Source organism: Fistularia commersonii, chromosome 34, assembly GCF_037954325.1.
Source record: "Fistularia commersonii isolate RoL2024-O1a breed Wild chromosome 34, RoL_Fcom_v1.0, whole genome shotgun sequence".
Lineage (NCBI taxonomy): Eukaryota > Metazoa > Chordata > Actinopteri > Syngnathiformes > Fistulariidae > Fistularia > Fistularia commersonii.
The window spans coordinates 1779081-2355796 of NC_141317.1; the positions used below are offsets into that span (position 1 = coordinate 1779081).

At 39.1% G+C, this 576716-nt stretch overlaps 21 protein-coding genes, 1 long non-coding RNA gene and 3 other non-coding genes across 62 annotated transcripts; 14 read left to right on the forward strand and 11 right to left on the reverse strand.

Annotated features, from left to right (window-relative positions):
• The first annotated feature begins 2165 nt into the window (after window positions 1-2165).
• Window positions 2166-17307, forward strand: rimkla (ribosomal modification protein rimK like family member A). 2 transcript variants are annotated; one of them, XM_086141366.1, is made up of 6 exons: window positions 2166-3089; window positions 8479-8709; window positions 10296-10382; window positions 11680-11883; window positions 12757-13264; window positions 16044-17307. In XM_086141366.1, the coding sequence occupies exons 1-6, from the start codon at window positions 2927-2929 to the stop codon at window positions 16069-16071; spliced, it is 1221 nt and encodes a 406-aa protein (XP_085997492.1). In that variant the 5' UTR covers window positions 2166-2926; the 3' UTR covers window positions 16072-17307. The 2 variants fall into 2 exon arrangements, with proteins under 2 accessions (XP_085997492.1, XP_085997493.1); XM_086141367.1 differs by lacking the exon at window positions 16044-17307 and having other exon boundaries at window positions 12757-15615.
• A 5615-nt stretch (window positions 17308-22922) lies between these two features.
• LOC147214167 (epithelial membrane protein 3-like) lies at window positions 22923-27269 on the reverse strand. The gene is made up of 6 exons (XM_086141288.1): window positions 26611-27269; window positions 26195-26407; window positions 25059-25146; window positions 24852-24954; window positions 24610-24750; window positions 22923-24314 (listed from the first exon to the last, which is right to left on the reverse strand). The coding sequence occupies exons 3-6, from the start codon at window positions 25134-25136 to the stop codon at window positions 24139-24141; spliced, it is 498 nt and encodes a 165-aa protein (XP_085997414.1). The 5' UTR covers window positions 25137-25146; window positions 26195-26407; window positions 26611-27269; the 3' UTR covers window positions 22923-24138.
• A 66-nt stretch (window positions 27270-27335) lies between these two features.
• Window positions 27336-45520, forward strand: ccdc30 (coiled-coil domain containing 30). 5 transcript variants are annotated; one of them, XM_086141275.1, is made up of 26 exons: window positions 27336-27393; window positions 28109-28280; window positions 29163-29354; window positions 29614-29713; window positions 29977-30167; window positions 30495-30572; window positions 30988-31144; window positions 32041-32156; window positions 32244-32368; window positions 32472-32664; window positions 33021-33119; window positions 36436-36564; window positions 36676-36813; window positions 37264-37442; window positions 37578-37833; window positions 37976-38098; window positions 38796-38966; window positions 39696-39905; window positions 40419-40576; window positions 41175-41340; window positions 41645-41766; window positions 41900-42041; window positions 42446-42582; window positions 42913-43030; window positions 43180-43244; window positions 43615-45520. In XM_086141275.1, the coding sequence occupies exons 2-26, from the start codon at window positions 28266-28268 to the stop codon at window positions 43802-43804; spliced, it is 3570 nt and encodes a 1189-aa protein (XP_085997401.1). In that variant the 5' UTR covers window positions 27336-27393; window positions 28109-28265; the 3' UTR covers window positions 43805-45520. The 5 variants fall into 5 exon arrangements, with proteins under 5 accessions (XP_085997401.1, XP_085997402.1, XP_085997403.1 ...); XM_086141276.1 differs by having other exon boundaries at window positions 43618-45520; XM_086141277.1 differs by having other exon boundaries at window positions 30498-30572.
• Window positions 44910-56454, reverse strand: znf362b (zinc finger protein 362b). 5 transcript variants are annotated; one of them, XM_086141285.1, is made up of 9 exons: window positions 56322-56454; window positions 54099-54162; window positions 53581-53815; window positions 52423-52527; window positions 50642-50960; window positions 49934-50158; window positions 49061-49139; window positions 48037-48195; window positions 44910-47083 (listed from the first exon to the last, which is right to left on the reverse strand). In XM_086141285.1, exons 2-9 carry the CDS (start codon window positions 54159-54161, stop codon window positions 46967-46969), a joined length of 1302 nt encoding a protein of 433 aa, XP_085997411.1. In that variant the 5' UTR covers window position 54162; window positions 56322-56454; the 3' UTR covers window positions 44910-46966. The 5 variants fall into 5 exon arrangements, with proteins under 5 accessions (XP_085997411.1, XP_085997409.1, XP_085997410.1 ...); XM_086141283.1 differs by having other exon boundaries at window positions 53581-53842; XM_086141284.1 differs by lacking the exon at window positions 56322-56454 and adding an exon at window positions 55327-55914 and having other exon boundaries at window positions 53581-53842.
• Window positions 56444-70674, forward strand: LOC147214170 (tumor necrosis factor receptor superfamily member 1A). 2 transcript variants are annotated; one of them, XM_086141286.1, is made up of 11 exons: window positions 56444-56579; window positions 58935-59004; window positions 60172-60259; window positions 60358-60483; window positions 61087-61200; window positions 61312-61354; window positions 62446-62531; window positions 62717-62884; window positions 66467-66501; window positions 66966-67056; window positions 68933-70674. In XM_086141286.1, the coding sequence occupies exons 2-11, from the start codon at window positions 58996-58998 to the stop codon at window positions 69280-69282; spliced, it is 1110 nt and encodes a 369-aa protein (XP_085997412.1). In that variant the 5' UTR covers window positions 56444-56579; window positions 58935-58995; the 3' UTR covers window positions 69283-70674. The 2 variants fall into 2 exon arrangements, with proteins under 2 accessions (XP_085997412.1, XP_085997413.1); XM_086141287.1 differs by lacking the exon at window positions 56444-56579 and adding an exon at window positions 59467-59526 and having other exon boundaries at window positions 58840-59004.
• Window positions 70675-71195: 521 nt separating this feature from the next.
• On the forward strand, window positions 71196-80477 carry ttc34 (tetratricopeptide repeat domain 34). Of its 2 annotated transcripts, none has more exons than XM_086141908.1 (8): window positions 71196-71281; window positions 72651-74430; window positions 74582-74804; window positions 75320-75512; window positions 75847-76013; window positions 78650-78923; window positions 79072-79286; window positions 79938-80477. In XM_086141908.1, exons 2-8 carry the CDS (start codon window positions 72710-72712, stop codon window positions 80475-80477), a joined length of 3333 nt encoding a protein of 1110 aa, XP_085998034.1. In that variant the 5' UTR covers window positions 71196-71281; window positions 72651-72709. The 2 variants fall into 2 exon arrangements, with proteins under 2 accessions (XP_085998034.1, XP_085998035.1); XM_086141909.1 differs by lacking the exon at window positions 71196-71281 and having other exon boundaries at window positions 72450-73526; window positions 73566-74430.
• Window positions 80478-80607: 130 nt separating this feature from the next.
• alas2 (aminolevulinate, delta-, synthase 2) lies at window positions 80608-88679 on the reverse strand. Of its 2 annotated transcripts, none has more exons than XM_086141910.1 (10): window positions 88579-88679; window positions 87030-87376; window positions 86829-86921; window positions 86517-86736; window positions 85762-85946; window positions 85368-85547; window positions 84501-84665; window positions 83124-83392; window positions 81726-81885; window positions 80608-81461 (listed from the first exon to the last, which is right to left on the reverse strand). In XM_086141910.1, the coding sequence occupies exons 2-10, from the start codon at window positions 87355-87357 to the stop codon at window positions 81298-81300; spliced, it is 1764 nt and encodes a 587-aa protein (XP_085998036.1). In that variant the 5' UTR covers window positions 87358-87376; window positions 88579-88679; the 3' UTR covers window positions 80608-81297. The 2 variants fall into 2 exon arrangements, with proteins under 2 accessions (XP_085998036.1, XP_085998037.1); XM_086141911.1 differs by having other exon boundaries at window positions 87030-87373; window positions 88579-88678.
• A 2180-nt stretch (window positions 88680-90859) lies between these two features.
• LOC147214173 (N-terminal EF-hand calcium-binding protein 1-like) lies at window positions 90860-107074 on the forward strand. Its single transcript, XM_086142106.1, has 12 exons — window positions 90860-91192; window positions 93823-93847; window positions 97609-97717; window positions 98257-98282; window positions 98482-98579; window positions 103318-103576; window positions 103761-103840; window positions 105124-105177; window positions 105266-105378; window positions 105536-105613; window positions 105740-105831; window positions 105945-107074. Exons 1-12 carry the CDS (start codon window positions 91076-91078, stop codon window positions 105971-105973), a joined length of 1080 nt encoding a protein of 359 aa, XP_085998232.1. The 5' UTR covers window positions 90860-91075; the 3' UTR covers window positions 105974-107074.
• A 7392-nt stretch (window positions 107075-114466) lies between these two features.
• On the reverse strand, window positions 114467-114770 carry LOC147214174 (Nuclear RNase P). Its single transcript, XR_015104404.1, has one exon.
• A 771-nt stretch (window positions 114771-115541) lies between these two features.
• LOC147214175 (RNase MRP) lies at window positions 115542-115791 on the forward strand. The gene has a single exon (XR_015104403.1).
• Window positions 115792-118332: 2541 nt separating this feature from the next.
• On the forward strand, window positions 118333-118659 carry LOC147214176 (Nuclear RNase P). Its single transcript, XR_015104405.1, has one exon.
• Window positions 118660-120649: 1990 nt separating this feature from the next.
• LOC147214177 (large neutral amino acids transporter small subunit 1-like) lies at window positions 120650-130502 on the forward strand. Its single transcript, XM_086142107.1, has 11 exons — window positions 120650-121066; window positions 121476-122006; window positions 122130-122255; window positions 124406-124511; window positions 124609-124653; window positions 124985-125108; window positions 125226-125329; window positions 126144-126240; window positions 127007-127156; window positions 127949-128123; window positions 128372-130502. Exons 1-11 carry the CDS (start codon window positions 120991-120993, stop codon window positions 128446-128448), a joined length of 1611 nt encoding a protein of 536 aa, XP_085998233.1. The 5' UTR covers window positions 120650-120990; the 3' UTR covers window positions 128449-130502.
• Window positions 130503-132527: 2025 nt separating this feature from the next.
• On the reverse strand, window positions 132528-206344 carry LOC147214178 (thymocyte selection-associated high mobility group box protein TOX-like). 5 transcript variants are annotated; one of them, XM_086141961.1, is made up of 10 exons: window positions 205671-206344; window positions 178337-178429; window positions 176944-176988; window positions 169932-169991; window positions 156428-156733; window positions 140083-140313; window positions 137985-138065; window positions 135471-135620; window positions 134971-135110; window positions 132528-134229 (listed from the first exon to the last, which is right to left on the reverse strand). In XM_086141961.1, the coding sequence occupies exons 1-10, from the start codon at window positions 205773-205775 to the stop codon at window positions 134190-134192; spliced, it is 1251 nt and encodes a 416-aa protein (XP_085998087.1). In that variant the 5' UTR covers window positions 205776-206344; the 3' UTR covers window positions 132528-134189. The 5 variants fall into 5 exon arrangements, with proteins under 5 accessions (XP_085998087.1, XP_085998083.1, XP_085998085.1 ...); XM_086141957.1 differs by having other exon boundaries at window positions 135471-135869; XM_086141959.1 differs by lacking the exon at window positions 178337-178429 and having other exon boundaries at window positions 135471-135869.
• On the forward strand, window positions 146154-154518 carry LOC147214179 (uncharacterized). Its single transcript, XR_015104392.1, has 3 exons — window positions 146154-146315; window positions 149233-149325; window positions 154443-154518. It is a non-coding gene; the product is annotated as an uncharacterized LOC147214179 (long non-coding RNA).
• A 33931-nt stretch (window positions 206345-240275) lies between the features above and the next one.
• Window positions 240276-242061, forward strand: wfdc2 (WAP four-disulfide core domain 2). Of its 2 annotated transcripts, XM_086141783.1 has the most exons (4): window positions 240276-240409; window positions 240584-240727; window positions 241126-241263; window positions 241375-242061. In XM_086141783.1, the coding sequence occupies exons 1-4, from the start codon at window positions 240292-240294 to the stop codon at window positions 241506-241508; spliced, it is 534 nt and encodes a 177-aa protein (XP_085997909.1). In that variant the 5' UTR covers window positions 240276-240291; the 3' UTR covers window positions 241509-242061. The 2 variants fall into 2 exon arrangements, with proteins under 2 accessions (XP_085997909.1, XP_085997910.1); XM_086141784.1 differs by lacking the exon at window positions 240584-240727.
• Window positions 242062-243188: 1127 nt separating this feature from the next.
• Window positions 243189-250391, reverse strand: pigt (phosphatidylinositol glycan anchor biosynthesis, class T). The gene is made up of 11 exons (XM_086141782.1): window positions 249994-250391; window positions 249182-249359; window positions 247995-248122; window positions 247742-247842; window positions 246908-247082; window positions 246708-246805; window positions 246457-246613; window positions 246031-246231; window positions 244568-244733; window positions 244350-244433; window positions 243189-244206 (listed from the first exon to the last, which is right to left on the reverse strand). Exons 1-11 carry the CDS (start codon window positions 250370-250372, stop codon window positions 243957-243959), a joined length of 1917 nt encoding a protein of 638 aa, XP_085997908.1. The 5' UTR covers window positions 250373-250391; the 3' UTR covers window positions 243189-243956.
• Window positions 250392-251179: 788 nt separating this feature from the next.
• phactr3a (phosphatase and actin regulator 3a) lies at window positions 251180-286342 on the forward strand. Of its 2 annotated transcripts, none has more exons than XM_086141890.1 (12): window positions 251180-251458; window positions 272714-272878; window positions 273595-273762; window positions 275224-275439; window positions 276858-277089; window positions 277315-277565; window positions 277973-278126; window positions 283858-283913; window positions 284198-284259; window positions 284813-284953; window positions 285221-285297; window positions 285674-286342. In XM_086141890.1, exons 1-12 carry the CDS (start codon window positions 251356-251358, stop codon window positions 285687-285689), a joined length of 1641 nt encoding a protein of 546 aa, XP_085998016.1. In that variant the 5' UTR covers window positions 251180-251355; the 3' UTR covers window positions 285690-286342. The 2 variants fall into 2 exon arrangements, with proteins under 2 accessions (XP_085998016.1, XP_085998017.1); XM_086141891.1 differs by having other exon boundaries at window positions 275227-275439.
• A 134-nt stretch (window positions 286343-286476) lies between these two features.
• On the reverse strand, window positions 286477-305519 carry sycp2 (synaptonemal complex protein 2). Its single transcript, XM_086141114.1, has 39 exons — window positions 305502-305519; window positions 305279-305419; window positions 305059-305190; window positions 304875-304979; window positions 304759-304783; window positions 304398-304483; window positions 304206-304300; window positions 304074-304108; window positions 303842-303984; window positions 303702-303754; window positions 303326-303371; window positions 302859-302963; window positions 302226-302286; window positions 301583-301761; window positions 301282-301356; window positions 300947-301033; window positions 300239-300314; window positions 298978-299117; window positions 298478-298541; window positions 297684-298042; window positions 296743-296813; window positions 296607-296652; window positions 296464-296507; window positions 296311-296359; window positions 295913-296078; window positions 295793-295818; window positions 295486-295668; window positions 294732-294869; window positions 293487-293628; window positions 292687-293000; window positions 291561-291842; window positions 290848-291037; window positions 290385-290578; window positions 290133-290227; window positions 289872-289971; window positions 289235-289293; window positions 287319-287397; window positions 286948-287004; window positions 286477-286780 (listed from the first exon to the last, which is right to left on the reverse strand). Exons 1-39 carry the CDS (start codon window positions 305517-305519, stop codon window positions 286709-286711), a joined length of 4332 nt encoding a protein of 1443 aa, XP_085997240.1. The 3' UTR covers window positions 286477-286708.
• An 816-nt stretch (window positions 305520-306335) lies between these two features.
• ppp1r3da (protein phosphatase 1, regulatory subunit 3Da) lies at window positions 306336-308882 on the reverse strand. 4 transcript variants are annotated; one of them, XM_086141469.1, is made up of 2 exons: window positions 308794-308882; window positions 306336-308208 (listed from the first exon to the last, which is right to left on the reverse strand). In XM_086141469.1, exon 2 carries the CDS (start codon window positions 308178-308180, stop codon window positions 307257-307259), a length of 924 nt encoding a protein of 307 aa, XP_085997595.1. In that variant the 5' UTR covers window positions 308181-308208; window positions 308794-308882; the 3' UTR covers window positions 306336-307256. The 4 variants fall into 4 exon arrangements, with proteins under 4 accessions (XP_085997595.1, XP_085997592.1, XP_085997593.1 ...); XM_086141466.1 differs by having other exon boundaries at window positions 308701-308837; XM_086141467.1 differs by lacking the exon at window positions 308794-308882 and adding an exon at window positions 308634-308652.
• Window positions 308883-308933: 51 nt separating this feature from the next.
• On the forward strand, window positions 308934-312796 carry fam217ba (family with sequence similarity 217 member Ba). Its single transcript, XM_086141464.1, has 4 exons — window positions 308934-309443; window positions 309563-309668; window positions 309799-309863; window positions 309970-312796. Exons 1-4 carry the CDS (start codon window positions 309337-309339, stop codon window positions 311396-311398), a joined length of 1707 nt encoding a protein of 568 aa, XP_085997590.1. The 5' UTR covers window positions 308934-309336; the 3' UTR covers window positions 311399-312796.
• A 118-nt stretch (window positions 312797-312914) lies between these two features.
• Window positions 312915-319365, reverse strand: ttll9 (tubulin tyrosine ligase-like family, member 9). Of its 3 annotated transcripts, none has more exons than XM_086141620.1 (15): window positions 319255-319365; window positions 319063-319109; window positions 318874-318954; window positions 317428-317520; window positions 317233-317299; window positions 316930-317115; window positions 316706-316774; window positions 316503-316593; window positions 315251-315291; window positions 315059-315146; window positions 314834-314892; window positions 314494-314690; window positions 314019-314132; window positions 313291-313415; window positions 312915-313118 (listed from the first exon to the last, which is right to left on the reverse strand). In XM_086141620.1, exons 1-15 carry the CDS (start codon window positions 319267-319269, stop codon window positions 313045-313047), a joined length of 1347 nt encoding a protein of 448 aa, XP_085997746.1. In that variant the 5' UTR covers window positions 319270-319365; the 3' UTR covers window positions 312915-313044. The 3 variants fall into 3 exon arrangements, with proteins under 3 accessions (XP_085997746.1, XP_085997745.1, XP_085997747.1); XM_086141619.1 differs by having other exon boundaries at window positions 317233-317344; XM_086141621.1 differs by lacking the exon at window positions 318874-318954 and having other exon boundaries at window positions 317233-317344.
• Window positions 319366-328687: 9322 nt separating this feature from the next.
• On the forward strand, window positions 328688-342682 carry edn3b (endothelin 3b). The gene is made up of 4 exons (XM_086141992.1): window positions 328688-329059; window positions 329172-329373; window positions 334727-334888; window positions 336339-342682. Exons 1-4 carry the CDS (start codon window positions 328885-328887, stop codon window positions 336391-336393), a joined length of 594 nt encoding a protein of 197 aa, XP_085998118.1. The 5' UTR covers window positions 328688-328884; the 3' UTR covers window positions 336394-342682.
• Window positions 342683-365981: 23299 nt separating this feature from the next.
• LOC147214188 (band 4.1-like protein 1) lies at window positions 365982-409110 on the forward strand. 4 transcript variants are annotated; one of them, XM_086141473.1, is made up of 23 exons: window positions 365982-366315; window positions 379985-380073; window positions 380337-380486; window positions 385050-385154; window positions 385702-385744; window positions 386554-386629; window positions 389373-389591; window positions 389696-389783; window positions 389875-390027; window positions 391120-391217; window positions 392882-393057; window positions 393399-393643; window positions 394181-394219; window positions 395226-395255; window positions 396183-396338; window positions 398889-398939; window positions 399246-399662; window positions 403607-403828; window positions 403991-404044; window positions 404210-404299; window positions 404426-404506; window positions 406358-406474; window positions 406587-409110. In XM_086141473.1, exons 2-23 carry the CDS (start codon window positions 380002-380004, stop codon window positions 406590-406592), a joined length of 2688 nt encoding a protein of 895 aa, XP_085997599.1. In that variant the 5' UTR covers window positions 365982-366315; window positions 379985-380001; the 3' UTR covers window positions 406593-409110. The 4 variants fall into 4 exon arrangements, with proteins under 4 accessions (XP_085997599.1, XP_085997596.1, XP_085997597.1 ...); XM_086141470.1 differs by having other exon boundaries at window positions 366147-366274; XM_086141471.1 differs by lacking the exons at window positions 365982-366315; window positions 395226-395255 and having other exon boundaries at window positions 379240-380073.
• A 3221-nt stretch (window positions 409111-412331) lies between these two features.
• On the reverse strand, window positions 412332-487467 carry cntn3a.1 (contactin 3a, tandem duplicate 1). Of its 2 annotated transcripts, none has more exons than XM_086141458.1 (23): window positions 487124-487467; window positions 478171-478312; window positions 471303-471435; window positions 467190-467362; window positions 460808-460903; window positions 451281-451484; window positions 450454-450556; window positions 449180-449364; window positions 445382-445521; window positions 438818-438947; window positions 436781-436931; window positions 431787-431914; window positions 427108-427283; window positions 424933-425050; window positions 423390-423548; window positions 423065-423214; window positions 421766-421836; window positions 420721-420955; window positions 418257-418372; window positions 417897-418083; window positions 416890-417002; window positions 415121-415289; window positions 412332-413767 (listed from the first exon to the last, which is right to left on the reverse strand). In XM_086141458.1, the coding sequence occupies exons 2-23, from the start codon at window positions 478223-478225 to the stop codon at window positions 413676-413678; spliced, it is 3084 nt and encodes a 1027-aa protein (XP_085997584.1). In that variant the 5' UTR covers window positions 478226-478312; window positions 487124-487467; the 3' UTR covers window positions 412332-413675. The 2 variants fall into 2 exon arrangements, with proteins under 2 accessions (XP_085997584.1, XP_085997583.1); XM_086141457.1 differs by having other exon boundaries at window positions 438818-438950.
• Window positions 487468-536439: 48972 nt separating this feature from the next.
• chl1a (cell adhesion molecule L1-like a) lies at window positions 536440-571253 on the reverse strand. 11 transcript variants are annotated; one of them, XM_086141804.1, is made up of 32 exons: window positions 571116-571253; window positions 568962-569135; window positions 566994-567102; window positions 566689-566876; window positions 566462-566584; window positions 565073-565243; window positions 564717-564755; window positions 564445-564541; window positions 564149-564330; window positions 563918-564052; window positions 563410-563550; window positions 561929-562040; window positions 561134-561300; window positions 560791-560956; window positions 558787-558911; window positions 558444-558548; window positions 557063-557260; window positions 556758-556828; window positions 556455-556677; window positions 556251-556286; window positions 555457-555572; window positions 552249-552453; window positions 551973-552095; window positions 549979-550161; window positions 545252-545296; window positions 544799-544861; window positions 544243-544356; window positions 543743-543904; window positions 543250-543381; window positions 542145-542217; window positions 541897-541966; window positions 537075-537203 (listed from the first exon to the last, which is right to left on the reverse strand). In XM_086141804.1, exons 2-31 carry the CDS (start codon window positions 569041-569043, stop codon window positions 541897-541899), a joined length of 3756 nt encoding a protein of 1251 aa, XP_085997930.1. In that variant the 5' UTR covers window positions 569044-569135; window positions 571116-571253; the 3' UTR covers window positions 537075-537203. The 11 variants fall into 11 exon arrangements, with proteins under 11 accessions (XP_085997926.1, XP_085997923.1, XP_085997934.1 ...); XM_086141802.1 differs by having other exon boundaries at window positions 543205-543381; XM_086141800.1 differs by lacking the exon at window positions 541897-541966 and having other exon boundaries at window positions 536440-537203.
• Between the last annotated feature and the right edge of the window lie 5463 nt (window positions 571254-576716).

Here is a 576716-nt window from a genome sequence, read left to right on the forward strand (position 1 = left end):
GCTTACGAGCAATAGCAATTACAGTCTCCTCAATTAAATCGAATACATCTCCCTGACCATTTTGAGAACACAATCCCATCTTAAATGAAGATGCATCGCAGTGTGGCAGAATTATTGCCTTCTTATACATATTAGGCATGATCTCTGAGGTTTTTTTTTCTTTGTTTTGAGGTTCTTATTTAAGGTGACATTGCTGACATTAACTTTTTTCTTGAGGGGAGATTTTTTTTGCTGTTATTTGGGGAATTCCATTCAACTTTGAAGGATTGAGATTACATTTGACTTGTAGGGTGCTGTGGATGATATTTAGGGAAAATTTTGTTGTGTTTTGTTGTTATGTTGTGTTCTGTAGCTTTACTATGTTTGTCAGCAAACGGTTTATTGTGATGGACGTGTACAGGATTGTCTCAGAAAATTAAAACATTGTGATAAAGTTCTTTAAAGCAATTAAAAAACAAAAATTACTTCTTCATGATATTCTAATATTTTGAGATTGGATTTTTGAGTTTTCTTAAGATGTAAGCCATAATCAGGTTGATTTGCAATGAATCCAGTATGTATGACATTTTTGTTTTGGTAATTGCATTACAGAAGATAAAGAACTTTATCACAATATTCTAATTTTCTGAGACAGTCCTGTATATGCATTTTATCCTGTTGTGTGGTATTAACAAGCGGATTGTTTAAATTGTGTTGTGTTGCTTTGTTAACATTGTCCATGAAAATGCCCAACTAAGAACAAGAATATAAAATTATTAGTAGCTATAAACTGAACAACAGTTGCATTATTTGTAATAAAACAATGTTAAACGGCATTGTCTCTATTTAAAGGAAAATGTATTCTATTCTACTTGTTTACATTGAAAAAAATTAATTTGTCTGATGATAATAAATGGGAAAAAAATGAAAAGAGGGGAAGCGGAGTGGTCATCTTTTTGAACCGGACATCTGGCCCTGGCGGTGGCTCAACAACTGACAACATTATTGGAAATTCTCTCATTTATGTCCAATATAATACAAATTGAAGACAGGCTGCCTGCTACGTGGAATTGCCAACGTCAGTCATAGACGGATGTAACATTTTAGAGGGGAAAATGGAATAAACCATTGAGGATGATGCTAACTGCAGGGTTTGAATGGGGAAAATAAATTAAGTCTGTCCTCTTAACTTATTCAGCCAATGTCAAACAGAAATGAATGAATTGAATTCGTTTGTTAAAATAATTTCAATCAGTTAAACATCCGAGCTCCTAAAAAAAAAAAAGCCGTCTCACAATGGCGACAAAATTGGGCAATCAAATCTGGTAGGCTGATGGACGACCTGAACGTTCGGGTGGGGGAGCCGGCCTGTGGGCGTAGTCTATTTACGATGTGGCGAATGTCTGCGCTGCCTTTGTGGGGGATCACTTCGTACTAAGCTAATACCCACTTGGTGAAATGAGGCTAAAAGGACTCATTTGTGCGCCGGGGAGACACGTTGAAAGCAGCGAGGCTGCGCTGTTAAGATATCCTACCGAACGGCTGCAGTTCTACCCCGTGGATTCATTCGCGTCGACGTAGTAGGGCGGCTACAGGCGACGGCGAGGCACATAAAGCACAATCCACCGTGGGAGTGAATCCCCAGGAGCCACGCGTTTGTGGTATCCGGCCTCCTTCGATTTTGAAACTCCCATTGCCCAGTCGAGAAAATAAGACCATTTGCATAATTACGCTCTTCTGCCACAAGGGAGTATTTTCCCTCCTTTTCTCTAATGGCCTAAGGATGTGCCGCGTGGTCAGCCGCCAGCCCGTTCATCGCACATTATGTGAAATAACGCGCCCCGCATGGATTGAAACGGCTTATAACAAATGACGTGGAAGAAGAGGCTCGTCGTCTGGGCTTGAAACGTTTAATTTCCGGCCACTTCGGCGCGGTCAGTGTTCACCAAACCCTCCCCTCGCCGTCTGGTCTGAACCGGTTCGGGGAAGTGCGCGATCTCATGCGCACTGCAGACTCCACGCACTGATTGACTGAGCATGCCGCGCGCCCTCACCAGCATCCGTCCTCGTTTTCCGTTTGGCCGCCTCTCATTGGCTGGCGTGACTGCAACCCGCCCATATATCCCGCTCGCCGATTGGCTGGTCATCAAGTTGATGTAAGCGATTGGTAAACGCCCCTCCAAACGGTTTTTTTTTTTTAATTTTGGGTCCGGCCCCGACCGTGCACGGGCACGCAGAGAAGATGAGTTGTAAACGAAGCGCGTGCGAGTGAGCGTTGAAAAAAAAAAATACAGCGTGCACTTTTCAGCACCAATTCTTCGTGGATAGCAGCCAAACGGATCACACGGAATCGTCGTCGCCTGTTCGTTTCTCCTACTCCGATAAATAGACGAGATACCGGCAGCGTCGGTGAACTGTTGCGTTCACTGCAAAAAACTTTTGTTAGTTTCGCAGCCGCAAACGGAAGATACGACGCGACCCGGCCGTGCTTTGTCTGATCGGTGGGCATATATTGCAAAGAGTTGCCCCCCTCCCCCGGCTACAAGATCAAGTGTCAACGCGGAGTTGTAGTATTTTCAGGCTCGTTTGTGTCAAATTCGCGTGGTCCGGGCATCATTAACTCCGCCCCGGGGGACTAACTTAAATGGCTGCAAATGAAGGGAAACAAAGGTGATAAAGAAGATAACTCGTCCTAGCCGGTTCGGTCGAGACAGCGGATGAGCCGTGGTCCTGTTTTTCGCCACAGCACAGCCTGCTCCCACCGTTATCCAACGAGGTCTCCATTGTGTGAGCATCTCTGTGCTATTTTCCACTGCTGCCTGACCCCGGATCCCGCGCTGCTACAATACGCGCGGCACCACGCAGCCACCTTGTTTCTGTTTTCAACTGGATTGATTTTTTTTTAATCCACACACACACATACACACACACGCTTCGAGTCAACAAGATGTGCTCTCGGGTTTGGTTCGTTACCGACCGGCGTATCAGCCAAGAATACCCCCAAGTTCAGATTCTTCGGGCACTGAAGGAGCGCTGCGCCGAGGAGGATGTTGAATTCCGCTCCTTTCTCATGGACCAAATCGTGCTTACGATCAGCGAGGGACAACTAGGCAAGTATCAACATTGAACGCTTGTGTTGGCCGGTCGCAGCGTGTGTGATTGTGATTGTTTCAGGATCATCGGTGCCCTAGCGGGATGCTAAAAGCTAACAGTTATTGTTTGGGGGGTGGGTAGGTGGGTGGGGGTTGCACCGTGTTTTACAGCGAGGAGAGGGCTAGCCCGGCCAGTCTGCTCGCAAGGAAGCGAAGTGTAAGCAATTCCGTGACCGCCTAACCCACTTTCTATAGACTGCCTCTCCACGGAGGGGCAGAAGGATGCTCGATTTCCGTTTCCCTCCAAAGCATCGCGAATACGCTTTCGAATTATCAAACAAATCCCTTACAATGGAGATATCAGCCGCGCACAATTGGGTTGATCAAGTATCCGAGGTCATGCTGCAACACGTTTGCGTGTCAAACAGGACGTCAAACAGGATAATCCACAAGACGTCAAGGAGAAGTATTATTGTTTGCCAAAACAAGTAAGCAAAAAAAGACGCTTTCGTGCTACGCCTTAGGTCTCGGAATGGGTCGGAATGGCAAATGCCTTACAAAGTGCCAGTACAGCATTTTATGTTACAAATCGAGAAATGATCATCTGATCAGTCGTTCTTTATTTTATGAGGTCATTAAATCCAAAACAGCCCAGCTATTTGGCTTCTTCTTCCAAGCATAATCTATCACTTCATGTCTCCCTAAATGGTTTCATAAATGGAAAAACGCATCCGTTCTCATTTCAGTATTGGTTCTGTTTGTTCGGTGCTGTGAAATGACATTTCACATCACTGAGCGGTGGTAACAGTAGGAACTCTCAACAAACAGACACACATGGAATTCGGCAGGGTGGTGTGAAGTGAGGAATGTCACCAGATGAGAGGTGTGTGGGTCTCAATTAACACATAAATGATGTAGGCTTGGAATTGACAGTGGCGTGATCTAAAAAGCAGTGATTTGAACATGTTTTTGTTTGTTTTGTTTAGCTAGAGATAGGGTCTGAAAACCTGAACACAGAACAGGAGGGTGTGGCATGAAGTGATTGTACTTCACATGTGCCATTATATTGAAATATATTCACCCTTGGAGGTTTTCTTTCTCTCATGGCCCATCTACTCAAACTAGTCTAGTGTGTTCACAGTATTAGATTCTAATAATACTTGGTGGACAACCCAAAGCAAAGAGCATATTGGCCTAATGCACAGACAGGTAGACAGATGTCTAGACTTGTTGCTAAGGAAGATGTACAAAACTGGAACGGGGCAGTAAACATGACCTGTAATCCCCGCTGGCCCCAAATCTACGTACACTAAATATCTTCTGCGCTTTGGCTCGACATCACAGATTAACAGCAAGTGGACAGATTGGCCTTGCTTGAAGGAAGTATTAGAGAGGAAATTTTGTGGTTTGTGCGTTGTGGTTTTTCCAGGATCTCTAGACTTGGAATTGTGTGCTGACTGAGCTGCATCTACACGAATAGTTGCCTACACCGCTTGTATACACACACAAAATACAGAGGCATGTCATATTTTTACTGGCCTGTGTGTGAAAATAAAATTGTTTTGGCTGTTTATATGTATATATGACAATTGATGCGGATCAGTACAATCTTGCAAGCACTATCTCAAATTGAAGAAATGATGTAGTATTTTTTCAGGTATAGGTACTGTGATCTGAGGATTTTCTCATTCCTGGTGACCTGATGGTGCTCAGAGATGCTTAGGCTTGACCTGTCTGTAATTTTTGTCTCACTCAATTTCCAGTTATCACACCACGAGTATCCAGTAGCACGCAATATATTCTATATATAGTGCATTTCTCCGACAGGTTCGCACAAGTTGCCCCTAGTACCTTACCAAGCTAAACTTTAAAAAGGTTCATGCACAGATTATTTGTGTAAGGGTGGGTTGTCTTTTGTAAGAGTAGGTTAGAATGCAGTCAGAGGCCTAGACATGATAACAACTTTACAGCTTTCCATTTCAAGGTTTCTCATTCACATTTGTGTACTCTGAAGACAGGTTAAAGTTTTACACGGATGTGAATGGGTTCAACATGTCTGTGAGGACACAGAGATACACACCTGCACACAGACACATTCGGTCAACTAATCGTGGGTCCGTACTTAAGACACAAACCCAATGTTAATCAAAGCTCAAGGTGTTTCACATCCTGTGGCTTCTACAGAGGAACATTTAAAGAGAGGGACAGATATGGATCGTTTATAAATGTAACACCTGTATGTCGAACTGGGAGGATGGAACATACCCATCAACTCACATTACACACATTGCTGTGGCTCCTTGTTTGGGTATTGTTAAAGCACTAGATTCCCGTTCAATTAGCAACGAGGGCACGTTCTGACATGAGCTTTTTTAATCACCTGCTAAGAATATCCCAGTACTTTTTGTGTAACTTACACATTAGATTAAGTATTTCGTAAGGATATGAAGGTGTTATGTTGAAATATAAAGTGGCTTTGTAAACTGCAATTCATCAACATGGTCCTCACCAAAGTGCTGGTGTGCTCAGAGGTTGTGGTTAATTCAGTCACAGAGGGAGTTGTAAGGCCCAGTGGGTTGGATCTGAGGTTTGAACAGCTGGCATTGATGGTGGACCTGCACTTTCAAAATCTTGCAAAAACTATGAAGTCTGAGCTGTTGCTTACTCTCCGGAACCAATGATACTTCCCCCTTGTGTCACGGGCAAAGGTGAAACTACCTGTTAATAATGCTGTAATTCAGGCATTAAACAGTTTTGATTGTTGAGGCATCCGCTAAGTGTGGGTTAAAGCAGTGTAATTCACTTCTTGGAATTTGTCACAAACCAGTCACATTGTCTGGCCTTAGTTTTGACATTGTAGCACTTGTCTGTTTGTCAAAGAGAAATTCAATTTAAACCCAATACGTCAACCATCGTGATAATCTGTGCAATTACATGGCAGTTGAACTCCTTTATGTATTACTTATTATAGCATAGTCTTGAATAATGACAAGGTTGGCCCAGAAGTAGTTAGTGTGAAATCCTAATAGGGACAGCTGGTCAGGAGATTGCATACTTATAACAAAGGAATAGTCTGTTTTACATAAAGCAAAAGGTCCAGCAGTTAGACAGCACTCCAGCCTCAGTGTCAATGAATATACTCTATGTACTGCCTGACCTTAGTGTAGACTCATAGTATCTACAGCTGGTGTTCAATGTGCCTTGGAGATTATATATATTGATTTATAAAACTTAAGTTATTGCTCACCAAAACTAGACCAACAGAAACTGTAAGGGAACTGCCCAGCTTCACTCGCGTAATGGAATTAGGATATTCACACTGAGACTGCATTTTGGACTGGCAGGACCCACCAGCCAAACATTGGCACAACATTTGTCTGCATCTCTTGCTTTGTGACGTTACAGCGGTATGCATAGAATGCTTGTTATGCGTGTTAGCTTTGTCAAGCAGATTGAAAATGTGACACCCATGTACAGTCCTTTGAACCATGAAAACATTATGGTCTTTCATTTCAGTATGAAAAAGTCCTAATGAGCTCTAACTATAAAGAGATTGTAGGCTGACCAAATGTAGACTTTTTAAACCAAAATGTATGTTGCTTGCTTTTATTACAGACCATGTTACAATGCATTTTGCTCATTTGTTGAATGTTGTTGCATTAGTCACATGAACAACTTATCTGTACACGCAGGCTTTTGCTAAAAATGAATGAATAGGATTGATTCATATGGCTGCCTCATTAGTCTCTGTTTGGTTCCCCTGGAGATGAAGACAAGCGCAATGAAAAGTGAATACTGTCTGTCAGAAACCAGGATAGCACATTCTCTGATACTTCCCACTGTAACAGCACTCGTCCAGCTCCCAGTGGTGGTACAATCAGACCAGTGTGTGAAAGCATTGAATAGGGCCAGAGACATGGTGGATCCTCTTGCCTCTGTACTGAGATTTTGAGGGGGAGGAGAAAAAGGGGTGGCACTCTTTTCCAAGCCTCTATTTCCACGTCCACTTTTTTTGCATTAAGGTTCCAAGACATTCCTGACCTTTCTTGCCTGCCACTTTTTCCTTTCATACTCAATTTTATTTGTCTATTCACAAGGGGGCCCTACAAAGTGGACCTTAGAGGAGCCATGATGTACAATACATCCATCATCATATCAGCAGCTATTATTTTCTACTTAGATTATGCAAAAGCCATGTTTTCCATGGCCTTAGATGTTCACAGATGCAGTGTAATCCAGTCTCAGAGAGCTGAAATGTACTCACAATAAACAAGTACTAATGTCAAATATGTCCCCTTCTTTCCTGTATGTAATACATGTCCATATTTACATGTACTTACATTCTGTTTGGCAATGATAGGATATGTTCTCATGAATGGCTCTCAAGTCAGTCTGTCTTGGCCCAGATCTGCATAAAAAAAACACAACAACTTGTCAACAGTAAAATCCTGCTGTATTATCTTCACTGTGAATTGCTCAATGTGATATCCAGTCAGTATTGTGGTATTACAATTTTCATTCTGTATGGTTTTCCAAAAAGGAAACCACCTATTTGTGATATTACCATTTCTGTTAGTAGATTTCAGCCATTGGATGTGGAACTTGTTTCTAACTGATGTATTTAAAATAACCATCTCAACCAAACAACTGTTTTCCATAGATTCGTTTACTGATTTCTCCCAGTTTGACAGTACCAGCCATCTGTTCTTTCAGACGAGAGTGATTTTTGGATATCCTTTAATGGCTTTTGAGCGAGTTGCCCATGAACCCTAACTGTTACTCTGCACTGAAACAAAGAATCAAATAGTGTCAGTTTATTCACAAGGATGCGTTTCCACATCTTCGTTCCAAAAGAGACTTGTAGCTCAGCCTCCAGAGGATTTGGCAGCAGAAAGGGATAACGGATGGATTTCGGCACTGTGTGAAAAAAATCATATCAACAGCCATGGCTAAGGTTTGATTCATAGTTTGACGCTACCAGTGTTAATCCTCTGTCTATCTTTTACTTTTATCCTAGCGTTTCTCCACTCAGAACCTAGCGAAGACTACCGGACAAATGTCCACAGACTGTCTCCATCCCAAAAATTCATTTTCCCTCCGCATTTTAAGGGTTTACGTCATTGTGATAATTACGATCGTTTGTAATGAATATAACAAATAATATAATTACATTTCCCTCATGTGTGCATGCATGACATGTAAGATGTAATAGAAGTTATTAACACTGGAACGTGGAAAAAGTACAACAAACAAGACAGATGTTGCCTGATAGGTATCCGCTTGTTGTCTGTTAAATGGCTTAGAATTTGACTGAAAATATTGGACTGGCAACATACTTAAAACAATTCTTTTTCCATTCCTTTCTCCCTCCCACTTTTTATTTCTCTATCACCCAATTTCCCTGCAGGCCTGCGAGTAGAGCAAGAAATCGTTACATCTTACCCCCAGGTGGTAGTGGTGCGGGTGCCCACACCCTGGGTGCAATCAGATAGTGACATCACTGTGCTGCGACACCTTGAAAAGATGGGCTGTCGGCTGATCAACCGACCTCAGGCCATTCTCAACTGCGTTAACAAGTTCTGGACCTTTCAGGAGCTGGCTGGTCATGGGGTGCCTCTACCTGACACCTTTTCCTATGGTAAAAAATATCTCAGTTTTACATTGTATGCTCTAACCCAGTAGACTCAACTATCTAGCAAATGTGATGTCCAAACATGTTATTGATTCAACCATTACATTATGCAGGACCTTTTGGATTCTACAACATAGGCCAGATAAATTGTTACACACAGACATGCAAATCTCCACACCACCTGTAACTTAAAAACAAGTACCCACTGAGAGGCCTTTTGCAAGACCCACAGAACTCAATAGTTACATCATTGATTTTGATTAAATTCATTAAAATGTAGTTTTTTTAGTTAAAATACAATAGAAACATGTTTCCTCATTAGGTCTTTGCCTGAAGATATAATAAAAATGTATTCTGTGGATTTTGCAGTGTAAATGCACAGTGCAATGAAACTTGATTTGCACTGTTGCTGCATGCCACTAATAGTTTTGTTTTTGTTTGGTTTCTCATTGGTATGAAATGAGGTAAACCTCTGTATTAATTCACACCTATCTGTAAAACTAATCTGTAAGTCATCAATATGACTAACACAACGATCACAACTGAGAGAAAAAGCACAGTATTGAGACTTATGTGCTCTCAAAGGCAGGATGTGTGGGAACTTAACCATCATAACACAATCAAGTGTTTTTATCTGTGGTAACTCCTTCATTATATTAAGGACAAACAAAGGGTGTCAGCCAACATCACATATTTCTCCCCTAAAAACACACAGTGCTGTTGTGTTGGTGAAGGCTGAAAAATAAGGTTACAGAAAGGGAGAAAGAGAAAGAAAGAGGAGGGGGATGTTTGGCCTACATTCCATTTGTCGCTGTGCACAGTAGGCCAGGCGATGCATGCAGAGTGGCTACACAGCTTATGTAACAACCCCCTCAACGCCCCATCCCATGCCCCCTCATGATTTTTCAAAATAAAATATGCCATTGCCTCCTGCTCTCCCTCTTCAGCCTATTACGTGGCTAGAGCCACATTTCATGTCTATTCTCTCTCCCCCACTGCTTCCTGTCTTCTTCCCTTCTCACTGAAAACACGTGAATCTGTGTGTCTGGAAATACCATGTGACCGAGTAGTTCACATCTGTTCTCTTGACTAAATGCCAGCCAAAACCAGACTTTTATAAATAGACAGAGGAAAACGCTTGGGAGAAATATCATAAGTATTGTTTTGATCATCATCGTAATTCACATTAAGTCACAATAGTATTTTTCTTTTCTTTTACTCATTTTCATTTGGTCTTGAGCCAGTGCGGAGAATGCTGAGGCACATCTGTTGCTTCAAGCTGCTGTCATGAATCAATGTCAGATATGGTCAGCTGCTTCACATTAATGCACCCTTCAGTGACTGCTGCTCTGTTCCAATCTCAAGAATCTAACTGCAAAATAAGTAAGCCCAGGATAACGCTCTCTCAGCCTTGCTGTTTTGAGTCATTTCTGTTACCATAGCAACAGGTTACTTTCACACACACCCCCTCCCCCCATCATTTGGCTGCGATGTGTGAACTATGCAATCAAGGCAAGGGAGATCCTTCAAACCTCTAACATCTTCCTGTGCTGTTACATGCCTGTGTGTCTGTGTGCACGGGATTTTACCAGGAGGGCACGATAACTTCCGCAAGATGATTGATGAGGCTGAACCCCTGGGCTACCCAGTGGTGGTGAAGAACGCACGTGGCCACAGAGGTAAGATGATCAGTGCATATCTTATGTATTCTGTAATCATTGCTAAACCACCTGACAAAACTGAGTCCACTGCAGGCCCCTAATGGCAGCTCAGTCCACCCTCATATGAAATTCATTGACAGAGCGTTAAAAGGTCTATGGCCTTGCAACAAAGGCAGCATATGAGCGTATCATTCTTTTTGCATTGCTCCGAGGCTAATAATTTTTGTCTGGACTTTACACTTAGATGCTACCATTTTTTTATTTCTCTTCAGCCAAGCTTGGGAAGGGAGTTGCTGCGTGAATATTTTGGTCCTCAGAGATCTGTTCCTGTGTTCTTGTGTTATCGACACTTGACTGGTTTTGCTGCTGTGTGAAGAAATAACAATGGGCCTTGGCTCCCGAGACTGGCATCACATTGCTTTGTTAGAGAAAGCAACCGCTGGTCAACCACTAACTTGACCCTTACTTATTGAGGTCAGCATTTCACTGGTTGCTTTCCTCCTCATTGTGGTTGACCATTGACATTGGCCGAGCCTTTGTTGCCTCACGATTGAATACAGAGGCCTATGCGCGAATATAAAGGCCTGTTTCACAAACTTAAGCAGGCATCACTGTTACTTGATACACACTATATTTCCAAAATTAAACTGTGCAGGATGATGTGGATAAAAATCAACAATATGCTGAATTGATACTTTGCAGCATAGTATTGCCGATCCCCAATATTGTGCATTCCGTGGGCAATGGCTGAAATGTGAACAAATACTCTCAACCTGTGTAGGTGCACATTCTTTTCAGTGTTCTTATGTCCCACTGAGTCATGGCATTGATTTTTTTTTAGTCTTTGTGTGGTTTTAACTTGCCAAGTATTACATCATTTCTGTCACAGTATTCTCATATCAATGAAGCCGCCAAGGGTCTGCCTTGTCATCCTGTTTGAATTTTTTCACTTGTACACAATGTGCACACATAACCCTCACATGATGTTGGAACAGGGGTCAGAGGGCTCAACAACAAGGAGACGGAGCCGAACCGTGCTAATTAAAATGGACTTCTTCTTGCCTCTATGAGAAACAATTTCTTTGGCCCCTAAGAGAAATTTCCTACCCATTATATGAGGAACAGAACTGTCATGTGACATGCTGAGCAAAAGCATTCACTACTTCAGCAAAAATTTAAGGGAAGTTATGTAACTTTTTTTTTTTTTTTTTTTTCCGCAAAAGCCTAAACATCCTGTTTTCAGGATAATATTCATACCTCAAAAAGGGAAATCAATTTTTTGTTTTCTTTTTCTATCTTTTATCTCCTCTCCTAGGCAAGGCCGTGTTCTTGGCACGGGACAAACACCACCTGACAGACCTTTGCCACTTGATCCGCCATGATACCCCCTACTTGTTTCAGGAGTATGTTAAGGAGTCGCATGGCCGTGATGTGCGGGTGGTCCTGGTGGGCGGTCGCGTCATTGGCTCCATGCTGCGCTGCTCCACTGATGGCCGTATGCAGAGCAACTGTTCTCTTGGTAGGGACACAACAGAGGGTTGACGATAACACTGGATTACTATACTTTTTAATTCACTCCCTTAAACCAACTTACAGTCAACAACAATACACACTAAAGCAGCTCTTTAGGCTTACAACACTAGTCTATTTGTAACATGCTGGATTTCAGTTCACTATCCAGGTCATACGATGTCTGGAGTAGAGACGCTGTTTTGCAATGTGGTTTATTAGATTCATTGCTCCACTGTTCTCGGAGAACATAAAGATGAATATATTATAAACGTAAATTTTTATGTGTGATATCAAATAATGTAAATAATCATCCGTTGCTGCCAGAGAACTTAAAAAGAAATCAGGGTTGTATTTGGTTCAATAACAGTTTAGATGCCACATGTAGGTGTTTGCTGGATTGCTCTCATCATTTCTATGTGGACAGTAATTAACAGTTCAAGCATCCATCCAATCTTTTAATCAAATGTAATGCTCCATCTGCACTATAATCTGGTATTTTGTAAATTGTGCCAAATTAACAGGCTTCGCTCGGACTTTACCCCAGAGACAGTAGCGCAGCCTCAGCTGATGAGACTGATTTCAATGTCAGAGTGTGAGCAGTTTTGGTCTTGCTGATGCTGTAATTCACTGTGACACATTTAGGACATCCGTCCCCAGATTATTTGTATTTATGTAACAGACAATGTTGATACTCCCTGGCTGATCTGACGAGGCTATTGACTTTTTAAGTGAACTCTTTAATAATATTTTAAGTCATTCAAATCCTCATTTTGCTATATTTCATGATTAAATGATTAATATTGAGTAACCTATACCAAAATCATCTGTTTTTTGGCTTTGTGTTGTGACTTGATATCCCTCTTGTTTGCTGGATTGGTAGGTGGAGTCGGCATGATGTGCCCACTAAGCGAGCAGGGAAGGCAGCTGGCCACAGAGGTGTCAAACATCCTCGGCATGGATGTGTGCGGGATTGACCTGCTACAGCTCAATGATGGCTCATTTGTGGTCTGCGAGGCCAACGCCAATGTGGGCTTTATCGCCTTTGACCAGGCCTGTGGCATGGATGTGGCAGGCATTGTTGCCGACTACGCCCTATCCATGCTTCCCAACCGCCTCACCCGCAAGATGTCCTTGCTGTCTGTTGTGTCCAGCACCAGTGAGACCAGCAGCGAGCCCGAGGTGTGCCCTATTCCCACTGGCGGGGGCTCTCTTCCTGAGGCCGTCTGCAACATGAGCATGGGCTCTACTTCCAGTGAGAGCGACCCGGAGCTGGCTGAACCCTCCCAATCCTCACCCCACCAAGCCTCGGCTCCTGACCTCACTGACCTTCCCGATCCAGCCTACAACTTCAACACTCTTCTCGCCAATGAGATCAAGCTATTGACTGAGTGAGCTTCAGGCAGCCTCATGTACACACAAACACCACAAATACATGCGTACACATCTGTATGCACAGCATCATACATTCCTTACGAAAACACATATCAATCCAAAAAATGCGAGATGATGAATCCAAAACAGAGCAAAGAAAACAGATCATGCACACAGACACAACCACAGAAATGTACACCAAAACACGAGTCTTCTCTTACTAACTCCCTCCAAAAACACTTAGATCTGAGGCTGCTCCCCTGACTCTCCTCTCTTTGCACCTCTACACCCACACTGGAAACCCCATGATCCAAGCTTAGTTTACACTGCAGCACGATGGCAAGAGTGGGATACAGTACATAAGATAATTGACCTCTTTTAGGTTTTTGCTAAATACTGAGGATTAAAGTTGACAGTGGTGTTTGAGTTCCCATAAAGGAATTCTGCAGCGTTTTAATCTCCATAATATCAAAGAATTTTTAAGGAGAATCTTTGTTGTCATGAAAATATTTCTTTTGAGTAGCTAAAATTTGATGGATTAGAGGCAAAATGTAGTGATGATTTTTTTTTTTTCTTCTTTTTCTTTTCAAGAAGTTAGCTCCTTGGGAAAGGAATATATTTCTGGCTTGGCACATTATTCTGTCAGTTCTAATGTAGCGTTGCCTTGCCCCTGTCAAGGCACAGAACAAGATGGAGACCATTCCGCGACAAAAGAACATAGACTTAACATATGTTTAAAATACTGTTACTCATTATTACTAGCTACCTGAAAGACCATGAAAGACAATAATTTACTTTCAAATACCAAATTGGCTAAAATTATGTGTGTGTGTGTGTGTGTGTGTGTGTGTGTGTCTGTATGTCTGTGTATATATATATATATATGTGTATATATAAATATATACATATTTATATATACGTATATATATGTGAGTGTGTGTGTGTGTGTATATATATACACACAAGACAAAAATAGAATGCATACACATCTTTTAATAGGGTAACACAAACTGAAAGATCATTTTCAAAGATTTCAGAAGTTGCAGGCAAAACAGGCTGTATTAAACAGATTTATCTCTCATGGTAAAACTAGATTATTATTAACTGACATCACATACCCACAGCATAAATCCTGCCTGGTGTTATTATTCACTCCCCAAATATTTTTTTTCCATTGCCAGCAGTGAGTGAAGCATGCTGATTAAGGACAAACCTAAGCCTAACCCATGCATGGTTGAAATAACCCGTTCTGTTTCAAATTACTTTTTGAATAATTAAAAACTAAAGCTGTCGCCTAGTTTTTGATTTTACATCTTTGATTAGCCTTATCAGCGGCAGTTTGCTGCTTTGTAAATTTCATTCAATCCAGCACTTTATGATAGAACAGATGCATTTTTCCTTGCTCAGAAAATGTATTTAAGACACATGAGACAGAAAATGAAAGCTTTGTCTATACCTGCAAGCAAAACATACCTCAAAACAGTGATTTGTCACTGCAATAGAATGACACATATATCCAAACAAACCGTACATATCAGTCAGGATCTTTGTGGTTTTAGTACAATAGCCCCTGATATACTAGGTGTTCCTTCCCTCTGTGTCTGGGAGCTAAAATGGTATTTGTGTATTATATTTTTAAATTTCTTTTTAGCTTCTTTGTAAATATTTAGACAGTGAATTAGCTTCAGCGCTTACTAGCATCCAGCTGATGAAACTGAATGGCTGAATTAACTATTATTGCAAGCTATTGTGCATGAACTTGTTGTACAGAACTGCGATATAGGAAGATTGAAATTGAAATCTGGTGCTAATATTTTTCTGGTTAGATAATTTCTGAATCATATGATTTGAAGATTGTACTTTTTTTGTTTTCACCGTGTTTTTTTATGAAATAATAAACTTCCTAACTCAAAATGTACAAATACAAAATGGAACTATATTTTTGCAGTCTTTTTGAACAGAATGTTACTTTCCTTATGAAAGAAAGGGAAAAACAATCCAGGGATTTCAGTTGCCAAGAGCTTATTGCTCATGGTTTTTGTTTCTCTTGATTTACCTCCAGTAGGCCTTCTGAAATAACCATCACCTTAGAGATGGGGTGCACTGGGGTAACTACCTTTCATTAAGAATCATTTACAGCTATGATCAAAAGCACAAATGTAAATCCTAAATTGTTCCACTTAGTAACATCTTTGTTTTGGGGTTTGTGGACCATTCTGTTGACACGTTTTGTTTGTCGAGTTGAACGCAACTCAGGGAAGCAGCCTGGATCTCACCCCCACCCCAAAGGCAACACATATCCTTCCAAGATGCAGACATGTCAATAACATGACACATACCTACAGCCAAATAAAAAAAAAAAACATAAACAACATTGAAAAAAAGGTTGTAAACAACAATATAAGATTTGGTGTATACCATGCTTAACATGCACTTTTTTTTCCTTGCTTGTTCTATATTGTTCCTTGTTTTACTTCCTAATTTATGGTATTTTTAAAAGAAAAAAAGTGGTTTGTGTGCACTAATATCGTCTCAATAAAGTGAAACCGCTGTGAAGCTTGATTTTATTTTCCTTATTTGTGGGCAGAATTTACTAACTGTCTGGACTCTAACAGCTTGTTTGAGGGTGCCAAAATAAACGCACCAGACAACAGGAAAAGCAGCTTTTATTTTGAAAAAGTCTGCCGTCAAGTGATCACAGTGGCTCCACTGACAGTACCACCATGTACACTACTGTGACGTTGTCTGTAATCTATATAATTAAAGTATCTGACAAACTGTGAAATCCCCTGTTAGACAACAATACCTGCAAGACCTCCCCTGACACGCAAAGGCCGAAGAGCATCAACATCATCATCACCACATCACATCCCAGTGTAAACACTTGAATGGGTGAGCTATCTCCAGTTGTTGCCCCTTATCTTTTGAAGTCTGTGTCCTTGTACCGATGTCTGTCATTCCACATTGTTTACATACGTGTAATGAAACTCACATATCCTTTTATGACATTAAAAAAAAACCAGCCATTTGTAAAACTGAGATGCTGAGTTCTCTCTTCTATAGCTACCTGTTTAAATCTGCAGTTGATACAGCATCCATATGCAACACATTTAGCCATTGAAGGGTCACCAAAGTGTGACCTTATAAATTTTCCAAATGCCTTTTCATTGTCTGGTTTTATTTTCAGAAGCACTGATTTGGAAAAGAGTAGAGTAATATACAAGCAATGAGTTAGGTGGGATTTTATCTGCTTGGTATATAGTATTTGGACAAGTGGTCATGTCAGTGTGGATGCAAATGAAGCCACTGATAGAAACAAGGGAACACCTTGCTCGTGCAAACATGTACAGTATATCATGAAATGTTCTCATTTGTGTTGGTCCGTGTTCTTGGCCAATGTGGGACATAAATGTAAGGACCTCTGGACAGGTCACTGTGCACAATAAAACACAAAGTTACTATTAACTCCAAACTGCTGCTAATTTCTATTTGGCGCAAAAATGAAAAAGGGAATATGAGGAAATGCAAGTGTTTCCATGTTTAACTGCTTCTCAACACATTAAAATGAATCTGAATGCCAAAAAAAACTATCATTTTGTAATATAATTCAGTCGGAGAGATGATTTTAAAAGTGATTCTTTGTTTTGATATTAGGAACAAATGTGTCTGAATTGTATATAATTTGTAGGATATCACAGCAATCATTGGCTTTACTTTTAAGGAATGTGAACCTTGAAGGTTTAAAATGTTCTTTGCTTTGGAGGAGGAAAGGCAACAGTTCTACTTCAGTGAAATGCTGAACCGTCTGTTGACATGAAAGAATTAAAAGTTGTGACATATACTTGCTTATGATTAGTGAAAGCGATTAGAGGTATGGACTGCCACACAGGTACGAGTGCGTATCATGTAAGAATGCTTTTAGCAAATTCCCTCATCATTATTCTGTTAATTGTTCTGACAGTGTTTCAAAATGGCTCCTTAAATCTTGTAATTCCCAAATGTGCAAAATGATGTAAATATATCCCTCTTTTTTTCAGAATAAATGAGTCATTATTCAACACCATTGAAAATCTGTGCACTTTTTAAAACACTGTCTTCGCTTCACATAAGTCTTATTAAAACGGATACATTTCCACAAATGTTTTAAATTATATAAAATGCGACGGGGCTAAATCACACCAGACGGCTTGGATCAGACATAGTATAAGGTCTGGAATCTTCAAAACTTTGTTGCTAGTTCAGACAGGCCTGGAATGAAATGATTGAAACCATTTAAATTTAGTCAGACCTGAGTTACGCATCTGCACCAGCAGCAGCAGCAGGTCCTGGATGGACTCTGTCAGGTCATGGACTGGTATCAGTTGACTAGCCTGCAGGGTTGCAGTACCAAATCCTTGTGCCTGGCATGCAAACGGAAACAAACACAGCAGCTGCAGCTGTTGCACTCTGGGGAAAGTAAAGCGGATTAATATATCACAGCAACTGGAATGTGACTGGCTAGGGTTATCTCACCCCATCTACCCTTCAGACAACCTAGACCTCACTGCTTTTACGCATTCTCTTTATAATTTATGAATGAGAAAGTATTTTAGAGTCTGGCTGAAGATTGTTCGATGAGTCTAACAAAACATCTTTTGCTGAAGAAGAAAAATGCTATGTGGAATGTGCTGAGGTTTACCAAGGCATCAATGGCATGCCACTTGGAGGGCAATGCCAAAATATAAATATATATGTATATACATTGTTAAAGACACCCACACAATCATATGTATAATTGGACATCCATGGGCTTCTCTGACACCACAAATGCATCTATCTTGTGATAGAACTTTCACAAGATCACACTCAACCTAACATGAAAAACAGTGATGCACTTCTCTCGCAATAACAACCACAAATTGATACATATTGTAGACAAAATAAAAAGGGCAGACGTGCAGCTAAATGACAAAAAGGAGGGAAAGTAGTCATTATAATTCCATGCCTGGACATGTTTTACTCAGTAGTTCAATACATAGAACGAGACTGTTGGACTGGACAGGGTGCTCTTGACAAATATAGTATTGGCTAGACACATCCACCCAGCTGAAGTGTCCGTAAAAAGCTTGAAGAACAATAGCTGACTAAACTTTTGGGGGTAACATTGTCAACTTTTATATATATATATATATATATATATATAGAATGTAGCACCAATAACCCAGGACTTGTTAAAAAAAACTTAAAGTGTGTGACAATCAACATACAATGTATTACTGAATTTGTGTTATGTTGTTTCTATCCTGTTTAACCTTTGCAGCTGGCAAGGCAACATAAGCTTAGCTCTAAGTTCTCATGCAGACTGATTGACCCTGAAAACACGGTGACTCCTTTATTTGTGGCAGTCACCGGTAAGTGAGGTCAAGAATTTCCAAAATCAGTCAAGGACCTACCAAAAAAAGAAAATAAAGAGAAAATGCTTCAATACCCAATGTTAAAAGGAGCATCAAAGTTGTTGCACATCTCCCACTAGAGCCCGCTTTGGCTTTAAGATAAGATAAGATAAACTTTATTGATCCCCATCGGGTAAATTCCTTTGTCACAACAGCGTAACAATTACAATGTCAAAAATTAGACAAAATAAAATAGATATGAATATGAATAGAAATAGAAGACAGAAGATAGCAAGACATTCACGAATACATAGACAGCAGGGAGAACAACTACAGAAACAACATCAGGGATAATAATGGAAAACATAAAGGAACAGTGAGGGTGAAAAATACACAACCACAACTAAACGACAATATAATTAGAGTGACAATAGCAATTGCAAGAACAAAATAAACAAAAAGGGGCAGGATGCGTGCGGGCTGGGACCAACACGAATAAGAAAGACAGCAGAGTTAGGGCATGACATGTGTATGGGTGTGGTAGTGAGGTAGTAAAAGGCTGTCTGTTGTATTGATGTTCACCATATTATGTTCCACTAGGTTGTGGAAGCAGCACAGATGCACCTCAGGCCGGTCAGAGTTGTCTGCCGTCCAGACTGCTGTTATACAATCTGATGGCCGTGGGCACAAAGGAGCGTCTGAGGCGTTGGGTTCTGCAGTGGGGTGGGATGAACCGTTGGCTGAAGGAGCAGCCCGTCAGCAACAGCTCGTCGTGCAGGGGGTGGGAAGGATTGTCCAGGATAGCTCCCAGTTTGTCCTTCACCCCCGGCTGCCACCAAACAGCTTTAGCAATTAGGGATAATCCCATTCTATGACAGCACACCAAAGGTGGTGCACAAAGGGTAAATGGGGAACTATGTCACTATGTCAGACAGTGTTTCCAGGAAAACCTGTCAGGTGTTTCAGCTTTATGGGCGTTTCCACACAGGGAAAACATCTTGTCCATGCAGTGGCCCACAAATTTAATCTGATCTGAGTGTTTTTAACTCATTATGCAACTCTGTCTATGGTTTGTTACACGAAAAAGAAGTAACAGACAAAGCAGGACTTGTATTGTAGCTTAACTTATAGCTTAGCCTAGCTTGTTAGCTTATTGGCCATGGGCTTGAGGAGGTTGTCAACTGAACATTGCTATTCATAAGCAACACTACATTCAAACAGATTAGATAGCTGTATATTTGTGGGAATATATAGAATATTAGATCTTCTTTTTGTCATTGTAATTTAACATCCTTCAATGTTGTGCCTATTTTTCCATAAAGAAACAGCCTGGAAATGTGAAAAAAAAAAATCCCATTGTAGCCAACAGGCTTAGCATCATATGTAGGACAGCAGCTGTTGTGATGGTGGTGGCGCTGTCTCTGCCCTGTCAAAGATGTGTCAGCAGTGGTGTCCGGTCAGGCCTGAGCCTGTTTGTGTAAATCTGGTTCGTGGTTGCACAGCAAGACAGCTCAGCTAAATTTAGCAACAATGACCTTATTTTTTTCAGTGATACGTCATCTGAGCTCTCTTTTGTTTGTCAAGCCAATGGTGAGTCAATCATGTCGTTCTCTATTTCCTTAACGCCGGAATGGTGTTAGTAGCCAAAACGATTAAAATATATATATTTTTTTTTAACCATTGAACTATTTTCATTGAACAACACAGGGAACAAATAATGAATTAAGTTATATGCACAATGAGTTTTTTTTTTAGGTTTTGGACATTGTATGATGAGAGATGAGATGAGAACAACTTTATTTATCCCGAAGGAAATTGTCGTGCCAGAGTTTCAAGTAAAAAACATAACAGTAATAGATAATGGTAGGAAGGAGGAAGAATAAGACATACAATGATATAAAAATTGTCTTAACTGTTAACTGTATACCTGCATCCCTATGCTCCTGAAGTTGACACAGTTTTAAGCAGCAAAAGCACATGTCCCAAAGTAAAGATATATATATTTATATTCATATTTTGAAATCCCATTTTCCCTGGAATCTTTTATACTGTACTTATCTGATGCAACAATAGACATAATAAGAGAGACAAAAAATGCATGCTTGCCTATTTGGAAATGTCAGGTATGTGCTTACTCAACTTTATGACAAGATAGTACAACATAGTTTAATGTGTTATAATGTGAAAATGCCATTTCTTTGATGACCTTCTTTTAAACTCCAAAATGTGAGAGCAGCCCCCGAATCACAGTAAAAGGAAGTCAAATGTAACCTGTGGCTCACATACTTTATCGCACATTGCCCTGTGTGTGTGTGTGTGTGTGTGTGTGTGCGCACCATAACAGACCCTGCCCAATAGAAATTAAAACAAATGACTCAGCTGTAACTCAGACAGTAAAGTAAGTAAACATTTCCTGCATGTGCTGCTGCAAGACACCAAGCTCCTCCTCCCTAACAGTTAAAGTCTTGTTCATGAAAGCGATTATTTACAGTCTTCATAAAACAAAGTACATCAGGAAAACATACATTTAACCACAGTATGATGCAGATCCCAACAAATGAGTTATGACAAGTAAAAATCCAATTTCACAGTGTTCCTAAATTACTAGATGGTTCCACCTCTACTGGAGTCTTGTCAAGTCTCCCATCAAATGAATTATGGTGAGTCACCAATCTCAAATCTTTTAAGGACAAGTTAGTGAACTAAAATGCCCTCCTACTTTTGATCATTTTTCAAGTGTAAAAAAGCCACGGAGTAAATATTTCAAATGTGAGCTTGTCATTGCTTGTAAACACTTCATGCAGATGATCAAACTTTGGATTATAAATCGGAAGTGAAGAGTTCTTGCTTTGATTTTTCAGATCCCTGGTCACTGAGGCTGCTGATTTTAGAGAGGAAATATAACTTGTTTTTATTTTGGCACAAGCAACTGATCAAACCCTCACTCTCTCCCTCGGACTTTCCATGGGTCCCAGAGTTACAGAGGCTCTGTGTGAAATTCTTTTTTTTTTTTTTTTTTTAACTTTTTAACCATTCGTCCCACATGGACTCAGTCTAGCAATCCCGTTTCTAAAAAACAATCTGCTTTTCCTTGAGATCTCAACAGCTGAATTCCAGTATATCAGGGCTTTGGCAAGTGTATGGAGAAGCGTGACAACACTCACCACAATGTCAAACAGGTTCCGTAATGAGCCCATCTGTCAAAACAGATAAGTTTTTTTTTTTTTGCATCAGTTCATTTTAATTCTGCTAATGTTTTCAAAGCATTCAGAATATATAAACTGAGGTCACGGAGGGTATACTAAATTGTATGCCATTACATAACAGGTCTGTAATTTTGTTCATCTGGCTCTCCTCTTCTACTCACTGCTGAAACTGTCTTGGTTTTCCTTGGATTTTTTTTCCACTGAGTGTGTGTGTTTCTGTTTCTAGACTTGAGACAGAAGAAATGAGCAGGCACTGATCCTGCCACGTCATATAACAGTGTCATAATCTGTGTACAGAGATGAATACGATTTTGACTGTTTAAAACTCGGAGGTTTCGATGAGTCAATTAAATCAGAGTTCAAAATAAAAGCGCTGTCTCGTCAATTATTTAGAAAACGCCTCCGAAGACCATGACTGTCATCAAGGAACGAGAAACACATGAGAAAATGTGAATGTAGCAATATATTAGGCTTTTTGTTTCTAATCATCTAATAGTCTCAGGGCCATATGGCTAAGTGTGTTGTAAACCCATAGAACCACAGTGTGTTAAATCTAGGCTTTGGATTATTACAAGACGTCCACCCTTTGTTCCTTTATACTTTACACTCACTTTTTCTGTTAACACGACGTGACAACATGGTTAAAGGTTGCTTCACCACAAACGATACCCTACAATACACTAGTGCCAGAAAACGGGCTAAGAATAAGTTAAAGTAATAATAATCAAAAATTGTATTGTAATATTGTAAAATTGTAATGTTCAAAAAGTGATACTTTTCACAGTATTGTCATGGGGATCTTTTCGGAATGAGCAAGAACTGCATTTTGTTATTAATATCGGGAAGTCTCTAAAATCCATTTTCCAGTACACAGCCTGAAACGCAACAGACAAACACTCTTCTCTCAGAGTCTAGTTTGGTAATATGTTTTGGCTCATTAGACCGGCAATAAACCATCTCATCCATAACAGTGACAGCTTTTTACTCATTTCCAGCTACAAAAAAAGAGTGCGCATGTATATTTTGACTCATTTCCAGTTCCAAAAAAAAGTGTGCATATAAACACATATATATAAAATCTCTTGCTGCTGCAGAAAAAAATCCACCGTGCATGTTTGAATGTGTTTTAAAGTGGTGCAAAAATATACCACAGACTCAAGCTCAGCAGTAAGTTGCTGGAAGCTCTCTTTCAGGGCTGGCTTTAGTTTGGTTATCCCATTAGAACACATAAATCCTTACAGGTTGAGGGAAACGTTCCACCAAATGTTCTCCTTCCCTCCCCAGACCATGGCTGAGCACCACCTTATGGTCTTGGGGATTCATTTCATACCCGCCTATCCTCTCCCTCACAGTCGACGCAGTCACATGAATGTTGACGTGTTCAGGGAATCGGTGTTTGCAAACAAACTGGCGAACACTACCCTCTAGCGTTTGACTATGGATCATCATTTATCCCCGCCAAAGACTTAAAGCCATAAAAGCTGGTGCGATTACAGTGCTTTCTTTTTTTTATTTTTTTATTTTATTTTTGGTCATGGACGAGGAAAAAACAAAATGGAAACGGTCTAGGATCAAGACTGACAAACTATTAGTTTTTCCCCATCCTCCCATCAAAATCTTGGCTGAATACACTTAATAGTCACTATAGGAGCAATACTGACAATAACTTTAATACCAGCATCATAAAGCAGTATAATAAACTGCATTGGTTTATGTCATTTATTACTTGAGTTATTATTGACTTAAAATGTGTAAATTGTGTTTAGTAATTGCAAATTATGTTCACACATGCCAAAATAAGGGGGCCTGCACACATTGTCTTTCCTGAAGGGAAATTTATTATAAGACGGTTAAAACATAGATATTTTACAAATGAGCTTAAGGTACAAAAATATATATTCCCATGTCGCTCTATGGAAATTTTCAAGATTATCTGTTTAATGCACTACAATATATTTGATTACAACACTAAAAGAAAACCATAGAATACTAACCCTAAAATAATACTGCTTTGGTGTCTGATACCCTGTTTGGATATATTGTACATTCATCCGGAACATTTGTAAAGTTGAAATGCTGAATTTCAAAATCATGAGAGTGCTTTTGATTGATGTGAAGAAGCCATTTTTTTCTTGGATTTATTTTTTCCAGAAGCCTGCACATGTATTATCAGCCAACACTCTAAATTAAAGTCTCATCCTGAGTCAAAGTCCTCTGTAAATCGTAACAAATATCATGAAAAAAGCATTTATGATCAGCAAGAAATCATGCCAGTTTCCATTTTATATATATATAAATAGTTTTTGATACGGTTCACTCTTTTTTACGTAGCAGGATGTATATGAACCCGCTACAGAGCAGCAGAGGGACACACACCCAGGCCAGGATGAAGCAGTAGCCAAAGTGTCCTGAGCTCAGTTCTCTGGAGTCCTGGAGGATTTCCTTGTTGTGTAATGTGTAGATGAGAGCTGCAGAGCCCGCTGTCAAGCCTTAAGAGGAGGATACAATATTGTCTAAGTATATTTTCCACCTATCTAGATAAGGACATCAGTTGCACTAATGCGCTTGAAGATCCAACATCATTTACAGTGTGCATTTTTGTGCTTAACAATAACATGAGCAGGAAGTATATGAACACATTTATATGACAGCATATAGTTTTCTTTTTTAGGCTGTTAAGAGTACAACAGCTAAATCTGATGTTTATTAAAAACATTGAAACTTTGAAAAAGCCATTGGTGCCCTGTCAAAATAGTCTGATCACCATGCTTTGTCCATTATTACCTGCAAAGACTTGACACAGTCCAGTGAAGTAGAAAATTCCACCTTTAGACATGGTGAACAGCTGACCCAGGAAGACCAAGAAGGAGACTGATGAGAAAACCACTGACAGGACCATCAGGACCTGAATTGCTTGAAGCCATTCTATAAACAGAAAAAAAGGAGTTAGAAAAAAAAGCAATTAACTTTAGATGTATCTATTGCAATTCACGTTTTCAAGATGTTTATGTTTTTTTATGTTTTACCAGATTCTTTAGAAGAAGCACACAACCATGTTCCGGTAAGGTTGTCAAATCTACAGTTGTACCATAGGTCTGAGTTCTCCATCCCGTCCCACACCCACCAGGACTTTGAAGAAACAGTGGGCATGATTCAAGCATCAGGTGATGAAATGCAATTATGTTTTAATAAAAATAAACTAATGTACATGGGTGCTGAATTTTCATTTGTACCTTCTCCATAGTTGCAATAAACAGCATGGCCAGTGTGATTAGATGCAGCAGGGTCACAAACATAAGAAGGAATGCCATTTTCAGTTACCTGGAATACATATTAACAATTTGTAATTGTGACAAATAAAGTTTGTATGTAGACTTCCGCAGACTACCCGCAAACAGTCCTGAGCAATTTCATATATCATTAGTGCATACATTGCTTTATGGACTTTCCTGCTTTTCCTAGAATACAAGATGGAAAATCTGAATAGTGAAGCCAAAAACACTCCATGTTTGTTTGTTTCTTTCACCTATGCTGAAAACTTAGCAACGACTACTTTGTTTATAAACACTCTTTGAACGCCTCATGTTTTGCCACTATAAAAACAAACCTGCAGAGAGCACGAGTCAGACGATATGGCTTGAAATCAAGAATATTTACTGAATTAACCTGTGCACTATTCAGACTTTAGTTTTTCTAGAGTTAACAGTCTGCCATGTAAAATATATTTAGATTTCATTAAACTCTTAAATTGAAGTAGGACAAAAAGCCTGCAATTTGACAAAACAGATTGAGGTATTACACACAGTGGCTATGCGCAAGCTCAATATTCAAGCAGATGTTGTAGCTTCATTGACAAAAAATTTCAGTTTACAATAAGCAAACATGCAGTAGACCAAAAGAAGGGAAGAAAGAAGGGACGGTAATAAGAATGCAATGGTTTGTGTAGATGTTTATCTGAAGGAGAGGTCGAGCAGGGTGGGTGATGACTGAAATTATGTAATTATACAAGATTTCATCCATTAAAAGAAAAAGATTGAAGGGCAATTCTATGGTAAAATGCTCAACTACAAATGAGATGGAAAATGAAAGAAAATTATGTGGTCCAATAAAATGCACAAATTGTGAATAAATGCAAAAAAATGCATTATAGTTTGTTGTGTAGTTCTTAAAATGGTTATTCAAAATTAGTTACAAAATACTCCTTAAATTAGGTGATTTTCACATACATTACTTTCAAAACATATTCTAATGATGAGCCATGATGGGAGTAACCACCTTGAAATCTTTCTTATATAATCAACACACTCAGACAATGACTTACCAGGTTATTTGCTGACATTCTACAAAAATACAAGAGGTTTTCACTTACCACGGGTATTGTTACAGTGTCCGGACCAGGAGAAACTTCAGCACTCTGCAACATTGTGCCCCTCTAGGTGGTCCCCCCTTTCTTGTCATGCCACACCCATTCATATTTTTTTTCTGTCACTCCATCAAAATTTTCCATGGAGAACGCCCATTTCCTCTGTGCAGAACAAGGCTCCTTTTTGCCCTGTCTCTTGTCCCTCTGTGCATCACCGATCTAAAAGAGACTCATAGGATCCACCCATGGGCATTGAAAGTACATAAAACCACTTAAGAGCACAACCTTTCCAAAAAAAAAAAAAACAAAAAAAAAAACACTTGAACTGATCTCTGTACTATGAATAAGCCACTGTATTACATCAACTCAAACATTGCACTGAAAGATGTGAAAATTTAACATTCAGATGCAAAATCACTCACATTTCGGATCCACATCATAATGGCTATTTAGAGAAGACTGGTCACTCCAGGGTGGGACACTCCCTGTAAACTTGTTTTTCTTCACGTAGTGGGGTCAGGGGAAGGGAGCAGCAAAACTACAACTTAACAGACTTTGAAAAAGTGCTTTTAAAACTTGGCACAACGCAGCAAAAAAAGACATAATAAAGACAGCAATGTATATAGCGATATTTACATTCTAAACATAAATCTCAGCCATGGAAATTACATTAATTGGAGGAGTGAGCAAATAAGCATAATGTTTGGAGGGAAAATAGAAGTAGATCCCCCCCATTTTGAGAAAATAACAATCTATTGGCAGAACTGAGAAGACGCCCAGCTGGTTAGTTTGTCTCCCCCTGGTGTTTCCAGTCACAGACTGAGTAAGTAATAGTTTATTGAGCAAAAATATCACATGAATCAAATATGTTGCTTGAATGCTGGCAAAGACTCGTCATTTCCCATTTCATTTATTTCAGGCGAATCATTATATTCACATCGTTTCTATGATGTTGACAGCGAGATCTATGGTTGATGGTATTATAACAAACTATTCAAGTATAGCGTGTATTTGAATTAAAATGATCACCAAAATACTTAAAAAAATCCACAGTTGAGTAGAAGAATGATTGTCCCCTACAAACGCTAAATGGTACGCTCCGTTGCCTAGGTGCTCGGAGAAGCTAATTTTCCTCACCACGCCTGGCCTGTGTCTAAATCTTTAGCCGTACTGTGGCGGGCACCTCTCCACTGGTGAGTTAAAAGGTACCTGTACACGTCGGGGTTACTACCACAATGAATTTTGAATTTAACAGCAAATATTCTGTTCGGAGTTTGAAAGCGTTGTGGCGTCAATCGCTTCCATTCGAGATGCCGTAGCAGAGAGCGGCGCTAACTTCGAGCTAGCGAACTATTTACAGCATTAGCAAAATGAGCCGTGTATTAACTTTGGAGGTAACTTGTTGATAACCCGCAAGTCGGCGTCATGAGCAATCTGTCAGTTTTGAATATTTACAAAGTCACTCAGTCACACCCATACACGGTCGCAATCAATGTATATGCAAACCGCTCCTTTTTTGTCTGGATGGTTTTCGTGGCCAAAAGGAATGCAAGTGGCTTCAACAAAATATCCCCCTTGCTCCTCCTCGTCAGACATTTTGTGGGGAACGGATTGATGGAAAAAGGAGAAAAACATGAAGCGCAAACTCTAACTAATTGTGAAGAATAGCACACACATTCACAAACAAGAGTTGAGGGTTAGATGCTGTTCATAAAAGATACTGGGAACCCCCACATGATATAGTCTCAGCATTCCTGATATGGCGTACCTTTTAAGGCGTCTATGATAAAATGCTTATCATAGCATTCCTTATATACTTTGACATTTTAGTGGTCAGATAAAACATTGCTAACCAGCTGCTGTCTAGTTGTTTGTCTGACAAAGTATGACTTGGCAACATGGTTCTGCATTGTTTCGCAGGAGGCGACATGGATACAAGATGCTCTCACAGATGATATGCGTCGAGAATGGGATTATGTTTAAGGAAGTCCGTTTACAATTTCATATAAAGTTGCATTCCCTTTCGAGGAAAAATATTTAAATCACAAATGCGGCTTCTCCAGCTGAAAGTGTGACCATGGATCACGAGAAGGTAACTGTTCATTTGGGTAAAGATGCTGTTATATCTGCAGGTTTGCTTGGTTCCAGTGTTAACCCGAAATATATGCCACATCATTTAAAAAAATCCTTTTAGTCTTGTACAGTTATTCTACCTAAATTCTGAATAGTTCTTCCTTTAAGCTTAGGTATGGTGTCAACTGGTTGTCAGCAAAACAAGCAAAAGTTTACAGTTAAATGAATTTCAATGTCCGATTTATACATTTTGTACATTTGGAATAATGACATTTTGCACTAACATTCACCAGTGGCTGTTGCTATGAATTTTTCCCCCCGTATATTTAATGCAGACACAAATATAGACCATTTGGTTTGATGTTTAAGTACAACAAGCATTAGACCTGATACCAAGCCGGTGACAGTGTCGCATGTTGTAGCAGTGTCCACTGATGCTTCATGTTTGCGTGCTCAAATTACATGGTCTGCAAAGTGCAGTATTGAATTCAACAACAGGTGTCTACTGCTGGCATGCCTCTGTCTAATGTTGTGTGTCCATTTACTACCGTCTTTCTAAGGGGATCAGTTTTCAATGAGACAGCAGGCCTTGATGTTTAACATTTTAATTGAAACATTAGCCTATATTTTTTATTATGATAAAATAATCCAAAATTATGCATGTTCTAATTACATTGTAGGTTGAAGGCATGGATACAAAGAACAGGCCACTACAGTTGATAATAGTATCAAGCAAATTGAAAATAAAAGAAATCTGAGCAATCTAGCATTGTTTATCTAGCATCTAGTCCTTGATTGTACAAAGTGAACATAGCACCACTGAGCAATCTTGTACACCGGAGCTTAACATTTCAGTGCCTAATCATGTATATCTGCTTCATGGCATTTATTTCTTCATCAGGGTCCTCATGGGCAGATGGAGCTGGAGCAGCTTTCTGTTTGGCTTCAGGAGGATGGCTTGCCTCCAGATGCAAGTCCAGAGGAGCGGCAGCGCCACCTCTGGCAGCAGTTGCTCAACAGTGAAGCAAAGCTTCAGGCATCAACCAAAGAACTGCAAAATTTACGTACCCAGCAGGCCCATGAGATGAAGGAGGTGAGGGGTTTTATTTAGTCATTTTTGGTGGTTCAATCCACAAGCTATTGATATCATTCTCCTTTAGTATGAGGTGTGAATAATCATGCATTGTCAAACTTCTGTCAATGTGTGTTCCTCCTTTTCAGGCAAAAGGAGAGGACAGAAAAAATCACTGTCACTTTTAACTGAGAGGATTACATGTTAATATTGGGTATCCACATGGAAAGTCAGTCAAAATCTTATTTCTTCTGTTACTTGTGTTTTTGGCTTTTGTCAGGTGGAGAGTTATGTTGCACATATTCGTGGGCTCACTGCAGGGTATGAGAGAGACAATGAACAGCTGCGACAAGAGCTGCATCAGATCAGACAACAGCAAGGTGGTTCCAATATTACTATTCACTAATATCCTTCTTTTCTTTATAGTTTTAACATGTCTGGCTATTCAAAACTTGAGAGCCGGGTATCTGATCCATGTTAAAATCTGCGTGTGTTTCCACATTTTTGTCATTCATAAGTTAGCATGACATTAACTTCTGTTATTTAAAACCAATTGAAATAAATTCATTATGTACATTTTTCTCCTGCTGTACATTTTAATTTTAATAGTCCTGTTTGACATACGCAAACTGCTTTCTTTTAGAGAGTCAGAGTAAGGAACTGGCAGAAATGTTGGCCCAGGAGGATCTTGGGGAGATGGGACTGAGTAGTCCCAGTGAGCAAGTGGCATACCTGCTAGTAGAGAGGGCTACTCTCCTGGAGAGGCTAGATGCTGCTGAGAGGAGATTGGACAGTCAGAGTCTCACTGGCAGCTTGAAGGATGGCCAACTACAGGTAAAAGCTTAACCCACATTTGAAGATATTAAATGTCTTTACGGGAAAGGAACAGCATGCGAGTCAGTATTATTTTGACATCTATTATGGTGTATTTTTGTAATTTCAAGTTATTCAGGGCTACTAATGAAAATCATACTGCCCCTGCACTCCACAACCATATATATTCAAACCAAAAGGAGTTACCGGTGACTTTGGTCAGGAGACTCTGTCCTTCCTCTGTGCTGCTTGTGAAAGATACTAAAGTAACACCGCCCTCATCCTGTAGGCATAGCTGGGTATTTATTTTTCTGGTGTGCTTTTGTGCAAATTGGTCTTAACTCTCAGCAGGGTTTGTCCCAGACTCCATGGAAGAAGCTGTTTGGGCTGCGCAGGTCGGGTCAGAGCAAACACAATATTACCCCTGTAGGTTCCGACTTCAGAGCTGTCACTAACCAAACTCAAATGTGGGGTTAAAAGCCGCCTGCTGCAAAGTGTATAATATTTTTTGATATTGAGCTTTGAAACTTGCATGGCCACAGTAATGTGCACAAAATTGCATTTTCTCTAACATATCTCTAATTGTCAAGTCACCGATGGGACATTAAAGATTGTCTCAGCATGTCACAAGTAACAGCATGAGTTGTGTTTGCACCACTTGTTTCTCTTTTGCAAGTGAATTGTACCGCAGGTAATAACTCATTGCCATTGGTCCTTTGCAGGGTTACTGATAATAAATCTCATCCTCAAAATCAAGTCTGGCAATAGCATGTTGGGTCACTTGAATATTAAATCATTATACAATTACTTCCACTGATCATACATCATCCTGTGCCACCAGGCTCATAGTGAGGAGATTTCCCGTGAGCGAAATGAGCGCCAGCGGCTGGAGCGGGACTTGGAAGAAGCTGCTAGTAGGCTGGCCATGGCTCATCAGGATATCCGGAGACTGAACAATGAGTTAGATGTTGCCAAAAGTAGCAACCTAGATCTAGACGGTAAGTTGAAAATTCTATTAGTATAGCTACCTTGAAGAATTATCAGTCTATTTCTACAGTTAATGTGCACCTTGAAATCTTTTCTGTTGCTTTATCAAATTGTCGGTGCTTGGGTAGCTCCTCTGAAGCACAGAAGGATTCCATGCATACCTTGACTGTTGAAACTGTGTTGTATTTTTTCATGTAAGCATACATGTTGCACAATTGTTACTTTCAAACAATGAGGAATTCATATATAAGTTCATTTATAAGTACTTATAAACAACTTCACTGTAACATGTGAAAAAACATGGATTTAAAGCATTAAAAAATAGTAGCACATTGTGTGCATAATGCTTTAAAATTTGAGAGTATTGTCCAGGAATTGAAAAATATAGGAAGATTGCAGATAAACTGAAACATTGTGTTAAGGCTTAAGAAGATATGAACTAAATACCTGACGTACTCCGCAGGACCACAACAGTGGCCACCAACATTGGTAACCTTGTTGTACTTTGCTGTCCTTGAAAGTTTAAAAAGTTAAGACTATGGTTTTGACAGTAATCATTCAGATTTCACTGATTCTTATTTTCATTTGCACCTCATCCCTTTGTGCTTTTTGTTATTTAGTAAAATGAGTAAATGCAAGTGACCAACTCATTAACCAGATAACTACTGTTAATTTGAATGCCTGTGTCCATAAGTTCTCACACCATCAAAATGGTCATGTCATACCTTAGTGGATTACTGGAAAGTTATTGTTATGTCACACTTGCTTTCTAGTACAGTTAAACCACCCAAATCATTGTGTAATTATTGAAGAAAAATTGACTATAAAGTTACTTGAAGGTTTAAAAAGGCAAAAAAGATTAAAAAAATAAAGTCTTAACTATTTTCAAGATTTTTTTTAATTCCAGATAAGATGAAACTGCAAAGAGCCAAGGAGCAAAATGACAGAATCAATGCTGAAAACCGAGGTCTGAGGGAAAGAGTGTGTACTTTAGAGCGTGAGAAGAAAAATCTACATGAACAGGTTGGGATTTTACTGTATGTGCAAATATGACTACAGTTTTCAAATAATGCAGCAGCTTTGCTCTGTGTGCTGTTTTTATTTGACCAGTTGGCAAAGACTGATACTGACAGAGATGCAGTCCAAGAGGATCAAAGGGACAAGAGCATTAGCAATGAACAACAGAAAAATCTCTCTGTCACTCTAGTTCAAGAAAAGGAGTTCAATCATAAACGGTATGTTGATTTAAGCAACTGCTGCTTTTTGCTAATACCAAGAGGAATAACTGTCAATGCATTCCACCTTCCCATTTTAATTTCAATCACCATTCTGTCTCAGATGTCAGTCAGCAATGGAGGACAGGCTTGTTCAGATAAGAGAGCTTGAACGGCAACTACACAGGCTTCGTACAGAACAAGGGGAGCTGGAGGAAAGGAACGAGGAGTTGGAGGCCCTGTTAGGGGAAGCCCAGAATGCCGCCAAGGAGGAGAGGCATCGCCATGAGGGGGAGCTGGAGGGTCTGCACAGACAGGTAATATCCTACATTGTATTATCTCTGAAATTTTATTCGATGAGGGATTGTAATTTATTTAATGTTATGGTTGTTGACACATCACACAATCTTCAAATCTTTGTACTTAAGACCTTCTTAAGACATTGTTATTCTCCCTCCTTCCTACTATTATCTATTACTGTTATGTTTTTGCTTGAAACTCTGGCACAACAATTTCCTTCGGGATAAATAAAGTTGTTCTCATCTCATCTCATCAATGTACTCATTTTGTTGTTTTTTTTTTGTTTTTATCATGTTTTTAGAAACATTTCTACCAGAGAGGTAAAAGAAAACTACTTTCATTGGCACTAATTATTGTCAGTCATTTTATCTAGATTAAAAGCCTTGAGGCAGAGTTGAAGAAACAGGACACGCAGGAAAAGTTGTTCAAGAATGGTGAGGAGATCAAAACTACAGAGTCCTACTTGCAACTGGTAAGAGACCATTGATGGCTACACCGTGGTCATATCAACGGAATTTCATTTTACTTATTTTGAAAAGTATTTTAGAATATTACATTTTAAAAGGTTGATAAGATTAATGTCTTAATAAAACTCTGTCTTTTGAGCAATGCCAACTGATGCTTATTATTTGTGCCAGGGTGTATTCGTGGAGTGTCACACACGTGGCAAGTGGATGGAACACATTATCAGCCTACAGATTGTCCAGGGTCGCATACATGTCCTACACCACTCCTAGGTTTATATTATTCTCTGCAACACCAGACTTCCTCATCCAGTGCCACAGTTCCTCTCTCGGCACCCTAGCATATGCTTTTTCTAGATCTACGAAGGCACAATGGAGCACTGTCTGACCTTCCCTGTACTTCTCTATCAGCATTCTAAAAGCAAATACTGCATCTGTAGTACTCTTTCTTGGCATAAAACCACACCACTGCTCACAAATACTTACCTCTTTCTTCAAGTCTAGCGTCCACTACTCTTTCCCACAACTTCGTCAAAGGGCTCATCAGCTTTTCTCCTTAACTGTTACCACAATATTGCACATCCCCATTGTTTTTAAAAACCAGGAACAACACACATCTCCTCCATTCTCAAGGCATTCTCTCAGTCTCTAAGATCCTTTTGAACGATCAATACCTCTACTGCCACCTGTTGTAGACACCTTCATACACCCACAGGTATATCATCAGGACCAACTGCCTCACCACACTTCATCCTTTTCAATGCCCTCCTCACTTCCCCTTTACTAATCTCTGCTACTTGGTAGTCCACAACAGTCACCTCTTCGTTCTTTCATTTTCGTCATTCATCAACTCTTCAAAGTACTCTTTTTCTCTTCCCTTCACACTTCTGGCACTTGCCAATACATTTCCCACTCAGTCCGTAATCACCCTCCTGCATGTCCTTCCCATCTATCTCGCTGTTTGGCAGCCTGTATAAATCAGTTTCTCTCTCTTTCCTGTCCAATCTGTCATACTGCTGTGTCTCGGTCCTTTTCATCTTCCTTGCCAACAGATTTCTCCTACACACCACCAACCTATGTTGTCTGGCTACACTCTCACCTACCACTGATTAACAGTCACTGATTCCCCTTCAGATTGCATCACCTATACAAGATATAGTCCATCTGTGTGCTCCTACCTCCACTCTTGTAAGTTTCCATCCCTATTAGAAGAAAGTTTTCACTCCAGCCGTTTCCATCCTTTTTGCAAAGTCTACCATCATCTGCTCCCTCTGAATTCCTACCAAAACTACTCATACCTCTGTTGCAACGTCATCTCCACTGAAGTCTGCATCAATTACCACTCACTCACCTCTGGCTAAACTGCATAACTTCATCTAACTCACTGCACAATTTCTCCTTCTCTTGTAACTCACATCCGACCTGTTGGGCATAGCCACTAACTACATGAAACATCTCACCTTCAATTTCTAGCTTTAGACTCATCAGTCATTCTGACACCCTTTTTTTACCTCCAGACCATCCCAAATAAACTCCTTCAAAATAACTCCTACTCCATTTCTCCTCCTATCAATAACCTGATACAACAACTTAAATCCTGCCCCAGTATATCCACCTTTCTCCTCTGCATCACTTCAACAAACTCTTTAGCTTTTCCTGCCACAGTCCAAACATTCAGAGTCCCTACTCTAAAGTTCTAGACTCTGGCCTTTCTTCTTCTCTCTCTTGCCTTCCTCTCCTCCTTCTTCAATTCACAATAGCCCCATTTTCACCAGTCTGTAGGAATCAGCAATGCTGGAAGTTGTTGTTAACCCAGGCCTTGACTGATCCAATATGAACACTGATCCAATATCAATTTGCATATTTAATCAGCATAGGTTTAATGTCGATTCCCTTTCTGGGCTTGGGACCAACTCAAGGAGGAGACTGGCTTTTGCCTCCTTGAGGCTGCATTATTTGCTCATAGAGTGTCTTCGTTATCAATTTTCATGCTCGTCATGCTCCAGAAAGAATGTGTTTTTTTCCATGTCATCAACTAGATTTGTTCCATAACCTCCTGGAATAATGTGTCTTCATTTATGATTCATCATGTGTAAGAGCATCACAATCTGGGCCAGATTATGCAACCAGGGTTGGATAAATCTGAACAAAAACAAAAAATAATTTCCGTGAATCCTTCACCTTACCTTGTGAAGCAGGATATTAAATGGTATCTGTCCACACAGATGAATTGTTAATGTCTCATTGGCAAAAAATGTGTCAGATAAGCTACAGTAGCCAAACTGGTTTATGTAGGAATAAATGGACATACAATTGAAAAATGCATTCAACTCAAGGACTGATTGATTCAAACAGTAGCGTCACTTAATCAATCTAGTGAATGATCTAGGTTGGATGATAAACCTTATCTGCACGTTCACCCAACTGATCATATGTACAGGTCTCATGTGGATCCTTGTTCCCCACCCATCATCATTTTAGCAGTAGATCAAACAGATTTTTAGGCACAAAACAAGTAAATGGGTAGCCAATGAATGTGTGCTGCCTCCAAGCCCAGCGCTATGCTGGTATAAAAATAGTACCTTTCATGTTATCTTTAGTCTTGTAGAAAGTAATCCCAAATCTCACAACCCTCTTAATTTCTAGATAAAATCTAAATAACAAAATGACATCCAGTCATAATGTTTTAATGCCCGTAAACCTCCACTTGTTATTGCATTTGATAGAAACTTAATCTGAACCAAATAAACATAAATTAAACCATGCATCTGTTTATTTTAGAGGAGGAAAAAAGTACATCAGCTTTTATCTAACTATTAACAAAACAGCAATGGAAGGAAATACACATACATTTATAAATGGATAGTTTAATTTCATCCAAGATTTTCTGGATGTCATTTTGATTAAAATCTCTATACACTTTAAATTTAGAATGAACCCCAATTTTGGGCCTCACTGCTTTTCCAAAAATAGTAATAATGATAACATCGCATCACAATAGTTTTGTATTATAAACAGAATAATACAACAACAACATAGCGAACACTGCTGTTTGCACCATTAAATCAAGGTCGGATTGATGATATAAAACACAAAAGAATCTAAAATACAAACACTTTTCATTAAATTCATTGAATTTCCAAGCATCATCTGTACACCAGGTTGCCTGCATCAAACACATAGAAAGTGGAGTGTTAAAATTCTAGTATTGTTGAACATGTCCAACATGTCCATGTGTTGAAATGTGGCGCAGCAAAAAATGATGTTCTCTAACACTATGTGTGATTTTTTTTTTTTCTTCTAATGCATTCACTGCATGTTCAGCATCTAAGAGACAGCAACCAGGAAAGACTGGCTCTGTTAGAGGCACGTCTCACTGAAGAGAAGGACTGGAGGAAGCAGTTAGAATTGGACCTCAGTGCTGCCCAGGCCGCTCTGAAAAAAGACAAGGAGGTAAACATTTGCAAACAAATTTACAAAAAACACTCGGTGAATGCTAATTTTTTTTTGAGCACTGCTAATACATTCACACTACAAATGATTGTAATTCTTTACATCACTCAGGCTTTGCAGATCGGTGAGAGAGAGCTGAAGAAGCTGCGACTTGAGGTTAACAGTCTTCAGACTGAGTGCCAACAAGGAAAAACACTTATAAAGAGTCTCAACCAAGTCAAGGGGGAAAAAGCTCTTCTTGAAGAAAAGGTTTGTTCTGCTGCCTTTTCTGTGCACAAAAGTGCTGGATATTTCTAGGTCAGTCACAGTTATCAAGCACAAGTGCATAAAATTGAGACATGCAAAAAATAATTTCCAATTATTTACCTTGAAATGAAAGACTGTGATTGGTCAGTGGTGTTGTCTTTGCCATTTGACAACTTAAGGGGATGCAAACTCATTTTAATTCAAGTCAGGATTTGAAATATTCCTTAGCTATTACTTTTATTTCAGAACAATTTAAATGGTTCTAATGATAGTATTGTTTTCTGTTGAAACTTTGATGTTGTCATACTTTGTTTTGTTCAAAATTTTATGAGCAGGGAGGTTGTTCATCCAATAAGATCATGATCAAGGTTATGAATCAAAGCAGACTTCTATATTCATATATGATTTGCGAAAATAGCAGAAATTTAATGGATACCTCTAAATGATTGAAAGGTGGCCCAGATGGAACGAGCCTATCGTCGTCTCCAGAGTGAGTTGGAGCACTACAAGACTATTGACCAGACCCCTGGCGACCGGCAGGAAAACAAGCTGCAGGTCGACCAGCTGCAGGGGCAGGCCGATCGGCTAACTAAGGAACTCAGCAGCCTCCAGGCAATGCACAAAACACTAAGGTCATTGTTATTCATGAGGTCCAAATTAAAAAAGGCACCATGCAGCTTAATGAAAGATATAAGAGAAGTGTTCAACGTTGTTACCTCTATATTTTCACAAGTTTGGATCTTGCATAAATATGTTTGTTTTTTCAGGGATGAGTTGGCCTCTGAGCGGCAGCAGACTGCTGAACTCCAGGCCAAGTTGAATTCCAGTGTTCAGCAGAAGTTGGTAGCTGAGGGGGAGAAAGGGAAAATGGACTTTGAAAAGCAACAACTCAAACAACAGCTCCAGTGGCATCAAGAACAGCTCTCCATTACCAAAGAAGCACTTAGTAACTATCAGAAGGCTGCTAACACCGAGTTCAGACACAGCTCAGTGGAGAAAACCTCAGAGAAGGGTCTGGATCAGGTGACTGAATTGCATGTTCTTTTCAAGGGTAATTCAGTTTAAAGCAATGATTTGTTTATCAAAACATCAGGTATAACTATTGTATTACCCTGTATGACCCCTGATTATACACGAGCCATGATCGAATGTGTTTGTTTTGCAGCTTTCTTGTCTGAAGCAGGAATTGAATGATCAGAAGACCAAACTGATAGAGGAGCAGCAACTGGCCTCCAACCACCAACTGGCTTTGCAGGCACAGGTTAATGAAGCCCAGGCACATGTCAAGGTACATGTTACGGCCAACATATTCTTAGCATCCCGAAAATCAAACAAAACAAGCCTTATCAGTAGTGTTCATTTGATAGTGATAGTGGCTATCATACTAAATCCTTAGATAAACAATTTATAATAATGCAGTTCAATATAATCAAGAACTTAAAGGGATTATTAACTGAATTTCCATTTAGACATCTACTCACCACCAGAGCAAGGGAAGGAAGTTACGTACCGGTAACCACAATGTAGCTTCCAATGTAGCTTCCAAGTAAACATGCCTTTGAGTCAAATATTAAACGAACAACGCACAGATACATGATATTGATGGCAAAATATGTCACTTACACCATGTTTCAGCAAAGCAAATGTCTACTCCAGATTCCTAGCTGTAGCCCACTTGAATCAAGTTCAGTTTTCACAGAAGAAATACGAAATAAATCGAGACACATTTGAACCTTGAGTTTTACTGTATATTTGACATTTTCTGTGTCATAAGAAACTTCACCTGACCCTGTCAGATTGGATGTGAGTAGATTATGACTGTATAAAAACACTTTTTGGCCAACAAGTCCTTTTATTTTAATATCGATTTATATATTAATATTCTCAATGATTGCTCATTATCATCACTAAACATCAGGTTTGGAAAAAATGAATCTGTTACCTCCTTCAGCTGCACAACCTTTTTGTCTTAATTTCCCCACAAGTGTCAGGACCTGGTGCTGAGTCAGAAGACAGAGGAGGCTAAACAGATGAAGGAGGACCTGCAGAGGGTCCAGAACCTGTTTACCTCAGCAGAGAGAGAGCTGCGTTACGAAAAGGAAAAGAACATGGATTTGAAGAGACACAACACTCTTTTGGATAATGAAAAGCTGAAGGTTGCTATTTAATTGAGGTCAATTTTAAATGTCTTGAATGTCACTGATTTTTTTATCATCTTTATCATCATACTAGTCATGTAAAGTAATTAACATGACTAGAATTTACAAAAATTACGTACGCAAAACCAATTAGTTTTGCACAGCAAAATATACATAGATCAACATAGATGTGACTTCAAAAGCAGGAATTGCCACAAATAAATCCACAATGGTAAATACGATGATCTGGGTTCCCAAGAGTCCTAGAAAACCCTGGAAAATAGTTCATCAAATTTCCTGTAATGAAAGAACACTTTGAAAATAAGATAAACTGCCAAACTATTTGAAAAATCTTGCACTCTCACAAAAATGTACATCAACAGTTTTCCTTTTTATTATTTTTTTTTAACCAGGAATCACTAACATCCAATAGCTAACATCACCATAGCACATTTCAGTATCAACATTACTAAATTAGCATTTGGAACAGATTGATATGTGCAACAGTTAAGTAAGTGTTTTTTAAGATTAAGTTATTCCCGGATTTGTATATTTACTATTGTAAGCTGAGAAAGTAATTTTAATTGGATTACTTACTTGATTAATAGCATTATCAGAATAATACTAGATCACCAAATTCAGACTGTCCTGCATCAGGGTCTTTCAAAAGTAGGAACACAGTTACCAACATTTTGGTAGGGGAAACCATCTGGTGTCATTGTTCCGGTGTGTTATATGTCTCCTTAGCTTTGTGCTGAGCTGAACCAGGTCCAGACGAAGCTGGTCCAGTTGGAGAAGAGTGTCCACTCTCAGACTGCTAATTCTGAGCGTCAACAGCAAAAAATCAGGGAACTGGAGCTGGAATTGGCACACAACTCTGTAAACCGCAGCACCGCTGCTTGTCTGCAGGAGGAGCTGCAGGCAGAGAGAACGCGTCTCATCGATGTTGATAAGAAGGTCAGAGCAAAAGGTTTAATGAACACATGGTTAAATAAGTCTATCCTACCAACAGAAATTATTTTTACTGATGGATTTCGCCATGTTATTGAAACAGGGAATTTCACTCAATGTCTTCATTCTCCTATTCAAAAATGCAGTTTTCTGTGTCTTGAACCCCTGAAAACCACACTTTGCAAAGTGTAATTTTTTTCGATACCGACAAGTTTCTCCCCACGTGTCACTACATACTTTATTTTAAGACTGTACCTCACAGTTTTCTTCCTGTAATGCTGTTTAAGCATTTAGTAAATTGTGCTGTCAGTCTGAATTTCCTGGAATAAAGGGGGTGAGTGAACTGTGGGGGGTTTAGTCCCGTAAAGGGGGTTTTGGTCCCGCACTCACTTCTTCATTGTGGTTTTGCCACACATACCTTATATCTTAAGATGCAGTCATCAAATGTTTTGCTATGTGGAAGGTCTCGTCTCACTTTTCCCTAATGTTTTTAGTCTTTGGGTTGTGTTGTGATGGCAGGTGTTAGAGCTGCAGCAGCAACTTAAGGCCACTCAGCACCAGCTGCGCATGGAGGAAGCTCGGGCTGGTGACAGCAGCCGCCTGGAGAGGGACAGCAGGGATCTGTCTGACACCTTGTCAGCCCTGAGAGCCCAGCAGCAGGAGGACCGCATCACCAGGTGGCACAGACTGCAGGACTTTGGTCTCAATTTGGTGTTGCTAGCAGAAGCAATCGTGACATTTTTCAGCTCAAAAATGGGAGAAAAAAAAAACTTTTTGGTGCTATAAACAGACATAAGTCAGTAACATTAAAAAACAATAAATCAGACACAGCATTGCTAAGTTGGTCTTCAGTAGAGTAACACCTAATGATTTTAGATGGTATCTTGCTTGTTATTACTGATATCTTGAATATCACCATGCAGGTTTTTGGGATACTGAGAGGCAGTGCTTTCTTCATAACTGCTCAGTTATTCCTTAAATTTGTTGGAATAATGTCAAAAGCAACTTTGAAAGTGTCAGAGAAATTGTTTTTCCTTTCAGCTGTTCCTCTTCTTTTCAGGAACTTTCAGAGTGAATCATCTGCCTCCACCTGAACCTTCCCTCTGCGTTCTCTTCTCTCACACCAACTAACTTCATGACCTCTTTCATTCCATCCATAAAACTCCTCAAACAATCTCAATCAACTTTATCTCCAAAAATGTGCCCAGATGTGTTCTTCCAAACTAATCCAATGTTACCTTTTTTTTCCAACCTATCTTTCCAAATTATTTTCAGGAAGCTCACAGAGCAACGTGAAGAGGAGCTGCAGCAGCAGGTTCGCACACTTAGACTAAAAGAGGCATCCCTCAACAGGACAAATGCAGAGCTCAACCATCGCGCTCAGCAGTTGGAGACACGCCTGTCCATCATGGAGGCTGAGCTCAGTAAATCCAGAGAGGAGGTAAGAGAATATGGACAATGTTTATCAGATGCAAGAATGCTAATCTTCCAATTAGTTAGATTTTTACTCAGAGTTCTCATTGGTCATTTGAAGCAAAAGATGACTTAAGTTTTAACAGAGACCTTATGTTGTGTGCTGCTATCCAAAATGATGTTTATACAGCCATCGAACCATTTCTTGAAATCTGTACTTTCAGTCCAGCTGTGCCAAGATTTTTTGCTGCTCTGTTAATAATTCTTCGATTTATAGTCATATATGAAACTGGTGACTATGGTGAATGATTATACCGTTGTGTGTCCTCCAGGCAAAAGAAAGCCAAACAACAAGCCACAGACTTAAGCAGGATCTGGCTGTCAATCAGCAGGAGTGTAACAAACTAGAAGGGGAGCTGCAGCAGGTTCTTCTTCAACTGGACACACACATCAGGTGGGGGACACTCAAATTATTACTTATTCCACACTGTAAACTGTTCTCATCTAAAAGATGTCTTTGTACAAACAAAGTTGAAAAAAGGGCTATTCTTTACTAAGATCTTGCTTGGTTTTATCCATTCATTCAGGAAGTACAATGAAAAGCACAGCCAAAACAAGATGAAACTTCGTCAGGCCAAGCAGGTCTTCCTCAAAACCACAACACAGAAGGACAGCACCATCCAGAAACTGGAAAATGACTTGGCTCTGGCTGCCAGCCTCTCACACAAGGTTAGACACTGGGTGTGACACCTGGTCTGTACAACTGTATGTTCTCCAGAGTCATGTCAGATTGAAATGCATATGCATATTCAAACTCTTGACACCATTCTCCCATATGCAGCCGTTCTACCTCCCTAAGCAAAACTTAGATAATCTATTTTGGAATTACATAACATTCTGTTCTACTGTTCGGCATCCTTGTGTATACTGTTTTTCCTACAGACATGGAAGCCAAAATCTATATGTAATCTGTATTTATCTAAATCTCTATTTTTGATTTCTGAAGAAGGCTATTGTGTAATGTTTTTTTAACGCTGAAAAGAAGGAACTGCAGAGTTGCCCACTTAGATGTATACCATCTGCAAGTATAAATCATACATACGTTCCCTAAAACATACCATTACACCCTCCAGGAAAAGGAGATGATTCACAAAGTGATGGAGGAAAATGAGAAGCTTTTGGAGGAGAGGAGGGCGCTGCTGCTGAAGATAAGTGAAGCAGAGGAAATGGGAAGCAATGGGATGAGAACCGCATCCACAGTCCAGCACAGGTACCATGAATTACTTGGAACATTCATACCTGCACGGGAAACAGTTTGATTGTCCAAAATGTGGTTGAGTTTTCATTCATTTTAGCCAATTTTTTGTCAAAGTTCTGAGCACATTCTTTTTCAAACCCGCATGTCTATGTTAGGGTTTTCTTGTTTCCACAGAAACAACTAATTTTCCGGTTTGTTACAGTGTTGCTTTTTTCCCTAATGTTTAATATTCTGTACCATTAAAAAAAAAAAAGTCTATTGTCATGGTCAATGGTTTTCATGTACTTGTGAGGACACATTAAAAGAAGCGCTTGATTTATATGAATCTGCATTTTGTCCAAGGGTCAATATTTTAGAGGTGGAAAACAGGCAACTACAAGATCGAACCTTGAAGCTGTCCAATCAAGTCAGTGTGTTAGAGCGTGCCCTCAGGAATGTGCAGTCCTTCTACAGTCTTGAGGTAAAAATACGCAGAGCTCTATGCACAACCTTTAATCGCCCAAGTCATTTAGGAATTTTACACTGGTCACACCACGAGTGAAGCGGACAAAATGGCCTTTTTTGTCTTAAAGGAAAGTCTTTTAATCTTATTATCTTTATGTGCAACAGAATGTCAAGAAAGTTCTACCATCTGATGGTCTCTGTGACAACATCCTGCAAGCATCTACATTCAGGTAGGATGTTTACATCTCAGTAATTAGAATTTTTAATCATCTTAATTCTCTGATATTTTTACAATTCATTCGTTTCATATTTGTCGACAAATTTTCACAATTTATCAAGTATTTTGATGCCTTTTTGCTATTAACTGGACACTTTGTATGTTATGTATCTTAATTAATTATCCAGTAATAATAACTAAACTACATGCTATCAGAATTAGGGCATATTTCAACCATAGACATTATATGAAACAATATCTAATATTTGCTGTTCAAGTTTATCGCTTGGAAAAAAACGTTTACTCTCTGTTTATGTTTTTTTTATATTTTTCCTGGCTCTGTGCATTGTTTGCTATCTGTCGTTACTTACTGTTTGTCTCAGTAGTCTGTCGTCCGGTTCGTATGAGCCACTGGACTTCCTGGACACAATCTGCCACGTAGCTGACAGCTCGCAAGCACCTGTTTCCACACAGCAGCCATCAGAGCAAGGCTACCTGAATCTCAACTCGCCGCTGGTTTCTCCAAACAACAAAGGATCAAAGGAGAGTCCGAATGGCGACGAAGTGGTATGAGCGTTGTGGTGAGCCAGGAGAGTGCATGTTACAAATCATCAGGCGAAGCATGTCGTCAGCATGCAGTGGTACAAAAATCAGGAAAGAGGGGCAAGGGTACATGGAAAGAACGTAAAAATACACCAGCAATTCAATCAAAAGCGGCTTCCACTGTAGTTGTGCTCAGGGTGCGTCATGGAGGTATGCGTAAAAAGCTTGTGTGTTTAAGAGACACAGAAGGTTATTTTTTAAGGTTAATACTATGTGTGATACAACTTTGTACTGTGTACAAAATTAGTATTTTTAGTATTATTGGTCATTAGTATTATTTAGTAATATTTTTCTAAATTTAGTAATTTAGTATTTTTTCAAGGGAATTAGGTTGATCAGTTAGCAGACTGAAGCAGATTACTTGAAAGCCACGTGCGGTTAGGGGGAAAATGCCATTCTTTTGATGTAATAATGAAAGTGATGACAATATACTTTGGGCCATCTAGTTCTGAACCATGCACTTTATACAACTTTTAACCTTGAACTTGTTTACATTTTGAAGTATGTAGCCACAGGACATACATGGTTGACATTTTACATTGTTTATATTGAATCATGGCAGTGTTCCCTGCGAGGAAAAGTATGCCAACTGTATCATAATGTTTGTGTTGTATGCTTTGATGAAATTTAAAATATCCTCCAAACAGACATTTTTAGACATCCACATTGGTACAAAAAAAAACACATTTAGCAAATGATTATAGAGACAGTACAGTACTTACAATGTTATTTTTTTTGTATTTCTTCTTTAAAAGGGAAGTGACAAAGTAATGAAACTGTTTTTCAATCTATGATTTTTCTACTTTCAAACATTATTATACCACTGTCATAACACTACCATATTATGATATAGTGTTCCTTTTTTTTCTTTTTACTCCAATGTGCCTAAAGTATTTCACTGCTGCTGAGTGACTAAGTTGACCAAGGTCAGATTTGAACGGGACTGAAAGAAAAGAAAAAGACTTTTGTGAACAAAACTATTTTCATAAAATAAATGTCAGTGAATCAGTCAATTTACTTTTCTTCTTCAGATGTCGCTGATTAACATCTAAGCAACAAAAACAAGAAAAAGGTGATGAATTTATAACAGTTTCTTTATTAAACAAGGTAAAGATACAAAGCTTTTTTTTTTCCTTTTTAAACATTGACAACCCTTGGGTTAACTTCTCAGTCTTGGCTGTGCATATTTAGTTGTCTAGAAACTGTATATGAAACCACAATGCAAGACAGAAAGTTTAATAAATCTACGCTTTTTTTATAGAGAACATGGGTTCAACAGTTATCATACAGATTACAGCTTGGGAACTCCATGCGGAAGGAAAAATAAAAGATGCATAAAGGTCTGAATACTGCGGAACACAATACAGAGTAATGGAAATGGGATGATAAACAGTTAAGGCTTACATGGAAATAACTGATATAAAACATGAATATTAATAACATACAAACAGACTAAAATAATTACAGTAAGTCCATACATATTTTTTTCCGAAACTCAAGAGAACGCATTTATGAAAACTTAAAAAATAGGTACTATAAATGAGTAACATGTTTTACAGTACAGCAAATGTACATTTCCCCATTATCTCAAAAGAGAGTTAAGTTGAAGAGGCAGGGTCTGTTGTTGGCGTAAATGTCTGTTTCAGGCCAGTGGCTTGAGTAATAAAGTTTTTCTTCTTTTGAAAACATACTATATACTGTATATGTATTTTACATGGTTCTCAGTTCCATCTCAAACATGACTAGCTGTAGCACCTTTCCTTAAGTGCCCTGAAGAATACAGCGTACCATATTAGTACCATTTGGAGGTTAAACAGTACAATTAAAATACAACAAAGAATACTGTGTACAGTAAAAAAATAATACTAACAAGAACCAAAAAGGAGAAGAATAACCTCCACATTAACTCGTAATAGAGGCCTATGGAATATGTTGTTTTTGTTTTACTGTAAGATATTCTAGGTGGATAAAGCTTATTAAAGATGAACACAAAACAAATTTTACTGGGTGAGGGCTGTACAGTAACTTTACATTTTGGTCCAATAATTAGGGTTAATAATTACTAGAGTAAAATTTAAGTTCATCAGACAGAATTTCCAAAGTAGGGCTGTTTAGAGTAGAGCTGGCACTGATACATGTGCAATTTTTCCAAACTCCTTAATTAACATTTGTAGAATAATAGCCAAAGCATAGCTGAGAAGACAATGAAGACAAACAAATAATACAAGATTTGATTTCAACAAGGTTTCTATGGCACTGGTTCATGAGACGTGAGGAAAGAGCAGTGTTTCTTCGATCAAAAATTATGATCATAAAAGGTGCCATCAGTTATGGAGTGAAAGATTTCTAAAAAAGAAAACATCTTTCTTTGCTTTCTGTTGCTCTGTATTTTCTCCTTATGTTTATAAAACCACTCCTCAATACAATCATTGAACCTTTTAATTGTCATCTATAGATTGCCTCTTTTCAAATTTAGATGACCCTGTAAATGTGAACTAGCACATACATGTTAGTAAATAAAGAAATTAACAGAAAAGACCTGTTTATACACAGTCACTACTCTTAGCTGCCACGAGTAATGCCCTTTGGCATTTTCCATCCAACAAGATTTCAAAAATTTGAGCCACAACCGCAAGGCCTAAAAGTGCTATAAGATTATCTTTGGATGTTTCCAGAGTACACCCAATAAACTATTTTTCAACTTTCTCAATTCTTTATAAGGGCAAGTATCATCTGGCACATTTTGGAAACCCATTTAATGGAAGAGGGAAAAAAAAAAGAAAGGGAAAAAAAAAAACAGAATAACCAACTAAACATTTTGATGGCCAGTGCATCCGGCGGTTTACATGATGCTTACGAAAAGTGCTTATTAAATCTGACGCAGGACATTCTTGCTACTTGATCCTCTGGACAACATCTAGCTGTATTGTTACATTCACAAAATAACACTGTGCTCATTTTTGACTGACTGCCTGTGTCAAGACAGAGGGAGGCAGCCTGTTTTAATGAATCTAGCACTGAATGTTGACGTCAGCTGTCATAATGCTAATGTAAGCCTTATGTAGATGGCCGTGGGTGCAGAGCCTCATCAGTCCCCGCCAAGGTAGACTCTGAATATGACTGCTACTGATCTCAGATGAGGGAGATGCGTATGGGGATGCTGGGGGACTCGGTCCTCTGGGGCGACTGGTGGCTCACTAGGTGCTCTACCACCGTGTGTTTGGACATGTGCTTCATAAGGTAGGTCTCCTGTTAGGACACGAAAGAAATGGAATAGTCCAAGCTGGAATTATCAACATTATCTCTGTTAGTGTAACTGGCAATGAGCATGAGATGGTGATGCTGGACATGGAATAATACCCTTAACATAGAGTTCACTTAGTTATGCAGAGTTAGGCTATAGGGGCAAAGCTTAGCTTAATTGTTTGCCATGCACACTCTTGAAAGACAACGCAAACCCTCTTCTATGTCCTTCCGTTTCTACTCACACTGTTAACCGTCAGCAAATTAGCCAAAGTAGGCATTTTCCTTGAATGACCAAAAAACACTCCAGTCTGCATTCCAGACTTTGGTGTGTTCCCTATCTAACATTTCAGCTGCAAAATGCTGGAAGGACGTAGAGTCTGATAGTGATGACTGAATTATGGCAACTGGAGAGCACCTGAGTCTACAAAATCACCGCTTTTTAAGCACCTACTTGCATGACAGTTATGTTCCTCATAAATCATACAACATATTCAAGGTCAATGGCAAGGTCATAATCAGTTTGAGAGAATCCAGGTCTTTCAGTAATGACACCATCAGAATTTACCTGCATCCGTTTGTGCTCCCTGGTTACATTAACGTTAGGTTTTGTTTGCGATTTCGACAATGCAATTCAAAGTATTGGTTGATGGTGTTCTGGACCTAAACATTTGAACTGGAGCATATTGCTCTCATGAATATTAATTAAGGAAATCAAACCTTACACTCTTATCATAAACAATTGCTTAGCCCAGTTAATATTCAGCAAATTAAATGAAGAAATAAGAATTAAAATTCAAGATTAAGATTGACTTTTAATCATTTTTTTATCCTCAGAATTGTCAGTTTCTAGAAAAGTTAAACCTTTGCAGAAACAGAAATAAACACAAACTAGACATGTCAACAATCAAAGGTCTGAGAACATCAGAGACAACAAATAGACAAATTGGTTTACTCACTGAGGTGTATGCCCGACCACACATGCTACAGCAGTAGGCCTTGGCATTTTTGATGGCGTGAGCTGACAAGTGGATCTGCAGTGATGCGGAGTCTGAGTAGGCACGGTAGCAGTTTGGACATTTGTAGGGCTTGTCTTTATTGTGCTGCCTCTGGTGAGACTGTTGGCGATGGAGAAAAACACACAATATTTCTGCATGTGATCAAAACCTCTGAAAGCAATGCACTCATTTCAAGGAGCCTCTACCCCCTAGAGACTTCTGTACTATTGTAGAGAAGCTTGACTGTAACATCTATTACATATGTATTACTTTTTGGCAAAGTATGGTATTGGCATGTTTTTTATTTAATGGTTGAAAATGTTGATATTTAAATTTACTGTTTGCACACAAACAAGGATCTTTGTCTTTTAAAAATATGTTACTGATCTTTCCTTCCAATTTTTTGGTGTTTTTCATAGTTCTTCACATGACTTATTTCAATACAATCAGATAATGTGGGGAGTGAAATACCTGTTACCTATCCCTTGAAAACCACACGAAAGATAATAAGAAAGTACCTATTAATTACTCAAAACGTACTTGAAAATTTATATTAATTTAACTGCCATTTAAAAGACATCATCGAAAAAAGGTGGCAGAACATGAGCAAGAATACACCTAAATAAACATTCATAACAATGCAGGTGAAAAGATCCGTCTTAGAATCAGCAGCAAATATAACTGAACAAATTTGAAAAAAATTATGAACACACTAAAATGGACAGAAAACAGTTAAAAAGTTGAAAAAAGGTGGACCTTTTCTAATCATTCCAATAATATCTTACCTATCTGTATCTAAATTATATCTATACCTATTTAAATGTAAAAAGAACAATGTAAACCAGATGATTTAAATTACTTTTTATCTTGCTAGAGGCAAGCTCAATTAATTTATTTGTGCTGTTTTCACACCACATAAGAATAATATTATTAATGACAGTTCCATTGAGAAGTAAAGGTTCTCATTGTTGCACACTGTACAAACCTGGAGGTTAGACAGCTGGGTGAAAGCCTTTTCACACCCGGGGTGAGCACACTTATAAGGCCTGTCACCAGTGTGGATTCTGTGGCCACAGAACAAGAAGAAAGACCATGAAATTCTGACTTCAAGAATATACAACAACAGAATAATCACTCCTTTCACGACTGAAAAGGAGACAAAGGCAGACTATCAACAGAAGACGGGTTCTGATGGTGGGTAAATGACAAGTCCTCAACACAGATCTCTTTAAATCTTGATTTAAAGACAAAAGATTTCCTTCTAATGGAAAATCCATTGCTCAGTTTTAAATCTAATATTTATGTATCACAAACATTTCATGTTGCTCTCTGTCACCCCGAAATATTTCTGCAAGAAAATACAAGTACCATTCCTTAAAGGGATGTCACTAAGGAAAGTTAATTCTAAGAATAAAAAGAGGACAAATTCATTTGATTTGTGAACTTTTAATTCTATAGGTTTAGTGTTAGTTTTGACTACGTTTATTTGATACCCCAAGCAAACTCAATTTGAATATTAAAAAATAAAATATTGATGGCAACCTAAGTCTGTGAAATATATAATTTTGCACCTATAGTTGAGAATTATAGGATTCATGCAGTGCAAATGTAATCTAAGGTTGATACTGTAAATTCCAATGTCTTATCTAGAAAGCATCCATGGAGTGACTCACATATAACCATGATGTTTTTAATTGTAGAGGAATGCTTGAAAACAACATAATAAATAAAAATCTCTGCTCCAGGTTTATTCCCAAGTGTTGATCAAGCTGAGAGAGACAGTGTTAATTAGCATCACAGCATTTACATTGCACTGATACTAACTTCACCCTCCACTAGCATGCATCGCTGGACCGACCTGGTGTGCTGCTGCAGGTGTGACAGCTGACGGAAGGAGTTCTCGCAGTAGGAGCAGTGGTAGGGTTTGATCCCCAGATGGATGCGCAGATGCTGGGATAGGTATGAGGCGTTGGCGAACGTCTTTGAGCAGTGGGGACACTTGTGTGGTTTGGCCTCCGTGTGGGATTTGGAGTGGATCTGCATCTCTGACTTGGTTAGGAAAGTGAGCGGGCACACTTTGCATCTTTGAGAAAGAACAGTACAGAGCGTTGCCTTAAAATGGATCAATTCTGTCTTCTACATCAAGGCAATTTTGTCAAGTAATTTTGTCTCTAAAAGACTATGGAGTCCTTTAGAGAGAAGAAATCCTATAACAAAGCACTCTTTGGTATACCCACTATGAAATTAGTATTGCTTTCTCTCATGATATAAGTAGCAGAGATCTGACTGTTGACCACTAAGTGAGGCATCCATTCATTTATGTCAAAGATGGGTTCATATTGCTGAGTTATTGAGGAAGAGCACTTAATCATCTACAGCTTTTGTTAAACCTAAATTGTCTCGCCTATTCATTCCCTGCAGACCACAATTAAATTGGTGTACTGGCTTGACAAGGCCATTCCCTAAAAATAAAATAGCCTTGTCTTGTTATGCACTAAAATATAGGAACAGCCTTAAGAAAAAACATGTCTGCCAACCGGAGCAGCGGTAACGTCTGATGTCCAACCTGTAGGTTTTGCCTTCTTTGGGTGCAACAGTGACACAGCCTTGGTCGGCTAGAATCGGGTAGGGTACCACCAGCAGAGGCCCGGCTTGGTTTTCAGCTTTGATCTTCTTCCGTCCACGTGGTGTCTTGGGTGGTGGGCCCAACAGTCCAGCCAGACCCCCAGCCTTCATGTGGTCTATTCCAGGGCCACTAGCCAGCCCAGAAATTATGTTGACGGAGGGAGCGCCACCCAGGCGGTTCTGGCTGCTTGAGGTTGGAGTCGTGGGAGTCAGAGCATCTGAAGTGTTGAGGCTATCAGGTCGAGAGGAAAGAGCCAGACCTGTGGTGAAGAGGGGAAATACTGTTCAAGGTAAGCTTCTAAAACACCAACACATTGTATGTAATAAAATGTGATTTTATTTTACAGTCAACAAAATCTGAGTGATTTTACACTGAATACTTTGAATCCGAGACATATTAATCACATTTTGTATTGTTTAAAGATCAAGACCTCAGCAATAGTCAACAATAAAATTGTCTATTTTTACTGAATAGATCTTTACATGAATATTTAGGACTTGGGTCCCCAATGGGGGAACTTCTAGAAAATGGTTGTTGCAAGCAGAGCGCTATTGAAAAGAAAGGACTGACAATATATAAGCTCTCTAATTTCTGAACACACTGGTAATAATCATTCATTATCTATTCCGCTTATCCTGCAATTGGGGTGGTGGGGGATGAAGGGGTAGAGATCCTATATCCCAGTAGCCAGTCAATCACAGGGCCACATATACAGACATAAAACTGTCCACGCTCTTAGTAACAAATTTGGACAATTTATTCCTCAGTTGACCTACAGCATGTTTTTGGACTCGGAGGAAACTGCAGAACATGGAAGAAACCCAAGCAGACACAAGAGGGGAATGGTAACACCACACAGAAAGGCCTCCTGTCAATAGAATTAAACCAGGTACCTTGATGTTGTGAGGCAGGGGCACTAACCACAGCACCACCCTGGTTAATATCACCTGTCGCAACCAAGTTTATTACATAATTTGTAAAAGTTACCAAAGTATGATACCATTTAACGCAAAAAGCTGGCAAAAGTAAAACATATTGTATTGGAGCATTTTCATTAAGATTATGGTTGTTGAATCATTACAAAATGCTATACATTACATTTTTTTTTTTTTGTGCATTACAGTCATTTGGCAAACGCTTTTATCCAAAGCCACCAAAGCTATAATTATACTGTAATGAAGTGAATATATAGTGAATGCATTTATATATACAGGACTGTCTCATAAAATTAGAATATTGTGATAAAGTTCTTTATCTTCTGTAATGCAATTACAAAAACATAAATGTCATACATTCTGGATTCATTACAAATCAACTGAAATATTGCAAGCCTTTTATTATTTTAATATTGCTGATTATGGCTTACATCTTAAGAAAACTCAAAAATCCTATCTCAAAATATTAGAATGTCATGAAAAAGTAATTTTTGTTTTTGTAATTGCATTACAAAAGATAAAGAACTGCATCACAATATTCTAATTCTCTGAGACAGTCCTGTACACACACACACACACACACACACGCACACACACACGCACACGCACACGCACACGCACACACACATGCACACACACATGCACACACACACTATTTGTCCTTGTACTTCACTCTATATATACCACTGTATATCTTGAGTGTTGACAACCTTCAGCTGAATCTAACTATGGTTACTCGTTTTAGGCTCTAAAACAATTTTTCACAACAGGCAAAGACTGCAGTACCTGAGCGATGATTGACTCGGCCCGGTTGTTCGCTAAGTTGCCTCATGTGCCAGTCTTCCCACAACCCTTTGGCTTTGACAGCTGACTTGTCATCCATGTTTCCATCTGAAGATATAAGGCAAAGAGAGATTAATTAGAATCCAACGTGTCCCATTCCTAGAAAACTTGCCTTGCTAATAATAGAACATTTTTAGAACACTTTGCTCAATTTACAATGACTATTAGCAGCATGGAACAACAAACAACAACTTAATTGGCAATTACCTGACATATCACATCATTGCTTTGCAATGATAAAGGTAGGGAATTGCCATGGAAACAAAAGTCGTCATCATCAGAAAACAGGGATGTACCTGTATGTCATCTCAGTAAAATGTGTTTTTTCTGTGTTGGAGTGCCGCAACATATCAGACCTTGGCTACATAAAACCAAATCTGTACAACACTGAACTACAAAATGTCAATAACAGTATATCTCCAGCTCCGTAACTGTGTCCAGTAGGCTAACTCAGACTCATTTTGGCATCACCACTGCCTGCACCACGACAGGGCTACAGAACTCTGCTCAGTCCCAAAGAAAGAGTGCTGCAGACCAGACAATCTCCCACTGTCTATTCACAATGTTCTTACCGCAGCAGGCTCACAGTGGATGGGCTGCAGTGCCATCAGCAGGCCCAGAGCCGAAATAACACTGGGCTATGTTGGCCATACCTGTTGGCTCAGCGGTTGCGGTGATTGTCCAAATATACAGTACAGCAGGAGATTACTGCTTGCAGTGTTCCCTCTCTGAGGTTGCTGGAACAGAGCGGCAGAAGAGTCCTGTGGTGTATTTGCCCAATGGTTCTAAGAGCTAAGCTAGCACTTACAAGCTGAACACAAACCAGGAAGCATGCAGAAGAGGTGAGCAGGGTTCCATTTATCCCGTGAATTCTCATTGAAGGAGACACATTAGATATGCTACGGACACCCTTTCAAACTACATTTTTTATTTTTATGTGGTGTAATAATGTTAAATTATACACTAGCCCTATTGCTCAGAGTATAACCCGTCTAAAAACCTTCAAGAGTTCCAAATTTTTGAAGGGGTCATGAGTAAATTAGTGATTAAAACTAGTGATGGTCTGAAACTAGTGAAAACTACTGTGAAATGGGAGCTTACCTTGTCCAGAGCTGGAAGCGGGGCGTGCATGCAAAGCGATGTCCGGCTGTCCTGAGCCCTGGGGCTGCGGGTGGTGGCCCGGCACTTGTTGCGGCTGCGGCTTCGGCACAGGCATGCCATGCTGTGCGCCACCATCCGGGGGCGAAGTGGGCACCAGCAGTGGTTGCTGGGAAGGTGTGGAGGTAGGTGGCAGGTGCAGAGGCCGGATCTTCTCAGCCATCAGCTGCTCCTTGATCTTGTTAATGAGGACCAGGTTATCCAGCTGAAAGGGTTAACGGGTCATGCTCAACAGAAAACAGCCACCGTGTGTGAATGTCATTCGTGCCCCAAAAAAAAAACCATCCCATGTCAGCAACCATTGACCAGCACATAGTACGAGTTGGATTTTGGGACTTTTTCTAGGGGTTGGATTCAGTGCTGGACTGGTGCTGAATGGCTGAAAAGACGTTCACACATGGAAACACATGGCAATGAAAGATGGAAATATCATTATTTTTAAAGATTTAAAGCAGGCTTACCTGGCTCGGCATGGATGGAGGTGGTGGCCAGAAATAAGGGTTATTGAATCGAGGCTCTGCCATACTGAAATCAATAAATGAGACATGTATACATTATAAAAAACACAAATGCATTTCTTACTCATGTAATACAAATGATCATATAATATGCAGAATTAACTCAAATGTATGAAGGGGCTAAAAGCTAACCAAAATGATGATAGTAAAATCTTCAGCTACAATTTGCACTGACTGAAATGAATCTCAAACACAACATAATTTTTCAGTGAGGGGAAAAACAATCTAAATTAAACATATATGAAAAACACAGCAGTATCATAGAAGCAGTGGAGTGGAACTGTAAACAGACTGTCCAAACTAAAACTGTCAATACAGTGTTACATTTACTTATCAGGCCAACGGAAAAACAAAAAGTTTCTGATCAGCTGATCTTAAAAGGCCTGGCTGAGCAATAAAGGTGAAATTGGGTGGCCATGGTTATTCTTTTGTAACAGACAAAATGCTAAGATATTGTGCAGAGGTTTCAGTGAGCACAGGCTAAAATGGATTATGACAAGAATCTGTGGCAACTGGAGGTGTTTGTTTTTCAATCTGTAACATCTTAAAATAATAAGCATAAAAGCTGCAGGTGGGGAGACACTGACGTAACTAACATCAGTACTCATTGCGAGGATGACCAAAGATGACAAAGTATCATGTTGAGAAGAGAAGGGGAACAGTTCCCTTCCCTTCTTTGCAAAAATGTCACTTGCTCCAATTGCTCACTCTTACATGCAGGTATGTTCCACTGATTTCAGAAATAGGTACAATTGATAGAATACTTTGAAGAAGTACTCAGTGGTTTTACGTCTGCATTATTATAGATTTCTATTTACGGTTATCTTTAAGTCATCCGAAGTATCCGACGATGCAAATGCTAACTAGCTAAAGGTTGACAAGTTAGCCACGGTTTTTTGAGAGGCATTTAAGACATGACCCTGCTAACCACAACTTCAGATTCAGAAACAAATGATTAACCTGGAGAGCTGTCTCCAGGATGACACCATCTCCATGACAACGGTGCAAACTCCTTGAGCTATGGGAGAAGAGCGAAATGCAGTGGAAAGCTCCAGAAAAAAAAGAAGGGAAGTTGGCCTGGAGGTCACACTTATTAGCCACAAAACTCGTCGTAGGTTTTCAGCGGTACGTTTAGCACTGTGTTAGCTCGGTCACTTTGAAAACGAGTCACCTGTCGTGTCTGTATTCCTTTGAGTGAGATTATAACCTGTATTTGTTGAAAAGAGGCCTACGTTGCTGTTTAAGTGCCGCCGACAACTCCGGGCTCTTTCCACTCGGACATTTGAGTGACATAAATGAGAACAAGTATTTTTGATATCGTTCTGACGGAGCCGTTAGCTCGGACGTGTAGCCCCCTGTTCCTCGTCAGACAACGAATTCCTAAAACAAATGAAGCGACCGTCGCGTTAAACTCCACCTAAACGCAATAAAGAAAACAACAAAAAACTACAAACTTTCCTTTTTTAGACTTTCGGACATGTCGCCTGTCTGTCAGCATCTCCGGACGCGAAGCAGAGGAGCGTTTTCGACGTCCGGTGCCTCCCGAGGCGAGTCAGACATTCTCAGACAGTTTTCTCTCAAAACATTTCCAGACAAAAGGGAAACAAAAATGGCAGCCTTATTTTTATAAGGCGGGACGCCATATTCTGCAGACCCCAAAAATTTAGGAGCGTGGGGTTGTTGTCGTGAGGAGGGAGCAGGGGAGGAAGAGGGGGCCGAGGCGCACACAAAGGTGTGTTTATCATGTCAAAGGCATGAACGATTGTTTACGGCGAATTGCAGGTTTGAATAGCCCGGCCTCCCCACCTCTTAAAAAAAACCTGACACTTCCTACATCAGCCATGCCCTGCAAAAAAAACCACACAGACGGGTGAGACGCAGGCTTCGACTCTAAACACCGAGGCGTCTGAAAACAACGGCGCCAATGCTTTGAGGTCAAAACAGCCAGCGTTCACCGCCTCGGCTGGCGGAGGGCGATGTGCCATTTTGGCCAAATTTCACTTTTAGGGGTCGCTTTTTTTTCCTTCCCCCCCCCTCCACATTCTGCAACTTTTGGGCGAATCAAAGGACAGCGATTGCGTTTTGTGCACGATGCACCCGGGAGGGAATCGACCGCGTTATCGGCGAAACACAGCACGGAAGAGACCAAAAGACGTGCACAAATACCTGGTGTCCCGGCTGCAGATATTGTCTTGCGAGCACAGCTATAATATAAAAGCTCTATGTTCTTTCTGCCTGCCTCCAGTCGGACCACCGCTTCCGGGTCGCTTTGTTCACTTCTGGGTGCCGCTGCGGGCTCAGTGCAGCACACAGAGGAAATATTCTACTAATGTTGCCGTGGATTTTTGCAACATGGCCCGCTTTATTTAGATCTTTTTCCCCATGTTTCTGTTTTTTCTTCTTCACGCGTGTTTGAGATCCCAGGTGCGGAAATGCACTACCGTCCTAAAATGGCAAAATCAAAATGTAGAAATGCTCAGTTACAACCCGACTTGAATCAGACAAAATGTCCTCAAACATCCGCAGAATAGCGGGCGAGAGAAAAAAAAATCCCCTTTTTATGTTTGTCGATTTATTCCTGTCTGATTATCATGTAGTTACTATAGACGAAGGGAATTAATTTTATATTGTATTCACTTTTCAAACTGATTCTTGTTCAACCGCAGTTGAACAGGAATTAAAAAAAATATAACCGTCTAATCGCAATTAGGTGAAACTGTTCAAAAAGTGAAGGGATCAAAAATTAATATGATTAATCAAAAATATCAATCATGAAATAAGACATCCTTCTGCCTGGAAAGTCATTGGAAAGTTCTACCTTTTCTTTACTTGGTAGAAGATGTGTAGATAAGTTGAATGGGAAAGGTCATAAATTCATAAAAAGTCATACCTCTATGTGTGTGGGTGTGAAATGACACAATTGTCACACAGCCACAAATATAACTGAGTAGTTGATATCTAAATGATATATATATAGCATGTAAGGTCCAGATATGTAGCAAGGGTGTGCTCTATTTGGTTTAGATTTACACAATAACACAATTCAGACATGCCTGCAGACACTGATTCCACAACATTTTAGGATCTAAATGTAAGCCCTATTTGGGTAATGCTGACTTAGCTCATTAGTCAGCACTTAAACACGTCATGTCCAGTTTTAACACTTAACGCAAAGGCTCCCCTTTGCCCCAGGATGTGTAATTGCATGCAGATGATGATTTCTTACCAGAGGTATTTTAAATTGACAAATGCAGTTATCATAACTTATGGGAATATTAGAGATTACAAACAAGATGTAGTTCCAGTTTATATTAGAAAAAAAAGCCTTTACTCCAGTCAGTAACCCACACCGGCTCAGTCTCAAGGAAAATTATTTATTACTGTCAAGAAACATAGTATTTTACTTGGGGCAAGGTGTTTTTCTAAAGTAATTAGATACTGGATGGGTACCTTTTTTAGGAAAAGTACCAATGTTGAAGTATCACAACCTCCATTTTGACACTGTTGATTATCAGCAAGATAAAACTAAGTAACTTTTTTTGCCGTTTAAACATTTCTCAGTAGATTTATTCATGGCATTTTCCAGTGATTTTGTAGTAACTATTCGATCTCTATTCATATAATACCCTGACTATTGAATACAGAGAAAGTAATGCATCATTGCATCATTGAAGGCGCAACACTTATCCAGTGATTACATTTGAAGTAGAGTCATGATTGATTTACCAAAACTATGAATTGACCTTGGTTGAAAATAAGTGCCTAGGTTCTATGAAAAATGACGAGTTTGATTCCAATTCACAGACTCCTTATATTAGCAATTTGTGATCTATTTTCATCATCAAGGTTTAAACATCCCACAACGATGGAGTTCCTGTTAATTCCCATAACTTCATTGTATGGCTCATTAACTTTATCCCTCGCAATTTTGCGCATCCTCCTTCTTCTTGAAAATGGGCACCTTCTTCTTCATTCTCCAGGCATCTTCTCACTCTCTAAGATCCTGTTGCTCCTCTTCAATGCATTCCTCACTTCACTTTTACTCATCTCTGCTACTTTGTGGTCTATAATAGTCAACTCTTCTAGCCTCCTCTCTCTTTCATTTTCCTCATTCATCAGCTCTTCAAAGTACTCTGTCCATCTTCTCATCACTCTTCAAGAATCTGTCAATACATTTCCCTCTTTATCCTTAATCATCCGAACCTGCTGTAGATCCTTTCCAGCTTTATTGCTCCGTTTTTCCAACCTGCATAAATCATTCTCTCCCTCGTCACTGTCAAACTGAGCATACAAGTTATCGCACGCCCTTTGATTGTCTTTGCTAGCTCTTATGCCTCTGCAACCTCTGGTTGGATTTCTGTTAATACTGCCACCAGTTATCTTTGACAATTTCACATCACAAAGTTATCTTTGTCTTGCTTGTCCTCAGTAGCTTTATGTTTGAAACCAGAATTCTATACCAGGAGCACAGTTTAGGTTTACTCTAAATCCTGATTGTTGGTTTTGGTCGCGTTTAGGGGAATAACTAAACTGTAGTTTCTCAGTATATGAATCATGATTTTTTACTCTCTCCAATGTGGGGTTGTATTACACTTGCTTCCTGTTTCGAGCACTGCCTCTCTAACGACACAGAGGACCTGCCACCTCTGACTCACAAACACACATTCTAAGATAAAGGCTTACTTCATGACGCCTCCCATCATTTAAAGGAAATGTAGATTGCTGATGGTTGGAATGCCCTGACATCTACTATTGCTGACCTTCTCACTTTGTTTTCAGACATCAGAAACCCACTTCGAGCCTGATTTGGTATTTTGATTATTTCAAGGTTCATTGCAACATGAACTTGGTAAGTACTGCTATCAATAGGTAGCATTTGCAACTCTCTTCCCTTGATGCAATAGTTTATTATATAACTTGTTTAATAATAGAGGAACAGTTTAGTTCTACTTTATTATTTCAAGGTGCCAGAACAAGTCACTGTTAAGGTTGTTGTAGAATAGTGAGGGTGAGAGGCGATTCGAAGTGTGTTTGAATGTGTGAAGTGGTCTTCAACTCTTATAATCTTTAGGAGTTTTTATTGTCTCGTCATTGCTCAGGGAGCAAAGATAGCAGATATATCAGTGACAATGGATAGTTTTCAGTCGACGCATACTCTGGGTTTGACGGGATGGCATCCTGGTTTTGGGCAGACTTTCTGGACGTGACTTTAGTTAACTATAGGGTACTGATATGTTGAACAGAGGGGGTGACTGGGATGACCAGGAGCTCTGTCTTAGATATGTTAAGGTGTTTCTTTTCTTCCACGCAGAGATATCAGCAATGGATTAGGAGATCCGTGCCAAGACTGTGAGGTCATCTGGCAGGAATTGTAGGTAGAGCTTGTTACAGTCAACACAAGAGTCATATAGAAACGCTCATATATTCTGGATAATGTTTTTTAGTCCTTGGAGTCTTGATTGTGGGTACCATTGAACCGAGAGCAAAGCAGTACAACGTAAAGCCCTGAATTTTAGTTCTGCCTTTGGCTAAAGCAGGGATTCTTCTTTGTTGTTTTTGGAAGAAATGTAACACAACAATTGATCTTAACCTCTGGATTGTCTTTTTCAGATATTTTGGGCATTATTGAACATTAAGATTATCCCAAACAAAAGTGTCTCTGGGGTCTTTTTGCTCTGCATCCATACATGTTTGCTAATTAAATTACAGACCAAAAGGCGAATTTTTAGAATTTGGTAGACTTTTAATAGAGATAATTATTCAATATTCTTGACATTACATATTGAACCTGCCTTTAGGATGCAATCGATTTTTTCTTTATTTTACTGAAGATTAATGATGATAAGGAAATATATGGGTTGCATTTTAGAAATGTGATGTACACCACAGATGTTCTGATAAGCAGAAATATACACAGGAAAGGGAAGAAAAAAAGTCTTCATAATTTTTTTCTTTCATCTTTCTTGATAACCCTAATTTTACACCACAAATAATCAAAGCCTGTGTGTTGTTCCAGGTTTTCTTGCTGATACTCATATTAGTTACCATCAGAGAGAGCTACACAGAGCAAACTAGTGATGTCTGTTATGAAATATGCCCGCCTGGTAAGTAACAGAAAAGAAGTTGGAGAATGACCCCGTGCTAATCTATATATTATACTATTATGGTATTTTGGTATTAAGAGTTTCCCATTATTTCTCAGGATATCATAAAGATGGCAACTGTGATGACCCACTTAAAAAGCACAAATGTAAAAAATGTGAAAAAGGAACCTACTTATCGGAACAAAATTCCATGGAAAGGTGCCTTAAATGCGGTTCGTGTACACGTAAGTATTTTAATTGAAATGGTGGTCACCGGATTGAGTGATGCACATGTATACCCCCAGTTAAGGTTCTTACACATTGAAGTTAAATAAACAAAAAGATTGAAGACAATTTTGAAATATGTTAGGTGGTTTGATACAGTTTATGCTGACTTAAGTCTTGTGATTTGTGGTTGGACAGCAGTTCTCCCTTGAAGCAATGACAATTTCAGAAACTAGTGAGAATGGTGCCACAGGAAGTTTGGTTTATTGCAGAACAAACATTCTATGATCAAGAAGTGGAAACATCTTCTCAGTGTTGAAGTTTGAGCTGACCATGTGTAAGTGAATATCATTAGGAACATTCACAGATGAGTCAAGTATCCCAATCAGGTTATCAGAAAAGCATTTAGGCTCACAATAAATTTTTGTAGGTTTTTTTTCTCTTTCGAATGTGAAATGACGGGATGACGAATAGAAAAAAACAATGAAATGTTTTGGAACAGAAACCTGAGAGAAGACGGTAAGTTAAGATATCCGATGCAATGCTAAGGTAAAATAATTGGTGAATCTCTACAATCTCATATAATATGATGTGCTCAACACTGAATTCATTTTTTTCTTCAGACCATGAAAAGGAAATAAAGGCTTGCTCTCACATGAGTGAACTGGTCTGTGTTTGCAATGTGGGATTCTACAGAGATCACCAAAAACCTGGTCATCCCTGCACGCCATGCATCTGTAATATTCCATTTCATTAAGTATTTTAAATTTAAGAACCAATCAGGTTTTTAGATTCAGCAGTATCATAGTTACCTTTGTGAAAAAATATATTTTTATCTGTTCTTTTAGTGAACAACGAAGATCCTGTGAAGAAGTACGAGTTTTGCAGAAGGTAAGAGATTTTACAGCATTAAGAAATAAATCATAGATATACTTAGATTAATTGATGACAGAGTGAAGAGCATCCAGAAAGCTTCTATATATACTGTGTCAAGTACTGAAACAGAAGGTAAATATTTTAAAACACTGTATGCTGCCATACTATTGTGTTATGATTGTTCAATTTACTTTCTTGATTGTAACCAAAACGTGTCAGGAATGATAATCACTGATAAGATTTTACAAGGATTAAGCATCACCTGGATTACTGACAACAATAATCATCTTTATGATATACATGAGGATTTGACATGATCATATCTGATTACCAAAACCAGCCTTCAGAGCAAGCACGTAGATTAGTCTGGTCTTTGTTTGCTTTTTAGAGTACCATTCTGATAATTCTTGCTATTGTTTGTCAGTCCTCCATCATACCATATTTTGTAGTTTTTTTATAATCTTGTAGACATAACCAAATGGCACAGAAAATGTATCCTGCCTTGTGAAGGCAATACGGTTGTCTTGTAATTTTCTTAACTCAGTTCATGGATGTCGAATGATGTTATATGCTTGTATATATCATTCATGATGTTTTATTTCTAAGCACATGTACTAGTGCTGCTAAGAACTTTCAGTCTTCATGGTAACTGTTTTGTGCAACAGTGCTGGTCAAAGAATAATGAGAAAAATTTAGAGCTTATTAACACCTTAACATGACTTGAGATTGCAAATACATTTGTATCATGTTCTGCCGGACCCTTATGAACAAGGTTAGTAATGTTATATGTCACCAATAGACATGTAATATCTTGCTAAATAATGCACTGCATTTGAAAACAGTTTTAATTCACTGAAGACTCCAAAAGCTACAATGATGTATAAAAAAGGGGGTTGCGGTTCAGTAACGGTCCTAATTGGTAGCTGTAAAGGTTCTCCATCATCCAGGCCATGGTCAGTGTCCATCCCTCTCCCTCATTGTATATACCAAAAACCCCTCATCATCATATAGAACTTGAGTCCAGTTGCAGTGACACGATTATACAACAAGTCTATTGGTCTCAGTTTGTTTTTCATTTATCATCGTTAACATTTTTATCGTTTTAGGGCTGATTGTCAGAATTATACACAATGCAAAATGAACACACCAAGTCCACTAACAACTGCATCTCAACCAGTTACCAAATTTAAAGGTACATGTTTTAATTCCTGTTCAGTCTTACTCTTCTTCTTGTCCTGTGCAAAAAGACCGGGGCCTGCTCAGATTTCAGTGTTTTTTTTCATTTAATGTCGCACCTCTTTTTCTCATGTTCTTGTCAACACTGATTTCCACTTATCGGAATTGTTGAGTGATACCTGTGTTTCTTTGCATTCACAGCAGAGAGCCCTTTTTCATGGAGGTTGTTCGTTGTGTTTGTGGTGATAGTTGTTTTGCTCTTATGGATTCTACTACTGTTCACCTGCTTCATCAGACATCGGGCCAGGTTTTCGTGCTTTAGCATGAACAAAAACCTGGAGATACCGGCTGAGGACACAGAATTCAACGGTAATTTGTGATGAGACATTAACCATCTACGCCTACATTTTTTGGCGTTCTCACAGCAAACTCATACTATGAATCCTTCCCCTCTACTTATATGCTACAATGAAACACTTATGTGATGCTTTTTCCCACAATATTTATTTGCGTTGTGGTTTGAGTTTTATTAAAACACTGGTATTTTATTTAATCAGAATCAGCTTTAATGGCTATACTAATAAGCTAAAAACTAGAAAGCAAATATATTTATATATACAAAAAACAAGGGTGACTAGTGCACGATAGTGCAGTGATTTAGACTCTAAGGTCATTTAATAAGAAATAAAATGTCATACCCTGTAAGGATAATGTCATGTGAGGAATGTGTTAATTCTACAACTTCAGCTATAAGCTGATATGGGGAACAAATTTTTTTGTTTGCATTCCATATTGACTGCTTACCAGCAATATCAGTATTGATGGATATAGGCAGATTAAAACAGGCCCAGATTTCTATCAACCTTGCTGATATTCTTCTGCATGGATGAAAGAATGCCACCTTCATCTCTACAGCTCTGAGGCGCATCTGGTTTGACCAAACTAAAACAGCACGTCTCTACCCATACCTTTCCACGGGCTCAGAGTAGCAGAAACCAAAGTCAAAGCCTTTATACTCACAAGAAAACATCCTACATCCTACATCCCAACATATGTAATGTCCTATACTAAGTCCTATATTAAGTCCTATATTAGGTCTTAAGACTTAAGTCCTTCCGTCTACTGTCAAGTTTAAAGGGGCTGGGCTCGCAATTCTTAACTCTGCAGGTTGTAGTTTTATTTGATGAGTATCAAAATTAAAAAGCAGTGGTACAAAGGTCCGAACACGAGATACCGGGTGAAAAACAGACACGGTCTGTTCTAACAAGTGTAAACATTGTTATAAATATGAACATTGAGACCTGCTTGGTGGGCAACTCACAAAGTGCAGGTGCAAAGATGAGTACAGTTTAAATGGCAGTAGTTACATGTGCCATTTAAACTGTACTGTACTGTAGTGTAAACTGTACTGTACTAAGAGTGATGAGAAGATGAAAAGAGTACTTTGAGGAGCCAATGAATAAGGAAAAAGAAAGAGAGGCAAGGGTAGAAGAAGGGAATATTGTACACCACAAAGTAAGAGAGATTAGCAAAATTGAAGTGAGGAAGGCATTGAAGAGGATGAAGAGTGGAAAGGCAGTTGGTTCTGATGATAAAAAAAGGATGGAATGAATTTATGTATGTATATGGTTCTGAGATGGCTATTTGGTTGAGTGGTCACTTCTGACATACTTTAGATCTCCGGTGACTGAATTGCACTTCTTGTAAGTCGCTTTGGATAAAAGTGTCTGCCAAATGCCTGTAATGTAAATCTAATGATTTACCTGTGGAGGTGTGGAAGCGTCTAGGAGAGGCAGGAGTAGAGTTTCTGACTAGATTATTCAGGATCTTAGAAATCCTGAAGAATGGAGACAAAGTGTGATGGTGCCAACAGAGGGAGCTGTATTGTGTTTTTGTAGACCTAGAAAAGGCATATGACAGGGTGCCAAGAGAGGAGCTTTGATATTGTATGAGGAAGTCTGGAGTGGCAGAGAAGTATGTAAGACTGGTGCAGGACATGTATGCTAGCTGTAAGACAGTGGTACGGTGTGCTGTAGGGGTAACAGAGAAGTTCAAGGTGGAGGTGGGACTCCATCAGGGATCAGCTCTGAGCCCCTTCTTGTTCGCAATGGTGATGGATAGGCTGACAGATGAGGTTAGACAGGAATCCCCATGGACCATGATGTTTGCGGATGACATTGTGATCTGTATTGAGAGCAGACAACAGGTAGAGGAAAATCTAGAGAGGTGGAGGTATGCTCTGGAAAGGAGAGGAATGAAAGTTAGTTGCAGCAAGACAGAATATATGTGTGTGGATGAGAGGAACTCGGGTGGAACAGTGAGGCTACAGGGAGTGAAGATCAAGAAGCTGGAGGATTTCAGGTACTTAGGGTCAACAGTCCAGAGCAACGGAGAGTGTGGAAAAGAGGTGAAGAGACGGGTCCAAGCAGGTTGGAATGGGTGGTGAAAAGTGTCAGGGGTACTGTGTGATAGAAGACTTTCAGCCAGAATAAAAGGAAAGGTGTACAAGACAGTGGTGAGACCAGCGATGATGTATGGACTAGAAACTGTTACAATGACCAAAAGACAGCTGGCAGAACTAGAGGTTGCAGAGATGAAGATGTTGAGGTTCTCTTTGGGAGTGACCAGGATGGATAGGATCACGAATGAGTCTATCAGAGGGACGGCCCATGTTAGATGTTTTGGAGAGAAGGTCAGAGAAGCCAGACTGAGATGGTTCGGTCATGTGCAGAGGAGGGATAGTGAATATATTGGTAGACGGATGCTGGAGTTGGAGCTGCCAGGCAAGAGGTCTCGAGGAAGACCAAAGAGAAGATTTATGGACGTAGGGAGAGAGGATATGAAGGTAGTTGGTGTGAGAGAGGAAGATACAGAGAATAGGGTTAGATGGAGAAAGTTGACTCACTGTGGCGACCCCTGACGGGAAAAGCCGAAAGAAGAAGAAGAAGAAGAAGGGCGACAAAATGCAGTTTAGCATTTGTTCATTTGTTCATTTGTTCATTAAATGTGGTAAACAGTAGGTGAGAACTGTGGACATAATTTACAAGACAAAATGTACAGATGATAACTTAAGCTGCACAGAAAATACATTTGAAATGTGTGTGAAATATTACATGAATTAATAAATATAGACAGTAGCTACATAGGGTTACTAAACTAGTGTGGTTTTGTCAAGCAGCGTGTGTGAATGAATAAAACAAAACTAAACAAAACATTGATTGAGCACTTGAATTATAGACTCAGTATTGAAAAACAGTATTTTTTAATTGTACTTGCAATCGCACATACATATGTAGATGATCTGTCAATCTAAATAGACTCAGCCTTTTATATCCCCAAGGGGAAATTCTTTATTAGGATAAGACGTGGTCTGAAAGGCAGCCCACACCACAAAAATCTACAGATTTACAATAGAAGCATTGTGGAGTGAAAATGGAGGGAAAAAGTACAATGTGCAGTCAATAGGCTGCATCTTATATCTTCATATGCCCTATGGATAAAAGGTCTGAGCATACCTTAGCTAACCCTTGATTTTCTGCTGAATATCAGGAGTCACTATTTGTTGCCTTTGGTCTTAGGGACACAGATCATACACTTTCCACCTCAAGAAGTAAAAAGCTTCCTCAAGGGTGTTCAGGTGAGGTGTCTAGAGGGAAAGGAAGTGTGAAAAGGGGGAAAGTATTTTTGCCCACCCATGAATTCACCCTTCTCTCCTCCTGCTTTTCCATATCCCTTGAAATGACAACCCTTAGACACATATTGAAAACAATCAGCCTTTGTCTTTGCTGTAGATAGTTTTAGAAAATGTGACTTAAAATCTTACTTCTGAGTCCACACTATTGCTAAAAATGTATTTTCAATCAAAAATTAGCTGAATTTATTTTCGATGGATTTTAGTAGAATGTTCAGAAGAACTGAAATCGAATGTAATATCTGTTTGCTTCTTAACAGAACCATACGGTCACCAAGGCATTCAAACCACAATGGTATGTGCATAACTTACCACAGTACACTCTGTTGCTACTAAGACATAGAAGGTCTATTAAAAATATGTATAAATACATATTGATAAAAACTAGAATTTCTCAATACATTATTACCATCATTTGGGTTGGGGCAAAAGGGGTTTGTTACATTTATGATGTTTTTGCAGCAACCCAAGCTTAGCTCTTATAACAGTTTCTATTCAGTTATCTATTAAGCTTTTTTGCTTATTTCCATCTAATCAGTACAACGTTTTACTGACCTAATTCTGTCCACAGTCAACTCAGCTTGAAATCAGTGAATGAAATAGCCTGCTAGACACATTTCATCCATGGAACTTGCACCTCAATTGGTCACCACCCTCAAAACACCTCTGTTTCATTGTTTTACTTACGTCTCTAGTCTTTGTAAAATGTTAGCCTCAACAAAGATTCATTAAGGTTGTACTCTTTATTTCTCTTGTAAGACATGTAACAGGACTGAGAAAACATGCATTACGTCTTCCAGCCAGTGCCTATTCACGTCACGACATTTATCACAAGATGTCAAACACAAAGGTAAGATATAACATTGAATGGTTACAGCCCATTTTTGGTCTGTCGATTCAAAGAGTGTTCTTTATAAGTGTGAAGAACATCGACGGAAAAAAAACATGATAACATCTTGATTTACCCAACATGCTACCATGTAGGAGGCAGCTCTCAGAATTATTTTTCAGTTGAAATCAAGCAGTTTTATCTTTCAGCAGTGCTTTTGGGAGTGTATTGTAAAATCGGAAACCTATGTGTACTAGCAAGTTTGTACGGATATGAAGGACATAAATATTTAACTTGATATCAAGTTCAGTTATATGCATTTCCTTTATATACCCTGTCCTGAAAAAGTACTACTGATATATACATGTTTTGATATTGCTATATTTATTTCCAGCAAATGAGGGTATAGTTGCCTGTGTCAGACAATGTCTGAAAATATCAATGTCTGAAAATATCCAGATAAATCCATAAGTCAGAGCAGGGCTCATCAAGCCTTTTGATAGAAAAGAAATGAAGGAAAGAAAAAAGGAAAGGAAGGAAGAAATGAAGGAATGAATGAATGTCAGAGATCAGATATGCAAGAAGCTTAAAATCACCCCTAAGTTCTGTGTTGAAAACATCAAAAGTCATTTCTACTCGCTGTTGAAATACTGTTCCATAGGCTTTGAGTGCTTACACTTTGTGAAAACTGTTCATGCATAGGACATGATGAATAAAAAAAGACATTAGTTGAGATGAGCTACTGAGACATCCATTATTCATGACTAAAAATTTCTGATGGCCAAAACCGTGTCCCCATCGTATGCTGGTGTGTTGCATAGAGTAGGACTCGTATCCATGACAGTCACCAAATAGACTTAAATGTGAGAAAAGTTTTGAAATGTCACGGTGATACTGTCCAAAATCTGATTTCATTCATGGAATTCTATTTTTGCCTAAACTGGATGGCCTTTTATTACAGATATGATACGAACTATGCACTTCTTCAGCATTCTGTCACTGATCTGTTATCTGTTTCAATGTTGAACATGAAAAAAACAGGGTGGCTACACTTTTGAAACCAGTCAGCAATTTGAAATGACAGGAGATGGCAACTCAGATTAGTTTATCGTGTGTGAGCTGCCTCACAAAACACAATATTATAGGGTTTTAAAGCTATTTCATGTATGTTTTACTCTATAACAGTTGAAATAGATATTCTTTGACTGTGTAACCTCTCTAAACCAATTTGAGTCTAATTGAAAATAGCCCTTCACCATAATTTTTAAGGATATACAAGCACCTACTTTCATTGGCAATGTTATATTATAGTTCTTGTATTTCACAAGCTCACTGTTTACCAGAGTTTGACTTATACAACAGTTATGCCCCTGATAATCCCCGTTACTCTGAAACCAGGATTGGTGTTAAGTAACCTAAACAAGAATGAAACTTGCTGACTTTGTCCAATCACAGTGTTGATCATATTTTGCACGATTACAGTTACGCTACCCGCAGTCTGTTAACCAAGGTCCTGCCCTTTACCGCTATCAATTATTGAAAATTCCAAGAATTAAAATACTACTTGTTTATCCAAAACAGATTCCCAAAACTTGCACACTGCAGTCTATAGACTCTCAAGACAATAACTGTCCTTAACACCATCGATAAAGTGAAAAATTCAAAACATATACAGAAAGGAGAATAATGCTAATGTAGAGATGAAAGAGGTGAATTGCATTGACACATTAACATAAACATACCTGAGCGCTAAGTAGCTTCTGATCTGTTTCTGTGTCAGATTTGGTCACACATTACATATCAGTGATAAACAGATAATCAAGAAAAGTATAAAGTATTTTAACACCCAGTGTTCTCTGATTGTGTGTTGTGTTTTTCCTCTCCGCTGTCACTTAAGGGGAGCACCAAGGTCAATGGCCGGCCATCCTCCTCCACACGATTATTAAGGAAGTTCCCTTGCGCAGGTGGAAGGAGTTCCTACGGCTGCTTTCAGTGGAAGACCGGCAGCTGGAGAGGGTGGAGTTAGAGGCAGGTTTCGGCCAGAGTTCTTGGGAGATGCAATATCAGATGCTGAGGCTGTGGAGCCAGCGCTCCTCTGCCAGCTTGAGCGATGTCTTCTTCGCTTTGCACCATATGGATTTATCCGGCTGTGCTCAGCTACTACAGGAAAGCCTGGAGAAGCTGCCATGCACAATTCCACCATCTACTGAGTTTACACAGACAGCAAGTGCAATGCAATGCGCCTGACTGTCTTCTTTGACACAGGAATACCACACAATGGAAATAATTTTTTCCATTGTTGTAGGTTGTCCAATAAAACCTACTCATATCTAAAAGAGTATCAAGCTGATGTATGACTCCAGAAATGAGTGTCACACATCATATTCATCTTCGAATGACATAAGACATAAGAATGTATATAAATCTTCATATAGATGCATATGAATTTAGATACCGAAGAATATAGTTATAATCAAGTCCCAGAACAGAACATGACCCAAATGTGACTGGAGCAGGACCAGAATGTGGCCAGTCCACTAAGTGTCCATTTAAACTCTCTCTTTCTCTACATATCCAGTATATATATATTTACATTTATGTTTTCCATCTTGAATTGATGTGACAAATGGAGTTAAAAAAGTAGGGATGGCATTATAACAATTGTGAAACTCTTGAAAGAAAGCTAGAGAAATACTACTAAACCCAATTGTGCTGTGAAATCACTGTTCAGTGCACATCTAACATCAAGCTTGAAAATTAGCCTCCTTTTTGAGTTCAAAAAGTACATTTATGGTCATACATGTCTTATACCTCACCAAATAGCTGCTTTGCTTGAGTTTTTCCATCATACTGAAATAATTTAAACTGTATTAATATATACTGTTCATCCATGTGGACTGTACAATATATATGTACAGTGTACATCCAAGATGTGTGGTCAACTCATCAACTTATCACCGCTGACATTTTCGTCATGCTTTTTGACATGAAACTGTGGTATAAGAGCTCAGCCACTGATTCTTGACAAACAACCTCACAAAGACTGAAACCTCCGCAAACTTATGTTTTCTGTTTCCATCCTAGAAATTGCGTCAAGACCTCATAGGTTAAGTTTGTTTTCCTACCCTACTCATTCAATGAAAACTGGTGGTTTCCTCTTGTGGTCTATGTAAATTGCTGTAAAAGGTTGTCTGTGCACAAACCGAATGACCAAAAAGACAACTTTTTTCAAATTAATGTTTAATACACAGCTAGTTCTGCCTATTCTAGATGTATGATATGTATGTGAAATGCTCTTTATGTTCTAAAGTTGTACATGATGAATGGTATTTTATTATTTAACAGCTCAGTGAGTGAATTATCACAGGTATCTGACAGGGTCTGGACAATATATCCGTGGATCTCACTCATTGCAGAATATATTGCGAATATATTGTGAGTAGGGGCAGTGGGACATGAACGTGTTTGCTCTCAGCAAGACCAATCAAAGAAACTGAACTTAATAAAATACAACTTAAAGTTTTTTTTTGTTTTTGGCATGGATCACATCCGCCTCGTAAACTGCAAATTCTTGATAAATACAAGGGACTCTTCTGTTTTGTTCATTTGCTTGAGAAAAATAAATAGATGAATAAATAAAGGGGATCATGCACAGAGATGTTTACATGTTACATGTTTACATTAGCTTGAAAACATCCAAAATTCTGAGAGTGGGTGGATAAAAAAGTTTATTGGAAAACATATTCCAATGTAGGTAATAATGCATTTTTTTAACTTAATAATTTCAACTATCTCTTGATGTTGACATTTAATAGGATTAGATAAAAAAAAATCTGGTACATTTGCCGATGTCTCTAATTTGTGTTGATGATTTATATGTGATATAATCAAGAATTTTGAACAACGTGTCCTCACACCACAATTAGTAAGTCTGAAAATGAAAAGTATCATTTGACTAATTTCTTCTTCATTTCGCGGGATAATTGAAGAAACGCCTTCCCGTGCGTGATACACGCATCGCAAGCGTTTTCTTTGATGCGGTGATAAGAAAAGGGAGTGTAAAGTCGGTGCGAAATGATAGTCGTCTTCCCGTAAGCATGTTAGCCGTTTCCCTTGGCAACCAGAAGACAACAGGTCGTGCAAAGGACCCGCTGAGCAGAAACACCGTCAGGAGAAATTTGTGTCGTATTATGAAACTACCGGAAACTTCTGGTAACGATGAGTCGGGGACTATTGACCTACAAAAGTAGGATCCTTTATTTTGAATTGCTGATTATTATTAGTATTACTTTTGTCATTATTATCAGTATTATTACCTTTGTTATATTATTATTACTTTCGTTATATTATTATTATTATCATTATCATTATTGTTGTTGTTGTTGTTGTTGTTGTTGTTGTTGTTGTTGTTGTTCTTCTTCTTCTTCTTCTTCTTCTTCTTCTTCTTCTTCTTCTTCTTCTTCATCTTCTCATTGTTATTATTATTTTAATTGTGTAGGTCACTGCCAGAAAATCGATTTAGGTTTGACAAGTCATTTCACAAATTTAGTTATTTTGTTAAACTTTTCAGAGGTATGCTAAAGAGGTTTGCGACAAATACAGGTATGTCCAAGAAAACCAAATATTTCCCACTCTCAGGGACGTGTATTGAAATGAGACATGATAATTGGTTACTCTTTGTTATACACATATCTGTCTGTTTATGTATTCGGGAAAGTACATTTTATTATGCTGCTTCCAGTCTAGAATTGTTGTATTAACTAACACTTATAAATGCAACGGCAAATTTTCCAAAGCTAAAAGTGTGCCTGTGACTAATAGAATATTACCAAAAATCATCAAGAAGCCATAAAAGATATCCTCCAATGAATTGAGGTATGCAATATCGTCTCCAAAATTCTACAGCACCTGTCTATCTATATTCTTTTTCAGAAGAATGTTGCCATGATAAGATCAAGTGCCAACCCTCCCTCCTCCATAAAAAAAAAAAAAACATATAGTAAATGCATCAATATTTAATCATGGAAGTTAAATTGATAGTTTTTACTGTCAGTAAAGCTTTATTGTGTCAAATGCATTTTTCATTTTACATGGCACACTTGATCCTGCTTATTTTTAGACTGGATCTTCTAAACAGTTGTGATTCTACAAAATTATCTTGTAGACACCCACCCCCTGCCAAAATCATATTTTAAAACACAGTAGGAAAAATATGGGTTCAAATAAAATAATTTGTTTTCCATTTTTTGAATTTCAAGTGAGTGCTGGCTTACAATTTTTTATTTTAATTTTGCAATACTTCATTAATCCCTTGCGGGAAATTCCTCTGCATTTAATCCAACATGAATGAACCATGAGCAGTTGGCAGCCACTTAGCAGTATCAGAGGAGCAGTTAGGGGTTCAGTGTCTTGCTTAATAACACTGCGATAGGTTAGGAGGAGCAGGGAAGTGAACCAGGAATAATCATTCAGATGCATACATAGCATACAGTCATTGTGATTTTACTGACACTTTTTATCGCATAAATGCTGTACCATGATGGCACTTTTTAACAAAGCAAATGGACATTTCAAACTAATGATTTGTTTTCATATTTTTATGTACTCATTTATAGGTGACGCCATTCTCCTCCTCACTTAAAATAACTGAAAAGTAGAGACCAGTGCTTGCCCCATGATCATGACCTCCCTGCTTCAACCTGGAATCAATATTTCTGAGCTATGTGAGAATGGAGACAAGTTCCTGAATGCGGGAGAGGTGGGAAGGGCTACTTCCCTCTATATGTCTGCCTTCAGCGCTCATGCCACATCCACTTTGTCTCACATGCGGAAACTGGAGAACTCCAGCATGGGTAGGGTTATATCCACTCTGGAGGGCTGGCTTGACAATCATTGGGAGACCCAGCCTGTTGAGGGCCTTCATAAAGGTCTGGTGGCTGTATTTCTGTCTACACTGTGCCCCAATAACCTTTCAGCCACAGTCTTCAAAATGGAGTCACTCCTTCAGAGTGGTGGCCATGGCTGTGATGAGATTTTTGCTCGCTGCACTACTCTACTGGAAGGAAGGCGAACACCTCAGCCAGAGGGTGCTGCTCGTGTGATGTTGGAGATAACTCGTGCCCTGGCCTGCTTGTTCTCTGAGCCTCACAGTGTCAGGGGCCTGATGCTTTACCTCAGTGCTTATAAAAGTAACAAATCTGAAACTGTAAAACTGGTAAAAAGGAGACAAGCCCTGCATTTACCTAAAATAGTCGAAGCCTTTACAGGACAATTAATGTACATGCATCATTCTTTGAGGCTTGACAGTGAATCGGAAGTGACAGATAAGGAGATTGAGAAACTAGAGGTAGAGACTGCCTCTGCGGCAACTGAGTTTTTGTTGGAGCTCTCACCAGAGAATGCAGAAGTACAGGAACTTCAAGCGGCACATTTGCTTTCCACAGGCAGATACGGAGAAAGTGCAGAGGCGTACTCAGCTATCTTGCAACATTGTCATCGCCAGCCAAATTTTGAAGGTACAGACAAGGCAGCACGTGGTACACCTGAAAGGAGAGCAAGACTCTTAACTAGCAAAGCCGTTGCTTGCTTCTCATCCGGTGGTCGAGTTGTGGAGGCGTGCAAGCATCTGGGAGAGGCTTTTGAGATTCACCCAGCCTGTGCCCGAATGCATTTCCAAAGCCTCCTCACAGATCACGGCACAGGATCGGCTGCTCGAAACCATGTTCGTGAGGAGGCAGAGAGAGGCCTATCTTGCTACAAAGAGAGGGTCCTCATTCGTTCTGACCTCAGGTCTACAGAGGGAGTTGAGCTCCTGGAACCTGTGATCACTCAGCTCAGGACCCTTTGTCATTTAGAGCCTGATGGGGGAGGAAGAGAGTTACGGGTGCGACTGGCTGAGTGCCTCCTTCTCAGAGGGGAGCACAAGGAAGCTCTATCCATTTGTAGTCAACTGGCTGCTGCCAAAGGACAGCAGAGTTATCAGAACACGGTACAAGTTCTGCGCGGATTTGCACGACTCCTCACAGATGACCACAAGGGGGCATTAGAAGACTTCCAGGGTGTCATTGAACACAATGCCCCACACCCATCCAGCTGTGTACGGGCGCTCTGTGGCAGGGGGCTTCTTCGCATGATGTGCGGCTCCAACTACCTCACAGCGCTCGACTATTTGACAGCTAGCAGGCTGCAACTTCAGGAAACAGCGCTGACAGTTCGCTGTCTGGTGCCTTGGAACTCCCGGGGACTGCTAGTCACTGTTTTATTGGAGCAGGGACAAGTTATGCTGGGAGGAGCTGGAGAAAAAGGAACTACACCTGCTTCCAGAGAAAACTCCAAACTGCCCCAGCAGATGAATCAGCTGACAGTTGAATCAAAAAATGAAGAGCACAGAGCAGGGTATAAAGTTGGTGTTACATATGGTTCCTTTAATGACTTTAGTCATAACAAACATCTTAAATTACACACAGTCAATATGTTGTTATTCATGCCTTTATTTCCATTTCATCTCAGCTTTTCCACTTATGGCTTTTCCTAACCTGTGCATTAGGACTTCAGCCGGGGTTCATTCCCTGGCTGCTCTGCTGATGGAGCTACAACCTAGTACTGATGGGCCTCAGATCCTCGCTGCAGATGCCTTGTACCAGCTTGGACGAGTGGAAGAAGCATACAGGCTTCTGCTTTCTATTGGGCCCGCCAGCTCTCGGGCACCCATCTTGGCTCGTCTTGCCCTGCTGCAGCTCAACAGGGGCTTTCTTTATGACAGTAATCAGGTATTAACAACAGCTATATAAGTGAGGTCAAAGAGAACAAGCTGGTCTTTAAAGGTTATGTTATTGTTCCTGCTAAAAATAAGATTTATTTTTTTGGTTTTACTTTCTTAATTACATATATATATTTTCCAGATCATATATACTTTATATTTATTAAATCATGTAAATACTTAGGTACATTAAAACTGAATTTTGATTACTGTACCCATAACCACATTTGACATGTAAGTATCACGAACTAGCTTATTTTCCTTCTTTCATTTTTTTAAAATAAAAAACAACCAAATTATGACAAGAAAGTAACCGTTGATTTTGTCTTAATACCCAAATATGTAGCAAAATATTTCGGAAATGATTCGTCACATTCCGTTATACTCATTTTCTTTTCCCTTGGAAAAATCTCAAATCAATATGTTTGTGAAGTCACAAGCAAAAAAAAGCAAAGACATGTTCTTAATGTGATAAAGTAACCTTTTGAGATATGACTTTAATTTCATTAAATATTATTTTTTTAGCTGTTAAAAAAGCTCATTCAGTGTGCTGAAACCAGTTGCTTGCGTCCCCTGGTGGCAGTAGCTCAGAAGAAGGACAGGGCTCTGCTGCAAATGCACAGTCACTCTGCTGCGAAACGCATCCTGGAGGCCACAAGAGAGGAGAATGCTGTCCGAGAGGCTGTCGCCTATCTCACCACTGCCATCATCATCTCGGGTGATTAGAATGTTAATAATAAGAAATGTATTGATCCTTGCATTTGATTGTAGATTTTAAATTGGATAATAATGGTGGGTAAGACTTCAACTAGATGGATACTAGACGTGGTGGTCGACACAAAATGATATTGGGTTTTGGTGTGTTTCACCAACCAAAGAATAATCACTAAACATTTGCCAAAAAGACAACTTTTGGTGTCTGTACATACTGTAGTTTACCTAAAAGACACTCAGCATTAGCAGGCAGTGTGTCATGATTCATAATGCTTACTTATATGAATCATTTTTTGAAAATGATGAGCTACTCAAGTAATCACTGTGTGCTTCCCAAGGTGGTGAGGCAACAGAGTCCTTACTGGAGAGGGCAAAGTGTTACACTCTGCTGGGCCAGAGAAAGACTGCAGTCTTTGATTTTAGTGCCATTCTTAGGGAGAACCCAAAACACATTCAGGCCCTCTGTGGAAGAGGATTCACCTATTTGATAATGAACCAGCAAAAGGTATTTTGGAACAAGTTTTTGGTTTGCATTCTGTTATGTGAAATAGAATACACTTTTGGTCTCAAAATCTTGTAAAAGCAGATACATTTTTTTTGCTCTTGACAATCTCCTTCTTCCTCTCTTTTCGGCTTTTCCCGTCAGGGGTCGCCACAGTGAATCAACCTTCTCCATCTAACTCTATACTCTGTATCCTCCTTTCTCACACCAACTACCTTCATATTCTCTCTCACTACATCCGTAAATCCTTTCCTTGGTCTTCCTCCTGCCTGGTAGCTCCAATTCCAGCATCCGTCTTCCAATATATTCACTATCCCTCCTCTGTACATGAATGAACTATCTCAGTCTGGCTTCTTTGACCTCCTCTCCAAAACATCTAACATGTGCTGTTCCTCTGCTAGACTCATTCCTGATCCTATCCATCCTGGTTACTCCCAAAGAGAACCTCGGCATCTTCATCTCTCCGACCTCTAGCTCTGCCTCCTGTCTTTTCGCCATTGTGACTGTTTCCAGACCATACAGCATCGCTGATCTCACCACTGTCTTGTACACCTTTCCTTTCATTTTGGCTGATAGTCTACAATTGCATAGTTTCTACATCTATTCCAACCTGCTTGAACCCGTCTTTTCACCACTTTTCCACACCCTCCGCTGCTTTGGACTGTTGACCCCAAGTACCTGAAATCCTCCAACTTCTTGATCTTCACTTCCTGTAGCTTCACTATTCCACTCTACAAACATCATGGTCCATGGAGATTCCTATCTAACCTCATCTGTCAGTCTGTCTATCACCACTGCAAAGAGGAAGGGGCTCAGAGCTGATCCCTGATGCAGTCCCAACTCCACTTTGAACTTCTCTGTTACCCCTACAGCACACTGCACCACTGTCACACTTCTCTGCCACTCCAGACTTCCTTATACAATACCAGAGCTTCTCTCTTGGCACCCTGTCATTTGCTTTTTCTAGGTCTACAAAAGCGCAATGCAGTTCCCTCTGAACTTCTCTGTACTTCTCTATTTGCATTCTCAAAGCAAATACTACATCTGTAGTACTCTAGGCATGAGGCCATAGTGCTGTTGTACTCGGCTCTCAGTCTGCTTTCCGCTACTCTTTCCCACAACTTAATTGTATGGTTTATCAACTTTATCCCTCTATAGATGCCGCAATTCTGCACATCCCCTTTATTCTTAAAAATGGGCACCATCACACTTTGTCTCCATTCCTCAGGCATCTTCACACTCTCTAAGATCCTGTTGAATAATCTAGTCAGAAACTCTACCGCTGCCTCTCCTGGACACTTCCACACCTCCTCAGGTACAGTATATCATCAGGACCAACTCCCTTTCCACTCTTCATCTTCTTCAATGCCTTCCTCACTTCACTTCTACTAATCTCTGCTACTTTCTGGTCTACAATATTCCCTTCTTCTACCCTTGCCTCTCTTTCTTTTTCTGGCTCTTTAAAGTGCTCTTTCCATCTTCCCATCACTCTTCAAGCATCTGTCAATATATTTCCCTCTCTATCCTTAATCACCCGGACCTGTTGTACATCCTTTCCATCTTTATCTCTCTGTTTCGCCAACTTGTATATATCATTCACATAAGTTACCTTATTTTCCTGTCTTTTCTGGAAAAAAAGTGTTCACTACAGCCATTTCCATCCTTTTGGAATGCCTACCACCATCTGTCTCTGTGTTACTATCCTGTATTCCAAATCTGCCCATCACTTCTTCATCCCTTCTATTGCCTGCAGCAACATGTCTATTGACGTCTGCACCAATTACCACTCTCTCATCTCTGGGAATATTCTGCATCACTTCATCTAACTCATTTCAGAACATCTCCTTCTCCTCAAACTCACATTCCACCTGCGGGGCATAGCCACGAACAACACCAAGCATCACACTTTCAATTTCCAGTTTCAGACTCATAAGTCTATTTGACATTCTTTTCACCACCAGAACATTCCTAAAAAAAAGTCCTCCTTCAAGATAACTCCTACTCCAGTACCATGATAGTACATCTTAAAACCTGCTCCTAAGCTTCTAGCTGTACTACCTTTCCACCTGGTCTCCTGGACACACAGTATATCCACCTTCCGTCTCCGCATCAAGTCGACCAACTCTACCTTTTCCTGTCATAGTCCCGATATTCAAAGTCCCTACTCTCAGTCCCAGACTCAGCTTTCCTGTTCTCTCTCTGCTTCTGAACATGCCTTCCTCCTCTCCTTCTTTGACCTACAGTAGCCCAGTTTCCATTGGTACCCTGTAGGTCATCGATACCAATGGTGGTCATTGTTAACCTGGGCCTTGACAGAACCGGTATGAGATTATTAGGTTTGATTTGCATGTTTGATTTCGGCAAAGGTTTTACGCCGGATGCCCTTCCTGATGCAAACCTCTGCATTTATCCGGGCTTGGGACCGGCTCAGAGAGACACTGGCCCGTGCCTCCCTTACACTGACTCAGGGAGACACTGGCCTGTGCCACCCTGAGGCTGCATTCTTGACACATATGGAAATAAGGTGGCTTTACGTATTGATCCTCGGAGTTGTAAACTGAGTGTGGAAAAACTGTAATATCAGAGTTCTTAAGATCTGATTGTCATATATCTGTCTTTTGCATTTTTATCTCCTATAGGAATGCATATGTGATATTGTGACAGCATTGAGGTTAAATGCTGCTATCGTCACCAAAGACATCATGTCACTGAAAGATAAGGCAAGGAAACTGGTCTGTGATTGGCTGCACCAATTCTGCAGGTCTCACCTGATAGACCTTGTGGTCACCAATTCTGTTCCCTACCCTGAAGAGAAGCTCAGAGAAGTTTCAACAATTGCTGAAGCTCTGATGAAAACTGACTGCAAAGACCCTAGATGGCATCTACTCTACATTGACATACTCATTGCTAAAGGTGAGTGTTAATCCATCTCTGATTTTTATTTTGATCCTTGATGTCACCTAAATGGTCTGGTCCATATGTCATGATCAAGGCTATGAGATGTTTTCAGCACTTTTTCAATGTGATGCCTATTTCTGTTGTTATCGCCCATCTATTCCAGGTGAAGTGGAGACAGCAAGTGCTCATCTCAGCCAGGTGTTTGGGCTGGAGCCAAGAGATGCCTTGGCCCAAGCCAGGCTGGGTGTGGTGGTGGCCTGGCAACAGAACTACTGCAGCGCAGCTCACAGACTCAGCAAAGTAGCTGAAAACAATCTGCCTTGTTTGGATTTCTTACTGGCACTGATACCGTTTGATCAAAAAAAATACATGGCACAGGTAGGGACCCATTTTAGAATTCTGCACTTCTGTACACAAACTGAGCAAAATAAGCCAGTGTTTTATCACCATGAAATAGCTTTAACTATCTGAGACATGTATAATTTCAAATAAAAAGAGTGAATCCAACTTCACTGAGATAGTAAAATACTTTTAATCATTCTCACCATCGCCATTGTTAAATTCTTTCATGACTTTAAGTGATATCCTTGCAATCTAATTTCATTCTGCATATAGGCTATCAGACTTTTTAATTCCTCTTCCTTCAGCCGAAGGGAATATTCAAATGTTTGTACTTTTTAGACCTTAAAACACTTGATAGCCTTAACTTGACACTTTATATTTTATTGTATTTCTTAGTCTCCCTCCTTCCTACTATTATCTGTTATTGTTATGTTTTGCTTGAAACTCTGGCACAACAATTTCCTTTGGGATAAATAAAGTTGTTCTTATCTCATCTTATCTTATCTTGTCTTATCTTATCTTATCTTATCTTATCTTATCTTATCTTATCTTATCTTATCTTATCTTATCTTATCTTATCTTATCTTATCTTATCTTAGTGTATATATGTTAACATATTTATGCGTTGAAGGAACATGTTTAAATTGCCCTTAAATTGGCTCTGTTTTTTTAATTTTTTCGCCACAGATAGCAGCCCAGGAGGCTTCCATTGTTTCTTCAGATAAAAAGTGGGATCAGGCCATTCCCCTACTGACTGTGGCGGTACAAGCGGCAGGGGATAGTAGACGCCACTATCTCCGTCAGCGGGCAGCCTGCCTTTCACATCTGGGCTTACACAAGCGTGCCATAGATGACCTGGACAGAGTCATTCAGAAATATTGTAGTACCAGCAGCCTAGATGACCCCCAGGCATTGGCAGAAGACCTGTGTCTTCGAGGACATAGCCTGATGGTCTGTTCCAGAGAAGGGCCAGCGTTAGACGATTTCAATCGAGCCCTGGAGCTCGACAAGGAGCTGGCCATTCAGTCTGTGGAGGCCGGTCCGGGAAAGCTGCATCTAGCGCAGTGCTTCTTGAGGGGCGCACTCCAGCACTATGGGAAGCAGCAGCTGGATAAAGCCTGGACATTAATTGAATGTGGCCTTGTTTTAGACAATGAAAATGTGGAACTGCGTAGACTCAGGTCAAAGGTCAAAAGAGAATTGACCAGCCCTTGCAATGTCAACTAGGTGTTTATATAGCCCAGAGCACAGGATCACCATCTGAAGCAACATAATGTGAGTGCCGATAGCTACAAATCATATCATGAATTGGCTGAATGTTTTTTGAAATATTTTGAAAAAACTTAGTGTAACAAGATTTTACATTCCATATCGAAATAAAATGTCTCATTTATTAGTTGCAATCAAGTCAGTTTAACAGCATTGCGGAATAATACAAGTAAATATATATATGATCAGCAAAGATACAACTTAATTTGCAAGAGAAATGAAAAACAAACCAACAAAAAAGCAATTCAGGTGTAAATTAATACAAATCATGTATTGCCACACCACTAATAACTCATTATTGTATTCATGTAGATAGATTTATCATAAGACCCAAAGGTTGATGTGGGAGATTTGTGAAATTGATACAGATTTAAACAGGACATATTTATTAAATTTGTTCCTCCTTTAATGAACTAATCAATTCTGCAGCTCAGTCTAAATCAAAAACAACAAAAAGGGATATTTTCTGTAAATGAAACCAAAAGAGAATCCATAACAGAATCTCACACAATGAATTAAAATTCTTCAAACTTCACACTTCGATAAAACATTTGTAAAAGTGCCCATTGTGCAGGCTTTATGTTTTTAAAACAAGGGTGCAACAATTTCCTTTACTTATTAATAACAGCAGATGTAATTTGGTTAATCTAAACAGAGGAAAATTCATAAATATATCATTTCAAACCATCGAGTACAAATAGATAACTGATCATTTTGAAGGCAGATAGAAAGATTTGTAGATATGTCCTATGTCTTATTGTTTCTGAAATGTAACACTTTATTCAGAAACAGTAATGTATTGAGGCTCCATGTTACCAAAATAGCTTTTCTCCCACTCGCTCATGAGGTCAAAATGCAGTGGGTGATTACAGAAGGTGCAGGATGCTGTTGCCGGGTTGTTCAGCTTAAGTCCCACATCCTGCCACACTTGCACCAGATTCTCTATGAATCAAACAGGGACATGTATTAGCACAAACTATCTGAAATGTGTCAATCCGGGGAATAAAATCCCCATAAAGTTTTATTGTGAAGATGAAATAAACTATGTTTAATCTGCTACAGGGAAAGAAACAACAAAACGACAAGAACTCTGTGAAGCTCAGTTATTTCATACTACAGTGTGTATGCCAGCTTATTTTGATTACATATTAACTAGAACAGCTTGAATCTGATTTCGCCTAATTTGAATTTGGACCACACACTCACCTACAAAATACTTCATCATGGTGGGGTTGTGGTGAGGGGATGGAGCCAGGCGGAGCAGCTCCTCACCACGAGGCACTGTGGGATAGTTGATGGCCTGTACGTAGATGTTTCTCTCCAGTAGGATGTCACACACCTTAGTGTTCAGTTCAGCATTGCCAACCTATAGAATGGACAAAAAATACTTGAAAGGGGCTTTTTACATAGAATTAACAAACAGTCATAACACCAATCTTCTTTCTCACAATGATTAATATGGATTCAAACAGCAAATATAAATTCCCAGGTAATTTCACCCAAGAGCAATTTAGATACTACTTCTTACTATATTCTGATTTTATTTTCTCCAAGTGCTCATACATGTGATTCACAAAACCTGAATATGCTTTAATCATCATCTTTAAGTATGTAAATGCCAATTCTTGACCGTCTCATTTGATGAAACAATGCTTTTTGGGTTTTGGCCCTTTTAAAAAAAAGAAATTATATCCCCTTTGCCTTTTCTCAGACTTTAATTTCCCTTTTGCAATCATTGTTTGAATTGATCTTATATGGAACAGATCTCATCAATGAGATGACGCATAGTACATTATATAGTGACATTATAAATGTCTGTTGTCTGCTTAGGCCAGTGTTTCCCAAACTTTTTTAGCCACAGCACATATTTTACACTCGAAAAATCACACGGCACAGCACCAAATAACTATGTCAAAACCTTTTTTATGTAATTGAGTGAAACTGTAGTCTCAATTTACTTGTATTTTTTTTTAGTCTGTATTACTGCCATGCTTGAAAAGCCCAGCTCACACAGGTATGTTGTGGAGAAAGGGAGAAGAGCTTAAATATCTCTATTTTCCAGAATGGGGAACTCCTTAGCAACAGTCAGCCAGGTGTATCTACCTGCAGCTGTTTGAGCAGCAGGTACGGTAGGTACACAGGTTTATTCATTACCTGTTGCCATCTAGTGGAAGAGCATGCAATTGTGCTGCCTGTCACTGCATGCTGCCCACATACATAGACATAGGAAGACACAATATTTGTGTTGAATAAGTAATTTAATGGACCAATTAGGTAAAAGGGAGCGTTTTTCCACGGCACAACTGATGAGCTCTCACGGCACAGTAATGTGCCGCGGCACAGTGGTTGGGAAACACTGGCTTAAGCTATGGGAGTGTGACAGTGTACCAGCTTCCAAAATATAAGGATCTACAAACTGAAGCAACCAGAGAGAATTCAAACAACACAACTGGTAATTACCACTGTGTCTGGGTAATAAGGTAGCTTTAAATCATGGTGGAAAAAACAAATAAAGCCCCCTATTTTCTATTTGGCATTGAACAATGTGCTATTGAAATGTTATTAGTTATGTTAGGTTTTGGCAGCATTTATAATCATAGATACCCGTATAGGGATGATGTGGCTCGGGCAGTTGACCACAGGCAGACGCTTATCCATGAGCAGCTGCCTCATGTACTTGACGTTCCTCTGGTGGGCTCTGCGGAGTGCCTGGCCCTCGGGGCTTTTCAGGACTCGGACAGATTCCAGCGCTCCAGCAAGGACCATCGGGGGCAGGGCAGTGGTGAAGATAAAGCCAGCTGCATAGGAACGCACTGTGTCCACTAGGGCGGCGGTACTGGCAATGTAGCCTCCCACACAGCCAAAGGCTTTGCCTGAAGATACAGATGAGTGAGTTTACATAAGATCAGGAGATGGAAAATCATTTGGCCAAGGAAGTAATGTTATTTAGTTATCATGCAGATTTTACTCAAAGAAACATTTTGTTTTCCTTTATGTTATGAAATTTGTTGAATCTGTAAAATAACATTATACCACTTGGAAAATATTATTTCGCCCAATGATTGTCCACTATACCCAAAAAGGTGATGTTTCCTTTGTAGATATTGGGCAAAGTGATTCCTCAATTTCCCCCGAGATTCCAACCCCATCAGATTAATTTGTAAATGTTGTCAAGGGCACATCAGTCAAATTAAAGCCAGTTAATAGTAAAAATAGGTAGGACATTTAAGCATTTAGGTCAAACATTCAGTGCTATCAGGGATCTAATAATTAGAAAAATATACGGTGCAAAGTAGTGTTGTCTTCTTAACCTTCTCCAGGCAGATGTTGCAGATTTGCGACAGCCAAATATCAGATTTTTCCTGCAACTACAACTTAATTTGAGCCTGAGAGGGTTAAATTGTACAAGGATAGGGAAAGGTGTCGCAAGGGCAAAACGAGTTGATTACACTGGTTGGTCCCCAAAATTTCTCTTTAATTCAATTTCATATTTGACTCAGCGCACATACGAAAAACCAAGCAAACGCAAAGCCAAGTTGTTACATTTTGACACCGTGTAATGAGCCGAACAAAGATTTTAACTAAAATTACCCAAATATCATACAGCTACAGATAAGACCATCTCTGTGATGGTAGATTTATCAATACGGCCAGAGTGGGAGAAAAGCTGGTTCCCAGCTGATAAAACGTCCCTTTCCTCTGAATAGAGCTCACGCATCTCTTGTCACCACATAACCAGCAAAAGAGCAGCATTTCTCAAGCTACTGGTGCTTAGTTGGCAGTATGACACTGAAAAGTTGCTGTGGACTGGAATTTGTCCAAGGAGGGAGTCTATTAATCTATGACAGTTGGAAGCCGTTTGCCTTGCCCTTCATACTATGGTAGAAAGAAGTAGTAAGAAAATAAACATAGGCGACTGAAGTATGAGTTTAATCCCAAAATCGCAATGAGAAGAACTCGACTTTCTCCGAATATGCTCACCTAATGTCCCAGAAACAATGTCGATTTTGTGCATGATATTGTCCCTCTCGCCTACCCCGGCTCCATGGGCTCCATACAGGCCAACTGCATGGACTTCATCAACAAATGTCAGAGCTCCATAACGGTGAGCCACATCACAGAGCTCTTCCAGAGGACAGATAGCACCTAAAAGACCCATGGGATAATGTGGTATCATTAGAACATTTTAATATAGGTAAATGAACACCGAGACGGTGAAATGCAAATGTCCAAGATAATGGGAGAGAGATACAAAAAAGTACAAGGTGAGTCTAAAAAACATAGTATGTATATATCTATATATATACTCACAGCATACAGTACATATATAGGTAAAGAAGACAGTGTTTTTCTTAAACAAATGGGACTCTATCTTGGGTTTATCTATTATGTTTTTTACAGTTTTTTACTTTTAAAGTGTTCCTCTTGAAACACAGTGATCGAATGACATAAATAATTCTCCAAACCATGTTAATTACTGTTGTTTTTTTTGTTTCATTTTTCTGATGACTATGAGTAATTGAATAGATATACACCATAGAACACATAATGTCTCTCTCAATACTGAAGGGGGATTTTTTTTGAATAATACAACTATGTTGAAAAGGCCAATCTAATGGACAAAAGGATTAATGTACGGATTTCATGTTTTTTTACAGTGTTATTTCATTTTTTACATCACAGCTGTGTCATGTGGAGAGCACAGGTGAGGGCTGCAGTGTCGCTGCAACACATGATAAAGTACATGACTGTTAATTTATTCAAATCAAAACAAGAACCGTGTATGGGGATCTTACATTGCAGCCTAAATGACCACACATTTACAACGTGCTACTTCATTGTCCTCACCGTCCATTGAATGTACAGTCTCAAATGCCACTATTTTAGGTTTCTTAGGGTCAGAGCGCTGCAGCAGTTCCTCCAGGTGCCTGCTATCATTGTGACGAAAAATGAAACGCTTGGATCCGCTGTTCCTGATGCCCTGAATCATTGATGCATGGTTTCCAGCATCAGAGTAGATTTCACAATCTGTGTACAAAATTGAACACATCAGTGTTGAAACTGGGATATTTCTAAGTTTATCTATAATTTATCTTTGACTAGAATATATACAGCAGGATAGAAGGATAGAAGGCCGACCGAGAGAGGCCGCTGACAAGAGTCACATATATCAAAATACCTGTCAAAGCATTTCGTGAAGTAGCCCGGTGTTATGGCGTTTGATGAATGTTTGAATGTTTACCTGGCAGCATCTTGGCAAGAGTGAAGAGGGTGGAGTCATTTGCCACAAAGCATGAAGAGAACAACAGAGCGGCATCTTTCTTGTGCAGCTCAGCCAGTTCTTTCTCTAGAGACACGTGGTAGTTACTGGTACCTGAGATGCTCCTGGTTCCACCAGCTCCGGCACCGTGCTTGTCCAGAGCCTCTCTGAGAACACACAGAACCGAAAATAACAACTGTTACACTCCATGAAAAGATATTAATTTTTGTGATAAATAATTCATAAATGACTGTTTACTATTTAAGAAATAAATAAAAAGAGACAAAGATGATGCACGCACGCACACTCAAAGATAAATATAAATATATAGAAAATATTATATATATATGTGTGTAGCAAATGACTTTCAGAAATGTCTATTGACATTGTTTATTGATTATAAATGTAAAAAATGCAGCAGATAGTTGATTTGTATTATGTTTGTTGATCTTGATTAAAGCATTTTCCTTGGTTAATAATTTATTATATCCCGTTTGCCTTTTGGCCATTTCTGTGTTTTTACTTCAGTAAAAGAACTCTTTGAACACAATTTGTGCAAAGATCGACCCGGGTGTTTGCAACCTAAACATGAGGGCATGAAGTAACAACTGGTATAGCAGCTGACTGTTTTGTGACAATACTTACCTTGAGCAGGACTTTACATTATTCAAGATCTAACGTTGAAAAAAAAATACATACTCGGATTAACACAAATGATTTTCGCTTTTTCATTTTACCTGATGGCCCCGAGGACCCGTGGGTGTTGACTCATGCCCAGATAGTCATTACTGCACCAAACAGACACATTAGATGTCTCATATTTAGGGAGTGAGTAACTGTCAGCAAAAGGGAAAACAGGTCCCCGATTTACTGTCTTGAACACTCTGTACGTGTGGTCCATCTTTTTTTCATGAATCTTTTCAATGAAAAAGTTGTCGTAATTGTAGCTACAGCCAACTAGTGGGGATAAGAGACTCCAAATTAGTCTGATGAACAGGTAAGATGATGAAAAAACTTACATTGTGAGAAAATTTGACTGTAAAACATACCCATGTTGTCATGGAGGAGGTGGGTAACAGTGTTTTGAGATGATGCTTGGAGAACTGACTCCTTCAAACCTTTCAATGGAGAGATCATCATATCTGTGGAAACACCACGTGTCAGGTGTGTTTAATCTTTTTTTTTTTGGAAAACGGACGTGTTTTCTTCAATTTTGAGTGTAGTTTATCATGTCAGTAAACATTTCCTACCCTCTTGCACATCCTCCTGCACTTCAGGACTGGCTTGGACCATGCCAATCTGATTGATGACAAAAGGACAACCTTTGGATACAGACACTGCCACCTGAGTGGCCGCCTGAGCAAAGAGCCTCTTTTGGTCCACTGTGGGAAGTCTGAAACTGCTTTGAACGGTGGGTGAGACGCTCTGCTTGGACTCCTGAGTTATTCCACTGACAGTAATCTGGCGAGCGATGATGGGGCAATGATTAGCCAGAGACAGCAGAGAGCTTCCACTTCTCCTCAAAGCTGGCTTAGAGGCGGACTTCAGGAAGGGGCAGTGATGAAGGAAGGCAGCCATTGTGCACCTGCTGTTCCTACTTTTAATTAAGATAGGAAAAAGGAAGATATTTTACTTAATAAATCCCATACAAGCTGTTTCATCAGCAGCAATTGAGCTATAAAAAGTATAAATTTCATCAAGCTGTTTTTTTTTTTGAGATTTCCAAAAACAAAGAAGAATGTATGAAAACTGGCTAAAGTTTGTTGAGGATATTTTATTTTACTATTTTACTATTTTACTATTTTACATGGTAAGACTTGTTCAGAGTTTTATTTTCTTTCCCTTTTTTTAATTTTATCAGATATTCACTTCACCAAAAAGCTGGAGGTGCCTCCTTGTGGGTGTGGCAGGTTGCTGCGGCTTATCTTCACTATGCAGGCGCTCTAACGCTGCCCTGTCTGATGTCATCGCTGCTATCGAAAAAATAAAATAAATAAAACACCTTCTCTAATTCTTTGTCTATTATTTCTTGGATCAATAATGATAGTGGAAATGACAATATTTCTAATAATAATTGAGAACTAATTTATATAAGAAATCTCCGACAAGCTCCATGCGGGGTTTAGTTCCTATGTAAATCAGCTGAGGTCAAGAGACAAGGCAATTCTTAGAATCTTAGACTTTCTCTTGTGGTTAGATGAGTATGATAAGTTCCTCACAATGGCCTGTGAAAGGCCACTGCCTTTTAAACACAAGTGGGTCAAATTTTATTTCTAATGAGCAACATTATTCCTGTTAAATTTGTTAAGCAATGTCGATCACGCTCAAAAAAAAAATTGCAAAAACGCTGCAGTCTACTTTTGCCTGTAATATCTAGACATTAACTTTCATAATTTTCTTTTAATAGTTTTTTTCCCTCTCAATATCATCAAACATTATTTAGAGTTTAACTTCATGTGTATGGTTTTTCCTCACTAAATATGCTGAATGAATACTTACAGTACATACGTACATATATGCAATGAAAACATATGATGAATGCAAATTGTGACAACTATAAATCAGCTTAAGTTGTAATATAAACTCTAAGTGGTACAGAATACACACACACACACACACACCTACATTTAGATGTACATATACGGATACATATATACTGTATATAGACCAAAAGTAATACTACTAATTTTACCACTGCTTCTTCCCATCTTCATGTTATAACAGCAACAACAAACATGATAATAAAAACTAAGATCATAATCCCAATCGTAATTATGAGAAGACTGTAAGGAAACTCACCTGTTGACCTGCACTGAGGACGAACTTCAAAACAGCAAACAGACAGAATGTCAGAAAGTGTCAACCTTTATTGGAGCATCACGTAATCAGCTGCCCTGCCCTCCAACGGGTTGATGGGTTACATCATTTGGGGCCACCCAGTAGTGTTTGTGCGTGTGTGTGTGGGTGTGTGTGTGTATGTGTGCGTGCATGCTGTGCATGAGAAAGATCGTGAAAGTTTGGTTATGCTTTTGAATCTAAAAAAATCCTCTCATTCTTACATTGAGTGTTGGGAATATAAATACTTCGGCACCGTTTCAGTAAGTCATTAATTAAATTCTAAGTTATACACAATGTGATGCTTTAGATGGCAAAAAAATACAAAAAGTTTAATTTCCTTGTAACTACAAAAAGTGATGTGGCAGCCCATCTTAAAAAATTTCATTTGATTATATTTATGAATGTTTGTAAGGCACCAAATTAATTTGGTCCTCTTTGCTTAGTATTATTTCCTATTGTGGCGTTTTAGTCAGGGAAACACCCGGGTGACGGTAAAACATTTGCTTAATGAGTAATAGTCGTTGTTGGCCACAGGCATGCCACATGAGCCCACAATATAACTAACTGTTCCCGCTCAATTCCAGGTAATAAAAAAAACAAAACAGAATTTAATGCACCCTAAACTACACCCACATCATTCCAACCCCAAAATCACAAAGAAAACAAGCATCACCATAAACCCCAACAATCGTGGCTCGCTACACTATACTATCATTTAGTTATCAACTGATTTATTATTTTTCCTATCCAGCAACTATCAATCTGCTGATGAAATGGAATTAAGATGAGGCTGCAAGGCTGACTGTAGTTAAAGAATGTTTAGTTAATATTTATGAAGTTTTATTTTTGCCAGCCTGTTTTTAAAAGATGTCAGGCATACTTGTAATAGGAATGGCTCTGTTGTGATGATTGGATGTTTGTAATACTGCTGATAAAATGAAGTAATTAAATCCTCCCAGCACTTTGGCAACAATGTTACATATCTTTGGGTAATATAAAGGAATATGAGCATTTGCACAAAAAATACCATCATACCCCCTAAAACCTGAGGTGTTTATAAAATATTATTATCTGTCATAGAGAGTTCCCGTGCTAAAATCATTAGGGTGTGTAACAACACATTTCCTTCTCTTGAGCAACAAAAAAGGAAACTTCTGAATGAATATTGATGTTGTGCAGATAAACAGTCAATATTACAGAAGCACAGGCGACAAGAACTCAGGAAGGTGACGTCAGCAGGGTGGGCAATCCCGCTCGCGTCATCAGTGCAGTGCAGCACACACACACACACAGACACACACACACACACACGCACCTGGCGGACTGTAGTGACTCGACGCAAGGTGGGACGAGTTTTGTTTTTTGTTGTTTTTTTTCATTTTAAATTTGGCATTTTAAAGAACATTTTATTACAATTATTATTACACATTATATAATATGTAGGGACGTAGTACAATATTTGGAGAGAAAAATGATATATTTGGTCATTCCTCTAGTCGAGCGGGAAGGGCAGCCCGGAGAAGGGAATCGACGTGGTTGAATTGAGGACATTGCAGAAACGCTGTGTCAGTTTTTGTGGCTCCCGCCACGGGACCGGACCTTGTGTTGGGATTTTCACTCAGGGAAAGACGTCACAATGGTCAGGTACTGATCAGGAAATACACTTACGAGATATGAATGTCACCCCATGTGGACCCCACGAGGATCGTTCACCCTCTCTAGATACCCGCTGAGACGCCTCCAGTCAAATGTGTAGATGAGGAGGTTCTGGCCCCGAGTCGGGGGGCCACGCTCATTTTGTACCTTTTGACCTCAAGGTCGGGTTACTTCCTTATAAGGTCTTGGTTTTAACACTCTTGGAATTTGGGCAGTTGGGGTGCGGGGCTCCACGGGATGGCACCCTAGACAAAGCTGCGGGTCAGTGGAGAAGTGCGGGGGTAGCGTATTCCTTGACCTCACATGATGCGTTCTCACAGACAAATTTCAACAGCTGCTCGTATAAAATGACCTCAAAAAAAGCTTAAACCATGAATAATCTAAATAGCCTTAATAAATTGGGGTTTATTAAGGTTTGCGTAATAAACTGGAGGCTGCTGGATGAGATATTGCAGGAGATAGCTTGCTATTCTGTCCTCTTTATCATACGTACCATGACTGGCGGCTTATAATTAACTGCTCATTTGGTTGTGAACGCCTGTGTGCGCGTCCACGCCAGCAGATGGTGCATTCCTCCGGGTTTGTTGAAAAAGCTGCTGCTGGTTCATGTAGAGGCGGAGTTTGTGGGTTGTCGACGCTCAAGCAAGCAAGCAAGCAGCAGAAGCAGCAGCAGCAGCAGCAGCGGGCTGAGGGCAGCAGGCTCAATACGTCCTCCCGTCCGCCCTGAGAAGGTCAGCCTCTCAAATTCAAGCAGACTCCATCCTTTGTGCAGAGACTGCCAGGGGAAACGAGCAGCAGCAGGATGCTGGCCTGTACGGAGATGATCACTATGTGTCTTCAGTCTGCCAAACATGAACACTTGAGAAAGCAGCAGGGGCTCGACCACAACCAAAATCAAGGCACTTGTCTTTTTCAGGATGTAAGTACCTTTTTTTGTGTTCATCGTGGCATCACAGATTTGCATCCCACCTTTCTTATCGATATGTCTTTGTGAAATCTTTTGTGTGTATCAATGGATCTGTATTTAGATGTGACTGGCCAGTGGCCACCTCATTCACCCAATCCTGTCCTTCATTATGCTCTTGAATACTTCAGTCTTCCATTCAAATGTATAGCAGGCCTGTTACGTAAGAAAGGTGTCTGCCCATTACCAGGGTGACTAACAAATGAGATGCCATAACATAATTCTTGATATACTGTACATGCTTTGATTTAATCGTCTTTTTTAGCCAGTGGAGCATCAAGGTATAGTTGTCTAAAATGTGCTTGTGTTCCAGTGTTTTATGTGATAATTAGGGTCATGACATTGGTAGTATCGACTTGCCTAGGGTGTCTGCAACATAAAAAAGGATATACTATGAATTATTAATTTCCCTCACACATCCCTTGACAGAATCCAAGGGATCACACACTTTCAATTATTCAAATATGCTATGTATAGGTATGTAAGGGTGAGATCTTTATATGCAGAAATATCCCCGATACATAACCGTTTCTTTTGGTTATGGCCTCAAAACGAGGGTGTCCTCGTAGTTTTAATGTTTTTCAATAAAGGGGATGATGGCCAAATTCTACAAGCATCATTGCAGGGTATATGAAGTCCTCACTTCATATTTTGAGGTTATATGGTTGTATTGATCAAGTGTTCAGAAAATACTGGACCGTGTAAATATCATCATTGCCCACTTTGAGAATTGAGGCAGATTATTGGCAAGAGACCACTAAGCTGCAGTAAGAGCACTTTGGTGTATTGCAGTTAGCATCTATCTTCACCAGGCACACTACATTAAGTATACTGGAAGGAAAACTTATCCAGCTGCATGCACTCCAAAATATTATTTTACCTTGATTTTTTCTTATCTAGTTGCACAGCTATAAATGCTGCTTTTCACGGTCTGTTAATCTCCACATTTGATTTTCTTCCTCAGCATAGACTCATTATAGCATACCAGACTTTTGCCTGTGTGTGATCAGGCAAACACTGAGTGTGTGCTCTAAAATGCTCCCAGCTGAATGAAAACTGTTAGTTTTTGATTCCCTGAGAGGTATTTCGCTACTTTTCTTTGCTGAATTATCTTCAGAGGCTAGCGTGGAACATTACTGCTCTTTTCCTCTACATTAGCCGTGGTAACTCATGATTCATAAGGAAGACAAAATGCATTTGGAGGAAAAAATAGGATCTCAATACTATGTGTTTACTGTCACTTACAGTAACTGTTTCAGTACGAATGATGACTTGAAAAGAGGTTTGCATATCATCCAAAAGATGTCAATGCACCACAATGGTTTTCCATTTTCCTCTGCTGCTATGCCAAAGACGCATTTTCATCTTTCGGCACACATGAATTTATAATAAAATGCAGGAATAGAAATGTCAATGCTTCTTAGCAGCATATTGTAACTTGACAGTCTAAAAAAGAAGATGAATGTGTTATTAGTATGAAAAATTGCAGTTACAGAGCACTTTTTTTGACCTTATTGGATGCAGTAAATTAATTTATTGTTTTACTTCTAGAATCACATTCTAAGAAACACAACCAGAACAAGTGCTTGATTTTCAGAGCCATTGCCTTTGTGGTAGTTTTGTTATGAAGTTTTATTGGTGTTAATCATTTCTTACAAAATTCATATTAATTAGTGTCATGTTAATCATGTAAAAAAAAAAAAAAATTGGGGGACATTTTACCTATAAAATACTAAAAATGAGTATACATGAAGCTTGACCTAAATTAACCGGCGATTATTGATTGCGGTCAGTGAATTTTTCTGTACAGTGAATTTTCAATTGTCATCTATTCAAGTTTTGTAACAAGTTGCAAATTTAGTGCTGTAATACTTTACCAGTAACCCAGAAAACAACTGGATGTTTTTCAAAAAGGCCATACAAGCCATCATATTGTGCAGATTTTGTTTGATCTTGTTGTTCTTTGACAGCTCACTGGCAAAGAAGTCTGGATGATGACCATTTGAAATGAATTGAATGAATTTAACAACTAAGTTATGTGCTCTTTTCTGTTTATAAAGCGGTCACAGGGTTCAAGTGTTCCTCAAAAGATGTTTAAAAAGATCGGTGCAATGGCTAAATGTTGTCTCATTCACTCTGCCTCTCCTCGGGTTCAGTGTTATATTACATGAGGTTGAAGAAAACAAGAATAAGTGCTATGACGTTTTGAAATAGAAGGACATAAGGAGCTGTATCTGCTTCTGAAGCATATGCACCAAACCGAGGGGACATTTTAAAGCAGCATGATCATCATAATACCCGCAGAGAAAGGAAAGTAAGAGGGATTATTCTGAAGCTTCTTGTATCAGCATATAAATTTCAGCATTTCATTTCCTCTTATGTGTGTGCATTCTGAATTGTGGAAATTAGAGCTCTTCTTAGATATTTTCCTTTGCAGAAAGAAGAAGGTAAGAATTGTAGAGACCTGCTGACACGGACGGCCTCTCCAAAGAGCATAACATACGACACTGATTTAGAAATGTACATTTAGAGATAAATGAATACTCATAGTCACCATAACATGATTTTTTTTTCTCTGATTGCAGATTTTTCGCAGGGCAGACAAAAATGGTAAGCATTTGTAATTGCAATTAATTTAATCCTTCTTAGAACATGCATGCATTTAGTTTTTACAAATGAATGACATTTACTGTTTGTAAAAGAGGCATGATATTGATGGTTTTGTTTGGACATGTAGGCAACGGTCAGCATGTCTGCTTCACTGCAAGAAGGTTGCTGGCTTACATCTGACAGGGGGCCGTTCTGTGTGGAGTTTGTGTGTTTGTGTGTTTAACCTGTGTCTGTGGGTTTCCTCTGTAGGAAGGTCTGTAGGTCTGTAGGTTCATTGGAGACCCCAAATCGCCCAGTGAATAAGGGAGTGGATGGTTCTGTTTTTATATGTAGCCCTTTGATCGACTGGAAACTGGTCCAGAAAATCTACTACTCACCAATTGACAGATGGAATAGGCTCTGGCCCCCCATGACCCTGGTTGCACGATTGTCTGCAGATAATAAATTAATGAGTTAATGTTTAGACATGTCGCCTGTTGCAAAACTACATGAAACCTGTAATGACATCCGCAAGATCTGTGCACAATGGTGAAATACAGCTGCATCGTTTGGTTAAATGATGATGCTGTAATTTGTCATCTGTGTTTTAAGTCATTACTGAATAAGCAATTTTGTATTTAAGACTATGTCTTAAAATATTGAAATTCAGCATGCAAAAGTGATAAGTGATTTTTTTCAGGTTGAATATCAAGTACATTATCAGTTTTCTCAGGAGGCGATGAATGTGTTGCATAAGAGCAGTGTTAATGATGCATGACATTAGAAACAGAAGATGTTGTTGGTTCTTGGGAAGCTACTCAGATACAGTAAGAGATGTATTCGGTGAAATATGAAGGGTTTGCTTTGAAGGAACTGTTAAGGGTAGAAGGAATTTATAGTAAGACCTTTCTTGATGGGAAAATCATTAATACTAAATATTGAAATAAAGCTTTGATCTTCTCAACTAAAGCAGTTCACAGAAATTGATTGCAAGCTTCACTGCAGCAAAAGCTGTTTAATATGCTCAAATTAAACATTGTACCATATAATAATAGTGCCCATAAAATAATAATGCCGAGTTTTCACTAATAATTCTAGAGATGGATACTGCAGCTCTTGGGTGCATTGATACTGCAGCAAGAGCTGATAATATGGTCAAAACAAAAGTTGTAGCGTAAAATAATGCACAGTTTTCATTAATACTCCTGAAGATAGATATGTTATGTAATTAGATGTAAATAATGTAGGTCTCTGTTTTTATCTTGAATTGGGTGGATTCTCTTGTGTGTTTAGTATTTTAGGCACCTTATGAGAAGGGTACAACATTGAAAACATTTTAGTATGATGCACCATTCACATGTTATTTCATATACAGCACCATCGCTGTCCATAACCAAAAAACAAACAAACAAACATTCATAGTTCGTGATTTGTGTGTGGTATCAATCTAAAGGTTAAATGCTTTTAAAAAGTACAAGTTGGGGCAAATCACTTGCAAAATTCTCCAATATCTTCAAAGAGGAAGATTTAAAGTCTTAAATGTTTTGGTACAGAATTTATCTTCAGTTTGCAGCTCAGCTGTGCGTGTCTTCATAAACTCTTATGTATCCAAGAAGAGAGCGCCTCCTCCCAATCAGCAATGAGTGGGCTGCACTTGATGCGCCTCAGTTGCTGCAGAACTACCACACGAGGAAGGCTTGCAACCAACCCCCTGCACTTTATCTGCAATATTGTGATCTGGAATGCATTTGAGACATTAGACATTATTTTAATTGAGAAAATACTGTCACATACGTACTTTTTCCAGCTTTTACCTACCAGACATTCCTTTGTGATTAATATTTTACTGGTTACCAGTCCACATATGTGGTACCTAATAGAGGCATTTACTTCTGCTGCCAAATCACTAAATATGAATGAAAACAGCATTTTTATCTGAAATTATTGTCATGAAAGAAGGCTGCATTTGTCAGAGTGCAATGTAAGGGGTATCCATTAGGAAACTTTTAAACAAAAGCAATGTAAGTTTAATCAGGTCAGCTGAATTTCCAATACCTTTGGTAGGCCAAAAAACATTTGTCAGTGACATTAACTTAATTTCATTTTCATGTCATTTTCACATTCATTCACTCTGCATTCAAGTTATTTAATTGTCGTTTGCAGCAGTGCTGTTCAAAATTAGATTGTCTGTAAGCGTTAAAAAAAAAAAGTTATTAAATTGTGAATATCTGTTCTTCGGTATTATTAACTGTCAGATTCACTTGAATCACATTTTGAATAAGAAATGGAGTATGTTATCCACAAAATAAATTAATATAATCTAAATTACATATAGAGTCTGTAATATTATCAGTGAGGCTTGTATATAATGCATTACAGTATGTTTAGTTTTGTCCTCTTCACCACAAATTTATCTTTTAATGCATCTTTTCCAGTTCAAGGGCCTTGAAGGTTTGCAGTTGTGATCCTGATGTGGTGATGAATGGAAAACTTGAAGCCTTTTAGCTGTCTTGTCACCCATCGAAACATTGCTTTGAATTACCCAGTTGAGTGTGCTATAAACGCTCCATCTCAGTCCAGATCCCAGTCATGCAAAATGAATCTTATTTTCCAATTGCATCACCACTTTCTCATTAATTATCTGCTAAAATGCATGTTTTTTTATAAGAATTTATTAATAGTTCATCCAACTTTTCTACTCTACACTGATGGTGTTCCCATTAGTATCAAGGTGCCTCTAGACCCCTTTTCTGCAAATTGGCCTTCTAACATGAATTATGATTAAACAGACATTGTCTTGGTAAAACACATGTTTGAAGAAATGAATGTCTTTTCGCTCACTTTGAGAAAAAAAAAACACTTACATAATGTACCAACTAAGCTGCATAGTAACTTGTATTGAGTTATCTAGTTTGGTGTGCATGTGTTCTAATGGAGAGGAATTTTAGAGTTGATCAAGAGATGGAACAGATTTTTTTTAACTTTTTTTATCCTAGTTAAAGCACAAGAGAATTAAGAGACAGAAAATGTGATCCTCCCTACCCGTATTACTTTGTCAGTCACAGATTATTTTCTGCCACAACACGGCAAACATGGTCATCTGCTTTGTCTTTTAATGTTGATAATCAGCAATACTGAACTGAAAACAATTTACAATCCAAAGCACACTTTTTACACTCACAATATTGCCAATATTAGACCACTCATCCATTCATTTCTTATTCATTTTGAAAAATATATACGCAGTAACACAGAAACTTAGAAATATAATTGCCAACTGTGGATCTTGAATGAGGTGAAACCACTTGTAGGCACTTCTTAGACTTTTGTTATTTGAAGATCACATTGTTATTTGTTAGATGAGCCATGTGGTGTAAAAAGTAAGCAATTAAAGCAGCTAAAAAAATGACTTCGTTTTGGGGGATTCAGCTGTCACATGATTTGGTCAATCAACTGAAATCTAGTGAAACAGTAACTTCAGTAACAGATTGAGGTATTGCTGTATAACTGTGCTTTTAATCATTCTTAATTTAGCTGTGGAATTAGATTTACAACTATATTATTTCAATTTCTATAGTCTGGGAGTTGTATCATTTGAAAGTTTCATACTTGTGATATAAATAAAGGTAATCAAATAAAATATTCACTCATTGACCCATTCATTGGGGATCATTTACAAATTAATAATCATAAAAATTGAACTCCTCCCTTGCAATAAGACACATTCTTCATAAAGGTGATTATTGATTGAGGTTTCAATGTGATTTTGCCATGTTCCCCAGATGATGGGAAGCTGTCCTTGGAGGAGTTCCAGTCATATTTCACTGATGGCGTCCTCACTGATGAGCAGATGCAAGAGTTGTATTACTCAGTCGACAGGCAACAAACAGAGTAAGCCTGTAACTCTTCTGCCATGTGCGTCCCATCAGTCACGATGCTTCGTTTTTGGAAGTTAAATCTCTCTTAAGGATTAATTTGATATTACAGGCCTAGTTATAGTACTCTCTTTAAAGAGTGAACACAAATGAGATTGCAATTATGTAACACATGTAGTCCTCACTGTTTTACAATCAAAAACATTTATAGAAGACAGATTATTTGTAGTGTACTGCTCATCTCTATTTATATTTGTCTTAAATGAGCGAGAAGTATTCTAAGACCAGTGAGGAATTGTCCAAATTTGATCAAATTATTATTGCATTAAGCAGCCTCTGGGACCTATGTTTGTTGATGTCTGGGATATTAAGTGTGTATATATATGTATGTGTGTGTGTGTGTGTGTGTGTGTGTGTGTATGAATACTTATATATTAATATCAACATGCAAATGAAGCATTTCTTCCATGCACATTATTATATTAAATGTCAAATTATTATTTTATTTTTCATTAATAACCCTTTGCTTTTTTCATCTCTGTGTTTTTCACACAGTAACCTGGACATAGAAAAACTCTCAGGTAATCTTTATAAGCTAATGCTTTTCACCAGACTCAAGCCTATGTGATTCTGACTTACTGTTATTGTACTGTTGTTTAATGATGGCTATAATATATTTCTCAGCATGTTTCAGTCTGTGACTCAGCATTTAAGATGAAAACTATACCCCTTCCTAATTTAATCTGATTTTGATTATCTTCAAATCTTTTTCTTCTCCAGAGTATTTTAGTCCACATCTGGGAGAGTATGTCAATGTGCTCTCTGCTCTGGAAAAGTTGAATGTGGCCATTTTAAAGGCCATGGATAAAACTAAAGAGGTTGGTGATATTCTTTTTGTTCTTTGGTCTTTTGGTCCATTATGTCATTTAAATGTAGTAGAACATCCTTGTGCACTTGCCTTATTTTCACTAAAATTTTGAACATTTGTACATGCCCTTTCTCACTGCATATAAACATTTTTATCCATTTTTAGAGCTAGCAGTTTGAAACACCCTCTTAGAGGTCCTTTTGCTTGTGCTCTTTTGTGCCCAAGATGATGCATTGCCATTTTAATTGTTTAGAGCTGCCCAATGACAATACATTTTCATACTTGAGATCACAGATTCTTCAGATATTTTCCAGAACAAATAAGGCTCCTAAAGTTCTTTTTTCAGTAGAAAGACCTCAGGAAGCAGAAGGTGCATGTTGATACTATTTACACTCCCATGGTCTGTTGGGCATTGGCAGACTCTAACATTTTGTTGTGGATGGCCTCTGTGCTTTTTCAACATTGCAAAATGCATCGATGATCAACGTCCTGATTGTTTATCTGGCTTAATTTGAAGGGTAATTATACATTCCTATCCTCCCTAAATAACGGTGTTAATACCACATTGTGAAAATACATACGTATTCTATAGCCAGGATATATAATATAACCCATTTATGTGAGTCATTTGATTGTTTAACCACTCTTTTATTCACTTTAGCAATAATTCTTGATTTCATTTTTTTCTTTTATTATTGACCATGTAATACTATGCAGATTTATGAATTAAGATTTTTTTTTCCCTTGCTATAAATGTGAAAAAGAAATGATTACTCACTTGCAAATCTTCATATATCTTGTTTTGATTTAGCATTTTTTTGTTTCTTTTCCCCTGAACCAGTATGGTCACTATAATTCATAACATTTTTGTAATGGAATGTTTATTTTGTCATTTTAATGTGTCATTCATACTTTTACAAATTCCACTTAAGTGGTTTAATTGGGGACACTAGTCAGTTACACCTAGGACCACCTATAAAGAAATATGAATTAGTTTCAAATTACAAATACTCATATTAAAGCATTAAATGCACGACTGAAGTACCCATTTTCAACTACACTTGAGGAATTACATAAATAACAGTATAATTGCTCATGATTCAATATTGGGTTTAAAAATGGTCACTTAATAATCTCTCACCCACTGAATTTTGTATGACATTTTCAGCTTTAGATATCATTGGCTTATCACTCCCAGCGAAATTGAAATTGATAAAAATTGTCATATACGTTTATATTTTATCTATTCTCATATATATATTTCCTAGTAATGAGTCTGCATCTAATCAAATCTAGCATTTAATGATAACCTGTTTGCATTTGACCAAGAAAATTTATGAAGCCTCCTCAGTTATATATTGAATGAGATGTAGAGAGGATTGAGGTGTTCACCCCTGCTCTTGCAGAGACTTAAATCATGCAGTTTTTCAGTGTTCACAGTTAAGTTCAACATCAAGAATTCCTTCTAATGCATAATCAATAGTTCATCTCACTTCCAATCAAACCTGCTCATGTCAAAGCCAACTAGACAATGTTTATTTCAGTTGAGGAGTGAGGCCAATTCAGGTGTTGACTGAGGGAGATGGAGGTAGACTCATGTTATGATTGCTTTCTTGGTATAAATAGGTGAGTGTGTTTTTCATGAAAGGGTGGAGGAAAAAGCATATCTAATGTCAGGCCTCCACATAAACTGCTGCACAAACATACCACTTTTACATGTCACTTTATTACATTCTTTTTAATTTTGTTTCCTTTTAAGAATCTGAGCCTTGCGATCACCTGTCCCACTCACTCTCCCCGCCCCTCTATTTTTTATCTCTTTTACCCAATACATCCATCTTCTAAGACACTATCTGTCCTTCCGGCTCTCTTTATCACCAGCACCTTCCTGCAGCTTGTGAATTTTTCATGTTGTTATTCGCCTGTCAAGTGGATTCTTTACTCTGAAGTGCAAAGTTATTAAAATCTTTTTGGCGAACCCAAGATAAAACTAATCTGAAACAGTGATTAATGATCTCCACTATTCGAAGTTTGATTTAAGAGAAAGGTTTAGTATGACAACACTCTCAGAGGTACTCCACGGTAATTTTTTCAATAATGTATGTCGACTTAAAGGAGAAAATAATGAAATGAACAGAGCAGACATTGTTATAATTTTATTTGTTAAAATAAAAATAAAAATAAAAATAAAAATAAAAATAAAAATAAAAATAACTCTGGTGTCATAGCCCTGCTGTCTTGCAAACAATGGAGAAAAAAAGAGGACTGTTTCAGTAACAATTTACTGTGGCCGACAAAAACAGACACATGTTTTCCAGAAACTCCAGTGTCTTTTTTTGAACATTGCTTTCCTTTAATATTTGTTTGGTCCCTATTCTGTTACTTCACAAAGTACTGATAAGGATGATAATGTGATACTGGCAAAAACTGCGATCAAAGAACACATGGAAGCAGCAATCACATCGCAGAATCTCAAGAAATATAAAAATGATTTCACTTTTAAAGCTCCAGAAATAGTCTTTACCCACCTGTACAGTCTTAATTCAGATTAATCGTCACTACATGGTGCATGTTTGAATAGCTTTAATTTGCACCCCATGCCTACAATGTTATTATTGAACAGTTTAAAATAAATTAAGAGTCCAAGCTTTAATAAGGGGTGCGTATAATCCAAACAAATATAATGATGCACCCCATGATGCACTCCCTTAATGAGATTGTAGAGTTTTTGAGCACCAGCTGTTTTGCTGCTCAACAAAGAGCACAACATAACCAAATATTATCAGCTTTCATTTTGTTTTCTGAACATAAACAGTGGGGAGAACAAATATTTGATACACTGCTTTTTTCAGCTTTTCCCACTTGGAAAGCATGTAAAGGTCTGTATTTTTTTATCAAAGGTACTCTTCAACTGTGAGTGGCAGAATCTAAAACAAAAATCCAGAACAACACATTTAATGATTTTTAAGTAATTAATTTGTTTTTATTGCATGGCATAAGTACATCAGAAAATCAGAACTTAATATTTGGTTCAGAAACCTTTGTTGGCAATTACAGAGAGCAGACATTTCTTGTATTTCTTGACCAGGTTTGCACACACTGCAGCAGGGATTTTGGCCCAATCCTCCATACAGAACTTCTCCAGATCCTTCAGGCTTCAGGGCAGTCGCTGGGCAATATGGGCTTTCAGTTCCCTCAGAAGACTTTCTATTGGGTTCAGGTCTGGAGACTGGCTAGTCCACTCCAGGACTTTGAGATGCTTCTTACAGTGCCTCTCCTTAGTTGCCCTGGCAGTGTGTTTCTAGTTGTCATCATGCTGGGAGACTCAGCCACGACACATCTTCAAGTCTCTCACTGAGGGAAGGAGGTCGTTGGCCAAGATCTTGCGATACATGGCCCCATCCATCCTCCCCTCAATATGGTGCAGTTGTCCTGTCCCTATTGCAGGAAAGCATCCCTAAAGAGTGATGTTTCCACCTCCATGCTCCATGAGATGGTGATCTCGGAGTCGTACTCATCCTTCTTCCTCCAAACACGGCAAGTGGAGTTTAGACCAAAAAGCTCTATCTATGCCTATCAGATCACATGACCTTCTTCCATTCCTCCTCTGGATCATCCAGGTATTCATTGGCAAACTTCAGACGTGCTTAGACATGTGCTGGCCTGAGCAGGGACTGGGGAGCGCTGCAGGATTTTAATCCATGATGGTGTTACAAATAGTTTTCTTTGAGGCTGTGGTCCCAGCTCTCTTCAGGTCATTGACCAGGTCCAGCCGTGTAGTTCTGGGCTGATCCCTCACCTTCCTCATGATCATTGATGCCTCGCGAGGTGAGATCTTGCATGGAGCCCCAGACCGAGGTAGATTGACCATCAACTTGAACTTCTTCCAGTTTCTAATAACAGTTGTTGCCTTCTCACCAAGCTGCTTGCCTATTGTCCAGTAGCCCATCCCAGCCTTGTGCAGGTCTACATTTTTATCCCTAATGTCCTTTCACAGCTCTCTGGTCTTGGCTATTGTGGAGAGGTTGGAGTTTGTTTGATTGAGAATGTGAACAGATGTCTTTTATACAAGTACCGAGTTCAAGGTACTAGGTGCAGTTAATGTAGGTTGTAGGTAATGAGAGGAGAACAGGAGGGCTTCTTAAAGAACTAATAGGTCTGTTAGAGCTGCAATTCTTACTGGTTGGTAGGGGATCAAATACTTATGTCATGCAATTGAAAGCAAATAAATTACTTAAAAATCATACAATTTGTTTCTCTGGATTCTTGTTTTAGATTCAGTCACTCGCAGTTGAAGAGTACCTATGATAAAAATGACAGAGCTCTATATGCTCTCCAATAGGGAAAAGCTAAAAAATCAGTAATGTATCAAATACTTGTTCTCCCCAATGTATTTATTTGTGGATATAATTACCTGTGATACAGAGTAAATGATCAATCTCCAAAATGTAACATGTTCATTCTTGGTCTGTTCTAATCCCTATTGCTAAGCTCTCTAACATTACCGAATATCATCAGCTGTCATACTGTCTTCAGATCATATATTATTTGTGGATATAATTAACTATGTGACAGAGTAAATGGTTTTACCTCCAAAATTGAATACGTTCATCCTTGGCCCACTCCACTCCCACACATCAAGCTCACAATATTTTGGCCTGACAGTCTTTACAAAATCCAGATTTTGTGATCAAAATATAGGAAGCTCATTTCTTTCCTGTTATGTACATCCATATACTTTCATCCAGGAGTATCAGGGTGATTCAGTGCTGGGTCAGTTTGTGACCCGCTTTCTGCTGAGGGAGACCTCTTCTCAGCTGCAGTCCCTTCAGTCGTCCCTGGACTGTGCAATGGAGGCTGTTCATGACCAGGGCCATACAGGCAGGAGGATACTGAAGAAACCAGAGGACCTGCCTATCCAGAGAGTGGTGAAGCGCCCTGGACGGCGCATCCAGAAGAACATGTGTCTCTCACCTACAGATCCCTACTCTGGCATGCTCACCACAGGTGTGTTTCACAAACGGTGCATTCAGAATGTGGGAGTCGCATGCCAGTTGAAGTAAGTGGAAAAATAAATTCACAGAGAGTTGCATAGAATACTCCCTGCAGTTGAAGGCCACCGTTTTGAAAACCCCGTTGTTATATCTAAGACCTGTGTTGTATCGTGCTAACGTTGTCTATCTGAACCCAGGGGTCAGTGTAGAACCAGACAACCATTGGGGTTCCCAGATCAACCAACTGGAGCAGCTCATAGACAAGCTGGACTGTGAGGTATGTTAGATTTTTTTCTTTTTCAACAGTATCTGACTCAACATACCATAAAAAGGAGAATGCTTTGCATTTTATGGTATCCTAAAAAAAGTGAAGTGTGAAAGGATCAAACCAGTAACTGGTGATAGGAATAAATTAGAATTAACTCTGTTCAGCATGTATATGCACATTGAATGGCTATATGCAGTATAAGTATTTTAAATGCAGTTAAAGGTGTCAAACACAAATTGCCATTACTATGAAGCGTACATAAAACTTAAAGTAATTTTATAATACTGCAGTGACATTCAGGGAAGTAAATCTTGACATTATCAACAATTATGGCAATATTGGCAGAGGAATATATATTGGTTTCGAATGTTGATAATGAGTAGTGTTGTAGTACTAATAAAAAGTATTAAGGTTTGCAGAAAGCGTATGAGGAACATAGAGCAGAAGCCCAAGAATACATACTGCTTCATTCTCTGTAAGGTTTCACTGAGCTGATGACCGCTGTGTGAAACTATCCACACATTCAGATATCGATTCCTGTGAGTCAGTGCTGCAAAGAATAGGGGCACTGTCTTAAAGAATTTTGTCTGTATGTCTGAAGAGATACACAAATTGCCCCTTGAAGCTTTTTTTCAAGTGCTTGCTTATATCCATCCATCCATCCATCCATCCATCCATCGTCATCCGCTTATCTTGCACTCAGGGCATGCTGGAGCCTATCCCAGCTGTCATTGGGCGAGAAGCAGGATACGCCCTGGACTGGTCGCCAGTCAATCACAGGGCCAGATATACAGGCAAACAACCATTCACTCACTCGGGCCAATTTTCCCAATCTTTTCCAATTAACCTGTTCCATGTTTTTTCATGTATTTTGTTCATGCATTGTTGCATGTTTTCGGACTGTGGGAGAAAACCGGAAAACCTGGAGGAAACATACGCAGACACGGAGAGAACATGCAAACTCCACACAGAGTTCCCCTTGTCAAATCAAAACCAGGATCTTTTGTGCTGTGAGGCAGAAGCGCTAACCACTGTGTCATCATGCCGCCCTTGCATCTATCATAGTTCAAAAAAAAAAAAAAAAAAAAAAATCAAAATGAAAGAATAAAATGAACAAAGTAATTGCAACTCTTTGAAACTTCTAGTCGGTTCTGATTTTCACATGGCTGCATCTTCCCTGTCACAACAATGTGTTTTGAAAGGCTGGGACAAGAGCATACAACTTTTGTAGCATTCATGTGAGCCACTTCTTCACTTGTACCTGACTAAAATATTAGCACCCTTTTTTTCAGAGTCCCTGTCTTGAGCCTCTTAAGGAAGACACATTGGCAGGCACATATAAATCAGTAAGTGTATTCAGAAATGATAAGCATCTTAATGTTTTTGATTTCATAAAGCAATCCAACATAATTTTACAATATGTTTTCTTTCCAGAACATTCTGCTGGTCCAAAGACAGATGTCTGTGAAGGAGAGAATTGTGGAGCAGTTTCAGCAAACTCTAAAGATCTACACAGATGCCACAAGCAGTCAGATAAACAACCTGCAGTATGTCTCTGTGTCCTAGTTCCTTTGTTTTGCCTCAGGATGTCCTTGTAATTCAACACTGGCACTTCTGATCCTCTAAATTTTGCCAAGGATTCAAGACAACCCAACTGAATTTCCTTCTCTCTATCTTTATCCTTCTCTCTCTTTCTATTATTAGCATTTCAGTCCAAAACCTGCCAGACAGATCATGCTTCATCATGTATGAATTTTGGCAGGATCGTCTCTCCTGGATGAGGTGGGATTGAAGGGAACATTTTGATTTGATTTGGAAGTCTGTCAGCAAAATATGGTGCCCTTTTATTGCTGAGCTTGTTGAGAGACAAGTGGGAAACTCATCATTGTCATGCTTATTTCTTCACAGTTATTTGCAGTCATCCATCAGTAAGACGTTCCAGCGCTGCATTATCGACTCACTGGAGGAGCCAGAAATGGTCTCCACTATGCTTCTCCCAGGTAAACATTTAATTACTGAAATTACAGTTAAATATCTTCTTAGTATCATAATGTTTGCAATGTCTCCAATGAAAGTTAAATTTTTTATGTTTTTTTGCATTTACATTCTACAGCTTCTTGGTGGATTATGAACAACAACTGACAAAGCAAAGTTGCTTCTACTCAGCACAATAAAAGCAAGGAGAAGAGGAGTGTTGTTTTTTCCATTTTTGCTATTTGATATCTGTTCCCTCATGGCATGATCAGGACTGTTTTCAGTTTTTTTCCCACAAGCTATATACTTCATTGTGTAAAAAAAAAAAGGAGACAAAGAACAATATTAAGTGTATAATCAGGATTTGTGCTGATATTCATTTCACGGTATTGGCATATTTCTTGCTTTTGGATTAATAAAAAAAAAAGCAAGAAATTGAAAAAATGCATGATTTCACATCTCTGGTTTCCTCAAAACTGCAGCTTTGTCTTGATATATTGTCAACGTCACAAAAATAGAAAACACATGACTGACAACAAATCTGTTTAGCCATCGTTTGTTTTCAGTACAAACAGGGATAGTGGTGGGGTTAACCTGATATTCCCCCTTGTTCTGTGGTTTCGTGCTCTGTTCTCTTTTTCAAAGCTTTGTGACAAGGCATCTTTCTGATAATGGATCAGACTGGCTTTGGGTCATACATAGTTAACTAGTAATTATGGTCCAGCTCTAAACTTTATCTTCTGTGTGTCACTCTTGCACTTTAAAATTTTTTTCCCATGGACCTAATTATGACAAAAAAACATCTAATGCAGATTGAAAATATATATTCAACAGGTGTTATTAAAATCCAAGAGCTACACTGAAAGCTAGTTACCTTAGCAAATGATAATTACTCTTAATTTTGCTGAACTGTTACTCTGAAGTGAACTGTAAAACTCAAAAGCCATTATTAACATTTACAGTTTGTGATGAGAAGAGCATACTGATACGAATTACACAATAGAAGTTTATATTTTGAGTACAGAAATATAGCAAAAATTGTTTGGTGTATTAACATTAGAATGAAGACTGTACAGTAATTAATGAAAGCTATATGATCTAAGTAGATGTTGTCAAAGTACATGTAAGTATAATATATTGAGCTTTGTTTTCTTTGATAATTTTAGGAATGAGTTTGTTCGCTCTTTTTGGAGCAATATGATTTCATTTAGATTAGAGTGGATGTTACTTGTTTTCTGGCATGAAATAAACTTCATGACATTGATGACACATTAATGCTCTGAGAATTCTTATTGTTCAGAAATGTCAATTATTGGGTTGGGGTGGTTTGTCTGGCTCTACTGTTTTTTGTCTCTTGTTAGGAGTCATTTTGGACTTTGTTCTGGACATCATGTTCCAGACAAAATACTGGAAATTAATTTGATGTTTTAAAATTGATTTTAAGTTGAAATTATTAAAAAAAAACATGGTTATCCCCCTTTTCATTGCTTAAATAAAACTGGCAGACTGATGTCTTCAGTAAATGTCCTTTCAACAGCTGAAAATATGACTTAAAAACAAGTTTTCTTTCATACAGCTTGAAAAATCAGCAATAAAGGCTTAAAAGCAACAGCACACAGTACCAGTTTTAGAGGGGGGGGGGGGGGTCACGAAATTTACATATGATTTCAAGAAATTCGGTACCCTGTCCCTGGATAGTCAATTACCAGTGTTCTGTTGCAAGGAGGCTTCAACTTTAAACATCTTGTTTGACTCCATTTTGTAAAAGGTTCTGCTTTTTTTTTCTTTTTGTCACAAATGATTCTTTGAGACATGCCTCTAACATCTGATTTTCAGTGAGCACATCTACTTTAGCTCATTCAGTTTAAATTACTTCTAATGTGACTTCAATGTATTTTAGTAACTAGTGCCAAAATCAAATGTGCGAATCAAACCTAAGAATCTCATATTGGATTAGTCGAGGACTGGGTTAACAATGACCACCACGGGTGCGAATAACCTGCATGGTACCAGCGGAAACTAGGCTATTGTGGGTTGAAGAAGGAGAAGTGGAGGGTGTGTTCAGAGGCAGAGAGAGAAGAGAAAAGGAAAGGTCTGGGACTGAGAGGAGGGACCTTAAATATTGGGACGATGACAGGAAAAGTTAGTTGACATGATGTAGAGAAGGGAGCTGGATATACTGTCTGTCCAGGAGACCAGGTGCAAAGGTAGTAAGGCTAGAAGCTTAGGGGCAGGTTTTAAGTTATACTTTAATGGTACTGATCGGAAGAGATATGGAGTAGGAGTAATCTTGAAGGAGGACCTTGTGAGGAATCTTCTGGAGGTGAAAAGAATAGACTTATGAGTCTATCGTATGAAATTGGAAATCAAAGGTATAATGCTCAATGTTGTTAGTGGCTATGCCCCACAGGTGGGTTGTGAGTTAGTGGAGAAGGAGAAGTACTGGAATGAAGTAGATGAAGTGATGCAGAATATACCCAGAGATGAGAGAGAGGTAATTGGTGCAGCCTTCAGTGGACATGTTGATGCAGACAATAGAGGGGATGAAGAAGTGATGGGCAAATTTGGTATCCCGGATAGGAATGCAGAGGGACAGATGGTCGTAGACTTCGTTTAAAGGATGGAAATGGCTGTTGTGAATCGTTTTTTCCAGAAAAGACAGGAACATAGGGTAACTTAAAAGAGTGGCGGTAGGAGCACGCAATACAATATAGTAATCTGGTGAGATCAGTGACTGCAAGGTACTGGTAGGTGAAAATGTAGCCAGACAAAATAGGATGTTGGTTTGTAGGATGACTCTGGTGACAAGGAAGATCAAGAGGACAAAGGCAGAGCAGAGGACAAAGTGCCTGAAGCTGTAAAGTGAGGAGTGTTGTACTGTTTTCGGGGAGGAGTTGAGAAAGGCTCTGGATGGTAAGGCAGAGCTTCCAGATGACTGGACAACTACAGCTGATGTGATCAGGGAGACAGGTAGGAGAGTACCTGATGTGTCATCAGGAAGGAAAGTAGAAAATGGGACTTTGAGACTTGGTGGTGGAATGAGGAACTGCAGGAGTATATACAGAGAAAGTGGTTAGCAATAAGGAAGGGGGTCACTGAGAGGACTGAAGAGAACAGACAGGAGTAAAAGGAGATACAGCGTAAGGCAAAGATAGCGTTGGAAAAGGCAAAACAAAGTTCATATGATGACTTGTATACTCAGTTGGACAGTAAGGAGGGAGAGAAGGACTTATATGGGTTGGTAAAGCAGAGAGATAGAGATAGAAAAGATATACAGCAGGTCTGAGATAAGGATAGAGTGGGAAATGTATTGACAGATGCTGGAAGAGTGATGGGAGGAAGGAAAGAGTACTTTGAAGTGCTGATGAATGAGGAAAATGAAAGAGGAAAGGCTAGTGGAGTTGACTATTGTAGACCACAAAGTAGCAGAGATTAGTAAAAGTGAAATGAGGAAAGCATTGAAGAGGATGAAGAGAGGAAAGGCAGTTGGTCCTGATGATATACCTATGGAGATGTGGAAGTGTCTGGGAGGGGCAGCGGTAGAGTTTCTAGCTAGATTATTCAACAGGATCTTAGAGAGTGAGAAGATGCTTGAATAATGGAGAAGTGTGATGGTGCCCATTTTCAAGAATAAGGAGGATGTACAGAATTGCAGCAACTATAGGGGGATAACTTGATGAGCCATACAATGAAGTTATGGGAAAGAGTAATGGAAACTAGACTGAGAGCAGAAGTCAGCATTTGTGAGCAGAAGTATGGCTTCATGGCTAGAAAGAGTACTACAGATGCAGCATTTGCTTTGAAAATCCAAATAGAGACATACAGAAAGGTTCAGAGGGAATTCCATTGCGCTTTTGTAGACCTAGAAAAAGCATATGACAGGGTGCCGAGGGAGGAACTCTGGTATTTTATGAGGAAGTCTGGAGTGGCAGAGAAGTATCTTAGACTGGTGCAGGACATGTATGCTAGCTGTAAGACAGTGGTGAGGTGTGCTTTAGGGGTAACAGAGAAGTTCAAGGTGGAAGTGGGACTCCATTAGGGATCAGTTCCAAGTCTCTTCTTGTTTGCAGTGGTGATGGACAGGCTGACAGATGAGGTCAGACAGGAATCTCCATGGACAATGATATTTGCAGATGTCCTTGTGATCTGTAATGAGAGCACAGAACAGTTGGGGAAAATCTGGAGGGGTGGAGTTATGCTCTGGAAAGGAGATGAATGAGGATTAGTCGCAGCAAGACAGAGTATATTTGTGTGAATGAGAGGAACCCGGTGGAACGGTGAGGCAACAGGGAGTGGAGATCAAAAAGTTGGAGGATTTCATGTACTTAGTGTCAATAGTCTAGAGCAGTGGAGAATGTGGAAAAGAGGGAAAGAAACGAGCAGTTTCGAGCAGGTTGGAATGGGTGGAGAAAAGTGGCGGGGTACTATGCCATAGAAGATTATTAGCCAGAATGAAAGGAAAGGTGTACACGACACTGGAGAGACCAGCGATGCTGTATGACCTAAAAACAGTGACAATGATGGAAAGACAGGAGGCAGAGCTGAAGGTTGCAGAGATGGAGATGTTGAGTTTCTCTTTGGGAGTGACAAGGATGGATAGGATCACGAATGAGTCCATCAGAGGAACAGCACATGTTAGATTTTTTGGAGGGAAGGTCAAAGCAGACAGACTGAGATGGTTTGGTCATGAACAGAGGAGGGATAGTGAATATATTGGTGGACGGATGCTGGAATTGAAGCTGCCAGGCAGGAGGTTTCAAGGAAGACCAAAGACAAGATTTATGGACGTAGAGAGAGGACGTAGATATGAAGGTAGTTGGTGTGAGAGAGGAGGATACAGAGAATAGGGTAAGATGGAGAAGGTTGACTTACTGTGGCGACCTCTGAAGACGAAAGGAAAAGTAGTAGATCTTCAAGGAAAAATGCATTTTTGTGAAGAAAGGAAATTGACTGAAAACCCTGAATGAATAAATTATGATTTCATCTTGAGAGACAAGACGACAGGACACAAGAATGAAGCCATGTATTAAGTGGAATGAATGGCAAGGTTACTGTGGTGTTGGAAGATATTATGTGACCAACATTCAAATATGAAAGTCACATATATGCTGCTTGATATAGGAACCTGGGTGCTTTTTCAGAATGAACTCCTTTATCCAATTCTTCTGCTATACTTAGATGGATATGAAAATGAAAATGAAATCCCTGACAACCACAGAAAAATATTGCCTATCCTCCAAGGACCGGGCACTGTATGCAATGACTTGTGCTATTTCCTGGTTGCATGGAGAATTTTCTATAGGACACTGAGCACACAAATCAAAGGGAAGGTAAGTCAGTCAGTCGGAATCCTTTTTATTGTCTTTTACAGGGGGAAATTTGAGCTATTAGCTACATTTCAGCAGATGCAGAGCTATACTAATGCAGCATGTGAATTACAACAGCAATTTCTCAACTAGAACATATGTATAAATATATATATATGTATGTATAAGAAGGTCCTACTTGATATATATACATATTATATATGTATACACACACACACACACATACACACACAGGAGAGTACAGACATACAGGAAATGAACAGACTGCAGAGCAGATTTTTACAGAGAAAAGAAGTGATGTGTGAGTAGACACTGAGGCACTGCAGAGGAAAATAAGGGTCAACTGTCAATGTGCATTGATGCTGAAAGGAAGCAAACCCGAGCAGAAAGCCCCAGCTCTGATTTTACACACACACACAACTGTATGCATGCGCACACACACACACACACACACACACACACACACACACACACACACACACACACACACACACACACACACACACACACACACACACACACACATAGACACTAGTATGCCAGATTTGTGATAGGCTACGGGAGCAAGGAGAGATGGAAGCTTTGGAGATTCAGAGACTGCAGGAGTAGGTTCTTTTTCCTAGCAGCCACTTTAGTGATGGTTGATCAAGGCAGGATTACTGACAGCTTCAAGCAATAAACATATTTCTGGAAATAAAAGGTGTTTGATCTGTCTTATCAAATGGGTTCCGCTGCCTGATTTTGTCAGCAACATGAATGCTACAGCTTTGATGGTAAATGGCACAAGCCTTAGCAGAGGAGCATAAAACCAGAATTACTATGGAATATTAAGGAATGTTGCATCTAATGACATAGAGCTGAACTAACTTGAAGGCTTGATAACACATATGAAAATGACTTATCAACCACATGGAAGAATTTAAGGCGATATGGAGCCCCATGGAGGCTGTATCGGAGAATTGAAGATATGCAACAAAAATCCATGAAAAAAAAACACTTGCTGAGGGGGAAAGATAGGGAATATGAAAGTGTTGAATAGATCTGCAGGTGCAGTGTGAAGTCAATTAAATCAAGCATCGGCATCTTGAAGGATGAGGCAGATATGCAGGTGTTTGGAGAAAAAGGCCTGGTGAGAAAAATGATAAAGCAAGGATCAATGCCTGCGGAGAGGATGGATAATTTAAACAGGAGGCATGTTCTTTGAAGAATAAACGATTGGTAAATTGGAAGCATGAAAAGCAAGTGGGAATGACGATAAGAGCAGGATTAAAGGGAAGGAAAATTGTGCCAGGGAAGCCTTTACATCTAAAATTACTCCTAGTACTAACACGAAAAGGAAATGTACGCGTTGATGCCAACTAACATATCCAGGATGAAGTATTTAAATGGATCAGAATAAAATAAGCAACAGTGAGAAGATCAACAAAACAGGTGAGTCTTTATCTGTACGGCTTAGTAGAGGCAAAAAAGTGCTGTCATTCCTGTGTTTTCTTGTGTGAGGCAACAATTTCTCTATTTCTCTATAGCAGCTGTTATCAAGCAAAGGCCCTCAGAGCTTTCATTAAGGCACTGTACATATATGTTTCATTAAAACTCTTATCAAAACCTACACATACCTAAAGCCTATATATATATATATATATATATATATATATATATACATACAAATATGTGCATGCATGTCATGCATGTATATGTGTAAACAAACACACAGACAAAGACACACAGTATACTGAGTGTGCATGCTTGTTTGTGTGTAAGTGTGTATGCATGTATGTATTTATGTATGCACAGTATAAATTATGAGCTAGTATTTCAGCCTCATCAAGTATTTCAGACGCACTCTCACGGATTTTCTCAATAAACTTGTGACTTGCTCCATGACTCATCCAGCTGGCAGCTCCACTGGTGTAATGAATCACTTAAATAGAGGCCACATCTTGGTTTTGAGGTCCAAAATCGATAAAAATAGTCCTAACTGCCAACAACAGATGTCCATTTTGATTTTCCATGTGACTTTGGAATCCATCAAATTATATATTAGAAATTACAGCACAAGTGTATGCTTTGATAACTGACTTACACGATCCCTATGATTTTCCTCAATTATTATAACCAAAATAGGCAAGACAGAGGATGTATGACTCCTTGTTTTATTTCAAAGTCTCCATTAGTAGTGCAAATGGAAAGGAAACAGTGATAAGACAAAAAGACAGTCATTCCGCCTGTAGGAGAGGACAGCTGATGTATCCTACACAAGATAAAAGACAGACTGTCTATGTGAGTTCTAACAACACCTTTATTATTTATTCATCGTTAAAAAAATAAATGTGAAGGAGAGAAAAACAGAAATATATGAAGGGTGTTGGGTAAAAGGCAGAGGAAGGGGAGGATGGAATAGCCAAAGCAATACAGAGGCAGTGCTATTTTATAAGAGATAGGAATCTGAATCGATCTGTGAAATAAGATAACATGACATGCAACAGCAGCCAGAGCAAGAAGACACCAGAACACAGAGTATCTTCAGTATAAGTAATGCACCAAAAATTAGATGAAAGACATACAAACGAAAACAAAGTGAAATCAAAGCAGGGGAAATAAGACTGACCAATTGTATATGAGGCAACATTGATTGAAAGAAAAATTCTATATATGTAAAACAGCACACAGCGAATGGGTACATTCTCACTAACTATCTAATCTTCATTTCAACCGTGGAAAAAAGTAATTGTTACTCTGCTCTGGGTTATTTAACAAATGCCTTGTCGTTAAATAGAGAAAGCGTGAAGTCATGGATTCTCCACGCATCTCTCAGCTGTCTGACACCTGTGTTAAGGCTGCAGCATCAGTGCTTTGCATTACTTTTGACACATGGTGGAATTTATAAAGTTCTAGTTTGTAAACTAGTAAAATAAAGAGAAAATGTACAGTGGAGTAAATACTGACATATCAAAATAAAGCTGGAGGCTCCTCTCTTCCCCACACCAAACAAATACATGTTTTTGAAGTAGTAGTAATAGTAATAACCACAATAATAACAATACCACCACCTCCACTACCAACAAAAATAATTAATATGTAATATGTAATTGAAATAATAAGCATCATGATTATTGTTATCATGATACAACACGTTTCGTTCCCTCACAAGAGATCAGTAATCATCATTAGCAATCATCAATAATTGATGATGACAATAAAAATGTTGCGATGGAAATACTGTAATCTCCGTATTACATAATCTTCTTTTTTCCTGTTGAGTAAAAAAAATATAATATGTATAATGTGAAATATATATAATGTATGTAAGATAGACGAGTGCACAACAAAAGTGGTGGGGGGAGAGTAGTCTGAATTGGGTTATGGAGTCGTGCCCCACCTCATACATCGCACTCATCCGCCAGCCGCGAGTAATTCCAAACCAACGTGCGTCACATCCGCCAGACGTCAGTAATGGCGACGTCTGGCTTCTCCTGCGACGACGCAGCGCGGGGCCACTCATTTCTGTTTGCTCGCTCACCCGCATCAGGTGATACCCTGCTAGGGCAGCAATTGGCTCTTGTCTCAGACCTTCCCCGAGGTGATTGGTGGAGTGACGAGCACTCAGCACGTGACCTCTACAATGAGCTTCCTCCCACCGTGAAGCATTAGCATGACAATCCAGCTATATGAACGCTGGATTACGGGATCACTTTTACTGATGGTGACATGTCTATCGGTGTTGATTATCCGATTAAGACACTTACCTCCCGGGCTAGAAAATCATTGTGATTCTCATCTGCTCACCGGATCCTCACTCATAAGACGATAAAAAAACAGGAGTTTGCTGCAATGCATACCGGGAAACTATTCCATTTCGCACCGTATGTTCATTATTATCGTCATTATTATTATATTTCAGTCATCAGTTGAAACAATTAATAATTAATGTAATATAAAACATACAAAGAGTGAATTCCACAGGTACGTTATTTTTTGCCATGAAATTTAGAATAGAAGAATATCCGGATTATTTCCTCTTTGAAAATAGACAAATCTTTTACTTCTGTTCCCACTGGCATCATTGATAGGAGTCGATTTGTACATTTGTTTTTAATCGATCGATCGTTTTTTTTGTTTGTTGACTCGTTTTTGCGGATGCATTAAGCACCCAGATTCCTGACGTCATTGTGACATCACGACTCCACACCTTTAAATCTCCCACTGTTCCTCTGACTATTCAAAACTTTATGTTCAGTAAGAGTCGATATCAAAACCTCTGCGTGAAACTAGAATGTGGGACACAACTCCCCCGATGCGTCTCATCGTGTTATACCTACTGTGAAAACGTACACGATTTCCAGTAACACCACGAGTCAGACATACGTCGTCGCCTCGCCTTTTATATACGAACAAGTCTGACAATCAGCGTGTGCAGTCGGAAAACTTGCTATCTGTGCTACGTTCAGGGAACCTGGTTTCTCACTATGGCACAGGGGAAAGTCCCCGGACGCTTCGCAGAAAGTGCACTGGATAACACCAGGCGTCATCTCGGTATCTGCTACAATTCAGCTAAGACGTTCATATGAGCCGAGCTGGGTAGTACCGAGTTGAATTTGTCAACATATGTAGGAATGCAGGTACATAGATACAGAACGGGGCTCACTCTCCGAACGCACATTTTTCCTCTTTTTTGTTTTAATTTAAAATTAACTTGCTTTTTACTCTGTCATACAAAGGTTTATTAAACAAAGTATTCTTTTGAAAACCAAGTTGATGGCTGAAAACAATAATCTGCAATAAAAAACGGCTGGAAAATATGGAACTTCTTTTCTCTTCTTAAATTAAATTAAAGGAAATAAACAATACAGCAAGACTTCTCATTCTCTTACCTTCCCATATCCAAAGCACTGTAGACAGCAAAGCAGGAATTTCACTTTACAGGGAAACACATTTCTACTGTGTGCATGTGACAGTTAACGCTTTGAATCTTCTCATTCTCATACTGATCCCTTGGCCAGACCATGTTCAATGATTGCCTTTTGGGGATATTCAAATTAAAATTATAAAACTAAATAACACAAGTGCAGTCATCTGCAGTGCAGATTGAGAAATAGCTACATGCTCTGGATACTGTGCTATTCTGATTCTCATAATAAAAACAACAAATGTGTCAAAGTCTATTTTTTCATCAACATTGACAGAATATTCAAGAATACATATTGTTTATTGTCATGCGCACAGTCAGGAAAGGTGTTCCTCTGTACAATGAAATTATAACTGCTGTCCACAGTGCAGCCTGATATTTGACAAGAAGAGAAACAAGCAAATTGTAAGGATAAAACAATAAATCAATAAGCACAATTAAGACAATGAACGAAAGATTTTGTAGGAGTTTCGAAGTAATACTGGTCCAATAGGACGCTGCATGAATATTATCAACAGGTTAATCGTTGTCAAATCTTGTCCTGGCAACTGGATGTTATGCTTCTCATCCAAGAGGCTAATTCAGCTCTGACAGACTGCAGAGAAACTTGTGGTGTCTAACTCCTGAGATTTGGCCTGGGTGCCAATCCAGGTTGGGCTGGGGTTGTGTCAATGTACGCATTGTTATGTGATTGTTGTTTGGTGGACAAATTTATGAATTACAGGGACTCACCTGAATTAGAATAGATAATTTTACTGCTAATAGGAGATTGCGTAAAATAAAGGAAACCCTTCAGTTTACTTCGGATGACTGACTACCTCCATAGTCATATGGACAGATTACTGCAAACAACAACACCAACAATGATAACAGTAGCAATGACGAACACATACATACTTTGAAGGGAATTAAATCAGGATATCCCTCTATTCTGATTTTCATGCCAAAAAGTAATATCCGTGAAATTTCATTTGGTGTTTTCCCCCTTCCGCAGGAGGTTTTACAGTGCACGGATTTTATCAACACAAAACAACACTTGGTTATTCATCAATTTATTTCATTGCCCCCATGTTATTTATGTTTACAAGTTCAGAAGAGTTTGAAAGAGTTAATAACAATGATGATGATAATAATAATGGACATTTCGGCAGTTTCCTAGAAATCATCACAGCAGGTCACCTTATGAGAGAGGATCTGCCTATGAGAAAGAGAAAGATCTTCCAGCCTGGGAAGTATGGAAGCATATAGGTTTCATAATTCAAATTAAAATCCATTAGCAGAATGCTTTTTCATTTTCAAACTGAAGCAGCATATTGTATCGTTTTAGTCAGGGAAACACCCGGGTGATGGTAAATGTCTAATGTGCAATAGCTGTTGTTGGCCACAGCCACGCCACACAACTAACAATACAATTTACTGTTCCTGCTCAATCCCAGGTAAATTAAAAACAGTATTCATCGCACCCCAAACCACACCAACGTCATTCCCAGCAACCCTAAAATCACACAGAAAACAAGCATCAACATAAACCCATTTGTGACTAAAACAAGTAATGAGTCATTGATACTGTACTTTTCATTTTCTTCTCCCAGACTTAGGGTCATTTGGTGACAACCATGACCGATCAGTTTCAAATTTCTATTAGAAAATGTCAAATATGAAAAAAGAAATATGCATTAGCAGAAATGCTTCTTCATTATTAGAATATTTGGACTCACAACTAAAATGAGAAATAAGTAATCCATATTGCATTTTCATTTTCTTCTTGAGGTGGCACATTTTATGATACAATTAAAAAGAAAACTAAAAGAACACTGCTTTCTCATTTACATGTCCTGCCGCGCAAAAAAGGAATAAAAATTCTATTTGGATTCACAATCTCGAGCGGTGCGGTTGAGTGACGACAAGGCTGCGGAGAGGATCCTCTCCGCAGCTTGTTTTGGCACTAGAAAAGAGCACACGCTGTTTTTTGTTAGCTTTTTAATTTGGATTAAGTCTTAGAAGGAGCAGTGTGGAAGAAGAAAATAAAAATGCAGTTAGGATTACTTATTACTCAGTTTGGATATGAGTCAAAATATGCTGCCCCTATCTTTACAAGGAAAAAGCATTCTGCTAATGCATTTTCATTTGAACAAAGATACATAAATGGTCCCATGGGAAAATCAATGTGTTTATGGGATTTTCCAAGTTTGGGTGCGAAGCTTGCAGACGCGTCACCATCAATAAAAGTATTCTTGCCTTCCGGGGTTCATCAAGCGTTGTTTTTCTTTCTTTTTTCGTGTTTGATCAAGCTGTTTGGAAGAGAAGCTCATTGGCTCATTGTGGAGGTCACGTGCTGAGTGCTCGTCTTTCCACCACTTACCTCTGAGACAAGAGCCAATCACCACCCTAGCAGGATATCACCTGATGCGTGTGCGCGAGCAAACACACATATGTGGCGCTGCGTTGGTCGCAATGACTTCACGGATGTCCGCCGGATGTGACGCAGGTTGGCTTTGAATTATCCCCCCGCCACGTTTGTTGATTTGTGTTGACTCAAACGATATACGTTACAATAATTACATTAAGAGTAGTTCATATTAATAATAATTTTTATTGTTGTTGTCCCAAAATCTCACAAATATTTTGTAAGGGGAGGAGACGAGCCCTCAGTTGGATTAATCAAGCAGTGTTGTATCCAAAGTACATTCTCTATCATGATTTTATTGGTGCGAAACGTATTAACATCCGGCATCTGTAAGGATCTTTTTTTTCAAGCTCTGTTTATTTTTTTACAATGCACGATTGCTCTCCAGTAAAAATAACCTAAAATTTGAAAGTGGAGCTCGATCACACTGACACAAAGTAGTTCACATGCTCCACCATGCAAATTTTTACTGCTTGAATTGACAGACTCTTACAGCTTACAAGAAAAAAAAAACATGATGTCATGCATTCTCAATGTAACACAAAGCTGCCTGGCTGTTGTCTGTCATTATTAATATTTAACACCTGCACCACAGATACCCTGCGCAGGTATTGTCTGGCTCCTGTCTCAGATCCGTCCCTGATTAGTTGGGAGAAGGAAGTTTAGTAAAGTCTGTCAGTGACCTGTACAAAACATTTAAATCCACCACTGTAACATTGCGTCCTGGGCAGGTTTAAAAAGGTTTACATTGACTAAGATGTCTTCATGACGGTTTAAATGGTCACAGAAATCAAAGATAAAACTAACATTTTGAATTGAAGTTAAGTTGCTGTTAACCACTCTGAATTTCATTCATGTTTGCCAACAAAACATTACAATAACTGCCGCAATGAATTCTAATAGCAACACACTTCATATGACCCCCAAATTGCAGCACAGTCTGGATTCACTGCAGGTCTTTTCAGGCTTTCATAGACATTTTTTGGGGAAAAAAAAATATGGATTGCACTCTGAACTGGATGAAGCACTTTGACTCCACACATCAAATACGCACTCATTGTTAAACACCTCAGGATCTGTGAACCTTGTCTGAAACTTGGAATTGTTAGCCAAAAATATCAGTCATTTTCATGGAAGTACATGATAATGCATAGGAGGGATGAGATACACTCTCCAAATTTAACATTTCCACACTTGCTAGCACACCGGTTTCATTGCTCTTTGGAAACTCAACAGTACTGTATATTAGCATTTTACAACAGACTACTCAACAATGTCATAAGGCATTTTAATTGAATATAAATTAAGAGGATTTGAAGTATTGAATCATATGGACGATTTTAATTCTGATAGGATTTACCTGCCACAATCTAAATTACCAAATGTGTGAAGATCTCTATCTAGTGGTTGAAATTGTGACTTGCAGCTGATTATTGTTGACTGAAAATGCAACAAATAACCCTGTTTATAGTATGTAGGATGCTGCCTTGTATTATACAACAATAACAGGAGATGCGCATTTGTGCAACATAATGTATAATATTCCATGAAGGGCTCCAGAAGCTACTCACTACTTTGATTCAAGAGACTAAAGTGTTGTCTGATGAGACATCTGAACAAATTAAGGCAATTCCCAACATGTTGATCACATTCTTTAAGCCTTGTCATTAGCATTGAAAGCTTACAAATTTTGTTCAGGCAATCCAAAATTTGATTTAATGTTGAAGGTACAACTGTTTGGTGCCAGAGGAAGGTTATAAAATAATAGGAAGAGAAAGTTTTGGGCTGAAATTTCAACATATATTTATACCTTACCTGCAACACATAATGTTGTTAGGTGTCAGTTTTCTTTGTGATCTTCTCTTTCAAAGATGTGGTGAGAGAACATAGATGCCTCTGAATGGTGAGACCACAAGAGGTCGCACGAGCCAAATGACATCCTTTCTCATACACTCTGACCACAAACACACAATATGGGACTGGATTATGGCAGTGCACAGAGAGATTATGGTGTCACGTGGTGATCCCTCCAAATGGTGTCTTCCAGTAACCTACTTCCCCCACGAGGTATCCCATCATTCTTTTGGAGTGGGTGTAGGCTCAGACAGCATCACAAAGGTTCAGCTCCTCCCTGCTGTATCCTGGGGGGAGAGAGAGAGAGAAAGAGAGAGAGAGAGAGAACCAGAGAGCCAGAGAGCCAGAGAGCTGGGGGAGGGGGGGTGTAGAGAGAAGAACAGGGTTGGATGAATTTCAGAGTGACAAGGGCATTGTTTGCAAATGAAGAGTACACAGGATGTTTGCAAGTGAGAGGCTGAATCGTATGAATCAGAGAGGGATTCTGTGCTAGTTAAGAATTTGTTGTGTGTTCATGAGATAGATAGATAGGGATACAGACAGAAAGACAGATAGTGAGCGAGAGAGAGAGGGGGAGAGAGAGAGAAAGAGAGACGAGGAAAATACAAGCTTGGGAGAATAAAGGGGGAATAAGGGGAGAAGGTGGCAGGAGGAATAAAACAAGACAAGGGGACCCAGATTAAGAGTAAAGATGGCTGAACCAGAGCTGAAATTACGCAGCAGCCGGGAGAGCATTACCAAGGAAGCAAGCCATAAGAAGACAGGGGGTAGGTGCAGTACATTCTCACACTCCTTGTATGTGCCCCAGGCATAAGACTGCATCAGTCCACGTGCTCTGATGCAGCATTGCATGATGCAAATATTCAATCCAGTTGAGCTGCACAACTGTGATTTTCCTGTGTGTGATGATAGTATATAGCATATATATGGCCGTTAACAAAAATTGGATGTCTGGTGACAATTTTTTTTTTTTTTTTTTTGCTGCATCCTGCCTTTGACTGGTTAATTATACCTGACAGATGTTACATCAGACGGTTTGGGTTTACAATTATACAATAAGATTGCTCAACAGCTAGCCAAGACCATCTTTGTTTATCTTAATCAACAGCAAAAATAAATGGAATCTGAAAAAATTAACTGTTTTTTTCTGGTCTTCTGTCCATTCTTTCCCATCAGATGAAGCTGACCTGGACCATGATGGACTGATCACTGAGGCTGCTGCTTCTCCATCGACCCCCATGGTCCCCACTCCCACTGATAATAGTCCTCAAAAAAGCTCACCTGCCAAAAAAGAGAAGATCGAACTAAAACGCAGCATAACTCTCTTTAATGGCGTGGGAATGATCATAGGCACTATTATTGGCTCTGGCATTTTCGTCACCCCGACAGGTGTGGTAAAAGAAACTGGATCGGCTGGGCTCTCTTTGATTGTCTGGGCTGCCTGTGGGGTGATATCCACCATGGGTGCCTTATGCTATGCTGAGCTGGGAACAACCATCACCAAATCAGGAGGAGACTACACTTATATTCTGGAGGTGTATGGTGAATTGGCAGCCTTCTTAAAGTTGTGGGTTGAAATGCTAATCATACGGCCGTCATCACAATATGTAGTATCATTGGTGTTTGCAACCTACCTCCTGAAACCCCTCTACCCACATTGCACTGTGCCAGTTAGTGCTGCCAAGATCATTGCCTGCCTGTGTCTTAGTGAGTATTTCTTCCTCTCAAGTAAACATCAATATGCATCCATTTAATCACATTTAAATCATAGTAGTTCTTCCATGAGTTATGAATGTATTCTATTTCCTCATCTCCCCTCGCTCCCCGCAGCAACCCTAACATTTGTAAACTGTATCAGTGTGAGAGCAGCCACCAAGGTCCAAGATGTGTTCACAGCCTCTAAGTTGCTGGCACTCGTCATCATCATCCTTTTTGGCTTCATACAGATTTTTACGGGTGAGTAGAAAATACATATAGAGAAACTGATAGAAGAACAGAGATCCAAGAAAGATTTTTTCAAGAGAAATGGGAACATTTATTTATCTCTGATATTCATATGTTCCTTCATAGTACAAGCGCTGCTAGCGAGCAGCAAGGTGTAGGATTTCATTGCAATATCTCCTTTCTCTTAATCACTTTCAGGATTTCACTGGAAAAATAAAACATCAAAAATTGAACGAAAACACTATTATGGTTTTGAAGTTTTAAAATGTGCAGACATGTCATTGTATTAGTGAGGACAAAAAACAAGCACATACTAATGTATGTGTTTGAGCACGGACATGAGGTGAAATTCATACAATTGCATATCTAAAGTAACTCCTGTCAATAATCCAAATATATTTTGACAAATTAATTTTTATCATAAAAATAGAACTCCCGCTTGAACCATTTCCACTAAATTTCATTCCTCGCTTGAACTTTAAGTATATTTTCATTTAGCAACTGTTTAATCACTATATTTCTCATGATTTTTCATCATAAGTTGTCTGGTTGTACATGTTCTTCCTTCCCAACATAAAGGGTTTTAGCCCCATTTAAGAATTTTTGTGTAAATAACCCAGTATATAAGAGAAAATATGCAAGGTAGAATAATACAAGGTAAGATCACACTTAATAAAATGCCAGACTGGGGAAATTGAAAGCATATGCATAACTATTGCAGCATAATTTTAGAGCTTCTACAAATGTTTCTTTTCAGAATGGTGGTAAAAGTATATAAATATTTCATTATTATCTTTTTTCCTCTTCAAATGTCACCAATACAATTTTTCTCCAATCTAAGGAATCTTACCAAATCTAGTTTTGCTTCTTTTGTCATTGTTTTTGGTGATTGGGAAATTGTTTACTAACCCTGATGAGTTCAACCAAACAGACTGTTCCCTTCCAGGTGATTTGCTGGGTACAGTCATAGGGCTGTTCTGTCTGCTATGAGTCTAAGAGTGCAGCTGAAACCCTGCATATCACGCTTAAATGTACAATGTAATATTCACTTTTCAGACATTAGTACAAGTGGAGGTGCATTCCTGGTCTAAAAACAGGAAGCGATTAGGTCAGCCAGGCATGAGGAACTGTTCTCCCAACAGTTTTTAAGACAGGAGTCTCATTGTACTCTTTGAACATAAGTCTTGTCATATTTATCCATCTCTCATCATATTTATAATAGCATGCTGTTATTTTATTAGATTATGGTCCCATTTAGATTTACATTTTGAGAGAGGAAGATATGAATCGGAGTAAGCCAATAGTATTCAAACATTATGGAGACATTCTTCTCCATCATTATTCTGTTGCAAAATGATCTTCAAATTCACCAAATGGCAATGGCCGAACATGTGAGAGGCTCAGCACTGTCTGTGTTTCCTGCTGTATAAATGAAAGCTGTATACTATTGAATATTACTGCATTTTTGATCCATATATTTAATTTTAGATATTATATGGTACCACTGAAATAGTATGTTCAGATCATTCATACCATGTGGCCATTTTTCACCACCAACTACAGTTATTGCTCTCACTCCTTTCCAAGGCCACACCCACAGCCATTGTGTTCCACATTGTGTTACCATGGAAACTAGGCAGCAAAGCCTTCCCAGCAGTTGTCATACTGAGGTCTTTCATAGTGCAAAAGAAAAGGACAGAGTGTGTAAATCACGCATGTGGAATTAGAGCTCACAGAAAGAAGTGTCATTATCATCTGAAAGCAACAGGTGAAGGAGAGAGCAAAGCAGAGCCTCACAAAGTCCCAAACACATGCACACGCTTCGGCAGTTACTCTACTTGATGACAGATTGCTTGCCTGTGCGGTTAAATGAGTGCGCAAGGTCTACCTATGAAATAAGTTCTACTTATTTTCAAATGTCAACTGAGCAACACCCGATAAAGCTTTAACAGAGTGAGGAGGTCAAGCGCTCAAACAGAGTCCCAAACAAGCTTGTCGGTGTATGAAAATGTCACATCTGTCAACAGAGGAACATATTGTTCATGAAACAAGAAATACAAATGGGAAGAAAAGTGAAAGGAGAGCCATAAATACATTTAAATGAACATACTGAGATGCAGAACCTAAATTAATTGTGCACGTCTTTGTGTGTGGGTGCGCAGGTGATGTTCCATATCTGACGCTAGAAAAGTCCTTTGAAGGAAGCAAATTCGGGGTCGACAGTATTGTTTTGGCTCTATACAGTGGCCTGTTTGCTTTTGGAGGCTGGTGAGTCATTGCTGACTTATTTTCACATACTACACGCCACAAAAGTTATAATGATGATCTGCTAATAAAGTTTGACACTGTTTGTCTTGTTTTTCAGGAATTACTTGAACTATGTCACAGAGGAAATGATCAATCCAGAGAGGTGACTTTAATGTAATGAAGGTTGTTTTCAGGATTGTTCAGATCTTCCTGAATGCCATTTGCATGTTATGCCTATCCTTTTGAACAGCACTTGTTCATCAGTTAGTTGCATGGATATTTTTTTTTTTTATATTCTCAACAAAAGCGCTAAAGTTATTCAATCAACACTGAATGAAATGGCTTTGACTCTGGCTTGATACTTTTTTCATAATCTAGCATGAGCAATCACTGTACACGTAGAGATTTATGCTCACATGAAGTTCATGAAGATTAACTCGTGAATTTGCTGACGATATTTCTAACTTCAAATGAATTGTGACCATTTCCACCAGGAACCTGCCGTTGTCCATCATTATATCCATGCCGATAGTGACAGTGGTGTACGTTCTAACCAACTTGGCTTACTTCACCACCATCTCTCCCCAAGTCATGGTTGAATCTGAAGCTGTTGCTGTGGTGAGTGGCATGCCTCGAGCCAACTGGTTTCAGCATGTGTCAGGCGTGTGTTTTATTGTCATAAAATGTAAGCTGCAGTGACAAACATTATTGATTTGTTGTGTTGTTCTTTTTCAGAGTTTTGGGGAGTATCACCTTGGTGTAATGTCTTGGCTAATCCCGGTGTTTGTGGGACTGTCATGCTTTGGAGCTGTAAATGGATCATTGTTCACCTCAGCAAGGTGTGTGATCACATGTACAGAAGAAATTTAATATGAATAAAAGTTATATTTTGTTAGCCCAATCTAGGTGTTGATGACCCATGGCTCCGGAGCCGACTGCGGCTCTTTGACCCCTCCCTGTGGCTTTTGAAAATAATTATAGTATTTAATTAAAATGCATTTTATTTTAGTTTGTTCATTTTTAAAATGTAATTTTAAATTTGAGGATGATGGCAATCTTGTAAAGTCTAACTAAAACTTAATTGAAGATCAACTTGATATATATTTAATATATGATATAATATTTTTTGTCATTATTAATAAGTGACTGCACGCACCAGTAAAAGGGAGCAAGGACGGCATTTTTGGTTGGCTGGGTGTATGATTTAAATTAGGCTTTTTTTCCATAAACACAAGAAGGACTCAAACACACATTGAATATTTTGCTCAAAAGTGACCTTCAACCGAGCGCTTTTTTTTGGAATTCAAAATGTTTTGTTACATGCAGAAATGTAATATGTTTTCTCTGCAGCTGTTCATTGATTAAAAAAAAAAACCAAACATATTTTGTTATACATAGCATGAAGGCAAAAAAATAATGTTATATGCAGCCTTAATTCCTTTTACATTTCAAAAGGGTTGGGTGGGTCTTCGCTGCTCTTTACTGCGGGGAAATGGGTCCAAATTACCGACCCTTGGTCCAACCAAATGTTCAAAAGCAATCAAGTTGTTGTTAAATGAGCGAATGGAAAGATTCACTGGATGTTGGTTCGTGACTTGATATGTATCACACTTTCCACTATACAGTAAAAACCAACAACTTGATCTCTTACAGGTTGTTCTATGCTGGAGCTCGAGAGGGTCAACTCCCTGCTGCTCTGGGATTGGTCCACACAGACCTCTTCACACCAGTGCCGTCGCTCATTTTCACAGTAAGCCATCCAAATATCAATTGCAATGACTTTGCATCTACATTTTAAGTCAAGTCAAGACAGATTTTATTCCTAAAAGTGCCAAATCACAACACAGTTGTCTCTTGACACTTTACATGTAGCTGTCTGGACCCAAGCTCTCTAATATCAGTTTTACAGAAACCCAACATCCTCCCAAGAGTAAGCAAAAGTGGCAAAGAAAAAATGCCTTTTAAAGGGTAGAAATCTTGGACGAATTAGAGCTCACCTTCTGTCCTTAATGGTTGGGGTAGAGACAGAGAGGGTAACGGGGTTGCGAGGGACATGTACAAATTATTTCATGCTAATAATAAGATTAGTGCTAACAGTCACATGTTAATAACTGACATGATACAATATTAGTTTTAAAATTCATAATTAATAATGGTGGGTGCCTGGCAAGACTGCTGCAGCAGATCAAGCCATGCCCCCTTAGAACCTGCGAAATGGGAGATCCCAGGGACTTGCGAGAAGATATGTGGTAACTATCATGCTCTTACGATGGGACACAGATGTAGACGGGATAATTTGATTTTACAACCAAAATAACATCTGGAGAAAAGGTTGAATGTATCATTACTTAACGTCGGGGCAATTTCGCATTGTTTTCTACAGCAAGACTTTGTATGCATCAGACTTTTAATGCATCCGATTTTCAGTGTTGATAATCTGATGCATAAAAAGTGTATTACTTTTCTAAACTATGTATCCAAACCTATTCAAATTTTGTGGCTCGCTCTTCAACCAGTGTGTGCTGTCCATGATGTACGCCATCTCTCAGGACATCTTCTCCGTCATCAACCTCTTCAGCTTCTTCACCTGGCTATGTGTTGGCATGGCCATTGCTGGAATGCTCTGGTTGCGCTTTACAAAACCTGACCTCAACCGACCAATTAAGGTGAAGTCGATGTGTCTGAATGGTTGCGTTGTGTTGTGCTATCTTAGTTGTTTGGAGTCTTTATGTTAAAACTAACCGAAAAGTACAAGACTGTTATTGTGCATTCTCTTCCCAGTTGCTTCTTAATCAGCACACATGATCACTGCTTGCTGCTATTTATTTGTGTTTTTTGATGAAAAGCCATTGTATTTCAGCCCTGATCTGTGAAATAAAGTGGGACAGGGCAGGGAGTAATGATGGGGACATGAATGCAGAGCTATTTGTTCCTCTTTCATCTCTGGAATATTACTCTCTTTGTCTTTTCTTTGAGCCTGAGTGCTTTCAGCCCATTTGTGCAATAACATTAAGCCCCATATGGTTTCAATTTGGGTTCAAACCGGTCACACAAAAAAAACATCCAATTTCAGATGGCTTTTTGATTGATCACAAATTTATCATGCGTTTTAAAATGTAATTTAGGCTCTTTTGACATTCCGATAATCAGTGCTTTTAACTTTGAGATGGATGGAAGTAGATATGATATGCTGTACTCATTTAAAATGAAAAAATACTGTGAAAATGTGCTACAAATCCAGTTCTTATTATGCATTTTACAATTATGTAAAAAGATGTCATTATTTATTTCTTGATACAGAAATAGCCATAAATCTTGAATGACTGAATAGAAAGAATGGCGCTATATGTGTATAATTAACTTTCAGTTCTCTCTGCAAAGGACAGGTTTTGGAATTGCATGGACAATTTTATCTGTAACAAACTCTTACATTTCCAATTCTTTTTTTTTTTTTTTAGATATATCTTTTCATCCCAGTGACCTTTGTTTTGGGCTGTGTCTTCATGATCATTGTGTCCTTCTGGGCAGCTCCTTTTGAGTGCCTGATAGGCAGCGGCATTATTCTCACAGGCGTCCCTGCATACCTACTGGGCTACAAGTGGAAAAAACCCCATGTGGTTAAGAAGATGCTGGGTGAGTGAGACAATTTTTGTTTTTTATAGTGTCCATGTCTATTTGTTCAGGCCGTGCTGGACTAGCATTTCTTACAGTTTGTTATCAGTCACAGTGGCAACATCTGCAGTCATACTGTGGGGTTTGTTTGTATAATAAGTGCAAAGGAGCCATACCAAGCTGTTTAATAAAAACCTGGCAACCTGAGCTGTAGGGACCCAGTAAAGGAAAAACAGGCACGGCTAATTTGAAGTGTTTTCTTTCCTCAGAAATCTTCACCATGTTCTGTCAGAAGATTTTCATGTCTGTTCCTGAGGAGAAGGAGCGACATGAGGGGGCTGAATAATACCCGAAGGTCTCTCAGTCTGATCACCATCGAGAACCGAGAGCGATTCATTCACACTTGCCATGTTTACGTTCATCCAGTCTTTCATTGTTGTTGGGCCATCGGTCAATTAAAAAAAAAAAAAAAAAAAAAAAAAAAAAAGCGATTGACCAGAAAGGTCATTGCAGAACATGTCAACTATTTACAAAGGCAGTCTGGGTCTCTTGGTAAAGAAGGGTATATATGAATGTATGCACTTATGTACAAAATATTTAAGTTTCTTTTAATAGCACAAAATGCTTTCCATGTCTAATTTCAATCAGGGAGTCTGCATCCTGGGGTTAGAGCTGGGTTTATCCTTAATCAAACAATGCAGATAACCGCATCTCCTTAATAAAGGAACATGTTTGAATATTACATGCTCCTAAATTGACAAGAGGTCTACTCACTGATTTTAGCATTACTGCTAGGGTAGTGGTAAAAATGAAGTAAATAAATGAATAATAATAGAAGAATAATGATAATAATTAAAAAAACTGCCATAAAAGTACAAGACTGGTTTAAAGGGACTAAATAAACATGAACATTTTTACATTTACCTCTAACTAACAACCACACTAACAAGATTTTTTTACCATATAGAGTGTATTAGTAAGACGGTGTTGGAAGATGATGAGGTGTAGCTACAGTCGAACTGCTAACGTGACTTCCATGTTACTAAAATGTGTGTTAAATAGCAACTATTCTTTTAATGTTTGCTCTGAATTTGCTTCAGATTGTGTGATATGTCCAAATGCTCTGGGGCGCAGAAGTATCTTAAAGCACAAGTTACAGTGAGATAAAATAGTGTGCTGCTATGTTACTGTGAAAGAGGTCTATTGAGAGTTTTGTGTATAGTTTCTGTTTGTTTATTGTAAACATCAGGTAATTTCAATGTTAGCTCTGTATAGGTCACAGCATCATAGCAGCATCTATCGGTGATGCATTGATATTGATGTAATAATAGCTCATCGAGAATTCCATTGTAGTAATAACATAACTTATGAGTAGCATGTACCTAATTCTGCCCGTTGTGTCATTGTTGATATATATATTTTTTTATATCAACTGTTGGACCGGATGGAATGTCACAATTTGAGTTGGTTTTTTTTCATGGGGAGGCCTCTATGATATTGTGTATGAAATAACCGATAAAAATGGAGTGTGAAAGCTGGAAGAGCCTTGGACCGTCTCTGTGATGGGAGGGTAGTCATGGTATAAAATCCAAATCAAATATAATGCAAACTGACAATAGTGTGCACCTCGGTTTTCGACAATATTTTGGCGAATCAGAATCAAAATTCTGAGAAGTGTCTGTTTTATTTCTGTGTTCAGCAAGAAACGCAATCATGTTCTTATCATGTTTTTATCCTTTTTAAGCTTGTTGATACTTTTTTCCTCCAAAGATGTTTCACATCTCATCTGAGTAACTCAGTTCTGAGTTAAAAAAAAACAACAAGAAAGCAGAAAAAATGTAACCAGTTCGCTTTCTCTGATAAGTTTGAAAGATGAATACCATGACCTGGTTGACCAAGACCCTCTACGAATCTAATGCAGATGCTTTGAAAAAATTGATGGGCTGTGAACGATGTGTATTATCACCCCACAAGCTATGGCACCAAAACCAACTTTTTGGGGGACAATTCTGTTTACAAAAAAAATAAAATGCAGTTTCCTCTCCATGAACTATTCATTTTCCACATAATTGCTTTACTCTGGACGCATCAATGAACAGTTGGGAAGAAAGAATTACAAATGCAAACATTCCTGAGTAAATTAGATGAACTCATAACACAGCATAAAGAACAACAATCGTCTAAAAGCTACATTATATCAGCATTTACCACCGTGAAGAATCACGATGTATAATAAACATTGCTGTGAATTGATAACGCCTTAATGACAAAATGCGTAAAAATGTTCTACAAGCATATTTTCAACCCTGAAACTTTAAGATACCTCTGTCAATTATTGTTGCTGTTGTATGTCAGTGACTATGGCAGGTACATGTAAGAATAAAGATATTTTTGTTCAAAGCTTTCCCGCATGTTTATCAAAGCAGACACCTCCCACCCTCCCAAAAAAAGCTGCACAATTTCAGACTATGTAGGACTATAACATGGCTGTGTGGCCTGATATACATTGGTTGTATTAGTGAATAAAACCATGGCCTCCACCTGTGAGAATGACTTAAACGGAAGCATCCACAAAACAAAAGACTGCCTACAACCCCGCAAAGCTGTTTCACAGGCATGATTTTCCCAAATGTAGCCTAATGCTGTAACAAACTTGAGAGTTTGGGTAGCGATCTGTATGAAATTCTCTGTTCTTGTTTGTCTTGTCTTGTTTGCCCACTGACATGCTGCTGCTGACGTCTGAGCTGTCAAGGGAGTTCATATCCGTCTGAAGAGGAAATGAGAGGTTCTGATGGCGAGTGATAGAAGTAGTGTCATAGCTGCTGGACACAATAGGCGATGAGAGATTGGCTTGGAAAAGATCCAATATTGCACAAATAATTTTCACACCCTGAAGAAAAAAAGACAAACTCAGACAGGGACTGATTTTTTCCACATTGTGCACCAATTTAATAAATCCGTATGCACTCTTAAAACTCAGCCGGCTTCGATTTCATTTTTGGGGAATTAAAATCTAATGAATATGTGAATGGATTTTTGCAATTGTCCTGAAACACAGGTCTGGGGGCCTTAAAGCAGAAGTTAATGAGATAATACAAAAACATGCCACAGAGTACAGGATCTTTTTAGTTACGTTATTAAAAATAGCTGTAGATAAGTCAAATGAATATTACTGTGAAAGGAATTTCAAAAAGGAAGATCAAATTAAACTGGAAAAATACAATTTATTTTCCCAGTCTCTAAACTTTGTAATTTTCTTCAAGAAAATCTTCAAAAAGCGACTCAACGACTCAAACATAATACAATTCACATCAAAAGATCCTATAATAATCGGGGCACAATTATATGCCTCGGCTGTGGAATAAATTACAGATTTAAAAAAAAAAAAACAGTGTCAGCAGCACAAGGACTGTACACATCCAAAAATAAAGATTTCTCTTTTTACTATAAGAGGTTTTGTAGTCGATTCTGCGACTTACCATCAGTCCCAGGTCTCAGCAGCAGGTGGCGGTAAAGACGCATCAATAAAATCCAGCAGAATCCAATTTATAAGGCAGAGCTCTTTCTGTTGTCAAGTTGACACGACCTCTAAGAAGCATATTTGAACTACCCAACTGTAATTTGTTCATTGTTCACTGTATTTATTTTGTTCATTTTTGCCATCATTCAACCGGAACACCCCTAAAATGCCAGAGTATATGCGTATTTCGCGATTTTTTTGATGTTCGACTTGATGCATATGCACGCCGGACGATCTCCACCAGGAAACCTTGATGGTGTGCAAAACGTAAACACCTAGAATAACAGTTATTCACTTTTAATTTACTGACAAGCCATCGACTATATTCCCCCCGCCCTCTTTGCTTAATTTGCACATCGTGGTGACATTTTCAATAAACTCCAGGGGGCACTGCATCACCAGGGAGAGAGGCTGAGGGATGGAGGGAGGGAGGGAAGCAGGAGAGGAATGATAGATTCCATTTCTATTCTACCTTTAATCCAACTGTGAAATGCAAAAGTAAAAGGCAGTCTGTTATTTTCAGGTAGCTCTGTGAATGGCTGCTGCATTAACTCTTTCATCATAACACACTGACCAAAAAATGAGGCCAGTGAGCAGATATATAAATAAAAAAAAACTGCATGGTGTAAGATATTAATGATGTGCGATGAAGAAGAAGAAAGTGAAAAATGCAGGGAATAGAAAATTGTCTTCCTGTATCTCGCGACGGCAGCACGGGAACCTTTCCAACCTCAAAAAGAACGACTTCCAGGACAAATGCAAAGTTGTTGTTTTTTTCTTTCTTTATCAGCCCCTGATACTTCTATTTAAAACATGAATGTGGTGAGTTTCAGTGTAGCCAAAATAAAAACCCCAAAAAACCCACAGCACACAAAATCCCATATAAGCAGACAAATTCACAAATATTTCTGCACTTTAAACATTTTATTACAGACAAAAGAAAACAAAAAAAAAAAAAGAATTTGTGACACCAAATGAAATTAATGCCGGTACAGCGGTATTGCACCAACGACTTCTGAAAAATATTAATTATTCTAATAATAATGTTTGAATAATAATGTTTGGATAATAATAATAATAATAATAATAATAATAATAATAATAATAATAATAATAATAATTCACCCTGATGAAAATAACCCAAAATATCACTTGTTGTTATTCATAAATATATTTTAAACCTGCAACCAAATTAAATAGAATGACCATATTGTAAAACTGCTATTTAACAAAAACAAATTGGGTTCTCTCATTTACTAGCTTTACAAATTAAAGAAGTACATTTGGCAGGTTTATACACAAAAATTAAAATATCTACCCCCCAGTTTTCATTCCTCCTGAAACGCAAATCCTGCTACAGTGAAAAACAAAATACCTTAAGATTTATTTTTCTTCACAAAAATGATAAAGATGAGATCAACACAATTCTAAAACACCTAATAAAACTAGTCAAAAACTTTAAAACCCACTGTTTTTTTTCTTTAGTAACATTTCACATTTAGCAACTTTTTTTTAAATTTACCTGTACAAGTGGTGTCAGGACTCAGGGTAGGTGGGCGGGGTTATAGTTGGGGGTCGGTGCCTTATTGACCGGGATGGGGAGGAGCATAGGGAGAGGTTTCAATTTTTGACCCCTACAGTTCTGTCATGTCCTGAGGCCACGTGAAAAGAGTTCCATCATCAACAGAACCCGGCGGAAATGGAGCGATTTTGCTTTTTTTTTAATATATTTTTTTTTGTTTTTTTTTTGCCTTCGTATTCCTCTCGAATTTGGAGAGAAGCAAGACCAGTGAACACAGTTTCGACACAAGTTTTAGTGTGTGTATTCCCTCACTGAATCCGCCTGCACAGAAATCACATGATCAAACAAAAAGAATGTTAAAATAAAAGAAAGCAACAGACTGCAGCTAAATACACACATAAAAGGGATCCATTTTTGGTGATATTTACAATCACTCTGTGAGAAATAAAGGAAACGAAGAAGTCCTTTAGTGGAGGCAAAGATGATTTACGAATGTCCTATGCATTGGTGACTAAATTAATTAAATTGTCGCTTTGCTTCCATTCAGTCAGCGTGGTTCAGTCTGTCCTGATGCACACCCACCCCTGCTGAGGTGATTATATTCTAGTTTCCTGCATTTGCCTTTCAATCCTGAACCCCTACTCTTAGAGCATTTCTTCTTCTCAATTATGGCAGTCCATGGCAAATGCAGAGTGATGGGGTGAGGGGGAGAGAAAGCGTCTTTAAAAAATTCAAAACAAAATGAGAAGACATTTTTCATTTTTTTTGGTCTTCATTTCCAGTATGCTGGCATGAGCTTAAAGCTCACTGCCCCCACAAAAAAAGGGAAAGTTCACTGATAAGGAAAAAAAAAAAGCAAGAAGTGCCCCAGGCTTCTGGCCGATCTAAGTGCTTGGCAAATAGGTGAGAGTTGCTGTAGCAGTCTTTGGGATTTTCAAAATCCGCCAGAAAAGGAAAAAACAAAACAAAAAGTGGTGTAGATGCAGATATATCGATGACGTGTCGGAAATCACCCTAGAGTATGACATTTGGAGGTCTTCTAACTTCAAGTGAGGTAGAGAGGCTTGTCCCGAGCTCCCATGCCACTGCAAGGAAAGAAGATGTATATATATATTTTTTTTTACTCTTTTTATGTTTTTACATTTATCTGAATGTAATGATACTCTGACTGCATGTATTTTGTTATACCCTGCAATTTTACATATCATTTTCTGAGGGAATGAATTTATATTAAAGAATTTGCATTCAAAATGTTGACTTACAAGGAGGTGTTAAACAGTATGTGGCACCTTAAATGTCAAATCACATACTGCTTTTAGGGTATCTTAAGTAATGTATAGGAGAGTTACATGGAAGTCAAATCTGCTTCCAACAGCCGCGATGTGCAACTAATTCACTTAAGTACAGAAGATACCGACTTCCCGCTCCACCATGACTTGAAATAATAACGCAGAGTTTCAGATGTGAAACAAAACAAGTTTCAAAATGGATGGATGTCACGAGTTCTCCAAGTCCGTTAATAGCATTCCCCTCTCGTCGCTTTACTCATTTCAATTTCAATGAGATACTTTGTTTTTACAGGGAAATTACAGTTTAGGATTAATACTCTCTGAGACTCGGGGTGCGAAGGAGAAACGACGTAGAGTAGTTCTTTTGGAAAAATTGGTAACTGTAAAACTACTATTTACAATTCTCGCCAATGAATTGGTTATTACTGCACTTGAAGAGCAGGGATATTCGGGTGGCCTTCGTCATGTCACGTTCCATTTTGTGCATTCACACACACGGAGCAGAATTAAACGCTATCTTGTAAGTGCTGAGCTCACCCGCAATGGTTGGGTCCACAGTCCCTGTTGCAGTACTCGCTGTCCCATTCAGGGTTCTGGCCATGTACTGGGTTAGGGGCCCCTGGAGACTGTGACCCACCGACACTATTCTGGTAATCAGCCTGAATATGGGAAAAACCCTGTGGAATCAAAAAGGACATAGGCTTATCATAGGCATAGGCTGTCACTCTGCAGAGACATAACACTTGTTACTCATGTTGTTGGACTAGTAAAGAATGGGTGAATCAGCATCTAAATATATATTAATTAAGATTGTGACCGTTTTTATCCGTACAAGAAAGTTAATTGACTTTCAGAGGTTGTAAAAATAGTAACATCTACATGAAAAAGTAAACCATTTTCGTGTAAAACAATTGAAAAAACAAACATCAAGAGTTATTCGTTTATATCACTGCGTTTTGTAAAAGGCGACCCCATAAGAAACTTTGACCGACGCATTCCTCATTTATTTGTTATATTTAAACAACTGCCAAGCATACCTGTTGGCTGAGCGGAGGGGAATGCAGAGGTGCCTGGAGCCCCATTTGGTGTGAAATGATTGGCTGCGACTGCTGCATGCGGATTGGCTGGTTGAGCAGGGAACTCTGGTGCAGGGAGAGCTGGGCATGAGGGTGAAGAGGCGGGCTGATCTGAAAGGGAGCAGGGGGAGAGGCACTCATGCTGGGTGGCAGCATCTGCGATTGGCTGAGGGTCTGAGCCAAGGTGTGGCGGGGCGGCCCAGCATAGCTCTGGAGGTCTGACAGGGGAAAGGAGCCTGATGGGCCCAGGTAGGGTGAGGAGGGCTGAGGGGGCACACTGTACAGGGGCTGCTTCGGAGGCAGCAGATGGGAGGGCTGGCTTGTCTGCTGGGCACTTTTTGGTTCAGGGTCATTATATGTCTGTTGATAAAAATGCAGAAATTGAATAACACAAATTAATGACAATCTGTTGCTAAATCCTTACCATATTTAATGATGTTTTCAACAACATCCAACAAGCTTTTATCCAAACAAATCTCTCTTGAAGCTTGAATTCCCTGTCATAATCCTACTTGGACGTCCTCGTTTAAAGCGTCCTGGCCTGCTATTCTCGCATTGTATGATCTCAGTTACTTCACTTTTCTCTGCTAATTTCCCACCGGTGCGATTACCTGCTCCGCCCAAGCGAAGTTCGGCTGTTAGTTTTATCGGTTCATGTTGACCCACCCTGGTCTTACTACCCAACCAACTCATTACTTGCCCTTGAGTTCCTCATCCTTTTTCTTTCTTGCAATGCCTCCAGTCTGTTCTTTTCTCTCTTTCCCCTTCCAGATAGCCTGTTTATTCTGTCAAGCTTTGCCATGCGATATCGCTCCAGCTGTGCCTTCTCCTGCCTCACCAGCTTTAACTCGATTCCTGCATTTAGACCTTCATACCTCCTTTCATTGTAACAGTTGCTTTTTGTAGAGGAGGCAGAAATATGTGTGAGCTTCGAAGTACTTATAAGAGTTATTCTGCTAGTGCGGTAAAATGTTGTAAAATAGTTTTGAACAATGTCGTTTGTGACTTTGTTCATTGTAATATATATCCGATATATATATTGTGTGCTGCTGAAAAGTATTACACCTTCACTTTACGCGCTCGCCTGCAGTGGTGGTTTGTTTGGTTTAAATTCTAACCAGCAGCTTCATTACAGAGCAGCTGTTTTTTGCCTTCCTGCCCACACAGCTATCTAATACAGTTTTAACAGAATGGTTGACACTCTTGATCTTTCAACAGCAAATCTTTTACAGCGCACCGATGCCCCCAGTGTAATGAAACTACATTTAATTTCCAGTCTATCCTTGGCTTGACAGCTTTCACTATTTATTTTACACTGCCTCAGAGACATGTATCACACTAACAGAAGGAGGTTGAAGTTGAGCAGCGCTGCATAGGGGGGCAAGAAAAACTGGCACAATCAACAGACTATACCAAATACCCAAGTTGTCACAACTTAACTTTATTCATTCTCGACAATATCTTTCCGAGCAGGTGCAGAACCAACAGAACAACCCAGCTGAACCTCTGCCCCGCCCCCCTCCCACGCCAGGCCCCTATGATGAACTGTCAGATTGCTCATCTCCAGCTATCAGTGTTGATTAGAAGGTAATGGAGCCCATTTGTATGAATAGAACTGGGGCTGAGGTAATGATCAATAGACACCTTGACAGATAGATGGAAAAAGGACAAACACGCACACACTCACACACACGCACACACAAACACACACACACAATTGTATGCGCATGCGCACACACGCACAGGAGTCTGGGCAGAGAAATGAGGCTGTTTGCTTGCAGAACAAATGGAATGACAAAAGGAATCTTCCTTGTGCTACATTGTGTATTGTTAATATAAGGCGGCACTAAACAATGCAATGCTAGGCCCTCCTTCTTTCTTTATTCCAGTATTACCCTGCTAGACATACAAGGCACCATCATTCATGAAGCGAAAAAAAAAAAAAAGTCTTAGATCTGAATTAGTAGGAAGGTGTCAAGCCAGGAATGATTGGAAAAATCTACAGAGCCAATGATTGCTTGCATTTGTTCGGATTTAGTGTGAGATGATGAGAAAGGAAATCGGGGATCTAAAACATGACGCAGGTGTAGGCTATAATGAGATACATTTCAGACAGGCCTTTTTGAGCTATCAATGAAATAGCCTTAAATCTGATGATGTGCGGCACATGAGAGAGCAATCATTTTCCACCCTTCCCTTGTACATGTAATGGCCATATGCTTGCAATTTGATTGGCTGACCCCTCCCCCCAACCCTATATCACCATACCATCTAAAATACCCAACCCCCCCGATATCTACACCCTATGGAAATCAGGTATTGTCCAAAATATTCCTGTGCATTTTGCATCAGATGCCTCCACCCCAACCACCAGCACCATCTCATCCTAAAGAAGCCCCGCCTAGCCCATTAGCAGGGATTTTCCATCCAATCCATCATCAGTCTTAGCCAGGGACTGTGTGTCATAAGTGTTACCTTGGAAACCAGACTGGCTCTGTACGCGGCCAAGGCTTTCAGGTACTCTTTCTTGGCAGCCTCTGTTTTCCTCTTATAACCCTGTGAAGAAAAGAAAAATCAAAACATGAGGCTTCAGGACAGAAGGGGTCTGACATGCTCATAAATGTGCAGACACACATGTCTGTCTTTCGGAACACACGCATGCTTTTTTATCTCACTCTAACACTTCTTAAACACATTCTACGCAGAGACACACTCACATGCACAGTCACACATGTGTCCTTAATGTTTCCCTTTCCATCAGAAGCAATGGCACAGAACGCCTCTATTTCCTCATCACAGTGCTAATACTCCCTCATCTCAATGTGTCTCCTTCTAGTGTAGCAACACATCATTTCCATTCCAATCCACCTAGAGAAATGAACTGGAACTTCTTTCTCTCGCTCTTTCCACTTTTAGCTCCCCAATACACTCATATCAGTACACTGACATTAGTAATTCACAAGAATGGTTGTTGTCATTTGGTACATTAGGAAGTGATTCCTCCAGTGTACAAGTTTTGTTTGAAACCGCCATCCATATTGTAACAGATGCGTGAAGCTTTATTGTCATTCAAATAACTGCTGTTGCTGTGTGTGTTTGCATAGATTGTGTGTTTATGAGTCTTTTTTTTTCCTTGTATATTTCTGTTTGTATCAATCTAGACATGTATAGAATCGGAGCGTCACTGCAGGACGCAGTAGCAGGAAAGATTACTGCGTCAACATTTATTTAAAGGACTTTTTTCTCTAGGGAAATAATCAAAAAGGATCTTACAAAATCCTGTATTTTATAAATATCAGAATTCTGTCTTTCATTATTACAGTTTTTGATCCTCACTTTTGACAATGGCACATAAAAAAATACAGCCTTATTTTTGTTCACTTAATGCACAGAAAATAGGACATTGCTAAATGCTGCAGTACTTTCTGAGATGTACTGTTCTGGCAGTAAATACATAGGGATCCAGCACTATATCCTTACATAATAAATTCTGTAAAAGAAACTGTTCACATAAATAACTGTTATGACAAACCAAGCTCTTTTGGAATTTTTGTTCTGAACTTATTTGTGCAGAACTGAAGATGGTTTTGAATAGCACCAAAAAAAACACGGTTTGCTTTTGGTAGATAGTCAAGATGGATGCCCTTCAGCTAAACTGAAGGGTGAGATAAGTAATTCTGTATTCTGGGCAGGATCCATATCTATCTCTCTCTATATATATATATGGTTTGTAGAAATGAGAACTTCCCAAACTCCTATTTGTTCGCAGGACAGTCAAGATCCATAAAGTTGCAGTGTCTGGAGTTGAAGTCTTGTGGCTGGAGCAGTGTGTGTGGAGCTCCAGAGCTTTAGAGCTTTGTGGAACTTTGTGAAGGAGCTGACTTGTGCTTCTTTCCACTATATATTTTGGGTAGGTATTTTTAAATTGACACACTCTATTGTCATGGAACACAGCTTCGCATTCTAATGGGTAGCTATATGTTTAATGCCAGTGAGTGTTTCTGTGTTTCTGCAAGTGTTTATAAATATCTGACTGTGTGCTTTTGCAGGCAGGCATAATGTACTTGTATTTGACCACACACATGGCATACAAGCACTAGTCCAACCAATGTTTATATTTTCTTTAGCAAACAATTAAATGTCCAAATGTGTTAAATTGCATTGTTTTCCTGCCGCTGCTGTACTGAACACTCCCTCAACCTTCCCTTGACTAGATTTAAATTTAGAAAGAAAATCATTTTAATGAGAGTCGGGGGAGTGGGGATAAACGGATGGATTATCTTTAGAAAGAGGAAAAACTATCTCATTAAGGTGAGCGGTATCTTATTGCAATGTTCTAGTAATTAAACAATGGATAATGCCAAGGAAGGGTCCATTCGCCTGCTGCAGCACACACACACCATCTACTGGTCGGAATAAAGAATATCTGAGTTGCAGAGTATTGCCCTTTTTTACAATTCGCATCCTCCTCTGTTTAACCTGGCACAAATACAGTATTTCTTTTTTTTTTTTTTTTTTTAATCATTTACAGCTCCATATTACCAGCATAAGTGCACACAGCTGTATTCTGTACCTGCTTCTGTTCCTCTCCTAGGCTGTCCCACATGGACGCCACGATCTTTGAGACGTCCCCAAAGGTGGCGTTGGGATTTTGACCCTTTATGGCGGCCTGGGTATCTCTGAAGAAGAGCGCATAGGCCGACACCGGCTTCTGTGGCTCGTTGGGGTCCTTCTTCTTTTTCTTTTTTTGGGGTTTGGGCTTGGGCTTCATCATTTCTGCTGAGGACCGCTTCTCGCTGTTTATCTGCAGGTGGAGAGTGGGATCGAGAGCAAGAGATAGAAAAAGACACACAAAGGTGGTCATAAATCAGCTGATGAGAGTAACTTTTTTTTCAAACTGCAGATAGAAATGGAAGAGTCATTTAGTATGCACCCTATTTATGGACGTGATGCATTGACTGGACAAGACAGTGAGGATTTTCTGCGAGGATATGGAAACGCAAAACTGAACCACCGGCACCGAACCACCAAAATAATAGGTAACCGTATAATTTAAGGTAGGCTGGAGAATGTGCTTCTAGCGGCCACAGCTTGTTCAGAGCAGCAAGATAAAATTAAGGACAAGAGTGAATGAAGACTAATAGGATGTCACAGAGACAGGTTGGACTCTTGGGTGTTGGAGGAAGGTGGGAGGAGTGATTCAGGAGAATTGGGCCTTAGATGGAGAGAGGGCTAATTAAAATCTCACCGGTTGCACTTCCACTTACTTTCATGATGGCCATACTTAATCTGCAGCAAAACTGATAAGATTCACAAGTGCTTGCCTTTTCTCTTTCATTTGTTATTCTTTACCTCTGCTCCTTGATTTAGAATCCTAAAAATTAATTTCTGCTTTCAGAGAGAAAATAAACAAACAAAAAAAACAGAGTAAAAGATTCAATCTGTTTTTGAAGGAAGTATCCAGTTTGGTTTGTCAATAATAACACACTGCAATCTTACTACATTTCCAGGCAGCAGACACTGCTCACATCTGTGTGATGTACAAGATCCAATACACATGAATACATTTTCATTTTCCGTGAGGCTGTTTAAGGGGGAGTCAAATCCAGGTCACCTGATTCTAGTTGTGATTCTATATGGAAATTGCCTTCTTTGCTGAGGAGAGAACACATCAAGCACAGGAGAAAGAGGCAGAGGAGGGGAGTGGGGAGTGAGAGAGAGATAAGAAGCAGTAGGAGAGGGAAGAGACATGGTCGAGAGAGGATGGCGAGGAAGATGTGATGGCTTGATGCTGCCATTAGTATCAGTGGAACATCAGTTAACCTGATTGCTTGATAGTCATGAAGACAAAAAAAAACCAAAAACAAATCCCATCTATACAATAGGGGGATATGATGACATACTCAGTGTATATTGATTAGTATTACAAAAACAACATTTTTCACTTGCACTATTTATGATTGAGAGGGTACGCAGAGTTTTGGGGGAGTTTTGAGACATCTAAAAGGGCCATATTTCGAGGTCTGGTTAATAATAAAAAGGGATAAAATGCAGCCGCGCTAAAGTGATTCGGGTTGCATTTGAAGAAAAAAATAATTGTCGGAGTCTCTTGTTCTCTGCCGATCCTGGATTCGCAGGGGTAAAACTTAGAATAGGAGAGAGGAAACACATTTGATCTTGGGCAAGTATCAAACAGCAACTCGAGGACATTTAAAGACGCTCGCATCTATCTAATGCATACTTATCACAGGATTAAGCAACAGCCATGTTGTCTCCTTTAACTGTCAATTTGAAGACGGGAAATGACTGCCTTTGAAAATCCCATTGTTTCGGCAAAGCATTTGCCGCAAAACAACATGCTGTATTCCACACAGCATGAAATTAACTAATCAAAATTCAAGGTCCAGGAGCACATTTGGCAGCTAAAGAAAAACTTCAAAATGGCTTTTGTGGAGTGCGGAAATGAATGGATGTTCCCATTCAGGGGGACATGAATGCATTGCTTGTCTATTTTACAGTTTACAGGTAATATTCATTTTTTTGTGCGAGTGCGCTCACTTTCATTAAAAAATAATCATCCCTCACTTTTAGGCAATGAGGCAGAAGACAGGCATTTCAAATGACATCTGTTCTATCCAAGCCTTTGAAGTGAAAATGGGATAAAATGAAGGTAGAGAAAATGGAATGACAAAACAGGAAAAAAGGAGGCCGAATAATCAGGAAACCTGGAAAATTCACTTGTATTCATACCGAGGAGAGAATGATGACAACAACAACTCGCAACAGCGTGCAATCAACCGGGAGAACAAGGTACACATGCTTTCATTTTCTTTCTTAATTTTTCTTCTCTTACTCTGTGATGTCTCTGAGCCTATAGGAGCCTGATAGGGGGCAGCACAATATTGGATACACAGAAAAGTGGAATAAAACATGAATCGATGGGCAACCTCAACATACCTCGAAAATCAAACCCTTACCCACCGCTGAATCATAGGTGTGCGAGGGTCGTGGATTGGCGTTTCAATTTTTGTATCGAGTCTCTCGCTTAAATCTTCAAGACGCTCACGTTGGCGTGACATCGGCTCATTTCTCTAGATTCATATTCCTCTTTCGATGGAAGAGATCTTCCTTTCAGATGCCGCGTAGAGCTAATATAACCGGAATCAGCCATGTATTGGATATAAAACATTGGCTATTATGTGAATAAAATTACCCTTTCTTTTCTTTCCAAAGGCTTTATTTGCTGGCTTTTCAAATTACTGATGGTAGATACACAAATACCCAGCAAGCATCCACTATATATTATCAAGCTTATTTTCCCCTCTCACATTCACATGGATAGAACAGTAATGATTCTGATAGCTTCTGCTGTCAGATGAGTAAAAGTGAGAATATTACCCCTTATTCCTGATGCAAAATTTAGTGGCTGGTCTATTTTCTTAAACTGTCAGTGGAGAAATTGGTTTATGGTTCTATTTTTCTCACAGTGAATTTTACCCAGCAGGACTGTTAATGTGAAATCTGATGTTTAGGAGTCACATTTGAGGGTGCTGAGAGTTATTTCCTGGTCTGTAGTTTTGCTGGATATAAAGTGACGTCATGCATTTTCTACAATTGGCTTTTCATCCAGAGGAAATATCCAAATGAATATGAATTTTCCACGAAACAATAAACATCCCTGATACAACTTCAATAGCAATTGTCCTTAAATTGGACATCTCAAGTTCTCTGCCCTGTCTTATAGATGCTTCTTGTACTGTAGTGCCTTAAAAAACAAAACCCTTCCTTAAAGATGTCACTAGGAGTCAGTATTGCAGTGAAGGACCATTAGGTTGATTTTCTTTTGAACATTAGTTTGAATAATAATACATACATCTGGAAATGTCCCTTTACCTTCTAGACCACATAAGGACGGGTCCTGATTTTCTAGCTAATATTTTAGCTCGGTGCATACTTGTTACTTTTACTGAAACATGCAAGTCAGATTACAGATATAAATTGCTAGAGGAAACCTCACCGTGCAGTCAGTTGGATAAACTGTAAAATGTAATCATTAAAATAGCTGCAATACTTGAAAAAAATGGCTCTTAAAAATTCTCAAGACTTTTTAGACAGCCACACCAAAACCTTTTCTGCATACGGTCTTACCAAGTTTCTTATCAAGTAGTGGAGACCAGATACTGTATTATAAACTGACTCTATATATCTTTTTATTTTACAAGCCTATTGTACCGGATGATACGAAGCAAAACTTTTCATGAACCTTGGTATAGCGCAAATACGTTGTTCAAACCGGAGGACACACTTCACAGATCACGACGCCACTTCTGATTAATATAAAGCTTTTACTTCTTAACTATAGTTTCAAAAAAACACATCGAGGAGGCGCTGAAAAGCAAATGGCTGTTTCAAGGTGTTTGGCAAAGGCCACCGAGTCTAAATATATTTTGTACACAGCTTTCTAGTTTACTATCAAAAGATTAAACTATGGTGTCAGCGTTAGACTGCTCATCCCATCTGTGTTTCTGCTGTCAGAGAAGGACAGAGACAGGGAGGAATGAAAGATGGAAGTGGTGGTGGATGATGTTGGGGGGCTATGGAGAGAAGGGGTTGCTGTAATTCTGAATGGACAGCACCGCATTGGCAAGAAAAGATTAGAATTGACAGCCTGATAACTGCGTCACTATCAAAACAGCAGAGAGGGAGAGAAATGGAAAAAAAGGAATGGAGAATGAGGAAACATGGCAGAGTTGAAACATAACAGAGTAAAAATGAAAAGAGGACACATAAAAAGGAGGAGTGCAGGAGGAGAAATGAAGAGAGGGTTGATAACAAAAAGAGGGACGAGCTCAGACATGGAGACTGACAGTTTGAAAGACATGAAAATTAGACAATAAAACCAGGTAATAGTATGGGAGAGAATAAAAGTGTTCGCCCAATCATAACCTCCCGAATATATGCATCATCATCATCATCATCATCATCATCATGTGCGCTGAGCACTAGAGTGGAGAAAGCTGCATGGTATATTGGTTTCAAAAGGCCATAAAAACAAACAGGAACTACTCAGATGTAATGCACAAATACACTTTCTCTTTAAAGTGAGGCCATTACACCAAGGCATGATGCAGACAGTGAACACAACGCTAAGTCAAATCTAAATGCCGCAAGAAGCATCTACATAATATCCAAAACAAGCATAAAATGGGAAAAATACACATAGCATTTGCCTTCAGTCCGTTATGCAGTTTGTGTTACAGTTGGAGTATGAGCTTTAACAGAGAACAGATGAAAACCCTATTTTCATTGTGTTTTTGAAAGGAGATGAGTGGGTGTGACTTCTGAGCACAATATAATTCCTTAAAAAAAAAAACCTACGCCGAAAGAACACATGGCACGTTTACTGTACTCGAGATGTGAAAATGATATCGAATAAACACAGCGGTCGATCGTGACATAAAATGATGATTTAGGGGGGGGTTCAAAACTTCAGCTTACTGATCACCAACCAATAAGTGGTCTAACTGCTCTTGGGGAGCATTTAATGTCATGTGCTAATGATGCAGAAAAAAAATGTGATTCTTTTCCAAGGGCACCCAAAATAATGATCGTAAAAAAAGAACGAGTATTTATTTGCCGTACAAGTTTGCTATCGGCACACCTGAATTGGACAACAAATGTCTCTGTGGATTCTGGAGGAGTTCACAAAAACAGAATGAAGACATTTGTTCCTTCAAGTTCACCGGCTTGAATGATATTGCTTTCCATCACTTAGGTCGACACATCTCACCTATACGTGCCGCACACGTATCCAGGTGCAGCGTCCTAAAGAGGAGCAATTCAGAAAAGCCACAGACACTGTGGACATTTAGTGAGTGCCTTCTCAAAAGTGCAGAATCTTTTGAGAAAACTTTGTTTCTGCCAGTCTGTCAGTTTCCTCATTCGAGAAGTTTCCTCTGACACTTAAATTACAGAATACCAAGGCAGCATCAGTCAGGTCAGGAATGAAGAGTAGATAGTTATAGGATGATATAGTGCAGAGCATGGTGGAACACAAGGCCGTCTTCATTTGTGTATCCTAAAAATATCTAAAAATGAATGTGGATTTATTTTTGAAAGCTTGTGTCCGTAGAAGAATCACTGCAGAAATGTACATTACTGTGCACAACCCCAAAGCAAAAATAGATCCGTGTGGGTACAGTAAAATATACGCTTAACTTTTCTGTTTGCCTTGTTTTATTTGAGCAATTAGCAGGGTTCTTCACGACAAAAATCAAACATCCAACTATGTTCAGCTTTATTTACCAAAAAATGATGCCAGCGGTCATAAGTTGCCATTTGAATGTAATAAAGTGAACACTTATTTGTAGCCAGTTTGTGGCTCAGACAAATTATATTTTGGTCATAATTCAGGCTTAGGCTGATATGTAGATGTTTAAAAAATGATTACTAATGTGTTTAAAAAAAAAATGTGGACGAGGCAATTCACTAATTATATTCATGAAAAATTCATTTGTACAATGCATCTCTTCAGCCGTACATGCACACCCATCTACACACAAGCATATTGGAGAGCAGTGCAGCTTAGTGCAGCTGTTACAGACTCTAAGCCTTTGTGTGTTTATAAATAGATAAATGGCCATGGTTAGAGCAGCAGCAGCAGCGAGAATAATGTAATTTCAAGATGCCATATATAATTTTTCTGCAATTTTCACCCCTAGCTGTAACATGCGGCTCGAAGGAAAAAGTGTGTATTCCTGGAGTTTGTAAAGCGCTACAAAGATATCAGAAGGCAAACTTATCAAGGTACGTGTTGCTCGTGTGTGGCCACAAAGCCAGCTTGTGAGAAAATATCCAGGAGTTAGTGTGTTTAAATGCAATCGGTGCCGATGGGATTTTGATCACGCGTTTGGCAGACAAAAGGAGAGGAAACAAAGCTTTGTCACCTTATGCCGGCTGAAACTCCGGAGTAACATTGTACCACACGTCATAGATAGCCAGTTTTAATAACAGATCTCTATATTGTATACGACCTGTCAGTTACATTACAGTCACCCCTTGTTAATCTTATGTAGTCCCTCAATATACTGTAGGTCAGGACTGATGGTTTAAAATATGTATTAAAAATATACCATGCACTATTCATCTGGAAACTATTACAGCTCCATGTCAGACAGCCCATCTGTAAGCAATGAGCAAGACTGCATGTCAAAGCCACCACACAGATCTCTGAGCAGAGCCTGAGAGCAGCACTCATCAAATAAAAATACAGCCCAGCTCAAACAATAATGAACCGGAAGTGCACATTCATGGCTGTGGTTCTTTTTTCTCTCTCTCTCTCTCTTTTTCTTTTTTCAAGTCATCAGTGAGAATTGCTTGGGCTTGATCCATAATACATTTTGTATCCAGTTCTGGTGCCATGCCATTATAAACACACAAGGTCTTTATGATGTGGAATTCTCCATCAGTATTTTCAGACATGCTGCTTGCACTTCTGAGCGTGGGATTCGGATTTCATTTCGACCCATGTTATGAATGCATATATTTTAATCCAAACTCAATCCCGAAATCAAAGAGGTAGTAGTCTGTTTGATTTATCTCACTCTAGAAAAGGACTGACAGCTCTGGGGACCGGCTTCCAACAAGCTATGCCTGACAACAGTGGACCTACTTAATCAGCCCAAATTGCAAAGTCGGGGCCCTCGTATTTGGTAATGTGCTGAAAACAGTGGCAAGTTAGAGCTAATTAGATTAACGGTAGTTTAACGAGCTGTTGGAGGGGCCTCTGCAGATTGGATTTTAATAAATAGTGGCAAAAGCATCTGCTATGCACTTCCTGGCTCTGCTGGCATCCTAATTGGCCCCAGTGGGTTGCTATAGCTCACCACTACACCCTGCAATTTAGATGGGGAAAAAGGCAAAATGCTCCTCCTCGGCCCAGGTAGCTGTTTAAAATGAAATGAAACTGCCATTATGACTTTTTGGCTTCTGATAAAAGGCTTATTAATACTAATATTAGAGGTTTAATCAGAATAACAGAATGCCAATGTGTGCTTGTTTGTTTTTTTTACATCCAACAAAATGTCTTAAAACTTCAATTAAACTGATTTGATCAGATTTAATCATCCTGTTATTTGTTTTCAAGATAAATTGTTCCCATGATGAGGTCTTTGTAGAAGGGAACAGCACAGAAAGGAAAAAACAATTAATCAAACATGAATGAGTGACCATAGCAGGGATATTTCCATAGCAACTGCCTGAGGGGACAACTTGAACCCTTTAATGTGAGCTGGTGATGTCTCTTTGTAAACATCTGCACAGCGGGGGGGAAGCCAATGAGAGAGCCTGGCAACAGAGGCATCACAGGGCAGCAACCTCTTAGTATCAATCGAAGTTTCCATTATCTTGCGCTGAAAGGACTGAAAAGTGCACTGAATTATTGTATTAGGTAACACTCCGGGCTGATAAGCGTCTTTGTACCGCCGGTGTTAAATGAGGTCGTTTTTTAGTGAGGCTGATAAAAACAACATGTAAATGATGTGGAAAGAGGGAAGTTAATTTTGAGGGGAAAAAAAACAACCTTTTTGGTGCTTGAAGACTCGCTGCAGAACTGACTTCAAAGCTAGCCGAAACACAATTTCTCAAAGTTTCTCTATCGTGCTACGAGAATAATCTCCCTCACATTCACACTTTATGCAACCTGCCGCTATTAAACTCTTTAAGCCACCAGCTGTGACCAACAGCAGGCAGCATTCAGAGAGTATAAAGATCTTTCAAGCAGTTCAGAGAACAGGGTCTCATCCTGGATGCTGAAATTAACCTTGAAAACCGCATATCAAATATCACGAGATCGGTCTATCCCATAAGAAATATATCAAAAGTAAGAAACTTTATGTAAAACCTCTATAAAATGTGTCAGAGTATCTTGACATTGCAGAACTGTTGAGACACGCAGATGGAGAAGTCATTGAAACGGCAGTCACCACAGAACTTGCTGATAAAAGAGAGCATTATTGCTTCCGGTTAAATATGACTTTAACTATATTGTCGGTCTCACATTCGCCAGAAACTTCGACATTTTCTACTGGTTTATGAAGGCTAATTGTCACTGTATTCCCACTACCGGAACTGCACTAACCTATTTTATGACCAGCTTGAGCTGAGTGATATGTCTGGCGTGATGACGAGAAACAACGGTTATTTTTTTGGTCGCTATTTACTCTTTCGTATGCTGACCACAGTGTTGACTTAACGTCAGATTCAGGCGGATCCTCTGGTACCTTGTGACTGGTCAGGAAAGATAGCATCTCGCCACTTTGTAGAAACCCAGAGAATGGAGGGAGAAATTCAGTTTCCCATTTACCAGATATCTAATTATGTTTTGTACCCCCTCATAATGCAATAAGCCTTGAACTTTTACTCTGCAACTGCTTTTATTGGTATGCTGTGCCCCATTCTTTCTTTTCATTCCATTTTCCATCTTTGTACCTATCTATGTATCTATCTAACTTGCAAAAATAATACATTTTGAAAATTGTTACAGTTGTTATTACACTATGACCTAGACTATCTGTAAAGTTACTTTTTTTTTCGCTTTTTGTTTGTTTTGTTTTCTTTTGTTTTTCACAAGGTAGATAATAAAAAAGGGAAAATATTACCAAAGCACTTTACTGACATTTTCACCAATGTGAATATATAGGTGTCAAATTTCTCCTCGTTTCAGATGATTTCGAAGAGTCATGCCTAAAATGGGGAGAACCTCAAATACAAAACCACAAGTGTAACCTGGTTGCAGTCTAAAAATGACAAGAGCAGTGTAAGTATACAGTTGCAGAATAGTAATTCTTTCAACCACAATGTGCTCTGCATGTTAAAGGGAATAGGACAGGCCTACAATTTCTTAAGGCTCCAAACTTGTGCCGATCTTTCAGTTCTCTGTAAAAAAATAATTTCAGAAACGATCCCGCCTGAAAATATATTTTAATACCTTATTGTGAGCAAGAACAAAGCATGAGTAAGCATTATTCGAGCTTGGCTGTGCAGTTACTGGCTAGTACTGAATGTAGAGCCTGGCAGTACAACTGTAGGCTGGACCTGGTGGCTGTAGCCGTTTTACAAACATTCTTGTCCCAAACCTCAGTGGTTCCTTGGGCAAGAGTAATGGCTTCTTTGCGCTGGGCTGCGCTATGCTATTGTAGAATCACAGAGCGGTTAATTGAAACAAATGACTCTAATAATGGGACATTATCCCCACAGGCTGACTTTGTGGTGGGCCTAATTAGCGTCGCGTTGGTGGCGAGGAGGACGAGTCACCGCTCTGATCCCTCAAAGGAGGCAGCGGAGGCCCCGTTTTTAAGTGGGCAGTAAGAGATTGTCCCACTTATAGCATTTAAGGGTGCTGAGCTTCCTCAAAACCAGTGTGATAAATATAAACATGTCAGATCCCCTCCGAGGGGAGAGAGACTCTTGTTCTGCTATGGCTGCTTTAACTTTCCTACCGCGCTACGCTTACTGAATCGGCCCAGCAGAGAGGGTTGAGTGCACGAGCGAGTAAATTATTACCTCAAACTCTACTGTCTTACAGTGACGAATTTCCGGCGAATGAATGAAACAGATCAGTTTGAGAGCGTTTTGGGGTCTGGGCAACTTGTCTGTTGGAATCTGCATCTTTGAGAAATCGGAAGAAATCGACTAGATAAAACTTCCTCACGATTACGTGGACAAAAATCTTTCAGTCTTTCACTGAAGCTGGCAATACACTATATTGCGATACCTAATCTTCTAATTCACTGTAGAAATGACAAAGCCTCATGTTGATTTTTTTCAATTAATAGTATAAATCAACTTTTTTCTATTTAAAAAAAACAGTTTGGAGTATTTGGAGTATCTTTCACTTGTTACTTAAGACACTTTATAGTTTGTTTGTATTTCTTATTCTCCCCTTTTCTCTTATTTTTTGCTGTTTATACAATTTTTCTACTATTATTTATTACTGTTATATTTTTCTTGTGACTCTGGCACAACAATTTCCTTCGGGATAAATAAAGTTGTTCTTATTCTTATTCTTCTTATTCTTATTGAAGTATAGGATAAGATCACTGTCTTTGCTGTACAAAGTTTAATCTCAGCTGCCAGAAGTTTACAAACTGACATTGCTGTGAGTAAGTACTTAACTCCTGCACTTTGCTTCGACTTTGCTCACTTTTTTTTCAAAGGTATTTTAAGTTATAGCTATAGTTATAGGCACAGCGTGAATCAGTAAGGGAGAAAGCCCAGCTTTTTTAGTAAAGCCTAACAACATTTGTTATGGACTTCCGTGACTTGCATTTATGTCATTAACATGAAACCAGTGAGACTAATTTGAATAATTTTGTTGGCGTAGATTAAGTGCCTATTGCTGACACATTGTTCGATCAAGTTTTTTTGCCCAGAACAACATATTTTAATTTTAGTATTTGGCTGATGAAGTGTGTTTAATACAAAAAGGTTTACATTTGATGATCATAGAAAATAAAGAAAGGCAGCTGATGTGATTATTTCAGAAGCTTAGAATTAGCATTTTGTTTGCATTAATACTCAACTCAAAGACTGATTAATCCACAAATCTTTATGACTGCAATTATGATTATTGCCAATTCTTCACCTTGATGTCCTCCTAAATGTCACATTCCTCTTTGGCAGATCAGCAACCCAAAACTAATGTGGCATGAAAAATGAGATTCTGTTCTCCAGATGTATTTTGATAACCAGTGAAATCTGCTTTTGCCAAATTGTTTACCCTTGTACGTTACACTTGCAGAAAGTCAGCTGTAATGCAGTGCTGAAATCTCTGTGACCAAACTGGTTTAAATATTCATTAGTCGTAACAGTCGCCTGAGGTTGTTTGAATTAGTACCATGAATATTCATGAGCTGCAATGAATGTGCATTTGTTTTTAATGCTTAGACCGTTAATACTCCTCTTCATTACTTCACTCTGAACCCTGGATAATAAGCTGAGCAAAACAAAGCTTTACTTTTTAAAGCACAATTCTCTTTGGAAGCCTATTTGTTTCAGTTTAAGTGAAACAGGAGTGCCCTACCAATTATCTCGCTGTCATTTCTCTTGACAACTACAAGACACATTGTTCGCCCCTGTTGTGGAGCGCAGCACTGAAGGGCATCTGTCTTTTTGTGAAATGAAAACCCACAACAGAAAACATTTCTACTGTTACAAAAAGTGATTTATCTGGGAATGTCACTGAGATGTCATATCTATCCCAGTGAAAGGCAGCAGAGCAAGCAGGTCATATGAGATATGTCTAAAACCCAGGAAAAAAAAGAGACTGCTGTTTCAATAAACAAAGTAATCCAAGTGCACTCAGCATGTGAAGTCAAGTCAAACTGCAATTTCGCAAACATTTTAATGATCTATTTCGATAATATTTTGTTTTAGGGTGAATCTTCATTGTCATTAGGTAGAAAGTAAATATTATGCAATATTTTTCAAAATAGAATTAAAGTATATCCTCTTCTACCTTCACTTGTGTCTAACAATCTGAATTGTCTGACGATCACATCTAAAAGCCGTTTCACATCTAAAATCTTGGCGAAATGTTTGTGGTCTAACTCTGACCTTTTTAAATACATTATCTGGTGTCTAGCTCTGTCTGTGCCGCTGTTAACCAAACTGTCAGTGTAGTTTTTATGTCACTGTTTTGAAATAGTTATGTTTTCTCCCTTTGTTGTCTTTGTCCTAAATGCCAAGTGATGCACAATAAATTTCCTGTCACAGATTAAATGAAGTCAAATGAAGTCAAGCTCACATAACCTTGTAGCAATCAGTGACTCTGACAGAGACTGATCCCAAAAACACGAACCCACTCTCACACACACACACACACACACACACACGCAGCCAACCCATTTGGTCTATCAGCCCATTTATATTGTGCTGTAGTTAATGCACATACTATAGAAAAAAAAAGCAGCGCACTTGTGTCCATCACAGTGCAAGCACGCTGCACTTAGGCACTGTACGGAGTAATCTGTGTTGCACTTATTAATACTGGCCAGCTTGAGGCTAGTATTATTGTGTTAAGTGTGTGTATATTTAGTAAGTCAAATCTCCACTAATCACAATTTCATATATAACCTACAAATCAGCTGCAACGCAAGGCGGGTCAGTTGCTGTGAAGTATCACTGAAGCTGTGTTCAGCTCTGTGCAGATTTTTTACCCTCTTTTAACCCTAGATTGAGGTTTTCTGTCCAGAAAAAATAATGTTGGATTTATTCTACCGGCTTTCCGTCCTGAACCCAACTCCAACTCTTTAGGTTTTGTGGACATAATTCTGAAAGATGTATTTGATAGTCACAATATTCATTTTTCATCATAATTATCATTGATAAAAATCATTTAGTGTTGCGCGTGGATGACCCGGACAATTCTTTCAAGTGGAATATCGGACTAATAGTGAAGCCAAGACACCAAGAAAACTACAAACCCACCAGCAGCCAAGTAATTGCGTAATCATTGCCGCCTCAAATATGAAAACATCGTAGCTGGCAAACTGTCAAAATAAATGATATCAAAAATAAAAATTGACTAAAAAAAATTTGGATTTTGTGAATAAGAAATATGAAAAATTCCCAAATCTGAGTCAGCGGGGTAGCCTGACATAAACTCGTAAAATTGGCAGCTGATTTTTGGCAGTCAGGGTTCTCCCTCCCTAACTAACCTCATTACACCAGTAATGAGACAAGGACTGGTGCTCTGTTTCAATATTTAAACGCTCTGCTGCCGAAGGCACTATTTTTGGGCCGTTCTGCAAACTCTTCGACGACCCCTCATTACTGTCTCCTGGCAAGTGTCCCTCCTCCTTTATTTTTTCAAAGGGATACATCTTGTTGGCGTCTCTCCCTGCTGTAGCCTTAGCCAGACCTGAGTGATCAGGGGGCTTGTTCAACATGAGACAAGTGCCACCCCCTCCCAGGCTGGCAGATATACTGACAGCTCAGGGTGAGGCGAGGATTCTCCCAAAGCAACAAGCAGTCCAACAATCGCAGTGAAAATTTCACTGTGATTCAGGACTTGGCTCTTTCTGCCTTGATTCAAAGATTACAGTAGAGTAGGTTGCAGAAGAAGGGCGGTAAAGGGTATAAAACAATTTTTGATTGACACTTCCTGTCATGTATAATGCTGATGTTGATTACGCCGCTTTGATGGGGTCTTTGTAAATGGGGCAATTTTAAGCCTGGGAAATGTTTTAAAAAAAAAAAAAAAAGGAAGTTAAGAATATTAGAAGCAGTCTGTAACAGTACTGGACGAACCAGCCAAGAGCAAAATATCAGATCAGGATGTTTGAAACGGAAAAAAAAAATCAGACCTAATGGCGACCTAATGTCCAAGTAAGATGGAAATTAACTTTATGCTCATTTAACCACATAATTTGTGATTTGCCAGTTAATATTTCCACCAAATAAATGCTGTCATAATTAAAACGGAGCATGTCGGCAGATAAATTCAAGGGGAAAGATCGAGACTCGATCTGCGTTTGCATCTCACAAACACCAAGATAAATATCAGCTCTTAAAAGCAGAAATTGCAGACGTTATAGCTAACATTTTGTGCCTATGCAGCAGGATGATGATGATGATGATGATGGTCAATCCTCCGCTCTCAATCCTGTAATGATTTAACTCTGTTTGTTGTAGGATCGATGTGCGCTGAAAAAGAGAATCCCAAAGCAGGGAGAAGTTTACAGAGCTTTAGCCCGAGGCTAAATGTTGTACAAAAACCAGCAACAACATCCCTTGAGATGAAGTGAATCTGTTGCTCCAGCTGAGCTTGTACTTGTAGGAGGTTTATATGTGCACTGAAGGATAGCTTTTATTGTGAAGATGTGTATCCTAAAGGTAACTGTCTTCACTTTTTATTTGTTTTGTCTTTTTCAGCAATGGCGAAAGAAGACGCGTGAACGATTAGTGCTTTGGTTGTCAATATGATACTGTTTTTGACCCCTATTACGCGCAGACAGAGGGCCTGGTTGCAACGTCCCTCCCCCCCGCCCATTATTCTTCAACGATTCAGCAGACATAAATTCAATCCTGCTCATTATACCTTTATCAGTATGAAATTAAGGTTAATTGACTTTGTGGGGGAAACATCAAATGAAACATCCCTAATGGAAACAAAATGAAAATAACGTCATCCTCAATTGCTTTAAAATATTTCTCAATATAGAGCCCACTTGCCTATTCCTCAGCCTCAGAAATAAGCTCCTCTTGTCCCAGGAGATAATAAATGAATTGAATCCCCCCACCATCACCACCACCACTTCTCCCCCTCACCCCCCTACTTCTTTCTTATCGGTCATCTATTTTTCCAGAGTAAGCTATTACTTGTGGTGGTTGCTAGGCAACAAGAAATATTAATAGTGGCTATTATTAGCCGGGCTCTGCAAGAGTAGTACTAAAATGTGAAAGTGGGAAACATGAATGTGTTACATAAATCTCTGGACCTTTCACAGTGTGTGCAAGTCTCTGTTTGTGTTGTGATTTATTGCAATGATGGTTCATTTATGAGAAAAGGGGGTGTGAAATAAGAAAATGGAACATTACCCTGAAGGGCTATTTGAAAATAAATAATTGCAAAGGTGAAACAAAAGCTGTTTTAAAAACCAGGCCCTCCCTCTCTGTCCCTCTCTGTTACCTTCTAGAAATGACTGGCTGAAAAAAGCTTGCTTGTTCCATCCACTCTCACACCTTTACATCACGAACTTCATCTTTTTGCTATGTAATAACGGCACACATATGCAGAGTTAATGCTGTATGCTTCCATATACTCATATCAACGGATGCAAATAGTTTTTTTTTTAAGCCAGTGACACTTAAAAAAAAGCTGAACAGTAAATGTTCTGGCATCTTTCTGTTGCACGGAGCAAATTCAGCAGAGTAGCCAGTGGATTGTGACCTAATCCTGAAGACTGCCTTTAACGGAGGCCTGAGCTACCACCCACGCGAAAAAGAAGAAAAAAAATGGAGCCTGCAACTTGATTCTGAAAATCACATAAGACCTGATTAACTGCGGATAAATGCCACGGATGCTCACATTAAAGCATAAATATTCATGATGGGGGTTGAGAAAAAAGTAATATTTATGTCAGATGAAAGTATATGACGTTGAATAATTAACCACACGGGCTATCTATAATTCATCTCGTTCGATCCTGTGATTAAAGCATTTGAATGTGTTCGGCAGGCATGTTTACATGTTCAGTCAGAAGCATGTTTAACACAAAAAAAAGACCTTTTACTGGAGAGTGGAATGGGGGTCCTCAGCATCCTTTTGAAAAGAAAAAGTAGCTGACAAGGGATACCCCCCCCACACACACGCACACACCCACCCCAAAAACCTACTCCTCCCACCCGTTTTTTGCTTTGCCGATTTTAACGATGAAAATGTGCAACGCAGAGATTCTTGCTCTTTTTCTTGGCTCACTTTGAGGCTATGAAATCTTTTGAGTTGTGGAGCTGAATGGATATTAAAGTAGCTGTACTGCAAAGGTCTGCAAGGCTAGAGCTCTCTGCAGTTCTATATGGTGCATATGTAAGCCTTGCACCTTGAGACTTCAATGCTTCATCTTCACGGCCCTCGCTAATTAACATCCTAATAAAAGGATGTTTTCAGAGCACTTTTAATGTTTAATTACCAGTCTTACAAGTTTTCAGACGAAATTCAGTATGCTGCGATAAATGGCTCTCGAAACACTGAACATTTCATCGCATGAAATCTTTGGGGGGGAAAAAAAAAGTGGACTGAACTGCTTTCTAGGTAATGTTTAGCCATCTGACAGCAACAGCCTGCCAAACTGCTTGAGCTGCTATATCACTAAGGGCCAAAGCTAAAAAGGGAAACCCCAAATTAATGGTGTACTCACTGAGTGCATAGGCCCCGAGAGGAGGTGGGTGTCCTGACCCAGCATGTTGGACATCATGAGGGCGGGCAGCTCCGGGTAGGAGTAGGTGTTAAGCAGGCCATTGTGAGGCAGGGAATGGAAGGGGTACCCTGACTCGTGCTCCATGAGATGCAGCAGGGAGGGGTCGGCATGGTTGGGGGGTGTAATTGGCGGGATCTCATAGTCTTCATCCCCTGCTCCTCCTCCTCCTCCTCCTCCTCCTCCTCCGCCTCCACCACCACCACCACTACCACCACCAGTGCTTCCTCTGCCTTGACTGGAGAAGCTCTGAGAATGAAGAAAACATGAAAAAGAAGAGTGTCACTACTGAAGAATTAGAAACAGGGAAACAATTCTCTATCCAATTTTTCTACATACACACTATGGAAAATAGCAAGTTGAATATATCGATATACACACAAACAAAACACAATCACACACACACACACACACACATATACATATATATATATATATGTATATATATATATATATGTACACACATATATATGTATATGTGTATATATATGTACATGTATATATATGTATATGTGTATCTATATATATATATATATGTGTGTGTGTGTGTGTGTGAAGATGTAGATGTAGCTATCAGTGACAGAGGCTGATCCCAAAAACATGGACCCATGCTCATACACATACACACACACACACACACACACACACACACACACACACACACACACACACACATCAATTTAAATATTGAAATGTGGAAGAAAAGTGGAGCACCGGTTCTGAAATAAATCCAAATAAATGAAATGCCAGAAAATCCCCCCAAAAATGTCACCCTTGTCCTGCAACCATTTATAACCACATTTTGGTAACTAGAGGCTAGTTTTTTCATTATTGCATTTCTGACGGAATCTTGTTCACCAGACAGTCTGATGTCTGAAAAAACACAATTGACATTCGCATGGAATCTACTTCATTAACTCATAATTACAATGTCAATGTCATGTGTTTAGAATTAGAAAACACTGATGTGAACCGACCTAAAAGTCCTCATCGCGAAAAGGTGTCCACCATGTTTAAATGACCCCCAGCAGATTGGAAAACCACAATTTTTTATGGTAATAATAAGGTGACACATGAGCAGAGCCATAGTTGTCTTTTGCAGGGCCTATCTTGACATAATATTGTGCTGAGAAATATGGTTTTGTGCTCTCAAAAGCATACTGAGGATATTCACCAGGGAATGAAAAGCAATTTTGTCAGAAGCAATCTGATGCCAACTCCCCTTTATAATGACTGAAGAAAATTAATCATCACAAATAATATTCCAGTGTCAGCCATTCAAGAGCTTTTTAATAGAATTTTTATTATTCATGTCTCGCGGTACACATCAACTAGTCCGTTCTGCAACATTTCAGAAATCAATTCAATATCTTCTTCTTGTAGCCTGTCAGCTCGCCTGCCAGTGCAGCGATTCATCTTGCAAACAAATACTTTTAGCAAACAAATGGCGAGAAATGTAGAGGAACAGCTACTATGTCCCCATGAGCAGAACTGGTGCTTAAAGATAGGTTGGACGTCTCATAATGTGCACTATTATTAGAGAGAAAGTCATAATAATAAAGGGGGTATGTTTCCTATCAGTGGGGGGATGTGCTATATTCTCTTCATGTAACAGCCACACACTTTACTTGACGCTTGTTTAGAAATATTATCCTTGACAATTCCTTTTTCCATGATAAAGGTTTTGCAAATGTCTGTCTCTCCATTGTAAAACATTTCTTACTCTTGTCATTTATTATGATTGTTACCGCGCATCAGGTTTAATTCAATAAACATAAAAACAAATCTCGGTATTTTGTGCTGCATAATGTATGACATCTGTCAAAGTATTCACGCGGTAATGAAGCTGCAGTCTTGCGATCTTTCACTGAAAGACACCCAGGAGAAGAGAAAAAGATAATTGTCAACAGACAGTTGACAACAATGGAGGGGAAAAAAATGAGTCGCTCAAGCATTAGTAGCTTTATTGTTCGTTTACTGCAAAGGTTTTCATAGAACGGCAGAGACAAGTACTCGATTCAATACGGCCAGCATTTAACATGGATTCCAATCTATATTAAATAAACAGATGCAGCTTTTGGGAAAACTACTCCATGTAGATCACTGGTTGAAGTATTAATATCAAATAATATTAGTTCTGTGACACCGTACCCTAGACTTTATTATCTAATTGCAAAAAAATGATTGAGGACAGAGAAGCAACTACAAATAAATATGACAGAATGGCTGCTCTTAAAGAGAAAATGTAAGGGATGCTGTTTGCATACTTTGAAGTAAATTCAAATCCAAGTTGGCTAGGTGTCTTTTTGGGAGGGGGGGGGGGCTTTATTGAGATTACTGTCATGAAAACTACTTCTTGAGAAAATGGAGAAAAGATTAAAATCTGCACGAAATTTACAAAAAGAATGAATAGTTATGGCAGCCGGTATTTCACGATCCAAGGGAAGACAGACTGTAACTCTCTGTTCTTTCATTCATTTATTTTTGGTATAATTTTCTTTGGCGTTAAAGATCTAATCTTCTCATCTTCAATTACATTTTAGATGAAGCGAAACCAAAAAAAAAAAAAAAAAAAAAAAAAGAATAACATTCTAAGGAAAAAATAAAGTACTTATCAAGCACCTATCGGTGCCATCTCCATGCTATTTTCAATAACTCATAAGGCTCAAACAATGATAATGTTTCTGGTAGATCTGTTCAGCCCTGCTGGAGGTTTCTGCAGAACGTGGACAACTCAGCATTGATCCAGTGATATACAGTAGTACAATACCTCCGTACTTCTTTCTCTGAGATTAAACATAGCCGTTGTCATATGCATGTTCAACGATTTAAATGCTGTCAGAGGCTATTTTACAGCTGTGCCTTTGCTTTTGAAAATCTTTTTTTTTAAACAGCCTCTTATGATGCCCTTGAAGATAAGACATGGGACAAGGACATCACAAGTTTAATATTTTCAAACGGAGATAAATAATTCATAAGTATACTGTCTTTCAGGACATGACGGAGGATGGATAAAAGAAAGAGGGGTCACGATGAAACACCAAATGTTGATTCAGCCTTATCCTGCTAACCTTCAACTCCCCCCTTTGCTGCCCATAAGGTGAAATTTAAGCACATATGTCATTTTTCTGAACAAGGACATCTCTGCAGACCCTTTATGAATCCTAAAGATCAATTCTTCCCCTTTTCATTCTCTATCTGACATAATTCATCGATGAAATATGTTGAGCGCAATCCTAACCAAAACAGGCGCATTTCTTTTTGTTTAAAATAGTTTCTCTTCATTATACCAGCATTGACCTCTTTACTATTTGACCTTAAATGTTCTCAAAGATGTGTCTTACATACACATATATCTTGTCTTTAATATTTGTTGAAATAAAAACCATTATATTTTTGAATTTAAAAAAAGAAAACGAGTTACATAGTAGATAAAAAGGAATGTGACCTTGCTCTGCAAAAAGAAATGGTCACGTTGTACTTCATGAGATAAATGTGAAGTATGAAATGTAGTTTATATGGGAGGCACAAAAGGACAGGGCCATTCTCACATACAAGCATTTCATGGTTAAAAAAGGAAAAAAAACACCAAGAACTGGATTCACAGAATTAAATACAATGCTCACTTTCTCTGTTGAAAAAGCTAGTGTGCCTGCTGAACCTCGTGACCCTTTTAGCACTTATTATTACCCCTGACAATGAGGTTATGCTTTCACCAACCGTTGGTTTGTATGCCTGTTTACAGAAATTCACAGCTGCCAAACAGGGTGCAAAGATGTTGCAAAAGCCACGAAAAATGCTGTTACGTGTCAGGGCCTTTTTACATCGAAAAAAAAAAACCCAAACCCAAACAACTTTTTTCAAATATTTCATAGAAGTGAGTTACAGTACTTGTAATCAGCTTAAAAGAGCAATATCAGTTGATAGTTTGGGCTTGTGACTTTTTGACATTACTTTCGGGTGTTGTTGCAGATTTGAGAGAGCCTGAGCTTCTATATTTAGCCATAAAAGAATAATTTACATAAATTATGGCATTTTTATGTGAAGAGCATTAACTGAGGGGTCTTTTTGCCCATTGTGGGGCAGCAGAAACACTTTGTGAACACAAAACTACTAAACCATCTCCCTTTTATTGAACTCTTTCAACGCTAGTAATTTTCAAAAAGGTGTGCATCACTGCCATCTGATATTGTAACTCCCACAGAATATTGTTTTATTTACAAGGGATCATAAAAAACAACCAGTATAAGTATAAAACGTCTATATTTGTAATAAACAACTATTCAATAGCGCCTCTAGTTCATGTTTCATAAAAAATTGCAACAGAACATTATGTTATTTAAATGAAATACATCCATGGGGACAAGAAGGCATCAGGAATGGCATTGAATCGTTTTTACTTGCCTCATAATTCACATTTAACCTGCGTATGAACGGCAATACATAAAATAGTTTCCTTTTTAATTTTTCTTAATTTGATTTGTACCATTTAGATTGTATTCTCAACATTGCCATCTGTATTTTTCAAGTGCAAACACATGCTTGGCTCTATTAGCCTGGCATCGCCAGACCAAATCACCATAGAGAATTGGTTATAATCTTCTTCAGGCCATATTAAATTTCTGGGTTGTAATAACAATAGGCAGGGTCCAACAGCAGCTGCTGACACAACTGAATAGACCAACAGCCACTCAAAATGATGAAATAAGTGACTTGGAAAAATGTACACGTACTGCACCATTTGAAAACCGGAAAGCACATCTTTCCTTATAGGTGTATGTGTGTTCTTGTTTATGATTTAAAGTAAATATTCTATCCAGGTCATTCAATCCACGCTATCTTTAGAGAAATATTTAGATTTTCCTGTTGACATTTGGAAGTGACGAAAGAAGAAAAGCCAAATTCTAAAGACACTGCAGGAGAGGAACATCTCTCGCTTGGTGCTTGACTATGAAATGAACACCATTTATATATAAATAGTCAATTTCATGTATCTGACACATTGAAAAAGACTCCTGCTGTTTGATCTAATAATCCTCATAGTTACCAGGAAAGAGCCCAGATGTGTTCGTAAGAACACGAGCCGGAATTCTATCGTGACAAAAAAGAAGCAAGCGCAAAGAAACAAAACTGTGTTTGATTGCTCCGAACTCCTCACGTTGCCAAGTTATCTTAGGGTAATTAAGTAATCTTAAGTGGAAACAAATTAATCAGCTCAGCTAAAAGTTTTCTGACGCAAATGGCTGGGAAGATGAGATGAAGTCATTAGCTTGGTGATGGAGTCATTCGTGGCCTATGAGGTGTTTAGTGGAAGACAGCTCATCTGGGAACAATGATGTGTTCATCAAAGGGAGGGGAATAAAAATGTTGCACAGCACACCAGAGAGCTTGTCATGCTTGATGGGGGTGCAAATTGTCCAAAGACAAGAGCTGTCTGTCTTTGATGGACTTGGTTATTATAGCTGGCGCAGTCAAAGTGTTTACTGTAATAAGACAGAATGACAGTGTAAAAAGTAACTAATCAGAGAAAAAAAAACAACTCCTTTGTGCCGTAAAAACAAATAACTAAATGAGTGTACAGTGTCCTATAGAAAGTCATCTAGCCATATGCTACTTTGGGAAAAAAAAATGACAGACCGGCATGGTTCGGTGACAAACAACAGCTGGTCATGCATACATAAAGATCCCCGTGTCCGGTCGGTATTTCAGACAGAAGCGCAGAAACGGTACGTCTTCAAATGATCCCACGGAGGGATTCGAAATTCACCTTCAACGAGCAAATAAAGGGCAGAAATGCGACTCGTCATCGGCCATCCTGCAGAGGTGTGCTGCCGGACATGTGACCATTACAGCGAAGCCTTGCCGGGGTCCGCAAAGGCTATCTGACCCGGCATTGAAACGACAAGTAGCTCCATTTGGATGATGTATCAACAGGGGCAGACGGCAGAGTACAAAAGAAGAATTGGATAGGAGACAAACCTGCTTGAGTGACAGCAAGACAGAACTGGGATAAGTGAAGTGTGCAAGTAGTGGGGGAGGGTGTTTCGATAGTAGCGCGGGGTCATAGGTAGTGTCTGTCGCTAAAGGACAGGTGGGCTTGTTTCGGGCTTCAACCAATGGCAAAAGAGTGAGCTAACCTCTTCCCTACTCCTCCATGCATTGGTAATTTTTTCAAAATGTCACATCAAAATAGATCTCATTTAGGTGGGGGGAAAAGGGACCCGGCTCTCGATTGCAGATGCGGGTGGACTTGCGCCGGTTGAGCCTAAACTGGTGGAAACGCAGCAGTGAAGAAACTGTATTTCGAAAACGAAAAGTACCAAAAGGTCCGTGCGGTGCGCATTTTTCGTACTGTTAAAAATAAATTAAAAAGGAGTCGCGGCTATGGATCGAAGATGAAAGGTGACAACATGTCTGATCTTTGTAGCGGAACAGAAAGAAATAGAAAATACTTCATATTTCAACCAAAAGCAGTTTCCTACACAAGTGGTTTCGGTCACATTTCCCATTCTCATTCATTAGAGAGAAGGTATATAAATGAATAAAATATGTTGTATCATAGTCACTCATCCCACCCCCAAGGGAACATGGAAGCCCCAGTAATCACATATGGCACAATAGCTTGCCCATAATCCCCTTTATTTTTATTTTCATGATGTCACTCTCTTTAAGCCCCTTGCTTTATGAGTCGCAAACGGAGTGGAGATGGGAGGAGAGGAGGAGCAGAGTGGAGAGGAGAGGAAAAAGCAAGGGAGGGGTGAAAACAAATGATGTGGATCCCTCATTGTTCTTTCTCTATGCCCTCATTCCAGTCAGGGTAATAAGAGAACATTGTGATTTACTGTCAGTGAAGCGCAAGAGTGCATCAGAGAGAATCCACTGCGGCAGGGGCCATTAAAATAGATTTAACTTCCCACAGTATTAGGCCAGATGTCTACACTTCTATTATATTTCAATCAGCCATGACCTTGGTCTCCATATGATGAGGAAGATCGCTAGGAAAGAGGAAAAAAGAGAGTGAAAATACATACAGAAAACCAATAGAAATATCAAACTACTTAGTCCTGCTAAATCCCCCTGCTCCATCGTGCACCATATACAGAAAGAGGCCGGGACGGAAATAGAGTCAAGGTTTCAAGTTCTCTTAAAAGAGTGTATGAATCATTGAGTGTACTCCGGCTGCTGATAAGTTGCTGTTTTTTGAAGAGCGCTGCTTTTCTGCAGGGTACGCGTTTAAGGAAGAGACTGGGCCGGCGGTTCGTTCTCCATGTTCACCAACACCTTAGATATCATTTGAAAGACAGCTTTGTTTATACACAAACCCCTCCTAACAACGTACTTTCTGTCTGTCCACGTCTCCCTTGAATTCCCTTTTTTCCAGTCTGACCTCTACATTCCATTCAGAATGAATATTTAATTAAACTTATCTAATGAAATCATAGTATGTGGCATCTTTCCATCCCTCTCAGACCCATGAAAGCAGAACGAAGGTCACTGCTCATTCTATTTCTGAGGCTGATGTTAATTGGACTTATTGGCTGACATGGACTGACCTACATAAAGGAATACTGATCCCTGGTTACGACTCCTACATACAATCCCTCCAAGCATGAGTTTGGATGTTTTTGTGATGTGTGTCTGATGTTTCTCCAGTATTGTTTTCCAGTAGTGACGTCCTACTGCTTTTTTTTTGAGCAAAGAAAAAAAAAAAAAAAAAGAAGATATTTCTCCTAAATTCACAGTACTGAAACTGTGAACGCGCGTGAAATTTTAAATGCACATCTTGCAATATGTGTTTCTACTTCATTCTTCTGACCTTGCGCATGGCTCCAAAGTGGGAAATAGAAGTGTGTTGGCGTTTTCGGAGCTGCAATTCTATTTTCTTATTCATTACATTCAAGTGTCCTTCTAATTTTTCTCGCAGGGATGGGACACAAGCACAGGGGATACGAAAACAAACACAATCACTAAAGGGGGATTAAGTGGGGAAAGCGTTAATATAATAGCGCACAGTGATTCACTATTAAGTAACAGTGCCCTTTTTACGACTGTATCGCCTACGTTGGGTATATGGTGCCAGGGAGTGCTGGGGTCCTTCTGACTCAGAGAGAAGAAGAGTGAGTGGGTGAGTGGGTGGGTTGGGGTGGGGGATTGGAGCTCATCATTTGCTCATAGCGGGCCAACAGCATCTGGACTTTGTAGTTGACTATTATCAAGAAAACCGATTACAAAAAAATTACCTTTTGTGTATATGGTGTAACACAAGTCCAATAATTAAAGAAATCCCGAGGTTACGTTCTGTGCTTCGTTGATATTATATCAAAAGAGTAAACATTGCCGAATCCAAAATAGGCGAGTATCATTGTTCGAAAAAGAGATTTATTTTACAAGGTCACTTGATTCTGCTTTGCTCTCTGGCTGTAAGTTAATTTGCAATTGCTGCAATAGGCGGTTTTGCTATAAAAGTCTCCAGGTTCAACATTTCTTTGAAAGAATCCTTTCAAAGCAGTTGTTACCCGAACATTTCTTCAGTTATGGAGAAGTCAGTTATGGAGACTCTGGAAGACACATTTTAATGGTGAAACAAATGGTGTGTGTGTTTTTTGTTTTTTTTTTGTAAATTTTTTGCATTTGACTCAAATTGATAATCTAATCAAAATTATCCTTTTGTCAAAACACAATGGAAGCAGTCTAAGTGACTGAGCTGAAACAAACTGAGCAAGAAGAGCGAGTTTTTGTCTGTTAAGTTGATGTGAAAGCCATAAAGGACTTGGTTGGCTGAATGTAGGTGGAACAACAGAGGAAGGCAGTGAATGAAACAGTTTGAGGGAGTGTCAGACTTAACAAATACACAAAAATACACAGAGCTGCAGACTGGAAAAGAAAGACTGGGAGAAAAAGAGACAACATGCATCCAACAAGTGAGGTTTCTATTCTAATCTCGACCATCAGCCACTGTTCTCTTTCAGCAGGCCAAATCGATAAAGACGGCACAGCAAGACACCTGGGAGCAAAAAACACGGAGGCACAAACAGGATGAAACTTGCTGCTTCTCTGAAGACCAGTGGCCTCTGTGCTTCCTCTCTTCCTGCACAGGAACACGAGGCAACAAGTGCAACACAACAGAGGACGAGACGTAAAACACTCGAAAAAAAATAAAAACTGCTTCACTGGCTCATTTTCTCTTTAAAGCTCCATCTCAAACCTGCTGTTTGTGTAAATCTTCCATTTCTTGCCTCTCATTTTCCTTCCACAATTGTGTGCACATAGGCACATGAACATACATCCATATCCAGACTGATTACAGGGTGAGGAGAAGCCAGCCAAAACACTCAAAAATACACATGGAGGTACATGTCTACACAAATACTGAAACACATCAGGCCTGATATGAATCCAAGGAACAGTTATTGTCCATTGTACAAAATTAGAATATGTGTGGTCGTGGTTGAAAGCGGCCATTTTGGTTTGGCGGCTATCCTTCTTATGTAGCTATTACAGTGCAGCAAAAATATACACTGCAATCAGCATTATTTGACACATGTGAGTGATAATCACACTGAAGTGAGAGGTTTTCTGGTCGGGAGGGTTTTGCTCTTCTGTCTTTTTCAGACATCAAACCCAGATATTCTTCATTTTGATCAAGGAAACACAGTTTTGCTTCCATCCATGATCCCGGTCACAACAGCCCTGGTCGACTCACTGATCGATAAGCCTCACATCGAGCCCGCTTAAAAGAATGAAAGATCCTGCCATCTGGTCAGCATTTCGGTGTCCTGAACTCAGGCAAAAGTGAAAGTACAGGAGTGAGTAAATCAGGATAATTGAGATGAATCTTTAATTTGAAGCACTATCTCCTTGAATAGCTTTGTGTGGGGTTAGATATAAACAATCCTGAAAATAAGTTGCCTGCACTTAGGCATGGACGCTGAAACCTTCAGTGATGAACCAAATTGGAAACACTGATATCGCTGAAATGTCTGCAAGCTCCATGTGTTCAGCTCATATTCATATCTTGCACAGAAACTGTACAGTGCTCAAAGCCTTGAAAACATCTTGCTTGAATGAACTGATTGTGTCCGAGCATTCAGTAAACGGCCCCTTTTAAACCTGTTTCTGATTAGCGGTTTTCTCTTTTTAAAAGCCCAGAGATGTTATGTGTAATGCAATCTCCTGGCTGTGTCAAACTGCTACCTCAGTGCGTATGCTGTGGAATACCCCAGACATCCAAACAAAGGAGACTCTGTTCTGGCTACATGCACCTTTTTCACACACACATCATATTAAAGCTTCTGTGGTTATAAATGCAGAGTTATAACTTAGTTGGACACATGAGCTACCTCTTTCTAATATACTTGAGTATTTGAGTAAGACTATTGTGAATGTGCTGCATCTGAACATTTTAATCAGGACCGAGGAATTTCTAGTTTTACGTTCACACAGAGCCAACAGAAGTCTTGTGTCTTGCGAGTCATTATTTTTGCAAGCACAGCAACGCAATACTCAGATTACAATATAAACGAGGGGCGCATTTAAAACCCAATGTATCCATCCTGGAGTGAGTAATCTGGCACATAATCGTAATCATTATATGCAATTAAGTTTTCAAACTGAGGCATAAAATACTTTCATGTTTTCTGCATCACGCTTAAAAAAAAAAAAGAAAAGACAGATATTCCAACGATCTGTTCCTGTTAAAAGATAACATCTTCAGGACATAAATGTGGTAAATCACTGCGTATGTTCGGTGCATACAGAATTCATGATTTTGTAGATATCGTTATTTCTGCAAGATCCTAATCAGCCCAAAGCACAATTTGGCAAAAAAAATAAAAACAACAAAAAAAATAAATCTGATTTTGACTTTGTATCTTAATGAAGCTGTGATGCAACAGAAGGAGAAGATAAAGGCTAGTATTTGTCGTGCCAAGGTATTCAAATTGAGCTTATTGCAAACCTCTCATGCATGTTTAATTTTTATGCCTTAAATTTATGTTCTATTTAGATATGAGTCACTAGGTTGGTTATTTAAAATCCTCAACATCTGAGTCAAGCCGCACGTCGTCTTTCTTTTAAATTTCAAATTAAATCGGCTGTATAAAAGGATTGGGAGCCAAACACTGAACTATATAAAAGTATTGGGGGACAAGGTGGGGATTCAGGACTGGTGCGTAAGCTTCTATTTGACACTACTGACAGAACATCTACTGCAACTGAGATGTTTTGAAAAGACCAAATTGCCTTATCCACTAAGAAGGTATTTGTTGACACAACACTGCAAACCTAGAGTGGGGGGGAGGGGGGTTGATGATTGACACATGGCCGCCGCGGCAGAGTAACTATAAAGCTGGACATTTATCCCAATTAGCACACACCCATGTATTCATACAAACTGACACAATTAGGGCAGACCAGGAAATGTAGCTGGATGGACCCTATGTGTGTGATGTGCGCGCTATAAGTAGACAATAAGCTGTTAAAGCTCCAAATCGACCTCTCATAATAGTCACTCAAGCCCAACATCAAAGCAAGGACAACCTTATGACGACAGGACAAATGTGTGTATGTGTGTGTGTGTGTGTGCACATTTGTGTAGGTGTGGGGATGCTTTTCAGTTTTATGAGTATACACGCTCTTGTGCAGACTCTACACAAGAACCAATTAAAGTTTACATCCTGAAACGAAACACAGTTTTTTGAAGTGTGGGAGTTCTGGCTCATCTTCATTTTTGAAACTAATCTTGTGATTCAATACAGCACTAAGGATATTAAACATTGCCAGTTCTGATTATATTCATGTCAAAGGGTAAAAAAAAAACATACTCTAAAGCAAGCAACACCACTGAGTTTTTAACCCCAGATCCTGAGGCTCCACAATTTCTATTTTGCTTTTTAATGTGTTTTTTAAAGTATGCGCTATTACTATTCTTTGAATACTTGAAAAGTAATTTCATATATATTATGTTAATGGGATGGTGCCTGGTTTTACAAAAAAATCCTTTTTTTTACATCAGAAATGAGTGCAATTCGTAATGTAAGCAATTTCAAAATCTGCAAAAAAAATTCTCAGAGAAAGTTGGCTTGGACATCAAACAGTCTGCGACCAACCAGCCCATTTTACTGAAAACTTTTGTGTGTTACAGAGTTTATCATTTTTCCAAAGTAAATCTAAAACATCTGCTACTGACAAAATGTAATCGGTGAGAAAAAAAAAAAACAAACACTGTCGCATAACAATATCTACGAAAGCAATTTCTGTGAATCTGCCTCCCTTTGTAAAAAAACAAATTATCTGTAATATATAAACTTATTATAATTTCAATGTATGTTACTATGCCTTAGTTATGTTTGGAAGGATAATTGTCAAGAGAACTCATTCCCACCTACTGCATATTATTTTTGAATATGTGTGTGTGTGTGTGTGCGCACGTTCTCCCTGTTCTACCTTGCCAATCATTGCCAGTACTTGGTGAGGCACTAATTGACAAGGAAGGTCCACCTCATCATGTTTTGTTGGTACATGAAGGCCTCACTGCTTGTCCTGGATTTCCAAGTTCTGCCATATGTCAAGCCATGTGTTCCCATCCAGCAGCTGGAAGCGCTGAGCACAGTGCTTCTAACTCTGACTCTGTGGCTGGGACTGTGCTATGTCAGACTGGGACCAAAAGTTCAATGGGCCTGGAATAAACATTGAGTTGCCTGTATATCTCAATGGATTGACACTGTACTGATTCTTTCAATGTTGATGGTTTAATCCCTTTGAAAAAAAAAAAAAATCTATCAAATATAGAGATACTTTGGCTTATGAGGAATTAAATGTCCTTTCCTACATAATAAAACTGGGTCAAACTCACTGGTGATGATTTCAAGGATAAGTATGGTGTTTGCTGATTTTACACTATTTTAATTTTACATTAAAAATAAACCAGTTATGCCCCTTTTCTAGAAATCAAATCAAAGTTCAAGTTGACCTCTGAAGATTCACCATTATTGACATGGCATGTATACTGGATGTTGTACCCACTTAAAAGACTTGTGAATGTTATCCATTTAATCTTGTGTCTTGATATCTTTATCAGATCGTTTGTTTTAGCAGCAGAAATTTCAATGACATTTTTTTTCTGATAAGTTTAGCATCGTTTGACGTTTTTATTTTTAATGTGACTTATGTCAAGAGGACTTTGCAGCCTCCCTTTTCAGATTCATACATTTTACTTTTCCAAGTCCATGACGTCAGCTTACTGTAATACTGGCACGGTTTCTGGTCAGTATTTTCCACTCACAAAAGGTAGTAAAAATGCCTTCTTATAACAAACTGTGTGTAACACTTCTTTTTCATTGCTACAATAGCATATAAATGTACATACTTATCTCTATAAGCTTGTGTGTGTGCTTGTGTGTGCAAATGCGTGTGTGTGTGTGTGTACACGCAGTAGGGACCAACTTACCTGGTTTGGTGACCGAAACTCTTGGTTATTGTCATTCATGTACATGTTGTCACCATCAAACTGTGGAAAGAAACAGAAAGGAGAAATAAACAAAAGATGTCAGGGGAGGTCGGGGGCGTGGCTTGGGATAGGGCGGTTAGGTACTAAGGAGGAGGTGCGAAATGTAAAAGCTCTTTACGGGTGGCCTGAAGTGTGAGACTAATTACTTTGTCACTTTGGTTAAATCTTGTGGTGGCATGGCAGCGTGGGTAATTACCGTTCGTCAGTGGGCCAGTAATTAGACTACATGAGCACAGTGACGAGAGATAGGGTTTTCCCTGTGGGCTCTGCCGTGTGTGAAAGAGGAGTGTAAATGAATCTCTGTGTGTGTACAATAGTATGTTTTGATTGTGTATGTGTGTGTGTGTGTGTGTGTGTGTGTGTGTGTGTGTGTGTGTGAGAGAGAGAGAGAGAGAGAGAGAGAGAGAGAGAGAGAGAGAGAGAGAGAGAGAGAGAGAGAGAGAGAGAGAGAGAGTTGCACGGTGAACACATGCTGTGTCTTCAGGGGTGAACTAATCAGGCATTGAAAAATCACTTGCTTCAGGTGCCAAAACACTGTTTGACACAAGGTTAAAACTCACATAACAACTGATGACCCTTGAACCCTGAAGTGTGCACGGAGAAACAGCACGGAGAAACCAGTTGAGTGTTACATGCAACATATTAACTGTGATGGTTCGAATGTTGGAAGAAATAAATCCCTGAGGATTTTCCCACCAGGATCAACTGAGAGTGAGGTTTTTCAAAAGAAAGAGAGATTCTGCCCCATAAACAGCTCACTGAGTGAATAGGTGCAGTCAAGGTTACTAAGAAACTGCTACCATGTTAAGAAGAGCCGTATTGTGAAATGCCCTTGGCTCTAAAGGCATGAAACTTTTTCATACCACACTTGCAGGAAATGGAACAAACCTTGACTGTGTTGGATAATAATGCTCATGAACACACAGACACACCAAGCAAGCCAAATGATGTCAAATGAAACCCCCTTTTTTGTTTGTTTACTGAGGTCACTGTCTGCAGTATCATTGCAGGGAGAAACTGGGAACAGACAGCAAAGACAACATGATCAAACTAGGCAGCATTCCATGTCAAATTCCTCAGATGTGAAGATATAGGTGGTCCTCTTTGTGGCACGAGAGAACGGTACGAAAGGCTCGAACGATAAACACACGCGGAATATGAATGAACGCGAATGGATCATAAGACATACCTGCTCAAACTAATGTCCAACTGGGTGGACTAATGGACGGAAATGGGCAGAATTCCTGGGGGTGAAATCTAATATGGAGACTGGTAGACAGGAAAAAGAGCGTGTAGCTAAATGAGCGAGTGAGTGGTGAGAAGGAGAAATTACTGTACATTATTGCAGGAGAAAAGGGAACGAGTGCCTGCCTCGGGGCAATGGTTGGTTAACGATGCATATCATGGAGGCCCTTGTGAGGATTCACTTGGTTATTCTAATGATTACATTTACATTCGACCACATAAGTAAACATGAAACGGAGACGAGTGCGGCACGCACGCTGCATTTAAAGCCCTTTCACACCTTGCATGATTAGTCCAAAAGCCCTACACCTTAAGCAAAAAGCGCACATTTAATTCAAGTGAAATTGAATCCTGACTAATTAATCGATGCTACATGCCAGAGATAAAGACGCTAATTTGCTTAATGAAGCATGGCGGGGCCTCTCACCTGCCTTGTGAGATAGGAGAGACCGCATCTTACTAAGGGGGCCAAATTGATGTTGGCCGTGGTGACTTTTTCCTGCAATAAACTCTACACCGCACACATGAAAGGCTCTTGTCCTCTTCCAACTGTGCAATTTCATTCTATTGAAATCCCCTTTGATATCACTGGTGAGGCAAAGGCGTTCTGAGAGGTTCTTTAGGATAAGATTCCCCGGAGTAAAAAAAAAAAAAAAAAAAAAAAAAGAGTGGGGTAAATGAATAACACATTTCCCGACGAATGGACCGGCTCTTGAATTTAAGCTTCTTTTTTAAAAAGTGAATTTAAAATGCTTTTTTCTGCTCGAGTGGAAAAAAAGTAAGAGCATGCTGATTTTCACAAATGACATCTGCAGTGTCATATCCACCATAAAGGCCAAAGATTACCTTGAAAGGTCAGCCATTTTGTGTTTCAACATGGCTGCCCATATATTGAAACATAAAGCTATTTCTCCTTGCTCTTCTCTCAATAGCTCTCCTTTTCACTGCCTTGCTCTCCCACTTAAAATGACAATTTATCCTGGATTCAATGTTATCAGCTCAGCCACCACTCTACATTTACAAGAAAAACCATCATCCCCTTCTCTGTTGTTGCATTTCTCCTCATTTTCCCTCGCTCCCTCCTTCACACTTTCCAATCCCTTTCTCATTCTCACTTTTCCCTCCTTGTTTGTCTTTCTATTTCTCTGCCTCTCTCTATTCTCATACCCCTCTCTGTAACTGTAACATGCTCCTCATCTCCACCTTCCTCCCCGTTACAACCTCCCTCTGTCTCTCTATCTCGCTCCTGCCGTCGTCCCCCGGCTTCCCTCTCATTCTTCACTGGGCCTTGGCATCGCTTTCTCATCGGCACTCTAATTGGGCATTCTGCCTGAGACAAGGGCCTCATTAAGCAGTAATTACACACATGTTGTTTTCGGCAAACATCTCTATTTGGATTGCTTTGCATGGTAATTGTTCAGCAGGGACCACTGCTCGCAATGTTTCTCTCTGTGGTGCACGTGGTGCAGAGAGAGAGGAATAAAACATGAAAATAAGGAAAAAGAAGGATATGGGAGTTGGGGGGGGTTGTGTGAGAATAGAGGATAATAATAATAATAATAATAATGATAATAGGTTGGGGAAGAGAGATGAATCGAGGACTAAGGAATGCATACATGAGAGAGGAGAGGATAAGAAAAATAGGGAAGAATAGAGAAGACAGACTGAAAGGATGAAGGTGATGCTGAGGCAGTAAATAAGGAAAGACAATGAATAAATGACAGAAAGGGTAGACAGGTTCAGTGTGAGAAGAAAATGAGGTGGAAAAAAAGAGGGAAGAAAGGGGAGAAAGTAAAGACAGTGACAGAGAGAGAGAGAGAGAGAGAGAGCGAGAGAATGAATCTAAGAACTAGGTCATGCCTCACAATCATCGACAAGCTGAGCGTTTCAAAAATAATGAAGCCACAAGGTGGAAGTAATGCTAACTAACATATCCAGGGAAAACATGTAATATTTACACAGTGCTAATGGTGCAACACAATGCTGGGATCTTTTCATCTTGAAGTGCACTGGTGAGTTGGTGGGGGAAAAAAGTAAAGGCTCCACAGAAGATTGTTTTTGATTGATGGACAATTCATATAAGCTGCTCATAAAGCCTTCCAGGCAACATCTGTTTTTTGAGGGGGAGGGGTAGACATGAACAGCATGTGTGCCTATGTAATGCCATAACTGTCCAGTCACTAGAGAAAAAGAGCTCACATTACAAACACAGTTTCTTTAAAGAAAAAAAAAAAAGCTGGACAGCAATTATAATATCTGAAAAAAACTAGATTATAAAAACACTAAATTGTCATGGGCTGCTACTTTGATCTTCTTTTCGTCTACGTTTTCTTTGACAACGCGTACTCTTGTCATATATTCATAAGTGGTTCAAGATACAAAATCCTACGGAGACACGTGGATGAACAACAATGGAAAATATCTACCTACCTGGGTGAATTCATCTGAAATTTTTAGGTTTTTAATGAACGCCTTTAACGTCACATTCTTCCTGCATTGCAAAACCCCTTGTGTGCCTCCAGATGCTCTCAGGTTGGGGTTTAGATAGGACTGAGGTTATCCTGACTCAATCACTGTTTTTAAGGTTTGGGCAAACTATCTGTACAATTGCACCGAAAGGCTGATCTATCGTAGAAAACAACAGCCTCAACAACCATTACACAAGTGCAGTATCTCTGCTTGTACTTCTTTTCGTTCCAATTCATTTTGTTTGCGCAGCTACATTTTACAGGTTGTGCTGGTTTCATAGCCATTAAATACACTTTTCCATACACTTTACGGTTATGATCATAAAATACAGTTTATGCTGTGCATTTAAAAAACATCGTATGAAGTACTCGACAATCCATGCACATACAAGAAACAGCTAATGGGTTTGTTCATAGGAACTCAACCCAAACATGGACTTGAAATGTCAAATACCAAAAGTACTTACTTATTCTCTAAATGTTACTTCATTGACATTGTTATGCAAAGGCTTCTTTTTATTGTTAAAAAGGGTAATTGTACAAATTAAATAACTTCAGCATGACTCATCGGAATGTCATCTTCACACCCACATCATTAACCGGAGCACATTGTTTGTTGTATGAATAACAAGAATTTTACTTCGAGCCGGAACGGCATCAAAGTAAATCATGAGTAGAGGAGTAGAGAAAATACTGTATCAGACTAAAATAACCACCTGCAACAAACTTTAAGAACTTTTCATTGTATAAGAAGATATTTCAAGCAGAATGTGTAATACTTGTGACTTTAAAAGCCTTTGCCAGTATGCCAAGTCTCTAAAAATAATTCTCTCACCGAGCGGAATTAATAAGCCCAGAACAGTACACAGCCATTCTGTGAAGAAAGGGGTGTGGTGGAGGGGTACTCATGCAATATGCATGCCTGTTTGAGCACCCTCCTTTCTCTACCCCCCCTCTTACTTCTCTTTCTATATCTTTCCTCTTCTTTCTCTGTTCAATTAAATCGAAAGGGAGACCTAGCAAACCTCAATCTGAGACAATGTGCCCCTGAATTTTGATGTTGCCAATTTTGTCACTGTAGATTCAATGCCAGAGGAGAGGACAAGACAGAGATGGCCTACCTCCCGTTGCCACACAACCACAGACAGACAGGGGAAGATAGAGAGAAACAGGGAGAGTGACAGAGAGTGAAATTGGCTGAAAAGCGAGAGACAGGGAGAGAGAGACTTGTCTTCGCGCAGACACATATACAGTACGCACAGAGTAAAAAGGAAGAGTTTTTACTTGGGTGGTAGAAACATACAGAGTTGCATGAGGGAAGGAGAGAGAGGAGAGAGACTACAGTTACAATCCTGGTGTTGCACCACACCCCAAGCAAACAATGAACATGGGCAAACAATGAACACACACACACACACACACACACACACACACACACGAACACACACACACACACACACAGAAAATATAAAGCACAGCCTGTGGCCATGGTGACACATACTCTGTTGTTGTTAGATAAGGGAAACAGGGCCTCTTCCTGGGTGTGAGTTTGATCCTACGCACAAAACACACACACTCATACACATGTACACTCGGTTACAGTAGCACCTGGGTCACGTCTACCAATGCCCTGTCTCACTAATGTTGCTCCACATTTATTTGCTGAATGGTCATTTACATATGCAAAACCCAGACTAAGTTTAACTAGACACAGTGGACAGAGGGCCACAGATGGGGCTACTCGCTGTTTGGATGTTAACAAGACAATCAGGCCACCTTGGATCCTGCAATGTTTTATTTTTCCTCATACTGTCTTTGCATTTCACATTTCTCTGTGCCATTCTTTGAAAGTAATTTCCTGGGAAATTATCCCTGCCCCTCAAAGGAACAATTACATATTTGGTTTTATTTAACTAAATTTTCATACTATCAATTGATGCAGGTGGACATCAGCTCTATTATTCATGGTATGATCTAAAGAAGATGTTTTCTAGGTTGCATTTTGGTACAACTTGCTCAGTAGGGCTCATCAGAGAAGATTTTTTTTGTTTGTATTATTGCTAATTGCCTTTTCTTTTTTAGACTGTGCAGCAATACACAACAATGATTTCTCACCGTCTTATCAACATAATTTTTGCCATTTTTGTCAAGTGATCCTGTCTGTTTTATAAACTAACACCATCACGGTAGAATTGCCAAATTTGTCTTTTAAAAATATTCAGTCGTATGTAGGAACACTTAATAACTTCAAACAATTCTTAAATTCCCATGTTAAAATATCTGTATACACCACAAGGTGTTTTCCAATAGGATACTGCTGGGTCAGTCCCGCTGCTTAAGAGATGTGTTATAAGTAATTGATTGGCTATCATGTGGTTTTCTTTTAAAATCGAAAGAATGAGTGGCTTTCTGCCCTGCTTGATCTGTTCTCAGCAAATTGACACGACTTCCATTAAATGCAGACACGGCATATGTCACGCAAAGCGGAGTGGAGGGACCCTACTGGAAAACCGCCACAGCACTTTCACAATCACTGACTATGGTGTCTATGACTAGCTTTGAGAGCTACATCACTGACAGATGCTATTTTCTGAAGTGATAAGCGCTAAACCTACCAGCTGCGTGTGGGTGAGCAGGTAACTATATAAGTTGAACTACTGCAACTGCAGAACATTGCTTAAATAGCCGTTGAATAAGTAACAGGATTATTTCAATGTTTCTTTGCAATCATCTCCTCCTGCAAATCACTGCTGCCCTGTACTTTAAAAAGGAGAAAGTATTTATAAACATCACTGTGTGAAATAGGCTTGATCAGTCTACTGAGTGCGCCACATGAATGTACATGTATGAAAGTACAAAAAGAAATTTAGACCATAATGCCAACCACACAGCATCCCTTATACAGTTGTGGTGGCCTTCAATAACCTGCCTGCCGACCAGCAGAAACACCTTCTTAGCATCAACTCATGTAGCCTGAAGTGCAATTAACAACTGGCCCCAGGTGGTGCAAGAGTGCTATATTTAACAACATGAGTAGAACTAGCAGGAAAGTAGTTATCCCACTAGCCTACCCGACACACGGTCTGAGGTGAGAACGTGTGTGTGTCTGCATGCACGTTTTTTGTGTCTACATTGGTGAGGTTTCTCTGGCAGCAGGAGAGGATGCAGAGCGCAAGCCACTTTTAACTGGGGTAAACAGCGATGAGAGAAGATAAAGGGCAGAGTGAATGTCACATTACCCCAAGCCCTTTGCTTCTGCTCACCACAGCATCAGATAACTGCATCTGGAAAAAAAAAAAAAGTCTGGTTTCCTCTACCATATAATTGGTTATCTTTTTGCAATCTACTGCTCTCTGCCTTTGCACAGAATAAAGAATGAAAGAGCAAGTGAGAAGAGAGGGAGAGAAAAAAAGGCTCAAGTTGACTGTTTGGCAGGAGCAAAAATAAATTATTACAAGCAAAGGAAACACACATTCAACTTCCAAGCCTGCTTTGTCAGTTTGAAAACAAAAAGTTAGGGCCATGTGCTGGTTTGGGCTTCCTTAATGTACTCACTTGTTGTGGACTTTAAGTATGCGACATACAAGTGTTTTTGAGTTTTGGAATAAGTAGTTTGTTTACTTTCAAGCAGGGAATAGATATGAACACAAAATACTTTATAGCGCACTAAACAGAATGTCTTCTATAACTGTCACCAATAACAGATGGTGCATTACATTCTAAGTGTATTTTTACACTGCAATTGCACGGGCATGGAAAGTGGGCTGTGAGAAGAAAAAAAAAATCATGCCTCTAAATCATTTCTACATAAATTAAATAAAAATGGAAAGATGTCAAACATTCGCAGGGATTTAGCAGTCGAGCTGCCGATCCTTTACATCAAAAGGAGTCGGCTGAGGCGGTCCAGACATTCGGTGAGGATCTTTCTTAAATGTCTTTTGTGAGATGTGCTCTGCGCAAGGCCGCAGGTAAAGAGGCCCGCTCGCCAAACCAGAATACACCACATGTACTTTTTTAGCTGATTACTTATCATTATCATCATGACTATAATTATTGTTACTTATATCCCTATTAAAGGGATATTCCATTCTTCTATTCTATTTGGGTTGCCCAGGAAGAAGCGCGTTGCTGTGGAAAAGAGTGTTCAGCTTGATTTATTCAGTCTGCTCCAGCTGATGAGAAAAAACATAGAGTGTATGGATGGAAACTGTGAAACAACCTTTCAGATTTAGGTCTTTATTTTTGTTAATTTACCTACAGGGTGCGACCTCACTCAAACAACTGGAAAGCATATTTCACACCTTTTGCTACTGCTACTACTAACAAGCATAACCCCTGAGATCTTTAATGATTGCTGCTTACTTTAAAATACATTGGCAAGACAGGAATAATGTGCTGTGCACGCTGCTTGGGTCCCCACATGCGTTTATACAGTATGTGCAATCTGTAAATGTGTGTCTTCATGTAAGAATATTAACGTGTTTGTCCAAAATGTTCAGTTTTGTTCGGAGTTTAGAGCCTGCAATAAAGCCCAATGCCCAAGTCAGTCAGAGTCCGTGAGTTTAACTACACAACTGTTAAGAACAAACAGAGGGGGGTTTCATATACTGTGGCTTCGCTACTATGTCTCACCACAGCAGTGGGCAGTCTTTTCCTAGCTGGACTGATGCCTGGAGGGGGGGCAGTGTGGAGCCTAACCCCTCTTTCACCCACACTGTACCGGGCCTGTGATTAGAGAGAGAGATAGCAGGTAGGAGAGCAGACAAAAAAAAAAAAGGGAGAGACAGAGAGGACAAAAGTGGGGAAGGAAACGAGACGGCGGGGCTTTAGTATGGGAGGTACAAGCAGGGCATTTTGTGATGGAACATGTCATATTGCCCCCTCCCTTTCAGACCTCTGTTTCCCTTGTTCCAATAACTCCCTTCATTGCTGGCAGACACGTGCTGGGGGAGGAGTAATTACATGAGACTTACACAGTGACTCTACGCAGCACTGTTCTGGGAGCAGAATGGAGGTTAATGAGCTGACATCCCCTCCACCCCTTCTACATGCCTCCTGCTTGTGCCCACCCCCTTTTACTGTCTTACACACACTGACAGCATATACACAAAACCCCATATAAGACAGTGAGCCCGAACAGTGGAGCTTAGACAAATGTCTTGCGACAAAAATGTATATTGTGGTAGAATGAATGGATCTCAGTCTACAAGTATAGAACAAACATTCATAGCAATTCAAGACTATCAGGCTAAAATAGTGAGTAACATGAAACTACAAGTCTACATCCAACATTAGCACAAGGCCATAGTGGATTGTTCCACATTACACGTTTATGAATGACCTCTGAATGTATAAAGTAAATAGTATATTTTCCATGGATAAGTCAGAGCAACTACTATAATCTTCCATATTGAGCACAAAAATCATTTTCAAGTTCATCTAATATTCTGAAACTATCTGGTCTGATATATTGTCATTGACCGAAGTGCTGGATAACTTTGGATGGTCCAGAATCACTGACTACCATGACAACGTGCACCAAACGGGGGCGTTGGTGCAGGTTGTAATCAAAGTATGAGTTCAGTATCACTGGACCGCTGGAATAATGACACAGAAGTGTCAGTATCTGTGTCGATTACAAACAAACCACAAAAAAAAACAAAAAAAAACACACAGATTGTGCATCATCAGGCCAAGAATGTCATACTATTTCCATTTTTACCTGGTAACATATGAACTGAAGCCTGTGAAAAGGTACAGATGGATGATATCTTCAGGAAAATGTCAATGTTGACAACAACATTTGCATCAACTAGTACCAGGTCATATGGGTTTATTTGCTTGTCAATGACACTTCCATGGCTCAGCAATGTAAACTCTATCTGCATCTTGTGCTCTTGATATTCTTATTGGCCTGCCGTTTCCCCGATTGACAGCTCCATTCAACAAATACATTTGTTTTTTTCAAACAATGTTCCAAACCAAGCCACTGGCACGATAGTATGACTGTGTATGACCGACCATTTCAAACTAGAAACACTCAATATTATTCAATACAATATGAAGGGATGGTATTGGATCGTTTATATACATTAATTAACTAAAGAGTACAAATACATACGGTTTAAGAAAATATACATGAGATCAAAACAATAACAGAACAGTTTGTGGAAGGAGAAAGGTAAGCTATTAGCACATTATAAATCATTTGAGTGCCAAATTTATGGGTAAGCTTGTGGATTTTTAATATTCTTAAACTGAAGAGCCCAGTGAAACACAAACTCTATGAAATAATAACAGACATTTCACCTTAGCACTATGCGAGTCTCTCAATTATTTACCTCTAATGAATTGCTGGGGGCAATAATCTTTGTAAGTACAATATCAACCTTCCCAGTGAGGCTGAATCAGCCTGCTCAAATACTTAAATACTTTCACTCAATTATGCCTGCTGTTCCCAACACAAATGAGACAAGGGTGCACATACTTTCTTTCCCTCTATTTGTTTGATAGAATTCAGCCATTGAGTTTTTCAGGAAAAATAGTCCCACAGATAAAAATCTCAATCTCACTTGATAAATTGCTTTAAAGAAGGAGGTTCTCGGTTTCTCCTTCTGCTTTGCATCCGTGGTGTGGGAAGGATAAAAGCATGTTCATCAATGTAGAAAAACTATTCAGGAAATTGGTTTCTCAGAGAAACAGATGCGATAACACAGTTGCCTGTATACAAAAAAAGTCAGTGCTAAGTGGTGAGTACACCAGAATAACCTTCAGTGGAAACCTATGACAATGTAAATAGATTCAACCATCTGTTACCTTCATCTATAGGGGACAAGTTGAGTGCTTTAGTATAATTATGTTTTATCCACTTCTGATAATGTCCTTGTCTATTCGTTCTGAAAGCTGAAAAGAACATTTTCCTGGTGTTCTCTTTGAAAGACAAGTGATGATGGGAATCATTGAATATATGCAATATTAAGGATAATCATCTATTGGTGCTTGTGCATATCAGATTTTTAAAAAAAAGCTTTTTTGTTTGTAAGTTGCTCTTGAAATGTGTTTTGTTGTTTTTATGTACTTGACAAGCTGTAGTTAGAGCACAAAAATCTTAGAAATAACACATGCACTACTGATGATATATAGTATGTCCTTGAAGTGTGCATGTTTTACACTTGTAGGTCACTTTAAGCAGCAATGTCATTCCTTCACCAGAATCACTCTTGACTAAAAAAAGTTCACAAACTAGATCCTTCTCGTGCATCTCTCTAGTCCAAAACACAACAGTTCAGTTTTAACTAGCTTTGCGAGTTCCAAGACCTCTGGATGGAACGGTCAGTCGTCACTGAGGAGAAATTAAAGTGCAAAGGATCGTCATTCCTAGACAGCTGGTAGTTGTAAATTACTATCAGGGAATAAAAACCAGAAAAGATGAGAAAAGAGAGAGAGAGAGAGGGGGGGGGGGACAGTTTGAAAGAAAACATATACTATTTTCATTTCAACTGCTTTGGGGATTAAAGCTTGGGGCTCTAGAAAAACTGCATTAAAATAATCCACCATTTGCATGTTTTAACTCACAAAGGAGGCACACACACACACTCACACTCACACAAGGACACGCACACATGTGCACGCGGCCACACACGCACACACACACACACACACACACACACACACACACACACACACACACACACACATACACACACCGCACATCAACCCCCACTCCCTCTCTTCTTCCCCTCCCCCATTCTGGGTCAGCACAACAACACACACACACACACACGCACACACCCGTGCCCGTACACACTTCACAACCCACATATACACACTGTCATCATTAAACCTACACACAAACATACATACACTTACACACACTCACACACACTTGCACACAAACACACACATTGAGATCAACCTGCTGCCATCTGCTCCACGCGCTCTGTACAATCCTTGCAGAATACATTATTCACTACAATACATCACATCACATTCCCTCAATGTCACAGCCCTGTGCTGGAGAGGAGTGAGGGAGAGAGGACGGGTGAGAGCAAAAAGCAAAGCTGCTATTGTACTCTGAAGTACAGGGGTGGGGGGAGTGGGTGTGTTGGGGGAGGGATGGGTGGCAGAGACAGAGGAGATTTGACTTGTTACATGGTAGAGCGGTGCTCAAAATTAAAGACGGTGTGATTTGCCTTTTAGGTGAAACAAGGTTGTCAGAGAAACTTGTTCCACTTACAGCAATCGGGGAAGATTAGAAATCATGACAAGGAGTTTATGTTGGAAAGTTGGAAGGATCGCGACGCTTGAGACATGAGCAGGAGAGTACTAAAGAGACACCTGGCAATTTAATTTAAAATATGAAAAGGCAAAAACAAAGAATGTGTGTCTCCTTCAACCCTCTGCCAGAAGTCCCATTACCACCTGACAAATATTGAAAACACCATATTGGATGAAATGATAATATAAAAAATAGAAAATGTTGCTCAAAACCTGAGACTATGGCCACTCTCTTTTTGTTTTTTTTAAGTCAGTTACATTCGGTATTGGTACACTCTAACCACTCACATCGCTCCAGATCCAACTAGGGGAGAGAAAAACACACTACAAAAGACAAGGTTAGTGACATGCTGGTGAGCTCAGCGGACTATTTACAATCTTAAGAGATGTTCGCCTCAGGAGGTGAACTAAAAGGACAGTGACATAAGACAGATATACAGCATGAAATGAATGCTAATGTTAGTCCATGTCGACAGGATCTTTTGCGAACATATCGCTGGACTGTTTTTACAGCTGCTGAATGTTGCGGGGGTATAGTGCATTTTACAGCGGTGGCGGAGCTGATTGACAGTCATTTTAAAGTTAAAGCAGCTAAAATCTATGGCTTATAAAACAAACGACCGCAGTTTGGATACAGCAGGATTACGATCTTTGATCACTTTTCTGTATGTGAAAAATCATGTGCTATCAATAGTTTTTGTCAATCTCCAATAGAAAAAAAGTGCTTTTAAAGGATTTTGAGACACACATTTCATTTCATCAATATTTTGTCAGTGAAACTACACCATACTTATATAAATGCACTTATAAAAGCAAGGTTTCTGCATAATAATAGATAAAAAGGGAGTGACAGGGAGAGAAAGGCGGGGGGAGGGGTGAGCGTGTCACCACTGCACTTTGCCAGAGTAGAGGTAGAGAACATCTGGCAGGCCCACACTCGACTACGTACTGAACTGCTTTGCATTCACCTGTTATTCAGCCAAACCTAATGTTTCCACTTGGCTTTTCTGCAGCTGAGCTGCAATTAACCTTGCTGTGAGTGCAAGGCAAACAAGTCTTCATTTGTCCGTTTAATTTTTTCATTTAACATGATCAAATCTCATGCTACCACCAAAATAAGTAGTTTTTACTTAATATTACACGCAATTTCTCATTCACTAATTAACACTTTTACAATCTCATGGGATTTATATGGTTCAGGTGATCTCTGGAGGACTTCTAATTATCTTTTAATAAGTGATTTGCCTGTGTAAAACACACCATTTTACTAAGGAACGAGCACAATGTTTCAGCTTTTTCTCTGGGCCACCTTCTCGTTTTTCCCAGCCTCCACCCTCCTCCACCCCCACTTTTTTTTCCCCAGATGCTCTCAGCTCTAGTCTGTGTTTGGGCTGCAACTGCAAGGGGTCACCGCCTGTCTTGTTCTCACACATAGGGCAGTAAGGATTTGTGTGTTTGTGTGGAAAATTGAGAGATGAATGAATGATTGCATGAATGAGTGTGTGTGTTGTGTGTGTGTGTGTGTGTGTGTGTGTGTGTGTGTGTGTGTGTGTGTGTGTGGATGTGTGTGTGTGTTTATGCATGTGTGCAAGAATGTCAAAGGAACAGAGGAAGTGCGTGGATTTATCCTAATGTCTGTGCAGTTCAGCCTTAGTGCCTTTCCTGCGGTGTCTGTTTCAAGTGTGTGTGTGCATGTGTGTGTATGTGTATGTGTGTGTGTGTGTGTTTGTTTGAGTGTGTGCATGCGCGTGTATGCGTTCACATTGCTAGCTCAGTGCCAGGTCTCTTTAATGAGTCTGTCAGGCGCTGTTAGCGACGGCGTGCTCCCCTGGCTCAGCACACTCCTACAGACACACTGTGATTAGCCGGGCCAACGGCACACCACCGGGCCAGATTAAACACTCACCATGCCACAAGGGAACACACACACACACACACACACACACACACACACACACACACACACACACACACACACACACAGAGTCAGTACACCACACATTAGAGCAAGCACAAAACTTACACACACATATTTGGATTCACACTGCTTCATCATCATTGGGCCCTTTAGCCTACTGTGATACAGGATCATGTACTTGCCCCCCCAGTGCATGGTGTTAAGTATATTGGAATTGAAGAGTAATGCGAAACATAAACAGATTATATCTATATTTAATATTGGAATAGATATATTATTATGACATCTTTATATGTTGTCCAACATATCTGGCCAATATTTTGTGCAAAACATGCACAATATGCAAATGTTTTATTAATTTGTCTTCTTTTATTGAATTCCTGCCTGGTGCGAATCTTGAACATCACTCAGATTTCAGGCTTTCAACAGCTTAATTAAAGTAACATGATTTACTAATTACAGGTAATTACCCTTTAATGAGTCCCCTGGATGAATGAGCAGATACATATGTGTTGGTCCAGAAGACATGTCGTTTTTCATTCCACAAGGGTCAATAGCGGAGTCTCAAATGTTTTCCAGCTTAAACATTTAGACATGGTATTCTGGTTGAACATGGCATCTTTCACATGAAAGACCGAATTTGGGTTATTTTACTATTTGAACCAGATGGACTGTGTCTCTTGTGATAGATACAAGATGCTGCAACCAACCACAGAATTATAAATGACCTAGCATATCAGTTGTTCCTATTTTGGTCTGTAATGCCTTGAAGCAATGCACTTGATTATAATTCACTGGAAAAAGCCAACAACTAAAAAACCAATATATGGAGCTGAATAATGTTATCGTTTGACCTATCAGTTAAAGTTATGATTCACTGTGATCCTGTACTAAAAACACAGATGTAAATTATATGTGTGTGGGTTTCAGTTTCCATGCCACTAACTTCACAAACTTGTTTTCAAATTTTAAACATATCTTACACATCTCTATAGGGAGACGAGGAAAAAGTTCCAAAACTGTCAATAAGCACCACACAAAACATCCACTATTCACGGCTAAGGAAAGCCTTCATGGTTTGTCAAAGATGGCTCAAAAGCCAATAGTGATTAAGACAAAACAAACCAGCTAACCAGCAAGAGCGGCGGACCGGGCCAGACAGATTGTTTTGACACTAACAAGAAACATGAGTTTATCTGGGGTTGATCTTACTAACACTGTTAGAAGCGAGATTTGTAACACATTTAATGTTATAATCAGTTAAATTGGACAGCTTTTCTTTCTGTGAATATGTGGGAGGTGCTGACAGTAAACTAAAAGGATAGGAGAATTCATTTCTCTTTGCCATTTAACTGAGCGAAAACTTTTTTTTCATCCTTCCTCTGAAAAAATGAGATTGATCTACCAAGTTGGTAGCATTAAAGAGAGCAGTTTCTTATCTCAGGCTTGCAGCAAAAAGTCCCTAAAAGAATACACTGCACCAATTTTCCCCTCATTCTGTTTCTTATCCTCCCCTTCACTTAGTGTCTCTCATGCCGAGTGGCCTATTTTTACCCCTCTGTGGTGTGGCAGAACAGGGTTTTCCCTGTTACCACCTCATTTCCTGGCATAATTGTGCAGGTACAGTTGAACAGTGAAGTTACTGCAAAGGATGTCACATTGTCTGCAACAAAGAGCTTCACCCTCACATCTGACATTGTGGAGCACTGACATGTTTTGTTTGTTTTTCTTTTCTTTATATGCATATCTATATATATTTTTTTTTTGTTTGTTTATTTATTACATTTTCATTTTTTTCCCCCTTAAACAGAACTATTTGGTCAGAGCACTGGAAAATGTCTTTGTTCATTTTCCTCTCTTGGTTTACCTTTAATCCAAAGTCCTGGGGATTACAATATTTACAGGCATAACCCATTGTTTACAATACACTAATCCAATCTCCATACTAAAGTTCATTAAACATGTGCCCCGATGGGGACCCAACCCCTTTCCACCTCCTCTAAAGTATATTTATCATTATGCCATATGCCCAAGCATAACACCGCTTGTTTGCTGCAGCTGAAATGTGCAGAATGTGATATACCATACTGTGTGGCACAATGGAGTAATTGTGTTTTCTCCCTTGAGGGAAAATATGAGCTAGAGAGAAATATCAGCACAGGATGTATGTTTTCCAGTCTCATAAGATGATCCAGTTGTGAGTGAGGGCAGCTCATGAAAACATAAATGAACAACTTGATTTCTAGCATGTAACTATGTTGACTGACCTATATTAGAGAAGGTTTATATCTCTAGCTTTTAATGTCAAGAGGCATCATATTCTTGCTGCACTTTACATATACTGTAATATCCTCTCTCTCTCTAGAGGGCAAACAGTACTTTGGGTCCAAAATCATTTCCAGATGTATATGAGTGGATAAAATTCTTCTCCAAAAGATAAATATACAATCTGACTTGAAACGATAAACAATGAAATGCCAATATACTGCATGAACTGTCCTCTTTGTACTACACTTCTCCTCTAGAGTGACACACAGTGCCTCTTTTGTTCTACCACTCGTTGCTTATGTTACTGTAGAGCACTAATGCACACAGATCGATAGCATACTTTCCATTTCAACACATTGAGCTGATGTACAGACACACAGTTGGAACTGATCCTGTGCTGTCAACACAAAGTTTTAAGTATGTGCGTGTATGTTTTTTTTCTGCGGCACAATAAATGGTATTAACATAAAACGCATTTTTAGCCCATGTTCTGAATCTCAGGCTTTGATCAAACTTTATGAGCTTGACAGAGACGTCTATCGCATTTCATAAAGCGGCACTGCCGCTGATACTGATGATGTAAGCCAAGTTGGGTGGGAAATGTTGCAACGGAGGTATAGACACAACATATCAGCAGAACAGGACATCTGGTCAACTCACATGGATCACATTTTAAAAAGTTCTAAAATGCCTTTTTATTGAAAAAAAAAAAAAAATCTGCAGCTCAAATGAAATACTGCTCAGAAATCTGTGTCATAAATGTAAAAAAATACACCTGTGTATAATCAGTCAGGAATGCAAATAATCAAGTAAAATGAAATGAAATAAAATAAAAACTTCAAACATGAGCAAAGAACAGTCAAGAACAAACAAACCCAGCAAAATCAATTTAATCCTCTACAGGATGCCCAATATGTGGATTCAGGTTTTTACAACCGTGGTTAAAGGCTGCGAAAATGCGGGCCAATAAGCACAACTATCAATCTGCACTTCTAAAAGGCTGGGAGTGCAAGCAACAACCAGTCTGAATTCTTTAGAGAAAAAAAACAAAAACAAAAAACAGGATCTTGCGATTCCCACTCAAAATATGTGTGAATGTAGTTGTGTGTGTAAAAAAAAAAAAAAAAATGTATATATTTTGAGGATTCAGCAAGATCAACCGCAATGGTTTTTTAATCCAAACAACCATATCCGTCATTAAACCGGGGCTTTGTTTTCCCCTTTACGTCTTGCACTCCTGCAGCAGGGGCACCTTTTCTGGAGTTAAACCTAAAGTGTCACAGCCTGCCATGAACACTGACAGCCTGCTGGAGGCGATGCAGATTGTCATTACATCTCAGACAATTACAAATGTCCTTTGTCAAATCTGCAGTTTGTGATGTGGATAATACCATCAGTAAGAATGACAGAGTATGTTTTAGGGACAGAATCATGTAGTCATCTTTAAATATTATGTGCCATGGGCGAATGCTTACATTTTTTGATGTGCACAGAATACGGCTAGTGCTACTGAGACCTAACAAAAATACTTTTAGTGATAACAATAAAACCACTCTCCCTGGTTCGATGAAGCAAGCCATCAGCATCTGAAGGCAGAGATGGAGAGTAACAGAGAGGGAGAACACTAATCTCATTACTTCTCTTCCAGGCATGAGAGAATATTCGTCTCTCTGTGGTAACGTCAGGGTAGTTAGAGTGAAAACAACAACAAGAAAAACTAGACTGCAGTCGCACATCTCGCCAATTCATTTAACATGTAATTAAATCAGTTAAATGTTATAAAAATATGTAAACTCTGCCAGTGACTTTGAGCAATTTGCATTTTTAATCAAACCAGATTAATTTTAATAAGCGAGCTGGGCTAAGTCGATGACAGAGCCGGCCTATTGTGTCTCTGTCACACTCATTTAATTCTGTCATTATGTCCCATATCCTATTATGATAATTGGCTTTTTATTCTTAATCAACAACCAACACGGGCTATTAAGTAATAATCTCTGACAACTGCACTTTTCACCTTAAACATGTAAGAAGTTTACTTCCTTGAAACCGACAAATGCCTCATGAAAGCAGATAATATGACAAAACTCGCCCAAAACACAAGCAATTTTACAAAGAATCTACACGTATGCGCTTGGCAAAAGGGTAAGCCAGACACATTATATGGGGGAGATGGATATCACAATCTTCCCTCTGCAAGGTAACTAAGCAGAGAAGACGCAAAGATAAATATGTCTGATGTGTCCAGCCATTTCCTCTGCTGCCTCTCTGGGGAGTCACAAGAAAAACTAAGTCTGAGGAAACTGGACCTGCTGCTTAATTGAAAGACGCTCCTGCAAATAAATAGGAGCGCTAACAGATTTCTGCCCAGACGATGTATAGTAGAACAAATGCCATTGGGAAAAACATGACGTCAAATAAGTAAGAAATATCATGATCAGAAGAAGTAATGTTTTTGTCACTTTGTCATTAAAGGGTGAGATAACTAAATCACAAAAAATGTTCTCCTCATATGTAATTGTTGTTGCTTTGGGGGAAGTCTTTATGGATTAAATTATCATCAGATTTTTTTTTGTCAGCCACATTTATCAGCATCATGATATTTTTCCTGGTATTCATTCTTTTGTTCGCTCTACTGACTATGTTAAAAATTCAACAAAACATAATTTATTGGCTTCTTTCTCTGACAACATCAGTTCCTGGGTTTCAACTTATTCATATACAATAACATGGGCAAAGAAATGAGCTTCACCTTTTTACTCGAGCAGCTATTGTACTATTGAGTTGGACAGGTTACTTACGTACAAAGTTTGGTGGTGATGCAAACGGTGTACGACAGAATGCTAATTAATCACGTCACACACACGGCAGCCTGGCCGACCTATACGCACACTTATATTTTCACATTATGTCACTGTTCATAACAACTAATAAACAACAAAAAAGAAACAAAGACGATAAGCATGATCATTATAATCCAACTATTCGTCATCCAAATGTTGCAATATAGCCACCAGAGGGCACACTCAATCTAAGTCGTATCGGGCAGGGTAGCTTAATCACAAGCGAGATCAGGCGTTCGATATCTGTCACGCAAAACACATCACTCAAATAACAATAAACTCAATGCAATTTCATTCAATAATAATAATAATTCAAATATGGTTTGGCTCTCGCTTTTTACCGAAGTGACCGGAGACTTGCCAACCTCGATCGAACGTGAAAAATAAGTAGCAGTTGCAATCTTTGCTTGGTCCTTTCTTTCATGTTATTCCAAATACCAGTAAATGGTTTCAACTTATATACGGCTTTATGCTGGAAAGAATTCACCAATTCAAACACAAACTCTCTCAACCATGGCAAACCAGGCAACTGCGAGCAGCTCGAGGTTCAGTGTCTTGCCCGAGGCCGCTTCAACATGCTCACAGGAGCAGCCCAGAATCAAACTGGCAACGTTCCGATTGGCGGGAAGCCCGCTCTACCAACACTCGCACCTCAGTTTGGAAGACTACTAGTAACTTGGTGAAGTAATCTGCAAAACTAGCCGAAATCGAACAATTTGGGCCATTTTTTATTTCACTTTAAATTCGTCTTTTTGTGATCTTGTTCAAAGTGCGAGTTTCAGCAATCAAACACATTTATTTCTATGCCGCATTATGACATGTGTGAAGACTGTTGTTGATTGATGCCGTGTAGAACATCTGTTAGGGAGTAAATTTGACGACATGTGCAGAAGGTGATAAATCATTTTAACGTTTTAGAGGCTTGTGTCTGTAATCTTGTATTGTTTTACTAATCCTACTTGTGTCCTTAACTTGTAACAAAGGTGGCGTCAACATGTTCACCTTTCTGTTTTTTATTAATCAGTCACTGCAGCTGTTGAACCATTAGGCATTTCTTTGAAAAGTCCAACAGGAAACTCATGAGCCTTGAAAAGCTACAATATTTCCAATCTCACAACCCCAGTTTCCATTCTTCCCATAATCTGATTTCAACATGATTTGTTGAATAATATATAAAGCCGCGGAGCCTGTTTTTTAGTTTATATGTCGACCCATACTAGAGGCAACATTAATTTTGTTTTAGGTTGGGAAACCTTTTTGTGGCTCGTATCAAGGGTAATTTCTCATGCATCTGTATATAGATATATATATGTGTAATATAAATTTACATGCATAGATACCTATCTCTTATAATTCCACTGATAATTCATACATATTTATGTCCCTTTTGCATTGAGATTTCTTATATGCGTATTTTTGTAGAGCATTTTAAATTTACTTTACATTAAATTAAATCAAAGGTCTCTCAAATTCAAATAAAACATGTACATGAACAGTAAAACTCATCAGAAGCTTAAATCAGTATGTGACATTGTCACTTCTATTGTAAGCTTCTGTCATAATAGGAAAATGCCATCCATTCAATAGCTCCAAATGTACTGTAAACAATGCCTGGAAAGTGGCGGGGGCTTTCCTTTCAACAGAGGCCATTTTGACTCAATTGAACCTTAAATGCTTGCAATTTCTTACAGAGTCCACTCTCAACAGGATTCTGGTGCAGTCATCTCTCTCAAATTTTAAACTAAAATTAGCGGTGGAGTGCAGCAGGCTGTCAGTGCTGATTCACTTGGACAGATACAGCTAGAATGTATTAATTTTCTCACATGGGAGAAAAGTGCTTTTTGAGGTTTCAGTGCTCACCACTCTGCCTATATCCCCGCGCATTAGTGTCCTTATGAGGAGCCACTTTTTCACTAGAGGAGATTTTATAGAGATTTCTCTTCCACTGCTAAAGGATAAATGCTAAAAAGCAGAGCAAGTTAGACCTCTCAAAACACTACAATAACATAGGTACCGCTTTATCAGAGCCTAACTTTCACTCACTAATGGTCTGAGTATGTTGGACGTTCTTCCACATAAACAGACATGTTTGGCACTCTTGAGATGACACAGTCAAGACCTTATGAAAGGCCCTCACACAACATGCTTTAGATATTAATCTTTATTTATCTGCAAAGAGGACTAAATAAGTCTCGCTATCTGCACATACGCCGCGATTGTTTCTATGGGGACACTTGGTGTTACTCACTGAGGCCATATTCCATTGTGGCAAGAGACAACAGCTGTCTTTACCTTTGGCAGGCAAACAGGCTCATTAAGGGTGGCCATGTTTGTTTTTGTGCCCGATACCTAGCCCTAAGCAAACACCGCCATATCTCTACTCCGCAGCCCTCACAGTCTCAACATTTCCTTCCCTATTGTGGAAGGGGGTCCTGGCACATTGACTCTGCCATACTTTTTTTTTTTTTTCTTTTTTCCCCCTTTTCCTGTGAGCTTTGGCCGAGCTGCCAATGGCTCTCAAAGAATGTGTGCTTAATTGAGAAATTTAGTTGAGCCTAGAGCTGATGAAATGCTGAAATGCTGTTAGCACACTGCAGAGATGCTATGAATGTTATATACATAATGTATGCCATTATTCTGCCTGATATCACATCTTGTGGTATGTGACAAGAAAGCCCTCTTTGTTTGTTGTGCCATAGTCGTGATAAAGGCATCATTATTTGGTCTACTCACAGCTAAAATCTGCAGTGAAAGGTTTCATTGGCATATTTTCTCCTCTCTCAGCACTGTCTGTGGCTTGAGTGACAAGGCAGGTTGAATTCATAACGCTTTGACAAAAATTCCATTTAAGAGAGAAAATGGCACTGAATGTCATTCTATTACTGCAGATGGCAAACATGGGAATACTTTAACCCCAAAGGCATTCACATTAAATTATACAAACAGCAAGCGATTTTTGGCTTTCCTATAATGTCTGTACAGTATTTGGTTAGTTTCATTTTGTGCATTTCATGTCTTCCAAAATGTACTCACTTATTTGATTTCGTCCCTTTTCACCATTTGTCAAACCCAAAGTCACAATGCATTGTGAAATGAGTTCTTAATGTGGAGTAATGAGGCTGTCATGGCAAAGCAGCCTCTGCTTGTTTGAGTTTGACTCATGTCGTATATTCAATTAAATCAGCTGAAGTCAAGCTGGCCGCAGGCCAGATCGGTAATGGGTGACCTCATTCAAACAATGCTCTGACATATTGAAACAATAAGAGGAAGGGCCTTGAGTCAGTTGCAAAAGCAAACTCCACTCTGAAGCGATAAGGTAGAAATATTACAGTAAAGTTAAGTGCTTGAAAAATTCATATAGTCGTTTATCTTCTGGGGCGCTCGTTTTTTTTTTTTCATCTTCTCGGTGCCAAAATCAATGCTTGTAAAACATTTCTTATTAGTGTGTTGTGAGTATAGTTGCGTGCTCTGTTATAAAAATACCTAACCTGATCCAGTCCGCTGCCTTGTACTTTTACTAACATGTAATGAATGCAAATTTGGGAACAGAAAATATCACAAGGAAACAAAGGACGCCGCTACTTTCAAATATTCTAAATCGTGAACAGCATGAACCTTGCCTCTCTTAATCGTTGCCCATAAAATTACAACAAAATTTGTCATGCTTAAAAACTCCTAAAGGTTTCTAAACACAGCTGGTCCATCTCTTCTTTGGAGGTTTACTTGTCCTCAGAAGTCTAAACTGATTTATTTGGATGTTGAAATGCCTGGAATCTAAATCATGACACAAACACTCCCAAGGCTATGTAAACAACATTTTCAGTTCCAGTCTACAACCATGCTTACCGAGCAATAACTTCAGTGCCAAGGGCAAAAGCACTTCTCACTTTTGGAGGGATCTCCACCGTCACACTGTTATTAAGAGAGGGCATCGCTTCACGTCATTCTTAGCCTTACTGTGTAGTAGATGTACTGTCAATGGAGTGAGTTACTCGTGAGTCGCATTTCCTGGCTATCGTCTGGCAAATCTACAGTTTACTTGAGCAAACTAGAACATCTTGCTGTGGTTACTCTTCATTTTTATTCATGGGGCGAAACCAGTTACTGTAAACAGATAAAAGAGCACACGCAGACACAGTAACTGCATCTCATTAAGTAGCATTCCCTCTTGCCCTAATTCCATTAGAAATTAAAACTCTGGACAATTAGCAGCAGATTGGTCTCAGCTCAGTGCGTTATAGTGCTGCTCTTGAGGCTTCAAGATGACTTAATTACAGGCTCATCGCAAAACGGTGCCATTGTACCAGAGTGGCGCGTACGGCAAGGAGCTGCATCCACGATAAGGGTCAAAGGATCAAAAATAACAGCTGGCTGGCTAACAAAAGTGGTTTGATAATGTGTTGAAGATGAGCTTCATGTCATGAAAGAAACCTTATTTGTTCGAGGTGGGTACCATAATTGATTTAATCCTGAAATATTATAAACACTGCCTTAGTGTTTGCTTGCAAGCTTGCAGGTATGTAGATCAATCCTGCCAAAGGGGCGCAAAAGATGAGAGAGGCTAGAGTTCAAATACTGGAGGGGGGGGTTTAGATTTCTCTCTCTTTACTCAAATGTCATGCAATATTTACAAACCTATGGTATCCTAACAAGACATATACTTATTTCAGCAGCTATGTTTATATAACTTTGAAAACGTCACACCCTGAAACAAATGTCTTCTCAGAGCTTCAGAGCAGTATGTTACCACAGACGGCAGAGAGCGAGGTATTTATCAAAATCTTGACTTACTTTTTATCTGCTTCACATCACTCTGCTTATGACAAGGACACAGAGCACATTTTTCCTGTAACCGAACCAAACCAAGTTTATGTAACTACTGACTGTTCTGCCCTTCAAGCCAGGGAGACAGAAAAAAAAAAAAAACGATTTCATTGCTTCATGTTGCTCTTGTCACGTGACACCATGTCCCATTATATTGTGATGTTGTCATAGTGGGAGAGGAAATGAAATGGCTTGGAGCTATACGTTCGTCTGCGCGCGTGTGCATTCGTGTTTGCGTGTGTGTACGTTTGAATGCTGAGGACTCGGCATATCGCCACAAAGACGGTTATGTTTTCACCTGTCCTCCTGAATATAAATGTGATCGCTCATGAAATAATGGACAGATTTTCAGGAAAATTGGGTGGAGGTGGAGCATGTTTCACAAAAGAATGGGACAGATACAAATCATGATAAAAATACGCAAGTCATTTTTTTTAAATATTAAATTAACAGATTAGGTTGACCTGGGTAAAAAAAACAAACAAAAAAAAAACATGAGTACGGAGGCTCTGACTAAGGTTCCGTCTTATTTTGGTTTAATGATTTGGTGACTGGATTTTAAATGGATAGTATCATAAGAACTGACATTAACTCAAACTCAATTTTAGCAAAAACCCAGTTGACTCAATATACAGATTCAAAAAGATCAACATATTGATTTTGTGACAAGGATACTGTGTTGTTGTATTGAACAACACAAACATTGGTGAAGAAACAGAAATACATTTATCTTACATATTCTTTGGACAGTTTGGAAATTCTGTATTCGAAATTCCTCTTTTAAATTATGTATGAAATGTTTTTATTCCCCCCTTTTAAGGTCATGAAGAGAGGGAGTCGGTAAAGGTTCACATTTCATTGACTTTATATTGCCTTCCATATTTCAGCATCTCAGCTGATATTGTCTTAGTTTTGTATCAGAGCATGGTGCTGCCACTCTGCATAAATACATTTTGACTGTCTTGGGCTCTCGGTGTCCAAATGCTTTCCTTGTAATCTATATTCAGCTAATATGAGCTTTGTCATGCCAGTTGAGTCTTAAGCACAGAGTGTAAACCCATTGAACTTGCTGACAAATTCAAATGGAACTTAGAGTGTATTTGTGGTATTTTCCACCTGTGATTGGATGGCATATACAGCATATTAACTGACATGCACAGCAGCCAAAGAGAGCAGCACAAACAGGAATCGATAGAGATATCCGAATTTTGCAGTTGCCTAACAGGGCAGAGCCAACGTATATCCTGATAATAACTTGACTGGTTTTATTTGTTTTTCTCTCTTTTCCTCTCCGGCGCTTAATACGCCTATATACTTGCCTACACCTGATATTAGACTATTCAAGGCTGGCCAAATACCTTTCTCTAAGATGTAATGACAAACAAGTCATTTCAACCAGGATTTTCATATAATCAATCAACTTGTTCATGGTCCTTAGAGCCAAACTTTTGCACATTCAAGAAATATTCCTCTTTTTCAAGTTTCATGTAGAAATAAATAAAATGAGACCAACTAGTATGGCGCTCTAGCACTTCTTGCAACTCAAGTATATCCATTCAGGTATATGACAACCAAACTCTTAAGGCCCTCTCATCCTGGTCATAATCTTCTTCTCGACTTAAACTCTTGTAGCAATTTTTGCATTTGCTTATTTTTTAATGCTAATGCTGCCTGTTCCTGATACTCCATTGGCTGTTTGAAAGCTGGTTTCCTGTGCAACAGCAGTAAGAACACACATCCTTATGAATCACTGCTCCTTTGTCCTTGCTGAGCTTGAGAGTATAATAATCATAATATTTCCTCTGGTGGCTCTAAAGAGGTTGAGAAGGTTAATAAGATCAGTGCCACACATTACAGAAGTACAGCTTATTATTTGTGGTTTGATAATACTTTTATTGTGTGTACTTACAGTCATAAGCCTCAACTCAATTAACTCATACATTTTCTTTGTGAGTCATAACGGCATATACTGTAGAATGAGGTTTTACTGGTTATTTAGAAAAGTAAAGTGTTCATACAGGGTACAATTTATGATTGCTTTCATGTTTTCTTTCAAGTAAAGGGGATTTGAGTCAAACCGCCAGATGCAACCAAAATACTGAGGAAACACAGAAGTCATTGAAGTTTGCGAGGTACCATTAAAGTGCATTTCCTCCTGCTTTTGCACCCTTACAATTTACTGACTTTACACTGAACACTCCTTTTTTCAAAAATTGCACCGAATAAATTAGGTCATTATTTTCCCCACTGAAATGTTGAATAATTCACCGTGGTTGCAGCACTAATCCCAGTCAGTCAAGTAACCCTTAAACAAAGCACGTGTCAATAGAGTTACTGTTTAGCATGAGGTGATATTTGAGCGATGAGACATTTGGTATTGCAACATTGGAAAAATCGAGAACAAATAAGTGACGAAAGAAGCTGTTGTTTTCCGACAACTAGCTGTATCAGTTGAGAATTTCCTTTGTGTGTCTCTGTGTTCGGGTCTGGAATGGGCAGCCAGTATTTAGGGTTCAAAAGAAAACAGCAAACTGAACTCCTGTGTGAAAACCAAGGCTACACTGCTCTGTATCAAGTGCCATTGTTTTGGTAATAGTAAACCTGGGGCACTTGCCAGAAGGCTTTAGTCATTCATCTAACAAGTTCCACAAAGCAAACCACAAAGTGCCTCACTGTTGACTTCCTCTCATTGAATTTTGAGCACAGGAGCACATTTCCAAGTATTAGTGTAATGTATTTAAATTCCCTGATGAGTAGCTACCTGAAATATGGCAGTCATAATTATTTATTTGTGCGTACCCCCTGTCAGGGACCCAGTTCATTTAAAAGTATGCGGATGGGGTTTGTGTGCAACAGAGCAAATGAAGGAAAAGAAGGAGGGGGATTAGGGCGGAGTTCAATTTTTCAGCAGGCCAGGCAAATGACATGATCTCTAATTACCCACAAAGCACTGTGTAACCTGAGCCCCAGATTAGGCTGCATTATCAGGCTTAATAAAACATGACCATCTCTCAGTTTCACTCCCTTTCCCTGCCCTGCTGCCACAAACATTTGTTACTGGTTATGACATTCTCGACACTGCTGTTAAGTAACTGGACAAATAATAACCTGATGGTATTTAACCCCAGCAACAGGTAGGAGAAACAATACAAACTAACAGATCACAAATCTGGGGACAAAATAGCTGTACTAAATGAACAACTGGAAAAAACAAAAACCACGGGCATGATTTCAGGCCATGAAATGATCTGTCACCCTATTAAGAGTAAATGTATTTTTATCAAAGCAACCTTCATATACATAGTAGACGAGGCTTCAAATAACACTCCTTTGGAATCTTATTCTAATTCTTTTTTTATGTTCATTTTTTTTCTATTGTGAATCGCAATGAAATGGTCTATCAGACAAATAATGACCTTCACTGCTAATGCAGGAGTGAACCTGTGTAGCTCAGCAAGCTAGACGAGGAGACAAATGGACAGACTGCAGCTTTGTCAGATACAGTCTCTGAACACATCACAGCTGTTTAGCTCAAAATGTCAGTGGACACACACACACACACACACACGGATAGATAGATAGATAGATAGATAGATAGATAGATAGATAGATAGATAGATAGATAGATAGATAGATAGATAGATAGATAGATAGATAGATAGATAGATAGATAGATAGATAGATAGATAGATAGATAGATAGATAGATAGATAGAGGGATAGAAATGTGTGTGCGTGTAAATGTCTGCATTTGTACGTATGTGTGTGACCAGGTAATTATAGTTGCATGGCTTTTATTATCATTGCTATTATTTGGTGTGATGATGTATTCTAATAACCCATTTAAAATAGCCTAGTCTATACCATGTTAATTTTCTGTTGAACAGAAAGCTGTACACTGTGCCTGATGTGGTGAACCACATGCCTTGGAAAAAAAAAGTCAATTTCAGTGTGAATTATACCCCTGGGATCCATAGCAAACATGGTGGGACAAATTAAATATATGAGCAGTGTCATGGTGCAATTGTCACCGACTGCCATAGACCATAATTAAATACAATGCAGTGCATGCAGGACTTAGCAGTCAAGTGTTGTTTGAGATATTGAGATGATTACCAATATCCATTTCTAATGGCATAGTTAATACACTCATTAATGTAGTATGTGAAGTGGATAGGATTTATATTGAAATAGCTCAGTATGTCAGAAAGAAAAAAAAATCATTTGGTAGTATAAATGACAAACAATGCAGTGCGGTAGTGGAAACAACACAACAAACAATAGCAGATGGCTGACAAAAACAAATTCAGTTGGCATCAAAACAGTTCATTTTAACTAAAAGTAAGTTTTCCCTTTGCTTGGTGAAATTTTTAGATTATAAAGATATTTTTTTGAAGTTCTGTTTTTCGAGAAGGTCTTTTTCTTTTCCCATTATAATACATAGTATAATACATTATATACATTGCATATCACACAATATGCATGATAACACAGAAGAGGTTAGTGTTATCATTATTATTATTATTATTATTATTATTATTATTATCATTATTATTATTACTGTAGTTATTATCATTATGACTGCACAATTATTGTTTTTTTTTTCATTGTTTAAGTATTTTGATGAAGCTCCAGTGAATGTGGACTAACTAACTGTAGTACGGTACTGCATCTTAATGTCATCTCCAGATTGTTACACATGTCATACATGATTCTGCGTGACGAGCAATTAACTGACATTGACAGACTAGGATTAACTGAACCATGGGAATATTTATCATTGGTAAAATTGTTATAAAGAGTAAGTGTGAGTCTGCCATTGATGTAGGCCATTTTACAGAGCTACATTGGGGCCAGAAAAATGACTGTCTTTTCAACTCACTATGACCAAGAAATATAAATTAACAGGAATGTAAAAGCAATGGTTGATCCCTTACACAGACCGATTGATAAACAGACAGGCAGAAAGACAAATACAGACACACACACATACACACACACACACACACACACACACACACACACACACACACACACACACACACACACACACACACACACACACACACACACACACACACACACACACACACATGTGCTTCCATGCAAGCCCAGGTCAATGCAGAGCAGTTGACACACCCACAAGCATGAATGCACACATATGCACACACATAAGCATGTATTTTCTTGGTTCTCGTGGGCAGTGCCAGTAAGTGCTGCTTTAGGCTAGGGTTTTCACTACTGTCTACTGTGTTATTAACAATTCTATAAAAAGATCTGCTCAAGTTACCCTTTCCTGTCCGTTAACAACCCTTGCAAGCTGCTCTGGGGCTCTTGAAGGCTTGGTTAAAAAAGACACAGCCCTCAACAACAAAATGCTTGTTAACTGCATGTCATAATTTCTAAACTCAAATGTCGGTTTTCTGTGTTTATTTTACTTTGGGACATCATTCATCAGCGTGACCCATGGCCAATTTGAGACTAAGTAGTTAAACAACACAAAAAGAAGGCCTCTTTCTTTTGCTTGACCTCATTTTCCCTGACCAAGAGTCTCTTATAAACAACCTCTATCTAAGTAATTTTAAATTAGCATCTACATTTCTGTCTTTCACAATTCAAGAACTTCAGCCACAGTATTACAACTTCCATGTGTTGCACTTTCTGTCACACCTCTCTGCCCATTGAAAAGAGAGCCCACGGATCTCATCATTAGTTCTCAAATTGAAAGAAGCCACAGTTTGATTTCCTCAGTAGCTCTGTGGGCTCCCGCAGTCTCTGCTGACTCAATTGGTGGCAGACAATTACAGCTTTACAGGCAATTATATGTGTCTGCTAAATATGTCACACATAATAAACACACACTCCTAACACACTAAGGCCAAGGCAAGTCGGCCAGCGCCAAGGAAAGACAAAACAGAATAAATTCAGGATCTTATGCATTTATCAACCATGTCTTACCCAGATGGAAACCTCTTGCAGTCCTAATCAGTGTGTTTCCCATAAATTAATAAAAGACACTCATATTAGAGACCAAAGATCTGCCGGTAAATTCAATTAAAATAGGTTTCTTTTGTTTTTTTCATTTCATAATGTTACTTGCTAATGGAAACAGTAATAATCATGTCTTATTCTCTGTAAATGTATTTACTTATGTGTCGACTCTGGGCTGAGATGAACAACCCGAACTTTCATATGGGCACTGCCCCTTCAGGCTGTATTGTAAACATGGAGCTAACACCAGGCCGATACTGTTTGTAAAGGATATTCTATTAGAACAACGGAGAGAAAGAGCCTTAAATCCCTAGCAAGGAGCTTGCCATGGCCCATGGTGTTTGCACAGGACATACCTCAGGAAGCTGAGACAACTGGGAATGTTTGTCCAGCTTCAAGCTTGATACATGCAGTACGTACGTGCAGTACATACACTACTGTGAATACATCCAGTGCATATTGTACATTCTACAAACTGCAACAGGCAACTCTAATTTATGGGCTGCATCTATTGTGGTATAAAATGTATGAATACAGATGACTGTTTGTATAAACACATCAATGGTGATAAGTGTCGAAACATTCCTGTCATTAGTAAATAGCAAATAAAGTGTCACATAACTTATTGAGGAATCGCAGTCTGTTTTTTGTTTCTGTTTTTGCAATGAAGGCCATGAATTAATGGCTAAAATCCATAACGGGTTCTCATAGATAATGCCCAAAAAGGCCTTAATGAGTTCAACCAACATAAAATGGGCTCTATAAACAGCATCGACCTTTTCTTGTCTGATTCGCCCTCAACTGAGAGGCGACAAACACATTATTTCTTTTTCCAAAAAATAATTATAATTGTTACAGTAATTGCTTTCCTGACTTTTGACCTAAGGTACAGTATAAGAAGAAAATATCACGTCTTGTCTTTCTATCACCGATAGGTGTACCTGAGGTATAAGGTGTTTTGAAAACGACAGTATTACAGTGAAAGGCCAAGGTACATTCAATATATTACCTATAAGAGCTTACTTGGGGTTTAATTGAGGAACTATTAAATATTTCATGAGCTCTGGAGTCTTACGTGGAAACCTCATGATTAGACACATGATACCTCCAATATGTAGTGAGTCTAGTTCAAACCGCGCAAAAACACGAAGCGCCCCGAACGTCTATATCGTGGGATGACACACATTTTTGCCCCCTTTATGTAGTAAAATATATTACCAAACAAACTATTTTTGACGGATGAGCGGTATTATTTTCACATCAGTTGCAGCATGCTGTCATGCATCATTCCCTTTGAGTGTAGAAAGAGGGCAGCCATTAACAAACATAATCAACATTTAACTAAACACCCTGGGACATACTCTGCAGCAGGTGCCGGCACCATTTCTTCTTCTTTCTTTTTCTGTTGTAGAAGCAAGAATGCCATCACAGTGCCCCATGGGAAGACCCTGGCAGACTAATGTAAGCACACTACAGTGGGGCGGCTGGTCTTAATTATGGTAACAGAAGCTGAGGGGGATGCATTGGTACCCGCCAACCACACACATTCATTCTGTCACTCTCAAAGCCGAACGCAAACACTGCACTTAAAGGCCAGACAAAGAGACACTGCAAATTCCAATTATGAAACCGCTATTTAGCATCAAGTACAAGCCTTACAGAATCAATATACTTGTTTGACTTTATCAATGCTCATCACCCTCGATCAAAGTAACCATCTGATAAAAAGAAAAAGGCAAAGAACCTTACTTTGCAAAACATCAGACTTTGTGACTCAGCCAATGTCACAGCCAATTCAAGTTTGATTGAAATTATTTCAAATCATCAGAATCCATAATAAAAATCTCTTCTGTGTGCCAGTGCAGAGAGAATATGATTTAGTAGCTGTTTTTGTGCTGGCCCTGTTCGCTGTGTGTCACCAGCCCTTACAGTGGTATGCATGGCCTTCCTCTGCACAGGGCTATGAAAGCAATTGTGATTGTGATTCTGTAGTCAGCAAAACGCTTGAATGGCCCCGAGTTAGCATGCACACATGCGCGTGCGCGCGCGCACACACACACACGCGGTGTCCCAATTGTGGACCAATGGACACTTCAATCCATTTGACTCTCACTCATCCTTTGATTCTCCCTTTCTGCTGCTCTGTCACATACCACAGATTTTGTCATAACAGTAACAACACTGATCATGAGCGCACAATGTGCTGTGACGAAAGATGCAGCCAGTTAATTTGTTAGCTGTGTTGAAGTTCGAAACGCACACACCGGAGCCGCATATCTGTCTTATCGAGAGTTTGTTTCGGCCGAGGACCGTCATCGGAAACTAGATGAATATGTTAATGCAAAGCGATCAAACATTTGCACCACATGCGCCCGGCAGTCCTGTAATAAAAAACAAAATAGTGATAAAGCATTCAAATGGAACACATCATTCCCAAGCTTATCTGAAGTAGAAAAGACCACCAACTAACAAAGCCAGCTCTTCAGTCATGTCCTATCTAGGCAGATATCAGTTGTTGGGTGGATATATGAGCTGGGTGTGGCCTGGGTGTATAAACACAGGCCCTTCTCTCTGCACTCTGTGCTATTGCTATACTGTAGCCAGCACCTCACTTCAGCTGCAGCAGCAGTCAGCACTGTTTGATTAAGGTATTCAAATAAAGGAGCAGACACTGTGTTCCCATTTCGCAGAGCAAACTAAAAGAGCTGGACAAACAAACAGTGCCAGAGCGATTGTACATTTTGTATAAAAATGCATCTGCACTTTCCAAAGCACACAAAGTGAAATGTCGTACATTATTTGAAAAGTATGTGAGAGAGCCATCTAGCACGCAGACTCCAAGTAATAAGATAGCATTAACATATGACAAAGTTTAATGGTATCGAGGCGAAAAGCTTCCATATTTTTCCCGTCTAATTTCTGTGAAGCAGTTGAAGAGCACCACAGAAATAAAGGACATGCTCACTCACAGTGAAATGAAGTGAGCACTGAAAGTATTGAAGTAGACATCTTCAGGGTTATTTATGGATCTTACTGAATCATCACAACCTGCACTTGAAGTACTGTCGCTGTTCATTTTATGCATTTCTTTCTTGGCGTTGTATTGTGATTTTTTTTTACAATGCACAATTTTGCAAGATTGGCCCGGCTGAAATTATTTATGTTAACCGTTAATTAAAAAAGGAGGACAGTACGCCATCGCATCTCTCAGAAAGGTTCACATTTCCTCTGTGTTTCGCTGAATTCTTTGCTGATCAACACCAACACGGCAGCGGAAATTATTTAAGCACAAGTGGCGATCGAGGCAAATATCAAAGCATCGAATGAGTCATGAGGAACTTTCAGAATCACACAGACAATTCTGAAACACACTTCTGCACCATTTTAGCAATTTGACAGATTTCGAAAAGTGTGGCAGCAGCCCAAGTGTTGCATACACTTGCTGATTATTCAAACTGCGACTGCTCACAGCATCCAGAACACGTGAGCAGCACACACAACTTGTCTGCAAATAAACACGCTATAAAATTAAATACAGGCACATGCTCACTTTACCTAATGAAGCTCGTGTGTGACTCAGCAGCCGAGGAAGAGTAATGACATTAAATCCCAATATGAGTGCCAGATTGCAGCCATTGTACCAAAAGCAAACAAGTTTGACTGATTCGAAGTCATTTTTCCCCCGACGACTATAACCGAGAAACCAAAAAGGTGTCACGTGCCAAGCATGTTCATGCAAATACGCACGGCGAAGTCACTATTTTATTCTTGCTGCCATTGTATCGGGTCATGATTTGGAATTCGGCACCCGGTTTTGTCGGAGGTTGTTCGCACCGAAAACACCTGCTTCATAGATGTAGCACGAACTAACCGAAATTGGGCATCTCAGTAAGAACAGCGTCCAGTTTGACAAGCGTAAGAGATAAGTCATTTGACCTTGTGCACTGCATTTACACAACACCAAATGATCTCTGCTTATTCTGGCCTTATTTGCATTGGTACTGAAGGTAGTTAGTGGTGCACATGTAATAATGGCGAGTCACATCTACCCCTGTGGAAAAAAAAAAATCCCCCACTTCCTCGCGTAAAGTAGCCCTGTGCATAATCCTGGGATTTCAATAATTCAAATTACCACTTGTAATTTTGAGAGGTGCCACACTGTTGTATTAGTGAAGAAGGGGGTCACATTCATCCTTGAGAAAGCACTTCATATCCTATCTAGTGGCTTTGTTTCCAGAATTTGTGCAATGTGTGATATCAGCATATACTTGGCCTTATCCACAGGCAGGATGATACTAATTCATTTCAGCAAACTAAAGAAGTGGTTATATGAGCCTGCACGCTCGACACAGATGTGAAACTTGTACGAACGTCTGAATCGCTGACTGTTTTTTTGGGTCGTGACGAGGTCGGTATTAAAGCTGTCCGTTTTATTTTTCCTTTTACACATTTTAACAATCAACATGTCACCTGAAAAAAAAAAAAACCCTCAACGTTTTTAATACTTTGACTGAGAGATGAGCTTTCTGGTTGATGACTGGAACGTTCCATTTTGTTGCAGAGATTTTCCATTGCCCACACAGCGAAAGACAAACATGCTCCATGTCTCTTGTCAGTCCTCTCAATGTATAACTAGAAAAGCTATTTATCACAGAAGCCATAAGAATGTTCAGCGGCGGTCAACAATCAGAGCTTTGACTTGTCACATTCTTAATAAGGTAAGTGATAACAATTTACAAACGTAGAATTATAATGGAAATTGCCTCACACTGATTAAACAATTTGAAATAGTTGGGGCAAATCGTTTCAAAAGATATATTTTATGTTCCTTATTAGCGAGCAAGTATGTTTACTGTCATTTAATGCCGCTTTGCAGTTTTTTAAATTGAGGTTACACCTTATATTGCTCCTTCATTTGGGTCATAATATGAGGTTTATAAGGAACAGCCTTTTTTTTATTTTGCCAGAACTCGTGATTTCTTTTTTCCCTCTTCTGGTAAATGTCAAACTACATATACACACATATATACATGTAAACATATATATATGTATATTCATATATATATATATATATATATTCATGTGTGATTTTAAATGCCACCTGTGCACTTGCAATGGAGTCAGTGCAGGTCACATGCCAAAAGCCTCCGGGTGTCAAAACAGAGTAGAGAGCGGTTGTTGTCGGCCTACCAGCCAGTCTGTGGTTTCTCGTTACAAAGTAATTAACAGTACATTACTGGCACACATCCATTTAATCGCGTAACTCCCAGTGGAAAACCATGTAAGCTATAAAAAAAATCATTGAGGGGGAAGATAATGCTGAAGCAGAGAACAGAGTGGGACAGTATGGATTCTATACAGTCTCTGGTATTCCACATCAAGTGGGACACTCAGTGCCAGATTTATACAAAACACAACAGCACAGCCTTAACATCGGAACATCAGAATCACGAGGATTAGGGAATAAAGTTCTACTACACACATTTTATGCAAGGAATGATTTTGTCTGAATTAAAAGTGACCCCCCCCCGTTCTCGTTTGGGACTTAATCAAACCCAAATCCATCTCGGGACACTTTCTTTGCTGACACTTCAAAAAAAAAATTAAAAAAAATGTTTTTTATGAAAAGTGCGTACGTGCGAGCGTGTGTGTGTGTGAATGTGCGTGTGTAGCTATTGAAAGCCCGCGTAAAATAAAATACTAAAATTAAAAATAGTAATAACATGAATAAATGGAAAATAACACGTCCAAAAGTGCGCGTTTGCATTGCGGATGTTGCAGGGACGCGTCAGACGTGTACGGACAGGTGAGAAATTATTTTGCATGCCGTGTTTCTTTTTATTTACCTTATTCGAGTGGTAATACTCCAGCGAGCTCAAGCAACTTGGATCGGTCGGTAGGGAGCATGAACCCACATTTGCCGGGGGCGCAGGATAAAATCTCACGTCCATCTCAGGTTGTGCGAGACGGGAGGCATGAAATCACTTTCAGCGTCTTTGACTCACTGTTGTCACAGAAAAAAAACAAAAAAAACAACAAAAAAAAAAACACACGGCCAAAGCAGGAGAGAAAGAGAAGAAAAAAAAGTGTAGGAGTTTCGTTTTGCTTTTTTTTAAAAAAAAAAAAACTCGGTACACTCTCCCCTCACATCCGATCGCGGCCGAACTTCGGCACCAACTCTGGTGATGCGCAGCCCTCCGGTGCTCCGCGCAAGGATGCCGAACTCTCTCTCTCTCTCTCCTTCTCTCTCAAAAAAAAAAAATTGTACAAATCTCACGGATACGCACGTGTTGGCAAAACTATCCCGTTGTTCCCGAACAAATAAAAGCAACGCTCCAACTTAGATCCGCTCTTATAAGAACTCTTTTCGCGACTGAAGAGCAGCCCATCAATTGCCAGCCAAGGTTTTTTTCTTTTCTGCCCGCACTCAGGACTCTATATAGGCTTTGTTATGGATTGCATATTCTTGCATTGGTTCCAGTACAGAAGTGGTTGGACTTCCCTCTGCCATGCGACCTCTGCCGATAATAAACGGGAAAGAGGAACGGAGGGAGAAGGGGGAGGGGAGATTGGTGGCTGCCTTGGCAACCGTTCTCTTTTCTGCAACTGCGCGCCTCTGATTAGCTGGAAATGTGGTGGTGGTGTGCACGGCTGTGCATTATTGCGCACTCTGCTTCCATCAGCCCTTCATAAAGGCTTTCATTTGGGTTATTGTGCCAAGGCGCACGGAAGGTGGTTGTACAGGGTGCGCGCTGTATCCCAACAAACGCGCTTTATTCGAGTCTGTTTTTTTTGTTGTTGTTGTTGTTGTTGTTGTTGTTGCGTGATTTTACCTGAAACACCTTACTGTCTACGTCATCTTTTTAGTTTTTTTATTTTTCGGTCAAACAACCCCCCCCCCACCACCACCAAACCCACATCGGTGTGGGTAAACGCCAATTCACCTGGGCGGGCTCATGCAAAGCTGCACAGTAACCGAAAGGAGACGACTCTTTTGACATTTAACCCTTAAAAGTTCCCCTCCCATTTTCAGAGTTTGTGTGCATGTGCGTGTGGTTACTTCCTTTCTTTAAAAAAAAAAATACATGTATGTATTTCTGTAGCGAAAATGACATTAAATCAACATACATTTCTTAAGTTTTTGTGTACTTTTCATTCTACATAAATACAAATGAACAGTCACATCATTGCAGTAAGACAGCATTCATAGTTTCAGAAGTGTGTAAAGTTTTCAGACTGTGGAATAAGAGCGTTTTTATTTTTATTTTTATTTTGTTTTTTTGTTTTTTTTTTATCTTGAATTGCCATACTCCTGGAAATATGTGTAGAGGGAAGCTGGGGCTGTGAGAGCTGACTCTGACAGCTCACTGAATGTGATGGATAGCACACCCTTGCCCTGTGATGTGCATGCACATTTGATGTTGAAATGGCCTATCCACGGGACCATTGTCTTTCAATCATGTCAAGGCAAAGTACAGAACAGGGCACATTTCTACTGCCTGGCGTTATTACTATGCCGCAGTTTGCAGCACAGTCCTAGCCCTGAAATGCTGTTGTTAATATTTTCCTCCCCTAATTCCGTAGGTTTGTATCCGCACCGCTTCAAAGTGCATTTTTTGCACAAGGCTTTTCATTAGATGACATGGATATGTGTAAAAATGGGCAAGGGCGCTGAGAAGGGTACAATAGTTCTTTTGAGCCAACTCTTGACAACAGCACCTGTCCGCAGCTGCACCTTTCATATTCCCCCAGCCATTACATATCTAATAACCTGTTTTTGTTTGGGGTTGTTTTTTTCCAGTGCAACCTCTTCATTTTACACACAGGGCCCTCTCTAGTGGGCACGTCCAGCAAACACAGGGTTAACCACATGGCTCAGTGCCATGGCTTCATGGGAATGGAATGTGGAGTGCTGTGTGTGCAGGGCTCCTTTCCCAGCATCCTTCACTGCCCAGCGCATGCTAATGATCAGTATTATTGAAGCACAATTGATGGACTAGCAACCAAACAAGAGAAACTAATTACTACTAAGGCTTTATTGTCCTTTAATTACTGAAGCTCTGTGGCAATTAGTGCTGCACAAAGGAGCAGCCCTACTTTAATCTGAAATAAAAATGTGATGCAGATGAAAAAATTTGGAGGATGAAAGGTAGATAAGATAATTTGGCTTTTGGTTCATTCTGCAGAAATGATGGGTGATTTGAGAAAAGCGCATATGGACAAAAGGAACTGCTGAGGGTTACGCTCGTTTCAACCAAAATCATCTCAAAACACACCCAGCACATGATATTTCTGCTATCTTGGCCCTGAAATTGAAAGAGGTTAATCAACATATTTTGTACGGTCCACTATGTAATAAAATGAAGACTACCTTAATGTACCTTTTAAAGATATTATTACTGTCTTATATACATATAGGATTCTATTTCAGACTGCAAAAGTAGCTGTTATCCATTTATATTGCTCTCCAGTGTAAGACGAAGCCATTTTTATTCACATTTATTTGATTTTCGATCAGCACTTGCCAGGCTCAACTCTTGCCAAAACCTTTACGCACAAGTCAAAACAAATGAAAAATTCAATCCGCTGGAACCAAGTGACAAGCTGGGCGCTTTTTTTTTCTTTTATATGCTCTTTATTGAAAATACTGTCAGTAAACCCAGAAGTACCTTGAACATTTGATCATAATCAGACTCGCTTATCCCGATGCTCCAGCTGTTTCAAAACATAACAAACAGCAGCCGCAGCAAAACCTTCGCTACAGGTTATTATGCATGAATATGGCCCAGCAATTCCCTAATTGGGTGGCAGGTCAGCTCATTCAAACAGTAAAGTATATCATCATAGTTCATATTACCGTGACAATATTTTGTATTCAATATCTACAGTGAAAAGAATAAATTCACAGTATTCCGTTGCGTAAAAGTCGGCCGAAAAAAGTGAGACATAACTCGGACTTGCAATAATAACATCAACTCGTGAAATAAACTGGAATTTGGCTCGGCCGGCTCGTGAACCTCTTAAATACCGGAGCCGATAAAAGGGTTTCTTAAAACTCTCAAAACTCGATTTATACTCACACGTAACTCAAAATACATCTGTTGGCCAGCTTATCAGCAAAGGTCTCCTTGAGATGAAAAAGGCTGTTACTCTGAGGGTATCAGAAGAAGGAAGGGAACAGTGCAATGACAAGAAGTGACATTGAGAGAGTCAAGGCTTAGCTCAGGGGGGAAATAAGCACACATTAACCCTCCATTTTGTTTAGATCATTTGATTTTCTTGATTGCCCCCTATTGGTTGTTAAATAAAGAATGTTTGTGTTCTACACCTTTGCTGCACTGGCAGACTAAGATTGCTCAGTGAAACGACCCACTCAATAGACTGACATTTATTTGTTTAAGCCAAATGAAATACAGTCTGGAGTTTCAATTTTATGGACAGTTCCATCTTGATCTGTGGTATTTGAGGTTTCCATTTCTGTTGTGTTACAGAGTATGTTGGTTTTTACAGCTCAAACTAAATTTAGTCTCACAGAGTTAACTTGGGTGGACTTGTAGCACCGCGAGGATACCATGTCCAAATCTGTTCACGCTATGAATTCTTAACTGAATTAACAGTCAAGCACATTAACTCTATTGGGAGGGCTGTACTATCGCCAGATCTGTGCGCTATTGTTTCCCTTCCTGGATGTTATTTTCCTTGGCTTGCCCCCTAAACGCTGCACTCAGGGGACCAGGTGATGGACTTTTTTCATTTTCATCCAGATCTACAGACCGTTGTTACCTGCAGCTCAAGAGAGGGTCTTTCCATGGGCTTTTCTCACGTCCCAAAGTAGCACGGACGACGCTAATATGGCTATGAAACCTGGGTAACTTACTTGACCAAGCAGAGATTATATATATATTTTATATCTGAGTTTTATGCACCTGTTGGCCTCCCCCACCGCCCTGTTCTGGGACACCGGTGACTTGGTGATATAAACAAGACAGAGTGCTGCCCACCATAGCACAAGGTCCGGTCTGTGGAGGGGGGGTTGATGCAATCTCTGCTGGGAAGTAGAGTCTTTGACCTAAGTCTGCCATCATCTTCCAAAGGCATGCCCTCGTCTTGGCGCCGAATGTCTGGTCTTAAGGTGGTGAGTCTAGTTTGACCTTCGCCGTCGTGCACAAATGCTGCTGCTGGCCAAAAGGCTGGAGCAAAGACATTCAACCACTAACTTCAGAGCGATCATTCGAGGCTCCGTGAGAAAGACCACCGGGTGCATCGGCCTGAGGGGAAACCGGTCTTGAAGCTCATTTGTTAAAAGAATAGAGAGATATATATGGACTTAATTCTAAACCTCGTTCCTCGGCGCAAATCATATACTTGTACGTCTCCGTCTAGCATCCATGAGAGTTGTATCTGCTCAGAAAACCATACGACGACTGTATTATTGGTATGATGTATGTAAATTATACCATTATGTTAAATGTCTTCCTCAACGTCGCCCCCACTCAACACAGCGTGAAAACACTCAACCTCTCTTGTGCCAGAGCTTCAGTGCAAAGTAAAAATATTGAAAAACCTCGCATTGCATTTGATCCCTTTTGGTTATTACATTGTACTGAATTTAAAAAAATTGCAATGAGATGTTTTTTTTTTTTTTTTTTTTCCAATGCCCCTAATGAGCCCTGTTCATTTCAGTTCACACACTATCTCAGCAGAATAAATACATATTTTTGAACTGGCTTGGGCAGCATTTTCTAACACCTTGAGATAAAATAAATTTTACATCCCAATTACCTTGGTGAAAACAAAGGGAAATCTTTCCTGACCTTTGACCCATCTTTGACCTGACGCATCCTATCCTGACCTCACTCAGTCTGAGGGAACAAACATTAGCGTCAATAATCTTTTATGGCTTATTTATTTACTAGAAAATAAATGTTATCCCCTTCCATGGGAAATGTCATTACAACAGTGGAAATACAGCTGGAAAAAAACAAGCAAGACTTACCACCCTTTTAGGCTTAAATAGGAATAAATCAGGTAATACTATAATGCCCTCCAAGCAGCTGCAGTCAAGGAGGTCATGACCTAGTTTCCCCCAGAGGTCAGCTCCCATACACCAGTGAGGTCTTTAAGCCTCTGACAGGAGCTGCTAAAAGATAAGATACACGTGTATCTTTTTTCCGTCACCCATTCCATACATGCGAAAAACAAAAGCGGTGCAAAATTAGTTCGCAAATTAGCGGTGCAAGTGAAGAAAAATGATACAATATTATTCAGATAATATGTCCTCAATGTGTCACTCATCTGGAAGATCATCACGAGGCATAATTATGGGAAACCGCGACAAAGAGATACACGAGATGAGTCTCGTTTTGGTCAGAGACATGTATACCCTTTACTCAGAACCGTTGGCTGCAAGACAACGGAGAGGCTCACATTTCAGCTCAGCTGGCACTTCATTTTAAAGAAATTCAAGAGATTCTTCTGTTCGCTGACAGCATTTCAACTCTTGGTGGAGTAGAGGTTGGCTCATTGTGTTCGTATACTAAAAAGGACGACATTTGCAAATGGAATGTCAAGTGAGCTAAAGTTTCAGTTTTGAACAACCGCAGAGAAATTGCATTGGTTAGATTTGGTGAGAACTGTGTCTGTGACATTTGCACAGGAATTGTTATGTATTGTGGACATCATATAACACCATTTCATTGAGAGCATGCTTTGTACACATCCAGGAAAATGGGACTTACATTTCTACTCAATGAGGCACATCATTTGCCAGTGAAAATGGGTTGTCATTCGAGCAGAAGAATTGTTAGTTATTCCCATGTAAATGTATTCTAAAATCCAACCGGGGTCCCTTTAAGATGAATAATCAGAATTGTGTTATAATGGAAAAAAAAAAAACCAAAACGATTTAGAATTAAACATGTTTGTTTTATAAGACACGTCGCCTGTAACAACTACTGATGGCACATTTTCATTTCCCGGCGATTGTACTCTTTTTAATTTTGTCAAAAGTCAGCCTTTTTTTATTTTTGTGTCGGTCTTTTTTTCCGAGCTATTAACCTTTGCTGCCTGAATGCGAAAGAACATAAAACAAAACTGTTGTTCTACAGCTCTGTGCCAAACCAGCATTGTTTTCTCTCAAAAGCTCATAATTTCTGTCTCTGCCGAAGCAAAACTCTCATTGTTGTGATTTTTTTTTGTCTTTTATTTTTCTTATGTTCCATCCTCTGATTAAAGGAGGTGCGCTTGATTTTTATCTTGGCAGAAGGGACGATGCCTCCACTGGCCTCTATAAAAATAAAAAGGCAGCCGAAATAAGTAGATTACATACAAGTTAACATTCTGAATGGCCTTTTAGAAATATCCAAAAGGATTATTCAGGATTTTGTTGAAATTTTAATTTCTTTACTCTTTACTCAACTTGTAAATGCGGCAGTCTCTTTTAAAGACACTCTCCTGCCAACAAAAGTGCTCCAAAAGATCTATAAAATCTGACCAGACTGATAAAACTGTAAGACGATTGCTTCAGAAGAAGGCAATATGTTGTTGTGGGCATTTTACTGGATCTTTCAAAATGTTTTATTTCTTCTTAAGTGTTTTATTTGTTCAGATAGTCATACGTCGACGTTCAGAAAAGGGGTTGGTTAGCTATGGCGTCAAAAAAAACCCCAAAAAACAATGAGAAACTACATCAGGGAGTGAAAGAAAAACACCTCTTTGCAGCGTCCCGGTTTGTGTAGAACTCAACAGCTGAAGGTCACCGGACATTTCAGACTGAAATTACTGTCATTGTCCAAAACGCGGTTTTATTTCCAAATTACGTTTGCTCAGGATTTACGTGGTTAATACATTAAATTAGATTGAGTCACTCGCCATTTTATTTTCTCTTGGTCCCAAATTGCGACGACTCCCCTAACGTTCTCATTTCTTTAATGCTACCTGTAATATACACTTGTGAGATGTTCAAATTGATGTTGATGCAATTTGGAGTTATTGTCAAGCCTGCAGGGACGCATTATAATGTAGACTAGTTAAGATACAGTATCAAGCATAGTTTTCACTGTCTGGATCTCTGTCACCCCGGAGAGAGTGGCAGTGTTTCGCAACAGAAAGCAAAATGGAGAAAATAGTTTTCTCATCAGATCCCTTGGGAGATCTGAGATTATAGTTTTATCAATGCTACTTTGCAACACGATGAGAATTTTTTCCGGAGTTGAGCCGAAGTGGATGTCGACCGTATAGCTCTTTGTGTTGGACATGACTACCCGCATGAATAAAATATGGATGTTGAACACGCTGTTCAACACTCCTTGGAAACAACGATATCCTTTTAAGAGTAATTTCACTTAGGCTATGTGTCCTCGCCAGCCTCACCCCTTCTTTCTTCCTCTTTTGCAGACACAAACAAACACACATACACATTTTCCAGGGTGAGAGAATGCTACATTGCCATTACCAGTGAGCAAAGAGGCTAGAGGGAGAGAGAGAAGAAAGGAGGAGGGGGAGGGATGGGTTGGGATAAAATCCATCAGATTTGATGGCATGGTGATGTAGATAATGTTTTTTCTTTTCAGCTCAGCTCAAAGAAAAGAAGGCAGACTAAAACCACTTTCACTCTCACACTCAGTGTTTTGAATGAAAGAGAGCAGAATGTACCAAGTTTGTGTGCCTTACGTGTCTTTTTGTTCACAAACACTCTGCCCTTTAACTTATCAGAATGATTGCTCTGGTATTATGTGATTTAATGATAAAACACACATACTCTTAATCCAGCCCAGCTACATAACTCTGGCAGAGGAGCAAGGCTTACAGTTGATGGAAAAAGGACATAATAATCCAATTTCTCATCTGTTTGCATAAATACGACACCAAACCTTACAAAAACTGCTCAATGCTACGGTAATTTGCTGCACAGAAACACTGGAAAACAAATGCGTTCAGGAAATGTAGATGGGTTTTTAAGGTCTGAAAGCCACAGCTGCTTGGCAAGCAGAAGCTGGCTCCTTTTGTCTTTTATCTTCTTCTGTAATGTGCACAGGTGCTGCTTAATTCAATTGGAGAACGTTGCCATGGTTTTACATTAATATATTTCCATGTTACCATTACGACTGTTGTCATGGAGATGATAGGACCTATTTGAACTGAAAGCAGAGATGGTTTTATGGGGTATTGCTCTCTCTCTCTCTCTCTCTCTCACTCTTTCTCTCTGTCTCTCCCGCTCACTCTCCCTCCCTCCCTCCCTTTCTCTTCCCCTCTCTGTCTTTTTGTATCTATCTATCCCTCTCTTTTTCATTCAGTTGCTCTATGTCAAGTCACATGGTATGCAGCCAGATTTAAAGCCTGACTTCACTGTTCATTTTCCCCCGTTTTACCGGGGACACTTGGTAATTCTGGAGCAGAGAATACACTTCAATCATACCTGCCAAGGAAAACATTCAAGGATAAAACACAGTTCTTTTTCGCTCATAATGGAACTTTCACTGCAGCGCACGCTTCTACAGTGATGTGCACATTATATCTAGCATCGTGCAGGATAAATATTCAAACATCGAAACATCGAAATTAATTTTCAGTAATTTTCCAATTTACTTTTTTCTTTTTTCCATTCCCATTGAACCCATGTTGATCCAATGTCTTTTGAATCCCCGGAGAAAATGGGTTGAGGAAAATGAGCAGACTAATCAAGTACAAACATCGGCCAGCTCTGGAAATGGAATTTGCTCAAAATCAAAATAACTATGTAAAATGCAACATTTTTTTTTCTTCTTAACATAGCTTATGTTGAACATCTAATCGAGACATGGTTATTCCAATTAAAGTAATTGCATGCTTTCATAAAATCAATACTGTTCCCTGCTATTGTAATTGCTTCTCTCAATCAATTTGATGCATTTTCTAGAACAAAAGGCAAAGCAGGGGTATTCAATTTATTCAAGCATTGCAAAGTTGATGGAATGCTTGTATTGGCTATTAAGGCATTGGTTGTTTTCTTCTTCTTAAGGATGCCAGTAGAATACCCACCAGAGGCAAGTTCAAAGTCACCTTGTTATCTCTGGATTTTGTCTTCGATACCACTGTAACTCATTATATCGCAACGCACACAAGGAGAAGCACATTAGAACCCTGGTACCTCACTCAAATCAAATGCAAAATGTATAACAATATGCAGTGGCTTTGTTGAAATTGGCCTCAGTTTCAACAAATGAATGTGTTATTTCTCATTTATTTACAAGTTATTACTTTTTGTATTATGTTAATTTTGTTATGCGGGCTCCCAGTTGCTACTCACACGTACACACACACACACACACACACACACGCGCACACACTTTTTTGTTGAATGTCCAAATAGATATAAGGAACTGGGCTATTCTGACAGCTTTGATCCATCAGCAAACCATGATCCAAAGCAAAGTGAAATGTGGCCTAGTTTTTGTTGCAATAACTAAGCTGGAAACATTTTCTGAGATTTTACGCATACTGTATTTTAGGTCGTTCTCCCCTCAGTGCTGTTGTGAAAAAAAAAAAAAAAATCAGAGTAAGAAGGTTACACTCAGAGTCTTTCTTCTTCCATCTCTCTCTTTCTCACTCTCCGTCTCGCACACATACAGACAAGCGTGCACGCACACACAGAGCAGATATAAAACTCGTATTTAAAGCAACCTCGTTTTTTTTTTTTTTTCCTTTTGTTGCACTTGATTCCTTTTTTAAGATAATAAGAAATGTCTGATATGAAACTCTGGACTAGCAGCTCAGCACCCAGCATTCTGCTATTCTTATACAAACACTAAGTGACAAGATGGTTACTCTCTCTGCACACTGACAGTTCATTCCGGACTAGGAAAAATGTCAAAAATGTTTAGTCACGGCTGAGTGGACTTAATTACCGTCCTCTAGGCTGCCTCACAACTCAGTGCCGCTAATGGTCCTGAGCTACAGATAAAATTCCATTTACAAGAATGTTGCAGTCAGAAAATCTGATTTGGCTAATATTAAATATTTACTTTGATGTAATTAAAATTAACGTGCTTATCATATGTTTTGACCTAAAAAAAAAAGGAGTGATCCCTGCTTTGATAAATGTGAAAACAAATGATATCTCCCACACGGATCAAGATGACATGCAAATGTTGCAGCAATTAAAGGACCAGTGTGTTTTATCTATTGAAATCTCGAGTTCTCATTCTCTTTCTCTGCTCTTCCCTTTCACTGCCTGCAGGGACACCAACACTGGCCTGATAAACCATATATGAGTCATTTAAATTTTAGTTGTCCAACTTGTCCATTGAATGGCTTAAATTCAGAAAATGCTTTATCATCTCCAAAGTAAACACTGTTCGAGCAGCCATCAGTCGTTCGGATGTGACTAAAATTATAATAATCATCCAGATTTACTCTCTGTAAGGCGATGAAAAATAACTCTCCTATTAAAGTTTATGGTCTCTGTTGCAAATTTGAATGCCTGTTTAAAAATGACTGTCCCGTTCAGAGAACGCAGAGCATGACTTGGAACTTGGCTGCTTACGAATTCAAGTCAATATACCATGGCGATCGGTTTGGGTCCGGGATCCGACGCTTATTTTTTTCCCGTTCAAGCATCTTGTCTAAATGGGCCATCTCCACTGTGGCGTTGTTGTGTTCACACTATTAACAAATGAAACAGCGAGAATTTCTGGCAATTCCAGTGTTTGCTGACGCATGTTAAACCTTTGATTGAGTTTATTCTGATTAAAAACAAACAATATTCCAATGCAATGTACTGATTTTTACCTTCCACCATTAATTTGCGTAAATTCTAGAATGTATTAATTTATGAAAAAAGACCTGTACAAGACCTATTAAGGTTCTGGTGGCTGATGATGATTTGGGTGAGTAAATTGGCCGCCTTGTCTTTCAGAAATTAATTAATTTCAATTAATTTCACGGCAACAGGAAAACTCAATCCGACAACAAAAATCTTTGATCATCTTTGACCCGAAGACCTCAAGGGGAGCACGCCTTGTTTATCTGCAAATTGTACACGTACGTCATGATGGTGCAGTTGAATTGGTTACTTAAGGTGTAAACCTTAATGAATATACTCTCGCAGTATGATTATATACACAGTAGATTTAGATGTCATATTTTGTGAGCAAGGCTTCCTACTGGACTATTTAGCATGTGATATAATTCCCAGATGATGTGTGATGTGTTTAAAATGTAGTTCAAAGTAAATTACATATACATTGGATTCTTTTCCTATTTTTTCCTGAGCTGTTCAAAAATCCAGCCCAACTACAAGCTGTTTTTCTTTCCCGAGTCTCTGGCACCCATGCTTATAAGACCAGGACTTAAAACATTTGGGAACCCAAAATCCAGACAAATGCAGTCTCAGCATTCTGTTGATTCTTTGATAGCAGGAACAGCATTGAAGTTACGGGAGCACACGTATACATGGAAAATATTTCAACTTGTCATTGCAGAAAAAGCACAGGTGAAATTCATGTGGCCTAGTACTGGGAAAATAACTGGAATGAAGCCATCTTTCATGTTAGTACTTACACCTTTGCTTTTCCTGAATGCTTTTGGAAAGGGCCTCTTTAAAACCCTGGGCAGAAACACAAAATAATATAACCTAAGAGTGCCAGTGACAAAGGGAAACTGTGTTTCATTGAACGGATTTTTGTGTTATGTGTTAGTTATGCGGAGACTGTATGGACAGTTTATATTGACAGTATGTGGTACTTCAAACATTTTTCGACACCGTCTCTTATTTTCACTCACACGCCGAAATGCTAACACCTTGGCATTAGCTCCAGTTAATGTTCCCTGTGTTCGCATTCCACTCTAATTAGTGAAGACACTTGCAAACATAATTAAGTTTCTGCAGTTTTCTGATGATTCCACACAGGTTGCATCCTGTCAAAATGTTTTTGTTTGATCATCTCAGACTGAAAATAAGGGAACAGTATGTAAAAGACTTAGCCGCGGAAATATGTTGATTACACATCAATGGTCAGTATTCCTGTTTTTGTTTTTTTTTTCTCATGCATTCATTATTCTCTCCCTTGAAAAATTCTCTGCTTTTGGTTCATCGGCTTCTAAAAAAAAAAACAACAGTCCTGTTATTTATAATATGTATCAATTCATCTATTTTTTTTACCTTGTTGTCGCAACCCAGCAGACAGCAGTCTTTTGTCATTTGAGGTCTTTGATCACATGCCAGATCTGTACCTTCACTAAGTATCATCTCAATGCGGAGTGATAAGTCATCGAGGGCTTTAACACTCCACGCCTCAATATAGTGTTGACCACAGTCATCACAATTCATTGCAGATCTCAGCAAAAATGTTTTATGTCAGCCATCCATCCATCCAGTTTTTTTGTTGAGATGTTAAAATCCAGTCAATATTGCAATATGATACAGTGATGGGCATTGCTATCCCTAAAGTCTCACCACTGCTATAGATTAAACATACATCTCCCTAACACCCAACAAATCTGTGTTTCATGATAGAAAACACATGAATTCACTGCTTTCTCACTCACAGATAAGCAGCCGTATGGATCAGCATGCCTCTCTGCATCCTTCACATTCATCATGTAAAAATGAGCTTATGCGCGCCAATGCTGACATAATGGTCTTTATAGATTGAGAGAAAGGCTTACCTAACATGCAGGATTGCAAATAAAGAAAAAAAGGCCCAGTGACATTAAGGAAAATGTATACCATTTAAAGCAAGTGCAAGTAATGGCCGAGAAGGAGAGATTATTATTTATTAATAGTAAACGGCTAAGTGACGGGCTATTGCTAGTTTCCCACTAGTTTCGCTATGGACTCAATCCTGTATCTTTGTTTTCTAGTTTTGTTTCTTTTGCATCTGTCACAGAAAGAAAGTTAAATACTGTGCCTTTCATCAATAATGGATCTTTGGCATGTATACAGTGTTTTCAGCGATGGCTTTTAATGTGTGAAAATTTGACCATGAAGTATTACAAAGACGAGTAGGCAAAATATTTAGGCTTAACACTACAATTCTTTTCATATAACACTCTATAGAAATATCAAACAGAAAAATTATGTGGAAACATAATGTCATAAAATGAAACCATTTCAAAGTTAGTTTTATCCACAATTGCGTCGCCATGTGTGACAGAAAAGCTTGTGTGTAAAACAGCCGACGGGGTTCACATATGAAGGTTTTGCACTTTATAATGAATGTTAAAGAGCTCCAAACAATCAGTGCGCGCCTGTTGGTTTACAAATGTGCATTTTCCGCATTTGACATTGTTCAAGTCTAGCTTTATCTACCCCCCCCCCCCCGACCCCCCCACTCGTCGTTTCCATTCTCACCCCGCCCTCTTGCACTCCCTCTCTCCTCATCTCCCTCTGCTTGTAACCTGAATTCATAGTGCAATAGACCAATCGATCACAGGGAGTCCTTTTTTTTCATCCCGGCAATTTTCCTCTGAGGAAAGGGGGTATAATGTGAGCTAACAGTGTGGAAAATCAATGCTCCACTGGCATAGAATAACTTGGAGTCTGGCTGGCAGGGAGCACTGGGCTTCGTGAGGCCAGTTTCAGTGATAAAGCCACCCCATGCCCTGTCTCTCATCCCGCATGATATGCAACCGCCCCTACCGAGCTACACTCACTCATAACAGTAGGTTAACAGTTTTATTCCCCAAATCCTTTGGATTTATAAGGTATATGCTCATGCTTTGAGGCTCGCTGTACAGAATGTTTGTGAGTAGTATTGCTGTGTGTACGCTCAATTTCCAGCAAAAGACCAAAATAATGTACATAGCGGGGGTGTCCCCACGTCTTAGTCCCACTCATGCCATGCAGCTGTTCAAACAATGATTCGAGTGGAGAGCTTTAAGTTTCCAAATGCTCCAACTCAAATGTGTAGCGGAATTTGAATGAAAGATGCAGAAAACTATCCACTATATGCGGTTCATAATTATTTCAAATACTTGTTTCTCAATGAATGGTGTATCATTAGCATTATGAGTTAAAACCGTAACATTCCAAGAGAAACAAGTGCAGAGTAACAAGTATCGAAAATAATCTTTCGATCATTCTAAATCTTAAGGGAATTTCCTAAATATCGAAACCTCAACCATCAGCACCTACTTCACATTCTTCATGCAAGCAATATAGCTGAGGCTCACGCACCAACACAGGATAAACAGTACTTTAAACTGCAACATACATTTCAAAATCAACAATAAGCCGTCTGACATCTTCCATAACAGTATTGTCACAGGTACACTGCAAAACGTGTTTGTGCATATGTGTGTGTGTGTGTGTGTGTGTGTGTGTGTGTGTGTGTGCACGCGTGTGTGTGTGTTCTTTTCAGCGGTACACCAATGCTTTTTCAACACCACCCACACTGACCCAGACAGACTCAAACCTGCTGATGTTGCTATCAGTAAACTGCACCTCTTTCAGATCAGGAAAATGGTGAAAGACAACTTCAGAGATGTACATAGATAGATAGATTGGTTAACTGAATGATTGATCATACAGACGGATATAAATACATACATACATGCATGCTACATACATACATACTCAAATACATGTACATACATGCAAAACTACGTAAATACATACATGCAGGCATACACAGACATCCATGTATGCATGCATCCATACACATATAAAGTCATGCAAACATGCATATGCACATACGTAATGCATACTGCTCAAAAAAATAAAGGGAGCACAAAAATAACACATCCTAGATCTGAATGCATGAAATACTCTTATTAAATACCTTGCTCTTTACATAGTTGAGTGCTGACAACAAAATCGAACAAAAATTATCAATGGAAATCAAATGTATGAACCCACGGAGGTCTTGATTTGGAGTCACACTCAAAATCAAAGTGGAAAAACACACTACAGCCTGATCCAACATTGATGTAATGTCCTTTAAACAAGTCAAAATGAATCAGTGTTGCTCCCTCAGTGGACAGTTGATTTCACAGAAGTGTGATTGACTTGGAGTTACATTGTGTTGTCTTCCCTTTATTTTTTTGAGCAGTGTACATATATACATACATACAGTACATGCATAAATACACATATACAAGTACACCCATGAAAACTTACATATGTAAATATGTACATGCAAACCTACATACTATAGATACATTACAGCAAGGCTTATGCATTCTACAGTTGTATTTTACAATACAGCATCATTAAATGTGTGTTACTAGTATTTTCATTAAGAACTAGATTTTGTAACAAAGCGTTGATCCGCCTGGGAGACACCAGTCACATCTCTTCTTGCCAATTACACTTTGTATGATTCCTCCCCCAAATTCAGATGAGCCAACATGGAAAATCATTCTTGGCATGTTGTGGTTCCTAATTATCCATTGAACAAATAAAAATATCATTTATGTTGTGTTTTAATTCCCACCGTAGACAGAATACAGCAAACAGCAATGACAGGTTTTTGGCTTCTAAAATATAATGCGAGAGCATTCTGCAAGCAGCATGAGAGCTTAGACCTGATGGGTAAAGTTCAGTCGAAACTGATGGCCAGATCCAGCTTGAGCATTTTACACTGGAAGAATAAAATGGTCTGCAACTGCTGACGAACACGACAAAGAGTCATGCTCAGACTTATGGGAACAGTGACTGACAAATGGTATGAAAACAAACAGGGCTGTATTGCAAGAAGTTCTCATCTGCCATTGTCAAAAAGTAGAGGTCGAGAAACGCGAAACACCAAGACATACTGAGTACGAGTACAGGAAAAATAAAAATTCTTATGCACTGATCCAATTCTCAGGCATCAGTACCAGGGATACACACAGATCTCAGCAACTACCTTCCAATGCTTTGCTTGTTATTCACAAATACACACCACAACGAGACAAATATTACTTTAAAAGAAACTTTAGATATGTTGTGCATCTGCAAATTTGACTTTATAGGAATAGCAGTGAAATAACATTACCATAAGCTTGGTGCAATGCATGCATAATAGATTGTTGTTTTCACTCTGCATATGGTAGGAGCTGGATTCGCTTCAAAGTGCACCAAATTTGCATGATTCGATGTGAGGGATTCTGGGATTAGAGAATACCACTTCCTCCCCCCACCCCTCTTTCACTCAGCTATAGAAAGGTATCACATTCCCACAGATGGTAGCATACATTGTGAAAATATTGCCATTATGATACAAAAGTGTAAGGACAGGAAAGTGGGAAAATAAGACCAGCACTGTTCTTCCTAAAGTCATTTTCCACTGGGTTTTTTTGTACATTTTAACAATCTGACAAAACATGACAATCGTAGTTAACAGTTTACATTATCATTATTATCATTATTTTGTATTACGATCCCTTGCCATCCGATGGCTTGACACTTGCGATTTAGTGATTGAGAGGAAATATGACACTTTTTATTTGTAACGGGAGAGACCAGACACTAAAGTACAGCTGCTTGTTGCTGACATCCCTCACCCTTGTCTTCTATCACTTGAAACTGACAGAAAACACAGACAGTGGAGTTCTGTTTTACTACAGACAAACCCCAGAGGCGTTTACTGAACACTGTCTGGCAAAGAAGAACAAACTGCTCCACAAAGTATTAACAAGACTCCAAGCAGTGGTGTTTATGAAAAGCAAATTTCACAAGAGTGACTTGCCACTAAACAATGAGAATCATTTTCTGTCATTTTCAAATGCCTTGTCACTGTGATTTTTATGTTTTGAGTCTTCCAAGATAAAGTGAACTGAAGATGTGACTAAGGCGATGGAGGGGTGGGGTGAGGCGGGGGGTTCCCAAAGCACTATGTACTTTTATGCAAATGCGATGCCCTTCGGTGATGAGCTGTCTCTGTTCTAACTGTAAAATCTGATTATAATTTAGATCGGGATGTCCATCTGTTGAGTGAACACCCATGCACATCGTTCATATTGAAAGAATGAAACTGCTGAATGGTTCTCAACTTCACCTACCGGGAAACAACATCACAGAGGACAATCAGTCAAATAGAAGATTTTATGTGAGCATGTCTGCAGCTGTATTACCATCAAGTTCTGATCATTTGTGACCGGGTTCATTTTTATCAAAAAGTCGGCTCAATCCCTAAAAAAAAAGTGTCACTGAGCCAAAACGGCTTTTAATTCATATTCAGTGTTGAACTGCACTGTCAGTCCCTGTGATTGACAATGGAAGTGAATGGAATTTCTTTGTAGTGTTTAAAGCACCACAAGTTATATTTTAAAAAATTCACCAGGAATGCTTTTCCAGAAACGGTGTCCCAGTTATTTTGAGCAGAACACTTTCAGCGGTTTTTCAAGGGACAATGTCTCCAAAAGGGACTTTCAGATGCAGAGTATGTTGACTGTTCTGTGACAAGAAAGATTTTGCTTAAATCACGAACAAATCAGTGAGCAAAACAAAAATTATTCTGATATTTAGCCATTATTCAGGATAATGGTAACATGATCAATTTCCACCGACTCATAAATAAATTCCAATTATGCTTTTTTTTTTTTTCTTATTACAATTTTTTTCTTTCTCCTCATTTTCAGAACAAAGGGAGCTGTAATACTGTACATGTTGTTAGTGAGCAATTCTATTTTAAGTGGGTCGGTAATTTGCCAACAGTTATCATCTGTATTCATATTTGAGATCAATTATTTGTCATATCAGCAAATCAACACAGATTAATAAGAAAATATCCCTTCATCAGTCACAGGCGTCGTCAGGTGTTTTGCAAAATATTGCAGAAAATGTGGCAGAGAAAGAGACAAGCAGAAGTAGGTCCCTCTGGCAGGTGGTGGAGGATCGGATCTTGTGACCTAACCTAATATGGCCAGGCCTGGACCATCAGCTGAGGATCAGGTGCTGGCCAAATATTTAGGAGGATGAAGATCGCCCGCTGGGCTGAGGCACCCATCATGAGGCTTGGCTCCCCTCTCTCTAGTATTTAGCCCTTTCTCGAATTTTTAGCCCATACACTCATCCTTTTTTCTCATCACACCATCCCGTACTGTTTTCTTTGTGTTTTGCCACAATGAGTAATGTTTCCCTGTGAGTGAATATCTTTGCGATAAACATTGAAACATTGAGCTCGTGTTTGCATTTTTTGTATTTTGTGTTGGAAATTTTGGTTTGGACGCAAAGAGTTTCCGCAGAAATTGTTGCAAAATTTATTTTGCATGCTTGCTTGTCCTCTCAGGAACCCAGTGCATCTCAGGGCCAGTGAATGTATAAAATATATATATCAAAGAAGATGTCAAAATACAGTGTTTCCTCAAAAAAGAGAGGGAATATATAGATTCCCAAAAGCCCACATTAGTTTAAGTAGGACAATTACAGCCCAGTTTAGATAATACTAAGTCTTAGCAATGTTTAGGTAGATGTATTGATTTGGGATGAAGTCATATATCAATTTCTGAAGTCATATATCAATTTCTGAAGTCATATATCAATTTCTCACAACCTTGCTGTCCCCACCAGTGAATGTCCTATGCGTAAAAAATATGTTTACACAATTAATATTATATAGAGGCAAGAGTATATTAGTTATTTTGAATACATTACTTTGAAAGACTTTTGTATTAGCATGGGGTATTAAAAAAAACATTAATTTTTTTTCCCCTCACATTTGATTAATGATCGGGCAGAAGATAAATTATTCAAAAATGTTTTGACTTTAAGCCCAGGAGAAACATTTTTGTGGCACCGCAGCTAACTAGGCCTTCTGAGCGAGCTCAAAGATTAAGCTGAACAGATGTTGGTCAACTCAATGATCCATGCCATGATCCCAAACACAACGCATTGCTAGAATACATTTGATTAAATATTTCTAATAAAAAATTGCCTCTGGTCTTAACAGATATTGGAATGCAAAGACACAAAAAATAATTCAAACAAAGCCGAGTCTTAACTGGATTTTCAAATATTAAAATTGAATACCAATGCTTCTTTATAACCAACTGAAGCACATGAAGCCATCCATAATCAGATTGGCTATTTTTAAATACCCATTTTCATTGCTTCTAGCAGGTGGGATCCCATCTCAAATCAGGAAAAAAATACTGTTTACCGCTGGCAGAGTGAAATTGTCTGTTTCATTTTTGAGGCAAGGTTTGCCACACAGAACGAAAGAGACAGAGACAGAGGTCATGTTTCAGAGGTAATGTTATGACTGATAGAGGGGTAGGATCCACACAGAGAGAAAGGCATCAGAAAGAACTAAAACATGAGCCAAAAATGAATTCCCAGACATGGTTTCACATGACTATGTCAGTGGTTCTAAAATTCAAGATAAATTATTGGTGCATTCGTAGAGGCATTTGGTTTTGGTTCGGTAACATTAGCTTTGCTGGGTTAATCTTTTTTTGGGTAATTTGGAAGCATACTATGTTTTTATGGTTTCAAAGAAGAAATGCAGGACAAGTGAAGGTCACAACATAAACAGGCACACATACATATGGTATACTCATGACAGAGCGCCAGAAATAAAACTTAATCAAAACAACATGGTCTTGTTTTATTAACCTGATTAATACCGCAATGAGCTATTCAGCTTGGAAGTTTGACGTTGTGAAACTTCATGTTTTGCAGATAAAAGGCTGATCAAGACGCAGGAAGTGTGTACTGTGCAGTTTTTGGTGCTCGGTGTGGCCTCAATAATTTTATTATTCCCGTCTGATCATGTAAACAGATTGGCTATACTAATGGTTACAGTCTATTTCGCTGACAAGAATAATCCACTGGACATTCATTCTCATGCCAATGTCACATGCATTTCACAATAGCCCCGCTGCCCTTTTGGTATCTAGAACAGACATGAACATAGCAGAGATCATGACAGATTCTTTTGTGACATGGTCTCACAAAAAAAAACAAAAAAAAACTGCTGTACCCATATTCATGTATGCCCAAATACATTGTGATACCAAACTGTCACTTCTCAGATGGACGTATCAGGTGACTTTGTTAACGTTGTTGCAGCCCTTTCTACCCACCCACACAAACTTACAAGATCTGAAAACAGATCCCTTCTTTTAAGCAAATAGTCTTGCAAGATCTAATAACACATTGCCTGGGTTTACTGTGGAGCTACTGATGTTGTTTTCTGAGCAGATGACCAGAAACTTAAGGGGGATTTATGTGGAGGAGTAAACTTGTTCATGGGAAACCGCGGGTGTCACCATTGCATGACTACTGCGGAGCCTGAAATGCATAATCTTTTCTCTAAAGGGAGAAGCTCTGTATGATAACACTCAATTATTTCAGTACTTTCTCCCGTGGTTGATATCTGAACACAGAGTCGCTGAATCCTCACTGACTAAATACCAGAATAAATTATTGTACTTAATGAAATGAGAGCAATTAAAGTAAAAGCCAGATAAAATGATAACTGGCTGTCCGTCAAATATGCGCTGACATGTCAATGAAAATGTCCCCTTTCGCTCGCACTCCCCTCGTCCTCATACTATGAATCCATTTACAAACGGATCAGGTTTCTGTTGGCAACAGGGCGAGTAGGCGATACTTCATCAACTAATTGACACAGCAAAGGCCCTTTCAAATGCTTCTGTTCATTTGCCCTATCACATTAAATCCTAAATTATTTAAAGGAGGAACTTTTTAGATCCAAACTCTAACTTAACATGCCAAAAAAAAAAAAACAGCTAGAAAGTAATTGTTTAACTGAAGTGAATTTAGTTTTGATAGATCATAACAAATGTCATTTTGGAGTTTATTTTTCATGGGAGATTAAGGTCTAGACCAACATCTTTAAAATATATAAAAAGACATAGGGCTGGTACAAATAAGTATTCAATTATGCATGTAAAAAAATGGTTGGTATCCTGTAAAAAACAGCAAACACAAGCCACAGTTTCATTGATTAACTATAGCATTATTATATGTTATTACTTGTCAAGCATTCTGGATCAAAGGCAATTATGCATAATTCACCTTCCCAAAATCCTGCAGTGTCGCTCTGTGTAACAAAAGCAACAGAACACGGAATACAATTTAATGGATTATCATTTTTACCATGCCTTATGACACAATGACACAATTACCTTAAAGCTTATTTTCTGGGCGGGAAAAGAGGATTGGGTGACAGAAAAATGGGGCGGATAAGAGGCTCTCTTGTATTTAACTTTGACAAACTTACAGGCTCAAGTCGCAACCATTTCCTAGTTCTTGCTGTCATGCTGCAGAGTTAGAAGGGCCTTGTATACTGTAGCTGCAGGTCATTGTTGGCCTACAGATGAACTAAGTGACAATAATTGAGTTAAGAGGGGAAACAAATGATGTCATGAGTGCATGAAGTGGAAAGAGTCGACTGATTTATTTTCCAAAACAATACATGCCAGAATAAATCAGTTTTATTGGGAGGTGTGTGTGAGAGAGAGTGAAAGAGAGAGAGAGAGAGAGTGTGTGTGAGTGTGTGTGTGTGTGTGTGTGTGCCTGTGTGTGTGTGTGTGCCTGTGTGTGTGTGTGTGTGTGTGTGTGTGTGTGTGTGTGTATGTGTGTGTGTGTGGTTAGGCCACTGGAAGGAGCAGGGTGTTGCATTCTGTAACTTGGCACCACGAGGGCTGCACTCTACAAAGTGCAGAATCAACACAAGTCATCTTTGTTTGTGATTGGTTGTCATGTCAGGAGAGAAATTAAGAGGAATAGTATAAACAATGTGATATTTAAGGAAAGAACAGGCAAGTCACCAGGATATTCCAATCAATAGAATATGTAATCATTTCTATCCACCAATACCAATTGTATGTATGTACAGTGTGTACTCATCAATGTATATGCGTTGCATATACTGTACATAACAATCTAAAATGGCAACACCTTGTTGTCAGAGAAAATGAGAAAAAAATTCACATATTTTTAGTTAGGAAATATATCTTCTCATATAAAAATCATTCATCAGATCTCATGCAGGAAGTGATTTGGAAAGATTATGGTTTTCTTATAAATGGAGGTAATAAGAAAAAATATTAAAAGTTTTGCAAACAAGAAATTAATTTGATTCTAGATCTAGCTCTGCTGTCAAAATATAGTTATTTGGAAATGGTTCTTTTGTTTTGGTTTGGGCTCCTTCAGTTGATGTAGTAACATATAGATACAGGTCAATGGGGAGGGTTTTGGATACTTATAAGATTGATTATTCCAAAAAAAGGATTGATATATCGAACTCTGTTGTTTCCTGAACTGGATAATGTTTTAAACATTTAATTCAGTGTGACAATCATAAATTTACAAAGTGCTGACAATGTTTTTTTCTTTTCTTTTTTTTTTTACATGCACACTCGGTCAGGAATAATGCCAGAGCCTGCTGTGAACTGGTTGTCATCACTGAAATAGCCTCCATGCTTTATTCACTGAGTGAAGTTCTGCCTGTACATGTACATAAAATAATCACAATACAGATTTTACACAAACCTTTTTATCATCCTCTTGAAATTTCATGCAACCTATTCTTTGTATAATTGTTGAGTTAGTCTCAATAGGATCTATGAAAGATTTTAATGGCTACATGTGTTGCAATTACTGTATAACAATATAACAATACAAATACATTTTCATGGCTCCCCACACAGGCAAACAAGTTGACAGTACTCCATAAATATGCACTAGTTATTGCTGAATTTTAGAGTCAAATATTGGACAAGGTGGATGTTGCTTGCATGTATTGCTTTGTGTAATAAATACGCTTAAGCAAGATAAATAAATTCCACTGCTCTATTGCAATGTTGTAGACCACTAGTGTGCTGTTTGCTGAAAACCAGAATAATGTTCTGCAATAAGTAACCTCCAAAATTGGGCTTTGCTGCTTCCTCACAAAACCAAGTGTGAACATGTGCAACCACAAAAAAAACAAAAAGCAAAAACAGATCAACTGTGACTGTGCCACTATAAACGAACTGGTGGAGTGCTTTAAAGAAGCAAGTGAATTAATACTTCATGGTTACTTCACAGGGTATCAAATATGTAATTTATCATTCCATTGTCCTGTATGTGAGTGATTAAAGAAAAGGATATGTGTGAATGATGATAGAGTTGCTGCTGGTGACACAATCGCGGTATCATTTGAAACCACACTTTGATCTTAAAGCAATTAATGGTAAAGTGTTTTTGCTGAAATGTAATTGCAGTCTTTTGCACATCATACAAAGGTAGCACACACACCTTATAATATACCACAGCGCCGGTATATGGTATAGGTTTCATTAGGTCTATCTGAGGAGTTGAGGACCTAGGATAAGAAACAGCCCGAAAAGGACACAGTAAGTTGTCGAAGTCCGACTGTAAGAAAGTTATTATGCTGTAGCTGGGGGGGATCAGAGGAATGATTATAGTGACAAAGGTTCTGTCTGCTCTTGTCCTTATTCTGACTGACGACTTCATAGAAGGCAGACTAATTGCGCGGGGGATGAAAATGGCCACAATTATTTCCCCATAATGGCTTAGATGCATCCATTTCAGAGAGGTTGCTACTTCAGATCAAGTTTACTTCATTACTTCTGAGTGTAAGCCCTTTTTTTCTGACATGTTTTTGGTCAGATGCTTCTATCTATCTATCTCTCTCTATATGGAGAGAGATAGATATCTGTCTGCCTGGCTGTCTGGCTATCTGGCTGTCTGCCTGTCCGTCTGGCTGGCAGTCTTGCTGGCTGGCTGGCTGCACATCTATTTCCCAACCTACCTACCTACCTACCAGCCTAATTACTTACATAGTCACCAGTCTGTCTGTGTGTCTATCTATCAACAGATCTGTCTATCATAGATCTAGAAGATATATAGTATATACAGGCAAGCATAATTTTAAAAGCAATGCAAAGTCCTGAAGGTCCAAAACATAATATCGTTGACTGGTTCCTTTGTGCAGCAGAGACTGTCGACCCTTTAAATTTGACCTAATCACATCTGTTGAACATCTGCCCGCTTTACAGAAGAAAAAAAAAAAAAAAAATGGGCCCAGTTTTAGTGCAGTCAACATGCTGAGTTGGTAACCTCACCCTGTGAAAAGTTTCTCCATCTGTAGGTGTGTGGGAAAGCTAGGCTCTTGTTGTATTGAGTTAGAATATGACTCATAATCCCTGATGACTCATATGGAGAGTTAAAGACACATTGGTTTCTGATACAGGATTGGTACAGTGTTGACAAGGTTGGAGTTTCCTCTTTTTGTTCCACTTCTAAAGCTATTTTTGGGGGGTGCTCTTAAACTCTGCTCTGATATGAGCTTATCTCTGAAAAGCATGATATGAATAACTATGTAGGATAAACTAGAAAGTCTGTTAAATATGCACTTAAACTGCAACAAGAAATACACTTGGTGAAACTAGCTTAAAGGGATATGGTAGCTTTAGATATCACTGCCAATGATGCGCTCTGAACACAGTCCGTGCCTCAGGCCAACACGGTGACTAATGCATTTAGCTGAGATTAAACAGCCTATATATTTAATGTGAAAACTAGTCATGTTTTACAAGAAAGAATAAGGAGAACATTGAACTTTCTTTGGCGGAGAAACGGGGCCCAAAGAATTATTGAAACGGCTCACCTCAAGAATCGAAAAAAAAAAGTATAAAATAACATCTCTCTAATTGTGCCATTTTCCAAGTTTCAGAGGGGATGAGGATCCTTTGTTATTATATCCCTTTTTGAGTCCGATCATATGGTAGCAGAAAAGTACATCAGCAAATGTTTTAGCACATGCATGTGTAAAATACCTCTAAAGCATAATAAATAAACAATTGTAATTTACATTTAAAGTAATTAGTTATTTATGATTATTATCATTTTTTAAGGTCATCTACCATAATACCTATTAATGCAAAGATAATATTCTCTCTATAGCAGGACTTAATTGGAATAGTGACTAAAAAAGTAAAAGGAGGTTTAAGAATAACAGTAAGAAGTTTTGCAGGTTTAGTGTTCAAGTTCATTTAAATACAATAATTTAAAGGTAAGATATTTTTTCAGTTATTTAATCCATAGTTATTTATAATTGTTTCATTGTGTCCTTACTTCTTGTTTGTACAGTACTTATCTATCTATCTATCTATCTATCTATCTATCTATCTATCTATCTATCTATCTATCTATCTATCTATCTATCTATCTATCTATCTATCTATCTATCTATCTATCTATCTATCTATCTATCTATCTATCTATCCAACTAATATATGTATAGTATACACACATATTTGCACATCTATATACATATAAATGTGTGTGTACACACACATATATATATCAGCACATGTAATGTAAATCACTCTGTGATGAACTCCTCATATTTATTTTTATATGTGACCAAAATTTACTGAATTGGTGAATGATTCTCACCCATTTTGGAGTTTCACCATTGTTCCATTTATGCTTTACAGGTTACTTCACAATGAAATATTCATAAATGTGCATTTGAGGTGTTAGCGCGGCATTCAGATATAATCTATCAGTGTAAAAACCTGACCTGTATCATATTCCCATGCAAATGGATAGGAATGACATGGGATCTGAGTATTGGCATGACTCATTTATTTATGTTTGTTGGCAACATGCAGGGTGGACACACAAGACAATGTTAGCTCCATACTTGAAGGAGCTCATACGCACTGTATTTTCAGGTCAGTGGCTTTCATCAGCTGTAATGGGGTGCGGGGTAAATTATGAATGAAGAACCACTCTTTGCATGATGAGGATGATGCAGATTATTCATCCCCGCTTTCCTGATTGCCACTTCTCAGCCGGATTTCACAGCACAGGGATGAAGTCTGTATTACTAAAAAGTGTAAAGTAAGTAGATTACAGGCTACAGCCAGCAACCACCACCAAATTTTGTATGATAAAGTTTTATCTGAAGAGCCCCCACTATGATTTTCATCGTTTTAGGTTTTAAATATTGCATTTATTTTTGAGTTCTAGCTTCCTTTGTCTGAAACAAAAAGAATGGCAATTATGTCTACGGTTAAAATACAACATCGTGTATTTACACACAAACTACACACAAACAAAAAAATAGGGAGGAAATGCTGAATAAATTAGAAAACAAATGGATATTAAGTAAATGCTAACTATCTTTAAATACTATTAGCAGGAGGTTCTCATGCTGAAGCCCACAGCAGACCAAATGGATAATAATTACTGAAAGATGACGCTCATTTCCTGGGAACTTTCCAATATGTTTGTTTTGATTAATTTCAGAATACAGACTTTGCTTAATTTCATGTTCTTGCAGAATTGTCTCTTGAGCAGAGCTTGAACCCAGAATGGGTATTACAGGCTATGATTTATTGACTGTGCTGGGCCAATATGCGGCTTATCAGAAATCAGTGAGGTTTAATATAAAACAGAGCAAATTGTGAAAAAAACATTGGTGTAATTGTGTAGAAGAAGAAATATAGTGACAACAATAAAAGGAGATTTAAATTAAGTACTGCGTTTTGCTTCTTTTTCTTCGGATCTAAAGGGCTGGCTTTTAAGAAACACACCAGAGTAGGAGAAGGCTCGGAGACAACATGCACGCCCTGTCAAAATGGAAGTGGTGACTTTGTTCGAGGTCCCTGAACTTCAGAATGACTCAACTTCCATTGGTTGTCATTAATATGAGTGAGCTATTTAACGGCAGAATAAATGTTTTTTTTTTTTCAAATCTCAATTGCATCTGACAGCTTATGGGCCGCGGGCGAGACATCATCGCTATGACAAGAATTGCCATGGTGATTGGTGTTGATCATGCAGTATGTTGGCTGCTGATGACTTTATTGGAACACATCAATTTATGGATGATTTATTTAGACACTTAATCATTTTTGCGTTGCTGGCTTCATTGGAGCCTGGCTGATCTCACGCACACAAACATGATCTCGATGCAAATTGCTTACATTGTTGAGGCAACGTAAAAAGAAATACAGTAAATCATCAGCACATTTTAAAGTATTCTTATTTCCACAATGTCAATAATGTGTTTTTCAAGGATTTGCAGCTTAATGTTTGTATTCCAACCTCCTTTAAAAGATACATGCGTTTTATATAAATCATTTTATTTCATATATATATATTTCTTTTTACAGATTACTAAAACTTGTTATATTTTTTCCCGACCAAAGCATATGTCATATGCTTTCGTAAGGAACAATCAAAGGATCATCTGCTCGTAACAAATGCAGTTTTCTTATTTTCTTTTAGCAAACATACTGGTAGTTTGGGGTTATGGGACCATGAAACGACTTACCACATGTCTGCACATTTTAAAATTGAAAAATTGAAGATTTTTTTTGTGCCCTGTAAGATGGAGTTCTAGTTTCCTTAAGCTCCCTAATATTCATTCATTCACTGTTTTACCCACAATGTCTAGCCTGTGTCTGTGCCCGAGTCCAATTTTTCATCTCATGATTTAAAAATGTATCAGTGATCAGCCACCTGAACAGGACCTTGATAAGAAATACTGTCGGGCTTCAGGACAGAGAGCGTGAGTCTGAAGCTGTACTGAGGAGAGAGAAGGGAGAAGTGGGAGAGTGGAGGGAGGGGCATGGAGAGGAGAAATGAGGTTGAGCTCTGATGAGGGTGAATAAGAGAGGAAGAGGGGAAAAAAAGAGGAGGAGGGTGGGGTAAACAAGAAAAGGGGGAGGGGGCTGAGAGGAGGGGAGAGAGGGAAGAGCAAGAGGAGAAAAGGGAGTGAGAGAGAGAAAGGGTGCTGAGAGGGGTCTAACTCTGGCATAAAAGTAAATTCAAATGCATTATTCATGGCTCTGTGTGTCGAAATATCATTTACGTGTGCTGTGTTGACTCATGGCTCGTAAAATGAGAAGGACATGAAAAGAAAGAAAGGATGGAGGAAATAAACAACTCAGGAGGCTTTCTCTATTCTTGGCCTGAAAATATATAAAAACGAGCCCTGGTGTGTTCTCCTCAACTTATTAGGCATCAATTATTTATTGTACTTTCGGTTCATTATTCCGTACCCGGGTAATAAACAGCCACCTTGTCAGTGACAGTCTCAAATCCATCTTTAAAGTTTGCAGGCTTAAGAGAAAGAGTACATTTCACCACGCTAACACAGAAGTATCCATCAGAATAGAAAGAAAGAAATCCTCACTTCCATATTAAACCCTAAACCTATAGCGGAGTGCCGAGAGCACGGGGTTTATTTAAATCAACACAAAATTTACCTGTCTTGGGGTCTTCAAATATCTGCTTAAATTCTGGGCCGAGATAGCGGGCTGATGCTGAGATTTGAAAATAATAATTATCATTTCTTGAATAATGAGCATCACTGTACCATCGGCGAGGCTCCCATCTTTGCATGTTTGGAACCGTCAGCCTCACATGGCAAGTATGTCGACACCACAGCAGCTCCAACAGGTGGATGTAAGTACTACCTCCGGCATCTGATTCAGCCATATTTCAGTAATTACAGTGGTGGTTCCCAAGCCTGGGGTTGGACTGCCAAAGGGGTCGCATCATAGATCTGAGGGGTCATGAGACAATTAGCCAGATAGGAAAACAGATTAAGAAAGTCTGTTACATTTTATAAATCACATTATTTTCAAGTGGTTTCCTATTCCGTTCCGGCAGAGCACTTATTTTATGTCTTTAGCCCTCTGATACGAGCACATCTCCGATAACAACACGATGTTGACCTCATTACAAGGCTGATTTGCACAACCGCGACGGCAAAACATCAGCAGAAATTCTATGCATTTATATGAATTCGTGACATTTTGGAGAGAAAGAGTACCCTTGCTAACCTCGTGTCCAAAGACATACTGTAAATGTTGACACCCTAGGGCACATATATGAAGAGAGCATATGTGCGAACAAATTACCTGAGTAAATAGACAAAAATGTAAATGATGCACATCAACACAGTGCAATCTATCATCAGAGAGGATAAATCGTGTTTGCTAAGAAAAACTAGCGTACAGGTCATTTTCCTTCCCACTAGCCTCGCTATTTGAATTCATGCACACGAGTGTGTTCATATTGTATATGTATCTGTGTAAGCGGTGATAGTCGAAGTAGATATGACCTGCTCCACTTTTATTTTGATTTATAAGGCGAGTGGAGAGCATCATCACAGAATCACTTCATCTTCTATCCTTTATTACACCACATTTGTTTTCATTTTACTCCCAAGGCCTGGCTGAATACATTACAGATTTCCCATGGGGCTGCAGGACCAGCTTTGCAGCCACAGGAGACAATTGGATGACGGGGAGGGATTTCTGAGCATGCTTCATCATTAGAAGCATTAGCATTATTTTGACTTCAAAACATTGCCCCGGGATTACCATTATTCTCTGTGCTTGTGGGATAAGTAACCACATTTGCAGAAGCATTGGTCAAGCATTTTGGTCATAATAACGAGAGTTATAATTGCTCATGCCAGTGGCTTGTAATTACTGCAATTAAACCTGTGAAATGTCAGAGGGGACTTTTTTTTTTGACAAGTGCCATGAAATAGGCTGCTCTTACTCGGAAAAACCCTGAAATCTTCTTTTCTGCGAGCGGAATTAAAATGTTCTCTGCTGCCTCTTTTTTTTTTTTGAAAGTAAAGCTACCTCAGCAACTGTTTTCCAGTGATTTAGATGAGACAACCCCCACATCCCTTCAAAACAGTCATTTGAGACATTTTTTCCAAGCCCGAGGGTAAAGAGGGATATAAGATGAGATTAAATCTAAGGAAGATAACTAAGGGTAGAACATTACAACGGAGATAATATGGCAATTGAGTTTAGCATACAGAGGTCAATGGCGGGTTAATGCACAATGTATTACATGATTGAATATGGGTGCCTAGTGGGGAGGGGCAGGGAGGTCAAAGGGTGGCACTCAGACTTCTTTTGGACCATTCTTAAAACAATATGAGTACAAGACAAGGAATTATGCACATGTATTGTATTTATAAAAGGACTCTGGTTTACAAAGCACAAATAACCAACCTTTGTTATTGCTGAAACACCCGTGCTGTGAATCCATTGTCTGCAGTCTTTTAATGTGCCAATCAAGATCTCAGATATGCAAAAAGAACGAGATGTGCTAAAAATGTACATTCAGCGCAAACATCAAAAACTTCCAAATTGGTAATATCTGCTGACGCATCTCGATTTTTAATTCAAGCACCCCATATTTAAATCCTTTTACTGCAATGCTGTATTTCCTTTTTTTCCATCTCAGTCTTCTACCTGCGTGTCGAAAACAAAAAAGCCAAGTACTGTATAGAAATGAAATAAAACCCTGAATGCTTCATTTTATACCAACCGTTTCTCATTTCTCCCTCACTGCCCACTGTTCTATTTTCAAACTATCTTTGTTTTTTGTCCTATTTTTTTCTTTCTTTTCTTTTAGCATGTTCAACATTCACAGACGGCAGTAGAACTGATGGCATATACATCACTTCAAGGACATACAATAACACCCACTAGCCAGGCCATCTTACATGAATACGTAGAGGAAAGGTTTCTAGCTACACTATTCCATGATTGAATTCCCAAGGACAAGAGGGGGGGAAAAAAAGAAAACATGGGTGAAATTGAAAAGGGAGTGGTAAGAGCACAAATAAGGTGTTCCTAAGGTTCGCTGTGGTGAAAATACAACATAAATTATATATATAAATCTCAAAATCATGAAATTATTATAACCTTGTTTACATTTACATGTGTTCCAAACACACATGGGCCTCCTATCACGTGCACATCTTTCCAAGTGCTAGATTTAACAGATAGTGGGAAGTAAAGGAGAATAACAACAGATCTTTTAAAAGCCCAGAGCTAAGATCCCACTGGCAACTGATCTTACTATGAGGGATGCAGGTGGACATGCAAATTGCATAGCCTTTTCTCCTTGGGGGTGAAATTACTCCCCACTGCAACCTCTATAATAACCCACAAGATTCTGCTTATTTGAGGGTTAGGGGGTATACCTGTCAAACAAATCAAAACCAGACAGAATACATTTACATAGTTACACTACAATGATACATCATAGGGATATTGCAGACACGCCGTTACAAAAAAGGATTTGGAAGCCACCAAAAATCACGATTCTTCATGATCTTGTGCAAACACTAAATGGTGTTTGAGGAAATCATATTGGATTATGTGAAATAATTCATTCTTTTAAAACTTTCAGTAAAATAATAATAATGACTAGAATGTGTTAGCTTTGATGTCGTGGTGGAGACAGCCTCCTAAGGGCCATATTTTGAACTGCACCTTATAGGAAAGGGATTTGGTTGTCTTTATTTCCATCTAAAAAATCAATTGTGGTCGACTTGGAAGTAAAAGCTGTTTGCATACAAAAAAAAACAACATTTGAAACCCAACGAATCTCATACACAGAACTTAATCACTGAACAGGCTTAACTTTACACGCTGGAAGTCTGGACCTGTTTCCTGCTGATAACTGTAATTCAAAGCAAATGCAGTTCTTCTAAAATAAAAAAAAATACATACAAATAAATGAGTTCTCTCAGACTCATCCCATGTATTTCATTAAATTCTTAAGAAACTAAACCCCTTGATATCCCGGGCACAAAACTGAAACAAACAACTTGAGAAAAAAGACAAATGTAACCTTATGCTTACATTTTGTTCCGGCAATACAAGATTAAAACATAATGCATTTAACGTGAACGGGACAACAAATCAGATTCACTACACAATAATCTAAGCCAGACTCTCCTGGAGACACTGTGTGCTCCCTCCTTATAACAATAACAAGACCGTTATTACGTCCTCTCATGCAGAGGATGAGATAACATGTGCATTATAATCACAATAATCCAGTTCTGGTGAATGACTGCGCAGAGACATTTAAGAAAAATGTCTTATACTTGTACTAAAAATATATCAGCATTATTAGTCAAGAATAGAATTCAGTAGGACTTTACAGGCTATATATAGATATAGATAGACAGACAGAGAGAGGTGAAAAGGAGAGGGAGAGGGAGGGAGAGGAAGAGAGAAAGAGATACAGATAAAAATGTATTTGATAGACTGTGCAAGATTAGAGCTACAAGGTAATTCACATTCAGTACCTTGACAAGTCAAAGTGAAAAAAGCTATTTTTTAAATTCACCCTTAAGAGAATACAGCCTTAAGAAAAAAAATGCATTTTTTTTTCTCATCACATAAACATTAACAACTAATAAATGTGTCTTCAGCAAAGGGCAATGAAGAAGCATGACGATCTTTTTCTTTCCCTTTCAGCTGCTTCCTTTAGGGGTCGCCATGGCGAATCACCCATCTAACCCTATCCTCTTCTCTCAGATCATTCGACTTCATGGCCTCTTTCACTCCATCCATAAATCAGCTCTTAGGTCTTCAAATATGCCTCCTGCCTGGCAGTTCCAGCCTCAGTGTCCTTCTATCAATATATTCACCATCCCTCCTCTGTACATGTCCAAACCATCTCAGTCCAGCCTCTCTGACTTTATCACCAAAAATCTAACACATGCTGTCCCTCTGATGGACTCATTCCCGATCCGATCCGTCCTCCTCACTCCCAAAGGCAACCTCAACATCTTCATCTCCGCTACCTCCAGCTCTGCCTCCTGTCTTCCTCAATGCCGCTGCCTCTAAACCGTACAACATGGCCTGTCTCACCACCACCATATAGACCTACTGTATATTCTGAGAAATAAACAGGTGTTGGGGTGATATACGGATTCAATATAAATGGTATGAAAATTGTTAACTTTGTAATTGTTGCCTGAAAGATAACTTGTGTACCATAGGGTTAAGTAGTGATGCATTAACAGCTGGTAAAGGTATGTGTCCATTACATTTACAATATGGGAAATTGCATATTTGCGCTAATTGTGAAGTAATCAGCATATTTTCAATTTATTTGAAGTGAGCAAGAGCTTATTGAAACACAACTCAAATGTCTCCAGAAATCTAATTTATTTAAAAGCCTGTCTTGTTACCTATTATACAAATTAAAAGTGCTATTAGTTGTGGTTCTTCTTGATAACATTCAATTATGGGGAAAAAAAAAACATAAAAATAAATTGAGGAATCAATCTATATATGCCACTCAATTCCAAAGTGGAATCTGACATGGCACTACTTCATGAGACAAAATTACCAGCGTAATTAAAATGCAGAGTAATAATTAATTGCAGCAACTACTGGCAATGTACGATTGCAAATATGCCAGTAGATGGCAGTGTTGAAATGGAGAACACCTCAGGCAGGAGGAACACGCTGGTAAAGCGAAATATAGTGTAAGAAAGTACACAAGAAATGTGTCATATGCATTCGGAATGAAATGCAATAAGTTTTTATTATATTTTTCATTATAATAAGCTCTACTATATTTATAGTATTTATATATTTTTATAGTAAGTATATATAGTATTTATGTTTTTATATAGTTTTTTTATATATATATACATATACTATATATATATATATATATATAGTATTTCCCACACAAACATGTTTATACTTTTTTAATCTTTTTTTATATTGGTCATGTTCTTTATTATCTTTCTTTTATATCTTATGCATGTATGTGTCGTATAACAGGAGTAATACTAACAATTATGTTGAAACAGCAATGTTTTAATGACAATGAAAGGATTCTGATTCTGATTCTGATAACACTTTTTGTCTGATAGGGTCGTGGAGGTGCAGGATCCAGTCCCAGCTGACAGTGGGAAGGGAATAGGGGGGGTCACCTTGCATTAGCCGCCACTCAATAGCATGGCCGCAAATTGAGACATAAGACATACTGTACAAACATTCCCACTCTCATCCACATTTCCAGAGAATTTGACGTCTTCAGTTAACCAAGTTTTGTGGGTTTGTGGGAAGAAATCAGAGAACCTTGAGGAGAGAACCCACAGGGGAGAACGTTTGAACTCCCCACAGACTCCCGTCAGAATCAAAACCAGGATTCTTATTGCTGTGAGGCAGGAGTGCCTACCACTGTATCAACAGGCCAGACCGACTTGTTAAATATGTCAAAATCACTTACAAAAATAGATCAGTAACAGATCCCTATGTTAATATTCGAGAGAGAAAAAAAAAAACACCTGACAGAACTTGTTCCTTCAATTTGGCATGAAAATAAAGGGGGAATAAGGCAAATTATTTTTGAAAATGTACAAAAAGAAAACATTCATTCATGAGACATTCATCTCATGTCATAAAGGAGGACTAATAAATCACATGTTTTTCACTCAAGCTCACTACATTTCATATTTTCCACTGGATTTAAAATTGTATTTCATCTGTAATCAAACAAAATTCAGATTTCAAAATGAGAACCCCACCCTCATTTGCAAAGTAAATTGAGTGCATTAACCTTTTCCCTATATTAATTTGAAGCTGAATGAAATTTCTACTCCAGTCAGAAAGGGGAAAATAACTCAACAGGCACAAGGACCCAGCAACTCCAAACTGTGCCAGCTGTAAACTGGGATATTTGTCCAAACATGAGCACATTCTTGTGTGCAGCAACTTAACATGGAGAAACAGTGGTCTGCAGTTTGTGCAATGGTGTTAGCCCTAAGTGCGTTTTTGCACTTCCACACAGCACTGACTGCAGAAGCTGCCAAAGAAGCTGCCAAAAGCAACCTAACAGGTAAATTGACTGAAATTGTATTTTTTTTCCCCCTCTGTCACAATCTACCAGTTTAATGTTGCCGTCTGACAAACTGCATGTGTGCCGCATAAGCCTGTCTAGCAAAGAAACACCATCATTAACTGACACTTTCCTTTTTTTTTTTTTTTTTGCTCCAATGCTTCTTTCTCTCAGTGATTCTTCCAAAACAAGGCCACTGCCCTCGTCTCCTTAAAGTTGTTCCATCACATAAGGGGTGTGTGTGTGATGAAGACTGTCCTGCAGACCACAAATGCTGTGTCTTTGACTGTGGAGCTGTCTGTGTCCCTCCTGCTTTCAGTACGATGTTTTTTTTGTCTTTTTTTTTTAAAGTGCACAACCTGTCAGATACTTTTAAATTCTTCTCAAGGCTGACATGGAAACCAAAGGTTCCATTGTTGTCAAATCTCATCGTGGCCAAAGGAGTTGTTTTTTTTCTCCTCGAAGAGGTTTCACCTCTCATCCGAGAGGCCTCCTCATTTGAAGATGCCTCGCTGATGAGAGGCAAAACATCTTCAAGGGGGAAAATCCTAATGCTGGTAACTATGGTGAGATTTTACAACCAACCATGACCTGGGGGACCGAGAACCTTCACAGACACAGAGGGTTATTAAAAGACAGCATACTCCCCTTCTCAAGAACATTCCCCAAACATTGGGCTCCTGTGATTTTGGTTTGATTTTTTTTGTGCCCTCAAGCCAAGCCAGGAGTGTGTCCTCGAAGACAATGGGGCGCGGGCCTGTGTGCGGAATTTTGTGCCGATGACAGCGATTGCCCCTCCAATGAGAAATGCTGCTCAAATGGATGCGGACATGAGTGTATCGCTCCGTACACTGGTAAGCAAACAACTCTGTGGAAAAACTGTAGCATTTCTGTGGTCACAATAATGCGGTGCTCTGTAATCCCGTTTGTTTTTCTGACTTTTTTTGTTGTGTTTGTCCTCTTAGTGAAGCGTGGTCGGTGCGCTCTGCCCCAAGGGACTCCCATGTGTGCAGAGTACTGCTACCACGATGGCCAGTGTCCTGGAGAGCAGAAGTGCTGCAGGACAACCTGTGGCCACGCCTGCAGTCAACCCTGCTGACTGGACACGGAGCGACTGGCTTCACATGTGCACTTCTCTGGTTTCTTAAATGAAAATGACTTAGAGAACGTCATCTTTGCTTTCGCTTTCTTTTCCTTTCAATTCAAAATAAGTTGGACACAACTTTTGCATGTAACTTGCACAATTTGATTAGATCCTTTGAGATAGGATTGTTTCTCATTTGCTTCTATATTCTGTATAAATACAGGGAGAGATGAAGGTTTTGCACCACATTTGGAAAAACACAACTGGTGTAATTAACTGTTGTCAACAGGCAATTAAGGAAAACCATTTGCTTTGCACCTTTTTATATATAAAATTTAATCACCAGGAGATGGGGGTTAGGCTTGTGCTGTGTGTACTCAATTTTGCAGGCCTCAGAAGAATGTACTTATAAACTATTAATTGATATTTGCTTAACACATGTTAAAATTTAGATCTAGTGAGAAGTCTTGATACTAATGAAACACACTTTTGCAGTCCATGTTTTTGGAATCTGTATTTTGACTAATAAACCATGTTTGTGGAAACAACAAATAGTAGTTTGCACATGAATCACTGACTTTGTTATAGGTTGAGGCGCACAGGTCTCTTGCAGGTTTTCATTTATTTATTTATTTAGGAATGCGCTTGAGTGTAAAAACAAATGATGTAATAAGCCAAGAATGTAAAATCCTTTCTGGCAGAAATCTGCAGATGTGGCCAAGAATGTCTGCTTTAGACATGTGTAATCCACAACATCACATATCTTTAAACACATCGCACATTTCTTTCCCTTTTCCAAAAAAAAAAAAAAAAGGAATATTAATTCTACAGCCAGTGTTTCCCTTTACATCATGGTACTTTTTGGCCAACCAGTGATTTCCTTGCGTTGTAAATCAGGAACATATGGTTTAAAAAGACGTCACATCATCAAGTCAGTGATAAACCACTTATCTGTGAAGTTATGCATCCTTGAACAATAAACTCCACAGCCTGAGACAGTTTGCAGCTGAACAGATATGAGCATCACTTGTGTGGAATGCCGCCCTTTCCTCTGTTTTTGTTCCACATGGTTGCAGAAACTTGCAAGTCTGAGTTGCTGACTAGCCAAATACAGAGACTTCTGTGTTCGTCCTCAGAGTCTGCCAGAATGGGGCCAAGTTTGTTTACAGGAAAATGTGGGCACTCCGTGGGAATTAATATGGCTTTAGCACTGATGCAGCTCAGAATGGTACTCCCTTTCACTGCAAGTAATCTGAACATTAATGTATTTGTCAGTTTATTGGAAACAAAATAATGATACATCTACTTAAGGTAACGATTCACCCTTTCATAGGTCAAATAAAAATCCGACTAAAAAAAGAAAACAAAAACAAAATTTGTTGCCTTCAGCAAAGAAATCATGTGTAAAACAACATCTGAGGGTTTCTTCCATTTTGCAACCAGACTCAATTCATACCTGACAAAGTATTGAACTGCAAATATATAGCACATAAAAAAGTATTTATCTCCATGTAACTCAAGATTTAGAATGGGGGTTCCATGTTAGTGCTAGTTTTGGTGTTTGTGGTAGAACAGAACACATGATGAAATTTTTCCATTCCAATTCATAGAATGTAAACATGACAGGAATATTTTTGTGATGGTTACATTTGATGCATTGCTCTTTAAATAAATAAATTACTAAAAAAAAACAACCCACACATATCTAATTTTATTTTCTTGAAATTGACAGTATTAAAAAAAATAAATCTTTTTGGACATGCAAACGTATGCAACCAAAGAGTATTTATGTGCCATGTTTGAATGCTGACAGCTGACACTGACAGCCTCACTGCTGAGTGTATGGTAATAACTAAATGTGAACTGAAGGTGAGTCTTGTTGGAATCTCTGCATTTTTGACCTCTGGAAATTAATAAAATGCTGCACAGAAAAACTGCAAAAGTAAGCCAGGGTGACAAAAGAACATTATTGACAGCAAGAGGCAGCTCTTTCCCTAATTCAATGTTGGACACAATAAATAATGCTTTATATGATAAGAAGAAGTCTTGGAATATTACCGCACAACCCATTAGCAAATAAAAGTTGTGATTTAGATGAGAGTCCTTATGAATGCCGTGAGGTACTGGAAAGTGCGATTTCAATGCTTGAACTTTGTGAAGCAGCAGTTATGGCTTCAAACTTTCCCCTAATCACAATGGACAAACCAGAACACCCGCATCAAGTGGCCAAAATAGCACCCTGTGCAGTCTTGGCTCTTTCTCACAGTAAAACAATTTAAAAACACATTCAGATCCATCTGCAGGATTATATTTCCTTGCGTCCCCCAACTATGAAATATAGTCCGACTTTTATTTTAATGAAAAACCCTTCACTTTGATCGTTTATAAAAACATTCGTACCAGTGCAGTGTCCTCTCCTGATAATTACATATTTACCAACTCAGCAGATGGTCTTGCAATGTCTCAGAGTAATGGTACGCCCCTTTTCTTCCGGATGATGTTAGCTAACCATTTGGCCAATCCAGGGCTGGGCTCCTCTATCTGGAAACTCCGTGTGAGCAGGTTATAGAGGGATCCGTAGCCCACAGCCACAACAGTACAGGTCAGGCAGATGACATTGTAAGGCATACTGAAGTCTGGAGTTGGCAGGTTAACCAGCAGTGGCTCTGTGTAGACACGCACAAAGTAGCTTGTCTCCTCTTTGCAGGGAAAACTAGGAGGAAATGAATGTTTTTGATTATTGTGATTGATTATTATTTCAGCAAACACGTCTTTCAATCACAGGAACCCATGCAACAATGAAAAGAAGACAATGTTTCGCCCACAAAGAGGGAACATAAAGACCCCAATACTTACAAGCTGCTAAAGAGGGGGCGGTCCCAAGAGCTATTTGTATCCATTGCAACAACGCTTGGTACAAGGGAACTGACAACAGAGGACCTATACGTTGACAAGTAAATAATGAAGTTAGATTCCAAAATCAACCGTTCACGTACTCTTTCATCAATCACACTTATAAAGCACATTTTGTGCAAGTGTGTGACATCTGGAAGTTCACAGGTTTATAAACGCACCCAACATAGAAACCGTGGTTGGGATCAGGGGTGTATTCAGTCCACTTGAGCAGAGCTCTCTCAAACTGAACGGTCACCTCAGTGACCGAATTGGGAGGAAGCTGGATCAGCATCTCCAGCAAGTGGGGTCTCACTCTGTCCTTAGATGGCTGGTAGTGGATGTAGCCTTGCAATTGAGAAGAGATATAAGCCACAGGTTAGCTGTTTATCAGCCGATGACATATCACATAATGTCAACATTTTCCAAACGTATTCTCTTGGGTAGTGAGGTACACCCAAATATTGTTTTGCACTGAAGCACCGACTATGTATTCTCCCCCTTGTGGTGAAAATAAGCCCCTGCATCAAATTAGACAATATACAAACTTTTTAAAAAAGTAAATCGCCATCGTCCGCTGTATAATTTCCTGTTGCAGCTTCAAATATGAAACACAAATATTCAACCCGAAACTTGATCATTGAAAGCAGACATTTTGGAGTTTCTGATGTAAAAGCCTTAAACGCTATCATTTATAACCTCAAATCATGTTACTACTAGTCAATGAACAACAACCCACACATACACTGCTTAGAGTCCACCCTCCTGCCTACTAGGGGATATTACTTGATCCTTTCTCTTACAGATGAAAGTAATTATGCAAGATTAACTTTTATAACTTCACTGCTTGTCAGAAAATTGCAAAACTGGGGTAATATTCATCAGGTCTGTGCTTTGCGTTAGTTCCTAACTGGGTACTGCTACCCTTACCTTTATGCACCGAGGAACTCTCTTAATTACCAAGTATTCAGAGAATTGTTTAATGCATTGCGTAATAGCAGATAGGTACTTAATTTTACTACGCACCCCTTGGGTCTTGTTCTGTTCCCTGTACACATTCTTCATCCATTATGTGATTTCAAAAATACTCCACTGTATTGTCCTACGAGGTACATTTGTGGTTCCAGGTACTGCATTTGTTGCTTTAAGTATATTTTAAGCTTAATTGTTATGAAATGTATTACATTATTACAAGGATAGAAGTATGTTAATGGTCAATATGAATGCAAAATAAAGATGCAAATATGTGTCCCTATGTATCTATGTATGCTCTGCCCATTGACAACAGGGGGTGCAGTCGTATACCAGTTTTAAAATATATCAGTATCAACATACTGAATGGTTTTTGAGGTACTTTGGTCCTTGATTGTGTCCAGACCAGATACTTTAGACACTGTCTTGAGGAGAGAACCACTGAGAAGCCTTGTGCCTTAAGAGCTACATTCTTTCTTTGCACATTGTTTGACTAATTCTTGCAAAACAAGTCTGTGTTTAAGCTAACCAACAGAATTATTGTTAAATGTTTTCCCACTGAAATGCGTGATTGTTTGGTTGTTTTTTTTTTCCACAAATAAGACACAATCATGTATAACAGGAATGTGAGCTTGAGTGAACACATGCTCTACAGATTTCTGAAATGACTCACTAGGGTTGTTGCTTTTTCCCTTGCTGGTCACGGTGAGAGTGTGGATATAAAGGCGTAAGTACCAAGGCACTGAATCCAACAGCACAATGGGGAATGACCTGTAGGGGTGCTTGTTGTACATCAGGGTATGGATTTCACCAGTTTGCAGCCCATAACCAGCAACATAACGCTCAGCATGGAGCTTAGGTTGTAGCATGTGTCCTGTGGGCGGACAGACAAAGACAAAAGTCTTTCATAAGCACCCTGACATTAAAACAGACATGCAAGGACAATTATGTCTAAAGACAAGATCCAACTAAATGACAAGAATGCAAGATGACACATTTCTGTAAAATTGTTTTCGAGGATCTACAGTGTTTGGCAGCATCACACATAGGTAAGACTGTGTCCTGGTGTACTTTGCAGTCCTCTGGCATTTCAGCTCACCCTCACTGGATTTCCAACGAATCAGCAGGTTGAGGGAGCGCATCGTGCCAAAGGTAGACTGTTGGGTCAGATCATAGACGGAGAATGTTCGTCTGTCACCCAGCACCACTGCCTGGCTCAGCAGAGGAGTAGCTGGGCTCAGCTCGAACTGCTCACCCTGTAGAACAGCACATTTGTCTCTGTCAAACTGGGATAAATCGGACATCTTCACTCACTTAGAGTGGACAACAGAACATTTAGGGTAAACAAACCTGGGGGTTGTCTGTGATATCGATGTAGATTTTACTGGAGGAGGCCAGAGGACAAGCTTCTGTCAGGGTCCGCGAGAACATCTTGAATAGAGACCACTCTAAGGAACAAGCAGATCAAATCGTTTTCTTTTCAGACAAAACAAATCGCTTAAGCTCTAAATTGGAGTGCACGACTACAGACAGAAAATCAGCTTGCTCACCTCGTTTGCCCTGTCCAGAAGTGTGAAGGTCAAAGACCACATTCATCGTCTGTCTGAGCTCCCATGCTATAGTTTTGCATTGCGGGTCCTGACATATAGGTCGAATGTGCACTGCCTGGGAATGAAAACTGCTGTGGAAGAGTTTCTCTGACTTTAGCAGGACAGCCAGGCCCGCCTGAAAGTGTAACATTGTCAGAAAAGAAACTGCAATTAGTTCCGGTCACTGACATTCCAAGCAAGTCAAATGTATTTATATGGTCCATGTCTAGAGTACAGCATTCAAAGCGCTTAACAAATAATTAGAACATGATGAAAAACAACAAGCACGGAGACAAGAAATAACCAGCAAATTTCAAAAAGCTTTCGTTAAGGGTTCAGAATATCAAGTTCAGAATTTTGCTCAATGTTGTCGCATTTTGTTTTCTAAAGTTAAAGAGCACAGTGGCAACAGGGAGTCTTGCCAATTCTTGGTTTTAACTCTGAGGACATCTAATACTCTATGTCCCACTGATGGACTGAGATGTCTACTGGGTCAGGAGATCAGATATACATTTTGGTCCAATGCAAGGCAGGGATTCATGAGCATACGGTAGAAATTTGAAGTTGATTCCATCTCGTACTGGCTGCCAGTCGAGTGATCTTATATTCATCTTTTAACTTTCTCAACAGTATTCTGATTTGATGTTGTGATGTGATTGATTGAGATCTATGCTTCATTTTTGGTAGTCAGGGAAAGACGTCATAGATCAGCTAGTGGATTATACAGAAGAACATATTGGTATCAGCATTCTACAACATTTCCAGGCATCGTAAAATCAGAAAAATCACACTCACCTTGGAGCCACATGGCAAGAGTTTCTTCCAGGGTGTAAGGTTCTCAGTGCAAACAATCTCACGTGGAAGGGTTGCATATCGCAGAAAACTGTGGTCTGTCACTTTAAGTTAAACACAAACAAAAAGACAGAAAATGAGTGTTTAGGTATTGCCGTCTATCGTGAAGCAAGATGCTACAAGAGTCCTATTCACACCATTAGACCCTCACAAATTCAGAGGGAAACTGCTGAAGGTGAAAAAAGCCTCACTGTACCATTGCCAACACCCAGTGGTTTGAAGGAGGCACTGGGCTGAACAGTGTTGGTGGAGTCAATGAAGTTCAGTGAGGCACAGAAGATCCCAGACAAAACATTTGTCAACTCCTTCCATGTGCCATCCACACTAAGAAAATGGAGATTTGAACATAATTGTTTGAGTGGACTGCGACAGTGGTATATTTCAAAATCTCTAAATATTACAATCAAACGGAAGTCAAACAAAATCCCCATATTTCATTTTTGTGGATCATCTCTTATTAACCTTTTTTATAGTACACGTCAATTCTGACTAAGAAGTTATGTTTACTTTTTTCTATTATCTAAATACGTACTACAACCTTCCTGACCTCAATGATAGAGAATAACACTTTCCTGTACAAGGCATTGGAGTATGTTACACAATTCAACACACAGTGCAACAATTCGTGTTTACCCGGTTGATAAATAAGTTAACAACATGTTGGTTTCTCTTCTATGTCCATTTTGAACACTTTATAAATTGTTAATGGGATCGACAAACTCTTTTTACAACTTTTTTTGTCTTTCGTGTTTACCCTTTCTTTTAAAAAATACAACACCAGGAAACATGGTGAAGGTGATGGTTTCAAGACGCTGAATAAATCATAAACATTGAAGTACATGACTGCCACAAAATTGTGGTACATAAAATTACAACTACAGGGACATTTTGTGTATTTTTAAACACAAGATGAGGAGACTGGTATTCGTCAGCACCTAAAAACATCAAGATATTAAGAAAAAAAATCAGTAATGAGCTACCTAAAAGTTTGTAGAAAATTACAGAGTAAATGAAAGCCGAAAGGAGAAGAAGAACTAAAAAAAACAAATTCAGCAACTAATAATATGGATGCTTTGTCGCATAGATTACTCCAAATGTCTTAAAATTAAAGTGATCGCTGCATGGATTTTAAATGAACTTTTAGAAATAAAAATGAAATAACACCTTCATCAAGCTGCGCACTAATATTGCCGCAATATTGACAAGCCCTTTGAAAACTCCTGAGAAATTATACAATGCTTACTCATGTAATACCTATGACTGAGTACATCTGCCCCACCAAAACGGGAGATAATCTAATAATCTTGGAGTAAGTATTCTTTTTGAGACCCATCAACAGTCATGTCTCTTTGTTTGGATAGAGCAACAGAGGACAGTACTTACTCTGTCACAGAGTCTTGGAACCAAACCCAGAGCTCAGCCCCAGGCGGGGATGGCAGATAAGGCTGCCCCCACTGCATGGTCCTCCAGTATCCCTGTGTGAAGGAGATGTGCAGCTCACGCACAGAAAATTTGGATATAATGTGCCCCAAAGATTTGGGGAACAGCCGGTAATGGGACACTAAGAAACATAACATGGTACAAGTTAGGTCAATACAATTGAATGATTCTATATAATAAATAACAACATAGAACATGTGATATTTACGATTTTGTATCAAAACTGTTGCGATGTATTTTACAGGTACCACAAAAAATGCAGTGAGGTTTATGAACAAAAGGATGATGGTTAAATAACTCAACACTTTCACACCTCTAATGGGATGGCGAGAAAAGAATCAGCACAACTAAATCGATATTTACTTCTAACACACTAAGAAATTAAAGTGCTCTCAGTCACTTGGTAGCCTTTCAGGTCAACGTGAAAATTCTACTCTGCCACACTTTATGGGACAATAAATTCTTAACACTCCCAAAAAACTATTCAAATTGGATTATGAGAACCTTGCATTTGATACTAAAACGAAACCTGTTCGTTTCAGTACGTAAAGATTTAGATTTAACAGCAGTCTGCACAGTTGTTTATCAAACCTAATCATGCTACCATACGAGTAAAACACGTTTTGTTGCAAACACTTCACGGGGATTGACTGTATTTTAATTATTTGTTATTGTTATTTTTCAAGTTGCAAATTTCCACTCATTGTACTTGGATGAGTCAGTATTCTTTTCCTTGCCTCACACAGTTAGCCCACCTTTGTTTCCTCTTGTAAAATCCGTTTCCCACAAAACGCGGAACTGGAAGCTGGCATAGATATCTCCGGAGTGGAGGGGTCTAAGGACCAATTCCTCTTGGAAGTCGTCCTGCGGGTGTGGCACAACAGAGGGGGCCACATTGACTCCGGCAGACGCGTCCTGTTGGTCTGTTGCAGCAGTCGCTTCCCAGTGTCTTTCCTCAGTCGCGGAGTGCTCCGTCGCCTCTTCTGCCGATTCAGTTTGTATTTTGGGGGCATTGAGCCCGTCAGTTTGATGTTCATTCGTTAATAATGAGTCTTGGATTTCTGCGATGAAACCCATCGATAAACTACAAATGATAAACAACCCAAACGACAGGCGACAACCGCAAGCTGCCATTTTCCCCCCCGCGACTTTCACTTCCGTGTTGTTGCGTCACAATGTGCAAGAACCAATGAGCTTCTTCTATATTGAATCTCTGTCAGTGAGTCGAACGTGCGTCGTTTGAAGCAAAATGCCTTTTTAAAACCGCGCTTGCATTTGTAAAAAATAAAAATACAGTAAAAAAAAAACAGCTCAGAATATTTCATATCAATCTGATAAAATCACAATTTGAAAGTATGTCTGAGAGCAAGAGTATCGCCATCTCTCCGTGACGCTCATAGCGCACTGCCTGCATTTGATTCCTCCAGAGACAAATAAATGTCGCGTTTATGGATTGTATAATAAGTTTTACTGCCAACGAATATATTTTTTCCCACAGACACCATAAAGGAGGAATGAATGAATGAATGAATGACTCATAAACGTGAAGACTAAATCGTCAGTTATCTGCAAGCCTGTGGATAGCAGATGTGCGTTACCACCTGACGGCTGCCAGGTCATCGGCACACTGGAACAGATTTAATTGGTCAATGTCTTTTCAATAAATTATAGCTTTCGTTGACTTAACACTGCATTACCTAACACACCGAATAAGATTATGACAAAGCAAGGCGCCAACGATTCAAAATGTGCATGTGATGGTTCCTTTTCTGTTCTGAATAAATTGCCCTGTTGCAAAAAAATTCACAAACACAGTATTGTATGCAGAATGTGGATGGGGGTCGCGTCGCTGGACAGGGACGGGCATCATCGGGGGCATATCACCCCTCCCACATCCGTACGTACACACACACGCAAACATACACACACGCACACACACGCACACACACACACATATATACACACAGAATTTTTGCTCAGCCATGGCTCCCTGGTAGATGCTCAAAGCGGCTGTTGTCAGAGCGAATTAAATCTGCTCTCGCTGCTTTTCCTCCTGACCTTGCTTGCCTCCGGTTGGGTTTTCAATATTTTATTCAGGATTCCTGCGCTCTCTCCCCATGGCTACATCGGATGGACTAGACGGCTGTCTGCAACGAGGCAGATCTCAAAGTGACCCGAACATACTCACCGAACCGGGTATCGATTTGGTTCACGGCACAGGTAAGATACAGACGTCATTGTCTGCTTATTTATTTGCCATATAGACAAGTGCATGTGTGTGTATGTTTTATTAACGTTGCCACGTTTTTGCTTCCAAAAGGCATCCTTGCATGCCCGGTGGGAGATTATCAGACACCAAGTGATAATTAGCGCTTATGCGTCCAGCCATTGGGCGCACTGACTCCAGTCCCGAATCGCGGATATCGTCAATGAGCGGCTGCATGTCTCCCCACATTTTCGCGCCTATAGACCCCCTTCCCTGCGATGAGCGCTTGGGAATTGAGGGTGCAGGGGATTTGGTGGGATTTATGATCAGCTGTCACATTGATTACCTCCTACATGATGCACATCTCTTTAATTGCATGTATTTATCTGTCATCTCAGATACCCCCATGCATGTTGTTTTCACTGCTGCAAGGACGGGATTTGTTGCCATATCTGATGCAAACGTAATCGTCGTTGTCCAAAGGGTGCAAGGGGAATTTCGGAGTATTGCATTTGGAAAACGGCACATGGACCTTTTATTGTTGCTGCCCAAATAACTCTGCCACTGCCACTGACATCCCTGACACCACCCAACCTCTCTGCTTCTTCCCTTATGAACTGATCACCGTTATGATCAATGGTCAACCATCCACGTGATGAGAGCTATAGGTGGAAATAACCCCAATTCAGTACAGCATGCATCAATTCATCAATTCCTGCAGTTTTGCTTTTCTAATGTGGAACCTTTGCTATCACTGAGACAGATAAATAACCATCCATGTGGTAAACAAGTCTTTTGTTAACAGGGGGGGATGATTAGGGAGCAGTTATACCACCCAAGCATTTTTTTTTTCTGTAATTGCACTACTATTTTAACCTTCCACGCAAAGAAACGGTGTGATTTTTACATAAGTAAGGCTATTTCTGGCCACCTTGTGTGGGCTGGGAAAGAATCAGTGGTTCCTCCCACACATACTAAATTTTACACACACGGAGTACTGGGCTGAATGATTCAGAAAAATATTGCGTTATTCACCTTTCAACCGTTCACTAATGAGGTCCCTGTTTTTCACATCTCCGAAGTCACACCTGTCTGCTCTCATCAACTGCCCATTGCACATTTGCAAAATTCGGACCTCCTTGGGATGGTTTAATTCACACATAGGTGGATGTGATAATGTCACACTGCCAGCCCGACACACCTGCGTAAACAGCACATAAAGCTGACGGATCAGCTCTTGTGGTGAGAGATAAAGTCAGCGGGGAATGTAGAACACCATGCTCAATGTGGTGCACAGACAATTGCATCACTTTCCAACACACCATGTGAACGACCGACACAGGCGACCGCGACTACAATGTCAGTGCTTGGTGACCCAAAGTACACATCACACATCACCCCTCCCTCCGTGTGGATCATCACTGAGCTAGCGTCTGGGATACCAGTCTTTGCCAAAGGATTACTTTGGCAGCCTCCCCCCTCCTCCCAATATTGTGGCCCTTACAGCTGCAAAGGCTTCCACTTACTCAAAACTGGACGAAGGCGTTTTTTTGATAAAGCAGTTTTAGGTGAACGTTGCAAAATCAGAGCAATTTTTTTCACCTGAATGGAGGTGCAGCTGGAACAGACACAAGTTTAAATTTGTCACAATGCAAAATCTTGAAAAGACAAAAATCATTGTGACATTATAAATTTGATATTATCACGTCATATTTTCTGGGTCTCTGAAAGTTTGTATCATGCAAACCAAGTGCTTCCTCGAGACCTTCCAGATTCTACTGAAAATAAAATATCACTTTTCCCCTAAAAGCCCCTCAGTCATTGCAAAGTGCTGACCAAGGTAATGTTGTGGAGAGGACACCTTGAAGCTTTGCAGACAGGGCTCATGTCCAAGCACGGCTTTCCCTGTAGCTTCATTCCGCCCACTACTATTGTGCAAAGATCTACAAAGATATGTATAAGCTATTGTGGCAGGTAGGACACATTTCAGACAATATCAGCACAATTACAGGTGCACACAAACCCATATTCTGGAAGACTTGTACAAAAGGGCCTGCAATGATAATTCTTGTTATACACTGGCCACATACCATGTATTCTGAGAGGTGGATGATATTACCAGACGATCTAGTACAATCATTTTTTCCTTCTGTTATCATTTCCTTCTGCAAGTCTTTTGGTTAGACAAAGTGAACGGATCAAATTTTCCACATTATATTCAGCAAAAGGCAGATGATTATTCTGATATAATGAAGATGGACCATCTAAAGATTTCCTTTAATCAGTCAACCAAAAAAAAGTACTTGTACAGGATTCACACAAATGTCCTTATTTATTTCGGATGACTGTAGCTTGTTAGGCATTCGTTTATATTTCAGCTGGCCATGTTTTGACCCATAATTATCTGTTGCCCCAATCGGCGTAGTTTTCGTCCACCAGCCTCACTGGTATCAGAATAATCTTCTCAGAATTGACATTAGAAGAATCCCAGAGGATTGCAGGTATAAGTGGAGAACCCTAATCAACAAGGAGATATGTCAAACCCTGTGAAAGCTGATACTGAGCATTGACAGTGACTCGCCCCAAACCAGAGCCAAGTCTTGTTCATAATACCTTCCTTATGCTCAGGTCTCAGAGACTATATATTGGAAATTCTGAATCAGATGGCCTTATGTAATATTCTCCCCCTTTAATGAACTTTTTTTTAAAGTGGGAGGAAAATAATACATAGAGAAAGGTTGCATGAAACCATACCAATAGCACAATACAAGATGTATTCTAAATACGTATTCGCAATGTGTGGGTGTTTTCAGGCAATCCAAATTTAGAAACTAGGCTCATTTATCCAAAGGAACATCTGGATGCAAAGGCAAAGATCACGTTAATGTTCAAGGTCAATCTGAAGACCAAGTGTGCGGGATATACATAAAATTCCATAAAATCGGGATATACATAATAAGATAGACGTAAGTAAGAGACCTGAGATTAAGACCTTTGGTATGGCACATTATATATTTTGGGAGATAGTGTAAGAGGGGGAATTTGGGTCCATTGTACCACATCTCCATCAAGTTTCAATAAAATCAGTTTCCTAGACTTTGTGCAATCTTGTTGACAGTTGAAACAAACACTGGCGTTGCCTCTGCCAAAGACGTTACGTTATCGCTGGAGTTTTGGCACTGACGAAGTAGAAGTATCTTTTACCCGAAGCCCATCCTGCACTGAAGCAGTTGAGTGCATTCAGCATTATAGAAGAGGGAGAAAAAGGAAAGCTGGAAATGGAGCAGTATTTGGCGTGGCATAGCTTTTCACTGTTGTTTCATTGTGGAGTGATCCATCGGGCCGTTTATTGTAAGCTTGAGAAATACTGAATTCTGATGGACTTCAGGCTACTAAGCACACATTTGTAGTCTGGCAATATATATAGGTCTTTTCTTCAGGTTTTCAATCAAAGATGGTGGCAAAAAATCACCACAAAGTGACTTTCCGACAGCTCTTAATTTCTCAGCGTAACAACATCCTCTGTTTGTTTATGCTACAATAACAATATATATAACCAATTATTTTTCAAGTCTTAGATTTAGCAATGCCACTCTTAATGTAATTAAAACTATCACATTCAGAACTGGGTCTAAATGTCTTCTGAATATGCCTCTTTACATCATCATAATCTGTTAAGATATTGAGTTTGGATTTTTTGATGGACTTTATCAAGTAAGTTCAGTCACTATGCTGTATTCAAGGGGAGGAGAGAGAGGTATAAAAAGAAGAAAAAAATCTTTAGAAGTCATTCTTTTCCTCTATCAGTATTTTCACAATGCAGTATCTTGTGTGGAAAATGAAGCGCCGCATACACAACCATGCAACATGAATGAATTAATGGAATAAATCCCCAGAGCAAAGGTTTTTTCTTTAATTTATATGTATACATATACATATTCATATATATATACATATACATACACACGCATGCACACACACATTCACACATACACACACACACAGACACATACACACACACACACACACACATACATACACACACATATTTATATAATATATAAATATATATATAGTCACTGTACTCTATGTCCATCAAGTAATTCCTCTCAAAGTTGAAGACCATTTCTTGCTGAATTTCTTGGAATTTATTTTCTTTTTTCTATTTTCTATTTTTTTTTATCTTTGTCATTGATTAATTTTTGTAATCAATTGCTACTGATTATAAATATGACCAAATACCAGCGTAAATGGATTTCCATTGATTTAATTTCTTAAATGTGAAAAACATGTTGAATATATGTCCTGGGCAAGGATCCATGAGGGATATTGATACCGAAATAGGTTTCACAATTTTTGATAATAAAAAAATCAATATGGCAATCAAAGTGTGTCATTTAGATGATATGCTGTATATAGAAATGGATTCTCAGGCTTTTTTTCTGGGTCCTATTATCCAGACCAGTGCTTTTGTATTTTCTTCATTCACACATACGGTACATACAGGTCATGCTTATGATATCTAGAGGAACATGATATGCTGCTGTTCGTTTTTGGTCTCAAAAGAACCACCTGCACCTACATCAGCCTAATTAACTTTCTTCCTCCTGTTTTCTGGAGCAGAGTTGTTATTCACACCAGGGTCACGGCTCATCATTCGTCATGGTAAGCCTTTAGGAGACTGATTCAGTCAAGGCCACCTGTTAATAGTAGTCACTGGAGAGCCATTCATTTCACTCCTCTACAGTGCACAGAGGTCTCCACAGAGGCTGAGAGGAAACATTTGACTTCCTGGTTGCCTTACAAAATATCTACTTTTACAGTCATTCAATTTTCATTTTTCCTAACCATTACTTGACGTCATTTAGATCAGCGGTCCCCAACCTTTTTTGTACCAGTAGACACCGGTTTTATGCATGAAAATGTTTCTGCGGACCGGTTAGAGGTGCGGGGGTTCAAATAATAAAAACTTTTGTCGGTTCACAGTATTTAATCTGAATATAGCGATTACACTTTGTAATAGACAATTACGATATTAAGTGCGACAGTAAGGTGAAGGTGGAAATGGTCGTTTTTAAAAATAAGATCCGGAATGTCTAATGAAGAAACTATTATTTGTACCAAGAAAGATTTTCTTTGCGGACCGGTACCAAATGATACGGAGGTTGGAGACCGCTGATTTAGATGGTTTTTGAAAGTAAATAATTGCCATATAACTGACAGCACGTTGTACATCAAAACAGTCATATACTCCATTAACATTCATTCATTAGTCATTTAAAAATAATGCCATGTAAGACGACATAGTAGATTGAATTGAAGGCAGGTGAGAGGACTAACTGGTTATCTGAAGTTGAGGCAGAGGTCGATACTCTTAAGTTCTGAATGTTCAGAAGCTGAGATATTGGCGATGGAAATATGAACAGGGAAGACAAAGGAGCTGCTCTGGAGGATAACCCAGATGCAGCAAATCAAGAAGGATCTCCTCTAGAGGGAAACTTCAGTGTGAGCAACAAAGGATGGAATTTGGCAGACAAGTCCTTTGCGGGTCACAAGGGAGGAACTGCTGTGTGAAGCACCTGAAACTCCAGAGGAAGAAAAAGAAACAACATTGAGATTTTCACAAAGTAAATATAATCATCGGCTTGGCTTGTTCTTTGATGATTTTAAGGGGATTCAGTGACTAATATAGTCATTTTAATAAATCTATTGAGCAGACGTGTGACAAATTAAACAGATAAAACCAACGGGAAGTGTCGTGATAATGAGATGAGTTACTACACCTCATCACCTATTTTTCTAGTCTACGGTGACAACAATTCTTAATTTCCTCTGTGTATATAATGTCACAGTTGATATTCAACTAAGTGCACGGTCACACTGGAGCCTTGACTGTGGGGTAGTTTATGAGGCTAAGCTGCATCTGGATGCCATGTTGAGTTGTGTTCTCTGTGGGCACCGTCTGTCCTTTAGCTGCCCATGAAAATGGAACACAAAAATGATGACAACAAAAGCCTGCATCATGCTTGGTCCCTATGGAAGCGGATTACGCCTCTGACAGTGTTTCAGCCATGTGTTGCCGACGCCGTTGTTTGTGTTTGTACACCTGTGTGTCTGCGTGCTTGTCGACGTGTGCATCCAAGTGTGCGTTGCTCTCCAAGAGTAGTGGCAAATCTGTGTGATCCCATGTATTAGAAAATATTAGAAAAGGCTGACAGGCAGTGATAACATAGGTAGGAGAGCACAAAGAACGAAGATCCGGGTAACACAGAAACACCCGTCACAGATACTTGCGGAAAGAAGCAGTATGTGTAATAGTGCCACTTAGCGTTTCGAGTCTGAGGTTAAATTCAGTTCAGTAAGTTACAAATACAACACTGTAAGGGGCAAAAAGCTAAAAGAAGAAACCCCTCAGGGCATTGAGACTGCAGAGGAGTGCAGACACTTTTCGGAAGAAAGGGGTACAAGTGTGTAATGGAAAGAACAGGGGATAGAATTAGTGAGGTGCAATGGAAGAGAAAGAACACACAGCGACGAGAAGAAGACAGGAGAGGGCAGATCTGTTGGAAAGGAAACTCAGAAGTTGTCCTAATTGTTAACTGGCCTTGATAGGACCATCTCTACTCTACTATAATGCCGTTACCAATGGGGGAATGCCGTCTGCAGCTACACCGAGAGCCACATGCTTACCCATTATAGTGAGATAGAATACTTTTTACAATAATATATGCCATCTCTTTCTAATTTTTTCTCATACTTCATTGGCTAATTAGTTCAGATACCACAATACATCCAATCACTGCAACCTTTAAGCAGATGATGGAAACAGTTTCACTGGTGGAATCAGTGAAGTTCTAATGGATGTTGCAGATACAATATTCTGCATAAGGATATTTCCAAATGTTGCCAGACATTAACATAATTAATACATAGTAACATAATTCATTATTCATTTGGAAGTACAAGTTAAAACACAATAGACTTTGCATCATACTTCTACTCGTTGCATTCACTAGATGTGAAGAAAAAGACTTGGTTGTAGTATCCACAAAAAAGGCTGAATGAACTGCCAAAGGGCTGCAGGCTTCAAAGGGGTGCTGACAATGCAATTGAAAATGATAATAAGACGCCTGCTGACAATGAAGGCCCACTGAGGTTGCCATTAAAACCATTAAAGTGAAAGAAAAGTGAGTTTCTTTTTTGCCAAAATATGAAAACAAGCCATCCAAATGACTTGACAATACAGCACACTCTCCAAGTGTGAAACAGATTTAATGATTTTGAAAGAAGGAACTTGATACTTTGTTATACTTCTACTTCTGTCATTGCTCTTTAATATCAAATCAGGAAAAAAAAATTCAAACCTGGTTATTACGTCCAAGAGTCTGTGAAAAGCTTTTGTGCATTTTTTTTTTCCTTTGCCAAGCGTCATGCCTCAAAAATAGATACCATAAAATAGCAAACTAAAGAATGATGCCTACTTTCCATTTGTTTTATAGGCATGCTGGTCTGAAAATGTGGTGTATTTAAGTTCATGTCTGGTGCCTTGCTGTTTCACCTTACATATTAGAACAAGTTGGAGCTGGTTGGTATGGATAAAATCCTCTGATAATCTTTTGTAAATCAACAAACACGTTTAATTCAAGTTGAAATGCCCCTTTGAGTTTGTAACATAGTGTAATAATGATAATAATAATGATACTAATAATAATCTGTTTATAGAAATCCAACAGGAATCCAAAGCGGTTTGTCATTTTCTTCAATTCCGCATTTTCGCATTTCCGCTTCATTCTTCATTTCATCTCAGCAAATGTTGATGACTTAAGTCTAAAAGCTGTCTTTCACCGATCTCTTCACCTTTTTTCCCAAAATGAGTTTGTAATATTCAGAGCAGCTCTGTCTCTGCCTGTCTTCCACTTTCATTCACACGTAGATCAGCACATTTTAACTTAACCACTAAGACTGTTGAAGTGTCCATGTGTCGGAAAAAATCTGCCAGACGTCATCAGCAGTAGATGAAAAGAGCAGGGTTTAAGTCTTGGGCTACATCCATGAAAAATGCCCCCTTTCTTGAATGTTTGAAACCTGGAGGCCAGACTGGATGGATTCATAGAGTAAGGATGGAGGGATGAGGCAGGGTGATAATGCAGAGGCAGTTTCAGCTCATATACATAAGTTAAATCAGAAAAGATGGCTAAAACACACTGTAAACAATTACAGAGATGAGGAAATGGGCTATGAAGCTTTCCACTGAGCAACTGTTTACTTGATAGGTACTTACACAGCAGCATTATTGAACATCGCTTCTCAGGAGATGGTAAATTAAATACAACCCCAGATCAGATAGTGCTAGATGGAATACAGTCATAAAAGCAAAATTAATTTAAGCTTTTCATTGACTTGTTGGACTGGGTGTGAGCTAACAAATAGGCTCTTGGAGAAAAAGGAGTCAAGATGCTCAGACCAAGACTGTTTTCGACTCATATATTTACCACACAAACTTGGGGAAGTGAATCATTTTAAAGTGGTTCACAAGGGAGAACATAAAAGAAAATAAATTGACTCTTATGTGAGGAAAGAACCTGTTCCCAGCACCTGCGGAGGTTTGTTTCAACTATAATATTAAATTACTTAACTTATGATAGAATATACATAGTAGGAGGGGTGTGTTTCTAACATAGATGTCCCAAAAGGAGAGCAAAATGTTACAATAAACAATCACTTGCTTGTTGTGTGGTCAGATAAGTATCAGTATTACCGTACAGAAAAAAAATGCAGATTCATTAAATATGGAATTGCATGGGTTTTGTGTTCTGTTTGTTCTTGTTTTGCTCTAGTTATTGTAATACATCCAGGGGAATTTTCTCTTCAATAAAAGACTAGTATATTAACTGGCAACTTATAGGAGGCTTTTCCTAGATAGTGCACATTTTTCTCTTATAAAAAGCGCTCTGTAAAATCCTGTTGAAAGATACATCCAGACCACTAGATATACTATAATTCAAGCTGCTATGAAATGAAATGCACAGTAACTTGACATTTCAGGGAGGCCACAGTTTAGATCTCAAATCATCAATAGTTCATTATGTCGTATACTTTTCTGTTAGGAACATAGAATTAAATTGGATGTGCCTTTATTCACAGTGGGGAAATTTCACACATGGAGTGAAGGAAATAAATACCCCTTCCCTCGGAGTTAAAGAAGATCCCAAAGGATAAGAAATAACTTCCCTTTTCTGGCACTTGTATTGAATATAACTAATCAAAGTGGTCACACCAAACTAGATTTGCATTAAAAACGGAAAGATGAATGATGGGAAAATAAAGTGAATAATTTATGGACAAACAAAACATAAACAATTCGTTTAGTTGACAACAATGTGAACGGAGTGTTTACGGAATAAACAACATTCTCACTGACGCAGCTCCTATTTTCCTTCTGGCGTTAAACTCTATGTCGGCGCTAACTAGTAGTTCCTGTACATTTGACTGCTCAAAAACACAGGTACCAGATAACGGCAGTGCAGAAGTGTGCAAGCATGGTGAGAAATTGGTATGATATAGCCGAGTATTTTTTAGCACCATGGACAGTTCTAGCCTTTGCTGCTGAACACAGCCGTGTTCTGTGTGTTGATGGGTTTGTACCGGACCACAGATTGCCACTCATCTTGGTGGCATCTTTTCCCAGTTCATTCTTTATGCACCAAATGTCACGTTACCTGGGAAAGCGCACTTTTGGGATTAAGAGACAAAACCCCATTCACTTAAACGATCCCCCTAAATTTACCGTATTTAAGCCAAAAACTCCAATCCAATTCCATTAAATCTGCAGTTACAACTTGAGCCAAGCCTGTAGGACAGAGTTTGTGGTCATTATTGGTGAGCGAGTGGTTTCCAGTAATTTTTCTATCAACACTGATTCATCATACAGCCCAGTCCTGTTCGACGGGAGATGTAATGTCTTTTTCCCCACGGCGGCCACCTGCACGCAAAGTGCAACTGCATGTAATGCATGTGATCACAGTTGATCTTAATCTTTTGCACAGCTTTTTCCATCTGCTATCACTTCCAGGCAGTTCTCCTCACAAATTATATTACAACATAGATTTCCTTTCCCGAATTGCAGGAGACTTTACGGTTGTTTTCAATGAATAGCAGAGCTTATCATACCTCAGATGTTATTTGCATGCGTTAAATGCATTTGGCTTAATTTATCTAATTCAGTTAAATTGGCTGTAGAGGCTTATCTTTAAGTTTCTAATTACTTAGTTGCTTCACTCTCTGAGCAACAACCCAGGGGCAGAGCATTGTTAAGCCCTCTGTCATGAGCTGGCATTGGATTATATGGTTATAAGCAAACATGATGAAAAATACAAGCATGCATGTAACATCTGCCCTGTTCATGTATATCCAAATATCTATGACAAATTAGGTTAGTGGACAGTTAGAGCTCTGACTCGTGTTTGTACGTGTGTGTGGAGCTGGAGCTGTTCACCACATGTCATCCAGCCTTCGCTTGATCTGCTTTAGGTCAAGCACATGAAATAAAAACAGCTCTTTAAAACACTAAATGGTTTAAAAAATGCTCAGCTATTGGTAACTCAGTATTTCCCCCTCAAGGAGCGGGACCACTACAACCACAAGTGCTCCCTGTTATTGTGGTAGTTACTGTTCAGGTTTCTAAATGAACTCGGCATCCCGCACTTGTGTCCCTACACACTATTAAGGGAATGTTTTCTTTGGGAACTTGTTTGGAGATTCCAGCATTAACAGAAGTGCTTTTGTTCTGATCCTTTGTGCACTTACAATTGTCTTCCCTGCTTGGAGACCATGATGGGCCCTCTACACTGCATTGTGATGAGGAAGAGGTGAACACACTGTTGTTGCACTCCTCCCTCCTTACCACTTAGCATGCTTTATCTAAAATGTGTAGACTTTGACTTAAATAAGTGGACTCACCAGGTCTAATTTATATGCTTACTCACCAACCTGGCTACAACTGAAGTCCAAAACTGCCCAGATATCATTGCAGCCCTGCAGTGGACTCAATTTTATGTGATTCTGTTGAGCTCATGATGACATGTTGAGATGAGTGTTGGTGTTGTTGTTGTTTTACGGGTTTACTGTACCATCAAAGAGCAATTTGATGAGCAAAAACTAAAGAAAAAAACTCTTCTAGAGAATTAAAGCTGAGAAACTCAAAGTTATTCATATAATATATTTTGATCAATAGGTTCTAAAAGTCGGTCTTAAGTATAGTAAATCATCTAGATCTGTTGTTATTAGAGCTTTTAAAATTAGGAGCTGCAAACTGTGGGGGCATCTGAAGGGACGAAGAGTGAACCAAGACTTCCATTACTGAATTGGATGGAACACAAAACTTTACTATGGTATGGAAATCTCCTGGGACACATCCAGTATCTTCATCTACTGGCAGCAGTTAACGATAGAAAGTACAGAATGGTATCGTCCTGTCACCACTCCAATTGCGTGGGTGACAGGAAAAGCACTTTTAGCAGGAACATTTTAGCCCAGTACATGGGTCTGAAGGCTGCAATTAGGCTTTTCACACACTTGCTTTAAGATAGCCTGTCTTTTTTTTAAGATGAAAAATGCAAACATTTGTCTTTGTGGGTTTTTTTAAGATTAAAAATGCAAACATTTGTCTTTGTGGGTAAAAATGGGTTGCAAAGCGTTATTTACCGTGTGTGTGTATGTTATTTTTTGTCAGTAACATTAACCAATTCTAAATTAAAGGTAAAGGGAAGTCCAGGCCATATCAATATATCCATACGCCCATTTCTTCTAAAGCACCTATCAGATTGATTGATTGGTTGACTGATGACTGAAGAGCAGCAGGTGAGGAGTTGGGACGAGCTGCAAGGTTACAGACCTGAAGGATGAGAACTGAGCAGGTGTATCATTGGAAAAGGACGCAAATAACAATCAGAATTAATTGAATGGCTTCTGAAAAACTGAATATTATAGGTTTATAACTTTCACAACAAATGCAAAAATATACAAGCAAATAGATAGATAGATAGATAGATAGATAGATAGATAGATAGATAGATAGATAGATAGATAGATAGATAGATAGATAGATAGATAGATAGATAGATAGATAGATAGATAGATAGATAGATAGATAGATAGATAGATAGACATGGTGTAACAGTTATGGTTGCGACACTGTGTAACTTCATTGGTAGTAATTTGAAAAATGTTATAATTGATAATACAAGCTTTTACAATTCACGATACAAAGTAAACTGTGCATACTGAAACCACAGTATGTACAGTTGTTTAAAATAATTGCAGTGTTTTTTGAAATGAGAGTAAAGCTCAAAATCCTTATATTTTTTATTTCCATTCATTGGGAACACTGCACATTATATTTTAAATCAAAACATGATGACAAAAGTATCAATTTTTTAATGACTTTACAGAAAATGAAGGAAAAAATGATATTGGGCTGTTCAGAAAAATAGCAGTGTCTGCTTTTTTCATTACAAACTCAAATATTTACTCAATGAACTGAAAAACATTAAGATTTAGCATTCTTGTGAATCACTAAACTAATATTTAGTTGTATAATCACTGTTTTTGAGAACTGCTTCACATCTGTGCTGCATGGAGTCAACTAACTTCTGGCACCTGTAAACAAGTATTCCAGCTCAGGATGATTCGAAAACTTTCCACAATTCCTCTGCATTTCTTGGTTTTGCCTCAGAAACAGCATTTATGATGTCACCCCATAGGTTTCTATTAGATTAAGGTCAGTGGTTTGGGATGGACGCTCTATAACCTTCATTTTGTTGGTCTGGGACCAAGACGCTGCTCGCTTACTGGTGTGTTTGGGGTCGTTGTCTTTGTGAAACACCCATTTCTAGGGCTTTTCCTCTTCAGCATAGGGCAGCACGACCTCTTCAAGCATTCCGATCCTTCTCTGAGTCTTTGCCATTCTGGCCATTGTTCGATCCATTTGAACGTTTTTCCACATCCCTCTGGTTTGGTTTTCCATTTTAAAGCATTGGAGATCGTTTTAGCTGAGCAGCCAATTATTGTCTGCACTTCTTTATATGTTTTCCCCTCTCCTATGAACATTTTAATTAAAGCACGCTGTTCTTCTTCCATCTTTCTCAGGTTTTCAGAGAGAATCGCATGTACAACATGTACTGACTTCATCCTTAAATAAGGGCCACTTGAATGACACCTGTTTCTTCACATAATGAATGACCTCACTGACTGAACTCCACACTTTGATTATTTTGAACACTCCCCTTTCACTTTATTATTCAATCACACAGACTCACGAGCTTTCATATCATGAATGTTGGGTCTGTTGGTTTCTCTGACTCTCCTACACCTACTGGTAAATTATTTTCCGAGTAATAATATGTTTTAAACCAAAAACAGTAATTGATCTGGTAAGTCATGTTGGCCTGCTATTATTTTGAATACAACTGTTATGGTATCACTTGATGTTGTGGATACAAACGTAGCATACAATTTCCTTGATCAGTGTCTGGAATGAGCTAGTAGAGGCTTATCAGAGTAAACTTCTTGATATTTCAAATGTTTCAAGAAGCTGTGGCTCAGAACACAGAGCAGGTTAGTCATTCAACTCTGTTTGTTGGTGGCTCGATCCCAAATTTCCCTCGAGCAAGATTGTCACCTCCATCCGGACAATTAATTGTATTTTGCTCCATTGGCACGCCAGATGGTGCGTGGCAGATTTACCGCCTCCACTTTTTGAATGACAGATAATAATGTAAAGAGCTTTGAGAGCAATGAATGGATGGAAGTGCTACATGCAGGTATAAATTCAATATACTGTATATTTCAAGCGACTATGGGATTCATAATGCTTTTTTTTATCCACCTTATAAAACTGGGTCATGTTTGCGCTGCTTTTTTAGCCAACACTCAAGCTTCTGTACGTTGAAAAAAATCCCTCACTTGAATGCTGTCAACTGTAGAAATTGTCTTCTTCACACTGCTGGTCCAGATAACTTGTCATTATTATTATTATTAACTTCTTATTCCACACTCTATGTAGTTAACTAAACTGATGATGTTGCAATTATTTCCATTCAAATCCTAATTTCAATGTAATATTTGGGAGTGTCAAGGTCTTTTAGACATGTTGTTGCTCATGATCATGTGAAAACTTGGATGTAACATCAAGTTTGTCCATATCTGTTTAGCGTTAAACACAGCATTGTCATATCTTTGGAGGCGAGAAAGGGGAGAAAACATAAAAGTCTTTACTATAATCCACACGAGCAAAGACTAACCGCCGGAGAGATCTGTTAGCGCCCTAAGCTGCCAAGTCATGTTTGCACCGTAAAATTGAAATTCCAGCTGAGGATGCAATGTAATGTAAGAATTGCTATGTCAGAAGTGAGAGAGTAGATTTAAATGCTCCATAAAAACAAATCAAAATTAAAAAAAGTTAACTCCAAGTTAAAATAGGGAGATTATGTCAGTGTTGTAAACATAGCTGATTATAACAAACTGGAGGAAAACTGGAGAAAAGATTTGAAAAGAGGCAAATGCAGCACCCTGTGAGCTGGAGCCAAAAGGATGGTGGAAACTCTTTGGGTTGTATGTACTGATTTAAGGAGGATTGGTAAATATTACTATTATCTTTGGGACTCACCATGTTGCCTCCTCCTTGACAACATCCAAAACTGTCTGTTGGGAAACAGGAGAATTTATCCGGGTCAAAATTGTTGGAGAAATTTCTTTTGGATTATGGGTTAGTCTAGCCTCCCCACAAACAGATCACTTCTACGGAACCTGATAGCTACTGACACTTTAGTGAAAGAACAATTATTTTGACCACGTTACTCGGAGTGGATTTGATGAACATGGCTTTGACCATCTCCACAAGCTTGTTGTAGAAGATTTCAGGCTTGGGTTAATTTTGGATGAAATTATTGACATCATTCATAAATTTACAATTCAACTAAAAGGGTTTCCATCCTTGGTTAGTAAGGAATGACCTTCATCGTATTCTTCCACAAGTCTGACGCTGTAGTAAATGGGAACAGAGGAAAAGAGTTCTGTTGTTTTCAACACCAGAGGATTTTCAGACTTGCGTTTGGACAGATGAAAAGTTTATCAAGTTTTTCTTCTTTTACTTGAAATGATGAAACAACGCAGTGCAGCGCAGCCTGTAACAGCCAGATTCCCAGCAAAGCGAAATCCCCATGGTATGGCACAAAAGGTCAGAAGAATTTTACTGAAAAAGGTACATGTAAGTTTATTACTTACCACTAGAAGTTACATGTTTCCTCTAATCATTTCAAATAAGCCTCCACCCTCACCCACTCTTATCACACCTTAAATCCTAATGTTTGTTTTCATCTGAAATATATTTATCCACCGAAAGTCAGTTTACACAAGATGTATAATTCTCCTTTTGAAGGCTGCAGGAATGCTTAGATGTGAAGACGCCCACTAGTTCTAATTCTCAACACCAACATATGGTAACAAACAAGAGCCTCAGGCATTTCCAATTGGCTGATGGCCTCAATGACATCATTTCACTGTCTTGATACCAGTAGCCCACGCAGCGGAGTTTCACACATGGGCTATGATTATTTCGAAGATTTTGTACCCCACATCTGCTAACATCAATAACATCCCTGTGTCATTGATAAATTATCTGAAGTGATGTGGAGAATGTATCCGTAGTTTGGACTCTTATTCAAGCAGAAAGGAAGTATCTCCAGTCTTAATAAATGAGGGTACAATGAAAAATAGCACAACCTCAGTGACTTTGTGCGGGCTATGCAGTGCTATTGTTCAGTTCTATTATCATATGCTCACAGTGATGTTTTTTTTTGTCGCTGTAATTATATATGCAAATAATGGAGAAGGAGAAGACCAAAAGCTTTTGAGTCCTAATGCATTACATTTAAGAAGTTTATTAATCATAGTCATCAGTCTTTTTCTCTTATGGTTTTCATGTCTAATTGATTTAGCATTTCAATCCTCCATGTTTGACTGTGGCCGGGCCCCTGAGGCAGCAGGGCTACAGACAGATGGCAGCACAGTTGCAAAGCTTGGGGGGGTAAAGTGAGGAGGTTAGCTGGCGTGGCACTGAGGAAGGAGGTGGTCCATTCAAGGGCACATTGTGGCTTGCCTGGGTGGGGAGAGACGGGGGGGCTACAGCAAGAAAAGCAAGAAACCGAGGCTTGTTAAGGCCTGCCGAGATGATAAAAGGTCAAGGGTCTCGTGCTGTATTTTATTTAAAGCTGTAAGAAGCGGGAGAAAAACACACATGCGGTCAGAGAAGCGCACATATCCGCGGTTATTCATTCACCCGACACCTGACTGGAACTGACCGAAACACTTTGCATTGCATGACTGTTAGTTCACAATTTATATTGACAAATAATTGAACTGCGATCCTGCTCGGTCACTTTGTCCCGTCATGCCACCATCAATGACTTTGTTTTATTTTATTTTTTCAATGCGACCAAAGCGATGCAGACTCAGTGCTGTAATAGACTTAATGCGACACTAGCCTTTGCGGTGGCTCTTGGCAGTATCTTTTTGGCCGATTGAGCTAGTTGAATTTATCACTGAGGCTGGTGAGATAAATTCCTCTCATTGGACGATAAGCTTCAGTGAATCATAAAAAAAATGAAACAGGAGCGAAAGAAGAAAACAAGAGTGACTAGAGTGAAAGAGAATGAGATTCATCAAGTGTGTCTTATTCTTCCACATCATCAGGTCTGTTCATTCCTGACAACGCTGGCTGGATTTACAGATTTGCAGCAGACATATTCAAGAATAGCAACAACTATGTGGAGAAACAAGGCAAGAAGCGGTTGTGGTTGGCAGATTCTCCTCTTAAACCAAGATCTCCTTCATCCGGACCTCCTGACTTCTTTTACTTAACAAGGTCTCTAGTCTGTTATCTCTCTTCTGTGCAAATGAGTTGATTGCCTTTTTCACGGGAAGTGAGTTGATGCAGCAATAGGTCTTGAGTGCCACTAATTTTGGGACTGTTTGATTTACTGTATCCACCCCTGGAGCCATGCACGCTGCCTCAGACACTGAATGGATAGGCAAATCCAGATAATTGCTCGACCAGGACCCTCGGATCTTTTCATTCAAAACCATTATAAATGTAAACCTTGACGGAATAGCTCTGGGTTTATGTTTACTGGGATTCCCCCCAAATATTTAACAGTAATCGTTCATCATAGGCTGGCATGGAGTTGCAGTGGTTAGCGCTTCTGCCTTGGTGCAAAAAGGCCCCTGGTTCGAGTCCGACGGGGACCTTTCTTTGTGGAGTTTGCATGTTCTCTGCTTCCTGCCACTGTCCAAAAACATGCCATTTTTGAACAGTGGATTTGCATTGATGCAAATCCAAGGTCTACTGGAGACCCTAAATTGTCCAGAAGTGTGAATGAAAGAGTAAATGGCTGTTTGTATATGTGACACTGTGATAAGCTGGCGACTGGTTCAAGGCGTATCCTGCCTCTTGTCCAATGACATCTGAGCCCAGCTGATTGAAAGTTTACCATATTAAACGTAGAAGAGTGTTAAGTTCAGTTTTTAATATGAAAAATATAGTTGTTAAATTACACCCGTTCTGAGTTTGACACCTACGGTCTGTTCCTCTCTCTGACTCAGCCATGCTGTTGTAAGTCATGCAGAATAAAGGTTGAAATTGTCTTGTTGTGATGTCTGTACATACCTTTCATCACTTTCACAGAAGTGCAAGTTGCTTCGCCCGTCGGCATTAATATACCAGACAATAAACTGGTAACAATCTGGTTGTCTCTTTTTCCTCTTCTGTATCCTGGAGGACATGATGTTATTTGGATGAGCAATGTGAAATGTGGACTCGTCAGATGGAGCAGTTTCTGCAAATTAATTCAGATCCAGAGAAGTCAACAGTGTATCTGAGTGGTTTTGATATATGGCCCAAAGTTTGCGTGGTCGATGTGTTAACTTGTACGAGATGCAGGCGGACTATGATTACCCGTTTCATTTAGATATATCCTTTATCGAATCATATTGGATTTTAATTCAGCATTGCCTAAAAAGCCACAGGTCACGTCCCTCCCATTGCCCGGATATTTTCATTATGTTTCCACTTGTAAATGATAAGACTCTTAAATTCCTCACAATTTTCCTCACAAGAAACATTTTTATTGAATCGCACCCTGCAGTACATATAGTGTGGAACTGGATGTTAAACCTTTATTTACATTTTAAATTACACGCCAGCTGTGGAAAAATCAGTTTCTATTGTTGTTTTGTATCACAGTAAACCGGGAGGTAATTGATGCTTTATGCCAATGTGTCATTAAATGCAAAATAATTGAGCTTTAAAAGCACCAAAACACTCTACCGGTTCATGCAGCAGGTGATATAGCAAAGCAAAGCCTGGCCTTGTACAGCCTCTCTTCTTTTGCTATTGTTGTGACAACCAAGAGTGTATCTCTGTCATTGCAACATTGATGAACAAGATGTCACAAAACCATTCAAGCAAGAGGTCGCCTGAGAAACCAAAATATAAGAATTAAAAAGAATTTAAAAGGAAAAACTTGTGATGCCATCATAAGCATCCCTTGATTTTTAGACAACTTGTTTTTTCAGGGAGGGACATTATTCAGTGCTTGGTTCACCTTGGGCACAGGGACAGGGTAATGTGCATAGTTTGATGGGAAAAGATCTAATGCTCTTGAATGTGCTGACACATTGGTTTAGTGGGGTGTGGTCCCTGGTGGGACACATGATTCACTCGGTTTTTCATTTTATTTTTTGTTTCTTTTCGCCAAGTCATAACATCAAATTGCGTTCTTAATTCCATTCATAAATCATTTTTATGGTCACACTGCACTAATGCAATATAAACAGCAGCATTTCTCACCTGTATTTTCGGTACATTTATGAACATGTATTGTTTAAAATGAAGATGGATGAGGATTGTTTTATCTTCTGCAGGGATTAGAACTTAAGTAGAATTAGTTAGTTCAGTTAGTGCAATTAATATCTGGTGCATCTGCATGACACATGGATTTGAAAGGAAACTGTTTACTTTTGCATTTCAATTAGGATGGTGCATGTGGTCCATTCACATCTATCTGGCGCACTTTTCAGTTAGCCCTCATCTAGGGGATAATTGAAATCACCTAATTCCTGTGCTCTACCAAGAGTCCTGTCATTTTCTTTGAAAAACCACCCGTTCGATGAAAAATGAAGGGTTACTTGATATGCATTATAAATAGCTGGACTGTGATTGGGTGAGCCCAGATTCTCCTGCAAGCTCTTCCGTATAGCAACAGCCCCCTCCCATCTCTTCGTTTCATCGCTTCTCCCCGGAATCCCCCTTCTGCCCCCCCAGCCTTCTTCTCCCTTTCAAAATGCAGACAGATCTCGTCCTCCACGAGGCTTTAACCCACTACCCACAATGCACTGAGTGCTGCTACTGGCTTTAGATTTTGCAGTGTCTGTTTAAGGGGCTACACTCCTTCCCTCCTCTAAGCTTCAGACTGGCTTGCTCATCCTGCTGGCTCCCACTGCTGCGACAGCATCTGGATGTGGTCGTCATGGCAACAGCAGCGGGCCTGACCCCACCTCCTCTCCCCTTTCCTTTTCTCCTTTTCACACACACACACACACACACACACACACACACACATGTGTGCACACCATACAGACAGAGAGAGAGAGAGAGAGAGAGAGAGAGAGAGAAAGGGAGCCCCCCCCCCCACCCCTTCCTCCTCTTAAGCTTTTTTCTCTCCCGGACTGCTGGGTGCTTTTCCTTCAGTCTTGACCTGGATTCTGTGTGCAGCGCCTCGTCCGCCTTGCTGCATGTGTTACACAAATGATGATGACAGAGTGACATGGGCAGACATGGTCAACTGACCTGTTTCAAGCAACTTTTAGGGTAAAATGTTAGACTGAGACAAACCTCCACCATCGTATCCTCCATGAGTCAACGTCCTTTTCTTTCCCTTCTACTCCTCTCATTTGTTACTCCCCCTCTGCTCCCCCCGAATCACTACCATCCTTCCTCCTTTCCTGTGTATTTCAGGGAAGAAGAGGCTGTAAGAATGCAGCTGTATCCCCCCTCCCGCACCCCTATACTACACATCACACCCTGAGCCAATGTGCACAACCCCTCCACTAACCCCCCCCCACCTCTCGTCACAAATCCTTGCCAAATTTTGAACAAAGATACCTGCCTCCTGAAGGTGGATGTTATCATGCTGACGTACGTGGTATGTCACTTTATTGAACGTTTCCCCTTTGTCGGCTTCTTTTTCCAAATGTAGGCAAGAGCAATGTGAGCAAATCAATCTGTTGCCCCACACTTCTCCTGAAATGAGTCACAGTCATCATTCAGTGAAATCCAAGTTTTCTTTGAAGCAGGAGAAGGCCTCCCTCTGCATGGTGCAAGAGTGGCACCGTGATAGAGAGGCTTAGCTTATTCATAATTTTAGATGCATTGAAATCATATACCGTTGACAGTCATTCATATATTCCGTGGTTACATCACTGCGACATAAAATAGAAACAAATATTTGATATTCAGAAGGGAATGGACAGATCTACACCTGAACTTCTGGCTGTGAATTGTTATTATTATTCTGATTTTCAGCTTATTTTCACCATCATTACAAGTAGCTAGGACATTCACATACCGTTATTTTAGTCTCAAACTCTTGGTGTTTTTAAACGTATTGAATTTTATTTAATTCCCTCATTTTCTGTGTAAATATATCATTTGCGTTAACCTCTGCATTCATTTTACTTATATTTTGTTCTTTGTGATTTATGGCAATGTCATGAGAGCAGTTATTTTACTCTCTGAGAAATTTTGTGAGGTTTTCCTAGCAACACAAGGCTATATGCGTATTTCTTTCCAAAAATTAACTATGAAAAATATTTATTTTGAAACATGACCCATGCTTGGAGGAGAGGGGATTCAATTCACAACCATGAAGTAGCGTGCCTTGATCAAATTAGTCTTTCTAATTCAATTTGTTCACAGCACTTGCAGTCCATCATGGTTTATTCTGTCGGGTGAGGATACTAATTGTGCTGTGGTTTCTGTCCCACTTTCCTTTTTATTTAATTTGACATATTTTCAAAAAAATACCCTTTTCGTCACCCTTATCCTCATTCCGTCCTCCTACTATTTCATGTCAACGCACACTCGACCCTCTCACCTTCCTCTTACCACTCTGCCATCCTCTGCATTTTTTTCTCCATCCCAACCGTGCCTGCAGGAGAAGTGGTTGACCAGCAAAGGTTGCTGAGGACAGGTTGCCTGGTGACCGGGGTTCACACTCCACCCATTCGCCGTAACAGCAAGCTGGCCACTTTGGGGCGTCTCTTCAAGCCCTGGAAGTGGAGGAAAAAGAAAAACGAGAAGCTCAAGCAGAGTTCCACAGGTACTTTGTTGGTTGGATGATTGAAAGGTGAAGGTGGCGAGAGATGCAAACACACCCGCATGTCTCCTCATAAGCTCTTATAAATTCATTTACAAGGTAATAATGAGCATATGAAATGCTAATAAATGCTAAGTCTTGCTTTATTTATCTAAATAAAGTCCTTTTCTTTTCAGCACAGCTTTCTGTCAGTCGCTGGCATGCACAACAGTTTTTTTTGGGGGGGGAATAATTACCCAACCGGCTTTTAGAGCTTTAGAAGGTCACTCAAAATAACCCTGGGTTATCCTGGTTATCCTGACTTACTGAAAACTAATTAGATAAATATTCTACACATTAATGTCTGTTACAACTTAGTTTTAAAGACATAGACATAGACATAGACATAGACATAGACATAGACATAGACATAGACATAGACATAGACATAGACATAGACATAGACTGGTAATTTTGGTAGTTTGTTTGTTATATTAGTATGTTACAATATCAATTCATCAATGTGTGTTTTTTAATCCCCGTGTAGTTTACAATAGTCAAATATTAAATTAAATTAAAACCTTCAAATTGAAGGGTCAAACCTCTCAATGTGGTATTTCATTGTGTCACAACAGTTTTAAGAATTGTTTTAAATCATTACCTCCTGTACTCTGTGTATGTTTGTTGTTTTTTAACAACAACACATGACTCAAAGTGGTTGTTTTTCCCACTTTTTGCAGATGTAGCATTATCCAGCAGTCTTCTATGTCACGACCCAAATTCACCCACCCAGGGCTGCTGTTCTGAAAGCTCACTCCTGCTTGGTGGATTTGGAGGACCTTTGAACACAAACCTCACAGTCAGCAGTGTGGAATACCTCGGTCCTGAGGAGAAGCACCCTCCTCCAGGTAAGACCGTCCCTTACTAACCTCAGAATTGAACTAATCAAAATGCATCACCGGTCTGTAAATGCGACAGATGCTAAAAAAAGCATCTGCGAAATTGCTGGGTATCGCCAGTCTTACGGGAAATCAGTACGGTATTATGCACGATCACTCACTGCTGAGGTTTTAATTTGTACTTTTAAATAGCACCTAGTCCAGGCTATTGCCCATGTAAATAAAACTGGTGTTTGAATATACAAAAGGGTCCACCGGCTTCACCGTTAGGGGGCAGCAGAGGCAAACAAATGCATTCATTTCTTTGCTTTTAGAAATGTGTTTGAGAAATATATACAACAGGTACAGATTTCAGCTACTTTTCAGCAGAGTGTGGAAAAGAGACGAGTTCAAGCAGGTTGGATTGGGTGGAGAAAAGTGACAGTGGTACTATGTGATCGAAGACTATCAGCCAGAATGAAAGGAAAGGTGCTGGCGATGTCGTGTGGCCTAGAAACAGTGGCATTGACCAAAAGACAGGAGGCAGAGCTGGAGATGAAGATGCTGAGGTTTTCTTTGGGATGGAGAGGATCAGGAATGAGTCTATCAGAGGGTCAGCACATGTTGGATGTTTTGGAGAGAAGGTCAGAGAAGCCAGACTAAGATGGTTGGGCCATGTACAGAGGAGGGATAGTGAATATATTGGTGGAATTGGAGCTGCCAGGCAGGAGGAAGACCAGGGAGAAGATTTATGGACATAGTGAGAGAGGATATGAAGGTAGATGGTGTGAAAGGAGGATACAGAGAATAGGGTTAGACGGAGAAGGTTGATTTCCTGTGAAGGGAAAAGCCGAAAGGAAAAGAAAAGATTGATAAATATATTCACCTTGGAAATATACACCTCCACCATCAATAAAACTGAATCATGAGCTTTCCCTCGTGTCTCCAAAATCAGGAAAATATTTTTGTTTCATTGAAATGTAATGTTAAGTATAAAATAATTAAACTGATCAATTGTAATGCAAATAAATATCAAATTCAAATATCAAAGTGTTTGAGACAATAAAACAATAATCCTGCACTCCACTCATTTGTTCTCACCCTCAGCAGTTTGAAAGGATACAGTCGCTCAAAAGATGTTCAGATGAATGAATGGAAGAAGAGGGATGTTTTATTTGTAATTCAGTGTAATAAGGTCACTCCAGAGCTGTGTGGAAGTGGTGTAATATGCAGGTTTCCTTGAATATTCACTTTTACTTTTACTATTATTGCACAATATATCAATAGATATTATTCCCCTAATTCCTTCAAAAACATTTAACCTTTTTAGGTACAATGTTTTTTTGGTTTGTTGTTATTCTTTCCGCCTCACCTAGGATCTAAAACCACCTCATTCTTTACAACTCGCTTTTATGAATACATCACAAACATTCTTTGTAGCCGCTCTTGGCAAAGGACTAACTTTATGAGCTTTCTGTTGATGTCTCCTAGTAGCTACTCCTCTCCAAGACTGCGAACGAGTGCTCGAGAATGTACGAACAGCAGATGAAGAGGGGGATGAGGAGGTGCAACCCGCCACCGATTTACCTGAGGGGATGGAGGATGATCGTGAGCCGATGGAAGAAAGGCCAGAGGAGGAGATTCCTCCAGGAAGTTCTCCGCCGCTAGTACCTCCAAAACTTTTGTCCCAGCTGAGCACTGGAGATGGTGAGTGTATTTGCATTCCATTAATGGTGCACGTGTTTTTTTTTTTACAGTGGCTTTGTATACTCTGCTGCAGAGTCTTCAACAGGAGTGGGCAATTATTTTGGCTGGCAGGTTGCATTTCTTATTTAATTTTTATGCGCGGGCCAACTAGGTATCAAGTAAATTGAATGAAATGAAAATTTAAATTGAAATATTTTAATATTTTGGCATTTTATTTCAACTTTAAAATCATACATGATCATATAAATGTGACGACATTATTTCGTATGTAATCATCCGTACAAAATTAAACAAAAGAAAAAAATAAGGAGTTTCTAAATTCAATGTTGATTGAAAAAACTTAAATAAAATATTTAAAGAAAATAGTTTGGCGGGCTTGAGGCTGTAAAATGCCCAGGTCAGGTCTACAAACACATGACTGGTATAAATTAAAGCATTACTTGATAAAGTGCTTTGGTTCTGTAAACAACATGGATCAATAACAATTCTGAATAGGTCACAGTTTATTGATTTGTATGTAGCTTTGGAACAATGTTCCAAGTGGGTATAAAGTGTTTATGGCTATTAAACATTTTTTCTGTACAGTGAGAAAGAAATTCTGCTTTGCTGTCCGCAGTTAGTGGCAGACTGTGTTACAAGCTTTAGGAACATAGAAGAGATGTAGGTTGTTTTGTAAGGAAATAATAAAAATTAATAAATAACAGCACAATAAAGGAAAGTGGATAAAAGATGCAGTAGAAATTACCCTAAAAATGTGAATTGGTGACTTTGTTCAAGTGTTTCCCTTCTTTCTGTTATTATAAATAATGAAATAATGACACTGAGTGTTATGCGTGCGTAGAAACCACAAAGATAATATTTGGGTTAGAGTTTTAAAAGCACACCACGGGCTGTTTATCACTTTTCTAATATTATTTGGCTCAGAGCAAGTAGTTTCCAAAAATATTCAGCGCAATTCAGGTGCCAGTCTGTTGAATCATTTGTCACCCGTGGCCAAGTTGCCAAGTTTAAGCCCATTTAAGTAATTCAAATAAGAGCTTTTACTATCCTATGACGGGATTTCACTGTTTCACCGTAATACACTCATTAAAGTTGGTAGAAACTATAATTCTTAAAATCTATAAAACTATAAAAGGTCAAATGCCTGCTCTTTTGCGCTTTTATTTGCACATAGCAGTGATAGCTTTAGGTCCTGAGGTCAGGTTGCATGCCACCGCTGTATGGCATTCATTTCAATAATGCCTGTCAGCTCAAGCACCCTGTAAACATTTGTAAAATATTTTTCAGTGATTTTGAAATTTTGAAATTTGCTCTGTTCTCCTCCAGATGTTCAAATCCCCATATGGCCCAAAATCAGATGCGAAAAACAAATATTTTTCAGTCAACTTTCAGTCTCCTGTGACATTTCTCCGTTTCAGATTCAGGTCCTGTCTCGCTCCCGGCTCACCTGCCAAACTCCTACCTCCCCAAAGAGCCTCCTCCGCCCAGAGGCACAGAAAGCCTGGCTTCAATCGCTCTGCCTCTTCGAGGGCCCCTGGCCAACCCCTCTGGGTCCCCACATTTAGGCAATATGATTCACCCTCCAATGCCCCCAAGCTGCATTATGGAGGAACTGCAGAGAGCCTTCGCTTCCAAGAACAGACAGGAGAGGTAATGCTGGAGGTTATGTCTGGATAACTATTCCGACATATTGGCATCAAGAATAAAAGGAACGTGTAAAACTAATCTCACTACCAATTTAAGTGCAAAGCAACATGAAATCCTGTTGAATTATTCAGATGTTCTTGTTCTGAGATGCAAGTCAATTTTCCTCCGCTTAGTGTGTGTTTGTTCATTTTGAGCATCAGTGCTACGTTCTCCTGTGTGTCCCTCCAGCGTCCACGAAGGGTGTGAGCAGGGCTCACCCCCGCGGCTTTGGTGCTCCGACGGACGCCTCTCTCGTTCCTGTAGTTCAGAGAACCAGCATGTGTCGTCTCTGGGAGGCGTTTGCATGGGCGGCGGAGGGTCCGACTGGCCCAAGAAGGAGGCGGAGGAGAACAAGGAGAACGTGCGGCTGGACCAGTGCTTCTCCAACACCTCAGGTCTCCCGACTGACCTCGACGGCTGGAACGAGTCCGTCATCTCCGGTGGGTCTCGGAGCCGAAAGGGTGGATTTACAGTATAGATAGAATGTTGATGTGCTACATATTTGTGAAATATGAAGAGTATGAATGCGTTACATTTCAAACGGAAGTGCTAAAAATGAATGCTGGTTTAAATCCAATTCTGTAGTGAAACGGTAAAATTCCGAGGATGTTTAAACAAATTTATTTTGACACCCCAACAGTAAATGTTGGTCTCTATGAAACACTCATTATACATTACACTTACGCAGCTGCATCAATTTCAGTAACATTTATGTGGTGATCATTCATCTCACTTGCAGAAGAGACGCACTATTGATATTGGAATAGAAGGATAAAATCTCATATTTGTTAACCTGGATGTCCTGAGAGACTGACGAAAACCATCATTCATGAACGCATTGTTACAGGCACACTTCCTCGCAGGCTGAGGAAGGAGTTGCTGGCAGTCAAACTACGAAACAGGCCAAGCAAGCAGGAGCTGGAAGACAGGAATATCTTCCCAGCCCGGAGCGACCAAGAGCGTCAGGAAATTCGGCAACAGATTGAGATGAAACTTGCCAAGTAAGATCTACTATCTTCTCTGTCTGCCTCTGCTACTTCTTGAAATGTTTAGAATTAATCAAGGGGAGCATTTATGCATCTCTTTAAACAAGATTTAAAAGTGAGCTAAAGGTTTAGGCCTTTCGTTTGATACATGTCAAGCAGCCCGTCCCTCATCACAGATACTGTTACACAATCACCTCCTCAAAACCACCTACTCTCTGTTATCTGGATCCTTTATCTTTTTAACTTTTTTACAGTAACCTTGGGTTTAGAAAGGTGGCAGCAAATACATTCTTATTATCCTTACTTATTATTCTACAGATTTCTCTCACTGACTTGTAAACTCCAAAATGTAAATGAAAGAAAGTTACTCAGCTCCAGCTTTGAAAGATACTACTTCCCTGCCTTCGCTTCCTTTCCTTCTGCTCCCGTCAGCGCTCGCCACAGCGAATCATCTTCCTCCAGATAACCCTGTTCTCTGCATACTCTTCTCTCACACCAACTAAATTAATTTCCTATTTCACTCCATCCATAAATCTCCTCTTGAGTCTTTCTCCAGGCCTCCTCCCTGGCAGTTCCAACCTCAGCATCCTCCAACAATAAACGCACTCTATGTCCCCTCAGTACATGACCAAACCATCTCAGTCTGGCCTGTCTGACATTATCTCCAAGACATCTAACATGAGCTGTCCCTCTGATGGACTCAATCCTGATCCTATCCATCCTCGTCACTCCCAGTCAGCACCTCGGCATCCTCTTCTGTGCTACCTACGATTTCTGCTTCCTGTCTTTTCATCAATGCCACTCAGGCATACAGCGGTCTTACCACCATCTTATACACCTTTACCTTTCATTCACTCTTTTGTCACACCTGACGTTTACCTCCGCTGCTTTTCTTTTTCATACGCACTTTACACATCATCTGAAGAAAACATGAAATAGACTGCACTCTTCCCCAAAAAATGTAAACAGACCTTAATATCCTTTATTATTTGACCAAAACGGTAAATTTTCATTGATTGATTTGAAGATTTGCACGGCCTGCGAATGACCCCCATAGTGCAGAGCCTTTTAGGAGAGCTGGTGTCAATGCACCTGTCATGTCTTTTCGCTAATTGTCCCACCTTGTTTGCGAGGTTAAAATGAGGAAAGTGTTCATAAACTGTGTGCTAATGGGCCTCCAGAGGTCGATCGATCTGAAGAAAGAAGGCTTTTGGGCCCATGAGAGCCTCAGTAAGACGAGTACTCATCTGGCTATTTCCACACAAGGGGAGTGCTGCTTGGAGGCTGGAAAAAAATAAGTTGATTTTCTTTCATTTTGAATTATATATATGTATATATAAGACTCAACACAAACACATACAGATTCAAATAAGCATAATAGGTGTTTGTTTAACTCGTAAACATCTATTGAACATGCGCTCAAAGCTGGAAGTAATCTCTCCAGTCCCTTTCTCTTGTTAAAATGAGAGCTGCCAGAAAACAGAGGCAGGGACGTTCCGGTATGATAAAATATATCCGTGTTCTGTAAATTTTGTTTGGTGAGTTCATAAGAACTACCATTCCCACTTTCAAGAACGCAACAAGTGTAGCCAGGTGCTGTTTCAAGGAAACATGGATGTACCGTACGGTGTGTTCATGCCCCGTCGGAGTCATGCACTGTTCAAAGTGTGACAGCGGCAGTATGTTGTGTGAGTGTATCACAAGACCCGGGTTTTTCTAACAGCCGCATATCAAACAGGGGCACACCACTGCGTTGCATAACCGCATGTGCAATAACTCACAGCCAAGTACAGAGCACCTCCCACGGCACGTCAACCGTCTGTGTCTGAGGCAGCTAAGAATACTCCTCCCGATCTGTTCTTCAATTCACAGACGGTAAATATGTCAGTGGATATTTATGAAAAAGCGTTAGTGATGTTCGCTCATTTGCGAGCGCACAGCTTGGATAAAGCTCAAGATGGAGTCTTAGCTGCAGCTTGAGGAAGAGTTTGCAGGGCCAGCGGATAAAAGACTGAGGTGTTCCAGTTGTGGCACAACAACGTGAGAGGCTGGTTTGCAAAAGTGACACATTGCATATAATGACTCCGACAGCAGTTAGTTATGAGATGTAACAGACTCTCAGCAAGTACATAATAAATTGTCTCTAGTTATCATATATGAGCATCACGCAGCCTTCGTTGCATAATCTAAAAGCTTTGTACCGCTGAGAGCATGACGAGAAGCAGAGTAAAGTGTATACATAATTGAATTTATATTAAGAAATGTGAAATGAAAAAGGGTAGCAGTTCTAGTTTCTTGGATTGTGTAAAATATTTATCACCGCAATGATGTGCTATGTTCTCAATGAAACGCCCCATTGGTCCTCTGGCTGTGTCGAATCGTCACTTGGAGGGTGCGGGGGGGGGGGATTCCCAGCTAAATATAACCCAAGAGTAGCAAAGAGGAAGGTATATTTATCAAGGCTCATTTCCTCTGGGGATTCACTGTGAATGACAAAATAATCTATAAACTCGCTTGTGGATTTGATTGTTTCTCACGTAGCAGGCAGGCAATCTGCTCTCCTCTCAGGCCCTGTTTGTTGGGCAGGTTGGAAAGCCGTCGTCGCATTTGCGGCAAATCGAGCAGAAAATACCATCAGGACTTACGGCACATAATGACACCTTGTCTATCCAGCATGCCAATGATGGGTGACCTTTCTATCTTTAGACCCCCGTCTCCCTCCCTCCCCTCACATTGCACTTGTTCCGCAGTCGCACTCAGCTTTTCTACTCTTCGTTCCTGCCACTGTTCAATAATGCAGCCACTCTTTTTCTTTTTTTTTCTCCCAACACAAATATGCTCTTGGGACATTATATCAAGAGAAAAAATAATTAAAAAATACATGCAGGAGTAGGAAGGAGATCACTGCTGTATGAGAAAAAGAAAGCTGGCGACGGACAAATTTGTCTCCTGGCACAATTTGCAGCAGATAAAAAGACTAAAAGCCTTTGCCTCCCACGCAAAGGTTTTGCAATCCTTTGTGGATTTGTCTGTCCTCCCTCCACTGACATACTTAGGTCCTCTACTCTCATCTTGTTTTGTGACAAAAAATTCAGAGTGGCGAATGGGAACCCCAAATGCCCACAGGCATTTATGCGTCACTGCGGTGTCGAGTGGGTTGCTTACAAAACAAAAAGAATACAGAAAACCGGGAGAGAATGGGCACTGGACTCAAATGATCCTAGATTAGTAATCCCCAAATTGTTTTGGCTCACATGGAAGAAAACTCTGTCGCCGCTCCAGTATTAAATATTAACAGTCTGATTTTAACAGCAAATGGTAAAAAAGGAAAGCGGTTTGCTTCTATAAATAGATATTTCATAAAGCAAATTCAGCTGTGTGTATATGTTTGTGTGTGTGTGTGTAAAAGTGAAAACCCCATTAGTGTGTTGCTAGGCAAAAGTGAGAATTTCTACTGAAAGACTATTGTCTCAGAGCGGTGTTGCTAAGCAACTCGGCACTCAGGTCAATAATACAGGATGGCTGTATTCGCTCGGTCTCTGGAAGTGATTTTCTGCTCCTTCAGTTTAAAATGTAATAGAATCAAAGCTGAGTAAACAGTTTTTAGAAACAAAAACTGTCAAGGTGATGAATAAAAAAATAAAATAATGGTGTATGGTAAAATAGTGGGCCTGGCACTACCGGATGAGATTTTACAAAAGATGTCTCTATTATGATTAGGAATCTCACTGATAGGTTTAAAGAAAAATAGCAATAAAGACACACTTTACGGCCTGTGCATCATGTTTGAACAAAGTCAAATAATTGATGATCAGCATAATCACTTTGTGACAATCTCTCTTGATATATATATGTTCCTATTCTAATCTGATTTCTCAGAAGAGAAAGCACAACGGGTGTCGGAGTATTGACTCATTGCCTATGCTATTCTTGGATGTCCATCCACACATGTTAATTAGCAATGACTGATTTCTTACAGTTCCTCATTAAGATATACAGTATTGAGTGGAAACAGTGCAGGGTAGGAGTTAAAATAACCGCGGAGATCCAGAGGTGTTTCAACACACCCTGCTTTCCTTTCATTCTGGCTGTTTTGTTTTTTTTTTCCTTTCAGGAACATGACACTTGCAAAACAAACCTAAAGCAAATGATTATTACATAATGCCGTCATTCAGATTGGGGTTTCTGTTAACCAAAAGCCTGGCTGAGCCCCTTCTGACAGAGATTAGAACAGAAAAGTGTATTTGTTTTATTCTAAACCATTTCCACAGGAAGCATGGGTATACATCCCTGAGCGGTGGCAGTGGCAGCAGCGCAGAACACAACCTGTGAGCAGACGTCTCAGTGTTAGTGACCTAACTTTGATCTCTGAAAGGACGGAAACATAAAGTCTCCAATGATAGAATCCTGCTGTGATGAGGCATTATGCCTGCTCTGCTCTCCATACCTCCCTTGAACCTGGGGGGCTGCCACATGCTGAGCTGTGTTGTGCAGCATTTATTATTTACATCAAGTAAAAATAGTTCACAAATACACTCGGGGAAAAACGTTTTGATTCGGGAGACCTTTTGAACGCTTTGATGGCGAGGGGACATAAACGCTAGGAGCAAATGGAAAAGAGGGATCCAAAGTAAGAATTATGAGAAGTAAAAATTGGATGCAATTCAATAAATAATCATTCATTCATTTCTTCCTTTGTTGTCTATTCAATCTATCACATAGTCAGGGACACGGTTGGTTTACAGGTTTCCAAGTGACCTACTACATGTCTTTGCCAAGACTGACCAACAGACAGACATACAGGACTGTCTCAGAAAATTTGAATATTGTGTTAAAGTTCTTTATCTTCTGTAATGCAATTACAAAAACAAAAATGCCATACATTCTGGATTCATTACAAGTAAACTGAAAAACTTATTATTTTAATATTGCTGATTATAGCTTACATCTTAAGAAAACTCAAAAATCCTATCTCAAAATATCAGAATATCATAAAAAAGTAATTTTGTTTTAAATTGCATTACAGAAGATAAAGAACTTTATCACAAGATTCTAATTTTATGAGACAGTCCTGCAGATAGATAGATAGATAGATAGATAGATAGATAGATAGATAGATAGATAGATAGATAGATAGATAGATAGATAGATAGATAGATAGATAGATAGATAGATAGATAGATTGAATGCGTTCAGTTCTATGTTCTGCATAATGTCCAAAACGTTGTGGATATGACTAGAAATAAAATGGGCCGAGAGTAAAGTGACTGTGCCAGTAATCCAGCGCGCATCGGGAGGTTTGGGGATGCCTAGAGTAGGAGGTCGTTTTGGGCTCCGCCCCTAAGTAATTATGCATGCAGTAACCAGGGAGACTGTGGAAGTAGCGCCCCGGCAGCCCATCACGACCCACTTCAAAACCCGCCCGTCGTCGGTGGCTTGATAGTGGAGGTGTCGGCTGCTGCAGCGGGTTCACGTCTTCGCCGTCGGACAGTTTGGTCTGACATGCAACATCTGGAGAGCAAATAATATTTTCGGAGAAGGATTCCCAACCTCGCAGAGCCGCGCTTCTTTGAAACGATCCAGATGTGGGGAGCGCCTCTTCCGAAGTATCACAGCCGCGGTTTGGATGCGAGATGGAGACATAGGGGATTCCTCTCCAGGACGCGCACAGCGAAGAAAGCACGGCCGGATCGTGACGTGTGAGATCCACGATGGTTCAAAACGTGGTGTTGGTGTTTCTCCGCAGGAGGTTGAGCCAGAGACCCAACGTGGAGGAGCTGGAGAGTCGAAACATTTTAAAACGTAAGTCCGACGCTGCACTTTTTAAACTCGCGTTTGTCTTTCATTTTTTACCCCCCATATAAGCAACGATGTGTGTGTGTGCGTGCGTGAGGAGAAAACGGGGCAAGTGGATGCATTAATGATGGTGAACTACTGTGTAATTTCTATTATTCAGGAGCAAAAGGACGCTTGGATGCACACTGGACTTTTTAAAAAAAGGGATTTTCCATAAACGGACCACGTCATGTAAAATGAAAGAAATGTTAACGTTGGGTGTTTTCCGTTTTTGTTTCTTCTTTTCATAGAGAGAAATGATCAGACGGAGCAAGAAGAGAGAAGGGAGATCAAACAGCGGCTGAACAGAAAGGTACAGTCCAACACTGTTTCACCTCTCAATATTTAAATATATACAGGACTGTCTAAGAAAATTTGAGTATTGTGATACAGTTCTTTATCTTCTGTAATGCAATTACAAAAACAAAAATGTCATACATTCTGGATTCATTACAAGTCAACCAAAATATCGCAAGCCTTTTGTTATTTTGCTGATTATGGCTTACATCTTAAGAAAACTCAAAAATCCTCTCTCAAAATATTAGAATATCATTAAAAAGTAATTTTTGTTTTTTTGATTGTATTCCAGAAGATAAAGAACTTTATCACAATATTCTAATTTTCTGAGAGTCCTGTTTATATATATGTATGTGTGTGTGTGTGTGTGTTTATCAAGGTAAAAGTGGATCTCCTTTCTTGTCTTTCAAACTCAACTCTTAAAAGTATGTATGTAGTTATGGATGTGTACAAACACATACCATATAGTGACTCTTTAACAGCTGAAAGGACTAGCACTTAGTGGCACCCTTCTTTAAAACGTAACTATATATGAAAATTAACCCAATTGTCTGATTTCTTGTTTTCAGCTCAATCAGCGGCCAACAGTAGATGAACTGCGTGACAGAAAGATCCTCATCCGCTTCAGCGACTATGTGGAGGTGGCCAAAGCTCAGGACTATGACCGGAGAGCAGATAAGCCCTGGACCCGGCTCTCGGCGGCAGACAAGGTGTGTGTTTGGTGCACATTTGTAAAAAGAGATGAAGCGGCCGCACATGTCAGTAATAGCTTTGGCGAGACACAGAAACAAATTCGCCGAATGACCTACTGCTCGGTTAAAGGCCGCCAGCATCACCATAATGCTGTTAAAGCTCCCCTGATTTTTAGGCTGATTATATTTTGCCTTCCCCTGCTGTCACTTTGTGGTTCAAAAGTTGTTGTATGACAGCGGTTTGGGATCGGCTAAAGCTGTCGTTTTCTCCCTCTTTTCCCAAAGGCTGCAATCCGGAAAGAGCTAAATGAGTTCAAAAGCACTGAGATGGAAGTTCATGCCTCAAGCAAACATCTAACGAGGTCAGTATTCTGCGGTCCATGTGAGGAGTATGTTTGGAAATGCACAAGGGCTCTATTCTGGGATGCCGGTGGTCTAAATTTAGCTCTCCTTGTGAATTCACATGCACAGAAGAGTTAAATATAGATAGGAGTGACTCCATGGAGGGCAGGAAGACAAGGTTGTCTCTGGAGAGCTCAACCTGCAAGGTAGAGAAGTGATGAAATGCCTCCATGCCCTTGGGGGCCGTGTTGTAACAGTGACCCAGAGGGAGGACGGGAGAGGATGTCTTCGCCTGTGCTAAAAATAGACTCACATGACTGATTAGTTACTGTAATTGTCACTGGGCACCTGAGAGGCATCCACTCACACAGGCTTTCTCGCATTTTGTCTTTCCAGGTTCCACAGGCCATAAAAGCAAGTTTCTTCTGTGAAGAAAATTCTGGGCTTAGAAATTTTTCCTGAGGTTGCTCGGAGGAGCCTTTTTTCGTCTTCAATGCATCTCGGGACACCCCACCCAAACCCCAGCGCCCTTGCCTATCATGTCGATATGAGAGCATGGATATGGGAGTGAAGATGATGGTAATGTTTGCAACAGTCTGTCCTGGAGACAAACTGGACTTCGCCACTCGCAGGGTGGCAGTGAGAAGAGGACTTTGGCGGAGACTCTGACTCTCGGGATGAGACCAGAGTGGAGAAAACAATCTTGTCATTCAGTCAGTGTTGTTTTTTTTGTACTATTTCATGGACTCATTTGACAAGGTGTGAACCCGTGTAGTGGGAGGAAGTTGTGCATGTGACCAGCTTCACCTTTCTTAACTGATGAATAATGTGTCACTTGAACTGTGCAGGGTGTTATTGGGGATGAATTTGATATTAACTGTATATAACAGTATGTCAATCTGAATAGGACTGTCACAATGTCTTCACTGAAAAGAGAAATACATTTGTAAGCACCTCTCTTCAAAATACAAGGTCTTTTTTAAGAATGGTTATGACCTTTTTTTTACATTTTTATTTTCAATTAAAATCAAGTGGAAGAGGTGATTAAAGAGAAACTGATCAACATGTTTAATGTTTAATTGGCATTTTCAATGCTGAACTAACCACCATGAGTATGTCTGCCATCTTCATTAAAATACTAAAGAGCCATGACAATTTAACACATGGAGCAAACATATTTACCCTAACTCTTAAAGAACATCAGGAATAAAAATATAACTTTTAAATGTAAAAAATACTGAAATATCTGTTTTTGCTGATAACATGACAATGGAACATATATAGTGACACACTTAGGCCGGAATAACGTCAACATATTATAAAAAGAAGAAATGGGGCTCGTTAACATAGGTATGAGAACACGTTTCACTGATGCATAGTTCGACACATCCCTGTTTACCACGTCAACAACTTTCCAAGACGTCGTTCGACTCAGATCGTGCCGTCACCGGGGAAGAACAAAGCTTTCAGACCTTTCTTCACACTCTTTATCTCTCCCACTTGCTACAAGTGCACACACAAAATGGAAGTGTTGAGTCAAGATGTTTCATTTAAAAATGAAGAATGCCCTCTGAAGATCAGTTATCGACACTGTTTAAATAAGATGTAAGCCAGTGGGGTGGCCTACTTCTAATTCAAACAAAGAACAACAATCTCCTGTGTTTACTCACCATCTCCCTGAGGAGTTGGTCTTGAACTAACTTCAGGTCTTTTCTTATCTTGCACATCTGAAAGCAGCAGGCAGGTCGGCAGTGTTTTAGCCATAGTGACATGATATAAAACACAAGCTGATACTTGAGACAGTGTGATGAAATAAATGCAACAAAGGTCCCTCAACAACCACAAAAATAGGCACACATTTAAACAAGCTGATGCAAACAAGCATATCAACGCAACAAAAATGAAGAGTGATTATGTATACGGCTTTCAGAATCTGTCTGACCTCTGGATTTACACAACTCATTAGAAACCTAGCACCTTAGTAAAAAAACAATAAAGCGAAGTAGATGGAGACTGTGAAGCTTAGGGAAGAGGGTCAGACCTCAGAGTTGAACATGTCCTCCTCGTACCCCCAGATGTTGCACATGGTATTCAGCATCGCCTCTTTCAGGGTCGCATTTCTGGAGAGAGGAATAAAAGAACCACCCATCAAAGATGCTGACAGAGCACACAAGGTAAAGGCAAGTATAGTTATGCAATGGTAAAGGAAAACTGCAAACATACATACAGAAATAAAAGCAGGCTTGGTATGCTAAGAGTTTGCAAGTTGAAAAAAGGGTTGTAAACTTGATAAAAACAGCAGAGTGATACACACACTGATCAACTGGAGATTGATTGCAGCTTTCAAATGAGCTCCCAAATACTGTTTGCTATATATGGGCAATTCTTTCCCAGGCTGTAGGATCAATACAAATTCAAATAAATCCTATGCTCCTATCAGAATTGACTTAACCTCCAAGTAACTGCTTAGTTTGTGACAGCATAAAATTAATACTGTTATATGAGGAAGTAGCGTTGAAAAATTGAGGATGAGGATACATAACATAAGTGTTGCAATACCCAGATTTCTAGTTATACGTGTTCCAAATCCATTTTGAGCTTGATGCTGTTCTATTTCAAAACGCTATGACTCTATTACTGACACTCATGAAAGCAAAAAAAAAAAAAATCTAAACCTCTTCTTTCGGCTTTACCCTTCAGGGATTGCAACAGGAAATCAACCTTCTCTATCTAACCCTACTCTCTGTATCCCCCTCTCTCACACCAACTACCTTCATATCCTCTCTTACTACATACATAGATATTTTCTTTTGTCTTGCTCAAGACTTCCTGTCTGGCAGCTCCAAATCCAAAATCTAAACGATTATCAAAATTGTTCTAGCCTGCTCTCATTGGGGCAATTATTTTTGGTTGATAACCCAAGAAACCAATAAATACACAAGTGGCTGAATCCATTAAACATAAATTAATCTGAAATAAAATTCCTACACTGAAATAAGACCATATATGTATGGTATCTTTGAAACATTATATCATATCCATGCCTTACTTGATACAACTGTTACAAGTTTAGTCTGAAATTTGAGTAAATTAGATGCAGTCCAATCCTTATCCTTATCAAGCTGACTTGGATACTTTAAAAGGACCTTCATAAGACATGTTGTGAAAAAATAGGAGAATCAACTTTATTCTGAGTCTTTCACAGGGTCTTCTTTTATAATTCTGTCACACAAAAAATACCAGGGAAATTACAGTACATCGTCCTCAAGGCAGGCATGCATTTGCTGACTGATTAGATGTGAACTGTGACAAAGAACTGAAGACTATGCTAAAGGGCTTTGCCAGGCAGACAGTAGACAGCAACACTGACAATAGTACACACTGTGCTAGTAGAGACAAAAAAAGATGTCTTGGCTTCAAGAAAGGGGGAGAGAACTAAGAGATACATAACCCAGTTGGAAATTTGCTTATGAAACTTGTCTGATGCCATTTATTGATTAAAGTAAGTCAACAGACATACCCATTAATGTGAGTTGTTTTCCAATGTACAAAATTCATACTTAAAGAGTCCTGGTGACCTTTTTACATATTATAATGCCCAAACCTAAAAATGGGTATAACAGTCAGGATAGCCTGTTTAGGCAGAGTTCACAGCTGGATAGTGGTGGCTTGCTGAATGTCAGTGAACTCTTTTTAGTCATATGAAGAGGCACTTAACCATCTTTGTCAAAAAAAAGCTTGTGTTGTAGAGTACAGAACTAGCTTGTGATAAGCCTGAATATTCAATTTTTGAGCCAGACATTATAATCTATGTTTCACTACGTAAATAACTATGCTATTCAATTAATTCGCGATCAAGCCTTTGGGTGACTGCATTGATCAAAATGTAGCAGCGTCAAACTAATGACATGGCTCATTCACTGCTCAAACAAAACAAACACACAGGCCTATTTGTACCTCTTGATATCTTCCTCCCCATAAGAATGAAAGAGCTTGGCCTGCTTTTTCCAGAAAGTCTGTGGGAGGAAAGGACAAAACACTGAGCATGCACTGGTGATATATACTTAGCGACAATCATACTTGACACATCCATCCATCCATCCATCCATCCATCCATCCATCCATCCATCCATCCATCCATCCATCCATCTTCTGCCGCTTATCCTGCAGTCAGGGTTGCAGGGAATTCTGGACTATCCCAGCTGTCATCGGGCGAGAGGTAGGGTTCACCCTGGATTGGTCCCTAGCAGGGCCACATACACAGACAGACAAGGTTCACTCACTCACTCACTCGGGGCAATATTTCCCAATTGCTTCCAATTAACCTGCTGCATGCTTTTAGACTGTGGGAGGAAACTTTCCATGTTCTCCACGAGGAGAACATGCAAAGTCCACACAGAGAGATCCACTTGTTGGAATCGCACCAGAGTCCTTCATGGTGTGAGGCCAAAGCACTAAGCACTGCGCCACCGTGCTGCCACCCACTTGATACATATGGTTATATATTTGTATATGCGCCCTCTCTTTCACATGTGTTCAATAGTGTCTATGCATGACAGAAAGAAATAATGATCAGAAGAATAAAGTGATCTACACTATGGTTTTTTTCCAAGGTGCTCAGCATGCTAACACATTGCTCCAGCTTTTGGATCTCTGCCACAAGGACCTTCTCGACCTCTTTAAGTCTCTGAGTCCTGAAAAGAACATACAGAATACAAAATTATGACTTCTCCAGATTTGGTGGATAATTAACCAACAGTCCAAGGTTAAGGGTAAAGAGAGCACTTGATTGAAAAAGTACATTTTCACATACATTCAAATAGGTTTCAATGAGACCACTGAACCACTTACTGACCTGTCTTTAGTAACTTGCATGCTAAAGGAAGACACATGCTGCTGAACAGTCTTCAAAGTTTCCTTTTTATAAGAATCCACCATTTTGTAGCGATTCTGGAGTTTTTAAGAGAATACAAAGGAAAATATTTTTTTTCAAAAACAGTTAAAAAGAATTCATGAAGTCACTATACAACTCATCAAAAACAACAGGGAGAGACAACTTGTGTTACTGTGACATCATAAGACATTTGTGCCATCATGTGTGTCTGACCTGATACTTCTTTTGTAATTCAGAGCTGAATTGTTGGCACATTTTACTTGTGTTTAAAGCAATATCTGGCAACATCAAATCGTCATCCTTATCAATGTCTCCATCATCTCTGGCATACTCCCACCGGTTGAAGCTAACCATGGAGAGGGCTGGCATCTCTATCCTTCTCTCTTCTGTAGCAGAGGCCTCCAAAACTAATGATAAAGGATCCACTTATACATTATGGACAGAAACATTACATTTTGTGTCAACATCAACCAAAAGACAATAATAATCCTGTGTACTAAAAACCCATTACAATTCCTATCAAAAATGTCAAGTTTCAGTGCAGGTATTCAATCTGAGAGGTACTAATACAGATTCATTTTATGCTCATATAAAATAACCATCATGCTAACATTCTTAGAGAGGTGATTCTGGGAAGGCTATGTTTTCCAGTTATTCAAGTTCAAATTCATCTTACAGGATTGAAACAACTTTCTCCGTTTTATCTGAGGAGAATGCTTTGCAGTCATGTCTCTTTTCGTCTTCCCATCTTCTGATGAAACACTAGACAAGAAGGTGGGATGTTCGTAACTGGGTCCTGTCACAAGAACATGTTGAAATATTAATATTTCACAAGTCAATTGAATAAAGTCAAGGAATAAAGTCAACTGTGATTTTGCGCCAAAATGACAACTTTGTTTAGGCATTGAGGGGGTTATAGATGTTCAACTAGGAAAAGCAGGACTATGACTCAGATTTGTACATGACAGACAATTTACCTGAGAAATGGAAATGTGAAGACACCAGATTTTTGTCCGAAGCTGGTGTTTTCTGTCACAATTGATGGAGAATCATCAGTTATTTAATACTTACCACTTTGAGGGTATTTAATGAAGTTACAATACAGCTAATTTTATACGGATTGCCCCATATGCCTCCTGCTTGCACATCTAACTATTATAACCTGTGCACTTATTCCTTGAGGAGCTGGGTATTTTGTCAACACATTTCAATTTATAAATACACCCAAAACATACATTCAAAGAAATCAAAAATCTGTAAACCCAATGGTATTTTAACTTTACAATCAACCAGAAGTCATCTTGCATTTGTTCATCATAACACTGACTCTAACTCTAGATATAACATAATCATTTAACACTTTTGGGGGTAAAGCAAGGTGCCTCCTACCTCTTTTTCAGTAAGACTAGGCATAGCAGCCATGGAGACGTCTTCAGCTCCCTTTGTTAATACTGATTGCTTGGAAAAGTACTTGCTCAGCAAAACCTGAGATACTGGAGATAAGTTGCTGGACCCATAATAGCAGTCATGCTGGCAGGTTGTTTGGTGGGATGGTGACTGTGGAGAAGAGGGAATTGGAGGCTTGTCCACTTCAACGACTGTAGATGTCAAAAGTGGGTGATCCAAAGGAGATGGAGACGCTGAGGATAGTCTCTGCTGAATGAGACTTATCTGGAAACAAATCGAGAGGAATGAAAGGGGCTGAAATATTGATGGGCACAAAGTAATGTGGCAAATCATTAAGCATCCATCTAATCACCATGTCTGTTATGAAATTAGTGACCCAATGAAAAGGACATTTTCCCCAATACACTAAGAGGAGTGCTGGTACACTATTATCTGATCTGCCAGGAGATAAAGAAGTCATTTCAATCATGAAAACGAATCATTCACATTGTAATGTGTAATTCTAATATTATACACAACATCACAAGAGGTATTTATCAAGGAAAATTAAATTACTCAAATGGCTGTATCACACACAGACACATTAATCTCTGCAAGGGCTAGGTCATAAATGGTATGCTTAAAAAGTAAAACTGTATGAAAAGGATACTCAAACTTGATTTTCAGGAAGGGAGATATTTTTTCCAGCTTTTAAGCTGAGATTTCTCAGTCACACTGGGAATTTCAAACAATAATGTTCAGGTCACAGTCCAACTTCCTGAAATTCTAGGTTATGATATTTGAGGGTTGACGTTCACTGAATATTTCACACCTCCACGCATGTCACACTTGTGTTTTCACATGAGTGCAGAGCGCCATAAATTATCATGTTGTGCAAAGGTGCTTGTTATACTCAAAAGATGATAAATACCCGGACTATTTTAATAGTCTTTACAGATTATGTGGTGGGATATTAAACATCATTATTATTACAGGCATATCCCCTGGGCTTTGATATGATAAAGAATATATTATTGAGGGTAAAGTTAAGCATGTGAGGTCTTTGAATGCCATTCTAAGCTTTCATAGAGAATACAATACTTGCATCCTGGACAAAAAATAGCTTTACCTCAGCTGCACTTGGTCCAATGGGTGGGCTGGGCCCAGGAATTCGACCCAGAGAGATCGGTGATGAACAAGTGTGGATAGATTGGACTGATTGTTTCATAGACGTGTTGTACTTCTTTTTCTGTTCTTGGCTAGAGAGGGAAAAACGCCTGAAGTCTCCTTTGTTGCTGACTGTAGTGAGCACTTTGGGTAGCAGCAGGATTGGCGAAGGGGTGTCCTGGCAGGGGGGGTCAGGGGAGGCAGGGAGCGGGGATCCCCGCGGGGTGAGAAGAGGGGAGGAGGTCAAATCCAAGGTTGGGCCTGACCTCTCATTAGCTGTAAGAGTCCAAAATAAGCACAGATGTTCAAGCAGCTGGCTAAATAAGTTGAACAAAAGAGGAAAAGGTCAATATATACATACATTTCAACATATCAATTTACGGTCAAGTTTTACAGAGAACTTGTTCTAAATTTGTTTAAAACGTGGAGTCCAATGTTTCTGTGATAATGTCGAAGTGAATTTAGCACCCTACAGTTAAAGTCACTTAATCAATTTACAAGTTATTTTGCTGGGCATTCAGAGAAATTGTTTGAATCTTTTTCTACATCAGTCTTTCACTCTAAACTATGTTAATAGATATACAAAAGAATTTAACTGTGAGTGACTTAACTATTTTGCTCTCATTGAACTGAGTTGAAGCAAAGGAAAGATAAGTTATGGGATACAGCTTAACTCAAAATGACTGATGAAACAAGTTGATCAACTAGAAACAAGGCAGTCATCTAAATCCATTTCTAAAGTGTGGCTCTGCTCAGTCTTACTTCTCATTCTTTCAATGGAAGAAGGGGACAGAAAGGAAGAGGCCTTGCAAGCAGCAGAGGGACCCATCAACGGACTCATCTGTTCTTGGGCTGGAGGGATAGTCTTTAACCCAATGGTTTCCTGAAAAATGTTCTCAGTGGTCTGCTGGTGGAAAACAGGATAGTTCCAGTATAGCTAATTTTAATTCACAGAAAACAACCGGGATACAGTATTGAGAAACAGTTATTGCCCACTCAAAAGTTCTTCTATTTATGTGTACGTAACATTTAAATGTTTCTGATCATCAGATACCTCTAATAAAAGATATACATGAATGAACATAAACTGTACGTTTAAAAGCTTAATCTATTCATTCAAGGTACAAACTTATCCAACGCTTTTGGCAATCATGTCATAAAGCAATTTTACCCCAAGCATAAGGGGGCACCTTAGACAGTAATAACTGCCAGGTAGAAGGCCTTGAGGAAGACCAAAGAGGCAATTCATAAGTCATAGAGAGAGGAAATTAGTTAAGTTGGTGTGAAAGAAGAGCATGCAAAAGATAGGGTGAAAAGGAGGCAGGTGATTCGCTGATGCAACCGCTGAAGGGAAGAGCCAAAAGGAAAAAGAGGAAACATTGCAATAGTCTGCCACATCAGGTTCTACTTTCGACCTATTACTTTAGACAATACTTTCCCAGATGCTTTAAGTTATAATCAAGGTCATATTTTGATTGGCACCACAACAGCTGACCTTATGAAACAAAAGTGATGCCTTTAGATGCTCTTGTCATTCAACCACAGAAACCATCGATTAAGAATTGTTTATGTGTCCGTGTGTCCATTTTCCATTAAAGTGAGTATGACAACAAGAACCATTTTCATGCAAAAATTACAAGATATTGAGAGAGGGTGCAAAAAACTCCCAACAGTGTCAACAGTTTTTTGATGACATATAAGCCACTTTGTCAAAATATGAGACAAGTCTGATTTGGACAATAATAATTTTATGGACAATAATTCATAATTAAGAATTTGTCCTTACTTTGGGGACAGCCACGAAGTAATGTGTGGAAAATAAGATCCAATGTAGGAACACAATCACAAAGTTTTACTTACCGGGAATTTAACAGTTGACAAAATGTTAGTTTGCAACGAAAGTGTCTTAATAAGTACATATCTAAGATAACTGACCACACAAAAAATTGGACCTGAGAAGCTAAAGTGACTTTTTCTGCTAGTGTCAATGTGAAAACTGCTTCCCACCTTTAAGTTACTTGGCTTTTTTGAATTCAGTTGGTCTTGAATTTCATGTCTCTGACCAGCATCTTTGGATAGCATGTTTCTTTTTTTTCTTTTCTTCACCTCCAGACCATAGCAACTAGCATTGTCACTCACTCTTTGCTGGGAGACCGAGCAAAAAGGAAAGACACACTTGAGCAACAAATACCCATTAATACACTGATTTCTTAAAAATTACTTCTCTTATTGGTATATTGTATCTGATCTTAGTATAGATGACAAAAAAACAAAGGTAAATTTGGCTTGAAATTCAAAGACTATTAGATACAATGAAAAATGTTGTCTACTATTAATAATTCTGAAGCTCACATCTGACCAAGGTTAATTTGGTCTCAATCCCTTTATGTTTTACTGAGATCTAAAAAACTTACTGACTGTTCTGATGCCTTTTGAGTTGAGAACACAATGGTTACCTACCAACTGCTGATTACTTCTGGTTGAACACTTGCCGACAGTTTCTATTTTCCTCACTCGAGAAGTTCTTTTCTCAGTTTTTGATAGTTGGTTAGCACAGGAGTGCTAATTGAAAGAAAAAGTAAAATGACAGTTAGAGCAAATATTTTTCAAAGAAAAAAAAAACCACACATCTGTAAAGTGTTTGGGATATGGGGAGATTCCAGACAGAAAACCAGATTTTCAGATTTGTGAATGCAGAATGAAGAAGTAAATCAACAATGTATCATTGCAAGGATTAATTGACACATAAACTAATGAAGACCCTTGCTTTGGCTGCACAAGCTGCCTCTGGTTCAGACTGGCTATCATCACTTTCTGGCTCTTTATAATTTTTGACAGTGGTTGCTGCAGCTCTCCGAGGCCTCCTGGATCTGGTTTGTGGTCTGTCATGTGCTGCTGCAGGCTTCTCTTGCTGTTCCACTTGCTTCTTGGTGGAAGGAATTTTCTGGAGAAACAATGACACACTGTGGTTGACTGTAATAATAAACCAGTTGCTCACAGCATATTGTACAATACATATTTTGAAATACAGAAAATGGAGGCTTGCTGCATCTTATGTTGGGCTTTACATGTTCTGAAGACAGTGGGGATGTGCCTGTAATAGAAGACAAAATATGCATTTCTTCAATTCCGTGAACAGTCAGTGCCTCAGCCACAACTTTAGACTGTATACTGAAAGAATGGCCTACGTGAAGTGTGAGCAGGCACCACTTTTTGATGGGCCAGCGGCTGTCTAGAGTATTTCGTTATTTGGGGTTTGGGTTTCTGGCTAGACTCTCTCAACCAGCTGGTCTCTGTCGTGACATTTTCTATGTCTGTGTCGCTGAAAAGGTGCCTCTTCACATACCGTTTTTCCTGATATATGTAGGACCAAAAAATGTAAGAAATAAAATAGGTGGACCAAAGCATTTTTTGACTGACACAACGATTCACACTTTTCTATGACTGCACCATCATCCTGATCAATGTAAAGAATAGGTTCTGATAAGCAGAAACATTTCATTTGCTTTTGCTGGAACATTGATGCTAAGTGTTTGTGCTTCTACCGTTTCAATTTTTGATAATGAGCATAGAAATGACAATGTACTTTTGCCGTAGGTTTTCCTTTCTTGAGGATAATGGAATCATGGAGGCTACTGCAAAACAAAAAAGAAATCGGATGGCGTTCAATACAAAAGTTTAATGTAGCATGTTTAATCTAAACAATGGTCTGCAGGCCTATTCTGACAATTCCCTGTACCTGCTTGATATGGCAGACATATCAGTGACAGTTGTGTCTTTTTCCTAAATGGCAACAAGGGAGGACATCAGGCACAACAATGCAAAACCAAATGGTCAATAGCAGTACATTCACAAATGAGCTATGACATTGGTGTTATTTACCCCAATACCCATGGGCGGATCAATGTTGAATGTAAACACATCATTTCTATAAACAGAGAAAGACATTCAAAAAGTGCTTTCAGTACATTCAGAAATCACAAGATATGTCTCAAATATTTGAAGAAATTCATATTACCTTAGCTTTGCACTATTTGAAACTTGTTTATTGTGAGAATTTGTTAAGTTTTCAGTTCTGGACACATCTCTCTAAAGCAAACAAAGACCATCAACAAATTAGGTTAAAGCTATTATGCCAATTATAGATTAATTACAGAAGGATTACTTACAGAGAGATTACTAACATTTGATTGCCAGCTCATATTAAAGATCTGCCTATAACAAAGAAACAAAAACTTGGTTCTCTAACCATTGGCCTTTGATCATTGCACAACATAATTTAATGTGCTTATAACTAATGTGTCTACCTTTTGACTGCAGGAGGAGTCCAGTGCTTTGAGTTTTTTCCCAATCTCAGCTTTATTTGAGAATTTGTATCAGGATGGCTCAAGTTGAGTTTTATCATTTTGGCTGCAAGCTTTGTATTTCTCTGCATAAAATACAGTATACTGTTACAGTCACATCATAGGGAATATGCAATTATGAACCTTGAGATGGACATTAATGTTATGTCATTTGAATTAATCAATTATTGATTAATGATTAACAGAATCCAGATATATTGCCTTGTATATATGTATATAGATCTGATATGGGATCAATGGAAATAATCTGGACCATAATTATTTTAAATGATTCTTGTCCAGCATTACACTTTCCAAAATTGTAATAACCCGACCTCTGCGGGTCAGCAAAGACAGATCCTGACTATAACTTTCTCCCACACTCTCTATATATACACACACACACATAATGTTTATGTATGTTTACAAGCCAGACTGGTAAAAATCAGCATTATTTACTTCCAGTTATACTGGACCATACTAATTTGGATCTGTTTCTCTTTTTTTCTTCTCACACTCAAAAACAACTCTTCTGGGAGTATATTTCTTAAACAGCCTATGTGTTATTAACAAAAGAGACAATCACGGGAGTATTATCTATTAAACAAGGTTATACCTCCTCTCTTCCTGGAATCGACTTTCTATTTTGAACCTTGATACAGTTATTTTGGTTGATTCTCTGCTGGCCAATCTCAGTTGTACAGGCTTTGGATGGTGTTTCAACTGGAACACCAACTTTGGCCAGGCCATTTTTCTGCTCTTTCAAACTACTCTCTGCATGACTTCTGTCTTGAGATTCCCCCTGTCTCAGTATAGAACCTGTCTGCTGAGGTTGTGGATCTTTGCCCCTCTCATTGATGACCTTCTGCTTGGGTTTGCTGAGTTTGGTAGGGCTTTGTTTTAGAGAAACTGGACCTGTGCAAGGAACTGACAGTCGGCGTGAAGATGGTTTGTACTCTTGTTTTTTTGCCAAATCTGAAAAATGGTCGGCAAAAATTAAAATGGATGAAATAATTACTATAACAACTGAGGGTTGTAACTGAACAACACTTCTGTTTGTTAGTGTGAACATTTGCTTACCAGGTTTTTGAAGACAATTGATTTTCTGTACGAGTGTCAAAAGCGTTTCAGAAACTGATGCTTTGTTCCTGTTAGAAGGCATTCACATTCAACATAAGAACACTATGATTAATTGTGTTTAAAGAAATAATATGCTGACATGTCTATGACATGGCTCCCAACTATTATGATTATGTTTCATTATACAGCTTACGTATATTACCTTGGATTGGTCTGGGTGTCAGGAACAAAGTTATCTTCTGCAAGCAAAAAGATTACAGATGAATATATGTGGAGCATCATCTGACTCTATTATTGTACAAAACCTAATGTAATTCAATGTCTCAATACCTTGAAACTGCATTTGCCACTGTTCATCTTGACCCCTGCTTACTCCCCCTGCCACAGGTGTGTTCTGTTCAGTATACACAAAGTAAAAAGCGTGAAATTTACATTTCTCATTTTGAAATATAAAATTGTAGATGTGCATGACCCTGTGGTAATAGTAGCCTAATAACCAGAAGCCTGCATTACAAAAATCAACAGCATAAAGTTAAATTTTATTTGGATACATTGAAAGAGGACAGTTAAGTTAGTTGGTATGAGAGCAGAGGATACAGAGGACAGGGTTAGACTGTGGTATATGATTTGCTGTGACGAACCCTAAATGGAACTGAAATCAATAGATGCTCTTTTTATAATTACAGAATGGCGGCACGGTGGCACAGTCGTTAGCGTTTCCGCCTCACAGCACCTATACTATAATACAAAGCTTTTGCATGCAAAAACACACAGCCAGACAACAGCTAACAGGTTTACCATAAGAGCAGTGTATTAAGTGCCCATCAAACCTGCCTTCCCATGCGACCAACCTTTGTGGTGCGAAGAGTTATATCAGGGTTGCGGATTGTATCAGCGGGCATTAGCTCTTCAGCGATCACTTCACTCTTTGAATCATCAAGCTCTAGACAGGTTTGTCCTCTAATCTTGGCTAAGATGAGACCAAAAAAAGAAATGAGAATTTTTGCAAAATTTAAAAAACAAAGATACAAAATACACAGTCTGTAATACTAAGGCACAAAAAACTGCTGTGGTTGTGATTCAGTCCCTTCCCCTCAGAGAGTGGGGCACCTAAGCTTTGCCCTTCTTTTTCTCTGCTTTTAAGTTTATAACTAAACTCCAATGGTGATTCACTTATATCCTGATTGTACCTCTGTGATTTGATACTGCAATGGAAGTTTTACCGTATCTGTATGTGTGAAGGTTATATTAAGCTGGAAATCACGGCTTACTACTTACTTACGGCTAAGACAACTACTACTTGCACAGAGGATGATAATAACAACAAACACAATAACTAATGTCAGCAATTCAGAGGGAATACAAATAGCAAAGTGGAAAACTGCGGCCTTGGCTACTCTTCTCACTCAAAAAAATAATGTACCAGTACTGTATACATGCTGTATAATTAACTAAATATTAGGTGCCATATGGATTATGGAAGTATTTCTTTGTTATTTTAGGTCATTTTTAATCAAATTTACTGAAGTGATGAATTTAAAATTATTATTATTATTTGCACAATTCTTGTCTACTACAATATTGGTATCTCTGATATTTCAGTTTACAATGCCCTTTTGTGTTACTGAGTGATATTCACAAGCTTTAAAGTTGATTCTAGCCAGGTAAAGTCGTATTTGAACAGCATAGGGTCCAGACCATTTTCTGACCATGAACTGAACTTGACCCAAACTTGATCAGAACGTGACTTGAAAATGACCAGATGCTGTCCAGAACCTGCGAGACCTGATGTGGCAGGGAGGCCAACTAATACTATGCACACCATAGTATATACACTTGTATATACACTATGGAGACTTCAAGATTTGAGATTGAGCTTTATGGTTGCTGTGACTTTTGTTCAGTAAGTCTTTGAAACCAGCTACTATGGCCTACACTATTTTTGAGTCCCACATAACCAAAATAATCTGTTAAATGTGGGTAGCTACTCAGAGAGGCATTTAATAAGATCTGGTGTTAGCAATACAGGTTTGGCCTGGCTCTACTTATTGACTGGCATATAATTTGAAAGGGACCTGGCTTCATACTCACCTCTTTTTGCTGGAACTACATTATTGCTAATAAAGATGGTAGACTCTGAAAGCCTCATTTTGGCAGGGGTCTCAATCTGGTTGGAAAATCAAAATGACTGCATGAGACAAAAAGCTAAACTTTACAGGCTTAAAATCCTTCATTTTAAAAGGCCTCCACTTATTGAGTGCTTCACACCTTGTGGTCTACAGTAGAGAGCCTTTACATACACATACATACACGAGCCAATGGCACCAGAACCGCCATGTGAATACAAGGCGTTAACCAGGCCATTAGGAGAAACCTGGGATTCAGTGCCTTGCCAAAAAGACACTTCAATGTACAAACAGGAGGAGCCGAGAATCAAACCATGAGCCACCTCCTTGGGGGGACGCCCACTCTACTAAGCCACAGCCGCCTTAAAGTGTCTATTGTGTTATATGTCAGATTTATTATAAAAAAAAAATATGTAAGTTAAAAATGGTATCTGTTAATGCAGAAATAAATTGAAAATTTAAATTGTCTTAAAAAAGGGGACAATTATGTTACCGGTAACCTGAAAAAAAGATAAAATTGACTGAATTAATCTCTCCTCATATCTCACCTGTAAAAGTAAAAAGATTTGCAAACCTGTTTGCAAACATAGTTATGAGAGGACAGACCTATTAGCATGATATAAAATGGCCTCTTTTATATATGTATTTTATATAAACCACAACACTTACTCACCTTTACAGGAGCAGATGAATTTGGTAATAAGACAGGAGTAGAATTCTTCTCACCTTCACCAAGGGAAATCTGGCTCTCTGGAACAATCTACAGGAGTTGAATAGAGTACAAATAGAGTCAAACTGGTACTTTTATTATCTCCCCAAAATAAAAGGCAAAACTGTTGAAATACAGAAATTGTCCATACGAGTACAAGAAATTGTGTCAAAGGTCATGTCATTTTTAATAATATACACTTAATATTGATAATTTACTCTGCCGACATGGTTAACATTGTTACTCATCTTGATCACATCACGTATAACAAAAATATTATGTTAAATATAAACAATTACCTGGGAATTGTTCTCTTCCATGATAATTTTCACTGTAGTTTTCGTTATAGATGTTCTTTTCTTTCCAACAAATCCCTAACAGAGACACATTTATGCAAATTCCCAAGTATTTACTCAAACTCCAACAGAATACTATGGTTTCAATGCATTCAAGGAATTAAGAGTTAATAAAAAGTCAAAATAAAAGAACAATAATATTTTACATGTAGCTAGTGTTTTTACTGAATTCTGATGTTTTTACTCCAAGTATTACATTATGCAACTTAATATGTATAAAAAAAACAAATTAAACATTGCAGACATCATCCTCAGTAACACATGGCATCACTACTTTTTGTTTTTCGTGTCCGTAAACACTACGAGTAGCTTGCAGAATTTCCAAGGAGGAGCTGAAGTAGATGATTAGATTCGATCCTTCCACCATTCCCACAACTTGGATCTGTGACAGCTCTAACTGCAAGACTTGTCTCTTGCCTTTTTCTGGAAAAGAAGATCCATCCAGCCATAAGAATTCAAAAGGGGTTATGACAGCACACCGATATAGATGGCATTTTTGTTTTCTGAAGGGGTGATAATTTAAGTTCTGCCTTATTTAATAAATGAGCGGACTCATATAGACATTGAGAATTTTATTTGTATGCAACGTTCAACGTTCAACGGTGTCTAAACTAAAGCATTCAAAATGCTTTAGTTGCATGCAGGAAAAGACATTTGTTTTTTTCTGTGGAATTCTATAGAATAGAATGGAAAAAGATACATACAGTGTATTCTTCATTTCAGATGTCAAAATTGATTTGTAGTGCCTGATGATTTCTGTTCTGTAGGAAACGGGTCCAAATGGGTCTTTAAGCATTGAAGGTTGCTAGCCCCTGGTCTAGGTGTTTCTTGTTGCGACACTTGGCAATTAAGCCTGATATCAATTTAACAAAAGTCATGGATCTTACCTATGATTGAATAGCTATGGACATCGTTTTCATTTATAGATAATGTTTCCCAGGAACTGTCCTACAAAGAAAAATCAGTTACATATAGGGTTACTGTACTTTGATCTCCAAAAAGAGGGCACTCCGCTCTACCTCCAAAGGCTTGAAATGATTCTTGAAGTTTACTCAAAGATGCCTTGTAACTTTAATATATCTAAAGTATACCTACTCTGTATTGCTATGGATAATTCGATTTATCAAAAAAATAGTTTCACTTTATAATCAGACATACCATTCTAAGCTGATGTTCGGCATGAGCTCGATTTAAAAAAATACCCCTTGCACAAGTCTCAAAATAAAAAAATAAAGGTAAAATAAAGAAAATGTACTAAATGTTTAAAGGTGTAAACTCATAACAAGCTCTTTATTGTTAATGATTATTATAATTATTATTACTAAACTGGAAATGATCACCTTATTAACGCTTCCCCTCCATCCGGTGAAAAGAAGCCAAAAAGAGGAGTGTGTAAATAGTGTGTTTGGTCACACTATTAAATACAAATGTAGGGTGCAGTCTGATACAGTACACGTCTGCTTATGATGTAGAAGAAATGTACATAAACAGTTTGGTATTGATGGTCAGTTTCGAGGTACCTGTGCTTCTTCTTCGGCCAAAGAGAAGTAAAAAGAGATGCAATGGCTGCCAAGATTGAAGTCAATCCAGAACGCTTCCAGTTTGTCATCAGCAGGCATTAGTAACTGACAGCACAAAATTTTAGTAGTTACTAATGCAGGAACATGATGGAACAACTAAATGATGCTTTTATGAGTCTTAACAGTTTAAATAAGATATAGTGTAACTTTAAATAAACTAATGGTGAAATTTGGTAGTGTAAAACTAGCAGCTTAAGTGACTAATTCTGACAAGCAAATCCTGTTATCATTTTGATGGTACATAAGTTCTATATAGAAAAGGATAAAATAATCAAAAGAAATATGGTTAAGTATTTCAATTGTAGAAAATACCATCCCAACTTACATATAAAACAACTTGTGATTGTAGATGCATCGCTAATCCCTGCGGTAATGTTTTTAATGTTCTTACAACAACATATACTGACCTCATACTTGTCCAGATAAACCTCCAAACATGGATAGGAATATACTCTATAGTAAAAGACACTTGTATTCAGTCAAGTGCATCTGTCATCATCGTTAAAACTATCAGGATACAGTTTAATTTCAAGAATAATTGAGAAGATTATTAGATTGTGATTAGCCCAGCCTTTTCTATGTTTCAGTGTTGACGAGAGAAGCCTTTATTTTTCCACCCTTCTTTTAACATACTATCCAGGGCTAAGATGTTAAAGACAAATATTACTCTTTCAATGTCCCTACCTTTTTAGGCTTCCCAGAAATCTATTATCTATGGCTTGCATTAGTTTGAGTGTGTGTGTGTATCTATGTGTGTCTGTGCGTTTGTCTGTCTGTTTGTACCTTCTCCTTTCGCCTTGCATACCATTCACCAAATTCAGAAACTTACGACAATCCTAAACATGAAACATTTACACGATATTTCAGGTTAAGTATGAGAAAACAGAAAACAAAAGCTGCATAAGGGAAATCTCATATCTTACCGTCTCAAATTCAGAATCATGAATCTTGAGAAATGCACTGGCCACATGATCCATGTTGAACCAATGATGCACTAGCTCCTTTCTATGTGCACTGGGGGCCATTCTGAACAGCGCCTCCATAAAAGCGGTCTGCAAGTCATAATCTGGTAGAAACAGGTGTGTCTTACATTTAAGTATGTTTTGCATGCTTCTGGGAAACAGAATTTTGGATTATATATATCAAACATCTTACCCCCAATGCCTAATATCTGACCAGCAAGCTTGAACCTTATAAAATTGATAATCAAGCAAAAAAACAGTTGCTATTCAGATCATAAAATATTCTCAAACTTTTCTGTCTCTGGAGGGAATAATCATGACTTACATTATATCTGAGGCTTCTTGTGATCTTAGGAGCTTCCTCTCTTTCTTAAGCTCCACAGGCATTTTGTCCAATAGTATATTAAATTTACGGATAAACTACAAAGATGATGTGACCAAATAACTTTGTTAGTAAAACAAGACATTCAAGATATTCTAATTTCTTTTCAAACTTGCAATGGAAATGATCATAAACCTCTTTTTTGAGCAGAATATAGATTCTGGGATCTGCTGCCAAGTGGCCGAGAGGATACAGAAAGGACTGAGTAATTTCACATGCTCCTGCAATTTGAGCAGACAGAAATATAGCGATTCGTCATGAAAATATTCAGTTGAAGATCAGAATTATGAAAATTAGAATCACCTTATGGTTAAAGTGGGAATAACACTCTAAGAGGCTTAGTACATTATAGTTGTATGTCACCTGATGACTCAGTATTACAATTTCAGGGTTTCAGTTGAACAGATAATATAGTTTTGTTTTTCTCTAGTTGGATTTACATGCCAATATACACTATAGTAAATAAATATGTATGAAAAAGGAATATCCATGCTACCTTCTTTGCATGCTTCATGAACCACCTGTGACACAAAGGGTGCAAAGGAGTTTTAGTTTTGCATTCCACATAAGGAAGTCTGTCACATGATTCATTTTTTTTTGCTGTTTACTTACTATTAAAGCTTCCAAGAAGTCCTCTGAAAGGTGAAACAAAGTCTCATCCCACTGGTGGCTGCCCCAAATCCACAGTTGTCTACACTTTTCAAACCACTGTACCATGTGCAGAAAATCAAGTGCATTAAAATGACTTAGGTATTTGTTATAGAGTAGCGACAGTGTGTACATTTCTGACACTTATCTTTCTTATCAAGCCTTGAGCAATTAATCCTGTGAGCCCTTCACCAGCACCAGCTATGTTCAGGTTTGTACCACATTTGTAGAGTACAGCAAGTCCCAAACAGGCAGTGTTGCACTCTTTCTGCTCTAAGCTCTGCATTATCAATAGACAACGTCCATAATGTGTATGGAATACAAAATCTGGGATCATGAAACATGAGGATGAAATGTTATTATCTTACCCTGCATATGAGCTTATCCAATTTCACAATAAACCATTGGGAACATTTTATGGAGGTTCCTTTTAGTGTGTTCCTTTGCAAGAATTCATTCAATTTCTCAGGGTCCCCATCCTTCGATGCGTTATTAACGATTTTCTCCAACTGCACATGGAATGATTACTCAACATTTACTTTTTAGAACATAAACATTTCGCTGAGTACTTGCTCCAGTTGGCATCCTCACTTCTGTGTCTAGACCCATTGGAATCCTTGAGACTCTGCTCTCTTCAGTTGATAACCCTTTCAAAAATAACCAAAACATTACATCCCAGAAAGATTTTGTCAAAGGGATGATCTTTTTTAACAGGTGAAAGTTGCTAGATGAGATATAGCGATGCAATGGCAATAGCTCCTGGACATTTACTGGACTTTAATGATGAATAAAATGGCTCATGACTGGTTAAAATAATATACACCGAACATGGTTAATGAGCATTGGTATATAAATTAACTTTTACTTTTACAAATACATTCACGAATATACCTACATAGGTGAAAATTTACATGACTATATTTATAAGTAGATATGATTGAGTTACTTTGAGAGCGCGGGTGTGACATTGATGCTAACCATGTATTAGCCAATTTTCCCGGACACTTACTGACTAGCTGTTTTGACGACGACTAAAAGGGTAATGGCCGACAACTAGTAAAATAAAATTCACCAAATATGGCTGTTGAATATTGTTTACTTTACACATTAGTGAAATTTCCAAGATGGGCGAAAGTTTACATTAACTATAATGTATCTCTGATGATGGAGATTAACTGATTTTCCACAAGTGCGCAGGTGTGTCGTCAATGCTAACGTTAGCTGCGATCATACTCTGGTTGATTTCTAAATAAAACTTTACGTAATAGCTTATTTTACTTAATACTTAGGTTTAACAATAACACAACGTGACACTTACTGTGGAGTCAAACAACTCAAACAATGCATTCTAGTCATATGTATCTTTCTCGTTATTTTAATTTAGTTTTTGTTGGATGGGCCATGCACATACGGACACGTAGTTCAGAGCAGCGTTGCCAGATAAACTCCGAGTTTTCTGCCGAGTCACCACTTAAAACTCAATTCCATAAAATCCCGCCCAGAACTTCACCTGGACAGAAATTGGTATAAACTGGCAAATATTTGCTTGTGTTTTACCATAGCTTATGTTCTATAGCCATTTACGACGGTTTCCTCGGTAAGCTTGCGACCACAATATTTAAAAATACACCAAAAGCAACAGTTTTCATATCCTCAGCCCCAATGTGTTTTTTTCTATCTGAACGTAATCAAAAAAGCTGCAAATCCACCCAATCTGGCAACGCCGCTTCAGAGTCCGACACCCTGAAGAGCCGCTGAAGCACGACCAGGTAATCCCCAGTTACAGTAATACCAAGACAAATCTAACTGGTGTGCAATTGGCTTTTTATTATCAACACTAACAAAGATAGAAATTTCTTGACGGTTAAAAGACCTTTTAATACAGAGCATTTATTAGCTGTTTAAGCATTTGTAAATAATAAAAAAAAAAAAAAAAACTCACGTATACAACAGAATAGATACGTAAACTGATCGTAAAAAAGGGTGGATTAACTATCATTTGTGTTCATTTTACCTTCTTGCCCCCCCCATACATACTTATTTCTCATGTACCCAGTATTTCGGTGTTTGCCTTTTTGTCACATGACTAAAGTACAGGTTTATCCAATAATCTTGCAAACCAAACATAGTGTGTGACTTAAGTGCAACTGAAAATAGTAAAGTGAAAAAGCAAGTGCACTTAGTGTTTGGTACTTTCCCTTTCGCTAAGTGTGCAGAGTCCAGGGTTTATCTTTGATCTCTTTGGGGTTAAAGAGATAATCTGGCATTCAGACAAATCATGACAAAATGCCATTTTCCCAAATGAAAGTCACCTAACTTGACTTTCTTCTGCATGCAGTTGGCCTCCTAAAAAAAGTGCACCATGCTATCCTCACATTCTTTTGGCACAACAAGCTTGTAGTTGTGGCAGACTAACTTATAATTCTCTCCCCCATTGTTGTCCCAGTATTCAGCCCCACAAACTTTGTACTTTATGGCAAATTCTAAAACTGCTCCTGGGTCCAAGAATGGAGGAACGGGCAGATGAAAACGAAAAGTATCACAGCTTAGTTGACCCCCTCCTCCTTCCCAGGTCCTGGTGATCGTGGAAAGCCAAGAGGCTTTTATTTCTGAGAAGCTCTTCCAGTTTGTAAATGAATAGCGGGCCGTTACATCTTTCTCAAAGTCCAGATTGAGGACCTGTGTGATTCCGATGACACCGAGTTCAAAACAGAGGACTCTTTCTAGACATACTTTCTGCTCATGGAGGTGATGGAGGAATCCCGGATGGTCGCCTGGATGTTGGGAAAAAACTGGCTTTAGATATGGCAAGGCGATTTCCAAATGCCTACCATCTGTAAACTCTGCTGCCATTAGTAACCGAAAGGTAACATGATGCGGTACAAATGGTTCCTCGCAAGATCTGAAAAGTTTGACGTCTTCTAGGTCAAGCCCTAACGAGTCGACAAATCGAACGCCGACATGTTTGCACGGCCTCCTCTTCTGTGTGGCAGGGGGAAGAGAGTGCGATCGTTGTCGGATGATGGGCTTCGGAGTGGGTTCGCAGGACAGACTGCGGTGGAGCTCCTTCGGCTTTGCCGCAGACGGTCTCGGGCTTGGGGGACGGATTGGAACCCGCTTCCTCTGTATATTAGATTTATCATTTGCCAGCATTTCCGTCAAGTTGAGAGTCAAGCTGGGCCTTGAGACATTTCTGCAAGAACTAGACACTTGCTGTTCGCACTTTGTTGGATAAATCCTCTCCTTCCCAATAAACCATCCATTATCCATGGTCTTTGAGAAGTGCTGTCCTACTCACCTGGAAAATATTTGAAAGCACAATTAGACATTATGTAAATAGAATACACTCAACTCAATAGCGTTCCGATCCAGCTGACAATCCCCTTGTTTGCATGGTATTGGCAGCGTATAGAAAATCACAGCTGCAAAGTAGGCGTGTACAGGAGGACTACGTGCAGGACTGCATATCTGTCTTAAGCTATTGCTCAGATTGTATTTCAGATGATTAAATAGAACGATGCGTAGATATTCCCTTACCATAGAAGGACGCGAAGAGTTATATCTCATCTAAAGTCGTAGGTTGGAGCCACATCTTTAGCCTCAATTTAAAGGGGTAAATTCAATTGCGCGTTTTCGGAAATTATAAATTCTGCGCTACTGTCCGCAGGTATGTGACCCGATTTATAACTCAAGTTCACCCTCGAAACCCTGCAGTAAACTCACATGTATGCGTCAACTATTGGTGATATCAGCTCACTAGTGCGCAGTTAGTAGGAAGCTGTAAACAAACCTCAGGACTCTCGACGTTGTATGGGAGATCGAGTCGTTTCACATTAATAGTCACATGTAAATATACAAATGCACTATTTTTTTCAAAACTCACGGAATTTCCATTGTCTGGGTCATTTCAAAATGATTCATTAATGATAGTTGTACTCAGCGAAGGGGAGGAGAATATGTCATTTGAGAAAGCGACGGACATGACTGCACTTCATGTCCCGTGATGCACCGCGGCAATGCGCGTCGACCAGCGGCGAGCCAGCCAGCGGCAGGTAAACAAACCCATCTTCCACCGATGCAGAGCCGAACAAAGCGTGAGCGGTGCCCGGTCGTCTTTGTTTGTATTTTTTATGGCCAAAACGGGGAAATTCCCAAGACGGGAAACGTTGTACTGTCAATTTGTTATTTAAATAACAGCCGCAAGAGAAGCAGGGAGGCGGATGGACGGAACCAATTCACCAGCGTGAACACCGATTGTCGACATTAGTGCATGATGCATTGCAGCATTTGGGTAAAAAAATGGGTGATATAATCTCCATTATCAGAGCCGATGAGCTGATCCGGAATAGTTAACGGTTGCTCCTCGGCTGTAGTGTTATTTGATTTTGCTGGACTCAAATGAACATCTACTCTGGCGACCTGCAACATGGGACCCATCATGCAGGAATACACCGCATCCACGCCAATGAAACGCGTCGTCTCCAAGGAGAAAATACGGGTAAAAAATGCTGAAAACAGTGGACCAGTAACCAGGTAAAATCTTTTATTTATTTTCTCAATCGACACTCTTTGGATCCAAAATGAAATCGTCCGGTTTGTCTAACGCGAAGGTTGAAACGCGAGCCTGACATTTGAGTGTCATGTTTCCACAGTTCTAAGAAAGGTAATAAGATGAGGAACGCAGCGGGCCAAATGAAAAATGGCCTCCCAGGGACAGGTCAGGATAAGGACACAGTGGCATCATTGCAGGGTGGCAGGGTAAGTTGGTGGAATTACCTGATAAATAAGGCTACATATTTTAATTATTGTCCACTCACTCAGTATATTGTTGCTGGTTTTAAACACGTGCCCCACACACTGTCAAACACATGACATGTTTGTGACACAGGGTACACAGCCCAAATGTGGCAGGCTAAAATCTGGTGCCACCTGGAACTCGAGCAAAGTCTCAAGGTATGTATGGAAAGAAGCAGCTTTACTGATACGCGTGGGGAGCAGACTGCAGTAAAAACCCAGAATCTCAAATAGCTTTCTTGTATAATCATCTTTTTCTTTTCAGCCCGGATGAAGAGAGAGATGTAAGGCCTCAGCTCCGTCAACCCTCATCTACTAACAAAAAAGAAGAAAAGAGAGACAACCAACGGCAGTCGCTACGAAAAAATGAACAGCAACACAATCGTGGAGCAACGGGGAAAAATCGCCGAGCTCTCTCCCTGCCCCTTTCTCCAATTTCAGGGCTTCGACACATGCCAGCACACCCCGTAATGCACTCACCAGCACCTACTCCTGAGGTGTTAGCCCAGCACTTCAACCAAAAAGATGAGGACACTGACAGTGCGAGTGATCTATCAGACTCAGAGAGGTTGCCTGTTCTACCGTCTCCCTGTACCCCCTGCACCCCTCCTCACCTCAACCTCCGGGCCGAAGTCATCAACACCAATGACTTTCCCCCAGACTTCCCTGGACCCCGTGGGATTGTGGGTGATGAAGCAGAGAATGACAAACCTTGCTACAGTTACCCAGACTTTCTGCCTCCCCCGTTCAACAGCTGGAGCCTCAGACAGCTTGCCGTGTTCCTTCACACAGAGGGCCGTGGGGCCCCTCGCCCAAAGCCAGTGGGACCGTTAGAAAAGTATCTGGAAAGGCTGTTGCACTTGGAGTGGCTCCAGATCCAAACAGTGCAGGCTGAGACTAACCGCCCACCGGGGACGCGTACGAGACCCCAGAGCTTCCCCTCGGTTAATAACGCTCATCCTCCCAGGCCTCACACGGCCCCGCCATCCCGCCTCAACTCCCCAAAAGGGCTCAAACAAAGCCAGCGAAGCTTCCCATTTGCACCTGTCAACAATCCACCATCACCTGCCTCTGCCCAGCACCAACTCTCCCGCTTTCCAGTGTGCCCTCACTGTCACATCCGCTATCCACTGTGCAATGGAAGCTGCTCTGCTTATGCTTACCAGCGCCACTCACGACTTAGTCCGCTACTTGAGCGTAGAGCCCGATCTGGAGCTCCCGCAAAGAGAAGCAGCAGTGAGACTCGTGAAACATCCAAAGAAGGAAGAAGTCCAGGTGGACAAGGCGGAGGAGGACTTCACACCCCCGTTAGCCCTTCGTCTGGAAGGAATCATCTACGACACATGCAGGCTACAGGCAATGCACGGAAGCAGCTGCAAGAATCTGGGCCGAATCCAAACGGTAGAGGTCAAATGAGGAAGAGCCGTGTCAGAGCCAACTCGGAAACAGATGCGAAAAAGGAACCCGGTTGTCTTAGATCGGCTGCTGCAGAGAAACATGTTTTTGCTGTAAGCAAGAAAGAGGTAATCACCGCAAAGAGGGGAGAGAAGGACTGGCAGAGGACAGAGGCAGGAGGTCATGCCTCGAAGGCTACTGTAAAGAGAGCTGCTAGAGAGGTGCAGTCTCTGCCCAAAGAATCGCTTGGCAGCAAGCAGAACGGCAAAACAAAAAACGTGCACTTTGTTGCAAAGTAACCCCGATATAACTTGTAGGGTCACTTTACTCATTGTTTACTCACTACAGGATTGAACCTATGCTTGCTTTCTGTGTATTTTGTGTATAACTGTTGTGCAGCAGTCTAAATAGGTTTGTGATCTACAGCCTTCAAAAGGTCATAACTCGGTTTTAGCAGCTAGTGTAAGGATATAACAGCAATTATTTTAAAAAAAGTATGTCTTTAAAATAGAACATTAATGCACATTGGAAGTAGTGTATAATTACATGTATAGTATATAACAACAATCTTAATTATAGACTATCTATTGGAAGAAATGTTTCTCTGATGTAGAAGTCTAAAAAAACCCAAACATTTCATTTTAGCAGAATCTTATTGCACTCCAGCCATCTCAGTATCCTAACATTAGATTAGGCATTAATAATACCACTGGGCAAGTTTCAGTTTGAGATCTGATAATGAAGGCAAGTAGTCATCGTCACATTTTACTCATACATATAATGATAACCATTTAAGTGGAAGTTTTGGTGTTGGATTTTTTTGAGTTTCAGCGCTTTTACTTAATTTGACGTTGCAATGATTTTCTTTTTTTCTTTGAGTCTCATATAAAAGACAATTTTTGTTCTTGCAACTTCGGCTGATAAGGAGGTACAATAAATGGTGTTGTGCTGCAGTAATGTACATTTCTTTCAGATATACTTGTGCAATGGTTAAAAACTTTTGGTTACAAGGGCTTTTCATGTTTGAACAGCTTGAATTGTAGTTTATGAAAAATAGCCTGTATTTTGCATAGAGCCGAGCTCTTTCTATCATTGAAGACAGTGTAATGTTTGCTACGAATGTAAATGCATATTTTTCCAAATTTTATATACCATAGTTATATTTATGAAAAGTGTTGTGATGAAACCGTATTCATCATTCTTCATGAGTATGTTAACATTGTCATCATTTTCAAGAAAAATTGTTTGTAAAAGAGCTGAATGTAACTTTATGCCTATTGTACTGTACCATTTGACAGTCAAGTGATTTAATAGAGTTCAACTCAACATATCTGTAAAGAGTATATAATGATGATTTGATTTTATACATTTCTCCTCCCATTTTCAACTGCATACTTGAAGTCTGTTGAACACTGTGTTTACATTTGCATCTATTATTTATTTACTTTTTATTTCACACTTGCACTTGATTCATGGAATCATAACTTCAATGTAAATACTGTGATATGCATTCAGATTGCTCTGTACACTTGATATTTATGTAAAAAATTTAAGCCATAGGTAATGGGCCAGGAGTGGTGACTTTACTGTAAATGTACATTATGATGACATGCACGCAGAAAGATTGTGTTATGTATTTTCTCAATGTTGTATGCAGATATTTGTAAGGCATAGAAATAAATGTTTTGGACTCTTAAGTGTCAGTGATGTGTTTCCTTTTTTGCCGAGTCACCAGTCTAATGAAAAAAATGCATAACTTTATTGATGAGACAAACACAGAGAACCAACATTCATATGGGCTGTCGGCATGCCAATATGCTTTTTGCACACGTATATTTATTTTTGTTTACCCGCACTTGTCTGCTTCCAGACTCACAGATGCCAGTATGATTAAAAGGTCCTGCATATGGACCACTACAGTGGCAGGACATCAGGTTGGTGAGAATTACTGTTTTCTCCTCTGGCATGGAAATGGTTTGAACAGTTGACGGAGCTGCTTATCTCTGTCATTCACACACCCTGCAACAAAATGCAGGTGATATTTTAATGTATTTAGTGGGGATCCAGGTCTTTAACTCCTTATCCTTCATGAATTATGCATATTTATATGTCATTAAGCTGTGTTATTTTTAAAACCTCAATAAGGAGAATTATTTAAACACAATCAATTCATTAACAAATGTTGATCTACCTAAGTGTGTGTTGGCAGTGAAACTTGGGCTGCCAAGTGTTTCTTGGTTGACGTCCTCTCGATACACTGGTCCATCATTCCACATGAGATCGTATCCACCCACCCTCTTCTCTATGCCAGTCAACCTAATGAGATACATCAAATTAACAAAAACTCCCAAGTGGCTTTCCAAAATACATTAGAAAAAGAAATGAAACCCTTTATCTTCTCTTATAGTACTTCAATAGCTGGTACAGATCTAATGTATAAAAATGAGGGCCGCAGAAGAACATTTTAGAGATTATTCTTTTGATCCCAGAAAGACCTCCCACCCTTCTTTCAAATTAGGAGAGATGAAAGTGAGGTCTTTCTGAGGGCATTCGGAAGTCTTTAAAAAGAAGTTCTGCAATACTGGCTTTATATTGAAATGCATAATTCATTTTATTGTTGATCTTTAATCTGACAGGCTCCACCATCCCCTGCCACTCTGAGTACAGGATAAGTGGCAGATGATGGACGGATAGACGGATGGATTGATCTCAAATCTGAATTTAAAGACACTGATAAAAATATATGTAAACACATTATTATGTTATATGTTTCCTCCTTATGGACATCATGACTAAAAATTGTTGAAAGTCTCTTCATGAAAGAAAAATTGAATATGGTCTTTAGCCAATCTTTAAAGTCCTAGGAAATACTGATAAAAGAAGAAAAGAGTTGACCGAAGAAAGAGTTGTTTTTTTTACCTTCCCTCCATATCAACAACATTCAAAGTGTCTTCCAGCAGTCTGTATTTCAACTTGTAATCCTCCGGGCTGCTGGCTGTGTGTGACGGTGAGGCATTCACCTCAATTAACCAGCTGCAAAGAAAGGAGATTGAAGACATTCACTGAATACTCTTTTAAGTATATTTTAGATGACTGATGAGGAAAACCAAAACAGTTTATCAAAACTTTTAGCAAGGAATGTTTTCTAATGTTCTATTTGCACAAGGGCAAAACTGCTTCATCACCTTTTGTCAACAGCAGGATTATATTATACCTGTTGGGTACACCTCTGACCATAAAAGCATAAAAATGTAATTCTCTTGTCTGTGCATGTGCCCCTTTCTTTTCATATTGTGAGGATGAATGCCCTCAAGTTGGTAAGCAAGGGAGCACAATGTATGTGTTTGATATTTCCCCCTTTTGTAAATATTCAGTATACACTGTGCACACTTACGGTTTCAGGTTATGATCCAATAGAATGTCGTAACCGTAAAGTTCAAAGCAGTGTTTGTCATTAATAATGATCTTTTGCACACTCTGTAGACTGCGGACAAAGATGTTATCCATCTCTTTAAACAGGGTCTCTATCATCTCTCTGCCGTGTTTTGCTGTCAGGTATCTTCGAAGTTGCTGAATCTGCCATTTGCACCCCTGCGTGAATGTAAAAAACAAGAGCTAGTTGAAGAGGAAAATTTATATTTTGACAGTCGTGCAGACTGATCATGTCAGATCAATGATCATGATCACACTAGATCATGATCTCTATACAACTATTTCTGGGGGGGTTCAATTACCTTTTCAGGATCGTAGTCAGGTGCAGTTTTTTGAACAGCCACATTGGTGAGGTGCACATCTGAAAAGAAGCACTCAGGACAACTTGGGAACTTTCTTGATGCAACTAAGTCTTGAACAATGATCTCGATTAAAAGTTCAGATGACTGGTGCTTGGTACTAACATAAGAGCTCCGGACTATAAAATTTTTAATGTCAGCACTCAAACTACACCAAAAAACGGATACATTTGTCGTCAATACTACTAAGAGTAAAGCGTGTGCTTGAAAAGCGAGCGAATCCTTCTCGGTACAGCCATGCCTTCAAGGGAATGTACTGCAACAAAAACAACAAAAGCAAACATAACCACACATATTGCTCACAGATGGCATAACATTTACAATCTCAATTATATTGTTATATTTAAAATGAATACATACTGATGTGACCAGCACATAAACCCTGAGATCAAATTTCCTACCTGTAGGGAGAATATATCAAGGGTAAACAAATGGACATACTGTGGGGAGAACAAGTATTTGATACACTGCTGATTTTTCAACTTTTCCCACTTGGAAAGCATGTAGAGGTCTGTAATTTTTATCATAGGTACTCTGTCAGTGACGGAATCTAAAATAAAAATCCAGAAAATCACATTGTATGATTTTTAAGTAACTAATTTGCATTTTATTGCACGACATAAGCGTTTGATACATCAGAAACAGAACTTAATATTTGGTACAGAAACCTTTCTTGGGAATTACAGAGAGCAGATGTTTCCTGTAGTTCTTGACCAGGTTTGCACACACTGCAGCAGGGATTTTGGCCCACTCTTCCATACAGAACTTCTCCAGATCCTTCAGGTTTCGGGGCAGTCACTGGGCAATATAGGCTTTTAGCTGCCTCAAAAGATTTTCAAAGATTTGCAGGATTTTAATCCATGACGGTGCTACTAATAGTTTTCTTTGAGACTGTGGTTCAGATTTCTTGAGGTCGTTGATCAGGTCCAGCCATGTAGTTCTGGGCTGATCCCTCACCTTCTTCATGATCATTGATTCCCTGCGAGGTGAGATCTTGCATGGAGCCCCAGACCGAGGTAGATTGACCGTCATCTTCTTCCATTTTCTAATAATTGTACCCACAGTCATTGCCTTCTCACCAAGCTGCTTGCCTATTGTCATGTAGCCCATGCCAGGCTTGTGTAGATCTACTTTTATCCCTGATGTCCTGTCACAGCTCTCTGGTCTTGGCCATTGTGGAGAGGTTGGAGTTTGTTTGATTGAGTGTGTGGACAGGTGTCTTTTATACAGGTAACAAGGTCAAACTGGTGCAGTTAATACAGTAACGAGTGGAGAGCAGGAGGAATTCTTAAAGCAGAACTAACAGGTCTGTGAGAGCTGTCATTCTTACCGGTTGGTAGGTGATCAAATACTTGTCATGCAATAAAAAGCAAATTAACTGTTTAAAAATCATACAATGTTATTTTCTGGATTTTTGTCTTAGATTCTGTCACTCAAGATTGAAGAGTACCTATGATAAAATTACAGACCTCTACATGCTTTGTAACTGGGAAAAGCTGAAAAATCAGCATTGTGTCAAACATTTGTTCTCCCCGCTGTATGTTAATATTACTCTATTTACCTTTATTGTTTGATGTGAGTGACAAATGTATATATTTGATCCAAACATTACCATTAATTAGGTAAGGGTTCTCTATATAGCGTTGTGCCACATAGCTTTCCACTTGAACAGCTTCCTTCTGTTCCTCTGACCGCGCACCATCCTGTTGAAATCCTGTATTATTAATGTGAACAAGTGTGTATCATATTTGTTTGTGTATTGTACTTTGTTTGTGTATTGTTACTTATAATTAAGTTACAAAAGCTGTGCAGCACCTTTTTCCAATCTATGATATCTTTCAATTTCCTGAAGAGAAAGATGCCTTTGCCCTGGGATTTTCCTACCTATGAAAAAAATAAAACAATTATTATTGTTTGATGACGTTACCTATATTTATATATATATATATATATATATATATATGAGTTAAATATGGAATAGTAATTGCCAGACTTTCTTAACAAAGTCACATTACTATTGAATCACAATTTCAGCTGACCGGCTTCATGATCCAGGTGCTGCCAGGGCTTCTTTTGAACTCCTCTACAAAGAGATGATACTCGCTGGGGAGTGCAAAGGTGCAGGGGAAAAAATCACATTTCTTAGCTTCCTCTCGACCTACATCCTTCTCAACATTTTTCCGGTATCTTTTTAGGTTTTTCACCATAAGGTTTTTGCGAGTCAGCTAAAACATGAAAACACAGAAAGAGGGGATAATACAAGAGCTTTCAATATAATGATAGACGTGTATTAGTTGGAAAATAGACTTTAAACTCTGTTTGCAAGACCTGTGTTGGCTCACCTCATAATGGTTTCGAAAATGGTTTATCCTGACATGTTCCTCCATGAATGAATGATCGAAATTTTCCCTGAGCCAACCCACGTCACACCAGTTGAAGTCCCATTCATCATCGCTGTAAGATAAAGGAGCAGATACTAATTTAATCAACCGACAAACCAGATAATCTGATAATAATAACAAGCCAATGCAACTCACTCTTTTACTTCGACCCAGCTTGGTCTTTGGCGCAGGACATCTTGAATGGTGCTGACAAGTCCACACTTGTAATACACACAATTTCTTCCCTCCCTGTTGAGATGTGATAACTTAAAAGCATTCATAACCAATGTATACATTGCAGAGAGCAGCAGAGACAAAAAGACAAATTAAAGATGATACCCGACCCAAACATAGCATGTTCACATGTTGCTGCTGGCATTCGTAGGGAACATTTCTTCAGGCTATTAAAGTCCACTATTTATCTGATATAACTTATAGGAATATAAGAATATATAAAAAGTCATGTTCTTAGTCCATGTGCCATCAAATACCCTTATATCTGTGAATAGGATATAAGTGTAGTTTAATTAGCAATGTCGGATTAAAATATTTTATCGTAACAACAGGGAAAGTAATAACAATAACAAATGCAATAATACTATAAATACTGCAATTTCTAATAATAATAATTATTATTATTATTATAATAATGATAATGATGAATGTAGCCTCAGCTGGGCAACGCAGCCTCATTGGGGCACAAGCAAGTGTCTCTCTGATCCCAAGGCTGGAAATTGCAGAGGGTTGCATCAGGAAAGGCATCCGGCGTTGAACTTGTGCCAAAACCAAATATACGAATTGAACCTTAGAATCTCATACAAGATCGGTCGAGACCTGGGTTAACAACAACCGCCATTGGTGCCGATAACCTACAGGGTACCAGTAGATATTGGGCTACTACGGGTCGAAAAAAGAAAGGAGGAAGGCGTGTTTGGAATCAGAGAGAGAACAGGAAAGGCAAGAGTTTGGGACTTTGAGTAGGAACATTGACTATTGGGACAATGACAGGAAAAGGTAGATGTTTGGTTGACATGATGTAGAGAAGGAAAGTGGATATTCTGTGTGTCCAGGAGACCAGGTGGAAAGGTAGTAAGGCCAGAAGCATAGGAGCAGGTTTTAAGTTGTACTATAATGGTACTGACAAGAAGAGAAATGGAGTATGAGTTATCTTGGAGGAAGAGTTTGTTAGGAATGTTCTGGAAGTGAAAAGGATGTCAGATAGACTTATGAGTCTGAGACTGGAAATTGAAGGTATAATGCTCAATGTTATTAGTGGCTATGCCCCACAAGGGGGATGTAAGCTAGAGGAGAAGGAGAAGTTCTGAAATGAGTTCTGAAAATGAGATGAAGTGATGCAGAATATCCACAGAGGTGAGAGAGTGGTAATTGGTGCGGACTTCAATGTTGGTGCAGGCAGCAGAGGGGATGAAGAAGTGATGGGCAGGTTTGATATCCAGGATAGAAACACAGATGGTGAAAGGATGGTAATGGCTGTAGTGGATACTTTTTTCAAGAAAAAAACAGGAACATAGGGTAACTTATAAAAGCGGAGGTAGGAACACGCGGGTAGACTACATCTTGTATAGACTAAAGGTAGGTAACCTGAAGGAGATCAGTGACTGCAAAGTATTGGTAAGTGGGAGTGCAGCCAGACAGCATAGGAAAGCTGTTTGTCGGATGACTCTGGTGACAAGGAAGACATAATAATAATAATAATAATAATAATAATAATAATAATAATAATAATAATAGCCTTTAAAAACCTTAAAAAGGCTTAAAAATAACACTCACCGCTCCTCATTTTTGCCACAATCACTGGAATGTTTGAATCCGGAAGTCTGCAAAAGTGTAGAAAGGAAAAGACCAAAAAGGTACTCTTGCTGTGTTTGTAGCCATTAGTAAATTGATACTTTGCTAGCGGGCTAAGCTAGTTATGTTTCCTCTTTCCTTGTAGAAATACCAAAAACAAACCTTTTCACGTACCTTACACTTTGACATGGGCAGGTAAAGTGTTACGTTTTTTCTATATTTAAGGATATATTGCAGAGAACAGCCTCGCGGAAGGTTCTACTACCGAGGTTTAAAATGTCTGATGACGATGTTGTCATGGTAACGACACAACTCAATAAATTGGGTGACAGCATTATCCGATTTAATGATCGTTTATTTCTAATGAGACTTTCTAAAACCTGTTTCGCAGTAGTTATAAACATGAAATACGACTATATATGTGTCAGCCAGCTACTATAATTCATATCAAGAGAAATTACACACTTAATATACACGAATGCTTTCCCTACTATTAGCAAGGTGAGGGATATTCATTATTATATTTGTCATCAAACATTATTTTCCAGTCATTCGCTTTTTCACTTTTTATCACTCCCGTCATAAAGTGATTTAATGCCGGTTTATTTCTGGTATAATTACAGGTCCAATGATTAATTTTCAATACAGACAGATGTACTGTATTAAATTACAAAATATAACTATTGCTCATTAAAATATTTGAGATGTAACAATTCTAATATTTAGCAGCGTGAAACAGTATGTGTTGAATGTACCTGAGAATATTGCTGTGCAAGTAAACTATAACGAATTAGGTAAAGACAAAATTAGACGTCTTGGAGACTTGAAATGCTTGGATTTAAAGCAACCTTGCCAGCCTTCAACAGTGTTGCAAGTTTACCACTTGGTGTCATCAGACCCTCATGTAATGTGCAATGAGCCCCCCGCTGGCCCCCATGTTGCAGCTCAACTATATATTCAAGGGCTTTAACTTTATTAGAAAAATTACAATATCCAGTGTTGGCTTTTCTGTATTGTCCTCGTTAAATGGTCGGAGATTAGAAATATTTACTAAATCTTAATATTGTGTATTAAAAATTAAGCCATTTGATTCACCTTTGCAGAAAATAAGTTGTACTAATAATAATATGTTAACTTCTACCCTCTCAGGGATGCCCAGACGGCCTCCCTTCTTCAACCTATATAAGTTGAAATGATTTTACCAAGTAAAAATTTTTAATCTATGGTTTAGAGCCCAATTCAGTTCAATGAGAGTAGAGTATACTTTTATTGTATGTTTATTGTCAGTGTCTAGACTCTGGCATTTTCTATGTTATTTAGGATGACAAAATATGCCTGCAGGAGAATGTTTGCAGTCAGTGATTTACCGAGACAGGAGGATTAGAAAGGAAAACTGTAGAGCCTTGAGGTAAAGTGCTGGGTCGGCTACATGAGGTCTTTAGCAGGACTTGAGGCGCTTGTAACGCAGGTGGTCCTGGTCCTATGCAAATCAACAGTGGCATCATCAGTTAGGATGTTTTTGAGTAACTTGTGGAAAATTACTCCCATCCAGGTACTGACCATGCCACAATTATCTTTAGCATATATTCCATGTAAAGTACGTATTCATGCATGTAATAACAAACCCCACCAACAATGTCATACTAAGACACACAAACACATACTAGAAAATGAAAGGAAAATGTTACATACATATATACACACAAACCAACTTTTGAATGTATTGCTATCCCACGTATATAACTGAACATAACTTCTATCTCTTCACAAAATGTATATATTTGTTTTAACTTGTCAGGGCCAATATGGTGTACAAAACTCTTTCAATTGACTTTTAATTTATGGTTTGGTTAGTTACCAAAGTCTGCAAATATAAAGATAATTGACTGACTGCAGAAAGTTATTGGGCGCAATACTCCATGAGATAAGTCAAGACCCAATTTCCTCCTCAACCTGCATGTAAGCAGCTACAATTATGAGCTTAAATATTGTCTTCATGTCTTCATGTCCATGAAATGTCTGGAACAAACATACCATATGTTTGGAAAAGCTCAATTTTTAATTTAATCCCAATTCATCATGTTTCATGTTGACATCAGTATTCTTCTTTAGTGGGTCTAGCATTGGAAAAAATGCGCTTCCATCTAATTTGCTGGACATAAGTTGAACAAGTTTGTGAGATTTTCATTTAAAAGTATGCCAGAAAAACATATCATATCCTACCATAATTGCCTGAAATAAACGAACATAAAATCCCCAAGGATTAAGATGATGAAAGGGAGAATTGAATTACTTTTTATATTGTAATAATCATCAGAGCATTTGATTTTTCAGCTGCATAATAATCCAGAAAATAAATGATTTCTGAAAGACTGAACATACCAGTGTATGCAAAGACAAATGTTATTGGACACAATTGTGATGATATTTCTCACGTAAATATGTTTGCATTTGTAATCAAAATCAGCTCTATAGTCCAAGTATGTGAACACATACTTACACAAGTAGTCATTTTATCAAAATCAGGCACACAGTAACATATGATGGCTGTTATGTAAAGCTCAGAAATCAAGGATGAACTTATAACTTATGCTAAGCCATTGGACATGTCCAGATTTTCATGATATACATAACAGTTAGCCGGTGGACTTTCGAGGCAGCAAGCAATTGGGATCATACACTTTCCTAGCCTCTATAATTAGTTACAGAGCGAACTGGGTGACAATCTCTCTGCAAGTTTTTTTTAATTTCATTTTGTGGCACATTTTGTCTTTGCAGCATTTTTATGATTTGCAGTCAACCCTCCAGAGATTTCTCTCATAGTAGCCCAACCTTATTAAGCCTGTAATTTTGGCTAACTGCTCTTCTCCTCATCCAGCATGACCAAAACCGATGTTGAAATTGTTTTTTCTTCAGTATAAAAACCTTTTTCTTCTAATTATTTAGAGAAAATAAAACAAGTGATCCAGTGGCTGTGAAGAACAACTTTATACTTTAAGATTGTCAGTTTAAATCAATGTATCTTTTACTAGCCTTGTTTGTTTGCAAATGCCAATTCTACCACATCGTGATTTTCGTCATAAATCACCCTCACCGTTAAACATCTCACAGGTCATACAATTTCCAGTAAATTCATCAGTCATAATAAACCATGTGCTCCACAACAGTGACCACAAAGCAGAAGACCTGTGGTGTCCAGATGCATCAGCTGTTAGTCATCATGTAGGCATTTTTCTTCCTTTTGTATGATAAACACTGATGATGATCTGTTCAGAACATTACTCCAAGAACTTTGTCTTGGCTTAAATTGCCTCTGCTGGGCCAACACCCCATTCCTCTCCACATATTGAGGATATACTGTATCCTATATGTATTATGTATAAGAAATGTATACGAAATGTATTATGTATAAGAAAAGAAAGATAGGGTAAAAATTTAGGACTGTCTTGGTGTGGTTGTGTCAGCTGTAATATTCTTCAACAGTTTATTTTACTGTGGGTTAGACATGGTGAGGTGATTTATTATTCTCATATAGTAAGGTGATATGACTCTGCATGCTCCTGACAAAAATAATATTCCACTAATGTTTGACAAGATGTCAATGGTAAAAAAATGAATTGCCACTTAAATGTTTTTTTGAGATGATGGGCCTAAAAATGAAGAGCATTCCAAGTGTTTTTTTTGTCCTTTTTCGAAAGAGTGCGAGAGCTTTATGTAAGTGTGTGTGCATGTGTGTGTGTGTGTGTCTGTGAAGGTTCTCAGTCAATCGCTGTCTACAAGGTTGGAACTAAGCCAATTTGACAGGGTGTAATTTAATAGATACAATGTGCATATGTATTTTTTTTCTTTGATCTGATGCCTAGAAAAATTTCAACCCATATCTTATTGGCTTATATCTCTGCAGTCTTGAGATGGTAATGTAACCAGTTATTGTTCCTCTGGCCTCACTAGCTTAGCAGTGCGCCAGGTTTAAGTCCACTAATCTGTTGATTTTGTTTCCAATAGCTGTGTCCCAGTGTCAAGCCAGAGTTTGATTGTGATGTGTTTAGCCCTTGCGACTGAACCAAGGTCAAGAATATGCAGCACCCCTGCAAGCAGATGTTGGGAGTCAGAGAGTGTGAATACTATACTGGCCAATATTATGTAAAACCATATGTTTGGGCTTCGTAAGTTAAAATTTGAATGAAAAGAATGAAAGAAGAATGTGACTCTCAGCAGTCGAGGTAACACCAAACAATTTCCTGCTAACAATGTGGCAGGTTCAGGATGGATGCAGTGCTTTTTCATAGTCCATTTAAACAGTAACAGAATGTGGATCCTGCTTAGCAATGCCAAAGATGGTATTACAGAAGATTTATACCACATGTATTGATGCTCATTCTGCACTGAAGCAAAACAGTAAACACATTTGTACTGTGATCACTCAAATCAAGTTACTGTAGCTTTTAAAAAACTTACATTTGTATTCTTCTTCAAAGAATGAGACAGCTTTCGTCTCACAAATAAACGGATGGATACTGTATGTTGCTAAACGTCTCTGTGAAAGGAATCAATATGGAACAAAGGAAACACTCAGACAGATGACTGTGGAAAACACTGCAGGGGTTTTGATTTATGAAACAAAATATTTTTATCGAACATGGGCTCTGATCACAGAAGTACAAGACACCTATTGAGCTGTAAAACTGTCCCTCACAGATTGAATGTTTGATAGTGCTGTAGAGTTCACAAGCAAGTTGAGCTGGTGAGGCTGAAGCGCAAGAGTAGCATAGCGACTACTGTCTCAGGCAGCAGTAGGGTGGCTGGGTAACTTAGCAGATCAGGCCCTAACGTTGTTTCTTCAACGATGCAGGTATACTTCAAGGTTCATGCTTTGAAACTGCTAACAAATTTTCAATAAGCTGAAACTGAGGGGTGACATGGTGGCTCTGTGATAAACACTTTCGCCTCACAGCAAGAACGTCCCTGGTGTTATTCAGACATGGGGCCTTTTGGTGTTCAGTCTGCACGTCCTCCCTGTGGCTCTGTGAGTTTCCTCCAGGCTCTCCAGTTCCTCCCACAGTCCAATGACAGTCAGTTTGTGCTTTGGAAACCCTTAGCTGCCAAGGTGTGTGAAGAGTTGTGTATCTCTTTATGTATACATTTAATAACCAGTCCAGGCTGAACCCTGCCTCTCGTCCAATGACAACTGGGATAGGCTCCCCTTGCGACCGTGGGTGCAGTATCAGAATTATAAGATGATGAATGTGGCTGTGGACGGTAGAAGATGAATGAATGAATGCGTCGAGGCTGATGTTTGGTCCTCGCTTAACTCTGAATCTCATTGTGTTGAAAAAGTAGTGAGTTTCGTCAAGATATGAGTAATTCCATTGGGTGCACAAAATCTTCATGAAGAAAACAATACAGAGGCCATGAAGATGTTGCAGCTCAGTTACATAGACAACCATCATATACAGATCAGAGACTAGGTAGTTTTCAAATAAGTAATGTCCAAAAAAAGGCCGATATGCATTCAGATTAAAGAAATTATTGACCTGAGGAGACGAGAAGCAGTTAACTTGTCAATCAGTTTTTTGTGTCAGCTGACCAGTGCAGGCAGAGTTTTGGGTTAATATAAGATGAAGCAAAAATATTTGTTACTTCCAAGAAATTTGTTGGAAGAGTCTATGGTGACATCCACAAGGGGTCCGGAATGTGTCACGATTTGCTCACGATTTCTCAGTATTTGCAGTCAGAAAAACAACAACTAATTGAGCCCCAAGGGTAAAATATTTAGTTTGCAATGACTAATGGCCCAAAAAAGATTGTTTATTTATGATGATTTAAAACCGTTGTGATCATTAAGAAAGACTTGAGTGCCAAATTTCAAATCTTTTTTTCAATCCTTTTCCCAGCTCCTCACCTTTCCTTTACCCCGCTTGCTTTTTTGCTTTTGTTTAATCTAAGCTATCTATTTAAGATGCAGTCGTAACTACTGTGTAATGTATCTGACATTCAGCAATTTGTGGCATGCATTTATCTGACTTCGCTCAGGTCACATCAGGCTGAACAGGGAAGAAAGATAAATGATTTGTATGCCTGATAGGATGACAGACAGATGACAGAAGCAAAGATGAAGATGGATTTATTTTCAGTCTGTCTTCCTGCCAAAATAAAACAACAATAGGTAATCTGACCACGTTAGTGTCTTTCTGTTTTGATGATAGCTGTAACTCAAAAGGGAGGTAAAACGTCCATGGCCTGATCTGGCAAGTGTGGAGAATTCTGACTGACAGGAGATGTGAAAGCCAATCCACAGATCCAGAGGGTTATATGCAGTTTTATTCAAATCCGCTAACATACCACAGATGGAGGGGATAAACAAGCCAGTTCTACAGCTTAGTGGATGCCTACGATACACTCACCTGCATTTTGGTCGGTGTCCAGTTTAACCCTGTAAACAAAACTCTTAAAATAAAATTAAAGAAAAATCTCGCACAATAGTGCCAATTTTCATATTGACTCATATGGAACAGCAGATTTCACAGATCACTTTATACAAAGTCTGACCTAACATACCTTAAAGCAAGCAAATCTTGTTAATCATAAGCAGTGGGGTTTTTGATAACACAGCTCTGCTTAGGAGAAGAAAAACAGAATCTGGTCTTCATTTATCTGAACTCTCTGGCTTTACGAGTGGAATATGCCCGAGGACTAAGGTACAGAACGGCATAGACCCTGGCCTTGAGGAATTTGTCAGAGGACCCTGCAGACAGGTTGTTTTAGAAGGATAGAAACAGACGTCAAATTGTGATGGTTCTCACTTTCATACCGAAACTTTAAAGCTACGACACCCTATGCTTCTAAGTATGTTAAGACAGACAGGGAACAAAATAAACATGGAAGCAAGATTACATTTATATGCCTATGAATGTCTCAATGAATCACTTTTGACCAATATGTCTACAATAACCAGAGAGATCCTGTGAGGGTGGGTAAAAAAAAAACAACGTTTTCGACAGCTTTCCTTCCCTTCCATCTGATGGCAGTGTAGTAAAGCATTCATGAAAACAGCTACAGTCTGGTGTGGAAGTTCACAGAAAGGTAATTTGATGAATGGGTCTTTTTTGTTTTTTACTAAAACATTGTTATAAACCTGCTGGTAAATTCATAATGTGATTTGAGACGAGCCTTTACAATAACATTTTGCCTTAGGACCTCTGGATGTGGTTGCTGATTTGAATGTCTAATAATGACCACATTACCTTGAACAGCAATGGGATCTTCTTCTGGTGATTCTTCTGCTGTCAGCCTGTAACTGCAGCCATCATCAGTCTGTGCTTATTTTTGCATTCCCTTAAAATACACTCTGGTGTCAGGAGTAAAGGAAATGCTTGATCTTCAGTTGCTGACTGACATGGGGTAGCTGACCTTCCTGGCTCACAACATTCCAATATTTGGACTTAGAAAACTACTTGTTTGTTCTTCTGATATGTGTCATGCCTTCGGGACAGACGGATGAAAATGTATAGTTTTTTGGTTCAGAGCCAACAGCTCATGATCATATAATTTTTGTTGAAGCCAATGGGTTAATTCACATCAAGCTCAACAGTGCATTATTGCTTTTTTTAAATGAACAAATATTAACCGTGCTTTTTTAAAAACATTTTTATTAATTCATATTTATTCTGCCCCATTACATGTGGCTATAGATAGCACAACTGTCCTCATGCGAAGCAGTATTCAATAGCCAAAGCCTGGGAATCATCTTCATATTTGCCGGGAGATCTGTGCCCCATCTGAAATATTTCAAAGTGAAGATTGTATTTGGCTGACTCCAGCTAAACACATGCAGATAATGACACACAATTTCATCTTCAAATTGAAGACACCAGCCTCTTGAAATATGTTTTAAGACTAGACATGTTGACTGTCAGACAAGATGTGAAATCTAAGAAGACAAATAATAAGCCACCAATCTCTTTGAGATAAATGTTTTTTTAAATTTGCTGTATGTATTTATGCTTATATGTATGCATGTAGACCCCTCTCTATATATAGATAGATACAGTTATTCTCTTATCCTTTCTTTCTATCTATCTATCTATCTATCTATCTATCTATCTATCTATCTATCTATCTATCTATCTATCTATCTATCTATCTATCTATCTATCTATCTATCTGTCCGTCCGTCCGTCCGTCCGTCCGTCCGTCCGTCCGTCCATCTATCTATCTATCTATCTATCTATCTATCTATCTATCTATCTATCTATCTATCTATCTATCTATCTATCTATCTATCTATCTATCTATCTATCTATCCATCCATCCATCCATCCATCCATCCATCCATCCATCCATCCATCCATCTATCTATCTATCTATCTATCTATCTATCTATCTATCTATGCAGCTGCACACATATTTTTGAAAATATGTTATTTCTTTTTTTTGACAGCCTGTCAAACACTTGCCATACAATCAAACAACAAATCAGACGGTCTAACAAATGCCATACAAATGACAGGTTGATTTTTAAGCATCATCATTTAAACCACCAACCAACTGCCACTTTTGTTATTTTTGAGAGTACCTCATTTTTTTTAAGGAATCGTTGAAACACTTCTTGTCATTGCAGTCCAGGCAAGCCCAGTCACAGTTGAAACTGATACTTGCTGACATGTACTCTGTCAAACTGTCTGAGGCTGCGCTCCTGGCCTTCACCATGCAAACCGCTTTTAAATATAATTGAAATGTTCTGTCAATTCTCGTGAATTTAAATGGGCGGTGAGGGACATAAGAGCCTTCTAAAATCCTAACAATTGTTATAAAAAAAGATTATCACCTGCCAAAAGAGATGTAGCAAGTCTGACTTTTTACAATCTTAATAAAGGGAGGATTCATTGCAAGGCTTTGTTTTCTCCTGCTCACATGTTATCATAGGAAAGTGAGTCTATTTACATACTGCATTGGAATTAATGAGAGGATATACATTTCTTGGTTTTCTGTTTAATGGCCCCGAGGAGTGTTTTTTTTTCCCTCCATCAGCTGGTTTATAAACTTCAGATGGTAGTCTTTAGTCAAATGGTGATAATGGCTTATTCCTCCGGCCATGAAATCTGATACTGGCTTTGAGTCACAGAAATGCTTTGAGTGTTCAAATGGTCCTTTTAAAAAAAAAAATGACCCTGTACATAGAGACTTAAACAACTTGTTCTTTGAATGGTGCAATAATCTTTGTATTGAAGCATTAAACTTTATGACTTATTCTTAAAGCAGGCCCGAATCCTGGGTTTAATTTGGGAGTTAGTTCTTAGGTATCTTTTCACAGATCTGATATATATGCTGTAAAGTTGTGTATTTTCCAAAAGCACAGTCTTTGCCTTCTGGCAGACAAATAATGATGTGAAAACGGAATGAAGAATGCATTAGACGCCTCGCAATAACGGAAAACCCGCAAGCAGAGCCATCCCGTGTGCACGCCCCGCACCGGACCCGCCGATGAGCGGGGTGGGTGTTAAAGTTCGGATCCGTCTTCAAAGAGCCCCCACCCATTTTTTTTTTCCTTCAATTTTTGATTTGTACTTTTCGGAGTAGCGCTGTGCATAAAGAAACACCGATACTCCCCTCACTCCAAATATCACTTTGACGCGAGACGCATTGGTCAGTGGCGTGAAAAGAGAAACACGCAAGAAAGAAATCCACTTATTTTCACACCAATGTGTCGGTTACAGGTGGGACTGGTAACATGAAGACGTGAATATGAAAAGAACCGTGCGATCGACGTTCACTGAAGGCTGGATCATATGAGAGGAGCCGCACATGGATATCCACGCAGAAGCTCATGGATTTTCACTCAGCGTCGCTTGTGCGTCAAGTGCGCTCCTCTCTCGCCAGGCTGTCGCTCAAATTTGGGAATATCTAACGCGTCGAGACTTTCTCTCTACCCACGCAAGAATCATGTTTTTTATACTATATGCATTAATTGTTTTTCAAGGTACGTGCCGATCACTGCAAACAGCAGCGATCGATCTCCTGAGTTCAATTCTCTTAGATATAATGATGTTCTTTTAATCAGTTTTCAACCAATACCTCTTTTATTTTGAAAGGTGTGTTGACTTGTGACGCTTCGGTCATATCTGAGGTCTCCCCTGGAGGTCTCCCCGGCACCGGCTCAAGCGGAGCCGCCGTGTCGTTGTCTGACACAACGCAGGCAAAGTCCAGATCCAAGCGCTGCACCTGCTATTCTTACAAGGACAAAGAGTGCATCTATTATTGCCATTTGGACATCATCTGGATCAATACTCCTGAGTAAGATGTGCCTTCTCAAATGCTGAAATCCCCATTTCACAAAGCAAGTGTCAGGATTTATTCCGTAGCTAGAAATGTTAAATGCAAATTGCCACAATTCACCCAAACTATAAATTTGTCCACAATATTTTGATTGTGCTTCTGGATTGCATGACTTGTACCCCTTCTTTCGTAAAGTTGTGAGAGATTATGAGTTTATGCGTCTCTTTATGCAGCAGAAGAGTCTGCCGTGCCCCCAAGCTAATGCATTTTAGCAAGTCACACCAAGTGCAGGCCTATGTGCTTCCATTTAAGCGCATATAAGGTCATGTTTCAAGCAATGGCAAGCCATAGTTTGTTTCTTTGTGAAAACGCTGCAAAGATAGATAGATTGATGATAGATTGCCAATCTATCATCTGGTTCACTTTTGCCCTTCCTCTTTCTCTATCCTTAAGTTCCCAATTTACTATCCCCGCACATGCCTTTCGAAGTCATATGGTGCAATAGACCGAAATAACTAGAACCACATTACAGTATGGGAAATGTTAAATTCATTCTCGATAAAATATAAGGAAATGATTAAACAAATCGCTTAAACCAACTCATTGACAGCACATATCACTCCTGTGAAAGCGATCTTCCAGAGTTCTCCCATGATGCCGGTGAAACTCCGCTTGTCTAAGTACGTAGATTGTAAGTCTAAGTGGAAGGAGATCAGAGAGAAATCTGTCAAGCCAAGCTAAAGGTTGACAGGTGTTTTGAGGCGGCACTTCATTTTGTTTATAGTGGGCTTGATTAAATTTAGTGGTCTGTTCATCACTCACTGGAATTAGACAAGTCCAAATAGTCTTTCTGTCAAGTTTTTTAGTGGTCTGCTCTACTGTTGCATTGCGGTGGTAAATTATGAATCATCATAATTTACCCTACAACACCCCACCTTCCCAACCCCAGCCTCATGCCTCTGGTGCTGCCCCTGTTTGTGCTCATACGAAGTATGTTCAACATGCATACCACAGATCACTTCTGAGGAATGGTGCTTTGTTCTTTGGTACTTTGCCACCTCCTGACTGCAGTCCTTGGCAAAGACCCAGGAACGCATCATTTCTTACTCTCTCTTCTCGTGCCAAGACTGCTGTTGGCTTTTTCAGGTAAACAGCTCGTTATTACTTCATAGCAAGTTGGGACAAACGGACATAGTTGAAAGATTTAGAGAGATTGGCATCTATCGAGATGTTAATGTAAAAGCAATAACTTAATGCAGTATGGACAGCACGACACATGTGGATGGTCATAAATAAATCATTTCTTTCTTATAAAGCTTTATAGTTTAGAATATAGAATGGGTTGTTGGAAGGAAATCAATACGACAATCACACGTGTGGTTTTCTACTTAGCAGCTGAGAATGTGTTTTTATACAGGTGGGATGCTAGAATGAGTAATATCATCAGAAATTCCATTTGATATGTATATGGGTCTCGGTAAGATCAGTGCCACACTTTTGGAAAAGACATTCAGATCAGCGTCATTGCATTACAGAGGAAGTTGATGTCATTCGCTCAGCTACAACTGAATACGTTGCATTTGGGATAAGTTGAGAAGGGGAGCAGTTGTTTATCCACCACAGCATTAATATTTCCCTGGGTAAACACACTTTTTCATCATTTTGTGATTGAATGAAATCATTGCAGCTGTGCAGCAGCACCGACTCCCGTCTGTCAGTTCTGAGTGTTCCTTATAGGAAAAAGAAGTGTGCTTGCCAATTTGCACAAGTGGGTTTTCTACAGTTGAATGGAATGACAGACGTGTAAGGCGAACTCCCCTTGATTTTCTCAATTACCCATCATATTAGAACGTGTCATGTAAATTTACAATTTACACATGCACATGTACATGAGAAACAATTGATAAAAAGCTGGTTGTTGTGAATTATTTACTGTATGGGGTAAGTATCTGATATCTTGCGATATGAATATTTGCCCTACATCCTAAACTCAATATTGTGCTTGCACAGTTGCTGTGTCTATATGAACAGAATACCATTTGGCGGTGCTTTAAAGGCTGGATTTAGGTTCTTTGTACATTTGAAATTGAAACCTATGGATGTTGTTTATCACTTGCTGACCTCAGAGGAGGAGAGGAATTCAAATGACAACTGGGCTGTTGAAGTTCTGAGACAATATTTGATATTAGACCAGACAATACCCTTTGGTTACATATATGCCATTGCATATGTCTCTGTAGCTGCAATGTGTTCTAATAATTTCAAGAATATTCTTGTCAAGAATTGCATCAGGTTAGAACACCGGATGCTGATATGCAAACTTACACACTGGCTGATGAAGTTTATTTGAAGCTTAAGTATGAATCACCCTTGACTCGGTCTTCCTGTATATACAGTATATACAAATCACGTCTGTTTTGTGGTATTACCTCCAGAAAAGAATTCAATTACAGTGTGTATTTTCATATTATCAGTAATAGAAATTCCTCCTGACATCCTGAGTTCCTGACATCCACTGTTTTTCCTTTGGATTGGAGTAACGAAAAAAAAATTGCTTTGTGATATAAGTTGTCGTCGTTCCATCTTGTCCTAAATTAGTTTTTTATACATTGCATTTGTTTGCAACGACTAATAGCATGGCAGGAGAAACCTTCAGATGTATCTGAACAGAGCCTTGGAGAAGACAGCAGGGTCTAAACAGAAGAGACTGATGGAGAGGAAATGCAAACCATATCTCCTTTCACTTTTTTATAGCCAATGTGGGATCACTGGATGATGAACGCTTTAGTTAGGTATTGATGTTTTTGCGTGTTGAGCAGAAATACCTGTCTCGCAAGCTGATACGATTCAGACATGGAGGGCCTTTGTACACATTGGAGAGAGGCACCCTGTTGAGCCATTCATGATGAAAAAATTATTCTGCAGTCAGCGCAAAAAAAGTAATAAAATATAGATGGAAACAATATTTAGTTGAATACGGCCAAAAGTTGAAGGTGCCATGTGCAGTACTTTGATTGTTGCTCATTTTTTTCACTGAAAAAAAAAATCGCCATGTGAAATTCAACTGCAACGCATTGTGTCTGTTGAGCTGCCGGAATGTGACATAAGTGCCTGTTTTATGTCCGGGCTCAATAATTATGGGTCGGTTTAGTAATTTCCTTGACAAAATAGTAAACATTTCATGTCTCTGACCATGTAGTTAATGGCTTAAAATTTTATGTTTTTACAAGGGTAAGAGGACCTAATTAAGAAAGGTTCACACTTCAATTATTCTTCATGCCACCTAGGTTAATCCTGGCAGAATCTCTAGGTGTCAGTAAATCGTATACATACTTGTCAAAGCTGAAGCACCATTAAGTCTCAGCCCAACTGCAAGAACTCTTTCAGAGCTATTTATAGTTTGCGTTGGCAAGCTAGTGTCTTTATGTCCCAAGCAAACACATTAAGATAAAATGAAACTAAGAAAACAAAAACAATAGTATTATGACATACTTACTAAACAAAAACTTGGACGTTTCACCCCTGTGAAACATACAGCATGTGCCATCTTAACAGGGATTTAGGAGTCCCACAATGTGCAGCTCACATTACCCCTAAGCAAATTCTTTACTCTGCTGCCTGCATGTCGCTTCTTTTTGATTAGTCATTCATCTTTTCAAGGCCTTTTGTAGCTTTCACTTCCTCACAGCATTACACGGTGGATGTTCCTGCCACCTACAGAAAATGTAAACCACATCATAATATGTGTGGCAACGAAATCTTTTCTATTGTTCTTCCAAGATATGGATCACAATATTTTTTCAAATTTGCAATAACTTTAACAGTGACCAAACATTTTGCCGCACCAAAGTTGGCTTTGAATGTTACAGATCATGATTACCAACTTGACAAGGGTTGATGGGCTTTAAGATATTTCCTGTAGCAGTGTGATATTTCCATGATCCAAGGCTCCAACTCATTCGACTCAAACGGATTAAGCCTAATATTATACCAGTCGGTCCTCGATTTCTGTAAATGAGAAGGATCATTTGCTATGACGTTGAGGTGTTTATTAACAAAATAGTCGCAACAAAATATATGAACATCGAACAAAAAATAAAGACTAATTGCTCAGACAAAAATTGGGTTGATACCTTGACATTACATCAAATGTCTCTTTGTTGTGTTTTGCAATCGTGTTGCATGATACGTCTTTAGTAATGCAGTGAAATGTGGGCTATATATGTGAACTGACAGGGCTTTCTTACTTAAATGTCTTTTAGATTTGTGGGGAATATTAAAAAAAAAAATCTTTGTGACAGGGCAGCAGAAATCCGCTGTGTGCGGTGCAATTCATACTGAAATCAACCCTTGTCCGAGTCGAACCACATAATCAATGTCAATATGACCCTGGTTAGACTTTGGCTTAATGGAAAGCAAACAAGGCAAAGCAAGTCCCCTGCCACTCTCAAGGCTCCAAAATGAACTGCAGGAGGTTCTCATTGCTTGCCATGTGTTTTTTTTTTCTGTTGAAACATTTACTGATACTACAGCTATCATTAAAATTATGCATCCGTCGATTTTGTATCAATTATTCTTAATCAAGAGAGTATTAGCCAAGGGAAGCTACTTCAAGCTAAGAGTTTTTTTTTTTTGTTTAAATTCCCTCATCTAATTTCAGTCAGATTGAGGTTTGTAATCAATTACGATTTCAAAAGTCTGTGGAATCCAAGTTCGGGCAAAACACTAGCAGGATGATAGTTACGCAGTCACATGGTCACGGAATCTCACACCAATGATATAAAAAGACACTGTCAGGAAATGTTTAATTTTAAATTAAATTCAAATGAACAATGGACAAAGATACAAACATTTTGTTTAGATTTTTGCCTTTAGTTACTATATAACCACTAAATCCAAAAGTGCGTTCATGGTTTTCATTCCCAGGCGTGTAAAAACAGATGTGTGGAAATTGGGAATGGAGAGAATGGATGCCAACCTGACACTCTGTGCAAACAGTGGTATCCAGATGGAGGCATTAGGGTGAGAGGAGTAAAATATACAATAAGCGATCTATGAAAGTTACTTTTCACTTTTCTTTTTTCCCTTGAAGACCTTTTTTATATTTCTGATTTTATTTTGTTTTTATTTTGTTTGAATTTTTGTCACTGAATGGACATCATGTGTTCACAGGAAAAAAAATTAAATGAAAAGGAAAAATAGTCTCACTGAAAACGTCATGTCACTTTTATTTTGTCCACCTTGACTCAGGTTTTTATGGCTCTCTGTGCTGATTGTCATATTTTTGCATCAGAATATCAATTCCTGACATGTCACTAAATCGTCTTGCTGCAAGGTGGCTCAGGGAATTATTTTTTGTTTTTTCTCCTAGACGCACAGTACCCTATGGAATGTCAAGCTACCAGGGACCTCAGCGAATCCGACGTGCCATTAATGATGGGCAATCGACTGAAAATAAGGGGCTGAACATTCAGCGTTGCATTTGCTCTGTGCTTGATGCAGACCCTGAGTGCCATGAGTTCTGTCTCCTGAGGTCAGTCTTGTGTGTCTTGCAAAATTTCATTGGATGCCTGTTTAATGTGCTATAACTAACCTGAGAGATATGTATATAAAGTAGTAAAGAGTGGCTGCATGTACTGACAACAATACCCAGCATATCCAGCAATATCTAACACCCAGCCTCGCACTCACTCTGTTAAATGAGCTGTTCAGTTCCCACTAAATAACATCCTAATAATAAAAAGGCAACACCATAAATTTTGGAATAGAAATTCATGGTATCTAAGTAGAAATGATTGTCCAGTTCATCATACAGGATTTTTATCATGTCCGTTTCATGTCCCACTAATGAATCCCTCATTAATGGTTGCTGTCACTATCTGAAATGCCTGATCCAAACCATAAGATGGCATCAGAATACAGGATCATATCGGCAAATGAAACTTCTGTATGGTATTGACAAGATAGGTTGCGAGAGAAGTCCAGATTACCCAAAGCCCAAAAGACAGCAGGACCTTCCCAGGAGGGATAAATTTGTTGGGATGTGAGTAAAACAAGAGCTTTTAGATCTAGTGGACTGAGTAGTGGATTGCATATAATAACAACAAAAGCACCATGGATGCTTTTACTGGCATGTGGTGAGATCTGTATCATGAAAAATGCCGTAGCACTGAAGTATCATAATAAAAGTTTGATATCTTCACCCTCAATCCACAACTCACAGAGGTCCAAATGCACTTTGGTTGCTGATTGCGGAGGGGAATGTAATAGGGAAAGGCCAGCGTACAGGCTGATTGGGTTCACACTCCGATCACTTGGGGTCTCTAAACCCAGACTCATACTTTTGCAAAAAAAAAAAAAAAAAAAAAAATTCTTTTTCATTTCATGCTGAGGGGAGGACTAATAGATAATGATTTTTTAATTTTATTTACATTTTACAAAGTACCAGTTAAAATCATAAATATACATGTATATATATACATATATCATATCCATATACAAATATAGGGTTAGTTAATTGTAAATGTAGCATGCAGCAGGTTAGCTGGAACGAAATTCGGAAAATCACCCTGAATGAGTGAGTGAGTAAATAGTTGGCTATATAGGCTATATATGTGGCAATACAGTCTGTCGTATTCTTTTTTGACTCAAAAATGATTGCTTTGATTGCGTTACCCATCACCTGTTTTGTTTTTTTTAGTCTTAGTTTATTTGTCTATCATAACAAGTTTGTTATAACCAATCACACATCAGTTGACTTGGATACAAAAACCCTAACTTTTGTTTGAAAGAGGTGTACATTCATAAAATAAGGAGGATGTTGCATGGGGCTGTGAGGGGAGTTTTTAGAGGATACAGAGCTGGTCTATCAAATCCTTCACTAATTCTGTTTATTTCTGATTTTTCCTCAATTACATGTTACTGTTTGATTTTGAGTATGTGCATAGCACTTAAAATACCCCCCATTACTGTTATCTTAAAAGGCCATTGGAGACTGTGCCAATCAGGAGTCGTCACAGAGGTCCTGGCCCTGGCTGACCGTTTGATGCGCCAACATCTTCTGGTCTTTTTCTTCAAGGAGTTGATGCTTCCCTTCTCTTCGGCCCCTTCACTCTCTGTTTGGCACGCTTACTTCCACAGGTACTCTCACATTCAAGGAAAGAACTTCTGGAGTTTGACACTGCCGACATTCCTCAGCATCATAACTCTTGGAGCAAGTTTCGTCAGGCCAAGTAGTTTCAAGAACGCTTCAGCAAATTTGATACAGATCCCTGGAGGCTATCTCTCCTTTTTGTTCCCTCCCGAGAGCAGAAAATTGATTACTTTCTTCTCTATATAATATTCAGTGACGTCGCTTGTGTTATGTGTAATCAGACAGAGTCATTGTTATAATTCCCAGTAACAGCGTGGACTGCACTTGACTCTCTCTTGACTATCTAAAAACAGTAAGGTAAGCTATTTTGATATACAGAAGACAAATGACATAGCCTCAAAGATGGCGTGGACCACAAAGTGCCAAACAGGAACCCAGAAAAGTAAGTGCGAGGTGTAATATAGCAATATGTTGCTGTAAACTATAACAATATGTATACAAAAAAATCATTAAATACACATTTGTTTTGATAATCCTTATTAGGCCTTCATGCAGTTATTCTTATCATAAAGAGTTGAATGATAGGTCTGGCAAAATCTGTAACAGTCAATGTAACATGTTGGGATGGAATTTTCACATTTTTCCAAACTCAAAAAGAACTATGTAAGTATTACATGTGTTGCCACAGCATTATGTACAGTAAATTTCACTGTGCTTTGGCTCTAACATGGGTCCAGTACATTGCCCACTACTGCTGCCGTATATACTAATTAGCATCAAATGTGTAAGCACTATTTATTTATCTCCTTTACTTTGTGAGTAATGGAGGGGCCGTGCTATATGTTTGGCTCATTCTCACAGACGCATACTTTCTTTTTTTTTTTTTTTGTAAACAAACCAAAATTTAAAAAGATAATTCTTCACAAAAACAATGCAAATCCATGAAATAGACCGTAGTAGCACAGTTACTGCAAGGAAGCCACAACTTTTCTTCCAAGCCATAGTGGAAAAAAAAATAAAAACTTAGAAGCACACTTGCATGCACATCTTGTAGGTAATCAAACAAATCTTGGGGGGTTTAATTGGTTGCTGTGATTGCTAAAACAATGATATGGACAGCAGGAAGTCAAAAGTGGTGCACCATTTTTTTGCCGCAAACCCTGGGCCCTTGGCTTAAATTTGGTATCAGCATTCGCTCCTGATTAGAATACAGAATAACACCGGTTTTTGTACTATAAATGACAGTTTGTATGAAAAGACTCAATGATTTTTTTCAGAGCTCTGATTTAGAAAGCCACAAATCCTCAGTCAAGATGGAGTCTTATAATACAATCAATCTTGTGGGTAAAATTCAAGGAAAGGAAAAAGAAAGTTAATAATGCTATTGCCTAAGTCTTGAACAGGCTGTGGTTCAAGTGTGTCAGATTTCATTAAACTATGGCACTAATGATAGAGTAACACGCAGTGCCATGTTTCTTGCCTGCGGGAAACAAGTAGCACCACTTCAAATGATTCCTCACCCTATTTTTCATTGCAAGCGATTTTTTGAAGTGTTCTTTCTTGCCCCAGTAGACCTAACATTTTTTTGTCAAAAATGGAAGGATTTTAACGGCTATCAAGGGTAAAATTGGGCTCAGATTTTTCATATTTTTGGATAGGAATATCATTGAAAAAGAAGTTTCCTGGTGGTGTAAAACATTTGTTATAATGTTAAACAATTACAATGAAGAGAATTCTTGCTGCCAGATGCATCATGTACAAGCGTCAGCTTGGATCTCAAAATAGAAATAAAAAATATCAAAACAAAGCAAGAAATTACATTGGTATTATACAATTTTTGACTCCATTCCATAGATTATAGCTGTAATCACTTGGATCCATGCGTTACAACTTATCCAAAAATATAATTGTAATTGTCTTTTTTGATGGAAATTATTAAGATTAATTAGAGGAACATTAGTTATATGCCACAAAAGAGGTAATGGATTATATAGATGGGTGTGTATTTATGTGTATGAATGTCCCATGGGTGAATAGCACTGAAAAAGCAGGAACTTAATGTGTGAAAATGAACTGCAAATACAGTTTAAACTGTATTTTGATTCACTCAATCATCGCTGATGATGTTGTGTTTAAGGCCCTTGTTCATCTAGTTGTAAATTACAAACTCCTACACAACTCCCTTCTCACAACAACTACAGTTGGCATACAAACAATTCTTTGAATATTGTATGCTTGTTCTCTCATTTCAACCTACAATCATTTAGTTATTTTTATAAATTCTCCATCATAATGTTACTTGCCATCATTTCTCTTCATGGATTTCATTTAATCCCCAGTTAAATGTACATTTTTCACCTTACAATCTCCATGAAATAGAGATGATGAGTGCTGTAATTGGACCTGGTGTCTTTTTTGGGACTCTTGTTCTGGCAATGACTTTAATGTGATAATAATAATGATTTTCACCTTAGTACTTTATAACCTATACATTAGAGCTTAATAGCTGCTGAAATTGTATTCGATGACTTCTGACCAAGGTGATCTGACAATACGAGATGCTACCATTGATTGTGCTAAGCTAACTTGTAGAAAGGGTGTATAGCCGCTATCTGTTGGCACATCTGTCTTATCATCTTACAATAGATGGTGAATGCCACCCTGAGGCTAACTTTTAGGGTGTATTTTTTTAAACAGACACACCAAAATACATCTTTAATGTGCTTGTCACAGGCTTTGTGTTGATTGCATTTTCCCACTGAAACAGACAGCATGATTAATAGGGAAACATAACACACGTACACATACACATACACATACACATACACATACACATACACATACACATACACATACACATACACATACACATACACATACACATACACATACACATACACATACACATACACATACACATACACATACACATACACCAGGGGTGGGTCATTATTTTGGCTGGCGGGCCACATTTCTTATTTCATTTTAGTGTGCTGGCCAACTTAGTATCATGTTAATCAAACAAATTGAAAATTTCATTTTAAATATCTAAAATTTCTGGCATTTTATTTCAACTTTTAAATCATGAATGATCATATAAACTTACCAAAATTATTTTATATGTTATCATCAATACGAAATTAAACAAAAGGGAAAAAATAAGGAGTTTCTAAAGTCAGTATAGATTGAAAAAATGTGCTGGATGTTGCCCGCAGGCTATAAAATGCCCAGGTCTGATATACACATGCACATACACATAAACATACACATACACATACACATACACATACACATACACATACACATACACATACACATACACATACACATACACATACACAGATTTTCATTGGGAATTGAATTGTATTGATGAGCAACTGCATCATTCTAAAAAAAAAAACACTTTCTTTAGCTGTCTCTGTTTATAAGTGAACCAAAGTAGATTAATGAGTCACAAAATCTTAATTGTCACATGACCTTTGAACCCTCGATTGTATAATCAATTTCAGACATTAAAATAATGAATGTTCATCAGTTATAGTCATGCATTCATTCATTCATTACACTGCTAATGCTGCACCTGGTCACATTGGTGCTGGAGCCTTTCTCAGCTGGTATTGGACAAGAGGGTGGGGTTCAACTTGGACCAGTGAGGTCCATCGTATTATTTTTACCAAATTGTCTAATGTATCATAAAAATCTTGTTCAGATTGAGCTGAATTTGAGTAAAGAGCTTTTATACACACACGCACGGGCGCACGCATGCACACGCACACACACATGAACATGCACACATAATAATATATATATATGTGTGTATGTTTGGTATATAAATAACATAATGCATATGTTATATATGTATAGTAACACCAAGTAGCTCCACTTTAAACGATTCCTCCTCTTTTTTCATCGCAAGTGATTTTGTGAAGTGTTTTTCTTGCCCAAGTAGACTTAATATTTTTTTTTGTCAAATAGGGAAGGATTTTCACGGCTATCAAGGGAAAATTGGACTCAGATTTTTCTTAATTTTTGGAATCCTACAAGCTCTACAAATCATATATATTACATCCTATCTCTACTTTATATGACACCAACACTATTAACTTTTACCTCCTCTTGATCTAACCATGTAAAACGGCAGAAATGTCTTTTGTTCTAACAGTGGTAGTTGTATGTATGTCACTGTTTGTCTGGGTCTAAAAGCCTCCCTAAAGAGCTCCTTAAAACCGAATAAATCAAAGTTAAATGGTTTATCTTGTTTCCGTGACTGTAGAGACAGCCCGTATTGTCCACTTGCATCGCACTTGCAATTGAGATATATTATATCACTGCTTCTCTACACCTTCTGCCAAAAGGCCAGATAGAACAGCCAATTTAAACACAATACGTGTTAACATATTGCCAATTGCTATAATAGTAAGCCATATGGTCAAGCAGTAGTTGTCTCTTAAAGCTGTCTCTTGTGGTTCTATTTGCAGAAACAAAATGTCACATTTGTTATTGTCATTGTTATCACCCTGTTCTAGAATCAGCATTTGAAAGAGGTTTTAGATTTAGGTACTGAAAAGGATGTCACACAAGATGTCTGTTTTAGTAACTAAAAAGCTAGAAGCTCATATAGAGTCCTGTTCTGATCCTGAATGATCTGAGATAACAGGTTACATCATTAAAAAAAAAACAGAATTCATGATCACTAGATGAGATTCATGAGAGGCGGGGTTCACCCTTGACCGGTCGCCAGTCGAGCCATGTATAGGCCTGTATACATCTGGAGGAAACCCATGTAGACAGAGATGATAACATGCAACCTCCACACGAAAGGCCCCCTGTCGGAATCATACCAGGTCCCCTGATGCTGTGAGGCTAACCATTGTGCCACTGTTCCGCCCTTCAAAAACACATGTTTATAAATAAAACACAATATTTAAGCGATGGTAACCTTATAACTTAATGTTCTTTTTTATACTGTATGTGTGGAGATTCTAGTTCATAGCAAGCAGGTTCCTGGTTAAATTTTGACCGGGGCCTTTCTGTGTGTGCATTACATGTTTGCCCCCAGGTTTATACTATTTCTCTCGTTATGTACCACAGTCCAAAAAAAATGTGGTTAATTAGTTGAAGACTGTAAACTGTTCTGTTGTATGGATGAAAGAGTCAATGGTGTTTTGGCTCCACATGGGACTCTTGATTGACTGGCTACAGATCCTAATTAAACCCTACCTTTCAGCTTTTGGAAATGCTATTCATTGGAACATAACAAAACTGATGATTTATCTACAATGATATTCACACACTAGGCCAGGCATTGTATGATCGTATGATATTTCACAAGCTTATTTTTGTGCAAAAAATGATCATCTATAAAGTGATACTTTTTTCGGGGGGATCGAGGCTTTTTTCACTGTTTTTGGAATAATCGGAAATCAATGGCGTATCTGCTTTTTAAATGTCTGCTGTTACATTTTTTTTTCTTAGCACAACAATATTTAATCTACCCTGATGTGGCTATTGTATCTGACTCCAGCCCCTCTGGTGTTTCATAAAACCCACCAGATAACTGGGAATAAGTGCTTAGACCAAGTGAAGTGAGGTTATTTTATGGATGTATTCAAACCTCTCTGGTCTGCAGTAAACAAGGTTAAAGTTTGAGAGCTCGGTCCTCTCTATTGTGTAAGTGTTGAAGAAGTGAACGCTGTGATTGAATAAACACAAACACACATACCAACAGATTTTTGAAACAATAATCACAGTATTACATGATGACCAGGTCAAGCACTGACTCATATGTAACCGCAGTGATTCTGAATTTTAAATTTGTACCCACACGAAGCTAGAGAACCCAAGGAGCCTGAGAGATGAGAAGGAGGAAACTAATTTGATGCAGGCAGTTTGTGTAAGGAATTATTATGAAACAAACTGAAATACAAACCTCGTATAAAAAAAGGCTGGTTAAAAAGACAATGAATTTCAATCGAATTGTAGTAATGGTTCTAATCTGCTGGATACAGAACAGAAACCCAGGAAAAAAAGAAAACAAGGTAATAAGAGAAGAAAAAAACAACTGAATATTAACCATTTCCTGCCCTCCCACCCCTTTTTAATTCCATAACATGCAACAAGTCATTTGAAATAAACAGGACAGTGTTTCTGTACAGTTCACAATATGCCCTCTTTATACCTGATATGCAAAGACATATTCTATTTTCTTTCTTAAAACAGTAATACTCCTGCCATCAGAAGAAAATAAAGAAGGCTGGTATTCTCAATGGTGTGTGGCTTTCTTTTCTGGTGTTTCAAATTCATTGTTATATGAAAAATGCAACTTTTTTAATACCTTTTTTTCTGGATAGTAAGAACATTATCCTGTTATTACAGGAATATTGGTTTGTTATCCTGAAATGATGAGAATTTTTTTTCATTAATTTCTTTTATGTTTGTAAATCTATCTATTTATTTATTTATTTTATAATTCCAGTGAGTACCAGGTCCGGATGAACGCTCTTGCTCACGCACACACACACACACACGCATACACATACACACACGTATATTTTCCCCCCTTTTACTTCTAAATGAATTATATATCATCATGTAAATTTAGCCACGACGATGTTGAAATATTGGGTTTTTCACAATAGAAGCACCTTTTTCCTCCTGAGATAGGATGTGAAAGTAACTGGATCTTTTGAAGCAGTAATTCTACCTATCTTTCTGGAATGTCACGCTAAATCAAGTAAGCCTACCCTGGAGCTTCAGTCCAAAGCTTCTGCAGCAAGCACTAATAATATTGTTCAGTGGGTAAGGTCTTATTCCCACAATAAACCTTGGGAAATATTTGTGCAGACATCCCAACCTAGCACAGCAGGTTTGAGGCCGCCACCACGGCTTAAAGTTTGTTGTTCATTCTCCAGCTTATTAAAGAAGAAGACCTTATGTTCCATACAGTAAATGAGTACTCCTGTCACAAACATTTCCAGATGCAACGATAATTGTTGATATTTTACATATCTGGAATTCATTTTTTTTTTTTCAATTGAAACTTGAAGCATCTGAAGAAATATATCATCTTGAAGTTGTTTTGCTTGATTTTACAAGAAATATAATTTTCATTTGTGGAATGGCAATATAGATAAAAACAAACCAAATGACAATGTAGATATTTTCTTTTAAAACATTCCAAAAATGGTTTAGCAGTGGTGAGAAGTCTTACTTTTCTTTGCCATTATTATCTTGGTTTACTGTCCATGTAATGCTGTAGGTTTCTGAAGATTGAAATAAGCTTGTTCCACCAACAGTCCACCCTTCGATTTCCGGGACTCCTATGGGTTCATTATGACTTGATCCCAGAGACACCAAACAGTTAAGCCGAGGTATCCTTGTATTGTTGTTCTACATAGCTTCAGACTATAACCAAATACACAAATTAGGATCCAATTGTATTTTGTCTCTGGGAAAGTTGGAAAAAGGTCTCCGAGCTGTCTTCACGATGCCCTCCAGTTGGCACCACATGAACGCTTAACATCGGTAAAAAGGTTGGATGCAAGGTTTGGCAAATCCTTAAATTTTAGCTGAAAAATGAAAATCAGGTTGGCATTAAAATCCAAAGTTGGTCTCACATCAAACACTAACACTTGACCTAAAACCAAATGTGAATGCCAAAAGACATTAAAATTCCCCTTTCTGTGGATGCTAACACGATGACGTTTGGAAGAAATAGTAAACGACGCTAAAATCCAACATTATATCAACATCAGCTGCACTGTCCATCCATACTCAAAGTAAATAAGTTGCTTGGGTTGTGGAAGATCAGTGTTTAAAATATTTCACTGATTTGAGTATGTTGAATTTGTGTGACATTTGCTTCTTTAATGAATAACTGAACAGACTGAATAAGAAATGTACAATTACTTTGATATGAATAGTGTTATTTACAAATTTACCAAGAAGATGATAATCGGAAAATATCTACTTTGTAAGAATATCCCTATAGTACCGTGCATTATTTATGTTTTGTTGGCTTGTTTGCATTTACAGTCTGCAGTATGTTATGTCAAATTGATATTGTCATTGGTAATCAGCATGGCATCCTGTTTGTGACCAGCTGGAATGCTAATGAAATAACCAATGCTGTAATGTTTCCCTTTTCATTCAATTCATATCCACTTTATTTTCCATTTAGTTCCATTATGAGTTTGACTTCTTCCTGAGCAGGTCCCACTTTTACAAGTCGGAAAAACAAACTCTGATGCTGTCCTTTCAAACTGATGAGGACTTTATTATATTGTTTTTGATGTTATAATATAACTGCCTTTTTTTTCTCATTGGAGATCATTTTTTGGTTGGCCACTAAGGCTGTGGATGCTATTTAATATGCGTTTAGTAGTCTGGACTGCATACATGTTCCCAGCCTGGCAATTTGTCCAAAATAAAATCGTCCAAGCCTATCAATTATCGGCGACCACTGAGTTGCAGCTAATATGAATGATCAATATGGTTTTGCTGGGATTTTTAAAAGTGTTTGAGGGTTCAACTCGAAAAATCACCTAGCCTAATGTGTCATTTAACAAACAGGCGAATCCAGACGAAAACATACTGTTTAGTTGTAGTCATAACATCAGAAATAAAAGATGGGTCAAAAGGCCAGAAAAAAGAAACGTCTTTTGCCCTGACATCAAAACAGAGCCTGTTGGAACTCATCAAAATTGCAACTGAGCCCACACACAAAGCACGAAAAAGACAATCTTACTGAAACGCTTCACGTAAAAGTCTAAACTTGCAGAATGATGCAAGTTGAGGCATATTTCGCATCATCCGGCAGCGCTTTTCAGACACAAAATGTTCTGATAATCAGCAAATCATCTGCAATTTGTGACTGGATTAGCATGACGGTCAAAAAAATAAGGAACGCATGCTGGGCGAAATTCAATAGGAAGAGAAACTTTTTAAGTAAAAGCATACATTTTATCATCAAATGATAAAGATCATAATAAATAAAGATAACAATAAAAGGAGGACGACAAAGTGAAATGGGGAAAAAAGAGGAAACCAAAGAACATCTTTATTTAAATCCATTTATTTCACTGTAGTAACAAAGTACTTGAAATGAATCAGCAAAACTGAAAGGATTCAAAGTGTTTGAAACATGCAAAGAAATTCTTACTTTGCTGTCCGCAGAGTGCCAAAAACAAAAACAAAAACAAAAACAAAAACAAAAACAAAAACAAAAACAAAAACAAAAACAAAAACAAAAACAAAAACAAAAACAAACAGCATCAGCTGTGTCATCAGTGATTTGGCGAACTCCCTTTAAAGTGAAGTTCTTTTTTTAAATGATGAAAATGTGTGAGTGCTTCTTCCCTGCAACACTCTTTCTTCCACAGAAAAGATTAAAAGTGAATTATGACTCCTTTTACGTCTGTGCTGTCGGCAGAGTGAATCTGTCCCAACCGATTTTACAATTCGTGCAGGGGAGAAGAGATTTATTTTCAAAATATCAAGAATGTTTAAAGTTGGTTTTGAAATAACGCCGACAATGATGCCAGGCTAGTGAATTTACTTTTACAGAGTGGGTTTTTAGTATTGAGTTTGTAACACAAAATAACATATCTAAGTCATTATTAGTATCAATGGAAATTGGTTTTGAGCGTAATGTTTGCATTTCATCAACAACCATAAGTCAAGGTCAAAGTCAACTTTATGGTCAATACTTAAAACGTTTTCAACACACATAGAATTATAATAGTGTTTCTCTAAGACCCACCGCGCAATGGAAAAAAAAAAAAAAAGATAGTATCACAGAAAACGATAAGTTATGATGAGGGAGCAAGGCTATGGGAAAGTCCGAAAAAAGTCAAGGTGCATGTGGTTTTTATAGTGACAGCAGAAAAAAAAATTGCAGTTGCAAAGATCAAGTTTTTTTTTTTGTTTTTCTTTCCTTCCCCTTTCTCCTCTTTTGTTGTAACCCCTAAGTCAGTGTGTGGGTGAGTCCAGTAAAAATGAGCAACAAATTCAACTGGTGGTTATGACCAATCATTATTTGATAGGAACCCAACTGACAACTCCATATATAACTGTAAACTCAGTATTACTGCCCATATTTGTATATACTTCAACTTACTGTATTTGAATTTGGCTACAAATGTGTCTTAATAATGACCATATTCCATAAGCTATTGCTGCCCATTTCAAAAATCAACAAATATATGAGACCTGAGAGTTACCTAAAACTTCTACTGCCCCATGTGTAGATACAGGGTACTTTTAACAACAGTTGATGTTTGGACTTGAAATCATGGAGGAGGTATTTATTTAGGTATTTGTCTCGAGGGAACACTCCTTGCAGATAGCACATCTTCTGTGATTCATTGCCTCAGATTTGAGGTTGCATTTTGAGTATATGAGAAAGAAAGTTGAATCACCATTAGCTTTGCAAGCGATTTCATATTTGAATTGCTAAAACACTCGTAACCATGTTCCTTCAAAAATGATGTTGAACACTCATTTTATGATTACCAAACTAACCAAATAAGAATAAAACAATCCTCTAAGCTTGGCAAGCATTTAATTAGTGTACTTTTATGACATATGATAAAAGAAGGTTGACATATTTGTTATAATCTATCTACTCCATATCTTCGTGCTCCATGTAGTACAATATAATATCAAGTTATAGAGCATTTGTAACAGCTAATAATGGATTACAAATGGGCATCGAATAAAAGAGTGAGAAACCGCCTTCATTAACATTCCGATAAACCAAACAGACAAATGGAATTTCATGGTGTCTGAGTTATGACTGATCATTGGCCCTCAGGTAACTGACATTAATGATAGGGAACCTGAAAAATTTCCCAAATTTTGGTGACGCCAAGTCCGCTACCCCAGTGTCCCTGCATGTCCAAGCACAAATTGTCTTGGAGACTAAAGATACTTGTTCCAGGACGATGAAGAAAATTGTGTTGCTTCCCCGAGGCAAAAATTTGCAGAATTATTTACCACAAAGATAAATCACGCCGGGAAAATATCTTACCTTGTGGGACACATTCACATGAACACTGGCTCACTTGAATGTGGAATCTGAGGAGTGATCCTTTATGACCTGTTGGATAATACACATTATACAAGTAGAATTGCTAACTTAGGCCACCAAAAAAATTAAAACCAAAATAATAAAAGCTGTGTTAAGTTAATGATTAGGCTGCTTACTTTTTATCCACTGGCGTCCCCCCTTTTAAGCTTGAAACTGATCTTTGTACTTTATGTGAATTTCTGACCAACATCATACACCATTTCATTTCTAACTGATGACTGCTCCAGATTGTATCAACCATTTGGGTCCTCTTTTTGGCTACTTCCTTTGCTCACTGATGAACTTAGATAAGCCATTAGACCTTAATTTTGTGCTGGTTGATAAAGCACCCTGGTTCTAACTGTGAGTCAACAGGTTTGCAACATTACATTCCACAGTTGTCTGTGAGGACAGTTGATATACTGACATAGTATTTTTCCCTTTGGTCAGGAATGCCATTCATGGCTGCAAACGTCAACATTTTCATTGACACTTGTGTAGCAAAAGGTATTTACTGCTTCCAACACTGAATGGCTGCAATGGAAAATGGAGCCTGGAGAGTGCTGCTGAACTCCATGAATTCTCTACCGGTGCCGTGGAAGACGTTCTTCCGGTTTCCCGTGCCCAAGAACTCGTCGGCATCAGATCTCAAACACGATCGACCAGTTGCTCTCACATCTCATGTGATGGAGGTTCTGGAGAGACTGGTCTAATCCCACCTGAGGTGGACCCTCTGCAGTTTGCCTGTCAGCCCCACTTATGAGATGAAGACGCAGTCATCTACCCGCTGCAACAAGCTCATCTGCACCTGAATGATAGAGGAGGTACTGTGACAATGACATCGCTTGATTTCCCCAGTCCTTTCAACACCATTCAGCCACTGCTGTTGGGCAAGAAGCTACGGATGATGTGTCAATGGCTCGGTGATCTTGTGGATTATTGACGCCTGACAGGAAGGCCACGGTTTGTCCATCTGTGCAGTGTTCTGTCTGATGTGGTGGTTAGTGATACTGGAGCTCCTCAGGGGACTGTGGTTTCTCCTTGTCTCTTCACCTTGTACACCACCGACTTCCAATACAACACAGAGTTGCGCCACTTGTGGAAATTCTCGGATGACTTGGCTGTTGTAGGGTGTATAAAAGAGGGAGAGGAAGGGGAGAGCAGGACGCTGATAAACCGATTTGTTGACTGGACTGAACGGAACCGCTTTAGGCTGAATGTCAGCAAGACCAGGGAATTGGTGATTGACTTCAGATGAAGATGAACATGCCGGCACAGCCTCTACAGAAGGGGTCCAAAGCTTTTTCCTGCGAAGGCCAAATAACTTTTCCCTTCTCTGATGGGGGGGCCGGGCCAGTTTGTAACAAAAAGTGTGACGATCGCAGAGGTGTCTAAACGTAAACATTTATTGTTTTCCAGAAAGCCACACATAAGAAAAATTAACCTTTTCTGGAATCTTGACAGGAAAAAGAAAATCAGACAATAAACAATACATTTATTAATGAAAAAAATAACACTATTTATGAAATAAATAATAACCAAATAACCCTTTTCAAGTTTTTCACAGAAAAACAGATCAAAGAACATTAACTTTCTTGTAGACGCAACTGTTTGCAGCTCTCTCATATCAAATTCACTGTGAACGTTTCTTGACAAATTCTCCATCAGTGAAAGGTTTACCGCTGCTTGCTATCAGTTGAGCAATCCGAAAGGGTTTCAGATAAGGCACAGACTGCAGAAGGGTGGAATAGAAGGTTACGTTCTATGCATGCACAAGTCACAATGACGTGGCCAGAATGAAAAAAAAAACGGTATTGGTATATCTCTGGTATTGTTCAGGGGCCTGGCAAAATGTGGAGGTGGGTCGTATCCAGCCCCTGGGCCGTAGTTTGGGGACCACTGCTCTACAGAGTTGAGAACTACAGATTTCCGGGTGTCGTGATTGACAACAGAATGGACTGGAGATCAAAAACCAAGTCTGTGCAGGAAAGGAATGAGGAGACTCTACTTCCTCAGGAAGCTCAGATCTTTGTTGTTGCAGATCTTTTTAGTCTGTTGTCTCCAGCCATCTTTTTGCGGTTGTGTGTTGGGGGAGAGCCAGAGACTCCTGCAGACTTGACAGGGTCATCAGGAGAGCCGACTCTGTGATTGGTCTCAGGATGGAGAACTTTGAGACACTGGTGGAAAAGAGGATGCTTAAGAAACTATCGTCCATCATGGACAACCCGGACCACCCCCTCCACCTAACAACGGATAAACAGCGGAGCAGCTTTTCCAGCAGACTGTTACAGCTCTGCTGTTAAACGGAAACAATCAGAAAATCTTTCCTACCTCATGCCATAACCCTGTATAATAAACTCAATCTAATCGGTAACCGCACTACTTCACATTGCCACTTCACCACTTTGCTCAGTATATATTCCTGTACATTGTTAAATATGTATATATATTAATAGAGAAGTACAGAAAAGGCCAGGGGGAGCTGCATTGTATTTTTGTAGACCTAGAAAAAGCCAAGATAGGGTGCAAAGAGAGGGAATCTGGTATTATATAAGGAAGTCTGGAGTAGCAGAGACATACATCAGATTGGTGCAGGACATGTATGCTAGCTGTGAGATGCTGTGAGATACTGTGAGACAGTGGTGTACTGCTGGGGTAACAGAGAAGTTCAAGGTGGAGGTGGGGCTTCATCTGGGATCAGCTCAGAGCGCCTTCTTGTTTGCAGTGGTGATGGACAGGCTGACAGATGAGCTTAGACATGAATCTCCATGGCCCATGATGTTCACAGATGACATTGTGATCTGTTGTGAGAGCAGAGAATAGATTTAGGAAAACCTGGACAATCTGTATGGCCTAGAAACAGTAACAAAGAGGAAAAGAAAGGAGGCTGAGCTAGAGGTTGCAGAGATGAAGATGCTAAGGCTCTCTTTGGAAGTGACCAGGATGGATAGGATCAGGAATGAGTCTATCAGAGGAACAGCACATGTTAGATGTTTTGGAGAGAAGGTCAGAGAAGCCAGACAGATGATTCGGTCATGCACAGGGGAGGGATAGTGAATATATTGGTGGACAGATACTGGAATTGAAGCTGCCAGGCAGGAGGTCTCAAGGAAGTCCAAAAAGGAGATTTATGGATGTAGTGAGAGAGGATATGAAGGTAGTTGGTGTGAGAGAGGAGAATACAGAAAATAGGGTTGGATGGAGAAGGATGATTCGCTGTTGTGACCCCTGAAGGGAAAAGCCAAAAGGAGGAGGAGGAGAAGAAGAAAAAGAAGAAGAAGAAGAAGAAGAAGAAGAAGAAGAAGAAGAAGAAGAAGAGTTTTTCAGCTTTTCTTGGCCACTGGTGTGAAGTGCTTGCTCATAGGGATGTAGGGATTTTCTATAAAATCATTTTAAAGAGTGTTGTCTAGACCTGTGTCACGAGACGACTGTGTTGTGACTTGGTGCACTATAAATAAAATCTGACTTTGACCTAGTGCTACACTTTCGAAGTCTTGATAAAACAATTTCAAGGTGTTTTTTCTCCAATTCTGTCTATGGGCAATGTTATTTTTTTGGTCCAGAATGCCGCACTTCGACAGCACAACACTGATTACAGCAGTGATGTGCAGTCAGTAGAGGCAGGTGAGGCCGGGCCCCACCTGTCATCACGGAAAGGAAACAATGCAAAATGAAAAAATAAAATAAATGGTTATATCTATTCAGTGATTTGTACTATAAAGTTATTTTTCCATGTAGCTTCACCATTTTCTAGTTAATTTTTTTCATAATCGCTAAAAAAAAATTCACATTTACCGTTCAAATATGAAGAAGAGAAGTGCGGTGACGCGGCAACCAGTTGAGCCCAATAAGAATTGCGCAATGATTCTGCTAGCTGTGCTGGCATGCTATGTATTGAGACCATATTGCTGTCTCTGCGGATGTCACGACTAAAAAAACACTTTTAATATATGAACTAAATTTCCATAGTTCAGCTGATGTGTTAAATGATTTTCGTCAACATCTGTAACGTGTTTCTCGTGTCTCTCGTAATCATAAAACGACTTTGAAGAGACATTAAGTGAGGCACGCAGTGACGGTGCCTCACGGTAGGGGGCACCGCTGATCCCGGGGATCCTTGTTACTACTCGGCTACAGAATAATAGAATTAGCAATAGCAAGCTACAGTAAACAGTTAGCAAGTCAAGTGCAGCCACCGAGTTAATTTCTGCGGCTCTCATCGGGCTATATAGCTCACAAATGGTGAGGGATGAATGTAAATCTCCTGGGCAGCTTCTCAGCTTTTTAGCCCCAAAGGATCTCATTCAAATTATTCCTGAAGCGACAAAGTTGCTCCGGCCGGTGGTCACTGTTCCGGCTTCGACAGCATCGGTGGAGCGGTCAGTCTTGGCACCGAAAAGGCTCAAAACGTACAGTCAGAACAGGACCGATCAAGACTGTCTTCACTGGCAGTGATTTCCACTGAGACAGAGAGACTTTTAAAACTGAAGAAAGAAATGGAAGACTTCTACAAGCAAGTTAGCGACGCTTCAGAAGGAGCGGCGCATGGACTTCATTTAGAAGGGAAGGTAAGAGATAATAACGTTTTTTTTACATGTGCTTTTTTCTATGCTACGGTTTGTATATGATATGATATTTTAAACAAAACACGTCAACTGCTGCCATTAAAATGGCAAATAAGCTACTCTGTAGGGTTCATATGTTTGTAAATCTGACTGTGATGACGTCAGTGCCTCGCCAGCCATGAACCTCACCGCACGTCACTGGATTACAGCAAGGGTGTGTAATCATTTTAACAGAGGAGAAAATATTATGGCGGGCCGAGACAATAGGCTGAACTCAATTCTTCTTAAAAACAATTTTATTTCTTTATAAAAGACAGTTACCTAATTGCATTTTTATGAAAAACTGCAACTAGTAAATGTTTCTGATTAAGCAATGACAATCATAGGTTGCTTCACAAACAAATAATTCATTCAAACTAATTTCCCAGGATTTCTTCCCTTGAAGATGTTTCACCTCCCATCTGAGAGGCTTCTTCGGTTTGAATGAGATCCTTTGAACAGAAGAAGCCGCTCGGATGAAAGGTGAAACGTCTTCAAAGGAATAAATTCGAGTCAAGTTGCCACAAAAAGTTTTTGACAAGGATTAACCAGGATCTAAATGACTGAGAATCTTCAGACATTTCCCAGAAAAATCTTGAACAAAATGTGAATGTTTCTACTATAGGAGAGTTTCCATTTCATTTTAAGTCACGTTAACCCCCAAAGCACATTTTGAGTTTCAAATATTGTTGGAAAGAGGAGGTGCTTTAAAAGCAGCAGTATTGTCTTTCTACACCAAATGTTAATAAAGATACATCTCATTATTTAATGCTTGTCACAAACTGTGACTTTCAAGCCTCCAAAGAGAGGGTCCCAGTTCACTGCTAGACCGCATCATGTCTGCGCATGCCTTCATTTATAGTCTAACCCTCTCATTGTCACAAACTGTGACTTTGACAATAAGGCCTCTAAAGGAAAGGTCCCAGTTCACTACTAGGCTGTATCATGCCTGTGCATGCCTACATTTATAGTCTTACCCTCTCATTTTCTGTTTTTCAGGGGTTGTTTTTCTTGCTCAGTGAGAGACATCCAGTCTAAAAAGTGTTTTAAAGTCAGGTTGAATGATATCATAGCTGTTGTCCAAAGTCAAGGATAAAAAGTTCAAATGTTCTCCCTCACTTTGCAGTTGAAGCCTTGGATTTTCTGCAATGTCCTTGATCCTTCTCATGGTTTTACCTAGATGGCCAAACGTTCTCGAATGCATCTGCTTTTTCAGGGCATATTAATGCTGCAGAGTAGACCAAGCGTCTTTTTTTATCTTTGATAAGGAAATAATGTTTTAGCAAGTGTGTGGTATTCATGAAGCTGGTCACGGTTTCTGCATCCCTGAATGTGTAAAGTTTGGCAAAGTAGCCTTGCCGCTTTAGCAGCGTAGGTAGCAAAGCTTCCAAAGTTTCGCTCTGTAAAACTGATTCAAATCGTACTTCTTAAACATCTCAATCTGATCATTGCAAACTACATACAGGGCTTTACCTCTGCATCAGTATTTTCTTTATTATTATTTAATCAAATCTATTTTTTTTAATACATTTATTTATTATTATTTAAGTAAATAAATACCTAGTAGTCCATGTTTTGTCACTAATTCTGTGTTCAGCATCGACTTTTCTTCTTTAGCTTGCATGGACATTTTTGACAGCCAATATTTGGTAGATCCTCGTCACTTAAAACTGCACATGCACAGATTAATTGGCAGATTGAGTCATTACGTACATGAATAAAAAGCAATTTATGTCACATTCAGTCATACATATAGTGCACGTCAGCAAAATTTGACCACTGCATTTAACCCATGATGGATAAACCAAGAGCAGAAGGCAACTAATGAGCAGCGCCAGGGGAGCAGTCGGAGGTCAGTGTCTTGCTCAATGAAACTTCGACTGGCTAGGAGATGCGCAGGAATCAAACCAGGGATGTTCGATTCCAAGGACAACTGCTCGAACCCCCAGTGCCACACAACCCCAATAAATATATAATAGCAATGCAGTTTTAGTCCAGACATGGGATAAAAATAGAAATATGTTTATTTTCCAAAGTTCCAGTTAACCTCAGACAGGCTGGTCGGTGTCAGCCATATGGCTGGTTGCCCTGGGGCCATATAATACCTTGGTCTGATCTACAGCTTTGTCTCTGTGATTGACGCAAAAAGGAAAGGGAAGGGCAAAATTACAGCATTAAACTCAAAGCTCCTTGAATGATGCAACCTATTTCCTTCATGAAGCTAAACAAATATGTAAACCAGGATGTTAAACTTGCATGAATTAATACACAGAACCAGATTCATAACCAGTAATGGTCGAAAGAGCAGAGTTATATTGAACAATTTATCACATGTTTACCAGCTAAAATAAGACAGTTGAATGTTTGTACATGTATAGATGATTCTTGAACGATTATTAAGCTCTGATTTATCTGAATGGGCTTGTCTGTGGAGGTGCATTTTATGTCATGCCCACAGGGAATGAAAACTTTGGTCTATCAATACATGTTGGAGCATCACACTTGCAGGAATTGCAGGTGGTTTCTATGTAAGGCCACTGGGGTGAAGCCCAGGCCTTTTTGTCAGAGAGGCTCCCTTTGAACCGTGACAGACACTGTTATCTCCATGTCTTGTCCTTCCTCTTCAAGGTCAAGCAATATAGAAATAGGAATCTCTAAACTGCTCATGTATTTTATTATTATTATTACTATTATTGTGAGTGTGAATGGTTTCCAACTGGTGATCAACATGGGAATCATCCTGTGTGATTGGTTCTGTGAAGTAAATCGCTATGAAGATGGAATTTATGGAAGCATATAATGATCATAATTCAAATTAAGATGCATTGGCAAAAAAAAAAATTCATTTTCAGAACGTGTATTTTGACTCATCAATAAAATGAGTAATTAGTCATCCAAACTGCATTTTTATTTTCTTCTTTAGGTTGCACATTTGATGACACAATTAAAAATAAAACTAAAAGAACACTGCTTTCTCATTTTCATGTGCCGCTCTGCAAAGAAGTGAACAAAAATCAATATGGATTAGTAATCCCAAGTACCGGTGGAGAGTGAAGTCAGTGGCCGATCTTCTTCTTGGCAGCTTGTTCAGGCACTTTATTAAGGCACAAACTCAGCTGTTTACGTGGTAGCTGATCACTGATACTTGTTAGCGTGGCACCCCTTAAAACTGTTATGCAAATGTTACAATTACAGAGTGAGACAGAATTGCTGAAAATTTCTGATTCAGATGCCCGGCACAGATTTTGGAGAGCTTGGCTGAATACTGTTGTCAGTGACGTTGGCCTGGCTAGCCTTTTCTAAGTCCTTCAACAACTCAGTGTGGTGGTGCCTGGAATGGGACGTCCAGCCATTGCACATCAGCAGCAGACACTTTGTATGGGGTTTTCCGTTATTTGTTGTTTTGCCTCATAAGTTACAGATTTTAAAAATCCACTGTGGATAACTCTACTGGGAAGGCCCTTCGTAGCATATGTCTTGCACAGCCCGGTCTGTACTTGTTTCCACAAAATGAGGGAGGATTTGAATTAATCCTCTTTTTCATGTTGTGAATACAATACTTTCTTCAAGTTCAACTCAAAGTTCCTTTTGTGACCATCTGCAAAGCCCCAGGCAACATATTATTTTTTTCTCTCCAGCAGGGACCAGTCAATTCTCTGTGTGACCTACAAGATGGGCTGCTTTTTAAATGGTTTTAGAAATCATACATCTTATGTTTCCTCAAGTTCATTTTGATAACAACACCTATAACTGTGGGTGGATGGAAGCAGGTGGGTTTCACTGAGGTAAACAAGAAGGTTGTATTGGAACTTTTGTAGATGAATAAAGGACATATCAACCGGTGAGATAGCTGAGTGACACACACACACACACACACACACACACACACACACACAGACACACACACACACACACACACACACACACACATATATATATATATATATATGTATGTATATATATATATATATAGACACACAAAAACAAAATGCACAAACAACGTGGGTTATAAAATGGTTTCACTTCTTGGGATTTGTTCTGACACCAGATAGCGTTGAAGCACCAATTCCTATCAGTGAGTGGAATTGTCAGATTTCTTGAGTTATTGCATGCTGTGCAGGTGTTAATTGCATCAAAGTATGTGTGTGTGTGCGTGTGTGTATTCATTCATTCATTCGAGGTCATTGGGCGGCGGCGGCAGCGTTGTCCCAGCCCATCCCAACTATCATTATGTGGAGGCGGGGTTCACCCTGGAGGGTCTCCAATTAGCCTACTGCATGTCTTTGCACTGTTGGAGGAAACCGGAGAACCATAGGAATCCCATAAATGGAGATAACATGCAAACTCCACACAGAGGCACCCTGTAATTGAACCACAGACCTGGAACTCACCACACTATATAGATGTATACATAAATACATGTATGTACAATATAAACACACACACACATGCACACAGAATTAGCCTTTCATACATTTAAACATTTAAAGTCTTTGTATTCTGATTCCAATTATTTGTAATGACAACCCATTTCAGTAAACGCTCAAATAAATGTGGCTAATATAACCTGGCTAATATACAACAATAGTCCTTTGGCAAGACTTTTGAAAAATATATAAAACCAACATAGACAAACAAAAAATCTTTATGTATTTATATATAAAAAGACCTGGGTGGTCCTGTGCTGCCGCGCTCCCTCTCATCTTGCTGCACCAACACCTCTCCTTTACAAATATTGTGAAGGAATACTCAGCAGGTGATGAACTCTGGGATAAAACAGATGTTAGCCTCCAGTATTTCAGAGACTTGGACCTCTAGCTTGGCTTAAAGGTGTGAAAAAGATCTTTGCACAACAAATCTCACTTGACGCAGATGGCTAGGGAGTTGAATATGGACGTGGTTAAAAAGAGGTTGTCTCAAAGTAGGAGTATGATGGATTATTTAACACATTTGTCACCCCTATCTTACATAAAGTAGTCTGGTGAAGATTTTTGAAAATTAATGGGCAACAGAAATCAGCAAAGATATCAATAAACGACGTGCCGTGTTTACAAACCCTGAATAGAAATACTTACTTGTCAGGAAGTTACATCCTCTGCTGAAGGCAAACCAGACATCCATTAATTCTGTTTAAAATTGAATTTGTTATGTTCTTGCTTGAAAAATGCCAGTCGGGTCGGTAGACTGGTCATAAGCGTATCAGAGATTCTTTTTTTCTGCCCTGTTCTTCTGGATTCGCCGAATAGATATGTTTAGAACAGCCATTTGCATTGCTATCAAAAATAACCCGGCTGACCTGTATGCATTTTTCATGGCACCACTGGAAAGATGATCTGAAGCAGCTCATTCTGAAATCCATCACATGACAGCTGCATCCCTGTTGACAAATGCAAACTGCTGTTACGAAGGGACCGCCTTCAAACATTAAGAAGCTCTTATAAAGCACTCTAACTTACCCCCTGCCATGGCTCCATTTTTCTTTTCATGAAATTATATTAAATGCATAAAATAACTGATCGAAACACTAATGTCTAGGTACACCGATCGACAGTATTTTCACATTCTTGTTGCTAGCAATCTGAGCCAAGTCCGCTCCCTGCTTCACCACCGTGCTTCAAAAAATATCAGTTGTTTTGTGAAAGATCTATTTGAGCAGTTAGTACTGGACCACACATCACTGTCAAAAGTTGTGAATGGTGTGGTGGAGCCAGAATTTGCTGTTTTTTTCCTGTCTGTTAGTGAAACCTTTTGACCCTAATTTTCCCATTATAGCAATCGATACAATGAAAACAACAGAGAAGTGCAGTTTTGCACAGAAGGAGGATGAAATGGTTGTTCATTGCGGTATCTATTTACACCTTTGCATTGTAAAATAACCGATCATGAATCATTTCATAAACAGACCCGTTTTGGTTGTGACCTTATCTGCTCCAAAATATTTCAGCTACACATTTCTATCCCCAGAAGGGAAACAGTCACAGGTGGTCCCCGTTATTTTCACTTGTTGAATATGTAAAGCAGAAACAGGGGCAGTGGTATGAAACATGGATACATAGAAACATGCAGTAATATGTCTTGCAAACTACACCGGTCTAGAGGGGGAAAAAAAAACTCTGTCAAGTGGATTCATATGATGTAAAATGTGCCATAGGGTAAATTATACATCCATGATATTTGCAAGGACAACAGTCCTCGAGTCTTCAGTTGAATATAATCATTCATTCATTATCTTTATCGCTTTTCCTACTATCAGTGCCATAAGGCTGCTGGGGCCTAGCCAGGCTGTCCCCCGGCAACAGGTGAGGTTCATCCTGGATCGCTCGCAAGCCACATAAAGAAACATACTACCACTTCCTCTGTTAAGAGGTCTTCACCTGCTGCATGGGCTTTGGGTTGTGGGAGAAAACCAGAGAACCCCTTAATATCCCATGTCAACACAGGAGAACTTGAAAAACTCCACACTCAACATCCAATATATATTTTTTCTGTACAGAGACCATGACAAAAAAACTCAAGTACAAACCTTCACATTATGACATCATATTTTTGTATATTTGACAAGAATTATTACTCTGCTAAAACAGAGTAACCACAAAGAAGGAAAAAAACATGGTCTTTGCTCTCAAAACATCTTTTCTAATTATGAATATATCTTGCAACCTTGGAAGAATATCAAACACTGAAACATTTGCAGCTTAATTTCCACTGTCACCTGATTTTTCTTTTCACTTCCTGAGATTTTGGGGTTGAAGTGACATGATCATATGATTTATTAATAACGCAAGTAATAAAATCAAGTTACAGTTCTGAGTTGTAGCTATTAATGTATGTTGATTACACATGTCAATGTGTTTATATAGAAGAGGATGTATACACATTGAGTGCGCACGTCTGTGTGTGTGTATTTACTTGATAAAGAGAGGAAATGACAAAGACTCCCATTTCTCATCAGCCAGCTTGAGTGTTGTGACTGACTTGCTTGAGTGGCAGTAGCTGTGAGGCTGAGGGCTTGCTGAGGCTTGTTCGGCTCTGACAATAAACATTCAGCAAATGCTTATTTAAAAAGAAACCGATGTGCATGAACACCCAGTTATGCTACGCAAGCACTGCAACAGCTAATCTTAAAAAGGCCATTCTTGAATCGCCCCGAGCCTCATTATATTGGTTTTAATAATGTAAAACCTGTGCCCATAAGGAATTGGGAACTCTTTGGTTCCTCATTATTGTGCTCTAACATTTACTTCACACTTGAGGATTGTGACATGAGCTGCAACTTATATTTAAAAAAACTTATTACTTTTAAGACAGTGTTGAAGTCCAAACCTGGAGTGAATTATTTAATTATAAAAATAGGAAAATATTAGTCATATATTTGTTTGGTAAATTCATACCAGTACCACAGATACCTTCATAGCTGAAACATGTTTAGCCGGTTTAATGTTTTACATAACAAAAGTGAAATAATGTCTTCAATGTATGATGGCAGTGAAAAGCTTCAGCACAGTTTTCTCTTATAGTAGGTTGGAATTTAAATTGATTTTGCTGCTGATTGGGCAACATCTGTGACGCACCAAATAAATGGAAAAAAGATATGTCAAGGTGCTCAACTTTAGATTGCTTTATTCATAGGTGCAGGCTTTTTCCAGACATATTCTCTCAAATTCCCTCATTTATGTCACCTGTAAATGGTGACTCAACTGATTTTATGTAAAAACCACACGGACAATTTTCCATGTACTGTGGTCTATAACTATGACTATGAAAAGTGTGAATGAAAATTCTGGCTTCTCTCACCTGAAGCTTCTTCAGTTTTTTGTTCTCAAACAAAAGCTCTGATGTGTGCAGTACATCCCCTCTTCATCTTATACAGTACAATAGTCCATAAAAAGGAAATGTGTTTCTAGTGTCAAGGCATTTGCCTGATTCATGAAGATAAAGAAAAACAAACAGTGTCTTGAATTTATTAATACAACAAATAAAAGAAAAATAGACTGTACAAAACATGGACTGCTTATTTCAGATTTATAATTTTTTGATTTCCTTAGCGTACATAAAATGAATATATAGGAAAGAAGGAAGGAATAATAATAATAATAATAATAATAATAATAATAATAATAATAATAATAATAATAATGATGATGATACAATCATTATTCCTTAGCATACATAAAATGAACGCCTTGGAATTGTCGCACTTCTGATGACAATCATTTACTTAGTCCTTACAATTTACAAGGATTTCTGTAATGCCTGGAAAAGTATTGTGGTTCAAAAACTCCAAAAAACCCCCATTGCATAACAAACTGAGACTGCATGTGACCCTGTTGTTCCCCTGGAGGACAAAAGATGAACTCAACAAACTCAAGTAGTTATGTTTTGACATAAGGGTCAAAACATGTACATTAGACACCTGTTTCATTTTAAAATGTGAAATTTTTTATGTCCGATTGACTTACGAACAAGGAAATGCTCAATAATTGACATGTCGTACCCAACCCAGTGTGTTAGCAGGGGTCATAACATGTTAAAGAGAGGGAGAGCAAGTGTGTGCATGTTAGGTCAGAAGAGATAAACCATTTTGAAAGACAGAGGTCTGAGAACATCGTGTTCAGACTATACTGTCGGCACATATTTCATGTTGTCAAGTTCTTGTAGAGCACAGCAAAGTAGTGTTTGTTTGCTCATTTGGGGCCCGACATTTGTTTTAAGGCTATCTGTAACAAGCTTGCATGTGTATGAGTTGTCTGACCCCCGGGTAATCAGTGAAGAATATGCTCAGGGTAATTTTTAGTTCAGGAAATGCTAATATGTCAAAGTGTTTGGTATTTTTCATTCATTCAGATAATGTTTATCCTAACACATGCCATGGGACATTAGGGGCGGTCCTAGCTGTCATGAGTCGGATGAGGGTTACATCCTGGAACAGTTCCCAACCAATGACAATGCCACATATACCAACATAGTTGTCTATGGGTGTGAAATTGGCAGTAAGTCAGTCTTAGATTTTCCTATATTTTGTTGTCTGATTTTGGAGTGTGGGAGGAAGATGGAAACACACTCAAACTGCACATAGAGGCTCTCCTGAGTGCCTGTATTTGTAGAATGTCAGTTGGTCAATACTTTAAATGACTCATTTACAGATAAGGGGCAGAAAAAAAATAGTATTTTATACAATAGCAGGTTTTCCTTTCACCTAAACATTAAATTACAATATCATAAAATGTACATTTAGAATATTCCTGTTTCTGTGAACACAACACTCTCACACACAAACTTTGTGGTTTTCTAAATTATGATACAGAAATATTTACAGTCTGTTTGGGAAATTGACAGCACGAGACTTGTAGAGAGAGACAACAATTCATGAATGGAAGGCAGGTGATGATTTCTTTTTTTAACCCTACACTATTGGCAGTTATGTGTGTAAGTGTAACTGCATTGTTAAAATGCAATCGTAAAACAGCTGGTGAGTGGAGGTTGAAAACAGATATTCGAGAATAATTGCAAGCTGTAGGCTCGCTGTAATTGTAATGAGATGGTAAATGACTGCCACCATGTGGAGAAATTTCTCCACATGGAAGTTGATATGGCTTGTTGTGATGTCAGATGTAGGATTGACACACTGTGTGTGTTTATTATTCTATTACTTGTAGGGGGTCATTTGTCTTCATTACGTTATATCATTTAAGACATTGAATGAAGAAACACGACTCCCCATGTGATGATGAAGTCATTCTGCCGATAAATTTTGCATTTTTTTGTCAGAAACTGAAAGAAAACCACTGCAGCATAGCAGGAAGTGATTTTCCTGTATGCATATTTGCATCTGAAAAGAACACTTGTGTGTGAAAGCCAAAGGGGGGTGTTCAGAACATGAGGTTCCTGTGAGTCACTGATGCAATGCATCAACCCACTTCACCCCTTGAATGCTGCTCACAGGGAACAGTGCTTTTTAATGTTTTTATTATCATTTAATAAATGCTAAGTTAAGGATGTTTTCTTCACATTATTCTTTATGTAAATAAAATTTGAGTTACTCCTTTTAATCATGAAAAGCCCAATTAAAGTCAGTCAAACAATAACAGACAAAGTATAGTCAAAGAATAATATACAGTATATGACTAGGCATAATATGCACAGCCTTTAGTAAATAGAATAGAATAGAATATCAAATATATAAAAAATAGAAGAACCAAGAATAAACATTAAACAATGTTAACAGTGTATATAGACAGGTAGAGCTTGTATTAACAAGTTTCCCCTAAAGAATATGACAATATATAAACAGTAAAATCAGTATAAACATATGCAAAAGTTGCGACTAGTAGCAAACAACAACAATAATCGCAGTGGTAGCAGTGCTGTGGAAACACATATGGTGTTCGAGTGAGTGGGTGTGCAGGAGAGTAAATGAATGGACACTTAAGTGGATGAATGAAAGAGTGACTGAATGAATGCTCAGTGCCATCATGATGTTCTGTATGGGGTAGGAGACATTGCTCCTCAGAGATGATAGCTTAGCTACCACCTACACTAAGTCCATGGAACCCTCCTTTAGAGAGAACCAGCATTCCTCACCAGTTTGTTGATCTTCTTCCTGCCAGCTGCTGATAGTCTGCTGCTCCAGCAGACTACTCCCAAGAAAATGGCCAATGCACCTGCAGTGTTGAAGAAGGTTTTTAGGAGAACCCCCTGCGCTCCAAAGGACCAGAGTCCTCTGTGAGACCAGTCCAGTTTATTGTTCAGGTGAACACCCAGGTACTTATAAGAGACCAGGCTCTCAAAAAGTATATCTTCTAAGGTAGACAGATAGTATCTTCGATGACGCCTAGTTTGTTGTATGTAGATCTGTCCTCCTGTCAGCAGCTGTCAGTAACATTTTCCACTTGTCCCATATTCATGCTCATAATGATTAGAGAATTAATGCTGTCTAATGCATAATAGAGCCATTTTACAGTTTTAACTGACAGGTACTTAAATGTTTCGGGTGCTCTGACAAAGGAAGATGTGTACTCGCCACTCCAAGGCCTGGAGTAACAGCTCAGCACGAATCCTCTCTTTTGAGCTTTCCGCTTCTTTCCACATCTCCTTCAAGTTTTTCTTTTCTCTTTAAAGGGAACCCCACCTGGGAGGACCAATAGGCATAAATATACTTTTTACCATTTGGCTCACACTAGAAAGTGCAGTTAAAAATGCATGAAGACTCCTTTAAAAATAACACATATTTTAACCCAGGGGCACTGACATTGTTTTACTAGTGCAATACTTGCTGGGTTGATGATGAATCAAGGGTGCTCATGTTAACTTTTGGGTGGTATGGTACGGTATATAGTATAATGCACATTGTACAGTTTTTCAATGCAATTTCCAAGGAAAAGGAAGGGACAGATGCTAGTCTACATTGCTTTCCAAGGAACAAGAGCAGAAGAAAGGTATGTCAAACTGCTTTTGGACCTGCGCAACTTCCTAAAAATCAGCGTCAGTGTTCTTCCCGCTTCTCTCCGGATGCATTTGACACATTTTGCCGAGTTTGGCGGCTGAAAGAGCTCATGGGTGCCGCTAAAACCAAGTCTACAGTGAACAGTTGATGACAAAAAGGCGAGCTACTTACAACAGATGCTCTCTCTGATAGCATAGCAACACAGTACCGGCGACTCTTGGCAACTCTTGCCTTGTCGCGTCTTTGTTTGTCTTTAGTTTGAAACTTATCGTGACTTCTGTCTTCAGCGTTATCCTCTTTGCTTCGGTTCATATATGAAGGGTTGCATAGATGACATGTTTTGGCACTGTTCAATAAAATGAACAGGACCAAGCCAAGGGCCAACCTTTTGACGTCACTACCCAGACATCGCTGTGACATAAACAACAATGGCAGCCTACAAGAGAAGTTTTTTTTCACAATTTTATATAAAATTTTATATGAAAATATGGTGAAATTTTATTGTTTTTGATTGATTTTTTTTATAGTTTTTCGGGAGCTAGAAAAAATATATGAAAAAATATTGATCAATAGGACAATAACAGCTGGTAAAAGGGGAACTTTAAGAAATTATTAGCTAGCTACAGTTGATAAGAAAATCATTAAAAATTCTTGTTACATTTTTTTGTTACATCTTCCACTTCCATTTTTGGTGAAAATATGGTGAAAATGGTATTTGAGTCTCAGTGATCTATGGTAAAAAGTGTTTGAAAAACACATATACAATTATTGAGTGAAATTGGAATCAGTTGACTTCATTTCTCTCAATTTCTTTTGCATTCAACATTTGTTTGAAATAGTGGCAACTAATATTGTGGATAATATTTCCTGTCAAAACTGAAAGGGCAATGTCTGTCCTCTCTTCTAGTCACTTGTGCCATGAACAAACTGAGACCTACAAGACTTTATGTTTGGTCTCTATATAAGTCAGATTGAAGTAATTAAGTTACAAATATATATATATGTATGAGTATAGGGGCAGCACCAGGGGTTTTTGGCTCCATGAAAAAACATCTCACTTGGTCCTTTTCAGAAAAATATATCAATACAGAAAGAACGGGGGTCACCGTTGAGAAACATTTCCGAAACAAAATGAAAGTGTTATTTGCATTGTGAGTAAATGTATGTGTCATTACAAGCATAGGTATAATAGTTTAAGTCATATTATTTGTTGTCATAATTCAAATTTTATGAGGGGCCTCTCCTGGACCCTGTTAATAATGGGCCCCAAGAATCCTTCGACTTATTCTCCCCTTTTTGGCACCCCTGCGCCCGTAGTTGCACCCTCCTCTAGGTGCTGTATATTTGTACTGCCGTCGGCTCTATACACTTATTAAGTATATGATGACAAAAGACACAATATATTATTGAAATCACTGGGTTTGTTTCAGATTACTATCATGATATAATATTCAAACCATGTCATTCAATCCCGTAAACTGGGGCCAATGTCAGATAAGAGAGGATGACCTGAGAGAAAGGTTCAGTTTCTTCTCTAAGGACGCCCAGGCAGGAAAACAGGGCCCCGTTGAGAAATGTTCCCAGAAAAAAATAGTTTCATGCTCCTTTAGAGCCTTATAATTTTGAAGTACAGTCAGTTCTTTTCACTTATCAAAGGAATTATACCAAAGATACAACATATTATTGAACTAATTGGGTTTATTTCTGATGATTTTGATGATTATAATGATTGAAATTGAAATACAAGTGATTCAGTCCAATAAGCCGGGACCAACTTCAGGTGAGAAAGGATGACCTGAAACCAAAGGTCCTCAGGCAATAAAACAGAAGGACCTGGGAAACAAACCTAAATTCTCCAACTGGATAATCACCCGCTTGGCCAACTGGAAACAACATTATCGTGAAAACGTTAAGTGCTTTAATTTGCAAATACTCTATTTCAATGCAGATTTCTTAAAGGGTGGATCCATCTCCAATACAGGGGCAAGGCCAGGGCCGTTCACACAAAAATATGTAAATCGAGGAGGAGGGAACCAGATAAGGAATATTTCAAAATCAGAAAAAATTGGGCTCAACTTATAAATGATATCTATATTTCTGTTATTATTTCTGTCAATACGATTTTCATGAGGGACATATTTAGACTGTTGACAATTCTATATATTGATTGAGTGTATGATGACAAAAGATACACAATATTATTGAGATTATCGGGCTTCTTTCAGATTATTTTAATGATTTAAATTGCTGCTCAGGTGATTCAGTCCCTCAAACTCGGGCCGACTTCAGGTGAGAGAGGATGACCTGAAAGGGAAGGTTAAACAAGAGATGAAACGCTGCGTATAGCGCGCACAGATCCTCGGATTTCATACACGAAGTGAGGACTTTCCCTGTTTACACCGTGAAAACGCCCCTCTCCTCTCCTCTCCTCTCCTCTCCTCTCCTCTCCTCTCCTCTCCTCTCCTCTCCTCTTGTCTTCCTCTTCTCTTCCTCTCCTCTTCCTCTCCTCCTCTCCTCCCCTGCGCGTCCCCTCCGACAGCGCGTCCTCCTCGGCGGCTGGGCTCCGTCTGCTGTCCGACCTGCAGGGCTTCGTCTCCGGCGGCAAAAAGCGAAGGGGGTCGCGGGGCGGCGGAGGCGGCGTCCGTCTTCAAGTTTCCTCGCGATCTCGATGTTCCGTTCCGAAGCTTGATCCTCGGCGCGGAAGACGACAGGTACCGGCGTTTGATTTCTCCGCCCGCTGACAGCGAGACAGGTGTGTCCCCGCATTTACCGGCGGTTACCGAATGACAAGGGAGGCGAGGGACGGTGGGTTGGTGGCGGGGAAGGGGAAGCGACGAGCCGCGGACACGGCGCTTTGTCCCCTCGGAGGGTGTCGGCCCTTCGCTCGAATCGTGGTGGGATAAGCTGGTGTGATGCTGCTAAAGAACAGGGGGATCCTTTTCTTGCGTGCAAATCGAGGCCCGGCAGGCAGCAGGTGCACCTCCTCATCCTCAGCCCTCGATCTGCATCGTTGCTTGCATGGATCCAGAGGGCTCATCGCTATTCCTGGCCGAGAAACGACTCTGATTTTCCCCCTCCTCCCTCTCGATACGGTGCTTTAGGACCGATGATGTTGGAGATAAAGAGCTAATTGAGGATGGTGTGTGTTGTCGCGGGTGTGGCAGAGGGGGAGGCGCAGGCGCCTCTGTGTGAGGAAGGTCTTCCAACTGTGTGACTCGCTTGGGGAAAAAGTGGCCATTTAAACGTGGAAAAGTAGAAATCAAATGGAAGCAGACAATGGATAAAAGGTTCACATGAGCTCATTTTTTTTTCCTTTTTTTTAAACAATAAGATTTTGCAGAACAATACCCGATTCCAAACTTTGACTGAAAACAATGGGTTTAATGAACGACCTGCCTTTTATTAAAAGAAAGGTCTTTTATAAAAGACCTGCGAATGTTTGTATCACATGACTGAATGTATTCATAACACAATTTACTTAATTAAATGATTAGTATAGATTTTTAATGTGCAAAGGAAGGAGACAGGAACTGACCAATTCCACTTCATATGATTTATGTGGGTATGAAATACTATATAATATGATATGATATGATATGATATGATACAATACAATATATATGATATAATATGATATGATATGATACAATACGATACAATCCAATGATATGATATGATATGATACAATGCAATATAATATAATATAATATAATATAATATAATATAATATGTCATGTCATGTCATGTCATGTCATGTCATGTCGTGTCATGCCATGTCATAAAATAAATGAAGACTAGATAGTTTCCTGTTGGGTGATGCAACATTGAGTTTTCTGTTAGCTTCCCCAGACTTGAAAAGTTCCTGTGTCCCTCGCACTGGTAATCGTAAAAGCATCCACGCTGTTATACCACCAGCACCACTGAAGCCCTACATTTATAGTTACAGAGACAAGAAGGGGGCAAATTAGATTTATAATCCATCCATCTGTCCATCTGTTCCCATATCCTTACTTGCATCCTCCAGCTCCCTCATTTTCCTTTCTTTGATCTGCTCTACTTTGGGCTTGCCTGGTGTGTTTTACATGTGTGCAAGTCTGAGCAGTCTGCCACTCCTCTGTTCCGCACCGCTGCTTGTTAGAAGGACAAAAGGGATTTCTTTTTGCGTAGGTGCACGCTAAGCTAAAAACCTCAAGGAAAAAAACTATGGTTTACCTATAGTGTTTTATAGGCTATTGTGAAGGCGTCTCGCTGTAGGTGATGCGGTAATGGAATTATGTTTTCCTGCTCACGGATAAGATGTAACAGACATTCAAGGAAATCCTCCAGTGGGAGCAAGAAGCGACAAGGTTACATGCTGGAAGTATTCCCATAATATTCTGGCCAGCGTGTGATCTCTGTGCAATGTGTCACCAGCGCACAGACCAGGTTTAAGGGTTAGCCTAGATGCTGGGCGATGGAAGAATATACTTTTACACGAGCACCTAAGCTCTGCATCCGTGCTTATTCAAGGGGAGCACGCGTTGATACCAAATTCCCTGGAGTCCTATATCAAGTCACCCTTTGATCAGTTTGAAATAGTTCATTGACGTGGTGGCCAGCGGTCTGTTCGGAGACAAATTGGAATTCTCCACGAGATAAACACACGCCGCTTAAACATGACAGGAGCTTTCAAAGGTTTATTAAAGATGACACACCATAATAGACTGTCACTTTTTTCATTATCATCATAAGTGATAATTTTTCAGGCTACAGTCATTAACTCAGCAGGGCTTTTAATTTTCTTACATTCTCTCCTCTCAGGTTGCATTATAGTTGTGACCTGCTGTGTGTTAGCGCCATAGATGATCACAATGCTATCCCATGTAGGGGGAATCACCAAGACTATCTTTTCTCTTGTATCACATGATGCAAAAATGTTACTCCATCACAGCCTGACATGCTTAAAAATAAATTCTCAGGCAATTTAGTCCCTGTATCACACAGACAGATTTACATTTCATCTTGTTGGCCTTTTTTGGGCTTATGGAACACCATAAACTTAACACTTTGAACCGCTGCACACCCTCCTCCACCCACTGCCTCCATTTCCACCATGTCACTTCTGAATTCCCACCTCAACATGACCTGTCACATTTTGTAGTGCAGTGCCATTTGATGATTCACCTCTTCCTCCATCACACAGAACTTTGAAGTGGTAAAATAACACCTTCTACTTTCTCCTTTATCTCATTTTGAGATGCTGGACAGTTGATGTTACATTAACAGATCCATGGTAACCACATTTTCAAATCACATCCCTGACATCTGTGTTTTAACTATCATTAGCGGAGACTCCCTCCCTTGGGCAAACAGAAGAAGATTGAACTGTGCTACAGTCACAGTGGGGTGCTTGTCTCTCTGTCACTAAGGAGAAAACTGAAGCGTTTGACTTATTCATTTGTTGGACTAATGAACCATGATGATGTTTTCACAGCTGAGGTGGCAGAAATGGAGAAAGATGATTTTGTTCTTACTTAGGTGTGACTATCTCTACAGTGATATGAAATATTTCCACTCATGATTTTCAATTTTTACATTCCTTCCACTGCCCGTCAATGAATTCAGATTTGTATGGAGACAAAGTATCCCTGATATGAGCCTTAAACTTATTTCAATGATTTAAATATTTTAAAGATCAAAAATTCACTGGTCATATTTCTAAACTTCTCAGTAATTTATGGAGTAGTTTATGTTTTTTTCAGGCATGTTTTATTATTTACTAGTACTGTGATAACTTACATGTTTTATTTTTCTGATGATCAGTATCCATAATTTTTATGCATTTTATGATTTTTCCATGATTTACAATGGTAAATTGTATTACCATTAGTCAAATAGCAAGTAATGGTCTATACATTGTAAAACAGAAGCTAAGATTTTACAGGCAAATTGTTCCCATAGGGATTGTACACTAAATGAAATAGTTTAAAATACACCTTGCTTGGTGAAAGAATTTTTTATCATTGTATTATTTTTTATATCAGCTCAGAAGGTGAGCTGTATACTTGAGAAGTGGAAGCCGGTCCCTCTAATCCCCTCAGCTGAAGTACCAACTCTTTCTACGAGAAAGTGTTTACACTGCTTGATCCAGGTCCCGCATCTCCTGTGGATGATGAACTTACAGCCCCGCTGGTTTTGAAGTTGAATCATTTATTTCTGTTGGGGTGTGACATGATTCACAGTGGATTTAAAAGGCGTGAGACGCAGTTTGCTTTGCAGAGGTTTGAAGTGTGTGTATCGTTTCTTGCAAACAAGGACATCTCGCCACTCCCCTCTCCCCACACACTGCCATCTAGTACCTGGTGAGGATTGATGGACTTGCTGTGTGTGCCATTAAGGGAGAAATGGCTGATTGTAAAGCTGAGAGGAAGAAGGAACTGCTTGATGACATGGCAAGGTTTATCGATGTAGGCGCAGTGATTGATTAAAAAACGTTTGCTGTTTTCTGTGCAAGACAGTGTGGCTAAACTCATTTAACAGATGAACAGAGCTGTGTATACTTGGGATTCCATGATGTAATATCTGAAGAGAACTATGTTGTCTTTTTTTTAAGTAATTTTATTAAAACCCCCCAAATAGTATCCTATATTTATTATTGACATAACCGAACTAGAATGGCATAGAAAATAATTAAATTGAAGTGTAATTTTTTTTTTCTGCTTCAGTTTCTGCACGTGTACCTGTGATGTAGTTGTTATCTCATTATTGTCAGAATTTGCCAAAACAAGATAAATCAAAGAAGATTGATTTAAAGTAAAGATAAATAGAGGCCATCCATCCATCCATCTTATCCTGCACTCGGGGTCACGGGGGATGCTGGATTATCCCAGCTGTCATCGGGCAAGAAGCGGGGTTCACCCTGGACTGGTTGCCAGTCAATCGCAGGGCCGCATACAAAGACAGACAACATTCACTCACTCACTCATTTGGGCACATTCCCAAATTACTTAGCATATCTGAGCCTTTATTTGATCAAGTGTTAACATACATAGGTAAATTGTGTGACATAATACTGCTTGACTGAGTGAAAAGCTGAGGGTTCTGTCCACAGATGTGACCTGGACACACATGACCTGGAATGAATTAGCATTCAAGGGAATATAATATAATAGTGTGTTCATAGTGTTTTCCTGGTTGACACACTCTTTGCTGTTTGCTGTGAGTGCCAGCTAGTATCACCTTATACTAGGTGTTAGTAACATGGGAAAGCTTAATAAGTACATAATACAAGTAAATACATAACAGAACACATAACATAAAAATTAGATTTTTGAGAATTTTACCTAAGAAAATCAAAAGATTTACCCTTGATGTGAATAACACTGTCCTATTATGCTTATATGCATTTATAGGATTCAATAGTTTATCCTATCCTGTTTAATCTGTAATTTAACACTTGATAAACTTTGCTCCCCTTGTATCAATTGCCTTTAGGATCAATGCTGGGTCCTCTGTGTATGCCCCCACAGTCTTTCTCCTTTCTGTCTGCAATCAATACTTGTTGTATTTGTCAGGTAATTAAAGGTGCAAAAGCTTTCATCATGAATATTGCAGGAGTTGCGGTTTTATTACTTCTTAAAACAAACTTTACTCATGAACGTCCCTCATGGCTAAAGACCAGCAACCGGGCGCTGATGACATCAAATGATTAACACAAATTTTGCACCGTTTTTAAAATTAGGCGACCATGAAGTGTAATTAACCTTCAGAAAGCTGCTTGGACTTTGTCTACTAAACTGAAAAAGAGTTTTTTTTTTTCCTTGTTTATTTATTTTTTACTTCATTCATACCCGATGTCAATAGGAATTCCAGTCTCCTCATAGACAGATGGTTTACTTGGCAGTTGGTCCGTGTCTCTAATAATCGCCAAATGAATGAATAGCCAAATTAACAGGACTGGAGTCGGGAGCAACTTTAATCCTTTCAGAAAAAGTCACAAGATATGCTGGCAACAGAAGAAAAACTGGGCAGGATCACAGAACCTTCACGGTGTACCTGTATGTGCTGCTTTTCAAAGAACTACTCATGGCCTTTTTTTGTAGTTTGTATGTTTGTTTTAAATGTGGTCGTGTGAAAATTAGCTTCTGAGGAGGAAAGTTCTTTTTATAATCAGAGATGACATAAGAAATGTAATATTAGGAAAGATATTATTCTCACAACAGTAGAAGTGTAAGAAACAAACAACCTCCACCCATCTAAACAACCATAAATATACCTCTTTTTAAATTATGCACTTTGATCTGAAAGCAGAGAAATCATCTGCATCCATGCTGGGGTACTATTGATGAGGGGCTCAAACTATTGACTAAATGTTGAGAGCTGTAATCCAAGGGAGTAGTTGCATCATTTTTTTAAATAATGCCATTTCTAACTAAATTTAGGGCTGGCTGTCTTGTTTCGAACCGCAGGAAACATACTTCAACAGTCTAATGCAGCTTTGTTTCCTCAGTCGGCTGAATGGCCCACTTAGAAATTCACACTCAGACTTTTATATTGTGTCGAGCTAATAAATCTGTGGCTTCTAATTCGTCACATGTTTTTTTTAAATTTTTTTTTATCAAGATCGGGCTTCTTTCAACTTACTCTTGAGGAAGGCAAACACTCAGCAGTGTTAGCACAAACTCAGTTGCCTCAAAGCATAATGTGTTTGAGGAGTGAGGGGACTCCACAAGCTGTTGTCCCCTGGGCTGCATTATAGTGACATGGTCTAGGAATTTTACAGATTCTTATTCCCAGTCACCAGAGAAGTTTGAATAAAACCTTAAAACTGCCAGAGGATTTGTCACTTCGGGAGTTAAAAAATATGTTTTCGAAAGATTCTGTGAAGACAAAAGGGCCCGAGCCGGGCCGTGGAGTCGTCTATCATGAACTTCATTCCATCCGAAACGATCAGCTGTCATGTCTGTTGCTATCTGACAAATTATCTGTGCTGCCTAGTTGCAGATGGAGTGTCTTGAGGTATTTGTTTTTATTTATTTATTTATTTATTTATTTTCAAGAGGAGAGGGTCGTCTGCAGTTCTAAACATGTTTCTACTTCGGTGCACATTGTTTCGATGTCTTGCAGTTGATCAAAACCTGCTTTGGGACAGCTGAAGGCCATCGACTGAGGCTCTGATGCTCGGTTAATGATTGCTGTGCATCTGGATTGGCTGACATGTAGAATGCGGAAAAGGTCATTTGGAGGCACAGACTATCTGAAGGTATATAGACTCCTCAATAAGGGGAGTAATATAGATGTTTTATTTTATGTTTTTTTTTTTTTTAATGTGTGGGAAAAGAAGTAGACTGAATTCTCCATATCGCCATAGATGCCATACAGTCGGTCAGCTAATCAGGTATGCTGTGCATGAAAATTAATTTGCTGAAAATGAGCACATTCCTTGGTTATATTTGTATTTGCCAAAACCAGAGTCCTGAGCTGAAAATGCATGTGATTAGACTTATTTAGAGTAGATAAGAAATAACTTCTCTAAACATCCAAGCTCATGGAAATGTGTAAAGTCGAATTGCTTTAAATTTCTCGTTTTAGTTTTATCATTTGTGATATAAACATGTGATTATATTTCAGCATAAATTTACAGTGCCAGGTAGGTGGATTTTTTTTGTCAATTGGCCGAATTGTGTTATCCTGTTATAAAAGATTATTATTCTGTTAACTTTTAATATTCATCATTCATGCATTATCTATTATCTCATTTAAATCTGTTGATTCGTCCAGTAATGGGTACATAAATGATAGTTATTAATGAGCGGCTCTTTTTCTTTTCAAAGCCGCATAGTAGGCTATTCACTTTTTTATTATTAATACTTCATATCCGAATCAATTTACTCATCAAAGCAGACAGAGAATGAAGGAATTAAATGAATAAAGAAGGGACCTTACAGGAGGTGTGAAAGCAACATTTGTAAAAGAAAAAAGAAAAAAAAACAGAATGTACCTGAATGTACATCTTATGTGTATATCTGAATGTACAGCTTAAGTGTTACACATCTTCTCTGCAAAGTGTGACTAGAGGCTATCACTCAAAGATGAAGCTGTCATCACTTTCACTTGAGGCTTTAACATGGTTTATTATTTATTCATTTTTTATCTTTATCGGTTATCTTGTACTCAGGGTCATTCTGGGGGTGGAGCCCATCCCAGCCTTCATTGGGGAGGAGTTCTATTACATGGCCACACATAGAGACAAACAACCGTTCGTTCTCATTCGCATGTATGAACAATTTAGGGTATCTAGTGACCTTACTGCATGCTTCTGTGTTGTGGAAGGAAAATAAACCCACACGGACATGGGGAGAATGTGCAACCCGCACACAGAAAGGCCTCCTGTTGGAATTAATCCAAGGTCCTTCTTGCATTAAGGTGGAAGCGCTAACCACTGTGCCACTGTGCCTTGTATCAGACTTATCATTTGAATAGGAATACATGCAGGTGCAGGACTGTATATCGGGAGTTTTATGTCCATTTGTAACCGTATTATTACTGACCATTCACTTTTGAGCTGGCCTTGTGTTGCTTGCAGATTAGGAAAAATCCTTTTGCTGAAAAGCTGCCTGAATGGATTGATTTTGACACACTTGTAGTTTTAACTACTACCAAAGTCTAAACTTGCTAAACATGGGAAATATTATAATAATGATAACTGCAAATAATTAATCATGATATTGATATCAATTAATCTTCTTCTTCTTCTTCTTCTTCTCCTTTTGGCTTTTCCCTTCATGGGTCGCCACTGCAAATCAACCTTCTCCATCTAACCCTATTATCTGTATCCTCCTCTCTCACACCAACTACCTTCATATCCTCTCCCACTACGTCCATAAATATTCTCTTTGGTCTTCCTCGAGACCTCTTGCCTGGCAGCTCCATTTCCAGTCTACCACTATATTCACTATCCCTCCTCTGTACATGACTGAACCATCTCAGTCTGGCTTCTCTGACCTTCTCTCCAAAACATCTAACATGTGCTGTTCCTCTGATAGACTCATTCCTGATCCTATCCATCCTGGTGACTCCCAAAGAGAACATTAGCATCTTCATCTCTGCAACCTCCAGCTCTGCCTCCTGTCTTTTTGTCTTTGTCATTGTTTCTAGGCCATACACCATCTCTGGTTTCACCAGTGTCTTGTTAAGCTTTCCTTTCATTCTGGCTGAGTCTGGCTTAATTTTCTATCGCATAGTACCCGTGACACTTTTCTCCACCCATTCCAACCTGCTTGAACCCGTCTTTTCACCTCTTGTCCACACTTTCCGCTGCTCTGGACTTTTGACTCCACGTACCTGAAATCCTCTTGATCTCTACTCCTTGTAGCCTCACCGTTCCACCCGAGTTCCTCTCATTCACACACATATACTCTGTCTTTCTGCGACTAATTTTCACTCCTTTCCTTTCTAGTGCATACCTCCACCTCTCTGAATGTTCCTCAACCTGTTCTCTGCTCTCAGTACAGATCACAAGGTCATCTGCAAACATCATGGTCCATGGAGATTCCTGTCTAACCTCATTTGTCAGCCTGTCCATCACCACTGCTAACAAGAGGGGGCTCAGAGCTGATCCCTGATGAAGCCCCACCTCCATCTTGAACTTCTCTGTTACCCCTACAGCACACCTCACTACTGTTTCACATTTAGCATACATGTCCTGCACCAGTCTAACAGACTTTTCTGCCACTCCAGATTTCCTCATACAATACCAGAGCACCCTGTCTTGGCTTTTTCTAGGTCTACAAAAGGCAATGTAGCTGGCCCTCTCTCTACTTCTCTATTAGAATTCCAAAAGCAAATACTGCATCTGTAGTACTCTTATTGATATTGATTAATATTAATATTTATAGATTATAACTATTATTATCAGTCTTCCAAGTGTGTGTGTTGGAAGTATTTTCTTTTCTTTTCTTTTCTTTTCTTTTCTTTTCTTTTCTTTTCTTTTCTTTTCTTTTCTTTTCTTTTCTTTTCTTTTCTTTTCTTTTGCTTTCGAGGTACTTATGGCATGCAAAGCATTTTTTCTACTTTGGTCGAACAAATGTTGACAGTGTTGCTGCCTTGCTTGTGTGACTTTTGACTCACAGTAGCATGACTTTTGGGGCCAGGGTTCAGGAAAGTAGTGGTTTGCCAGGCTCTTGAGTTTGAATACAAGTAATCTTTAATTCTAAGACGAAAAGAAGGACACAGTGGAGGTACAATGTCTCTTGGTGGGTGCTGGAATGACTCGGGATTCCCTGAGAGAGAGAATTCTGGTCCCTTTTTCCTCTCTGATCCTCGATATACGGTGAAAGATGGATTTGTGTATGGATGGCTTTTCTAAGAAGCATTCCTTTCTTCTATAGCTAGTATTCTTAGGGACCTTCAGCTTTGTTACACCTCCAGGGCTTCACCTGTGCTGACCCTGCCACACATCACACACACTTTCTCTGATGCTCGAACTTTGAAGTTCCTGATCCAAAGGGCTTTAGATTACATTATGAAGAAATGCCATTAATGGGAGTCTGTTTGAAGACAATGATGCCATAAGAATTTCAAGTCAAAGCCAATTCACACATCCTCTCCTCCGTCATCACCTTCTCACAGATGATAAAGTGAGCAGAGACTGGGTTAGATGTCAGACTGAGGTGATTCAATCACAAACTGACCAAAATGAATGGATTGACTGGCCTTGCGAAGATGATGTGCGCGAAATGAGCATGCTTAGTTTTGACACTGATCTATTTGCATTCTTCCGCAGTTTTTCTTTTGTTTCACTATTTCTTTGTCCTGATAGCTGCTTTGCGGGCATGGCATACACACCACCTCTGCTTGTATAACTTTAAAATGTTCAAAAAAAACATTTTTTTTACTTTGAAAAATGTTTATCAAAGCTGTAAGAGATAGTGTGACAAAAGAACTAAAAGCCTACAATTTAGGTGAAGAGTTCAAGGGATGACATAGGGAGTATAAAATATGTTGCAGTATATCAGGGGCCAGCCGTCCAGTCTTGTCTCCAAATAACTCTTTCGTAGCTTTTAAATATGATCAAGTCTGTGTTGGCTTTTCAAGGCAATATTACTTTGGGTGTCAGAATTTCACCATTTTTAAATATGTTATTCACAGTAAAAAAAAACGGAAACATGCTAGGGATATTATTCAGATATGAAATGCAGGCTTGAAATGCAAAATGAAAATGTAATGTTTAGTTACAACTTGAAATATATATGGAAAAAACAGGATAAGCGAATGAAGGATTGGCTTGACACTTTATTTCAAAACTTGAAATTAAATTTGATGTCAAATATCAATATTATTTTTCACATTTTGCAAACTTAATTTAAGGTAGAAGAGATAGAGATAAAAACACAATTTTTATGATCTACTTTTGAATTGTTTTCAGTCTTTTGTTATGGTTCGATGACGCGATATTTTGTTTGGACACTATTTTTGAATTTTTTATATTTTTGACTCATTTCTTGGAGACCTTTGATTTATTAGCTGAGTACTTTTTTCTGCAGGGATCCCTGTCTTCCTTTGGATTTCCAACAGTGAGATTACCTTCCATCAGCAGTTTCAGTCGTTCTCAGATCTTTGTTCATTCTTGCCTCTTTAGGTCTTTTAGCTGGACAAAACATTTGGCTCCTGTATACAAAAATCCTGAAAGCAATTTTCAAGTGATTTATTTAATATTTTAACTGTATTTATTCTCAAAGACTCACCCAGAACAATGTGGATCGTATTAAGATTACTGGGCATCTTATCTTGTTTTCAATTAAAATTAAATGTTTCGGTATCCCTTGCGGTCAAGTTAAAATGAGAGTGCAATTTTACAGTGTTTTTAATGAAAATGGAATCTGACCAACAGTTCTTTTAATGAAATTAAAATGTATGCTGTCAGTCAACAGGGGTCATAAACGACAGCAAGAAGTCATATTGGTCATATGACATATACGATATATCATATATTTGTGTTAGCACATTTGCCTGCAGAACCTTTTAATGGGAAAAATAATGTAAATGCTTAATGCTTGGAAAGTTTACTGCTGTCCAGGATTTATGTGCAATTTTTTTTTTAATTTTTCTTTTACTATGTCACAAAAATTGTAGAATGATTTTGCATCGCATTCTGATTAACAAGTTGCCTGCAATTATAAATGGGGTGCCTGCAGTTTTGTTACTCAAAATGTTATTGGTGTAGGAGTGAGGTGGTATACTTTGTCATATAATTTGTTCAGTTCTACTTAAATGAGCATTTTATGGAAATTACTGTGTAAATCCGCACTGGGGAAGAAGTGTAATTGGATGAGAGGGTTTGTTATTAATATTCATAGGCGTATCTGTTCACCCATCAATAAAAGTTACTGTGTCAAGGTTTAGCAGTGAAGCTGCCCCTTTTTAGACTGTATTTTTATCCGTATACATTGACTCCTCTCTTTGCCTGATGCTGACAATGTCTCATTGCATAAACATGAGTAAAATCAGGCAAGTTCTAACCATTTTGAGGAAAATATCTCACTCACAACAGGAGGATGCACATCTTAATACGATCACACTTCATGATGCACTGTAAGAATGTGTTCCACTTAAACTAACTAATTAGACAACTTAAGAACCCTTGAAAAGGAAAACCGCAGACTGTGAGTGTGAAATCTGTAGGCTTCTCACAGCCATCTGCACGCCTCTTTGATCTGGATTCAATCCGGACAAAGAGGCCAACCTACCATGAAAGCTATGATGTGTAGTGTTACAGGATCCTGCATTGCACACAAAAAGATACATCTAGGAGAAACTGTTAAGGAAAATTCTGAAACGTGGGAAAATTCTACAATATCACCTCATTCAAACTATTTAGTGGCTGCTATTAGACCAACTTAAGCTCTTGTTTTGCTCCTCCTTAATGATGACTTCCCCTGAAAGCGTTGCGCGTCTTATCGGAGCTTTCCTTTTCCCTTCCTCGGTAATCCCTTCCACTTGTTAACCTCATGCCAAAGCTTACGTTTTCTCGCAGGAGTTGCTAGTTTTACATATCAAAAGTCGTCATAAACATATGATAAGATGTGTCCACAGAGAAGTCTTTACAACTGTTGCGGTTCATTTGAACTGAAAAGCGTATTCTGTATATGACCTTACCAGCGTTGACATCTTTCAAGGTAGTCATTAATGAGGTTGTCGGAGCTCACCAGTTATTAAACATTATTACTCTTGTCTTGGCCTGACACATTTTTCGGGTGTATCTTGGGTAAAAATCGCTCCATTATACTGAAGAGTATCCGATTCTTGCTCGTAACTCTTCTCAGGAGAATGAAAGTGGGATATTCTGAAAAACACAATACACTTGAGGAAAGGAAGAACCAAATATCTCAGCAATTACCTTTTGCTATGCTGGGAACTGACTGCTCATATAATACTATTCTTGGTGTTTTCCTTCCGTCACAATCCATTCTTCCTCAAAAAAGATGGCTAACCCAAGAAATTTCACACCCTGTTAGTTAGAATATTTCCAGGATTACTTGCACAAATTCAGCTGACACGCAAGGAACATTAAACCTGCAACCCTGCACTCGTTTTTTGGGCGAAAACCGACTTCGGACTTTATCTTGGATGATTTGTTTCTCCGAACTGTTCCGCGGCTCACTACCTGTCATTAAGCGGTAGCATTGTGCTATAGCACGGGACAAGTGTGTGGCGGTGGTCACCTTCAAATGACAAGCTTCATCTCCCCCGACTCCCTAACTGCTAAATATTATATCCGCAATTTTTGATTCACTTCTTTGGTTTCTCTATTCTCTTCCTATTTCACAGCATCTGCACTTAATTCTGTGCTCCTTTTTCCTTTTGTCTTGTCTTAACATCACACCCTTCCTATTGCCCTCTCACTACCCTTGTCATTGCTCTCTTTCTCTCTCCTTCTCTCGAACTCTCTATCTCGGTGTGTCGGCTGTCTCGTGCATTGCCGCAGGGCTCGCAGCTGATGTAATTTATGCTATCTCCTTTGCGAGTGTGAGAAGAGCGTGTCCTGAAGCCAACACTCTTAATGCGGAGTGCTCCTGTGAGAGGTCGGGAGGCGGCTCTGACTGAGCTTCCCCTGTTTTTCTGTTTTTCACACTCCCTCCACAATACAAGGAACACATCCAGGCATGCATTGCTGTATACTGTGGTTAAAAATACCCCAAAGAGTATTATTGCGTCATCGCACGGTCCAGTTCTGTTGCCCGTTTTCCGCTCCGTGTGTCGGTTCAAGTGAGCATATCAAATACTTAGTACAAAAGGCAAAGTGTGTTACACCTCATGTTTCAGTCGAACCGGGAGCCCGTAGCCACACCGAATGTTTAAGCCGCAATAAACGTTCCGCTCCGTTCTCGGGAAAACAAAAAAACGACGGGATGTCAACTGAATATGTTGATGTGTGTTCGCAGGACCGAAATCCATTTCTATGACAACGGAGAAGGCTTTGGCGGGGGAAATGAAGAGTGCAATGGAGGGTGACGGCAGGAGAACCAATCAGGTGGGAGTGCAGTGGAACTCACCGCAGCTGTAGATCATTCTACTGGGGTTATTCAATCACTCAGAGACCTTCCAGATTTCTGTTTGATATGCAAGGCGACTATATCGTTTTGCCTGCGTGAGCAAAGTCATATTTTTCAGTCAGCGTTTTATACTTCATTCCTTAAATGATCGGAAATTATACTTGGTTTTTTTTTAATTTATTATAAGATTTAAAGATAAAGGGTACGTTTACTGAGCAGATGTTTTTTTTTTTTCTCCTAGGTACCGGAAGACCACGGGGATTTGGATGATAGCTCAGAGAAGACCCCGAGCAAGGCCTCCAAATCCCCCCAGAAAACTAACAAGAGGCCGAAGACAGTTCCTGTCAAGGTCACCTTACTAGATGGCTCAGACTATGAGACTGGTGTTGAGGTCAGCTATTTTCTGGATTCAAAAATTGTATGTGTAATGTTTTTGGCTGCTGATGCTATCGCTATTTTCCTAAGATGTGAGAAATCTGGCTTGACATTGACATGATAATAACGTGCTCACAAGTGACATGAAAATAACATTTGCATTGTTGAATACAAAGCTATCCATACCGATATAATTACAATTCAAAAATGTATGAAACGTTTAGTAGCTTATGACGTTTATGATGTCCACATAGGACTTCAATTCATATCAATCTTTGCAGGGTATCAAGAAAAATAGCATATTTTAGAAAATGATGCCCAGCTCAAAGTTTGAAAAGAGTCCTTGAGTCAGCATAGAACACCATGGTGCACCTCAGAGGGATTAAGCCTCCTCTGGTGATGCACACTACTGAGTCAGGAAATGCTGTTCACGCTGAGTGGGGGAGCAATCGAAGCAGGGAGGGGAGACAAGCTCCGCTTTGTGGTGGACAGAGGGGGTTGCGTCAATCCCAGGGTACCATCAATCATGACTCTGTCGCTTTTTTTTTTTGTTTGTAAACAGACCCCATGAATTCCTACCTCCGTTGGTGTATTTGAATGTCACTGCAGCCCACACACTCATCATGACTGGGTATTGAGAACAAGGTGTTGAAGGGGTGTTCCATACAAGATGGATTTCCTAGGTAGAACTAAGCGAGCTGCTATGGATTTTATTAAGCCTGTTTTGCTGCTGCTTCTGCTGCCGCTGCTGGTGTAGAATGATGTGGGAAAAAAAATGATCTCGAGGTTTGCCTGACATCATTCATGTCAACTATCATCCTTTTCACGTCTTTTTGCCTGCCGCGTAACCTCACATATTCTACTTACATCAGCAGACATAACATATAGCAGGCGTTCTGACTGAATCAACACACTTATTTTGCTTTAACTCACTACCTTCTCCTCATGGTGGCATGCATGCACATATGCATCCAGTAGCGTCACCTGGGTGGTGACACAAGAGGTTTTGTGTTTTGACAGGGAATCAATACAGTGGACGGATGAGTGTTCTTACATAGGTGGAGGAGAAAATGGAAAGGACAGAGAAAGAAAACATTGAAAGAGGCAGGAGAGCTTGCATAGTTTTTCTCAGGAGTGTTGATCTTGTAATGAACAAAATAAGACTGTGCAATAAAACCTGAAAAATAAGAGGTGAGGATGAATGCAATAAATCGTTATTCTTATTTCTTAGTCATGATACACCCAATGAAAAAAGCGAAAAAGTAGTCGTCCTCCTTTTTGCTTTTTTTCGCTTACTATTGATGTTTGGCTCAAATGATATATATTGATTGAGAACAGTTCATCTATCCAGGGCAGTTCTTAACCTAAAGCCACACTATTGAACTGCTCCACCACTTTACTTCACTCCACTTTCAGTCTTTTGTGGGAACTGAGGATTTTAAATTTATAGTTTAACCCCCTCTTCCCCTGAGTTATACATTTAGCTTTTATCTTGAACTCTTGATTCATGACTCTGAAAAGGAGCAGCATTCAATATTTTTTTTCTATACCTGTGCATCGGCCTGCCCAATATTTATTACCAATCATGTAATGTATGTGTGTGTGCGTGTGTGTGTGTGTGTGTGTGTGTGTGTGTGTGTGTGTGTGTGTGTGTGTGTGTTTTTGCAGGGGTCGCTTATTGATATAGATATAGATATAGATATAGATATAGATATAGATTGGCACAGTATATAAGCATAACAACGACCTCAACCTCAGACGTCAATAGGAGTAAATTCTTTCTATGAATTATTAGAGCAGATAACAGAGGTTGCTGAAAAATATTGCGGTCAGCTTCGGGCCTGTTAAATAATGTATTGAATCAGTGCACCGACATGCACTCACTGATTGTGTGTAATTGCTAATATCATTTCCTACTTTGGTATAAACTTGAAAAACTCTAATTAGAAAGCATCAAATTCCTGCTTCAGTTAGGTTGGGGAGTATCATCAAAAATTAAACTACAATGTATTACCACAGACAAACATACATTTATATTTATACATACATTTAGATCTATATATATATATATATATATATATTAGTCCACCCAGCCTTTTAAATACTATGTAGTTAATTAGAAACAACCAAATGAAAGATTCATGACACTTGGGCCTGACTCAACCTGCTTTGAAAACGATAAGTGATTTAATTCAGCATCATTTTTTCCAATATCTGCAAGTGCATCTCACAGCAGTGCCTCCTGCAGCATAGCTCTCTCTACTTCTTCTCCATGTGGGACGTAGAACTGAGAGTCAACTCAAATATTCTGTACTGATGTAGTTTCCCACGAAGAATTGGACTTATGCTGACAAATTAGCATTTTCCCTTCCTGAAATCACTATGTGCAGCTTTGATATGAAATGTTTTTAGCCACATCTTTTCACTCTTCAATATTTGTGACCCAAGAGTCATGAAACATGCAATGTACATATATTGCGTTATAGACAGCATTTTGCAAATATTTAGTTGGTCTTACAGAACTGTGTCTGGGGTATAAAATGAAGAGGAAAAAAGTCAACACATTTTTGCTCCTCTTGCCCTGGTAATTTACATTAGGTCAGTGGACCCAAAAAAACATGACAGTGGGGAAATGAAGAATGTTTTGTCCATCCAGTGAAGCTTGTACTGAAGTGCAGAACAGAAAACTGGAGCAGTATGTGAAATCAAGGCTCTGGACTTTAACTCACAGCAATCAGCAGGAGACAGAAACCAAACCAAAGGCTGATAGAACACGGGACCTGACAGAGACTGACACGGACAATACATCATCAGTGCAACAGAATAAATGACAGGAGTAGAGAAAAGGGTTGACAGATTTGAGGCATAGAGGAATAGGGCTTGGCGAACTCAAAAGGGCAGGGCGCAAGAAGACTGCAGATTTGCTCTGATTCCTTTGTGATTTCCTGTACTGCACTGATTCTGCAGCCATATTTAGTACCAATTTCCTAACCGCTGGGAGGCAATAATAGCAGTTGAAAGAGAATGGTAAAACAGGGAAGAAGTGAACAACAATTCATCACCAAAGGTCAACACAGACAACCTATCAGTCATGTTGGCCTACTCAAATGTGAGATGCCCATATCGCGGCCAATATATGTTTACTAAATAAATAATATGCTTGAGAATATCCATGTTTATTGTATTGGTATTATCTGAATAATTAGTACTATTTGACCATATAACGAGTATTATTATATTATGTCTAATAAACAAAAAATTAAGCTTCAAATCAGTAGTAATTATGAGTTTATGAATGAATTTCTACAAGATGAGAAAAACATTGGCGGCCCTCTTGATGACTGGAAACCTTTGAATTTTCCCACACGTAAACAACCAAAGCTAGTTCTTTTCTTTGTTAATACACACGTGTGGCTGTTACAAGTTTTAATCTGAGACAGGATTGTGTAACATAAGCAATTATTGTGTACCATGAGTCTCTGGAACTTAGATACTTCCTAACTCTTCTCACACATTTTGTAGCAACACAGTTCTATAGCCATTCTTGTATTAGCCAATGAGACAGACTCAGAGAAAATAGATTAACAATCCACTCGGGTGGTCATTAACTCAATCCCTCATTCGCACACTTGCTCACTTGTCTCCTCTCGTTTTCATGAGAGGACCTATTTTGTTTCAAATGAAGAAATTTCATCAGCTATAAATCGATGCTATGGCTGGCAGATGACCTCAGATGTGTATTGCCATTTTGCATTTGTCAGAAAATCCAGCAAATCCTCCATTCCCTGAAAATCTGTGACTGTGCCTGTTAACCAGCCTTTGTTCAGCCTCTTATTACTATCGATTGTTATTATTATTAATTCAGTTAACAACCACAATGCATTGAAAAAAGTTAATTATCTTTCATTATATGTTTTAAATTGAAAGCAACTAGTACTGAAAAATATGAGGTGGCCTAATGGCAGCGTTAGACAGAGAAAGTGAGATGGCACATGCACACACAGAAGGGACCTATTACTTCTGTTTCCATGGTAACAGGTGCTTGGTTGCTTTGTCTCCATAGGAGCCAGGTTTCCCTAGGAGATGAATATGGCGCGTGTGTATGTGTGTGTCCTTGTGTGTTTATGCATGTCTATGTGTGTGTGTGTGTGTGTGTGTGTGTGTGTGTGTGTGTGTGTACACCATTTGCCAAGGCCTATGCTACCAACAGAGTCCTTGTTTTCAACCCAGAAGGGGCTGGATAGAAAAAAGGTGTGGTCGATCACTATGCCACTGATCACGAGTGCGGTCCTCCTTCTCAACGGGGGAGGAAACGTTCAGTGGCTGAGGTGTCTCACCATCCGCAGTGAAATATTGTTAAATATGAATGAAGAAACACTTAAAAACTATCTTACCAAACTCACACATTCATTTATTATCATCATTTAACACATGTGTTAAACTCAATAGATTTTAAACCAGTGACACTGTGCTTATTACACTAAGCATTCTCTATTTTGTCTCATATGATCTGATAAACATGCTCATCTAAGTGGAACCGTGTTGTGTGTTCGTATACATCCATTGGTGTGTGTCACAGAAATTTGCCAAGGGCCAAACCCTGCTGGACATGGTGTGCGGCCATCTGAACCTGCTGGAGAGAGACTACTTTGGCCTTACTTTCCAGGACACAGATAATTCCAAGGTCAGTGAATCACCTTGCCCACCTTTGTTCTGTGCAATAACACTCCTACCTCATCTTAAGTTGCTGTTATCTTTGGTATTATTTAAAATTTTTGAATTTTTTGCACGGCGGGTGTGAGGTATCCTGTATGGTTTTACAAATATTTTATCTACATGTTTAACATAACTGATTTTAAGATCCAAAAGGAGGTCATCTTTGTTGGATTTTCTCTTGGTGCCCTTTTAACTTTAATTAACAACTTAAAGTCGGGTTGAGGTATACATGGCCTTTGACCTTTTAAAATATGATTAGACAACTTGGCCTTTTAAAAAATGGTGCAAGGGGCCACGGAAGCTCTAATGGCATACTGAGCAAGATTCAACTGGCATTTATAGCCCAATACTGGGAATTTCAGACGCTTTTATATTTTTTTGTCATGGAAATATATTGGGCTGTCAACAAGGGTACTCATTTAAACTGAGGAACAGAGGGTTACAGCGTTGCCAAAAAATGTGACTGATTTGACAATATCTTAACAGCTGTTGTCTGTTCTTTCTATGTTGATCAGAATTGGTTGGATCCATCTAAAGAGATTAAGAAGCAAATTCGGGGTAAGTGCAGGCACACATTTATATTCAGACATAAAATGTAATTTGTTTGTTTTTTGGTGAGTTGATGAGGATTTAGGTCTCTTTTGGGGCAACATTTATCTCAAACTGCTAAACGAATGTTAGAATTTACACCTAAGCAGCAAGGAATCACAAAATTCCAGTCCCCAAGATAAATGAATAAAGAAATTACTTGTAAATATGTAAACATGTATAACACAGTAACTACACAATTAGAAGAGGCGCAGTAGTCTTTTGAATGCAACTATTCCTCTTTAACCTGCAGGCACACTCAAATTATTTGTGTTAAAAATCAGACGTGGGATCATTTCCTCTTCCGGGTTTAATGATTTTGGTGATTATTGAGAAAAAGTAAAGAAAGAAAAAAGAAAAAGTTGGCTACTACCGAGGTAATTTCTCTGCCCAGCTTTAGTTCGTACATCTCTATTGAGGGATGATGGGGAGCAGATAAGAATAAATAGAGAACAAGTTGTCACAGGACTGGGAAAGGGGGTAAATCTCAGAGAAACTAGAGAACAATAAGAGAACAGCAGAGACAAGGAATGGAATAGAGACTTCTGGAAAAAGAATTGAAAAGACAGAGTGGCGGGAGGAACATTGTGCAAAAATTGACAGTCAATTAGAGATACATTCTGGCTATCTCTCTCTCTCATTCCAAAACACACACACACACGGCATGCATGTCATCCAATGGTGCGCACACTCACAAACACACACGCACTCACACGCACAGTCATTTTAAAAGAACAGACAACTCTTCACATAAACTTGCCAATGATTTGTCATCGCAGTGGGAGCCTGGATTTTGGGATTTTCTGTCAAGTTCTATCCCCCAGACCCGTCTGTACTCATTGAAGACATCACCAGGTAGGTATCTGCTACGCTGTGTCTTGTCTAATGATGAAAACATATCGCGCATTGGACTGACACAACGGCTGAAATAACTACTGATAATAATTGCTTCATGAGACACTTCTTTCACTTCTGGCAGGAAAATATATTTTGAACTTTTCAACTTGTAGTCTATATAAAGGCTTATGAGTTGCCAAATCTGCGAGTATCATTGCACAGTCACTATTAATTGTACATTCACAAATGCTTATATGATTAGACACAAATTACTAGATCCTTGCTTCTTAGATGTCCCTCATTTTAAAAGCATCTCATGAATACAATTCAAGCAGTCTAGATAGATAGATAAATACATACATAAAAAAAACTACATACATAGATACATACGTAGATAGATAGATAGATATGAGTTTTGAAAGAATCGGCAAGACATATGATTAGAAAAAAAAAAATGAGCAGGACTCTGGTGTTTTCTCCTGAGGAAGAAAGAGAGGGTTTAGTTCCTTCAAGTGCACAAGTCAGCTATTTTTAATGTATTCTACAAAGTTTATAAATGCTGACTGCACCCTCTCAAATTGAAACCAAAAGATGGATGATGGAAATGTCACCGTCTAAAGAGTTGCTAATTATAACATCACTGCCTTAAATGCATTTAGAAATAACAGTCAGATTGTCTGCGGTCCTCAAGCATACGTATCCTGGTGCCTCTCATCCTGAAAAGCAAAATTTTGTCGGAGCTTTTGTTAATAAAAATAAATCGGGCATCGGGGCTTTGTATCTGTTTCAGGGGGCAGTTGAACAGCTCTGAGTTTCACTGTAATGGAAAATAATGGAAGAACTTTTAGTGTAGCATAATATATGTCAGCAACACAACAAATGAAACTTAAAAAAGTCTTTTAAATCTCATTGATTGTAAAGATTTGTTCTTTCTCAGATCCCGGCTGACTAGATTGTTCATGCATACCTGACTCAAGATTTCAATGTCTTTTAACTTTTCGATCTCCGTGTGTATTTATTCATGAGGGAACTCCAGCAAGTATAGTCAGTACAGTAATGTCGAAATACTGCTGATCCTATATTTTACAACTGTAACACATTCATTCCAGACATTGTGGAAATTTATGTGGACGTTATGCCATCTGTTCTGTCCATGCCATCGTTCTCCCATCTGGATTTAGAGGAACTCCTCTCAGATCTAGGCTTTTTATTATACAAATCATGCAGAAATAGCTTCATTTCAATTTTTTTTATTGTAAAACAAAACATTGTTTCTGCAACCCTGGCAAAAGTAACTCCATAGAACTCCAGTTAAGGTTATTTTTTAAAAATGATTTTTCTCAAATGATATCAAACAATAGACCAATATTTAATACTACTTCTACTACTACCAATACTACTACTAATAATAATATAACACAGGTCAGGAGGTTAGAGCTGTCGCCCCTTGAACCAAACAGAAGTGTGATTCTCCGACTTCTTGTAGCCTGTCGAAGTGTTGTCGAGCAAGACACTGAACTCCTAAACCTCCCCCGGCGCTGCTTCAGTAAATGGCTGTCAACCACTCATGGTTCATCCATGATGGTCTAAATGCAGAGAAATTATTATCAGCATTAGTATTATTAGTATTGTTATATAGAATATCTTCTGATACAAGAATAAGGAGAATTATTATCATTTATAGTCTTATTATTATTTGTATAGTTATTTTATTTTTATCATCATCATCGTCATCGACAACCTTTTCCTTGGATTATTCTTAATAATTGCAATTGTTCTCGGAATATGGGGCGATCACACAAACACAATTCAACCAGTGTTTTGGTTTGATGCTAATTATTTTCAATGTTTTACAACACGGTACTCAGTTGTCAAGGAAAATCATTGAACTGTGCCAAGCATTATTATCTCTTCAGTGTAAACTAAGCAGTTAGCCTAACTACAACCCTCTGATTTAAAATAAAAAGGACAAAAGAAAATGTTGATACTAACATGTTGAATTTTTTGCAGATGTAATGTATACATTTCCATATCAAAATTTGGCAGACCTTAATGCAAGAATCAATTTCTGAAACAAATTGAGAACTAATAATAATTATACAAAGGAAGAGTTATCTAATTAATACTGGTAATTCTGATACTTCATCGTAAACATTTACTGAAAAGCAATGTTGAGCTTTGGGGTGCAAAAATTAATTGATCCTATAGGATTAGATTTGTCTATCAGGAAACCATACCACCTAGCATGAATTAAAACAATTAATCCATTGATTTTGAACTTTTAAACAAACAACTAAAACTCGTAGATGCATTGTAGATATTTGCCATTGCTCCTTTTAAACCCCCACCCCTTCCAAGCAGATTTGTTTGGCTCCTCGAAGCAGCCTTTCTATTAGCTTTTCTGGGACCTTTCACTTTATATGGCAGTTAAGTGTAAGATATCAGATTTTTATGATCAAGTAAGTCACTGTGAGCTTTGCAAGGTACCAATATATGCTTCTGTAATTTTATGTCCTTTTAAAGGATCACCTCATTGATGATCCTATTGAATAATATACATTTAATGAGATTTTGCAGTGGGCTTTTTGAAATGACAGTGTCCGTCCACTAGCCATTTGACTGCTCTCAGTATATCAATCATCACTTAAAGAGTTGAGCATTTCACTATCAGGCCGGCCGGATTTTCCCCGAATTCCTCTACACCAGAAAACAAGCAGCACCAGCAGCAGCATTTTTGTCTTTATCTACTGGGTTTCTTTAGGTACTACCTGTGTCTGCAGCTGAGGGATGACATTTTGTCCGGCCGGCTTCCGTGCTCTTTTGTTACACACGCCCTTTTGGGGTCCTACACTGTCCAGGCTGAGGTGGGAGACTACGAGCCCGAGGAGCACGGCCCCGATTACGTCAGTGATTTCCGCTTTGCCCCCAACCAGACACGTGAGCTTGAGGAGAGGGTGATCGAACTGCATCGCAATTACAGGTCAGGGGGAATATATGACTTGTTAAATTAAATGTCAAGGTGAGGTTGCTTGAATTGTGGGACGGGGGAAATGATGAATCACTTTTTTTTCGTCTCCACCATAGGGGCATGAGTCCAGCAGAAGCTGAAGTTAACTTTCTAGAAAATGCCAAGAAGCTCTCGATGTACGGAGTGGACCTGCATCATGCTAAGGTACTGAGAAAAGGACTGAGATATTAACAGTATATGGTACGCTGGTACGTCACGTCAAGACATCCTCGTGTGCCATGTCTGTTTTCACCAGGATTCCGAGGGTATAGACATAATGCTCGGCGTGAGCGCCAACGGTTTGCTCATTTACCGAGATCGTCTGAGGATAAACCGCTTTGCCTGGCCGAAGATCCTCAAGATCTCCTATAAGAGGAGCAACTTCTACATCAAGATTCGCCCCGGCGAGGTGAAATACACTTGTAATTTCTCGTCCTCTGCACGCTGATGTGCTTTGTCCTAGTCTAGTGTAAAATGATTGCATGCACTGGACCATTTCAGCTCACGAGTCATTTCGGCAAGTTTGAGGCAAGAAATCACACTATTCTCTTGATGTGCAAGCATAATAAATACTAATTTCATGGTTAGTTTCTTTAGAAATTTATCTTCAAAGTGGCATGTGACACCTGATGTGGAATGATTTTTGGGTGTTATTTATAGCCCGCAGAAGTACTACTTTTAAAGATTATACGGATAGGGTAGCTGATGTTTTTTTTTTTTTAAAGCTTTTCCTCCTTCTCAATTTATCTTTGGTCACTTTAAATGCCTCATTACCTCGCCATGGAGATTTACACTTTCACCAAGGGTTTTACTTGTGATGCCAGAGATGCATTATGCTTGCTCCGGTTTCCAACTTTCTCAAATTATTATGATCTGCTGTTTTTTTTTCCTCCACAATCTCTGTCCTTCGGGGGTATCTGCCATGTGTTTTATATCCACCATTAAACTGACATCGACATCTTCATCGTGAAGACCGAGGCCATTCAGTGCTAGACTTCTTTTTTTTTAATTTTTTTCAGTCCTAATGTCTCAAGCCAGCTGTCTCTTCAAATTTGCCAGAGGGGTCATCATTCTGTTTTAAAAGCCTTTTTACTCTTAACTGTGCCCGCATATTTTTTTATGAAGCAAAAGTTGGCCTTGTCTTGTACATGGACTGCTCTCCATGTTTAAAGACCTGTTATATCGCTAATAACTTATCGATCGGATGCCACCGCTCGCCTTCACATCACTGAACAGCTGATGGAGTGAGGGCACAAATGGTTAATTTGTAGGTTTCCTGCAGATGGAAAATCTACTTGATGTGGCAGGGCGAGACGCCGAAAATATTTCAGAGCAAACAGAATAACCATTGATTTTCCCATTGTTGTGGAGTAAACACAATTCACCCTGCCACTATCCTTCCATCCTTCCTCTCACTCACTCCCCTCACTCCTCTTCTCTTGCTTGCCCTTCCCCCCTTCCTCCTCTCCCATCACCTCCGCACCTTCCGTTCACTGCTCAGTACGAACAGTTTGAGAGCACCATAGGCTTCAAGCTGCCCAACCATCGGGCTTCGAAGCGCTTGTGGAAAGTTTGCATTGAGCACCACACCTTCTTCAGGTAGGACTCACAGAATCACGGTCTTCTCCTGCACTGCACCCTGGCACATTAGCTTCTAAACACACTGTGAAATGAAGTAGTAGGTAGTAGAGCTACCCGTCATGCGATTACTCATTACGCGAAACGCTGGTGCATACAAATGTGGATGTGGGACAGAATATTATATGTAGGATATCAAATACTTTTCTGCTTGTCATCTGTAAATTGAATGGGTCAAATATCACGTTATTTAACACATTTAAGCAAACGTCACACTCTACAGGCCTGTCTCAGAAAATTGGAATATTGTGATAAAGTTCTTTATCTTCTGTAATGCAATTTCAAAAAACGAAAATACTTTTTCATGATATTCTAATATTTCGAGATAGGATTTTGAGTTTTCTTAAGAAAATCAGCAATATTAAAATAATAAAAGGCTTGCAATATTTCAGTTGATTTATAATGAATCCAGAATGTATGACATTTTTGTTTTTGTAATGGCATTACAGAAGATAAAGAACTTTATCACAATATTCTAATTTTTTGAGACAATCCTGTACATTGGATATCAGTTTTATGATGAAGTCTGTTTTGGCAAAGTACGCTGTCAGTCTTAACCTTCTGCAATATTGGTGTCTGTAAAGGCAATCATTTGTAATTGACTTAAGATATAATTAAGGGTAAATACAACCAACAAGATTTTTTTTTTGACAAGGAGTAAATAAGGAATTACAAAACTGAGGATCCCTGATGAAACCTCATATTAAGCCATGGATTGATAATTCTAGTTTTGAAGGGGAAAGCAAAAAACAGACATTTTGTCTGTTCAAATCATTTATTTACCCTCCAAACTCTTATATATTACACAAATAAACACAGCTCTACCGCTGTTGCAACATGTTCAATTAGCTGTCAAATATGATTTTTCACCACACATCATCATTTTCACCAATCAGAGTCTGTGGATGAGTGGTGGCAGCAACAACCTCCGTTCTCTGAAAACAACATTTTTTTTTTAATCTTTTTTTAATCCTGTAAATTGTCTAAGATGACCATCCACCATTGAAATGACCCATTACACACACTTATTTTAGTCAATAATGGTTATACATGGACATGGTTGCCATTTTTTACTGTACTCACTGTTGCACTTGCACTTTGTGAGTTGCACACCAAGCTACGCTCAGTGTTTTACTTGCACTGCCAACACCGTTCATATTTATAATAATGTTTAAAATACCTTTTGCCAATACAAATCCAAAGGCAGCGCAGACACTAAAGTTAGAATTTCATTGTACAAGGAAACACATTTCCACACTGTACATATGACAATAAACACTTTAACTCTTGAATCATTTTCAAACACCCACGTATACTGTTTGTGAAGATGCTTATCAGCCAGGCCAATTTTGCTGATAAATCTTTTTGTGGCAACTGCACATACCTATTTAAGACATTTTGCCTCTCATCCAAGTACAGTACCATCTTCATTTCAGGTCCAATTAAACATTAATGCGTATGCACATTTCCAATTGGTCAAATACAGTCAATGTATAATTTAAGAGTTTGTAAAAATGAACACAGATGTACATGTCATGGCAAGCATGATATTCCAAAAAGATGGATCATTCAGCTGTGTTTTCATTCAAAAAGGATAACGGAATTTAAGGTATCCTTTTTTACAGGTTGGTTTCTCCAGAGCCGCCTCCGAAGGGGTTCCTGGTGATTGGCTCCAAGTTCCGTTACAGTGGACGCACTCAAGCCCAGACGAGACAGGCCAGTGCTCTGATTGATAGGCCGGCCCCACAGTTTGACCGCTCCGTCAGCAAGAGGTACTTGCTGCCCCGAAGTATAGATGGAGGTAAGAACGTTTGGCTGGTGCACTCTTCTTCCAGTATTCAGTGAATTTTCCGCCTCTTGTTGTGAGACGATTACACTGCATTCGAGTGTTTGCTCCGTGAGGTATAAGAATGTGCACAGTTAATGCAGTATGTTACTGTTTACAAGTCGATATCAATGTACTTGTCTTTCTCAGCTTGCGTTCTATTTATGTTCTCGTCTCACGCACCTCAAAGTAAATGATTCACCTGCTAGAACAGTTATCTGCACTTTGAAACAGATCTTGTGGAGTTCATATTAATTTTTTTAGTCTAGAAGGCTGATCTTATACCCTCGCAACCTCCTCTCCTTACTTAAATTCAGCCTCAGCCCTTGGTGACAGTATGGACCAGCTGTCTCAGCGCAGCTCCAGTGAACGCACGCAGTTCATGTCCCGAGAAGACCTCGATCAAGAAGGCAGCCTCGATTTAGAACACGATCAGTACCATATTCAGGACCAGGACCAAGATGAGGGCCATTACATTGACCAAGAACCGGCGCTCCACCAAGGTCACGAGCACTCGCGGGTCGCCAAAACGTCAACACCTACCAAGACTTTGGAGCCCAAGGTATCAGATGTGATGATTCATCTCTGTACAAATTCTCAGAAACCCGACTTCCTTGTCTGGTTTATGGTTGTTCAAAAAAGATTGAACATGTATATTTCAAGACATGCAGTATAAATATTTCTCTTGTATTGCTCTGCGTTGTTATCAGTGTATCATCAATGTAAATTGACCCTTGTTATTGCAACTTCCCTTCCTATGTGAAAACACTTTGGATGTCAGCTAATCCATCCAAAAGGTTCCTCTGACTAATCTCAAATAAAAGTATATTTCTTTGAGACTGCTTTCATCTCCCCTATTTTCCGTCTATTGGTTAATTCCTTCCATCTTCTCTCCCCCCCCCTTTCCTTTTAAGACTGCTTAGAAAGAAATCTCTCTTTAATTGTTCTTAAATCATCTCCCTAAACCTATCTTGACCCCACTGGCTCAGACGGTATTTGCTTTGCATCTAACCATTTCTCTTCTCACACATTGCTCATCATGCTACTCTCTTCTTTATTCTCTCTGACCTTTTGTCCTCCACCCTGTCCTCCACTGCAGAGTGAGGAGGCAGGCTCGCCTGTAGACTCAAAACCAGAGGTATTTTGGCCACGGGCACTTCTGTCTATGTGGTTTTGGTTCTTGTAGGTCATGCACTGTATGCTGTGTTTATACAACCTGTCCTTTATGTGATTGTTTGCCTCAAGAGGAAATGATATTTCTATTCATGCCATGATTTCCATGAATATTATCCATGGAAACTGCATGAATGGATCTTGAGATGAATGCTTAATATTCATTTATTCAGATTCTTCTCTCCCATTGCTCAATCAAGTCACTGGGAAATGTATTCTGTGGAAATTGATATTAGATTTCCTTCCTGGGTATTTAATTACCATCACTCTCATTTAGAATGTAAAAACACATTCAAGAGCACGTATCATTAACGGTATCCCCGTATGAAATCGGTGATTGATTGATATAAGCAGTATAAAAAGATGACCCTTGAGCGCTTTTGACGATGTTCCGCTCAGTCAGCCAGTCTGCTACCTACAGTGATTCATGGATCTTCCACTGTAAAGGAGCTGACATGCCAATTTAGTTAAATTCTTTATTTAAATGGGGCATTACATGTGTGCAAAATTGGGTCCTTTTTTTGCATGTCAATTAGTATTTGTTTGTATGTAGTTTTTGCAATGCTGCGTATATGTTGTTTCGTGTGTCATTAATCAATGGAAGAAATACTGTCATTGCAATTTGTACTGAGGATTCTGTCCATGAATGGTTTGATAATGTGTTCTGCAACTTTTTTAGACAAAGACCATTTCCCTCACCAAAGAAATACTTATTTGTTCTAAAAACTTAACCTTAGAGCCCCAAAACTTAGCACCAAGCCCCGTCAGTCGACTGTTTCTGTTTGTCTATCCATCTGGCTGCCTGCCTCTTTAGCTCACCTGCAGCACTCTTTGTCTCTGCATGCATCTGCTTTCCACTCCTCTCCCCAACCCCACCCACCCATCCTCAACAAAACTTTCAACTGCCTGCTTTGCTCAAACCCCTTCACTTCATCTTGCCCCACCTTGGGCGCCCTCATCTGTTGGACAAGGATGTGGCCACGCCACGGCCAAAACAGGAGGTACTGCTCGTCTTCTATTTTCAGTATTGTGCCGTCAGTATTGTCTCGCCATCACCAGGAATGCTGTGTTTCCCAATGTTCATGTCACTTACTTTACCGTTAAGATGCCGCCAATAGCAGCATTACTTGTGTTCAAACATTTAGACGAGAACTTGAGATAACCACTTTTTGTATATCTACTGTAAGACCCCGATTGTAAATTTCCGATCATTTATCATGATGTATTATCATTTTTTGTTTAAAAAAGCAGCAACACATTTATCTCTTTAAGCAGATTCAATGACATGATTCTATTGACAGCAGTGGAGAGAAACAAAATAATTCAATCAAATAAAATGACATACTTTTTCACACTACACTTTTACTACTATCTCATAATGAAATATGGTTAAAAGCTATTTCCTGTTAATGATTTTTACCCTCTGCCCGTCCACTAAGGAACAAGTATGTGTAATATTTACTTCTCATTCTTCTTTTTTCTCGACTTCCATCTTTTATCTTACTTTATTAGGTAAACAAAAAAGCGACATATTATATGGAGCTGTTAAATAATTTGCGCAACGGTGGAAAAATCACATTTTATAATCAAGTAAAAAAAAAGATGCTGCTAACAACCCTTGATCAAAAGAGCTAATAAACCATGAACACATAAAATACATCTAGCTAGATTGATGTTGTTTAGGGATAATAGAACTGGGAAATTATGAAGGGACTTCTACATTTGGATTATTTCCATTTTATGACATTGGCATGCTGAATGAGGACAATGGAATTTGTATATGATTCTACATTTGAGTTTACGCCTCATAATTACGTTAGGCAGCTTTTGATTCATCCTAATCCCACAGCAAGGGTAGACTTACATAGCAAAATTGATGTCACTTCTAAACTATTGTATCTTTGATTTTCCATGCCCTGTGTAAGCAGCAGTTCTTGGATAAGTCAGAAGATGTGCTACAGAAGCATCAGGCCAGCATCAATGAGCTGAAGAGGGCTTTGAGGCAGCCCAATAGCAAGATGGGCCAGAGGGAGAAACGTCTCTCGGCAGCTACTCCTCCTGGAGGAACCCCAGAGCGGAAACCAGTAAGATTCTATTCCTGAGCTACTGTACTTACTTTTCTCTGCCTATCAACCGTAACATTCACATAAACTCGAAAACTGTGGGCAAGGCACATCTTGTCCTGCGTCTTCCTTCACTTCTCTGAGCACTAAGCCAAAACAGGAAATGACACATTCATTTCTCGAAACCTAAAATCATGAAAATATGCATCAATGTTTGCTGACTGATGGACCTCCCAGTGCCTTTTCTTGCTGTGCTTTTATAGTTGTAATGTAGCGTGACAATGATAAGAGGAGTGTATCTAGTTAGCTAATGCAACTGTTTACTCTATGTCAACATAGGCGACTGGTGATGCCAAAATGCTTGACAAGCAAGATGCTTTTGCAGAAACTCTGGATAAATGCTCAAAAGAGGAAAAGAGTGAGACGTATTGTATGGGTAGAGGCATTTTCAATATTCATACACCTTGGCAGCCTTTGCAAACTGAAACTACAACAAATCAGGATACACAGTATGCAGCGACGGGACATTCAGAAATCGACCAAATGGATGAAACAGAGGCATCTAATGAGCCCCGTGGTGGCGTGTTCCCGAGGAATTCCATTCATGAAAATGGATATGATCACTTAAATGACAAACACAACAATGCGTCTAACAGCAGGAAGGCAAGGCATTGCCGGCAAAGCGATCATGACGATAAACCAAAGAGCTTTGAGAGTCCAGTTGCTGAGGATTTTCTATCAAAGCGTAATGGGGTCAGAGCTGTCAGTGACAGCGAGCCTTGTGAGACATGGAAAACAAAAGATCCCAGCACCGAGGGTGCAAAAGATTGCAACCAAATTGGGAACTCGCACTCTGAAGTTACCAAAATCGTTCCCCTGAAGCCACAGAGATCAAAGAAGTCTTTGAAAGAGAACAAAGGTGTCTTGAACTGTCAGGCTCTGAAAAGTCAGTCCAACAGAGGTGAGGCGGAGGCTGCAAAGATGACAAAATCAAAAGGCAAATCCTGTGAGACAGGGAGACGAGTGGATGACGACATTACGTCGCCATCTGCCTCAGGTATGGTCAAAGAAAACCCGGCCATCAACAAATACCACGGTGAACCCGCGACTTCATATCACCAGCTATCTCAGCAGATTAAGTGCGGGTTGCCTGGATACAGAGATTTTAGAGATCGGAGCGAAACAAAAAGACACGGTCAGAGGACCACAGCTGACATGAAACATGAAGATCTTTTTCAAAACAACACGGAGCTAAAGGAGCATCTCCTTTATAGCTGTAACTTCCAGTCAGCCCCTCCCCGAACTCTCCCTCTGAAAAAGCAGTGGTCCGACGACAGACAGAGAAGCTCCGACACCAGCCACATCCACTGCAAGACGCTCAGCCAAGAAACAAGCAAGCGGAAGCAAGCGGTAAACCACCTGCCCCCTAACCCTGTTTATCTCTCATTGGAAAGTAGAACATTGCATGAGCTTCCAACAATGTCATGCAAATCTTGTTTCTTTTTACCATCTAAAAAGAGAAAATAAGAATCTCTCTCTCTCTCTCTCTCTCTCTCTTTCTCTCTCTCACTCTCTTTCTCACACACACACACACACACATTCACTTCAGAAGTCATGCGGCTGAGTATGAAAAAGCAAAAATTTTTGCTCCCCTGCATCGCATCATTGACCAACTTTATTCACGTCCAGAGACCATCAAGCTTTTTGCGTTCCCCTCTTGTTCCCTCCACGAAGCTTGACATCTGCTTGACCATTTCAGAAACCTAAGGCTCCCGTCCCTCCCTCCCTTAACGTCTAACATTAAAAACAGGTCTCTCCTTCCAACATCCTCACATTCAAAGGGTGGTTACTGTTGCAAGGAGCATTAGACCTTTCCACTCTTTTTCTTAAAAATAAAGCGTTTCCACATAATTTGAATACAATTTTGTGGATGGATGAGAAAGACACTTGAATCCCACGCTCTGTCTTGGCACCCCTGTAGCAAAGGCACAGAATGGAAAAGGCAATTAAATGTTGTAACAGGCTGCAGAGTTGCCAAAGTATTGTAGGGTTTTTAGACATTTTCACCTTATTTTCCTGAAAGGGATATTCAAACTCTAACCTTTCAGTGCATGGCATTACAATTGCAGTAGTGGTCATTTTCAATTATGTCAGCCTTTTAAAATGTATCCTTCTCGCATGCCTCTGTAAGTAGCTTTTAGCTTTAAATCACTGGAGAAGTTTCAGTTGAAAATGTATTTCAGCATTAAATCTAGAATGTGATGGATGTATTAATTGTCTCCATTTGCAAATAATAATACATCGAACACTGTCTGGGACAAAAAAATATTTGCATGAAAGCAGAAAGCATCGGCAACTTGGTTTCTCTAAATGGGAAAATTAATGCTTTTATCAGCTGTGTGAGGTTTAGTGAAAGAGAAATCCTTCTTAACTTGTCTTGTTTCTTAAACAGTCACATGCTGAAGCTATTAATGGGAGTTATTGCTCATGGGTGTCACTTGAGAAATTAAAAGTAGCAATTATATGAAGTAATTGCTAATGTCAAATATGTGTCCTTTTCTTTTTGAATAGGACACACCTCCAGCACCTGCTATACATGAGGAGCCCCTAAATGAAGCCTTGGTGAGTGCTATCAGTATTCAGTATTTAGTAATCAGTATTTTTCCCTACTCCAAAAGAGTACACAAGTTGTTTTCTGAATATCAAAGATGGCATTAATGAGTCCATCGCTAATCCAATGGGTTAAACTAACCTATAAATAAGGATGGTAATGATGGACGATTGTAATTTTTGTCAGTAATGCTGTAATAAGCCCTTTTTAGTTTGTTTCATAGAGTCTCTTAAAGCAACTTGATTTATCGCTATTTATATCATATGAAGGCGCAATAATTAAAACATACTAAAAGTGGTCATGACTCTACTTTGCAGCAAGAACCATGGGAGAGACGCCTAGGCTCAGTCTCAGAAGATGATCAGGACCACGAGAGCCTGTACCTGAAGGAGACACACCTTGGCATTGAACGCAAATGTTCCAGCATCACAGTCAGCTCCACATCCAGCTTGGAGGCTGAAGTAGATTTCACCGTCCTCACCGACCTCCAGACCGGTATGGAGGAGTTCTCCAGGGGAATGTCTGAGCTGGGAGAAAGGGACCTATCACCTGATGGGGGTCTGTGCCTTGGAATTGACTTCCTACCGCAACAAGGCCCCTCTGAACCTTCTCCTCCATTACTGTCCAGAGGAGCCAGCAGCAGCCCCCCGGCCAAACAGTTCCAGACCGAAGAAGCCCGACCAGATGTTAAACGGTCTGACGTTCAGGTAGACCATCAATCTGCTATCCAAAAGGTATGTTCACAGCAACTAACCGGAGAAGTATCTTCTCTTGCAGTCTCTCAAAAGATGTTCCTCTTGTTTCTTCCTACATTGAATGCTCTCTAGTGGGGTTTTTGAACTGATGTCATCAACATTTTCAGCAAAACAACATATTTGTGTTTTTAATAAAAGAACTTGTCTTTTAGCTAATATATACTGAACACTCGTGCTGTGCTCCCTAGATGTTGTGGCAGAAGGGTTGCATTAGGAGACTGCCCACTGTCCATGGTGGCCCACAATTCCAGTGGTTTCTAGGGGGGGGCTGAGACTTTAACCCTTTAAATCAGGGGTGTCAAACATACGGCCCGCGGGCCGGAACTGGCCCGCAAAGGGGTTCGATCAGGTCCGCAGGATAATTTGAAAGTGAAAAAATGCATAAAAGACAAGGAATTATTTTTTTTAATTAAATGCAATTCGAAAATTTTCCGCGAGGGTGTGCACTATTTTGGTCAGAGAAGAAGACAATGCGCATCATCAGACGGACCAATCAGCAGACGCTATCAATGCACCTCCTGCTGCTTGTTATGACGTTTTTTTCTACCCTGTTCTTCACCTCCCCGCTACACCCTCATTAGCCAAAATGTTGTTATCAAAACAGAGAAAAGTAGTTAAAGAGTGTAGAATTTTCAAAGAAAAATGGACTACGTCCTATTATTTACGGAGACGCACGGGTAACCTTTGTGCTTGGCGTGTTTGCAACAAGTTTCGGTATTCAAGGAATATAATATACGGCGCCACTATGAGACTCATCACAGCGAAAAGTATGACAGCTTGCAAAGACAACTGAGCAGAGATAAGATCGACGAATTGCTGGCGGGTCTGAGGAAACAGCATCCACTTTCACCCATAGCCGAGAAATCAGTGATGCAGCGGTAAAAGCCAGCAAGCTAATTGCTAGCGAAAGTGTGCAATTTAATGTTAGCCACCAGCTTCACTACTCAAAAGTATGGTGGAATTCTACTGTTCATGCAACTCCATACATTTTCAGTATGTATTGTATGAGTATGCATGTTTCATGGATGAAGTTTACACATTTATAGGACAAGTGAATACTCTCATCCTTACACATTTAATAGCACCCTTTTTAGTTTGTAAGGTGTAGGCAGGGATTCCATTTAGATTTTATATACACATGTGTAAATGGTTTAAAAATCCCTTTCTTCATAAGTCTCATTTGATGTTAAAGTGCATTACTATATTTTTCAATACCAATTACTTGTTAAAGTTTTGTGCCTTTGTACAATCAGTGGGATCGCATGATCACATGATTGCAATGCATACATGTGAATGATAAAAGTAAATTGCACTTTTTGGTCTAAGGAAATATGAGGTGTTTCATGAAATGTTTTGTAAAAGGATTATTCATTAAATTCCAAGATTTTCCTAATGTCCTTGTACTTCTTTACACCAAAACAGAGGAAAGACATGATATTTTGGTTATTTATTGCTGAGTATGCTATCATTTTAATGGTCTGGCCCACTTGACATCTACCTAGGCCGTATGTGGCCCGCCATGAGAAATGAGTTTGACACCCCTGCTTTAAATTAATCGCAGAGAAAAAACATGTTTCAAAAAATACTGTTAGCATAATTGCAATTTGCATCATGGAAAATGATGACTACACTGACGCACAATGTGATTAGCACAGTGGACAAGGCAAGTGAAACTCTGTTTGTTGAAGGGAAATTTGGATATGAGGCATTTTTGCAGATGAAAGTATAGTAAAAATGCTGTTCCTTGTACTAAATGTGGAAAGAGATCATTTGAATTACAAGTGCACCTCCACCATTTGTCACCGCCTCAATGCTAAACATGTTGGAGCTAGCATGCAAGTCGATAATATTAGCGTTGTACAACACAAAGGTAGCTAATGTTAACTTAACTGTGGAAGACAAGAGCATTGCTAATACAAGCGAGCAGAGTGTCAACAGTCAAACTTGACCACGTTGGGGCTCGAATTCAGCAAAATTGCAAAGTCTGTATTGGATAAATCAACCAATTCACAGACGAGATGGATCGCTGTGGACTGTAGCCCGCTCAGTTTTCCGCATTAGCAGATAAGGGCTTACCGGAGGCACTGCAGATTGTCTCAGCTCTTGAGAATTATCAACTGCCATCCAGAAATACAATGTCAAAACAAACGCAGCAGCTTCATGAAGATAGAAGGGAAGTAAAGTGTGTCATGACAAAAAGAGACACTAATGTGTTTTCTGCAGTCATCTATTGGTCTGTGTTGTAAACTGATTTTGAAGAGTAACTTCACTCCCAGCGTATTGATTCATTCCTCAAACAACCTTACAAATGTTTTGTCTGACGTCAAAAATTGAAATACGATTAAAATGCAACAATTAGCACATGTTAGATGTTTTGGAGAGAAGGTCAGAGAAGCCAGACTGAGATTGCTCGGTCATGTACAGAGGAGGGATAGTGAATATATTGGTAGGCGGATGCTGGAATCAGAAGTCTTGAGGAAGACCAAAGAGAAGATTTATGGACGTAGAGAGAGAGAGGATATGAAGGCAGTTGGCATGAAAGAGGAGGATACAGAGAATAGGGTTAGATGGAGAAGGTTATTTCGCTGTGGCGACCCCTGAAGGGAAAAGCCGAAAGGAAAACAAGAATAAGATCAAAATGCAATAATTTCCATTTCTATCTTTCTGTGACCGGTTCATTTCTTTTCCTGCAACTAGGTGGCTCAATTACCTACAATCTAACTATTTAAACACGAATTTGCAAAGAAAATTGAGCTTTCAAAGGAGTAATATATTGTAAAAAATGTTAGATTCTTACACAACTCACATCCACTCATATAATTCACTGCAGATTGTAGATGAAATGTTTGTTTTTGTTCTCGCCATGCATTTCACTAGACGCACATAAACTACATGCAAGACAAACCCATTCAACCAAGATCAGGTCCAAGACCCATTCTTAGACAATATACCAGAAACTAGCAAATGTCTCCCTTCACAAAGAGAATCATGACCTGTATGACCGAGGACCTTAGCAGATGGTGCAGACAACTGTTTTGTCAAGACTAGTTTAGAGTGTATCCTTCCTCAGTGTAGAATATTGACTGTGGACATAGTGATATTGAACAATTAACCATATATGTTTACTTGCAATCTGCACATGCGCAGACTCTCTGTAGGCAGGCTCATGTCTATTGGTACGAATTGCTATCATCACCTGTGCCCTGCTCTTCAGTAAAATAACTAAGTGCTACTCCAATATCTCCGGTCGTCTTTTACGCAACACACAACACTCAGTTTAGCCGCAATGTAGACCTAAGCGCTACCCAAGTCTCTGACACAGTTTGATTACAAACAAGCTGTTGATGACTCAAAGCAGTTTTCCCAGCACTTGTTGGATGGCGTGAAATGAAATGTGAACAGCAAAAAAATCATTGACACAAAACGTGTAATCCCAGCTGCGTTTCTCATGCATTTCATCGTGTTTGTTTTTTGTCCCCCTACTAGCATTTGTCTGACAGTTAATTGCTTAAATAAGAATAAGGTTGCACAAAATAAATGTTTATAAGAGTCTCTAAATCTGAAACCCGATGAAGGCAAAGTCAGAGCTTAAGTCTGGTTATGAGCTGGACAGATGGACAATGTGTCCGGATTTTAATGCTCTCTTCTAAGCCGAACAGAAGAATCATGATGATTATAACACCTTCCGTTTTTCATTTGAATAACATGTCGTCCATCTGGGTTTGACATTACCGTCAATTTTTTTTTCCATTTGCTACAAATTTTCTTTTGCTTCTTTTGTTTCAGAAGCGTGAAATCAAATATTTTGATTTTGGAGGCCCTTCCAATTATATGTTCTGGCTTTTAAGCCTTTTTTTTCTCTACGTGATCAGAAATTCAAGGTCATAAATCCTGAATAATACATTTTTGTTTCCCCCATCAAGCCTGCAGTGCCCAAAAAACCAAAGAGGTCAGTGCCAGTATCGTCATCATTGGACAGAGAGCAACCACACCGGGAACCCAGTCGCATTATCACTGTCCCACCACTGAGCAGGGAAGCCAGTGATGTTATAGCCACTCCGACAGTAAGAAAGACAGATGTCAGGACAGAGACTCAGCCTAATGGGTCAGAGGTCACTACAACTATTGTGGAATTCACAGATCAGGTAAACCCCTAACACTGCAAATACAAAAGTCATTTAATTTGGAGGTAAACATGAACAGCATATTACAATCGATATGTCATTTTAAGTCTGTTTTTCAGATGTCATCATTTAAGTAGAAAAGATTAAAACTTAAATTATGAATAACTCAACCTCTTGTTTCAGGATCATGGTCTCAGTGGACTAAGTGAAGTTTCTTACTCATCAAGTGTATCCCCCGTGAGTACAAACAGGGGGACTCCATAGCACCTCTATTTTAACTCATCCCGCCGCACAATCTTGCAAACTGGATATTAAGATAAAATACGTTGCTTCTGATTATAACCCCTAATATTCTTAAATGTATGTATACATGTTAAAATGATGCTCACTTTATATTCTCAGGTACACATGGGCAGTCTGGGAAGAGAGGCATCAGGGTCGCCCATCCTTGTCACTGAAAATGTTACTTCAGCTACCACGCATGTCACAAAGGTAGATAAGTAGAACAAATATAAACAATTAAGTGTATAATAATGATACAAAGGACCCTTTTAAGTAATGCTTTGTATAAATACAGTCAGTTGAGGGTGATGCATGATAAGTTGCTATGTATTGCAGACAGTGAAAGGAGGCTATTCAGAGACTAGGATTGAGAAGAGGATTATAATCACTGGAGATGATGACGTAGACCAGGAGCAGGTAAGACAGAGATTGTTTCGAAATAAGTCAGTGCACAGAAGAACATGTTCTTTCATCTGCACTGCGTAAGGTTTTGCACAGCCTCATCTCCAATAGGACACCCATAGCAGCTCCAGATATTCTTCACTTGAACAGGAGAGCAGATCGTTAGAACACATAATGAACTATTCCGTGTTTTCCACAGTCAGCCGAAGTAGTTAATGGACCCATTTCTCACTGTGTGTGTGTGTGTGTGTGTGTGTGTGTGTGTGTGTGTGTGTGTGTGTGTGTGTGTGTGTGTGTGTGTGTGTGTGTGTGTGTGTGTGTGAGAGAGAGAGAGAGAATGTGTGTGTGTGTGTGTGTGTGTGAGAATGTATGTGTTTATGTTTACAATGCTGGAATAGACCTTTCCCTTGGTATGGTTTCTGTGGAAGTGCCTATTCCTAATTTTTAACATTGTAAAACTGCAGTCCCTTCACAGTCTCTCCCAATGGCACTAACTCGGTGGAACCCACATAACAGCAGAAACTAAACTAACAGTTTTCTGTGAGCCTTTTTTGTCATCTCCACAGCAACAGAGAACAATTGGCATTTCGTATCCAAACACTCTTAAAATGGAGGAAGATGAAAAATGCTAAATAAAACAGCTTATACATAACTTAATGTTTGAAATACAAAAGAGTTAAATCTCAGATCCTATAAACTCCATATGGAGTAAGGGTGTCTTATTTTACTGGCAAAACATATTCTCAGTGTTTAAGTCTCTCATTTGCAGCATGTACATCAGCAATTAAAGATTTACACACATTTTGATTTTAACTGTAGTCTCTGTATTTAAAATTTGGTAAGTCATTTTATCCTTTTAGCAGTGAATTGCAAAAATATAGAAACAGAAGAATGGGAGTAGTGCAGTGGTTAGTGCTCCAGCCTCACAGCAAGAAGGGATTATGCATGTTCTTTCATTGTTCGTGTGAGGTTCCTTACAGGTTCTTTCTACAGTCCAAAAACATGGACTTGGTTCATTGGAGACACTAAATTGGCCAGACGCCTGAATGAGAGTGAATGTTATAGCTGATATAAGCTCTAGGATCCCTGTGACCCTGAGTGCTAGGATAATGGATGAATAGAAGAATTAAAAAAAAAAAAAATTATATTTACAATGTCTTTTGGCATCCTGGTTTTTTAAAATAAATCGAGATCTATATCAAATGATCTAGTGGATGATAGCCAGCTTAAATTCTGAGACTCAAGTTCAAAGATGTCTCTGCCTCCGCAACACATCTTTGTGAGGTCTAGCTGCGCTGCCTCTCTTTGAAACACGTACTCCAAAATCTGGCAATGCATCTTCAAGGAAAGACGGTTGGTTTCACTGCAATGCGACTGGGCTGATTTTCCGACTGGATAATAGACATTAAAGCATAAATTAGAAGGTAAAAATGGAAATAAAACGTCCCTTGATAAAGCCACATTAACATTTCCAGATGAGGAGAGGGTATGAGAAGCCCACAGCATTTCATATTATTGCTGCATATTGTGATTTTAGGTTGTCTTTGTCTGAGCTTCAGAAAAAAAAAGGAAATGGCATCAAGTTCAAAATAATCCTATTACGGTTATTTGGTTGTTATTCTGTTTTAATGTCATTAATTTGACCGTGAATAAATGCATACGTTTGAGTTAAAGTGAAATTTTGAAAAATTCAAATGCTAACATATTGGTATTAGCCTCTTGGACAGTGTTGTGGGGATATACGTTTGTAAAGGTCAGTTTAAGAATTTTCTATCTTTTAGTGGCTTGAGGTGATAAAGAAATAATCAGGAAATGTCCTGTACATAATTACTCAACCATTTCTAATAAGCATGTCTTTCCTTGCAGGCATTGGCTATTGCAATTCAAGAAGCTAAGCAGCAGCATCCAGACATGCAAGTGACCAAGGCGGTCGTTGTCAGGGAAACAGAATCATCCACTGAAGATCGCAACAGTACATCTGAGGTACAGGTGCCATCTTGCCTCTTTAAGATAAAATGTGGCCAGAATTTAACCTCGGCATATCCCATGAGGTTGGGGGATTTGTGGATGACTATCTCTTCTTTTGTACCTGCAGTCTTGACTTCGCAAGATGAGAGTGCCCCCCTTTGGACGAGATGTGAAATTGTCCCTCATTTTTTTCCCGCCATGCCGGTGACACGCTGTTGAAGTCCCATCCATTTTAACATGCGTCTACACAGTCACAGTTCCGATCCAAAAGTCTTTCGGTTTCAATTTGATTTAAGCTTTTACTGACCTGTGTGAAGTCACTTTTGTCCCAACATGTGCTGCAGAAAACAACATTCCGTGTTTTTCAACACGCAACTAAATTTCAAATATCTGAAATGACTTGTGCAATCTGTCTTGATGGATGAAGTGCCACATCTTGAAATAACCTGTGCCATTCTATTCTTTTAAACTGAGGAATTCAAAGTTAGGTGTCTCACTGGTACATATAGCCCACTGTATGCGTCAGTGGCCTAAAGTCACCTTTGACTGCTACACAAAAGGCAGAATACCACACAAACACCTGGCTTCTAAACATTCCTCCACTCATACTTTGTTGATAAATTATATAACCAATGGCATGTAGCTCCATTACTGTTACAGCATCAGTGAGAGCAGAACTAATCCTATGTTTAGTTTCATTCCAGTGTGTTACCAGTCAAATTAAGAGTAGCCTTTAATAACCCCGATATCTCAAACAAACACTGGTGGATAGAAACAGTCACACACCGACCGAGCCCATTGGTGAAGCATTTAAAGGACCAAAGGCTGAATAATATTTCACTTCTGTAAAATGATTTCTTTTATCACATGTGAGAAACACTATTTTTCCTTTTTTTTTTTTTTTTTTGCCATAGTGCTAATTCTCGCTTCTGGATAAGAGGAGTAACAACCACACGGTGCATCTGTTGTTTTGTTCATCAAAATGGAGATGAGTCTTGTTGTTGAGCATGCTAATGTTCCAGAATGAGCAGAATGAGATATTCTTTCAGTCGTCCACTGAATATAATACCACCTTGTCTAGTTGTAGAATAGGCTCTCACCAATTGCTCAAGTCGCCAAACGGGCTGCGTCGGTAAGAATAGTATTTCAGTTTCTGTTTGCATGATAGTTTCTTGCATTATTGGACTGTAATTGAGTAATAGAAGATATAAGAATAATGGATGATGATATCCAGGGTGACGTGCCGGATCATAACAGAGGCAGATATCCCCAGAAAATCTCAAATAAAATCTGAGTTGTGACATCTAAAACAGGAAATTAAGCTTTCAGGCAGGAAATGAGGAGTATTCATCAAAATAAAGAGGGACATATCAAGCAGACGGTGTAGTTTTTCAGTGCTACGGTTCAGTCATTGCAGTGGTGTCTTCATCATTCACAACATATATCTCATCTAGGCCACTAATGATGTTCTCTGTATATTTCTAGTTTTCCTGAGGAAATACCATAGCCTTCTCTGTGAAAGAAAACAATACAGGACTGTCCACATTATGCTGTGGGGACTGAGCTTTTTTTCTGCGTTTTATACAAAAAGAGAAGAAAAAAAATGTTTTCTTTATCTTCGAGACACCCTGTACTGCTGAAAAGGTACTACTATGCATCAGAGCCTGTCCCACCCTCCATCAGGCGAAGTGCATTGTTACGCGTATTGGATAGTTTGAGCATTCATTTTGTGTGATCGATACATGAACGTTGCGAATTGCAATATGCCAATGAAGGTAACTGTCATTGTGTGAACTCTTGATTTTTTTGTATGAAATACTTTAGCTTTCTTTGTACAAACTAGATAGTTTTCACTACTGAAGTGCCAGAGTGCGTTGAACAAAACTTGACATGGCGAGGTGTACCTTCGATCGGAAGTTTTCTTTTTCACATTTTTTTTTTTTTTTTTGTCCAGCAGTAAAAATAATTTGAAAAAAATTATCAATGATCAATTAAAAACAGTATTAGAAACTGGCATGTCAGGTTTATTAAGGTATTACTGAGCTATTAGACTAAATTTTACATGTGTAGTGTAACTGCTGTTGTGATTTTCCCATTTTGGTTCCTAGTCATTTAAAGTGATGGTCAACTAATGAGAGTGTCGAAATAAAACAAGCAAAACAAAACAAAACAACAAAAAAAAAAAAATATATAATAAACCAAAAATATAATTAAAAAATGAAAAAAAAAAAAAGTAAAAAAGCATCCTGGCGGACCCTTGTACTGTATATTTGGTGCTGTTTGGTGGATTGTGTGAAGTAGTTCATGGTCATGGAACAATGTACTCTAGGGGGCACCAGATACCTGAAATTAAGGACATTTGCCACAACATCATACTCAGCTGAACTCCATCTCATGAAGCCTCAGTGACGGACAAAATGATCCAAATCTTTTTCCGATTAGCCAGTTTTGTCGAAACTTCCTTCTCTTCCTCCTGTGCTGAATAGGATGTGTTTGAGACGTTTGGCCTCTACACCCAGTCCTCTCCTCTGTACAAACCCCATTCCTGCTCCATCACTTCTGCGCTACTGCTCTCCTTTGCTCGGTGCTGTGTCTTTGCTGTACAAGTGCATTCTTCTGAAATGAATAAATAATAATAATAAAAAAAAAAAGGACGCAAGAAGGCAAGGCCTCTTCAACTCATCTATCTTATTGCTACTGGTATACATGTATAATGTGTTGTCCATAGTGCATCCCAACAATCATAAAACATTGAGCACAAAATAAGGTTTTAATTACTTACATGCCATATGGTTCATTCATTTATTCATTTATTATCCGTATGGCTCGTCATGCACTCAGTGTTGTTGAGTGCTGGAGCCTATTCCAGCTGTCATTGGGTTGGAAGTGGCGTTCACCACGGACCAGATGCGTCGATCACATGACCACACATGCAACCGCTCACGCTCTCATTCATACATCTGAGCAATTTAGAGCCTCCAATAAACCTAAGGCATGTTTTTAGACTGCGGGAGGGAACTAGAGAACCTGGAGGAAATCCACAAACACAAGGAAAGGACATGCAAACTCCACAAACAAAGACCCTGAGATAAAAGTGTGTGAAATTTTACTTGCCCAATTTCACACCCCGAATGAGTAACTTAAATGTTTTGTCAGTAAGTTGATACCCATGCATCCTATGAAAATGGTAGGATCTGAGATATAACTACTCTGTATGGCTCTGGTTCACAAGTTACATATAGTCTTAAAAGCTGCAGAACCCAAAGGAAACCCACGCAGACACAGGGGAGAACACGCGGAAAGGACCCCCATGGGACCGCCGTCTTGATGTGCGGTCTAATCACTGTGCACCGTGTCGCCTGCTGAGTGGTTATAAGAACAAATGACCTTAACATTGGAGCTGTTTCTCAGTTTGCCTTCTAAGATAAAGGTATACAAAGAGAAAACTTTTCAACGAAAAGGTCCTCACATGTTCCCCTAAATTACTTAACTGAAGTAGGTGCTCTACTAACCCAATTGGTGCTGTGACAAATTCACCGTTGAAAATAAATACTGTCCCCATTTCTTGCAAAGCATTGCTGTCCTCTTACCTATGAAGACAGCACCCGACAGCGATGACGTGTCCTCACACATCGATGAAATTATTGGGGCAGCGTTTCTTCGCAACATTTTTTCGAATCCAGTAAGACAGTGTGTCTTTCTACTTGCTTGTCTTGTTAATAAGCAACAACTGGGCCAGAATAGGAAGCGATGACACTGTTCAGTACAACAATTAGACAAAACAAAAAGTGCAAAGAATGAAAACAATGCCGTGAGTAGAGGCAAATATATAGTGAAAAGCATGTCAGTGGTTTAAATACTAACAATATGGAATTTCTTTGGCAAGCTTTGATAGTCAAGTGAGCTATTTCTGGTCTTGGGCTTGATTCTTAGCTCAGCTTATTCTATTAATCGTCAAGGTCACATAGAAAATACTGGACAGTTGTTGTCAGCGATTTATCACAAACAAGGGGTGGGCCAAGGAAAAAGCTTTTTACATGAATGACATGTATACACAGACTCTCTTTCTTTTTCCATTAATATCGTAAAAGGAAGCATTTTACCCAGGGGTGACAAACTCATTTTGGTCCGGGGGCCATATACTGCCTAATTCAGGGGTGGGCAATTATTTCTTATTTAATTTTTATGCCCGGGCCAACGAGGTATCAAATAAATTGAACAAAATGAAAATTGCAATTGAAATATTTAAATTTTTAAATAAATAAATGTAATACATTTAAAAAATAAATTTGAATAAATTAATTTTTGGCATTTTACTTCACCTCTAACATCATTCATGATCATATATGTACATATTTATATATATGTATGTATATATATATCCATGATCATGTCGGTAAATGTACCGACATAATTTCGTATGCAATCATCACTACAAATTTAACCAAAGGAAAAAGTAAGGAGTTTCAATATTGATTGAAAATACTTACTAAAATATATAAAGGAAATGGTTTGGTGGGCTGGATTGAAAAAAGAGAAACGGCGCTGGATGTGACCCACGAGCCGTAAAATGCCCACTTCTGACCTAATTTGATGTCAAGGGGGCCAGATAACGTAATTACCAAGAAGTAACGCTCAATCCAAATTTTTCCTGGGTTTTAGTGTAAAGGAGAATAGCTGAATTATAAAAATCTTTATATGCAATGAACTGTTCCTTCAAAAAATACATAACGAACAACCTGAGAGTCATGAAGAAAAGTAAGTGCAATTTCAACACCACTATGCTTCAGTTCTGTGTTCTCAGTTCTCTGTGTATTTTGTTGTATTTTTCTCCATGGCGAGTCTCACGGTGGCACCAAAACTTGCCACATCCAAACCAAGCATACCGGTTTCTTATTGACCTCAAAGAACAAATAAGAAGTAGTCCATCTTTCTTGGAAAACCCTATCAACTTTTCTCTTTTTTGATATCGACATCTTGCTAATGAGGCTGTCGGAAAAACAGGAAGATTTATAGCAATAGGCAAAAATGCTATCTACCGACCCGGAAGTCACATTGCTGCCATCTGCTGTACGTTCTGAGTTAAATAGTGTTTTGCCATGTTGCTAACACTGACTAAAACAGTCCACCTCTAACACACAATATAGGAGCTGCATTTTTATTTTAAAAAGTAGTTCATGATTTTTATGTACTTTTTCAAATTGTAGATTTATTCCACGGGCCGGATTGGATCCCCGGTGGGCCAGTACTGGCCCGCAGGCAGTACATTTGACACCCCTGATTCAACTAAATAGTGTTTCACAAACAGAGTGTGAGAACTCGATAAAAATATTTTCATATTAAGTCTGTGGTATGTCACTCATCTGGTGTGGTTTAATGCAATGATTTGTTGTGAGGGACCAGGAGGAGAGAATGAGGGTAGATATCCACATGCGCGCTGTTTACTTTCCAAAAGCCCTCTTTAATGTTTCCTAATCAGAAATGCATTTTAGTGGAATGTTGTTTTTTTTTCTCAAACTTTTATATCAATTGTTGTTCATGATTCTCAGAATAAACTTATTTGTGTCCCAGGAGACATCACCACCAAGAAGGCCTTCTTTGAATTTTCCACATATTGGGGTTAGAAATAATCACTGCCCTGTTTTGTAGCATTCTCATCTTAAAACGCAACTGGGAACTGTGTAGATGGCGTCCTCATTACAACCTGTAACCAGAGTTGGGGCCTGCCACCAAAACAAAAACATTTTTGATTTACAATGGTCTGTTTCAGCATCTGCTCCAAATTCCTAAATTCTGTGGTTTAATGGTAAAGGAAGCCACAATAGCGTTTTAAATCAGTTGCCTCCTCTTAATATCAATGATGAGAATGAGGAAAATGATATTATGTTTATTAAAAGCAGGTTGATCCGTCCGGACATCCTAAGCAACAAGTACATATGGAGATCAATGTCATGCCAAATAGCAGATGACAGTAAAATACCATCCCTACTTTGTAATAAGCTATGCTAGAAAAGTCATTAATCACTTTCACTTGTACTGTATTAACAATCCTCATCATGGCAGACAGGAAGAAGGCATGTTGTTACTGAGCCCAAATTACCCCAAAATATTATCTAAAGAGCAATAAAAGAAAAAAAGGTCTGACCAAAGCACGCTCTTAATTTCTTCATAAATAAAAGTATAGCTCAGTCAAAAAGTTTCCGTGAACAAAGGACAATGTAATTGAAACTGTCTCTTGAATAATAACAACATGGGTAATAATCATAAGACTTAAGGCTCATTTGGGACCTGAGGATTTCATACATACAGTGTACAACAATGCGGGTCACACTGCTTAGAGAGCCTTTCCTATGCACTTGGTGAGAAAGGATGAGGGAAAAAGGGCAAGACATCATTCAGTCGACACAAGTTGGCTGTTAACAATGGAGCTCACGATAGGCGCACACATGTCTTCTCACCACAATGCCACAATACCTTTGGTTCAGATTAGTTCCATGGCATCTCTGTTGATCATTTGATGTCATGTGATGTAATGTGTATACATGAGAAAAAAAATTCTGGCAAAGTTACAAAGGTCCCAAATTCTAGTTTTTCATGAAGCAATCAGGGTCAACTCTTTTTTTTTGGGGGGGGGGTTAGTAATTGTTAAATTTACTTTTCAGATGGTCTCAAAAGGAAGTCTCAAGAAGGGGGACATTTGTTGTCTTGAACCAAGCTTGAATAAACTGTCGCTTCTCCAGGTACTACCTTTGTAAGTGCTTCTAGTCTCCCCATCCCAGAAAACCACAGATAAAATCCCATCCTTCAGGGAAAAGCCAGTGGCAGAGACATATCAGTTTTACAGAACCTGTACAGTAACCCAGAGAAAATGTACACACGTCCCATTTTGTATACATGCCGCTGGGCCTCCGAAGTGACATAATGAGAGTATCCACTGGTTTACCACAGAGGAAAGAAAGCAAGATCTTCAAACTTCACGTTGCCGATCCTGTTTCGCGAAAGCAGTGTCCGAAAAAAGATGGTTTCTTTCAGCGACTCCTCGGCGGAAATGCAGGAAAAATTGTGGTCTTCGCAAAGAGATCTTTGTCAAAGGGAGAGGAAAGTCACCATAGGGTAGCGAGCAGGTAGAAAAAAGTAGCTCTTGGCCTTTTTGTCTTTAACCCGCTGTTTCTCCTCTGAATATGCGGCTGCAACACTTGCTTCCTGCAGATGTTTGTCATAGTACAGTCCTGGTTGTAAGGATGACGGCGGCAAGACTGACCAGAGGAAGTGTTGGAGATTCTGGTGCCTCTCCTGCAGCTACAGAGCCTAAAATTGACAAGCAATAAGTCAAGGTTTAACAGTAGCCTCTGGCACTACTAGCCTGTACACAACCCTAATAGAATTACTTTCCAAACTTGACAGGGGATGACTCGTGCACGGGGGGGTTGAGCGAACGTGAGTGTGAGTCTACATGAGAGTCAATAGATGGCACTAGTGTAATGTGTTCCATTATTATACAAATACGCTTCCAGAGATGATGTGTAGATGCCGAGAAATCTTGTTTTAAAAAGAAAACAGATCCACAGCTAGGCCACTTCAACACGGTTTGAAGAACCATCTGCTGCAGGTTTAAATCGATTTCTTTCTTTTTTCTTTTTTCTTTAATATATCACAGTGTGTGTGAAACAGACAACTCTTTAGCTGCTTAAGAACACTGAAAGCACAGATTCTCAATTTTAAAATTAGATGAGAGAAGGCTTATGAGAAGAGTTAGAGAAACAAATGAGCCAATCAGCAGCCTCAAGAAAAACTACAGGAAGTCTACTAGATTTCCTTCGGTTGATGAAAACAGATACACAGACATTTTTTGCACACTTTAGTGTAAATTATAAACTTACTCATATTTATATTTAGCAATACCATTCGTATGTCAAAGCATGTAAGGAAGTGGGGTTGAAAAAAATTGGTGCAAAAAAATTGTAAACTTAAAGTAAAATTAAAATATACAGTTCAATTTGTACTTGGGTTTTAGACTGAGCAAAACAAACATATATATATATATATATATATATATATATATATATATATGTATATATGTGTGTGTGTGTGAAAAAAAAAAAATATTTGCGTGTTTTTGTGTGTGTGTTTTAAATAGAGAAGTCTAAAATAATTAATGTTTTGTTTCCATTTCATGTTGTGCAAACCAGGAGTGAGTCAGCAGGGCCAAGTAACAGTCAGTTACGTGGATGAAGAGGTGAAGTTGCATCCTGCAGCTTTCCATCAAACTGCTCTGTGTGGCTGCTACCTCTAGTTCTATCATTTCACACTGATCTGCTGTCAAAAAACTCTGAAAATCAAAGTTGCCTTATCACAGAGTTTCTAAATTTTATTTTAGAAGGGATACCATACATTACAAAAACATCTATTAATTAATGTTGTTGTTTTTTTTTTTTGGGGGGGGGGGGGGGGTAGATGTTGTCAAAGTCACAATGTATTTTATTTAGCCGTGTCTTTGAAATTGCTGTTTTTCACAACCATGCAACATCAATTCTGTCTTAGCTTTTACCAAGATTGAATGGATAAAGACTTGACAGTGGTGTTATTAAATGATGTGATTTTTGCAGCAAGAGCTCACAAATTTGACATTATTTTCATGTTTCCTGTGTCAGACTGCCCTACCTGTTATCTTGGGAATTGTTATTTGACGGCTACTGCTGCCCTCTCCACCTTCACTGAAAGGTTTAATCTGGATGACGTAGTCCTGGTTGACGGGCAGTGACAACTCTAAGGAAGTGGTGTTGGTCTTCACCACGCTAGGATGACCATGTTTGTCCTGGCTATAAATCACCTTCAGGAAACAGATGGGACAAAGACAGCAAGGCAAGAGGGATGGGGGGGCAATGTCACTCCAAAGACAAAACAACATATTAGTAGGTTAAGACAATATAAAAAAAAAAAAGATCCTTAAGGATACGGTGACAAGAGAATCCCTGTTCATGTTTCTTTCAGATAGCTCCTTGAATTGCAACATGCTGCTTCGCAAACTGATAACAATGTATCTCACTGCACGTGGCAGTGCTGGGTGACCAGGCAGATGGAGCTGAGGTATAAAGGAAGGTATAAATGCTGGTGTCTTACATCACACGCTGGCCCTCATTTATCAGGTGAGTATATGTAAAAAAAGAAAAAAAAAAGAAGGTCCAGTCATCGTTTCGGTGACATGATCAGTTTGAATATCAAGGACTTGTCCGCATCTGAGGTGGGAGAACTACAATCAGCCTTATTTTCTGGTGGAAAACTTAAAAATATGGGCTAATATTCAAAAAAGAGCGAATAACAAAACTACTACTTTTAAAAACCAAATTAATTCCATATTACCCCAACAGATACAGAGATGTTCAAATTGCCTGTGACTAACATTTATATCCATAGAGGATATAAAATAATTCATTTCACTCATCCATCATTGTATTCGATGGTTTCGTCGGTGTTACCAACTCTCCTGTATAATTTTTATTGCTAGTGGCTTCAGGTTATATAAAACGCACCATTTATATGATATATAATTCATTCTCAATAGATGCCCATGCAGTCATTTCTGCCTGACATTGCTAAATAACTGGACAAGTAGAGGGAGCTTGAAGAGTAGAAGTCAGCTGTTTGTCTTATGTGACTGTTTGTAGTCATTACTGACAACCCCTTTAACCATTTCTCATTACATATTTATTTAGGTTTTTAATAACAAAGTTCTTAAATGACTGGCTGATGTTTTTATTCGACTTTATCATGTTACATCCAGTGCAAACGTACCTGTCTTTACTGTTTGCTAGCTTTCTTTATGCAAAACAATCCATTCATTTTTTTTTAATTCATTCATCCATGCATATATAGTCTATTGTGGTTATCCAGCACTCAGAGTTGGTGGTAGAGGTTGGGGGTCTGAGATAATGGATATCCAATTAAAAAAAGAATAATTCATTATCTATACTTTGTCCTGCAGTCAGGGGTTGCAGGAGGGCTGAAGCCTAACCCAGCTGTCATTGGGTGAGAGGAGGGGCTCACCTTGGACCGCCAGTCAATCACAGGTCCACATATCGAGATACACAACCATTCACTCTCATTCAAATGTCTGGGCAATTTTGTGTCTCCAATGAACCTACTGCATGTTTTTGGACTGTGAGAGGAAACCAGACAACCTTGAGAAAACCCACGCAGACACAGGGAGAACATGAAAACTCCACACTGAAAGGCATCCTGACGGATCCAGGGACCTTCTTGCTGTGAGGCGGAAGTACTAACCACTGCACGTAAACCAAGTAGGTCCGATAAAATCTAAAAACTAACGACAGATGCACCATTTCAGATTTTATATCATAATTTGTTAAGGCAGCTCAACTTTCTGAGGGTGAAACTGCTCCGACAGCACAGCGGAGAACATCAGTCTTTACCTTATAACCTGTAACTTCAGACTCATTCTCTAGCGCGTGTACTTGGTCCCACCTCAGGATGACCTTGGAGTTGGAAGTGTTCCACATGATTTTGACCGGGGCCTGGCTCGGCGCTATGGACAAGAGTGGGAGTGGGTGAGCGGGCAGGAGAAGGAGAAGCAGAGGTAGCGGAGGGAGGAAAACAACAAGCCAATCAGTCAATAAACATTACAGTCAAGAAGCAACTCAGCATGAAGGATATTTTTCATTATCATCCCACGGTTTGGAGATAACAATGACTCCAGCAGTCTATGAGTAGGAGTGGGAACAAGAATGTTTGTTTTAGTGGAGGGGGTTCGGTGGAGGGGGGAGCAGCTGGGAATACAGGAGATATGCAAAATGTTCAATGGAAACTTTATCAATATGCTGCTCAAAGACATTCACGAGTTTCATGACAGTAATCTAACTCTCAGAGAAACAAAGAGTTTTCGAAAACCAAATTACAAACCATTCAAAGAACCGCATCAGTGATGTAAAAACACTAACGAGTTGAAAAGATAATTAGCCGAGTTCCGGCACTGAACTCCAAATTAAATACCAGATCAGTATCGGATTTCCAAAATCAATTTGGTTGTGATCCTTACGTCATGAAATGAGAGGCTAATTTTGACAGTGAAATTGATTTTCGGCACCAGCTCGATAGTAGCGGCACACATCATGACATCATGTGTAGGCTGCTCAAATGTAAACCGAATCACATATGCGCTACATGTAAGACTTGTTTTGGATATCTCGCACTTTTATGATATTTTTAGTATAGCATGATTTTGCTGATAGCAAAATACAAAACAGAATGAAGGCTGGTACATTCACTCTGTTATTTCTTTTCCCCAGCACTTCATTGTGTTGCATGGTACAAGTGACATGAAATGCACTCCTACCAGCCATAGAAGAACAAAAAGAAAATGCAGAGGGAGGACTCTGAATACAGTCCGTTGCCAAATGTTTGTTGTAATGTCACTTCTTACGGGGCTTCTTGGTTGTGACATTGACTGTGCTGCTCTGGGGACCCACTCCGGCACTGTTATAGGCCCGGAGGGCCACGTAATAGGTGCTGCTCCCTTCCAGATCTTTGATGAGGACCGATGTTTTATTCCCAACTGTCCTAATGACGCTGGCGGCATCCTGCTTCTCCTTCGTACCCCAGTACCGTAGCTGAGGAAACAGACCAAAAAGGAAACAAACAAAACTTCAATCAGGGTCTAATTATTAAAACTTAAATCTCTACATTTCTTGACCTGCTTCACGGAAATTCTGGCACACTGTAGCTCGATTCAATCTATTTGAATGGTTCCTATTACGTAAGTGTGCCAGACTGAGGTTCTCACCTCGTAGCCCAGGATACGTCTGCGGTTGTTACTCCAGGGCAGCGGCTTCCAGGAGACCTCTACCTCGGACGCTGATAGACTTCTCACCCTCAACCTCCCTGGAGCTCTGGTAGGCTCTGAAACATACACAGTGAAGTCAGGACAGGGAACAATATATGGATTCACTTTTACCGCGTACAGCAGCGGACAGAAACCTATGGCTCGCGAGCCATATATGGCTCTTCCGGTGACGGCGTATGGCTATCAGATAGCCGACTAGTTTATCCGCGTCAACCCTCAGAACGGAAAAGATGAGGAAAAGAAAAAAGGGGATGATTACCGTGCACTCCGGGCTGCGTGGACAGAGAAATTTGCATTTGGATCTGCGCTACGACTTTTATGGCTCTCCCAGTCAAAAAGGATCCCGACCCCTGGCGTAGAGTATTACCGTAATGTATGTTTTGACAGCTATCTTCAGAGTGAATGCACCAACATAAACTTATGGAAATAATGTTGAAATCTTACGGTAAATTTCAAAGTAAATTTACAATTTAAGTCAGTTTACAGCAATCTTAATATGACTCCTTTTCATAATAGGTGCCAGCGAGTCACCGAAGTGCAATTGAAGTCATTGCAACGCAACGGCATGCCTACTTACACCATTACAGTAAGTTACCCCCTCTCCCAAAATTCTGCATTTTGTGAGAGCGAGAGACGGTGCAGTGAGAGGGGACAACAGGCTAGGCTACCCTCTGGAGCAAACTCATTTGGTTCCCTTGTGTCTAGGATCTCATTCTGTCAGTCACTACATGGGAAAGTTCGCCCCGAGGGCAGTGCTGGAAAGGGACTAAACTTGCAAATAATTGGATTTATCCTCCGCACTTTCTTACATTAGGGCTTGTTGGCACTGGTTTCTAGTAAATAGGCTGCCCCCAATTGGTTTGGAATGGGAAGTCCAAAGAGTCAACTGGCCCATATCCCACATAATGTATATTCCCCTTTCAAGCTCTTTTGGTTAATCTCACTGACTTAATAATTATTATATCACTTACATGGGTTCTAAATGTTCATATCTACAAAATGAAAAACAAATTAGTATATATTTTTCTTTTTCTGGGGGATATCCTTAATGATTTTACAAAGTAATATGCAGATGTTGCCAAATCTTGTCGAGGAAACTGAACTTCCTTTTTCTTTTTAAAGATGTTCAATCTGAGACTTCTTTTGTTCCCACAGACTGGGGAGAATTTCCATTATAGAACTGCTGAGGTTAGGATTGGGCGTGGGTTTGTTATGTTAATGAGTGAGTTGTTTTGCAGCAACCAGGTTGAATGGGGTTGCTATGCTATTGTGTGCATTGTTATGTGTGTGTCATTTTGAGGAACTGAGATACAAATACCAGACACCCACTCTGGAATCTGAACAGGTAATTGAATAAATAATTTGAACAGAAAGTCCAAAGACAGATCAACACAAATGGTAGATGAATGGATGAATAGATAGATAGATAGATAGATAGATAGATAGATAGATAGATAGATAGATAGATAGATAGATAGATAGATAGATAGATAGATAGATAGATAGATAGATAGATAGATAGATAGATAGATAGATAGATTATTTTGTCATAGCAGCCAGGTGCACACATATGTACACACACGCAGAATGAGATGGATTTTTAATAAACAACTATGAATAAACTGAACATTTTGCATGGCGGGCAGGAGTTGTTAGGTGTAATTACTTAATGAACCCTCTCAAGTTGGACCAATGCCCAACCCCAACCCTAGCAGTTTTACCGGAAAACTCCCCACAGTCTGTTAGAACTAAAGGATGCTATCGGATTAGGGAGGTGGAACATCTCCAAGAGGTCCATTTGTCACAACAAGATTTGACAACAACTGAGCAGAATGACTGAAAACCTTCACAGACAGGTCAGAAGTAGACCTTATTCTGTCTTCTTCTTGTCTGTGTATCCAAACAATAGGATCAGGTAGTATCACACAATAACTACTCTAATTGCGTTATAAAAATGCACATGCACATAAACAAAATGATAGAAAAGAAAAAATACATTGAATAAACCTCGAAATGAATGAAAAAAACCACGGGTATTGTTTATATAAATAAAACCTGCTTGACATCAAAAAGCATGACCAGGATGACCCTGATTGCAGAATATGTGGTGATGAATGAATGAGCATATGATGAAACTTAAGTATGATTGGGCTTGAAGCAAAACTTAATATTTAGGAGAAGAGAAACAATATAATTTAGAAAAGATTTGGTGATGCACAGACCCACATTTTGTCATGAAGGACAAAAACACCTGTTTCATTAGATCTTACATCCTCCTCAAAGGTATGCAACAGCCATAAAGCCAAAAAAGAGCAGCTCTCAACGCGAGCTCTTAATTCCATTGAGTGTTGGGAGTTTCCGCGGTATTTTCACAAAAATGTTGCGTAGTTGTAAATGCACACACCTTCTTCTGCGGAGTAGATGGTGGTCAATGGACTGAACGGGCCTTCGCCATTATTGTTGTAAACTCCAACTTTGATTTGGTAAGGGGAGAAGGAAGGGATGCTCTCATTCTTGAAGACATATCTCGAGGCATCTGGGGATGTGACGGCAGCCTGCATCCAGCCCTGCGCTCCAAGTGGGCGGAAAGCCACCACGTAACCAAAACCTGGACCGCTTTGCAGCTCCTCAGGAACAGGCTAAGGAGGAATGAGATGACTCAGAGTGACGAATCAACAGAGACAGCCAAGACTGATCTCTAAGTTATTAATACTTAAAAGAAATGCTCTCTGGGCACTTAGAAGAATTGTGCTGAGGGGAATAGTGTACTTGGAAACATTGCATGTATTTGACGCTTTCTGGTTGAGCAGCTTAATATTGATAAATGAAAGAAACAGTGATAGGGGGGTCAGGTGGGAGGTTAGTGTGTTTGCTCTGGATTACTGTTAAATAAATCTCGGATAATATGATAATCATTGTCTTGTAACAGCTATGTTTTCTGGTAATCTATCCATCCGTTATCTAGCGCTTATCCTGTATTTAAGGGCGCTGGGATGCAGCAGCCTATCCCAGCTGTCATTGGGCAAAATACGGGGCACATCCTATACTGGTCACCAGTCATTTGCAGGTCTATATACAGAGACAACCATTCTCTCTCTCATTCACACATCTGGGCAATTTTCCACTTTATTGCAATGACCCTCTTGCATGTTTTTGGACTGTGGGAGGAAACTGGAGAACTTGGAGAAAACACACATTGACACAGGGAGGATCTCCTCAAAGCAAGGCCCCTTTTAGGAATCAAAACGGGGTATTTTGTGCTGTGAGGCAGAAGCGCTAACCAGCATGTTTTGTAGTTTTCCGATTATATATTGAGGAATTAATAAAACATTAAAAAAAAAAACAAAAAAAAAAAAACACAATTATTTCAGTCCAATTCAAAGACAAAAATGATATTCAGACGTGGTTACTGTACAAACATCAATTAATGCATCTAAATGCTTCTTTACCTCCCAAGTGATGACCAGCTCTGAGCGTCCTCCACCTCCACCATTCACCTGAGCTGGAGTCACCTTTGGGGCTAAAACATCAACAACAGTTATGATTTAGTATCTGCAATTAAAAATAAAAGATTTATGGTCATATGTGACACATACAGATTTGAACATACACATGTGCGGCACACACACATGCACACACACACACACACACACACACACACCCACAAACACATCTATTAAATACCACACCAATTGATTTGGGTAATTTCTTATTATTTTTTATCTAATAGTTCAGTTGAAATAACTCTCAAGTTGGCATGAATGTAGTTTATATGGGTTTAAATAAGGTTTTTAACATACATTTATCATCTAATATAAATGAGATAGAGACTGTATATAATCAAATTCAAGGCGTATCCTGGCAGCTATTCTGTCAACGGCAAATATTGAACTGTTTTCCACATAATCAGTATAATATTGGACTGTGATTAGATAAATGATTAGAAATGCTAGCAGCTGACTATGCCCACTAGCCAAAGTTAGAACTACCGAAATCTCATCCAAATAACTGTCATACTATAGGAGAGAATAATAAAAATCATGCACATGATGCATTTATGAACGATTTCAGTTTCCCTGAGATTTAACAACAAATTAAATGGATTTTCTTTCCACTGGAATTTCCAAATACACACATTTACGTTACTTTCTTTTGAAGACTGCATTATAACATAATCATTCTTATTCTTTGACTTTATCACTGCATTGCTGTTTCTTGGTGCATATGGTCACATTTTTGGAAGACTTCACTAACTACATGCTTTTGCATTAAGGTGGATACTTTTGCAAATGACCAAAAAAATAAATGACCCAACTGTTCTGTTTAGCAGTCAAAAGTACAATATGATCAAAAAAGATTTAAAACACTGGCTTCCACTCAGCTAAAGAGCTCTGGGGGCTCTACTTATTGTGAATCTGTTGCTTCATGTGAACATTTATATATTCAAATGTATTTATAGCCTTTTGCTGGAATGTGTGTATTGTCTTCTATTGAATCAATAGACCAGGATATTGACATTTACAATATTAACTGCTGCATTGTTCTGATACTGGATTAAGAGGCATCGTCTTTCTATCAGCAAGTCTCCAAATGCACTGCGGACAGCAAAGTAGGAATTTCACTGCACAGGGAAACACGTTTCTACACTGTACATGTGACAATAAACACTTTGAATCACTTGAATATCTTGAATTCCTGAACGTTTTGGCGTCACCGCCGAGGAAATGCGGGGAATCTGCGGTACTCACCCATGTCTTTGGTGCGGGCCTTTTCGGAGGGTTTGCTGGGTTCTCCTGTGCCAATGCTATTTGTCGCCAGGACTCTGAACTCATACTCCACCCAGGAACTTAAGTCAATGACAGTGGCTGATAGCTGTTTCCCGCCCAACAACTCAGGAACTGAGAGATATTGCAAAAAAAAAAAAAAAAAAAACGTTTCACTAACCCCTGCAAGAAGTTAGCTGAACTGGTGATGAATTGTTAACATCATTTGTTGTGTTTCTTTTGGAACACCTTAGCTATTTGTCTTCCTTAACAAAGTTTTTACACAACAAGACTATAGATTCACACCAACCTGTGGTGACAGCTTGCCACCCCAGAGAGAATGGCGTACGGGCCTGGATGGTGTAGCTGAGGATAGGGCTGTGGTTGTCCGTCCCAGGGCCCCAGGACAGAGCGGCGGTGGTCTCTGTCATCTCATTCACATGACAGTCCACAGGAGGGCCTGGGGGTCCTACAGGAATATTTAATCAGACTTTATTAACACAGTGTGATTTATGATATAGATAAATCAATACGAGAAAAATCCAAGTGGGTCGGACATGACCAGTAGTTACAGAAGGTTTGAGAACGTCACCAAGCTTGTCGTATAGCAAATCACGTGCTAAACACATGATCAGTATAAGTGACTTTGAAGAACACAATGTTGTCAAATCGTGTTCCTCAAATGCAGCTTAATGTTCTGTTGCTTGGGATGCGTTAAATGATCAACATGATGAACAGCAGTGGTTCCCAACATTAGACTCGACATTCAGACTGGCTCAAAGGATTGGCACAGTTAAATAGGGGATAATGAGATGATTAACTGCACAGGGGAGGATATAAATATTCATATCCTTTTCTATTACATAAGCAGTAACTATATTTTGGGTAGCTTATCCCCTGTGACATGCCTGATCATTTTAATTCCGCTGAAATGAGTGGCTGGAATTTACTATTTAAGAAAAAATGATATGGGGATACCCATACTCTGAGAAATTTTACAGGTCATGAATGTCAAATGGCCGAAAAAGACAACAGTGGTTCATTTTAAGGGTCAGAGGGCGAACTTATTTGGCAAGCAGCGATAATCATTTGATATTGAGGGAGACAAGGGTACACCGTGTTTGAAAAGATGAGAGCTCTCACACGAAGTGAGTGCTGAAGTGAAACTTGTAATAAATCGTTCAATAAAAAATTCAGCTTCAGTGATCTTAAATGTTGCTGCTTCTGTAGCAAGAGCCACCATCACTTTGATTGACAACCATTCTCTCGACCCTATAAATTGGACCTGAAGGCGTAAGCGATTATAGAGCCAGTTAAGGTCCTGGGTAAAGATTTACAGGGTGCCGCACCGAGGATTGTACATCACCATATAATAATAAATAATCTGACATTAACAAAAATTTTGAAATGTAAGCATTTTTATTTCAAGTGGGCACTTAAGTATCATATTTATATCAAAATGAGAATATGAAGACGAACCTCAATCAAAATTAGAATTGTTTTTTGAAGTGCTTAATAAATGAAATTGATGATGACGACAGTTGAGTGCGATAAACAAAGTCCTCTTTATTTTGTCAGTCGTTCTTTGTTTACCGAAGATGCACTGGTACCACAGTGCGGGAGTGGACGGGGCCCCTTTGGGGAGTTCTGCACCATCCTATGAGCCTGCCTCTTAAAAATGATAGTTCATCCCAAACTTTCCACATTGTCATTCGAAGTTGGTCAGCCCTTGGGGACCGCCTTCTTGCCTGGGGCCCCGAGCAATTGTCTGGCTTGCCGATTGGGACTCCAGCATCTCTACTTACAGTACGTCGGTATTTTTGAACGTGTGCGTTCTGAAGGTACACTCTTACCTCTCACGACCACATCGGTGGCGATTGACACACTGTCCACCTTGGTTTGAACAGCACATGTATATTTCCCAGCATGCCTCAGCTGAATATTACGAATCATGATGTCACCGGCAGAGCGCTGTGAATGTGGTTAATAAAAAGAGGGAAAAAAAACAGCAGAATATGAAATGTTATGCTGAAGCCTAATGTCTGCAAAAAATAAAGAGCAGAAAATTTGATTTATTTATTAGCATTTAAATGATTGCATTATGAAGTCAAAGATACAACAACAAAGTCCAGGGACAGATGGTGTTTAAGTGCATATACCCAAGATTGCTTGGGAGATGGCTTTTTAAGGAAGCATTAAAAGCATTTTTTTTTCCAGTTCAATCTATTCCATTCACTCAGATTTCATTAACTCCGCATACGGCCATTCAATGTCAAGCAAATTATTTCCTTCCAGTACTCAAGTCAGAGCAAACCTCAAGTTGTTTTCTTATCTTTGACAGAAAGCTACAAGTATGAAAAAATTATGAGCATCCATAATTACTTTGATGTAAAAAGGATGCTAAAGTCATTCACTCAGAAGTATGGCTTATAAAGCAGGAAGAAAAGAACCTGAAAACTTGTTAATAACGTCCCATGTACGAGGTGAAATACCATTTAAGTGAGTTCAATAGGCTTCGGCTCGATAATTGATTGTGAGCTTTTTTCTTTGAATTAAGTGTAAAAACGTACTAATTTAGCGGTCACGGCACAAGTGCATTTTATAGTTGCATAGTTGGCTAAAGGCTTTCCACAAATGATATATCAAGCAATTCGTTTCTAATACAACAGCGTTTTCTGAATATAGAGAATGTGCCTTAAGCTGCAAGAACTGAGAAAGGACAGGGTAGTTAGAGCCAACAAAGAGCTGCCATGATACTCTTCTAGGATATGCATTTGTCTTCCTTAATTACCTTATATTATAAAGTAAAAGATTAACAAGAAAAACAATTTTTTTCACAGAAGCGCAATACTGAAGTTCACACTTCAAGTTTATTTAAGGAACGATATTAGAAACTTATGGTATTACAGTGACAAACTAAACCTCAATCAATTTTTCACAGAAAATATACCTAATAAGTTGTTTAGGGAATTAATGCGGGTATATATACAAAAAAAACAACACGTCGGTGATCTAATATAATTATTGTAGCACAAGCATAACTATTCATGATGATACTTAGGGTGATTTTTAAATTATTTTTGCTTGTCATTTATCACTGCATTATTTTCCTTACAAATTACCCTTACATGCCAGATAACATCAGATAAAGTAAGGAACAAGGACACATTAAGATATCTGACCACGGCATGTCAGGGTGCCAATGCAGAGGAATCCTGTGTTCAAATGACCTTCACTGTGAATGTTTCGACAGCTATGTAACTATTTTTGCTGTGCATTGGCATGTTGAATCAAAAAAAAAAAAGGGGGAAAAGACAGCCATCTCCACGACTGCTCTTTCTAATTAAATGAGAAACATTGCTAAGATCAAGCGTAATGCATGGTAGAGCATTGGGTAATGGATTCCTTGGCATCTGTTCATGTGAACGGGGGTGTTACTAACAAACAAGAGAGGCAGACACAGACTCTAGTTGTGTAGGCCTTCTTATCAGAATGATTTCTTATTAAAAAAAACATGTTGAATACTTTGCTTTCTAAAAAGAGGGTGTTGGCAACTGGACCAAATTAAGCCATTGAAATTGAAATAATGATTTTACTGAGAAAGAACAAAGTTCGACTTCCCAGGAACCCATTTAAAAAAGACACTAATTCTTCAAGTTCTCATCATTATTACCTGTGAACGTGACAAATGGTTGCTCTGGTCCCTGAGTACCTGAACGATAATGAAGCTGACACCAGAATTTGGTATTTCAAATATATCGTTTTCATGTCGTGATAAATAGGTTACTGAGATGGTTCAAATATGTGTTTTAACTATCTTAATTCTTATTCAGAGTGTTTATTAACCCTAACCCTGCATACCATCAGAATCTTTTCAAAAATGTACTATTTTTATATCAGAGCTATTCCCAAAGCTCCATTGACAGTTATCGGTGCCAACCTACAGTTCTTTAAAATTAAACAAAACTAAATGGTTTTTTTTTTTATAAAACACCATATTTATTTTTCAGTTACATAGATACACTTACCCCACCGACTTTTTCAAAATAAGCCCCGGCACTTCCAAAGTGGATGAGTTGCTCATTGAAGAACCAGGTGAACTTGAGGTCAAGCGTTGGGTCGTGATAAACCTGGCATGGCAGGACTATGCTCTCACCCACTGTCACATCCAGATGACCGGCCGGACTGGTGATCACAGTTGGCTCTGGCAACAGGGAGCAGTAGTTTTGAAAGATATGTTTACTCCGTCCGAGAACGTCATCTTTGCTACCCGAGTATTAATCTATCTGTCTCAACCACATTAAGATTTGTATTATGTCCCTGTAAACATATAAAATAACAACATAAACATGTCACATTTAGAAACACAGTACCATCTCAACCACATCCTAGATATTAAATATACAGTGTTTCTTAGCATAAATTACTTTTGAGTCAGCCTGAGAGCTGATAATGCATCTCTTTCTTTGGATCTCATAAATTACAGCTGGTTCCAATATATCACTGAAGAAGCACAGCCGAGACACGAAATAAACAAATAAAAAACGCGGCCGACACTGTAGGTCAGACCCGAGTCTGTAATTTGGCTTTGTCGGGGCTGAGACAAAAAAGCATCCTATTCCACCCTTTAGCTCTGTGTGCATCAGCATAATCTTTGGTCCGCCTCAGCTGGGTATCTCATTCAGCAACACCGAGGTGCAGCGAATCTGGCAAAAGCTAAGAAGCACATACAACAGTCCTCTGTGAATTATGCATGCATGTCATAAACATCTAATGGACAGGAAAGCCAGTGCTGCATGTCAGGGTGAGTAGAGGTCTATATTCAGCTCTGTCAAAACAAGCCAGCTTGTTTATCAGGTACCCCCTAAGGAAAATCAGATGGTCATTGCGGTGCATTCCAGGTGAGTCTCGGGGAAGTTTTCGCACTAAATGCGAAATGAGCCCGGTGAAACTTTCTGCCTCCGATAGCAGAACTGTCACGCTCATTTCCTGTTATTTCTGGAGGGAATCTCGCATCCTACTCCCCTAATTCCTCACAGTGTGCTCTGTGGATGACTATTCTAACTCTGTGCAGCATACAGCGATGATGTTATAATGTATATATACAGTATGTATATATACAATAACATCATGTTATATATATATATATATATATATATATGTGTGTATATATATATATATATATATATATATATCAGTCATGCGCAGTCAATAGAGGCAGGGGGAGCTGGGCCTCACCTGTCATCATAGAAAGAAAAAAATGTAAAATGAAAAAATAAATTAGATGGTTTTATGTATTTAGTATTTAGTAAGTTTTTTCCACTCAACTTCACCATTTTTTTTCAAAATCGCTGAAAAAAAGTCACATTTACCATTCAAATATGAATAAGAGACATGCAGTGACACAGCAACCAGTTGAGCCCACTATGAAATAACATTTAACGTGCTAGCAGGCTATGCACTGAGACCGTATTGCTGTCTCTGTGTTTGTTACTATTAAAAAAAACACTTTTAATATATAAATTAAATTTCCATAGTTTAGCTGATGTGTATAATGTTTTTCGTCAACAACTGTAATGTGTTTCGTGTAATCATAAAATGACTGCGAGGAGACATTAAGTGAGGCACATAGTAACGGTGCCTCACGGTAGGGGGCACCGCTGATCCCGGGGATCCTTGTTACTACTCGGCTACAGAATAATAGAATTAGCAATAGCAAGCTACAGTAAACAGTTAGCAAGTCAAGTGCAGCCATCCAGTTATTTTTTTCCCGATCTAATCGGGCTGTATAGCTCACAAACGGTGAGGGGTGAATGTAAATCTCCTGGGCAGCTTCTCAACTTTTTGGCCCAGAAGGATCTCATTCAAACGGTTCCTAAGGCGACAAAGTTGCTTCGGCCGGTGGTCACCGTTCCGGCAACGACAGCATCGGTGGAGCGCTCATTCTCGGCACCGAAAAGACTCAAAACATACAGTCGGAACAGGACCGATCAAGGACGACTGTCTTCACTGGCAACGATTCCCATTGAGACAGAGACTTTTAAAACTGAAGAAAGATAAGGAAGACTTCTACAAGCGAGTAATCGATGCTTTTCTTGAGAAGGAGCGGCGCATGGACTTCATTTATAAGTAAAGGTATGAGATAATAACGTTTTTTTTATTAAATGTGCTTTTTTTCCCCATGCTACAATTTGTATATGTAAAGAATGCTGATATGATATTTTAAACAAAATACGTTAACTGCTGCCGATAAAACGGTGAATAAGGTAATCTGTAGGGTTCATACGTTTGTAAATCTGACTGTGATGACGTCAGTGCCCTTTACCAGCCATAAACCTCACCGCACGTCATGCTTATTTAAATCTATATACCATATATAGATTTAAATAAGCATGCTTTGTCGGGACATGTACTTATATTTCAAGCTCCCATCTTGGTTTGATGGTTACATTTGTTTGTATTATTTTTCTCTTACTATCTTTCCTATTTTGATTCATAATAAAGACAATGTGCCCCCCCCCCCAAAAAAAAAGAACCACTTGATTATTTTAGGCAGAGGATTCTGAGGTGTAGGTCTATTTTTGCAATAGTACTTGAGCGTGTTACACACATATCAACGGCTTTGCTTTGAAAACACAGATGAATCTCACCACGTAACAGCAGAGATGTGACTGAACATGGTAATGTCAAATGCATTAACCGACATCACGACTAATTTGGTAACGTTTCAATGCATCTTCCATTATATCCCCGGACTCGGCTTTCTGCTCAAATAAAGTCTCTCGGAGATGAAAAAACCAACTCCCGAAGGAACTCTGTATAATTTACACCTGGGACACCAAGTTTGATAGCATAATTTAAAATACTAATCATATAGGATAGTGCCAAGCAGTGGAGTACTTCACTATCCTACAAATTGACAGAAAATGAATGAATGAATGTGATCACGAATAGGGAGATTAGTTGGAAAACAGGCAGGCAAAAGGGCTGTGAGTACATTTCAGATCTAGATTACTGCATGGTGGGTAACATGGGTTGGACTTTTCTGCTTTGTTGATGCTGTGCATTGAATTATACAATGCCCAGGGACAAGTTAAAAGCGAGGTTTGACCTCAGATGTAATTGGAGTTGTTGTTATTCGGTTTGTAAGGAGCGCTGCTAAGTGGGAACAGTAAAATGATTCAACTGCAACGCAATAACATCGAAGACTCTTTTATTGTCTTTTGTCTTTATTGCTAAAACAATACTTTTATCCAACTTGTGATCCTGCCCTTTGGCCATCTATTTTGGTGAGTGGTCAATAACAGTATATTCATAATTACTGGTTTCATCTATTTCACCTTTTGATACATTTTTATTTTTACTCGCTTTTTTTTCATTCTAAATCTATTTCTCTGGCCACTTAAGTCCTTGTGTCTAATATTGTTTTCTGTTATATTTCATTTGTCCATAATCAGTCCAGTCACGCATCTGAACAGAGCTTTCAAAGTCATTGTTGGTCTCCGAAAGACATACAGTTCTGAATAACTGATGAAGCATTTGAGGAGTTTTCTTCCAAAATAAAATGCTATTTAAAGAGACTGATGGAATGAAATGATTAATCCATTCATAGAAATAAGGATACTTTTGCTTTTACTATAACCTTCACGAAACTTTTATTCATGTTATTTCACAAATTATCAAATATTAAAAAGTGCACAACTTGAAATCAGCCATGCTATTTCATGGAATTACTTTGAAATGTAATGCAAAGTCGTATCAGTTTGAGGAGTACATAAATACATAAATGCCTTTTTTTTTTTTTTAAAACCCCTCTGACTAATATTAAGCACACACGCACACACTAACAGCTTCATTTGTACATGTAAAGAAACTGGGGTGGCAGAAGGGTGGTGGTGGTGATGGTGGAGGGTTGGGTGGGGCAAAGCTGGACTTCGACAGAACTGATTTGCAATTCAAAAAACATGCAAAGTTGAATCACCAAAAGGCATTTTAATAGAGCGCTGTTGTTGACTCTGCTCTTTAGAAAGAGCTAGAAAAATTCACGGTGCTGCAGAAGTGTTTTATTTAAATGGATTGAAATCTTAAACAAACCGAGCATGGCTATGAGCTGCAGCACCGAGAAGAGGAAAAGGAAACATGAATTAAACATCGAGGCACACGGATGCAATGAGCCTTGTATCCCTCTTCCTTCGGCCTCAGCCAATCAACTAATTGGGCTGTATTTCAGCCAGGTAAGGAGAAGCCAATCTTTATAATGCTATTTTTCATCAAATGCCATGTTAGTTCATTCTAAAGCCTCTCACACTCGCAGTTCTTGGGCAGATCATTTGTTTCCCGTCCCTACAAAACACTGACAAGTGTAAATGATTTAAAGATGGATTATGTTTTTATTTATTGGAACAGCTGTACACCAAAACCTGCGCAACCAGCGATGCCAACTTTGTTCCCCGTCTTCTTTATGTCGTTCTCAGAATACACGATGAGAGACAAACAAACCGTTCGTATTCTGTTTGTTTGAGGTTTATGTAACCGCACTGTTTTGTTCCGATGCTATTGCTGCAAAGATGGTGTGTGACCTGTTACTATGGTAAAAAACATTATAGCAACATCACAAATAAATTACGGTATTTCTGACCAGGTTGTACAGAGCAGTGTGGATGTTTACAGCTCATTTCAGATTAGGTAACTAAATCAGCTATCTTACCTTTAACCAAAAGGCTGCCGGCGCTGCTCGCAACTCCAAACTGGTTTCTGGCAACGCATGTGTAGAGTCCTGCATCCATTTTGGTAACATTGGAAATCCGAAGGCTCCCACTGTCTAACACAGTAACCCTGTAGGTAAGAACAGTTTGTACATGTACAAGGCATCAATATTCAGAGTATCCTGTAAGGTGAAGAAATAGAAGCCACAAGTTTTGCTATAGAGAAGTTAAATTGAATGCTATCTTTTCTTAAGGCAGCTCACACAGTCATTTTTTGTGTACATTCAAAGTAGATAAAGTGTATTTTAAATGAGAAAAACCAATATCCTTAAGCATTTAAACTTTAGCTCACAGTTTGGCTCTCTTGTGAATTTGAATTGGTTCGCTCTGCAGTCTGACATGAGAATGGTACATTTTGATTTTCCTGCATCCAAGAAATAAATCGAGATGGATCTATGGAGAATTGGGTCGGGTTGAAGTTGAGGTACAACCAATATATGCAGAAGATAATGGTGTGCTAATGGTGTAAGTGTACCTTCCTTTGTCATTTTAATTGTTAAAATTGCTTCAGCACACATGAATATACACACAAAACACCGTTCTACCAAATTCTGACAACATTTAACCAAGCCTTTATGCATTTTTTTGTTCCCTTGGACCTTTTACAGTAATTTCCATGTTTACTGTTAATGAAAGAAGGATAATACCAAATAACTTTGGACAGTAAATTAAATTAAAAACAAGTGCCATGAAAAGCTAAAAATGTTACTCAAATCATCAATGACATCATTAATTTACATTTATAATGAAAACTAAAGCTCATATACCTTATATCAATCTATTCAGGCCTAATTTATATTCATCTTTAACAAAAACTGAATGTGAAATTACAAGCAATTCTTAGAATATATCCAACTTACTTTCCTTCATTTATTTATTTAATTATTAACCTATGATAATAATATTTCACCAACAAGTTATATTTAATACAAAAAAGGTCTAATTTTAATTATTTGTAACATCTGTCCAGCTTAACAAATGTCATCTGATACATCAACCATGGCACTTGTTATTTTCAAGTCAACCAACAGCTGAAAAGTATTATAACCACATAAAAAAATGATTTTGAATAAAAACACATCTTGAACAATTTGCATGTTTTCCCTTGCTCAGAAAAAAAATAAAAAACTCAAAAGATTGTCTAACCCCAAATCACATCTTAAACTCAAACCATGACATGGTTCTTTGAAAAAACATAACCTTAAATCATAAGCTGCATTTTATTTTGAGTACCTGCAGAGTTAAATGAAAGGTCACAGTAACAAAACAATATATCAAAAAAAGGATTATTAATACTGGAACTGGTTGAGATTTTAAATGTATTTCGGTGTCAAAGAGGGGCAAAACACAGCATATACAGCAAAATACTTGCACAAAGAACTGAAAGAAATATGCATAAACCAATTTTTGTGCATTTCGAGCAGAGTCAAGGATAGAGCGGGGACACCTTAGAGGAAAAGAGAAATAAAAAAAACTAGATAAATAGCTATGCAGGAAGGCTGACCGGTAACTCCCTGGGATAAACAAACACTTCAGAAAAGTGAAATGAATGTGAGGTTGACCGGTGACTTCGCCACACAATATAGAAATAAATTTGATTTAACCGGAATGCCCCACAAAATTAAAAACTCTGGCTTTTGATTAAGAAGGAAAAAGTTCAAATGAGTGCTCTAATAAACCATCTACATAAAAAAATCTGTTTTTCATCACTTTCTCTAGAGGCTTATATAAAGCATTGATAAAATGTTTTTCCATAACTACTGTCCACTTGTATATAGTCCTGCTATTAAGGGATCCCTGCTGCCTCCTATATGGCGCCTGTGTTTTATGTCTTCCATAAATGTTTGCTGCCAGTTCTGTTATGTTTCAATATACAGCCTTTGGTGCTGAAACTTAAATGTATGAAGCTAATACTGTCTATACTCTACACTCAAAAAACAAACAGAAAACATTTATCTGTTATTGTTTGAAACACATCTGTTTTTTAGCAAAATAAGTTCAGCAATGCTAGAATAATGCCTCTTATTCACATTAGTGGACTTAAACAAACCAATGGCAGATAAAATCACGTATGTTGGAAAAACATTGCTTTGAATGTATTTTCTACATTTCAAAAAATATATATGTAGAAAATGAAAAAAAAAGTATATAATTTGCTTAAAATGAAGTATTTTATTTAAAAAACGTTTAATTTCAGAGATATTAAATTGGTCAGAGAAAAAATGTACATTGATTATGCTCCAACATTACAAAGTGAGTGACATAAAGCTGATTCAAATTTAGTCAAATTAACTAATTACTTCAACAGCAATATCCTTATGGTTGACAACTCTAAACACTGCAACCTGCAAATTGCATTGTCACTGTATAAGGACACTGGATAAGTCACTGTTTCAAAGAGCGAAAGGAGTCGAATGCTCCTTTGTGAAGGTCCTGTGAAAAGACCAAAAATGACCTTTATTTCTGCAAAGGATCTAAGAATTAAAGTGTATTAGCCTCTTCTCCAGTGGCCCATTCCCAGTGGAGCTGAGGGTATCTTCTCCGAGGTGAGCCGAGGGCTTCCTCTTTAATAGACTTTAACAAAGAGTTATGGATATAAGACGTCACGTGGGCACCGCTTACCATTAAACTGAGCAGTAGCCTATGTCAGGCTTCGTTCTTGTCATGCCTCCAATGAAAAATGTGAAATAAAGGTGTAAAGTGTATTATCTGTGAAAAATGTTTTATTTTTGCTCTCTTCATTTTCTTTCAAAGATTGCCCTGGAGCAATTAAGGTTTTGGGGAAATTTGTGGTGTACATAAAAGCTTGAGCGGTGTAACAGAGTAAATAGGCCCTTTGCCGCAATCTTATTGGCCGATGTTAAAGTGAGCTACAGGCTGTAATCGAAAAACTTGGTCAGTCTGTCCCTGAGGTAACAAAAAACTAAAAGGCTTCAAATGAAAAACATTATTCCAACAACTAAAGCGAGAGTGCATAATTAACTCTAATTGAATCTATAATTGAAACTGTAAAATCTGCAGGTCATACTTATATTGACAACCCTCCTGGAAATCTACAGCCTCATAGTCATTGTGGTATAATTGGATCCACGTTATGTCATGAAGCAACATAGCATATTAAGGATAACAATCCAAAACTCAATAACGCAATGTAGACGTAATATTCTTGAGAGCCATTTCCTGTATCATTTTACAAATGCTAGCACTGGTCAGAAGTGAAATTAAATTAAGGTAAGCACTTTAGTTTTGACCTCTTAGCTCCAGATCGACCCTGTTCTGAGGCTTTCTTGTTGGGCACACATGACATATGAGCTGATGTAGGGAATGCCACTACATGATTTCATTAGCTGATGAAATTCTGCTGTGGTCTTAGCTGTTTTTTTTTTGCTCTTCTACTCCACATCCTTGAAAAACATTATCCCTGGAAGATTAGGAGGAATTATGGGTATTTTAGTCCAGCCAGTGGGATGGATTAGTGTTGTGCCGCCACTGTAACAGCCTGGTTACGGCCGAGCATTCGTATATGGAGGAAAATAAATGCTAACTAGCCAGGAACAGGGGAATAGGGATTGCATGAGATGCTGCAATGGTGTTGAGGGCTGAAATCTTGTATGCGCCTCATCCACTTCAGGGAGTGGTTGTAATATTCAATCTCAAATGGGAAATCTCACATTTATGGGTGTGATTGAGATTGCGTATTGCACTATGGATGCATTTTTCTTTTAGTACTTGGGGGATGATAAATTTGCAGGCCGTGTTGAACATTTTGCAGCTGGTGAGGATGCGTGATATGTGACGATTAGTCTGATGCGCCCTCTTCAAAAGTACACCATTCACCTCTGATTTCTCCACCTGCCGTATTAACACTCGGATCACACTTTTGCTTCCTCTAACACACTCCTTTTTTTGTTTGTTGTGTTGTTTTTTTCGGGGAGGACTGAACCTGCAGCACCCCCACTGTGGTGCGGATGGATCTTTCAACACTGAATCCCCCTGTCAAATGAGAAATCCAGATCCTTGCAATGCCTCCACATGTACCAGCGCATGCGCACAGATCCAGATCATTTTACAAATGCAGCAGTATCTAATTTGTGTGCAAGAGTTGCTCCAGAAAGAGCTTAAATAAGAGAAGGCGATGTGATTTCCTGTTTCTGCATGTAATGATCTAAGTAACACGGAGAGATGATGATAACGTCTTTGTTTACTGATATGAAGGATGTGACGTTTAAAGCTGCTCCGATGCCTCTAATTGCTGCAACGTGTGCAGAAGCACAATACATCCTGATGCACACCCAACCGCTACCTTGATCACTTCATCCTGATTGGGACACTTGTTTTGTCTTGTTCGCTATTGTTCTTTTTTTGTACACTGAGGTAATGAATCGATCTGCACTTAACTGGATTTCTAATAAAACAAGGTGTCCATTGTGTTCCCATAGTGTCACCACCACTGCAGCAGAAGAATGTATGTTGTTCAACAGCAAGCAGTTCATCAGCCCTTTTGGGGATTGTGCCTTACTCTTCTATATCTCACTAGTGTAGCCTCAATCGTCAGCTGCCTTGCGCTGTAATGACCCTCCAGGTCTTACATGCTGCTAATGAGCTGATGGATCAGCCCATTGATCCAAGTACAACAGTCTGGGAATGGCCAATTACCTTAAGTAAACAGTGCAGAAACTAGCTCTGAGCCCCAGCCGGGAAAGGACAATGGAGTTAAGGCAAGAGAATGTAGATAGCATGGGTAAAGCAAAACGTGTTATGCAATTGAAATTACGTTGTGTCATACAGTGGTTCTTTGCTTTGCAGCACGTCACCATGAATATCAAGGAGGTAGAAATGAAATAACAAGCAGATGAAATACCATTCAGCGGGTAAAGCAGTCAGTAGGAATAGTTGTGATCATGTAAAGACCGCTTAACATACAGCGCCTCAGTACCTGTGGCTTTCTCTTAAAGCTTCCTTTCCCTTCCTCCACGAAATCACACCCCGCGGAGACATCCTGGGCTTGCATTCAATCAGGACATCACCAGTCTGTCGGGCCAGGGTTTGAGCCTTCAATGAATTCTGAGAGAAGTCTGGGGCGATCGCTGACGTGGAGAGTGGAAAAAGATATTTGAATGAGTTAGGAAAGACAAGAAACAAGAGAAGGACCTTTTAATTCACTGTCAGAGGCACAGACAGTTGAGCACAGGGGGATAGAGCAATTATGAAAATGAGAGTGGAGAAGCATCCTAAAACACACAGGTCACTACATCCATTATGTAGGTCAGTTCTCATATCCATTTCTTTTGCAGCACACACACACACACAGGACAGCACACAATTAGACACTCATATGCTCCCACGAATGTGGGAGTGAAGATATGGTAAGTCGTTTTAAAAAGATATTTAACTTGAAAAAAGGTGGGTTTTTCCAATTCCTTGGATTTTCCTTGAAAGGACATTATGCATTAAGAATGAAGCCATAGGGCTCCGAAGCAAAAATGAGAGAATGTAAAATAAGAGGGAGGCTTTGTTGCTGTTCCTTTAGGCCTTAATTACTGAGGCGCCATCATCTAGTGCTGTTTTCTATGCGCACAGACTCAGCAAAAAGGCTCCTCAAAGTGAACACACAGACTGGCGCCAGTGACATGCTTGAGCACCTACCAATACACGCCCTGCACAACAATACAAGCCAAGTCACACATTGATTTCAAAATGTTTTTTTTTTTTGAGCATATCGAAAGCACTAAAAAAACGTATTCTCATAAGACTCCCGGGCGTAGAATATGTATAGCTTTTAACATTAACATGTACATGGAGGAGTCATAGATTTCATAAACAATGTGTGGTGATTATGCACAAAATAATAACGTAAGAGCATTTAGCAGAATCTGAGCTAGGAATTAAGGTGATGGAGGTTTCTGAAGTGATGAAAAGTAAACAACACTGCTATCACTGGCCTTACAAACTTTAAGTCTGTCTCATGCATGCACTTTTATATACGGAGTGACTCTTAAAAGACTGATCGACACTAAAACTTCTCGCATAAAATCCGGGTGATTTATAAAACAATTAAATCATGTTATATTAAAAACAGTACAGAAACCTGCCTTTTGGTGAAAGAGGGAACACAATAGTGAAGAAATGGCACTAATACTTAAGTTAGAATGGTGCTTCTTGCAATCGAGGATCAAAATCAGGACTGATTGTATATTGTTGTAATATTTAGTATGGATTAGATCAAGATGAGCAGGAAACGTTGTTTGACCTTCACAACTGCTATTCAAAAAGATAGGGGGATATTTACTGCAGAGATATGTGAAGAGGTCCTTGATAATCCACAAGCAGATTATCTGTGTTTTTTTCTTATTTTATCTTACTTTTTCATGTAATATTGTCTTGATTACATCTTATTTATCCTATTGGTTGGGCAAACTTTCTTGTTCTGTGTCTGCCCTTATAACAATGTTACCAATACATCCAGACACTGATGCAGCCTCATATCCTACATTATTAATGACAAACAAATGCTCTTGTTTCTTTTAAAAAATGGTTTCAAACAAAAGCTATCAAGGAGTAGCAATGTGGAAACTTTTCACATTAACATATTTGCACATCGATACACTAAGTACAAACTATTTAATTACTTTGGACTCAACCTGCAAACAAAGTAGCTTCCCTACTTCCTACCTTTTAATACTTCATCCATCCATCCATGCATTGTCTACCACTTATCCTACTCAGGGTTACTCAAGGTCACAGAGATGGTCTTTTTCATTGCTTATTTCTACCAAATATCCTATAGTACAGAAGGCAAGGAATTCCTGATGTATACTGTAAATATGTACATTAAATAAATTCATAAATTGCAAGGAAGTGTGGTTGCAAATAGAGGATAAACATCTTGTTGCACTGGAATTCTGTGAATTGAATAGCGTAAAAATAGTCAAAATAGCGAGAGATCATCATTGTCTTATGCATTTTTCCTTACCAATGACCCGGAGCTCGGCGTTGGTGAAGATTCGTCCGTGCTTGTTCTCGGCGACGCACTGATACATGCCAATGTCACCGAGATTCAAGCTATTGATCATCATCACTCCGTTGTTCACCTGAACTCTGTCCTGCTGACGACAAACATGAAAAATGGTCAAATACAATGAGCGTCGAATCGACATTTAAAAAAACCCTGCTCGACTAAATTCACACACAAAACTGGCCCAGTTGGGCGATTGATCGTTAGCTGATGAATGATACAGTCTAGGTTTAATGAGCCTCTAATGATTAAGAGATCACTTCCAAGAGCAACCATACAAACTGCACAATAACAATGATCCGTTACTACCGGGCTGTTAAATTCAAAGTGAAAGAAACAGACAGTTGATAAATACAGGTTTCATGGTTCGTGCTTAATACCTTATCGTCATGCTTTTGAGTTCATGTTCTTGGTTTTTGGGTTTCTAGTCATAGTCATGGATTTATAGGTTTGGATAATGTTTTTCTTTGCTTTATCTATTAAAGATAGTAAAGATACCACAAACCCCTTGGGATTCTCTTCACACTTGTCTGGTCAGCCATTCTCGTAATGACAACAGAGGCCTCTGCCACTCTGCTGGTAGGATGAGCAAAATGCGTCTAAAGGAGTCTCTTTTGGGGAGTTGACAGTAAAAGACGACCATGCCATACTCTGGTCCAAAATTGTTTTTCAGCTAGGCCAGGATTTGGTTACATTCATTCATTCATTTTCTATTCCGCTTATCCTGCACACAGGGTTACAGGGGTGCTGGAACCTATTCCATCTGTCATTGTGCATGAGGCGGGGTTCACCTTGGACCGCTGGTCGATCGTGAGGCCACATATAGAGACAAACAACCACATACTCTCTCAATCACACATCTGGGAAATTTAGGTTCTCCGATGAACAGCATGTTTTTTGATAGTGAAAGGAAAACGGAAAACACGGAGGGAACAACGAAAACTCCACGCGGAAAGGCTCCACCAGGAGCGAACCAGGGACCTTCCTGCTGTGTGACTAACCAATACGCCACCAAGGAATCCGATTTGGTTACAGTAAAGATCAATCAAAACAAACAAACGTTTTATCTTTTATATTAAGATGTTCTTTAAGTGGTGGCGCGGTGGTTTGTGCTTCGGTCTCACAGCGCGAAGGACCCTTGTTCGATTCTGACAAGGGGGCTTTTCTGTGTGGAGTTTGCATGTTCTCCTCGTGTCTGGATGGGTTTTTTCCGGTTTCCTCCCACAGTCCAAAAACATGCAGGTTAATTTGTAGAAAATTGGGAAATATTGCCCCAAATGAGTGAGTGAATGATTGTTTGTCAGTATATGTGGTGACCAGTCCAGACTCCACCTCTCACATTCCAACAATCCCTTGCAACCCTGAGTGCAGGATAAGCGGCAGATGATGGATGGATGTTCTTTAAGTGACTTCCCCTGTCACCATTTTTGGTTTTAAAGACTGCTACAAAAAAAAAAAACCACACACATCATTCACAGACAGTATATGACCCAAATAGGCCTTTTGTATGTCCTCAACTGTGAACATGAGTGGCAATTTTTTTCAACTATATTCCATTTTATGTCTGAATTCACAAGTTATATATAAGAAAGGCTGCAATTTTAGGAACATCTATAAACACTCCAATTAGTGCCATAGGGATATCAAATTCTACTGTGGAGGTTATTATGAAGATTTTATGGGAAAATAGTTAAGAGCTGAGTAATTACTAATTAGAGCTATATATGGGCATTTTGAAGCACTTCAGTAGCAACTGTGTTCATTCTGATGAATATCCTGTTCTAATTTAAGCTTTAGCCACACTTTTGGCGCCCTAGAGGGGAGATAATTGAAAATTGCTAATTGTCTGTGGTTTTAATAAGCCTGCGGTGACTGGATCTATTCCCCTCTGCTTAACATAGCACAGAGACATTTTCAAATTGTGTTTGATATCAAACCTAGAGGAAGTTGCCACTTTGGCAGATTCTATATTTTACTCAATTGTGATAGGAAAAGTGTGATGGGATTGACAGCTTAGGGCAGGGGTCGGGCACGCTTAGATTTGTTTTCAAAGAAATTATACTAATATTTCAAAAAAGGAATATATCTATCCATCCATCCTGGCCAGAGAAGCCAGACTGAGATGGTTCGGTCATGTACAAAGGAGGGATAGAGAATATATTGGTAGACGGATGCTGGAATTGGAGCTGCCAGGCAAGAAGTCTCCAGTAAGACCAAAGAGAAGATTTATGGACATAGTGAGAGAGGATATGAAGGTAGTAGGTGTGAGAGAGGAGGATACGGAGAATAGGGTTAGATGGAGAAAGTTGATTCGCTGTGGCGACCCCTGAAGGGAAAAGCTGAAAGAAGAAGAAGATCTATCCATCCATCCATCCATCTTCTGCCGCTTATCCTGCACTAAGATTGGCGGGGGATGCTGGAGCCTGTCTCCGCTGTCATCGGGCGAGGGGCGCTGTTACACCCCGGACTGGTCGCCAGTCAATCGCAGGGCCAAAATAAATATATGCAGTACAGAAAAATGCTCCAAGAGTGAAATAAAATGACCTAAACAAAGTTCTCCCCCTTGACCTTTACAAGTGTTGGCACTCCCCTTTATAGATACGTCAATTTAAGTGTGGCAGCACTCATTGTTCCTGCCCCTGATCTCTCTCCATTGAGTGCAGCCGGACCTTTTAATGTCACTGACAAAGTAGTCCGGAGGGTCCTGCTGCCAGTCTGCCTGTCGTCTGGAATCATTACAGCACTGGCGCTTGAAAAGACAAGAACTGTCCCTTAAAATCAGTCGGTGACACTTCTGAGAATCTTCAAATGGGGACCCTTTCTAAAAACCTACTCACACAGTGAACACTCTCTTGACCTGGCACTAAAGCTGCCGCCAGAGGGGGTCCTGGGTGAGGATGGATGCAGCAGTTTCCGAGTGTTTTTTTTTCTTTCTTTTTTCTTTTTGGCCAAGGACGGGTGCTCACATGTGTGTTCAAGGGAGGGGAAAAAAACAGTGAGAGAGTGAGAGGGAGAGAGAGAAAAAAGCCAAAGCCGTTCCAACTTTGAATAGATGATAGATGGTTGTATTTTTTTTAGCTTAGACAGTGCAAAGGCCCAGGGGAAAGAGATGAAAGGGTCTATGTAAGTGCATGCATTGGTGACACACTAAGCCACTCTACAGCCATTGTTCTGTGAAAAAAAAAAAAAAAAGGAAAATACAGAGACTCGCAGGTCATTCCATTACAATTTCATTGGACACAAATGGTGACATTCGCCGGCTCCAAGGCCAACATTAATTACACTTGACTTTTCTCTGATACCGGCACAGTTTCGAGCCGGGCCGAGAAAAGGCAGTTCACGGCGGCTTGGCTTTGTGTCAGGTAACGGAATGATCCCGACTCTTATTTGCGTGCCGAATTCGTGCTAATGCGCTCTGTTAGGGTGATGTACCTGAGTTTGGAGGTCACAATCAGGAAAAAAAAAAAATCTCGCGGCTTTGTAAATAACTATGTGGGAGGGGTGTGGGAGAAATATAAGCCTGAGTGGGTTCTTGTTTCATCCGGTTGACATTTGAAGTGACTTCCCTCCTCTGAGACATTTAATTTCCTTGGAGGTGGCCAAAATGAGGCAGAGACAGCAAAGGAGGGAAACAGAGAGAGATATGGAGTAAGAGAGAGAGAGACACAGACTTGAGAGCAACCATAGGAAAGAGAAGACTTTATCTCCATAGCCACAGATATGGAGATAAAGAGACAGAAGAGGGAGAGGAGGACTGATCCATTCTAATGAGGAATAACAAATGGACCCCTTGGCCTTCCTCTCTTTCTTCTCCTCTCTCTACATCACTGACCTTTGGGTTTAAAAAATTGATTTAATGTTGCTGCTGTTGACGGTGGCATTTTGAAAATGGTAACTCACCACCTCATTAATATGGTCACATGTATAGAGAATATGTTGCCCGAGCCACCAACGAAGGGATTTTTTGTGTTATTTACAAATCAAAAGAGGAGATGCGCAATCAGAGTGCTAACGGTTTTCCCGTAGATTCAGATGTGTGAAAGTAAAAGAATTGACCTTTTGTGAGCCAGTCAAAATTAAGAAGCTAGCAAACAGCCACAGAAGCAAGAGGGAGGGTGAGGAATTGCTAATTGATCAATCATGTTGATTTTTTCAGCGAAACCATGAACTTCAAATAACGGCACAAATAATTGCCCGATAGGATTGTGACTCTCACCCGCTCACTCACTTAATGAGCAATTTCAGTTGAATTTGTGGAATGACTTGATTTACTGTACATTTGGACGCCGAAAAACAGGCAATTCAATTATCTATACGGCTTATCCTCCCGCCAGGGTTGCAGAGAGGGGCTGGAGCCAGTCCGAGCTGTCCCCCCCGGACCGCCAGTCAATCACATGGCCACATATAGAGACCCTGATTCACACGTCTGGACAATTTCTGGCTTCTAATGTGTTTTTCGCGTGTTATTCAATGTGATTTCTTTTGGAATCCAACCAGGGACCTACTTGCTGTGAGGTGAAAGCATTCACCACTGTACCAAGGTAGCTCGTAACAGGGAATATAAATGTGTTTCTCAAACAACGGGGATGAGCACATTCAAACACAAGAATATTTGACATCCTAGCGCCATTAAAAATAACAGCCGCTCAAAGGTAAAAAAAATATTTTTTTTTAAACGGAAAAATAAATACCGTCCCCTTTAAAAAAGGAGCACAGTTAAACATTTTTTTGTCACCTAGGGGCAGCCATATCTCCCGTTGAAAGGAATCAACAAATAATGTATAGTATTAACATTTACCACACTCTTAATATTTTCTTCCTCAGATCAAAATATTGGAATATGGTAAGCAGGTCGAAAGATCGCAATAATGTAATTTGCGGATTTGTTTATTTTTTACGTTATTAAGTGAGCAGTCATGGGCATTGTTGAGTTGACACTGGATGGATCCACTGGACACTTTAAAGTAATTCAATAGGGAAAGCTGATCATATCAACAAATTGATTTTCTTTCATTAAACACTTTCCACTCAGCATGTATTTTTTTTCTATATCTATATCCAAAGGCGCTCCATTCCAGATCTGCAGCACGGTGCAAAAAAACATTAATCGAAGTGAACAAACTGAGGTACTTCTGTGTCATCACGGAAAGCCATTAGGAGTGCAAACAGACGTTTCCACAATGTGTACATTGTGATACGGGGCTCTAATTAAAAGTTTTTCGGATTCCAAAAATGATCTCACTTTCTATCCAAGTTAAAAAAAATAAACTTGCTCATCCCTTTAGAGACACCTTAAAAATGAAAAAAAGAAATAAACAGGGTTTTGGGCTTATTAGCCTCTTCAAGTATTCACTATCAGTGAATGGAATTTACTGGTGGTTTTGAGGCTGAGAGCTCACCCACTCCACCAGCCCACTAATACAAAATGAAGCAAATTGCCAAAAATATGAAATGTATTTTGGATGATCATGTTCCAACTTCCAAGGAGAAATTACATAATGATAAAATTGAGCGCAGCAGGTACGAGAGATTGAGCTCTCAATAGGCACCAGAGTCACTGGCTGATGACAGGCAGAAAATGGTATCTCTTTGGCTTCTGTGCTGTACACACACACACTCGCAAAAACATACACACAATCTTTTGATGCCAAATTTAGTCCCAAGCAAATAGTCATTTCAAAGTCACATGTTCCTGCCAAGAACAAGCCCATGAGTTGGAAGAATTTTTGCAATGAAAATTAAATGAAGCGCACAGTGCAGTTTGACAGCACCTCTCCCAAATCTACTGTACTCCCATCATCTCTCATCTCGCACATCCTCACGTTCCTCGGTGAAGAGAAAAAAAAAATAAAATTGAAACGCTGTTAACAATATCAAAAGCGTTTAATGTAAGCCAGGATTTGGCCTTATAGCTTTCAGCGGTTTTAATACGCTTGTTTATGGAATATGTCTACACATTTTCAGGGGACTGGCACCTGTTTGAAACAAGAAAACAATCACAAATGTATATTGTCATATCAAACCAGTTACACGATAACAAGAAGATGGCGACCCAACTGTTGTCTGAGATGACCCCAGCTGTGTCTTCTGGCTCCAAAACGGAGTGGAACAACAAAGAGAAGTTTAAAAAACAAAAAAAAAAAATCTGCTGTTATGTGACTGCACTGGGCTACAAGTCAACTTAATAGAGCGATGGAATTAGAACAAAAAGAAAAAAAAAAAAACTGACTGACCTTTGTCAGCAGCTTTTTCACACCACTATAATTGTGAATAAATTAGTCCTCTGGTTAGATATACAGTCAATATTTCATTATTTTTTGACATATATTCTGCAGTATTCGCACTACTTGCAACATTGCTTGTTACAAATTAAGGGTTCCCGCCACTCATCTATTTCAGACTGATTTTGTCACTTTATTTTTTTGCTTTTGGTTCATTCGGGTAAGAAAAAAAAAAAAAATCGATGGTTCTTGATACCGGAGCCAATACCGCACAGAAGACAGCTCAGGATGTATCCCTTACCTCCATCGGATCCAGAGGCTCTCCATTCTTCAGCCATCGGTACGAGGGTTTGGGTTTGGCGCTAGCGATGCATTCCCACACCAGAGTGTCATCGATGGTCTTCTGCACATCCTGTGGCTTCTCAGTCAAGTGAGGCGCAGCTGTGAGGTCACATACCACGTACTGTAAATGAACACTTTAACACAACGTTTAAGCATTACCAGATTGCAGCGATGTAGAGTAAATCAATGAACCGACGAAGCAGACAATTAGCTTGTTATTGATGCATCCAAGGGCGCCAAAATCATAAATCCACTTGCAATTAACCCAGAACTGCCCCTCGCTTGAAAAGAATAAAAAAAATGAAATAAAATCACCTACATAAGCATAACATGAGGCAGGATCAATATTGAATGGTTGCATTCATTTATTATGAGGCTGCTGTAAGTTTGAGCTTTTCCTTGGAGCTCCACCAGCTTGAATTAATGAAATAAACAAATAAACCTGAGTGCATTGTGATAAATCATATTTAGGATAACTGCTCTTGGTTAATTTCTTGAAGACATTTTACCCCTCACCCAAGATAATACAAATAAATGGCTTCCTAACAAAATGCATACAACAAAGTAATAGATAATTTCATCATCTTCGCTAAATGTATTTTGTTTTTTCTTTGTGCTATAGAGAGAGCAGTGAGCAGAGAGCATATGCGTCCATGCAAGATTGAGTGGACAGTATTGTTAAGGCGCCCCACACCACAGCAAAGCTGACCTTGAAAAATGTCCTTTGCTTTTTAAAACCATGTAAAATAGCATATTACATAATTTTGATCAAATCACAAAACATGCACATAGACTGTTTTAATGAAATAAATGAATTAGTGGTGTGAGCATTTCCCATTAAGTTGGCTTTCACGCACCTATTGGTGTTTCATATGGGAAACACAGTCGAAAAGCACTGACAGGCTAAAAAAAAAAATCAGAATGACTCCTAACAGACTGAAATATATATGTTTACTCAGTACTACTGACTATTATGTCCAATGATAATGCAGTCAATAGTCCAAGTTAAATTCTTATCTTTTCTTTCGAGACATCTAAAATCCATAGAGATAATACCACGATTTTTATGAAGGTGGTGCCGGTCACATAACTAGCACTTTATCAATGATGACAGTATAAGACTATTTATGTTTCTTGCTGAATGCCCACCAGATAACACAGGGATTTAACTCATTTCAGCTCCTTGAAGCGTTGGTTTACTTTAGTTCTTCAAAAACAATAATGTGATGATTTTGTCTTTCATGAAAAAGTTCTAATTCCAGGAGTATTTTTAGAAAATCATTGTGAAGTATTTTTTCAGATGCATTTCTTGCTTTACCTGGAAAAATGGCCACATGCAGACAGAAGAACCTATCGTGACTTCCAATTCTAATTCACTCTAGGCGTGGCCATCTCACCCCCAGCTACATGAAGGACATAATAAATTACCGCTGCAACAGACACATGGCTGGAAGGAGTACCCGCTAATTCCTTCATTAATTCATATCTGTATTTCGGTTAAAACACCAATAAGACAGTTGGAAGGTCACCTCTCGTCCTTTTTCGGAAGCTGCCCGGCCAGACGTGCAGATGTCTGGGCGCATGAGGGTGTTTTTTTTTTTTTTTTTTTTTTTTTTGAGACCTGACAAACCATAAGCCTCTTTTTACTTTTCAAGAGGATAGAATGAAAATTGAAAAATGCAACCTGCCAAATATATACAAAATAAGTAATTATTATGAAAGAAAGTCAGGTTAACCAGTTAAATAACTCAAGATGAGCACAAATATATATATATATATATATATATATATATATGTATATATATATGTATATACACATACCGCTTATTGATCACACTTGTATGTACAAAATTTATTTTTTACAATTTTCCCAAAACAATATAATCTTCTGAAAAATACACCAATGAGCACACAAAGAACAGTACGTACTTTATTTCTAATATGCTGACTGGGTGCTTCCCATTTGACCACTTGTCAAAGTGGACCAAAATTACATTGCATGGTTTCTCTGATCCTACCTAGCAACAAGTCTTTTATTGGGTAAAGGTTTGGAGATGTTAGATGAAAAGTAAACTGCCCTGTCTATCTCTAAGAGCTGTTTTTGTTTAGAAATTGTGATCACTGAAACTAATAAAGTCATAATTGCAAAAACATCATGTGACGAAAGACACTCTGATGTCTGATCCCAGGCTAAAGACAAACGTAATGAACTATTTCCATTTTTAAATATTTTCATATTTTTATCTATATGGTAAAAATGCAGAGTACATATCTTAATACTACAAAAGCTCTGAGATAAAAAAACAAATGGGGTAAAAAATTGGAAAGACAACTGAGATCGTATCTTATCCAAAACAAGCTGCCTTTATTTTCTGCAAAACAAATGATTGAATGAATGAGCAGCAGTGATGAATTGAAATACATCACTAAACAGAAACAGACACATGTTCCTCTGCTAACAATATTACTAGTGACACGGTGTTAGATAACACAATGGAAGGGAAGAAATGACGGAAACGGCTTGTATACAAAGTCAATCTGATCTTGTTTGAGCCCATTCAAATTCAGTCAACTGCTTAAACATGATCTAATTTCATAAATCCCCCTGAAGTACAGAAGGACAATTAGGGAGGGGGGAAATTGACAAAGAGGCCACTTCTTTTTGTTCCTTCACCAGCATTGGTTGGACGTCTCAAAGACCACATCCTAATATTGATTCTTCCATTCTTCTACTGAGTTGATGGATGTCCCACAAGCTCCTTTCCATGGGCGTTTAAAATGAGATTACTGATTTTTATCACCTGGCGGTCAGCCAGTCTACCCTGCTTTGAGAAGAGACGGGACTTAAATCTTACAAGGAGAAACATGTCTTCTGCATAACCGCAGTCTAGCACTGGCTACAGAGGCCACATGCTGACGTGCTAACGCGATGATACAAGTTGTTGAAAGCGATGACCTTGTTTATAAAATGACCGTAACATTTTGATCGGAGCCTTTTCCCCTTCCTTTTTTCGAAACTGAAAGTAATCTCGCCCTGCTCAGGTGACGCTCCGTGGCTCTATGAATCTCTTTAAAAATAACAACATCCTCCTCGGCCTACCTACAGGTAATACGAGCAGTCCATCTTATCCACAGGTGTTGCCTCTATTATCATATCAAAGGAATCGACCTCCGCAGGAAAGAAAAATCTGTATTCGATGATTTCAGTCATGCAAATCCCCACAGGGTCTTACAGGCAGATACCATCAATGCATAAACTGCAAAATAATGGAGGGAAAAAACCATAAAAATCGCTCATCAAGGGCCATTAAAAGTGTTCTCAGAATATGGGCCATAAGTCCATTGTCAGTGAAGGAAAAAAAAAATCACCTCTTCCTGAAAGGTGGTATAAATCTGTGAGCCGTATGGGCCAATGTTAGCCGCTGGCACAATAAAGAGCTTGTCAGAAATGAACTACTGGTAATGGGTTAATTTACGGCCACATTCCACTATATGATGCAGTTATATATGGGCCCTAATAAAAACTACAGATTGCATGACAACAAATAAAATTCCCCTTTTGTCACACTCTCCCAAACTACACTTTTTGTGCTGCGGTAGCAGCCAATCAATGAATCACTGGATATAGAGCTCGGTTGGAATCTTTTAATGAACGTGATATTATGGGAAGACAACTGCAGGTCGAAGTCATTGGGTATTTATGCTTCAGTGACATGAAGTGTAGTGGTGTAGTCAACTGAATTGTACTTCCACTCACCATAGAACGACAGCTTTCCTTTAACTGAGTTTCTTCCACGGCTGTTTTCGGCGAGACATTCATATATCCCCGTATCCTCCTGCTGAAAATAAGGGATCTCTAAAACGCCATTGGCTTTATTTAAGTCCACCTTCCTGCCAGAAGGGACTCCATCCACTTTTCTCCAGCTGATGGTTGGCACTGGGCTGAAGGAATGAGACACACACACACACACACACACACACACACACAAATGAAAATCCACTGAAATTCATTATTAAACTTAAGCTTCTTGAAACATACTCAAATGCCAATATTAAAGCGGAAATCAACGTGACAAATTATTTGCAGGGAAATTTGGTTTCAAGAAATATATGAGGCCCTGAGATTGACTGGCAACCGGTCCAGGGTGAACCCCGCCTCTCGCCAAATGACAGCTGGGATAGGCTTCAGCATCTTGCGCGACCTTGAGTGCAGGATAAGTGGCAGACGATAGATGGATGGATGGAAATATAAGATATTTGAATTTTCATCAAGAGATTACTCCTATATTTATCACAGTGAACAGTTCAGTGAAATGTTAGAACATTGGGAAAAAAGTTTTAGAATAGAAATGCCCTCAATCCAAAACTGTTGTAGAGAAATCCAAAGACATCGCTTTTAATCATTACTGTCAAAATACTAGTTGATTACTTTTTAAGTGACCAATTAGTCAGATAATCCGTTGATTCCTGCAGCTGGTGAATATTTGCTTCCAAAAACAATTAAAAAAGCAAATCATCAGTATAAAATGATCACAATGTCACCCACTTTTCACGGTATTAGACATGACTATCTGCTATTTCCTGTGCTCTCCTTTCTTCCGTTTGCTTTCTTTCTCTCCTAAATGCCAACAAGTTGTAGTCATCAAAACCTATTTGATTCTTTTTTATCATCACGTATTCACGTGTTTTTATTTATAGCATGCGAATGACATGTTTTGCATCTTTTAAATGTTGTTGAGAAAAACACAATAGATGCTTAATGTTTTCAGTGTCAATCAATAGACATTCTAAATATAAGTGATATAAATATAAACTGCTATAACCATGGCCGCAATCATTGTGACAGTGGAGGATTCAAACTTTTCAGAAAAGGCTGAAACCACATCACAAGTTGGTATCATGAGAACATCAGATCTTTTCAATGCAATATCACTTCACAGTTTCCTCCCACCGACATGCACTTTAGAAAGGTACTGTAAACAACTAATTGTGAGTCAGGAGCGGGATATAATAACACACAATGGGACGTACTTTCCAAGTGCAAAACATTCCAACTTGACAGTAGAGCCTTTTGCGACAGGAACAACTTCGGGGAACTGCACCTCGATCTTTGGCTCATATTCACCCATCACACCTGTTGTTGCACAGAGATATAATATTGTTGCTACATGTCTGAAGAGTTGTTTTTTTTTCTAGCACATGGCCTGAAAAGGTCAGAAAGAAAACTAAATCTAAAGAAAGTACAAGTTCTGACTTTGATAGATAAGTACTGTGTCAATGGGTTTACTGGAGACTATAGCACGATCTCCACTTATATGGCCCTTTCATCACATTCCGGTTTCAAAGTGCTTTACACTGGATCGCTTTCACCCATTCCCTAACATATATTCAATGATGGCAGCAGAGCTGCCATTGTAAGGCACAAATCAGACCATTGAGGATACCTCGGCATGCAATACTATCATTTCCTGCAAACTGAGGATCCAGCTATGTAGGGCCGGTCTTCAGAATCTAAGAAACGTAATCATAACCTTTTTTTTGCGGAACATAAGAAGAATCAAGTGAAGTTGCAGTGATGATGGAAGTCCATTCCAATCGAAGAATCCGTATTAAACAAACGAATTAAACCATATAATGTGCCATAATGTTTGATAAAGGAGCATGACAAAGTACCTTCTAAGCAATGAATCCACATTCTCTGATGTGAATCTGTCTAGGTTTACTGTGCGAAAATTTCTACGATTCTCACTATAATTCTTCTTTCCACACGATAAAAGGCTGTCATCATACCTGCTAAAATTGCTCAAAACAACCTCTTTCCTCGCACTCGATGTATCATAAATGTAGTTTCTTCATACCATCTACCCGTAACACTAGAGGTGTTGGTGGTCCTTGAACGCTCCTTTTGGTGACAGTGTTGGTGACCACGCAAGTGTAGTTGCCCACATCAGAGGGCTCCACTTTGGCAATGTAAAGGTTGCCCGTCTTCTGGGAAATGAATCGTCGTGCATCCTGGATGACAAACGATGGGAAGTCATTGAAGATCCACGTGAATGTGAGCTCTGGAAAACAAGTTAAGCACATGGGGGGGAGGTATAACTAACCATATAGCTAATGTGTACTTTTTTAGCAGTGATTTGGGTTTAAACCAATGCTGAGCTTTTTATATATTTACTATCTTACAGTGATGACAGCAAGGGCTTTGAAACCTGCTGTTACAAGAAAGTAAACATACAGTCTTACATCAACAATTGGCTTCAATTCGTTTAACAATAACGTATAAAAAATTATAATTTGTAAGACAGTAAATTGAACAAGCGTCTTACGACGTCAGACAATTTGAGCATTTTTTTACTGTAACGCACAATAGTAGCCCCAAAACTAATCTGTCATATAATTTTCATGACAGGTTGCTGTTCCTGTTACCATAGTTAGAGAATGATCTGAAGTAAGATGGATGGTTTGAATTTTCCATTGACACAACAATTTTTGTGTGATTTCTGTTACTAACTTTCTGAATTAATTTAATTATTTACCAATTTATTGAAATAGGCAACAAGTTTTCAAAGTTTTTAATATGTCCTACAACAGAGTTATCATGTTTTTGAGGTGTCTGTGGGTTTAGCTAATTGCCACAAAACACCCTGTCATTTTTTAGATTATTCAATCAGCAGTTTGTTTAAGAAAAGAGACAGTTGATCCATAAAAATAATAAAACATTTAAAACAATATTGTACTTTACAATCTGATGACAAGTAAATGACAAGGAATGCCAAGCTTTCATTAAAATGACTAATTGTATCCTATTTAATTTCTTTGTTCTTCTTTATCCATTCTAAATTTTCACTTTGAATCCTGCGGAACAGTTCTGCATAAAAAATACATCTCTCTCTGTGGCTATCATGAACCCGGCAAAGGACCCTAAATCAACCCTTAAACTGCAGATGGTGCATTAAAAACTATATAATGCCCAATAAAACCAATGTATTTCAGATCTTTCCTCCTCGTCTACTATTCATCATCCATAAAAACAAGCTTCTGCGAAAACCTCCCTGTTCTATGGACCAAATAAAGTGCAGCCATAGAGGCTTTGCACCAACAATCAGCAACATTATTAAAAAAAAGCAGTGATGGTGTTTTGACATGTTGACACGAGGGGGAGAAAGCTGTAGAATACTGTGTACTAAAGGCAGACTTGGCTGATGACCCAGCTCAATAGTGGAAGGAATAATTGCAGCGCGAGTTGAACACTTAAATCCTGAGAATGTATTCCTCTCGTTGACTGATGTTCAAACGCAAACCTCTTGAATCACACTGACAGCTTATTTTAAAAGTGTGCTCTTAGCATGTGAGGATTTTATATTTTCCCTTTAGCACTGATGCACAGAGTGTTACTGTGAAACCAACCAGCAGATTTTCAAGAAACATAAATGTCTTGACAGGAGCATTTTAATTTTAAAAGCAACTTGTTTAATAGGTTGTTTTCAGTGATGACATGGCTTGCTGTGCATTGTTAGCACAATATCTTCAAAAGTATTGGAAATGTTTTTGTTATGAGAATTACAGTTATGTTTAAAGGAGTTGTAGGCCAATATGGATTTTGCTTGTTTGACAACTGGTTTTAACAAGACACCATTCCAAAAGAGACAATGTTACCCAGGCAAGTTTTAAGGTGATCGAAATGAAAGCTATGAAGGAAAATCTGCATTATTTCAACGACATATTCCCGCTTAACAAGCAAAAAAAATAAAAAATAATCTGAATGTAGTTGTGAGAAAAAAATGTCAACCAGCAAATGAAAAGTTTAAGAAAATAAATTGAATGAAAAATCGACAGAAAATTAGCAGCGAGTGCCATCATCATCTTAACCATCTAAATTCAGGCATTTCATTAAAGGGAAGCAATTCCAGCCATTGCATTAGAGAGATTACTGTTAATATAGATAGATTCAATAATTTAGTATGTTATGAAAATTGAATTGACCCTTGACAAGTAAAAAGAAAAAAAAAATTCCAAGCTCTCGCTCTCGTGGCTGTACTCATAATGACCAGAGCAAAGGAGGAAACATGATGACGTCTAAACGTATCTAGGCCATTAGCAAAGTGCTCAGACTTCATTTTTTCGTTTAAAACTCACACTCACAGCTCAGAAATGTGGTAACCGCCATCACCGTTGCATATTAGAATAATTGAACCTTGCACTAACTTTAGCTAAGCCCAACCTTGGCCAAGATTGCATTTGCTGAAAATGAGATAAATTATTAAGCCTTACTCGCTGCGGTTTTGGAGAGCAGCGGTTTTTCAAATTATATTGCAAAAGCACCTATGGTTTGTCAGTGATAACAATGGATGATGTATTTCTTCTGGATGTCATGGAAAGCCCATTGTCCCCCTGTAGAGCGATGACAATATGTTTATGGCTTTTTAATGGACTGATAACATCCAGAGTATGTGTACCATTAAGGGCTATCAAAACCACCTCGAAATGCCATCCTCCTTGAAGTCAGAAGTGAATTAACAGAAATGATTTGTAAAATCTGTTTTTCCACCTTTGGCCAAATTAATTTTAAAACACTTTGGATGTTAATCATTCTTCTTGCCGTGATGCCTTCTGTGATCAGTTACCAATAGCTAGGTGTTTATTAACTTCCTCAGCTTGACCTACATTTCAGTGTCTTTATAATGCGAGGCATTCATAGGTAGCTATGTGGTGATGCTGCCCGCTTTCCAATTAAAATATTCATCTAAACTAAATACTTTTTACTCTTGCACTTTAAATCAAATTTTTATCACAGTTAATAACAGCCTGAAAGCCACCACTGTTGTTTCTCTAATTTATTTCAATTGGTCCAATGCTCTCACCAGGGACACAGTAGAACCTGTTGACAGGTTTGCCCTACTGCGTTAGTTGTTACGCCAAACTTTGTTATATCTAACTAACTTAATGTACTCGGTTTAACTGACAGCTATAAGATAGTGTGAAAGGGCTTTTTGGATGATCTCTGAGGAAAAAAAAATCATATTCACGTTTGGGATGAACGATGCCTTTAATACTTTTATAGACTGAACAGAGAGGTGATATATTTAATCTCCATTCCGATGCATTTTCTCCGACTGTGTGCAACCTGGACTCGATGACATGAATCTACGTTACTTTCTTCCCTCGATCCATCCGAACAGCAGAAGGAACAGCTGTAATATCCTCCTCCCCTCTAAATAATATATCACAGCTCTCATCCTGACAAGATCATGCATATTTAATGTCGCTTTTGAAACAATATCTTCCACAGGTGCAGGGCACAACAAACTTGAACAACAGAAAATAAGAAGTTACTAATTGGTTAGTTAAAGATTCATGCTGAGAAACAGGAAACAGGAAATAGGAAGTGGAATGCACCGTGGGTTGCACTTGATGATTTGGCCCGAGAGCCTTCCGAGGCCGGCCTAATGGAACAATGCAATGATGAATGACAGTGATTGACAGATTTTCATTGCGTTTCCATTTAGCTCTTGTATAATGAACAGGCAGCATCAATTCCCCCTTAATGACATGAGAGGAGGGAAGAGAAATAGAACATGACAGGCGAAGGGCATGGATCTAGAGTAGCTATACAAAAAGTGTGTACTGTGTGAAAAGTATATGCACAACTTGTCTTAAAGTGTATACTCCCAAGTCTGTTCCCTTGACGGTAACAGCCATTAACCAGAGCTACCTATCTGTATTCATAACACACAACAAGTTCACTAGATGAAATGGCTTAGGTCACGCACATTTGAAAATCCCTGCAAGCTATATTTGTTGTTTCTAGCCAGCGAGCAGCCTCTGTTTTGGGTTTGATGCGTTGCACAAAGAGAACAAGTGATTTCAGCCTTCAGTAAACCTAAAAGGCCTGCTTCCATTAGTGGAAAGAGGTCAGATGCATTAGGTTCGGGTCTATCAAAAGTCATTCAAATGCTCTTAGAGCAAAGGATGACACAGAGACATCTAATGCAAATAGAGTCCAGGGCAAATCATGAACAAGATACTTGATGATATTTTGGTAAAAAGTGTGACTTCAAACAGCTGCGAGCTGTTTGAAGTCACACACTGCTTTCTGTGGCTCTCAAGACAGCGTCGAGGCATCGTTAAAATGAAATAAAGGATTCCTAATTCACTTGTGATATTGAAATCCTTAAAATGGGAGATGGGGCGGATCCGTGTTTTAGGTTACATTTTCCCACTCGTGAATTAATGTCCAGTCACCTTGTTTGAGGGTCAGTCTCACTTTTTCATGACAATACTTGGTGCAATTCCAACCAGGTAGGATAAACGTGTACATTTATATGCTAAAATTATAGTTTTCACGTTTCAGTGCATTTTATTCCTGTATAATCACTGCAAATTTGTCTATTTAGTTTTTATTAAGTAAATGCTACATATTCAAGTTACTTTGTATGGTGCTTCCCTTCACAGGTTTACTTCTAAGTAAAGTAAAACCTGTCTGGATGTACGATTACCTTAGCGAATACGGTCAGGCTTGGCATACAAATTGCAGATGATTCATCCTAAAGCGTATCTCTGAACCCTCATCGTCTCCATCAATAGGTTTAATCTATGATGACAGCTGCCAAAAATATTGGTAGGATATAGATCATTTTAACCTCTGCGCTAAGTCTGGAGAGAACAGCTACCTTCTACAGTAGCAGGATGGAATGAAGGAGGTCTCTTTGTAAATAACAACATTCTGGTTGCTTGTCCAACAGCGAGCTTTAGCTGCATTCATTTGATTTGAGGAAAACAGCGGGGAAGAAAATATGACCCAGTTTAAATGAATTTGACCAAGATTAGCAATTTATCACCATTCACCATGGAGAATTATAGTTGACAGTTAGTCTAAGGACTGATAATGGAATTTAAATTTGGATATTCCTCCTTTTCACGGCTCTAATGTTTACCTGTTTAATATCTAGACTTCAAGGAGTCCGTAGCAATTACTTGATAGTTATCCTCGCAGAATAATAAACAGCACACTGCAGTAATGGACTTTATTATTTAGCTTTTCCCTAAACACAGATTTTAGTTAATTCTAAGGTTTTGAAAATGTGATATTATGAATTAGGGAACCTTGCTACAGGAAAAAAAAAAGAAAAGGGCTTTCTCTTTTTCAAAATATCCCCTGAATAATCATTGCTGACTAGATAATCCTTGGCTGAGTGACATGAAATATTTGCAATTGTAATTTGACCGCACTAAACACAACATGGCGCTCCAATTTTTTAGAGCTGTCTTTAAAAGAGGCTCATTGCGACAATAAATTAATTAATACTAAGTCCACTTAATCACTGGGTTCTGTACTGTGTGCTGTGGGTTCCATGTTAATAATGGAGGGATCAGTAGTTGCAGGCTAAAACTACAAAATAATAAGAAAACAACGCTGTTTGCAGAATGACTGTCTAATAACAAACAAACAGATAAAAAAATTGAGTCTCTGGCTCAAGGCGTAAGAGTTCTCACCGTGAGCTCTGCCTTGTTTGGAGTAGTTATTGATCATGTTCAATGGGCCAAATTGTAAGTGGAAATACTTGGGAGAACATTTTCATGGTCAGCTGACATTAATAATAAAGCTGCTGAGGTGAGGAGAGAATTTCCATCATTGTATTACTTCTTTTCAAGAATTAACTTTGATTGCTTCATAGCAACCAAGTCCGCTGCCTCTATAATGAATTTCCCTCCATTTGCTCTTTAGTGCTCAGTGACAGGGCGTGTGGCAGGGGGGCCTGGCCAGCAGACATACTGTAGATGAGGGATGAGGAAGGGCTGGCAGGGAGCCTCGCATTGAACCCTTGCGCTTTAAAAAACCTATATATTTATATTCATAACCATCGGACAAAAGGAAGGAAAAACAGGATGATAACAGACATGCTGTTGTGAAGCAAAGTTTGTAAATAGTGTAAAAAAGGCATGAGACTCTGGAAAAAAATGAACAAATTGTTTATATTCAATCCATATTACAGTGACATTAATTTATGCAAAGAGAAGTACATTACATTTTCTGGAAAGTCAGTGTAGATGGCAGCCTGTATTTGCTTTATGTTCATTTTGGGTGAGATGCAAAATTATGTCAAGGTTGCCATGTTTCTACTAATACTTATGTGTGGGAAAACATTTAATATGACAATATTTTATGATTTAGAATGAAGGTGTAGACTATAGTAGACCATTGAACATTACTTGTCGGATTTTATCATAATCCTTTTTTTCATAGACAGTTTATGCAATGTTTAGATAATTTGGCAATATGATTTGATTTTTTTTTTTTTTTTTAACTTCTTGCCTTGTCCCCTCTGTGGACTGCAGGAAATGTTACTCTGGCAATAGTTAAATGGGATCGTCAATACAAGAAATATGGTTAATACTGCTTCTGTAGAATAATAAAATGAAAAAAAAAAAAGACCTTATTCTTGTCCTCTGCACAGTTTGTTACAAGGATATTTTGCAACGTCTTTGATTCAGTAACATTCCTTCATTCATCTATTATCTTCAGTGCTTATCCTGCACTTAGGGTCCCAGAGGGAGCAGGGCGAGCTGGAGTTTATCCCAGCAGTCACTGGGCCATCAAATGATGAGGTTCAGCCTGGATCCGCTGCCAGTCTAACATAGGGCCGCATGTAGAAACATACATTCTCTCATTCATACATTGGGGGACGTTTTAAGTCTCCAATGAACCAACTGCATGTTTTTTGACTGTGGGAGGAAACCCAAGCTGACACAGGGAGAACATGCAACCTCCGCAAAGAAAGGCATCCTGTTGGATTCAAAACAGGGACTGTGAGGCGAACGCGCCGACCCATGCACCGCCGTGCTGTGCATAAGTCACAAAAGTAAAGATATTATTAAAACTAACAACACAGCAATATTAGTTTTCCTACAATACGTTCAGATGATTTTATTTGAGATCATTTTTGTGCTGTCTGTGAATCCAGCACACAATCATCATGTCAAAGAAGATTGCTCATCTGCTTGGCAGAATTCCTTTGTAAGGCCAGGTAATGTCTTCATGTGGGACGTGGTGTGACAGATATGGGCCAGGTGAAATGTAACACTGTGTGATAGGGACAACAACGCCTCTAGGGCTCTAGTCCCAAATGATCAATGTCAGTGGAAAAGTCTAAAGGGTGTTTAGTCTAAATGAGAGGGAGTATGCATTGGTAACACATGATAGACTGGATAAACATGACCGTTTAAGGAATAAATCTATTTACACATTGGCAAAAATACATAAAGACCAATTTATCATTCCTCTAATCAGACAATCAAATTTTCACGACAAAAGTCTCTGGTAGAGGTTCTAGTAAATAGTGCGATTTAGTCTAATATGAAAAGCAGCCGAACAGGGTCCTCAGGATTTGTTTTTTGTTTGTATACCGAGGGATTTTAAATTTAAACTGAAATGTAGTGCACCCTCCGCAAATCTTGCTGAGGCCTGGTGTGTAGGTCGGGGACAGAAATAGATGCCGCTTTAACTTACTATTTGTTTATAAATATTAGTTTCTTCACATATAAAACTAAACAAAGAATATGAGTAAAACTCAAAACACACCACACTGCATGTGTCAGAAATGGAAAAGGAAGCCATTTTTAACTTGATCAGAGAAAAAGTGAGCAGGAGAGCCTTGTGGACACGTTTTTGTTAGGCGGCACATTCCAGCTGCTCTTAATGCCAAATAAAATCCGTTTTAACAGTGGATTCTCTCTGTGCTTTCAGGCCTATATATGATTTCCGTGTTATCATTCTTAGTATCTCTGAACAAGGTCAACCAACCGTCTGAAAGCATTCTACAGTTTTGGTATATAATTGTACAATGGATTCCAGTATCATGAAAATCCCTGTAAGAAGTTAACCCTACATATAAACAGTGTTTTTCTATCTTTATCCAACATGGTTGCCAGTGATTAATCATATTATTATTATCATTATTGTTGTTTATTATTGTTGTTTTTGTTGATGTTGTTCTTGTTAGTATTACCATTATTATTAGTATTAATTGCCGTTGTTTTTGTTAACGTTAAACCCGTTGAAATACAAAAATGTTCTTACCATAAATAGCACACTCATGTCGAACATGAAAAAGCAATTCTGCTTTTCAATCACAATTGGCAATGGAAAAAAAAAACTTAAAGATTTACTCAAAACAGAGTGGATGCTGTTGTTTTTTCATTTTATTTTGTTCTACTGAATTAAACTTAAATGTAACACATAAGCCAAATATTCCTCAGAAAAAAAAAAAAAAATCTCCTGAAATTCAACATGAGCAGCCTGACTGAGACCTACAGAAATATATTGAAATATGTATTCTTAAAAGAATATTTCAACTGAGAAGGAATATTGCATCATTAACTTCTTACCACCATGCTGATGGAATGTTGGGTAGAATTTTTTTTCAATCCACAAAGCACTCAAGAGCACATTTTTACAGGAGAAACAGAGTTGCAGCCGGATCCCAAGCCACTGAAGTGAACAGTGAATAATTTCCATACATAATAAAACAACCTTAAAAAAAACCCTCAATATTGCTCATCTGGTGTTAGCCGCATCGCTAAAAGCCCCGACTTCCAAAAATGAATGTTCACTGTAGCTTTTGTAGCTCTTAGTTGTGGCTAACACTCATTTCCTGTGAAAAAGTATGGCAACTCACAAAACCCATTTCCCAACTCTCTAAGACGATGAACATAATGACTAAATTCAATTTTAATGGAAAAAAGCCCGAGAGACATCAAATTAAAACAGTTCACGGAGTCTATAAGGTGCGATATGGTTCTTAAGATGATCTTCACTGAAAGTATCACAGGAATGCATTACAGCACATCAGGATGATCCAACAGCGTTGAAATATATTGAGTCTGTCCGGATGAAAACAAAAATCCTACGTCGGGCCTCAGTTTTGAAGTTGTTAGAAGTGAACGCTAACTCCCACTGATAATATCATTGATGCAAAAGTGCTGTGTAGCAAACAAAGTATTCTCTCAGAGAAGCTCTGCTGCTGATTCTGGCCACGTTGCAGCCACTGACCAACTATCCCTCCACAATGCCATTTTTTTTTTTTCCTCAGTCCCAATGAAAATTGGGGTGACAGACCAAAGTCTCCCCGGGAATAAACGACTTACTCTCCTGATCTGAACAACCGAGCACAAACAATAAATTGGGGATAGGACAAGCATTACTTACACTTATGGCTAGATAACCACGGAAGACATGACGAATCATAAAATTGGTAAATTACTAAGTTGGCATTTCTGTGTAAGACCCTCGCTGATCTCTGTTGGAGATCATCCAGTCCAAATTGACTCTGTGAGATGGCTATCAAAAGTGAATTTATAGAAATATGATAAGAAAAGGCCACCTTACCTCCTGAGTGGGGCGGTGGACCACACAGTAAGACCACTCCTTGACCTTCGCGAACCCTCACTGGACTTCGTCTCTGGGTCTTGAAGTTTTCCAAGTCTGTTTACGGCAACACAAAACCAATAGAGGAGGAAAAAAAAAAATCAATCAATTCCTTTCTGACAAAAGCCATGAGCGCAGAAGAAGCAAACAAGACATGCCTCGTTGTTTACAGAGATAGGAACTAAATATAAGGTCTGCTGCTGCTCAATAAATTCATATCTGGTAACAACACAACAACAGGCCACAATTTAAGAGTGTGATATGATGCAGAACATTAGAACATTTTAATGAAACACTCTCGGAATGTTTGCATAAATGCACAAATGGTGCAGTGAAATCCTAAAGACTTCTGACTGTAGCATAAAGCAATTCCTCAAGTATAAGTCACACATGAGTGAATATAATTGGAACTGCGTATTGTTATCGCTTTCTGTGTTGCATCCACTGCACACAGACCGGCAACAATTAAATGACTAAGACTGAAACATCATTTGTATGGAGACCAATTACTTGTTGACAACCTGCTGGGAGAAGGCAAATAGAGACAGCAATCCTTGAACAATTTGCCTTTGCTGTGGCTCTTGGAGATATCACGGCAGTGGAGACAAATACGCAGCTGCCATATAATGACATAATCAGTGCTGAATTTTAAAAAAATGAGGAGAAGAATGCTAAACCGAAACCTTGCGTGAATGGCCACGGACGGATGAGCCGCCACGTCGTAAAGTGCATGATCTTTGTAGGCCTTGTGAGAAAAACACATCTAGCACAATATGATGAAATATATGAAATATATATGAAAATATATATAAATGTATATTTCCAATAGAAAAATGTGTGGCCTTACAATTTAATCAGTAGAACATTGACTTATCCCTCATATGTGGAGGAACAGATTGTGTGGCTGCTCATGTGGCCAATACAAAATCCATGGCGGATCCATGGGTAATAATCTTATAAAAATATGTGCACAAAATCAACAGCACAGATAAGATCCATCTGGACCTGCGAGAACTCTAGATCCCTCTTGGCTTACTCTGAAGTGAATGGGAGAACATTATTTCACACATCCCCCAAATTCCACTGTAAATGAACTCTGTTGTTTAGGCCTCCAAAATCAAAGATGTAACCGCCATATCCTGAGCAGTAAGTGTATGCTTTGGAAATGATGTTTACTCGTGAATCTCTTTGCAAAGATACTTGGCCGGCCTCAATTTTCTCCAGCGAGCTAAGCCTGTGTTAGATTCAATACAAGCCCGATTGTCCTTATGTTGAATGCTATTTCGAGTTTTGAAATAACAGAGAAGCTGATTTATTGAACATTCTGCTATAAGCTGTATTCGTTTTGTGAAAAACTATGAAAACTATCTTTCCTGCTTATTTGCATGGTATTTCTCTGCAGTTGCAGCGTTCGACATTTGGAATGATCTGAATTGACTTAACGTGTTAAACACTGTTGTCACTTAAACCCTACAAGAAAGGAATACAATAGATGCTTTGCGGTTTCAAACTAATTGAAGTAACTGCTTAATTTGTGTAACTGTGCATTAGGCCAATAGCAATTGGGGTTGCTTTGGCAAGGAACCCGCATGCATTGCATCTGATTAGTTTTTTATTTCAAAAAATGTTTAATTAATTGGTGCCTGCTCAACAAATGTCTAAACAGAATAGATAAATCAACAATGGAAACTTTACCTACTTCTGAAATAATAACCAAAACACGTTCGCTTGTCTGAATGCATCCAAAGCGGCCACCATGATCTCTGATAAAATATCTCACAAATGACAGTTCAGATCTCATTTTGTCATCATCCCAAAGTGACATCACGACCAGAAATTGTGTATATTGTGTAATTATAATTGCTTGATTGCGTTATCATATTTGATAACAGAAAATAACCTAAAATTAAAGATTTTATCTTCTTACGCTGTGTACTTTTCACATTTGTCACATTTAGTGATGGCTTGAAAGGCCTAAGGAACTCGGTTGCACAACTGATCTGTGCTCTCCCAAGGCAGAATAAAAAAATGCCTTTTTGTACTTGTTGCAAACTCATTTAATAACTATGATAAAAGTATTTACAGCTTTTTTTTTTTGAGACTTGCACCACCGACATGATTTCGAAAGTAAAATAGAAACTTGAAAAATAAATCCATTTTTTACTCTGTGACAGACGGGTTATTCATGAAAAATTTTGCCTCATACCATGGTAAAATACATTCAGAATAATGACTGAAAATAAATACTTGCAAATTGCTTTGGAAGTCAACAGGAGCAAGTGAAAAAATTACAATAAACAATGCCCCTTTTATAAACCGTAACTGCCCGAGAGCAACAATCAATAAGTTAAGTTGGGTTAAGGTTTTCTCCAAACAAGTTTCACTTAGTCGGATTCGAGTAGTTTAACTCACACCGAGATGGAAGGCTTCCTGATCAATATTCATCTGGAGTGTCGCGCAATAGAAATGAGCTCGACACACTAAAAGCCAACAATGCCTGACAACCCAAGCTGTTCTGCACCCTCGGATCATCTTATCAAGCCGATCGCAGGCCTCTACCTCCATGTGCTTCTCCGTGGCAGGGTTCGGGCTATTTTGAGTGCTTTTAGATCCATGAAATTGGATGGAAATTTGCATTTTGAGTTAGTTTCTCCCATGTGACCTGTTGTAATAAATTGGAGACTATAGTATGGAAGACAGAATGATGCGGGAGCGTAGATGTGTGTAACATGCATGTAGCTATTGAAGAAATTAATGACTTCTTAACAAAATGTTAAGTGTTTAACAAAACATAAAAACTTAATACATTTTTTTTAAATAATTATTTACCTGGTAATTAATTGTTAATATGATTTGACCAAACAAGGGTGTTTAACGGAGGGCCTTTATTGAAAATTCTGTTGTGTGATCACATGTTGATTCTTAAGATATTTTACCATTAGCAAAGGGCTGCATTAGCAAAATAAACAAATGTATCCAACCATTGAGAAGAGAGATAAAAATAATTTTAGCGGAGTGAGTCGCTTGAAATTAGCTACACGATAAAATGTCTGTCAGTAAAACATATTGTTGTATTTGCTGGGAAATGTCTCATTAAAAATATTAAAAACCTCTACTTTTCCAGTTTATTAAATACTGTTCAATACAGTCTGTCAACTTCATTTGTGAACCTCAAGTTTTGAATAAGTGTACCATTTATAATTCACTCAGTCATTTAACAATTGGAGCTTGTACCTGAATACTAACTTAAATGTGTACCTGATATGCTTTTCCAAAGTGGCAGAATATTATTAAGTCAGATGTTCAGATTGAAGCTCAAATAGGGAACTTCAAGAGGTGCGGCCAGTTTTTCTTTTTCAAACACCAAATTGCTCTCCGTGACACTAAACTCTCATTTCTCTCTTAAAGTGCCCCATATCATTTGCATTTGCTTTCCATCACTTCATTATCTCTCCTCTCCTCTGCTCATGTAGTGAAACCCTCAAAGTGAGTGACATATGACATTTGAGGAGTAACACAAATAAAAGGAGATGAATGGAACGTCTCGTGTCCCCCGACACTCGGCGCACAGTTGGGAAGCGCCGCATACTCATGCCAAAATGTATTTGAAATCTGGATTTCAAATCATCTTTTTCAATTTCAAGAAACTGAGTGCTGTCATCGGATGCACTATTACTCAAACAGATGGAATTCCTACCTGTGGCGAAAGCAATAAATAAAGTATTCAGAGTTGATAGAGATAGAAAAGTCAAAAAAAATAAAAATAAAAACGTGATAAAGCTCTTGCAACCTCAGATGCTCAACAGCATAAGACAGAGCTAATTTTCACCTCAGGCAAAAGCAATAAGGAAGTGTTCAGACCTGAAGTCCAAAAAAAATGCCATTAAAAAACTCACAGTGATTATACAGGTAAGGTAGTTCAGTCTGAAGCCGGGAAATGAAAAATGCAAATTGTGAGTAACGAAAGTACTGAATTAGGTACAATTGCTTGGTAAAAGATAAAAGCGGGTTGCATCCAGAATTTCTTTTATAAATACAGCAATTTCAACCGCCATTAAACATTGTGTTATACCATGGTGGTTTAATAAGCAAAGCAATTCACCAATACCGACGTTCCTCCTTTATCAGAACAGGCATCCAGTGCATCTTCACTGCATTGCAGGCATTGCAATCTGTTGTCTAATGTTTCAGCTTGCATCACTGAAAATCCTTTTTCACTTACAACAAAAATATCCCGGGGAGATTAGAAAACCCAATCTGGCTTGGATAACCAACTAGATTATTCCCGACAGCACTCCCGAGAGTCAAGCACCTTTTAAAAAATTAGTCTGGATTGTCAACAGGATCAAGAATCTTTGTATTTTTAGAGGTTTAAGCACCCTGCCAGATGGTAAGACAAACTGTTATATCATCCATCTTTCAGAGGATTAAAAATGTATCTACCCTAACTTTAACACATGAGCACGGTATCTATGTGAAACGAAAGTGTTGACATTAGTCAGAATAAATCCAAGACATAGCTCTCTTGCTGCATTCAAGAAGAGCAGAAGTGATTTTCAATAGATACTGTTCGTTTGATTCCCGTTTGCTCGCTGAAGCACTGGTTTTCATCCCCCAGATCTAACAAGACGATCAACTCCATATGACTCCCTGTGAATTCTCGTAGTCACTTCATTACTGTCCTTTGCCTTTTGTCTTGCAGTTTTAGCAGACCGAGAGAGGCGTGAGTCCCTTGGTGTTTGAAAGAGCATATTGAGCTACTCTAGAATCAGTCTATTACAAATGACAGGATACTGACTCTCATAACTGTCTGCTTCTCCAGGAATTATTCCCTTGGCCAGAGCGCCGCTCAATCACACAGCAGCCTTAATTAAGTTAAACCAAGAGCAATAAATAAGACGTACGACACATCAGCTCTGAAACATGTCCTCATCTGTTGACAAAAGGACCGGATCCCAGATCAGACCCTGCAGATGGATGACACCAATCACGGTGAAATACACTTCAGGCCAGACCTCGAAAATTGATAGGAAGTATGAAAATGATCAAAAATCCCGTACGATACCCAGGGCACCAATTTGCATTACCTGCTGGAGATTTAATGCCGCTTTGTGTAAAGAAGAAGCAGATTGCATCAATATGGATACCTCTGACGCGCCCCATGCCAGGGATCACCTCTGTGTCACTATGGCAGGGATACAGACATCAGAATTCAATCTAGCCGCGCCATCTGTTCGGTGATATCAACGTTGTCATTTGATATGGGCTGCCCATCAAGAGTGGAGCCTTCAAGTTCACCTTGCCATCATAGATGCCTTAGACTCTGGTCTTATAAAATGTGATGGATGAAAGCTGTAAAGCATCAAATATATGGGGTCTGTCAAGGTCCACGCCACAATCACAGAAACTTCATCACATGGATATGAGGTGTTTCAAATCACCCTGCAGAATAAACACAAGAACTTGACATCTAACCCGGGAAAATGCACAGGGCTATAAATATTATCAATTAATTTGTGTTTTCTCAATAATAACTACCGCAACATGAGTCTCCCCTCAGCCTCTTCTACCGCTTGTTTTGTGTTTGCGAAGTTCAGGTCTGACAACAAAAGATTTCTCGACAATCCTTCTGGGTCATTATACTTTCAGCAAAACACTTCAGCTGATCTTTATTGGAGCGTTTGCATTCTTAGGCAAACAAACACAGGATGGGTCTAAAACAGCATAAGCTTAGCGGGACAAAGTGGAAATCAACTTATCGTAAATAAACAATACAGTGTAAAACAACGCTTAGACAATAAGTGTTGACGAGACAATTCACTTGGAATCTTAGGATTGCATCTCTGCCTGACAGGGTTGTCATTAAGATTGATGTAGAAAAGGGAAAATAAAATGGTGCATTTTGGCAAAACAATATCAATATATACACACTAAGTTAAAAACTCTTGTTTTAAATACCAGATAATCTTTTTAGTACACCTCAGGCACATGCAACATGGGACTTTATATGTAATTATTAATTTTATTTTATTGAAGAAACTGTTTGTCACTTTATCTTGTTCAATTATGGAAATTAGAGACAGATATAAACAGACTTTTTCACTTTATACATGATATGATATGCATGAAAAAACAAGAAATCTTTTAGTGTGTAGCTACAATTTAAGACATTTTAGGGCCGAAGCATACAGTTAAAATATCGCCATATCAAAAAATATGATATTATATGTTATAGTACTTTAAATGTGGCTTCCGGTGATTCCATCCCCTATTTCGAAAGCAATTCAATTTGCATTTGTCTGAAATAATGCACAGCAATTTTTTTTTCTCTGCCTGAACTTACATGCAATGTGAAGACTGGCTTCTCTGCTGACGATGGTGCCAAAAGAATTGGATGCCAGGCACTGATAGATTCCAACATCATCCTTCTTCAGATGGCTGATATGTAAATTTCCTCCCATGAGAGAATAACGTGACCCTGGTCGAGGCAGGATGAAGGAGTCATTTAGCTTCCACCTGTGAAGATAAACGCACAACCGCATAAAATAGCTCGACGCTCAACATGTATTGTTTAATTCATTTTGTTGTTTGTCATTACCAGACGCCTGCTTTATAATCAGCATTTGAGTAAAAACAACATGAATAGTTTTCTACACTGTGACCGAGAGGCTCTTAATCTAGATAAAACAAATAGAAATTACAGTTTTAGGCTGTTAACTGGCTTGAGAGGCAATCTGCAACACACTTTTCAAAAGATTGTTCATTTTTATTCAGCCTTTCAGTTACTTCAAATACCAGACACACTCAGAAATTCGAATGTTCTGAATTCCTTTGAGACATTTCTTTTTCTTTTCATTTTGAAAGTTCATCCACCAGCAGTTGCCAGCAATCGGCATGTAACTGTCAAAGATGTCTGTACAGGTATTGTTTGATTAGTCAGACTTAACGTGCTTCAATTTGACTAATTAACGTTTATCTTCCCTGGAAAACCTGCAAAGATCCAAAATACCTTTTCAAAAACACAGAATGAAACCATAATTTCACATACTATTGTACTAGCAGGGTCTGGATTTCATGTCAACGTTGGATATTAATTTGAACATTTAGGAAAAAAAACAACCCTTTCAATTCCCCTCGAACATCTTTTCATTTTACTCATCTACGGTATATTTCACTAATTTATTTTCCTTGTCATTGCTCGGATCACACAAGCGTGTATCACTCTAACGGGGGCAGCTGTGGCTCAGTCGATCGAGCGAACGTTCCTCTGATCAGAAGGTCTGCAGTTTGATTCCGACCCCTCCTTCCTGCGTGCTGAAGTGCGCTCGGGCAAACAGTGACCCCACCAAGTTGCTCCCCGATGACCTGGTTAGAGCCTTGGACGGCAGCTCTGTGATCAGAGTTCATGTGTTTGTGTCTGTATGTGTGAATGAGTGGATACAATGCAGAGGAAAGCTCCATGAAAGTACGATATGAGAAGGGACCATCTATCTTTTATCCATTGCTGAAATAACATAACATATTAATAACAGTGATTTAACAGTCATATATAAATATATATTTGGCTCTATTTACATACATATCTATTTGCTTTTGGGGGGGCTTTCTCCATGGAGACCTCATGTTTTTCTCCTTCAAATTCTCCTCCATGTCCCCATGTGCTGTTTCTATGTAGGATGCAACTTGCCATTGCCTCTTGTTACCTGGGATTAGCTCAGTCTCCCCTTGGACCATTGTGCCAGGCAGGCACCAATTAGGGTTTTTTTTTTAGCTCTCTCAAAGTGTGCCGCTTAAGATTTTCTTCATTTGACTTCCTTTTTTTCATTATTGAGCAGAAGATTAGCTGATTAGTTTAATTTGGTGATTTGATGGTGCACCTGGAACCAGCCATCAAGGGTGACAACTTTTTTGCGGGGATCTCAATGTGGGAGTAGTCACTGGGTAATTTATTTGTCATTGGCGCCTCTGAGAAGGTGCTGCCTCTAGGCAAATCTTGCAGCTGAAGAAACACCAAAAAGGAAACATTTTTAAAAATGGCACGAGTGAGCTTTGTCGACCTTACAGAGAAAAGAGAAAAGTGGCTACAACAGCAATATAGCATTGTTTTTGACAAACAATAAGAATAATTTCTAACTTAACATTGGTTTAATTATTAATAGGATTAACATATATATTATAAGCACAGTTTGTGATCTAAAAATCCCTTCTTATTGTAGTATATCAGCTGCCACAGTTGGTGGCACTTATAATAATGAAACTAATTAAAGGCTAAAATTAATCTGATTTGAAGCCACATATGCTCTCAGGACATGAACTCAGAGGCCAAAAAAAAAAAGAGTGTGTGCAGAACTCTACTCATAAGTTGTTTCTCATTAGAATAGTAGGAATATCCAGGCAAAGGAATACATAATAACTACTTAATAAGAATTCAGGCAGAACAAAGTAATAAGAGTGGTGTCCAACTCCATCACCAATCATCTTCAAGCCACATTATCAACCACGTATAATGATTTTATGAAGAATCCTTATAACCTATGACACATTGAGAGCCTTGCTTTGCATGTAATTAAACCGGTAGCGGTAAAAAAAAAATAGTGACCCCAATACCTTGATAACATACATGATTGATGCACGAGAAAACAAATCATCATTTGTCATTGGTTCCATTAGTCATCATTTGAGCAGTTACGTGTGTTTTTTGTGTGATTTGGGTCATGCTTATCAAATCTTGATAGGACCCAATCAGGTGCCCTATTTCCATGTCCTGAAATGTTCATGGCAGCAGCAGACATGCCTTGTGAGGCCACACAATTCTCCAATTCCATACAGCAATAGCTCTAAATTTATCTTTATGGAGCACCTTATATCAAAGTGCTGTACAAGTCAGAAGGCTCAAAAGTGTGTGAACATTGCAGTTTTTGCACTTTGTGAACTTTTTGCAGCTCCTATAACCTTTTCCAGCAACTAGGCTGTTTTTTTTTGCATTCGGAAAGCAGGAGAATGGGGGACCATGGACACCAGTTCATAAACTCACTTTAGCTCCTTATAGGTTCTTAGGAACTCCTATGACATAGGTGATTGATGATTGGCGAAAATCATAAGCTTGCGGACTGCAGAACGTCATTTTTAAACACTACTGTGTACCAGCGAGAAATGGACTAACCAAGTTGTGCAACATACAGAGTCTCGCCGAAAGAAGAATGGAGTTTACAAACCACAAAGCAGGGCAGGGAGAAAATAAAAGCACTTTAAACAATTTGATAGTCAACGGTTATTGCTCCCATGACGCAGAATATGAATGCTTTGGCAACCTAACTCTCCATGTTGTTTGTACTGAATTGTCTTCCTCTTCTTCACAGTGGTTAACTTTTGAGTGTGGCGCTTAGGGTACACGTCACACACAGTCTCTTACTACCTACTGTATGTAAACGCCAAACTAAAAGGCTTCCCTTGAACTGGGTAGTTCCTAGAATGAAATTCAACCCGGACGGTTCTTAAAACTGAGCATTTCTTACTTTTTTTTTCCCAGAAAGCAGCTAAAGACGCTCATTCAATTCATTTAATTACTTCTGTCCTGTCATGTTGAACTCTCACGGGTTAGACGTTTCCAATTAACCTACTGCATGCTTTTGGACTGTATGAGGAAACCAGAGAAAACCCACAAAGACACAGAGGAACATGCAGACTACACACAGCTCGGCCCATGGGTGGAATCAAATCAGGAACCTTCTTGCTGTGAGGCATAGAAGCTTACCTCTACACCACCTTGGGCCAAGACAAGGAAACAAAAGAAAACGAACAAAAATACATTAAAAAAAAAAAAAATCACTCGCATAAGCACCACTTAGGACGCATGTACAGCAGAATACAAGTGGGTCGTCAGCATTGCTTTGAAGACATCAACAGAGCAGGCCTGCCTGATGTCAAGAGGCATACTGTTTCACAACGCTGGCATAAGAAAAGAAAAGGCTCGCTTGCCAACAGTCTTTTCTAGACCTTGGGACCACAGAAAAGACTGGAACCCTGGAAGCGCATTGTATGTCGGGGCATGGAGCTACAATAAGTCAGATCGATAGGATGGTGCAACGCCATAGACTATTTCACAGGTGAAGAACAAAACCTTACTGTCTGCTCTTGCCAGGGCAGCAAGCCGGTGGAGAGAGGCCAGAGAGTAACGTTCACATTTACTTGCTCCAGTCAGAACACAGGCTGACACATTCTGGACAGTTTGCAGTATTTGCACACTCAATATCAGGGAGCTCTGGAAATTACAGTAATTGAGTTGCAATATCAAGAATGCATGGATTAAGATCTCTGCATCCTTATAGACAAGACAGGTCTGAAAAATTGAATGAATTAAATCCTACACTTTTTTTTTATGTTCAAACGTTTTGTTCCAAAGAAATGCCATATGATAGAGGTTTTAGCTATATGAGGTGATGCTTGCAAGTTTTACCTGTAGAGGGGCGCTGGGTGTCCCTGGGCCTCACAGCTAAACACCACCTCTCTGCGATTCTCCCCTGGATGAAGAGGAAACACCACACTGCCGGGCTGTTTGGTGAAAACCGGTCTCAACAGGACTCCACTCCCTAAATGGAAAACAACAATATATTGATTATTTGGAAATAAATAAATATACTGCCGAAAACGTTGTGTCCACCCATGAGCCTTGAAGCCATATGTTGTTTTGTCGCTACCAAGTCCATACAATAGGGAACTGCACAAACTGAATCTCTGGCATGGATCCACCGGCCACGTGAGCAGAGCCCCAAAGTATTTTAATATTAGTCATAAAATGTCGCCAGATCCCTCAGCTATTGCATAGTCAATGATAATCTTTCATAAAGCATTAATACAAACATTTAAATGTACAATCTTTTCAAAGGCATACTGGGCTGCCACCAAACTTCTGGAAAAATTAATCTAAATCCCTAAAACTTATCAGTACCTGCTCGGAAAATGTCATCTAATATGACATCTGAAATAAAATGCCACAACAAATATCAAGGAGAATATCGCCTCCATTTAAATGAGTCCCTCTCATTTGATCTGCCAAAATAAATTCCTTTTATAAGCAAGACAGGAAAAAAAAAATGTATTTATCAAAACTGCGCTGAAATAAACAGAATAGAAACCAACAATTTTATTCTCAACCTCTTTTGGACAGAGAGCGACCCCTATTTCTCCCAATATTATTGACACTAATAATTCCAATTTTAAATGTAAGCTACTTAAGACTTTACAACAAATCAGTGTGATCTGAAAATATTTTTCAAGTACGTTTTTTGGTGTGGAGGAAAGACCGACTGTGCTTTCACTGGATGTCATTGAGAACCCAAAGACATTGGTATGCTATTTTGCAGCTAAATTGAAATACTTTTAATAAATGTAGAACACGTAACATTTGTAAAACTGTTGCGTGTACAAAATCCCCATGTTCCTTAAGTGACATTGGAATATTTTTGATTGTCTTCGGTAAAACATTGCCGTTCAAGAAAACTACAAAAAGTGTAAAGTCTTCTGTGAACTATCCCTCGCAGCTCATTATGTACATAGCATACAGAATGAATATCGAGCTAGCGAGGCACACGGTAATTCTGTCACAAACAAGTGACCCACGGGGCCAAGCTAAACTTCATTGGAATAAACATTTCATTCTGGGATGGAGAGGGAATTCATTTGGACTTGACAGAATGCATTTGCATTTCTGTAATGGCATAGAAGTGGAAAGATTCAGATAGGAGATCATATTTGTATGAGAGGCAGGTATCCTTTTCATGTCTCTGGAGCCTCAGGAGTACAGGTTTATCCTCAAGACTCAAAATAACTCAGAGAGGGTGGAGATGTTTGACAAGGGACCTTGTGCACTGATTGTTCATCTCCACAAGGATAAACCTCTGAGGAAGTTACACAGAATAAATGGGTGGTTGATTATAATCTTTGTTAGATGAAGCTTGTCCCGCGAAGCAACACTGAGGGATGATTGATTACCAAAAGACACATCTTGTACATTCTCAACTCAAACATATATCTTCACACTTAACACTTACTGCATGGCAGAAACTTTCAAGGATGACTGAGCATGACGTTAAACATTAAATGAATCAATGTGTTTGATTAAATTGCAAGATGTTTGCCATGATTAAGACAACTACATTGACATTCCATGTTTTTTTTTAAGTTAGAACTACAAAAAAAACAACAACGAGAATTAGATTACATAACATTACCAAAACCTTCACCTTATTAGAGATTATTAGTATCAAATCAATAAATGATTCATGCGCAGAGAATAATGTCTGTGACGACGGTTACTTTCTCGGTTAACATATATGTAGTCTGTTCAGTGAACTCCAAGGTGACAGCCTATAATGTAAATCCAATGGTATTCTTAAGGTGTGAAAAGATAGGTCTAATATTCTTATGTCTAATTTTTCCATTGGAGGGTAAAAACGAATACATGCATACTGCTCCGGCAATGTCAACCAAAAGACCTTTTGTTCGATAAACAACATATAACCTTATATTACCAAGTTTCACATTTAGTTCATTCCTTACATACGCCGCAGTTAATAAAGCTGACTTGATATCAAAATTACATAGAGTTCCTTCCATTTCATTTCCTCAGCTCCAGCAATGAACCGGTGTTTGTCAGAACTATGGAGGCCGTAACTATAATGGAAACGAGTGTCAGAATAATGAAAGAGGCATGAGCTTTCAGGCATTGCCTGAAGGCTCAGCGCAAACTGATGCAAGCTTGCTGAAACTTCTCCATCCTTGTAACATATATGAATGTAAGACGTGGTAGGAATAAGCATGATGGTTCTTAGGCTTGCCTTCTGGTGGCGAGACAGTGTGGGTACACATACTACATCAGACTGTGCCACATTGGCAGGCTAAGAACACTGAAAGATTTTGCTGACAAAGAAACATGACGTAATCGCAGAGAGCACAGTAGAAGTTTAAGATTTTTGAATTTACATCAGAACTTTACTCGTCCCATTGTCACCCAATTTTAGATGTAAGACGAGGTGAAGGAATGACACTGAAGCAGGATTCTAATGGCAGGGCCAATGTGGAGCACCCCAGAGCACAGAAAGCAAAAATGATGAAAAAGTGCTCTATCAGGAAAGTGCACTGATCCAGACTCCTAACAGAAAGTTGGCTGCACAATGCTGCAGGACAGAGATGGAGGCCATTATGAAAGAGTCTTTAAAAAATAGGTTGCCACCACTCATATCTGTCACCTGCTGCCAGATGGTGATAATGTGCGGCCGTATGTGAAGGCTTCTCCGACAACATAAGACTCACAAGTGGAAGGCAGAGGGAGCTGTTTTGGGGGCTGAAATAAAAACTAATCTCAAATTCAATACTAGCTGACAGCAAATGAATTCCTCCAGCCTACCTCAGCATGCATAAACAGGCACATGGGGAGTCAGCTGTGGGGGAGGTATCGGTCGTTTGTGAGGTCTCAAATCCATTCGTTTCAGCTTTGGGTTTTATGCATCAAATAAAAAAATAGCCAATCTTGCTTTTGAAAGCAACTTTTCCCTCTGTCCAAGCTGATAAGGCACACCTTTAAGGTCTCTTATTCAGGGACAACAAATATCACTCCAAACTTTGAGTTGTTTCTCACAAGATAGTTTGACAATATCTTTCGGAAATACTTAATTTTTTACAAAACTGGTCTAGTTTAACATTGTAACTTACATCTCGGGTGTAGCCGTTCGTTAATTGAATGACAGACTCGTTAAACAGGTATTTTGTCGGGAGAGGAACATAGCTGATACTCCAAACCCGTAACCGGCCACGACACACCAATTCTCAGGTTAATCAAAACTAGTACATCTGAAATTCAATAACACCCCTTGTGCTGAGTGTGTCCAATCCCATGTTCACTGGGGATACACACATATTTGATTAGTTGCAACTCCATATGTGGGAAGGGCAAATGAAACCTATTTCTTTGGTGGCCGCTCTTTCTATTGACCGTCTCCAGAAACTGGGAAACATATTGCTTCTGAGAAAGCCATTTGTCATCTAATTGTAGTCATATCCCTACATTTTCCTTCTCAAGAATGGTGCAAAGTTATTTGTCACTTACTAGCTACTCATGTCTGCGTTAATGGAAACATCCATCAAGGTATAAATCTGTAGCATTACGTTGCAGTAAATCATTTCTCATGGAATCCCCCCATCAGATTTCTACTTGTTTGTACATTGTTGTTGGAGTTTTTTGAATGAAAATTCATGAACAACTTCAGCTTTTTTTTTTAGCTGGAATTTGATCATGTCTAGTTATTTTATTGATTCAGTTTGAATAATACATTGCATACTTTCTAGAAGTGACTTTACTTGTGACGATTTAAAAAAAAGGGATGAGAAAAACAGAAAAAAATAATGATAATCAGTCACCCTTGGTGCTAACTCTCAACTAAGATAATATATTGGATTTGGATATTGACAAAAAAATTGTTTGACGAATAATAATGCGCTTTTAAGAAGTCATATGTTGTGCAGCTAAATATCATCGCTCTGTTTTCTTACATCTTGCTACCAATGCAATTCAGTCGTATGGGTTTCATTCCTGGATTAAACAAAAACGTAGCCAGCAACAGGAGGAAACTCACCGGGGGAATATTCCTCATCTTCACATACACAGAACATCAAAGATGCAATAAAACCCTTACTTAAGGATTCCTAAAAGGCTTTGCCATGTTTTGATGAATCAATGAGATGAGTCAATATTTGAAACTCCAGTCGTCCCACAGATGAACACAAGGGGAATGAAGAGCAGAAAGTCAAGTAAAAGTAGGATGTTGTCCAGAAATGGCCCTTAAGATTCACTACGACACGGAATTTGAATGACACAGGGGGATTTTTGAGGTCTTTCATTCATTCTGTGTTCCGAAAGGACATTGTTTGATTAAGCTCACAGGGTTTTAGGTGTAAAAAAGGCACAAGGTTTCCCGAACTATAAGTGTTGCTTATATTTTCTACAGCTGTCATAACTCATGCCATAACATGAGAAATTCAGTGACATTTAGTAGGCCCTTAAAGCTCGGGTCAATTAAAATTTGATAGAGGACACACGAAAAAGTAATTTCCGACACCTTGAAAAAAAATCTATTAAAATCTTATCTCGCACCATTTATCTGTTCAAAAAGCCCCGTATTTCTAATTTCTTCTATATGTGTCTTCAAAACCCATAAATACATGGCTTTTCTGAAACTACATCCAACCACTCACCTTTAAGGATTATAGGCAATTCTAAACAACTTTCAGAGCACATACAATTTGAATTATGGTTAGAGGAATCACATCATAAAAATGAACTTGATTTTTGTATACTGCTGTCTCCAACGGCACTGTAGCAATACCCAACACTGCTAACAAAAGATGTTTCATGAATGACACTGGATGAAAAATGGTTGATTTTGTGGATGGATGGATGGATGGATGGATGGATGGATGGATGGATGGATGGATGGATGGATGGATGGATGGATGGATGGATGGATAGATAGATAGATAGATAGATAGATAGATAGATAGATAGATAGATAGATAGATAGATAGATAGATAGATAGATAGATAGATAGATAGATAGATAGATAGATAGATAGATAGATAGATAGATAGATAGATTTGGGTGATCATTCCATTTGGTTACACCTTGTCATGTGAGAACTGTTGATTCACTGAAGTGTTTGCTTGAAGGGCACAGGTTGGGGCTTATCTGTGTTGGGGAAACCAAATCGATGACCCCTTGAATGCCCTCATTGCTACTATGTGCTCTAACTCACTCATTCATTCACATATATACATGCAGAGCGCACTCCCCTGCCTTGGGCTACTCAGTCCCTTGGGAAGGATGCGGGTGAGCTACTTAACTTCCCATGAACTCACTAAGGGAATGACTTCCCTTTGGCACCTCTGCTCTCCCACACAGCCCATGTCTTAGTGGAAAACCTACCTAGAGGCACCTACCTAACACCATAACACCGCGGCCTCTCTACCCAGTATTGTATATCTGAATACTAATGTGCTGTTCATCTCTCCTAGAGAACACCGAGGCTTTCAGGCTCTACCGTTATATTGCGCCATGCTTGGCTTGTGCGAAGAGCTTATAACATTACCCTATACTGAATATTAATGTTCGGTTAGTTGGTGTTTCCAGCTGTGAGCGTAAGACTCGGGAGTGAGGCGGCGGCTGTGTAGTACAAAAGCTTTTCAAAAACAATTTGCCTTCTGCTCCTTTGTGAAGCACTAATTTGCTTTGAATAGAAAACTATATAAGATTTGTTGTGATCTGTGCCTGGTGATTGGGGGAGTAAATTTTATAGCCAGGAACACACACTGCTGCTGTGAATAGTCTCCTTGAAGCTGTTTGTTTCAGATCAAATCTCTCTAAGATTTGTGGCTGGATTTTCACTGATGATGAAGCCATTCTGCCTGCATATTTAACAGATAGCCTAAGGACATAATACACGATCCAGACTTCTGGTGTAGATTTTAATCCCAAAGTGAATCACAGTTCCCTGGGGATCGCTTCGTTAGACATCCTCTGATGTGAATTGGATTTAGCAATAAGTGGTGCTAATTGCCATGTAGGCAAATTCAGGTGGCAACGTGCTGTTCACATTTTGAAAGGAGTCACATGCCCAAACAAATACACACAGTGACATGCATACACACACTAATTATTTCCGGTCTTGGATATGAGGCGGGCTGCTGATTTGGAGCCAGAAAACAAGAAAAATTACTCATTCATCAAGACACGGTGCTCTGGTGACAGAGACCTTATTCTCATCTTCACACTGTAAGATCATGAAGAGAGCCGAGATTTGACCCTGACCATTTTGCAATGGAGGCCAATTAGGTCTCTCATTAAAAGCAAGATCTATGACAAGATTTCTTCACCGCTGCAAGTAAAGTCTCAATTAAAGAAACGTTCAAGGAATGCCCTCTTTGGCTGTTATATTGCAGACGAAGCAGACGTTCACTCATTCACAGATATAACCTTGCTCATTCATTTCCAGCTAGATTCAACACCGTAAAAAAGATAAACCCTATATGAACGGCTACGGGAACGTTACTTCTGCCCATAGCTGCCATCGAAAAAGACGTGAATATCAAATTTTGTCGAACGTGTAGAGTTTCTAGCGTCCTCTGTCCACTTCACCTACATACGTTATGCCATTTACTCCATGTGTTAAAGAACCATCATGAAGGAAATCTATAAAAAAAAGTTCAATGCTGCTATACTTACAATGCAAAAAAAAAACCCTCAAACAAAAAACATCATGTTTGGTGTGGTTACCTGCCAGACACTCCGCCAATGACAGCAGCATTGTAAGTTTCCATAGCAACTCCATTTTAATGGTGTCAGGTCAATGCGGGCTCACTCAATCACAGGTGTGTAGAATTCTGTCTCTGTCCTTTTCAGCACTTGCACCGTTTCTCTGTCAAATGAAAAGGAGAGGGAAGAAGCCATTAGACAATCAGAGCAGCTGACCACTGGTCTCTTCAGATGTATTACTCCTGCAGCAGAGAATCTGCCAGTGCTTCTTTTAAACCATGTGTCAGTTGTAGCTGACAAGAAATATCGGCCGTACGTTAGAATACGGATCACGCAATTGTGTCCGTGTAATGTAAATCTGTTGTTAATGATCAGAAACACTACGGGGATTTGTCCGAGCCAAAGCCTTACAAGCCATGTGAACTGTAGAGTTTGCTTAAGTATGCTTAACATTGCATAACTAGGATCATGTCTGCCAGTGAAAAATAGAGGGATTTCTGGCTCGGTACCGAAACCTGCTGAGACAAAACAAAAGGCTGGAGGATTGTCAGACGCATGTAATAAAACACTGTCCTGGTCGATCAGATTCTTCGGAGCTGGAGAGATAATGTATTTCTGACATAAAGAGCTGATTGGACCCAGCGCAAACCCATTGTACCCGGGGCACACAATTGATTTTTTCCAAAGGACTGAACTGTAATTTATCCCTGATTAGACAAAAAAGGCATAAAATGATAATGAGACATAGTCCCCCTGTCACAGATAAACAATGTTATATTTATTTGTCCAAACACTTAGGCCCTTTGTGCATGTTGATAGCTATGATCATTTCTGATAAAGCGGCAGATAGATGTTTGCATATGATTACGGGGTGAAAATAGATGAGGAGAGGAAGCAAACTGACTCTCCCTGGTACATTTAACTGACCGATGGCACATTTTTCTCTGACGACACACACGCTCACCGTCAATAATGAGAGGGAAAGAAAATAAGAAGGATATCAAAAGGCGAGCGTCAACAAAACACAGACAAGTGAAATTTTACACTTTTGCCCCTCCGCCCCTCATCTTTGCATGTATTATCTTTGTGCTACTGAAAAGCGCAACAGAGCACATTGACTTATGTGAATATCAGCTGACACTTTTGCCGACAATGCTCTAACTTCTTTTACCCCAAAAATCTCATTATGGAGATTGCATTTTGAGTCATCTTAGTTCCAACTTATCTCGCTGTTATTAGGTTGCAAATGTCATGAGTAAGTGTCGTCTTTTAATAATAAAAAGGAGCCTTCAAATCCCTTTTGTGCTCCTGGATATTTTTGGAGTGCTCTTCCTTCTAGGGTATAATTGTAAAGGATTTGCTGAATAAATGATTCAACACAATGCATTTTAAAAGTGAAAGTTTAATAATTTCGCAAAACATATCGTGCTTTAACTTCAAACTAATACCGAGATATTTGAACAGGGGGGGGGGGACATCATCCACGTGCGCATGATTTAACAAACTATCCAGTGCCATTTCAAGTGTTAAAACTATTGAGATGTTTAATTCATAAAAGCAAGAATCTTTTAGCCTCTGACAGCAATCTCTTGAGCTCTATTACTCAGCAAGCCTTGAGACACGAGACATCAGACAGGGGGGTTAGTTGGGGGGATAAAAGAAGCCTTTTGATCCCAAGAAGTGCAACACAAAGATGATAGCGAAGGGAATGGGGGAGTGTCCATGCTAGTAGTTGACTTCCTCTTCAGCACAAATTAATTACCTTTGTGACCTTAAGTGGTAGCGACAAGACCAATGACTCACTTTCATCTCACGATGATTCCTTCATTTGAGATGCTGTATGAGATGCAAGTAAATGATAGAAGAGGCTTTTAAAACTTTACCTTTTAAGTTGCTCCCTTTCATGCCTCGAGAAAAAAAAACAAAAAACACTATCGGTGGAAAAAATGGCATGTGATAAATGCTTGAATGACATTCTTGACCTATACATTCCCTGGACAAGTTTGCAGGTATGCAGCCACATTTAAATGTAGCATAATGATATATTCAGCATCGCCCTTTCCCAAAAGGAGATGAAGTATCAAGCACATTAAATCTCGGTATGGGAAAAGGCACCCATTTCCATATTGTACTTTCTCTCTTGTTAATAATGTTTCCATAGTGATGTGCGTGCTGTTAACAATATTATTATTGTGAAGTGTTAATAGCGTTTCATCTGAAGTGTTTAAACGTTCTCGTCAACTCGTGTAACTATAAATGTTGCCTGCCAAACTCCGACCGTGTTTGCTAAAAATGTGCCTGAAAGGCATGGATTGATGTTTAAACATCAAACAGCTGAAATGGACCCGAGTCATGATGATTAGGGGTGATCTGCAAAATGCCAAGTGTAGCTCACAGTGGACTTCACGGACTTAATATCAGATATGTAACATTTCTGTAAATATTTCTAGTTTGAGGGAGCAATTTGTCTAAATGCCATATTAACATAATAACCGGTGTTGTTGTCCTTTGTATTAGTTTCTTTGAATATACATTGACAGCATATATAACGTGTAAAGATTGAGAAAAATTAATACGTGAGTGCATGTGTGTGCGTGCCCATCAAAGGAATAAAAATGTTCTCTTTCCAACTTGTAAAACTAGAATATTATCACCTTTTCTCTCTTTTGAATTAATCATTTGCCAGCCTGTTTAGTTTATTCTTTTTTATTTTATTTTATGGGCCATTTTATGACAAAGTTTATATGCAGCCCTGTGCTCAGGACTGCATATAAAAAAAGCTAATAAAATGCTATGATTTGGAATGTATAATTTTCTGCATTTCCATTCACTTCCACCTGATAAAGTATGATTCATTGATTCATCCTTTCATTCATTCATTTATTCTCTATTTTACTACGACAAAAAAGCAAGCGCAACCGACCCCAGCTTGCAAGGTGCAAGACGTCTGGTTCGACCTGGACCAGAAGATCACAAGCCCGCTTGATACTTCCATTCACTTTGTCACTCACTCAATAAAATCCAAGGCAGGATCGGTGAAAACAAGCAAACTTAGGACAAGAGAGACCGCAGTCTTAATCAGGACAGGATCATTGATGCAAGGCAGGAATGTTGCCCACCTGTAGCACTGTTTCACCGAGTGTAATCACTGAAAATACACATTGTATTATAAAACACAATTAATGTCATTATGGGAGAGGTGAGGAACAACCTGAATCTGTCACCAGTCAATCAAAAGGCCACTTATAGCAACAAACAACCATTCAATTCCTCATTCATATGGAAAATCCACTCGGGCAGAACAAGCAAACTCCACACAGCAAGGCTCCCTGTTGGACTCAAACAATGGACCTCCTTGCTGGGAGGTGCCATCATAAATAGTAATCATAACAATAAAAAACAACAACAATAATAATAATAATAATTTATCAAATCAAATAAAGTATAATGCTGCTGGGAAACCCTAGCTTCATAATACTCATCCATGTACATATATACATATTATGGACTACTAATTATCACTTCATCAGCTGTTGTCTGCTATCCATTCTGTGATGTGGAGATGAATCAGGGTTTATTTCCGGGCTTCCAAAAAAAATCATCTAATCTCACAGAGTCAGCGGCGTGTAGCCAAACAGCATAGAACCGGGATGTAAAAATCAGTGCGTCGTGTTATTTGGCACTAGAGGAAATTCTGCTGTTTTGAGACAAAACGTCTGGCACATGAAGACAAAGCAGTAATCCAAATTTCAATGTTGTCAAAGTGACACCTCTTTTCTGCTGCATTTCTGACAGCGGCAGCTGGAGTTGATAAACCACAGATTGTAGTTCAGTCAGCCACAGACGCTGACAGTGATGGCAGTTGATTCGACCTTCTCCAATACAACCGATCTCTCTGCTGCCATCAATTTTTCAGGGCTCAAATGTATTAATAGAAGAGTTCTCTCTCCTGCCGCCTTTGGTCGAAGAGTCCACATGAGGATGAAATTCACGCTAAAATGCATGAGCACTCCACACACCCTCTCTGTCTGTCTCTCTCACACAAATCCACACGCAAACACACACACACACACACACACACATAGATGCAGTTCTGAATCATGAATGAGACCAGACTCCCACTCTATGACGGAACGAGAGGACCAGGAAAAAAAAAAAAGGCATACAATGCTGCATCTTTAATCACCTGAGCTGTGACTTCACTTGATCTGCAGACACCAGCTCGATCAGTATTTTCCAGCATGTGCGGCTCATCCCACAGCTCTGAGAGCCTCCAGTTATTTAAAATTAATTTTCCGCTGGTGCGCAAGTAGAGGCTTGCAGTCGTTGGAAACAGGAAGTTTCTTCATAATCCCGGTTACTTCCATACGAGGCGCACACAAATCAAAGAGTTACCAAGATACACTACAATATACACTTGTGACTTTTAAAGTAGATATTCTGTTGAGATGTAAAATACTCACACAAATACTCCCTTGTGTACAGTTTTTTAACAAGAAGCACCCCCCCTGAATGTTTGAAATGACGTCCCTTAACTGGCAGCATGTCCTATTAGGGTTAAATGACAATCATATCGGCGAACCCTCAAAAACCTGCCTGTAGCCCTCTGTAACATTTCAGCATGAAAATTATAAGTTCCACTTCCAAGTACTCTGAGGGACCTTCCTCCTGCTGCTATAGGCCGTAAACATATAACTGCAGGGTACATTTCAAGCTACACAGAGATGACAAAGCCACAAAAAACACTTCCTTCCCTCTGCCAAGCCTCCTCTTCGAGGAATCTGTGTGTGCACATAACCAATATGCTGAAAACTTCTTGAACTGAAGCTCTTTCGTGCCAAGTCATTTTTCTTCCTCACAAATGGCACACCAAGGGAGTTAAAGAAGCGCCAATGTATTTTCCAGCCAAGTTTCTACCTCAAATAGTGGCACAAGACAAAGAGACTAATAGTGTTTTGATGCAACCACACAAGCCGCAGGCATGACATAACACATGCCAGCTCCTTCATTTCTCCAGACAGGAGCAGTCCAATGAAAATGCTCATCCCCAGTCTCCTGTGTGATAAGAGGACTAGAATATGTTGAAAGTTTCTCCCTGCAAAGGATACTTAACAGAAAAACAAAATACTAAAAACTAAAAGTCTCTATTAAAGGATTATTGATTAAAGAGTTAAGCCTCAAGAAAAAACATTCTTTGTTAATAATATTAACTAGTCAAAATAAGAAACATCTATTTCGACCGGAAATAATCTACAAAAGATTCAAATGCAGTTTATCGAGTTTTTAATTACGGCAGTTAACCACCTCTGGCATAATGTGTTTGTCTTTTTGAAGACAGCCCTGAGTAAACACGTTTTTAGGTTGCATTTGATTCACAATTTCATCACATTTGCCTGTAAACATTCTATCTATCTATCTATCTATCTATCTATCTATCTATCTATCTATCTATCTATCTATCTATCTATCTATCTATCCATCCATCCATCCATCCATCCATCCATCCATCCATCCATCCATCCATCCATCCATCCATCCATCCATCCATTTCGAATCAGTCAAATATGAATACCAGTGCTTAAAAATGCCTCTGTTTCTGGCTGAAGATGTGGTATTGGTGTCGGGGAGTATAAATGTCAATGCATTGATCAAATAATGTATTTTTTATTCGCCAGTATCTACGTCTATGTATTTGTGGATCACTGTGGAAGCAAATCAAAAGATTTGAGCAATGAAATTTCAAATATCAAAATTAATAACAGGCAGGAAATGTGTTGTCTAACACATCTCTGTTTTTTTCAGTATTTGTTGGTGGTCCTCCTGTGGTTCCTCCTTTCAACTCCAAACGCCTCCTCCTGCACAATGTAAGTTCAGCTGAGTGCCCACTGACCTCCCACTAGCTGGGAGTCGTATTTTCAGGTACTACAGGCTACCTCATTATTCTCAGTCCAGAAATCATGACAGAGTCAGGAAGATTTATGGATAAAGCTAAGAATAGGAAAAAGAAGACTTTTACCTACTCCTAGTCATTCAGTCAATTCAACACATACATCTTCACTGATCTGAAATGACAGGTATATGTACTACGCTGAACTGAACCCTATCTCTTTCTAATTAGAAAACTGAGACTCATATCTAGACAAAAGTGCAGAATATCAGCAATCAGTAATCCAACCAAGACATAAACCTGGCTTGGCATTTGATTGATTTCAATTAACAGATAAGCATTAATGAAAACATTCTCCGGGGCAATAAATTACATCTTACCACGTAGAGGAACTTTGCTCTCTAACATGATCAATGTTATTATATGTGTTGGTGAAGTTGGAAAAGCACTTTTATAACCTGCTGCTGAAGAATTAATCCAGCTATTAGTCTATTGCAAATGACATATTATAATCTATGTGCGGTACCAAAATAACCATATGAAATGTGAATTTGGACACATGACGATTCCATTTAGCCTGTGAAAACTTCTAGGTGTCAAATGTCCAAGTAATAATTTTAATCACCCTGAGTCATGTTCAGGTTACAATTATGTTGTTTTTTTTCCTTTCTTTCATATTTTGTACCGCATGTTCACACAGGCGTGCATTACATCCTGCCGCAGTCCTGATTACAAAATGAGTGGTTCCACTTTAAATAATTTCAAGGGTACTCTCTCCATGCCAAAAGATTTGTATAGCCCACCATTCTGGGTTCTTTACTGCGTGAACTTGGCACTGACCAGTTGTTTATCACATAATATAGCTTTGTAATAAACCAAAGTTACTTCCTGCATTTCTCGAACAGCCGATCTCTTTGCAATATTGCAGCGAGTTATGGCAGAAGAAGTAGCAGCCACAGCGAGCGGTTGGATGAAAAGCTGGGGGCGGCAAACTGCAACTTCAACTTCTCAGCAAGGTAACCAGCTTCTTCCACTATACCCTGCTGATTTTGTGCACTCGCACTGTCTGCAGCCAAAAATCTGATGATGGTTCCTTACATAATAACAGGATCATAAGAATTACTGTCTGAATACTTTGTTAAAAGAGCAGTACTTTGTGTTTGGATGTCCTCTCATGTCTATGGATGTTATCAAAACTGAGCCAATACCTACAGGTGTTTCTAAAATAACTTGGAACCACTTGAATTTTAAGTGAATCCTATCTGACGTAGTATTTTGTCCCAAGAATATAGAAACTGGAAGAACACTATGTGTAAGCTTTATAAAGTGATATGTGACTGAAAAGGTTTGGCAAAAAAAATTCTAAATGTACGTCAAAGACAAGAGTTCTGCTGTCAATCTTGGCAGTGAATAAGTTGCTTGGTAAAAGGAGGATTATTTCAAGTTTCTCCCTCTTAAATATCCGCCTACAAATAACAGTGTAACCTTGAGAAAAATTCAATTAATAATTAATACAATTCAACTAAACAACAAAATTAGATTGAATTAGGAAATGAAAAGTAAAATGGATATCAGAAAAAACAGGGTTCCAAGCATTCACATCTTCACAGTTTTGTTACTGCTGTGCATACAGAACAGCATTTCCTCAGTCAAATTGCACAGAAATGAACGTGCACACTTGTGTTATTCTATATTCATTAATATCTGATCTGGAATCGTCAGTTTTGATTTTTTTTCCACGTTTCAAATGAAAGATTATACAGCTGAGTCCTACAGCAAGAAATACTGGCTTATTTTCATTATTTTTCATAAAGGCATCAGCCTAAAATCGGCATAGAATTCTGGGGGAGCCCCATGCTTTGGCAAAATAGAAATTAACTTTTCCACTCAACGTTCAAATCTGTGGTTTAGTATAAACTTCCTGTCCCTTGCATCTCTTTACAAGACAGTGACATCATCACAGAGTGTGACCGTCACCATGTTTCCACCATAAATGGTCTCCACTTATACCGCGTTTTCATCACCTTGCAGTTTTCAAAGTGCTTTACACCGGATTGCGTTCGGCCATTCACACACACACAAACACACACACATGCATGCATACATACACACACACACACATACCGGTGGCGTTAGAGCTGTCAAGCAAGGCAAGGTAAGTCTAACCAAACCATCTTGCCCAGGTACACTTCGGCATACAGATAGCAGGAGCCTGGAATCGAGCTGCCAACCTTTCGGTTGGAGGGACGCCCTCTCAAAAAAGGGGTGGCTCAACATTTCAAGCCACCTCGATAGAAGAACCTGAGGAACATCATGAGGGAACTGTAGTTGAGACGCAAGACTGTTGTAACTACGGCAAGAAATAGACCTGGTCAAATACTTGAAATGCAAATATCAAGATGCGCAGGGCATCTCTGTCTCATACATGGGGGCCACTTGACCTAATAAGAATAAGCATTTCCTACACCGCGTAGGACTTCAGACAATCTGGCAGCAGTCAAGCTCAGGGTCAGCAAAGGAGAAGACACAGACTCAGTGCAATCCCCTGTTGATCTCAGGGCTTTGCTGTAAGGGTGGATCTACAGTACACACTAGGGGAGTCAGTGAGCAATATAATTATGTCTCATGTAACATGTGAAATTTAAAGTTAAAAAGTGAAGACAATCAGATAACAAACATGATAGTCTATGGTATTTGTTTTTTTTATGTATTTATTAAACTGTTGCAATACATGAATTGCTGGACATGTGCAACTACAAGGCTGCATGCGGTGATAAGGGTGCGCTACCTGGTTCTGCTATTTCTAGAGATTTTATATATGACTAATGACAATGTGAGGGGGTAAAAAGAAAGAAAAACAAGCAAGCAAGAAAGAGGAAAAATTGGTTTTCATAGAGAGCCACTATCGATTAATAAAAAAAACCTTCACTTCGAAGCCAGAGGCGGAAGTTTGTGTGTAAACCGCTGGATAAGGATCTCTAGATGACAGATAATAATAATACGCGAGGGATTGTGGATGGATTAGGGAGGGATGGAAGGAGAGGGGGGAGGTCGCTAGATTAAAAAGAAATAGTTGTAATAATATACCTGAATATTTCCCTTTCGGTGTTTGTTGTTTATCCCTTCTCGGATATCCATGTTACACCGCGCATCCTCTCCGCCCGCCGGTGCCCCGCACTCGGTCGCCGCTCGGTTTTCCCCGCAAAAGCGCAAGACGTCGCTCTCGTAGAAACCCAAACTCCTCTTCTTCTTCTCCCCCTCCTCCTCCTCCTCCTCCTTCTCCTCTTCTTCTTCGGCACCCCCCGTTCACACTCTTCCTCGCAGTGCCATCACCGATTTTATTTTGCGTGTGTGTGAGCGTGCGTGTGTGTGTGTCCGAGGCTGTGCTCCGTCCACTCCCCTCGCTCCAGACACCGCGGATCCCGCTCCCGACGCAGCCTGGGCTCGACTCGTCACTCAGCAGGTCTGAGTGTGTAGTTTTCATTTATTTCTTTATTTATTTGTTAGTTAGTCTTTTTATTTCTTTATTTCTCCCCTCCCCCCCACGAATAGTTGCACCGGGTCTCACATCCACCCCCCCCCCTTTACTTCATAAATCCTCACTGGAAAAGGGATATTTCTGTGAACATGAAATTGTATGAAATTCATTTGCGTTTCACACATGTTTTGATATGACTTTTTTTTTTTTTCTTTGGTGATTTCAACCCCATTTTTTTTTTTTATTGTTTGTTTGCTGACTGCCTTGAGGCCCCTTCACAAAATAACTACACCCCGAGGCAACACTGCTCCAAAAGCTGTTACGTACTTCAGCCCTTCGCTGGGCTCTTAAGTAACTGTTGGCTTGAGGGCGCGATGATGATACAAGGGTCCTCCTCTGACACAGCCCTCCACTCTTGATGGGGCCGAAATTGTTATTCTAAGATTGCAATTTGCTGCTCAAATCTCTGTCAACGACTAACCTCCTGACGTAAGTGTTGCCAAAATGTCATCGTTGTTGCAACGCGTCCCAAAGAAGCTTTTAGGAAGTTTGACAAACTTGTATGTGCATTTCTGGTATATCTTTTCAGTTATATGATAGCGTAGCGAGTCACGGATGTCGGGGTTTATGTCGATGCTTTTCTCTGTGTGGTTTCGGGGTTGTTGGAAATGATGTTGGTGTAGTTTGGCCTGCAATGAATTCCGTTTTGACTTATCTTAGTTATATTGCAGTCGTGCGTAGCAGCTATTGCTAATTAAACAGGCTTTTTACCGTCACCCGGGTGTTGAACTAGCGAGCTAGTTAGCAATTAGCTAATATAATTACTTTGTCCTGATGTGCAATATAGTTGACATTCTTACAAACAAAAACAACTCAAATTTAAAACAAAACGTTTCCTCTTTTCCGCAACCGTGTTTTGCTGCAGCCTCAATTTTTTTCTCATTATGAAACTACAGTTTCCATCGTCAAGCACATGAAATATCAATGGAAAGGCCAGGATGTCGTCTATTGAGCACAACAGTTCTTAGTAGGATAGCTCAAAATGAATCAAAAGATAAATGTCAAAAAGTAATATCTACTATAGAGGACATTAACAAATAGGCTGAGTCTCAGGACTCTATGTTTGTCCACATGGAGGATTCGGGACGTTTGAAAGAAAGAAAGGAGGCGCTTTTATTTTGTCACATTCAGTCATACACACAGCTCAACTGCAGGGGAATTTTTCCTCTGGATTTAACGAATCTTGGATGAGCCGCGAGGGAAGCAGGAAGCAGGAAGCCACTTAGCTGTGCCCAGGGAGCAGCGTCATGCACAACAACATTTCCACAAGCTGTGAGGAGTTTGGGAATCTAAGAGGGAACGTTCAGTTCCAAGGCGACTCTTATCACCTGAGCAATGCCGCCCCTAAATAGCGCGATAAGGTTTAGTTTTATGAGATTTGGGATGTGTCCGAAATACAGCAACACATCTAAGTCAGTTCACATTGGTGTATGCCGTATGAAAAACCTCACACAAACGTTCCAGACTGTCTGTGTGTAATGTTTAAGCAGTCAGAACTTGTTATACGCAATATGCCTCCAGCCCATAATCCAATCCTAATGTTGAGTGGGATTTAAAAGAATCTACTTCTGTTTGAGACAGTGTTAGACTTATAATTACAGAAGAAATTAATGAATGCTCCCCCGAGCTCCAAGAAGACAAAAAAGAAAAAAAAAAAAAGAATATTTGGATTAACCCACCAAATGAACGTTTAGTATTTCTAAGCCTGTGCACACTGCTAATGATGGCACATCAGAGTTCTGAGGAACACTTATTACCACCCTAAATACAATTATCGACAACCAGGTTTGAAGATTCGATTACTTCTTTATTTTAAGTACATCCTCTCATTATTTTACTGCGATGGTTTCTGGCAAGGGGCGGCACAGTGGCAAAGTAGTTAGCGCTTCCGCCTCACAGCACCAAGGACCCTAGTTTGATTGCAGCAGGAGGCCTTTTTGTGTGGAGTTTGCACGTTTTCCCTGTGTCTGCATGGGTTTCCCGTAGTCCAAAAACATGCATGAAGTTAATCAGAATAAACTGGAAAATTTGCGCAGGTGCGCAATGAGAGAGTAAATGGTCGCTCATCTCCATTGCAATTGAGTGGTGACTGGTCCAAGGCAGGATAAGTGGTGGATAATGGTGTGGTTTCTGGCAAACTGCGCAGTGAGTAGTGCTTCCGCCTCGCAGAAAAAAAAGGACCCTGGTTCGATTCCCCTTTCTGTGTGGAGTTAGCATGTTTTCCCCCCGTATGTGTGGGTTTCCTCTGGGTTCTCCCGCAATCCAAAAACATGCCGAAGGTTAAAGATTAATTGGAAAATTGCCCAGACGTATGAATGAAAATGTGATCGCCTGGCAACCTGTCCAGGGTGTACCCCGCCTCTCGCCCAATGACAGCTGGGATAAACCCCAGCATCCCCGCGACCCCGGGTACAGGATAAGCGGTAGGTAATGGATGGATGGTTTCTGGCAAACAAAACCCAAATGAGTCTTCCCTAACTCAGTTTTGCTTATTCCTCTATTGCTCTCTGTGGAGTACAGAATGCATGTGTCTGTTTTCTATATGTGACAGTGAGCTTTTCATTGTTGTTTGGAAGGTTTAATTTAAATACATGACTTACATTTGTCAAGAGGCAGTAAATGAGATGCTAAAATGAGCAGCTTGCCACTACAGTGAGGAGCCAGAAACACAAGCACTTCCAGGGCCGCCTCTTAAAGAGCGAGAAGATCTAAGTTGTACTATGAGGAGCTGTTTGTCACGTTGCTATATGTCTAGATCCATTTGAAATGATGATCTTTGATAAAATACTGTGACACGGTTAAACACTCAGAAACATTATGAATAAATAAATGGAGCAGCATCACACCTGATTGCCGATTAAAAACAATGTATATGCAGGATTATAATGGATAGGTGAAGCATAATCAACCAAATCAATGTCCTGAATATTAAATCATATTTATGCATATATAGTAATTTCATACTCTACGTAACTGCAAAACTGAGATGGAAATCCTTAATTTTTTTGCATCTTATGCAAATCATTTAATCAACCAAATTCATCTGAAGCAAGTTAACATACAGGAAGCAGAATTTGTCAATACATTTAACATCCGTTTTCAAAGTGTAGGTATTTTGTTACATATTGTTTCATGCACATGTATTGTATTTAAGTTAAATAAATATATATATATAAATTAATGTGGAGCGCTTTCCAACCAAATTGCATTTACTCATTATTCACACATGCACACGCCATGCAAGACGCTTACCAGACCATAGAGAGTGACTTAGAGTTCGGTGTTCTATCTATCTATCTATCTATCTATCTATCTATCTATCTATCTATCTATCTATCTATCTATCTATCTATAGATGTCAGTAAAAAAAAAATATATTTCTATGTGTTACTGAGTTTATGATATCTTGTGTTCTCTCTGTAACACAGTACATCCCAACCTGGCATGTGTGAGGAATTTTATGTATCTTCACCATCTGGTTTCACTGATGAAGTGAGGATGAGGAGGGACACGTGTAATGTTTGAGCAGTCTGTGGCGCCGACAGTAGCAACGACTGAATTGGGGCAGTCCTCCATGAGGCTCTCGCCTCAGCATGATGTCTTTCAGTGTTAATCAAATAAAGGACAGTCAGCAGCTCAATCAACTGCTCAGCAACACAACACAACACAATATAACACAACACAACACAACACAACACAACACAACACGACACAACATAACACGACATGGGACTTGAATCAAGAAAAAAAAAACATACATTGTACTCACACAGCTGAGACTGATTTGAAAATACTTTCCATTTTCCTCCAAGAGGAGCAGATGTGATTTTACTTGCTGCGAAGGCCAGAACGTTCACGTCTGTTTGGAAGGTGTGTGATTAGAAACATCACATTAGAATTCTGCCGTTGGTGACACCTCAGAAATTGGGCATACAAGGTAATTGTCCACACAGGTATGCAGCTATGCTTAGATTTTAGAGTGATTTTAGAGAGATTTTAGAGTGGCCTGGATCATCACCAGGGGAAACAACTTCAGTTCAAGGTCACAGATGGAAGAGCCAAGAATAATGCCCACACTCTGTCTCAACTGATCAACCTTGATTTCCCACCTGAAGCCGAGACAAGAGTTCCTAAACATAAGATGTTTGATGAAAGTGAGGGCACACATGGAGGAAGTGGAGTAACAGGAAAACAGGCATCCTCGCTGTGCGTCTTTGCTCGCAATCTTGGGTACATGTTCGGCTTTGACATAAATTCTAGAATCCTCCCACTCAGTGAGTGAGCAATATACAGCTGGAAGACATTGCTGTGTAGCGGGTCCAGGCTATTAATGTTGAAAATACAGGTGAAGTCAAAAAAAGAAACCTGGCGAACATGCATGCAATCGAAACTCGAGAGCTTCTGCGAAATGTGTATATCTGAGGCGATGCTTAGTAAATCTTGGAGTGTGTAAAAAGCTTGCCTCTCTCGGGTTATATTCTCACTTTGGTGAATTCCAACAGCCTGGAGTCAACATGGCTGATAAGGGCATCCTTCAACTCAAAGAAATGCTAACTTTCTGTTGACAGCAGCACCTTGGACTTGGCCAGATGCTGTTTTTAAATTATAAAGTAAAAGAACTTTAGCAGAAATGACAATCGAAATGGAAATATACATTTTTACATTACAGCATCCGAGCAAAATGTGTTTAATGCTGATTACATTTTGAAGGATCAGACTGTCTGTGTGATTTGATTATATATCACGTAAACGGTGATTGATATGATACAAACATTTATTCATTCACTCATTTTGTGCCGTGCATCCTTCACTCGGGGCCCCGGGGATGCTGGAAACTTTCCCAGCTGTAATTGTGCAAGAGGCAGGCTTCACCCTGGACCAGCTGCCAGTGGATCGTAGGGCCACATATAGAAACAAACAACCACTCACACCTCTGGGCAATCGTAGGTTTGCGGTTAACCTTCTGCATGTTTTTTTGGATTGTGGGAGGAATCCCACTGGGAGAACATGCGAACTCAACACAGAAAAGCCCCCAGTGGGAATTAAATCAGGGTCCTTCTAGCTGTGAGGCGGAAGCGCTACGCAACATTCATCCATCCATTATTTACCACTTATCCTAAACTCAGGGTCACGGGGGATGCTGGAGCCTATCCCAGCTGTCATTGGACGAGAGGCGGGGTACAACCTCGCCAGCCAATCACAGGGCCGGACAGACAAACAACCATTCACTCTCTCATTCACAGACTAGGGCAATTTTCCCAATTTTTTCACTAACACAAAAACTTGATTTAGAATATTTACGATATATATAATAACACCCTTAAAATCCTAATCAAATGAATATCGCTGAACAGTTTAATTTAATGTTAAAAAGGATAACATTCCATTTTCATAGATCAGGTCACGTTTGGTGGCGTTCTGTGTGCCCTCAATTTTAGATATTTTCAGGTAAAAACATATCAACTCATTAGTCAGTTACTTCATATTCATAGAAATTGATACCTTGCGTCTCTTATAATCAATACATTTTTATCGTTTGGTGACCGGTCAAGGTTTATCCTGCCTCTTGCCACATGACCGCTGGGAGGGTCCAGCATCCCCCGCGACCCTGATTGCAGGATAAGTATGGATAATGGATGGATGGATGGAGTTTCTATCATCTACCTTTGCTCTAAGTTACCAGTGAGCTGTAGCCCATTGTCATCCCTTGAAGTCCCATTTTGCCATTTTCTCCTTTAATAGTCGTTGCTAGAGCGCCGCCATAATTTGCCGTTCACACCAACACGTCCAATCAAATCCCAACTTCCATTTCTCACTTATCTTCATTTTGCTTTCCTCTCTGGTGCTCGATGGCATTGAATATCGCCCGTAGAGTACGTTTGTGTATGTCATCATTTACACAATTAGATTTGTGATCACCTGCAAGACACGTGCAAACAATCAATCAAGGGACCACACACTTTAATTCTGGTTCTTTGAGAGCCGTAGGGGTGGTGACTGTAGTGATGCTTCTTCTGCCTCCCTATTTTCTGATTCAGAAGGATTGGTTCCTTGAACTCACAAACCATTTTAAGCTGCAAGGTGCTGGGATCACACGGGATTGAACAGGTTGACATACCTGCTCTGTAAGCTTGGCAACTGCAATTCTTCCACTGCTCATCCTGAAATCTTACATTGTCAATATTTAATTTTACTTAACCATAGAGATCACTGTTTCAAATTCACCACCTTTTGACACGTAGCCTGCTGAAGTTTACAACTTGTTTATCATGCCGTCATATGACTATATGCTCCCTTTAGAAGCAAGTCTTTCTGATTCTAAAAAGAACCAAAGATTTTTGAGGAATTACCTAATGGATGCTTGATTGTCACTCTGCTCATGTTGGCATGAAAAGAAACACCGAGATGTTGATATTGACCGGTGACCCCCAGCTCTGTGAGCAAAATTGTCTGAGTGTGAGATATCTCACAGAAAATCAAGAGGAGCAGTGTTTTTTTCTCTTACCACCAGCCTTCACTTGCTGCACACTAATGACTGTCTTGCCAAAGCATTTAACCTTGAGCCAATCTGTCTTCTCTCAGAGAAAAGCTGAGTTCTTGAACCATGAAATAGAAGTAGTTGTCCATCTGACAGGAGGTTACAACCCAGAATACTCCAAGATTTTTTTTTTTTTTTTTTTTTCAAATGTCATTAAGTTATTGTCTGGAATTATTATTGTGTTTTTACTCTCTAAATTTGCTTTTGCTTATGTTGCTAGATCATTTCAATCATTAAAATACTAAGTGCAGGACAAACTTATACAACCAACCTATTCGGATTAGGTAGTTAAAAGATTTTTTTTGATTACATGTAAAACTTCAGGTTAGTTTGTTACATGATCCAGTTTTAACGTCATGTCTTTTCTTTTTTTTTTCTTTCATACATTCATTTTGGTTTTTACACTCATAGCGACTATGTTAGGTTGATTTTGATGACTCACTCTGCTCTCGGGTTCACTTATTAATTTTCTGTCCAGTTATATAAATCATAAAAATATAATGCCCCTACTCCATGAATACAAATACTGCCAGTTGCCGGGGATGCACACGAGTAAGGTTTTTGTCTTTTACTTGAACCACTGTATCTCTGAATTTCTTCCCTACAAAATCCTCAGATCACTATTATTTATGTCTGATATTTGGGGCCGCACTGCGATTTGTGGCTGGCGTGGCGCAGGAGTAGAGCAATTGTTTTTGGAACGGAACATTGCTGGTTGGATTCTCGGCTCCTCCTAGTGTGTCGAAGTGTTTTTGAGCAAGACACTGAACCCCGGACTGCTCCGCTGGCGCTGGTGGACGCCAGCCTACTGCTCATGGTTCATCCATGATGGGTTCATTGCAGAGAATGAATTTTCTCCATGGGCATTAATAAAGGATAAATTTAATCATGTCTATTCCATTAGACTTTTAGAACTGCTCGGCCTAGTGCACTGGTCATTTTATTTATTTACAGTAAGTTTGGATATTTTGGCATTTTAACACAATAAAGATTATTATGGGGGCAAAACCCCCACTTCCTCCTGAATTTAATGGTGGGTGTTTGTGTGTATTGACTGTGAATGTCTGTTTAAAATGTACCCTGAGGGTATGTTTGAAAATACAAATAATGTTTTTGAGTTCATATATAGGTAGTATATATGACTGTGACTTTATTTACATTGTGTTTCCCCTGTAGGTTTGAGGATATATAGCAATCAATTTCTTGAAATGTCCAAAGGCCAACTAATTGCAGCTCTTCAACATGATGAAAATTTAACCTGAACCTGATGAGCCCTTGAAATTTTGAAAATGTATAATAGGACAATAAAGTACTCTCTAAAGAATCTACTATTCATTTTTTTGAAAGAAATGTTTTAATTTTTAATTCATTCATTTATTTTTTAAAGAGCGGGGGCATTGGCTAAGTGGTAAGGTAACATTTTTTGCTTTTGGTAGAGATATTTCGCATCTCTTCTGTCTCTTTAATGGATTAAGCAAAACCTTTTAACGCACATTGTTATAACAATTATTATAACAAACAAAGCCAGAAGGCCTCTTGCAGGCCATCTGCATGTTCTGGTCTCAATTTTTAATTTCTTTTCTTTGCAGTCAAAGCATATTCATAACTGTCTTGACACAGGGAGCTGGACAAATCCTAAAACCATCCCGCTTTGACATTTAAAGTTTATATTGTCGAGCTTTCATATTCTTTGACACAAGTATACCAATTTAATGTCAGCATCTGTGACGATGCCTTGCCTATCAGTCCCATCCAATGAATAATGCACAGCAAGACACCCTGAGTTATCCAAAACCAAGTCCTTCTTATCCCTGTTTGAGTGCATTGATTTCTGAGCTCTCACCAGCATCTGCAGAGGCTCAAAGGCTGCTCCTGTGTGTGTGTGTGTGTGTGTGTGTGTGATACCAGGATACATGAGCAACAACAAGGCAAACATCAAGCTTGTAATGCACTCCTAAATACTGTGAAGTTCACAAGCAGGTGACCACTCAAAAGCAGACACTGTGTCATCACAGAGCTTATGATATTTCCAATTACAAATTCAGGTGATCTGCTTTTCTATGATCTTCTTCAAATCAGGTGCCCTGACACTTTGCCCCGATGAGTCTTAGCTTATTTTGAGGTGAAGACTTGCAGTAAATCCTTTGTAATTACTACTAGAACAAGCAGAGAGTTATTAATGAGCTATAGACTGATGCTAACAAAGCTGCTGTTCTACTTGAAACCAATTCTCATTTTTCACAATCAGTAAAACCTCTCACCCAAGAGAAACAATTATATGCAACATCTATTGTGATCATCACAGAGTAATGGCAATGATGAAAGCAGCACGGGTTTATTAATATTTGAAATATCAGAGCGATGAAAGCAAGTTGTAATTATTCACATATTCATTTAGGCTAAACACAATATATACACATATTATCTTTAAATCCCTTAGCGATGTCATTTTAAATCATGGGTCTAAAAAAAATAATATCTAATGGTGGTTCTTACTCTATCAACCTCCTGCAAAGGTTGGAACGCTATCTTTGTGTTGCTCTGCGTGTATATAATTGGTCTGAAAATGTTCTTGTAAATGCAAAAAACGATTTAATGTAAACAGGCATTGAATTACTGGCATTAATCTCAGGATTTAAGGCTTTTCAAGATATCAAGACTTTTATTGTTATTACACAGAGTGAAATGAAATTTAGAGATAGCAGCTCTCAGGTTGTGTGGAATCAAAAACAGACACACACAATCTTAAAAAGCAGGACACAGAATAACAATACAAAAAATGGCAACATCTCTGGGTTAGAGACATAAGACAAAACAATAAATAACATCTAGTAGACTAAATAGATAAATATGTTAAAAGAAAAAAGTAAAAAGTAAAAAGTAAAGAAGTAAAAAAGTGAAAAGTGGAAACAAGGGGTTATTGCACTGTACTGTATGTCAGGTTCAATTGTTCAGGGTTGTGCTGAATTTAGTACAATGACTGCTCTGGGGAAAAAACTTTTTCAATCTGTTTGTTTTCAACTTTATTTATCCCTCCCTGTTTAGCAAGCTCTGATTGAATCAATACTAGTCTTTTGATTACCATAAGGGACTTCATTCCCTTTTGAATACACCTATCTAATTTTATACGAACCTAGACTCCTTGGATAAGAATGGAAACCAGTTCGCTATATTGTCATAGAAGGTCGGATTTCCTTCCTCTGAGATTAAGATCATGACTTAGCATACCGGGAACATAACTTTAGTGGAATTTCATCAGTCCCACGCAAGAAAAACTAGCAGAATACTCAACTGTATTGAGCGGCCAAGAGCAAAGTCCTGTATACAGGCATGGTATAGTGTATGCATTTTAAAGGGAATCGTTGGAATCAGGAAAATGGCCTCTGGTAAGGCTAATATTATACAACTCAAAGGAGCATTTTTCAATGTGTTCAGAAATGTATAGAAATCAATATTTAATCAGCACCCAATATCGGACAATGGACAACAAAAAGCCAGGGATCCTGAGTGCAAGACACTTACAGGGAGTTGCTGTCAATGGGTGACTCAGCTTTTAGAGGCGTTTCGAAATAACACATTGGAAAGAACCACTTTTTGCTAAATGGACTTTTATGCCAAACCGTGTTTTAAAGTAGTTCAGAACACTCAAATCCACTAACCTGAAAAGATACTGAAGAGAGGCCACAGAAAATTTACCATCACCTGACCCTTTTGTTGTCATTTGATAAAATAGAAGCATTTTCATGCAATACTAATTACATGGCGGGGTAGAAAAAATAAAATAGCTCAGAGAGCAGACAATGTGACGTCACATGGACCCTTATTGTCTGGGTGAAGGTGACCTACTAATTTGACATAGCAATACACTTCTGCGGAAATATGGCTACTGTGGGTATGATCAAGATAGAAAATGACACCAGTGCTATACAACATCTTGTCTTGGCATGCCAGATCATGAACGTGTGTGTGTGTGTGTGTGTGTGTGTGTGTGTGTGTGTGTGTGTGTGTGTGTGTGTGTGTGTGTGTGTGTGTGTGTGTGTGTGCATTCGGACACTAAAAGGAAATGTCTATGGTTATTCAAATAGGATTTTTCCTCCAGGGTGTTGCAGGTGTATACTTTAGTGCATTCACACAAATGAACACACGCACAGGCACATACACACACACTCACACACACACACAGCCACATACACACACACTCACTCACACTCACACACACACAGCCACATACATACACATACAATCATCATTACTCACTCTCCACCCCTCACTTTCCCTGTGCCTTTGTCTATAGATTTCTGAGGATGACGCTCTGGAACTACTAATGTTTGCTTATATTTTATTAAGCCACGAAGTGAAATCTTGTTTTCCTTTTGTGTCGTCTTATATTTTGATATGTATGTTTGGAGGAAAACCAAAAATGAACTTTGATTAAGGTTTTAGGTCATGGGATCAATATCTGCATGGCTTTATGGGTTGTCTTGAGTCAATATGTGTAAAATGCCTATGAGATGTCACAAATCCCAGAATACAGGTTGAAATCCTAAATATACATGTACGTATGTAGGTTTGTTTGTATGTGTATGTATATAAGCAGCATGACAAGATTTTTATGTTGTCTTAAAAGTTCAAATTGTAATCATCTGTTATTTCTTTTCAATGCAGCATTACCAAAAATGGTACAATTTAAAAGGCAACTGACTGATTCCTGTGCCTGAATGAATTGTAAGCTTTTTTATTGATATATTTTTTACTTAAAAAATTGAATTGGCAACATATTGAGGGTTGACACTTAAAGAAAAGGACTCTGTGAGATACAGACAGCCGGTCTCACAGTTGGTCGGAGCATCTTTTTGCCAAGGTTAGAAAGGTCAAAGTCGCCACATGCTTACCAACCAGAGACGCATTACTGATAAATAACCAAAAGTCCAAATTAGATGCCTGACCAAAAGGTATCAGGACATTATGTGTTGTTTGTTTTTTAGCCCAACCAATATAAATTGTACCTTCTGGATTTCAAAGACATAAGACGCGCTGTTACAGCTAAAAATAGTCATGTAAGAATAATTTGTTTGTCTGTGCTATAAATCATTAATAGTGGTAAAAAAAGGAAAACCATCCTACAAGCTTCACAAGCTCAATATTATGACAAATTCACAGAGGACCCAAATTCTTAATACTTCAGCAGGAGACTTACTCCAAGCACAGCTTTATCGTTATGAATAATCCCCAACTGAGTCTGAAACAGTGGTTCTTTAATTGCCCACATGTTAAAATCTCATGCATATTAAATGACTTAAAATATAAATTATCTGTAATTTACACTGAAACAATAGAAAGAGTCCAATGTATTCAAGGACACCCAGATAAAGATTTTCATAGTAATTGAGTAAAAAAATAACATTATTCACAAAAAGCGTAATTTTCTTTGCACATCCTTTTGTTAAAACATGAATTTATTGTATCAGCCTCGAGACTTGGACTACACTTAAAGGAGATCAATTCACAGCAGCTACACAAGACATAAGACATAAGAGGTCCATTTCGCAAACACTATCACTGAATCTTACAGAGTCCCTTTCTGTACCATCATATATTTGAAGAAAGTGCTACAAAGCATGAATTGAGTTTCGCGATTTGAGCAGATAGTTTCTATTTCAAAATATTGGTTGTTCCTGCGTGTCGAGCCTATATGTCACTGACTCGTGACGAATAGGAGAACATAGTTCGTGCATTCTAGTTGGGGAGTTTCAAATCTGAAATATTTCTCAACAAATATATTTAGCTTTCATTTCTTAAGGATATTTCTCTTTTTTCGTAGTCTTATGCAGTGGGAAAATGCGAAATGACTTAAACAACTCTCTAAATGCTTTGATATTTCTTTCAGATTCCAGCATGCATAACCTCTGTGTTTGTAGAGTAAGCAGATATTCCCCTAACAGATAAAGAAACGGCTGCAAGATGGCATTCTTTTCCCTCCAAAGACCTCCAGCTAATGTGTTGTAGTCGGAAAGCAGGGTCTAAAAGAAGTGACTTGGATGTCTGATTCATCCGAGAGGACAAACTGAGAGCATGCAAACGTGGATTAGCACATAGATGCCACTCAGGAAAAGAGCCACCCCGCAGGCTACAACATGCAGCTAAAGGTGGAGCGCACATTGGGGTGCATTATAATGAGGTTTGTCACTGCCGATGATTCTGCTTGAGCAAAGAACACGATGAGTACGAGTGGCTTTGCATTCAATGGAGCAGAAGAATGGCTGAGAGATATAGTGGCGCTTGATTAGATAGGTGTATGCTGAGCCACAAATGCTGTGTGGGATCTGAGTGTGATAAAAGTTGTATATTTGCTTGAGAAATCACTTCCAATACTATTCTCAACTGACACCGGACAGTCAGTCACTGGTATTTAATTAATCTGATGTTGTTCATGATTGTCTGGTACCTCTGCATAACTTACAAGAGAGTGGTTTTGCTGTAGGGATTTTGTTGTCTCAGATTTTGACAGCATATAACTTAAATACTGCCTTTGTAAAAAGACAAATAAACTATACATACCACATCACAATAAGTAGATGGAAGTAGATTGCATGGGGTTGTTAAAATACCACATATGTCAAAACATACAAATATATCTACTCTAACTTATTCTACGAGGTCTTTCTTTGTGTCATATTAAATATGTTAAAATGCATTAATTTGTGCATCACCTTCCAGCAAAGGGGACCACAAGAGGATAATTGCTGATATCCTGACTGAAAATCACTTCCAGTGGATTGTTTGTAAATTATACAGTATTATAAAATATTACTCCAGGATGTCCTCAGGATGTACTGAATGTATGAATGAATGAATGAATGGATACTTTATTGATCAACAAAGTGGAATTTGTGTGCTACAGTAGCAGTTGAGCTGCTGCAAAAGGCTGCCATCTTTCAGCGACATGTTATTATCATTATTATTATTATTATTATTATTATTATTATTATTATTATCATTATCATTATTATTGTTATCATTATTATTATTGTGATGTTTCAGAAAATGTTTGTAAGACATGAGTCACATCCTATATATTTCTAATTTTGCTGGGTTAACAATGAATTCTTGGGTTAAAATCAGATACTGGACTGAAGCCCGACTTAAAATTAAAAAACTCTGACATGTCATTTTGTGCTTATCCAAATAGCCTCAATTTTTGACCTGATTCTATCCAGTCTGCTGTTAACTGACCGTGAGTTGCAAATAAAATAGCCCTAAGCCAGAGTTGTGGGATCAATGCAATGAACCTACCACATCTTATTGAACAGGCCTCTTAGACACATCCTTTAAACACATAATGGTTTCGAATGCAAATCTGTTACAGGAGGATATGTACTCATATCTTTGTCAATATTTTGCTAATTTAAGTGATTATACTAATTGCAAAAATAGGGCTATAAAACCATATATAGCCATGTAGCCGTGTATAGCCATGGGTTATACACAGTTGAATGAGGATCCTGGTATTCCTTGTATTGACATTTCATTTTGAGCTGTTTTCGAGGCCGTCTAACCTCTGCTGGGGTGTTTGTACTGTCTGAGGTCATGCAGGCCACATGCTGTTCATAAATCCTCCTGATGCGACAATCATTAGACACCTAAGAGTCATGAGTCTCTGCATGAATTGGTGTTAAATTGCCTGATTATGGATGAAAGGACAGCATCTTACATGGTTGACATTTTTCAGACCACCATCCCTTTTGTGTGATAGTGTTCCCAACATGACAGAAGTCCCTTTTATGAACCCATTAAAGGACCGAATGTTCTGTAGTCTTGCTGTTTGCTACTGACTTGTGCTATTGTGTGTAAACGTTTTCTCTCAGTCTGTGATAATAACATGATGGAATGCTTTGTGGGTGTGGGTGTGGGTGTGGGTGTGTATGTCACTGTCCTGGAAGGACAGCTCCGCTCTTGCAGAAGTGGAATGGATCTTCATTCCTTTCTAGAGAAGTTGATACTTTTGAGATGGGACTTGAACTTGATAAAGATTGCTTTTGTCTAACCTATCACTCCCTCCAGGAAACACGCTATGCAAAGTTCTTCTTTCATTGATGGATATTTATTTATTGTTGCAACTTGAATCCACCTTCAAACTAAACAGTAAAATAACACATAATAAACAGACGACCCTATCGCACAAACAAAATACAAAAATTTCAAAGGAATCATATATCATGAAATACACATACCTCGCTTACCACTGAGAGGGAAATGAACTTAAATCTTCACGGACCAAACTTTGAACAGCTTGCTAGCTCAGGGGCAGTGCACAACATCCAAAGGTGTCGGTGCAAAACTCCAACCCAGACAATCAAACGATCAGAAATAAGATCAGAAATGAGAGGAAAAACAAACAAACCACAAGCCAATGGAATCCAAACAGCTGCATAACCCTTTTAAATTTCGGTCCATTCATCACAGTATAGAAATTAAAGTAGATTTCTCTGCTTTTATATGGGTTGGATAGGTGTTTTAAGTCTTTTTCACATGGACCCTATCTTTTCACTGTATATCTTCTCAATGAATAAAAATATTTTCAAAGTCTATGTGCCTTTAACCCCCACGTCTATCACGACCCCCTTATTTTGTTTAAAAGATATCTGACATTTGAGCCAAGGACTTCATATATGAAAAAAACATCTTCATTAAGTGAGGTGTTACAGTGAGTGTGAGGTAAATAGATAGTGAAATCATAATTTTTCTCTTATAGCTGAGGTTTTGACCGATGTTTTTCACTTCCTTTCACAGAGCCTGTCCTAAAACATGTTATAATCTAAAAAAAAAAAACATGGTTAGCAATCTATTTATAAGGAGATGGACATAAGAGGGAAGACATACTCCGATTTTGCTTAAAATAGATGTTTGATTTAAAGAGATAACAGTCAAGTATTTTTGAAACAGTGTTTGGTTAATTTTGGGAACCTTCGGGATTATTTTCTTTCCACAAAATACCACAAAGATGTTGGACGCTGCTCAACCTCTGGTTTATTACTTAGACACAGTCATTTTACATCGTGAGAGATATGTGGCTCTGCCAAACAATGTAAATGGAGAAATATATGTATTTGCTTTTTTAACATGTGGATTTGCATCAAATTGAAAAAAGTCAATTTCATAGTTATTACACCTGGAAATCCTGATCGGACTTAATACTGGGTAGAGCTGAAGGTTATTCTTGTCACACAAATTGTTTGTGAATAATATACATTTGAAAATATATATTTCTTTGGTATTTGTCTGTGTTTGTGTAAATTGAACAGATGGGCAAACAATATCGTAAACACAATTTCCTTGGAGCAGATTATATCGCTTAACATCATATCCCATAAGCTGGAGAGATCATTTGTAAGTATGCAAACATTTTATTTACAGGACAGATATTATTTGTCGGCTGGCCTTCGTCACGATTCTGCACCGTGAGCGCACAAACTGGCAAACAGGAGATACAGGATGTGAGCATGCCTCTAATGCATGATATAAATCTAAGAGGACACATAAGATACACTGAGCCATTTAGCATTTAAATCTGAATTGAGCCCTAATATGTGAGCACAGTTAGGGGCATTGTCCTACAGCTGAAAGAGGCCTCGTGAGTAGGCCAAAGAGTGAGAATTTAACCAACATGACGGTATAAAGACCAAAAGAAAGAGGGAAGCCGGCATACAGAAGCATCCACATCAAGACGGGGGTTGGGGGTGGATTAAATAAAGCAGGCTTGCAGTAGTTATCAAAAAGCAGAGTGCAAGCATAAAGCAGAGGTTTGCAAAGCCTCAGAGCAGTATTTATTAAGGACAGGCTTGATTAACCAGAAAGAGAGAGCTTTGCCTTATTCTCCTTGCTTGATTTACCAGATAGAGTGAAAAAGAGAGAGCCTTGCAGAAAGAGAGAAAGAGAGTGAGAGGGCATTGCAATAGCCAAAGAGGGGGAGTGGCTTGCATGAGGATGTACTTGCAATAAAATGGAATAAAGAAGTGTAGCTGCCCTGGGCCATACTCTCCTTAGCAGTAAAATGTCCCAACTGTATAACTGGTGTAGCATATTGATTTCATTAAACAACATGAAACATTATTTTTGTGCCCTAATCACAGCGCTTAATTAACAGTTCGTGTCTTTTAAAACTGTCCCCCAACATTACGGATGGAAGCGCTGAAGAACACCGCTGAATACTCAAATAATTAGAATCAGCCAAACATGTCAGATTTATTTTGATAGAAATAAATATTAAAAAAATGGATAGAAATAAAACATGTCCATTCTGGTTTTAATGAAGCGAGGAAAAAATAGTTTGTGTCCATTGAAAGCAAATAAACTAAATGGCATCCTTTTCGCTTGACATTCATATCTTTCTTCCAGTGCTCTGTGAACACTGCACCATTTCATAAAGTTGCTTTGACAGGTTCTTCTGAACATAAATAACCCATATGCATATTTGATATGTGGCAGTGCCTCTCTACAAAGTTGTTGTTCCCTTCTTGATAAAAAGGAAGAGCTAAAATTTGTCTTAAATTGAATTAGCAATGTGTCCACCACTGCTCTTTACTGAATATTAAAGCTGTTATTTCTGCTATTACCACGTATCTGTCAACGCTACGGTTACTTGTAGTAAAAGATCATTTTTGCGCATCCCTTCGCTCCCTCTCTCTTTTTACCCCAACCACTCAAGACAGATGGCCGCCCACATTGAGCTCGCTGTGGGTTTCTGCCGGGTAAAAGGCAGTTTTTCCTCACCGCTGCTGCCAAGTGCTTGCTTAAGGGGGCAATGCTGGGTTCCTGTTAATCATTTTCGGGAGTGTGACCCGCTCTACATGCAAAGTGTCATGAGACAACTGTTTTGAGGTATCCATGTTCGATTGCTAACAAAACTCGGGGGGAATCCAAAGTTGGCAATGGAGTGAAAACAGCGTTAACCATTTTTGGTTGGTTACGGCATATCAAAATCAAAATTGCATGGGAATTGACAGTATTTTACAACAAAACAAGATTGAGAGAATCACACAATTCTTTAGGGAACATCATGAGCTGCAAAGAAGAACAGCAGCAATCTCTTTTTAAATCAGTACGGTTTGTGTATATACATACATTATTTCCGCAGTAGACCTCACCTGTTGTACCGGTAATTTACCAAAGAGAATAAAAGAAACATAAAATGTCTGTTCTGATGATTTGGTGCTAGTCAATAGATATGAATAGATGCAAAGCAACCAAAATTTATCTGAGTACTTCAAGTCAAGTCAAGCAAAGAAATGGCCAAGTCAAGCCAAGTTAGGTCAAATTTGTTTTATTTTAATTACAACACATATTTATTATTACGCTTTACAATTTAGAGCAGGTTTGGACCATGCATTCATTCATTTTCTCCCACATATCCTTCACATTGGGTCACAGGAATGCTGGAGCCTGTCTGTGCTATTATTGGGCAAGAGGTGGGGTTGAGACAACCAACCGTTCACTTTCTCATTCACACATCTGGCCAATTTTTCCGATGCTTCCTGCTGTGAAGCGGAAGCGGTAACCACTGTGCAACTGTGCTACTAGGTATGGACTACTCAGCTTAGAATTATTCACAGAAACGCGACATTTCTTCGGGAGCAAGCGCTCGGCGGCAGCGGCAGGGAAATGCTACCTTTTACCTGGCAGAGACCGGACAGATCATCGCTCAATGTGGGGAGACCCTCTGTCTCGACCAGTCGGGGTAGAAAAAGAGAGCGCTAGAGAGAGAGAACGGCAGAGAGACAGATACCAAGGGTGTGATAGACACGGTGAGTGTGAGGGTTGGGAGAGACAGGCATAAATGATCTATTACATCCAAAATGAGTCGCACTGACATTACATGGTAGTAGCTGAAATGATACGATAATAGCTTTAGTAGTCATAAAAGAACTATCAATGGTGGACGCCTGACAAGACTGCTGCAGTAGATCAAGTCACATCCCAAGGGAACCTGCGAAATACTTCAGCTTAGAAATGTTGTACCGTTGAAAAGGAAAAGAAACAAAATAAATGTTATTTTTTCCATCAAGACTTTAATACTCAGAGTAAAGAAGGGATGTGCAACTGACAGCCGTGGATGACAAATGTTTGCTAAACAGTTTTTTAAAATCTGTTGAGAAAATGAATTTTGAACGTTCAACTCATTTTTGTTATTGTTTACAACAGAAATCATAAATACCGTGCATTCAGAGCTTTTCAACCTTTGAGAACCACAACAATGACACAGACCAATTCTTTAATGAAAAGAGAACACGCACGAAAGTCACATAATAGACTTCGGCGCACCCTCAAATACGCTTTTACGCAACATATAACTAAATGTAAGCTCTCAGATCCTCCTGATACGGTTCACACGAGCCGCTTCACATAGACTTCAGTGAACTCCCAACACAAGCGTTGCAGAGTTGGAAAAAGACTTGTGATCTGAGTCAGGTTTTTGACATGTTGCTTTGATAGCGATAGACCCTCATGGGTGGCACTGGAGGAGTCCTCCTACAACCCAGAACAAACAAACCAGCGAAAGAGTCGCAAATGTCAGAAGTGACATAATGAGGACAAGGAGAGAACTTCTCTTACAACTGAGCCACTGAATGCTATCTGTGGCAATGAGGTTTGACTGTTCAAATTCTATCCCCTGACCTTTCTCTCTGCATAAGAACAGAAACTAAACAGGGTGGCTATATTCACGCAATCCAAGACCAAGGCTCTACATCTGATGAAGTGTAACATGAAAATGTTTGTCCGTCCCAGCTGTCTAGACTTGCTTCCTCCAGTGGACTCACTACCTGGAATACTCCCGATTACCTCCTGTCTGTCTAATGGCTATCACATTTTTCCTGTGGTTCATCATTTTTTCACAGGGTGTTAATGAAGGGATGACCAGGGAAACTCTGCTGGCGCATAAGAGCCTGCAGGCAGCAGCGTGACTCACAGAGGATAAAATACAGCCCCTCTGCACACACACAGGAGCAGCTCATGGAGAGAGGAGGGAGGCAGGGTAGAGTAAACCATGTGAGGAGACAGATAAAGGCAGTGGCAACTCAACACTGGAGACTTTGATGGCGGCGGAAGATTGCGGAATGAATGGGGAATGAATTCAACAAGCAACAAATTCATGCAACTCAATTTTAATTTTATAAACACAGTCTATTCAAACAGGGGTCTTCAAAATGGGATTGGGTCTGTCACTGAAGGGTCTGCAAAACACAGCTGGGGAGAGTTACACACTTATGTATAATTAATTTATGATAAACATTTAATGGTAATTCAGTTTAAATTCAATTTAAATTATCTATATATATATATGTATGTATGCTGTATATAAACTATATATGTATTAATATGCACAAATACTTATGTTCAGTGTATGTATACATATATTTATATAGACTGGATTCTTATCTATGAATGGTCTCTCCAGTACCTTTAAATAATATCTTGTTCAATTACAAAACTAAATTCTTAAGACAAATCATAGAAGTATACAAATAAAACTAATCAATCTGGTAACATGTATATGTCTAGTTTGTAGTCTTTGTGAAATCTACTTTTCAGATATTTATAATTTCCAGTATGTTATTTTCTCCACTTCTTTTCAGAGATGAGCAAGAACTAATATACATTGGTGACTCACATCTATCCTTGACTCAGTGAATGCTCAGAAAGTTCCATATTAATGGATGTTATAAGGGAGAGCGGTAAATGAAAAAACACAGTGTCTCGGGTAAAGTTCACCGATGATGCTATTATTGTTAGGCTATAGGAGAACAGCAATTCATGTTTTAGCTTTGTTAAATTGCTTTTTTTTTTTTTTTTAATCCCATCAAAATATGTTTCAAAGGGGAAAAAAAGGGTAGGAGATGATCTTTATAACAGAGCAACATGCTTTGGCGGTAAAAGCGCAAACAAAGATGCAGTTTTTTTTTATCAACAGGAGCACAATGTTCCATCTATCCCGGTAAATATTAGATTTGGCTTTTGTTGCAAAACTCGTCTTCATGTGCCATGGCTTGATTTAGCACCCAGGACAACATAATTGTAATCAAGAAGTACCATCATTAAAAAACCTCCGTTCTCACCCACAAGAGACCGTTTGATTGCATTGAGTTTTGGTATCAGGAGAGGATGTTGTGACTTTGTGAGGGGCAAATGGATGTGAGGACTGGTGGAGGGTAAAGTGTGTGTGCGTGTGTGTTTGGGATGGATGGGGGGGTATTCAGGTTGGGCTCTCCTGCTGAATGCTAAAGTGCCAATGAGTGGAATGCCATCTATTATTTATCTCCCCTACTCACCATTAAGCCTGTAATGAGCTGGTTTAATTCACTGGGCAAACAGGCTTACAGCAGCCGTGTATCAATAAATGTTAATTATCCTGGGTCCAGGTTGTGTCTTAGAGTGCCTCAATGTAGGAGTCTTGGTCTGATTGCTTCAGCATAGAATCCAATATGTTAGATGTCAATGTAGCATCAAATGAAGACTGTGGTGTGTGTTTTGTTTGAACAGTCAAGGCTGCCTTCCCATCTCAGGTTTAGCATAATGGAGCAAACCATTTATTGCCACAGCAACACTGGCCAGCCTGGATTCTTGGTCAACAAGGCTATCGATCCAGCAATGGATCAGTGTCAAAATGAGCGCTTCGTTGAATTATGCATCATGCGTCTTGCCTTTTGTGCTACGACTAAAGGTAAAGTCACTGGAAAGATTAGTTGAACATGAGTTTCTACATTCAGAAATCGGTGGCAGAATTAGGTTGTGGAGATGGTTTAGAAGAACAAATATGTTTGAGTCCTACATGACAACAAATTGCACAGCAGCAGACTGGGAAAACAGGATCATCGAGAATTAGCGAGACATATCATCGATGCTGCGTTCCTTCGGATCTTCCGCGAAAAGTCATATCTGACTCGTGTGTGCTCGACTGATGAGTGGGAGGTTTATATCAGGGTTTGGGAAACCTCAAATGCAACAGAACAGCGTTGGCAAGCTTTGTACCGTAAGTAGGGAGGGGTAGAAGTAGCTGGGGAAAGAAAATAGAACACAAAAGCACAAATTACTAAATAAATATTACTGCTTAGAAAGCATACAATCAGAAGGGAGGTGTTATTTTTGCACGGTCTCAACAGTAACCGAACACCATGCCTGATTCAGACAGGTATATTTGGTTCAAGTGATTGGTCAGGGAAAAAAAAGCGCTGGAATTTGCAGCAATGATGGATAGAAGATGAAAAAGAAGTGTGATGGGTTGCTAATTCGGTCTATCAGGTTAGCGAATTGTAAAATAGTACTCTGCGGTACAATTAAACGAAATGAAGATTATCAAGGATTGAGGCCGTGGCCTCACTGTGCTTGCAACCCAGGTGGAAGAAACGTCGAGTATTTGCCTGTTACGGTTCTGAATAAAAGAGATAATTATCATATTAATGTGTTTGACCATATTTTTAGAGACTTTGTTACAGTGAAAACAAAATGTACAATATGCCAGATGGAATGAGCACCTACAATGGTTAGAAAATGCTCAGGCATAGAAAAACAAAATAAAAAAAGAAAAAAATATGTTCTCATATATTTATTTATTTTGGGAACGACCCAAAGGGACTCGTTTATTAAAATCCTCTCCCAGTATCTGTGTTTTGCATTTACAAAGTCACAGAATTATTAAAGATCATTTAGAATGAGAATCATTTAGATCCTCTTTAAAACACGCAGTAAACACTTTTGTTTTGGAATCAGTTGCTGTTTTACGATCGGACACTAATTTATTCAGGTTGACAGCGCTCTGCTTGTTAATGCTAAACATATTTCTATTTTAATACTTTTGGGAACATAGATCCTCAAGTAATCCTTTGTTTTGAGAGGAAGACAAGGCACAGTCTACCATAATTCTTATCATGAATTATGTCTTTCTTCCATGACTCACTGGTCAACTGCAGAGTGCAAGAGACTTATATAGCTCAGCAGTAACAATGAACACCACAGGAAGTCTTCCTGCCAGCTGCCATCAGACTGAACAACCATTGCCTGTGATAGACGGAGGGTTCATCTGATCTGTGACGCATCGGCCTGTTTTTTTATTCGAATAGGAACAAATTCTCATCATCCATTTTGATGCATATTTCTTGCAATATATAAAAAAAAAATCTGATTTTTTGACACTGTTGTTGATATTTTGTTGCCGATGCTGTTGTTGATGCCTAAGGATCTAGCCTAGCATTTGATTTAAATGCATTTATAATTTTCGCTTGACATTAAACGGGTATTCAATGTAAAGTCTTTCTCTTGTGAGGGACCAAGCGCATATTTACACCCATCTGTTCCATTATAGGATAAACGCTATTCGTGTTGGAACTGAATCAGTGCCTCTTCATTGGCTTTCATTTGGATTCATGTCGGGGTCAAAGCCAAGTATCTGCTGCCGTGTTGCATGCACCTCCCCCCTGCTGGTTTTTCACACTTTAAAACGGCAACTCCGTTCATACAGGTTTTTTCAACGGCAACGTCTCTACTCAAAACGACTAATCATTTGGTAACGACTCTAGGGTTTGCTCCGGGGTCTCTGGTTTCCTCCCAAAGTCCAAAAACATGCAGATTCATTGGAAAAAGAAATGGAAAAATTGCCCAGATGTGTGAATGAGAGAATGAATGGTTGTTTGTCTCTATATGTGGCCTTGCGATTGACTGGCCACCAGTACGGTGTATCCCTACCTTCACCATTGATAACTGGGATAGGCTCCAGCATCCCTGAAAGCTTAATTGCAGGATGAGCGGTGGATAATAGATGGATGTAAGGTTCTTTCCTGCGGCTGCTATGACCACCCACAACTTACTCGCAATTAATCACAAGTATTACGGCAAATGGTCTCCACTTTTATGGCGCTCTCATCACTTTGTGGTTCCAAAGCGCCCTACACTGGATTCATTCGTCCATTCACACACCGATGGTGGCAGAGCTGCCATGCAAGTCGCTAACCAGGCCAATGGGGCGAACTGGGGGCACAATTGTCTTACACAAAGACACTTTCACCAACAAACCACCAGCCCTCCGATTGCTCCAATTGCGATAAAAAAATTATAAATCAGCCCTTTACCAATTGAGCCACAGCCGGCCTCACCAGTTTTATTTCACACAATCCTAGCTCATGTACTTTATCAAACAAGCATAAAGATTTAAGCGTCTTTGTGTACCTTGAAAAGCGCTATACGAATCGTATGTATTATTATTATTATTATTATTATTATTTGCAGTTTAGATAAGCGCTGATTTATACTACTGTCGACGCTGAACCCCAAGTCTTGATGGCTTTGAAAATAGCTTTGAAATTTGGTATTGAAGTTGATGCGGGCGGAATAATTATGGCGTTGCCCCAGACAACCTCCAGGATGTGATTGGTCAAGGAGCAGGGTTTCCAAATGAGGCAGGGACTATGGGATGCGGGAGACAGACCAAGGGTCTGGTAAAACTGAATATGTGAGGGTCGGCCACAGGTTGGGGGCTATTTAGTTATGTATGTGTTTTGTTATAATCTTGCTCCCGAATGTTAGTTAGCCCCGAGTGAAGTCGACAGCCAGTTGAATGTGTTTTTGCCGGTGTTCAGTGTTACTTTTGCTAAAGAAAACACTGATTAAGCAATACTACAGCATCCTGAGCTAAAAAAGCATCACACACAGCTCGCTGCCGTATGATGAGTGACAAGGAGACATTTTCTAATATTGTCGTGTTATTGTTGAGTTAATCTTTACAGTCAGAAAAGTTTTTGAATTGTGCTCTTATTTTCAAAAGTAGTCCTTTCTATATCTCTATCTCCTGATTATGTTTAGCACAATGTGAATCTAACATCATGAGCGGTCACGCCATTTCCTTCTGAACGTGTCAGCTTATTTGAGGCAAAGTTAGAACGCCACTGGTGGGGAAGGAGCTATCACGATATCAAGCATCTTCAAGCATAAAAAAACTGGATGACATGAATAAATAAGGAGAAGAAAGATTTTATTCTCATTTCAGAGACTGAACCGGGGTCGTCGTCTGCATTTAATCCCCCTTACCTGTGCAGCGGGCATCTGAGTGCAGTCGAACTCCAGATTTTCCCTTCCGGTGTCTTGGTTGGTGGATGGAAGGATTTGATTTTAATATATCTTTGATTGTGGGGGAGGCCAGAGAATGGCGAGCGCAAAGGAATAAATGAACTCCTGAGGGGAAAGAACTGCCAGAACTCTTATCAGCGTATAGATGATGTTGTCATTATCGCACAAAAGAAAATTTGTTATTGTTACGGTTCAATGTGATTTTCCCAAATTTGAGCCGAGTTGTTTTTCGTGAATGTGCTCTGCTTCGTGCAGCAAGAAACGCCCATGTTATCTCTTTTGCACACTGCGCCAGAACAAAATCCTGTCACCGATGCACCTGTCCGGCGCTGTCATGGGGTTCCTACATAGGATGGGACGTGCCCCCCCAACCCCCCAACCCCCCCATCAGCAATGAAAGGGTAGTCATCCTTCTTTCAACCACCACCTCATGGGGTTGAAGAGGCATGCCAGATTGTCTCTTCCTGTCAGGGTCTGAGACGCTGCCGCCCCAGCAGACTGCCCCATAGAAAATCATAACATTCCAGTCCAGTGAGAGAACTTTCGGCAGGCTTGTGACTCATATCGCTACATAAAATTTAATAAAGAAAAGAACAATATTTCCTGAGAATTTTATAAGGTGACTTCAGGGGGACTTCTCCAGTGCAGACTAGCGAGCAGTGCCTCCTGCAGCAAAACAGGATATATCAGCGCCCACCTTGCCTGTGTCAAGTTGAATCAGGGAAGTTGGCTGTGCGCGAACACCCCCCCCCCCCCCCTCCAAAAAAAAAAAAAAAAAAAAAAAAACAATGTTTGGGATTAAGAATACACTTCAGAAGGAATAACGTCACTGACAGTGCGAGTGAGACGACTGCACAGCACAGCGCTTCACTCTAATCTCTCTCTCGTGCACATATATACTGTCATTCACACATATTTGTGTGAACATGTGATTCTCTCTGGCAAAGATTTGGGTTAGCTGCACAAGCTGTGCTGATGCTTTTTTTTTTCTCTTCTAGTAAAAGTACAATTCACTCCTCTGATCCTCCCGGTTCTCCCAGGGGTTTGTCCGCCAAGAGAAACGTGGCATGATTAATGGACAACGAGAGGAGCTGATGGGAGGAAAAGGAGGGTAAAAGTCAGTCGAAGAAATTACATAATGAATTTTCTTTGGCAAACAAATAGGTGGAAAATAAGCACCTATGACATGCCTCTTGGCGTAGAATATTCAAAGCTGAGGTGATTAAATTATCCATAATTTTATCGGAAATAAATATATAAATCTAGGTCACTTTGGTCCAGTCGGCTCATAATATTTTCTGTCCAGGAAAATGTGCAATATTTATTCCAATCCATTATTTAACCAACAGAGTCGATATGGAAATAGGGCAAATCATTAAGCATCTCTCACGCAGATATATTTCGTTCTCTGCGAGTAGTATTCTTTTCTTTATTTAGGATATCATAAAAGCTCATATTTCGCCAACAGCAACCAGGTACAGTTGCATAAGAGGGAGCAAAGTGAGTTTCGGTGTTGGCTGTAAATACAGCTCGCTGTTCACACTGCCCTCTCACTGCTTCTGCATCATGTTGTATGCGGAGGCATATGTGTGAGTTATATGACAAAGGGAAAGAGACATGGGGGGGGGAACAAAATGTGCCCCTCTAGCCTTTGTAATTATCTGCCAATTTTCTCTCCGTCAGTTGCCTTTATCATCCCTTTCAGATCACACCTAGAGGGCTGGAGACTGTGATTCTGCGGCTCTTCTATCTATCAGCGTGTGCCAGATGAAATGTAGGAGTCCTCCCATTGACCTCTGCCTGCCAGCTCCCACTTCCCCCTCGCCTTATTTGTTTCCTTGTAACAGGAGACATTCGAAGATAAGGGCAATTATCAATCAGCCATCTCAGCAGCTATTTATGCAGCCATCGAAGAGGAGGCGGCGGTTAGGTGTTATTTTCTGATGCCAACACAAAATGTTATGATCAATAGGTGCCCTTTGGGTCTCCAGACTCCTCACATTTTGGTGTTAAAAGTGACCAAGAATGGACTTTGGGGTTATAGTGCTGTGAAAAGCTGCGGTTTGCATCATTATTGATCAACTTGTTTAATATTTATACTTACATTTTTGAAAACTTGTGACATTCAGCATGCCCTCGCTAGGGTGAGAGTAATGTCACTGTCCGTACACTCCTCTGGCAAAAAAAAAAAAAAAAAAAAAATCCACTGATGCGCCATGGCAGGAATAATATCTGATGTGACATTTTGGACAAGCAAAAAAGAAAGATGAGGCAGGAATTAATAATGGAATTACTCACTTAAAAACAGCTTTGTATCCAGTTGTGCATTCTGGGTTATACATAAAGAGGTAATCCCCCCTGTAAGACTTAATTGTCCTGCCTCCCTTATTTCAAAATGTCACAACTTCATTGCTCACAAAACATTTCAGTCCGCCAAAGGGGACAGGGCATAATTAGAAAATATGTTCCAGCTCAGGAAAACATGATTGAGCTAAGATGCCTCTAGAGGCTTTCGACATCACTCGTTTTTCGAGACGCAACCGAAGAACACTGCGTTTTTAAACGGTAGTTCATTTCAAGGCACAGACACAGAAACTCAGTCGCCATAATATAAACAATAGATTTTGCATTCTTAATTTGACAGTCTTGTTAGCACTAATGTGTGGCATCCAAATTGACCGTACATATATATATATATATATATATATAATTATGGAATGTAGTATGTGTGAGTGTATATACACAAAAATACTAACACACACACACACACACATATATATATATATATATATATATGTATATATATATGTGTATATATATGTATATATATAGATTTTTTTTTAACTTTCTTTTTCTCTTTAAGCTTCCGGGCTTCAGAATTGATTGCCTTGATACTGACCTCTCTATTCTATTCTATTCTATTCTATTCTATTCTATTCTGTTCTATTCTATTCTATTCTATTCTATTCCATTCTATTCTATTCAGTTGACTTCAGTTGCCTTACATGTAATCTAGAAGGATGTAATTATTGAAATGAATAACCCTTCTCTAAATGAGAAGCGATGCAATCACACACTTTCTAGCACTACATCAGAATATTACATATCTGCCAGTTTAGTTATTTTTTGTCATTGTCTTTTTTGAGACTCCTCCATCCTCCGGCTCTCTCTCAGCAGGTCAGTGTTTGAATAGAAAGTTTCAGTGGAGAGGATATTCAGAGCCTCACTTCCTTTCAGGTAGAAAATGCCTCCCTCAAGCCAGCAGGAGTTTTGACAGACTGGATTACAGTGGGTAGGAGTAGTCTATGCAGATAGGTGTTATTACATTCAAACTAAGAGCCTCATCCACCTACTGCATGTCAAGGCAAGATGCCAATTGTTTCAATCCTGATTGAGGAAATTTGGGTTGTAATTGAAACCATAAAAACATAGTTTGTCATGAGAAAGACACAAAATCTTTAATAGAATTTGGTATTTTGATTTAAGATAACAAGTCCATATTTCATTTTTTTTTAAACATGAAAGGACAACAGTAGTTAAATAAATATGATAATAATGATATATGTGCTGAGATCCTTGGAAGACTGTTACAAAGTTTTGGCAATAACATGGACTTTGTCTCCAGACCGTTTTTGTTTTACCCTCAAGATCCTTGACCCTCAATATCAAGAGGGTCTAGTTGAAACAAAGATTCACTGAATAGAAACAATAATCAGTTAAAAAAAAATAAATCTGCAATCGGAACCTCGGTCGATTCTGTCCCTTCCCAAGTGACAAATAACTTTATTTTTAGATAATCAGGCAGACATGATTTGATTCTTTTTTGTGTGTATGACTAATTAGTTACGGGAATTGTCGGTGTAATTCCACACCTTGTATCAAATTATACGCTCTCTAATACTAGTGTTGTAATTGTACTGAAAGTTAATAGCAGTTCACAAACAGGCTGTACCACATATGAATTAACTATATTTACTAAGCATGTTGATAACTGAGCATGCATAAATGAACTGCTTCAAAAGAGAAAATCATGCTGTCCTATGATACACATACATTTTCTAAAGCCAATATTCATTAGACTATTTTAAATAATACATAAAATATACGTATCACGACAAGGTTTTTTTGGCATTGTACCATCACCATCTGTTTTTACATCTGGATACTTGGTCCCCTCATTCAAATATTATCTAATTTACATATTGCAGCGGTAATATGAGCCACTGTTGATATTCCCTTCTTGCAATACATTGTTATCACAGCCTTGCAACCTCTGAATTAATTCAATGCTACAAGTCAATTAGCCTCCTCATCACACTAAGTGCTCCATGTCTGCCGAAACACCCTTCAAACCGTGGAGCTTCAAAGATTTTAAGCCATTCCTCATTGGCCGAATCTGCTAAAGTTAAAATCTGTACTGAATACGCACATGAAGATGAATCGCTGTAATTAAAAAAAAAAAAAACATTCTTTTAAAAATGTACTTTTTTAGCTCTTAGTGCATTTTGCACACTATGTCCAGGTATACAAAAGCAAAAAATCGGATTCCTTGAAGTGCTAGATATTGAAAACATACTATACTTTATTCTTCAGTGCTGCATGATGGTTCGCATACATATACGAGTGAGTCTCCTGATCTTATATGCATTGGTGGATTTGGAAGAAGCTCCTGCTGCGAACTCCTTCTCATCTTGCAGCTTCTCCCGCAGTGAACTTTCACTAAGGGAATTCCATCTCAGTGTTGAGCTTTGTATTTAAGCACATCGGTGCCCAACAATTGCCCAGTCTCTCTCCCCCACTAATAAAATATTCACTTGAGAGGTGCCTTTTTTGAAGCTGTTTCCTCAACATTAGGTTTCATGTCTGAAAACCCCCCAAAATATTTCAATTTCGATTTTTCTAGTGAAGACCATTTTCCATTGACTTTTATTGCCAGGACTAATACAAATTAAACAAAGAGCAATGGGAAAAAATACACAACCCCTCCCCTCCCCCCCTGCGCACACACACACACACACACACCGGTGGAACTCAAATAATAAAGTCCAACACCTCTTATATCTTATAGGAGCACTAAATGGTTTTGGGTTTCAGGTCATGCTTGCAATGGATTTTTCTGGCTTTTATAGTCACTAAGAACATGTCTCACCTGCCAAGGGGTGGATGAGAAATTGAGCTCTAAGACCTACAGCATAAAACAACTACTTATATCTCCACTAGCTTCTATAGCTGTATTGTCACACTTTTAACATGCGTCTGTAAAATGTATTACCGACTAAAGTGCAACAACCGTTGCACTGGGTAATGCAACACAACTGTGTATTTTATTGATTTCAACAAAAATACTCTCTAATTTTCCCCGTTCATGGCTATACCGCTGTATATCCTTTCATGCTTTGTCTCATTGGAATAACTGCAAATCAATACATGAATATGAGTATTCTTACTGGTGTAGAACAGCGAGCTCTTTGCTGCACTGGTGTCCTGACGCATTTCTGCAATGCCGTCTCTCTGATGGGTGCGCAAATAAACTTGCCTCGCCCCGGAGATAGTTTATATGTCAAAGTGGGTAAGTAAAGGCCAGAAACCATGATGGGAGTGACAGACAGTTGGGGGTACTGATAACATTTCAGAGCGATAGGAACCGTAGATATTGACCCGCTGACTAACTTTAGAACTGCTCTGCTGTCTTTCTATTGGGATGTCCTTTAGCCGAAAATCATAACGATAAAAAAAGAGAAGAATAACTGCAGAATTCTCTTACAGCAAATGCAATGTTTGTGCTTTTCTCTGCTTGCATGACGCCAGCGGCAGACGCCTCGTCCGAGCACAGGGTCTGTGATTCATGTCTGTGCACACTTTGGTGCGCAGAATCTCCACATCCCATCCTGCTGTTATTCATATATGTCGCATAAGATTCATATGCATTCCCTTCTAAAACTGTTGGGTGCCGTCTAAATGGCTCCTTTGTACAAACAACAAATCTTTATCCAACAATATAGATCAAAATAGGGGGGATGCAAAGGCCCGCTGACGAAAGAATGGCTCTGGAAAGTGGATGAATTTTGTCGTGAATTTGAATAAGTGCGGAGGGAAATGGCACGGGTTAATAACAGGGATAAATCATATCTTTCTCACACCTTGAGGCTGTGGCTTGTCGATCCCTCTGTGTCGTTAGTCATCCACTCTGAAAGACCTGACAAAAATACAAACGCATAAATAGCGGAGACAGAAATTCTGGCAGTGATTCTGACCTTGCTTCTCAGAATATCAAACGGAGCAAGTGACTCCAGTTCAAAAGCAGCCGGAGACGTTTTGCTCATATCCCCGAACCGCTTTTAGTTTGTGTTTTTTTTTTCTTTGTTTTTTTTCCCCGTCGCCAAAACATTTCATAGACATTTCAAAACTGTAGTGAGGAGGAAAATGGGATGTTCGTAATGAATAAAATTTACTGTGTATTCAACAAAAACATATTCGAGTGTTCTATTTTTGTAAGGGGGATGAAAAAGTAGACGCTTGCTTCCTGACAAATTCAGAAGAAAAATAACTTTCAGAAGAAAAAGTTCAAGTGAAAACACTGCCGATGTTGAATCAAATAATATAAATGAATAAATTAAAATATGAATTAAAGATGAAACAGATGCTTCCTTACTTACTGTAAGATCTATCTAACTCATATGTAACCCACTTGACTCCTCTATTAATTTTTTATGAGTTTCACAGGTAGCAAATTTCACAGCTCGTCATTACAAAGATTGTGTTTCAAGACGGAGCTTAGCCGGAAAAACGATAGCTCCGAGACGTGATCTCCTCTTGGGTAAATTGAGGTTAATAATGATAATATGCAATGACTTTCTTGGGTCAAAGGATCAGCCCTTGTTTTGTGACAGCGGTCACGATCTGCTGGCCGTCGGGACTGATCTATCGGCGGAAACCGAGTCTCAAGCCGGAGAAAAAAATTGAACTTCTTACGTCCGCGTTCTCAATAGCACTACATTGTTGATCGCAGACAGACATATCAGAAATGGGATTAATTTCCCCTGAACTCTGTGTTCCTGCCGGCTTAATTAATGATCAGACAGATCTGAGGCCTACAACAACTTCAGGTTCCAATGATAAGGCTTGAGCTGGGAGCAGAAGTCGTGTCTGTGTCGGATACGTAACTCAGATGAGGTGAAGGAAGCAAGCTGGTAATACAACAGCTAATTAACTTTAGGTCACCATATCAAGATAAGACAATGCTTTTTTTTTTTCTTGATTTTCTTTAAGGGGAAATGGCTGGATCACCAGTTGGCGGAAACCATTGATAATCAAAATCAAGGGAAGCCTGAACAATGAAATCAATTGTCAATTTGATCACAAGTGTTAAATGGGTTTTGCTATCAATCAACAGAAAAGGCGCTGTTTTAGGGCCAAGGATCAAAAAAGCAGCAGGGAAAAATTTAACAAGCCATATGTATTCATACGCTCAAAAAGGTATCAAGTGTCAAATTTTCATTAGCCGAGAGTGTGTGTGTGTGTCAAGGTTTCAACTTGGACTAAAAAGAAATGTCGAGCATATTGATTGGAAGCGGGGAAAGAGAGATCAGGCCTGAAAGTAGCACAAACTTTTAACAAGCCAGAGCTGTGATAAGTTGTGGCACCAGAGGGCTGTTTGAGCCATCATGCCTGCAAGACAGTGTTTCATTCACACAGACACACACTGCACTACACACACACACGCAAGCACACACACACACACGCACACACACACACACACACACACATGCACACACGCTGATATTCAGTTTCTATAGCAACAACTTAGATTTTTTTGCCCAGCATAATATATATATATATAAAATGTATAGATAGATAGATAGATAGATAGATAGATAGATAGATAGATAGATAGATAGATAGATAGATAGATAGATAGATAGATAGATAAGAATAAGAATAAGAACAACTTTATTTATCCCGAAGGAAATTGTTGTGCCACAGTTTCAAGTAAAACATAACAATAATAAATAATAGTAGGAAATTGTATAAAACAGTAAAAAAGATAGATAGATAGATGGATAGATGGATAGATGGATAGATAGATAGATAGATGGATAGATAGATAGATAGATAGATAGATAGATAGATAGATAGATAGATAGATAGATAGATAGATAGATAGATAGATAGATAGATAGATAGATAGATAGATAGATAGATAGATAGATAGATAGATAGATAATATGGGTTCAAGGTGGGCATTTCAAACATCCATTGCAGTTATGAGCTAGAACAAAGAAATTAGTGTTTGTTGGACTATAACATTTCAAATGTAAATATACATGCATTTTATTGGTCTTGGATTTGTCAGGAGAAATGTTACAATTACTAAATTGAAGAGCTTCTTTACATATGAATGCAGAGCAGCATAATGATTAATCAGTAACGTCAGAATAGAATAGAATAGAATAAAATGTACTTTATTCATTTCAAAACTGAATATTTTCAGGGCAGGTGTGTCAACTCTTTGTGTGAACTGCGACGTGCAAAATAAATATAAACAGAGACATCTTAATATATCGGGGACTTGCTTGAATAATAGAAATTTGGCATAAAGCTTGAAAATAAATGATTTTTTGGGAGTGTCATGTCAAAAAAAGAACCAAAGTAAACTGTCAGGTATATCCTATCTTGTTGTTCCACAGGTGCTCAAACAAAGACAGTCTTTGTGAGCCCAACCTGCTGTCCCTGATGGTTTAGCCATCATGGTGGAAAATGGCATACGCTGACATTACGTACACCCTGTTACTGAAAAACAAAAATACTACCATCAGCTATACTCTTCTGAAGATACGTTTGTTCCAGCCGGAAACATTCAATTTTACTTTTCATTGCATACCTGGTTCCCTGGCTGGTATGTGCTTTAATTATGCTCTCTTTTTTATTCTGTTAAGCAGATAGTAAGGATTTTTTTTTTTTAATCTTGCAAAAAAAATAAGAAAAGAAGCTCTAAGCCAGACAGACAATCAACAGAGGGAATTTGAATTGTCCAGTGTACATGATTTCATATGAACAAACGGGTGAAAAGTGTGATAAATTCTCCACTGTGATGTTTGATTAAACAAATGAGACAAATAAGACGGCAAACAGAGTACTTGTTCTTTACCAAGCTGCTATTTCACTTCATGAATGTCAATGAGGAGGTGGTAGGGGGATTATTTATAGTTGAAGATTGAATGAAGGGTTTATCCCTTTGCCTGATAATGCCCCCCTGTTTGTTTTCGCATGGAGATGGAGAGATGTTTACGCTTACAGCGACAGAGCCCGAGCATCGCACAAAGAAAGAGGAAGAAAGCATGAAGACAGCAAGAGGGAGATTTCGCAAAAGAAGGGCAGAGAGTTTGAGTTCAGGGGAAGGCCTGCAGCAGCAGCAGCAGCAGCTCATAGACGCCCTCAATAAAAACATACATGCGGACAACACGGTGGATATAAAGGTTACAATTAAGGGTCCAAGACCTTCTTGTGACGCCACCTCAGTGGACAAAGAAACATGAAAGAGTGATCGCCGCTTGTCGTCATGCATATCATAACAAATGCACAACACTACTGTGAAAAACAACCTACTAGTACAGTCAAGACAGCACAACTACTGGCTTCCTCAAGTGCACATAATAGCAATTAGGATTTGATATGCACTGTTGCAAGAGTCCCCTTTACTTACTGACCTACTAACTTAATTACGGTGCCAACTTTGAGGCACCTGTGTATAATGTTAAACATAATGAAGACTGAATGCTCAAGAATCCTGTGCATGCGTGTGTGTGTGTTTACGTGTGAGGTAGAATTTACCAAACTTGTATCTTTTCTATCGTACAAGCTGAGAAATTACCTCTGGGCCATGTAGGACATGCTTGCAATTGCACCGCCACTGCTTTTCAAAGTGTAAATAATCACGAAGCTTCAGAGATCTTAAAGCACTGTTGAATAATGCATGCTTGAAATTACAGTTGCTGTGATAGCTGCCAACGTTGTATCGGGACATCTTCTCTTTGATTGATCACAGCCTATAATTCCCTCTGTCTAAAAAGTGGAATGTCACAGAGAAGGCTGTGATAAGAAATTCTGCTTTGTCACCATTTGGATAGGGTGCCCCTATCTGTGGTCACACCGCAAGCGGAAATTGCTGTTGCCTTCAAATAGTGTGAGGCTAGAAATAATACATTTGTAAAATAACCACTCAGACAGACTGAAAGGTATTTCCTCTCGATTTAAAGAGCTTGTTTACCTTGGTTGATCTGTCGGAAAATTTTCTTTTGGTATTCTGGCAATTTTCTGGCAGATGCTGTTGCTGATGTTTTTTCCCAAGTCTTTTTTTTTGCCAGTCCGTTAGTTTTGAATGTTCATTCATTCATGCATTCATTCATGCATTCATTATCTATAGCCCCTGTCCTGTACTCAGGTGGGGGTCGGACTAACTCTAACCCTTGATTGTATCGGGGAAAAAATAATTATATGTAAAATTTCAGCAAGACCATATAATGTTCAAAATACAATCCAGCTGTGGGAGCAGAGATCAACTAACATTGAAAGACAAGTTATAATCTAAACCTCCTCTTCTTTTTCTTCCCATGGCTATTCCCTTCACGGGTCCCTACCGTGAATAATCTTCCTCCATCTAACCCTATTCTCTGCATACTCATCTCGTATCAACCGACTTGATGTCCTCTCTCCCTCTTATCAATAAATTTGTTTGGTCTTCCTCAAGGCCTCCTGCCTGGCAGTTCCACCCTCAGTATTCTTCTACCCAGATTTCACCATTCCTCCGCTGCGTTTGTCCACACCGTCTCAGCTCAGACTTTAAATCTAAAACATCTAACATGTAGCCTGGTTATAATCTACACAAACGAATGGCTAAAATGAACCTTGAGGCTTCAAGGCTTCACATGTTTCTGGGATCCATCTGTAAAGACGTTAACAGCCTCTTTCTTCTCTGAGTTTGCCATGTATTGTCCTATTTAGGTACTATTAACTTTTCTTTTCACAATTTTACTAATTCACCCCATTTGAATGTGCTTTTACCGTCAAGGAGGAATCCCCTATATACACCTATTACAAATTTTAATTCTCATTAAAATGTCATTTTATGTGCGTAATATCTTTTTTTTGTTTGCCAAGTTGTTGTTTTTTTTTTTTTTCCTTACGGGTCAGTAAACCCCTCTAGTGATTTCCAATGGAGTTGCTGAAACTCCATGTTTAGCACCACATTGCACCCCAGTGACTACCGCAGTGATGGAGATTACTGTGTTGAGGGCTTTGGAAAGTTTTCCCTCCACTCTGCAGAACAGGGAGAGGGAGGGAGCACAACGGTACAGTCAACAAATTTCTCTGTGATAGCAGTGCTGTTTTATGACCTGCTGTGTTGTCTTCTGATTATATTCAACTCTGTAGCATGGACGCTTTCCAAAACCTGTATATACTGCTGGGCCTCCTACTGTCAGGGGAGAGAGAAAAACATGGTCCTTCAATAAAAGATAATAGAAATGACAATAAGATTTACCATCTTCATTCATCTTATTCATTACCATCTTCAAGATCCTGGGAATGAACCAGCCCAAAAGCCTCGGTAGCCCAGTAGCCCACCAGGTCCGCTGGAATACAAGTTATGCAAGGCAGCTGGTAATTCATTACATTTAATAGGATGCCGCGCTGTAGCTGCGCTTCGGGGCTACTACTTATTCAGACTTTGATAAGAGTTATAAAAATCTCGCCATCATGTGTTCCTCTGTAGAGAGGTTATATAACCTCAAAAGAACTCCTGTAAAACAGACCTGCTTTTAATGACCATCATTGAAAGAGTAAATAAAATAGACTTCGGTTTTATGTCGTAAAGAAAAACAGGTGTTTTTATACATTTTATGAACTGAACTTATCTATGTAGATCTGTGTGTGGACAGCAAATCCACAGAAGCTCTTTCTTTTTTTTTTTTGTGTAAAGTCAGGAATAAATTAGTCCCGAGGGCAGAATGAGTGTTAATAGATTGTACCATTAAATACAAAAGTTGTTGAGTAGAGAGAATTTACTGTTCACAGACACGACCCTGTTTGAGGTGAAAGAAGTAAGAGGCATATAAATGCCCTCTCCTTTTGCCTCGAATTATGTCTGAACAGGTTCCTTCCAAGCAGAAATAATCTGAAATTAATGTCTACATAAGCTAGGTGCGAGCGGAGATGTTTTTACCAGAGCAAAAAAGAGCTCCGGATTCCCTGAGGTCGTCAAAATTTTATCATCAGAGTAGGATTTCCCTTCAATGTGAGTTTACTAACTCTTGGAAAGGTCTGCTGGCTTCATATCATGTTTAATGTAAAGACTGCAAAATACTGCGCTCTCTGCCATCATCGAATTTCTGTACGGCCCAACGAGGAAAAAGCGGAGGAAACCTCACCGGCTGATTGACTGAAAATGACTGTCTACAGCTTACACGTTCATCCATCCACATACAGCGAGTAGCAAATGAGAGACAGAAGAGGGAATTTCACACTCTGCCTTCTATGGAGCAAAATGAGGCTCTATCACAGCTGAATAAGTATGATGGGAAAGGACAGCGAGAGGCTTTCTTGTAATTTCGCATGTCAGACAGAGAGAGATTTCTCTCAGGCAGAAAATGCGAAGTTAAGACGAAGGGTGAAGTGCAAATAAACGAGGTAGGTGACCTCGATGGATTCCGGAGGAGGATGCGTGACCGCTAATTGAGGAAGAGTGTCCAATGTTGCGTCCCAGTCCGTGTCCCAGAGCAATGGAGGGCGGATTAGGTTTCTTGAAGTCATATGGGAGATACAAGATGTGATGAAGTATAATAGAGGCAAATGAAATGAGGTGATTTAGACTGAAAGATGCGGATGACACGGCTCCTTGGGGAGCTGGCATTCACCGGAGGGTGAAAAGTTTGAAGAAGTTGGGCATTATGAGCACAGACACGGCTGACTTTGTGTCCCTAACTTCTTATCGTGGACACTAGAGATGTCAAATCTAAAGGTACAAGTAAAGCTTGACATGATAGTCAGCTCCCTCCACGACGTAGGTGTTTGTGTGTATGAGAGTCATGTGGAGTTTATTTCTGTTGCCCACAAAACGTGTCTCAGCGGGCTTCACGGGTCGAAATAGAATTAGATCCCGACCCGCTCGAGAGCAAAACAGAAAAATTATTTTCGCACGAAGGCTAAGGGATAAACCTCAGAGTGATACTTGCTCTCTGCCTTACAGCAATAAGGGGCCAAAATGACTTTGAAAAAAGTCAGAGGTGTCACAGTCAAGACAAAGTCAATATAAAATGCAATTACAGCACAAAAGCAACAACCAGATGGTAGTTACATGTTAATATAGTAAACCAGTTAAGACGTGCCCCGGAGTCCAAGGCAACATGTCCAGTGAGTCCAGTCATTTACGAATCGCCTCTGAACAATTTCCAGAGAAAGGAGGCGGGTAAATGCTGACCTCATCAAGTTTACTTTATTTACTTTAAAGCAGCAAGCATTTTGTACACCGCGATTCTTAGCCATTGAGAAATTCACGATCACACACAAGTAGAATAAAAGCTAACGATCGGTTTGAGGTAAAAAAAAAAGTTGATTAACGCTTTAGCCAGGGGTCTAACAATACATTCAACCTGTGATTGGGTTCAGTGTTATACACTGACAGTGTATGTAATGAAAAACGAAAGAAAACGAATCTCTTTCATTTGTTATTTCTTTTGCTGTTTGGGAACCATTTTTCTGCTTTCTGCCTATTGATCTTCTTTTGTTTGTAAAATGTTCTCCACAACACAACTCTCACACTGTTTCCCTTATCATGCAGACCAGCGATGGCCGTCTTTGTAACTTGGCTGTTTGTTATTTTAATATTTTGCAGTTGTTTGCTTTGGAGCGTCCAAAAACATTTTCTAGTTATGACTAGACGGGTGCACGTCTAAAAACGTTAATCAAATTAATAAGAGTCGGTGTGATTAATTAATCAAATTAATTGCCTTTTAATGCAGTTCAATATTTGACAAAGGACAATAGAAATGGCGTTTTTTTTGGTAAATTAATCAGCATACCTGAGTTTAAACATCCGAATCTTTTGGATCATTTCCTGACACAGACCAATAGGTGAGTGTATTTGTATCTCATTCCAGCATGACCCGTTTGACTTCGCATGCAAACAGTATAGCTTCTAGATTTGTTTTGACATTGTCTTTCAAAACCGTAGTTCGTAATTGTCATCAACCAAATGAATCTGCAGCGCCTCGTGAAAGCTCTTATCTTCTACGAGAAAGTGGATTACAATCCGCAGCGATCCATATTGCCAGTGAATTGGTCGATTTATCCGAAATGAGCTTGTGCTTGAGTGTTGACCAATGACAAGTTGCCTACTCATATTAGCCATGCACTTTTTAGCACCGTCAACATTACTGACCTGCAATACCGACCTTTGCGCTAGCTCCAATATATTTTGTGTTGAACTCCTGTGATAAACTCCTTCCTGCGTCTACTGCAACGAAAAGCATTTTTTTTCGTAATTCCATTCGCAAGTTGCTAAATTCCCCCTTCAAACAGCGAGGTTCTATCCGCCTCATCCATCAGGCTCATCACATGGTGTAATCTGTCCCCTGGAACTCGTCCACTGAGAAGCGTTCCATGGTGCACATGAAAGTGTGATTAAAATGGGTTAACTTTGGTAACGCTATATTTTTTTCTGCACCTTGATTAATATGTTTTTATAATGCAAAAAATGTATGCATTATCGCCCAAGCCATGGTTACAACCTAAATACTGATTTTAAACTCCGCTCTTAAGTGTAACCAGACCACTCTGCTCTCTGGATGAAAAAGTACTCGCCAAGCAATAAATCCTCACTGAATCACGAGAGTAATCAGACGGTGTTTGTGTTCTGAATTCTGGTTAAATGCATCTATTTTCCAGCATAACGTTCGAGACTGTAATCGGCTGTGTTTGCTCTTAAACATTATGAATGACTCTGAAATGACAAGGAATGACTAGGAAAAAAAAAAATCTAATAGCACCTTACAAACGGATAAAAGGAAGTAGCACACTTACCTAAAAAATAACCTACATACTGCTGCGCCACAGTAATATTGTACACGGCCACCATTATCAACCTGAACAGTTAGAGGTATCTGAAGTGTGCCTTGCGGGTACATCAAATGATTATAATAAAGAGAGTAATAAAGCAAGACAGTGAGAGACAGAAAATTCAGCTAAACACAATACCCATCTGTGCTTATTGCTCTGTTCTGCACATGCGATTGTTTGTGTGTGTGTGTGTGTGTGTGTGTGTGTGTGTGTGTGTGTGTGTGTGTGTGTGTGTGCTAATGTTCAGCCATAATGGTACACAGCATGCAAAAGGATCAAGTATTTTCATGGTGGAGCACAGGACAAAGCCATTACAGTAATCAGTCTGTGCTGAGTGGAATTGAAAGAACCAAATATTCCGGCTTTCACGTTGGTATTCCACCAGAATTTTCAAGCTGATTGTGTGTTCATTATATTTGTCCAAATGGTGCCTTTTACATCAGTTTTACTTGCCATTATCAACCATCATGCCTCCCTCTCCTTTGGCATCAACGTGGAACAGGCAAAATGGGGGTTCAAAACATCTGATTTCAGTTGAGCATTAGACATGGATGACACAAACAATAACTTGATGAACAAAAACATTATTTTCTATTCAGTTTAGGTACCTCTTCCTGTGTTGCCCCTGGGGAATATAATTCGTTGTAACGGTTACACACACACATACATACACACGCACACACAGATGCTTGCTTGTCAGTTTTCTGTCGCAAGCTGCTTAGAGCATGCATTTTTACACACAGAGTGTGTTTGGATTATTTGGTTCACCAGCAAAGGATGCTATCACAGTTAAAAATGCGATGTAAAAGCCGTTTTTTTTTTTTCAAATTTACCTCTACATTATTTATGCGCCAACACTGTGTTCTAGATGAAGTGAGTCATCTGAACATTGAATGTCTCTGAATTCTCACTTCAAATGTATGATAGATGATGGACTGCTTCTAAATAATTTCCCTTTAATAAAAAAATAGTCTTTTTTTCTATTAATGCTATTGAAAAGGAGAATCTCAGAAACTGTTGTCATTAAAATGCCATTTACAGACGTCCTGTGTTCTTGAAGTGGATATAAATGTGCGGTTACAAGATAAGGCTTGCATATTGAGCGTATGCTCTGGCTATACAACATACAGAACTTTACAATAACCAAGATGATTTTTCATCTTGTTATCAATGCAATGTTTCATCCAAAATGAAAATCGAGTCATTATCTCTTCAAATCCTGCCAAGGGAATGTCAGAGAAATTTCACACCGTTCGTTCGGTCTAATCTTGGTCTCTGAAACTGCTGGCATATTAAGTTAATTAAACCATGTTTTTCGACATAAATATCCACCGCGGCTTCAATAGCCGCATGCATTAATAAAACACGGTGTAAATAAAACATTTCTTCAACTTTCAAATCAACTTTCCAGTACCTGAATCCCATAAAACTGAGGCATGTTTTTTTTTTCTTTTATATTGGTTTTATTTTCACTTGTCGGTTTGTTTTGGGTTTTCTTTTTAAGTTGTTTCATGGCATTTGAGGATAGGTCACTCTCTCACAGCACTTCGGGAGGATGCTGCAGAGACTGCAAACATGCACAAAGCTGTTATCCTGCAAATAGTGCTTTAAAAGGTAGACTGGTACTTTACTGAATTTTTATTTTTAGTTGAACTACCTGTAAAACCCCAGGGTAAACATGTTATTTTGTAGTGTTGCTATTCTAAGTGTTACCTTTTGGTATTGACCAGGGCTTGGACTGTAGTTTGATTAACTAAGTAGAAAACCAACATGATATCTCAGATGATTAGCAAGGATTTATTGCTCAGCGCAATCTTTGGCGTCAAAACGGTCTGGTTACACGAGTGCTCAGACTTAAAACAAGTCATTTTGCTTAATTAATTACAAAAACAAATGCATTAAGAACATGAACCTATTTTAATCGCATTTTCATTTGCTGCATGCAAAGACACGCTGTGCGATGAGCATGATGGGCAAGGCAGATGAAACCACACTGGTTGAAGGGAAAAGTAAATGTTAGAAACTTCCAATTTGAAGTATAAACAAAAAATCTGCATCCCCACCCTCAGTTACCAACCAAACCCAAAACATATTGGAGCTAGCATAGAGGTCGCTCACTTTGCTGTGGAAGACGCTGTAACAGCATGGCTTTTTCGAGCAAATTCAAGCAGCTTATTCAACACGCGACCTTGTGTCAGTTCTCAAACCCAGAAACAATAAGTCCAAGTCTATGAAGGATAAATTCACCAATCCACTGGCAAGATGGACTGCTGTTGACTGCAGACCATTCTCTTCTCCGTAGTAGAGCATAAGGGCTTACAAGAGGCCCTGCGGACTGATTCAGGTGATGAAAATTACAAACTGCTGTCCAGAAAGATAATGTCAAAACAAATCCAGCTGCTGTATGAAGTAAAACGGGTCATGTTGAAGACACACAAATCTGTTTTTGCACTCATCCATTTGTCTGTAAAGTGGACAGATGGGAAAAAAAAAATGTTGAAGTTCAAGCTCACGTCTAGATATATTAATTCATTCAAAAAACTCGCATTTATTTTTTCTCATCAAATATTGAAATGCGATTATATACAACTCATTTCGATTTATAAATTACGAAGCCTCTAATTAATTGGATTTTTTTTTAAATCAAGTCCCGCCCCTATGATTTAGTTTCGCACAGATTACGGCTCAGAATGATGCCATATGTTCTGCTGCTGGATCAGGCATTAAGGCTTTTCATTTCAGCCACTCCCTATCTAAGAAGCCATGATCATCTGATTTCTACAAAGAAATTGTGATTACAATCCTTTCCAAGTCATTTCGCTGCATCTTTCAGTATCCATGGGTTTGCAATCCGAGACATTGCGCATGGACAAAATGTGGCTTTTCACTCAGACCCTGGAGCATAACTTGCTTTCAACCCACCGGGAAATCTCACCTGTTAACTACTCCTTACCTTTGTCGGAAGACAATGGATATCATACATTCAAGCATAAAAAAAGAAAAAATCCTCTGCATCCCTGTGTGTGTGTGTGTGTGTGTGCACTTTATGTGTCAGCAGGCTACTGTATTTGCATTTGCTATTTCCCCCAGCTGTTGCCTCTACTTTTATTAATGAAGTTCGTTTCGATGCAAGAGCCTCTGGTAATACCTGTCTGCCATTGCCGCTTTTCTCTTTCAATCTGCGCTCATTAGCCTGATTACTGCAACCGGGGAGGAACAAACACCAAAATCCCTGCCGAGGCCAAAAGCCCACTCCTCTGCAACTGAAGCGGCGCAGATTTCCAAACTGTTTGAAATATTTCACGATTAAATAGTTGGCAGCTGTAAGAGCCTTGCCAGATTGATTTGGATTTTTCCAAAATTAAAACCCCAGATGAAATCACGATTTGTTCCACGGGAGCCACGCTTTCATCAGTTTAACACTTGTCATCAAAGTGTCCAGGTTGTTTCTACAGATAAATGAATCCCTACTTACAATGTTAACATCAATCCTGAAATAAGTAATGGAAAATACATTGCGTGCTTACATGGTAGATGTTCATTGTCTTCTGAAGCGACCGTGTGTTTACTCCTGTTTATAGTCAAAGTGATTAAACTAAGCTAGATCGGAATAAAATCAAAACCTCCCTTGTGGTTGCTATGACGGATGTGTACATGTGGAAGTCACTAGACTGTATTAAAAAAGCAACAGTATATGTTCCTCCACGCAGATACCACATCTGATAAATGTCAACTGTAATTAAAATATTAAATGATAACCTACCCCGGCGACACTCATTTCCTCTAGAATTGGATTCCTTTATCATACTTATTTACTTCTTTAAGTGGGTTACTGCACCAGAGGGGTCCACTCTGACCCACTTACATATTTTCTCGCTAACTTTTACTTTGAAACCTCAAGTAATGTAATGTTTACTTCGAGGTTGCGACACCCCTATGTTCCAAGTGTTCCTCGGCTTTTCGGTGGATCAGTTCTATGTTAAGTAATATGACACGTATGCAAGATCAAAACCCAAATGTATCGTATGTGGCCCTTTGTGTTATGCAAATATGGGTATTCTTTTTTTTTTTTCTAATAAAGTCACCATGAATAATTCAAGGTTGCTTCCCACAGAGGCAAACTACAGGAACAAATGCATACGTGAGGAATGTCATTGGCAAAAATATAAATTTACATCATGGTACAATTTCATGAATTGCAAACTTTCCTGAATTACAAACTGAAATACGTTGTTTAATTAGTGTCTAACTCACAGAGGACGCACTATCCGTACACATTCTTTCTTTTTTATTGCTGGTCTTTTTTAACTTCAATAAGACTTAAATTTAACAGTAGGTCTTCAAAGTCGTGTTTGTCTCTTTCGATTGTTTGCACAATAGCTACGTTTTCGACCGTTGCCTGAAAAAAAGAATGGAATGAAACGCCCGATTGTATTTTTGCGTTATGAGATTGGTGAAAAGAGACCACCAGTCCATTCAGCGGTGACAAACAATTGATAAACTAAAAATGACAAGGAATCAAATCACCGCAAACGTGCACGTGGAGTCTCGACAGCGTAAACTAAAGGGGAAAAATATTTTGATAGTCTTGATTGTCTGTGTGCTGATTTTCACCAGAATCTGAAGCCAGAAATACCAAGCTTACATACATATGACATTTACGATCGTCGATTTTTCCTGAGCGCTTTGACAGACTCTACCACTAAATGACCGTAAGATGCATTTAAAACCCATACAGTACTTACCTAAAACTCATAAATGAGATCTGCCATTGGATCAAAAGATGTTGTGACCTGATAGTGCTCGGACACTTTTTTTTTTTTTTCTGTTATGCACACAGCATACTGTTTTACATAATCCTTCATCAAGCGCTTTCTTTTGAAAGTAAAAGTGGTCATTACCTATGAATGGCAGCCTGTCTGGGCATAAGATTTACCATCTGCTCAGCACCTCTCACTTTCAGGTACAGTAATGTGACGCAGTCCAAGTACAAGTGAACACCCCCGTGTCCACCTTGTCCTGTGCAGATTTCTTTACCAAAGTGTCCCTCTGTTCTCTGACATAAGCCAGGCTGTCTTTGTAATTATATTACCAATGCATGTCTCATTAGTTTCTGCCATGGCTGAATCTCCCTGCCTCCTCCTGCTCCCCTGTTCATGCCCTCACACACACACACACACACCCACACACACACACACACACACCCACACACACGCACACACACACAGACACACACAGACGCGTGAACACATACTGACACACACACGCACAACAGCACAGGCTCAATTGCTGGCTGGCATTTTAGAGTGTCTGGGCTTGCATCTAAAGCAGTTTACCAGGGAAATAATAGCTTTCTAAAAGGTTTCAGTGTATGCAAAATGATCCCATCCCATTTGCATTCTAGCGAGACAAATTAAATTTTAGCAGAAGGTGAGAATAGAACCATGTCATGCTGACACAAAAATGATATAATTTTTTTTTTTTTTTTTAATTAGGAGATGGGGATGCCTTGGCCTAAATTTTGATGGGAGACCTTCAGGGTTTACAGCATTGTGTAAGCATTGCTTTCGTATTGAAAGCGTATATATCATGTTTCAAAAAAAAAAAGAAACAATCTGAAGTGTGGAGGATTAAAGGAGGCAGTGAAAGAAGCAAAAATAGAATAAAATATGCTTGAATCTATGTCGAGACCTTTATGTCTTACTGAAGTGCTGTCTTTTTGTTTGTCAGGTTTAAACTTCAATCCCAATTCGATCCCATATCCTTTTAAATCACAGTGAAAGATTGAAGGCCGTCATGCGTGACTTTTGATTTGCTTTTTTTACCTGAATGACTGCTTAAAGTTTTCGCAACACTCGTAGCGTAGAAATCCAAACCTCCTTTTTTTTTGTCACCCACCCATATAACAAATCTCTAGAAAAGTGTTTAAAGTGTGTCCTTCAGAGGCATTTGTCTTTGTTTCTCTCAATAAGTCAGACTAGCCGTTTGTTCCTCCATAAGTGAGTCATGACATTGGTTTAACTCCGGTGCCTCTGCAAATGCTTTAACAGCATTCCTACAAAAGCAGCATGAGCACATCTTCCTCAAGAGCAACTCTGGAAACACCTGTCACATTTACCCTTGCAGTGAACCCGACAGTGTCCATTATTGATGAGCTGTTCATGGTCATCATGCTACCGTCTTAACCGTGCAGTTGCTTCATAAACTCAATATCTACACGCTGAGATTACTGCACCTAGTCTCTCGGTGTTACCTCTGTGTTTGCACAGAGTCTTCTGTTGGTTTGGAATGATCGTAACAATGAGTGTTTTTTTGCCCGGGGGTATTGGGCTGAACTCGGAACATGTGTGAGCATACTATCGATCTGCTCCCACTAGGCAATTTCCAGGGCACTTAGCCTAAATATCAGCAGTGGTCAAACTGACTGAAAGTGGGTATCCACTTTTAATATTGTGAGTGTGTCTACGTACATCTACTAGTGATAGCACCGTAGACACTTGCGATGGCTCAGATTTGTAAATATGCTGACCTCTTTTCATCCAATATATGGGTGTCACAACTCTTTTAAAGGTCACCTGCATTTCTTTAGAAACGTTTTAGAAAAGTGAAAGAAAGCCACTTGTTTGAAACTCACGGGGCCTTTGAATCGAATAAGCTTTTGTTGTTATTTAGAGGTTTTAAGGTTCCGAAGAGAAAGCAATTTTAAAACGGATGAAGGCATAATCCCTGACAATTCTGGGATTATCTCTTTGAATGACCTTTATCTTGCCATGAGGCATGGGGTGCTTTTCAGCTCCTCTATTCCCGGTTTAGGTTGATTACGTCTAGAATGCCTACTTAAAAATGCGGAACGATGGACAGAATATAGAACTACAAGAGGTTGATGCCTCCTGAATTGGCAGATAAGGGCAAAGATACACGAAATGACGAGCAACAGGGAGGTTAGTCTTAAGGTCGAAATAAAGTAAGCCATACTTCTCAATGTGTCTTACAGTATCATGCATAATGCTCTATGTATGAGGATGAATTTAAATCTTAATTTCACGCGCAGTTGTTCAGTGCAGGTTTTCTTTTTGAATTTGGGACAATTCAACATTGAAAAGCTCATTAATAATAGGCTCAATCCTAGGGGTGGTTTCGCCAGTCTTACGGATGTAAAGAAACTGACAGATAAGCCTATTTTGTTTACCTCCGTTAGTTGAGTTGTTTCAAAGTGTAAATCAAGTGGGCTCTGCTTGCGGAAATATAAGGGGAAGATAACACCGCTTTGGTAATTGGAGCCATGGGAGCTGGTAAAATAATGGGAGAGATTTTACCAAATGTTGACTATAATTCATGACTTAACTTTCTTCCTTTTGACCACTTTTGATCTTTTCGGCATGCAGTGAATCTGTATTTCATTGTCAAGTATAGTTTTCTCTTGAGGCTTGATGTGTGGGAGGATGTATTTCTTTTTGAAACTTCAAAAGGAACTCATGCAAAATCCAGTTTGGTTAGATTTATCACATCCAAATTTGCTATGGTGCAATTTGGAGCCTCTTCGGTGTTAAGCGTCATCTTTGGTTTTAAAGTGGCCCAAACAAAGTTCCCTTATGGAACACGCATGAAAAAAAGGCTCTTGTACCTCACACCGACACAACCTGTGCACATTCTGACTTTACTTAACGTATCTCATTGATTAATATTTTAGCATCGTGCATTATGCATGTGGAGGTAGGGTTGAGTAAGGGTCAACGATCAGAAATGGTTTCTGGATTTTTTTCCAATATTTGACATTCAAGACTATATAGCAAAATGCCCGAGTGTTTTGTCATAATTTAGGCTGTTTTTGACATTCACTGCATTTGTTAGTAAAAACACTTGAAAAGAGGGTATTTATCATATCATACAGGGAAAGATTTTTCACCTAACGTCAATTTAAATTACTGGAAAAACAAACTAACATCTACTAGTGGTAGTGGTAATAATAAAAGTAATAATTATGATAATAATAATGATAGTAATAATAATAATAATTTGTCCAGTAACAGAACACCGCATGGGTTCATATCAGGGGGACTGTTCCTCCCAATGATGCCTTTCTAGGTTTCGCAGTCACTACCCACGTGCGCGTTGAGGTCCCCCAGTAAGATGAGGGAGTCCCCAACAGGAGCGCTCTCTAGCAGCACCCCTAGGCAACTACCCACCCTTTTAGGGTGAATAGGCACACAAAACAGTCAGAACCTGTCCCCCAAACCCAAACGCGGAGGGAGGCTTCACGACGGTGAAACAATATCCCCACACCTGCCCAACGCCTCTTACCAGGGGCAACCCCAGAGTGGTAAAGAGTCCAACCCCTCTTGAGAAGCCTGGTTCCAGAACCTGAGCCGTGCGTTGAGGTGAGTCCAACTTTATCTCCCTTTCAACCTCGTACACAAATTCCGGGTCCTTCCCCGCCCGAGAGGTAACATTAGATCCAGCTTGTGCAGCCGCAGATCGGACTGCCAAGGTCCCCCGCTCCGGCTACCACCCAGCTCACATCGCACCTAACCCCTATGGTCCCTCCTATGGGTGGTGAACCCAAGGGAGGGAGGACCCGCGTTGCCCTTTCGGCCGCGCCCCGCGGGTGCAAGCCCAGCCACCGGGCACTCGACATGGAGCCCTTGCTCTGCGTATCGGCCCGTTGATCCATGTCCGGGCAAAGGAAAAACAGCTCCATTCATCTTATTCATCACTTAGGTATTCTTCTTGAGTCACACTTTGTCTGGTCCCTCACCCAGGACCTGTTTTCTTTGGGTGACCCTACCATGAGCATAAAGTCCCCTACGACACAGATCCCAGGGAACACTGGGACACACAAACCCCTCCACCGTGATAAGGAGGCGCTTCGAGGAGGGCGCTGTGATGTGAAAGCTTATTCACCAATTACTGATTAAACAAGTTGCTTAAGCGAAATAATTTATCGTAGCGATGTTTCCAGGCTCACACTGATAGATCGTGAATATACTTGCGGTGACAGAGCTCCAGACACTTCTTGATCGAACATATGCGTATGTTTAACATGCGCTGGCATTTCTGTTAAACTGGCCGGGTGGTGAACGATTCGTGACGTGTGTTGCTCCAGTGTTTCATGTTTCTTGATAGGAGAGGATTTATGTTAAAAAAGCAGATACAGATACAAATAATAACAATTATCAGCATTTTCCTTGTAAACAACTTTTACACATTGTCATGTTCTGCGTTATCATGTAAATACATAGTACAAACAGAAAGTGAAAGGGCTGTAAGGCTCGAGAACAAATTCACAATCTTCATTACAGTCTTATAATCTGCACAGTATGTAAAATGACCATTGTTGTTGATGCATTTGAGTAAATCCAACTTTAACAAACTGCTGAGCAAAAAAAAAAAATGTACATCAGTCACTTGAAAGGTAAAAAAAAAATAATTACAACAATAAAATTCTTGAACACTGAAACGATACAGCTCATTCTCATACAGTATATAAAAAGAGGTTTAAGGTAGGTGTATTTATTCGAGTTCTGTTGCAAAACTTGCTTTAAAATCTGTGCATATTTGAGTAACCCCTCCCCCCCTTTATCTATAGCTATATTAATATCATGGAAGCTGAATTTTAAAAAAAATATCTTGAATAAGACCATTTAGAGTGTAACTTTTATGCAATAACAGGGTTGAGTCCACTTGCTTCATTCAACGACTCTCCATGCTTATGGTCAGAATATTCTCCGATAAATGAGCCGTCCTCGTTGTACTCTCCTCCTCCGTCGGCATAGTCGACCAAACTGTCTCTGCTGATGGCGTCCCCGACTGCAGCATCGCCATTCAGGGAACGAGAGCTTCTGCACTTCAGCGGCTGTTCCTCGCTATCACTGCCATCAACAACAGAAGAGGATTGTCCCGGTCAGCTGTGCAATACGTAAAAAAAAAAAATACTGTGTACCACATCTGCCCGATGGACCAACACATGACCCAAAAATGCTTTCTTTAACCTACAAGCAAGCACACACACACTTGAAAGCTGCATGTATAGCATGTATAACATACATAGAGACTACTGAATACATTGCTGGTGGAACAGAGTCCCTCACAAAGCAGGGTCTTATGGTTTCAACGCATCACTATGGGCAACAAGCAAGATGTCGATACAGCAGCTGCACAGCAGGGAAGGAAGCACAAGGGAGACAGGGAGGGCGTGCTACAATCACTTCAGCTAATTGCTAATTGCTAGGGCTTCAGGACCAAAGGCAATTTAAAATCTCTTTACAGCCAGCAATGGAAATTGCAAGAGTGCAGCTCATTCCGAGCAATGAGAACGAAGATGGGTCGGGCGGCGTGTGCGAGAATGTGTGTGTGTGTGTGTGTGTGTGTGTGAGGAGGGTTGAAGGTGAAGCCTGAGATTGAGAAAGGGAGAAGAAAGAGGGTGGAAAAGGTGGGGCATATACAATCCCAGACAAACAGCCTGTCATTCCTGGAATTCCCGTGGGTCCCACACTGGGGCTGAGGAGATTAGATGCCAATTTAAGGCTAGGCAACTGGCCAACTCACAGGTGTCTCAATACAAGACGTGGGGTCACCTCAAAACCCCGAGCATATTTTTCCTCCCTGTCCTGTTTTCTAATTCCCAAAACCATCCATGTTTGGTAACAACTCTCTCCCATTTGGTTTAGTATTCATAACACAGTGTGTCTGCGTTCAGAGGTGACACTCCCGCGGACGGTATATGATAGTGCCATCGGTGGCATTCTGTAGTTGACACCTTTTGTCAAATACGAGTGCAACATTTTGCGTAGCATTTTAGCACAGAGATGTGGTTCAGGCTGAGGTTTTGAACTAGGTTCCCATTCATGAGGTACTTTAATAAACCATCTTATCTATCCTATTTCATGAGACCATTTACCATGCAAGCCACATAAGGTCCGCTTTTCAACTCTTATCAAACCTTCTTTCTCTGACGACTCTAGAGCCCTGGAGATAAGTGGCTGTTATCTAAACGCAGTGGAATGCTGCCCGCCCACAGTGACTTTGAATACAGTGATAAAATGAGTCTCAGTACTTTTGAGCCCCGGCTCATTCGAGACCTTGGTTGGAATGGCACTCGGTCTCAGCTGCCGCCGCTGTGAAAAGATTTTCCTCCGACCCTACAAACAGGTGAGAGATGGAGTGGAGGTACATCACCGGGCAGAAAGTAATTAGATTTGTCATGCCATTGACCCATGCTGACTTGGTTTGGGGGCAGCGCAGAAACATAAGGTGCTCTCATAGTTGTGTTTATTTCAGTGGCATGCCAGAAAATTACAGGTTAAACTATACAAGGTGAAGGAATTAGATGTGGGAAAAGGTGCGCTTTTTAAAAAAGAAAATGAAAGACATAGAGACATATAGGGAAATAATTCATTATATCTTTTGGTGCATTTTGCTCTTGCAATGACACCTGGTGTTCTTGCAGCAGACAGGGGGGGCAAGAGACCGGTGGGCCGTCTCCAAAGAGAAATCGTCTGAAGCATAATTACCACTTGTCAACTCCCTGGACACACCGCATGCCAGTGGGTGGTTTATTGCCTTTAGACATTCAAAGGGCAAGAGAGAGCCCTGGATCCAGCAATGAAGCCAGGAAGACAGCATCCTAGTAAGGCTAAGGGCACTCTGGGGCGCCAGTAGTCAGCAGCTTCACCCAAGAAACCACGAGAGGCATTCTAAACAGTTGCAAACAGTTGCAGCCGAATGCAAACATCCTAAAACCTTCCAATGTCAACATGATAAAGTCAACACCCCTCTGTGTTTAATGAAGTCTGCATAAATATCACTGTTGCAAATGGCATGCAGTGATTTTAAACAGGTTATCTGTCTATCAAGCATCGCCCACATATAAAAACCACATATAAAAACACTTGACATGAATTACAATCGTTTTGAGTTTTCCTTTTTATAACTCCACAACAATACGTGCCGTATATATCCTCAAGATTTTTCACTCCGGCATGTCATTATGTTTTTTTAAGCTTCCCTGTGTTCAGTTTAGTATCTTTTGAGCAACTCCATCAGGGTTAAACCTCACGGAGCAAAACAGAATTCAAAGTTACTTCAACTTTGTTAGAGAGCTCCCTAGGCATCTGTGTTGCAGAGCCACTAGTCAAGACAAACATCCTATCCATTCTGCTGTTGGACAGTACAAACTGACTTATCACATTGTTGGACTATATAAAATCTATTTTCTGCGTTTTGAGACAGCTTGGGGTATGGTCGGGTTTTCCTGTGGAACAGACGTACAGTGTAGGCAAGAATTTACAGGAATGCAATTGGCAGTGATCATACGACTGTGAATAGCCACGTTCTAAATAACATGACAGACAGAATCCTCGCAGACAGAGGAGGCTATTTTTGGGTGACTTTTCTTCTACGCAAACACACACACACACACACAACACAATGTTGTCAATTGTGTTGTGTCAGTGTTGCTGTCAAGCAAAAGAGGAATCGGTTGATTTTTCCCTCTGTCAGCGCAAGAAAAACAATGAGAATTCAACGGCTATTTAAAAGCACCACCGCTGTCTGCTTTAGATTTTGAAGCCAAGTGTTTCACCCGTTTGCCACACTTAGTTCCCGTCCGTCTGATTAAATGTGAGATATTCTTAGATACCGTACAATTTAAATCAGTCCGTGTATCTGTGAAGTAAGATTATTCTTGAACTTACAAGAGCTCTCTGAATTGTAGATATCGGAGAAGATAAAATGTGATGTTAGCTTTGAACATAAGCATGCAGTGCTTATTTCACAGACCACATCTAAACTTTTCTTTCAGGTTGACTCCCCTCAGAGTCATCTTTCTTAATTGCAAGTGAATGAACCTAAACAAGAAACTGTTCGGCGGCTTAAAAAAAGATCTATTTTTGTTGACGAACCAATGAACATGTTACTTGTTAAATTAAATTTCCCCAAATCTTCTCCTATTCAGCACTAGGCCTCTGTTGGAGGTTAATAACTGACCACAGACAGAGATCATTACTAAAGGATTGTGTTAATGATGCGCTATATATTGTGCATCATATCTGGAAAGCACTTTATATTGTAGACAGGAGTGCACTCTCGCTTATCTTCTACTTTATTTGATAGGTCGGTATAATTTGCGGCTTATTACATGTATGATTAGACAGAATTAGACAGCTTGATCCTTCATGTTTGCAGAATTAGAATCAGGATGCATCTTCTAAACTGACACTTCCTCCCTTTTCTATTCCATAGTAACAGAGTGAACAGTAGTTGATAAAGCTGAATATGTTAGACTCATTTATGATTTTTCTAAGCCTCTATTATCTGAACGAAGTTTATGGATGTTACAATCTACAGCCGTGAAAAATTGTTCACCTCCCTGTGTTTGTTATTGATAAATACGCAGTGCTGTCTTCGGTGCTGAAGTAGCAGGCGGATTTATAATTTTGTCCTTTTCTCTCTGTCAGCTGACAGTTTTAAATTAGGGCAAGGACAGAGGGAAGATAACAGGATAAAATAGAAAGTACACACGTCGCTTTCATTGTTCATTCATCTACTGGCATTATCTAAGATTGCATTACACCTGGAATACAGTATATGGAGCAGTTTATAGAGTTATTGAGCAAAATAGGGCCGGTTTGTTTTGGCACATGCGAACACTGCAATCACATGCAGATAAGAGATAAAACAAAAAGACAGTGATCACTGTTGGTCACTAATATTACTGTCATGGAGCAGTTTGTTTACGGTGAAAATGCAGGCGGGCTCATAGATAGCGGAAAAAAAATCCTGTATATTTTAAAGTTTGTGGACGAACCGAATAATTTTGAATACTGAGTTTATATCCGGAGGGGTGAGAACTGTTTTGTAACTTCTCTGTCCAAGGAAAAGAACAGTTTAAAAATGAGGTTCTCAGACTTAAGGCTACTGAGTCGCCACAAACAAACCACAAAATAAGGGGGAGAAGAACAAAAACAGAAAAAAGATTTGTGTGAGTGTGTGTATGCATGTTGTTTGTGCACAGTTAATCCAATGCAGTACAATGTCTTTGGATAATTTGGTCTGATTGGTTCACGGTGTCTTTATTTCCAGGCTTTAATTTGCGGAGCAAACTGGGTCCAATTGAGAACGGTTGAAAAAGAGAAAAAAAAAAAAAAAAGAAAAATTAATTCATGAATATAAAAAGATGACAACCATTCAGGAGACGTCTCGGTGCAAGCCATACACTGTTCTAAAATAACAAAAGTTGTAGCTTTCAATTGAAAAATCTAACACCTCTCTCAAAAAGCTTGTGGTGCAGTACTGCATTAGTTTTATATCAGTAACTGTAAAAATAGTAGAGGGGATTACATCCATAAACACAGTACGGTCATGCAGTATGCCGTTGCATGGTATATGAGGCACAGAGGAGGACAGACATGAACAGGAATCCACAGATACCAGCACAATACTACTGAGTGTGCAACTACATAAATCAAGAACTAAGAACGATTTTCTCCAAGAAAAGTCAAACAAAAGGTTAACAATGCTTTTCTTGCGTTTTACCCACTACTTATATCTAGACTGTGTGATTACCTAGCCCATTACATGTTGAGAACATTGGCCTCTAGGCTGATCCTGGTAAGGCTCATGAATGCAAGGTTTGCTTTTGAGACAGGAGAGAAAAAAACAAGACCGTGAAATTATGCGGTGAGGTATTTAATCACTAGAAATGAAACATTATCAGTGTTTTCATTCATATGGCATGATTTTAATATATTTCAGGGCATAAAAGAGCACTCTGGCACTGCAGAGTTTCTCTAAAGGGTAATAGTGCAACTCACCTGTATTCACAGAAGGTATCATCATTCATTGGTTGCGTCTCCTCATCAGAATGGAGGTCTTCCTTTTCTTTTACTGCAGGAAGAGTAGAGGAGATATTTCAGTAACAATGTGGAACATCACCACATTCATATGCTTTGTATAAATGAATAGTGTGTCACGACCTCAAACCATTTGTACAATCTGATTTAAATAACCATAGAGCTTCATGTGCAAAATATTTCTAATGGAAAATAGCTTGTCAGTAACACATATTCTTAATCACGCACAGGGTAATTTTCTATAAAGCAAAGTCCCTTGATTGAATTTTAGTACAATCAGTTCTGAAAAATCTGGGCCATAGAAATCTTTTCACCTGTGTATCCCCAAAATGGACTGAACGAAAAAAAAGCACAAAAAAAAAGTTGCCTAGCAAGAATGGGGGTTTCATGAAAAGAGCTGGATCGGCAACGTTGGGATCCGAATGAGCTTCTGAAAGTGTAGCGTGTCAAAAGCTAATGCGGGTGGAAACTGGATTGGCAGAAAGAAGACGGGAGAAGAAGTTGCTTGTAACAAAAAAAAAATGTTTGAGTAGATGAAACTTTGCAGTTCGGTGCCACACTGAGACTGAATTTGGCTCTGATAGAAGTCAGAGAAAGAGCAAGGGAGGTTCTGAACAGTGAAGACTTTGAAAGGTGTGGAAAGCGACCCGGCTTTTTCATTCCAACCGCTGACAGGATATACATTGGGGCCGAACTCACGGAGGCACACAAATAATTCCGAATGCGCTCAAAGAACACCTCCTGCGAGCATGTCACGGGCCGGTTATTCAGGGTTAACAGCCTTTAGACATGCAGGAATAGTGCTGAATCAGGCAGGATGGGGGTTCAGGGTTGAGGCCCATTACTCTCTCAGAGAGTAATCCAAAATTACATCGAAACTCAGCGACAAAGATTTCAATTCACCTTGAGTATAAATCACAAAATTAGCATTAATAAATGGAAAGTACATTTTAGATTCATTTTGGTTTACTCTCCATCATGAATATATTGGGGACCCAACCCTGGTGAAAGATTAACTGACCTTTTTCCATGGAGAACCTGTCTTGTTGCTGGAGCGGTGGCGTACCTGCATACTTGCCACCTTTGTTTTTCCACAAGAAGCAGGCCGTGAGCACAATGAGGGTGAGGAGCGCGACAGCACACAGAGTCCCAATTAACATGGCATTGCTGGAAGAGCTGCTACCCTTAATTGTCAGGACTGCAAAAAAAAGAAACAAAACAGCAAAATAAAGAATTTAAACACCGGCCTCTCTGAGTATGACAATCCCCTGTGGCACTCCTCATACAAGTTTATCTTTGACTGAAAACATGGATTTGGGTTTGAAAGGATGTTCTGTTGTTGTATTTGACTCAAATTCCCTTCAGCTACTACGCTCCACGCCGAAAGAATATGAGATGGAAAGGGGAAAAAAAAAAATGCACAATGCACGCGGATGCGAGAAACTCACACATTTTCCACCCTCAATATCCATTTGTCAGTGGTATGCCGGGATTGTTATGGAAGGCTAGAGGTGAACTCTCTAAATTCTACTGACTGCAGCACCTTTCTCTCCTCTCACCTTTGAATCGTGTCTGGATAACGTCTTCGAAAATGCTAGCATTATCGATCAGCTTCTTGGCCATTAGGCGCACTGTGTACACCGTCCCTGGTTTGAGCCCATCAATTATGTGGAAACTTTGAGTGGTGTTTACGGCCTCCGAAATCCGCCAGCTACCATCACCTATACAGCGAAGCACAAGAAGTGCACATGCAGCAAGTCTGTGTTAGTGTTCGTCCCGGTGAAAATGATGTAACGGGTCGCGGCCGGGTTAGAAGTTGCTCCAAAATTCTGTTTTTGTCATGCTGTACTTTATAAACAACTTTAAATGTATACCTGTAGCAGGGATGACGGGGAAATCACTGAAGTAGGCAGGCAAACATTAGCTAATGTAAAGCTTACAGGGTTTTATTTTTTAGCTGTTTAGAGAAAATCTCCACAGTCACTGCAAATACGCATGACGTTGCCGAAAATTCCGATCGCTGTTTAGCGAGATGGCGATGGGGGGGGGAGAAGCTTACGGTTATTCATATAAGCCACATAAAGCTGCGAGTCCTTCTGCTCCTCTGTGGCAGTCCAGCTGATTTTGGCATAGGTGTCACTCACATACGAGCTTATGTTTAACAGGCCTGGAACTGACAGAGAGAAGAAATGGGGGGTGGGGGAAAGGGAGGGAAGGAAAACAGACACAACGCAACAGGAGAAAGGCAGCAGGGAGAGGAGATTAGGGGAGGCAAATAGGATCCCCCTGCAGTTTCAGAATAGTGCCACCAAAAGGAACTCTTCAAGACGACAGTTCAAAAAGCAACCGCGAGCCTCAGACTTAATTGAGTGGAACTGGATTTTGGCTCATAAAAAGGTAGATACAGAGATCGTGGGCGGGAATGACATAGAGTCTTCACTCTGTCTTAGAGCAAAGCTGGCATTTCCTGACGCCCACCCTAACAAGAGCAAATGCTGGAAGAAGTTGAAGCAACTCCGTGTCTTGAATCCCATTGTTAGTTGAAAGTTCAGGTACATCAAGATGACATCACAGGGAAATCATTGGCTGTGCATGTGTGAGTGGGAGCAATATACCTAAAGGAGGTTGAGTTGAATTTCCTGGGAGAGAGGTAGGAAAGGAAAGAGAGCACTTGTGGCCTGGAATGAAAGAGAATCCTGAGATGTTAGATCTATTGCTACCGTCTTGTCAGGTCTAATAACTATTATGGTTCTATATACCGAACAAGGGCGGGATAGTTAGAGCTGCTATAAAAACTAATAGCAACTAGGGAAGAGCACCGCACTTGACTATAAACAAGCAACAACCAAAGCTCGGTGAAGAGCCAAATACCACGAAGTTTGGAAGTTCGAACTTCAATGGCACCTTCACGACAGGGTCTAAATATTCCCTCCCGCTACAAATGACATTTGCCAAGTGCATAAAAAGACACAAGGATCTAAGCGGCACAGACGAACCAACAACCCTGGTCTATCTCAAACACTGCCTCTATGGTAGCGAGCGGGAGCACTGCAGGCTGTGGTACGTACTGTTTGAAACAGGGGGCACAGTTGCAGTTGCAGTTGCAGACACATCTTTCAGAGGGATTAAGAAAAGAGAATTAAATGAAGCAGAAGACGATATAAATGGAACACCAGCTCTAAGAGTTGGAGACCAAGTGCAACCGTACACACATGCGTGCCCATGGGTGGGTGGGGGCGCATGAGAGCAGCACACTCCAAAAACACTTCTACATGCAGGTAGATCCCTGCCTATGTGAACACCGTGTTAATACTGTGCGGCCGGAATGAGAAAATAATCCAACCCAGGGCATGATTTTATCCCGCAATGGTAAAGCCTGCAGTCATGCAGTCATAATGGGTTTCGAGGGGACACCTCTGTCTCCTTTTTACTAAGAGGATGTTTTGATCTGAAACAGAGCAAACGACAATAGCATGTTAAAATTCTGTTGTTGATAATCACTTAAGAACGCCTGGCTGTGATAATCCATCTTTTGATTTTTTTTTCATATTTTTTCCATTAATAAATCAACAAACTAGCATTCTAGGAGTTAAGCAGATTTGTGTAGCTCACAAGATTTTCTTTCATGTTGAAATTGGAAAATAAAGTGAAATGTATATGCATGTTTACTATGGGGACATTTTCCTCATGGTAGTTGCAAACACAAGAGCGTGTATGTATTCATGACCATGCCCCGTTGCATGAATTTTAAGCCTATTATGGGAAATCTGTAACCAAAACTTTTATTATTTTTCTAAGGGAACGTTTCCATCAACTGCAAGTTCAAAACCACCGGCAACTATGTCGGAGATAACAACGTGGGTGCTCGAATCTAGTGTCAAAGAGCAAATAATTTAATCTCAGGAGGAGCTGCTTAGTTGTCTGTGACTGTAGACGTATATGCTCTTTCTGCCTTTTTTTCTAGTTTGCAACCAACTTTAGCTCTCCTCCTTTCTTATCTCCTGAGACCTGATGGAGGAAAATAGATATTTTTCTTTCTTGTCTGCCATACTTTTTTGCTTTGGCTATTAGCGGTTCACTCATTTTTGGCGTCTTTCTCATAGACACGTCACCCTGACCCCTCTGCTTTCTTCTCTGTCATCTCAGTCGCTCACTTTGCATTACAAGCTTCTCAAACCGAGACACACACACACATTTGCTTTTGTACCAGAACCCAGCTGTGTAATTTGCCAAAACTACTGTAAAATCAGTCCGTCAAACTTGACAACACCCAACCGCAAAGGTGAAATCCATGATGGACCCTCCCACGTGTTTTTTTCTTTGTCACTCCATCACCCCCTTTTAATGTCTCCAAGTTCTTGCACTTGCTGCTATTCGTACTCATAAATTACCCGTGTGTGTTGCGTCTCACTCACCCCGAGGACGGCACTTCCTAAACAAAACCATTTGATCTTCCCACAGAGATTCAGCCCGACTGCATTTACAAACAATGAATCTTATGGCTCTCGGGCTGGATGTCCACCGACAAAAAAATAGACATCATCTCAGAGGAAATATAAAAGCCAGGTTGTAATGAATGACCTTTATTAGAAATCTGAGGTATTGAGAAGATAATTCTTTTGTGTTTATATTTTTTTTTGTCCGTCAGCTGATAGAAGCACAAGAAATTACCTTAAATTATTAACTGTTAACAAATGGGGGGAAAAGGTAAGGATCCATGTACTAAAATTGACTGATGATCACTAATAAGTCAACATAAGCGCAGAATGAAAATTTGATGGGTTTGGCAACAGCTTATAGAAAAACTCATAAAATCACTGATAGACAGGCGCTTGGTGTTCTATTTCTCCATTTTTAACATTTGATACTTTAAGGTTGTTAAAATGACATAGGTGGGAAAGTTGGTATGGCTTCAGATTCAGGTTTCTTGAGTAATTTTTCTTTGTCTGCTACTAAATCTGCCAGCTGGTCAGTGTGCTTTTGTTGTTGACCCTATATTAATGCCTTAGGCAACGTATGCAGTTTACTAGACTGTTCTAAACACTCAAATAATCCTATCAACATCGATCCACCACCCTTGATGGGTAATCTGTAAGGTGACAAGGGAAGTAATATAATATACAGGACTGTCGCAGAAAATTAGAATATTGTGATAAAGTTCTTTATCTTCTGAAACAATAATTACTTTTTCATGGTATTCTAATATTTTGAAATAGGATTTTTGAGTTTTCTTAAGATGTAAGCCATAATCAGGAATATTAAAATAATAAAAGGCTTGCAATATATCAGTTGATTTGTAATGAATCCAGAATGTATGACATTTTTGTTTTTGTAATTGCATCACAGAAGATAAAAAACTTCATCACGCTATTCTAATTTTCTGAGACAGTCCTGTATGCTGTATGCCATGGTAGACAGATGAGCTTTTAACAGATGAAGGAAACCTCAATGAGTGAGATGGATGGATGGATGGATGGATGGATGGATGGATGGATGGATGGATGGATGGATGGATGGATGGATGGATGGATGGATGGATGGATTGGCAGATAAGTAAGTAGGTCGGTAGGTAGGTAATTTATTAATCCCAGAGGGAAAAAAATTGTGATTTGATTAGGGATATTGGCACCAAATTACTGTTCCACCTCCTAATAGTGATATCGGAGCAATGTATAACAGTAATGGTGGGGTGGCTAAGATGACTGGCGCTGTTCATATGGTGTGGGTCGTCTGTTCCAATGTTCAGATAAATTGGGCAGAATTCGAAGGATTCGAGATTATTAGTAAAGATGCCTGGTTTATTGTTTTTGTTAATAATAGAAGAACCATGCCCCCTTATTCAGGATCCCTGACAATCAGACAAGGAAGAGCCACGCAGACCTGAGAGCTCCTTGTCAGAGCAGATAATTTGGCAGACATCCCTACACCCAGCTTAAGGGGCCCTCAGTTAATTAAAGTGGCAGACAGTATGATAATAGGCTGTATGGAACAGAATGTAAATCAAGATATCTGTCATATTAAAAGGGGTTATGATACCTAATGTACATATGAAAGAAATGTCGATCTCTTTTTGACAAGAGAAGACGTAAAGTATTATGGTAAATGTTAAAACATGAGATATTTTTTAAAGAAATATCTCAGACTATCTCTGGCTATCCAGCCACAGGTCCATTGCTTCTTGCTTACATGATTCTCTAAAATTTGTATTGGTAGAAATATGAGAAAAAAAACTGAAAACTAAAATCAATGTCAGAATTAAGCCATTACATTTCTACCGAGATCATAAAGATGTATTTAGGTGGTAACTATTACAACACATGACTATGTTGATACAATTTACCTGACATGACCATTATAATTTATCATTATTACTTTTTTCAAATAAGATAACATCTAGTTATTAAGATTATTAGATCTCCAAAGGGATTTGTATCAGTGCCTGGCATGGCTGTCATCCTTTACAAACACCCGATAAAAACACGAGGACAAATACACATCTATGAATAATATATTTAGTAACATCCCATCTACAGCTCAATGGATTCAACATGACAGGCTCTGACTTGTTATCAATTTACAATCGAAATAAAGACCTGCACAACAAATAATAATAAGATGTAACCATGGACTGTGGATAGAGTAGTTTTAATTACTGAGAAAAAAACTATGAGAATAAGATTTCCGTTCATATACAGGACTGTCTCAGAAAATTAGAATATTGTGATAAAGTTCTTTATCTTCTGTAATGAAATTCCAAAAACAAAACTGTCATACATTCTGGATTCATTACAAATCAGCTGAAATATTGCAAGCCTTTTATTATATTAATATTGCTGATTATGGCGTACATCTTAAGAAAACTCAAAAATCCTATCTCAAAATATTAGAATATCATGAAAAAGTAATTGTTGTTTTTTTTTAATTGCATTACAGAAGATAAAGAACTTAATCATAATGTTCAAATTTTCTGAGACAGTCCTGTATATTTTTGTGTATGTGTATGTAGTGTGTGTGTATATATATATATACATATACATATATATATATATATATATATATATATATGTATATATTGTAGCAAGTCACAAATGTTGGGGTTAATGTTGATGTTTGTTTTCTGTGTGATTTTGGGGGTTGCTGGGATTTTTGTGGGTGTGGTTTGGGTTGCAATGAATTCTGTTTTATTTTACCTGGAATTGAGCGGGAGCAGTTAGTTGCATCGCAGGCTCGTGTTGCGTGGCCGTGGCTAACAACAGCTATTGCTCATTAAACAGACGTTTTACCATCACACAGGTTTTTTCCTGACTAAAACGCTACAATATGTATGTATACACACACTGTATATTACTGTGTTTACCATGATTTATCATACTCACATAGATGGACAATTTTACAATAACATGCGCATCTACAGAATTTCCATTACAACACAGCCTGTACATCAAATTACCTGCTCGCACAGCACGTTGTTCATTCATTCATTCAATCAGGCAGTACCCTTACAACTCCAAGCATCCCTTTCATATGGATTGATCCAATTTATGAATTATTTCCCTCAGGAATAAGAAAACATTTTATGATTTCATATCCTCAAAAAATGTTTGGAGGAAACAGTCAAACTTTTCAGGAGATGATGGAATGCAAAAGTATAAGGATGCCTTTATTATCATAAAGTGTGACTGTGCGTGTTTTGCTTCAAAAAAGACCACGACTGCAGCTCTTGAATTAAAAACACAGCAAAGTGCAACTTATTAACTATACCATCGCCACAGATATGTGGGTTTTATCCACTCACCTATGGGAGTGACTGTCATGTTCTCCTGCACAAGCCATGGTCCACAACCTACTCGGGTGCAGGCGCTGAGGTGGAAGCGGTAAAGGCTGCCTTCCTTTAAGCCCTGAAGCTGCCAATGAGTGGTGTCAGGCCCAGTGATGTTCATCTCCTGGGAATCCACCACCTCCATTGTGGTCTCATTAACTATTGAGGAAGGAGAAAGATGTCATGTCAGTTCATGTGGCATGAGTGAGGCTGGAACAGATAGACGTCGAAAAAGTCATCAGTGTTGGCACATGTTGTACGTTAATGGAACACAACTATAATGAGGGTCAATAGTCGAGGGAGGGAGGAGATGAAGAGGTGTCATGCTTGCTCATGCAGAAAGTAAAGGTAGCAGATACGTGTCATGACAGGTGAGCTGCGAAGGAATACATTACGAAGAACGGTAAGAGGAGATGAAAGTAGATGATAGAAAGCTCAAAAGAAGAGGGTAGAGGCATAAACAAGAGGCAACGGCTGGAAATAGGAGAGGGGAAGGAAGGGAAAGCGAGGAGATACAGTGACGATTAGGTTGGAAAATAACAGATAAGAAGAATGCAAAAATCACAAGTTATGCTGGAAAAGGCAGAATAAAAATAAAGTGGGGGGAAATGACAAATGTAGTGAGAGCGGTAGAAAGAAATCAAAATAGTAGCAATCACAAGCAGCATAACATATCACCAAACATGCATTATAGATCAAAGTACAGTAAGTGCGTGTGTGTGTGTGTGTGTGTGTGTGTGTGGGTGTGTAGACTGTAGAAAGCAGCACGTTTCTCCTGCAACCGTCCTTTACTGATATCATTACTGAGCTGCAGTTGAAATGCAGGTGAGAGCAAGATTAAGTTCCAGGTCCACTGTGCCACTTCATGAAATTTGCGTTTGCAACACAGAGCACTGGAAATTTTAGATGCGGAACAAGCCTCATTACTTTGTGCATTTATTATTTTCATTTTTTTTATAACTACACAAAAGTAAAGTCTCTCTTACAAGCTTTAACACAAAACAACAGTGAGAATATGCCTTGGTCTCATGGCAATTTTCTTTGTTTTTTTTTTTTTTTACCCATGACACCCACATGCTGCATAGTATGTGTATATCTGTGTAAAGTTTGACATCTGATACGGGGAAAAACAAAAACAAGGAGAGGACAGAGCAGATTTCAGAGTGGGCCAGACTCTGTGGGCACTGGAGGAGGCGGCCGAGGGCCGTCTCTGCCTTCACAGTTTTTACACAAAAGACTTTGGCTCACGCCGGTCGAGTATCTGAAAAATGAAAGACACCAATCCAAAGCCCTTGTTCACTCGCTCACCCAAACAGTTTTCAAGCGCAGATCTGTAATTGGTTTGTGACGTTCTTTTCGCTTTAAAAATCTAGTTGTGTACAAAAAAACAAAAATCAAATATCACGGAAATTGTGGAAGGGCACACATCACCCGAATGATTGTGCGTTGGAAAGATCCTGCGTTCTGAGAGAATACGAGATAAGATAAGATACGAAATACGGGAAACAACCATCACAAGCAGCTTTTGCAATTGGGCTGTGTGGGGATTTGTCAAACGTTCAACATTAAACACTGCCACCTAGTGTCTTTACCGCTCAGACATGAAAAGAAAGGGGGCAGATCATAGTGTACCGTTTATATTTTCAGAAAAAACCCTAAGAGTATCGACTGCTGTTGCACTGATCCACATCTTACACACGATAATATTTCTGTTCTGACACTTAAACCTACCCTTCGCCCACAAACACTTCACACATCTCTCAAAGCAGTGAGCTTCAGTTAAGTAAAACCTATAAACACAGAACTCCAAGAGGGAAAAAAGGTCTACATTGTGTGTAACTTGTCATGAAATACTTTGTGTGCATGTTTGTATTTCCCTGCGTGTGTGTGTGTGCTGCCTGTGTGCCGGTGTAGCTGTGTGCCTGTGTACGTGTGTGTGTGTATGCGCACTTAAGAGTGTTTCTACATACGCAGAAAGTACTGCAGGAGATAACCAGTCAGGATGCCGTTGGCCTGCAGCGGTGGGCCCCACACCAGCAAAATAGAGTCTCTATGGGCATTCGAGGTGGTAAGGATGGGCACCGGGTCAGGAACTGTTAAATCGATAACATTGAAAACGTATCAGCTTTAAAGATATGTCATTCTCATTAAAAAAAACAAAATGAAATAATATGCTTTTTAAGGAATTAGGTGCCACTGATTATCAGAGCACGTGCCAAACACCAGCATCATCCCCAAACCCTCACCTCCCTCCGGCGTATTAAAAGTGACCGGGTCACTTTTAGGCCCGTTGCCCTTCTTGTTAAAGACATTGATGGTGAGACTGTATTCAGAGAACGGTTGAAGGCCAGGCACTATTACATGATTCCTATTTCCGCGGGAGGATAGGGAGTGGCGTTCATCTAAAGTCTTGTTGGGATTCATGAAACTCCTAGTCCTCCGCCAATGAACCTGTGAACATAGAAAAAGAGACAGAAAGCAAAACAGGCAAAAGAGTAAAATAAGTTAACTCATTTCTCATATTTGCCTATGCATAATGGAAAGGTCCATCTCTAAGTACTCCAAACTACCGCGCCTCCCAGAGCTAATTATGAGACTCTATTTTGTAAATATAGCATGCCATTTAATATTCGACCGCAAAAGCTGTTTCAAATTACAGTTAGAGCAACAAGTGTACCAAGTTGCATGAATCAAGAAAACATGCATAAGTGAGTATCGTATGGCGCTCGTGATTCGCTCCACGTTGAAAGTGCAAATAAGAGGTTCATTATTCCAGATGCTTATCTCAAAAATGTACTTCCAAAAATGTTTTACCCTTACCAAAAAAAAAAAAAAAAAATCTGTGAGGATGGCAAAAGCTCCCAAAGTACAGAGCCTAGCAAGACTTAACAGAAAGATATATTGTGATGTGGCTGTAAGATTCCTTCATTTTTCCCTCAGACACAAGTCTCCTATTTCTTAACAGTAATAAATCAATCAATGTTACATCATAAATAGCTTTGTAGTTTTAGCACAATGTTTTTTTGCCGCTGGCAAGACCTTGCCTTGAAAATATTTCTCTAAAGTCACTGCTGAGCCCCAGTCTTCAGGATTCACAATGTAGTCATGATACATCCAAAACCATCAGGTACAGAAGACCCCAGTCCAGCCTATTTAGTGTTTAACTGGCACCGTTTGTGTCATTTGAAAGGTTTCATCATTAAAAACATTGTAAATTGTCTACAACAAATAATTACTCTGCCTTTATCTCGATCACTAGCCGTCACGTAGAGCCTTGTAGTTACTGCCAACACCCTTGTATCAAATGCACTAATCTGAATAACGACAAACACACACAGCTCTGATTACGCTTCACTCAATTGCATACGGTGCAGTCCATTAACAAATTTTATTTAAAAAAAAAGGGTTTAAATACTGTTTTTATACTGCCTGAATCTCTTGGACTGACATTGGTGGGTTCCAATACAATCTATTATACGCATTTCATTCCCAAGCCAACGACAGTTAATCAGGATGGTTTCTTTATCACAATTCATAATGTCACCAGTAATTTTGCTTCCCATTGTGGTGCAGAAAAGAAAATCTTATTAAGGTAATTTTTCAAATCTGTTTTAGATTTTGGGGGCATCTTGTATAGACATGCTTCAACTGCAAAGACCCATAACTGCTGTCTAGCATCCTACACTCAGTTTCATCACTGGTGACGCTTTTAACACACATCGTTGCATCTTCTACCATAAAGCCAGATGGTGCTTTCTGTCTTTCAGGCAGGACTTGCATAGATATTTGTTTATTTACGCTGCCCATATTGGAAAAGCCACCCCCGGTAAAGGTCATCTGTGGAAACTTTCTTTCCACTAGACCTTATCAAATGAGGGCAAATGACTTACGCGCTGATTACAAATAGATTTAACTTCATTTCACACCGAGCTTTTCTCAGCACCCAGGTCTCATTCTAAATTACTCTAACTCTTGATCATTTTTTGATTAAACAAATTTAGCGCTTAACCTCTCTTTGCTGCAACATTATATTAATTGTACATAGATTTAATTTGCTATTACAGATTAACAATTACGAGATCCGTGACAACTTGAAATATAATGAGAACCAATATTACTATGGTCCATAATAATGGTTTTATAAAGCCCAAGCGAAATGGACACGATAGCCCCATTCCCTTTAAAATTTTCAGGCTGAGATATTATCCTTTTATAATGAGCTCACTTGCCAGATGGGTGTTCCGACTACAAAGTTAATTGTAAAAAAGAAAATGAGATTAAGCTGTGATTATTTAAAGGGACTAAGTGTAAGCTGCAAAGGATTTGAAACTCTGTGATCACAGAATTGCAACGCAGTGAAGTTCTGAGCAGGTTGGTGAATCAAGTAATAGCGGAAAATGCCTTGAGTATAGCTAGCGTGGAAATATCCATCCATCTTTCCATTAATGTTCAAAACATAATGCTCTGGAAGTAAACAACCCTATCATCAGACAAGGCGACCAAAGGGTAGCAGCTAACAAGCAATCCCAGCCTTGATTTTTAATAATGTAACTTATGTTCTGAGCATTAGGACATATTGAATAATAATAAGACATGTGTGAGATTACGATATAATGTATGAAAAAGCATAAAAGATGCATTAAATCATATTAGCACACCATCAGCCGAATTTTATTTAGGACTTTAATTGTGTCTTGAATAATTACCAAAATTAAGTGCAAAAACTCTTACTCATAATTATCTCCAAATTTTCTGAGTTTTCTGACAATAATATTTCACTGTTTAATACCCTTTAAAAACAAATAGACTCATTTAGAATGAATATGAACGGAACCTCTCTTCCCGTCCAATCATTTGCTGCTTATAAGAATCCATGTTGCTATGGCAGCTCGTGGTTAAAAAAAAAAGTTTCATAACGGCTGTTGGCAGAAAAAGTTGTACTTGCTGAGACTTCGAAGAAAAACTGATAAGCAATTAGTAAAAGGTGTAGACAAAGATATATTGCAAAAGATGAAATTCCACTGAGAAAGGAGCCAATGACAGCAGATACATTGGGCTCATCATAAAAACCCTTGACTTAAAACACCAACATCCCCATGATTCTGTATCAGAAAACTATTACTGGCCAAACAAATTGATAGAGTCGCTTTTATAGCAGTGGTTCTCTTTCCCGTCATTATTATTTAAATCAGGATACTGTTATTGCATTATAACTATCTTAAGAACTGTGAATTCGTATGACATATAGGATTTCAGAGCAAATACTAATGATGGAAATGACAGAAAAGCTGGTTACTGAAAAACACTGTTAAGTTGCCTTGGTGGTGAGAGAGAGCAAAGGATACAAATAAAATTGGAAAGTCTTTGGAAATACGTGTTTTCATCTTTCTCAGAGAGCGCATCACTTTATGTTCAAGCTTCCTTGAACATTACTATTGGGCGTTGAATACATACTTGGTATCCCTTTAGATGGCCTCTCACTGTGGAAGGTGGGACCGCGGTCCAGCTCACTCTCAGAACAGTGGTGTTTATCACCTCCACTGCCACATCCCGCGGTGCTGCTGAGGGAACTGAGAAACACATGGTGGGAGGTCAGAAAAATAGAAAACTGAGGATGACTGCAAAGAATCTTGACACCACCGACAGAACAATAATAAAGACGGAGGCATAAAAAGCGTCTCATAGACAAAAGTGGAAAAATAAAATAACCTTGTTGCAAAAAGAAGCACTGCCTAATGCAGTGCTCTGAGGGGTTACTTCGAAATAGGAGAAGGTCAGTGTTTTAGTGGAGGCTGTCTTTGTTTAGCGGTGGTGAATGGAAACACTAATGTGGGTTCAACTTATAAACTCAGCCGGCCATCGATAAAGCGGCTCATTTGCAGAAGCCCTTTTTTTTTTTGTCCAAGGGGAAAAAAACAACACGAGACATGAAATTGAAAATGTTCTACGCACTGTATGATCTGCTCTACACCTTCGTGCGTGCACGAGACACGAAACAAAGTAGCCAGTAAGCTTCTCCGGGACCAAAACTGCAGAGTTTTTCCTGATCTGTCGAATGGCCGACGGCCGTTTAGACAGAAATGGAAATTTGACTGCTCTACAGAGGTTATCAGTAACAAGCTGGTTTCACCGAAGGGAGATTTCTTTGCTTTTTAGGGAAGGTGGGAAAAGCTACTACTGCACACCTAAAACAGGATCGAAAACATGGGTAGAAATGGGAGGGCAGAAAAAGAAAAAAAAAACTTAACCTGACACATTTTGCCGTAGACAACGCCATAAGACCACTGAAGGTGGGGCGGAGTGAGATGAAACAAAAGGATCAGAAATTTTAACAAACAAAACCTACCTGAGCTAAAACAGTATGACATATAAGTAACTTGATAAAGTAATCCTAGATTAAATCAACACATTTTACGAAAATAATCGGTAAAGAAGCGATTACAGGAACTCACCGTCTTCCCCAGAGTAACCCGAAACCGTTTTAGGTTGCGGTCCCCAGCCATGACTGTTCCTGCTCTGTACTTTGACTTCATATGGCATGAAGGTCGATACGTTCTTCACCACAAAGGACTGTCTTTTGACCAGGTGCTCTTTCCAAATATCGTCCACACCCAGTTTCCTGAAGCTCACCTTGTATTCTAGGCCGGGGCCATTGTGTTCAACAGGCGGCAGTGGCTTTAACAGAATAAATGACTTTGGACTTACAAATCTTTAAAAGAATTTCATAATATAAATTGATTATGGCCGTCACTTACCTCCCAGCTAATGTCCAATTGATGAGGAAGATGCCCCTGGACAATAATGTTTTTTGGGTTCTTATCAGGAGCTTTGAAGAGATTTGGGAAGTGGCATAATCACTTTGTTGCATAGAGTGAGAAATATACATAGACAGGTCTTTGTTTGGGCTGCACTCTTTCACTGATAAAATGGAAACGTCTATCCATATTGTTTCACCAACAAGAGTTTTGGACGTGCATATTAAAAGGGATGCAAGGTTAAATACATGCAGCTACTTTCCCCTCACAGTAGACAGATGACCTCAGCAGGGAGCGTGTCTCACCAGCAGGGGGTGTTTTATATCTCACAGTTGGCCCACTCGGGGGTCCCGGTCCAATGGCATTGACAGCATACAGTCTGAACTGGTAGCTAAGGTGCCCATTTAGTGCCAGCTCTGCTGTTGCCTGGTTACCAGGGACTTTCTGCAGCTCCTTCCACCTTCCCGGCTCCCATTGGCTCTCTTCAAACTCCACTATAAATTCTGTGCACAAGCAAGAGACGAGAGCCATTCACAGGTAGTCATTATCACGCAAATGATGATTACGACTTTAGCAATCGTATGCGCTTGATAGTCAAATATATAAAAAACAAATATGTTATCATTCAAAGGGATAGTTATGGATTTATCTAGAGTACAGGTGAGGTGTTTTGCTGGAGGCGTTTCAATGATAAATATGTTTTGGGGTTTTAGATAAAAAGTGTAATACCTATCGTGTTTGTGTATCAGCACAGGAGCACAGGACTTTATCATTCAAGTTGAGTATCAAGACAAGAGGAAAGCAGTCTTGTCAATTCAAATACTTCTTCAAATACTGACATTTTGCTTGGCTGTTTTTGCACTGATCCTAAAAATTGTGATGATGGGAATCAAGCTTAAGACAGATTGATAGATATGTTGAGAAGAATATTCCGTTCTCTTTTCTACATCCACATCAGACTATACCTTCTGTCGATCAAACTATGTCATCCGATAATATTAAGTCACCCACAGACCAAGCATCTGTAACAGGTTCTGAAAAGATGCCATTAAGAATATAAGGGATGAAACCAAAAAGCCACACTGAATCATTACAAATTTGCACTAATGCTTAAAAAGGATTTGTTGAATTTGTTGTCAACAAACCCCATTAATTGAATCACTGGCTCCAGTTATTCTTCCTAAAACATTCATTCTATCAATTCTAAATAGCTACATATCATTATATTTTATATACTCTTCATAACATGTGCACCTTTGCTGAGTAAAATTGTGAAGCGGCACAAGATTTTCTGAACCTGCAGAAACCAAGTTGGACCGATCAGCGTCATTATACTGTCAGAATTTTGCACTGAAAACCTGGCAGCAACTTGGAATGGAAGGAATATTTTGTGATTTATAGTAACTACATCCCTACATTGCCAGGGGACCATGTACCGTGACTGATTTAGTAGAACATACAACGCATTCAGGCATCTCAGGTTTTCATTTTGTCTAAACCTAAAACATCAAATTGAAATATAATATTGGCAACATTGCCAAAGCAAGAACATAATTGAATCATGACATAATTTATTTTGAGATTACATGTAGTTTTGAGACAAATGGGACCAACATCATAAGCATCTTCAAATCGAATCCCCGACAATACCTATGAAATGACGGTACACATACATACACCTGTTACCTGTAATAGGACTATTGTGATCACTCCCAGGGGTCCACGAGAGGCTTATATTCCTCAGGCTATCGAGTTCAGATATCACAACATTTCTTGGAGCATCAGGCACATCTGTATTTCATACAATACACAACAGCATTACACATTCAGTCTCCATTTTTAATTTACTATCAAACCATAGCATTAAATAAGCTTGATTATGATTTACTAATGTACTACTGATGGCCATTCAACCAGAATGGTTTTCCATTTTAATATTTTGATCATCAATATTTAGTACATACCTTACATTTTCAAATATAAATAATTCCTTTGTGAACGGTGAGTTTTAATTACAAAGCTACCTCACCTAGTACTGTGAGTAGTGCAGTGGCACTGTCCTCATCTAAGCTGGTCCGAGCCGTGCACGTGTACTCTCCCTGATCACCGAGGTTCACGTCCATTATCCTCAGTGAACCGTTGTCTGCAGAGTACCTAAACATGTAAGCATATTTATTAATACATAAAGACTAAAAATCAGCGGGCGCGGTGGTTAGCGCCTCCAACTCACAGCAGGCAGGTCCCTGCCTCGATTCTGTGTAGAGATTGCATATTTTCCCGCTTCTCAGGTTACCTTCCACAGTCCAAAACATGCAGACGGTCAACTGGATACCCTAAATTGCCCAAATATGCGAACAATAGAGTGATTGGTTGTGAGTTTCTATACGTGGCCCTGCGACCAACTTGCGACCTGCGTCTTGCCCGTGACAGCTGGGGTCCAAGCGCCGCCCCCAAGATTCTGCCTGCAGGATAAGCGGTATAAATAATAAAGGAATATATGAAGGAATGAATCAAAACCAACAGAGCTGTAATGATAAATCCCAAATTAAGACTGTCATCAGGTTTTTGAACTTTTATGAAATATTTTTTTAGCAATAGATGCGCTTTAATTTTGAAGCATCATAAAGAGTGAGAAAAATGCTCCGGAAAGGTCAAATAAAACTTAGTTAAAAAAAAAAAACAAGTGAGCGAGTTCGGAAAAGGGTGTGTTAAATAACACATTTCACATATATTAAAAGACACACCTGGACTTCAGATAAAAAAGTGAAAAGTCACATCCACTCAGTTGTATTTCCGAAATATCTGACCTGATAGCCATGACCTTTTTTGACAATACTGATAATTAAAGAAATTATTTCATAAAGGATTCTATAACGACATGGACTAAAAAAAATTTTGCATTTCAACAGATTTGATGAGCACAGGCATCCAATGACCCTTACCATTGCGTATCGTTTGTTCTATCAGCTCCTCGAGTGATAAGAAATGTTTCTGCCTAAATGTTCTCATTTAGCCATTTTCGGGAATGAATATCATTGTCTTTCATGGCTGTCTATGATGCTGACGTTAACTGCGCACAATGAGCGCTCAGATGGAGTGTTATTGGGCATACATGTGGAAATAATCTCCTCCAAACATTTAACATCCTTGTATCATTTTAAGGCGATAACTAAACGTTGCGGATATTTGAACGCATCATGTTGGACATTGGCAAACAGCGATAAAAAAATTCACACAGACCTGCAGTAATAGACCACTGAGCAAGAAAATGATTACCAGAAAAATGCATAATGATGATGATCATTGGTCTCGGCCCTTTTTATTTGTTGAAATCTATAAATGCGTCCATTTCAACCCCGGTCGAAAGCTTCACGGTCATTATGTACCGGACTATCATCGTCTAAGAGTGCCATAATCTTGGACATCGTATTCCACCGGTGGATATTGACTAGGCTGAGTTGAGGTCATTTGCAAGAAATACATATAGGATCATATAATGGATAAGTGATAAATGAATAAGTTATATGCTTTAAATGATAGTGGCACATAACGTTCATTATCCAAAGCCTTTATCCTGCATTCAGAGCCTATCCAAGCTGAGAGACAAGGTTCCCCTGTACTGGTCAGAAGGCCACGTATAGAGATATTCAATCATTCACTCCTCCATTCATGTCTGGGCAATTTACGGCCTCCAGTGGACCCACCTCATGTTTTTTAACTGTGGGAGTTAAATGAAGTATCGGCCCAGACAGGGAAAGAGCATGCAAACTCCAAACAGAAAAGCTGCTGGCAGAACCAAATCAGGAGCCTCCTTGCTGTGAGGCGAAAGCATTACCACAGCACCTAGTGCATGATAAAAGCAGCTTATCTATGTTTCTTTATTCCATATTTGAAGAATTAATTTAGTTTTTCAATATAATTGCCATGGAATGCCTACATATTGCAGAATTACCAAACAATAACACGACATCGATCATGTTCAAATATGACCGACCAGAGAAATAATGACAAAACTCTCAAATACAGGTCATACCTTGAACTTTGATTCAAGGATAGTGGGATGTCCTTGCCATTTACCCTCCAGACTATCTGGAGAGTTTTCTGCAGGCTTTCATCATACTCTGCTTGACACTTAAACTGAGCTGTGGACCCACTAATGATCTCTGCATTCAGAGGTGGATATACTATCTTTGTGGGATCTAAAGACAAACAAAAGTCAGTGAAAGAAAGCAAACATGATCAAAAAAAAAAAAAAAAAAGAAAGAAAAACTCTGCCCTGTTAGGCATGAATCAAAGTAAATGTTTGTCTTTTTTTTTTTTCAAATGAAAATGTGTTTCCGTGTTTTAGCAAAGCACTTGTCATGTTGTTGAATTACCTTTCACAGCAAGCACAGCAGTGACGACTGACTTGCCCTCTGAGTTAAAGGCAACACACACATATTCCCCACTGTCTCCTTTTTCAGCATGGTTGATCTGTAATGATCCGTTCTGGAGGGAAAAAAATCGTTCCCCCTTGATGGTTTCTGGAATTTCATCTTTGGTCCTAGGAGAGAAAGTTTCCCGAGCTGTTTTTAAAGTGTGTAAAAGTTTAACTCGCAGCCAATTTTCAGCCGAGAAACCCGTGCATGTTTACACAGGAGCTTCCTTTTTTCCTTACATATTAAGCAGCAGTGATTTGATTGCCTTAATTAAATGTTTGCTTCATTCCAAATTGAAATTCCCTTTTTTTTTTTTTTTTTTTTTTTTTGAGAAAGTCACATTCAGTTTATTCCCCAGGCCAGTATCTGGTTAAACTACAGTGAAAGATTCAAAGCAAGGCTTTGATGACAATATTTAAGTGGCGCGTAATCTAATAGGATCGAATTTGCTGATGGTCTTTGCAAAGTTAAAAGTTAAGATCTAATTTCCTTAGATGTAGAGCAGCAGCAGAGCTCCTCGGCTGGTTGATGGGATTTAATTAGCCTAATTTTTAAAGAAGGAAGCGGGTTATCTTATTAAATAGACATAAATGTGAACAGACTATATCGGGCAGACACCTGAAGCAGTTTGAAATTAATAAATGAATCCAACCGTCACCCATATGGTAAGGTGTGCGCTGTGATTCATGTCTATTCTGCGACACATACACACTACACACACATCTGCGACACATTTTTCTCATCGTCACTTACCACGTAATATCGGGTGACGGAGAACCAAAACTATAACAGCTCAGGGTGACGTTCCCGCCTAGAACCACGGGATATTCCAAGAAGTCCTCTGTCAGTATCAGGGGCGCCATATCTGTGACAGGGGAAAGAAATAGCTTAATGTCAGGATATGTTTGGTAAGAGTTGGGGACGCATTGTGACAATTGTAATGTCACCATGTTTTAGCTTTTTACCAAGAAGGCTGTGCCTTAGTGTTGGGTTTTAAATTCCAGCGCCAAAAATCCATTGAATTCATGGAGTTCTAAGATGGAAATACATTTGTATAAGCTGAATTTCTTGACCGTATAGGAAAATATATTAAATATTCTGAACATATTTATGCATATATATGTATATACACATATAAATGGAATAGCTCATGGAGACTGGAGAAATACAGCTAAAGTAAACCTTGAATCGTGAATAATAAGAGTAAAATTTCTCTCTTTTCTCATTTTCATTGAAACTGTTCAACTTTGTTCCAATGACAGATCTTTCTGTCTGCAGGCGATGAATTTTCCATTCTGGACTGTTTGAATTTGGGTTTTTTTCTTAAATGCAGTTGGATTTCCCTTTGACTGTTGTAAAGGACATAGCACATTATGCAAACTCCTTTGTCTTGTAATTTTATCGTCCTAATCCTCTGCCTATTCCTTCCCTCATGTTCTGTTGTCTCTTGCTGTGTAGTTACTTGAATTTGTGTTTAGTTCTCGCTTAGTTCTCTGCCTTTTTCAGCTCAAATTTCCACTGAAGTCACAACACGAGTCAATACACCTTAATTCTATACTTAATATGGAGAGACTTTCATGCAACCATTTTTGGTGCAAGGCATAACACCATCCATTTTCCAGCCATAATGTTATCTTGAAATTTAGATAATAAACCTCCTTGAATGACACAGTATATTAATTGGAGCTGACATGAAATGTGTGGGGGGTTTTTGGAGGATAAATTAGACGTTCAACATCACACCATTACGTCCGCTCCAATTGTGACTCACCGGTCGCGCATCATAAAGTAAAAGGTTCGACAATTTAGTGTAAAAAGCATGGTTAGGGGCTGGATCATCCAGGTTGGATTGTAATCAAATAAAATGATCATGTCACAAACAGCTACCAACTGTTGGTTTTGGTGCAATATAACACATCTGTGGTATAAATAAAAAAAAAAAAAAACAACTTCTCAACTTAGCTTGAATATTGAGCACTTTGGTAAAACTAAAGACAGAAGAAACATTGGTTATTTCACTCGGCTACTGGGCGGTGATGACCTCTGAGAAGCAGACCGGATTGGAGGTTAACATCTCTGAATAGGAGGCATAATTGTGTACTTTTATCAACTCTCTATTATCAACTCTTTACGCAACTTTTTTTACAGTAAAGTAGGCGCTATGTTAATTGCAAATTATGTGCAGCGGCCCCTGGATACAGTCCAGGGTGAACGTATTGACCTGCAACACTCACTCATAACCATGATGTTAATGTTTGCCAGGATGCTGCCGTGCCTGTTGGAGGCTTCACACTGGTAGACGGCGCTGTCCTCCGGTAAGGCGCTGTGGAGCACCACAGTGTCATCAAGCACACGTCTGTTGTTCAGTGGGTCATCTGACAGCAACAGACATGATAAAACAACAGCTGAGCTTCAATGGATTCGTATGGTTTGGAATAACTGGGCCAAAATTAAGGGTAACAATGACTAAGCAATGTATCCTCTAAACTGAAAAAAAAACAATCTTGTTCAGATAAGAAATGTAACACGTTAAAAAAATGAAAATGTGTTCAAATAGTACTTCATTTTATGTTTAGAGAACTCTTGAATTTGATATCAGTGGTCGAGACTATCTAGTCTATCTAGTTGATTTTGAATTCAAATTATTTTCAAGCGGTCGAATCGATCTTTGCAGCTTTGATGAACCCGTCCCAGAATATGTAGCTGTCAACTGTCGTCAGGAGAAGGATAACTTCCGCTCACCTTCAAAGATTTGACCGTTCCTCCTCCAGACTATGTCCGGTTGGGGCGTTCCAGTCACCGAGCACTTCATGTGAAAATCGGAGCCGATCACATTCAGCTGACTCTCGGGAGGCTCGGTCAGCCATGTTGGCGGTTCTGCAAGATATATATAGAGCACCTGTCATCCTGACTGAGTAGGTCAATAACAATAACACCCGTTACATTGTTAATAACCACACGAGGCAGACCGACCTTCTACTATTACGTCAAAATAGTGGACAGCCTGTCCAGCTGGGCTTTCAGCTGTACACATATATTTCCCCTCGTCCCTCGCTTCAATAGCAGATATGGTCAACAGCTTTCCAAAGTTGCTTATTTTCGTCCGAGAGGACAGCTCGTGTCCCATTTTCATCCACTGAATTTTCGGTGTGGGGCTGCGAAATGTTTCAGTGACGTTTAATTAGAACATTTGACAGAAAAGTGGGACGTGAAGGATGATATCGTAATAAAGGGTTTGAAGATGTGATAATTAAGCAAGTGACACATACAATCCTCCTGGTATGCACTCCAGCTGCAGCTCCTCGCCTTTCACAAGCACTTTCTCTGTCTGAACACCAGAGGGCAGCATGAGGATGGGTCTTCTCACTGGGGGAATTTGGGTGCGACAAACATAATGTCAACATAAGGTGAAGGCAAATATGCTTTCTTGCTGACAGTCATGTAAACATGAAGTCACACAAAACCATTCTTTTTAATCTGTTTCATAATTACTGTTTCTTTGGTATATGTTTGGTTTCTTTGACATGTGGAAAGGACTCACTGGCATTGCTGCTGTCATCAGATTCATTGTTAGGTTTCACTGGAACAAAAAAAAAAATGTCTTGTGAGAAAAAAATAATGCAGGAAAAAAAGTTTATCGCCTCAACCTGGTGGCACCGAGTGACCGTTTCCGAGAGCACAATCATGACAAGACATGCCCTGAGTCTTTGCATGCAATGGAGCTACTTATTAAACTATGCCTGTGAAAAACAACTTGAAAAAAAAAAAAAACACCGGAGAACACGTATTTCTTTTCTCTCGTCGTTACGTATCTGATCCATTCTTGATTTTTGGGCGATCAAGTGAAATACATGTCTGCAAAAGTTGTATTTTATTGAGCCCGTGTTGTAAACCTACCCCTGTTGACCTCAACAGCAATCGCAGTCTTCTGAACGATGGTGCGAATTCTGGGAAAATCAGCAAAACAACAGTAGTCTGGCCGACTGTCTTTCTGTAAGGCGTTAGAGAAGTATAGGCTGCCATCGGTGCCCATGGTAACCCTCTCATCCTGCTCAATGTGTTGAAGACCTGTGAAAAGGTACACATTTAAGGAGGACTTCGACTGGTTTATAATCGAGTATTTATAAATGGGTACGACTGTGATACTATAAAACGCTTGAGTTGAAAGGAAATGCTGTGAGGTGTTTCCTTGTATGGAGCCAATGAACCGATGTGCACTGGAGTAGAGTGTTTGGGTAAGTAGAGCCATTACTTAATTCTCAGGTCACTGAAGCTTTTGAGCACAGCCTGAAGTCATTGGTTGTTTAGTCAGTGCTCAAAGCAAAGTCGTTAAAATACATATGTGTCGGATTTATGCACGGTACCTGTGGGTTTCTATAATACAAAGACAATATTTCCGGGAGTCGTGTACACGAGGTTGATATAAAGACCGACGACTATATTCAAGCCATATATGTGCACATTTCCATTCATCTTCCCCTGAGACCATCTTTGTGTCATCCATTTGATTTGCAAGAGCCATTTAAGGAGTTCTTAAGGGGCATGACAGAAAACTCAAGCATTGACAAAGCAATTCAGACATAGAAGTGGTGGCCTTTCAGACACTAAATCTTTTCCTTTAGCAGTGGTGAGGAAAAAGAAATGTAATTGGGTAAGCTTCTTTTTTTTTTTTGGATTGATGACTCAAGCCTTATTATTTGCAATTTCAAAAATAAGAGGTTCAATTGCAAAAAATTGCAAGATTATTTATCTTGTTATTCCATGATCATTATCAGAAAATAATTACTGTGGGAGAACACCCACGCAGACAACATGCAAAATCCACACAGAAAGGTTCCTTGTTGGAATTGAATCCCCCTTGCTGTGAGGTGCTACCCCCTGCTTCACCCAGCTACATCAGAAAACATCAATGTTGCTACAAACCATTAAGAAAAATATAATTTAACATATTTCTCTTATTCATTAACCGTTTTTCCATTTGGAAAAAGTAATTTTTTGCTCTCGTTGAATAACCATACGGACCACTTTAACTGTTACGAAAGATCCGTAGTCACCATTTTCTAGCGATTACCACATCTGACCCTCTTTGGACTCACAGTTTCGTCTCTCCTTTCAGAGAGACCATTCATGCACTTTCATTGGAATCACATGGTCAGACCACATATTGAACTATTTGTCTCAAGAAAAGAAAGGCAGAATAGGGACGTAGGTAATTAAATGTTTTACTTGTCATTAAGGCTTATGCAATAGTCATCATTATTTAGAAGATTATGACAAACATTATACCAATTGACATCCAGTGAATCTTGCGTGGGGCAACTCCCTCCGGTGGATTACACTCCAAGCTGAATGACTCTCCTTCCTCAACAACAACGGTGTCAATGATCTCTCTCGGAAACTTAGGTACAGCTGACCAAAGACAGAGACGTAAGTTAAATGGAAATTTGACAGAGAAAAAATTGAGCAAAAATAGAATATATAACAGATGATTGCCTACCAGAATGATTACTTACTGGGAACCTTGAGCTCGATCTCCTCTGTCATGGCCGTTCCCAGCTTGTTGAAAGCGTAGCATCGATATTTCCCCTGGAATTGATCGAGCTGCTCATTGGAAAGCACAAAGGTGCCATCCGCAAGATCACCTGAGATCATTGCAGTTTTTGAAGGGATAAAATCGAGGCCATCTTTTGTCCATCTATATCTATAAAACAGCCAGTGAAACTATGAAATACTCGCAGACGGTCAATAATTATTGGCGGCGGTCTTGGCTGCCAATAATATATGTACTGATGAAATTGATTGTGTTAATATTACTCACTTTGGAAGAGGGTTGCCCTTGGCCTCACACCTGATTGTGATTGTATGGTCAAAAGGAAGGACAACAATGGGACCCTTCGTATAATTTATTATAGTCGGAAGCTGCTCCACTGCATCATAAAGACGAAAAGAAGCAAAATGAATGTAGAGTTGCAGTTTCACTGTGATGAGTTGCTTTTTTATGCTCTGTTATGCATGATCTTGTATGTCTTTTTCTTTCAAGCTTCCCTGCATGAAGGTAAAACTTAGAAGTCAGCAGCACTGCAAAGTTGGGGATAAACTGTGCTTTATAATAGTTAGCGGCAGTGTAACGCAGCATTGGACAAAAAACATCTAAAAACACTATTAACGCCTAACAAAGATATCCACCCGGCAAACAATTCTGACTTTAATTTCCAACAAGAATAGAACCGCAAACTTCTCTGGTTACAGTTTGCAAGTTTTACCCTTAATTAAATATATTATATATTATATACAGGGCAGACTGTAATGGAAGTTGATCTTGGATGAACTACAATTGTTCTGAAGGTAGATATTTTATCACATGGCAACATGTCAGCCTTTCAAACCTCAGTAACAGAGAACCAAAACAGCATGTTTTGGACAGACAATTTTTCTGGTAAAAAGATCCATAATTGTGGGCCACGCTTTACTGCAGGTGTTCTTTTTGTCTCCTTAATACTTATTTGCCTGCAAAATTGATAAAAAACACCCAAAATGTGATTGTTTCCCCTCCAGGATTATGGATTTGAAATTCCTTTCTTTCTTGACTTCAGACTGAAGAGGACGTGATGGAAGGACAGGCGGTTAGAAACAAAAAAGCATTGACCGGGATTCATGAACTCTTAGTTTCCGAAATAATGTGTCTGAAATGTTTTGAAGGCAAAATCAAGAATTTATGACAGAGTAAATGTCAATAAATGCATGTTATTACAAATAAGAATGGTTGCTCAATATGCCCAACTGATTATTGATGAACTACAACTGATGAACTACAACTCAAGGAATATAGGATATATACATATATACATATATATATATATATACATATAAGGCTATGTATAGATTTTATATACTCAAGTCATTTCAGTCATACAAAAACTTGAACTCGATGACAAATTAAAAATCCCAGGTGTCACTGGTAACTGACATTTAAGGTTAAAAGTGCCTATTTGAAAATGGCATGAGCCAGAATAAAAAATTAAACTAATTGTGTTATTAAAAAGCATTGAACGTCAGTTTAGCTGACGTCAAATAACTACAATAGAGGCCAAACAGTTTCTGACTGCGGATCATCTTTGACAATGCCAAATCACGTGGTTTTACTCAAATACAACCAAGCCAATAATCCCTCTTGTATGTAATCTATGACTTTATAGAATAAACAAATTATAAATAACCTATTCAACCTGAACTTTCTGTTAATTACTGTTTAAAAAATTTTGGAAATGGAAATGGAAATGGAAATGAGAGGCGACCGCCCAATTATCCTAAGGTGCATAACCTTTAGGCAAACTAAAGTTGAGATTAGCAACCAAAATTAGAACAAGAACACCAGTCAGTGGTGCAGGAGAGCAGGAGCATGTCTGGCGTCTTGCTGTTTACAATGTTCACTCGTCATACCCCTCGGATTTATTTCACTTTTCATGCTCCGCTCAAAATCACTGGGTTTTAGACACACTTTGTTGTGATTTTGATTTTAAATGTAGGTCACGTAGTCTGTATTGAGTCTCCCTGCCCAGGAACTGCGGATGTTAATTAGCCTCAAAGTAAAAAGATCTAGCAATTTTCTTTGTTACCGATGTCACATTAATCTGAGCAAAGAAAGAAAAGAAGAAAAAAAAAATATTTGGAGTAATAACTCAAATGAATTTGATATTTTTCCAAGTATGCCAGAAACACCCTGCAGACCTTCTCTATTTATTAAGCATAAATGGTATTTCATTCATCAGTATCATGACACACCTACCTTCTCGAGGAATATTGAGGCCTTCAGCGCTGGAAAACAGGGCCAGCAGCAGAACAATCTGCAGGCTGCTTGCCAACCTCATCACCCTCTCCTTGTTGCTAGCCACAGAAAATATCCAGAATGCCTTAATGCCGATCAACTGGTGTCACTTGAAGGTCATAAGGCTTAGAATACCTGGAGAATGACACTCTGTTTAAGAAGTTCTGTGATTTCAACATGAAAAAAAAAGCAATTAAAATATGCCACAAGTTTAAGTGGAGAGATAAGGGCCCTACAAAATGTCTGCTTTAATCACAGATATAGCTCTGAATGAACTGCCGAGGAGATGCTTTACTCTAAATGGGCTGCGACTGATCAACGTAGCGGTTCTGAAAGTGTGCTCTAAAAATAGCACTCCATGCACAATGGATGAATGCCAAATAGTACAGAAAGCCAGAAGGCAAACATAGCGGGAAAATATATTTTCAACATAAAACCAAACGCACAAAACAGTCGGGAGCACATTGTACGAATCGAACTAATGGACCTCGAACATCTGATTTGATTTATTAGGCAGCGAGTGGAACATTATAAAACTCCCTTAAACTTTTCCAACAATTAAATAGAAACATTTCAAAGTTCTCCAAAATTGGTCATTCGAGCCGGACGTTCTTTTTCGCTCCGAAGCGACGGTCGGCGCCAACCGTGATGCACGAGTCGTACCTGAACGTCTTGATGTTGCGTTACGACACAGAGCGCATGTCTGGAGATTACTCTCTGAACGCTCAAGCACACTCGGTGGCATCGCATGGCATATTATAGTAAACCTGGCTGGCACAAACGCTGAGCTGCTGTGATCATTAGATACAAGATGGCAGTCTATAAACTGGTCTAAGCCCATCAGAATTTTTAACAGCTTAGTTCTCACAGTCCACAGACGGTGCAAGCAGCCTTGGCGATGCCAAATGGGTTCAACCTCCAGCTAATCCTGCTATCAGGAGAATGAAGGCGGCGAACTCCTGCAATCACACAGTGCCACTCGGGGTGCTTCTGAGGACGGACGACTATGTGTGTTGCCCCCTCTTAGTGCTGTGGGGTAAGATGGTAATTGCTGTTGACCATGCTCTGGGCTAAGCTGATTGAATTTAGAATCAATTAAACAAATTGGGAGATTTCAGTTGCGCATTACTTGCAGTAAGGACTTTTCCTGATTATCTTCTCCTGGATTAAATGGTAAACAAAGCCGCCTAGTTTCTTGCAGATGAATAAAAGTACATTTTTATGCTGAAATGAAGCTGTAAGACGGTTTCGTTCCCGTCTTGTGCAATCGTATTCCGCGGGCTAATGTTCGGTACGACGAGTGCACGCCTGCACAAACAAATACATCTTTGCTTTAACAAAACAGGCGAGAGCACCGGCAATTATGTAATCCGGACAAATACAAATCTTAGGAATAGAATTGAGATACAAATCACAAATTTGGCTTGAGAGGTCTATGCGGACGGGGGGGAAAACGCCACAATTATCCGACCTCACGAGATGTGGGATGTATCATCCAGATTAGCGTTGATCCTGACTTAACGGCAACGACCACACAGCCACCTTTCATTCATAGTCACACGAGCTTGGCACACACCCTGGGAAGAGTTTGAGTGAGGTCAAATAACTTGAAATATATGTTTGCGCGTGGAGAGCTGAAAAGCTTCCACTTAAGCGATAGTTCAAACAAAGCAATCAAAGTTTGTTTTGAAATCAGAATCCGAGGGCAGAGTCCCCATGCTAATAAAACATTCTTTGTGGGAGCCAAGAGATCTGTTACAGGAACACATGGCAGATCACTGCCACAAATCCGCAGGGATTGAGTTTCCTAAGCCACTACATGAAAAGTGTGACTACCACACGACTAATCCTTGCCAACTCCAACCATATACATACAATGATCTCCCCCTTAAAAAACTAAACCTCGGCTCAATCATGCCCTGACCAATCAGATTCCACCCACGAAGTCAGACTTGAAAACCAACCGCGGCGGCTGCATAATCCTTTTGCAGCGATGCACATAAGACAAATGTGAAAATGTAAGCGACATCAAACATTTGATTTGACGTAAGAAATTAAGCATCAAAGCATGAAATAAACATCAGCAAACTTTTTGAGGAAAGAACTAACACTTACTGATTTTGTGAGTCATTCTTCATCTGAAGTCCACCCCTAGTGAAGGACCAAGGCAGCTTCAATTCAAGTCCACAGAAAAAACTGTACAAAGACCCTTCAGGGTATCATTCCAACTCTCCCTGAACTAACATTTCTGACACGTCCTTCCTGTTCCACCTCATGTTGCCCATGTCCCGGACCACGCCTCCCAGCCCGCCCCTCCACTCAAGTGCCTAAGGGAGTGACAGGAGACTCTCTGAAGTGACATATGTTGCCAAAGCCCCTCACTTGGTAAAGAAGAACTAAGCCTGTAACAATGTGTGGGACAAAGCTTGTACTGCAGGGCTACTCAGTGAGCATTACAGAATAGGCGTAAAGCAAGTACACGCATGTCTCTCCCTCTTGATTCATTAGTCCGGCCATGCACAAACGAAGCACACCGATGTGCACCCTTCTCTATCCTGATCATTCTAATGCAGTGAAAGGAAAAGAAGTCAACTGATCTGCGCAGACTACAGCTTTTATGGAAGCGTGCTTCCGTTTCTGTGCAGTGCTTCGGGGTGTTGATAGATGGAGGCATGAGAGGCATGGAGGAACCTGCCTGAATAGGCATGTAGATAACACGCAACACAGCTGATTTGTGGAATTTCTTCTTTGCTGTACTTTCAATTTAGGTTTTTGTTGTGTAAACACTGAAACTATCCTCGAGTGTTTATCCATATTTCTTCTGAGGTCAACAAATAAGCAAGCAATACCCGGCTTAACTAAAAGATTGTCACGCTCCTAATCAGTGTTATAATCCTCTTGACAGGAGGTTTCTATCCTGTATGCACCAGACATTTTAAATACTAAATAATATACCAAATAATAGAATGTCAAACCTGATATGGTTTCTTAAAATGAAAGATCTAAAGTAACGTGAACCCTCCACACAGTCTTTGAAAGAGATTAACGATTAATCGATTAATGAAACAACCGTTAACATTAAACTCCTGCCATTTAGGGATGCCATTCTTTTAGTCGATAAGCCAATAATTGTTTTCTGTTGTTGCTCTAATCAGGAAACATTGAGAGTCTTATAAAAGATGGCCTTGTTTTCCTATCGTACTCATTCGCAGAGCAAACACTGACTTTTGTAGAAGAAAACTGCCGATTGGCTGGCATGTCACAAAGTATTTAGGACTAATGATCACCATTAGTGCAGAATGACGATGTAATTACATGGTTACATGATTTTTTTAGACTCCTTTAAATTCACCTATGCACCTTCTTTGAGGCTAAATCAAACTGACCCTCTGCCAATAACTGACTGACATCCCCTGGGGACATGGGAACACGTTTGTGACTGATGAATGTACCTTTGTAGATCTGTAAGATAATAGCGTTTGCATGACAAGCATATACTGTCAGATCTATGTAAAGAGAGTCACCACAAATCAGCAGGCTGAGAGTCAAGCTGACAAGCAAAGTTGGAGGCATAGGGAAAGGATATAATCATTAAAAAAAAAAAAAACAACAATAACATAACCTCTATCAAAATTCATTGTCTTTTTCTCAACTATTTCCTTCAGCGAATCATCCTCTTTCACTCCATCCATGAATCTCCAAACCATCTCAGTCCAGCCTTTCTGACTTTATCTCCAAGGCATCTAACATACTGATTTTATTTTGATTAATTTTGTTGATAATACTTTATGAACCTGTGGGGGAAATAAGTTTGTGTATTTGTTATTATACATATTCAGAAATGTAGTAGTTTTGTAAGAATGATTATGCAAAGCGCTTGTTATCGTTATTTTCCGCAAAGTAGTCCGTATCCACACACAACAATGAATAAGTAAACTGTCATTATAGGGGAGCATTGTTGAAATGCATATCCACATAGATAGATAGATAGATAGATAGATAGATAGATAGATAGATAGATAGATAGATAGATAGATAGATAGATAGATAGATAGATAGATAGATAGATAGATAGATAGATAGATAGATAGATAGATAGATAGATAGCGGGAACTATAATAGGATGCTACGTTCCTTTGTCATGAAACATCATGAAAGTTTCTGAATATCACGCATAGTTTACTTTTGTCTTTTTCAAACAAATGTACTTCTGTTAAATGACTGTTTTCAAAGAAAGGATGGGAAAATGCCATGAAATACTGCAATATAATTCATAAGTAGCCCTTTATCGGTCTAACCCATCAGTTTCATTGTCAAAACTCCTTTAATAATAGATTTGGAAAGCTTTCATGAATAAATAAATAAATGTAAAAAAATACTCCACACATGCACAACAATAGAAGAAAATACATAAAGGTTTTATGAAAACACCAACAGCAACAAGGGAGGAGCTTTCTGAAAAGCACACCTGTTGCAGAGTGCAGAATGCAGAGCTTCATGCTTAGACTGAACAAACACTGAAGACGCTCTGCAAACAATAATGATGTTTGAGAAAACAAAGAAAAATATCCTGTGAAATATTCTCAATCGATTAGCTGTGCTCCAGCGAGAACCTCTAAGCAAAGCCGATTTGATTCGATTGAATTTGTGACATCTGCGAATGAATTCACGTCTTCTCTGTCAAATCCAATAATTGACACCTTAATCAAGAATTCATCGTCAAACACGTTTATCAACAATAACCATTTCAGTCATTTTCTGTTGTGGCTGTTTATTACATCGTAATCATTTAAATATACTCGGTTTTGTAAAGGCAGATAGACACTGGAACATCTTTCTTTCAAGGGGAATATTGCTTAACACTTGAGAGTTTTTTAAAGTAGCCGACGTAATAAATTAACTGCTCTGATCTTCATGTTTTCATCACTGGTTGTCAGTAAAACTGTGTGCGTCTTGTCACTGAGTCAGTCCCCGAAGCATTTTGACATGCTAATCATCATACCGAGAATCCACACAAACAACGTTCTGACACATCAAACCTGTGCTTCCAGTATTATGAAAAAGAGGAGGAAGCCTCGCACGCTGCCAATCTACCAGTTAGTTTGTTGTATCTGCTCTTATTTCAAAACCGCTCACACAAAAAAAAACAGCAGGACGACTCAACAACAACATTTCAACACTTCTCTTATCGCATTGTTGCATCTTCATATTTAAGATATTCATTCTTGTAACCGACCCCTTCACAGAATTGTGTTGGCGTTCGATAACAAATGGGTCGGGGGTCAATTCAACACACTCTTAACCATTTAGTGTAAATTACAGAGAATAACTCTATAAGTGAAGTGTTTCTGCGTTCATTAAGGCATGGCTCCCAGTGCACATTTTCAGAGTCAAGAAAAACAAAATATCATGGCAACAAATTAAAATAATTTTCATTAAAGTACTGAAAGTCCTAGTTTGTCGAGTAACCAAGGATACCAAACAATGCTTTACTATGGAAAAAAAAAAACTGTATTCTCCCAAACTGAAAAGAGTCAAAGAGGGCCATTCATAGGTTTAATCAGTTTTCCACGGCGAGACTAGAGACTTTGTGGAGACAAGCAGTCACACTCAGCTTCCTCCCTTGAAACACCGAAGCCAGAGGAAGACCTCTTCACAGCATCCTTCACCCCTATGCATTGTTCATCTCTGTTGCAGTGAGTCAGTAAAGCAAGCAGCGCCGTCCTCCATGGGGATTAACTAAGCTTGCAATTAGTTTACAGCGTGATCTTGAGGGTCTGAACTGATATATAGACAGGCCATGTTCAAGACCCTCAAAGTGAATTTACCTTTTTTTTCCACCAAATTTGTTATCTATAATTCTAAATTAGAAAAAAAAAAAAAAAAAAGAAATTGACAGGGGTTTTCCTTTCTTCTCATGGAGCTGATACCTAGATTGATATTAGGAAGTAAGGCTGATTACTAAAGTACTAATATTTTATTAATTCAATGACCTAATCATGCAGCAGCATCAACATGACATTACACAGACGCTGTATTTCAAATCCTATGTTGCTGTTCAATTTGTATATTTTGTGTAAAGTTCAATATCCAAATCACAAGATTTTTTCTATTGAAAATTTCCCATTGAATGGATAATAAACACTTGGACACTTTCCCTTTGGTTTTGATTATTTGGTGATTTCTTCCCATCTGGAGAGCACTTTGATTTGGCTCTTTAATTATTCTTATTCTTATTCTTATTCTTATTCTTATTCTTATTCTTATTCTTATTCTTATTCTTATTCTTATTCTTATTCTTATTCTTATTCTTATTCTTATTCTTATTCTTATTCTTGATACCAACCATAATGATAATAATGATAATGATAATAGTTATTATTATTATTATTGTTATTATTATTATTACTATTATTATTACTTGAGAGGAATATGCTGTGTGATTTTTCATCAGAATTCAGAAAAATATGGTTGGCAATAGATGAAGAAACTGAAAGAACAATGAACAAAAGACTGAGTGAAATGATGGAATGAATCAATTTCCATCTACCATAAAAACTTTCTTGAGTAAAACAGCATATGGTAAATGATTTAAAGTGTTTTAAAGTCTTTTTAATTTAGCTATTCAGACAGTAAAAGTTTGCAATAACAGCTCCCAGCTCAGAGCATGAACAGGTTTTTAAAATTAAAATAATAGATATTAAATTAAAATAGACGGACAAGTTATTTCTATAATGAGTAGTTATATACATGAAGCGGGTGGTATGAAGGGTGATAGAGAATATGACTGAGTTTAAAGTGCAGAAACAGTTTAGAGTTGAAGAGAACTCTAAATGATTTTAAACTCATACTAATATCTTCAATATTTCATAAATGGCCTCTACTTATACAGCACTTTTGTCACCTTGAGGTTTCAAAGCCCTATATATTAAATTATCATCACCCATTCACACACACAACAATGGTGGAAGAGCTGCCACGCAAAGTGCTAACTAACAATACCATCAGGAGTGTCTTCATAATGCAGACAGGAACGCCAACCTTCTAATTCGGGACGTCCACTCTTCAAACTAAGTTTCTATCTTTTTTTTTTTTTTTTACCATGCTCTCTATTCATTTTATTTTCTGTTCCCAGTCAGGGGCTGTAAAACTGTAAAACCCTCTGATTGGTTCATGTTAGAGCTGTTTGTGACACTGACCTATGAGGCTGCAGAGACTTCATTGTACATGATGTTTAGAAATAGCAGCTGTTCTCCTTGATGTTGGGGATTAACATTCATCTATGAAGGTCTCAGACACAGGGAGTAACGAAACCTCTCGTCACCTGTCTGGTCTTGTACACACACACAGACGCACGCATGCACACACTCACGCACACACACATACCACCTTTTGTAAATAGAAATCAGTGTGCAGATGTCATACCTTAAGACTGAGGTGGACTCAAACAAAAGGAAACACATCAGAGGGATGTTTGTGTCATTTTGAAAAATAAAGGCATGTGGGTCTTTCTCTGAATACCTCAAAACCACAGCTTAGTTCTATGTCAGAGAAGAAAAATATGTAGAGTAGCCCGTCTGCCTTAACATCTGTTTGTTTGTTAAGTGAGGAGTCTGAGGCACAACTTTAGTCCCAGTGAAGAGGAGACACGATGAAACTTGAAGCCTCACTTTACACAACCTCCTTCAATGAAAAAAGTACCACATATTGAGAACC

What these genes read in the sequence shown, in the direction of transcription:
- sycp2 (XM_086141114.1), bottom strand. An exon ending in CAAGAAGCCTCAGATATAAT is followed by an intron (nt 304,109 to 304,205) that starts GTAAGTCATGAT and finishes CAATTTTATAAG; the next exon opens with GTTCAAGCTTGCTGGTCAGA. An exon ending in GGTGCCTGCTCACACTTCAC is followed by an intron (nt 295,819 to 295,912) that starts GTAGGCCATTCT and finishes CTTCTATTACAG; the next exon opens with GCACATCCCCACTGTCTTCA.
- LOC147214170 (XM_086141286.1), top strand. An exon ending in TTATGAAATATGCCCGCCTG is followed by an intron (nt 60,260 to 60,357) that starts GTAAGTAACAGA and finishes ATTATTTCTCAG; the next exon opens with GATATCATAAAGATGGCAAC. An exon ending in TAAATGCGGTTCGTGTACAC is followed by an intron (nt 60,484 to 61,086) that starts GTAAGTATTTTA and finishes TTTTTTCTTCAG; the next exon opens with ACCATGAAAAGGAAATAAAG.
- znf362b (XM_086141281.1), bottom strand. Translation starts at nt 55,150, where the DNA reads ATGGAGATGGTGTCATCCTGGAGACAGCTCTCCAG. An exon ending in TCCTGGAGACAGCTCTCCAG is followed by an intron (nt 54,163 to 55,115) that starts GTTAATCATTTG and finishes TATTGATTTCAG; the next exon opens with TATGGCAGAGCCTCGATTCA. An exon ending in CACCTGCAGCAGCACACCAG is followed by an intron (nt 49,140 to 49,933) that starts GTCGGTCCAGCG and finishes CTGTGGCCACAG; the next exon opens with AATCCACACTGGTGACAGGC.
- ttc34 (XM_086141908.1), top strand. Translation starts at nt 72,710, where the DNA reads ATGATCATGACCTCCCTGCTTCAACCTGGAATCAATATTTCTGAGCTA. An exon ending in CACTGCCATCATCATCTCGG is followed by an intron (nt 75,513 to 75,846) that starts GTGATTAGAATG and finishes GTGCTTCCCAAG; the next exon opens with GTGGTGAGGCAACAGAGTCC. An exon ending in TGATAATGAACCAGCAAAAG is followed by an intron (nt 76,014 to 78,649) that starts GTATTTTGGAAC and finishes TATCTCCTATAG; the next exon opens with GAATGCATATGTGATATTGT.
- LOC147214177 (XM_086142107.1), top strand. Translation starts at nt 120,991, where the DNA reads ATGGCTGAACCAGAGCTGAAATTACGCAGCAGCCGGGAGAGCATTACC. An exon ending in GAAATGATCAATCCAGAGAG is followed by an intron (nt 124,654 to 124,984) that starts GTGACTTTAATG and finishes CATTTCCACCAG; the next exon opens with GAACCTGCCGTTGTCCATCA. An exon ending in ACCTCAACCGACCAATTAAG is followed by an intron (nt 127,157 to 127,948) that starts GTGAAGTCGATG and finishes TTTTTTTTTTAG; the next exon opens with ATATATCTTTTCATCCCAGT.
- chl1a (XM_086141797.1), bottom strand. Translation starts at nt 569,043, where the DNA reads ATGAGGTTGGCAAGCAGCCTGCAGATTGTTCTGCTGCTGGCCCTGTTT. An exon ending in GAGTGCATACCAGGAGGATT is followed by an intron (nt 564,331 to 564,444) that starts GTATGTGTCACT and finishes AACATTTCGCAG; the next exon opens with CCCCACACCGAAAATTCAGT. An exon ending in TTCAACTCAACCTCCTTTAG is followed by an intron (nt 544,357 to 544,798) that starts GTATATTGCTCC and finishes TCTCTCTGTCAG; the next exon opens with TTCCAGGCCTGTTAAACATA.
- fam217ba (XM_086141464.1), top strand. Translation starts at nt 309,337, where the DNA reads ATGGGACCCATCATGCAGGAATACACCGCATCCACGCCAATGAAACGC. An exon ending in AACAGTGGACCAGTAACCAG is followed by an intron (nt 309,444 to 309,562) that starts GTAAAATCTTTT and finishes ATGTTTCCACAG; the next exon opens with TTCTAAGAAAGGTAATAAGA. An exon ending in AACTCGAGCAAAGTCTCAAG is followed by an intron (nt 309,864 to 309,969) that starts GTATGTATGGAA and finishes TTTTCTTTTCAG; the next exon opens with CCCGGATGAAGAGAGAGATG.
- LOC147214188 (XM_086141473.1), top strand. Translation starts at nt 380,002, where the DNA reads ATGACAACGGAGAAGGCTTTGGCGGGGGAAATGAAGAGTGCAATGGAG. An exon ending in ACTATGAGACTGGTGTTGAG is followed by an intron (nt 380,487 to 385,049) that starts GTCAGCTATTTT and finishes TGTGTGTCACAG; the next exon opens with AAATTTGCCAAGGGCCAAAC. An exon ending in ATCAATCTGCTATCCAAAAG is followed by an intron (nt 399,663 to 403,606) that starts GTATGTTCACAG and finishes TCCCCCATCAAG; the next exon opens with CCTGCAGTGCCCAAAAAACC.
- phactr3a (XM_086141890.1), top strand. Translation starts at nt 251,356, where the DNA reads ATGGCTACATCGGATGGACTAGACGGCTGTCTGCAACGAGGCAGATCT. An exon ending in CCAGCTGAGCACTGGAGATG is followed by an intron (nt 275,440 to 276,857) that starts GTGAGTGTATTT and finishes TCTCCGTTTCAG; the next exon opens with ATTCAGGTCCTGTCTCGCTC. An exon ending in TCCAAGAACAGACAGGAGAG is followed by an intron (nt 277,090 to 277,314) that starts GTAATGCTGGAG and finishes GTGTCCCTCCAG; the next exon opens with CGTCCACGAAGGGTGTGAGC.
- LOC147214173 (XM_086142106.1), top strand. Translation starts at nt 91,076, where the DNA reads ATGCTGGCCTGTACGGAGATGATCACTATGTGTCTTCAGTCTGCCAAA. An exon ending in GCACTTGTCTTTTTCAGGAT is followed by an intron (nt 91,193 to 93,822) that starts GTAAGTACCTTT and finishes CTCTGATTGCAG; the next exon opens with ATTTTTCGCAGGGCAGACAA. An exon ending in TCGCAGGGCAGACAAAAATG is followed by an intron (nt 93,848 to 97,608) that starts GTAAGCATTTGT and finishes CATGTTCCCCAG; the next exon opens with ATGATGGGAAGCTGTCCTTG.
- LOC147214167 (XM_086141288.1), bottom strand. Translation starts at nt 25,136, where the DNA reads ATGGCATTCCTTCTTATGTTTGTGACCCTGCTGCATCTAATCACACTG. An exon ending in TGCTTCTTCTAAAGAATCTG is followed by an intron (nt 24,751 to 24,851) that starts GTAAAACATAAA and finishes TTCTGTTTATAG; the next exon opens with AATGGCTTCAAGCAATTCAG. An exon ending in ACTGTGTCAAGTCTTTGCAG is followed by an intron (nt 24,315 to 24,609) that starts GTAATAATGGAC and finishes CCTCCTCTTAAG; the next exon opens with GCTTGACAGCGGGCTCTGCA.
- edn3b (XM_086141992.1), top strand. Translation starts at nt 328,885, where the DNA reads ATGGATATCCACGCAGAAGCTCATGGATTTTCACTCAGCGTCGCTTGT. An exon ending in TGCATTAATTGTTTTTCAAG is followed by an intron (nt 329,060 to 329,171) that starts GTACGTGCCGAT and finishes TTATTTTGAAAG; the next exon opens with GTGTGTTGACTTGTGACGCT. An exon ending in CATGAGTTCTGTCTCCTGAG is followed by an intron (nt 334,889 to 336,338) that starts GTCAGTCTTGTG and finishes TTATCTTAAAAG; the next exon opens with GCCATTGGAGACTGTGCCAA.
- pigt (XM_086141782.1), bottom strand. Translation starts at nt 250,372, where the DNA reads ATGGCAGCTTGCGGTTGTCGCCTGTCGTTTGGGTTGTTTATCATTTGT. An exon ending in TTCCAAGACTCTGTGACAGA is followed by an intron (nt 248,123 to 249,181) that starts GTAAGTACTGTC and finishes CCATTTTCTTAG; the next exon opens with TGTGGATGGCACATGGAAGG. An exon ending in AACCACGGTTTCTATGTTGG is followed by an intron (nt 244,434 to 244,567) that starts GTGCGTTTATAA and finishes GTCAACGTATAG; the next exon opens with GTCCTCTGTTGTCAGTTCCC.
- wfdc2 (XM_086141783.1), top strand. Translation starts at nt 240,292, where the DNA reads ATGGAGAAACAGTGGTCTGCAGTTTGTGCAATGGTGTTAGCCCTAAGT. An exon ending in CTGTGTCCCTCCTGCTTTCA is followed by an intron (nt 240,728 to 241,125) that starts GTACGATGTTTT and finishes TGTGCCCTCAAG; the next exon opens with CCAAGCCAGGAGTGTGTCCT. An exon ending in GTGTATCGCTCCGTACACTG is followed by an intron (nt 241,264 to 241,374) that starts GTAAGCAAACAA and finishes TTGTCCTCTTAG; the next exon opens with TGAAGCGTGGTCGGTGCGCT.
- alas2 (XM_086141910.1), bottom strand. Translation starts at nt 87,357, where the DNA reads ATGGCTGCCTTCCTTCATCACTGCCCCTTCCTGAAGTCCGCCTCTAAG. An exon ending in GCAGGAGGATGTGCAAGAGG is followed by an intron (nt 86,922 to 87,029) that starts GTAGGAAATGTT and finishes GTGTTTCCACAG; the next exon opens with ATATGATGATCTCTCCATTG. An exon ending in GACTGTACATTCAATGGACG is followed by an intron (nt 84,666 to 85,367) that starts GTGAGGACAATG and finishes TGGGTCTTTTAG; the next exon opens with GTGCTATCTGTCCTCTGGAA.
- ttll9 (XM_086141619.1), bottom strand. An exon ending in AGCTGGGTCGAAGTAAAAGA is followed by an intron (nt 317,345 to 317,427) that starts GTGAGTTGCATT and finishes TTTATCTTACAG; the next exon opens with CGATGATGAATGGGACTTCA. An exon ending in TAGTAGTATTGACGACAAAT is followed by an intron (nt 314,893 to 315,058) that starts GTATCCGTTTTT and finishes GCTTCTTTTCAG; the next exon opens with ATGTGCACCTCACCAATGTG.
- ccdc30 (XM_086141275.1), top strand. An exon ending in TAGCAACCTAGATCTAGACG is followed by an intron (nt 31,145 to 32,040) that starts GTAAGTTGAAAA and finishes TTTTAATTCCAG; the next exon opens with ATAAGATGAAACTGCAAAGA. An exon ending in CTCTGAAAAAAGACAAGGAG is followed by an intron (nt 36,565 to 36,675) that starts GTAAACATTTGC and finishes TACATCACTCAG; the next exon opens with GCTTTGCAGATCGGTGAGAG.
- cntn3a.1 (XM_086141457.1), bottom strand. Translation starts at nt 478,225, where the DNA reads ATGGAGTTGCTATGGAAACTTACAATGCTGCTGTCATTGGCGGAGTGT. An exon ending in CGCCGAGCTCCGGGTCATTG is followed by an intron (nt 436,932 to 438,817) that starts GTAAGGAAAAAT and finishes TCTCCACGTCAG; the next exon opens with CGATCGCCCCAGACTTCTCT. An exon ending in GGCCCGCACCAAAGACATGG is followed by an intron (nt 421,837 to 423,064) that starts GTGAGTACCGCA and finishes TTGATGTTTTAG; the next exon opens with CCCCAAAGGTGACTCCAGCT.
- LOC147214178 (XM_086141957.1), bottom strand. Translation starts at nt 205,775, where the DNA reads ATGGACGTGAGATTTTATCCTGCGCCCCCGGCAAATGTGGGTTCATGC. An exon ending in GCAGAAGCAAAGGGCTTGGG is followed by an intron (nt 169,992 to 176,943) that starts GTAATGTGACAT and finishes TTCTTTCCACAG; the next exon opens with TTTGATGGTGACAACATGTA. An exon ending in TCTCGGGGCCTATGCACTCA is followed by an intron (nt 140,314 to 156,427) that starts GTGAGTACACCA and finishes CTCCACCTGCAG; the next exon opens with ATAAACAGCGAGAAGCGGTC.
- rimkla (XM_086141366.1), top strand. Translation starts at nt 2,927, where the DNA reads ATGTGCTCTCGGGTTTGGTTCGTTACCGACCGGCGTATCAGCCAAGAA. An exon ending in ACCTGACACCTTTTCCTATG is followed by an intron (nt 8,710 to 10,295) that starts GTAAAAAATATC and finishes GGATTTTACCAG; the next exon opens with GAGGGCACGATAACTTCCGC. An exon ending in GAGATCAAGCTATTGACTGA is followed by an intron (nt 13,265 to 16,043) that starts GTGAGCTTCAGG and finishes ATCCCCTGTTAG; the next exon opens with ACAACAATACCTGCAAGACC.
- ppp1r3da (XM_086141469.1), bottom strand. Translation starts at nt 308,180, where the DNA reads ATGGATAATGGATGGTTTATTGGGAAGGAGAGGATTTATCCAACAAAG.